The 567,381-nt window shown below is 39.9% G+C and overlaps 51 protein-coding genes and 1 long non-coding RNA gene across 136 annotated transcripts in view; 23 read left to right on the top strand and 29 right to left on the bottom strand.

Moving 5' to 3' along the window:
• LOC124179172 (chromosome transmission fidelity protein 18 homolog) overlaps positions 1-8,995 on the bottom strand; it is a 13,094-nt gene extending 4,099 nt beyond the window's left edge. The window contains exons 1-10 of the mRNA XM_046563359.1: positions 8,712-8,995; positions 8,008-8,238; positions 7,749-7,881; positions 7,477-7,669; positions 6,957-7,378; positions 6,573-6,827; positions 6,106-6,446; positions 5,728-5,975; positions 2,050-2,312; positions 1,566-1,839 (exon numbers count right to left, since the gene is read on the bottom strand). Of these exons, the coding sequence (XP_046419315.1) occupies positions 1,566-1,839; positions 2,050-2,312; positions 5,728-5,975; positions 6,106-6,446; positions 6,573-6,827; positions 6,957-7,378; positions 7,477-7,669; positions 7,749-7,881; positions 8,008-8,238; positions 8,712-8,793 (2,442 nt within the window). The 5' untranslated portion in view covers positions 8,794-8,995. The remainder of the gene's footprint in view (positions 1-1,565; positions 1,840-2,049; positions 2,313-5,727; positions 5,976-6,105; positions 6,447-6,572; positions 6,828-6,956; positions 7,379-7,476; positions 7,670-7,748; positions 7,882-8,007; positions 8,239-8,711) is intronic.
• A 478-nt stretch (positions 8,996-9,473) lies between these two features.
• Positions 9,474-19,730, top strand: LOC124179161 (microsomal triacylglycerol transfer protein). 3 transcript variants are annotated; one of them, XM_046563346.1, is made up of 6 exons: positions 9,474-9,605; positions 12,193-12,395; positions 12,807-12,830; positions 15,290-15,483; positions 16,900-17,553; positions 17,740-19,730. In XM_046563346.1, exons 2-6 carry the CDS (start codon positions 12,332-12,334, stop codon positions 19,492-19,494), a joined length of 2,691 nt encoding a protein of 896 aa, XP_046419302.1. In that variant the 5' UTR covers positions 9,474-9,605; positions 12,193-12,331; the 3' UTR covers positions 19,495-19,730. The 3 variants fall into 3 exon arrangements, with proteins under 3 accessions (XP_046419302.1, XP_046419292.1, XP_046419283.1); XM_046563336.1 differs by lacking the exon at positions 9,474-9,605 and adding an exon at positions 10,071-10,274; XM_046563327.1 differs by lacking the exon at positions 9,474-9,605 and adding an exon at positions 10,097-10,249.
• Positions 19,528-21,969, bottom strand: LOC124179203. The gene has a single exon (XM_046563413.1). The coding sequence runs from the start codon at positions 21,480-21,482 to the stop codon at positions 20,400-20,402; it is 1,083 nt and encodes a 360-aa protein (XP_046419369.1). The 5' UTR covers positions 21,483-21,969; the 3' UTR covers positions 19,528-20,399.
• Positions 21,970-22,121: 152 nt separating this feature from the next.
• Positions 22,122-33,310, top strand: LOC124179180 (long-chain-fatty-acid--CoA ligase 5). 3 transcript variants are annotated; one of them, XM_046563370.1, is made up of 8 exons: positions 22,122-22,264; positions 23,644-23,976; positions 26,369-26,492; positions 27,494-28,299; positions 28,997-29,287; positions 31,962-32,183; positions 32,499-32,816; positions 32,958-33,310. In XM_046563370.1, the coding sequence occupies exons 2-8, from the start codon at positions 23,791-23,793 to the stop codon at positions 33,093-33,095; spliced, it is 2,085 nt and encodes a 694-aa protein (XP_046419326.1). In that variant the 5' UTR covers positions 22,122-22,264; positions 23,644-23,790; the 3' UTR covers positions 33,096-33,310. The 3 variants fall into 3 exon arrangements, with proteins under 3 accessions (XP_046419326.1, XP_046419337.1, XP_046419345.1); XM_046563381.1 differs by having other exon boundaries at positions 22,125-22,264; positions 23,828-23,976; XM_046563389.1 differs by lacking the exons at positions 22,122-22,264; positions 23,644-23,976 and adding an exon at positions 25,374-25,694.
• Positions 33,311-34,174: 864 nt separating this feature from the next.
• Positions 34,175-36,145, bottom strand: LOC124179266 (vesicle transport through interaction with t-SNAREs homolog 1A). The gene is made up of 4 exons (XM_046563505.1): positions 36,018-36,145; positions 35,780-35,838; positions 35,317-35,667; positions 34,175-35,233 (listed from the first exon to the last, which is right to left on the bottom strand). The coding sequence occupies exons 1-4, from the start codon at positions 36,109-36,111 to the stop codon at positions 35,075-35,077; spliced, it is 663 nt and encodes a 220-aa protein (XP_046419461.1). The 5' UTR covers positions 36,112-36,145; the 3' UTR covers positions 34,175-35,074.
• Positions 36,146-36,158: 13 nt separating this feature from the next.
• Positions 36,159-38,147, top strand: LOC124179282 (60S ribosomal protein L34-like). The gene is made up of 4 exons (XM_046563506.1): positions 36,159-36,229; positions 36,392-36,463; positions 36,805-37,002; positions 38,005-38,147. The coding sequence occupies exons 2-4, from the start codon at positions 36,399-36,401 to the stop codon at positions 38,099-38,101; spliced, it is 360 nt and encodes a 119-aa protein (XP_046419462.1). The 5' UTR covers positions 36,159-36,229; positions 36,392-36,398; the 3' UTR covers positions 38,102-38,147.
• A 15,515-nt stretch (positions 38,148-53,662) lies between these two features.
• Positions 53,663-60,822, top strand: LOC124179194 (bone morphogenetic protein receptor type-1B-like). Its single transcript, XM_046563401.1, has 4 exons — positions 53,663-53,915; positions 57,919-58,918; positions 59,049-59,364; positions 59,492-60,822. Exons 1-4 carry the CDS (start codon positions 53,822-53,824, stop codon positions 59,618-59,620), a joined length of 1,539 nt encoding a protein of 512 aa, XP_046419357.1. The 5' UTR covers positions 53,663-53,821; the 3' UTR covers positions 59,621-60,822.
• Positions 60,823-61,550: 728 nt separating this feature from the next.
• On the top strand, positions 61,551-67,111 carry LOC124179127 (focadhesin). 3 transcript variants are annotated; one of them, XM_046563245.1, is made up of 9 exons: positions 61,551-62,040; positions 62,274-62,342; positions 62,562-62,716; positions 62,824-63,024; positions 63,103-63,551; positions 63,637-65,797; positions 65,920-66,238; positions 66,315-66,489; positions 66,973-67,111. In XM_046563245.1, exons 1-8 carry the CDS (start codon positions 61,987-61,989, stop codon positions 66,471-66,473), a joined length of 3,567 nt encoding a protein of 1,188 aa, XP_046419201.1. In that variant the 5' UTR covers positions 61,551-61,986; the 3' UTR covers positions 66,474-66,489; positions 66,973-67,111. The 3 variants fall into 3 exon arrangements, with proteins under 3 accessions (XP_046419201.1, XP_046419211.1, XP_046419221.1); XM_046563255.1 differs by lacking the exon at positions 66,973-67,111 and having other exon boundaries at positions 61,552-62,040; positions 63,637-63,984; positions 64,165-65,797; positions 66,315-66,473; XM_046563265.1 differs by lacking the exons at positions 61,551-62,040; positions 62,274-62,342; positions 66,973-67,111 and having other exon boundaries at positions 62,608-62,716; positions 62,967-63,024; positions 66,315-66,473.
• On the bottom strand, positions 66,516-68,578 carry LOC124179259 (protein C1orf43 homolog). Its single transcript, XM_046563498.1, has 4 exons — positions 68,416-68,578; positions 68,085-68,241; positions 67,781-68,000; positions 66,516-67,530 (listed from the first exon to the last, which is right to left on the bottom strand). Exons 1-4 carry the CDS (start codon positions 68,572-68,574, stop codon positions 67,338-67,340), a joined length of 729 nt encoding a protein of 242 aa, XP_046419454.1. The 5' UTR covers positions 68,575-68,578; the 3' UTR covers positions 66,516-67,337.
• Positions 68,579-68,995: 417 nt separating this feature from the next.
• LOC124179215 lies at positions 68,996-70,546 on the bottom strand. Its single transcript, XM_046563418.1, has 4 exons — positions 70,403-70,546; positions 69,649-70,047; positions 69,379-69,563; positions 68,996-69,290 (listed from the first exon to the last, which is right to left on the bottom strand). Exons 1-4 carry the CDS (start codon positions 70,544-70,546, stop codon positions 68,996-68,998), a joined length of 1,023 nt encoding a protein of 340 aa, XP_046419374.1.
• Positions 70,547-70,875: 329 nt separating this feature from the next.
• LOC124179254 (protein immune deficiency) lies at positions 70,876-74,019 on the top strand. The gene is made up of 4 exons (XM_046563484.1): positions 70,876-71,012; positions 72,238-72,655; positions 72,755-73,086; positions 73,165-74,019. The coding sequence occupies exons 2-4, from the start codon at positions 72,337-72,339 to the stop codon at positions 73,303-73,305; spliced, it is 792 nt and encodes a 263-aa protein (XP_046419440.1). The 5' UTR covers positions 70,876-71,012; positions 72,238-72,336; the 3' UTR covers positions 73,306-74,019.
• A 1,309-nt stretch (positions 74,020-75,328) lies between these two features.
• Positions 75,329-77,298, bottom strand: LOC124179224 (deoxynucleoside kinase). Of its 6 annotated transcripts, none has more exons than XM_046563430.1 (5): positions 77,149-77,298; positions 76,961-77,069; positions 76,241-76,440; positions 75,913-76,162; positions 75,329-75,746 (listed from the first exon to the last, which is right to left on the bottom strand). In XM_046563430.1, exons 1-5 carry the CDS (start codon positions 77,155-77,157, stop codon positions 75,409-75,411), a joined length of 906 nt encoding a protein of 301 aa, XP_046419386.1. In that variant the 5' UTR covers positions 77,158-77,298; the 3' UTR covers positions 75,329-75,408. The 6 variants fall into 6 exon arrangements, with proteins under 6 accessions (XP_046419386.1, XP_046419403.1, XP_046419414.1 ...); XM_046563447.1 differs by having other exon boundaries at positions 76,241-76,428; positions 76,868-77,069; positions 77,145-77,292; XM_046563458.1 differs by having other exon boundaries at positions 76,241-76,428; positions 76,960-77,069; positions 77,145-77,292.
• A 3,438-nt stretch (positions 77,299-80,736) lies between these two features.
• On the top strand, positions 80,737-87,317 carry LOC124179116 (trafficking protein particle complex subunit 8). 2 transcript variants are annotated; one of them, XM_046563222.1, is made up of 10 exons: positions 80,737-81,075; positions 81,570-82,011; positions 82,117-82,362; positions 82,832-83,338; positions 83,455-83,974; positions 84,087-84,272; positions 84,376-85,155; positions 85,297-85,459; positions 85,599-86,658; positions 86,779-87,317. In XM_046563222.1, the coding sequence occupies exons 1-10, from the start codon at positions 80,919-80,921 to the stop codon at positions 87,044-87,046; spliced, it is 4,329 nt and encodes a 1,442-aa protein (XP_046419178.1). In that variant the 5' UTR covers positions 80,737-80,918; the 3' UTR covers positions 87,047-87,317. The 2 variants fall into 2 exon arrangements, with proteins under 2 accessions (XP_046419178.1, XP_046419186.1); XM_046563230.1 differs by lacking the exon at positions 80,737-81,075 and having other exon boundaries at positions 81,570-81,640.
• Positions 87,318-89,212: 1,895 nt separating this feature from the next.
• On the bottom strand, positions 89,213-102,594 carry LOC124179138 (A disintegrin and metalloproteinase with thrombospondin motifs adt-1-like). 4 transcript variants are annotated; one of them, XM_046563302.1, is made up of 15 exons: positions 102,225-102,594; positions 97,775-97,844; positions 96,393-96,649; positions 95,685-96,197; positions 95,340-95,601; positions 95,123-95,228; positions 94,904-95,038; positions 94,570-94,819; positions 94,270-94,463; positions 93,969-94,150; positions 93,683-93,825; positions 93,339-93,602; positions 93,138-93,249; positions 92,918-92,998; positions 89,213-89,768 (listed from the first exon to the last, which is right to left on the bottom strand). In XM_046563302.1, exons 1-15 carry the CDS (start codon positions 102,291-102,293, stop codon positions 89,713-89,715), a joined length of 2,694 nt encoding a protein of 897 aa, XP_046419258.1. In that variant the 5' UTR covers positions 102,294-102,594; the 3' UTR covers positions 89,213-89,712. The 4 variants fall into 4 exon arrangements, with proteins under 4 accessions (XP_046419258.1, XP_046419251.1, XP_046419241.1 ...); XM_046563295.1 differs by lacking the exon at positions 89,213-89,768 and having other exon boundaries at positions 91,228-92,998; positions 95,685-95,906; positions 95,985-96,197; positions 102,225-102,592; XM_046563285.1 differs by lacking the exon at positions 89,213-89,768 and having other exon boundaries at positions 91,228-92,998; positions 96,393-96,646; positions 102,225-102,593.
• Positions 102,595-103,465: 871 nt separating this feature from the next.
• Positions 103,466-107,606, top strand: LOC124179153 (pseudouridylate synthase 7 homolog). Its single transcript, XM_046563314.1, has 5 exons — positions 103,466-104,065; positions 104,251-104,754; positions 104,884-106,411; positions 106,906-107,057; positions 107,168-107,606. Exons 1-5 carry the CDS (start codon positions 103,864-103,866, stop codon positions 107,572-107,574), a joined length of 2,793 nt encoding a protein of 930 aa, XP_046419270.1. The 5' UTR covers positions 103,466-103,863; the 3' UTR covers positions 107,575-107,606.
• A 127-nt stretch (positions 107,607-107,733) lies between these two features.
• LOC124187887 (zinc finger protein 239-like) lies at positions 107,734-109,470 on the bottom strand. Its single transcript, XM_046580072.1, has 5 exons — positions 109,378-109,470; positions 108,990-109,142; positions 108,558-108,727; positions 108,133-108,298; positions 107,734-107,981 (listed from the first exon to the last, which is right to left on the bottom strand). The coding sequence occupies exons 1-5, from the start codon at positions 109,382-109,384 to the stop codon at positions 107,734-107,736; spliced, it is 744 nt and encodes a 247-aa protein (XP_046436028.1). The 5' UTR covers positions 109,385-109,470.
• A 2,665-nt stretch (positions 109,471-112,135) lies between these two features.
• Positions 112,136-122,458, bottom strand: LOC124183342. 3 transcript variants are annotated; one of them, XM_046571726.1, is made up of 9 exons: positions 122,292-122,458; positions 121,634-122,177; positions 121,074-121,350; positions 120,704-120,897; positions 119,835-120,293; positions 119,307-119,708; positions 118,580-118,943; positions 117,182-117,375; positions 112,136-113,229 (listed from the first exon to the last, which is right to left on the bottom strand). In XM_046571726.1, exons 2-9 carry the CDS (start codon positions 122,156-122,158, stop codon positions 112,420-112,422), a joined length of 3,225 nt encoding a protein of 1,074 aa, XP_046427682.1. In that variant the 5' UTR covers positions 122,159-122,177; positions 122,292-122,458; the 3' UTR covers positions 112,136-112,419. The 3 variants fall into 3 exon arrangements, with proteins under 3 accessions (XP_046427682.1, XP_046427692.1, XP_046427701.1); XM_046571736.1 differs by lacking the exon at positions 112,136-113,229 and adding an exon at positions 113,689-115,669 and having other exon boundaries at positions 122,292-122,435; XM_046571745.1 differs by lacking the exon at positions 112,136-113,229 and adding an exon at positions 115,713-116,223 and having other exon boundaries at positions 122,292-122,441.
• Positions 122,459-122,751: 293 nt separating this feature from the next.
• On the top strand, positions 122,752-126,683 carry LOC124183365 (H/ACA ribonucleoprotein complex subunit 4). The gene is made up of 8 exons (XM_046571780.1): positions 122,752-122,882; positions 123,222-123,346; positions 123,436-123,768; positions 123,897-124,307; positions 124,450-124,570; positions 124,764-124,990; positions 125,279-125,494; positions 125,713-126,683. The coding sequence occupies exons 1-8, from the start codon at positions 122,870-122,872 to the stop codon at positions 125,785-125,787; spliced, it is 1,521 nt and encodes a 506-aa protein (XP_046427736.1). The 5' UTR covers positions 122,752-122,869; the 3' UTR covers positions 125,788-126,683.
• A 199-nt stretch (positions 126,684-126,882) lies between these two features.
• Positions 126,883-129,035, bottom strand: LOC124183392 (26S proteasome non-ATPase regulatory subunit 14). 2 transcript variants are annotated; one of them, XM_046571832.1, is made up of 6 exons: positions 128,882-129,035; positions 128,568-128,665; positions 128,259-128,408; positions 127,788-128,051; positions 127,239-127,505; positions 126,883-127,121 (listed from the first exon to the last, which is right to left on the bottom strand). In XM_046571832.1, the coding sequence occupies exons 2-6, from the start codon at positions 128,658-128,660 to the stop codon at positions 126,960-126,962; spliced, it is 936 nt and encodes a 311-aa protein (XP_046427788.1). In that variant the 5' UTR covers positions 128,661-128,665; positions 128,882-129,035; the 3' UTR covers positions 126,883-126,959. The 2 variants fall into 2 exon arrangements, with proteins under 2 accessions (XP_046427788.1, XP_046427798.1); XM_046571842.1 differs by having other exon boundaries at positions 128,886-129,019.
• LOC124183414 (COX assembly mitochondrial protein homolog) lies at positions 128,745-130,043 on the top strand. Of its 3 annotated transcripts, XM_046571874.1 has the most exons (4): positions 128,745-128,797; positions 129,011-129,204; positions 129,383-129,487; positions 129,615-130,043. In XM_046571874.1, the coding sequence occupies exons 1-4, from the start codon at positions 128,760-128,762 to the stop codon at positions 129,836-129,838; spliced, it is 561 nt and encodes a 186-aa protein (XP_046427830.1). In that variant the 5' UTR covers positions 128,745-128,759; the 3' UTR covers positions 129,839-130,043. The 3 variants fall into 3 exon arrangements, with proteins under 3 accessions (XP_046427830.1, XP_046427839.1, XP_046427848.1); XM_046571883.1 differs by lacking the exon at positions 128,745-128,797 and having other exon boundaries at positions 129,060-129,208; XM_046571892.1 differs by lacking the exon at positions 128,745-128,797 and having other exon boundaries at positions 129,078-129,190.
• Positions 129,263-133,279, bottom strand: LOC124183353 (tRNA-splicing endonuclease subunit Sen2). Of its 2 annotated transcripts, none has more exons than XM_046571766.1 (5): positions 132,549-133,279; positions 132,106-132,328; positions 130,778-131,638; positions 130,401-130,569; positions 129,263-130,234 (listed from the first exon to the last, which is right to left on the bottom strand). In XM_046571766.1, the coding sequence occupies exons 1-5, from the start codon at positions 132,753-132,755 to the stop codon at positions 130,087-130,089; spliced, it is 1,608 nt and encodes a 535-aa protein (XP_046427722.1). In that variant the 5' UTR covers positions 132,756-133,279; the 3' UTR covers positions 129,263-130,086. The 2 variants fall into 2 exon arrangements, with proteins under 2 accessions (XP_046427722.1, XP_046427713.1); XM_046571757.1 differs by having other exon boundaries at positions 130,409-130,569.
• Positions 133,280-133,729: 450 nt separating this feature from the next.
• LOC124183373 (inositol polyphosphate multikinase) lies at positions 133,730-139,911 on the bottom strand. Of its 4 annotated transcripts, none has more exons than XM_046571793.1 (5): positions 139,647-139,911; positions 135,581-135,812; positions 135,294-135,470; positions 134,883-135,143; positions 133,730-134,768 (listed from the first exon to the last, which is right to left on the bottom strand). In XM_046571793.1, the coding sequence occupies exons 2-5, from the start codon at positions 135,774-135,776 to the stop codon at positions 133,951-133,953; spliced, it is 1,452 nt and encodes a 483-aa protein (XP_046427749.1). In that variant the 5' UTR covers positions 135,777-135,812; positions 139,647-139,911; the 3' UTR covers positions 133,730-133,950. The 4 variants fall into 4 exon arrangements, with proteins under 4 accessions (XP_046427749.1, XP_046427766.1, XP_046427774.1 ...); XM_046571810.1 differs by lacking the exon at positions 139,647-139,911 and adding an exon at positions 138,413-139,049; XM_046571818.1 differs by lacking the exon at positions 139,647-139,911 and adding an exon at positions 137,484-137,502.
• Positions 139,912-140,820: 909 nt separating this feature from the next.
• LOC124183402 (hydroxyacyl-coenzyme A dehydrogenase, mitochondrial-like) lies at positions 140,821-143,846 on the bottom strand. 2 transcript variants are annotated; one of them, XM_046571865.1, is made up of 8 exons: positions 143,616-143,845; positions 143,449-143,536; positions 142,978-143,094; positions 142,715-142,873; positions 142,232-142,369; positions 141,791-141,953; positions 141,352-141,468; positions 140,821-141,210 (listed from the first exon to the last, which is right to left on the bottom strand). In XM_046571865.1, the coding sequence occupies exons 2-8, from the start codon at positions 143,527-143,529 to the stop codon at positions 141,089-141,091; spliced, it is 897 nt and encodes a 298-aa protein (XP_046427821.1). In that variant the 5' UTR covers positions 143,530-143,536; positions 143,616-143,845; the 3' UTR covers positions 140,821-141,088. The 2 variants fall into 2 exon arrangements, with proteins under 2 accessions (XP_046427821.1, XP_046427811.1); XM_046571855.1 differs by having other exon boundaries at positions 143,449-143,846.
• A 6,791-nt stretch (positions 143,847-150,637) lies between these two features.
• Positions 150,638-152,079, top strand: LOC124183335 (general transcription factor IIH subunit 5). Its single transcript, XM_046571713.1, has 2 exons — positions 150,638-150,774; positions 151,893-152,079. The coding sequence occupies exons 1-2, from the start codon at positions 150,740-150,742 to the stop codon at positions 152,077-152,079; spliced, it is 222 nt and encodes a 73-aa protein (XP_046427669.1). The 5' UTR covers positions 150,638-150,739.
• Positions 150,744-151,811, bottom strand: LOC124183326 (meiotic nuclear division protein 1 homolog). The gene is made up of 4 exons (XM_046571687.1): positions 151,585-151,811; positions 151,371-151,476; positions 151,136-151,282; positions 150,744-150,995 (listed from the first exon to the last, which is right to left on the bottom strand). Exons 1-4 carry the CDS (start codon positions 151,809-151,811, stop codon positions 150,858-150,860), a joined length of 618 nt encoding a protein of 205 aa, XP_046427643.1. The 3' UTR covers positions 150,744-150,857.
• A 68-nt stretch (positions 152,080-152,147) lies between the features above and the next one.
• Positions 152,148-152,958, top strand: LOC124183329 (zinc finger HIT domain-containing protein 1). Its single transcript, XM_046571700.1, has 2 exons — positions 152,148-152,289; positions 152,504-152,958. Exons 1-2 carry the CDS (start codon positions 152,148-152,150, stop codon positions 152,827-152,829), a joined length of 468 nt encoding a protein of 155 aa, XP_046427656.1. The 3' UTR covers positions 152,830-152,958.
• Positions 152,959-154,342: 1,384 nt separating this feature from the next.
• Positions 154,343-160,562, bottom strand: LOC124183307 (pre-mRNA-splicing regulator WTAP). Of its 3 annotated transcripts, XM_046571660.1 has the most exons (7): positions 160,365-160,562; positions 159,836-159,968; positions 159,181-159,537; positions 157,093-157,217; positions 156,482-156,660; positions 156,054-156,208; positions 154,343-155,975 (listed from the first exon to the last, which is right to left on the bottom strand). In XM_046571660.1, the coding sequence occupies exons 3-7, from the start codon at positions 159,467-159,469 to the stop codon at positions 155,254-155,256; spliced, it is 1,470 nt and encodes a 489-aa protein (XP_046427616.1). In that variant the 5' UTR covers positions 159,470-159,537; positions 159,836-159,968; positions 160,365-160,562; the 3' UTR covers positions 154,343-155,253. The 3 variants fall into 3 exon arrangements, with proteins under 3 accessions (XP_046427616.1, XP_046427597.1, XP_046427607.1); XM_046571641.1 differs by lacking the exon at positions 159,836-159,968; XM_046571651.1 differs by lacking the exon at positions 159,836-159,968 and having other exon boundaries at positions 159,181-159,533.
• Positions 160,563-160,751: 189 nt separating this feature from the next.
• LOC124183299 lies at positions 160,752-163,451 on the bottom strand. Of its 2 annotated transcripts, none has more exons than XM_046571628.1 (5): positions 163,346-163,426; positions 162,952-163,215; positions 162,508-162,867; positions 162,042-162,393; positions 160,752-161,935 (listed from the first exon to the last, which is right to left on the bottom strand). In XM_046571628.1, the coding sequence occupies exons 1-5, from the start codon at positions 163,409-163,411 to the stop codon at positions 161,397-161,399; spliced, it is 1,581 nt and encodes a 526-aa protein (XP_046427584.1). In that variant the 5' UTR covers positions 163,412-163,426; the 3' UTR covers positions 160,752-161,396. The 2 variants fall into 2 exon arrangements, with proteins under 2 accessions (XP_046427584.1, XP_046427574.1); XM_046571618.1 differs by having other exon boundaries at positions 160,753-161,935; positions 163,310-163,451.
• A 424-nt stretch (positions 163,452-163,875) lies between these two features.
• On the top strand, positions 163,876-165,221 carry LOC124183319 (superoxide dismutase [Mn], mitochondrial). The gene is made up of 3 exons (XM_046571673.1): positions 163,876-164,045; positions 164,259-164,551; positions 164,716-165,221. The coding sequence occupies exons 1-3, from the start codon at positions 164,008-164,010 to the stop codon at positions 165,042-165,044; spliced, it is 660 nt and encodes a 219-aa protein (XP_046427629.1). The 5' UTR covers positions 163,876-164,007; the 3' UTR covers positions 165,045-165,221.
• A 250-nt stretch (positions 165,222-165,471) lies between these two features.
• Positions 165,472-209,804, top strand: LOC124183228 (kinesin-like protein unc-104). 20 transcript variants are annotated; one of them, XM_046571442.1, is made up of 30 exons: positions 165,472-165,542; positions 187,306-187,456; positions 191,994-192,076; positions 192,323-192,401; positions 192,514-192,859; positions 192,981-193,236; positions 193,519-193,521; positions 193,624-193,781; positions 193,884-194,023; positions 194,573-194,611; positions 195,976-196,116; positions 196,231-196,677; positions 196,769-196,986; positions 197,088-197,205; positions 198,435-198,607; positions 198,733-198,911; positions 199,838-199,975; positions 200,936-201,073; positions 201,160-201,278; positions 201,456-201,834; positions 201,996-202,089; positions 202,237-202,352; positions 202,423-202,966; positions 203,087-203,276; positions 203,489-203,736; positions 203,855-204,157; positions 204,705-204,992; positions 205,083-205,219; positions 205,345-205,446; positions 205,531-209,804. In XM_046571442.1, the coding sequence occupies exons 2-30, from the start codon at positions 187,357-187,359 to the stop codon at positions 205,616-205,618; spliced, it is 5,364 nt and encodes a 1,787-aa protein (XP_046427398.1). In that variant the 5' UTR covers positions 165,472-165,542; positions 187,306-187,356; the 3' UTR covers positions 205,619-209,804. The 20 variants fall into 20 exon arrangements, with proteins under 20 accessions (XP_046427398.1, XP_046427428.1, XP_046427465.1 ...); XM_046571472.1 differs by lacking the exon at positions 165,472-165,542 and adding an exon at positions 183,786-183,993 and having other exon boundaries at positions 202,426-202,966; XM_046571509.1 differs by lacking the exon at positions 165,472-165,542 and adding an exon at positions 183,787-183,993 and having other exon boundaries at positions 196,784-196,986; positions 202,426-202,966.
• A 305-nt stretch (positions 209,805-210,109) lies between these two features.
• On the top strand, positions 210,110-216,020 carry LOC124174496 (vacuolar protein sorting-associated protein 11 homolog). Of its 2 annotated transcripts, XM_046553708.1 has the most exons (16): positions 210,110-210,270; positions 210,370-210,438; positions 210,623-210,796; positions 210,916-211,112; positions 211,200-211,458; positions 211,748-211,899; positions 211,987-212,220; positions 212,320-212,620; positions 212,697-212,885; positions 212,963-213,085; positions 213,152-213,279; positions 213,401-213,613; positions 213,723-213,895; positions 213,977-214,274; positions 214,498-214,850; positions 214,974-216,020. In XM_046553708.1, the coding sequence occupies exons 1-16, from the start codon at positions 210,253-210,255 to the stop codon at positions 215,378-215,380; spliced, it is 3,288 nt and encodes a 1,095-aa protein (XP_046409664.1). In that variant the 5' UTR covers positions 210,110-210,252; the 3' UTR covers positions 215,381-216,020. The 2 variants fall into 2 exon arrangements, with proteins under 2 accessions (XP_046409664.1, XP_046409673.1); XM_046553717.1 differs by lacking the exons at positions 213,401-213,613; positions 213,723-213,895; positions 213,977-214,274.
• On the bottom strand, positions 215,459-217,903 carry LOC124174521. 2 transcript variants are annotated; one of them, XM_046553744.1, is made up of 3 exons: positions 217,542-217,725; positions 216,573-217,194; positions 215,459-216,450 (listed from the first exon to the last, which is right to left on the bottom strand). In XM_046553744.1, exons 1-3 carry the CDS (start codon positions 217,580-217,582, stop codon positions 216,157-216,159), a joined length of 957 nt encoding a protein of 318 aa, XP_046409700.1. In that variant the 5' UTR covers positions 217,583-217,725; the 3' UTR covers positions 215,459-216,156. The 2 variants fall into 2 exon arrangements, with proteins under 2 accessions (XP_046409700.1, XP_046409699.1); XM_046553743.1 differs by having other exon boundaries at positions 216,573-217,903.
• A 48-nt stretch (positions 217,904-217,951) lies between these two features.
• On the top strand, positions 217,952-223,783 carry LOC124174507 (activating signal cointegrator 1 complex subunit 2). 2 transcript variants are annotated; one of them, XM_046553738.1, is made up of 15 exons: positions 217,952-218,124; positions 218,234-218,311; positions 218,920-219,080; positions 219,211-219,595; positions 219,771-219,991; positions 220,093-220,278; positions 220,374-220,529; positions 220,629-220,752; positions 220,810-220,953; positions 221,036-221,158; positions 221,251-221,372; positions 222,076-222,277; positions 222,517-222,724; positions 222,933-223,105; positions 223,523-223,783. In XM_046553738.1, exons 1-14 carry the CDS (start codon positions 218,083-218,085, stop codon positions 223,070-223,072), a joined length of 2,292 nt encoding a protein of 763 aa, XP_046409694.1. In that variant the 5' UTR covers positions 217,952-218,082; the 3' UTR covers positions 223,073-223,105; positions 223,523-223,783. The 2 variants fall into 2 exon arrangements, with proteins under 2 accessions (XP_046409694.1, XP_046409686.1); XM_046553730.1 differs by having other exon boundaries at positions 222,933-223,783.
• LOC124174547 (bridging integrator 3-like) lies at positions 221,507-225,985 on the bottom strand. Of its 4 annotated transcripts, none has more exons than XM_046553754.1 (6): positions 225,859-225,985; positions 225,334-225,502; positions 225,145-225,252; positions 224,816-224,990; positions 224,196-224,709; positions 221,507-222,694 (listed from the first exon to the last, which is right to left on the bottom strand). In XM_046553754.1, exons 2-5 carry the CDS (start codon positions 225,339-225,341, stop codon positions 224,200-224,202), a joined length of 801 nt encoding a protein of 266 aa, XP_046409710.1. In that variant the 5' UTR covers positions 225,342-225,502; positions 225,859-225,985; the 3' UTR covers positions 221,507-222,694; positions 224,196-224,199. The 4 variants fall into 4 exon arrangements, with proteins under 4 accessions (XP_046409710.1, XP_046409703.1, XP_046409718.1 ...); XM_046553747.1 differs by lacking the exon at positions 225,859-225,985 and adding an exon at positions 225,598-225,798; XM_046553762.1 differs by lacking the exon at positions 225,859-225,985 and having other exon boundaries at positions 221,507-222,697; positions 225,334-225,799.
• A 2,664-nt stretch (positions 225,986-228,649) lies between these two features.
• Positions 228,650-230,745, top strand: LOC124178187 (uncharacterized protein C7orf26 homolog). Of its 2 annotated transcripts, XM_046561420.1 has the most exons (5): positions 228,650-228,953; positions 229,181-229,802; positions 229,893-230,185; positions 230,301-230,406; positions 230,547-230,745. In XM_046561420.1, the coding sequence occupies exons 1-4, from the start codon at positions 228,875-228,877 to the stop codon at positions 230,387-230,389; spliced, it is 1,083 nt and encodes a 360-aa protein (XP_046417376.1). In that variant the 5' UTR covers positions 228,650-228,874; the 3' UTR covers positions 230,390-230,406; positions 230,547-230,745. The 2 variants fall into 2 exon arrangements, with proteins under 2 accessions (XP_046417376.1, XP_046417367.1); XM_046561411.1 differs by lacking the exon at positions 230,547-230,745 and having other exon boundaries at positions 230,301-230,475.
• Positions 230,736-232,069, bottom strand: LOC124178198 (ribosomal RNA-processing protein 7 homolog A). Its single transcript, XM_046561433.1, has 4 exons — positions 231,834-232,069; positions 231,408-231,752; positions 230,979-231,284; positions 230,736-230,879 (listed from the first exon to the last, which is right to left on the bottom strand). Exons 1-4 carry the CDS (start codon positions 231,868-231,870, stop codon positions 230,794-230,796), a joined length of 774 nt encoding a protein of 257 aa, XP_046417389.1. The 5' UTR covers positions 231,871-232,069; the 3' UTR covers positions 230,736-230,793.
• Positions 232,070-232,213: 144 nt separating this feature from the next.
• On the bottom strand, positions 232,214-234,805 carry LOC124178214 (FAD-linked sulfhydryl oxidase ALR). The gene is made up of 2 exons (XM_046561454.1): positions 234,615-234,805; positions 232,214-233,804 (listed from the first exon to the last, which is right to left on the bottom strand). The coding sequence occupies exons 1-2, from the start codon at positions 234,696-234,698 to the stop codon at positions 233,388-233,390; spliced, it is 501 nt and encodes a 166-aa protein (XP_046417410.1). The 5' UTR covers positions 234,699-234,805; the 3' UTR covers positions 232,214-233,387.
• LOC124178081 (probable ATP-dependent RNA helicase DDX10) lies at positions 234,805-239,863 on the top strand. The gene is made up of 13 exons (XM_046561221.1): positions 234,805-235,107; positions 235,266-235,457; positions 235,613-235,885; positions 236,333-236,454; positions 236,551-236,752; positions 236,826-236,988; positions 237,170-237,353; positions 237,533-237,709; positions 237,849-238,120; positions 238,337-238,563; positions 238,768-239,150; positions 239,224-239,361; positions 239,722-239,863. Exons 1-13 carry the CDS (start codon positions 235,006-235,008, stop codon positions 239,732-239,734), a joined length of 2,448 nt encoding a protein of 815 aa, XP_046417177.1. The 5' UTR covers positions 234,805-235,005; the 3' UTR covers positions 239,735-239,863.
• A 434-nt stretch (positions 239,864-240,297) lies between these two features.
• On the bottom strand, positions 240,298-246,450 carry LOC124178068. 5 transcript variants are annotated; one of them, XM_046561189.1, is made up of 7 exons: positions 246,072-246,450; positions 245,867-245,973; positions 245,107-245,789; positions 243,852-244,053; positions 243,515-243,664; positions 243,319-243,436; positions 240,298-243,220 (listed from the first exon to the last, which is right to left on the bottom strand). In XM_046561189.1, exons 3-7 carry the CDS (start codon positions 245,279-245,281, stop codon positions 240,995-240,997), a joined length of 2,871 nt encoding a protein of 956 aa, XP_046417145.1. In that variant the 5' UTR covers positions 245,282-245,789; positions 245,867-245,973; positions 246,072-246,450; the 3' UTR covers positions 240,298-240,994. The 5 variants fall into 5 exon arrangements, with proteins under 5 accessions (XP_046417145.1, XP_046417165.1, XP_046417137.1 ...); XM_046561209.1 differs by lacking the exon at positions 245,867-245,973 and having other exon boundaries at positions 245,107-245,272; positions 245,380-245,789; XM_046561181.1 differs by having other exon boundaries at positions 245,107-245,973.
• A 669-nt stretch (positions 246,451-247,119) lies between these two features.
• On the top strand, positions 247,120-415,349 carry LOC124178027 (Ig-like and fibronectin type-III domain-containing protein 1). 6 transcript variants are annotated; one of them, XM_046561107.1, is made up of 26 exons: positions 247,120-247,229; positions 248,178-248,303; positions 248,499-248,630; positions 304,905-304,948; positions 339,370-339,465; positions 377,446-377,576; positions 394,023-394,229; positions 401,937-401,966; positions 405,671-405,781; positions 406,465-406,695; positions 407,397-407,558; positions 407,667-407,852; positions 408,567-408,813; positions 409,062-409,268; positions 409,358-409,706; positions 409,773-410,100; positions 410,185-410,360; positions 410,453-410,591; positions 410,753-411,081; positions 411,212-411,458; positions 411,551-411,729; positions 411,858-412,140; positions 412,258-412,516; positions 412,664-412,866; positions 412,944-413,155; positions 413,370-415,349. In XM_046561107.1, the coding sequence occupies exons 6-26, from the start codon at positions 377,498-377,500 to the stop codon at positions 413,517-413,519; spliced, it is 4,314 nt and encodes a 1,437-aa protein (XP_046417063.1). In that variant the 5' UTR covers positions 247,120-247,229; positions 248,178-248,303; positions 248,499-248,630; positions 304,905-304,948; positions 339,370-339,465; positions 377,446-377,497; the 3' UTR covers positions 413,520-415,349. The 6 variants fall into 6 exon arrangements, with proteins under 6 accessions (XP_046417063.1, XP_046417098.1, XP_046417056.1 ...); XM_046561142.1 differs by lacking the exons at positions 247,120-247,229; positions 248,178-248,303; positions 248,499-248,630 and adding an exon at positions 257,243-257,650 and having other exon boundaries at positions 413,357-413,498; XM_046561100.1 differs by lacking the exons at positions 247,120-247,229; positions 248,178-248,303; positions 248,499-248,630 and adding an exon at positions 257,244-257,650.
• A 107-nt stretch (positions 415,350-415,456) lies between these two features.
• On the bottom strand, positions 415,457-421,044 carry LOC124178153 (SET domain-containing protein SmydA-8-like). Its single transcript, XM_046561330.1, has 9 exons — positions 420,775-421,044; positions 420,471-420,620; positions 419,790-420,044; positions 419,297-419,539; positions 419,069-419,222; positions 418,771-418,927; positions 418,164-418,525; positions 417,795-417,895; positions 415,457-417,566 (listed from the first exon to the last, which is right to left on the bottom strand). The coding sequence occupies exons 2-9, from the start codon at positions 420,615-420,617 to the stop codon at positions 417,408-417,410; spliced, it is 1,578 nt and encodes a 525-aa protein (XP_046417286.1). The 5' UTR covers positions 420,618-420,620; positions 420,775-421,044; the 3' UTR covers positions 415,457-417,407.
• Positions 421,045-421,245: 201 nt separating this feature from the next.
• On the bottom strand, positions 421,246-422,782 carry LOC124178222 (protein aveugle). Its single transcript, XM_046561462.1, has 4 exons — positions 422,551-422,782; positions 422,308-422,397; positions 422,097-422,210; positions 421,246-421,944 (listed from the first exon to the last, which is right to left on the bottom strand). The coding sequence occupies exons 2-4, from the start codon at positions 422,344-422,346 to the stop codon at positions 421,768-421,770; spliced, it is 330 nt and encodes a 109-aa protein (XP_046417418.1). The 5' UTR covers positions 422,347-422,397; positions 422,551-422,782; the 3' UTR covers positions 421,246-421,767.
• Positions 422,783-422,862: 80 nt separating this feature from the next.
• On the top strand, positions 422,863-431,299 carry LOC124178058 (protein transport protein Sec31A). 2 transcript variants are annotated; one of them, XM_046561152.1, is made up of 14 exons: positions 422,863-423,087; positions 423,611-423,821; positions 423,957-424,279; positions 424,481-424,578; positions 424,649-424,894; positions 424,973-425,266; positions 425,451-425,798; positions 425,903-426,029; positions 426,105-426,410; positions 426,897-428,077; positions 428,913-428,996; positions 429,109-429,351; positions 429,494-429,565; positions 429,647-431,299. In XM_046561152.1, the coding sequence occupies exons 2-14, from the start codon at positions 423,619-423,621 to the stop codon at positions 429,833-429,835; spliced, it is 3,714 nt and encodes a 1,237-aa protein (XP_046417108.1). In that variant the 5' UTR covers positions 422,863-423,087; positions 423,611-423,618; the 3' UTR covers positions 429,836-431,299. The 2 variants fall into 2 exon arrangements, with proteins under 2 accessions (XP_046417108.1, XP_046417117.1); XM_046561161.1 differs by lacking the exon at positions 422,863-423,087 and adding an exon at positions 423,222-423,242.
• LOC124178086 (integrator complex subunit 10) lies at positions 430,951-434,103 on the bottom strand. 3 transcript variants are annotated; one of them, XM_046561234.1, is made up of 8 exons: positions 433,939-434,103; positions 433,753-433,820; positions 433,449-433,692; positions 432,851-433,361; positions 432,470-432,786; positions 432,164-432,328; positions 431,826-432,084; positions 430,951-431,730 (listed from the first exon to the last, which is right to left on the bottom strand). In XM_046561234.1, exons 1-8 carry the CDS (start codon positions 434,086-434,088, stop codon positions 431,564-431,566), a joined length of 1,881 nt encoding a protein of 626 aa, XP_046417190.1. In that variant the 5' UTR covers positions 434,089-434,103; the 3' UTR covers positions 430,951-431,563. The 3 variants fall into 3 exon arrangements, with proteins under 3 accessions (XP_046417190.1, XP_046417197.1, XP_046417202.1); XM_046561241.1 differs by lacking the exon at positions 433,939-434,103 and having other exon boundaries at positions 433,449-433,685; positions 433,753-433,804; XM_046561246.1 differs by lacking the exon at positions 430,951-431,730 and having other exon boundaries at positions 431,922-432,103.
• Positions 434,104-434,315: 212 nt separating this feature from the next.
• Positions 434,316-442,018, top strand: LOC124178158 (arginyl-tRNA--protein transferase 1). 7 transcript variants are annotated; one of them, XM_046561380.1, is made up of 9 exons: positions 434,316-434,457; positions 434,575-434,701; positions 435,026-435,156; positions 435,241-435,413; positions 436,095-436,256; positions 436,894-437,066; positions 437,215-437,476; positions 437,593-437,777; positions 441,902-442,018. In XM_046561380.1, the coding sequence occupies exons 1-8, from the start codon at positions 434,361-434,363 to the stop codon at positions 437,737-437,739; spliced, it is 1,272 nt and encodes a 423-aa protein (XP_046417336.1). In that variant the 5' UTR covers positions 434,316-434,360; the 3' UTR covers positions 437,740-437,777; positions 441,902-442,018. The 7 variants fall into 7 exon arrangements, with proteins under 7 accessions (XP_046417336.1, XP_046417310.1, XP_046417301.1 ...); XM_046561354.1 differs by lacking the exon at positions 436,095-436,256 and adding an exon at positions 436,659-436,814 and having other exon boundaries at positions 435,241-435,671; XM_046561345.1 differs by having other exon boundaries at positions 435,241-435,671.
• Positions 439,636-440,973, bottom strand: LOC124178206. Its single transcript, XM_046561444.1, has 3 exons — positions 440,447-440,973; positions 440,056-440,283; positions 439,636-439,966 (listed from the first exon to the last, which is right to left on the bottom strand). Exons 1-3 carry the CDS (start codon positions 440,636-440,638, stop codon positions 439,796-439,798), a joined length of 591 nt encoding a protein of 196 aa, XP_046417400.1. The 5' UTR covers positions 440,639-440,973; the 3' UTR covers positions 439,636-439,795.
• On the bottom strand, positions 441,106-446,100 carry LOC124178135 (sialin). 2 transcript variants are annotated; one of them, XM_046561319.1, is made up of 6 exons: positions 445,640-445,852; positions 445,471-445,571; positions 443,656-444,550; positions 443,267-443,586; positions 442,944-443,185; positions 441,106-442,058 (listed from the first exon to the last, which is right to left on the bottom strand). In XM_046561319.1, the coding sequence occupies exons 2-6, from the start codon at positions 445,508-445,510 to the stop codon at positions 441,885-441,887; spliced, it is 1,671 nt and encodes a 556-aa protein (XP_046417275.1). In that variant the 5' UTR covers positions 445,511-445,571; positions 445,640-445,852; the 3' UTR covers positions 441,106-441,884. The 2 variants fall into 2 exon arrangements, with proteins under 2 accessions (XP_046417275.1, XP_046417269.1); XM_046561313.1 differs by having other exon boundaries at positions 445,471-446,100.
• Positions 446,101-451,827: 5,727 nt separating this feature from the next.
• Positions 451,828-461,497, top strand: LOC124178108 (2-hydroxyacyl-CoA lyase 1). Of its 6 annotated transcripts, none has more exons than XM_046561258.1 (13): positions 451,828-452,735; positions 452,812-452,947; positions 457,055-457,196; positions 457,475-457,559; positions 457,890-458,071; positions 458,278-458,454; positions 458,849-459,090; positions 459,203-459,388; positions 460,281-460,356; positions 460,483-460,720; positions 460,839-460,946; positions 461,097-461,220; positions 461,342-461,497. In XM_046561258.1, the coding sequence occupies exons 2-13, from the start codon at positions 452,885-452,887 to the stop codon at positions 461,435-461,437; spliced, it is 1,719 nt and encodes a 572-aa protein (XP_046417214.1). In that variant the 5' UTR covers positions 451,828-452,735; positions 452,812-452,884; the 3' UTR covers positions 461,438-461,497. The 6 variants fall into 6 exon arrangements, with proteins under 6 accessions (XP_046417214.1, XP_046417223.1, XP_046417247.1 ...); XM_046561267.1 differs by having other exon boundaries at positions 452,799-452,947; XM_046561282.1 differs by lacking the exon at positions 451,828-452,735 and adding an exon at positions 453,742-453,805 and having other exon boundaries at positions 452,797-452,947.
• On the bottom strand, positions 461,230-463,213 carry LOC124178230. Its single transcript, XR_006869769.1, has 2 exons — positions 462,499-463,213; positions 461,230-462,391 (listed from the first exon to the last, which is right to left on the bottom strand). It is a non-coding gene; the product is annotated as an uncharacterized LOC124178230 (long non-coding RNA).
• A 23,100-nt stretch (positions 463,214-486,313) lies between these two features.
• On the bottom strand, positions 486,314-497,306 carry LOC124187988 (mitogen-activated protein kinase kinase kinase 7). Of its 3 annotated transcripts, none has more exons than XM_046580223.1 (9): positions 497,088-497,302; positions 496,276-496,501; positions 495,619-495,736; positions 495,158-495,487; positions 494,813-494,925; positions 494,195-494,601; positions 494,021-494,120; positions 489,140-489,393; positions 486,314-488,973 (listed from the first exon to the last, which is right to left on the bottom strand). In XM_046580223.1, the coding sequence occupies exons 1-9, from the start codon at positions 497,163-497,165 to the stop codon at positions 488,809-488,811; spliced, it is 1,791 nt and encodes a 596-aa protein (XP_046436179.1). In that variant the 5' UTR covers positions 497,166-497,302; the 3' UTR covers positions 486,314-488,808. The 3 variants fall into 3 exon arrangements, with proteins under 3 accessions (XP_046436179.1, XP_046436197.1, XP_046436186.1); XM_046580241.1 differs by having other exon boundaries at positions 497,069-497,171; XM_046580230.1 differs by lacking the exons at positions 486,314-488,973; positions 489,140-489,393 and adding exons at positions 490,621-490,782; positions 490,948-491,057 and having other exon boundaries at positions 497,088-497,306.
• A 67-nt stretch (positions 497,307-497,373) lies between these two features.
• LOC124187979 (brefeldin A-inhibited guanine nucleotide-exchange protein 3) lies at positions 497,374-514,519 on the top strand. 2 transcript variants are annotated; one of them, XM_046580209.1, is made up of 23 exons: positions 497,374-497,694; positions 497,764-497,897; positions 498,863-498,997; positions 499,129-499,294; positions 499,377-499,506; positions 499,672-499,941; positions 500,093-500,323; positions 500,407-500,634; positions 500,762-501,135; positions 501,230-501,414; positions 501,484-501,646; positions 501,729-502,037; positions 502,126-502,348; positions 502,504-502,668; positions 502,757-503,165; positions 503,290-503,502; positions 503,598-504,447; positions 504,719-504,851; positions 507,042-507,270; positions 510,414-510,640; positions 511,340-513,005; positions 513,134-513,229; positions 513,465-514,519. In XM_046580209.1, exons 1-23 carry the CDS (start codon positions 497,610-497,612, stop codon positions 513,492-513,494), a joined length of 6,651 nt encoding a protein of 2,216 aa, XP_046436165.1. In that variant the 5' UTR covers positions 497,374-497,609; the 3' UTR covers positions 513,495-514,519. The 2 variants fall into 2 exon arrangements, with proteins under 2 accessions (XP_046436165.1, XP_046436158.1); XM_046580202.1 differs by having other exon boundaries at positions 497,375-497,694; positions 513,134-514,519.
• Positions 514,520-517,568: 3,049 nt separating this feature from the next.
• On the bottom strand, positions 517,569-558,323 carry LOC124188002 (protein lozenge-like). Of its 4 annotated transcripts, none has more exons than XM_046580278.1 (7): positions 556,837-558,323; positions 555,947-556,177; positions 548,167-548,280; positions 542,231-542,509; positions 519,396-519,551; positions 518,990-519,221; positions 517,569-518,807 (listed from the first exon to the last, which is right to left on the bottom strand). In XM_046580278.1, exons 1-7 carry the CDS (start codon positions 557,102-557,104, stop codon positions 518,783-518,785), a joined length of 1,305 nt encoding a protein of 434 aa, XP_046436234.1. In that variant the 5' UTR covers positions 557,105-558,323; the 3' UTR covers positions 517,569-518,782. The 4 variants fall into 4 exon arrangements, with proteins under 4 accessions (XP_046436234.1, XP_046436210.1, XP_046436226.1 ...); XM_046580270.1 differs by having other exon boundaries at positions 517,571-518,807; positions 518,886-519,221; XM_046580254.1 differs by having other exon boundaries at positions 517,570-519,221.
• Between the last annotated feature and the right edge of the window lie 9,058 nt (positions 558,324-567,381).

Genomic DNA, 567,381 nt, shown 5'->3' with positions numbered 1-567,381 from the left:
GCTCACGGCTGGATTTTTGAATTTCGATTCGAAAAAAAAAGCTCCTAAAAATAGGTACGATTTTAGACGTCGTAGAGAATAAGTGAATTCAATTTATGAACAGACTGTATAGACATTAAATATATATCACATACCAGCTAATCTATATTGTCATAGCGAGCAATTATACGCCGTTATTGCTAGTCGACGACGATTAGGTTCGACGAATCGCTTCTTCTGGTGCCGCATATTTGACCCGGGGCATCAGCAGGCCGGCGGCCCGTTTCGATATCATAGATACGTTATACCTAAATATATGTACAATGTCGCCTATGGATGCTGTGAGATACGACGACGATGAAATGGAAATTGTCAGGGAATTATTTGAACATGATTACAGTATCGTTACACAGTTTAGTTATCCGGAAATTCCAAAACAGCTCCGATTACTATTTGGCGTGCAACAAATAGGATGAAGGATGAATTACAATTCTGGATCGCATTTTACAGATCAACTCGATGGTTGTTTGAATTTTCCGATAAATTGGCAACTCCGGGGTAATGTGGTTTGAAAAAATGTTGCTATGTTCGTTTGTACAATGAGCGATGAAAATATAACGATTCCTAACTTTCTGTGATAGAAATTGTATACCGTATAAATGTTGCAAATCGAATAGAAATTCAATCGAGAAATCGACGCCCGCATAGTCAAGACCTCAAGTTTTGTAAAACTGAATTACCAACTTATCTCTGGATCGTAAATTGCTTTAAGTATATACCAAATTACCGACCAACAAGTAAATTTATTTACACAATTTAACCTTGTTTTTAATTCCGTACACTGTAATTATCGACGAAAATTGAATCAATGGTGAACAATTTAGCTCTCTATTAGAATTTCTCCGTTGTTTCATCCGAAAGGAAAGAAAAAGATGTAATGAAGAATCGTAGAAATTTTATACATATATATATATAATATATAAAATATATATATGTATATCGTATCGCGAATTAGTTTATATATTACAATAGTTATTATAGCTATATAATGTATGTTCAGACATCGGCGGTGTTTCACGCGATCACTCTGGTTAAATTTGCACAGAGAAAATTGCGCTCGGATTCTCGAAGTATAATGACATGGCGTAACGTACCAGAAACCCAACCCAATCCCTCCGTTAATCAAGACCAAAGACAATTTCGGGAGTATTGTAGCTCATCTCAATATAATAATTGTATTGGAAGCGATAATTAATTTTGATTAAAACCCCCCGTCAACCGTCCCAAGATTTACGATCGCCGACATAATTTACAAGACACGTGCGGCAGACCTAACTAGTAACTCAGATTCATTAATGCTGATATTAATTTGCCAAAATTGCAAATGGCGAAATTTCAGCGCTGATACACTCGGCTTATTTGACAGTTTAAGCGACGTTATACACAAGCACCAGCTATTCCATGTGTGTATTACCAATATTCTTACGTAAAATAATTTGCCAACCACCAAAGAGACGGTAATTTGCGATAAATTTTTGCAACGAATTGCAAATGGTAGAGATCTGAATGAGAATGAACAAACTCACATGTGATTCCGGCGTCACCTGCGTTGTGATCGGCTGCAATCTTACCAGATGATTTGGTACCGTCGGTGTGCTCGGCGTATCCGAATTTTTCCGTGTTTCCGATGGTTTCACAGACGCTCCGGCCTTGATATTACTGTCCGATATCGCGGTGGCGACAACCTCGTACTTCTTCAGACGGGCAGCCTCGATTTCTCTAACGAGAATCTGTTTCACAGCGTACGTAAGACTGCGCCGCGTTCTACAATTCGGAAAAGTTCCAACCTCTTCCAAGTTCCTGAAAAATGAAAAATACGAAAAGTGAATAAACAAGCAACTACCCAGTTTTCTACCGCGTATAAAACCAGAGTAGATTACTGTACACATCTCTGAAAATGAGAACGGGGGTTTCTTTGTTTGAGAATGGTTCAGCTGTAAAGAGCAACGAATCAAGAATCCCGGTCTTTTGATGCAGGGGAGATCAAGCCGAATTCAATAACACACTCACGGTTCAAGATTGTAGACGTAACCACCCTCCGGAGTTTTCTCCTGGAACAGATTAAGCCCCAGGTCCAAAAGAACGTTCACGAGCCTGACAAGATCGGCCTTCTCCGCGTGAGAGAATAGGTGGTAAGAAACGGACCTTAAGGACGGCGTGAGCAGATCCGTGAGGAGCGGGGCCAAATCGAAGACCAAGGCCATTTTATCAATGCCAGAAGCCTGCCGGGTCACCCTCAAAATGGCGTTGGTCCGAGCTAACTTTTGGTTCACCTGTAAACAGCGATTTTTTCTCTCTCAAGGGATGAAAATTTAAAAGTGACCGACCAAATGCAGAATAAGAAGGTGACGTTCTTCTGAACGCTTATTCGTTCGCAGCGGATTGTAGCGGTTAAATTATGCGTATACACCGTCGAATTTCAATTGAACGTTTTAAAACGTTCTATTGAACTTCGTCGAAGCGCATAAATGTAATTTACAATGTTGACGACACGTGCGCACCAAAGTCGCACCGTCCTCGTTTAAAAAGAATACACAGATCAATTTATGCAAACGGCAATATCCACGGAGCGAGCAGCAATTTCTTTCCACATTATGCGATCCCAACTGATGCGATCGCTACGACGAGTTGGCATGACAAAAAGAGAGAAAAGCGGGTATATATCTCGACCCATCTTTGTACCTCCAACCTGAATACCTTGTACAGATGTAAAGCGGAGGTTTTTTTCATCCGTCGACAATTTTTTACCTTGCGCTCTCGTCCGCGTTGAGAGATAAAAAAGGCATGTAAATATCTCCGTATCACAGAGCAATTATCTCGGGGAAAATGAGCTTTGCTTAGTCTTGGAGAAGCCGGACGTAATATTCGCGAAAGTGGCTGACAGAAGGAGGTATGTATTATACATATAGAGTAAAAGGTGTTTCACACGTGTTCGGCTCAGAAAAAATCATAAGTAAATCCAGGCACGATACCGTGGGTGAACTTCAATCGTCCTCGACGTACACGAAGTGCAATGTGCATCGAACGACCGCCGTTAACCCGTCGCTTTCGCATGACCTTTACATTCATGCAATCGACGCCGCGCCAATTGTTGCGCAAAAGTGCAGCGTTTCACTTTATCCAGTATTCCTACAGACCCGACTTCGCTGGTTTGTTAATTTTACGAACTTACTGTACCTACGCATGAAAAATTATCCGCAAGCTCTCGAAAGTGCAGGATATTTGCAGTAAGAGTTTGACTCCGGTACAATATGAGAGAAGGAATTAACTACTGATTCTTTCATAAGCACGAACTGGATGGTTCACCCTAATCATAGACATTATTATGTCGTTTCTTTTCTAGCTTAACAAGGGGCGAGAGATATTTTCATCTATCAACCTACACACGTGAAATATTTTTCTTACACAGCACTGACTTCAAATTGATGCTAAGAATCAAAATTAAGTATTTGAGTCGCGCAGTGATTCACCTTCGTGTGTAACGTATGTTGCTTCAGGCGCATCCGTGACACATTAAGCGCCGATTATTTATTATTGTAATTCGCGATTATATTATAAATACTTTGTGCAGAAGTTAGCTTTGGCGCATAGCCAATAACACACCGTTAGAAACGATGAAAATTATATCACGTCTGATAAAACGGAGCGTAAATCTCAACTTAAGCATTAACGTTGGTACAGTAAGGGAAACAAAACTTTTCAAAACGATTCCAAAACATTCATTTATCGATTCGAGTCCGGATTTCAAATGAATTTCTGTCAAACAATTGGAACAGAAGAATCGTAAAATCGCGCGTTCCCGAATAGCTGATGATTGGTGGATTAATTACCAAGCGTCTGGAAAAATCGCGAGCACGTGTGAATCTCTCTTAAGGCTCGGATGTGGGAGTAAGCGTAAAGCTCATAAGGTTGGAAGGGAAAGGGGCTCGGGGAGAGGTGTGTATGCCAGGGAAGGGGGATGGGCGGAGGTCTAAGCTGAATAATTCAAGCTCTCATTAGGGCGACAAAAGCACCCTGATGGATAGCTGCTTGGCTTTGCTGACGGTCGTGCAGCATACACACTGCAGTACGTATATAAACGTACCGCATAGGCAACGGGTAGAAACACACCCCGAGCTGACACCACTACGCGCTCTCTTTACAAGCTAAAACACAACACGACTCAGCTCAACTCGACTCAACTTCGCCTTTGTTTTATTTCGAATGTTCTTTCATTTCTTAAAAGGTTCTACCTTGATAATTAGCACAATGCGCGGCCGTATTAATTATTACGCGCGCTAATTACGGGAGGATAAATCGCTTGCAAGGGGTAACTACAGGGCTGGGGGTTGAAGAGACGAACGGGGTGGCCGCGCGAAATGGCGAAAGGGACGCGGGGGCGAGCGCGGAGAGGGAAATAGCCATTACCGTTATTGCCGCAACAAACGTCCAACAACAGCGATAAATACGCGGAGTGCCTGACGTTACAAATGTCTCTCTATCTCTTCGCCCCCGTCTCTCTCTTTCTCTCTCTCTCTCTCTCTCCCCATCTCTCTCAGAGTTATGATTATTTACAAATACAAAACACCCCGCGACTGGAAGGGTTAGTCTGGATTTACTCCGGTTGATTTGCCCGCGTATAAACAACGTCCCTTGATGTGAAATTCGAAGGTACCTTTGTAATAATGTAGGTAGGTGTTGCGTACGGTCACCGTCATCGCCGCGGAGGACCGAGGTGGCTGCCACCTGCCAACTGGCATCGTTGTGCGCCAGCCGTATAATCAAAATTATTGCAAATTGGATGAAATCGAGTAAGCCGGTTCGGCGGTACCGCGTTAAATCTCAATTTCAAATGAATATCCATTATTACTCGTCTCGAGAAGAAGACGGCACGGCGCTGCGGAAAGTGACGTCTTTTGATGCCGGTTACCAGACAAACTCGATGCAGCAATTAACTAATGAACGTTATACTGTAAATGTAATCTTTTACCTTGCATTTAATTATTCATATCGAAGGTGTGTCACGGTGCAAGAGCAGGAATAATAATTACGAAATTTAGGTGTAATTATACAGGAATTTGAACTTCAAACAGAGCGGTCCTTTACTGGCTAAAATAATTTACGCTAATTGTTAAAACAGTCGCGTCAATCGCCATGAACTGCCTCCTAGGGGGTATTATAACATACTGTTGGTTCGCTGCGAAAAGTCAGCCAATTTATCATGAATGTATATTGTATATCTTCCAAGAAATTACCGTATAAACATTACAAATCAAATGTATAGTAGAAGCAAATTTTTAATACAGCGGTTACAGTGAATATCTCCGTGGAAAATATGTTCCGGGAAATCGTAAGGTCACTTAACTTTCGAGTGTACCAATTCGTTCAGTTCCCAGGAAAACAAACTTTGAATAATAGCAACATGTTAGAAATTCTATAAGGATTTCCACTTTACAAATGCTTTATGAATGCATGTGTGATACGAGATATTTCTTAAAATAACCGACCTTATTCAGCTATCACGAAAAAGTTAATGCACGTTTGGACAATAACAAAATTATGGAAAGATACAAAAGGCAATTTATGTCTTTACACTCACCTCTTAAAAATTCCGGCTGTGTCAAAAGTTTTAGTAAATTGTACCGCCGAAGCTTCAAATTTTGAATAAACCATTGAACAGGGGAATCGTCCAAGTCAAGTCTTACTTACCTCATTTTCAACAGTAGGGTAGGTGAGCTTTGGATTCTGAATTCCAGCGAAAGCAAAATGCCAAGCAACAAATGCGTAGTTTGAATAAGGCATCAGATTCCAGGTCTGCTGAGACATCACAGTGTCGTTTAACACATCGTATAACTGAAACCAGTCCAAAGCTGCGGCGACGGTCTCCATTCCTTCGTCTCGAAAAAGTATCTCAGGATAATTATGAAACACACCTCGTACTAGGAGGTCTGTCTCCCCTGAAAAAAAATTGCATTTCTCATTCACATTGAAATTTCCAACGATATTCTTAGCTGTTCAAGCTTCAGACAATCTCTTAAACTCTTTGCAATCTAAAAATAACGACAATAATAATAATAATATTCTCACCGCCGTATGCCACTTGTAGAATTCTTTGAATCCTCTCCTTAATATTCATTGGCCCAATTTTGTCTCGTGGCACCTGCAATATCTCTCTCCAACAATCGAAAATTCCTCGCCTAACATCTTTTGGGGCGATAGATACTTTCTGGCCAGCCTTAATTCCACCCATGTACTGCAACGCTCCCAGACAAGCTCTTACATCGCACCCTGATTGCTCTGCTAAGCTCACAAGGGCACTAGGATCAGCATTTAGTCCCTGCCTGTGCAGTATCTCCATCAAACGACCAGCCAATCGTCCAGCACTGACACCACATACTGGAATTACCAGGGCGATTTGCCTAAGAGCCCTTCAAACAACAAATTACAAGATTGTAAGCTGGATGAAGAACAAATTCACTATCGCTTCAACAATTGGCTAAATTTTCATCCCAAAACACTTTAAAATAATGAATAACTCCTGAAATAACATTTACCTCAAAGACGGAGCATAAGCATCATTGCAGATACATATAATCGGTCTTCGACAGCCTGTCGATTCTTTTTTTTCTTTTTTTTTCTTTCTTTTTGGTAGTTGATCAGTATCCTCTTCGAGGTTGCCATGAATGAATTTTAAAAGAATATCTATCGACGCTGGTGGGGCCCCATCTACTTCATCCATGACTAGACAATTTGGTTTAGGGTTTTTCCCCATGACAGCCTTCATTTGTGTCGCAGAGTAGAGTGCTGCCCTTGAAAGAAATAAGCAAAACGAAATGAAGTACGATTTAGCACCAACTTATAATGTCGGTTTCAAAAACATGTGAATTTTTTGACGATTGTCTCTACATATGAGATAAAAATTGGTCGCTTGAACATACTTGAACTCTTTGGTGCCTCTGTCCGAGCTTGCATTTACATCAATAACATTGTATCCAGCGTGTTTAGCTGCCAAATGTGCCAAAGTAGTTTTTCCCAACCCAGGGGGCCCACTCAGCAATACTATTCTAGGTACTGGAAACCCTTTCTCATCTAAGCCCTCGACAGCTGTGTTATTTTTTTTTCTATCTCCAAATTTTGGCGCTGTTTTCATTATTCTACGTCTGACGGGGTCACGATGGAATACGATTTTATCCCACAACTTTAACCAGCGAAGGAAAGTTCGATTTACGCCCTCCTCTGAGAGAAGTTCCATGTATTTGTGAGGACGATATTTGTCAACCCATAATTCGTGACCAAACGCGGCTGGAATCAACTCTGAATTCCCAGATGCCTCACTCATTTTTTTTGCAGCATTCACCATCTATTGAATCAATATTATGTGTCATTACAGAATAATTAGTATTGCATTGAATTTGCTTTTCATTCCCGAAACAACTATTCCATTTTAATTCTACTTACGATCTCTTCAGCTTCTGCCTTCAGCTTACTGAATGAAACGGACAAAAGGCCAGATGCTGGACGACTTTTGACTACAGTACATTTACTATCACTCTTCACCCTTATGTAAAGACGTTGACTGTCACTACATCGAGTGACGGCGACAAAATTCCAATTTGGAACTCTCATAGAAATTGAATCTTTTTTGCTATCTCTGCAAGTAAGTAAAAAAGCGATTAGTAAAGGGATTGTACAAAATTCAGAAATTGATATACTGATACTTGATCGGTTACCTCGGAAGGTCAGAATTTACGTTCATGGGCTTCCATTTATCAGCTTCCCGTTTTCTGCCAGCAACAATTTTTTTTATGACTTCTACTTCCTGATCCCAACAAAGTTTCTTCACCTTGGGCTCACAACATGCAACTGTGAAATTTGAAATTATTCATCTATTGGATTTTAAGACTGAGCCAGGATTGAATGGAAAGATCCTGGAGATTTCAAACAAATTTAGTTGAATTGAAAAAACGAGTAAATTAGAATGAACGTTACCATCTTGAAAATCTTCATCTCCAATCAGGTCCTTAAGATCTCCAAATAAATCTTCAATCGTACGTTTATTGCTAGTAGTGCTCGGCTTATCAAGACCATTTTGCGTAGGTAAATTTGCGCTTTGTGACTGATCAAGCGGAATTGGTGCTACTTCTATTCTTTGCGACGTTGGCTTCGCAGTGCTGACTTCACTGGTCTGGGAAAAGTTTAACTGCTTCTTGCAACTTTTTCCTGTAAAAAAACAGTTTGCGAATAGAAAGATTTTCACGCCTCACCAGTTTGGAATAGTGGAAGAAATTATCAGAATAAGATTTCAATAATATATCAGAATCAGTACAATTTCCTTTCTTATAACAGCTGTTGATCTGATTTTTGTTTCAGTCTGATGAAAAATAATTTAAGAAACATTGAGAATACACATTTTTCTAAACGCGAAAATGGAATCCAACAATTTCTTCTTGCAATAGCGAAATTCACAACGAAAATACGAAATAAACCGCTGTGAAAAGATTGGTTAGGTTTGGTTAGGTACCTCAATTTTTCAAGTTGGCAACAATCAATCCCAGAATAAAGGAGAAAAATAGTGAACAGGGTTCGCTTTTAATCTAAGAGACTAGAGAACGGTGAATATTTATTTGAAACCCTTTCAATTTTTTGGTGAACTACATCTCATGTTTATTATCCGTAGAGGTTATGTTTTCTACCTTCGATTTCCCTCAAAATCTCGTACTCATCTTCGTGAACCAAATCGAACTCCTCGTCAGGGTCTGGAAACTCGTCAGCCATTTTTCAAATCGTCTGGGTAAGTGACCAACTTATTAATTAATTCAAACAGACTAATCCGATAATTTAAACAGTTTGTCTTTCATAACACCATCCTGTCAAAGCGCGCGCGATAATTTCGTCGACGGCGATTCCAGAATCAGCAGCGTTGCCGTCGAATCACGTGATACTGACCACGTGACAACAGCCACGTGACACAAACCACGTGACAGCAACCACGTTCTGTACAGCTGTTTCTTCCTCTGTTTCAAAGTGGCGTGTGAATTCAAACATTCCCAAAAGCCAGACGCGATGGAGTCGCGACTCATTTACAATTATTGAATATATTTAACACTATGTTTAAAAAATTTTATAGCAATAATTATCCGCCAATTAACTGCATGATAAAAGCGATATCGCAGTGTTGATGATTCGCTTGAAATGCGGGAGAAACTTTATACTTCTGATGAATTAGTGAGTCTAATGTGCAAAAAGAGTGTGAGGCGGTTACGGTTTACGGTCAGAGTGCATCTGGACTATAATCAAACTCGCGGAAAAACTTTACCAGCGTAAACGCGCGCATGAACTAATGAAGCGGGGTGAAATAAAACGCTTACCATGCATTGTGCTTGATTGAGCCATTTGGCATGATCTAAAATTTTCAGCCATGTGATGAGACGTGTGGATTTTATTTTTTAATTGTGCCGTGCACGATGTTTCACGAAAATTGTTAACCATTTGGGTAACGTAACGTCAGTTTAGCTACGGTGGTTAGTTTCTAGTTGAGCAACGTCGATTGGGATAACTCTGCGAGCCTCTATTCGGCGCAATTTACGGTAAGTAAATACAATGTATGTAATCATCCACCGTATAATGGCTTAACCAACGCGCCTACGCAGTTTAGAAAAGATAAATTCTATTCTCCGTAAGAACAACGTCGATCTTTTCACGCGAAACTTTGAAATCAGCAATAATATTTTCTATGAAAGGCGATACAGGTTATAAGCACGTCCACAAGTGTTACATACGATTATACGTCATAGAAGAACGCGTTATCAAAACAGTTCAACTTTCTCGGTATTAAATACGCTCACACTTTGTTATCGATCATTGACGAACAGGCACCGAACGTGCAAGCGAATAAGTAAGGAGGCCAGAGAGTCATTCTAGGGGTCAAAAATCACTTGGACTGATAAGAAACTTCCCAACCGGCGATACGTAGCATCACTTTTTTTCTAACATGCTCAATTCGCTCGTGGCCGCGTAGAGTTAGTGGCTACTGGGTATCCGGTAGAAACAAGACGCAACTGACATCCAGTTTGCACCAGAGTAATAGCTTCATTCCAACGTCTTCTACCCACGCCGACGTCCCCGTTAAAGTGAGCTGGCCGTACTGTCAACAAGGAAGTTTCGACGCCCGAGGAAAGCAAGCGGCTGTAGAAGCCTCAGGCATATCCCGTCTGCGAGTAAAGTAAAACTGGTATGCAGGTTTTGCTTTTTTCGAGGTATTATTTTTGCTCGGAATAATTTTCTCACATAACATAATCATCGTGTTCGCATGCTCGTAAAAGGGCGCACGCGTCACTAGGGTTTTATAATGCGATAAGATCAGAGCCGTTATAGATTACCAGCATCGTCAAATGGGTTGTAATAAAAAAATTTGAACTGTTCAAAACTTGGTCCCTTTTTTTGAAACATCACATTTTCCACTCAAACGTGAATTAGTTTGAAATCAATGTGAAGAATTCGTTTCTGGAGTGCAGTACTAACTTCAATGTGACCACTGACACATATTTATGTATACATATTTAAAAGAACAATGGTACAAGTCTACGTATAAGTCCTAGTCTTTTGATGTAACAGTAGGTGTGATTTTTATCGGAACCCACCCATCACAACTCTGGTAACAAGACACTAAACTCATTGTCAGTGCCTTTCATAACCTGCGTTAAGCGAAGAAGGTAAGAGGCAGTGAAATTGCTCAAAAAAATGGTCAGCCGGTTATATACATTTTACAACGAAACAGTCGGTGAAATTTTAAACTTCATATATTACGCTTATCTAGTTTTACATTCAATTTTATCACCAATTGTAAGTCTAGCAAAGTGTTCGTCTATAGATATTTAAGGCAAAGAATTACACACTGTGTCTACACCGACAAACCCAAATTAGCCACGCGCACACGACGCAGCTTTCAAGGTCTCCTCGTCCTTCTTTATAGATAGAATTATACGTAAGGTTTAGATCGAAATATTTCTTAAATATTCTATGGAGATCAAGTCAACTCCTTCGATTTATATAATCATATACAACTCGGATCGAGCATAAACGAAACGTACACGGCATAGAGAGGTACAGATAAAAAAACACAAGCATGCATGGTTAAAAACTTACAAAGGTTTTTCTGCGATTTGATGTGTATAACAGAGTACGAAATGCCTGAAAGAACCAATAATATTAACTTTTGGTTTTTTTCCTTCATTATAAGTATATCTACTCGTATATTTGTACGGGATATAATGCTTGGTAAATGCTTCACTGTTCTACCTCTAGGCTATAATTTACCCGGTTTTTCATTGTGTACCGCAAATAAATGGTTTCGATGCGTTGACTGCATTATCTGAAAATTGCAATGAGCATAACGCTACTGTAATATTATACAATCTGATTAAATTCCGTTTCCTATAATAGCACCAACATCCCGCGAATGAAGAATAGACTTCCAGCAGCATGTGCGTCGAAGCGTGAAGTAACGGTTGAGTGTCTTTTAATCACAATTTTTTTCAACAGACAGAATTCCATAGTAGGAAATATGCCGAAAACAGGATTACTGTATTAGTCTAGACCTGATAACTTATGATTAGAATTCTCTTTATCCACCTACAAACTACCAAAAGTACTCGGTACATGATTTATGATTAGAATTCTCTTTATCCAACTATCAAAAGTACTCGGTACATGATTTTCATTTTTATCCTCCGACGAATGCCTTTATTAATGCCTCGATTAAGCGTGTCGCCAATTTCCGGCGAGAAAACCAATAATAATCCGAATATGATGACGATATCGCGAAATTCAGTTCGGTGCTATTAATTCGCCGAATGCCAAGAGATCACGGGGTTGTTCGTGTTTTTGTTTCCGTGGCATCAAAGTGTAACCGGGTAATGAGAACTCGAGGGTTCGCATCGGAACGTGTATCCTTTTTTCACATTTTGATAGAACCGATGACTCGCGAAGTCGAGGAACGTGGAGCACTTGCTCGTCGTCGTAGTCGGGCAGGAGCGACAGTTGAGGACAGCCGAGAAACCCCCTCCTGTGCAGCGATAGTCCGTCCCCTCCAAGCTGGCTGCCCTCTCGGTCGCACTGGTTCCCAGCCAGCGATAACGCCGGCCTCAGCTAATAATTATTCGTGTTTATTCGTAGGACGAGGAGTGACGAGCAACTGTGGAATACCGAGCGCTATCCGAGCGACGGCAACGTGGTCCCCGAGTGAGGAAAATCGTTCTTACAGACGCGCATAAAACGAAGGCTGACGAGCAACGGGGAGTACGACAACTGGAGAATGGTGCGCTCGGGAAAGCCGGTGGCCATCACCGTCACCCTGGTCTACCTCTTGGCACTCTTTGGTGAGTATAATCCCTCCTCCCTGAGTTTACCGGTACCCGTCGGTCCCCGTCGGTCCCCGTCCCCATTGATTCCTCGGACAGACAGAAGGGGACGGTGGGGGAGTAAAAAGAAGGAGGGAGTCGTTGAACGGGTCCGTTGATCCTCCTTCTCCTCCTTCTCCTCCTTCCCCTCCTTCAGCCATTCTTCGCGATCAATGTGTACTCTCCATCCTGACATTCAGTTAACGAGTTTCGAGCGTTAAAACCACAGCGGTGACGGCGGCTTTCATGCTCGTCGTTCGTTTTATTTTTCTTACGTTAAAAATGTATCATTGCCTCGTTTGTTCGCGGTATTTCCATCCTCGGTTATAATTTTCATCCGAATTTCCAGGACTCGTGAACTTTAACGATAATGTTTTCATTCTGTCGCAGGTTCCTACTGTCGAATGGCTCCAGGTAAATATGCACACAATCGTCGACGCGTACAGTAAGTTGCAATTATCCATTTCCGGGGATACATTGCGCGTTTATCTATAATAGACCGGCTACTTCCCGTCACACCGAACCCTCACTCGGAAAACCATCCAAATAGTCCGCCTCGGGGACTTGACGATGTCACTCGGCAAATCAGAATACAAACCAACGCTTAACTACACCAATAACGCGACGCTACTCAAACCGAGTCTAGACTCTGGACTCTGCAGTGTCCTAATCGCATTACCGGCCACAGGCTAAACATGAGATGACCGAATTCCGTCTGCCCGCCTGCCGATGGCCTGGAGTAAGGTGTCCGATGAATCTTCTAGTTTACAACTAGACTCGAATGACGCATCCTATCTTTCCTAGGCAATTGACCGACTATAATGTAATCGCATGTGTTCGTAAACGGGGTTTCGGGAGACCGTTATAACGGCTGGAAGAAAGAAACGAAAGAAAAACAATAACAGACAAAGATCAGGAAAAAAATCCGAAATGGCACGCGAAGCAAATCGGCCCCTTGTCATTTATAACATGAAATACGGAATAAAGGGCGGGAAATTGTGGCCGCCTCAATACGGCCGTTGCTCCTCGTATAGCGGCAGTATTCTACCCGAAGATTGACCGGAATTCCTGTTACGAGTGCCTGACTTTAAAGCATGGCAGAACATGTTACACGAGGTGGAGCTACTACGTGAAGCACACTTCAGGCTTGGATTGACCGAGGCCAAAGCTCGTACCTTATTTCGAATGGATCATTTTTTCATCATTTTCAATTCCTGCTCGGTCGTTGAGTTTCCTTTTTGAGTATAATTTGAAACGGATAATATATATTTAAAAAAAAAACGACAAGATGTTTGCTGAAAATTTCAATACAACGTTGGGAGTGATAACTTAATTATTTACCGTTCGCATTCAAACACAAGTCCCGACGTCAAAATTACCGTGATACGTAGTTCCATGTAATTATTCTGACGTAAAACTCTGAAGCAATAATGCCTTATCTTTTCAACGTTGAACTTTAATCCATTCTCGGGTTTTGATTTCGTTCCGTTATACCGCAGTTCGGCGGTCCCAACACTGAAACGAAATACCGATAATGATAATTTACCAACATCATAGATATGTGTGTATATGTTGCATACTTTTTTTAATGTCTTTCCTGCGACATAACATTCTCGATAAATCTAATTTTCGACATAACCAACCTCACAGTTCGAGATAAAGATTGATAAGCTTGTTTACCTATTAACAAAATGCGAACCGATAGAATGAATTATTTGTGAAAAACAAGAGTGAATTGCATAAAAATATCGAGCCTAACGCGTTGGTGGTTACCTCAATATCAGTCGAGATTTGCACGATTTCAATTCCTGCCAATTTCAAAGTAGAATGCCGGATTGGATTGGATTTTAAGTGTATATTGCCCGTGGGTGTATTTCATCGATTGACCTGACGCGATAAATATAAATAGCACTTGATACGCTTGTTGAATGGATAATGGAAAAGGATAGATAACCATGTGGAAGGCTGACGAAGATTAACTGCTGTTTCATATGAGGTAAAAGTGAATGCATGAAGCAATTTAAGGACTGGAATCACGAATGTTCGTCACATCGTGGAAGTGGACCTTTACGCTCTGTCGAATACATCGCGTACTTTCCACGCACATATAACATATACAAACAAAAAGTAGGAGTCAGACGCACTTAACGGTACCGACGATCGTGGTCGGGTAGATCTCGAAAGTGATTCAATACCGTGAGCGAATACACGCACCTAGGTGGCTTCTTAAACTAGCAACAATATTACAGACGGGTGTAAATCGGTTTCGGAGTAGACCGCTGCAATTCACACACCGGAAATTATATTTCGCTATCGATCCTCATCCCGTGTAACTGACGGATGCGAAAAAGAAAATTCCGTTCGAGAAGCACGTGCTTACGTGACGCCTTCGGCAAAGCCATAACCAGTTAGCTATTCAATATTGCCAAAAGAGGAGATCACCTGCCTCCGATAGTATAACGATCTTGATGATTTATTCATATCGCCGATATAAAGGTGACCTGTACTTCAACAACAGGGCGACCGAGGAGCGTCAAAGGCGCCCGTATCAACCGCACGAATACCACCACGAGATTACACACTCGCCACGAAGTCCGATTATGTCCTGGTCACGAAGCGACCGTGTGCGTTGCTCACCAACACATGCCAGTTGGCCACTGTCGAGAACCCAGACGATACTCAGTCGGCTCGCGAACTCTTCGACAGTCGAACCGTATTTTGTAGACCCAACGAATAATTTCGCCTTGACGGTTAATGTCACAGTACGAGTATTTCGGAGTAGGACTAATTAACTTGAGACCTTACCGAAATCGGCGACAATTAGACGATGGCAACGAGAAGATCGTGCAGTGGTTTCTTTTTGATAATTTTAGCGGTGGCTGGTGCGGCGAGAGGATGGACCCTGGGCAGTGGACTCAAATACAAACTCACTACTACGCTTCTTTTCAAAGAGGCCGGCCCTCCAAGGGCCGGAGGAGACGTCGGATTTCAGCTTACCGGTGAACTCGCCGTGACCGCGGTGTGGAAGGACCCTAACGACGCGGACACCCTCCTGCTCAGAGTCGAGGTAAGACGATCTCAATTTGAAACATGTTACGTACCTACACGTGGTGAGAAGGAGGCCAGCATGACAGGTCGCAGCTATGTTTTCGGTTTCTTTATGCCAGCACGATGCTCTTGGGATGAAATTATGTTTTGTGCCTTCATTTGATCGGCGAATTATTACCACATTCCTATGCAGACTTGATTGCTGTTCTTGAGGGATTTGTTTCGATGAATTAGAACGAAAGGTGTGCATAATTGATGACCAGCCGATCTGTTCCTGCTTAACGCGCTGACATTCCTTCCACGAGTGACGTGGGCACTGTAATTTTGATGAAGGTTTAAATTTGCCGATGCGTCACTAGTACGCGAAAAAACTTGCCACCAATTCCGTTGTGAGCTAATTGTGAAACTTTAAAGCGTTCTATTATTTCACTCTTATGAATTTTTGTATATCCATTCTCAAGGCTCAGTTGTAATTAGTAGAAATGGAATGTTCGCGATAAGGATGGCTGATGGCTGCAACTTGCTGACGATGAGTTGTATACTTTTTTTTACATCATTTTTTTTACAATAAAACGGATAAAGTAATCTTCATGCATATCCAATGATGATTGCGGGACTTTGAGCGTCACAACTACAGGGGAACTATTAACGTTCGAATCACGTGTCAGCTCATATGCACATCAATAGCTCGCATTCACCCGCATAGCAATAAGCTGACGAATCTTTTTTACTACTAGGTCGGTATAATGCAGACGTAGAGGATACGAGAGGATATCCATAACGTTTTAAAATACATTGGTAAGCAAATTGATTGGCACGTGGGAACCTTGAGAATTTCGATGACTTTTGGACTTTGAATACATTGATTCTCTGAAACTTTTGAATACTACATTAAATTAACAGCAATAAATTAGAAACTCAAATGCAGGCAATAAATTCATCTTATTATTAAACATGAAATGAAATGATAGTAAGCTGACACCACGTAGAACGAAATTATTATTTACGAATGTGGCATATAATTAAACTTGAGTTAATTATTAGGTCATAGTGTTTTAGGTCATTGCTAGGAGTATAAATGTATTCAAGTAATTGCCTATGCACATACGCGATGTTGCACGTACATCTAATTTGCGATATGGAAATTCAATGCAAATGCATTGTTAATATTTCTAGACTTTTCATGCTCTCTACCACTATCAGCAATATCTGGAGATTTAATCACAGTCACTGTTGCGTCAGCAGTCAAGGATTCTATCCTAAACACTTCGCGTGTGACCGATTTTCATTGGTCCACGTATTTCATCACTACCAATAGAAATTCAACACACATGGCTCGGGTTAGACTATTATTCTCTTTCTGGGACGGGAATCGATCAAATTACCCTAGTGAATCTGGAGGCAAATATTTACCAAGAAACTTCAATATTTTCAGCTGCTGTCACCGCAGTTATGGATCAAGTCCCGTAAAGCACCAGAGCCGGAAGGTTTCATCGAACACTCCTCGAGGCTGGACGATATTTCGAAAGGACCGGCCCTCGTCCTATGGCAGAAGGGCGAACTGGGCACTCTGTATCTTGACCCATCGGACGAAGCGTCAACTGCAAACCTAAAACGAGGATTAGTCAGTCTTTTCCAATACCGGACTCTGGATGGCGATTACTTGGAGCACGATGCGTCGGGACTTTGCAATGTTACCTATCTATCCGGTGGACCGCACAGACTGATGAAAGAAAAAACTTTCTGCGCGGACAATTCGCTGCCCCCAAAGAAACAGCACTCAAGTCCGGTCTTTGGGGTGAAAGTGGAGAGCCTTCGCAGAGCAGAGTACGATCTGATCTCGGGTCTTTTGCCTAAATCCATTCTCAACGAAGAAAGACACGAGATGAGCCTAGCAACTAAACCAGAAGCCAGCACTGCCGTCAGTTCGCAGCAACTTCTTGAGCTCGTCCCTGGGAAGTTGGAGGCAACACCTGTAGTCGCCGAAACTGTCAAGGATGCCATTGTTCTACTAGAACCCAGCTTCAGAGAAAGTTCCATAAGCCTGCAATTGGAGCCTCCTACGTGCCCCGATGCCGGTTGCGTTACGGTTTGTTGATTTCCATGAATTATAGTGCAATACAGGATGGTCACCACCCAGTATAGTATACATGAAAAACCTACCATTTGTTCCACTTTAAGGAAGATCGTTCAACGTGATATCTTCACGGCGTGGAATTTTGTTTTAAAAAAATATAGTAAGATTGCATGCACTAATACCGATATTCTTTTTCAGCTGGGTCAAGTCCTCGATCAAAATCGTGCAGCACTCGCCGAATCGGCTCTGGGATCAACAAAATCTGCCCTAGCATTCCTTAAAGTTTTACCCTTGGTGAGGGAAGCTTCGATCGACGACCTTGCCAAAGTTCTAAAGAGTCCTCGATACCGAGAAATAAAAGCTCAACTTTTGGACGTAGTAGGATCAGCGGCTACACCGACAACCCACAAGGCAGCTATGAAGTCTTTACGGCAAGACGAAATCGGCGATGATACTGAGAGATACTTGTGGGCGTTGTCCATGGCACCAGTGCCGCATCCAGACGTCGTCAAAGACGTATTGAAAAGATCAGAAGAGACGCAGCAGAACGAGAGACTAGCGGAAACCCTGGCCCTGACCGCAGCCGCTTTAGCAAGACAGGAGGGCTCTCCGGCGATCATCGAGAATGCTAGGGTCAGTCTTGAAACCGGACTTGATACTTGCACCGGGGAGGAGTGCAAGCTTCGCTTCTTGAGGGCATTGAGAAACCTGCGGAGCAAAGCGGCCATTCCAACGCTCCTCAATTACGCCTTGAATGGCACCAAGGCGACGAGCGTTGTCGCTTGGCGAGCCCTGGGAAATCTGCAACGGGAACATATAAATCCAGAGGTAAGAACCGCGGCGAAAAGAGTTTTCTATCAGCTTGGAGGGCCTAGAAAAGACAGTAGCGCGAGGACTCTTGCTCTTGACATCATCCTCGAAACCAAACCGACAAAGGATGAACTTCGGGGTCTAGTTGAGTACCTGGCAAACCAGGACCCAGCCTACGAAGTGCGAAGGTACCTCAGCCAGCGCTTAGACCAGCTGGCTGAAAAGGACGACGACTTTGCGGTTAACTTGAAGGAGGCGGCGAGAGCTGCTGCTGGAAAAGTAAACAACTATCACGTTGCGGCTCAGAAAGGCTTAAGCACGGCGTTCACGAGGTCGTTCCTCGAATCACCGGGTAGCAACGGGTCTCTGGTTACCATTCAAGAAGTTCACTCAGGTCTCCTGAAGAGAGGTATCGTCGACGTCGTTCTGGAGACCGACGCTCATACCCAGCAGATCTTTTCCCTGGGACTATTCGCCGGTGGTTTGGGCGGATTCGTTTCCTCGTCTGACAACGAAGTCGCCGGTACCCCGACTGAAGAAGAAGTAGCAACAGCCGGCATGGAAATCGCACTTCTCGGAGTTGGAATACGCCCGTTTGTCTTCTTCTCTGGACAAGGCGAGCTCATGGGCCACGTTTGGTCAGGAACAGCGTCGACTCGGACATCAGCCTTTCAAACACTTGCAGCCCTACATCACCACAAGGAAATGTTGCCTCTGGCTTCCGGCTTCCTAACGGAAATCGACGCTGAGGGTGCCATCAGCTTCGATCTCGCTGGTCAAGTGCAGCTGAGTCTTTGGTCGAGGAACGCTCAGTCCTTGGTTGAAATGGCAGCTGGTGTTGCCGTCCACGGAGCCTCTAGGGTTCGCTCAAAATTCGTGCAAAGTACAGCGGAATTCACGCTGACTGTTGAGCCGAAACTCGAGCTCTCTACCGACCTTGACTTTTCGGGTCCAGTATCGTTGTGCATGAGACTCACACAGCCCCAGTCAACAGCCAGACATCACGTTTACAAGATTGAGAGGATACCCGGGAGCAGGCATAAGTTGAGAAAGACGAGGAGGTCGAGGGTTTCGACCCCGGCAAAGTCGTACCTACTGAACAGAAAGAATAGCGAAATGTGCTCAAAAGTGTTCGCATCATAGTGACTGAAAACTGTTGATTTTTTATTTTTACGAGTATGTATACGGAGCAGATTTCTCATAAGGTGAATTACTATAATCTGTGTGTGTATTGTGTTAAGGAACGGTGATGAACAACGTGTTTCGAGAACTAGTTAACACTACACGAGTGTACGAGAACACTCTGTATCCTCTATGTGTTTTTGTACCATATATACTGATTATGTTGATTGATTAAATTTATATTGTTTTACGAGTAACAGTGTCATTTTATTTAGAAAATATATTATTTACAAGTACATCCCCAGTTTGCTAGTGCTTCTATATCTTTACTCACGTACATGATGAACTATTTGGTAATGCACTTCGCGCTTATTGCTCCAAATCATTTGAACCGCGATAGTAGAAGTCAGATAAAACCTTCCCTGAATTTGAACGAATAGAGTTTATGTAATTAAGATAATGTGAGGTTTTCATTCAAATTTTAACTATTCGCAATGTTTGTTAAAATTAGATCAAAACCTTACGATTTAATATCTGATGAAGGAGCTTGACAACTGACAAATAGGAATATCGGCTTTTCCGACATCGTAAAGTATCCAGCTACAAGAATTTAATGTTGTAATATCTCAAAATAATCGCAGAGAATGTAGTCTCTTCGGCACAAAGTTTCCGTTAAACGTAGCATTCATCAGCACCGTAAAGAAATTCATCGTACTGATATAAGATCGTATTTCTCATACTTAATAAGGATAGTCAAAACTCAAAGGTAGGTATATACAAAAGAAAATCTAAATTCGCAGGTAAAAATAGCTCCGTATTCTACTGGGTGTTCCCGGCACACGTGTCTGATACTCATACACTGCTTGAACTTGCATTCGACCGATCTCAATATTATTAGAAGCAAAGCAGTTCTGGACTCTGTCCTCTTATCTGCAGCCACACTCTGCCACCACCATGTCTTCGTATCCATACTGGTAAGTCAGGGTTCCCGTGGCATCCATGTAAAGCAGACTGGTTGCACTGAGCCTGGTTGGCACACAGCACGCTCTTCCGACGGGTTTATTGTTGTTGTTAGAATTGACGTTGGCTTTGGCTTCATCGGCGGCCTGAAACGCGGCGTAAACGAGGGTTTGGACGATCGCGTGTTTCGTAGGACTGAGATGGTCACCTAGTGGGTAAAAGCACTTTCCGACGCACTGGTAGGCGTCGTAGCCCTTCGGAGCAACGACCCACTCGTCGTACGATATTGTGGAAAAGTCAACGTACAGAGACCGTTTGCGGCAAGCGTTTCGACGCCGGCGTCGGGCGGCGTCGTTTTTCCACGTAGTAGTGACGTCCCCTTGTTCCTCGTCGACGGTCGACCGCGGTCTTCGGTTCTTCGGCTTGCTATAGCTGAGCAATAGGATCGGTCCTTCGCCTCGATGCCAACCATCAACTCTACCGCGTACCCGAAGTCGCAGTACGTCACCGATTCGGCCGAGAACCGCATCGGTCACATTGAATCCTCTCCAAGCATCGTCTCTTCGTGGCCGGTGAACTTGGTCCTTCCAAGGCAATCCGTCGGCCGAATGAACACGGAGAATCATTCCGGCGGCCCCCATAAGCTCGGCCGCTTCCAGAACCTCCCCAGGTTGTGTGATCGGCACGGAGAACTCGAGGACTCTTCCACCATCATTTGACAACGGCCAAGAGATGTGAGCCGGTTGAAGAGCTCGCACGATGTCAGCGTCGGGCCGACGATGGTAGAGCCGCAACATGTATCTCGAGATCGGTTGGCGATGATTCATCTTTGCGGGCCCTCTCACGGTGTGTTTTGCTCTCGCGGTCTTGTTCACAAAACGTTGAGACACCCTGAGTTCGGATGACGGTAAGGTGAGATCGACTTCGAAGGAGGCTCGTGCCAGCACTCTGGTGGACAACCAGGAAAATGGTGCTCCCGTTCTCCAAAGGTAACACGTCGCGAAAAGGGCCAGAAGCAACATCGGCCAGTACTGTGCCGACGTCCACATTCTTGAAAGACGTATGACGATTACCGCCTCACGGACTCTGAAGCGCAAAAATCCAGGAAAACTTCCATCACGAGTCACCGCGAACTCCCCAATTCCTTACCAGACGCGGTTCAAAGAAGTTCTTTGAAAACGACAACGTGCGGTGGAGCCATCCGGCCCGAAACTGGAGTCGATGGACCCCGTCGTCGAAGCCCCTGAAGATGAGGCTGAAGGGAGTCCTCAAATACCCGCCAATCCATGCCACGTTCAAAATTGCCGCTGTAGTTTGTCTTATCGAACGCAGACCTCCACTTGACCGAACGTCTACCCTGGGCGGCGTCGCCCTCGCAGCGAGACGAGAGATGCCAGGCTTATCGCCGTCGCGGCGTCACGTCGAGCCATGCGGCTGTGGCTCCCCTTTCCAATGCAGGGGTCGCGCGGACGCTGCGCATCGATTCAGCCCGGTGACGTCATACCGCGAACGTAACCCCAGGAGGTTGGGTATACACGTTGTACGTAGGTACCAGTGAGGCGTCGAGCTGAGCAGAAAAGAGATACACCGCTACGGTTCAAAGTACAGGACGATAACCCGCCTATCATGCCTCCGTCCTGACTAATTCCAAACTCAGGGGCAGAAGTCAAGGCGCCCCGATAACAAAACTGCAGACTCCGAACAGCGTGACTTCCGTAGCGCATCGTCCACAAGAAAATAGAACGGTTCGGTTCGTGCCTTCGTACGTACGTTGTGTCTGCATTTAGAGCGAACATACGGAAGAAGGGAGACTGATCTGACTCTTCAGCTAGTAAGTAACTTCACTGATGATATCCTAGTCCTAGAGAGCTTTTCTTACACATCGTACACTCACTGAGAAACTTGAACCCGTCAAGTTTTTCACCACTCTCGTTATGTATCAATCCTCGGTGAATCGCTTTGAATTTTGAACTAACCGCTATGTTCGCACATGTTTATAAGTCAGATGCAAGTTCAAATCTTGAGCAGGTTGTTGTCGCTTTAACAGAATGGCTAACAATAGTTTCGTTGCGGATAGGTTCGTTTTTCATTTTAGTCAGCGTGAATACCTGCAGTTTTATCATTCAACTCGTTTTGATACGCAGATGTATCTCCGTTATTTCATGGAAAAGTGACTTGCGTATTCTGGAATTAAATAAACACGGTAATCCCCCCGCAAATTGAGTATTAGGATATCTGGGTTTTGTATGGTTTCGTAGAAGTCCGGATAATCTAGAGACTTGATTCTCGTGACACGTGGTTAGATTCACTTTGAATGAATTTCCAGCAAACATATCACAGCTCCGGCAGTTTCTTTCTTTGTTACTTTATCATTTTATATCGTTTATACATGAATATCAAACTCCTTGATTTTTATTTAACTATTACGGTTTTATCATCCACTCTCTTTGGGTCTTTGGTAAAGGTCGAACTTTATTTGCAAAATATGTATGTTTAAAAAACCATTTATAATCTACGCCTGTAGAGCCCACAATCTATGCCCACAATAATGCATCACATCATGGCTTTCACATGTGATGATTAGGCCCAAGAAAATGAAGAACAATATTGGTGTTCATCAAAATGATATTGTTATTTGATTTGTTTCTCCGTTCGAAATTCGGCCACAATACTGTTGTAAATTTCTCTACGTGAAACCGAGCCTCTAAAAGATATGTTTGATATAGTTAGTTCTGCTAAATGTGCTGTAATAAGATTTAACCGCATTGCTGGCCGGATTTCGGCTATTATTTCTTAACAATGTTAATGGTTTCTGTAGGAATTAACTAAATGTCAGTCGAAGTGAAAAGTACGAGATAAAGTTCACGTATATTCGGAACAAGCCAAACGCGCATCGTTTGGAGGGTAAAAAGAATCAATAAAATCGATCGCCTGCGGTACAACCCTAACAAAATTGTAAAAAGAAACTGCTTACATAGTATCCCAATAAAAAAGCAAAAGAGAACATCCACCGCAGTAACGATTTTGCAGGAAATACTAGATATTTACTGAACAAAATTGTCTGACGTGAAGTTGTCTCTCTGATTGGTGTAAAAAAGGAATTCAGGAAAGGCTGATCAGCTGTTAGGATGAATGTTGCAAAATTATTGATAACGTTAACGTAAAGCTGGTTCCATATTACCTTACATATTATAATAAGCCAGTTTCCAGCAAGATGCAGACAAGGTCTACGCGATAAAGGAATACTGCCTCCGTGCGATGAAGACAAGAGACAACCACATCTCTGTATCTTCAAGGCGCTCGCCACTGCAGTTATCGCATCCTGCACCATAACCGTCTCCCGTACCACAGAGCACGATGTATACTGACCTTAAACCAGACCTCGAAAATGCAGTGTTACAGTCGCACCTGGAGGAATACCTTCCCTACGTGGGAGGTGCAGCCGGAGCTCTCGTCCTGACCGGGGTCGCCGCGTACTTTGCCTCACGTCCAACACCGGAGCGACCGCTCGTTCCTCTCGATGCTCAGGCCAAGGTTCTTCCGGTAAGCAGTAAGACATCCGTTAAGAAAAATTTTCAATTCAACCTAACGACGTCGAGCAGAGTAGACGTCTCTCAGTTTTATGACAACATACTCGTACCTCTATCGCGATGTTCCGTCCGTTCTCTCCTCGTTTCACAAGTTTGGATAACTTTACGCAAATGGAGGGATACTGGTTAGGGATTAAATTGTTCCATCACATGAAATGAAGCGAATTTAGTGAATTTCTCTCTGGATGCAGTGCCCTGCTCTCCCAACATGTAAATAGTGGAATAGTCCATAATTCCACCAGTTCCTCCACAGCCTGCGTATTCGATGAATATTTCGGTGTTTATGTACAGTAACCCGCAATGCTTGCGAAATATCAACTGTGAAATCGGAGCGGATGAACCCTAAACACGTCAAGAGCGTTATAATATTTCAATTATACTCAGTGAGAATGTAGGGCAACACCCCGGTGAGAAGTTCGTGTAGGATGTTTAGCTACTCTTAAGACTTCTTCAGAGTATTTCTGGTCTCGTTTAAACACGTTGGCTGAGTTCTACGAAAAAAAGCGCAATCCTTCCGCGAAATGAAACATAATTCAGAGTTATCATTGTGCAGAAGTTATTGAGGCAATGCCTCGCAATTGGTACTCGGCATAATGGTTCTGTGTATGGTACTTGGCGGCCGCTAAATATAACCCGAATGAGTATAGACGGGAAATTCGAGAATCATTTGAAGTGTATTTTTATATTCATCCAGCCGTTTTAAATCAAAAAATAATTCGTTGATACTTTTCTATCAGATTAAACATTGAGCTTTGAGGCTGAGAACAGATTTTTGAACTAAAATTGGTGTCAAATTGTTGGCTTTAAATTGTCGTTACAGCTAAAATGGTGAAGGAATGTTCAATAAATTTGAGATAAAAACTTTTCACCGAAGAAGACATCGTTCAGGGGACCAAAAGTTAGACGTATCGGGAGGGTAGAGCAGGTCGTGTAACCGCGAAAGCAACGGCGTTTAGTCATCTTCCTAGGGGTGAACATTCTCTAAACGACGAGATCCCCGGGTCCGGTGTTCCCTCGTGCGATGCAGAGTAAACGTACTTACTGGCGGTAAAATAAAGCAGCCGTTCCCCGCGATGCGACGCGACGCGACGCGACGGTCCGAAATGTTGGCAGGATCCCGCGCTTCCCCATCTGCTCTCGGGTAGTTGTTAGCTGTATTTTAACATCGGGATAAGTAAGTCAGGTGATGCAGAGATTACGCCTGCGTCGCGAGGGCCCAGCTCTCGACGTCTCTTAGAGGGGATGGCCTCCGACGGGGAGAGTGTTTACCGTCGAAGCTGGCCCTCGTCCAATAAGTTCAGCGTCGCCAGCGTCCCTCAATATGCGAGCCTATATTTAAATGGCCGAGAGTTTAAGTCGCTCGCTAGTCTCTTCGAGGGGAGGGAAGGACGAATGAGACGCGGACCGCGTGACAGAGCTTGGAGATACTCGGGGGAAAAGAGGCATCTTCGCGAAGCAACCCCGTTATTCGCCGGACCAGGAGACGGTAGTCACGGTGTGGTGCAGGTGTCGTGCAGTTCATATTGTGTACCTGGAGGAAATTTTCATATCCGCGAGTGCTTGGAAGGTTCAATCGAGGCCTCGAGGGCGGTTCTCTGAGTGCCTGGTTCCTTTTCATACGAAATGATACGAAGTCCGATAGACCTTAACGAGCAGTCGGAGATACTCAAGGTTACTTGACGAGCTACATTTTTTATTCGCCAATGTTACCGCATCCCGATACGTCGATTCGTCTATTTTTCGCGTCATTTGGAAAACTTTTGCAAATATTGCATCACGCGTTTTGCATCCTTGATGGTATCCGCCTCTGGCCCTTTCGCCAGCAAATATGCATCAAGGACTCGCGTTGTACCGGTCGGCATCTGTACTTGAAACATTCTTTCGTACAGTTGACCTTGCTACGTGTAAATTTAACACTTTTGAAGAGGTTCCAGAAGAAATGAGACAACCTTACCTAGCTACCGTATGATTGATGATTGGTCTGTGAAACCACGCGATTTATTCAAGAAAAATAGAAGAACAAAGCTGCCGATGAGGGAGAAAATAGTGAAAACTAAAATGAGGCAAAAGCGCCGTGGCCGGTTGTTTAACATCATCAAAGTGATACTGTATACTTGCAAATTTGATTGGAATTTATGCGGCTTGTCTATGTGATTGCAATGTATAGACTTTAGAGCGAGCCAAAAATTAACACGGGAATCGTTATCTAATCAAAAATAGGAAAATCATCCGTCTGTTTGTCTCGGGCTACACAGTACTGCTTCATGCTATATTTAGTGTAGTGCTTTGCCGATCGGTTACGCAATATCGGATATAATTTAAGTTTGGGAAACCTTTGGTTTCAGGGTGCCGAGCTTGTCAGAGTGTCAAAATTCTACAAGGACAGCAAGGATGGCAAATTCGTCAGCTACATTCACGAGGACACAAGAACTCTCTACGACTCATTCCGAAGGGGTGCTAAAGAGTCTAGTAAGTCTTCATTAAACCTGAACCAATTTTTAATCAACCACTCAAGCTTGACGTCGACCACGCCCACTTCCTCTTCACCGGTGTAAGCGCGACCTTTGATGTATTGCGTGTGTTAGAATTGGTCAATAAACTATGTTACGATAAACACGAATAATGGTTAAGACGTGATGTGTCGCATTAAACGACATACGCAGACGAGTATCACTTTTAAACGTTTGTAATTTTTATAACAAATCTACAATCCTTCTGCGCGAATGTCCATTAATAGTTAAGTATTGGCTTTTTTTTATTGCTCCAATGGCATCTGTATATTTAACAGAAGGAACGTTGACAGTTGTAATAATTGACGACTGGTCACGTGGTCAGCGCGTCTGTTTTACAAATGGGATATTTTCAATTAAAAAACTCTGTTCAATCGAATTTCTAAGCTGGACTGAGTGTCTTAATTTATAAACGATTCGACAGCGATGACTCGGTCTCATTAAACAAATAATAACAGTTCTGTTAATTTTACTTACCAAATTTTCAATGCGAAAAGATGGGTTGCACAGTTTGGCAAGTTTGATTCAAACCACTTATTTCAGACTTATATTAAGATAACATACGGAGGACAGGTGGTCCAAGGAAAAGCTCGCCAAACAAAAATATCAGTCAATAAATAGATTTTCCACGATTAGATAAGCTTATGCTTTTCTCAATTAAGCTTGGGCTCTCTCTGTTGCGCATTCTTTGACAGTTGAAATTACCTAAATTCAGTTCATAATCCTCGAATATATCTACTTTGATTTGTACATTTCGAGGGATAGTTAGAGCTAAGTTAAAGCCAGCGTACCGCAAACCCCAAGATTCGCAAGATTAGAAGAAATAACTAACATTTTCTGTAAAACAAATAAAAAATATAAAATACCAAGGCCTGACTGGTCGTCGAGACGGACTAGGTGCACCGTATGTTACATATATTTTCGTTCGCAGATATTGCCAAGTTCGCATTTTGTTGACAGACAATGGGCCATGCCTTGGATGGCACGAAGGAAAAAATAAACCTTATCAATGGCTGCACTACAACGAGACGTTGCTGCGCGCGAGGAACTTGGGCTCAGGATTAATCGCCTGCGGCCTTGTTCCCGGACCTCAGACATTGATAGGACTCTACAGTCAAAATTGTCCCGAATGGGTACTCACAGAACAGGCATGCTACAATTACTCCTTGGTGGTCGTACCTCTCTACGACACCTTGGGACCGGACGCCTGCGCCTACATTATCAACCAGGCAGAGATCAGTTTGGTAGTTTGCGAGGACGACAAGAAGTGCAATCTTCTGTTGGACAAAGCACCGAGGTGTCTCAGGAAGCTGGTCGTAATGAAGGACATCAGACCCGCCACGAAACAACGGGCGAAAAACCGAGGCGTTGAACTCCTGAGGTTCGACGAGGTCGAGCGTCTCGGTTCCCAAAAGGACTACCCCGAAGTACCTCCTCGTCCAACTGACCTTTGCACCATCTGTTACACATCCGGGACGACGGGGAATCCTAAGGGTGTCATGCTGACCCATCAGAATGTGGTAGCCGGCGTCTGCGCTGTGCTCCTCCAATTCGGGGACCACAGGCCCACCGCCAAGGACGTTATGATCAGTTTTCTTCCTCTGGCACATATGCTGGAACGGTGCTGCGAGAATGGAATGTACATGGTGGGTGGCGCGGTGGGCTTTTACAGTGGAGACATCAAACATTTGACGGAGGATATGAAAGCTCTAAAGCCGACGGTGATGCCCGCCGTTCCGAGACTACTCAATCGAATCTATGACAAGGTGAGATTTAGTTAAAAGCTCTACGGCAAGTCGGGTTTCTATTTTCGTCGTTATTCACAGATTTTGCCGCTACGACGGAAATTCGTTTTATATGGCTGATGATAGTTGGACTAAAACGTTGCGTGATTTAATAGTTTTCAGAACGCTTTTGCGTATATAATAAAAGCAAACAAACGGAAGTGTTAAGAGCTTTCGACTTTGCAGAGAAACGAGTTGGATTTTTGTCGGTGTGAAAATACACGCCTGCCCTGTAAATATTTTTACTACGGAATCGATTAATGCGAATTTTTCCACAAATCAATTGATCAAGTTGCACGTAAGTTGTTGGCTGACCGCACGCTTATTTATCTTTCCTTAACGTCGAGATGCAATCAAAGACTTTTTGATTTACGATCATATAAGAGCCCAACATTTGATCGCGGATTATACTCAACGAAGCTTTCACCCAGTCCCAAAATTTCCGATATTACCGTTTCCTTTATAGCAATTTTTATCCAAGGCTGAGGAGTAAAGTTTCTTCAAAAGGTTCAGTAAATAGATATATATTTATGTAACACTATAAACTCCGGCGGCAGTATACTCGCACATCGTATCCAGTATACATATACAGACAGATTTATCACCCACCACTATATAAACAGTTTCCTCGTTCCGTCACTCAACTAGAGTACACTTCAAGAATAACTAAATTTGACAGGTAACAGCAGAACTCCAAGGCTCGTTTCTTAAACGGATGCTATTCAACATGGCCTTGCGAGCGAAGGAGTCGGAAATCAAGAAGAGCATAGTAAGGAACAACAGTTTTTGGGACAAGGTCGTCTTCAAGAAGATACAGGATGGAATGGGAGGACGACTCAGATTGATTATGGTGGGCTCAGCGCCTTTGTCGGGCAACGTTCTTACCTTTGCGAGATGCGTTCTGGGATGCCTGATCGTCGAGGGTTACGGGCAGACCGAATGCTGTGCCCCAATCACCTTGACCGTCCAGGTTAGTCAATGTCGTCCTATGCGTGCACTCGATCCGTCGATGAATCCGTTGGAACGATAGCTCGTGTACGAGAAGAGCGTGGAAAGGTCAGAAATCAGGTTTACGCACCAGCGTTCACGTTGCGGCTATTTCTATAAACAGCACCTGGAATGCCATGAAATTTAAAATTAGAGCACAAGTTTTCTCATTCACCAAATTCACTGCCCAATGGGACAAGAGCTAAAAATACGCCAGTCCCATTAAACAGCAATTAATTTACGCAAGATCCATTTCAACTAATGAACATATTTTTATGATTTTGTACTTCGCGAATTATAAATCATTTCAGGACAATTATGCTATCTAATTAAGATCATACTTATTCGACAATCCCAGCTGAATGATCAGCATAGCCGAAGTTGTTTGAACAATTTGAACACTTGATTATCGTACGGAGCGGTACAGTGTGCAATTGGAAAACAAAACTTTTATCGCAAATGTAACATATCGGTAATTGAGAAATGGTGTTTGAAATAATTTGCACAATGATCCCGTATTTCTTTATCTTCTGTGCATGTTTAAAAAATCAAAAATCGATAAATCGATAGTGATATCAATTCGCGCTAACGCTATTACTCCATCCATTTCGGGGATTCAATTACGAGTAACTTAATTCACAAGACGCTGACATTGTTGATTCAATCAACCGTCGAAGGGTGCTATCGCGAAAACAACCGCCAGCCACAAACTATTCACCATGCTCTTGCTATACTTAGCACCATTAACATGTGGCCTCTGTAAACATAAGGAAATTATTCATGCTGCACTCAGTCTGGCTAATTCATCTCTCCACCCCATTGCTGTCATCATTATTTTTATCGCTGGCATAAACGCCTATTAGTTTTGAAACAAACGAAAACTCGTGTCTACATCCGCATTCTCATCATATTCGTACTAATCTTGTTATTTATTATTGATATCTAATTCTGTTACGTGCAAAGTAACATGTAAGCTCGACACGTGTGTAGAGCTGACGCAACAAGAAGTGAGTAACTATGGCCACAGCCACTGTCTGTCGACTATTTGTAAAAACTCGTAATTTATCCGCGATGAAACACCGTCACACTTTGCGTTACTGATCATCCTGATTCACGCAGTAAATTCATCTTACAATTTATTCCCACGTGCGTGGTTAGGGTCAGCGTCGGCACGTCTTTTCATTAATAGCTTTTGATTGAGCCGCGACGCTTAATTTAACTTCAAATTTACCAGTCAGCTTTATTCCATCTCAAGCAGTCAGTCCGCCACAAGCCCCTGCAATTATTAATATAATACACCGGCGGATCGGTAGGCTACATTAAATTTCAACGATACAACAACGAAAAGTTCTATTTTTATAATATTTCCGAGGCGACAAAAATATTACACGCAGCATAGATATTCTGGTTTTGTTCTATAGGATAATCAAAAATATACCTACAATATTTAAGCTTCCAAGTTTGTTGGGCACACATAAAAATTATCTAAAAAATCCACAGCTTATTTTGCAATCATTGCGCGTATTGACGCCATCCGCACAAGACAAATGAACACACCTATAATTATAATAAACTAGATTCTAGACAAATGGACGAAAATTTGTACCATTAAAAGCCGGAATATTCAACCGCCAATTTTTTAATTTTCATCTAAAAAATCGTGTAAGCCTTGAAAAATTACTGTACGGGTTTGCATTTCAAATAAACCTTCCGAAAAATTGCGTAGAGAAATTCGTTTACATCCTGATTCGAACGACTCTGCGTAAATACTGAATTACGTAAATTTCCTGCAGCTGGCACAGCGCACGAGTAAAATCTTGAACTGAAACGGATGCCTCGACACGTGAGGCGTTCCTATTTACTCGCATAACAACACAATATATTGATTATATTAACTCGGTTCATAATTAATACGCGCAGGTAAGATAGGCGATAATGTGTAGCGCGTATTATAATATCAAGTATTTTATGAAGTGCTTTTGGATATGTATAAGTGTACCAGAAATTTTTGATGCTGTGTAACAAATAGCGTACATATTTCACCACCTGAAACACGTGCTGCGAACTAAATATATCTTCACTTCAACGTCATACTTACATGCTTATGTAAATCTATGTTTAGTAGTTTTCATCCATAACCAAATGCTCGTATTAAAGTACAATAAAATGGTAGCATTGATTCCAGTTTATTTTTGCGATACGTTAGAACTTTTAATAGCGCGTGAATACCTGGTCGCTGTATTGAAGTGGCGACATAAACCTGACGGTATAACAGCCGTAGCGGTTTATTTTATCAACACCGATTCAATTCTTGCAATCAATTTAGAGCACGCACACTGTACACACGTTGAGATATAACGAAATCACCGTGTCGGTATTTTTATTATTATTTATTTTATTTCTTTTTTTCTTCTTTTTTTTTTTTTTTTTTTTTTTTGCGCCTCCGAATTCCATTGGCATATAAGTATTGGATGTGTAAGCAATACACAAATAACGTCGTATCGGAGTCCAAAAATAACAAAGGGGTGATCGTAGTGGTCAGATGACGCGGTCAAATGACAATGAAATGTATTGCGACAACTTGTAACTAACTTTAAACAAATTAAACCCTCTCGAGTCAACAGCGAACGTTGTTCATCAATTGTTTTCTTTTGAAGGGTGACCACGTGCCGGAGCACGTGGGACCGCCGGTCGCCTGTTGTTGCGTGAAACTAGTCGACGTACCAGACATGGAATATTACGCCGTTAGCAACCAGGGTGAAGTTTGCGTCAAGGGTACCAACGTCTTCGCCGGGTACTTCAAGGACCCCGAAAAAACTGCCGAGGTTATCGACGAACAAGGATGGCATCACACAGGAGACATCGGCATGTGGTTACCTGTAAGTTTCAAAAAATCGCGTTCAAGTTAGTAAATTGTAGTGTAATGATTCGTGCTGAGGAAAAACCGTTATTCCACGATTTTGAATTTCCACCGTGGATTGAATTTCAAAAATACTGTGATGGCATGAAAAATATAAAAAAATTGTATCTACTAAATCTGGCGATTATTTCGTTGACTCAACCGAATCTTCTTGCATTTAAAACATTTTTTTCGCCATGTATGGCCATCGCCAAAATCGGTAAATTCAACAACAACGTTTTCTCTGTGTGTATAAACGCACGATTACCACATAATTTTGTTATTCCTTCCCCAGAATGGCACGCTCAAGATAATCGACCGTAAAAAACATATCTTCAAATTATCACAAGGCGAGTACATCGTCCCTGAAAAAATAGAGAACATATACATCCGTAGCCAGTATGTCCACCAAGTCTTTGTTCACGGTGAATCGCTAAAGTCCTGCGTCGTGGCGATTGTTGTTCCTGACGTTGACGTCGTGAAATGCTGGGCATCCGAGAACAGAATTCCCGGAACGTTGAGCGTCCTCTGCGCGAACCCAGAGGTAAAACGGCTTATCCTCGACGACATGCAGGCCTGGGGAAGGGAAAGTGGCCTCAAGTCCTTCGAACAGGTTTGTTTGAATATATCCGTACTTAATTATAGTATAAAATGGCAAGAAACTTAATTATTTATGTGATAATTCATGGTACACACCTTACAGTTTTGAGATTATTCGAGACTCTAATGACGTTTGATACGTGAATTTTTTTAGGTGAAAGACATTTACCTGCATCCAGACCCATTCTCAGTACAAAACGGCCTTTTGACGCCAACGCTGAAAACGAAACGACCGCAACTCAAAGCATACTTCAAACCTCAACTGGAAGATCTTTATCAGCATCTGGCTTGACCGAAGTGACCTCCGGTCTTCAATTATTAATTAACAATTGAACCAACTCGCTCCGGAACGATGAACCACGCCTTCTAGACCAAAAACGCTATTGTCAACACTTGATACACATTTATTACATCATTTTCACCAATACATAGTCTTGAAAGAGGAACACTAAATAAGCTATTAAGATATTGATAATATTATAAATAATAAAACAGGTTATTGTTAAACTTGTCTGGTTCCTTCTTCCTTCAAGATGTTGACCGGCTCCTTTCTGTACGTACGAAATATTCAACGATTCTATTATTTCAATTCCTCTAATTCAATCTTCGGTGCATCTGTAATATACATACATACATTCACACATACCTGCTTCGTTAGTTGAAATTAGCCTGGGTGCACCAAACCGGTAGAGATCCTTGAAAGATCGTGCTATTAATATACATGATCAAACGACGAAGTGGAACAAATTTGAAAATATTAAACAAGTAAAAATAAATCCACTCAACTCTGTTACTATAATACTTGAGTGGGCTCATTGACGCGTTGAATCGATTAAATTTGATTAATGCATATTCGCATAGAATACGTTAAAATAAAACAACCTAACGATAAATGTTCTATATGCGTAACTAGAATTCATTACAAATGACAGATTATTTGCTGCTTCAGTAACTCATCGACGATTTTGTGAAGGATGGGTGTTTACAGTTTGTACAAGATATGTAATATGTATCTAATAAATCCCAGCTGCGTTTAAACAAATTTTAAGGTAAGCAAATTTTCATACTTGTCATACATAACATATACATACATATAGGTATATTTCTATATACATGTATGCGTAGAAATGTAGGGAATGCAATGAAATATACGAAGTTCTACTAAAAATTTTTAGTCATCACATTTTCAATTTGCTTCTTCGCGATGTTTTGTTCTACACATTTTTCTAGAACACCAACTAGGATGGAAGGCAATGACTGTATTGTATATCTTTCTACTTTTTTACGTTAGAGGAAAAATATAAGAATCAGATTACAATATGTTACCCAACTATTTCAAATAAAGACAGGTGAGATGTCAAAAATAATTGCTTCAGTGAGTTACTCCAATTACATCAGTGAGTTATTAATTTAATACTTACACTTTGCAAATAGGTCTTCATTATATCTACATTAAATATGTTTACAATCAATGGTATTTTAATAAATTAAAATTAGTTTCACCACCTGCTGTAACGAATTCGATATCTGGTCGATTCAAGAACACACACCAGTGATGCAAGACGAGAATTGAAATAACACGAAGTAAGGTTGTTTACACATCAAAGCGTGGTTGCTACAAATGTATACCAAATTCATTACAGTATGCAGGTCTACATGTTTCGAACTTTGGCAATAACCCAAGACGAAAATACATAAAACAGCATCCCCATGTTATCTAAAGTGTAGTAACTATCAAATGCGACAATAGGTATATAAATAAGTGATATAAATAAAAAGTATGGCAAAGTCGCATATTCAAGAACTCTGTGCAAGAATCAGATGTCCAAAAATAGGCAGTGCATTATAGAAATCTTCTTCAATTTTGTTTTACCTATATGTACAAATCTAGGCGAGCTATGAAAAACCCTGATCATGCATCACGCAAATCGAGATATTATAGATGACCTCAACAATCGCAATCCCATATGTATTTCAATATTAAAACGGTGGAATGAAGGTACATTCGGCATATTAATTCCTAAACAAGCTAGTCAATGCGACGTTTAAGCTTGTATCAAATCGAACAGATAAATTGAAAGATAATTCTGTAGAAACCGCGGCAAACTATTTTGGCACGACCTACTTGTAAGCCTGCTGATTGTTGATTAGCGACTTAATTTAACTTCAATAAACGTAGATTTTATACTGGCGGAGAAGTTATTACGTTAAGTAATTATCATTAATGTTACTTGATCTGAAAGATGCGTGACACCGTGTTATATTGTACATTTAACCCTTAGACTTGAAGCTATAATATACTACGAAGCATGCCACTATTATTAGTACGAGGGCAACAATCGCAAGGGCTATCCTTTGTTGAACAGCCCTGAAAATCATCCCCGACAGCAATCGAGATCCTCGTCCGAGCTCCGCATCAGTTTCTCGTAACTAAAAATACATATTTACGGTCAATAAATGCTGATAATTGTAGGAGGTTGGCACTTAATTATTCACAAATCCAATATACCAACCCTTCCTCTAGTTCTTTGTATGGTTTCTCTCTGATCATGAAGATCTTTTAGAACCTGAGAACCAACCTCTTCACTTTCCAAAACCATGCGGTAACCGTTTTGCAAGTTTCTCCCTGTTCTTTCTATCCTATCAGAATTATCTAGTAATCTCTGTCTTTGATCTATTGTTATACTGGTATCCCACGATTCGTCTCTACCCCCCTCAGCTCCTCCATCGTCCTTAGGTCGCTTAGCGGACTGAAATTCTTGGTTCAATCTCTTTAGTTCGGCTCTGTGACTCTCTACGCGACCCCTAAGTCGATCGCGAGCTGTGCCACTCATTCCCCGTACCTCCAGCTCCATTTGCTCAAGCTAAGAAAAGGAGTCAAATAAAAAATGAGTTCAATTAAACAAGAATCTTGTTACGTTTTCACGTAGTTTGGGCATCGTCACCTGATAAAAACACGGTAAAAATCTTCCTTACCAACTCTTGAGCCTCCTCAACTTGCCGGTCAACATCTTGAACGAGCGCCCTTTTTTCACCTGTGAATTAAATCATGGATGACGTATGCGTATCACCCGAGATGTGATTTGTATCGATTATCATTTGTCGCAAGACCGCTAGATAGCGACCGTTTGTCACGTCACAATCACCATATTAATATAAACTCAGCGTTAAAATAACGTGATTATTTCAAGGTACACAACGAAAATATCCTTACCGCTATTCACTATCGCGATCCTACTTATTTTAGCGGTGATATCAGCTGTCAAAACAGCGTATTGTTGCTCGTAGTTGTCAACGAGCGTCGCCATCTTTATTTTTAGTTCGAAAACTCGACACCCTCGAGATCGACTGCGGCGCTAACGACACCGTTAACGAATCGTCTACTGCGAAAAACGTCGCTTCCTTTTCCGGTTAGGTCCGACAAAGGTTTGTCCGTATTTTCATGTATTTATTAAATATCCAAGTTTGTTCGAATAATCGTGCGATTATGCGTGCACCCAGTGACTCCCGGATACTCTTTCATGTTTAATGATGTATATCGTCCACGTATTTATTGCCACCTTTAAACGATCGTACTTTATTTTACAGAGCCAAAATGGTGCAGCGACTCACCTATAGACGACGGTTGTCGTATAATACGAAAAGTAACAGGAGACGTGTGTAAGTGTTTTCACATATCAAATTGCCTCAAAGCTATTATTCCCCTAAATATTCCCGCTTGAATAAGTACACATACGACGGTTAAACTCATCGTTAATATAAGATTTTCTCTTGTCCGTTTAAGTGAGGTTATGTTTTGGTTATCGCTACCCGTTTCTCTCTAGTCTATCCACGTGCGTACGACAGTTATTGTATCGATCTTAACACGGCTTTTTCTGTTGAATATTAAGGATGGGTTTTGTTGACTAAATTTACGCCAGATCTTGCACATGATGTTTTCTATGGAACAATTTTACATCACCTATCATATCACTTGTGATTTAGCGGCTTCTTTCTTACAGCGTTCGTACGCCTGGTGGTAAACTTGTTTACCAGTACCTGAAGAAACCTAAGAAGATCCCAAGATGTGGACAATGCAAAGATAAACTTAGGGGTATCCAGCCTGCCAGGCCAATGGAACGCTCACGTATGTGCAGGCGCAAAAAGACAGTAAAGCGTGTCTACGGCGGTGTCCTTTGCCACAAATGTGTCAAGGAAAGGTACGTAGTCGTTAACAGACATGACCGAATTTAAGAAGACTCAATCGTACACATTATTAAGTGTAAAAGATACTATAGTCAATCTTTCCAAACTCAATAAACTATCACCAATTTTAACTAATATCAAAGTCTATGCAGCCTTGATACAAAAATTTCGCAGTCAGTGTAATTCTACATGTAACTTAAAAAAACTTTTTGATTTCATGTGAAAACAACTCCAAGAAATGTATTACTGCGATTTGTGGTAATTCAATTATCACAATACATTTCTGGGCATCATTATTGCGCAAAATCAATCTTTTTTGGACATTTGTATTTGGTAATGCATGTAGAATTGTGCTGATTATGATATTTTTAAATCAGTGATGGCGTAATTTTGATAATAAGTTAAAGTAAATGACGTTTTACACAGCTGATGAAAACTGACTATAACATCCTCTTCACCTAATGACTATTTGTCATTTGAAATATTCCACCAATATTATAGAAAATTTTACAATTACACACACGCTATATTATCTTGCGTAAAAATTTCACAATAAATTATTTTCATAACTTATAACCCTTATGGTTAAGTTTTATATCAACGCTTGGTTCGGTATTGCAGTTACCTGCCTAACTATTGAAGTTGTGACATAATGTTTTTTACACATACTTGCCACTTTGGTTCATTATTTGTTGTTTACTCTTACTGAATATTACTCGATCTCAAATTCGTAGTACGGTGGTGATTGTATGTAATAAAATCATGAATAACATTTTAGTCTACATTTCTTTACTGTGTTTCAGAGTTTATTTATTCAGATAATGTTTTTATCAACAGCGATTGATTTATTTTACTCTGTTCACTTGAGCTCGCACAATTTCCGTAGTTCGATTCTAATCAGAATATAGGTACATATTTTCACATTTTTGCTTGTAATGAAACATCGAAACGAAACGTAGAATCCCAAGTTATAAATACTACTGCGTTTACTTTAATGTCGTGTTTTTTTGTTTTAGAATCGTTCGTGCGTTTTTAATCGAGGAACAGAAAATCGTCGTGAAGGTAATCAAAGCTCAACAGGCTTCCAGCAAGCCCAAGAAGACCGATAAATAAGCTGTTCATCTTTTATTAAACGAAAAATAAAACTAAAAAAAATCTACTGACGTGGTTTACTTTTTTGCCCTCTATAATTGTATGTACCACGGCGTTCCATACCAGTGGCATGCTACGTCGTAATTTGTAGTTACTTAAGGAGAGCTACTAATGAACATACACGCGAAGAGGGAGATGCAATCTCGAACCTTTTCACTAAATATTGTCGCAAGGTATTATTTTTTTCTGCAACACATTGTACTCCCCTAAAATTTACATACACACTACAAAAATCGTTACCCCTATTTCGTACGTATCTAGATGACTTAATTTTACGCGAAATAAATATGCAGATGTATTAATACTTACGACACTGTACGATACTTTGAAAGATTTGCCTCGTTTCATGTCGAATACTATGTTAACACGCTTATGTTGTAAGAAAGTAGTGAAATTACATCCTGAATTCTGAGAAAAACTGTTCTAATATTACGTCTACTCACTGTAAGCAAATATACACGATTTTTTGAAGTCGCTGGTGATTTAATTGAGCATGTTTCCACGATGTCACGTAATCCAGTGTACAATGACGAATTAATGAATTAATGATCAGCAAACGCGTTCTGCGCAAAAGCACGTGGAGGAAATTGCAATTCACAACGCTTATTGTGCGTCTGAGGTAACTTCTTGATAGAAAAATTTGCTGTATGTCACGATTAGTTCTTTGAATTAGTGAGGTGTATAACAATAGCAGGTCTGACTCGCCCGCGTATAATCGGCACGATGTGTCTATCAATTAGTATTATCTTCGCAGTATTGTAACGCGCGCAACGAATTGTCACACGTCACGATAGATTTGTGCTTCCTACTTCAACCTATTGTTATTCATTCAGTCACTAATTTCAAACTTATATACATGTGAACCGCGATGTGATACGTGTTTCAGGGAATAGATAATCCAATGAGTTCAATGTCGTAAACTTTCGGCGCAGCCGTTTTGCTCTAATTTTAGATTTCTATTTAAGATTGCCGGTCTGAATGAGAATTACTCTAATTCTATCGCGAGACAACTTAATCTCAAGCCCTCAAATTACTGTTTGTAATTTAAATGTTCATAATCAGTTCGTTTACTCCAAGGTATTACATAATTATGGATGTATTATTATATGCACCTAGTTCTGCTCTTTTGCACATACGCCGTACAATTGCATACAAAGTGTATCCCAGCCTCTGACCAGTGCAATCTCGACCAAGAGACAGCTGGTGAGGCGTAAAAAAATTATAAAAACTTGATACGATTCATTCCAACTCCATATTAGAAATCTTAGACTCTGTGTACTTCTGCCCTCAGAACTCGCTGTGTGCGTGCCACACGCAGCATCTGGCCGAAAAAGGAATTGATACCAAGTTTGAATCAAGACCAAGGAGGTTTTGCAACAGAATCAAAGAAACCCCACACTCGTAGAGCGATTTCGTTAGCGGGATTTTCACTTTTTACCATTCAAGCAATGCAAATTTTTGCTAATAGCTTCATCGTACAGAGCGATAGAATATTTTTAAATAATTCGCACAAACGTACAACAATTTTCGAGGTAACAATTGAAATTTCTTACAGCTACCGCGGGAGTTATTCGCAGCGACTGGCAAAGGTTCGCCAATCCCTTACTCGTAAATTTTATCCTTGATTCCGTATATAGTTGTACTCTGAGATCATTGTACTCCAATTATGGGCAACAAGTGTTCAACCCGTTCCGGAGTGTGTATAAACGACTATATACCTATAACTACAACTGGAATTTAACCAGCCTGTTTCTTATTTGTACGACAATTTTATACCAGACGTCTTGTTACATTTCCAAATTCAGTATGTACATACATACAACATCCACACATACGCACCTGTAACAACATGTTAGGTCAACATTCTTATACTGTACCAACTTCGGATGCAACGAAATATCCTGTACATTCACCGGTGACTTTCGTAAGACTCTCGTCAAAAACCTGAATCGATCTAACTCCGTAATGCAACTTTTCCCGTAATTTGTATGATAAGTGAAATTGAAAAATGGAATATTTTATAGCGGGAAAGTTGTCGGAAAAGATGTGGCTAGTCTAAAACCCGCCTTCTTGACTCGAGTGTCGAAAAGTTGACAGTATATTTCTCAACGCAATTATAACAGCCACACTTCAAGTTCGTCTGGCCTGTAAAACTGCGTTATCGAAGCTTGCAGGGGGCGTATAGTAATTTATTCCTCAGTCGAATAATTAGCCCTTTGTTGATCAGTGTGCGTAGTCAAATCAGCCAGAACGGGCAATGCCGGAGTTACGCCTGACGCGTTTATGCTGTTTATAATATAATATAGGTATAATATAATACGTACATACATACATGCACGTGGGAAGAATTTCATTCGGAATTTTTATCGGATATTTATGAGACGGGATATGTCATGCGATACACCTCTCAAACAAATATTAAAATACAACCCGCGCTGTGATTTTGAATTCGCATAACCAGTCGATCCTCATTCTAGGCCTTTCCAAATTTTCTAATTAATTGTAAACACGTATAATATAGAGGATCATAAAAGCAATTGGGCTCGCAGTATGCCCGTGTATCTCGGTTTTAAGAATGTGCAAATGGACGTTTCTAATTTAAAGCAGTAAATATATAAAAAGAACAAGACCAGACTCAACAAAAATAAGAAAAATAGGTTGAAAATTGAGAACTTTACGACTGTTTGAAAATAAGAACGCCACTGTCTGGGATCACCGTTGTGACATCTTTTCCTTGCGTCGGTTTGCCTAGACGCTGGTATATTGTCGTTTTTCTGTTATATTTAAAATCTTTTGACGCATGCTCTTTCATCCACGATTTTCGTTGAGTTATTTTTTGCCATCCACACTTGTTCGGTCCGGTTGTTGATACACGGTATAATTTTCTACACGTTCATTTTTAAAAATCGGATCTGCGGGCCTCGCATGCAAAACAACAACTTCGGCACGCCGCTGTTATCTTACAGAATCGTGTGCTTATAATGAGTCAACTTTCGTAAACATAAGTTTCTAAAAGTCATTTATAATCACCGCGTACATGATTTGTACACCTGAGAGAGTATGCACGTACCTATACATATAGACATGTGTAATATATACGAAATCCTGGTTTGCCGGAAATTCCAAGAATCAAACTTACGGCGTGGGCAGCGTTAATAGTTAACACATGTTAATTTTGTGACATATATAGATATAATATGTAAACAGTATACACATTATAAAATCACCGTCTACGACCCACACCTTAAAGGTTTCATCAAGATTCCGTTATCATTACAGCCGCGCATAAAATAATGACGCTAATTTTATTTTTTGTTAACATTTTTTTATCTTTCACTTTTTTCTTTTACTTCAATTTTTACAAACGTTCCTCGACCAATCCCTCCAAAAATATTTATATCCACGTTTTCTTGCAATAAAATTTCCACTTCCTTTACTCTAATTCTCAAACACTCCGCGCTCATTACCCGCCGCATACATTATAATTGACACGCGTTACTAACACGGTTGAGTGAAGATCTTGCGGTTTATCGTTATAGGTCCTCGCATAATATCCCTACACATAACACCCGCCTACGCATATGTATAGCATATGTCTGTATCTATCTTTAGGAAACACGTGGCACGCCGTCGCTGGATGAAACCAAAAAAACGAATACAAAAAATGTAACAACAACAGCAACCAAAAAAGCAGGGCGGGAGGGGTGTTTAAAAGAAAAGCAGAAAAAACTTAGTCGACAAAAAATCTACACATAATATGCATTTCGTTAAGTCACCAAAGTAAATCTTCATGAGTAGTGGATAGCGCAGACCATTTGCAACGGAAATTGAGAAACCTGAAAATGTTTGTTCAGGCTCGCCGACAGATAGCAATTGCAAATATATCCTCGCCTTGCGCGGCTGCAAAACCCACTGTCTGAAGATAGGTGTATGCACTTAGTGTGGGTACAGATGTAGTCACAGTGTCGCGATACGTCTCTAGGTATTTATAACGAAAAGACGTACCGCGACGAGGAAGTTGTACCCACGTCGCAAACATGTTTAGAGTATGATAACCTCGGCGCAAGTTACAGTGCATTTTACCTCATTAATGAGAAATATAGTTAAAGAATGAAATCTCAGTTACTGCACACTATATCAACACGATAAACGTCCCACGTCCGAGACGACGTTACGTATCGAACGGTTGCAGAAATTGACACCCGAACGAATGATCATCAATGCGAATTTTTCACAGTTCGCAATTAAGAGAGTTGTAATGGTATAACATAAACCACCACCGCGCGTCGTCGAGTTATTTTGCTTGTGATGTTTATAAATATAATCGTTACTTAGCCCCTAACTTATAGTCCCTGAAGCCTCGTCTTCGATGATACTCGTCCAATTTCATCTATCGTTAGACTCATAATCAGAGATCGCAAGAACAAGGAGACGAAAGAGACGAAAGAGCCGAGAACGAGAAAAATGGCAGCTGAATTTCCAAAGAAAGTATAACTTTTAAAATCAGACATCTACTACGTCGACGAAAGAATAGGAAAGAATTTTGTTAATTCTATTTCCTCTACGTACAATTGGACACACGTATATCACGCATAGCGTATGATTCAACTTTGTCTATAAACGGTCACGCGCAATTCTCATCGTTGGACTTGTAATGTTCAATCTATATGATGTACATGTCCTCACATGTCTTGCGGCTATACTGTCAGAGCTGTCTCTGCCAGTTCCATTTATGCCTACTTAAGTTGGTAATAATTTACAATTGATCTCGCTAATCTTTCAATTAGTTAATGCTCGTTCCAATCGTGCGCCCAGTTAACACCCTCGCCTAGACTACGTAAGACCCGCAGCTGATGGTTGTAACTTACGTACCTTATACCTTGAATATATGGGCACGTAATGTATACATGCAGTGAGTTACAGCGTCGATTTATAATGTGCTGTAAGCCGGCATACGCGAATATGAGGAGAAATATTATTGTTTTACACCGTACAATTCTGAACAAAAATATTGGTGGAGTAAAACGAGTTCTTGTCGCTACAAGTGAGTAAAAAGAAGAAAAGAAAACACTTACAGTTACTTGCATAAACGAAGTTTCATCCGCGTTGATGAGCTTTTCTTTGTTTCCGGTGGAAATTGTCCGGTCCAGTGCGGAATCGTTAACTTCCTCTGGAAGACGTTTACCTGTAGCATAAAAAAATTCATACGCATTATTACAAGATGTATAAGTCGTAGATGTGATAAATATCTAGATTCATATGGCATCAGAGATAAGTTGAACAAATTGGCATGTTCTTGTAGCACGGTTTTATTCTCAAAGTCGACACAAGTATAATTGTACCCTGTAATTCGTGTCAATAATCGGTCACGTATTTTTCCACGATGTTTTTTTTTTTCACACTGCACTGTGTAAACGATGTGTAAGTCTAAACATTAGTATGACAAGTTGGCACGCCAGTTAAAATAATCCGCAAGTACAAAGGTCACTGTCGAACTCGCGAGTCGTTCGCAAACGAGCGATTCGAATTCATGTAATTCGAACTGAATATAATTTCATGTGAAGTTAATTCCCTGTTACAAGCCCGTACAGCGATGACAGGGATGGTGTACGTACACACGTGCATACCCATCCTGCATACGAGTGTCTAACTATAACGTTATGTATATATATAAGCTTATGCCATAGAGTAGCGTAATATATACTGTATGTAAGCGGGATGAAACTGTGTACAATATAATATAAGCAACGGGTATACGTATATATACATTATACACGTATGCACGAGGAAATTACATACGGCGTTAAATTCTTTCTTTCCATGATACGCATTATTTTGTATCATATCGTATAATACCGCGCGCAATATTAATGCGGTAGCATATTTATGCCGTTTCCTTCGTGTCGCAGTTTAATTTATAGTTATAAAGAGTTCTAACAGCGTGCAATCGAGCGTAATTTGCCGTACGGGCAGAACGGCATGATTCCTATAATTTTGAGAGCTTGTGTTTGACAAAATAACAAGTGGGTGGGTGCCGGTTTTCACACCCGACGCGCGGCGGGGCTTCTCGGCTGAAGGAAAAAAGGGCAGAGAACACGAAACCGGTGTCGATGGATCTTTGTTATACGGGCTCTCTCCCGTCTCATGCCTCGCCTGACTGCAGGGGCGAACAAACTTTTTATAGAACCCCGAAAAGAAATTTTACCGCCTCGGTTCGGCGGCTGCGGCGAAGTAACCCGTGGAGTAATACAAAGCGGAACGATTTTCAGAAATTTCATTCCCGCATCTGCAAACAGCTGAGGAATTCACTTCGCGTGGAACCATTTTTTGTGTGTACTTAACTGTAACACAAACGATATTGTCGGTGTACACAGCAAAATCAACGTGAAATCCTGATACACAAGTACACAGCGGTTGCTGCGAGTATAATGTCTTATCTTAACTAGTTTCCGATATGAAAGTGTTTAAACCGAAATCTGAGTTACCGATTTCCTTCCACGCTAGTCGGTGGGCTCGGTTTTATTCAAAGGCAGGAAAGCGATAAGCCGCCTGCAATCCCAGCATTCTCTATGTTATATACACCAACTTCAGTGTGTAATATAATGTATTATTCAATATTTACGTTTGCCGTTCGATACGCAATCAGCCGAATCACGGTACACAGTGGAACGAATGGCTAGTCTCTTCTAATAACCAATCATTTGGGTAATTCTGGGAAAGGAGGGAGATAACTCTAGTCAGATACATCTTCAAATAACGGCTTTGTCTTCCAATTTTTTATTTTTTCATGTCACGGCGTGCAGAAAGGATGAGACCTGCGGATTCTGATAACGATTATAGCCCACATGAACGCCTACTACTTTCCAACCAAAGATTTGAGTTTCTAAATTTTTTACACGCGTTTAAAGTTTTGAAAAACAGGTTTTCTACTGGGATCTCCTAAACTGTTAATTGTACAGAAAAAAAGTTGCATAAAAAAGTCGGTTTTTTCATAACAAATAGCTTTTCTCACAAACTATTTATCCGACCGAGCCCCGGTTTTGCGAGCTTCTTGAGTGCCCTAAGAGACATATTTTTCGAGATTCCTAAAGCCATACATGCATTATTGGACTCGTAATTAGTTAATTTAGAAATGGCCATTTCAGCCGGTTTTTATTTTTTTACAAGAGAACTAATTGACCGATTTTAATTTTCCGAAAACGAAATTGTTAGTCCTTCTAAGACCTACAAAAAGTTATTCAACTTTTTTTCTGTACAATTAATAGTTTAAGAGATCCTAGTAGAAAACCTATTTTTCAAAACTTTAAACGCGTGTAAAAAATTTAGAAAGTCAAATCTTTGGCTGGAAAGTAGTAGGCGTTCATGTGGGCTATAATCGTTACCAGAATCCGCAGGTCTCATCCTTTCTGCACGCCGTGACATAAGACTGCCCTTTTTTCTACCCGTTTCCTGGACTACAAAGGAAATGTTTACCACAGCGGAGTTTCACAAAATTTAACCAACCGACGAAGGAGCTGGGGTGAAAGTCAGCGTAGTCTGTGAAATGTCGCCTCTGATGACTAAAGTGAAACACTTGAATGCAGTCAGAGGACTCGAAAATAGAGGGTTTGTCTTGAAAGGAAAACGGTCGAATCGTTAGATGGAAACTCGAAAGTGGTGGTGGAGGTAATACCCTGCAGTCCGGTAAAATACCTTAATCAAATCGTCGTGACGTTCTTGCGGTTTTGTCTGAAAACCTGCAGGTACATACCATTCCAAGGCAGTAGCTTATCGGGTTTCAAACGTTTTCGATAAACGACGCAACTTCTATAACCGAGCATACGAGAACCGCTTTTACTTTGACTGCTCCTTTAACTGTAGGATATAATCCCTCAAATTGACCCCTTTCGACGTGTCGTATGCGCGATACCCGCGGATCAAATTCTGCACGAGTGGTATCATAAAGACCATGGAGTCCAATGACGCGCGATGACAGTCACAGCCTTAACATCAATGCGACGTACTGCGGTTACTCCATGCAGGAAACGCGGTTCCGGACTTAATCGAGATTTGACATAACCATGAAGTCGAATGACTGGAATACCGCAGAGTCATCGAGAAGTAAATTGCGTAAATGCAACCACATTCGCTCATATTCATCCTTCCGGCAGCGCTGTACGTTCATACCCATAACGTAACATGCTTGACATTCTATCGTCACGTCCGTGATGAGAATTTGTGACGTGTAATGGGGCACACGCGCAAGCTCAAAAATTAGTCCCGTCAAATGAGGGTGAAGTCGGTAAGGTTTCGGAAAATTGTCATTTCACAGTTGGCAGGAATGTGTAAGATTCAATAAATCACAACAAGACAAAACGCGTTCACACTTTGAAAACTCAACTACTTAAAAGTCACTATACATTTGCAAAGTGGTAATTTTTGCCCCAAATGTTTTCGTTGCGTCAACGTCACTAACTTCAGCCTGATCACGACAAGCTCTGTGCATCGGGTATTCGTCGCCGTGATATCGAGCCGGGAATCGCCGAGGCGTTAATCCATTATAATCCATATGATAATGCGGCATGGCTCAAGGGAAGTGGCGGCAAGCCTCGGGCACCCTCGGGCGTGAAGTCGGCCCTATATTCTCATCATGCGTCTGAACAGCAACCATCGTACAAGCCGAGGGCGAGGCGGCCGGCTGACCCAAGGAATAAACGGAATGGGGATTGGGATACGTGAGGCTACGCCGAGTTAGGACTCGGCCTTCGTTCGGAGCGACGGCAACCGCCAGGAACCGGGATCGGGGTCCACCCGAGGGATCATTCTGGCGGTGGCTGCAGCTTTTGTGGTTTTGTGCAGGCCGAGGATGCCTGCGGTGGCGATGCCGCACCACCTCGCCCTTGCCCTCGCCCTCACCCTCGCCCTCTTCATCGGATCTTCGGATCTTCGGATGAGACCCTCGTCTCAGTTCGTTTCTTTGCTTTCTTTAGCCCCTTTGAATTTATATTTCAGAGTTTGAATAGATGAAATTTCTTGATGCCGCCTGCGGCAGGCTCCGAAACTCCCTCCCATTGTTGTTCACCTTTTTATGGCAAAGAGAAGGTTAAAAAAAAAAAAAATAAGAAAAAAACGAAGCAATTCGAGCCTTTGTCGTTGTTACCTTACCGAGGAGTGATCGTAAATTCGCGCCCGAACACTCAAAAACCGACGATTCCTGTTTCGATCTGTACTTCGAGACTTTTTCTTCGGTTCGTTCCCTGCGCATGCCGGCTATGCGAATCAAAGGAACACCACTATTCGTGTTACTCTCATTTTTTCGGACAACGAGGCGCGTTGTGAAACCATTTCTTCTCCTCTCTCCTTCTTCCACACTTATCTCGATCTCACGAGCATAATAAGGTGCCAATTTGAGTCACCTGCACGAGGCTGCTGAGATTACAGGCAAGAAACACGGAGTTTGTCCGAACGTACCAGCGAGTAAAAACGACGTAAAAAGTATCACATTTGATTAATTAATGCGGAAACATGCAGTACACCCATTATGCACTCGTGTCCTTGAAATTCCGCGCCAACACCATCCGTTTTTCCCCTCCCCCCTGTAATGAATTCCGCATTGTAAAACACTCTGGATGAATTTCTCGGCAGCTGCAGCAGCAAATCCCTGCAGCAACAATATCGTATCTGCGCATCTATCCTGCACTGCAACATCGTATCTTTACTTCGTCGTCTTTTGTTTCGCGTTTCAACAGCTAACTATACAACAAAGGTGATATCCATCTCGCCCTACAGCCCTTGCACCAAGATACACGATATCCGATCGGCTGAAGTTACACGGTGCATGTACATACGTAGGTATACATTATGACACAGCATCCGTCCGGTACGGAGAATCATGAATGCGTTCGTGTCATTGCACGTATGCACTTTACGGTGTTGAAATAACTTGTCGAGAATCTTACCGCAGGGCTGCACTGCACCGATGTATCTGTACCCCGGTATAAACGACAGGCCGCGAGTCCATCTGCTACTATGTTACTTCGGCGCTGTTCCCACTAATTGGCGGTCTCTTAAAAATAGGCGATTATTTCAACAAAACAAAGCTGACGCGGCGCTTTATTGTCCCCCCAAAAACCCCCGGGCCTCGGGCCCCGGATCGCGGCGCCTCGACACTATTGCAGGGCCCAACGTCGGGTGCGGACGCGTTCGGACCAGAAGACTCCGTTTAACATTACAGGCTGGTTTTACACTTTAATCAATTGATAGCGTAGGTACTTATACCTGGCTACCGCCGGTCAGGAATCGCGGCTGACCGTTTAGTGCCTGTATGTATGGCACGAAGTGATTTGAGTCGAGTTAATCTGTTTTCTAATATCGACTTTTTCTATTATTTTCAAGCTTGGTTTATCCTGCCCAACCGCACGGGGAAAAAAGTAATATTATTCATCGAAGTCAGCGCGACGCGTAAATTAGAATTATGTCCGACGCGAGGATACCGACTCAAATTATAGCTCCGCATGAATATACAATATACTGCTTGGAAAAATCTAATATAGGAGAGAAAGGGGAAAAAGAGAAAGACATAACTAAAACACCCGGGTATTGTACTCCTCGAAGGACGGCCAAGCTCAACGGGTGGTCCACGAATAGTATAAGGGATCATAGATATCTGGCGCCTCGTAGATTTGCGAATTTTCAAACCCTCGTCCACCCGTATCCAATTTTACTACGATACACGCGAAATTTTCGGAATTCAGTTTCATGGATTGGGCAAAAAAATTCATACAGATATATGCAGACATACAGGGAAGAGTCGGGTAAAATGGGCCCGATCGGGAAAACGGGTCGATGCCCGTTCGTTGAAAATTATTTCTAGGCCAAAACAAAACAAATTACTATCTTGAAATTTCTTAAAAATCATGTTCTCGTTAAGAGGTCCGTTTGTCCCGGTCCTCCCCTACCATGAGAACTCTAGGTAAGACCGAAATTGTTATAATTGAATTTCAGAAGAACGGTAATTCCTGAGCCCAACACGTTGATTGGGCGTATCTGCACGGTTGAAACCTTACAAAATCGTTAGTAAAGTGAATCGAACTTAATGTTGAATCGAACGAATGAATAACCGTACCATTCTAATGACAATTAAATGCAGGCCTAGTTGCATGTAGATAATTACGAGCCCGTTCACACCGAATGGAAGCGCTTACTGCACCCAAATTGTTGCATGAATTACGCTTTCGTCTGCATTAATTAATATGTATGATTGTTGTCACCCCCTTTTCTATATCACTCGTTATTTTCTGTTCGACAGATAACTCCCTTCCTCAATCTGCCATTGATGCGTACAGTTCTGTACATTACGAGAATCGTGTTTGCACGCCGATCGAACGCGGTTATCGCGCGATGTCGTTTTCCAATATCATAATTATACCGCCCCGTTGTACAATCTTATCCTATAATAGCTTACTACGAGAAGCGGGATACTATTTATAGAACTTGAAGAGTTTTTATCGTGCGAGTTTGTAACCCGATAAAATAATAATACAACATAATATTGTGACTGAAGTTATACATTATTATGTATGCGAAACATATACGTGTAATTTTTACGTTTTCAAATTCATTTAAAATACAATTTCCTAACAATCCTATGGGTATGATTTTCTCCCCTTTGGTAATCCGATCCTTTATTTTACACACGCAGCAGCTGCAGCGGCCAAGCTTACAGATTCACGCTAATCGTAAGCCTCGTAGTTTAGACGACTAGCGGCTATGTATATATTTATATGTATATGTATTTACGGTTCCTCTCCTCAGTCTCGTGCAGCCTGATTCTTTTGTGAAATTAGTGAACCGAATTAGCGTGCAGGGTGTAGGATGGCATAAAAATAGTTTGACAGGTAGACTGCATATCGGGCTTTGGGCGGGACTGTTAATATTAACCTGCTGCTATACCTGCAGCAGTCTAGGTATTGTCGTTTAAACGCGCGTTTGTTTGAAGGCATTTCGGTGTCGTGTTTCAACTGCGTTATGTCCTACCGTTATTTATTTATAACTTTTTCCTCGACGTTTTTCCTCTCTCCTTATTTCAGGCAAACTTTTCGTCCTGGCCAACACTCGGGTCGTAAAAACGTTAACAGTTATACGTATTGCAGCAGTGGGCAGAATTCGCTAAAGCTGATACTTCCGGTCCGGCTATAATATCGTACGAAATTGGAGTTGTCACGAGGCGATAGCACTCACGACGACTGATAGACGATTTCACGGGATGGATTACAATACGTAATTCCGATTCTATCGTCACAGATTAGGATGTTGTGATCGAGCAAATCCTCCGATCGTGCCGAGTATAATAATGTTTGTTATACCTATGTGTACAAGACATAAGTATTTATATAGTACACGTCGGTACTACTGTAAATTATTCTGCTTTTATAATCACATTATCTGTAGATTTAGAGCTTCGGCGTCTTGTTTCTTCGCGTGATTGATGGTTGTTTGCTTCCGTCATTAGCATCGTTACAGTATTTGTTGCGGTAGCGCAAGTATTGGTATTTCAATTTCAAACAGTACCCACTTATACGTTCACGTTTCGCTGTACGCGGGCATAACGTGTACAGTTATAACACTGAAATGAATTCGAATTTTGTTAACGAAGATTCGCACGATCGAAACGTACCGCGGAAGCAAAAACGAAAATATAAAATGAGATTTAATCGACTGTAACGCGGCAATCATTTTTATTTCAGAATTATACAAACACGCGCAATTTGCGAGAGAGATGAAAATACTACCGACATCGCACAGCCGCAAAACGGTCGAACGATATTTATCTGCATTTAATATTTCCTCGTCTTTAACGATTATCTGCGTATATAGCAGTTATACGTTGCACACTGATTATACGCTACACGAAGAAGGCGTATTTATGTGAATAAATGTATTGTTATGTAAGTAGAATGTAGACGTGAATGTTAATTTCATCATGAATACACAGAAATTAATTGTTCGTCCTTTCGGCGGCCGTGTAGCAATTATATTATCTTTTATTCGTACATTCTTATCGGCATATAATTGAAACCCCGCTATACTATTCATGGCTCTCATCGTGCGCGCCTTACTTTCTACGTGTACAAGTAATTTGTTTCTCGTTTGTGTATCGGTGCAGTTTATTTCGTACACGTACATAAACGAGTGCGAGACTGTGTCAGAACCCGTGTTGGGACTACACGTATGAGTGGGGAAGATATTGACGGATTAACGTATCTCTATGATCAATATGCTAGAGATGCACGCCCGAATTAAGGACCCGCACAGCAAAATATAAGGTCGTTGAATTTACGAAACCCGCTGCGCCTACCAGTATAACGATAAATTTTTACAGAAATATTCGATGAAGATACAGTAACTGTTGAGCGGAAACTCCAAATTGGCTGCAATTAGGATGTGCAACGTGCATATGATGCTGCATGTTTTCACGTGAACCCTGAGCTCCGCTCGTAAGTATCGTAAGGAAAGAAATTTTTTTAAAATGACACAAGACTTTATACCCGATTATAATTTATTCTTTAGTTAACGTCATTTACTACAGGAAAATTTGGCGAATCAGTTTCACTTTGCCCCTGTACCACGTGGGTTCTACGCAACAGCTCGTGCAAAGTTGAGCAACACAACGAAATAAAAACGCTGATATTGGTAGCAAAACTTTTCTGTTAATCTCACTTCGACGTGACAAGTGACTTTACCCCGAATTTATCCTTGGATTTATAATTCCTATATATCATCCACTCCGTGACTCCGCGTTAGAAATCTTACGAATCGCTTTATGGGCTCGTCAGAGATCTCGGCCGTTTATAATGAAGGTGTTTTTGGCTGTTTCTTTCTTCGTGACTAAAGAAACCTTTCTGATATAAGGTATAATATACGTATCGATAACATTACACAAACCCGGATGAGCCTCGGGTGCCACGATTTCAAAAGTATACAATTCGTTGGAAATGTTATATTTATAGTTAATGATATAATGGTATATTTATTTTCCCCAAGTGATTTCTTCGCGCGCATCATCCATCCTATTTTGCTATCGAACCGTGACGTGAATCAACATTCGGTCGACTCCGCGTTGATCGTCCGTTTGAGAAAAGATGATCGGAAAACCGAATTATATCCCACAGACACGCAGGCAAGCAAAGCGTTGTACTTTCAATACCCGTTCAGCTCGCTTCTATCGCCTACAGTTACACATGCAACACCATCGAGCACAACAGGGTGAATTATTGTAATTTTCTGAAACCTGACGTAATCCTATAATATGATGTCTAGAGTACCGTTTTTAACGAGCATTTCGTCGTCATGCTAATTACTCAAGTCCACTGTATTATGCCGTCGCGGATATATTAAACTTTCAAACATTCAAATCATTCCCAACTCCGAAGAATCTTTTGCACGTATGCGTGCCATGTTATAACCACCACACACAGGCGTACGTACACGTGGTCATATGTGTACCATGCCACAGTGAATGAGGCGCCGGTAGAATTCCCTCGCCGCGCGTATACCTTATATACTACATATATCCCGCGACGCGGGACTGCGGCAGTTGATTTTTTTTTTAAATTTTTTTTCTCAAATAAATATTAGTTGCTCTCGGTCGAGAGTGCTCAGAGTATAATACTTATACGTGAACACGGTATATTATTATGCGCGTATACATCCTAAGTGCGGAATACAGTTGTCGTTTCCATTCGCACTATTGCCATGTATATACGAGGATGCGTAAAATGCCAAGAGAGAAGAACAAGGAAGGAAGGAGCAAGTCATTAATAAATAATTGAAACAAAAACCAATTATACCGTTGCAAACGAGTGTAAGTAGGTGAAATGCATCGCGTGTACTGTAAGATTTTCCCGCCACGATTTCGGCACGCGCGTTGTACGGTATACCTCTATACCTATATACGTATACAAGCTGAAAAAGCCTACACCAATGTTTGAAACGTAAGTATAGGTATGCGATAGATCGGGCGGTAGAAAGATATCGGATGCTGCGCGTATAATCCAATCAACATATCCAGGGTCAACTAATTCAAATTCCTTGACCGGTAAGCGCGGCATGCGATGGCAGTAGGCAGTGGCATCCTACCTACGCAGAATTAAAGATATTATAAATCGAAGAAGAAGAAAAAGAAAATCCTGCCATTCATCCAGCTCGTAAACGTCGAGTTTTAAAAATCATGGTAAATAACAGCGAGGCGGGGCCCGGTCATCCCGAGGCTCCTCCGGCACCCGAACGAATCGCCTGAAATCTCCTGGAACATCGGCAACGGTGATCTCGGCCCTCCGGGTTCCAGTTTCTGCGGCGTCGCGGCACAGTGGCGCCCAGCGGGCGCCGCCGCACTCTCCCGCCGTCGCTTGACGCCCCCGAGGAGTCGGGGCCCCATCCCGGCCCCCTCGCCCCTCGCCGAGAAACCGTCCGAGGAAGAATCTCCCCACCGCCCCGAGCCGACGTCGTCGTTCCTCGGCCCGCCGTACGCTCCCGGATCCCCACCACGACGGTGTTGCCGAACGGAGTCGAGAGACTAGAGAGCGACAGAACTAGCCTGGCTGGCCTGCGCCTCGCGGCTCGTTCGCCTCGACGTTGAACGTTAGTGAGCAAGCGGTAGAGGTTCGTCACGGACGGTGAAGTATGTGCTCCGGATTGTAGAAAATGGCTGCGTTGCCCGCTGGTACCTCAGGTCGGCGGCGGTGTAAATACGGCCTGTGGATCGGACTCGGTGTTCTTATCGCGAGGACAACGGGAGGTGAGTAGACCGCCATCGAAATCGCGTTGTTCGGTGGTGAATGCGGTATTATAGGTGGTTAAAGTTTCGTTCGAATACCGTCGGAAGACAGATGTTCCGCGTCGTTGCCGTTCTTACGGTTGATACCGAGAGACGGAGAGAAAGACACGGAGCTTGATTTCATCTCGAATAGTTGAACAGCGGCGGAAGCACCCGACTTATCAGACTTTGTCCGAAATTCGTCCGTCGGACCGTGATCTTGGAATCTATCGAGGCGTAATTACTGCTTCAATTGCCATCTCCGCTCCATCGTCGGACAACAGCAACATCGAGTCACACGCGCACGTTCGATTCAGAGATGCGGAGAATACCCCTCGAGATAGATTTTCTCCCTTATCCTCTTCTCCGATTTTCCGTATTTCGTCAAAACCCGCCTCAAATCCGTGACGACGAACCGCGCTCTCGAATATCAAACTGGCAAAAAAAAAAAAAGAAAGAAAAGTGGCGAAACACCAATTGCGACCATTCTTACAATTAGCCCGTCGTGACTAGGTTAATTCGCGTTGTTACAGAACGAAACGTTCGGCGAGATCTCACAGGAAAAGGTGTACGTGCGATGTTTTCTTTCACTCCTCTTTTGGCACCGAGGATGCTGTGCGGTGCAGCCGCGTAGCAAGAAGAGGTGTGCGTGGATCATCGTCTGCACGCAGCGTGAAACGCGACAAGTTTGTCGCAGGGGATATAATTACAGTTGTCGTACGACGATATGTCGTTTCTCGGCACTTGCGCGTCACGCAATATTGCGAATAATTTGTCTGTCGCAGATGCCTGAGGAAAGTAAATCGTGAAAAAAAGAAAAATGCACAAATCCCTACCGTCTAGGTACGATCCTGACGGCGCAATACGAGCCTGGGAAGTGTGCAAATTGCTAGACTCGCTGCCTGCTGCCTACCGCCCGCGTTCTCGTATCGAGCTCTAAGTTCACACTGACGATGAAACTCAAGCCGCACCACATGTGCCTTGTTGGCTTTTAACCGCGCAATTCTAAGAAAGTGAACGGCGGCACGACTTTTTCACTTTTCGACAAGTCACGTTTCGGAAATTTACTATACGATACACGCCGTTTAACATGCATGGAAACCTTATTATTATCATTACCATGCAGCCTAGTTTTAAATCACCATCGTACATGTTTTTTAATTTACATATATTTTCATTTCGACTTACCGTTAATTCGACAATTATTGAATCAAAGGAAGTTTACCTTACCTACAAATTGTTTCGTAAATCGTGTGAACTTGTTTTGCCTCGTTCTTCAAAACGATCATAGCGAAAGTTGATTCGTATGGATGTATGCGCATGTTGTACGTGTACCATTTCGAGATAAAATTGTTGGGGGGGAAAACAAAATGTTTGCATTGGTGATCTAATCTGTGCAATACGTATACGTGTTCTTTTTTAATTGATTTTTCTTTATCATGTTGTATTGGATTTCAGCGAAATTCTTTAAATGAAACGTGTTCTAGATATAAGAGCGATCAGATTTATTTACTCGTTATTTTGTTGTTTTTCCCCTCGTTTTCGCTCTCTACGTATTGAAACGCGTTGCGCGTTATGCCTATAATGTTTATAGCAAAGAAACGTATACGCTGAGCCATATTCTTTAAAAATAACCGGAAACATTTTAGCTTTTTTGATGTACATCTGTTTGTGCGATGTTTACTTCATAAATTCGAAAAAAGAATCAAGTATCGTCGGACATGTATCATAGCTGTGTATGTACGTATACACACGTGATCGTGGACTACGAGAGTGATTCGAGCAATAGTGCGATCTACGAATTATATACAACGTATGCAATATGTTCGAGTCGTAGGTATCATCTTGACTGTTAGACAAAGCGAAATAATAATAAATAAACTATTTTTTACGTTTGAGCGTCGTTTGTAATCTGCATAATAATAGAGCTTTCAAGAAAATATGTGTGTGTGTGTGTGTGTGTATATATATATATATGTATACCTGGAAGAACTTTACGTGAATGAATAGAGGGGACGATCCATCATTCAGATATTTCGATGTTATATAAATAGACACAACGGAGTAAATTCTGTCAGCAGTCAGTCGACGCAGAGATAATACGCACGAATGTAGTCATTTGTATATATTCATGCTCCTTTCTCAGTCTTCCGTTCTCTGAGAATAATAATGCTCGTGTAGTTCGAGCACCGCGAATCCATTGCTTGACAATACCCTGAGAAAATGTGAAAAAGCACGTACGGATAATTCTAAACTGGCGCTTAAAATATTGACAAAAGTCGAACCGCGATCGCAGGGTACCGGGCACCTGAATTTTAAAATAACTTCCACTACGTGAAAGCGTTCACGATGGCACCGGTTCGTATCTCATCGTTAACCGGAAATTCGTTATAGTAGTAAAAATTAGAAGAGTCGAATAAAGGTCTGCATTGACAAGAATTACCAAGACCAATCGTCAGGTCGACGGAGGAATGCAATTCGAGCAGGGGAAAAAAAACGAATAAGAGAAAGATGGTGGTACATAATGGAAAAGCTGGGTAGTATAAGGTATTATTCGACGTATATGGTAATCCTACCGGTAATCCTGTGCCGCCGGTTATACCATTTTTGGTATTCGAGATTTCGAGATGCTCTCTCCCACCTTTCGACTCTGATAACGTGAGATGATCGCCTCTCTCGTGTAGAACGCGCCCGGCACACGCCCACGCGAAACTTGTCAAGCAACCTCAACTCTCCCATGATCAATTATCATTTAATTATATTTATCTCGGTTCGACCCGTTCTATTTCCCTCTCCCACCACTTAGTCCTGTATATCTCCGATCGTGGCATTTCTCTCCTTCTCTCCGACTCCATTTAAAAACTTTAAACCCGACCGAGTCCTACGTTCTTACCGTATAATGTATAATATCTACATACATACAACGTACAATATAACCTGGAACCTTAATCGGCTCTACATTATACGAACGAAAATCCGTGACACGATTGTTGTTGGGGATTTTTCAACGTCGTATACCCTCATGGACCACTTGAGATTCAACGCTTGTAACACTCGCACGAAACACGTAACGCGAAGAGTCGAAGAGTTTACGTTGGCTATCCTCATTCGTCGGCTTGTACAAGTAACTTATTGTATGGCTTGGCGCCTTTGGCGCCAATATGTTACTCCAGAAGGGGCGACGAACCGATGTAATGGGATCGCGACGCTTCGTTCACAACTTATAACAGTTATAACTTGTTGCAACCGCCGGGATCGGTCGTCGATGCGACACTAAGGAAATTCTCTTTGCTCCGGTGAAACGGATTTTCATAATAAGTAACGGTTGCTGTATGGATAATGCAAACGGGATTGCATTTAGTCCTAACAATGCGTACTCAAACACAAAGTGTAAATATTCACCACTGACTATAGCTCGAAATATTTTTTTCATACTGAAATGATCCCTTATTGTATTAAATAGATCATTGCGCTTAAACGAATTGGTCCGTTCCATTTTTTTCCAAATATTTCGGATACTGATCAGTGTAAGAATTGACGCGGAATTAATTTTTTCCACTTCGTTCGATACGCGAAAGGTTTCAAGAAATTAAATATTGATTGATGTTATAGATTTAATGCGCAATCTTTTTCTTTTTTTTTTTTTACCTTCTTAACACGTCAAACACCAAATATTCAATTATACTAGAAGGTGAATATTAATTCTACTTTATAGTATAAGATTTGAATCTTTTTTTAATACGATTGAATTTGTATCCCGTATTTTTCAATGAGATAGAATTTAGTACGTAACGTTACTGTAACGATGAATGCTTACGAAAAAACGTTAATTCGATTGTCTAAGTAAACTAAATAAAGAGCCAACTCCTTGCAAGACATGATAAATTGTACAATAATGATTTTTCTCCAATGCTTCGTTACCTTAACGTTGCTGCTGGTGATTTCAGCGTCGCATGTTTTAACTAGTGTTCTAATCTGATTTCAGTTCTTGGGATCACATGTTATTGCGAAGGTCACTGCCCGGATAACCAGCCAAATGGTACTTGTGAGGGAAAACCTGGCGGACACTGTTTTAGTGTCGTCGAAGAAGTATGGGACAATGAGATCAAAGAATACGTTTCCGAGTATTCTTTTGGCTGCTTACCTCCTGGAGAACAAGGTTTCATGCAATGTAAGGGTTCGCTGGTCCCACATTGGAATGGAAAAAACATAATATGCTGCAACAACACCTCGTTATGCAATCAAGGTGTTTTTCCAACATACACAACTCGGCCCACTGTACCGCCAAATCCAATGGCCGTAACATCAAGTACGACACTGATTGTCTTGGCCATCTCGTTGTCGGTTTGCTTGATGATACTTTTAATCGCTGTTCTCATAATGTACCGTCGGTACAGGCGGAAAGAGCGCGGGCCATGCCTGGTTCCTTCGCAGGGAATGCTCAAGGATCTAATCGATCAGAGTAGTGGTTCAGGATCAGGCTTACCGCTTTTAGTGCAAAGAACAATCGCCAAGCAGTTGGCACTCTCCCAGTGCGTCGGAAGAGGAAGATACGGCGAAGTGTGGCTTGCAAGATGGAGAGGGGAGAAAGTTGCGGTCAAAGTATTCTTCACGCTGGAAGAAGCATCATGGTTTAGAGAAACAGAAATTTATCAAACCGTTCTAATGAGACACGATAACATTTTGGGTTTCATTGCTGCCGATATCAAAGGAACCGGATCTTGGACTCAGATGTTATTAATCACAGATTATCACGAGAGGGGCTCGCTGCATGATTATTTGCAAACTACAGTTCTAGATCATCCTTCCTTATTGGCAATTTGTTTGTCAATTGCTTCAGGCGTCGCACATTTGCATACAGAGATATTTGGCACTAGAGGAAAGCCAGCAATAGCACACAGAGATATAAAGAGTAGAAATATTCTAGTTAAAAGAAACGGGGAATGCGCGATCGCAGACTTTGGTCTTGCTGTGAGATTTATAAGGTAATATTGCGCAACAACCAGTTACTTCTAAGAACCTTGTAGTAATGTTTCAAACCATGGCTACAAACATTCCTTTTAAGTCCTTGGCAACTTCTATGCTTTACTACATTGAATCTATTGGTTTTTATAGCGAAAGCGGAGAGATCGACATAGCACCTAACACACGTGTGGGAACACGTCGATATATGGCTCCTGAGGTCTTGGACGAGACTTTGAACACCTCCTCGTTCGATTCCTTCAAAATGGCTGATATGTATTCAGTTGGACTTGTTTTATGGGAAGTATGCAGGAGGTGCGCTACTGGCGGCAAGGTGTCTACGGCCGAGCCATATGCTTTGCCTTATCATGACGCTGTGCCTAGCGATCCAGACTTTGAAGATATGAGATTAGCTGTGTCTGTCAAAAAGAGGCGTCCAGTTATACCTACGAGATGGGAAAATGATTCTGTAAGTATTAGAGTCTAATTGAAATGATTCGCAAAGGAAATAAAATTGATTCGATGAAATAACTGAATTTATCCAGTTTAAAAAATTGGCAGAACATTTTATGTATAATCAATTTGCTAATTTTTAGGTTCTATTTGCGCTGAGTAAAGTCATGACGGAATGCTGGCATCGAAATCCTGCAGTTCGACTAACAGCACTTCGAGTGAAAAAGTCGATATCAAAGCTACACATCGATAATGCCATAAAAATAGTGTAGTGTTTGAAGAAACGTTACATCAAAACTGTTGTTTTTCCCCTAGTTCAAAAACCCTTGTAAATATGCCCTGGTGTAAATAGAATCGATGACAGACTGCAGCCTTAAGACTGATCGTACTGAAAATTATAGATATTTGACGACGAATGGATGCGTGTGATTCGGTATGGTTAATGAGCGAATAATTACGACTAGTTATAGATATGACAATGTTATGATTTCTTTAAGTTGACATGTGTTAAAATTTGAAACAAAGTAAACGCGTTCACAAATTTAACACATCTCGTAATTTTAGGATTTGTTAAAGTGAAGAATAAACGAGCCACTTAGATTTGGAATTGATTACAGCGTTATCAAGTGTTATTAGCGTGTTTTCATTTCTTGATATTATCGAGCTCCATCAAAGAGTTTTCAATCAAATCCAGCATCATTAAATTTTCGTTATCCATTCAATATATAAATGCAAACTTCTATTATAAATTTACGGAGGAATTGATATATTGTAGCAAGTTATTGTAAATAATAGTCTACTAAATATTAAAGAAATGTATAAATTTGAAATTGAATTGGTGCCGTTCCTGTAAATTAACTTTCATCTCGCATTGTTTATGATTAAAGCAAAGTTAAAAGCGAACTTTTTTAATAACGTAAACACTGAATGCAAAAGTCATTATGACTGGTGCTAGAACTTTGATCACATGAATATCTACCTTTCTTTCGGCCATTTTAGTTTGTACAAAATAAGAAACAATGCTGGCTTTGGTCCTTGATAACTCAAGCTGAATAGTTTATTGTTAATTACTTAGGATTCTTTATTTGATATATTAATATTATTTTATCAGAGAAATTTAAATCGTTGCAGGATCTTGACAGTTTTACATATAATTTACTCAGACATAGTACCTAGTTACTATGTCGCATGATGCAGTATAAAATTATTTAAATTTGTAAATTCTACAAAGAAAGTAACATTTAAATTATAAAACGTGTGACACGAACATTGTTATTGTCTTATCAAAAGATTCGAGGCAAATGATCATTAGCCTAGAACTATCTCAGAATATGGCGAAATAAATTTATTATTGATAAACCAGCGTATGAAACATGTTACTAAAGTGAATTCGAATTATCAATCTTTACTTTAACATACGCCACCACCAGGATCGTACACTTCCCTAATACCCATGTAAAATAAACAATACTCCGAAAATTAATGCAACATAAAACCACCGATAACTTTTTAACAAAGTTATAAACACGTTTTACCACTTCTTTAAATCCATTTTATCATTAACAATGAATAAACACGCTAATCAGCGCGCTAATATGAAACAAAATATGCAATTACTTCAATACCGAGAAAATTAAACTGTTTTGTGTGTATAGTCACACGCAATGTATGTACATTATTACCTCTTTCAGTATTTTGAGTCTATGATATCATCATATCGCTGTAATATTATAGCTTTTACAATTTGCCTGGACAATTGATCATTTGCATGAAATTTGGGTGTTGTAATCTACATAGAGCTCCCTATGCATTAAGGGGTGCTATTGTTGAATAATGAATATTATCCTAGTTCTTCTTTTTGAAGATCAATTGTAATAAATTATATTATGTACAAAAATTGTTCAGTCTTATTAGTAATATCATAGGTAAGAGTTGTGTAAAACAAGTGTGCGTACATACACTCCAGCCGCACAGTATTTTTTCCAACAATAACTAGACTTACCTATTTTATTATAAATATGACTAAAATTAACGGTCATTTGATTGCAAATAATGAAATTTATATTTTTAATGAGTATTAAATATCACTTTTTTCCAAACAAAATGATTTTCAGTCACATTCTTTTCATACTCATATTGTTCAAATTTTTATTTCGTTTGCATTAACCGACAGTTTCCTTAGTGATTCTGCTTTTATTTACTAGGACAACAATGGTAGGTAAGTTTATAGAGTTCAGTGGGTAAGTTATGACTAGAATAATAAAAATATATTCCTTCATCAAATGCAGTCAAACGTCTCTGAATCGTGACGTTTCCCGATCTCACATGTGGTGTCGATGTAGCCACGTGTAGGCCGCGGCCACCAATCGGGAAGGCGAGACAATTTTCAGATTTTACATACCTACACGACGTAATGGATGAATTTACATGAATATGTAAAAAAAATCATATTATTTTCTCAAATTTTGACGAAAGTAGATACGATAGATGAAGAATTTTCGAACAAAAGTAGTTACAGATGAAGTTCCGCGAATGCACATCTAACCTCTAAATGTCCGCATAAAAAGTACTTTCATGAGAATGCAAATGGTATTAATAATATTTGCGTACGAGATTTGTGCTGAATAAAAGAAGAAACATGGATGAAGTTGAATGTAAATTGGCAACTAATAATGCCATATTAATTTCACATGTGAGTATATAAAACTACCGTTGCATTTTGCACCGGTTGTATTTTACGGGCATTCCATATTTTTTATCAAACTCATTTAGCATCATTATGAGATAAGCAATTTACAGGAAAAATATATTTACATTCGTAAGTCCCACAGTAACAACAACATTTCAAATTATGCCAGCTTGTTGATAAAGTTCCCACATCAGTTTACGTTGGAAATTATTTAAAAGAATTTCTTCACTTTTTAGGCAATTTCGAAGATTGTTGGACTAATAAAAGACCGCAGCGATGAACTGAACGGTGGGGATGTGTCTGGGGTGAATAATTTTAAAATAATTCATCACACCCACTTTGTTCGAACATAGTACAATGTGTCGTAATTGGACGATTCATCGAATATAAGGGGATTCCTTTTCTTTAAAAAAGCTGTGTTATTTATTAATACCTTTCAATATTTCAAATGTAGACCTTAGCAAAAATGTTCAGGGGAAATAGAATGAAGGGGTGAGTGAAAAAAAAATAATATGAATCCACAGGTACCAGAATTGGCAACGTTGATTTCCAAATGCGAGAGCAGTAATGCCCTGATTAGCGTCACGGCATGCCATGCACTCACGACTCTTGTGGAGAATGGCGTACTTAGTATCGGTACCACATTGTCCAGATTCATAGCTTTGTTAGGATCAACCAAGTGAGTAACAACCATAGCTGAGAACACAATATGAAATGAGTCGTTTCCATTAGCAGGAAACATATATTACAGAAAAATTTATCACTTTTCATAAAATATTATTGTAGGAATTACACGGCTGTAACGGCGGCAATAAGTAACCTTCTGTTACTTGCATTAAAAATTTACGATGACAAAAATCCTTATATGTGCCCCTTCACACTTAAAACGCCACAACATCCATTAATTACTGTTTTGAATCTGAATAAAGATATCTGGAGGGACATTTTGAATCAAATGCAGTTTATGGTAAACCATTATGAAAAAGAGTGAGTTTCCGCAACGTAGTTACTTTTAAAAGCCACTCCGCAATAGAAGTGCATCACCCAAATTTTTTCTTGTTTCAGGATTGCACAAAACAGCATAGAACTCTTACGTCCAGTATTTCTCTTCATTTTATGTAACCCAACATCAACACTCTCCGAAAGCTGTAAACAGCAAACTTGGCATCTCTTGATAAAGACGAATCATGCAGTTTATCTGCAAATCGAAGCATTACTCTGGCTGCAAACCAGCAATGCAAATTCTTGTATCAATACGAACTATAGACTTCTTGAACTGACTGAACTTGCTTTACTTAATAAGGATAAAAAATTGTACGTTGCTCTGACTTTGCTGATATCATCTCTTGCTCTTGAATTAGTCAAACATGGCTGTGATCCGAGAGCCAATTTGGAAATACTTTCAGAGATTTTCAAAGATAATGACAATGAAGCCAGCAGTGTTACTATAGCTTTATTGGCTGAATTGATTTTAATATGTCCTGCCGTTTACTTGAATAACGTTATTCGGTTGTGTGAGTACATCTAAGCCTTAAACAAAATGCTGAAGTTCAACTTTCTTTATATTAATGTTTCTAATAAACGTATATGTTTTTGTAGGTACAACTATAATAGATACGTCTTGCAGTATTACAAGTATGCATATGCTGTTAGCATCTTTGCTACAATGGATGGCGTATCCTTCATTATTATCATGCGATGGTCTGGAAACTGCTAAAGATGTGATAAATTCAATTAAAACTAGGAAAACATGGTCTTCACACACCAAAAGACTTTACGCAAACAAAACATTTAGTACACTGAAGTATTTCGATTCCAATGTACCGTTCTATGTGGAAACATGCTGTTGCGTAGAAACTCTATGCAATGAGAACATGATCTTATGGCTGGAGAATATTTCGAAAGCTCCTCAAGACTTCAAATACAAATTAAAACTGTTTCTTAGCGGTATATTCTTACAAACAGAAAGTAGCAAAGTAGCAATAAAAGTATGCCAGATTCTCTTGGGTATTGTGAAAGAAAATAATTCTTTCGCATCTCACTTGCTTTCCTTGGTTTTATATAAGCTAACTAATTCACAAAATTACAATGAGACTAAAGCGTTGCTTTTTTCTTTACCTGAACTAGCAATAGCCAAAGAGAATGTACCATTGATAATTCACAATTTGGAAACTTTACTGGGATATGGGAAACCATTGAAACAATTGGCAATAGAGCTTTACTTAAAAACGTGGAAAAATGAGCCACGATCTCATCGATATCTCCAAGCTGCCCTAGTGGATGCAAGCAAAAATGATCATTCTTGGGAGACAAGTATAACTTGTGCAAGGGCTATGAAATACATTTGCGAAACTCGACCAGAGCATGGAGCTGAATTAGTTCCGTTGCTGTCACAAATATTAAACAGGTGTAACGATCTCAAGGGTAGTGCCCCGAGTGCTTTGGCTTTGAAAGGTATATCGGCACTGTGTGAATCTGGAGTTATTGACATATGTTCAACATGGAAGATTTTATCTCCGAAACTGAATAAGGATAAGAGAAGCATCGTCTTACAAAGCCTTTGCGAGTTACTTGGGGATATACCATCATATCCGCGTCGGCCAAGTGAAAATTTTGACAAACTTGTTATTGAAGTAATAACTAAGTTATGGAGTTACGTTGCCGCTTCTGAAACCACAGAAGTAGTTACATCTGCTTTGCGTGCCTTATCTGCATACAATTTAGAGCTAATACCATTGAAATCATTGCCAGAAAATTTCCGGAAAGATTTAAAACTGCCAGATATCTACTGTCAAACGCCAGCGGATGCGGCCAGGAAGCCTGAATTAGTTTTACCGTATATCCCTGGCACGTGCTGGATACAAATTTTGGAAAATATTAATTCGTCAGCCTTGCGAGCAGCTGGGGATTTGTTAATATCTTTTATCAAATCCGAAGTCAACAGTTTTCGAGGGAATATATATTCTCCGCCTCAGGGAGAACCGAATAACTTTCGTTACCTACCAGATAAAAGTGTTATAAAAGCTATCGGCGATTACATAAGACTTTCTAGCGTATCTCCTAAAGATCACAGAGAGCCAATAATTGTCGAATGTTTGAGAATACTCTCACAAAAATACCCAAAACCCCTACCTCCTATAAACTGGGTGTTTTTACAAGGACACTTGCAATTAAATGATGAGGCTAAAAAATATGTCATAGCTTTGGCTTGCCACCAAATGACAATATCACCATCCGCTAAACGATTTATTGAAAACTACCTTACCACATTCGAAGCAGTCACACAATTCCAAGAATATGTGTTAATATATGCAAACTTGCAGGATCTGTGTAAAGGAGTACCACCCAATATTTTAAGACCAGTTCTAGAAAAAACGTTGAATTACACTTTGGAAAAAGCTCTTATGGGTAATGACGAATCGGTAGATATGTACAAAGAAATCATGGTATGCTATAAACATACTTTAAAAGATGAAACAATTCATGATGCAAATAGAACCTTACTTTCCATTATATTGGAAGGGCTTTTGGATAGAATAGAGGGTGATAGCAAACTGTTCGAATTTTATGTCGATACAGTTGTTGAATTGTCATCAAAGCATATCGAAAGAATGACATCACCGAGTGTCTGGTGGGAAGTTACAAGTCAGCGTCTGAAAAAAGCGATTTCAATTAGAGCAGAATTGACGTTGAAAAAGGATGTAGAATTACCACTCGCCTGGATGAATGAAGTCATTGACACTGCCATTACCATGCCTGGGTAATATTTACGTTTCATGTAAACTCTGGTACAATATAGACGTTATTGAAGCGATTAAATTAGAAAGAGGTTCATTCTGTTATTAAATGCTTGATAATAACATAACATTTTTTCACGTATAGGGAACAGGTATTTGTTCTGAGAACCATGTTATACGTTCAATCAAAAATGCGATCTGAATCCTCTACTTCAAAATGGGTGTTAGAACTGATGGGACGTATTCAAGCCATATTAGCTGACTTATCGCTGGAAGATAATGATCAAAGAGCTATATTTCTCTCCGATGTATTGTTCATTTCTTGCATTTGCCTCTCTGGCAATGATTGCCTGTTGACAAACAGTGAATCGATTGTTCTGTCTAGAGGCCTTCGGGTCAGTATGTTCTCCCAAGCCATTGCAGACTTGGTTCAAAATGAACACTGGCGTCGTTTTGTTACTCAGGTGATTGTCAATTTCATATCTGACTATATTCTTCATTTTGTTACTTTGCGAAAGATGAATGGTATTTTCATTACAGATTATGGAATGGCTGCACCATATGCGATCGAGTATATTACCCGAATTATACACAATTGCATATCACAATGCCTTGGTCTCTCTCAAACACGAACGATACTTCAACGACGCCTGGACTAAATATTTATCGCATAAACCACGAATGCACTTACCGTTATGACTTTTCGGATGTAGAAGTAAGATAAGTGTTCAAGACCCAACATAATATTAAATAGGTTTTAATTTGGTACATTATTACATCCATACGACTAATTGTTCAGCCTTAATTTATGACATCAATGACATGTGATTTGTTCGAATGTAGAATGAGAACATACGGTCAAACAAAGATGCTACGAGTATATTTAGTCACTTGGAAGTGCAATAGCAAAAGATTAAGTTTACCTGTCGAAATATACAGATCGACATCAATTCTAATGTGATATGAATTTACACACTTCACGAGTCATGTCGACAGAAGAATTTGACAACTATTCGTTTACAATCATTTACCATACCACGTGTACACCTATTGATTATTATAATTCCAAATCATTCTGACAACAGAATTTACAAAATTTTACTTCGACGATGGCAATGACAAATCCGTAAAGTCGAGACTATCATTTATACTTACAATAATCATGCTTTTCTTACATTATTATTTACATTATTTTCAGTTTGAACACCAGTGCGTCGATTAAAATGAATAAATGAATTCAATACTCAACTGAAGAAACCGATAGATTTGATCACCATTTGCATCCATATGTTATTTACAATGATCTCAATGATCCCGATAAAATAAAGAGATATTTTTCTTACCGATAACAAATAAAATACACCTTGTTTTAAAGAGCAGTGGGTACTAATTCCGCATGAAGAAGTACTGGATAGTTGTGTATAAAAAAATAAATATAAATTGAAATACAAAACTGCAGCTCAAGAAGTACATCAAAATCTGTATACTTCAAGTACAGCCGCTGTTCAAGCAGTCCATGGTATAAGCTCGTCACATATGTTGTATGTGACGATAACCATAATGCTACACGGATGTTTCACTATTGTCTAATGCCATTACTGTCAAAGTGTGTGGCCTGGACCCACATAAAATCTGATCTTCGGACGGACGCATTCTTGGTTCTAAAATATTTCTTTTTGTATCAACATTCTTCTTTATTGGTGTGCGACTGGGGCTGGATTTCCTACTGTTTGGATAAGACTTCAACAAGCGAGCTCTGTTGAGAAAGAAGTGAAAAAATTAGCAAATTTTTTATCTAATGCCAACTGATATACTTTTCACCAGACATGAGATGTTCGTGTTTTAACTTTTGATTATCTGGCATTGGAATATATCAAGGAAATAATCAGTTAATGACTTGTTCTAATTCATGTTAATAATATTCTGAGTGAGAGAAAAATTCAGAAGGGATTTGGTCTGATGAAAAATCACAAAGTATTAATTATATCCATTATAAAATAACTAACGCATCCATAAGTTTCATAACAAGCCTGGAATAAACTTGATACTCTTCGTCGCTAAATTCAGTTGGGTCATGCCGTGCATGTTCGTACAGATCGCAAAATTGATGAATGAGTCTCTGCCCACTGCCATTTAACGGTGCAGCTAAAGTTCTCAAAAGATATGCTCTCAAATTTTCAGTTGGATGACGTTTCATGCAGTTGTCGTACTTAGTGATTTCTGCCTCTGAAAGAAAATGGTACAAAAATAAAATATAATGCCACATATTTCTCTACGATAACTGCCTGCGTAAATCTACTCATACAATACCTAAATTTTTTACATCATCGACAGCTTTTAGTCTATAGTAATGTGGTGGAACCTGACCACCTGGTGCGACTATGTATCTAGGATCACTTATCAGCTGCGGTTCGTGACATATTCTAGGTATAACTTCGATTCTCCTTTCCACTTCTCGTTTCAGGGACTATAATGTGAAAAAGCATAGTTCGTTTTAAATAAAATAAATTAAAGTGTACCGTTTCGTTGTTACTGAAACTAAGCTGTTTGTTCTTAGTAGAAATCGTCAGTTATAAATCATATTTCGTGATTACATACCTTGTTTCATAACCTACAAAAATAACGTACACGGAAAACTCACTTTTTTCGCATCATGTCCAATTGGTACATGCGGCCCTCTCCTCGACCTCAAAGCAAATCGCATGATTTGCCTTTTTGCAAAAATAAAGAGTAATACGAAGGTTAATACGCCAAATCCAATAAATATTACGACAGTCACACCTGACGGCTCCTCTGACATGTTGACGTTGCGTTCTAGATTCGCGGTTCCACGTCGGTATCTCGGTACCACGGTATGCGGTGGTTAAACGTAAATACGGGCACAATCAATTAATTTCTAACCGATTTGTAACAGCATTTAAGGAGTAGTTAGTCCTGACATCAAGTATATCATCAGCAGTTAATTGCGTATCATAAACACCTATACCTATGTTTATCATCAAAAAGTGGAGATTGATTTGCTATGGCGAAAAATGAAGAAAATAGGAGTGTCAAGTACATCATTCAGTGCAGTTTGTTTTTATTTCTTGTCGCGGTTTGATTCTGATTATTTTTAAGGTGATGATTTCGAACATGTGTTCATTATGTCTAAATAAACCTAGCATATTTTCAGATCAGAGAAATGCTTTTAAATTTTAAATAGATGTGATACACATCAGAAGTCAAACAACTGAATTACTTTCTAACATTTTGGCCATCAGTTTTTTGAACAACGTGTTATGGTCAGCAACTATTTCTTCATAGAAATGTTGTTGTTGTACTGTAGTCGGTGGGTTTGTCTTCAAAATACTCAGTATCAATTTTCCGTAATTTTTATCTCTGGAAAAGTCGTAGGATTTTTTCCACAATAAACCCAGCACTTTTTCTTTAATATTGTCATCTATGTTCGCTACCACCAAATCTTGTAGGACCAAAATGTGCCATTGCTTAAGATCCTTTACTTTAGTCGATAAGTCACTAAATAAAACAAGAATTACAGTCAAGTTAATAAAAACGTACTTTGGCATAAGACTGTAAGTATGAATTTTTTATGTAAAGTACGCACGAAATGTAAGCACGTTTTTGTTGATTGTCCAAACTACTTGTAATACTGAGTATCGTTGTTATTTCTTTTAGGTCAGAATTCAGCGAAGGTATAAAAACTAGATTTTCCACATCTTCTGGAAATTTTCCCACACATTCTGTAATCGCTGCATTCAGTAATCTCGATGGCTCTTCGATAGAAATTATCTAAAAAATAATTTATGAAATTGTAATATCAGCAAAGTTTTCGCCAATGTTTTTTTTCATCAATTAAACAAGTAAGGCCACTCACTGCTGTTAATAAGATATTCTTGCACAAAAGGCTGATTAATCGTTCGCTGAGTTTCATGTCCATACCACATACCGAGTGGCATAAATTATAAATTCCTTTGTAACTTAATTTTTTACTTAGATCATTAACAATACTTGATAATTCAGAATCTGTGATATTGTGTATATGATCAACCTCAAGTTTCCCATTAGCACATTCTAGTGATTCGTATAAATAATCTGCAAGATTTTCAATTGAGCAAATTGATCCGAACGTCGAGCCTGATCTTTCGACTTGCGTAAAACCATATTGCGTGGCTTGTATTGATTCTGAAATGCCATCCTGGCTTGATATTGCCCGGTTTACTGTTGCCTGTACATTATCTTTGTCATCTTCCTCCACAGGTATTTGTTCAGGTTCCTGGAATCAATTATCAACTAGAACTACGATTCTGCAGATACAGTAGAACTTCAGTAATCTCATTAGTCAATCATAATTTTCGGTATTCCATAACTCCATGTATTATGAAAATTATAAAGTTTCTAATTCCCGCTTTACGATCTGCTACATCAGTCATTGGATAGTCGAAGTATTTACAAAGATGGACGAACCAATAAAGGTTTCTGTCAAATTAAGTGTGTGCCATACGTGGAATACCAATCGTGCGGGATTTACGCTCACGCACGTAAGCATAAGCGGAGCAAAACATGTTCACACATAAACAACTTACATGGTGTTAGGTGTTGATTAAAACACGGGAATTCCTATTACTCACCACCCAACTTATGATGCGCCATGCGTTTTTCATTTCGGAAGTTTGATGCATCGACTGATCTCTAATAGGATTTAACCTATCCATAGAAGAAGCGGATAAAGAATACTTTACAAAGCAATTCTTCTCGTCCATTTCACTCGTCATGAGATTAGAATTTTGCAAAAATAATTGACCGAGTATTATTGCATAATTAATCACTTTTACGATACGTCGTCTGCTGTGAAAGCCCCGTTCTCTCAGATCGTAATTTTAGATATTTCTTTTCAAAATTAATGATCGAGCGACTGAATCCTTGTAACTTTATTCCATGTGAATTGGTCTGGTTATTGCACTACAGTCTAGGACAAACTATTTGTCGGATTACGTCCAGGTTTATTTATACATGTGCTTTATTACTCCTCTGATAATTGAAGAAATTGTCACCCGACAAGCGCGGGCACCATTTGCTCGCGGCCAGTGAGCGCAACAAGTGTCATATCTTGTTCTGATCCGAAGTGAACCGCAGTTGTGGACGAGGCAGCAGTTACAGGAAAAATTTGCTTAAAATAATTCACGTCCCGATTATATCTTCCATATTTCAACAAACACTGGCTCGACACAAAACATACGCGTAAGTTGATCAATTTATGATGTGAATACATGATCTCGATCAGTTGGATTTATCGGCAATATTTAACCGTTTATTGTACGTTTCAAAGCGCGTGACAAAAGGTGTATTTCTGATGATAAATAAATGTGTGGATATCGAAACATTGCATTGTTCGAAAGCGCACAATGGCATGCTTGATTTTCCAGGAAAATATACAGTCGTTATCTCGTTGAAGAATTTAACATGTGTATGCTTGTAAACATGTGGGGAAATTAAAATTTCAAAGATTATATATTTAAGAGGGTCGATTTAACGTCGAGTTATCCAAATCCACGCACCTCAAACGAAATAAGGGGCATAATAGCCCCATTCTACATACATTTCTGAACAAAATAACCCCAATACATTTCCAATTAACGCAAAAATAAAGAAATAACATGTTTTCTACCAAATCGCAATAGTAAATAGAAATATTCAGGTACAGTTGTAAACGATTATCTTGAAAAATATTGTTGTTTTACTTTTGTGCAATTGTTCAACAAAGGATTGGCGTAAAAATTTTCAACATCATACTTGAATGCGCCTGCACTATTTTACTTGTTTTTCTTTGGCTTGTTTTCTGATGCATATTCGCCCATTTATGGCATAAGTGTGGATGAGAAAAAGCACACATTAAGGAAAATCTTATTTACCATTACATTTTGTATAGAAAATACCATGTTTATCGGTGTTCGCTATTCTCATGTGCACAGGAGCTCCAGAAAACAAGACTATTATTTTCCTTTATCATTGTGCATATAAATTGTATTGTCTATTGCGGTGGAAAAACTTATTACAATTTGGAAAAAGAAATACTCTTATTGTTGATAAAAAATTGGGAAAGCTTTCTCAAGCAGTTGAAAAATTTCGTTCTGTACCAAGTATTATTTTCACATTAATTTGCTCTTTTGAAAATTATGAAACCAACCAACAGATACAAATTGTGCAAAATTCGTATCTCAAGTTTGACGCTTTCTTCAAGCACCCAGAAATAGTTTTCAATTTCACGCCTCTTCCACAATGTGTGGGTAATCTATTTTTAAAGAGCGGCGTTATCGCTATGTTCAGTTTATATCGATCGAATTCCAGATTGCTACCAAATAATAATTCGTATTGTCATATGCTACTAGTGTGAATAGTTCTACTGCAAGAATCGCGGTATTACACCTGAAATACAATTTGTTGTTACGAGATAAAAATGTTGCAGGAGTGACATCTACGAGTAGAGTCGTAATAAGGTCAAGAGGTATTTAAAAATTTTGGGTGGCGATATCTTGCATGAATTAAAAAAAAAGATCAAGCAAAAATGTCCGGAATCACAGCTCTGGCGCGCCGGCTACAATGTCTGACTACAGATGCAAGACCGGATCCACCGAGAATTATTACAGAAGAAAATTTAAATGTGCCACCTACAGAGATTAAACAAAAATCAGTACCAGCAACTCCTGAACCCGATGATACAAGAAACAGTACGCCAGAAGTTAAAAGACAAACATCTGAATCGAATACATCGATACCTCAACCTGAGCTTCTAAATCCAGAAAACTCTGGTTCTGCTCGAAGTTTCAAATCGGAAACAAGATCTAGGAGTCCTCGAGGCTATGCCAAATCGAAACGCAAGACATGTAAGTTGAATGTTGGTTATACAATGAAAATTTTCCATGGACACATTAAAATAATTAAGATAAATATTAATCACATTGTTTTTAATTTTTTTCTCACAGCACCCAATGCAAATATTGTGAATTATAATATAATTAATGGAACTGGAATCAACATTGGTCCAAAGGTGACTTATGTTTCGAAGGTGACTCATCAGTATGGGGAAAATAGGAAAACAAATTCTGAAGGGTTTCCTCAAAAACCAAAGTTTAAACCAATGCCGCATGATGTCATGGAAATTAGTAAGAGTAAAAAAGAAATTAGCAGAGATGATATGCTTGTAATAAAATCACATATTGGATACGGGTGGCGTGACGTAGCAAGAAAATTAGGCTATTCAGAGGGGCAAGTTGAACAATTTGAAGAAAATTATAAAGACAACGGCATTGCCGAGGTAATTCAGATGACTTATTCAACAAGAGTACCTACAAAATCTGTAGTTACAGCATTTTCAGACTGTTCTTTGTTGCAGGTCGTCTATAAACTACTTCTCGACTGGAAACAAGCTAAGGCAGAAGACGCTCAGTTGGGTCAGTTGATTTCTATAATTTGGTCATGTCGAGAGTACGATTGTGCTGAACAATTAGCAGATTCCTACAACAAACCTGCTTAACCGACTGAATCTTTTATGATAAAAATAATTCCTCATTTCTGTTATACATAGCCTATTAATTGGGCTGTATGTCGAATGAATGATTTTTATACAAGCCCGATAAATGCTATTGGTATGCGTTTTTTATCAAACATATGGCAAATTATTTTATAACATATGTTCAACTTTTATACTAATTACATATAAACATAACTAATGTTTCTGGTGCAATATGCTTCAATGTTAAAGTCCCAGTTGGGTGTAAATATTGTAATTTTGAGCAATAATTTGTTTGACGAATTTATCGTGAAAATGATATCCGTGTATAACGAATAGTGTAGAGCAATCGTGCGATACTTAAATTTTGGAATTGAAGGAAAACTGATTCCTAATTATTGCAGTTACATTGTGCGCCATTCAAGCATTCCAGCCATGTATACTATAGAGTGTTACGTTTACAGGTATATGTTTACATATATTCTTTATTGTTGTCTTGAAATTTGAAAAATGTACATATAAGGCATACATGTATGCAATAAAAAAAAATAGTTGGTTTGGATCTCACTATCGTATCTTTTATCAACCGCTCCAACTCTCCCCTTCTACCTAAATCTTAAATTTTCTAAGTTTGTTCAATTTTTCATAACTCTACATCTCAAGGCAAAAGATTGAATAAGGACAGTTGGATATGCGTGCGTCCATATATACAGTTACTTACATATTTTATGAGTTACAGCATGATAAAATAACAAAAAACAAAAAATAAAATGTCTGAGTTGTTCACAATTCCTAAACTATTCCTCACTAAATTTAATTCACCACAATTTACTACTACATAAGTAGATTGCAAATGCAATATGGTACGGATGCCACGGGAGAGAAGACTTGCAAGTACACCTATCATTTTAGCCACAATGTGACATAACAATAAAATAAGTGTACAAACAGTTTTGTCAACAAGTGATCGAATGTTTGTAACGAGCTAGAGCTGGGTAAATAAGCAGATATAAATTCATCCCGGAAGTTGAAATAACTGTAAAAACTGCATGTAATATATAAAAATCCGATGTGTAAGATTCAACTTATGCCTTCAGTAGTATAGTACAGTAGAGTGTTTCAAAAAAACCGACTATTTTTTTTTTGGTAGAACATTGAAAAATCTTTCGAGTGTCCCTCAAAAATGACCTCGGTAAAATATGAGCTCTTAATATTGATATTTAGAGGTGGCGATTCTCAATTTTCTATTTCCCATTTAAATAACATGGGAAAATTTTTTTTAAAAAGTTAGAATTTTATTGCTGGAAAACGAATCAGTGTGAAGATATGAACAAAACATATTCTGGTAGGAAATTTTATGCTCTGCAAAAGAGATCTGAATAAAGATTTGCGTAAGGTAAGTCGTTTCGGAGTTATCAGGCCTCAAACATCGAACCGTTTGAAATAATGATGTTATTAATTTAAAAATGCTACAAAACTGTACAATACTATTTGTAACTAACTAACTGCTACAATAGTATTTAAGTGATATGAGTCAGTTTTATAGCATTTATAAATTAATAACATCATTATTTAATACTATTTAAGTGATGTGAGTCAGTTTTGTAGCATTTATAAATTAATAACATCATTATTTCAAACGGTTCGATGTTTGAGGCCTGATAACTCCGAAACGACTTACCTTACGCAAATCTTTATTCAGATCTTTTTTGTAGAGCGTAAAATTTCCTACAAGAATATGTTTTGTTTATATCTTCACACTGATTCGTTCTCGAGCAATAAAATTCCAAATTTTAAAAAATATTTTTCCCATGTTATTTAAATGGGAAATAGAAAATTGAGAATCGCCACCTCTAAATATCAATATTAAGAGCTCATATTTTACCGAGGTCATTTTTGAGGGACACTCGGAAGATTTTTCAATGTTCTTCGAAAAAAGAAAAATAGTCGGTTTTTTTTTAAACACTCTAATAGTTCAGTATGTTATTTGTGAACAAACACAACGTGAAAAGTCAACTCCAATCTTGGGACGATAAAATAATCAATATAATTAATAAAAATATATATGTTGTAATCACATTACATTAAAATATTAATTCTTTCTTTACCTATGCGATTTTTTCATCACTAGACGCTACCAACTGAAATTTTTGTAGGTGACAATGGCGACATAGGTTCGACGTTTCTTCTCTTTTGCATATTTTTGTTTTCCATGATTAATTTGTCTCTGTTTTCAAATATACTGCGTCTGCATTTTTCAAATTCTGCCATCATCTCACTTACACTTTTGTTCGCATCCAGAACCATCACTGGGGCAGGTACGGAAAATAGAGACCGATTATAAAGCCAGTCGTCGTGTACATCATGAACTTGTCTTAAATACTCTAATGACACGCAATCTTCTTCTTTACGAGCCCGAGTTCGCATCCGCTCATAAACTACTTCTGGAGATGTTCGTAAGTACACTGTTGTAAATTTGAAATATATATAAACAGATGTGTGAAAGAATTCAATATAGTGGTTGCAACATTTAGCTACAAAAAAAAAAGAAAAAAACAAAAAAAAACGTAAGTGTAAGTTCCTTTTTCTTCATAATGTTATGAGTGGGGAATATTGGAGTGCACTAGTTACCTATCAAGTCTGTTTGAATGTCAGCACACTGGATACACCATTCGTGCCACTGTTCCAGAATATCTATTTCCACCTTTTCCAACATTTTGGTACGTTTCATATTCTCAATGAAGCAGCGAGCGCTATATACAGATCTTTCCATAACTTTAAAAGGTAGATTAGTTTTCTGAGTATGCAGTTGAAGCATTGTCAGTTGAACGTAAGATTGGAATAGGCAACCGTACCTAACAGGATCCTTATACATTTTTTCCTGCAACGGAATACGTAAGAAAAAAACTTTAGATTTCTACTTTAGTGTTACTGTGATTATGATTGTTTGCATTCTTACCAACAAATTAGTTCCACCAACGTCGCGCCAAAGTTCCACTGGTTCTTGAAGAACCAGCATATTATCATTTGCTTTAAAATTATTCAAAAATGTGGTTTTTCCACTACCGATATTGCCTTCTATACACACCGTGAAAAGCCGTTTGCAGTTTTTATTGGGTGAAGTACTCATTCTTGCAAAAAGTTTCCCTGCAAGTAGGCGATTTCAACAAGGAATACAAGGAAGTCAACTCAACGGATGTACTTTAACCTTTGTATAGTCGGCTTCTGATAGCACACAACAAAAGGTAACCTACTCCTAGGGATATATAAGTTATTTATTGCTCATAACGGTTTATATTGCCTCTACTTGTTATGTGTCACAATAAACGTGAAATGAAAATGAAAATGAAAACGAAAATATGACAAATTTGATTTGAATCGAATGAAAGATTACCGGAATCAAATTAAAAGTAGAACAATAAACAATATTATTGAGATATTGAAGACGATATCAATTATTTATTCACATTGTACATATTCAATGATTTCACCATGCGTGAAAATCACATGGATATTTTCATCACTCTGTGATTGTAGGAATGAATCTATTGTCAGGCTCGAATAAAATTTTAATTACGGTACTTACGGAATTATTTATAGTAAACTAATTTTTCTCCGGGCTAATTCTACTAACAGGACAGACAGAGGACAAAATCAGGGGCACTGACACCGAATTACCTGACTAAAAGGGCGGTAGAAGCGTAAACATTCCCGCGTAAATATTCTGCAATAGATGGTGGGGGAACCTTACATCTCTTTCTACCGTCGAAATTTTGACAGGTCGCATGCTGATTTCGCAAATAATTAATTTAAAATAGATATTTTGTTTGCATCGCATTTTATAACCTTTTATTTAAACTTACCTACATTACGCATTATTATTAAACGTAAAGTTTTTCAATCTATCAGATTTAACAATTAGTTGAAACAATCATCTTCCATGTCGTACAACCAGCAGCTACTACATCCGTTTGACTCAACATTCAACAGTAATTGCAGTACCCTTTCAGACCGCGTTCAGGCGATTCTACGTGCGTTTGTGAACTATTGATTCCAGCTGATGTTAAGGGTGAGTTCACATAGGCGGGGTTGAGCGGTAACCAATCAAAATGCATGCAATCTAGTGAACATTATATTTATTACATTGCATTTGCTACCGCTTGATCGCGCTCCGCACCAATGTGAAACAGCCGATAACCATATAGTACTCCTACCCTTACCGACCGAGGTTACTGATCCTTGAATGGCTCGTTCTACTCTTCATTTTTTCCAGAACGAAAAAAGTCACTCGCACGAATAGTATTACTTCGTGGTCACCCGCCAGCAAAGATTATGGCCTCAGAAATGCGGGATATGCGAGAAACGTAAAATGTATCAGAAAACCTTACATTTTTAGATGATTTTCAGTATATCGATAACTTTCTTAAATTTTACTATGAAAGAATAATGCACCGTTCTCGCTCATTTGTTCACTTAATGAAGCGAAAATAAGCGTGAATTTGCTTGATCGGTAAAGGTAGGAGTACTACATTGCTTAAACAAACAATACGGAGTGTATGTATGTATGTACATACCCAGAAGCAAATTACGAATGATGTCAAGTTCTGTCTGGAGCACTCTACATTCGAGCACATTTCCCCCGCTCATCGAAAATTATTTGGTCTGAAATTTTCATACCGTAATAGGTATGGTACGGAACTACTACTGTGTTCACGATTATGGTGAATAAACTTTGGCAGGCTATGTAATGATGTTAAATTCTGCGAGTTATGACGAAAAATTCCTATATGAAAATAGCTATGATTAAAAAATTCCTGTATGTCGAAATTCGTTGTAAATGTACACTTTAGTTTACAATAGTACTGAAACATTATTCCAGGTTTGAAAAACTTCCGTAATTTTTTGTGCGGAATATCTCTATCTAATAAAAAAGTTTCAAACAAATGAACAGGTAGAAAAAGATTATAATAACAATAGTAAAAAAAGACTATAATAACAATAGTATAAAAAAGATTATAATAACAATAGTATACGCATGAAGTTGGCGATGGGGTGAGATCCCGAAAACAAAACAAAAAGCATCTAGCAAACGAAACTTCCTTTGACAGCTGTCATCGGCTGTTTATGACAGTCTTTGACAAATATCTTTATAGGTATCTGTTTCTGACGCGCAAAAAATGAACATGCAAACGAAAATTATCAAGATGATTCCCGACGGGAATTGTCTTTTTCGCGCGTTGGCGTATCGTGTATACGGCACTCAAGATCGACACGCAGAGGTGAGACTGAGTATCGTTTGAAATATAGTGGATAATTGGTCTACATTTGCGGGTTTTATTACAGGTAATGAGTCAAACGGTGCTGTGATTAGGTCACCTGGTGATTACAAATCACATATGAATAAAAATGGAATATACGGGGGAGAAGCAGAATTAGCTGCAGCTGCGGACATTTTTAAGATATCTTTAATCGTGTATCGCGAAGAACAAATTCATCCACACCGGATCGGATCACAAAATGAAACACAATTCTCGCTACTCTTCAGCGGCGACGGAGACAGTGGACACTTTGATGTCTTGCAGAACCAAAATAAAATTCAGATAGTGAGTAATAAGTATGAAAAGTAACAATCAAATAATAGTAAATCCAAATATATCACCAAACAGTCAAAAGGACAGTGAGGATTTACGATGACAATGGAGAAAGGAGGAGTTTCGAGCAGCAGACAAGGCGATGAAGATGGTGGATGGTCGGAAGTATCACAAAAGAAAGAGGAAAATAAAATTGTAAGTGCGAAGAACCAAATAAGCCATGGAATAATATCCATCAAGAATTCGTATAACCAGGTAAGAGGACGACCAGGATCGATGTTGACCACAAGAGAAAGAGGTGTTTTGCAGAATGAACAGCAACGCAAATATAGAGAAAAAAATAATATAAAGAAGGTGATTTTGGAGAATAACAGAAGCCGCATATACCGCCGGCAATGTGCGAAGGTTTTCTTCTCACACCGCTAGAAATGCGTGAAAGTTTTTCCCGCACATGTGTATAAAAGACTACTTTCGGTGCTTGTAAATGGTGCATAAAAATGGACTTTCCATGCAGGTGTTGCAAAAATTAATTTTACGTTACGCAGCTGCATTGGTTACATTCGAAAAAGCAGCAAGTATCATCTGATTGGCTGTTGCCTAGAAATGACTCATAAAGCGCTTCTCTCAAATACTCGCTACACGGAAGCTGCACGTAGTTGAAAACTCGAAAACAAGTGGCTTTAACTGGCTCAAGTTAACGAAAATGCAGAAGTGACCATTTTCACTTCCGTGCATTGTTCTCCGAACGACAGAATATCAAGCTCACGCGCTGAAGGCAGCGCCAAGGGCGCAGTGAAATTTCGAAGACGAATATCATAAATTTAAATTACGAATATGTGAACAAAATATATGAATTCGTAAAAATCTTATAGAAGATTGACACAGAAGAACCCTGGCAGAAATTGGATTTCAATTGCGAGTATTGAATTTCAACGGAGATTTAAGAATTTTGTCAACGCATGTTTCTAACCAGATACTAGATAGCAAAACATCGGAAAAAAAGATGCAAAGCTTACCAAACGCGTAACGTCTGCAGGCTACAGGTTGTCCCGTTGTACTTTAGGTTGTCTCTGAAGATTCAAAGGTGATCTTCACAGCTAATTTTCGATCTTCACTTCACTATCTATGCACCGTGTACACTGTATCACTGATCATAAATGCACCACAAAACTATTTTAGGCACCACAGAATCACGCAGAAAATTCACCAAGCTGCAATGCAATGCGTAAAAAATTCTGCATCATTGAAGAGATACGTTAAAATGAAATTTCTGGCGAGGAATAAAGAAACACGTCAGTAACATAAGTATACAAAACTCTGAATTCGAGAGAACTTTTATATTATAATTGTCACATAGTAGGTTAGTTTACACTCACTGTAGGAGACCTGTTGTCAAGTTTTCAATATTATTATTTGCACGATTTGTAATATCACGAATTTTTAAAAAACCTCATCGACAGTTATACTTTCTGACATTAATTCTATCCGTTCGCGAGTTACAATTACTAAGTGAAAAGCAACTTTCGATTTATTATCACAAGACAATCGGTTATCACGTTCTTGAAAGTTTGCTTCACTGTACCAGCGTGAACAAAGTGAGGTTCGGAAATAATAAAGTATATTAGCAATTAGAAAATCAACGAGCGCGTATCCCGAACGAACATGTCCAGATTCGTCGGCGTTCCAGAAACTACTGCGAACTGCTAACAGCATGCAAGATGGCCGACGGTCTGAACTCGGCGGCGTTTCGAACGCCACCATTTGAATACGCATCAGCATGAAATATTCGCCGCACATGCCAACATTGGATAACGAATTTTTAGGGAATAAACCAAGAATAAACAGCTGTCCATGGACATGTTCATCATGGTCGCCCCTACAGATATGACGATGGCTACATACTGTCAAAAGTTGTAATTTACCTAGAATTAAGTCAATTAATTAGAGAAGATGAGTGATTACACATCTAAAATGCAAAAATAGAATTCCAAACCTCTATGTGAATTTATAAATTGGAATAATTTCATATTTATAAAAGGAATAATCATGGCCCAGTGCAAGTTAACCCCACAAGAGTTTATCAGTAACTGTTTTTCACCTCAGATTGCTGCCGTTTGCTCAACTGCTGCAGAAAATACTTGTCAAAAAAATAATTTGACATTTATAGAACTGCTACAACCGTTTTGTAAACTCAATGCTGAAGGTAAAATTTTCATTTGCATTTCATATTAACTGTAGTTTTAAGAGTTCAACGTATTTCACTACCTTATCAGTTCTCGTGTAACTTGAAACCAAGGCGGTTCACACAGCTTTCCACTGAGCACAGAATCCTGTACTTGTTCAATGAATGCAACTGAGAGATTATTTAGGTAACTCAGATGTTATGTCAAATAAACAAAATAGTCCACAAAATCGAGTGATCTACATGTTTGTTTAAATTCACATAATCATCTGTATCATGTATGTTTCTCATACCATGTTTCTTTTTGCCCCTAATTTTGTGTGAATAGGATTCCAAATAAGTTTCATGTTTTTTTGCCTACACTGTATTAGTATTATTTTTTGTAAATTAGCTTAATTCCAGGTTGTTCTTTTCATATTCTATGGAAATTGATACCTCACATTACAGCAGCATTATCTTTATAAAATTTTCAACTACATTGTTCATTCATTATTGTCAATATTATCAATTTATAGGGCACATCAAAGATCCACAAGGGGCGGCTGTCACAGTTCGCAACCTTCGTTTATCAGTCCAAGATGTAAACGTACGTCCACCACAGCCTACTTTAGCTCGAAAAATGCTTAATGAGTCCGTTAGCTCTTCACCATGTGAACGAACAACTATTGTGCAAATTGGGACAACGAACTTGGAGATTCCCATGTCCGTCCCATGGTTTGAGTCATGGAGAGAGATGCTTTTGGCTGTACAGTTTCCATCCGATCATGAATTTACTAAACATTTTCTGGCATGCATGATCATTGTTTCAACCGGGGATGATAATCCATTAGAAAAGATTCAGCATATGGGTGCCCAGCTGAATCAAAGTATACCTGGAAAACTGCCAAAATGGTTCAACAATAATGCCTTGAGATATTATATATTGATTCATGATACTTTTCAAGATGATAAAAATAAGTGAGCAGCGTCATTTGATACACTTTTGTTTAAAAATCACTTCATTCCTATGTAATATTTGCATGGAACCAAAAAACCTCACCTTTGAAATAATCTTTCTTTCAGGGCAGAAACAGTGTACACAGATATGAAGAATATTTATGGATCCAACAATTGTTTCTTATTACAAATGAACTCGAGACCACCAGGTCCATTGGACGACACCACACATTTACCAGATCCTTGGTGTCAATTTTTAAGTAAACATTCAGACTTATCAGAAAGCAGTGAACAAAGTAGCTCTCCCAGAACACCAGCAGATACTAGTGGAGTATCTGCAATGCCTAGTCAGGTTACGACTGAACCAGACAGGTAAATATCTTGGCTATTTTACTGGTTTCATTACCACAAATCCAACAAAAACAAATTGTAGCGTTACTATGGTTTTAGTCATTGCAAAGACTGGTGCTTCATGCTCTGCTGTAAACAAATCACTCAACAGCAAGATAAAACCATTTTTTCTTGCTTAGTATCGACTATCAACTTATCCCTCACTATAAACATTCCAAGAAAATAATATCTTCAAAAGTTTAATGTCACATACCTTATCAGTACTGTTAAATTTATGTATAAACCCAACTGTGTCCTTTTTCAGTACTATTATAACAACTATGTATCCGAAATTTTACTGATGCCAGTAGCGGGATAAAATCTGCAACAGCTTCTCCTTTCCCTGAACAGATTGTCTTTCTTTTTTTCGCCTACTGTATTTTATAATTTTTCTCATTGACTAGGTTCAATAGCTATTTTATTATTGTTTACAATTGCTATTGATTTTTAGAACAAGTCTGGCTGGTACCCCAATAGCGCCACGTAATCCAATGTTGGGTTCTCCAGATATATGTGATACAATAAGCCTTTCATCGGATGCAGCGGAATCATCGATTGGTTCACTTGAAGTTGGACAGGAAGCAGTTCCCGTTACGACTCATCCATTGAGTCCAGAGAATGAGAAATCCTCATGCAATTTTATACCGTCAGTAACCCTGAAAAATCAAATGGAAAATAATACTCCAATTAACGATAACGTTTGGGCAGATTCACCTAGTCAGCCAACCATTCAACATGGTATAAGATTGTCCTCTCAGGATTTGGAGAGGTTGCGAACATTGATTACAGAATTTTGTTTGAAAAGTTTACTACCATATGTTGAAAAACAAATTGGACTGCTCAATGATGTTATTTCCAATAAGAAAGGTGTTAGTAGATCCTTATTTAGTGCTACAAAACGTTGGTTTGTTACTAACAAGCCTGGGGCACCTGGATCTGCCCCAGCAAATGCAGTGATGTAAGTACGTACGATGTGAAGACATATTCAATGTCAACCCTATGACTTATGGTCTTACTATTTCTAACGATGTAGTTCAATTGTATTTACTGTTTAATATTGTTATATATTTTTAGCTACACTGCTGAGTCCCCTGAGCTTCAACTTCGGAGATTAGGAGATCTTTGCTTCATGTTTGGCCACTACTCTCTTGCCTACCAAGCTTATCACAGTGCAAAACGCGACTTTGCAGCTGACCAAGCATGGCTGTATTATGCAGGTGCTTTAGAAATGGCTGCATTAAGCGCTTTTATGCAAGGTGAAATGACCAGGAAATCAATTGAGTATATGGATGATGCAATTTCAACATACTTGAACAGTTGTAAAGTGCCACAATTTGCGACTAGAGCTACTTTGTTGAGTGCTGAATGCCTTAAAGGTCGTGGCTTGTATGGTGAAGCTGCGAAACAATTGATCCGAATGACTAGTGAAGACTCAGACTTGAGATCAGCTGTTCTTTTAGAACAGGCTGCGTACTGTTTTATTGGGTCAAAAATGATGCGCAAATATGCATTCCATATTGTATTGGCTGGACACCGGTATTCTAAAGCTGGACAAAGGAAACATTCTTTAAGATGTTATCAGCAGGCCTACCAGGTAGATGTAGATATATTAGTTGTGTTTGGAATAAAATGCTGACAGCGAAAACAGTAGCTGTTTTAATATCTCAACAGCTTATTCAAGTAGTATTATCTGCTTTCTGTTCCAGGTGTACAATAACCGGGGCTGGTCATTGGCAGAGGATCATATACATTTTACAATTGGTAGGCAAGCTGCATCATTGAAGCTAGTCAAAGATGCTGCCAAAGCTTTTGAAAAGTTACTTAATGCTTCTAGCAAACAGCCAGCTCCTCAACAGGCAGCTTTTCTCAGAGAATTTCTTCATATTCACAACGTATGTCCCAATAAAACTTCCTTTTGTACAGAATAAAATTGTTTCGGAATTAGTTTTTATAATTATAACAAAAGGCATAGCTTGAACAATATTTTGTTTCTAGCTACTATTCAAGGAAGAAATCGGGGAATCGATGGTTTTACCGATTCTACCCTTACCACTGATTAATTCAAATGAAATTAAGGTATTATTTGGCCCATTGTCAAAATGTGAGAAAGACAACATTCCGGCAAGCCATGTTTCCTTCAATAGTCAAGATGTAGAGGACGTTCGATGGTCGAAACTGGAAGAAATGTTGATAACAGAAGTTCTAGGGTCTGTGCCAATGATATTCAAACCAACTGTTGTTTTGTATTCCGACAAAAGCAACAATTCTACAAAGCCAAATGCGGTTCTGAACGAACCTGTACACTACTCCATAGAGCTACATAATCCATTACATATACCACTACCATTATCTAACGTAAAGTTACTGTGGTCTTTTAATAAATGTGAACAAGACTTTGATGAAGCAAGTGCTAAATCAAATTCAGATCTACAATATAGTAATAAAGAATTTGAAACACAGTCAGCTCCGGTAGAAAGTCAGACTATCGAAGCAATTACGTTGCAGCCAAATTGTAAACAAAGGATCGTCCTGTCTATAACTCCGAGAAAAATTGGAGAAATCAAAGTATTGGGAGTGAGCTACAATTTATCTAATCCTAATCAAGCCGTCGCTGATCAACCCATCGTCAACCCATGTATTAGTATAGCTGGTAAAAGGCTGTTTGAACTACAAGGGCCAAAGTTAAAAAATGTTAAGGAAAAAACAGGAGCAAAATTGTACGGAGAAGACTACAGATTGGCAATGAATGTTGTTCACAGCGCTCCATTTGCACAAGTAAGAAGTTTTTTTCACTAGTCCAATATATCTGTATACATGTAGTCATTTTTATTGATTGTTTAATTGCTGTAGAGATTTGTTGAAACTTTAGATATCATCACATTATGCAATCTATAATGTATTCATTACCTTTTTCAGTTATCATTCAGTAAGTTATCACCTGAGATGTTATGTGGTGAAATGCAAAGAGTTGAAGTTACTCTAAAAAATATTGGCAATTCACCTCTGACGAACATTCATATCGGTTCTACAAACCCCAAACTATTTTCTTTGGAGAACCATCCAACCGCCTCTAATAATGGTAATAATTGTGCACATTTGATTCATTTTTGTATGTTCTTATTTTTAATACCTTCAGTACTAAACTCAAATTATTATCAAGATGTATAATCATACTTTAGTTAATTAATTAGCTGACAGCAATTTTTAAAATCCTACAGTGAAAGCGAGTCTTATAACAAAAATACATCTGCCACCATCAACAAATGGAGTTTTGAATGTCGGCGAAACGTACACGATGCCGTTATGGGTACGAGCTCCACACGAGAAGGGAAGTCACCGGCTGGATTTGTTATTCTATTATGAGAATTCAATGCCTAAAACCACTCCAAAGTATAGACTAACTCGTCATACATGGCATCTAACAGTTTTAAATTCACTCCAAATATCTGCAACTGTTCGTCGAAGTGCAGTAGTTAGCAAAGAAACACTTCCTACGTTGAATTTAATTGTACAAGTCAAAAATACAAATCAAGTTCATGATCCGTTTATGAATGAGATAGCCCTTAGTAAAGTATCTTTCAAAAGTAATTTATGGACGCTAGCAGAGTCAACAGTCTTACCAATGAACATGAAAATACAGCCTCAAGAAATGTCACATTTTTTCTTGAAATTATGTAAAAGAAAAGAAGACACGTCTGAATTCTCTGACGTCTCATTAATAACTGAAAAATCCTCTGAGTCAATTACGGATTCGCCATACATAGATTTTATTCAACGAAGAAATATTAGACCATTGAATTGGAGTGAAACACAAAATGAAACACAGCACCAGCAACAAGTTCAGATACCTGAAAAATCCCCTTTTTCTGATTGTATGACGGTGGATTCGACAATTATCTTACGATGGAGTGCAAGTATAAAGGAAAGAGGAGCTTTAACTAGACATGTAATTGGTCAGCATCATATGGACCTAGATGTTTTAAATAAAACCTATAAGCATCCGGATGAACCGAAAGCAGCACAAGACGAGTATGGTGGTCACCTCAGAATTTTTGGACCAGACAGAAATGTGCCTGATTCGACGACTGTTACAAGGAAAGATGATTTCACTGAGCTGGAGTTACAGCAAAGCTTAGTAATTTTCGCACTGCATCACGTTCGGCAAGCTGCACATAACTTCAAACTAAGTAGATTATGTGTTGTACCAGTACAGCTCCGTTTGCAGAACAATTCGGGAACTGCAGTTGACGTTAAAATCACGACAGTTGGAACAAGCAGGTAAAGTTTTCACATCACAGTAATTAACCATTTGAAATTACTCCCTCACTTGTTGTAGCCAAATGTTAGTGGCAATAATAGCTTGACCAATGCATACTAATTTTATACTTATATTTACAGCCAATCTCAATTACCTAGTATAAAGTCCCAACTGTACTCGCCGCAGGGGTCGACTTCTTTTAGATATATATCTCATACAGCTGTCAATTGTCAGTTAGAACCACATGGCTGTCACTCAGTTACGCTTCAGGCATTAATAACATCCCCTGGGACCTATGATTTGGCATCGAGAATCGAGGTATCTGTAAAAGTTGTAAGTAGTAGTGAATTTATTCCACAGAAATGGAGACTAGAAAGTGTATGTATTGTCAGTGACGATAGTTTGTAAAACAAATGTCATCAAATTCAAAAATTGTTTCCATTTAATAATAATCAGTTCAAACTTAGCAATATTTATTTGTAATCAAACAAACCTAGAATTAAACCAGACGCTCCAGGCCTAGTTTTGATTTACTAGCTTAGCCATTCCATCCCCTCTAACACTCAACTGTCAACCAATTGAGTATAGGTATCCACCAGATATGAAATTGTAACCGTAATTAGAATATTATTGAAATCCATGAAATTCTGATAATATACGAAAATTTGCTTTGCTTAAACACAAAACTATATATTGTTATTTCCTATTCGCACACGCGCGTAATGGTGACTACTTCTCCTAGAACTTCTTTGTGCGTCCTGGCAGGGTCATTAGATATGCTGCTGTTCATACATGAAATTCGTTGTTAGCTTCGTCATAATACCTGGTTAAAAAATGTTTTGCATAACGGAATAGCATGTACAATTGACCCGCTCTATTAATATGGAAATACTATTACCCGCGATTGATAACCCAGTGAAGTTGATTGATTAATTTCACAATTGATCAGAAATTTTTTATATTTGCACAATGTGCGCACCATTCTGTGTTGAGGGTTAAGGGTAAATAAATTGTCAATATACGCTCTATTAGACCAGATGCATCTTATTATAGAGTTGGACAATGAAAGAATTAAAACTATTCATTCACCATTGTTGAGATTTTGTATCTGATTTCATCGTGTAATTGTTTTTTTTTAAGAAGCATTGATGAAACATGATACAACTTTATGGTATTATACTATAGCATACAAACATATTGTAGACTACAGAGTTAACAATAAGTAGGTAAGCTGTTCTCCAGGATTATTAATTAACCGAGAAAGCTCAAGTATCTGATTTATAGAATATATGACAAAAAAAAAGTTTTTTATTCATTATACATGAATACGTCATATCATCATAAAATCAGATGATATTTTAACAAATTTTAATTATTCTATTTCATTTAAGGTGCTTATGTTATATTGTAACAGGATGTACATTCTATAGATGCAACTAAAGCTACGAAAAAATAATATATTACCACTGTAAATATTATTGCATATAAGTAATTGATCAACGCGAATAAAAATATTTATTGGATGTTACATTTTTAATTTCAATCTAACAGTCTTTATGTTTGATCGATAGATACGTATTACATTTTTTTTTTATTGGTCGATCTTTTTTGAAGAAAAAATTACTCTGTTACACACAATAATTTTTTTTTATACACTTTAGAACCGATAGAGTGTGTCTATTTTTGAATAACACAGAATTCAACTAAGTATTTTGTAGATTTAATTTACTTTTAGATTAAAACGGAATTCCACTTGAATAGTATACATCTGTTTTTCTGATGCGATGTATCGCGGTTTTGAAAAAAGTCTCAAAAAACCATAGATATAGATGATCGAAATCTAAGAATGTAACACCTTTTGTTAATTAAACTAGCTAATCTCGTAAGTGAAAATTGTAAAAGGTCCCCAATATCCTTATGTTGGATTTATATGTGTATTCCGATTACACAAATTTATAACTATAAATAATGTAATAAAAATACCTATTATACAGTTGCTCGAAATGCCTTCAACTTATTTCGAATAATAGCTAAGTTATACAACCTATAAATAGAATTCTTAAAATTTACTATTCCATTTTATACTCGGGGAAAATAAACAGGAAAACTTTATTCACATCATGCGTATATATTACCCGAGCACGCTTATCCCAATCGTATTTTTACCGATCAAATTTATTTTCTGACTCACTGTCTGGTTGTTCCGTTACGAACAAGTGTGTACAGTGCTACACTCCGCGCTGTCCTAAATATCGATAGAAATAAATTCCAATTTCATCAAATTTCGTGCTGAACCCTGCCCATTTGCTTGTTGCGTAATATCGCTATTTGATTCCATGTTATTCAGGACATTGACCTGGATGTATTCAAGGTCTAAAACACCTAAAAAAGAAAGCAAGACTGACACCGTCGTTTTTTCTTTTGTCAAAAAATCAGAATGACGAAACCAATATTCGCAGTATTCGTGGACAGAGTTTTGTAACAAAGCAGAATTAATTGCTATGATCTTTATTTATTTCATCATTTTCCGAAGTAGTAATAATATTACAAATAATTGTGTAGCATGTGATTTTCTTTGATTTTTGGCAGCTATAAATCTTTTATTGCAAAATTATCTATCTTTCTGTTATGGCGGTAGATATGGCTAGGCGGAATATTTATTCTCAGTATTATTCCGCTTAATTAGTTTACCATTAAAGAAATATGAATTGATCAAATTCACTATTGGTAAATTCTGGATTAAAAGACACGCATATTTCTGCATAATTAATTGTCCTCAAGCCTATTTCACCGCGTGTCAATCCATTTTAAATCCAGTCGGTTTTCAGATTTTGAATTTGTTATTTCATACTCGAATGTTTTTTATGTAAGTATATATATACGTCCTATATGAGGTGATACTTTGGCTGTAATGATAATTTAACTTAATATTATACATATTATTTACAATATCAGGATATAATGTTTCACTTAATCAACCCAGCAGCAGTTTTTTCAGCAAAAGCAGTTTCAGGAGCGCTTGCTTATTCTGCGCTGGACTATCATCGAGGTATCCTGGGTTCGAAACGTCCGTGTCATCGATTGGAGTTGCGATTGCTACCGCAACCAATATCAGCATGAACAAGGTACGCTGAAAATGTAAATAAGTAATGAAAATAATTAATACGGTGTTAAAATTTGTCCTCAACTTTAAAAATTACTATTTTTTTTTTATTTCATTCGCGACTCTATCGCAGTTCATTGGTGTAATTAGAGGATAACTTATTGCATACGATCGAAAGTAAATCCCGAGTTTCCAAATTTAATTGAAGAAGCACACAATTACAGTAGATTTGATTATTTAACAGTGAAATTGAAATAAATTGTAATTTTTCCGAATAATCCGCACGTCACGGATTCAAACACTGAATAGTAAGTATTGTTAACACGCTTACCATAAAACCTTCCATGGCAATGTTGTTTTAGTAACAGTTAGCTGATAACTGAATCTTGGACTGTCACAGTGGTGACTGTTCTAAGTCAAAGAAGCGTGTATGCTTTTATATCATTCACTGCTAAGATGGTGTCGTGGAGTTGTAAAATTTATAGTCCGAAACTTGGGCCCCCACTCTACAAAATTTTGAAATCGTCCGTGTGACTACGGACAAACTATAGTCTTCTTTCACCATAAAACCTACGCTTGGCAAAGATTGCGGATCTAGTCAAAAATCCGCAGTACCGAATAGAAATCTCGAAACGTTGTGACCTTGCGAGTTCATTTCATTCCGTTTTTCGGCCATCGCGTAAACATATTACCAATAGATACTATACTAATTTACAATATTTACGCATATTTTATACAGTTGCAGTCAAATCGACGAAATTATTTTCTCTCGCTTGAAATTAATTACATGCCGAACAATATTAACTAACTAAATTTATTATCAGTGCATGGTGAGAAGTAACGAAAGCCTGTGTGAAAAAAGATTCTATGACACTGAAACCAGCAGTAAGAAGCATTTCTGCAATCCCGAATCAATCGTATTCCTTATTTACTACTTCTAGGTGAATCCATTGTAAATTATACAATTGAGTATGCACTATGTGAATTTATCTTTTTTATTAAAACAAATTGTATGTCTTGATTTTACATGTGGAAGGGAGACTGTGGCTAATCCACGCAAGCTGATATAAATACAAAGGTCCGTTGGCGGGGGAAATCTTGTCTTTATATTTTGTTATTGTCAGTGCAGATACTACACTGAGAAAAATCTCGTTTGTTCTAGTAACTAGAAAAATTCAGTAAAACAGGCATTGTTAAAAAAACTGTTTGAATATTTTTGGAATTACGAAAAACTAGGTACACGTAACCATTTTGCGCTACTGTCGATCCTTTTTTGGTTATTGCAACGCAAAATCAGTTTGTTCGGTTTACTCTACTTTTTTAGTTAAATAAGGCTTTAACGTCAATTTATTGTTGCACAAGCATTAAATTTTCGCGACAGTTACAGGAAAGTATAGTAACAGTGATCGTAATGAGAAAGAATAGTAACAGATACTAGACTTTCCGGTAACAGCTATAAATCTAATTTTCACTTTGTGTTTAGAATTATATTTTTCGACTTTGGTAAAAGATGAAAATAGTTAACGACTGAGCGGTAACTGGAACTAAAAATTTCTCTCAGTGTAGGTATTTTTAATAATATTTGGTTAAGCAGCTGACTAAAAATTGATGTAGATTAAACAAAGAGATTCATAATAATTGATATACAATAACGATTTCAATATGAATTGCGAAAAATTTTATACTTTCCCAAATGGAGCTGTAGCGAAAGACTCCAACAAGATTAATCAAACTGTAAAAATGGAAATTTGAAAAGTGCATCTCGCCTGGAAAGAAAACAAACCCTCCCAACGGAATGCATTTGCGTAATGAAGCGGTCATTAATTAGTTGCATAGCTTCTGATAAGGTACTTTGGGAACTTTCACGTCACGAAGACGGGTGTGCGGCCTTCTAAACACAAGGTTTCAATTACCTCTGTTTTTGATTCTCGGATGATGTATTAAACGATAATTAAACGATATATGGGCACTTCCATTGCACTAGTATCATTGACACGTTTCAAATTTTTCAGTATGTGTACTGAATATTGAATATTGAAAAGACAGTTAATTCTTGTAAGATCTACATAAATCCGGTGATTTCAAATAGTTCTGAATGCTGCAATAGCGATGTTCTAAGTATTAGGATTAAGTAACTTTACTCGATGGTATTAGTATAGCGGTGTTTGAACGGGTCAATTAACTCGTCATATTGCGAATCAATTTAGTTACTCGATTGGCGCCGAATGGTAATGAATGAATTAATTAAATTGAGTCCAGTGCAAATCTGATGTCATGTAATGTCACCTGGCAAAAAACAGATTTTGTATTTTTCAGGAACCAAAACCGGTCATGGCCGCATTGACGAAATCGACATGTATATAAGCGCAATTATTATCCATTATTGAGTAAGATACGAAGGTTAACTACCAAATTATGTATCTTAGGCGTGTGACATTTATGCAACCACATAACATCTAAACGTATTTCGCAATCAGGATTATAGACATGATTCAAATATAACAGAGTTCAATATAATAATAAATAGATAAGCTAGAAATCACTACCATATTATTAACAATTTTACCCCTGGTCTAAGCAATCTATCGTCAATAAAACTCCATTAACTTAAACTGCCCGTAACAAATCGGCTAATACGCGTGATTCGATACTTTAATAAAATAAGGGTCAAGGAATTTACGTGAAACTTTAAGTTAGTTTATTCAAATAAATAATACAATATTTTTGCACAACTTTTCACCATCAGGCTGAGTTATGCATCCTGTAATCAAATTGATCCATCGGAATGTGTATAGGATTGTTGAGGTCTATTTGAAACGGCGGACGATATTGTTGATAGTCGAATTGACCTGAGAAATTTAATTGCAAAACAATACTGTCTATATCTTTTTGTTTCAATTTCGATATTATCACGGTTTTGTCGTACTTTAAGTTCCGCCGGTATCTGCCTCTCGACGCTCCTTTCACGGATTTATTCCAGCTGAGTGTGTAATCGTTTTGACCCGGTCCTAAACTCAATCTTCGATTAGTCATACGTTTGTAGCGTGACAATAAAGGTAACGAAAGTATACTTTCATACAGTGGAGTATCGTCTTTACCAAATTCTAAGCACTTTCCTGTTACACAAAACGATTTTCCATTTCCTTTACTACAAGCGGTTCCGAACGGGAACCAACCATTTTCTCCATTCACTAAGTAAAATCTGTGCGAAACGGTATCATCTTGGCAAGCGACGCGGCACGGCCGATCCGGATCTTCTGTAAATCAATATTTCCTTCGATGAGTCCTATCGTTAGTTCCATAATGTTATATTTCAGAGATCTTCGTGAAATTTAATTATCCATGTGGTCTTTACAGCATGCGCTATATGCGATTTGGACTTAATTGAAAATTTACCAATCGACGGTGAAATCTGCATCCCTAATCCAGACAATCGTCTGACTCTTTCCTTGTACTTGCTACATATCGACGTTGCGAACTGATAAGGACTTCTAAGGCGCCCACAGCTCTGAACGGTAAATGTTCGTGTTAATTAGCACAGAAGTAAAATTAAAAACACGTACGATAGAACAAGTACATCTAGAAGGAATAACTTACATTCGAGTCAGGATCACATAGCTGAATACTTGTTTCATTGGTTTTCCTTCTCAATCTATTCACCAATCTTATACCAATTCCTGGTGCAACACAATTGAAGTGACATCCACTTGCGCTCATCCAATTATCGGATCTATCAATATTCAAGTTTTTAGATAGTAGATCTACGTCGTCGTTTCTGTCAATGTGGTTCGTATTCAAGGAGTGGCATCTTTCTGGTAGATCCAAAAATTGATAATTTTCAGAACCAGAGCACAGAAATTCCTGAAACGCAGCAATATAGGTGTTTAAAAAAATTGATCCGCATAAAGTTTTGCAATACTTGATTAATTATTATCAAGTACCTCGCACCGGCCAGTAATGCAATAGGACGTTTTATGGAATTGGTACTTCCTCGTTTGACATGTCGTCCCGTCGGGAAACGTCCATCCCCGTGTTTTAAATCCCCCTTTATTTGTCGGACACCACACAGTGCAAGCTTCTTCGACTGTAAAAGGGAACGAACACTATTTATATCCTGCTATTATGAAAAGTACGATTATTTTCAAGACGTTAATCGTGTGCTCAAATATTTCTTGGAATAGTCAATAATCGCTTCGTACAATTCGTGGAAATGAACATAAAACTTGCCATTTGACGATATCCTTTGGAGCCCAGTACCCAACAAATCCATATCCACTTCTCTGGCTCGCGTGCAAATTTGATCCGCAAATTCGTTAATGGTTGTAGATGGAACTTTCAAGCATTGACCAGCTCTACAAGCCACGTAACGTTTCCGAGGACCAACACATTTGTTTTCTTCACCAAGCGAACTGTAAGATACCAACCACCGTAAAGTAGAGTAGCTGTTTTTAAAAATAAGCAAAAAATTTTATGATATCTATAAAATAACGTCTCTCTATAACTACTGTATATACATTTCGCGGAATACCTTAGAGTGTTACAACTACGCGTTATCACTCTGATGCCAGTACTTCCACCGTCTAAGTTACCGTGTTCATCATAAAGACATCCTGAAGCACATTCCGATACGTGCCATGCACTCCAGAGGTCAGATATTTTTTCGGTACTACTTCCATACGTAGACAGTCCGTTCTTATCAATGCACCGACCACCGCGGCACCACTAAAACAATATGTTATCATTGCTTCTGAATTATTCATCGAATGTCTTGCATGGATACTGGGAGAAGCATGTTTTTGTGCGAGTGTTGCAGCCTATACGATTATACCTTGTTGTTACCACAGAAGGTTCCTTCCAAAGCAGGATGCGATGTCCAGGTGTATCGATCACGTTCGCAATGCATGTCCCTGCATATATCGTCGAGGGATTGCTGAGTCGAATGTCTACTTCCAAATCCATATTTCAGAATACATTGTTGATTCGAATCAAACCTTTCTCCAGGCAAAGCACCCTCAGCGCTGTGATCCAATTGACCTCCACTACTACCATGGTCTAATAGACATCTGGATTGGCTCGTCCTGGATGAAATTAAATCGTAATATTTCTCTAAAATGTGATCAGTTCTGCACGTATGTTACACCGGTAAGTTTGAAAAAGCTTACTGTAGAAACCGCTGGAGATAACTTCGGCTACAAGGAGACCAAGTAATTTTACCAGAGCCTAGCGTGGGGCTCATTATATAGCTAGTCGGATCACATTGATTGTCGGATGTAGAACCGTCGTGTCTCATTCCCAGGCTATAAAATTTTCACTCGAGACTTATTTTATACATTTCTGTGTAACTAAGATTGTTTGCGTATTTCCAATGTGTCTTATCTTACTTGTGCCCTATTTCATGAGCGACCACGTACACGCTTTCGAAATGTCTTCCTTCGTTTACAGTGCAGCTACTAGTCTTTGTGCACATTCCAGCAACTGGGGCTAAACCTGGTAAAATGTACAGTAAGGCAAACATAATTTGCATTTAATGCATATAACTTTATCCGTTTGTTATGAAATCACGGGTTTAATCATTTTTCGCGAGGTACAGTCACTTACCAACGACTTGAGAACTAACTTTCCCACGTTTATTAACGACGTACAAATCAAGGCCAGTCAACATCAAAGCGTGGTCCCAATGCCTGGTATCCTGATCAGTCCCGGGATTCTCTCGTCCTTGCCACTGGCAAAAGCTACTCAAGTACTTATCGATATCGTGAGGCCTGTTGAGTCCTGCCGGCTCAACATGTAATATTTCTAATCGCTTCAAAACAAAATTCACAATTTGTCCCAAGGATGGATCGTGATATAGAAGCTGCACCTGAAATTGCAAAGAAAAGTGTTTTAAGCATGCCGACATAGCTCGATGAATGGAGTGAGTCCAAGTCCAACGCTTTTACTCACAGCATTTATCATTGCCAGTACAAATCTGACGAGCTCCCGCTCCGTGTTTTGAGGGTAATTCCTAGCCATGTGGTGATATAAATCTCTGTCGACAAATACAGCAGTTTCAACAAATACGGGACTGCTTCCGGTTCCTCTGTCCGTTCGCCGGAGTTCGGAAATGCCCCTCTTGGAGCGTAGAACAGATTTTTCATTCCAGGGATCCCGCTGGACCGTTATCTCCTGGAATTTACCCGATGCTTCGATACCGTCGTTCGAATCGTCATTGATTAAATATTCCTTTCGATATTTTGTACCAACTTCCGCTGAAGTCTCAACGCTGTTTCTATTCGGCGCTAGATCAGAAATCATTTCCGTTTTCATTTCATCCCATCCAGTGCCTAATCTGTCGTAATTCATAAGTACTCGTCTTGATATCATATGCGCTTGGGTGTCTGAACTGTGATTTTGCAATCTCTTCGGTAATGGATGTATTGTGAAATACTCCGACCCGTTTCCTGATATGACACCCCTCTGAAAATAAGTAATTATTATTACGTCATTCGTTCTAACCAATGAAAGGGAGTCATCATCATTGCAAGTCATTCAAGTAGAGGTATTAGTTTCTGACAGATAGAATCACAATCTGCAATACTTTCACTTATGGATATCTCACAAACCGTATAAATAATACTGAATTCGTATGTATGGGTAATTATTTTATCGTACAATGCCGTCACAAGTTGATACGGCGATCTCATTTCCGTAATAAAGGCAGTCAAATTCGTCTCTGTGCTCGTCGGTGACATCTTCCGTTCCGTTTTCGCTTCTCCTCAGTAACGCGAACTCCGTCGCAATGATGGAATTGCTGGGAATTAGTTCAGAAAGCCAGCTTTGTCCAAGAGCATTAATCGATATGGTTTGTTCATATTTGGATGACGATGCTGGTTTATACAGAACTGGATGAATTATCTCGAAGTCAGCTTCTGAAAAACGTGTGGCAAGATATTACACTCATCCATGTATGTTCAGACATAATTTGAACTGAGCAGAAACTTGGAAGAGATTATGTATAAATCAGTTTCATCATTCCACATCTAGGCAATCAGAAATTGCTTAATCCGTGTGAAACATCAACAGGCAATTCGGAGACGACTGAGTGCAAAGTGCATAACATTATGACGATAATAAGTATAATGTGCATAGAAATTGCATCCAGAGAAAACAGCGTGGAGTACACGAAAGAGATCTTAATCTAGCGCATAACGAAAGTTCGTTATTACGAGACGCATATTTTTATACTACATACTTCTATGTACACGTGTGCTGCGTGTACGATGTTTCATTATTTCTGCTACACCGCATGAAAATATGAAATGGGATATGGTAATTCGCAACAATTGTTGCCGCGATGTTTATCCGTACACGTATGATGGATTTTACTCGTTAACGATGCCTGAGAAAAGAATGCATCTTTGTTCGTGTTATAACGATATCACAATCAACGTGTTGCATCTTTGGCAAGAGATGCTTTATCTTGACAAATAACATGTGACAATGCTTTATTTCTAACCAAAACTACACATAATTATAATGAGATTCGCACGTAACTTTGAGAGACCAGACTTACGTAGCAAAATTCACTGTCCTTTATCACCGAGAACAATTTTTTGTTGTAAATAACAAAAATTTGGTCCTGGCAACGAAGTTTTATGGTTATTATACATCCGATCAAACGTTACTTTCGGACAACAGAAAAGTTTAGTTGATTCTATAATGCACAGAAAACAAAATATTTTAGTAATGTCTATAAGAAAAGGTTTGACACTGCAATGCCATAGATTCTATTGCGGTTCCGAAATCAGATCTACACAGTGAAATCGTTTTGTAAATATTGGTAAATGATTTTTTTGAATTGAATGAATTGTTCTAACTGAACAAACTGCGTCTGCAAATAGATTAAAAAAAAAAAAAATTAAGTCCTGTGCTACTGTAGATGAAATAAGCATACCAGGTAAATATTTATCGATTAACCGGCAACAATCAATTGAACCATAATGATCGACTGCAGCATAATATCGCTCATATAATATTATATCTTTACTATTTACCTGAGCCAGGTCCAACGAGTAACTCCCATTCCGTGCGAGATAGAAATTGCTTGATATTATTATTCGTCACCTGTAAGAATCAAAATAATCATTAACGAAAAATTAGTCCTGACGGTAAAAAACACCGATTTATTGCCAAATGCAGATGCCTACATAGACATCAACATGTCGCTCGTTCTGGAGTTCACGGAGAGAAGAAAAAGAGCAGATTGTACTCAAAATGCAGGAAAAGAGGGATACGTCGAAGTTTTTGGTAAAAAATACCCATATTAACTATATTTTTTTCTGCCAATGTAACGCGTCCCTCTTTTCCTGCAGCTTTGAATGAAATCTGTCTTTCATTTTCTCCGTAAAGTTTAAGTTTTGTGAGAGTGTAAGCCTGCAGGGACAGGTCTTATGTGAAGAAGAGCATAATATTTATACAATATACTCAGAATTAGTTATATGTGTCTGTTGCAGTGCCACGGCGACACGCGACGCTCCGTTTGGTTCCGCAAAGTATAAGGTGCATTCTTATAGCGTAACGGCATTTTACGGTATTCGAAGGGGCATTGCACCTCGATTAAAACACCATTTCACGGTCTATGCGCTTAGGTGCATTCACGGAGCCGAAAGAACAACGGAAAATGACATGTGGTGCAAAAGGAAAATGGAAAAATAACACCTCAGGGTCATGCCGACGTCTCGTTTTATCGCTCTACTTATCGACCAAAGTAGCATGTATTACTTCTCAAAAAAAGTAGGACGACTTTGTTTTCGTTTCAGCACCGAATTCAACAGACCTGTGTACGATTCCCGAGCGCATTGTTTCAGCCAGAATACATATAATTATTGACAACTGATTTTGTCAGTCTCGGATTGTTGACTTGCCACGGCTTGGAACCGATGAACAACCAAAATTTAAAATGAAGGCGACAAGAAATGACCGCATTTTGTCTAGGAAAAACGTATCTACAAACGGTTCACGCGAGCAGTATAACTTGGTTTGGGCATTTCATCGTGAAAAAACTGAGGCAACGGGTATTCGAAACGTAAAAACATGAATCTTCCATTCTTGACAGGTCGGCAGAAGACATCGTAATCTCGACACGGTGGATGAACACTGTTTTGCATCCGGATGGCGTTGGGACGTGCAGGCTTCTGGTAGGTTCCAGTGATTCTGCAGATGTAAGATAGCTGGTAATCGGAGCAGGCAATCTTTCTTCAATCTCTTAATCATCTGGTCTAGTTGTCGGAAGGTCCAACAATACGCAAAAGCGAATATATTACAAACTATAATACACCTCTCCGCATCTTCCCGTTGTTATACAAAGCTGCTTTCAAATTCTTATTTAAATTCCAGTGTTACGTGGGTATTTCAGTACAGTTTCGATTTTATTCAATTTCTTTTTTTTCTCCTCTAATTACTGCTTCAAGTTAATTAACTTCTGCATGATGATGCTCGATGAATTTACTATATTATGCAAACGAATCTTCGTAATGAACATACCGTATTGTCTGTGTTCATAACTTTCACAATTAGTCTATAGGAGGTCCAAGGTATGATTCTATAACTTGATGCCAGAATTATGTTATTCAATTGCACTCTGACTCAACTCTTCACGCATTGGTAGGATAAAACTTATCGAAATTGCCAGGAGAACATGCGTATGAGAACCTTATATGTGTTAACGAAATATCTATCCTCTCTACGTTATCAATTCACATCATGTCCCATCCAATAGAAAAATCACTGAATTTCTTCGCTGCAACACGTTCACAATCTAGAATTAAATTGACAACATTGTATTGGTAGCAAGTAAGGAAAACCGATTTCTTGGGATATTATACTCTGTTTCAACAATCACAGACGGATGCTTCGACAAGAGTTGGAGTGTCAAGGTGTTGTGATAAAATCGTTTCGTTACGGGCAGAAGATAGACGTCCTCGGCCTCGAGACTTTGCGAACCGCGGCCATTGATTTCGTTGATTACCTGCAGAAATCCGTGGCGTTGAAAACAACCGGAAGGAGTCTAGCAAGACGTAGTGAATACACGACAGTGATCGTCAATCCACTTCCGGCAATCTGCGAGTCTTTCGCGTCGGTAAAATTTTCTGACAAATACGTACAGAGTATATACCTTGGGAATATTATTATTATTGTTGTTGTTGTTATTATTATTATTATTATTATTATTATTATTATTATTTGTTGTCTATTACACTATCACCCAGGTAATGCATTGTAGTTCTCTAGTCTTTATCTCGTGCACGAAGAGAGAGAATGAAATTTTTCGAACAAGGGAAAGTATCTGTTTACGTTTAATCGAGGTGCGGCCGGTGAGAACTCAACCGTGACTATTAGCATCGTGCCGGAAGTGGATAATTTTTGGATTTGTAATGAATCTGAAAACCAATCTGAATTGGCTAAACGCGAAAAAAGGGTTGACGGGCTTCGCGATTGTCTTGCGAATGAAAGTAAGATTATAGTCGACGCAGTACAAAACGAATAGTGATTCTATGACATCAATCGTTACATACACACGTACCTGTGCCCGTCCACACAGATTAAACCCTTGTTGAAATTGCCGAATATGTAAATCGGTCTGCTACCCAAACACACTTTTGTGCAAAGGTCATTTTAACAATGAAAACATCAAGCCGTACAATAGAAGTTGTGATAGGAGATACGATTTAATGATTTCGAGAGGACAGAGAGACAGGTTTGCTCGCCCGCTCGTTCGCCTATTCAACGAACCATTTCCACTATTTTTAACAACTTCTGTGTCGAGTTCGCTACGCGAGTAACTTTTGCTTTTTGTCACCAGCATACATATTAGAGGAAAATAATAGAAGTAGAGCCGACGAACTCTGTGACCTTCGCTTCGAGTCCAATTTTTTAGCGCAGATGATGTGCGAGACGGTGGATACATTGTGTTATACCGAGATGATACGTGGCTACATTTTGCCTAGCTTCTGCTTGAGACGTGCTTACTAGAACGTGGAGTGACACGGGTCGCAAGAAATGGTCCGACGTTCCTTCATTTTCTCTTATTCGTTGTTCGACCTTTTCTTTTCCCGATGCCACGTGTCAAATAAAAATGCAAAAAGAAATGCCAACGACCAGGATGTCTTGGCTTTGATAAACGTAGACGACAAGATGCAAGAAACTCGTTCACCCTGCTTCAATCCATTTTTAGTGGAGAGTCCTGAATAACAATATCACCTATCTTTCGGAACGCGGCTATTATACCTGAAAGCGAAATCCGGGCAATGAATTTTACTTGTATATAACATCCGCCGTGTAAAGGCCACACACACAATAAACACTCGAATTAAATACACAGGGTAATTGAGCCATACAATATATTTTATTTATTATTGTGCAGTTGACTGTAAGCACTATCATTTGTACTATTAAGCTTTTTCGTAGCGTTGGCTTTAGTCGATACTTTCTTCACACCATTCGTGTGAAACCTCAAGGCTATAAGCACGTGTTTCGGCTTCGGTTATGTGCAATGAAACTGTGTCACACACCGGAGCACGCCATTGACAGTGAATATCTATCGCGTAACTTGGCCAGTCAGTTTTATGCAACCCATATCCTATGTGCTCACAAAATTGCATCAATCTGTAAATATAATATTTTCTACGCAGTACATGTTACACCGATTCCTTTTAAAAAAAAAGAACCGATTCTTCGTTTCCGGACAGTTGCAGCTATACGTATGCATAAAGCATACATACGCTCCGGATATTTATTGTTACGCGATGTTATCGACACCTATTGCCAAACTTCCTCTACTTATATTATATACCTATATCTATCGTCATAATTGGAAATAATGTTCGCAAGATTATATCTGATTCGTAAGTTATACCTGTATCGGACCGAAGCCTCCTTGTTGCTTAACTTGACCCAATCCTCGCCCCCCCCCCCGTGCTTTGCCGCCATTGCATATAAGTCATTTTTGTCATTGAAAACGATGATTCTGGTACAATTCGAAGGGTAGGAAAATTTTATGATGCTTTTGCTGATGCCTGATATATACCGTAGTTCAGATCTACGTATGAACCAACGCGCTTTATTCGCCGAAATCACCCGCGTAAGCGAAACCACTTGATTTCACTGGCGCAAGAAATGTCTCATATTTATATACTTAAAGTTCTGTATAGTAGACCACATTTGCGTCATTACGTTAGATGATGATCAATGACCTCTTTTGAGTTATCTAATTCTTTACAAGTCATTGAAATGCACCCGAGACCGAAAAAACCGGAACCGGTGAAGAATTTTGACACTTCTTGCGGCATGACTACGAAAGTTCAAAGAACTTACGAATATTAGATGCTCGGTTCATTATGCAGTGATTATGCCGTTGAATCGATATCGTTCGGAAAGTGTACATCGGATCCGATATATACGTACCTAAGCTTATTTATGATACACTCTATGAAATTGTATACATACCTGAATTCCATACTCTTGGCAAGTTACAACGTACAGGAAAAGTATTTCGATATGTAATGTCCACTTCATGTCATCACTGATATGTCTTTTTTATTACAATATTTACTTTATACCTCACAAATATTCCGTATATTATTTAGTCGATGTAACGCAATATTTGCATCTGGACCTCTTGTTCAATACAATTTTCTCGCATTAAACAACAACAAATGGAAATAGAATTTTTCAGTATTCCTCGGAAGTGCTTTTCTAATGCTTCAGCTACTTCCGAAATTTACGTTGCTCGGAAACCTGCGGTTAGCGAACTGACTGCTGAATATGTAGCACCTCAGATGATGTTACCTCCTCCCACTTACCAAGAGCACCCGAGTGATGCTCCCTACTTGTAATTTGTTTTGGTACTTGACTTTAGAGTTTACTATATGGTCTTCGTACAGGGTACATGCTGCGTTTACATCGCGTAAACTCAATACCAGTGCAATTTTTCTTAACAAACTCTGAAATGTATTTGGCGCTTGTGCATTTTTTGGAACACGTGTTTGAAAAAACTGGAGGATCACATTTGCAGACTACTTGGAAAAAACGTTGCAAAACTTGATGTTTTCAGAATACATGCAGAGCTTTTTCAAATAATTCGGACATATTAATAAGCTCAGAAATATACTTTATCGACGTTAAGGCAAACGCCAATATTCTCATTCTAAGCAGCGGTAGATAGAGCGTTATAGTCCTTCTGCAATCACCAATTAGCCTATGTAAATGTGTCTAATTGTCCTAAGTGATCTATTGGATTATATTACTAGCCACTCCACGAGATTCATGAATTGCTGACGTGGATGTGGAAACAAAAATCTTCATTGCTACCATGCGCCCTGCTGAAGGCAACCTAGTGTACACGTATTTTGTTGATAAGGATGGAACGCGGAATTTACTTACGAACATATTACGAAAACGAGACCACATCACCGTGCATGCAACAACAAATATATCGCAATGAAAAAAAAACATTTAAGAGTAACCATTAATCATTCCCAAAATTGAAATTTCCTCAGGCATCCAAAGGTATATGAAATGATTGCAGTCATGCTTATGCGACAGCTATTCGATTATTGCTTTTGCCTTGTATTCGAATTACTGAGTGATTTGAATAATGAAGATTTCGTTAAAATTATGACATTGAATGGCAGTGAATTGTATTCAAATTTATTATATTTGTAACGCGCAAGTATTACGTGGGTCTTCATGTTGATATGTACTTCAAAGACCTCCAACAATTGTGAAGGTGCCTGAAGGTGTTAACTGAAGGGATTTCGAGATAAGGCGCGGCATTAATTCAAATTAAATCGTTGTCTCGGATCCGGTGTTTCTTCGATTCGTGCCTGTCCGACGGGCCGAGGCCAACTCTTTCAACGACCGTGAGACCGCGCGAAAGGACATAACCTAAATTTCATTCGGTTAATCTGACTCGTGATTCTTGTGTAGAGTAGGGTAGTCTGCCAACGTGGTTCACGAACAGCTATCAAAAATTTTCTCTTCTAATTTGAAAATTAAACCAGTCTACTTCACATATCAATGTGATCTCATAGCGATACTTAAAGCGGCTATAGTTTAAGTTGAGTATTATTAAGTACATAAAAGAATGCAGAGAAACGGTGACGGTAAACAAGCCGGTACCGGCAGCTCTGACGGCAGGGGACAAACCGGTCATCGCGGTCATACTGATCGGATTTTCCATGGGGGTGGACGATCGTTCTCCAGGGGAGGTTATTACGGCGGCGGCGGCGATGGTTGGGGTCATCGCGGAGGCGGTGGATACCGTGGCTATCGCGGTAGAGGTAGAGGTAAATTCCATATTTTCGTCAAAGGTGTGAAAGCGCCAAGTATCACTATCAGGTCAAAATTTTTAAAGGAACAAAATTTAGCAAGGTTGCAACATCCTAGTTTATTACCCTATCCATGTGACACCTGGTAATAGATGGGATTTTCATTGAATCGTTCAGTTTATTTTATTTTTATTCTTTCATAGGCTACCGAGGCGGCAACCAAAACAGAAGAGGGAACAAAAGAAACCAGGGAAATCTCGACATCGATGGCAAAAGACTGAAAATGGAGGTAGGAAATCGATTGAAAGAAGTGGACATTGGCGTCACTGAATTCGTCGGAAATCATAACGGATTCTCAGGTGTTGTAAAGGAGAGATACGGAGACTTCCATGTACACGAAATAACTTTGAACGGTGAAATAGCCAAACTCACAAACCAGACCATACCTCCAGAACCAGATCAACTGGAGAATATGGAAGATCTGAAAAAGGAAATTCCTCCAGAAGTTTGGAAACAATTGGAAACACTGATAGAAGCTGACAGTGTGGTTTTGTCTGTGGAAATCAACGTCACTACTATGAACAAAGACGAGCGCCGTGCTATTCATGCAATTGCAAAGAAAATACCAAATACCATTAGCCAAACCATGGAAAAAGGGGAAACAAAATTCATCGTTGTCGCCAAGGTTAACAAGCAGAAACAAAGTGGTGGGTTACGAAGAGTCTAAATTTTTATAGTATTTTCACAATAAATTCACTTTTCCTTGTGCAAATCGTGTACTGGGATAGTTTTTGAAAAATTTGAATATTATTCTAGTATTTTGATATAACTTTCAGGGCGCATGTTCCGCCGAGATCAACGCGTGGATTGGGCTCGCCGTGGTGGAAATTATTGTCAATTTCTTCTCCACAAAGTGAACATTGACACAATGGACGCGTTAAACCAAATGGGAATGTATTTAAGATTGAAATCCAACATGTTTAACTATGCCGGAACAAAGGATCGTAGAGCCCGAACGACCCAATGGGTTAGTTTGAAAAAAATAAATCCACTCGACATTTTGGCAGCAGCGAAATCAGTCCGAGGTGCTTACGTTGGTAACTTCAAATTTTGTGACGAGCCCCTCAAACTCGGAATGTTGAGTGGAAACCGGTTCAGCATTGCATTGAGAAGTGTTACTGGATCTGATGAGGAAATTGACAAAGCTATGACTTCGTTGCGTGACAATGGGTTCATTAATTATTACGGTCTTCAGAGGTTCGGAACAGTAGCTGCAATTCCAACACATGAAATTGGAAAAGCGTTATTGCAAGGCAAATGGCATGAAGCAATTGAACTCATATTAAAACCGCGAGCTGGTGAACTGCAAAGGGATCTTGTCGAAGCTAGAGAGATATATCAAAAATCTAAGGATGCTCATGCAGCATTCAAACGAATTAGCAGGCCTGATAAAATAGAAGCCAAACTCTTGTGGGGTCTTCACGTCTGTGGCGACAAAAATCCTCAAGGAGCGTTAGACTGGATTCCCAGGAACACAAGTTTAATGTACATTCATGCCTATCAGAGTTTTATCTGGAACCTAATGGTGTCTAGGAGGATAAAAGAGTTGGGACCAAAACCTGTGGTTGGGGATTTGGTGTACGAAAATCGTAACTTTAATGAAGAGACTGATAGATTAGACTTTAGTCATCACCATAACGAAGACGAGAGTGAAAATGATAAGAAGCAAAATCCTGCCACGGACAAAAATAGAGCTAATAAAAGCGATTTGACCGAAGTAGGCAAACCAGAAGAAGCAGCCGAAAATAAAGAGGGACATAAGGTTGAGGATACTCAAATTGAGGGAAAGGATGCAATGAAAATTGAAATAGATGAAGTAAATATGGAATTAGCTCCAGCTATTGATAATGAGAATAACGCGGATGCTGCAAAAGATACAGAAAATGGGCAGGAAAGAGAGAGGAAGAGGGAAGCAGTCGAAAATAAAGAGGAAAATAAAGTCGAGGATCCAGAAATTGAGGCAAAGGATTCAACGAAAATTGAAGTAGATGAAGTAAATATGGAAATTGTTCCAGCTGTTGACAATGAGAATAACTTGGGTGTTGCAAAAGACACAGAGAAGGTGGAGGAAGTCAAGAATGACTTGAACCAAGATAAAAACACAGCTGAAGTAGACAAAGAAGATCTGCGTAGTCTCCCAGCTGTTAAAATTTTGACTGAGGAAGATTTATCTGATTACACACTGGCTGATATTGTTATGCCTCAACCTGGATGGAGAGTGACTTACCCAACATATGCCAAACCATGGTTTGATGAAATCCTTGCTAAGGATGGTTTAACTACAGATCTCAGACAAAAAAACAGGTAACTTCATTAACATTAAAGATTAATTTGCTCGGATTAAAATTTCTCATTTTTAAATCATGATATTGAAACTTGTAATGTTAATGTAACGCTACATTTACAAGAAAACCGTTATTATGCAACTTTAGAATCGTCTGAAATTCAGTAAACCGTAATAAAGGCAAACATACCAATGTTTGACCAACTTATCACTATTTTGAGGTTAATCTTAAGCTGCAAAGTAATACATTTTTTTCACATTTTTCGTCACTGATTCAATCTTGTTTCGATTCACGAAATAGATTTCAGTAGTAAACACTTATGGTTATACAGTGGAATAAAATAGCTCAGTGAGTTTGTTATAAGGTACATTTTACAAATTTACACGGATATCAATTGATCCCGCGTACACAAGTATTATGCATCACATTCACCACATAAAACATGAACTTATAGTCGGTACAAGACAGCATATACATATACTTATTATCATTAAAATTAATTTTTTTTTTCAGAAAATATACATTGGGTGGGGCATACAGAAAGATGTTGGAAATTCCATCTGATATCTCTTGGCGAATCATGCGGTACCAAGAAAGATACGACGATCTGATTCTGTGCGATATTGATGAAATGCGAGGCCTACCAGCACCAAAGGAAAACCCAGGTATGTGACAGGATTTATTTCTACACATGTTTTACCTTTACATATCACAACAAAAACTATTATGTCGCTTGAAAGTTAATTGTGCTAATGGTTTTTTCAATATGTTCCAGAGGGCAGGTACAAGGCATTAATCGTTGAGATGTCTCTCAGGCCGAGCACGTACGCGACGATGGCATTGCGTGAGATTTTGAAATGCGATACATCGTCGCAAACGCAGGCCGCCCAATCTGCCGCAAACAAAGCAGAGGAAGACGAAAGAGAGAAAAAAGAATCAACCAACGAAGATGAACAGAAATCTCCCGACGTTGAAGTGAAAGAAGACAAGGAAGCCATTGACGAGGATAACGGAACGAAAATGGAAGTGGTGATGGAGACTGAACCGAAAGAAGAAAAGATGGACGTTGCTGACGACAAGGAAAACGATGATGATAAAGATACGAAGACATTGACCATGGAAACCGATTGCATTGAAAATACGATCAACATCGATATCGATTCTGTTATAGCTAAGCCATAAGCAAATAAAGTTAAATAAACAATTGCAATATATATTTAGATAAAGAGACCTTTTCCACCTACCCCGTCATCATTTACGTAGAAAAACCGGACTAAATATTGTATACGACGGCATGGTTTAATTAAATGTAATACAACATTGTTCTATTTGTAGAAGATTTTACTTCGAATATTGTAACGGAAGCCAAGGGTTCCACGGAAAAATTGGAGTAGGAATTTGTATCGTTGTTTCACCTTTCGATCCGTCGTTTAAGTTGTTGATCAACGTGACGTTGTCGTTGCGTATATTATCTCGAGTGGAAGAAATTATGGTCACAGTTTCTGAGTAGTGGGTTCGCTCGTGAGCTCGCAAGTTGCTTGTAACTGAGAATTTTTTGTTGCATAACTTGCAATAGTGAGGTCGATCTCCTGAAATAAAAATATAAATCTAATGATACGCCGCATAAACAAAAATGTGACAATTCCAAACAAATAAAACATCACCGATCTACTTTCGCGAATAACGAAAAATGTTACAGTAACAGGTACATATTTTAGAATATAATTTATACATCCGTACCGCTATGAAGCTGCACGTGATGATGTAGTGCCGCAGGCTTGCAAAATCCTCTAGCGCAAATTGGACACCTTAGCGGCCAATCGCCGGTGTGCGAATATCCGTGAGCTCTCAAATCTCCGGGCGTTGGAAACGAGCGGCCACATTCGTTGCATTTGTGAGGTTTTTCCTGTAACGATTAAACAACGGTTTAGTTAGTAACTGGTCCGTTTTCAAGAGAACAGATTGATTTGAAAACGAAAGTATGTAACTTGGGCGAATATTTTTGACTATTTTTGATGCCTTGTAATCCGGAGACAAAAAGCGAAAAAGACCGGAGAATTTCAAGCGAAAAGAGCACAAAAATTGGATTCTCAGGGGACCAAAATTCAAATTCAATCATGATGTATCTATCGATCTACATTTCAAACATGTAATGCAATAATAACCTTGTAGTGAGTCATTCGATGATAGTACAAATTCGAGGAAGCGGTAAATCTTTTTCCACAGATTGGACACTCGTGCGGTCTTTCTCCGGTGTGAATCCTAGCATGCGTATTTAACGAACTGCTGGTGCTAAATTTTTTTCCGCACACTAAACAGCCGTGCGGCTTTTCCCCTAAAACGTACGTTACAAAAAAGTTATTGGTAATCAAAATTTATAATGTACCACCTCCTTAATTATTGTCAGCCTGAATAGACAGTATAATTCCTTTGCCTGAATTTTGCAGGTGGTTTGTTCAACCCTTTCCAGTAACACTGTCGATCGAGGCTCACCCAAATAATGAGCGGAGTCAAATTTACTACACGAAATGACAGAAAACCATCACGAAAATTGCCCGTTAACGCGTTTAGTAAGCACAATGTTGAATTCAACTTACCCGTATGCGTGCGAAGATGTCGTTTCAAAAGCGATGGACGATCAAAATGTTTACCGCAAGTTGGACAGGGTAGTTTTCGCGGACATCTTATTAGTCCGCGAATACTTGATCTCGACGTCCCGTTGCAACTTAGATCAAGGGGAGTTTCCTGATCTATTTTAATTTAAAAAAGTATTTCTTAAAATCCCGTGGCAGTCAATTTCTTTTGGCGGTTAGATAAAACTAGCTGAGGCAAATTTTTTTTACCTACTCATTAAAACTACGATACTCGGAATATGATTATTTCGAAAAAATTGCAAACCCGTAAATGGGAAACGCTACTGAAAATTAAATTCATAGTTGTCATAAAAGTAAGTAAACCAATATTTCACGCCGACACTGAGCTCACCTGACATTTTAAAAATTGTCGCGCGCTTGTTAGCCGTCAAATAAAACGAGAGCCCACTTTCTAATTCTACTTTTCTCGGTTATGCTTGAAAATTCCACAGTGAAAATATATATCTGAAACTTCGACAACAAGTGTACTAAAAAGTTTACCAAATCCCACAACCGTTGTGATAGCAATAAATTGTCCAGGTGAGAAGTAAAATGAAAAGAGCAAGATAGGGGTGCCAGGGCGCATGTCAACGGGGGCGGTGTCTTCTTCGCGTGGGCGGAGTATCCACGGATTTTTAATGCTTTGCAATGGTGCACAACACCTGAAAATATTTGAAAGTATACGCCTGCGTTTTTATCAGTGAGTTATTGACTCATATTTGACGAATGACAGAGAATTGCGTATCATCGTATCCGCGTTAGCACTTGAAAGCGTGCGTTTCGCCCTCGTGACAAATATCTCATCCGCGACTACAACACAAAATTCGAATGAAAATAGATCTGACGTTATTTCGCATACAATATTCTTCAATACTACATAATAGTGCGTTGTTTACCAAGCGCGGGAAGAAGGCGATTTCAGGAGGATGGTGATCGCACGAATGAAATCGCCTTCCGCCAGTTATGTACACGATTTTTCGCTGTCCTAATACTTTCGAAAATTCACCTTTCGCAAATGTCCACCCGCTGGCAAATGTGTGTTTGCGAACGGAAATTTCACATGCGCGAAAAGGCGTTTCGTCATGGGAGGTCGGACAAAAATAAAATTCTTTCTATCAGAATATATTTTTGGAGATTCGGTATGAAATGTTTTCATCGTGAATTATATTCCTGCCATGCGCTAATTGTAAGGGAGTGACCTAGTCTGTTTCGACGTTGACGTGCATATGTCCAATGATCGAAGTCCACGTATTAGAATCGCTAAAAAGTCTTAACGCGAATTCTTTACGGAATTGTGATCAAAATCACTCCAATAGAATTTCATTTGACGCAGAAATCAAGAAATGGCACGGATTCCACGAAATCGTAATCGTAAATTCATATAATTCATGCCATTTCTTTATTTCTGCGTCAAATGAAAATGCTTCGGAGTGTTTTTGTTGAGAATTGCGTGTAGAATGGGGCTGTCAAACCCTCTTTCGCGTTTGATATACGTGGACTTCGATATTTGGAGATATATACGTAAACGTCAAAATCGACCAGGGCACCCCCTTAATAACTATTCAATATTCGCAAAGCACAAATTTCATCGAGAATTACGTCAGAGCTTAATTACTATTTTCAAATACAAGTATTTAACATGGGTAACAATCATACCATAAATACGAGCATTCTCCTATTAATTTTCTTTCGCGACACGGGGAGGACAATACTATAGAATATGCACAAGAGGTGAGGCAATCTTAGACTTTTGTCAAAGATCACGCGTGCTGAAGAAACCAACAAAAGGTTCAGTTTGAAGGTAAAACGATCATATCCGTGCCGTACAGATAGAACGCGTATTGTTGATCGGTGTACCAGACGGTGCCAGTAACTTTACAATCGGTCACCCCGCGTTTGTACGGGCACACGTACAGCATAGGGGTAGAGGTATTGTTATAAAGCAAAGTCACTCGCCTATAACATGTCGGTTGGCATCATAGATGAAAACAGTTCGAATAACTCCAATATCGTTCGCTATACCACTGGAGGACAGAGTATATATATAGTTATAACTGTGGCCTTTGTGCCGGGTTAATTATCTGGCACATCGTGCTCACACCCTCCTAGGAATGACTAAACAATTATTTCCCGTAGTACTCAAAAGGATAAAGTATTCTCTACACCTTGAGGTGTGAGTTGTGCATAGATGTAGCTTTTATTTTTCGGCACTCTAAAAATATTCACTTTTTCCAAAAAATGTATCCTTTACCACTTAAATCCGCGTTCAAGGTAATACGCGGCATATCCTTTTTCAAAGTACATTACCTGTATAGCTTTCAACGGTTTTTATTCTAGATGATATTTGATGAACGGAAGGAAAACTTCGCTAGTGTTAAAACGCGGCAGCATTTAGACGTTGATTTTTTTCAGATACTTCTCTTGGGACAAGAAGAAGCGCGTGGCATCGGGACGCCGGACGTCCTGCGGCGTCGTACGCTCATTTGTCACCGGGAGGATATTAACGCTATTGAGTGCTCGGGATCTTTACAAATCGCTTCTGGTAATAGAGGATATTGTGCGACCCCGAGCAACGTATAATATCGTATTATTGTACCTGATCGATCTTTCTCAGCGTAAAATTTCGTAAAATTCACTAGATTACCGGGTTATCAGATGCGGAGAATAAGCCGATCACAAGTTGGTCATAATGTTGTTATAATTATCTCACATATCTATATAGCTTAGGTAAAAGTGAATACGGGTGTCATAAAAATACAATTCTTGCAGCTATAAATTGGGAGAAAATCATGAATATCAACTTTATGTTGCAATCAACAACACTTTACTGTACATGACGAACAAAATTCACACCTTCAGCAGCATCAACACTGTAGAACTTACTATTCGCAACTATCCTGCATTGTTCTAATTATAAGAAGCATCACGATCCATTATTCCGATTGTGACAGTGAATAATTGATTAACGCTAAACAACCTACTCTCTAACAGTTTGACAAAGATTTCTATTAGCTCAATGAATAAGAATTTTTCCTGAGGAATTCGTGAGGTATGGAAGATCGTTAAAAGTATACGCGTAATGTTGGATGGAATATGAAAATCTCTCAGAGTTTTATTGAATAAACATATGACACAAACGTACAAAATATATCAAAATAAAAAATTAGACAAGAAAAAATAGAGAACAAAAAAGAGGAATAAACTAATTTTTTTCAAGCTTTTGATACTGCTCATAGGTAAAGATAGATGTTTAATGATAACAAGACTTGTTACATTTCAAGTCCTTCTGACTAATTGAATAAGGTAACAAGTATATGTTAATGTATTAGTACGCGGAACGACAATTAATACGACGGCGTATCTTTTCACAGAATCAATTACCCAAAAGCAAACGTTAAACTTGCGGATTCTCGAGATTATTTAAATCTCCATGTCCGTAGATTGGCAGGGGTTCCGAATGCTTATCCTTTTGTAAGTAAATAATACCATTAGAACCCTCAGTTACAAATGCATATCTTAGTCTACGCGCAATATCTTGTGCACGATGCAAAAGTGCCAGTCTTTCGTCTGGTAGACTGTTAGCGGTGTACATCTTCGGTGTAGATATCATTTGACCGTTTACGCAATCGTAATTCGCGGACATATCATTTTCCATCGGAACCAGGTGCATTCCTGCGTGGGAGTAGTAATGAAGGGGACTGGGAAAGACCTGCGGTGAAATTATATTCGGTACGAGTGGAGGAGGCCCGTTCTGATGATGTGAACGTAAATGACGACCGTTTTCCTTGTAAATAGGATCCGTAGAATCAGATCGCATATTGCAGATAGGGTTGCGGAGAATCATTGCTGGTGCGAGATCCGCTTCGTGATCGGGACTTCTAGTCTCCAGATCCGCCAGTCTTCCTTCATGTTTTTGATAATGTTCGTGGAGGCACTTGGACTCCAGTGCTGCCAGTCTTCCTTCAAGTTTTTCACAATATTCGCGAAGGGACTTATTCTCCAAGCAGACAGCATCGACTGTGGTTGAAATTTTTTGGAAATCTTCCCTCAATTCACGGTGTGCTGAAGTCTGATCACATATTTTTTGTTCCACGGATGCCAGCATTCGTTGGATTTCGTTGGACGTACCGAGCGATCGTTGATTATCCGTTTCACCCCACGAAGCTCTGCTGCCATATGAAGTGTTAGGGCTCTTGTGAATTGGCTGAAAGTTGATTGTAAATAAGTATCACACTGATGAAAATAATATGGTAAATTAAGTATAGGAAACAAGTGCTATTGTTTTATATTTGTCATTGTTCATTGAAGACATCCTATTTCTCCCATAGACGTCTTACGCAAGCATTTTCTATTTCTAGATACTAACTAATAGTCGATATTTCACAACCATGAATTACTGAATTATTTGTAATCCTATATAATCAATTAGATTAAATATTTGTTATCCCCGTATTTTCGTACAATGAAACACGTGCAAAAATATGAGTAGACTGTTTTAAAGGTTTAACATCTCTTTATTCATGCTTATATTATTATTAGACATATTAGAGATACATGATTACTTAATGTATGCGTCATTGATGCGCAAGCATTGATAAACAAAAACCATACAACTCAAACCCTGCGGGAATGAATCTAAACTAAATTCGACTATTATATAGCTGCGGGAAGGAATCTAAACTAAATTCGACTATATATAGCTGTGTTGTGTGTGTGTGTTATACGACATTATGCGCCACAAGTTGCAACAGTACTTGCGTATACTGTAGCCTAATATCAACTTGCATTATAAAACTACTAGCTTGCAATATTATTTTCTCAATGTGATAAATTTTATAAAGAAGTATATAAAGACACGTTTGAAGATAGTAATTCTGCATCTTACGTCAAACTAAGCACAGTTCAACTTTAGAAGAAAAAACATTAACTTGCATCCTCTATTCATTTTATGAAAAATTATGACAGACAAATCTCGACTTATTTTGGTTGACAAAGTCTGAGAGGCCTGCTTACAGCGAATAGTTCATGTGTCTCATCCACATTTTCATAGCGGAGTATATACAATTAGAAGTCTGAAAAGTGGATCAAGTTTGAGAAATTATATCTTAACAACCAATTATTCAACTCAATTGGGGTTTGTTTTGTTTCAAAGTATGTAAATCGAGCTTCCTTTACGTCTTTTTGTCACCGGAATCAAATAAGAGACACTGTTATTGAAAATAACGTCAACCGTTTCGCTCGTTGATGAAAAAATTCGTAAATTTTGGACATGAAATAAAATTGAACTGCAATAGACACAATTTTACTGGGGACAAGAAATTTCGGAACGTGGCGAAAAGGATAAACTATCCAATAACACTGGATCTAAATTTCAAGTAAATCGGTTGAGCTATTTTTAAAATATTGTGGGCACCGCAATATAAATCGCCGAGCGAGAGAGTTGACGGTATTGTCGATAGCACTGCTTCCTATTAAATGAATATAATAACAAAAATATACCAATAAAGCTTGAACTACCTATTTTAGAACAAAGCAAATTCCAATAAAATTGAATAATTTTCTGTCCATACATAAATTCTCTAAATTCACCCGTGTTTTTAGCCGTCTATTTGTATATACCCCTTGAGCCATTTCAATTATCAATGTAGAGCGATATATTTATCAAGCATGTGTACAATATAAAATGGAATATCGAAAAGCTGGTCTATGAAATTAATATAGAGTTGATATGTCGTCATCGCCGGATATAAATAGAGCGTCGGAGATAGAGAATAAGACGAACACTTCACCTTTAAGATTAGAATATATGCATGTTTTTGAATAAAACATCAAATAGCACAGACAACGAGCAAATCATAAAATGTCGTCATTTTTCGCATCACTATCTGTAAGTGTACGAGCTCTCAGGCTTCACAAGTTCGTACAGCAAAATGTGCAGTAGCAAGGAAATGTATGGCAATACTTGAATGTTCGCTACATTTATCTCCTGTAAAAATGATTAATTTTGTCCTATATTTACAATTTGATGTCAATACGGTCTGAAACAGTTGTTATCCGGACTTCACGCAGTTATATATGTAGAAGATCAGGCCCAATTAATTGATGTACATACATTTAATTTAAAATATTGATTTATTTTACATTGAAGGTCTTCCTGAACTAGGCAGGGGCATCAAGTGTTTTAAGTCAGGTGGAAAACAAATCCACAGTTCTGATTCTATGTACGAATACCTGAACATAGTTTCAATCTTTGCCATCACTAACTTGTCGTGTTTTTCTACAAACGCTTGTATGCCAAAATACGAATATCGATCTTTGTTGTTAAGTTTTTTCAATTGCTTAATTGCGAGGTGCAAGTATTTATAATTGACACAATCATTTTTCGATTGTTTGCAAATCAAGCCGTATACTTTTTCTCTGGGATATGACACATCTGTGCAAACAACAGTACCCAAGCTTGGTTTTTCTTTACTTAATCGCGCTAAGAAGGGGTACTTTTCATCCAATGATTTCATCTCATCAGAAATATGTCCATCTGAAGAGCCAATATATAACAATCCTGTTTGCGATTGAATATCCTTAAGACATAACACTTCGAGTCTGATTGTTGTTTTTGGTCTAGATTTTGGCGTCTCCTGATAATCCTGAAATAGAGAATACCTCACAAAGTCATATTTGGAAAAGAGACAATTTTCTACCTGAAAGGATTTTAATGAACCCATACAATAGTTTTATAAATTAACTGCATAACCGATATAAACCAGATTACTTATCTCTATTATATTACGAAATATCTTAGTTTGGTATCTCGTGTCTCTTCTGTTCTATGTTCCGCATGAAAACGTGTAATGTGTATAATCCAGATGTATCAATTAAGCACTTGTCCCTGCATGCTACACATGGCAACTATTGTTTTACACAAGTTCGATATAAAGAAGTGATTAAATTAAAAAACTACATATCGAACAGAATAAGTCTTCAATACCTAGACATGCGAAATTGATTCATCTAGAGTCCTTATTACATTTTAGACGGACTAAAATATAAATTCATATTGCAACACTCATTTCCGTTTTTTCGATTTTGCCTTTTTAGTATGCTTAATACTTTGCTTGGATTGTTTGCTAGGTTTTCCTTTTTTCTTATTAGACTCAATCTTTTTACACTCTGGTTCCGGTGATAGCCGAATCGTCCAGTACTGAAATTATTGTAAATTGCACTCTGCTCGCAACCACACAATTTTACACCCAAGAAATTCATATCAGTTATGATTACACCAAAAATGGAAAAATGTAGCAAGCTGTGCAGGAAAAAGTAAGAACCGTGAGGAAAGAAAATACAAAAAGTAGTATATAAGCTCTTAACTGTAACATTCCAAGTTAGGTTGTTCCAGTAAAAACAGTATCAGTCATGCAGATTTATTAGAGCATAAAAGTTACATATACAGTCGATGCATGGATCAATACAAGTGATGCCGATTTTTCTTTGAACGCGGTAATTCACACTCATACTGGTGCATTCAGAAAATGTTCAATTGTTAGGTTCGCTTTGCTATTTTTTGATTAATAGAAACACATCTAACAATGCACAATACCAGAAATTTTTCTAGTATCCTTGCGAAGCCACTCAATCAAACTACCAACAAAAATTACACACACACATAGCATGGAAAATTACAATTACCGAAATCTGTTATAATAATCACATGAACTCTATGTTACTCCGGATTAGGACATTTAAAAATAAGGTTATTTTTCGTTCTTGCCCCTTCAAATTTTAGGGTTTGATGGAAAAAAGATCCTCCCAAAGGATGAGCTCTCTAGCTCAAGTCTAACGGGACGCTCTTCTAACTTTTATTTCCAATTCATTTAAGGCGGGCAAAATTCAGTTCTCGTTAAAAGTTAAAATACTCGTAAAATGTTTATATTTTTAAAATTCATGCACAGATCATTAAAGTTGATTTTTCAAGCTTTTCAAACATCTATAACGAAGCATAGTTATCAACATTCAAAAGTCTTGTGCTGGCACGTTGGTTACAACTAAATATAACTAAATAGAGAAGAATAAGCAAAATGGTGATTGTGACAGTGCGGCTGGTGAAATGTAATAAAATGAAGCAATATACATTCGATATTAGTATAAAAATTTAAACTCACCTTTTGTAAATTGTAAATTTTTATCGAAAAACCATCGGCAAAGATTTCCTCTAGCATATCTTTTACTTTATCCCAATCGAGTCGATCCAGTCCACAACCAATTCGTGGCATAGCAATTTCAGACACATTTAATTCTTTGCATTTTGCATGTAGGGCCAGTAAACTTTTTTTGAGTGTGCCATATGTTGGCTTTCCTAGAATTACAAAATAGAAACAGTTGGGTGATTTTGCTATCGTTGGTACGTAATACTTCCTGCTTAAATACATTTAGCTCATAAAACATCAACAAATCGATTAGTGATTTCTTTAAATTTGTTAATCAAATAACTTCAACACTATCGGACCAATGAAATCCAAAATTCAGCCAGTCTAAAAGCCTAAAACTAAGAAAAGCCGCGATGATCGAGATATTGTAATTAGTGTATCTTTTTTGATGTTATTAGTTAAATAACTTGAGAACTACGTGACCAATGACATCCAAAATTTACTTAGTTCTAGACTAAGAAGAGCCATGTCAATTAAGACCAAGATCATCAAAATACGTCAAACCATCTCCAAAGTACTATCATTTTTATTTATTTTTGCATGCATTTATTCTAATAGCTTAAAAACGACTGTACCGATCCGACCCAAAATCTAATGATTTCTCAGTGAAGTAAAGCCCCGTTGATTCAGACCAAGATCATTGAAAGGCAGTTATTAGTTTTCAAAATATCGTTTGACCAAAATTTCTTAACACCCACACCCATGTACCCACCCACCAGACGTCCATCCGAAAATGGTCGAAAGTCATTCTCTAGACATTAAAACGGTAACATCAGGTGAGAACACAACTTTTCATTTTCGGGGTGAATATCTTCTGAAGAAGAAGGGTGGGACGTTAAAAAAGAAAGCGTGACAAATTGAGAAAAGGAAAGTACTTTCATCAAAACATATATTAAACTTTGGTAAGATCTGAAGATGGACAGTTATTTTACAATCACATTATATTGAAGTATATCTAAAGATAGAGATCATCATTTGTAAATTGATCACTTTTTAGTGCCCAGGTCACATGTTGTCACACTTGGAAGGGTATGTTGTTACATATTAAAAAAAAAACTGAATTGGTGTATTAGCAAGGTGGTCATACTAACTTATGAATTTTCACATAAACTAATTGACTACCATTGTTATTATATACGTTTTAGAAATAATTCCCTAGCTATAGCCAAAGGCTTCTAACGGTTTTCTGCCTTTACACAACTGTCAAACCTTCTTAAAAGTTGCAATCTGTTTGGAAAGTCAGCTTTTACAACCAACTAGTTTCGTAATTTTATCCATTCTAAAAAATGCATCAGGATAACAAAAACATATTTTTTTAGTTATAAAATCTATTGTTTACTATAAAACGCTTACCAGTACTTTCAGTCTTGGTGACCAAATAAAATATGTATCTTCCGTCTTTTTGAATGTAAGCTACTTCGCCCTGGCTTGCTCTTTGATCGAGAAGTTCTGATACGGACTGGAATTTTTGCCTAAAAAGTACAGCAATCCCTGAACCCATTCGGAAATCAGCTCCAACGCAATGAGCCAGACTCACAGTTTCCTCGGCATCAAATAAATCACCTTTACATTCAGTGACACATGATTTCGGTTTCTCGTTTTTTCTTTGTAACTTTTCTCTTTGTCTAATACGGTGGTTCATCTCTTCCTTCTCTTTACTTTTTCTTCTTTCAGCTTCAGCATATGAATCGTCATCATCGACTTTATTCGGACTACTCTGTTAAAGCAGAACCATGTTACAGTTAAAACATCAGAGGTGTATGAACTACTAGTGGAATGCATAATTTATAAAATATATTAGTATGAAGTTAATTGTTCGGCTAATGTAACAACTTTTATGGCACTCCTTTGAGATAGCTACTTTATGTCGCACATTACTTACCCATATACGTAATGTGTATTTCTACCCTTCATAGAAGAATGCATGTAATCTTTACCAAAGAATTTATAACGAAGGCATATAAAGTAAGTTTATAGATCAAATGTATAGATTTTCGGTCTAAGATACTATCCATTAGCAAAAACAACACAACTGCTGAACACAAATGAGGTTTGACAATCAGAAAATGTTTTAACGAACCTCTGGGTTCCACCAGTCACTGTGATTGTCATTATGCGAAGTATCAGTCAATTCAGACAATTTCGCGGATTGGGGTTGCATAGACCCCCAATCATAGTCATCAGTGTTTTGAGTTTCGTTTAACGCATTGCAAGGAGTGAAATCAAGCTTTGACTTTTCTGAATTGGTTTCATCACTCAACGATTGTGCAGTGATCTTTTCTTGAACTGTACTCATATCTTGATCTTCTGCTTTAGAATTTTTTTCTTTACCACACCAGTTTTCTTCAACTCTTGGCGATGTATTTTTATTTTTTGTTCCCTTGGTTGTCTTATCAATGTTTAATAGAGGGGGAGAAGATGATTCTTGTACTTCAGTAGAATCAAGTCGGCTTTCAACTTGCATATTCTCATCTTTTTTTCGCTGGTATATAAAAAAAGAATTAATCATTCTAATATTTGCAATCTGTACCAATTGGATCATCTTAAATCATGGTAAAAAAGTGTTTTACGTGAAATATCGGATCGATTTGGATGGACGCATACATACCAATGAAGGTGGCCAGCAAATCCAGAATTCTGCCTTTATTGACGAATTTCTAAACATGGTCTCTATTTTTGCCATAATGTAAGGGTCATCACAATCTTCAAAAGCTTGCAACCCAAAATATTCGTACTCATCCTTGATATTGTACTCTTTCAGACGCTGAATAGCTAATTCCAGATGTGTAAAACATACAGGACTGTTTTCAGACTCCTTACAAATCAAACCATAAACTATATCTTTTGACTGAAGTGGAGTACGAAATGCGCTTCCAAGCTTATATGAAGTTCGTTTTAAATGATCGAGGAAGGGATATTTCTCATTTAAGGACCGCATTTCCTTAGATACGTATGGCCGTTTATAACCAATGTAAAGAAGCCCTGTTCCTGGCTCTATGTCTTTTAACTGTAAGGCTTCATTTTTTACTTTTGACTTAGAACCAGATTTAGCTATGTTACTATCATCCTATGACGTAAAAGAAAGTAATATTTTAGTGATCAACTAATTGTATTTGTTTTTGTGCATATTGAGAAACTCAAAAATCATGATTTAATCTAAGAAAATGTATTTACAGACAGTTACAGGGTTCCATTATCATGGAATAGAGTTTGCAGTATTTCCTAAATCCAGAAGATTAGTAATTTCAAAATCCAATCTATTGAAAACTGCACTTAAACAACCTTTAAGCATATTCTAGTGATCGAACCAAAAATTTGAATATGCGTGTCACCCATCAATTTTGTTAGGACCATGTAATTTTCTCCAATTTACATAATTAAAAAGAAGGGACAGTATTTCACTTGTGCAATTATGTTAGTTTTGAGCAAGTAAATTATAACTTAGCAATGAAATGTACTGCCTCAATACGAACTTACCTTCTCTAAATGATAAACAGTTATAACAAAGACATTTCCAAAAATTTCTTCCACAATAGACTTTACGTCCTTCCACAGAAGCTCATCCAACCCACATCCAATTCGTGGCATTGCAATTTCCGTGACTTTGAGTTTTATACATCTTTCACGCAGCGCATATAGACTCTGTTTCATTGTGTCCATTGTGGGTTTATCTGGAATTGCATTAAATCAATGACGACAAATCGAAATGTATGTAAACACTTTAATGAAAGTGTACAAAGATATTTAGTATTGGTCTACATAGTCAGAGTACTTAATAAGAATCAATTGTGTATACTAAAAAATGATGAATATAATGTTACATTGAGCATAAAACATACATGCTTACCTGTACTTTCTTGTTTTGTTACTAAGTAAAACACATATCGTTCATTATCAGTAAGGTGGGCTACGCCACCTGGTTTTACTCTTTGATCGAATAATTTACCAGTCGAATTAAATTTCTCACGGAATTGTACGGCAATCCCTGAACCCATTCTAAAATCTGCTCCAACACAGTGGACTAATGAAACATTAGCAGGGGCATTGAACAAATCATCTTCGACCTCTGTGATACAGGATTTTTTTCCCGTTTCATCAACGAATTTTGTTGTTCCTCGATCATTCTGTGTGGTAAAAATATATCTTAATAATAATATATGTATATCACAGAATATGAAATAACTTAGCTTTATAAATATTACAGCTGATCGGTGATTATTTTTATTTTTGCTAGCGAATTCTTTGGACGTTTAGTGAATATAATAGTCGTTCAAATTCTGAGACAAAAATTAAGAGGCTGCTTCCATTGTCTTTAGGATATATATAAATACCAAAGTCCAAAGTAAAATTTTTTTGCAACTAATGAGAGATGTACAAGACAACATCACTAACGGTAACTAAACTCACCTGACGCGAAACTTCAGAATCAGAAGAAATATCAGTGCGAATCCAAGTTCCTGATCCCGTTTCAAGTAAATTTTGTTGTGATGCAAGAGAAGGATCAGATGATTCCTGTAAATTGCAAGTAGTCGCTCTTGGGGTAAATTCAGCAGACTGGGCGCTAAGTGATGATTTAACAGTACTGACTGCCATTTGATGATCTGAATATTTTCCATCAGAAGAGCGATTTTGCATAGAAAACATCTGCGATCCACGCTGATTTCCCTTAATGAAATTTCGTGGGCCATAGGAGGAGCCGGATCTGACTCCTCTACTCAAGTAGCTGTCACGACCAGATTTCGTTGATCTATAATCAACATCTGGTGGTTGTGTGCAAGGTGTAGCTTCATGATTTGAAGAAGATGAACCCTCACTTGCTGGACTTTGCACATTTTTTTGATCATAATATTTGCGTCTCATACAATTTTTTGGTTTACCCGCACCTCTCGGCTTAAATGGCAAATTTTTCGAACCTCTTTCTCGGTAATCCATCGTGCGATTGAACTATAACCTAAAATCATGTAAACCTTTGAGGAACAGCAGGGAACGATGGAGGTGAATTTTATCAAGCAGACTATTAAACAAGCAATCCGACGATATGAAGGCAAATAATGACTGTACTTACCGTAGATAATTGTTCAAGAAAACGGCCGAACGTCAACGTGGTGATACTCTCACGGAAAGACGCAAGCCACCGAAATGGAGCTTGAGATGAACGCGAATGAACGCGGGGTGTTCCCCGAACACTATGAATGATGCGTAAGAAATTTATGAAATCACCAGCGAAGCATTCTTAACCAAAATAACGATCGATGTAAGCGTGTAACAAGTTTGGGGAATTCCCTGTCCAATTTCCTTGCATACTTATGTGATACTGTGATATTACTGTTGTTTTCAAATGAGCTATTAATTTTTCTAAGTAACAAATGGAATCGATTGATCAGAGAAATATCATCATTTTTCTATTGCCCTGGGCATCGTCTTCGTGGGTCAACATTTCTGGACAAAAATGTTTGGACATTATCGGACGGTGTTGAAAAATGGAAGTGTGTTAAGCCACGTTCTCTTGTCACGATCTCGCATTGAAGCGTGTCCCTCTCATGGCCAGCGTGTAACCAGCGCTTTTCTTTCGAAGCTAGATTCGTAGCTTCGCTTGCCGAATGCACTAAAATATTTAGTGCACGTGTTGTCAGTGATTTTAAAATGGCAGAAACAGGTAAATATTATTCATCATAAATATGCGACACAAGCTATTTATCACTCTAGTAACTTGTACTCGCCTTCCACGCCTGCCGGGATGTTTATTTTAACGTAAATCTTCTGTTTTCTGTTATTATCAACGAGTAGACATCTTGCGGTAAACACGTGTTATCGCATATATTTCATCCATTATTTATGCTTGAAATACGCGTGTTGTACAGCTTACGCGTGGCATTTATGCTATGTCCCTTCATAAACCCTCATTTGCGTTTTAGTTTACTTCAATTTAGCTCGTATCGCATGTAATTAATTATTAGCTAGCGAGGTTATGTTTTACGATTTTTGTTCCTCACAGAAAATGAAAAACGTAAAGATAAAAAAAAGTCACTCGGAGAACTGCAAGTGGCTATGAAATGCCAAGTCGAACCCTCCAAGGCAGCAGTTAAATTGGAGTACGGCAACTGGCCATTGTTGTTCAAAGTACGTTCCTTGTTGGTTCAATTAAAATATGTTATAATTATTTACAAATACATTGTTTAGCGAATTCAATGATTTTACTTTCATTTCAGAACTTCGACAAATTATTGACCCGTACAAAATGTTTTACACCATTAACGTGCGGCTCAACACCTCTCCATCGTAATCTCTCTGAATACATTAAATCAGGTTGCATCAATTTGGATAAACCGTCAAATCCGTCTTCACATGAAGTTGTTGCTTGGATCAAGCGAATTTTGAAAGTTGAAAAAACTGGTCACTCTGGTACCTTAGATCCTAAAGTAACAGGATGTTTGATCGTATGTATAGACAGAGCGACTCGTTTAGTAAAGTCGCAACAATCTGCAGGAAAACAGTATATTGCAGTATTCAAATTACATTCTGCTGTTGAGAATGTTCTCAAGGTGAGCAATGAATGCACATTTTTTTAAATGAAAACATATGATAATATGAAACTGAAATGCACAAATTGAAAAAAAAAATATTTTCGAAGAATTACGATCTTCAAGTAACAATCTGTATTTTATGTTAGGTGAAACAAGGCTTAGAAAAATTGCGTGGAGCACTGTTCCAAAGACCTCCGTTAATATCAGCAGTTAAGCGTCAGTTGCGAGTCAGGACAGTGTATGATAGTATTCTACTTGACTATGACGAGGATCGAAACATGGGAGTATTTAAAGTTGATTGTGAAGCAGGTTCTTACATCAGAACAATGTGCGTTCACTTAGGTCTCTTTCTAACTACTGGATGTCAAATGGAAGAGCTTCGTCGATCGAGGTCCGGTGTACAATCCGAACAAGACGGGATGGTGACAATGCATGATATTCTTGATGCTCAATGGTTATACGAGAACCACGGTGATGAGACTTATTTACGCAGAGTAATTAAACCTTTAGAAGCTCTTCTCGTGAAGCACAAAAGAATTATTTTGAAGGATAGTGCAGTATGTATTCGTTTTATTATTACAAAATTGTTCTGGTATATTTCCTGTATTATATTGTTTTGAGTTTGAATTGATAGACACTCAACATTATTTGAAGCAGTACAAAGAATCATGCAATGTTTCACTGTTGTTTTCTTTGCAGGTAAATGCTATATGCTATGGAGCAAAAATAATGGTACCTGGTGTTCTATTATACGATGATGGAATCGAGCTTAATGAAGAAATTGTAATTGTCACCAGCAAAGGAGAAGCTATTGCTCTTGGTACGACTAATGACATGTTATCACTGTCTGAAATTAAATAAGTTTCTGATAGTAACAAAATTCAGAGGGTCAAATTTCTGATGGACTATTTTGAATGAAATTCTATTTGTACTCACATTATCAAAAAATATTCATGACTGCGGGATTGAATTTTCTGTACTTACTGACTCCATTCGTTTTATTCCGCAAATAGCTATTGCACTTATGACGTCACCTACTATGACCGCTTGTGATCATGGTGTAGCTGCTAAGATAAAACGCGTGATTATGGAAAGGGATGCCTATCCCAGGAAGTGGGGACTGGGTCCTAAGGCCTCAATAAAAAAACGGATGATAAAGGAAGGCAAATTGGATAAGCATGGAAAACCAAATGAACAAACACCGTCTGACTGGCTCACAAGTTACGTGGATTATTCCAAGGTACCATATTAATTTTACTTTTTGTGGTAGTGTCATAACTTGTTCTAAATATCTGAGTCATTTCTATGCATATTATATGTGCTCTTACAGTATCGAAGTGTTCTGTGTTCTACTGGCTCTTATAATGAAGTGTCACTTGCCTCTTTTTTGACTTAAAGTATTTTTCAACTATTAAAATATTTAAATATTATTAAAAGTTCTCAGAAAATGCTAAACATGAATTTCACTCAGTAAAATGGAGAATATGACGTGATTAAACATGATTCTGTTATTGCTTACTTGTATCAGACTGATGCTAACGGAGTCGAAGATGCCACTAATCGAAAACGAAAACTGGATCCTACAACAAGTTCAATTGATGCATCGGTTGCTGAAGAAACCAAGGATGAAGAAACTGCGTCACCAAAAGAAAAAAAGAAGCATAAAAAAGATAAGAAAAAGAAGAAAGTAACGGAAGAAACAGATGCTACTGAAACTGAAACTCCAGCAAACGCAGCTACTGAAGTTAGTATATCCATATATTTCACAATCCAAATCTGGTTTATTAAAAATACGTGCGGCAAAATAATAAGTAATTATTTGACGCAACATGACAAATACCCATGTAAAAATCTTTGCGAGTTTTGAATAAATTGCTGCAATCGACCATAAAACCATTGATTGTAAAGTACGAAATGTTTTCAATTTTTTTTAATAGTGATTACTTTCTTTTTCTATTGAAGGAAACACATGTGAAGAAAGAAAAGAAGAAGAAAAAGAAGAAGGATAAAGACCAAGAAGCGCCAGCCAGCGAATAATGAAATTCGTAAACATACCATATAACAGGCATGCTAAAGTTATACTTATCAGTCATCCTGAAGTTATTTGGTGTAAAATGAAAAATATTTCATACGATACGAAACAAAGTTATATATTTTTATTTACATCCTAAAGGGGCCTGAAAAGTTCCACTTACGTCAACTAAACGGAGATGCAATTATTACCTGAGAAATGAATTGATTCCGTTCTTGATACTATGATACACTTACCGAAATCAATCTAAACTATTTTACTAATGAAAATAATGAAGTGATAGGTTAGCAGAACGTCTATTATGCTTAAAATCAGATATTTTTATAGTATAGCAAAAGCTCGTTTCAAATATTAATTTGCGCTAAACATGCCAAACAATTGTGAAAAATTGATATATCAATCGTTCGCCCTTATATTTGTAGGATCGTTGAAGACACATCTCGAATTACACGCATCATTTTAATACAGAACAAATGTGAAAACAATACCTACATGGTTTTGTTTCTTGATATTCACCTGATATACTGAGCATGATGTACATTATGTGTATATTGAGTTTGAAAAGTTTAGTTTTATAATCATCTACAGCTTTCGGTATTTGGTATAAAATTAATTTTACGATTGGGGAATATCCGATTGAATAAAATTCGTGACCTGTTACACTGAGTGGCTAAGTGAAGAAATATTCCCACATCTTAACGGTACAAATTGTATATTCTCGGACCTTCAAACCATAGGTTTGTCGTGCTTGTAATCTATGCACCATTATTTTTCTGCTCATTTTACGGTATTTGTTTTTATAAACGAATATGTAATTAACCGCAAGATACTGTACATAATTTCATTCTAAGGCTGGCCAATTTGCAGGGAATTCAAATAAATTACAATGTAAACAATTGTACAGTAATGTTGCTTGATCATACGCCCTTTTCCTAAAATAAAATCCATTTTTTTATGCAAACACAAAATGTGGTATTCAGATTGAATACTTGTCGTTAGACACAGTACATGGTGATTACAAGGTGAGATGTTATGGAAAATTTGTTTCCGACATTTATTGAAAAAAGAAACTTTGGATATACGACAAAATATAAGACCAATTTTACTGTTTTCATTTTATTTTAAAAAGACGGTTTTATGTTCAATTTTCGTAGGTAAATTATATAATGAGAAAACATCACTTGAACACCACAGTATCAAGCATAGCACCGAGGCATTGCACAATATTTGTAGTCATTAGTGTATCGACTTTTTCTTCAAGATGCCGTTTTGGATCTTGTTTTCCGACATTTTTTATTGCCAGCTGCTCTGGTGTCATCTTTTCTTCGTCTTCTAATGCCTAAGAAGTAATAAATTCAATCAATCATAGCTAAATTCGAGATCATTCGGCTAACATTTCACAAGATGTTTCATTGCAGATCAAATGCTTTAGATGCAATAAAGAGAGAATGTGTACCTTATTATAATTTTTGGCTAACTCCAACATGTCGGAAACAATTCCTTCATTAAGTTTTCCATGTTCTGAGTATTCAGCAAGCGTGAGACCATCCATCCATGATTTTTTATGCAAATTGAGGAGCATCTTCTGCTCCAGTTCATTTTTACGATAGTTTATACTAATGCTATAGTAGTGACGATTTAATCCGTGAATTAACGCTTGCACTGATGGCTTTTGCAGATGACCCAAATTGGATGTAGTCTGGCGAGGTTCTTGCCCCAAGACCTATACGTAAATAATGTAAGTATAGAATTGACATTGCAAAATCAAATCTGCCATACACTTGGTCAGCATTTTTCGCATCAGATATTAGTATGTTTTCAAATTGTTATAAAATTAATTAGTATATGGATTATAATTCAACTTTCGTAATTACAGTGAAACTTGACAATAGCGGACACCCTTGGGACTGGATATCTTGTCCGCTATTAATAAGTGTCTGTTATACAGATAATGGCTCATTTTTTATTGCACAATTATATCATATTTTGTTGCAAATAAACTTACCATCATATTGGGATTAATTAATCGGAAAGCATCAATAACGACCTTGCCTTTCACAGATTGAATAGGATCGATGACAACAGCCACAGCACGTTCACTCAGTGCTTCAAATGACTGCTGAGTATTAATATCAACTCCTGAAAGCCAACAGCCAAAACCAGGGTGCGAATGGTACCATCCAACTACCATCTCAGGTCGTCCAGTCTGTTTCAACATATCCAACATCTTGGCTTGGAATACTGGATCAACAGCCTCAACGCTAACGCCCTTATCAAAAAAGACATATATTTAGGATATCATCAAAAACGTTGCCCTATGTATTAAAATAGTTTCTACTTATTATCAAATAATTTTATTTATAGCAATAATCAACAACTTAATTATTACAAAGTGAGTCTAGAACAGACCCACTGTAACCTTTGTTTACAGACTCATCTTACGTGATGAACATTTTTAATATAATAAACATCTTACAGTTCCTGTTTGCGGCATGGCAAACACGTCAATGACTCGGACTGTATAGTCGTCTACAAATTCACCCAACATTAATCCCATAACTTCCATGGGTACACCTGCGCGTCCATGTTTCAACATTTTGAGTAAAGCCAGTGAAGATATGTATACCTGGGATAAAGTAATTAGTTTGAAACTATCTGAGTTATGATTCAGAAAGGGTAATCTCACCATCATGGAATATAACTGAGTACAATTAAGTCATAAATCTTTTACATTCATAACAAAAATATTTTTTTATGACATTGCTTAGATGGAAATGTTATTTACCTGCTCAGCAGTATCTACTACAGGAGCATCCGATGGTGGGGGTCCTTGATTCAGACCTGGCATACCGCCTCCTAACCGTAACAGACGGTCCATTTCCTCTATAAATTAAACGCAATGATAGGAATAAGTATTGTAACGAATCGATTCGGACAGATTAGATTCATTTTTCGGGAAAAAACAGAATCAAATTGTATGAATGAACAATGGTGTTCTGTAAACGGAGAATTGAGGTTAGTTGCCCGATTGTCAAAATCCGGTCATGTTTAAGGCGTTTGTTAAATGCAAATGTTATTATACAACTAGAGCATACTTACCTACTTCAGAAGGTTAATTCTAGATTCAAATCCCGTCCGTAGTTAACTACTTAATTTTCGATCGACTGAAATAAACAATCCTTTCAATTCTGGAAGAATGACAATCTGAAAATGTTGGAAAATATGCAGAATCACCGAAATGCATGGTGGGTACCGACCGGCTACGGGGATCAACCAATCAAAGCAGTTCAGTGCACTATGCAGTGCCTATCGGAGGAAATCAAAAGCTATGATTGCTGTGATCAGTACGATCGAAAGGAAAGGGAGAAGAAATGGCAGAGAAACACGTACCTTCAAAAAATTACACAGGTGGACCTCACGGAGTGGGTAATTATCGCCGCAATATATAATTAACGTAGCGATTATTATCATACTTGTAAATAAATGGTTATCAATTTACTTCAAAGCATACTTTGTACATAAATTTCACGAATCAGATAAAGTGTTGAGGTTAGTTCAGTTTGTAATGGTTTGTGGAACGAGATATGCATTTTCTTACAGGTAATCCTGATGACTTGTCTTTGAGAAAACTAGAATTACAAGTTCTTATACCCAAAAGAGTACGTGAACGATCGAGGAAGGAAAAGTGCGTCAAAGAAGTTGAAGGTAGGTTCGTCACACATAACACGCTATACATAAAGTTAATTTTTTTTAAAAAAGCTCAGCAATTTTTTACACAGTTATATCGCATTTACTTTGATTGATTATTTTGTAATAATTTATCTTTTTTCAGCTTTCAGCAAATGCTGTTCTAGTACTGGTTTCTTAATGGTAACGAAGTGCCGGAACGAAAATAGTGAAATGAAAGAATGTTTGACAAAATGGTTCAATAATCCAGAGTTTGTCGAAGAATGTAAACAAGAGTATCTGGCTGAAAGAAGTGAATACAGAAGAACAGGTATTGGCAAAGGTTCCAGAGCACCAGTGGGTACCAACAGAATAGGGTCTAATATGTAAATAATTGTATTGTTATCAGTATAATTTGCCGACAGAATTTGTAATTACTTTGTAACTTTGAACAAAACATCTTTCATATTCTCAAATCGCGTTGTTTATGTATATATAAAAACAAGAAAACTACGAAGTGATCTCAAGTCAACTATGGACTATGCGTGGCTCGTTAGGAATAATTAGCAATAAATCGTGAAATTTAAAGATTGTATGTAAAAATTATTCTCATTACTCTAAATCATCATTTTCATCCTCTAAATCAATTTCCTCTCTATTTTGTTTCGGAATCCATCTCCTATAAAGTAACTCTTGCACCATAAATTCGCACAAGAGTTCCGGGGTGGAAGGGATTTCACTTCTTGGAATTTTTGATGGCCAAAGGACTTTGGCAAATAATATTTCCTGCAAAGTAATGAACTCACGTAAGGAGACGACACTATTTTATCTCTTGATATTGGATCAGAATAAAATACAAAATAATCTTCAATATTTTACTGATGTTGGAATTATATACAAAATGAGCAATAAGTTTGCACTGACATGCAAAACTAATATTGAATGAACACACCCCACTACCTTAGCAGCAGTTTCGGATAATCTATCAAGGCCATATAATTTTTTCCAAGTCATTTTGCGTGTTGTTTTCTTGTCATCTGTGGTCAAGGTATCTGCATCTAACACTTCCACAATCACGATATACGATGCATGATAAAATGGAGGCCCTTGTTTGTACAGCACTGCAATAGGATCAATTGTATTGATTTTAAAATATTTTCCATCGTCCACGATCTTGACCCAAGTTCTTACTTCAATAACATCAAGATTAAGAAACAGAAAAATTCTAACTAAAATAAAAATTCCCGACTACTATGATTTATTTTCATATAAACATAAATTTAAAAAAAAATTTATTTATTACATGCATAATTTATAAATGCTACTTACAGAAATCGCCGCCATACTTCAAGCCAGACTTAACCACCCAGCCCTTACTCCGAAAGTAATGATATACAACATATTTTTGTACAAAGTCACTTTGCACATGGCAGAAGTGATTCCACGCATCCAAAATACTCAACGAATTACCATCAAAGTCGATAACTTGTAGGCAGCCCAATCCAAACATCAGAAAAAATGTCTCTTCAAATGTGAGATACATTACTTCTCTAACAGGAAAACCTTCCTTCTCAACTGTTGGTTTCACGTTATTCAAATAATTTTCGGTGTCAGAGTCACTGTCAGGTAAAACTAACAATTCTCTCTCCAACATTTCGTGGTCATCTTCCACATTCGTCTCATTTTCAATTTCACAACAGTTTTTTTCATCTAAACTTGTTGACATTTTCTCATCATTTAATACCATAATATCTGCATCACCACAGACATTTTGTGTCATGGATTCTGTAGTCTCAACATGTGAAATTTCACATACTTCATCTTCCTCTTCACTGGTGTCAAGAACAACTTCATCTACTTTTGCAGGTACAGATGTCAATTTGTCAGCAGTTTTATGGGAGTCTTGTGTTTCAATATTCTTAAATAGAATAGGACTTGAATCGTTATTCTGAATTTGTGTGACTGACACTGTTTTATCAACTTGATTTTGCTCACATTTGTCATCCATTTCTTCATTTGAGCAATCTCCACTTTTTTCAGAAGATCTGGCTACTTCTTGAGTTGCAAGTCTAAGTTTTTTTTCTGCAGGTTCTGTCTTCTCGCCTGAATCATGTACACTATCATCTTTTACAATATTCTTCTCATTTTCAGATGCACGTCCATCTGCACTTGCCTCCTGAACTTCTGACACTGTTGATTATAATAAATGTTATTGAAAGGGTAGCACCTGGAAAATCCCAGATTGGTAGTAAACTCCTCATATTCTGTTTGCAAATAATTCTGATGCAAGCACTCTAGATATTTGTCATCAAATGCTGCTGTCATCCCTGTGATTGAGCGATTTGAAATTAAGATTTGTAAGGTCGACGTTGGTTCAAATTGTTCGTGCTACTATTTTTTTCGTCTTTTTTTCTTTCTATTACGTAACAAGATAAGGTCATTTAAAAATCGGGTATCAATGTTCACCTATGAAGAAAGAGCATGACTGTTGTCTGAAACATTGACATCAGATGAAATTGCAGCACATAATGCATAATAAAATTTCTAAAGTAAAATGCCCGTTTTCAAATGTAAATGACTTGGAGTTTATAATTTATTTTTGATTAATATTTGGGTTAGCAGTACGTGAATACCGTTTCGACAAGGTTTTTACTTACCAGAAGTTTTTTTTTTGCCATCCATTTCTTTTGATGAGTCGATATCTGCAGTATTTTTCCACTTTTCCTCTTCCATAGATTTTGCCAGAGCTTCAGCCGCTAGATGTTTTGCTTGTTCAAGCCATTCTTGTCGTCTAGCCCATTGTCTGTGTCTCACAACTGGCCGTCTAGTCCTCTCAAAGTTTGGATAACTTCGCGATAGAGATCCCTTCCCAAAAAAACCCTATACATAGTAAAAATTGATGAAAAATTAGTTGTTACTGCACCACAAATGTTTCAGATATATCATAGCTCAATCACTACTTTATTTTATCTGAATTTAAAAGTAAGCCTGTTAACGGAATTGAGCAAAAAAATTATTCAAATACACATAAATAATGAGTATTCTATATCTCAAAGCAATTTCAAGATGGTTATTACTTGTTATGACAGTTACTCCTTACCATGGAATGTAGAGCTTCGATATCGTACAGTTCTGTGACACAGACTCCCAGGTTGGCGAGGTGGCCGGTATAAACGATCCATTCATTATCAGAACCTATATTAATTGGGAATGGCTTACGTGGCCGAAGTCGAACCCTTCGCTTTCTTCTGGGTTCCCTTAGTGGCATCATACTTTTCTGACAGTTTTTCATTTCATTCAGTGCCATCGTTGATGTCAGTACAGTTTACAACAAAGCCATTCGAACCCGACACACTGACTGCATTTTTTGGTTATGTCTAGAGAGGGCGCATCTCAGGTCAAAGACGTGCTTATATTTGCGCCAAGTATTTGCTGTTACAAATTAGATATTTGCGATCGTGAAGCATTATTTCTATATAAAATCTCCTTGTAACATCAAGTTGACTAGAAACAGTTGAAGAAATATTTACAGATAAACCTTTTATTACTTACTTTGACTTACGTAGTAAAGAATTAAAAATTTTCGCTTAAATGCGAATTAAAAAACTTAACTGCAAATACAAGAGTATAACAAAACTTTATGCATTATGACCCACATCAAGAGTTATAATTAAAATTTTTTAAATTCATGTATTGTAATTTTGTGAATACGTGTGGTCAATTTGCGAATTTCATTATTTCGCTCACAGAATCGCAAAAATTGGATTTTGAAGAAACTCAAATTACTTACTTAGGGTGACGCGTTAATGGCATGTCAAATTTCCTAATATTTTACCCTGTTCCTGATAAAAATACTGATCTTTTTCAGGAGACATTCCAACCACTATTACCTAATGAACTCACTTTACTCATGCAAGGTCATTGAATTTTACGGATAATATTTTTAGTAGTAAATTAAAATAGTCATTCTCTCTCAAATTTCATGTGCTCTGTTGTTGGAGAACTTTTACATTTTTCAAAGTATGCACTATATTGCACGCAGTTGCTGTCTATAGATGTATGTACTACGTACCAATAGAACATTTGCCTTAGAGCAATATTGAGGGAAGAAATCACAAAAATTCCAAGAACTCTACCCAAATTTCCTACCACTTCCCAAATTTCTTCCAACTGCATCAAAATTCCCGACATTATTCGATTTTTCAGAAATTCCTTGACGCCGGGTACACTGCTTATCAGCATATGACGAAACATTACAGCGAAGCATATAAGCCAAGTAAATATATTAAAATATTTTATTTCATATATTCCCTAAAGTCTGTGTATATAATTTACACTAATAACAGTACTTGAGTTATGAATGGTCCTTTTAGGTTACTTATAAGCTTATGATCGTATCACACTAACTTTTCATGCATTGGAGAATGAGAATAAAGCTAGCTTATCCGGAACATGCATATTACCAGGGTGTAATAATAAATAGTGATAGTAATATGCACACCTCATTCTGGTGTCAAAAAACTCTCCAACAATTTAATTAGGTTCTGTATTCCCTCCAGATAATTAGTATCCAAACCATCGTTCTCTGCAGGAAAAACGTGAGCAAAATCGATCATGTTTACTCGAACCCAGTTTTGCTTCTCTTCAGGGGTTGTAGTGAGCTCATCGAGCAAATTCGCATAATCTTCTTTCATTTTAATAATATCTTTGTCGAAATTGTTTATGTAAGAATGTGTACGGCATAATTTTTCAACGACAATATTCATGCTCCTTCCGCTTGAGTCATTTCTCACTAAACTAGGCTCTCGTGAATTGTTTGGACTCGGAGGATGATGAAAGGATTCAGATCTTTTTAGACTATCACTTCTCTTGAGGCTGTGGGATCGTTTCACTGATTTACTTTTGTTTCTTCTCATAAAAATTGGCGACATCGTTGGAGTAGCGATTGGAGAGTGACTGTTGAGTGTTTTCTCGAAAACAGGCCCACTCTCTGTCAGTTGGCCAGAAAATCCTGCATCGCCCAAAGAGAGCACTGGTCGAACATTCAATTTCAAGGACGGCGATCTCGCAATTGGAGATAAATTGAAGTAACTATTAGCATTTGGCGAACCATTATTATTGGATGTTTTAGCATTAACAGGACTAGATTGTTGCCGTAAACGTTTTGCATCGTATGCAAGTAATATGGAACTTGAATAGAACCTAAATTTAGTTTGCAATCTAAAAAAGGCCAAAATTTTCCACAGTGTAGATAGTAATTTTATAATTAAATTGCGGCACGGTGGCTGTCCTGGCTTGGCGTTGAGGAATAATTCCATTGCTGAAAATAAATAAAAAATAAAAAAATGGTATGTTTTTCGAACAAAAAGTTAATCATAATTAAACTCATGTGATAACCAAGGTATATCTATACAATAAATCTTGAAACTATTACCTTCGACAACCATTTGCTTATCTAGTTTTTTGCCATAGTCTCTGTCATATTTTTTTATAAAACCAGTAGAGAGTCTGCACACTTGGAATCCTGGTATACAAAAACCGTATTCATTCTTGGATTCGGCATATTTGTTTTCCTCTCCAGCTCTTTTAGCCGGCCCGGCCAATGGATCCCAAGTTCGTCGACCAATCTTTACGTCCATTACGCATGGTTCAGACATTCCCTCGGTCAAATCTTTTAGTATCAGAAATTTAATATCTACAAAACAAAGTATAAAGTTATCTAATAGAATAATGTTTTATTATCACAAAGGCGATACTAGTTTTCTAAAATTCTCTGATATTGCGGCTCACTTTCATCAATATCTTATCTATAAATTACTATTCAAGGCTACGAGTATTATCTCACATTTGTCACCAAGCTTTAGTTCTTTTGTTCCATAATACTGTGGGGTGAATTGACGGAGCTCAAGCATTAAGGGATCTGTAGTGTCTTGCAGCTTTTCATAAAACATAATTTCTCGTTCACCAAGTAGAGGCTTTTCAATCGGTTTATAGATGAGACCATCTCCACTCTTCAGCATGCCTGATAGTGTACAGAATTAATAAAGTATGATCGTGCCTTACTTACAATCTTCATAAGTGACACTAGTATATTCAGGCATGATCAATAAATAATAAGTAATAATTAATTACCGATGGTATCATTTTTATCTCCAAACGCATGACCTCCAACCTGAGATTCAAAGGGAATCATTCCAATAGGTAGGTCATATTCCAATGTAGGACAATTTAACTTAAACTCAAACTTTGTCGGTCTGTTACGCCGGCGAGATCTCCCAGGAGAAAATGGTGTCCGTTCAGACATTGACGGTGATTGCGGAACAGCCATACTGGCTAAAGTTATTAAGCAGGAAAACAATTCTATCTGAAAGAAATAAAAGTTCGGCACTTGTTAATATGTGTGTGTAAAGTTCACTGCGTAAAGTTTCCATACTGACTATGAGCTACTAGAGCGGCAACTAGAATTACACAGAGCAAACAGCAATCACTTTATTTAACAAAAATTTTGTGGCATCTTGTCTGCAGGTACTACAGTGATATTTCGATTAAGTTTAATCATAAATATATAACTTTGTCAGGCTATATTTTCACCTTATCAAGGTAATAATGCAACAAACACCTGTCCCATGAAAAATGTGACAAATATTGGTAATGTTATAAATATCCAAAGTTATATTGTTTTTCAGCTGTCATCCGAACATTATCGCATCGAATCAGCTGTACATATGCAGCGGTTACATCATTTTTTTGTCTTCCTTCTTTTGAGCTTCGCCATAACTCTTGACGTGCTCTTTGAGCAGTCACGGAACGGTAATAAACTTGAACATCGGTTGTTTACGCTTTACTCCGGCTACTTACTCAACGTTCTATGCATGCGCTATTCGGCAACGCTTTCATCGCCATCTTTGTAACCGAGCATATGACGCTAATCAGCACGTGCTTAGAGCACGTGTGCAGCATCTTTGTAAAACAGTATAGTATCTGATTGTGAGCAGAAGCGTTAGGATCGGTATAACGTGGTTGCATAACTTTGACAACACGATATTGTATCTCCCACATGACTGTAAGATATACACATATTTCAAATTCATGATCATAATATCAGAGATAAAAGAAATAATTTCTACGGAGATCGTTATATCAAACTGCGGTGCCTCTTTTTGTCCTTGTCGTCTACCGAACGTGACGTAGACGCGGATGATATCCAGGAATACTCGATATAAATCCATATGTGGGCGCGGCGCGTGCGTAATGACGAAGCGCAGTCATCGTGGAATTTTCAAATTTGTCTAATCACCAAATGCCACAAATCGTGATCGTTTGACACGACGATGTTTGGAGATGCCTTATATTACAATTGCTAGCATAGTTTACTTTTTCTCAAACTTTTGTAACTATTACTATTTGAAAGTGATCAAATTCTTATGAGAAATTACAAAAAAATAATTAGACTTTTCATTCATTTTCGAGACACGATTTTCTTTCAGGGTCCCTGATAGCGGAGCGTTGAGTAAATTCCAGTTGATCGTGATCCAAATATTATCGACAAGAACTTGATTCTCACTATCCGCGTCCGATGCAGTATATTTCATTATTATTATTGGTATAAACATGTTGCGATTATAATCTTTAATTACGCTACTAAACATGGGCATATCATACAATTTCTTATAGGAAAAGTTCCACAAAATCAGGAAATATATACGTTCAATGTAGATTGAACGTAATTACAATGAATTGAAAAAGGTATAATGTGGTAAGTTCAAAAGAAGTAGGCAGTCGGTAATGTGGCACGTATTATTCGTCACGGCCCTGGCAGGAGGTAATTCGCCATGATATTACTGATATTACTTTACCCAGACACGCAATACTTTGAATAAAATTGACCCACATGCATGTTTTACAAAATGACTCAAATTTAAGAACGCTGTTATACAATATACGTATAGGCCAATACACCTTGTCACATTTTACGCGACCTTCCAGCTACCTTATATACTACAAAAAGTAACGAAATCAAGCATTATTATAGTACCTTAGCGACTCGTTTATTACACGACTGCAGTCGTTTCCTGCAGTATTTTTCATTACGAAAGTACTTTTGCAACACATAAATTTCTTCCTAATTATCAATGTGGATGTGGCTGTGGTAATGGCTGCATGAAGATCCGTGAGTGCAATGTCTCTGCGACACTTCCAACAAATTGAAATACATTTTCTTCTAGGAAACGATAATGCTACGTCTACAACATTTTATTTATCTTGCCCGCAGACACGGCTGACGCGTTACGAAATATCTGGCTGACACTCGCGTACATACTAATGGGTAATTATAACGACGATCAGGCGTACACGAATGTTCCATAATTGCCTCATACTTGTATGCTATGGATTTTCAAATGTACGCTGCAAATTATTATATTATCATAATGTGCAGCGACTGCAATATCTACGCGGACAAATATCAATAAAGACATATTAATATTACCTATTCCCATCAGATTCCCGTGTATGCATCACATATAAGATTATAAACTTAATAACAATCTACAGTGTTATCCTACATTTGTGCACAGCTAATCATGAATTATTCAAAACTGATTCATCATGTCATTAATTAGCTGCGCTCTTTCGTTCTAATCGCATTTCTAGATCTCAAAATATCCATGTAATAAGCTTTGCAACGCGTACAAAAACACGTCATTCAATATTCATACCTACGTGAGTATTATTTTTAATTAAAATAACAATAATTATACTATTGTGTATGCCGGACTCCATCGCTCTATGCGATTCGACATCTTCAGTAGAAGTTTTGAATTACGAAAATTTTTTGTAAGAACATAATGTGTCTACGTGTACATTATATTCTATTATAAATTATATAATTGTCAAGTTTCTCGTCATATGATCTCTGATTGCTGTGAAATTCGGTTTTTTGATGATTATTAACATAGTACATACCTCGAAATCGTAAACTTGAACAACCAATTGGATTCGACTGGTACAGTTCAATTATGCCGTGAGATTATTTATATAAATAGATTGTTGATAAAAAGAACCGTGGACTTGCTACCGAAATAAAATTCTCTCAGTGGGATTTTTATTTCGATATGACGACGACAGGTCTTAGACGAAGCTCATCGACATTAACTGAACTGCATAATAATTATATCCTTCCGTGATTTCTTTAGCCGCGGTGTTCAAGCAGCCATTCTTAGACTGGATTCTTGAAGATCTCCGATTGATATACACTCGGATATAGATCCGACACTGATTGAACGAAGTAATATAAACGCGGATTTTTACTGCACACACGTACGTACATGTATCAATTTTTAAACGGGCTTGACGGACGAATCATAATAATGAATGAATTTGCTATAGATAGCAGCACGAAAAAGGATTATAATAATCGAAATAATTAACAGATTCATCAAGATTGTGGGATCAGGTTAAGATAATTGAGACGTAGTAACGATACTTTAATTTGTTGTCTATCCGTCGGAGAAACGATTTATAATTTACAGTAGCCTATGTTTATAGATATAATTAACGCACGTAGGAGTGATCAAGCCTTGCCGCGATTCTAAACGTGTCTGCCGTAATAGCATATTTTCACTAACTGCTAGGTATCCTTGCGGAGAAATTTATTTACTGTAATGATTGTGAAATAGGTCATACCTCTAACGCAGGGATAATCCAAAACTCAAATAGATACGGCTATGTTTAAGACGTGACTAATGTATTTGGTTGAAACAGACCGCGGGTTGCCCGAACTCACATTGAAACATATAATCTATGTACAGAGTGATTTTAGACAGCAAACGATGTTCAAATAATCAACCCTGCAGTATCGCATTGAACACAACGACCATAGTGAAATATTATTCAAATAAATAACGAGGATGTAAGGTGATTACAGTATTCCGTTTTAATAAGTCTAAAGCTGTCACCTATAGCTTAGGTAAAAGCACAACACGTAAATACGAAATTTATGATAAAACGCGCGAATCAATCGGATTCAGCAAAGAGCGCGAAAACAGGCAAAACCGGCGCAATTATAAATTGTTTGTACGAAGACGTTGGCGTAGAACGAAAGTACAAAGGCACAAGAACTCATATTTATGTGATATCGATCGATGATCACGAGTTAGAGATTAACGTATTGGGGAACTACGAAAATTTAGCTACTTACACAAAAAAATGGCTGTTCTCATGTTACGGCATGTAGAGGCGATAAGTGATTGCGAATTGTTGTGAATCTTGTTTCTCGTTGTTTGGAATACAGATTATGTTTTAAGACTCTGCGACTCGCAGACCGAGTCCCTCTCGTCGGGTTTCCCTCTCCCTCGGACAAACAAACATGGAATGAATCCACTCCCCTCCCATCTGTATCATAGCCTGTGCTCTACTCGTAAAGTCGTGCCTCGTCACGAACTTTTTTTGAAACATCAGTGAGCGACGGTTGAACACTGCTACAACTTTAGAAGTTGCGAATCACGACCTTCCTGGCAATGATCCTCCCGATTTACGACATCGTTCGCGTTCGCAGAACTATCACATTCCCTGTACATAAATACGCGGCAGGTTTAAGTAAAGACCGATCATTTTTATATTTACCATTTGGTCGAGTAATGTTTCCTGGCGAATTTTGATTTGTTTTAACGTCAGGGAGGAGCCTCATTGGCACGTCCAAACGCTGGAAAGTATCACAGTTATACAGCCGTTAATTAAAATTGAAACCACGAATCTCCCCGGAACTCTGAATAACTCGTTGCGATGTAGTAGGGAAACTTTTGTTCTTAATCGAAAAAATCACCCAAGTGTCTCATTCATCGGACGTTCTTGCGTTTGATAAGAAACACTCCTTAAAGCTACTATAATTACGTCCTAATCAACTTTGATCTATCAATTAGCAATAAATCATTGCAGGCCCTCAACAAGACGGAATTTGTTACCCAATATTACCAGAGTCATAGATTTGATAAGAATTTTTACCATGTATCTTAATTGAATTCTAATTAAATCGACATTATTAATCATAACTTATTGCATCTATGCCTCTAGTATTATGATAAATTTAACGTCAGCAAATACTCGCATCTCCGATATATTAAATAAATTTTAGATTACTTGGTGTCTTAGAATTCACAGACCATTTCACGGATAAAAGACACATCAAATTCACCTAAGTCACAAGCAGGCCTAATTGTCTTTGACCACATTGCGGTTGGTTTAGACTGTCGTAGGTTCAAGTGAAAACAGGCTGCTATGAAATTTGTCGTGATTGAAAAATGCATGTGATGTGATGGTCAACAGAGACTTTGCGTTCACCCAGTTTGGAGCATTGTCAGCATTTTTTCAAAACATTTGCTGTTTTCAACAATTACAGATGATTTATTGTACTATACAATGATGTTTTCAACGGATTTATGTATAAATTCTCAGATAATAGCAATAAAAAAATATTAATTGATGATTTCAAAACTCGTATAAAGTTGATTTACCTATATCGTATATGTATGTTTACAAAATTATTGGCCCGTTCGCAACGCCGATTTCATTCCAGTAAGGTGATACTCGTGACAGCTAAATGAGTATATAATCGATATCTGGAAACACTTTGATTATAATTAACTACTTGTTATACTTATAGAATCCTTCTCCTGTTTTAACACCCAATTTTCCTTCTTTTACAAGCTTGTTTAGGGTTTCAGTAGGTTTGAATACTGGATTATCTGGAAATTTCTTATGCCAACCTGAAAGAATAACAAATTTCGTAAAGTTACAGTGTATGTATTAATCAGTATTTCGATATACCTATAACAACTAGCGGTTGAATGATTTACCACAGTAAAGGTGAAGTTTAGTTATATTAGGTATTTACGGTAATAACTAACCATCAAGAATAGACTTGGTAGTGTCATGACCAACATAGTCCGCAAGTTCTATTGGACCCATAGGATATCCGGCTCCCAGCTTCATTGCAATATCAATGTCTCGTGCAGATGCATCTCCTGTATGAGAAATTATTCAGAATTTATTTCATATTTCCAGAATTTCTGTTGTGTCTACGTACTGTTACTCGTTAATAGCAAGACATTATTTTTCAATGCATGTAACAACAAAATTGAATGTCAGTTGTTGGCTCATTTTAGTAAACTCTAGACGTTTTACAGAGTCAATCATAAACTTCATTCCATTCTATTGGGGATATTAACCTCAAATTTTTGAATCACTGAAACTATCGATTGATTCTCATCACTACTAATGTATCGAGACACTTTCTTGCAAGTCTAAAACGTGTACTTAGTATTTTTCATAAATTTAAAAACTCACCACGTTCCAAAAGGCGTACAGCTTCACTCATATAAGGAACCAGAAGTCTGTTGACCACAAATCCGGGAGTATCTTTGCAAGTGATACAAGTTTTACCAATAGCCTTACCCCATTCCATTAGAGTGTTATATGTTTCATCTGAAGTTTCCGGAATCCGAATGACCTATAATTTACACAAACATTTGTAATATTTTCAATTTCGGTCAGTTTTAACATGGTATTTTTTTACCGTTTTTCAATCTGAATAGAAACTAATGATATAAAGTCATATTAATTCAATCAAACACATGAGCCTTTCATGAGCTAGGTGAAAAGATTGTTTTTGCTAGCCATGATTTTGCAAGAAAAAATTATGTTATTCGAAAACAGATTTCCAGATAACCTAGTGGTATCATTGGAGTTACTGATCATTACAGATAAAAGAAGAAGTGATGCTCATACCTCAAGCAATTTCATAACAGGTACAGGATTGAAGAAATGAAGACCGCCAAATCTGTCCTTTCGCTTGGTAACTGAAGCAATTTCTCCAATCGACAAAGAAGACGTATTGCTTGCGAAAATCGTAGATGCAGGAGCAACCTATAATTATTGATATCATGAAAAAGATCTATGTAAATAATAAACTTGCTAAATAAATATAATGCTAACTGTTTTAACAAAGACTACTACATATTCGCCTCTTTTATTACAGAATAAGATGATTCAGAATCAGTAAGACAAAACAGTAAATGATATGATCAGTAAATTTTGAATCTGACATGAAACATAGGTTCTAAGTTTTTATAAATGCCACTGAATCTACACTTGGATATCAGCAACCTTGAAATATCAGATAATTACAAGAAGTAGGTGATATGCCCACTGATTGGATATTAAGGATTAAAAGATTTACACTCGCTCACTTTTAATGATATTCAAACTCACATCATCTATGCTAGCGAAAAGTTTGTGCTTAGCTTCCAGATTTTCCACAATTGCTTCTATGACAAGATCTGTAGTCTTCACAGCTGCTTGAAGATCCGTGCTAACGTCTATACTGGCCAATGCAGTCTTTACCAATTTTTCACCCTCAGTAGGATTGTCCTATGGAAATATATTTTTGATTCATTTTTACAGAATGTGTAATTGTAATTGGTAATTAGTATTTTATTATTATTATTTCACATGGCTTCTTCTTATACACTTACTTTATATAATTTCTTGGCTACGCGACTTAAGCTCTTCTGAATACTATCTTGAGATTTCTTCAACACATCAGGACTGATATCCACCAAAGTTACTCGGTGGCCTGATTGAGCTGCAACCTGCATAATTCAACAATATCATTTTGAACAAAAATTAGACATTCTATTTGCTGGTGTAAATAGGAGCAATTGTGAAGGTATGAAATCTGAGAGTGAACTTATTGCACACAGTCTAGCCAGGGATTGAAATCATTTCGTATTATTTTCTCTCGACAACAGAATGGCTTTCTGACAAGAAAATTGGAACAGAAATTTAAGGGCTGAAGTGGAATAACATATTTGCACTGTGAGAATCCAGAAATTAATTTAATGCATGTCGTACTTTAGTAATGTAAGAGGTCAAATTAACTTTGGAAATTTCAATTTGAATTCAACTAAGTAGATATCAACATTCGTTTCGCCTTCATATCATACCTGAGCAATCCCTGAGCCCATGAGCCCACCGCCAACGACAGTAATATGCTTAATTGCATTGAGAGAGCTAGATGTCGCCATACCTCTTCTTATAATTGCGAATGGTAAAATCATGATTAAAGAAAGTGAGAAATTACCAAGATATTAAATTCAACGCTAATAATTACAGGAATACCACGAGAATGAGAAGACCAGGTGGTTACGTTAATGAGAACGCAAGACAAGTATCGGCATTCGGTGGTGCCCCACTTGTATTCTATGCGATTATACTTTGGACTTTGGTCATTCAATTGTGGCTATCTGACGATCTTGTTTACCTCTTGGACTGCTACTTATCTATTATCACACACTTGTAACGTGTGAAAAAGTGAACCGTCGAAGGTAAATTTCTCGACGTAACGAAAATAGCTGTTTTACCTAAGGAATTTGAGTAGAGGTACGGCTACGCTATCGCCCAACTATCAATTCTCGTTAATTGCTAATTGGAATTCAAGATAAACCTCTCTTTTTATACCTCTTGTAAACTTATCGACGTGGAAATCTAACTAGCATTCCACTGTGCGTCGTTTAAGTACAGCCAGAAACATGCTTCAAAACAGATGTGGACGTGACTGATCATCAGCTGCTTAATCTACGCTGTGATTCGTTATTTGTGGCGAAATCGAAAATAGTCCAGGCACTAGGAGAAAGCGAGGTGGAACATGGGAGTAACGGCAACTTTCCGTAAGCAAATATGCTCTGCATTACCCACTGCTTTAGTGATATTAAATGCGGTGGAGTACCAATTGGTTACCGACATGCACTTACCGTCTACAGACGGTTCGAAAATTAGTTCCAAAAACCTATTCGTCATGTTGAATCTCTGATTGAAATTTGATCAACTATTATTTGTAAGCTCAGCTTTACAATTGGGTAAACTACGACGTTTACTGAAAATACGTAAAGAATGCTGATCCGTCAAGCAGCGTCCTCTGCGTCCTCCCCTACACGCGCAACTCAATCTGGTAAGCAGTCGGCAAGTAGATGCGACACTAACTGATTTTACCATCGCTCACCGCGTGTATCCAGATAACGAAGAGTCGAATATTATTATGCCTATGGAATGACGATGCCGTAGTTTTCAATTACGCAAATTCATTTGAGCCAAATTTGGAAATGGCAATCTAACTCCACCGGTTTACTGTTAACAGAGTTTGAAACTTTTTTTTCGTGCCAAGGATGGGAGACATAGTCGAAGATGTTAATCAAGGGATGGAGTGTATAGATGTGCCTATATGTACCTTATGTAATTTCTGTACATACCTATGTTTAATACTTAACTCGTACCGTTAACTGAAGATAATAATATGTATCGTCAGTCAACGCTCATATCTTCATTCCGAAAGAAGATGCAGCCGACATATAAAAATAATTTCTTCACTGACGTTAGATTTCCGTGGTTTTTAAAAAGTGAAGCTTATTTGCAGCGGAAAAGCTAGACCGTTCTACACAAAAATACTACTTGTGAATATTTCTTGGAAATTAGGTAATACCCGATTGTTACTAATGTTTGAGTCCATGCTGTAACAAGCCCCGATGAACCTCAGGCAATCATTATCACAAAAGTAATTGAGAAAAAATATAAAAATGATGAAGGTTTTTTTTTCAACTTCTACTCATATTATCTGGTTGAATTGCAACTCTGTCCTCTAACCCCCAAACACAAGACTGTTCAGAAATTTATTATCAAGTGGCCCAGATTATAATTACTCATATCTGTCCACTTTATTATACATTTATGGCAGTGCGCGTGTTAATTGTTACGAATTTTGTGTGTGAGAATATGTATTCCCGACAAAGTCGTACTATTTTATCCGGAATTGCAGCACTTTTCCGGTAACACCTAACAATAATATTACCCAGATAATATAATTTTGTAATAATACTATATATAGGATCTCAGAAACTGACAACTGATATGACCGAAAGATGGATTTTCCGGATTCTTTATAATGAAATTCTCATCAATTATTTACGATATCTCTGTCAAAATAATATGAATTTACGAATTCTTGTAATTGAAAAGATTATAAAAAGAAATACTGAGAATGCTATGCCGGATAGGTAAATGAAATTGTACTAATTTCTCCGAAACATCAAGTTGTTCAATGAGTAACGAGTAAAATTTCCGAATTTTACAATTCAATTATTTTACTGTATCGGTTGCGAAAGGTCAAGCCGGAGAGAAAGATGTTGAATTGCCAAACTCTAAATTGCCAAAGATATGTGCACCTTGTTGACTTTAATTCAGAATCGAAATTTATCAAAAAGAAAAATGTATTTACGTGGAATTCATTCTGACTAAACTGAAGAAATCACTCTGACTAAACTAAAGAAATCCGAAGGTATCACGATTCCACCTGCATTATACATTATCGAAGAATGAGTTTAATTGAAAATGAGTTAAATTTACGCAAGAATGAAACTGCCATTTAGAAAACTACAATATGTTAGTATTTGACTAGTGAAAATAAATTCACATATGCTCGTTTCCACACCACTGCAAGCGGTAGAGCACCTGGCGCGTTTTTTTTACGTGGTATCCTCAGTAGGCCCACTCCACGGAGAATACTTGCAAGATCGATCTTACGTTCTTAGAAAAATTGCAAATGTCTTTTTTTCACATGTTAATTATGGTAAATTGTTTTTCCCAATCAATTTCTTCTCGCGTATATTCGCAGTTTGTTAGACATTTTTAAGTTCATGTAACCCGCTGACTATTTATTATTGATGAAACATGACTGTTTTAATTATGGATGGAAGATGACAGTTTTAATTATGGATGAAAGATGACAGTTTTAATTATGGATAAAGGGTGACTGTTTTGATCTTATATGCGAACGGCGATTGACTTTGGATGTTCGCGCACGGTTTTTTTTCTTATGAGGTACGAGGTAGTCACTAAAATGGAGAACCTGGTGAATACGCAAAACAATCAACAACTAAGCCAAGATCGAAAACTCGAATCACTGTAAGACGTTGGTATTTAGCTATCGGATGACGATGCAGAAATCTTTGAAGAAATAGAAACAAATCGGAGTAGAATAAGCACAACCACCAAAATACGACAGAGCTGTATAATTCTACAGTGAAATACAAACTGAACATGAACTATGACCGACTCGAGAGAAAAAAAACTCTGACACTGAAAGGATCCCAATAAAATACTGGAAAACCATTTACAAAAAAACTATAGATGAATAAATTTTACCACACTTTGTAATCATGATGATTCTGAACTACACCACTAAATATATGTATCGGTGAAAACAAGATGACTGACCCTCAACCAGATCTAAACCAAACCCAAACCTGAAAAATGAAACGTTCATTCTTCAGTATAGTCAACACAACTCAGTTACCTGGAACAGACGAAAATATAATTAGTGACATATGTCGATACAGACAAAAATATACTTAGCTTAGATGAGTAAAAAATATAATAAACGACAAAAGACAATTTAATTAGTTCAAAGAGACAGAAGATTTGATTAGCTGAAACAGGCAAAAGGTTTAATTGGCTGTAACAGACAGAACGTTTGATTAGCTGAAAGAGACAAAGTTTGATTAGCTGAAACATACAAAAGGTTTGATTAGCTGAAATAGACAGAACGTTTGATGACCTGAAACAGACAAAGCGTTTGATTAGCTGAAACAAACAAAACGTTAGATTAACTGAAAAAGAGAGAAAGTTTGATTAGCTGAAACAAACAAAACGTTAGATTAACTGAAAGAGAGAGAAAGTTTGATTAGCTGAAACGTAGAAAAGTGTGTTCAGCTGAAATAGACAGAGAGTTTAATTAGCTGAAACAGACAAAAGGTTTGATTAACTGAAGCAGACATAAAGTTTGATTAGCTGAAACAGATAAAATGTTTGGTTAGCTGAAACAGACAAATGTTTTATCAGCTGAAACAGACAAATGTTTTATCAGCTGAAACAGACAAATGTTTTATCAGCTGAAACAGACAAAAGGTTTGATTAACTGAAACAGACAAATGTTTTATTAGCTGAAACAGACGAAGGTATGTTTAGCACAATCAAATAAGTCCACAAACTGAGAATAAATAGGTCGGATCCAACATGATATTCGCCTTAATATTCGTTACTTCGATTATTAATTGTATTGATGAATAAAAAACATTATCAATTTCGTGACAAAGATTTTTGTTCCTGCGCATTCAGTAGCGGTTTTCAAATGCCACTCTTCTTTCATAACTGAAAGGTATCAAGTCCACGCGCAAAAGGCGGCATGGAATTTGAAAACTTTATTATTCGTCAAAAAATTGACCGAAGTGCTGAAAGATCAACAAATCGAGAGTGCGTAACTCTTTTATATACTGTTTACAAAATCGCCGCGTAAAAACAGTGTCCGATTCCCGTTATTAATTTACGCGCAAAATGCTGCGTCCAATTCTCGTGATTAATCTACGCGCACTAAGGCGCGAAAGATTAAACTGTCAAAATATTTGTATTATCTGGGACTTGTCCAAAAAATTCTGTAGAAACCCAATCCACATCTGCATCTTTTTGAATTAGATACATTGCTATGCGGATTGTTCTTCTCAGATTACAAATCGAAATTGGGAGGGAGGTTGGAGAAGGGCATGCATTATTGTGTGGCGTGACGGTCGGCGGTCCTCTTCGACGCGAAGTCTTCGAGCTCAGCATCTCTCCCCATCTAGCGTACCACGGAACGCGATAGATGGTCCAGAGTTGCGTTTTGCCCATTCAGACGATCACAGAGTTCAATTGAACGGAATAATGATCGGTAGTGACTAAATAATTGAATTCAATAACGATTGAAAAATGGTTACAGAGTGACAAGAAATGGAAAATTCAATCTCGTTAATATTCAAATGCTTACATGCAAATGGTCGAGTGACTCGAATATGGAGTGTTTAGGAAAAAAAATTTCTGTGATCGTTTGACGCTGTGGATTACAAAAGTTATTAACATCACGGTAGATCGCGACCTTCCTACCCTTGCCTATTTCCCAACGAAACCACCCAACGAAAAAGAGAGACTCACACACACATGCATAAATCCCGCGACGGATCCCAAAACGTCCACCTACCTACCCGGTTACCTATATTCGATCTAAACGATTCTCCATTTTTTCCAACACACATCATTCTTCTTCATTTGCGCCGTGGTCACTGACTTACATTTTTGTTGGTTACCTGTAGAGAGCAAAACGTTTGTGTATCGTAGTCTGCCTACTCAGAAAACAGTATCATGGTTGTATTCTGCCAACCCTAATGTTGTATGTATTATTTTAGTAAATGTTGGCAGACTATCGGTACATTAACATTTTGTAAAATTGATTAAAAACATCCTGTATGCCAATTAGCATTTTTCTAAGCGAGCTAAGTCTGCAGTTGATCAATACTTGTTGGACGTTAAAAGATTGAAAATGATATATAATATAAGATGCAATTTGATTACGTTACGTTATGCCAGACTTTGGAATTTTATCGATTCAACATTATTGTGAATAATTGAATACGTTCAAACCTCAGGTGAACCCATCACTTACACGACATCATCGGTAAATTCAAACGTAGATTATTACATCAGTTATGAAACACAATTTGATCTCGCGAGTGCCGAGTAAGCGATAGTTACCTGTCGCGATACTCATTCCACTTTTAGCAACGTGTAAAATTTCTAACTTTGAGTAAGCTACGGTAAATTAAATTGCGAAAAAAGAAATGATTCGACTGAGAGTCAAGCACGTTGCGATCGCGAATGAGTCTATCCATGCAGCTAAGAAATCGAAGATGTGTGTAACAATTGTTACCGCCACGCCACGTGACAGAGGAATCCCAGGGAAATACCCATAACCTAACACGTGCAAACTCACCAACGTTGCCGAGAAATGGAAAAGTTACTCGGAAGTCTCTGCTTAAATCTGTGAAAAACAAAACAGAAAAACAGAACACTTATTAATTTAGCAAACTGGCTTTTCGGTTTTTAAATTAATTAGTACTATTGCCTAGCTTCGTATTTATGCATTGCATGTCATGCAAAAAAAAATCCGGCTTCAAATGTACCACCTTCAATTATCAATCATTAGATAAAATACGTATTGTTAATTGTTACCTTGACTCTGGGAAGCTCCACACTTTTACATGTAGTAGTTCTCTTAGCATCTCAGGTTTATGGGTGAAGCGACGCACTTTTCACATAATTTAGATCTTCACTAATCTCTTATAATCCAAAAGTCCGCACTACAATAACTCGATTCTACACTCACTTTCTGTGCTGTAGCTGTCTGTTCGAACCGACTAAATAAACTTGCTATCAATGCAACTGCGCATTTGCCGAAAATCAGCAAAAAAAAAAAAGAAAAACGGACACTCAACGCACAGAGACAAAAATATATATCACTGAAATCTGAAGTCACATAAAACAGTGGAAACTCGAAAAACGAAATACACCTAGAACGTTCGCAAGGTATTTTTATTTCAGTAACTCGGTTTTTCTTTAGGCTACACGTTTCTCCTCGTGTATTATTCACAGATGAGTGGTGGAAATACACTGATCGAAGAGTGTAACACAACCTGAACTACGCAGTCTGAATGTTGAACTGTTCTGAGATCATATGATTTCACTCCAATTTCTCGGAAACAACTGACGCCGCACAGAGCTCGGAAGAGATTTAAATAAGCTCTCTGAAGGACGGAACATAACAATTCACGGCAATTCTCCCGCCCTCTCTGTCGCTCTTTTCATGGAGCGGGGTATATAGCTGCACGTGTCCTACTCTCGTGGCTCCCTCTCCATGGGTAGAGCGACAGAGAGGGCGGGAGCATTATCGTCTTCTGTTTTGTAGAGAACCGATTTAAATCCGTTCACGAGACGCTTACGCCATTGCTACGCTCTATTTTGTATATCTCCATGGTCTTAACGGCCGAGTGAAAACACTCCCTCTTCCTTCCTGGAAAACACTTCGTAACCTACGTGCAACGAGAGCAAATGTTTAGAGGATTGCCGTAACATGTGACGTTAGGCGAAGTATGTATCCTCAGTCAACACCTAAGTAACGAATTTCGTGTACGACAGTGGTACTAAAATCAGAGATATGAAAAAGCGACTATGAGCTCCACAGTATATAATTTGTGTATCAATGCTGGAATTGCACTAGTTCACGGCCTTCTTGCCGTCCACAATAGCATTCTTTGACTTGAAACACCTCGCTGGTAAAGCTGTGTAATGTTGAATGAGCGCAAGAAATAAACAAAAACCACAATGGTGAATGTTATGAAAGGAATTTTAGTTGAATGGTACGTAATGAGTATACATTAATCCCACCAAACTTTCAGAAGTACGCATTTGAAGGATTCTCAGAAATATAATCGACATAACCTTATTCTACGTAATCCAAATCTTCGGCGATATTAAATTGTTTGTTTAGTTCCGTCTCAGATATATCAAATTTCTTCTTGCACCAGCTCTGTATGGCAAATATGTTATCCGTCCATGCATTTATTCCATCTTTATATTTCTGTAAAATGTAGTTGGAATGTTTAAACATTGTCATAATTGAAACTATTAGCAGCGATCGTTTATTAGAGTATTACTTTAATACTCATAGTAACAGCGATAGGTTCAATAGAATGGATCCATTATTTTAAATACATTTACCTCTGCTTTTTTAGTCAGCTCTGTAATTTCTTCAGGGTCATTTGCCCTGTGCTTTGCAAGTTCTTTTTGCAGTACGGATTCTCTTCGTTGCAACTTTGTCACCTCTTGCATTACTTTTTGTCTTTCTATCGAGTCTTCTTTTCCAACCTTGGTATAAAACAATATCAACTATAACGTGTTTTCATAAATCCACAATTACCACGTATTATTTTTGCTATCAATCGAAATAATTTACTTTTTCTCTGAGAATTTCTTCACTGATTTTAGCAATCTTCAATTCAGCCTCAAAGATTTTTTGATTTGCTTCTTCAATTTTCTTTTCAGTCAATTTAATATTTTTTCTACAATGTGTGAAGACAATTTATTAATAGGTTCAAAATGTTGTTTGCTTGCAATATGAAATAAAATCGAATATTTTGCATAATTGGATATATTTTGTGATACTTTACCCGGGAAATGCCCAAAAATAGATCGAGGTTCCAATTTTGTCAGTATCAATCAGTCCGTCATCAACCAAAGCCTGTACCACATCTTTAACAGATTGAGCTACGATACCTTTCTCTTTGGGAGCAATTTTCTCCAAATCCTTGAGTTGGAAGAATTCCTTTTTCTCATAAAATAGCTGAAGCATTCTAACACGCTTTTCATCTGCCGACACTCCTTTTCGTTTGGACATTTCGTTTCTTACGTGAAAAAATAAAAGACCGGTATGTATTGAGTTTTGTTTAATACTCTTTCTTTTTCTTCACTGTAAAAGCGATGCTGCTATGAAACAGTTTTTACTGCATCTGGATGAAACATTCGCCCTAGGAAAGAAATTCATCATTCAAGATCTTGATGAGCGTCACTTGTTCATATCTGCAGATATTTTGGAAACATTACAAACAAAAGTTGACGACCTTATGGATCAGATTTCATTCCCTCTAGCAGATAAGGGATTGTAAGATAAACTTGTTAAACAAACTGCTACACGGATATACTTTACATAAAGAGTGAAATTCGATCGACCAAAATGGCAGCCCGCGAATCAGGCAGAATAAAAGATGCAAACCAGAAGAGAGTTTTGGATGATGCAGCAAGGAAACGAAGACAAAGGAAAGCTCTCGAGGCTCTTGAGGAGGACAACTTTCATGATGATCCGCATGCAGATTTGGGTATTACATTGTCATTAGTTGAGAACGATTTTTTTGAAATGTTTTCAACCCTGTATTACACAAAATGAATTCATTTTATAGTTCCCATATAAAGTACTATACTTAGGCATTATTTCAAACGAGTTTAATCAGAACGAACAACGTAATAATGTGAACAAGATAAAAAAGTTAAGCGAATATGTTACAGTAGTCCTTGTTTGTTATTTGATTCCAGTAATGAGCAAGAAAGTACCAAAATTTCAAGAAACACTTGATAGCCGGGGAGTCGGGCGGAAAAAAAAGACCAAATCTGCAGAATATTACAAGCAAAGATTTCGCAAAACATTCTCTCAATTGGTGGAAGAAGATCACAACTACAATCCAACTCCACCTAATTATATGTCAGCCCAATCTCAACCTTCCCAATTTCCAGATAGACACTTTTGTACAGTTTGTGGATTTCCTAGCAATTACACTTGCATTCCATGCGGCGCCAGATACTGTTGTATTAAATGTTTGGGAACTCATTTAGATACCAGGTGTTTGAAATGGACGGCATAGAATACTATTCTGTACTGATTACCAGAAAACTCAACACAAATATATTGATAAACCATGTTAGTTCCTTAAGCTTACAATCAATGTGTGAATACCTTTTTTGTAATCAAAAATAAACATGCAATACTCAAACTCTATTGTGTCTATATAAAAAATTAACCCTGTGCTTGTATGCTATTTTAGATAACCTGCCAAATTCCTAGATTTTAAGTTACATTTTAATTTTCAGTTTGACTGTAATAAACATAACATTATTAGGAGACGATATATTTTTACATTTCGCGTTGACAGTGCTACCATGAGAAGAAAAAATTTGTTGCAATTCGCATCTACCAATTTGTCTTCTTAACCGAATAAGATTTTGTAACTTGTTTACTCTGATAAGTGTGATCAAACTCATTGTCAAGTAAGTTCGCGGTTATCTGCCCTTACCAGGGTTACACACGCTACACTAATCGTGTGATGTATTATGATCATTATATTTTTACCGTCAAAACAAAACATTAGACATTTGAATTATGAGAATTCGTTTCATATCGCAAAGTGTAAACTGAACTTACTTGAACGTGTTTGGTGACCGTATATCGTAAATAGCTATGATATTTTCTTGTGCGATTACGTTTGGTAGCTTGAAAGTGAGTGCAAAAACTAGTACCTACTACTTTTAAAGGTTAAATTATAGTTTTCTTTCCATAGAGACCCGGTCAAAGCCTGGCGGGACTGGCGCAACCTGCAGACATGTTTAATTTCAAACTGATACCTATTGAGCGACGTTATCCAATAACGTTAACTGTAATATAATTCAAAAGTCATTGCTCTACCTTGAGAAAAAATTCTTTACACTTTTACCAATATCAGTTTATCTTGACTTATATTCATTTGTCAAATACAGAAGAACTGGTGAAGTTTAGCAAGCTGAGCGACCGGCTGCGCATGCGCGAGTTTTGTCGTCTTCAATCAAGCAAGCCGGTATATATGGAGGTTATGTAGGTGATATGAATTTTGTCATTTTAAGCAGGTCTTAAATAATAGATGTAGTGATGCGAGAAAACTTTTATCATCAATTGACCGATGCCGAATGACTTGTAGAGTCATCGCAACAACTTAACCTCGAAATTGGCGACCGATAGATTTCCGCCGCTCAGCCTCTGCTACTTTACAATTCCTCTCGTATGCATATGTAGGTGTTGCTACCAGCGTGTTGGTACCACGCTGTACCCTACGCGTCAAGTAGGTATGTACAATACATTCTGATAGGAACCGTGATGCCAGAAGCAGCTGTGGTAGTTTTGGTAGTCACTGAGTAACACCACTTATTTTGTGTGTGCATACATTTGGGTACAGATGCACACAACGTTTAATTTTGAGCAGGGTGTCATGTGTCGTTTGCAACGCAGGTTGAATGAATGGCAACAGAGTGGCTTTGTATCTGTCAGAATCCAACATGTCACGTGTACCCGTATACCAAACTTAATTACAATTATTTTTCAAAGAAATGTGAATAACAAGACGTAAACATTTTTGAAAATATATATTTCACGATAGGCAAAACTACTATGTTAAAAGTAAATATTTCTGGGCCAGAGGCAGGGTAGGATAATGTAAAACAAATGCTTAATATGCAGGTAATAATATTATAAAATAGCAATGAAAAAACTCTGTACAGCCGTTTTAGTCGAAAAAATATTACAAATTTGAAAATTACGATTTGCATCGTGCAACTATATTTAAAAACAAGTTTCACACCTTGATTAGTCGTTCTTTATGGGACTTATTATGTCAGTTATATGCCTGTACTCCAAACTAATTATGATTCCCAATCTTATAATACATGATAACCAAGAGTACATTTCGTGATTCGTTATTTAATATAACTTCGCATATATATAATTACTGTATTTATATATTATACATGTGTTGAAGGTGCTAATGAGAAATTATCCGAAAGCTATTTCTTTGCAGTCACTATAAATAGATGACATCGTGTACTGAAGTAAATACATGGATATAAATTCGAAAACAATAGCTACAAAAACGAAGAACAAAAATTTGATCAACATATTTCAGTTCCAACAAAGTAGCTGGTTTATGCAGTAAAAAGAAGACATCGGAATGCTACAAGGCATACTTTACATTGTGTAACGTGCAGAACCACTGTGTCGATTGTGAGGAACATGCATGTATTGCTTTTTACAAAATTAATGCCACCTATTTTAGTAGTCTGCGCACAGTAAAGACAGCATACGATTCTCACTTCAAAATTTCATCACGCCAAGGAATAAAAAAATTGTCCTTTTGTTTAAATTAGGGGAAAGACAAATAAAAACAAATCAGCACCAATCAACCAGAAATCAATATGTTGCAAGAATCGTTGGCTACCTAAATTTTATGACTTTGCATTTGAAATTTCCACCAACAATAGATTGTTCATTCAGGATCACTCTGAAGCGTCTCACCATTAGTTAGCACCAACGCGTCATCGTCAGCTTCATTATAATCAAGAGAAAGAACACTTTCTCTTCGTTTTTTCTTATGTGTCCTCTCGTCATCACTGCCTGCCGCACTTTTTTCCCTTTTAGCTCTATCCCTACCCCTGGTTGTCCTTGTCGTCACCTCTTCCCCATTTGACTTACCGCTACCTTTGTTATTACTTTTAGTCCTCAAAGTCCTTTTGCTATTTCGATTATCCTGTTCCTCTTCGTCCCTGTCACTTAATTCCTCGTTTTCAACTTTTATGATGAGGGCTGCCGAATCACTGGAACTCTCGTCAATTTGTAGATCAGTTTGACTAGGCATACGTTCTGTCTTTTCAGACTTTTCAACACTTCCTCTGTCACTCCGAGGCGAAGCCTCGGGTGGTAATGGCGGAGTCCTAGCACCTTTGCACACGTCACTCTCTTCTGGTTTCACGGGTTTTACTTCAAGAGCCGTAGTACTTTCTTCTACTTCTTCTTTCTTTATTGGTGGAGTATGGGGGGACATGCCATTTGTCAGGTTGCTCTCACCCGAACTGGATTTCAGTGTAATATTTTCTTGCTGGAGTAATGTCACAGATTCACGTGCCTTGCGGAGTTCTTGCTGCAGAAAGTAAATAGTACTCTGCATACCTTCAACATCTTCGTCCAGGTCTTGTAGAAATTCATCCAGCTCTGTAACATTGTATTTTTCATTTTTCTTAAGCAAACTATTTCTATTTAAGACTGCAATGTAAAAAAAAGTATAGTTACCAGATTGAGATTTCTTTACTTCTTCACTGAAGCTTTTCTGCAATGCAAGTTCACCTTCCAGCTTGGCGATTCGGCCGCTTGCAATCATCCGCCCCAATTCTTCGTTTTCTTGATACAACAGCCTACACTTGGCCATTAACCGTTTTCCCGTATTGCTGTGAAAACAGGTTTGTATCCAATTAACGTAAGAAATCGTTTACTCAGAATTACCCAATAATGATAGAAATGAACTGAGAACCATCTTTAAAGTCAGAAGCTAATCAATATTGGAGTATATTATTCCTATTTCCATATTGAAAAGAAATTTTACGGTCTGTAGTACCTATACATCAGCTCGTGAACTATAACTTCTGTAAAATGCAGAGAATTCATATACAAGAGTTCACAATTCTCGGAAACTACTTTCGGTTGACAATTGATTAAGTTACCTGTCCGGTGTAAATTTCCAAGCACTAAGCTCATTTTGTGTATCTTCTAACTTTGCTTTTGTTGTAATGAGCTCTTGTCGCAGTCGCTGAATGAGTATGTTTACTGCAGGGTCCAACAAAGCAGATTTTAGTGCTGCTGCAGATGGTGCCTGAGCAGCTTTCATTTCCGATATTTGATTCTATGGTAAATATGGAAATTGAATTATGATGTTCAACTTATTTCACACAAAAAATTAATTTTACTAATCAGAAGCTGGACCTCGGTAAGGGTCATCAAAGTTTAAGGAGCGAAGAAAGAACTTACATGAAATGTTTGATCAAACGAAAAATATCAAGTTCATTCGAAGAATTTTAATACGAAACACAAAACCGAATTACAGTTATCGATATGTATATTGCTAGATATTTGGCTTCGAAATGTTTTGTATCACTTGATACCGGGCACTCATTTATTGAAGTAAGCGAGTACTTAAGCATTGAATTGTGCTCTAGCTGTCAAGTGATTTTTTTTTTCGAAAGAAGCTTTTACCAAGCGGATTAATTTGAGGCTACTATGCCACGTTTTACAAGCATGTGAAAATCAATTCTGCAAGACAAAATACATTACGTACAACATATTCTTGCAATTCCTGTTCTTTGGAGGCAAGCCTCCTCACTAAAATCTTCTCTCTGTGCGATGCTTCAGCGTACTGTTGCCTGTACTTGTCTTCTGAATCTCTCAGTGAAGCTAGTTCACCTATAACAGGGCAATTAGTAAGTCTTCTACGCTCGATTATAAAACTGGACCCCTGCTCTGTGCCTCTCAAGTTTTACATTACATGTATATTGTGTGGTGTTGTTTTCGTATTTTCGTAGTAAAGGAACAGAAAAAAAATGGTCAACAATGCCAGTACTAAACGTTTACTCATACATCCAACGACGACTAAATAGAAATATTAAGTAAAACACATATTTTTGAAACTATCTTTTGTAAGATGTCCAAGAGGGGGATAAATAATCTTAATGTGTATTCTGAGTGAGAATGCCTGTTTGAAATATTATTTAAAAATAACTGTACTGTGGGGCGATGGCTAGTTATTCTGATCTATTTATCGATTGGCATACATTTTTTTTAATTTCCTTCAACTTTGCCTTCAATCAATTACAATTGTAACTTCTTGACATTTTATTGCTTAATAAAACTTCTGAGTCACACAGAGGGTTTACAGCATCTGACAAAGAAATGAATATTAAAACATAAGAAGTGCTATATTTTGGTTCGCTTGGATGCTACAGTGGCGAAGGAGACACTGCGAGTATAAGTCATCGAATTTGATAAATCATCATGTTGGGGGATGATGGTTTAGACATATTGAATCTACGATAATGCCTTATGTGCAGACATAGAGGACGTTCATTGATAGTGACATTTACTGCCTGACAACTGACATCCTTAATTGACGCATACTTTGATCATGGAGTTGTCGAGCGTTGCCAATGACGAATTCTGTGCTTCTGCTGAGACGATGTTCTTTTCTGATGCTATCTTTGTCCCATGGTACGAGGAATTTGGTTCACCGTCCAGCCAACTTGTGCCAAATGATGTGATCAACATTTTTCCACATCCAGAAAGAATTTTCCAGGTCAAGGATGGTTTGATGGGAATATATTCAGAGAAGGATTAGTTGGATCAGTGGCATTAATCAGTATAATACTGGATGCTAGTTACAAGTTTGGATTGATTTTGGGCAGGGGAATATCAATGTAACTTTCTTGTTTGATTGTTTGAAGACATTTAACTGGAATGGTGAGCTGCTGACGTGGATTTATATTTCTCAGGCCCAGCGAAGTGGCCGATGCTTCTTCAAGAATCTTGTGGGCTGGCTAGCTTCTCGGTAGTCGTGAAAGCCATGAGATATGGTCAAGTCAGGAATTTCTATTATCACTAGCACTATCTTTTACATTGTTGCACATTCATTTTTCTATTGTGATCAACAAAAGTATGCAACAAAATATAACACCGCACTGGCACTTGTAATTGTGACATGGAAAAATTTAGCTCTTTTTAGATCAATTTCATTCAATTCACGAAAAATTTAATCACAAAGCTCCAGCATTCTCATTGGAATTATCCGACACAATTCACTGTTCATTTATGAAATTTAACACAGTTGAAGGAACAATGGAAGGACTGGACAAATTTGCCTACTTTTTTTTCATTGCACATTATTTCTGGCAGATAAGAAAAAAAATCACCACGCCAAATGACGCTTGACAAATTAAACACAAGAGGCACAGTTATCCACTCAACTCATCTTTTTTTCCCCACTCAAAATTGCTTCCTTCAAACACTACGTATTTCAGGAACGTTAATGATATCGCACGCCGTTTCAGTAACATAGAACGAGTTGTTTCATCTAACATTTACCAGCATTTTTGTAATCATTGCTTCATAGCAACATTATTGTGGCAAATCTACTTAATTCTAAACTAATCTAAGTATAACTAAAGTAGGTCAGTATCTTAAATACTATGAACTTAACTATCTTAGTAGACTAGACACTGGCAGGGAATGGAGATTCTCCTTCTCCGCTTAGTGTCTCTAAAAAAGTCTTGTCTTTTTTTCTCTGTTCATGAAGACATTTCAATTTCGCTTTTGAAAATTCAGTTAAGTAGAAATTTTGGCGAGTGAGGTGGGCTCACTCATGTGATCTCAGTACCTTCCTGGGCTGTAGCTTGTGCCTCTAGATATTCCACATACAAGTCCTGTTCGCGCCACTTCAACGCCAACTCGTCCCTTGTCAAGCTGTCCAATTGTTGCTCTGTTAATTTAATCCTGCGTGGTTGACGAACCCCCAAAGGAGAAGGTGGACTGTTCGGCTTGCCACCTCCGTTGCTTTGAGGACTACGAGGTGAAGACGGCCCTGCTGATTTTACTTCCATGCTTTCCTCAGCCATTTTGATAATACAGTTATGCTTGTTCTCGAGCTTGTTAGAAGATTTTAGCATCGATCTACGTGGCAAAGATGTTCTCAGTTTACTGGGAGTCGCAAATTCCTCCGACGGCAGACATCTGACTGAGACATATAGATACTTGTCAATATTTTACACTGTGCCTGACAAGTATTCAGACTATATTGAGTGTGCAACTAACAATCCCAAAGTGAGACACATAATCAGAAAATGGATTGTGAAATGAAACTAATCGTATTAGAATAAAAGGATAGTGATTCAAAATATGAGATAGTGGTGGCAAAATTACCTTACCACAATTAAAATATAACTCAAGCATCATTTGGAGTAAATCTTGACTACCTTTTTTCGGTATTTTACTTTCGACAAAGGTAATAATTGATAACCAGTAGAAACAAGAACCTGTGATCTGTAGGGATACAATCTTCTGAAGATCAGTTTCTTGTAAACAGAAATCACATGACGAGGGACAGAAGTGTGATAGATTACTTTCGAAACGTCAGTAAGCTGAACATACGCGATGAAGTTCATTAATCTACATGAATGTGTGAGAAAAAATTTTGTAAAAATAAATTCTACAGTGAATGTAGATGATAAAAATCCCAAGAGGCTGAAAAAAAGATCGAATAGACAAGTAGGATAGACGCCATTACTGCAATATGTCGGAGCATAAAACGGGGCGTCATTTAAAGACTGTTATTCTACTATCCATAAATACAAGTTGTTTCAAAGTAAATTACATTATCGCTGAGTGGCAGGCGAGATAAATTGGCCAGCGAGTATCGAGTTCTCGAAGATAGATAACGCGGAAAGGTATTGATAATTTTTTATTGTCGTTCGCTAGCTATACGCTCTCCCCTGCTCTAATTTTTCACAACCTCTTTGGATTGATTGTGGGGAAAATTAGAATTGACGGAAGAATCGAACGTACCTTAACGCCAGTAACTTAGCTCTTATATTCAACACAAAAGAAAAACGCCGGCCGCTTCAACTATTATCCGCACAAAACTGACATGATTTCACGGTATTTATCGTTTGCCGACCTTGTGAACTATGTTCTGCGTGCGGAACACCGCGCCATCACTAAACTGCAGTTAACTGAGGCGACCGCTCGATACGCCAGTGAGTGAGAATGGCCATTCAAGTAGCCGACCGAAGGCTCGTGGTAATCAAAAGCCCTCCACTCAGGATCCGGTAAAGTCGTCCCGGACTGTGATTGGTTCCGCCATTTTCGAGGAATGATCAACCTTACATGCTTGTAGATTAATGCGTGATACATAGTTTAAATGTAAATGTTACTCGGGAATATTAGGACGAAAGTACGTATAATGATAAAGTCACTCATAATTTATTGTCTCATTGTGTTTTCATCAATACAGTTATTGTGAAAAACCATAATTAGGTTCAAGTGAGGTTAGGTGAGTTTGACCATCCTCTTTATTCCAAATCCTACTTAACTTGTATACAACAATTTTACAATGAATCTGTTTGTGATAAATGATAAAAGCTTATGCAACAATCAATTAACTATTTGCGATAAAATATTCTTACCAATTTCAATACTAAATTAGTCAGGAATCGGGTTAATTGCTGAAAGATACAAGAAAAATGTGAGATTTTAGTCACAAGCTTATTTATACGGAATTTATCACATGCAAGTGATTTTCGAAAAATACGTTTATCAGTAGAGATATAATTTATATAATCCAAGTTCAGTCTTCATGCATGTAGAATACGTATCAAATAATATGGAAAATAAAAAGTACGAATAATAACACTTTCAAAAATATGTACAATCATGTGTAAACATTGAGTTAGACGTGTCTAAATTATTAAAAGAATCACCAAACACTTATAAAATTTAAGGAGGAGACATGTAGGTAGCAAAGCAAATTTCTACCACAGTTTAATATTAAATAATTTAAAATACACACATATGCTTCAATATTTTGTACCCAAAGCATTAAGCTTTCTTCTTGATGAATCCGAATTTGTTTGCAGTACTTCCAGGCAAAGTTTTTGGCGAAGCAATGTTCGATTCTAGCTTATTAGTAACTGCCAAAGTTTTTAGACCCGATGTATTCAGAGAAGCATTGTGCCTTGAAAATTCAGAGGAGCTGGTTTTTGGAATGGGTGAAACTCTTCGCTTTACTGTTACAATCGTTCTAGATCTTAAAGGATCAGACTTTATCCCGCTGGTTCCAGGTCTTGGAGTATCGACTTTTTCCTTAACTGGTTTGGGTGAGGGAAGTCGCCCCCCGAAACTCCTTCTTTGCAGCAAAGTTCGACTAGTTGGAGTAGATTTGTTATCAGCTGGTAATTTTGTTCCGTCAAAACTTTTTCGGAAAGATGTTGCAACATTTCTTCGTACGGATGATCTGTGTGAATCTACATTCCTAGATGCAGGCTGAATGGGCAGAGAGCAGCTAGATCCAGGTCGTGAATTATTTCCAGGACTAATTTTGAGGGAGTTCTTAGGTGGATCCGGTTTCAGGAAAATATCTTGAAAGAAAGCATACAGCGAATGAGTCCATAATAATGGAAAATAAGGCTCCATGACTATACTCCATTAAGTGGAAATTTAAAGAACATTCTTTTAGTCAATTACCATCCAAGTTTGCATTTGAGCCATGCGGACTATTACTCAGCATAAGCAAAGCATGTTCCAGATTAGCTTTGGCTTTAAATAAAAAGTCTATAAAAGGCAGATCTCTCCCCTCACTCTGCAGTGATATTTGTCCCAGTGACATACAAAGCTGAGGCATCGGAACTGGAGAGCTTGAAATTTTTGGTGGAGATGGACGAGGCTCGCCCTCTATGCTTGAGCACTCAATGTCCATATCAAAAGTCTTCTGGCGTTGAAGAGGAGCGATACATGGCGGGGAAACCGCAGCAGTCGAGATAACCAAATTAATGTTACCTATATCGTCCTTTAGAATCAGCTTATTATTTGAAATTTCCTGAAATACGGTAAAATTTAATTGAAAAATGCCTAGAAGTTGAGCTATGAACAAAATATGTCATTCAAAATGAGGATTAACATGTCAATTGTTACGCTTCTTGCATCTCCTTACTTGTGGCTTATGCAGTGAAACACTGCAAGAACGGTTTCTAGGAGAAAGCAAAGAGGCTTTCGAAACCTCGTCATTCTCCGCTTCATTGCTTTTAGTGAGTGTATCTAAGGATCGACATCTTGCTGAATTAAAATCGGACTCAGTATGTCGACGCATAAATGGAATGCCCGCTGCATTAGACGGAGGTTTTAACGAGCATTCTCTAGCCGATGCATTTGAATCTGCATTCTGATTGAGGTCTGGAATGTTTTTTATCAGCTTGAAAAGGTGGTGCGTAACATCCCGAATGACATTTGTGACACCTTTATTAATTGGTGGTAAAAGGTTGCTACCAGTTTCTAAAACTTTGCTCATGTTCTCCTGATGAAAGAAAAACATACATAAATCATTTTCAAGGATGTCTGCTTCTTTCGAAACTTCGATCAGATTTATCTTTCATATTACCATGCTCCCCAAAGGGGCAGTGCCACTCACGCTCCAGAACGAAGCGTCCTTCGCATCATCCTGGTTTGGGCACTGACAACGAACATCTTCTAGCTCCATCACGGCTCTCATTTTTGAAGAGCCGCATTCTATAATTATTTTCAGGGTATCATTTTTAGTTCCATTATTGCCATTATTATCCTCCTGCCTTTCAAATTCTCGCAACCGAAAGCCAATTGCCTGAAGGAAGCATGCCAGTTCAGGGGCATCAGGTTTGATACAGATCTGAAAATGATCACACCACATTATGTAGCTAAAGTGTGAAAACAACAGTGATTTGATAACAAAGAATGCTGCATGAATATTATGCAATCCTTACATCTTCCGCTTGTCCAGTATAAAACCACTGCCCTACCCATTGGAAAAATTTTCGTTGAGCCGAATTACGGTTTGAAATAGAAACAGCTCCGCTCTTGTCCATTGTATCACTAGTACTGGAGGTCGTTCGTGCGAATTAGGTACTCCTAACAGTCATTTCAATATCAGTGTTTACGTTTTTTCACCGCCATACCGTATAGGCCCACAGCTTATCCAATAGCAATATGGTTCAGCTAATATTTATGTTGTATATTTAATACAATAAAAGGAATAGATCGATTTATCATCAGAAGTGGTAAAATTCTGTATTTATTTCCGACTAAACTAACCATTTCGCAATTGTATTACGTGATTGATGTATTTCTACATTATTCTCATAAAAATTTCTCAAGTTTAATTTGCTTATACAAACACACGTTTGAAGAAATATTTTATGCTGAAGTACCTGTATTTATTTCAGTAAAATTAACGATAAGTAAATAATAAAAAGATCGGGTTAAAATTATCGTGTTCAAATACTGGCGCGTAAAATTGTTCCATCGTTCCGTGTTTATGAATTAGTCTGAAGTTCATCCCGAGGCCTAGACCAACGTAACGTACTACGCAGCCCGGCTCACCGGCCTATCACCGGATTGTTGCGACATAAGTAATTGCCGGTTCTATTGTGATAAGCAGTAATTTATTATTCATTATTGGACTATGTTTGCTGCAAGACGTGCCTTCGTAACAGGGGCTCTGTAAGTATTGAATCACATTTATAGGTTTTGATTGTTTAAATTGCGTATTATGTAATTGTTAACCTAAGATTATTGGTTAATTTTCACAATGACATGTATCTAGACCAGTTAGATAATCCTCGATAGAGAATTTCATCGGAGCGACTTTGATCTACATTGCTAAATAAACGATTCTTCACGGTTACATGATATCTATTTCTAAAAATTTTTAAGGAGCGCCAAGAATGTTGCCAGGCAAAAGCACACTCTGCCTGAGTTGCCCTACGACTACAGGGCACTGGAACCAGTCATCTGTGCAGAAATTATGGAGCTTCATCACAGTAAACATCATGCAACGTATGTAAACAATTTGAACATTGCTGAGGAAAAATTGAAGGAAGCTGTGAGTAAGGGTGACGTCAATACCGAGATTGCATTGGCACCTGCGATTAAGTTCAATGGCGGTGGACATTTGAATCATTCCATCTTTTGGAACAATTTGTCGCCCAATGGTGGGAAACCAGATGGTTAGTTATATTTGAAATTCTCAGTTGGATTTATGACTCGATGTTTTATTGATTTTTTTCAAGTATGACGAGAAAAATGGTTGATTATCAATTATGGGTATTCCAATTTTTTCCTGAGGGTGCTAATCAATGCCAGGTATATTTTCTTGATGCATTTTGTTCAGGTGCTCTCCTCAAGCAAATTGAAAAGGATTTCTCCAGTCTGGAAGAACTGAAGAAACGACTTTCGGAGGCCACTGTCGCCGTTCAAGGTTCTGGCTGGGGCTGGCTTGGGTACAACGCTAAAGATAAAAGGTTGCAGATTGCAGCCTGCGCTAATCAAGATCCTCTGCAAGCCACAACAGGACTTGTGCCACTGTTTGGTATCGATGTTTGGGAACACGCATATTATCTCCAGTACAAGAATGTCAGACCAGAGTATGTCAAGGCGATATGGGACATTGCAAATTGGAATGATATCAATGACCGCTTCAAGAAAGCAGCTGGATGTTAGACGTACTGCCCCAAGCATTTATAGTTTCTAGAAAGTCACTAGAGACTCAAGACGATTGAGTACTGTCTTTGAAATTAAATATCAATATCTCACTTTATTACACAATCGAAATACTCCGGATATTTTATTCAGTGTAAATTACTTTATACATAAAATTATATTCTATTCAAAAATTAATTCTGCGTAAAAAACTTACACCTGTCCTACAACGTTAGATGACTCGATATTCTCATCTTTTAGTATAAAATGTACAAGAATCGAAACGTTGGCTGATTACAGATGTTACCAACATGATATACTTTTTTGACAAATTAGTTTGGTAAATATTACTCCTGTATTTCTCAATATTTGAACAAAATTACGTCGCGTGACAAAAACGTATCGGCGCTTCATAGATATCGATCGCGCGCGCAGAAACGAAGGAACGCCGGAATTCGAACCACTTGATAGTATGGCTGCTCGACCTCAGCTGTTTTCGGATCTTCTTCGGCCTATCTGGTAAGTCAAGAGGTTACTTTCGCATAATGATAATTTCCATATTATTCAAAGTTTTCCAACACAATCGTCATTTCTTCGGTGTCGTTTTATCAGCTGCACAGCTCCTCACGCTGCATCAATCAACTTCATATCAATAACTATGCATGCGAAGTTTGCATACAAAGTACTGTCAACACTTTGACAGTTTATTTATTTACACCCACTTATACTCACAGGGCAAGACGCGATGCGCGTTGTTTTTATATTGCCGATTCATTATTCATCTTCGCAAATTCTAAATTCGTATTTCAGACGGTATTTACGCGACTTCTTTATTTCTTTGTACGGTTCATGTCATGCATCGATTCATGCGTAATTGTACTTTTGAATCTTAGCCAGAACGATGGGAGTCTTGAATTGATCTCATTAATAGCTCGGTGAAATTTTGTTCACAATTTTGTACCGCCGCTACAATACAATACGATCAGGACGCAACACCTCCGCGAATTTGCAGCTTAGAGGCTTTGTCGCAGTAACTGATGAGCTTATTTAAAGCGTACGTCGAACGAATTAATCGAACCTTACAATTCACCTCCGAAACTTTATTCATGTCTGTAAATATGCGAAACCACATCGTCTTCCATTTACATATGGAATTCTGTGTTTACTTATTCTTTTCTTCAAATTAACAGAAAAGTGAAAAATCCATCGACGTAAAACACACGAGCTGAAAATATATCCCCCGCAAAATGCGACAGGGGTTATTTCATCTCGTCGCGGATAGATCCTCTCCCAATTTGTGGTATAACAAAAAGTTGCTGGTTTCGATATGTGTGACAAAGTTATCACCGGATAACAATCATTGATTCCTGGGTTGGATGGCGCCGTGCGACCTGCAGCGTCGCGACGCCCCGCAAAACACGAGCCTGTTAGCTCTTCGATATCCACCCTTTCAATTGCACATGCAATAGATCTGGTTTGGTTCGTTATCGCTGCGCGTCACTCGATAATTCTCCGATCATCAACAGTCGCTGCGATCTCCCTGCATGCAATGAAACTTTTCTGCCTCCCAGTTTTACCCGATCGTATTTAAACGGGAAATTCGAATACGGCCGAGACTGCAGATCCTCCGAATTCCTGAGGGCTGCTTGCAAGTTCTCACCCTCGGTGAATTTAATTAAAAGGCAGTCAATCACTTGAAATTTTTTTAATTTTCCCCGTCACGAAACGTGAAGAATAAAGTAGCTATACTTGAAGAGCGATTGTCAGGTTTTCCAATGTTTAATTTCACGGAATGTTATTAGGCAGCCAGATGACATCGATTATTGAGTCAAAGTGCGAAAACTGAAACTCGTAACGCATTTGAAAAAGTTGTTTTTCAACGTATGTCACACTGCAATGCAAAATGAGAGGGAGAAATATACGGAGAAGGATTGTACATAGCTACGTTCGGTCTTACTAACGAGCTTCTGGCAAAACGAGTCACATTCGACCGTCCACTTTTACTGTAAATCTCTTCAGCATCCACCCGCGTTTTAAAACTACGCGACATACATTTCCGACGCTACGCACACCTGAGCTGAGCTTCCGAGGTGAGCGCGGGAATCGTATTAGCTAAGCTGCGGAGAGAAAACTTGGCTTGTATGCAGAGGTTGATGAAGTTATTAATTTATCAAAGGCCACCAGCTCTACATCGAGTGGGAATTTCATACGAGAATTTCACGTCCGTCAAGGCCCTCCAGAATTCTGTACTTTTATTCGCAAAAGCTCACGGGCTTGCATGTTGTACATATAAATACTTCAATGCCAGGAGAGATGTCTCGCTTTTCGATCCCTTTGTCTCGTGCGGTATGAGTGATTTTTTTATTTTTCTTTTTTAGAATGCATCTCACATTCAGCTCGCTCTTTGATTTCTTTTTACCCATTCTCTGTATGTGCTCGTTTTAATGAGTTTCGAGATTAACCGCAGCTGGTGTACCTAAGCAATATGCAGTTTATCGGGATTACCGTTCGTAAATTGCGTCCTCGCATAGTATTCCTGAAAATTCTTTACCTGTACGGTTGTTTGTTCCATTTTAAGACCCGAAATTAAAATACGCGTGCTTATACGCAGGTATACGAGACGTATAAGCCGTATACCTGAGCGAGTGCGCTAAAGTGGATACAAAACTTTTTTTGCACGACGGAAAAATCTGTATAGCACTTTGCTACGCAATCGTGCATGAAAATAAATCCCATGGAGAGAGCTGGGGTAGTGAGGGAAAAAAGCTCTCCACACCCCACAGATTGACAATGTCGGAGATTGAAATATGTCTGAAAGAATAAAACTTATACCATGTTTTGCAATATTTCAAGTGAAAATGAGGTTAACTATAGATGCAGGTCCCTTTCTTCACTTTTTGGATTCAAGCAAAATACTCTTCTACGTTTATTACAACGTCCATAATTTTTTATCGGTAACCGATTGCTAGTTTCGTTTAAAAATTGACCTTAAATCGTATTTCCAACTGTTGTCCTCTCTGGGTATATAAATACTTGTTGGGCTGTTAGGCTTAATTCACAGTTATCGGCAAGCGTCAGTTTCGAAGTGTACATCACCCCGAATGAATGACTAATTTCAATATCGGTCGTGTCGCCGAGTATGGATCCGTTTGAGTAGAATCCACCCATCGCGAAATGTGCGAAATGACGAGAGTAAAAACCGATGCCAGGATCAGAGTACCCGCAGCAGTTGTACAGGGTGCACGGTGAACGGGTCGCTAGACCCGCTGGAAGCCTCCTTAGGTAAAAAGGTACTTTGTTTTCAGTCCGTCAGTGTCTGCGGTAGGAGGTGAGTCGGGTTCTAGTCGAGCCAAGCCGGAGCCAAGGGTTGAGGGTCGAGGGTCGAGGGTTGAGAGGCCCTGCGGGATATGGGTTGCGGGTTGCGGCGGGTCCCGGTGACTCACGTTTTCCGTTGCCGGGGCGGCGGTGATGCCTACACGGATACGACGGTGAGGGTGGCGAGGAGGCGGTCGAAGCCTCGGAGAGGCAGGCGAGGGGTGCCGTGCACCAGACACCATCGATCTACGGTGCTTCGCACTCTATTCAGAGTCGAACCTGCCTTGCATCCTCCGCATTTACGTGTCCCACACCCTTTGCGTTGGTGCACGAATTGCAGTTTGGTCGACCCCTCGTAACTCCGAAACTCGTTTCATCTCGCTGATTCATTCATCCCCTCGCGATATCCGGTAGCCGATATCCGCGTACTGGAAACACGACACATTTTCAACGCTCAGCGGTTTTCGCCCAAACTATTCCCTTGACCTCTAATCGAAAAGGTCAACAAGTTAGGGGCTCCAAAATATCATTCAAGTTTGAATTTATTTAACGCGAAATTTCATATGCGGGGTCGGAATCCCCCCCGCAGTCTCTTCTTTTCAGTTCTGTACCACAGATTTTTTCTACGCATGTATTCGCGTACGCAATAGTATACGTATACATGTAGGTATTACATACATACGCTCCAGGCAAACCTTATGTACTGAAATATACCTTTGGCTTTGAAATCTTGCCGAAGTACCGCGTCGTCTGACTTTACGTCGGTAGAGCCCAGCGGCAGAACCCGTGAAAAACGATGCGTTCAGAATTTATAATTTACAACATAGGTACGGGTAAGAAATATAACGGTTCACGGAACATGGACCCTTTGTTCGTTACCTACCTTTTTTCCATCCCGAGGGTAGTCAATTATTCGACGCTTTACGATATGTAACTCGAAAGTTTGCCTCAATAAGAGACTTGCAGGTCTTGCATAAGAATGCTCCGTATCATCCTGGAGCCTGTGATTTTCCTCGCGGCATGGAAGAGGACGGTAAAAAACATCGGGATCGAGTAAGAGTGGAGAATTGAGCGTGTTCGTGGTTTTCCATTTCCTTACTTCTTGCAATTTTCAAGTCGTTATGCACGACGCGAAAGAGTTTCTTCCTTTCGTTGAACTCGTTCCTTTAATTTAACGAACTCTTTCACTATTTCCGCGACGCCTTGCGCACTCGTTGCTCTTTCGTCCTGGGGGCAATTTTTCTTTCCGTCTCGCCGGTGTTTCTGCGTATCTTTCCAACTCCATTTACCCATCCTAGACCGGGGAATAGCGAAGACATGTACATACTTAAATAGACGGGACGCTCAGAATGACGTATACTGTGCTCCGTTTCAATCGTACCTATGGGAGATCAAGAAACCCATATATACGTGTACCTCTGTTTACTCCAACAACGGGGTTACGACCAGCAGAAAAACATGCTCTACGCCGCTATGGAACTAAATCGAAGTCGCGGTGGTAAATGAACGAGCAAAAATTGCGGGGTTGGAGAAAAGTGCCCGAATGTTCAGAACCTGTTTTTCAATTCTCCGTAGTCACCGTTTCTTCGATTATATATACCTGTATATTTACCTATGCGTTTACGTATCTGCACACTGAAAAAAATTTCATTTGTTATAGTAACTAGAAAAATTCAGTAAAACAGATATCGTTAAAAAACTGTTTGAATACTGTTGGAATTACGAAAAACGAGGTACGCGTAACCATTTTGCGCTATTGTCGATCCTTTTTTGGTAATTGCAACGCAAAATCATTTTGTTCGGTTTACTCTACTTTGTTAGTTAAATAAGGCTTTAATGTCAATTTATCGTTGCACAAGTATTAAATTTTCGCAACAGTTACAAGAAAATATAGTAACCGTGATCGTAATGGGAAAGAATAGCAACGGATACTAGACTTTCCGGTAACAGCTAGAAAACTAATTTTCATTTTCTACCTAGAACTATATTTTTCGATTGTGGTAAGAAATGAAAATAGTTAAGGACTGAGCGGTAACCGGAACTAAAAATCTCTCTCAGCGTATAATACACATCGCGACACAGCAGAATTTCTGGAGTGCGAACAAAGTTATACCTACCCACCCATAACATACGGATGATACTGAACTCGTATTTGTATTTCGTTTTCCTTGCTTCTAACTTTTTCATATTTACGGTGTATTTTTTTTTTTATTTATACGGAGCAAGAGCCGAGTTGGAAAACTTGGAGTCTAACACGGGCTTGCTCTTTGATCTCAAGGAGCAAGCGAGTTGTCGTCGTTGGGTATATTTCAGACTCTAACTCGCGTTACAGAAGCTTTCTTTCGGCGAGCAAGAGGTTTCTACATTTTTCAGGCTCACATATGTACGTATATATAACTGTACATATGCAGACACGGATAGTGCTCTCTGTACTTGAAAAAATGTCCTTTGAGAAAAGCTGCCTCCTGCTGGCTTTCAGCGAAAACCTTGCCTGCTACTTCGGCCAAAATTTCATTCGTAAAGATCTTAGTCTATGCGCTAATTTACAGAAAATTATTACAATTCGTCGTTGATTTCTTTGTCTCTTATACAGTTGAATTTTTCGTTTTCAACTTCAAACCCGGCACGTTTTGCACTTTAAGGCGGCAGGGTGGACAAATTAAATCTTCTTTCTCATACTCTTTACTCCCTCTCGCGTTTTCTACATGTATAGGTACGTACATTCGGTGTATCGTGCCACGTACACCTACACATATATCGTTTCTTCCATCGTAACTTTGGACGAGTTTAATCAGTCGGAACGAAGCATTTCATACGAGGAACACATTACGCGCACACATTCTTTATTCATACGCAAGAATCCCCGTTTCTGCATACCGACATATTTGAGCTTCTCTGGCTCGCATGTCCGTAAGTATTCCACCTGCGCCACCCATCCACTTGATCGACTATCGCCCTCCAAATCGATTCCTATATATACATGTACGCGGTATTCCTATATAGCCCTGACTGAACTGGCCCACGTAGCACACAAAGCACACGAATTAATGACCCTTCAGCAGGACCTTGTGCCCCTACATCTCGTGCGATTTTTCCAACCACGGTTTATATTTGAATCCGCGAGGTCTTCTGCACGCGTATAACACGGTGTATAAATATTGCACCAGCATAATGTATGCACGTACATACTCGAGGTTATTCATGTTTTCGGTGTTATGTTGCACGCATATACTTGTAGAGGAATTATGCTTGTACGAAAACATTCGTCCCTTCTCGCTATATTATTATCTACACACGCTGCGGGTCGTATAAATAACGCGCAGAAAAATATTTGGGGATACATTCGCGTCCGTTTCTTGTTCCGCCTTAAGCACTACTAGAACATTTCAAAAACTAACGATTTTTATGCACTCGTTAATCTCCTGACCCGAGCGCGTGTATTCGTGCGTAGATGCCTTTTTTTTCCATCGGCTATATTTTCTCATCATTTTTCCACTCCATTTTACATCGAGATCGGAAAATTCTCTTGCCGTGTCGGGGTCGAACCATCGCCGTTATATTTTTCTTTGACATCGTTTCCCTCGGGAGATTTGGTTCGGTTTATTTATTTTTATGCAGAAGCTGCGTCGTCCTGAAGATAAAGCTACCGTGCTGCAGAATGGGAACGACAACGAACGAAAAGATTTGCCTTTCTTTCATGATTACGAGAGTGATGAATGGATAAATGTGTAATTCCGACATTATTCGCACAGTATTTCTAAAGACAAATGTGTTTTTAGAAAAATATCCTCCGCCGGTTTTCTCGAGAAGCAACAGCGCGCATGAATCGAGTTTCAAAAACGAATACAAGTACAATCTTACGTTTGTCACATTTTATCCAATCTTATCGTTCTAAATCTCAACACAGCGCGTACACATTTCTTCACATCAGACTATAACAACGGTCTACGGACTTTGCTTGTACCCACTAAAAATTAAGCAGTATTATCAATTTCTGATGATCAGTTCGAGCTACGGAACGCAATGTTAATATTTACCAGCTGAACCCCCATCAAGATAAACGGATTAATTAATACCCGGCCCTTTCGCCTTCCTTCCATCCTTCCTTTCTCCCGTTTCGCTGCCGCGGTATTTCCTCCTCCCTTAATTTTTATCTCACTCGAATCAAACTCTTTCCTTTTCTCTTCTCCTCCCGTTGTTTCTTCCGAACTTCTTAGTTCGCTTATACAATTAACCCGGATCCGATACGCCCTTGCAGGTCGACCCACACGTGTCTTCTTTTTCTTCTTCATCTTCTTTCAAATAGAGCGGACTCGCCTTCTCAATCCCGGAATCGATGTCTTCTGAAATTACTCCGTAAACTGCATATTTTTTCTCTCGCCGATCATACAGCCTTACATTTTTTTCACCCTTCTGGCTATTCGCCAAAGTTGATATACATGTATAACGAGATCGTATAACGCGATGCTGCAGAGCTTTGTTTCTTTTGTACCAGTATGTGTATACAAGACTGGAAATTTATAAAATTGTAACTTTCCTAAGGGAAATAAGGAAATAACGAACCAACAATGAATTACAACTATAGAAATAAAATGAAAGAGATGCATAATATGCGACAGAAAATGAACGCATGTCGTTTGCCAAACTTTTAAAAGTAAAGTCAAGTTTGTTTTACCTACATAATGTTGTTTATCATCGTGCAAATTCACGAAAATCTCACCCGAAGTATTCGGTCAGATCACTAGAGCGGATCTTAACGATAGTTGGTAAACTTGCATGATAGAACTTTGTCGAGTTGTAGCTGTCGTCAACAGACGCCATACCAAGCTAATTAGCAATTATAGGTTCACTTCGTGCAGGGTGATAGTTTCGGGATGAAATCTCGGCGAGAAGTTTGAACTCGGGTGCGGACATGCCGCGTTATATATTCCTGAAAACCTTACGTTCGTCCTATGCTTGATCAATCCTCGATTAATCAGGGACGTGATTTCTTCGCGCGAAAAACAGGAGGTGCTTTTAGAATTTCAATCCAGCGTTCAACGCCGGTAAAGATATTTGAACGAATTCCATGGTTTCGGCCCCTATAATAAAGCGAGATCGATATAACATACCAAATGGCCTGTTCGATTGCGGAATATGAAATGACCGGCATTGGAGGATCAAGGTGGCACCGAATTGGATCAGATTCCCAAGGCTCAGCGGCTTCCTATCTCTCTTGTTTACTCCCTTTCGTCTTTCGCTCGCTTCTACTGTTCACGGGAGAAAAAACGGGGATGATATCTACCGCGTTGACGGCTTTAATAAAGTACTTCCCATGACCCCGTTACAGGAGCCGCACAATCCGACCCTGTATATAGATTATGTATCGTATACTTATTTCTTTTCACCCTGCTGCTCATTGTCAACCGGATTGAATGGACCTCTTTCTCCATTTCATTTAGAAATATTACCATACAAGATTCTTTTAATTGACTCGTCGAGCTTTTAATTACGCGTGAATACAGGATTCGTTTTATTTTCTACCTTTATCCTCAAGATGTCTCGTTCGCGATTCCGCTAATTACAGGCGCATCCATATAACAGAACCGTACCCATCTCAACGGTTCGTATTTACCAACAAACCTTAATTACCTTCAAATCGTATATTTTTTCGTTCAATCTTCAATATATGAAATAATTGATTTAACTCGATCGCAGCCAGGAACAACTTTTCACTTGATGAAAATAATCTCCTCGAATCGAAATACCGCTGCGTTAATTATTTTCAATTTATACGTCGATAGTAGAGTACAATACCTGCGCATACCGAATCCAATAATCGATATAAGGTATCGCTGTCGCCTTAGAGACACCTACTCCGGAGTCTCGAGGCTGTGCTGCCTAAGTATATCCGTACGCCGTAGTCTGAATCCAGTCTCAGAGACAACTTAGCAGATGCAAATTCTTAGGGAAAATGCAGTGCACGTATAGCTGCAGCGGTCTCAAGAACCTCGTTACTGCATTCGGCGTACGATCGCGCGTTGTTCCGCATCAGCGCTTCACGGCAACATTTCGTGATAAAAAGTTGCCTTCCGTGAAATTGACGGATAGGGGATAATCGATAGCCGAAGAAACGTTGAGCTAGGTCGTGAATTACGCGATTTTATTACCAACGTAATGCGCGTGAAAATAGTGTATGCATGTAATGCGCTGTAATGCGAAATAACATGTTCGCCACACGCTGCCATACCGACCGAGCAAGGTGAGGAAAAAGAAAGACTTTCAAAGTCTGCATAAATTATATACTCAACTAATTGTAACCGAGCATTTCGCGGTCCCACTGAATAGGAATCCATGGAACGGTTTTCATGGTGTAACTGTGTATACTTCTTGAGCAAACTCGTTTCTTCGTCTGCGCGTCTTAATTACCGGAAAAAAACTGTCCTGGGTCCAACGAGTTGGGCTTGGAGAGTTTCTAATTGGACCATGCAAAAGAAATTGGAGGCCATGTGTCGGTTGCGTAACTGCGCAGGAGCTGCAAAATAGTCTCCATCGGCTCGTTTGCAGTCTCCTTCTACAAGGCTGAAGCTAACTGATAAAATTAGCAGCCAAACCTTCTAACATTCGTTCGAATAAGGTAACGAAGTCGGAGAATCAAAATTTTGTAAAATACCTTGGCCCCCCGATACTTTTATACAATTGTAAGGATAAAGCACAACTGAATTTTTCTATTTCTCATTTTTTTATTTTTATATTCACTATGGCTGCTAGCTTCAGCTTCATTCTCCTTCTTCTTTTTCTTCGTATTTACTTTTTTTTTCTACTTTAGTTTTTTGTTACAATATCATGATACTCCATTGCGGTCCCGGTACACGCACTCATCCGATTATACGTGATTTCATTTTCTTCGTAAACACGAAAAGCATGATATTGCTAAATCCAACGAAGCCTGCACGGCTGAAACCGTAATCCACGCGCGGTGTAAATATAGATAGAATATAGCTCTGCATGGCTATATGTGGAGAAAGTAACCACGGATTACCTTTTTTTCTGTTACCCTTGTCAGAAAAATTCAATCTCATTCGAACGAACTGTTCGGAAGCAATTTTTTGCTGAACTTCCTTTTCTCGTGTCCCGGACTTTGCAAAAATGGTGAAAAAAATCTGCAGTCTATTCAAATATTTTATGTTCTGTACATTATTGTGATGTGAAAAGAAATTCTTTGTAGCAATTTGTAGCTTACAATTAATAACCTGGAAGTTTTTACATTCACAGTATCTGTGATTTCGGTCAGATTTTCGATTCGATCATTTTGGAGGTGAACTTTTTTCCGATTAATACGATTTGGATCGGGAAAGTCTGGCAAAACAGTTGCTTGTACAGAAATGTTTTGTTTCTTACTGAACTTTGTAATACGACAAGATTTTCAGAGCAAACGTTGTTCTAAGCATAAACAAAAATTTAAATGAATTTTCGTCACTCCTTTCATATCACATTTGGATATTATAGGCGTAATCTGCAGAGATATGTAATCACCCCACAGAATAATCGGCAGAGTTGGGATCGGCTGTTCGATGAAGTTAAAAATTTATTTTCTCAAGTCTCAGCACGAATTCGCATTAGACCAAACATTGCGTCAATACACTGTTATCACTAATACGATTTGGGAAAGGCGTATGTATAAACGGAGTGACGCAAATGGTCGGTCTAATGCGATTTCGTGCCGAGACTTTCGAAAAAAAGTGTTTTATTCCATTACATGGCCGATGCCCTATGCCACGTTGATTTTTCTGTGGTTAGACATATTTTTTTTTTATACACCCCTGAAGATTTTACAAAATCAAAAGTGATTACAGGTGAAAGAAAGTCATTAGAATTTTTTTCTTCCTCGCAACAGGCTATACATTAGCGATAAGAATAAAAATATAAGATCAATCGCATTACAAGTTTCAATAAAAAAGCATTTTCTGCATCAACATCTTTTTTCTTAATCTTAACGCAAAGGTTAATACGGGCACTAAAAATTCCTCGATAGTGTGGATATAACCGATACTTACCTAGAAATATTTATCGATAATTATATACCTGAACCGACTAATTGATCACTTACACTTAATTCAGTCTGTTCAATTGTTCTCGCTGATAACGTACCCGTGCTCTATGAATCGTGCGCATAATTGGCTGCTGCGTTTCTTATCAATTACCGATACAAATCGGTGGAAAAGGTATGTGCATAGTAATTTACAAGAGCAGGAATAATGGCCACAACGATCGACTTATCTTACCGCACTTGTCTATTCGTAATAAATTATATTTTCCTCCCCCCGCGTTATACTGTCCGTGAAATTACGGCTATGTGTAGGTCTATGAATGATGCGAGCTCGTTATACTCGCTACTCTTGTTGGTGGAGTTGCACATTAACGTAGAGCGTAGGAAATGGTAGGTAGGTACAATAACTGCAGTTGTTATAAAGAGCCGACAAATTTAACGAGCTCGCTGACTTTAAGACTCGACGATAATATGTCTGTGACCAATGTATAAAATATTCGCATAACGTAACTGCACTCCAACCTACCTTTCTTCTAGTGATAAAAATACTCTAGTACAAACGAATCGTTCAATTTTCACTCTCATCATTCTCTGTCCATTTGCAATTGTACCGTCCTGCCATGGCGCCTCTAAGACTGAGATCCTTACAGTCCTTCCGGCGAATGGTTTAGACTCTATGGAAAGTTTCGTCCACGGTTATGTTATATACTTAGTCATCCGTGAAAGAGGTCTATCGTCAACACGATGATGCTCTCAACCACTGGACAAACTTTGCAGGAATCCTGTCATAACAGGTATTTGATGAGTGAATAAACCTTACGAAAGTAAAATCTATCTCACCTGTTTCAAAATTGTTATAAACAAATTCGTTTTAGGTACTTCCGCGTTCCTACTTTTCTTACATGCTTTCAATGTATGTAGCAGAAGTATTCCAATCTCATCGAATAGGTATCTCAATCATTTTAATGCGTATAATTTTTTTTTCACTTCTGGAGGTTAACTGAATACGTGAAGTTCATAAACCGAGAACATGCATGTAGGTTTAATCGGCACGATGTGCAGAGTTCGGGTACCATCCATTCATACATGTATCGACCTATTCGCCAGAATGTTGGCTACGTTACGTTTTCAATATTTTATGAATTGTCCTACACCGTGCGTCGTTTGGCAGTCCCAACTTCCAGTTGCCCCAGTTTTTTAAAAATTCATCCTGTTCCTGATGCGCCAAAGTGTACTCGAACTATTTTTTACCTTGGAAATATTCACGCCCATTTACAAGGACATTCTTGACGTCGTCGCTGTCCATCTTAATGGCAGTATATCCTGTCGTCCTGGTATATTCAGAGAAAGTGTTCAGTCGTCTTTGTACAGGTATATACATGCGTGCAAATGTATCGATCGTTTTGTGAAAAAGAGTAGCATATATTTTTTCCCGATGCGCAAAGGGCTACCAAGTCCTAGAACCTCTTTTTCGCGTGCTAAATTAGCTTTGGATACACGTGACGACGGCGGTTTGAGGTCAAAGAGCCATTATCCTTTTCATGGTTCGTGGATTGAGCGAGGTCAGGGTGTTGCGAATCATGCCATCATGGCCGCAGTGGGATCCACAAGGGGATTCTGCGTAGAAAACTGTCCACGCGGTGCGAGTATTGTCTGCATAATAAGAGCGAGTTGTTCCTGTGCAGCCATCCAGAAACTGTGGAGGTGGATTTTGACTCGTCGATTAACGCGAAACATTTAATGGCTTCGGGGTTGTTCTGAGCGCCGCGGCACGAGTATTCTTCGCGATAAAGCTTATGAATATTAATCGGATAAAAAAAGGCTGGAATTGCGTTATACAAAAGCCGTGGAAGTTTTCACCCCCCGCAGTTTTTGACCCTCGCTTAACTCGTGATTCTCAATTCACTTGCTCATTCAATATATCGATCCTAGACCCAAACGGGTAGCGTATGTGTGTAGAATATGCATACACTCGCGTCTTCCTACGTGACCTTGTCTCCGGTGGCAACCTCGAACACAAAACGTCGAAGGCTTCGTTTAGCGCTCGCATTTAGAGTCTGCCCTATTCGAGCTGCAGAGACTGAAAGAGAGAACTCGTATCACGCGAGAAAACGGCTCGTGCAGATCAAAGAGAACGGAAAGCTTGCGGATTGTACGGCGACACGTGTATCCTTGTAACAAAACTCGCTTTCACGCACGAATGCTGATGTCACGTCTGACCATTGCATCGTACATTTAATTAACTGGATGCAGAGAATCAAGGGGTCCAGCAGTTGTTGCAGTCAGTGATACGATTCCAGGATCACAGATATCGTGAAGTTAGTAACGTTAACGTGGCGAAACATCAGTGAAAAAATCATTATTGCGCAGTTTTATAATGACTTTCAAGGAGTTGGCCTTTATAAAATATGAGTATATCTTATTTATCATGGTTTACTAAATTTCGGACATTCCTAAAGGTGCGAAGTAACGATTTTTCGTCAACACGCGTCGTTACGGTAACGTCACTAAACTTCATCCTCAGGTTTTCTTCTTTGTTATTTGAATTCCAATTCAGGTAGATGGTCATTTTTTTTTTGCTTTAGATTCAACAACTTTTGCTAAATTTTGAATCGAAATTTCACTTTATAATCCCAAACTGAATACAAAATGAAATATATTACACAGAGGCAGAGAAAAGTTTTTGGACTATTTTGAAAGCTCCAAAATTGGATATCGTCCATCTTATACATATAAAACGTTTTTCCAGGCGTGTCACTTCTGCATGCTTCTCTCCCCTTCCCCTAGCTTTTCAACCCTGCAAATGAATTAGAACTACGCGTAAAACCGCCCACACGCCTGTGCCATGCTATACGCATGATCTCATGTATTATTCTCTGCATACCTCGGGTACTTATACATTTACGTATACGAGGAAAAATTTTACCCGTAAATCTGTTCGGTGTGATTATCAGAAAATCTCTTCCGTTGTACGGTTTTTATTACTACCCGATTGCATCACCATTTTTTTTTTATCTCCTTCCGTGACAAGATCTTGTGCAGTAAATATGGCAGTTGCAAATTACTCGGTTGACATTTTTTGGCTTCCTTAAGTTTTCCAGCAGAGACAATTTGTTCTGTATCATTGTCGTTGGAGTTTGGCCGTATCCGGGTGCGGATGAAAACAGAAGTGTTGAGACGACAAAGCAACTTGGAGTGGGCGTTGCTTTCAACCGGCTAACAAACAACCCAGTCAAACAAGCCTTCAAACTACCGAACGCCCAAGACCTCGTTTATAGACTGTAAAAATGACGAAGAATCTCCGAGCTTCGTTGTTGCTTCGTCGAGCTTAATCCTTTCTCTCAAATATCCGAATACTCACCTCCATTAACTTGGTACTCACTCGGCCACCGCCAGACGAAATCGACCAGTTCTTTGTGTCCGCATAAGTAGAGGGAAAAAAGTATAACAAACTTTGTCGGCAACGCTCCAACCAGTTTTCTTATTCAACATTCCGAGTTTTACATTCTGAGCACCAAATTCATTTGTTACACGCAATTCACGGTTCATTACGACTAGGCATCGTCATTGATGTCGGTCTGTCAATGAACTTCGATCAAATGCATTCAAATACTTTTCCCTTGCTGGTTAAGTGCGAAAGACTCCTTGATGAAAGGTAGGAGGTCGTTAAAATCAGCAGAAATCTATGTTCAATTTAATTAAATCGAAATTCTCTAACAAACGTTGTATAGACGGGCGAATTAATCCTGAATGTATATGGTTCGATATACCCAATTCATACGATATGGCGCCTACGGCGCTTGGAATTGTTTTCAACGAATATGAGACGGGGAAGAGTTCGAATGAGCAGAAATTCTCGCACACCTATGTATTTAATGAGAGCTTTGTGCAGGCGCATCGAGGCAAGCCCAATCCGCCTTGGCAAATAAATTTGGTGTAACCTTTCTCCAGGCTTTGTCGTCCTTAACTACCGCCGGCTACACGTTGCCTTAATTAATATCCGTGCCGTAACCATTGTTCGTAACTTACGTTTACTTCTGCTTCCCAAAATACCGAGACTCGCCTTCTCTTTCACCTCTGAACTTCACGGATCAGCTTTATTCACCCCTTGTTATTTAACCCAGGGTCACGACCAAGTTTCCCAAACTTAGCCTTCAGAAGCTGAAGCGGTTTTATCCACGCCTGCATGATTAGCTACTGTAAATGGGCAATCCGGACATTGGTACGTTTTCGAAATTGATTACAGGTTTGCTTGGCTCGACGACGGTCTCTCTGCACGTTTGCGGATCGACATCGTTGCATGCTTGCTCGCGATTTGATAGAGCCGGTGACGTCGCGTGGCAAGATTCCTGGCGCCAGAAAGCTTCGGTAACAGACAGTATTTCACGGTTTAAATTAAACTCACTCGGATCATACCGATGCGTGATAAGTTTCTGGTCTCGGTTCACTAACCCGAGGCTCGAGCCTTCGATTCAAGTTTCGTCCCATTTCCTGCCAATTCGATGGGACTCGCTTGCTCGTTTCCATCTGCATTCCCTCCTACTAGACATGACCGTTCGATGTTCACTAGGCGTGAGATCCTCGGTCAAGGGTTTCAGGATTGTCTTTCGCGTTCACGGTTCATGTCACAACCAACATCCCTCTGTGACCCTAATACTAATCTTCCTGCCGCGTAAAATCCTCTGATTAAACAACTTCGTCTCCGTAAATTTGTTAAAATTCATGAAGTGATAATTGGAAGGAATTATACGCAGTGTCTGACGACGTATTTCAAGGAAGTCGATTCCCTGACATGTATAAAAGGTCGATATTATTTCTTCCTTGAACCTCGAATTTAGAAAGTATAGAACTTTATTTTCGCCTATTTTTCATCGGTATCTAATCATTTCACTTCATTGTTTATACAGCGTGTACCGTTCCTTAATGACACCCTTATTTTTTATATTCCATGCTCGTAGCCACTAACAATGGATATTTGTCAACCACGTATACAGAGCTTTACGAAACAGCTAATTTGGTGTTATTTTCAAATATTGGTAAGCGAATATCGTATCGACATCGCTCTTCGGTTGAAACGAGAATATGTTGCAGGACCGTCAAATTTCTTCATTTTTACGACACCCATCCCGGACAATCACCGCTTGTAAAATTTACCCATCCGTATCATGTATATGAGAGGGATGGAAATGGACGGCCATTCGTTCGAGCCATTGCTCGCGTTTTCTTTCTCTCGGCAAATTGAAAATCCATTCTTTCTCGGCCAACCGAAGGACGTAAGTGAAGAGAAACAATTGGAATTAGGTTTACCACACACGCCGAACACCTTCCGCCACACCTGACAAAAAATTTGGCAACAACTCGACTTCTGTAAGCTATCGTTATTCTTGGATAATGGAAAATTATTGAAGAAACCTGGCCTAGGAATCAACAATGGACGGCGAAAAAGCTTTCGACGAGTCGGGCTTTCACGTTTCGAGAACAATCTCACAACACACATTAGCAGTCACCGACCACTTTTTAAGATTGAAGAAATTGCAGCGAAGCAGCCGAAAGCGAGCTTTTTCCTTGCGCATTTACTACGCATAACCGTATGTATAGGTAACGGGGTAGCGAATAGAGTTGAATATAAGTTGAGTTTAAAAACGATTTATAATATTCAACACGCAGTGGCTGAGCCTGTGCAGAAGAGTAAAGACCATTACTCAATGGCGAAACTTTGAATTATTAAATTCTATGTTCAGCCAATAAAAAATCTTGTTGAATCCCAAGGTTTTTTCTTCGCTCTGCGATATAATTCAGCACCGATATTTTACGGTGTTCTGCACAGAGGTGAGATAAGCACTTTTGGTCGTTTTATTTAGCTTAACCATAGAGTAACAGCTTTCAGTTAACAACTATCACAAATAAAAATGTAATATATCTTAAAATGGCATTCGTGATAATTTTAAAGAGCAACGATATCGAATGAAAGTTTTTCGTTCAAAAAGTCCAAGAGCTTTCTCGCTAGTCGCAGATGCATCAGTCTTTCGCGTAATCGTTTCGTATTTTATTACACTCCTTCGGTAGGCGCTTTTTAAGAGCTTATTGTACATATATCCTGTTTATTACGACAAGTTTGAAACAAGATTCTGAATCAGACGTAGGTAACCTACCTACGTATTTTCAGCTATCAAATGTAACGAGCATCGATCGTTTCGGATAATTTAGGCTTCACGCGAATGTTGAAAATGGTTTATGGACTACCGTAAAAGATTCCGAATGCTTTGACTAAATTTCTGAAATTTTCCCCTTTACGAACCAGATTCTGTATGCCAAGATACGTAGATTTCAGCTCGGAAATTTAACACGAAAACTGTGCCATGGTCACCCGCACTTAGCTGAGGCGCCTGGCAGCTCGAGTATTCGGTGAAATAAAATCTCATTCCGTTTAATTGACGACATTCCCGAGTAAGATCTGCAGATGTATTTCCGCGAGTAACGCTTTCAGGAAACCTGTGTAACCGACCCTCGCTGAATGACGGTGTCGAAAAATCATCGCCAACGCGGGTCGCATGCCTCGATAGTCTCGGGCCCCAATCTGTCCATTGTATTAAAAAAGAGTAAGATAGACCCACTCCAATGAAGATAGTCGTTGAGACAAAGTGGAGTACTAATGTGTATATCGGCTCTCGGAGCAACAGCTACTTAGATTTTCACCCCGTGTCAAGGACAATCTGATATCGTCCTTTCTTTCAAAAAACTGAACTTCACTCTGCCGAATGCGTTTAAATCTCCCCATTCGTCGAGGGCTGTTCAAGACGGTAAGAGAGAAAGAGAGGGAGTATGGCAAAAAAGATCTGACGTACCCGCAGCTTTCGGTGCAATGCGACTCGTTGTGTTGTAGGTATAAAACCTGCACGCTGTGCGCGCAATGATCATCTATAATTCATACGGCTATTAGGTGCTAATGAACCATGCAAGGCCAGCTCGAGCCTGCCGGGTGAATTTCGATGTAACGGGCAACGGGCGATGAGGAATGGGGAACGGGTCGGTGTGCCCCGGGAGACTGGAACTCGCAAGGGCGACACACGAGAGAGCCCGTGAGGCCCCCTGCGCGACATGTGACGCGATTTCTATACCTTTTACTCATCCAGCCCGTTCTACGCCCCCGCACCCCACGGTGGCACTGGCTTCTTTATTGATTGCTTAAAGGAATTGGCCGGCGCCGCCCGCGCCGCATTGGTCGATCGTCTGCCGTGTGACGTCACGGGTATACCTCCCTCGCTATTGATTTTCGTCGGGAACAACCCTCCCATTGGACACCCGTCCCGGAAAAATGACCCACTAGACCAGTCACGTGACGGTTCGTCGAGGGCGTGCATGCGCCGCGGCCATATTCCCATTTCTAAGTCGAAAGCTCGCTGATGGTGGCGTAGCAGTCACTCGAAAGCTCGCATCCTGTCGCCGGGACACCGTTGTATAGTGTGGACATACAATAATGTCTGCGATTGTGGCTTCGTCCTGTTCAGTCGACGAAGCGTTTAATATATCGTGCTATTTGTGATTTTCGTATATACAGTGTGCTTGCAGGGAAATTATCACGCGTTGTTTTCCTAGGATTTTAACAACCTCTCGAAATTCACATCGGTGAGTGCCCTTGAGTTCGTCAAGTCAAGTCTTCGCTTCTAAATCTTTAGATCGATCGAGACCGACTATCGCAACTTTTACAAACATTGTTCCGAGCTCTCTTCTGCAGCGGATCAACCGTTTGTCTTTGAACTTTTTTTTACCCCGTTCTAATCAAGTAAGCCTTAGACTAATATTCATCCCTGTCACCATTCCGTGATCACATACCGATAATATCGCAGGTACTTTTCGTCGCTGCTCGACGAACAGTTGAGACATCGGACGTGCAGCAAGCAAATACTTGTGTCCTCCCAAAGACGATAATTTGATCGAAAATAATTCATCGTGGCAAATTCCAAATTGAATCAACAAAGGGAGGAAAAACTCTGGCTGAGTTTACAACTTTTTCATACTTCGTTGAATCTTGAAGTCGCGAATCGACACTTCTCTAAGACATTGAACGAGAAGTTTGGGCCGTTTCGAATCTACCTAAATAATTTCCCAAATAATCAAAATTGGGATTGTTACATCTCATTGTTAGTGGTAATTCGACTCTAGTCACTATGTTCTAATTCCAATTTGAGGCGTTGTTTTTTTATTTTCATTTACCTTCTTCACCCCTCGGCAAACAGACTCGAGGAACCGAATATTTGAAATTCGCAGAAATCGATAATTTCTTCGGTTGACACCGCGAAAAATTTGCGTCACTGTACTCACGACAAGCCCATGTAATTGTTTATCCTTGAGATGACGTCACTGTCGTAGCAGACGGCCGTGTGCACCCCCCACCCATCAGCCGAAACAACTCCATGGTTTGCTGGTTCAACCCTAATTCGTTTCGCCCACATAAACGGGGCATACATAAATACTTTCAGAGTTCGTCCGAGGTTCAGTAAATCAATCGCAGTCATCGAATTAACTGACATTCACTCCTTTCTGCCGAAAGTATAACGAATGACGGAGTGCCGTAGTGCTTTAATTATTCCGCTTGATTGGCTCACGTCTGAGACTTGCCGTGGGGTAAACCAACCGCTATTAACAACGTCAAACTATTCTTACACTCTTCAGTTCAATCCAACACGACACACCCATAGTCGAGTTTCCTTCGCTTGCCCACGCGAAAATTACCAGCAATTTCACCATTAGCGTAGATCAATCCGAGAAATCGACCGTACATCCTGCGCCGTAATGTGAGTTAGCTTTAATCAGTTACATTTGGCTACCAAATTCGCACGCAACCATTTCAATCTTCGCACTGACGCAAGCTCGATAATACACTCGCTGTCTTATTCTACACGAACTTGATGTATCCACAGCATTAACCCGCCGGTCTATTTCGTCGACTTTGGTCTTCACGGAAAATTGAATTCTACGAGGCGAGTGTAGAATGCAGTAAAAATCCACCGTTATGCGTGATCGTCGGCCTTCTACCCATAACGCGTAAAATCTTTTTATATTTAGGTCGGAAACGGAAAAATCAGCTATAGTATATGAAGAAATAGCGAATGTACAAAATTCAGCGACTCTGATCTTGTTGTCAATATCTTTTGGCGAGGACGGGAGGGTGAGATGACTCATCGCCGACCTCGGAGTATCTAGTTACCAAGCCAAGTTTTCCATTTCCTCCAGAAGATTCCTCTAGTGCTTAAGAACTGAGAGCTCAAACGCCGCGTGTGTGCTTACTACGTATATATATGTACCCGATACGTGACCAATCGAATTGTATCGTTTAGCGGGTGAAAGAGTGTACCAGCTTTTACGAAATGAAGGGAAATAAGTGAACGAAAAATAGTCGCAGATTATCCGTATCGGCTTTAAATGCGAATTCCACGCGGGAACGGGCTTCCCCGTGGATTGTGTAAGCAAGACACAGGGGGATCCCCGTAGAGACGCCGTTTCCTGGAGCTTTCCAATTTTGGCTGCACGCCAGTCTGAATCTACCAACATATCTCTGTATACAGGTCTTGGTCCGATGGGGAATGCAAGCGCGGTGTTTTGCGGTGAATTCGAATTTTAAATTAACCCATTATCGAAGAGAAGAGTGAACCAATGCAGATGCAGATGTTGATCCATATTTTTTCATTCTTTTCCTTTTTTTTCTACGGCAATATAATCCAGCTTGATAGTTTGTATATTTGCGAATTTGAGAGTCGATGGTTATTTGGATGTTCAACGTCGTCCAGAACATCCATGAAACATGTTTTATCGCAAACTTTTATACTCTATATATTATTAGGAATTTAGGGCGACCAGAGGGACGATCGCATCCATCAAGTTAATCACTTTTTGATAACTCTTCTTCGAATGCCTGTATATATACTCGTAAAATGTATGATATTTTTACGAAATATTACATGTCGTGGACAATGTTCTTCATTACCAAATAAAAATCATAAACTCTTGACGCCGTGGATATAACTTACGTGCAGTTAAATTGGTTACTAATCAAGAAATCGTATAAAAATTGGTGATTCTGATTAATCTTTACTATCTTGGAATAATTATTATCTCGTTTCTTCGAACGGTATATCTCAAAGAATATAAGTCTTACGCTTGAAAAAATAAGAAAATTTATATGATTTGTAATGGCCTGCAAACCTTGCTGAGATTCTTAAGTTGAATCGAGGCTGCGATTAAGACGCACCTATGTTTACGAAATCTTTTATCAAGATATTTCCTTCGCTGAGATCATTTTCTCAATTTGTTCAGAACGAATGCCAGCATGACTCTTAATTATCGTTTATATGGTATATAATTTGCATAAAATTCAACACGTTCCCGCGATAAGCAATCCCAAATCACAATTCGGTTCTAGTTATAATTATCCAAAAGAGCCGCTCATCTCCCGTGTCCAGTTTAATTTTACGCAGGCAATTATGCGGCTAAACGTTCACCAGAGGGGATGATTTTGTAACAACTGTTGGCTACGTGACTTTGATAGCCTAATGGCACCAGATGTCGCGTTACGTCTCTCGAGGGAGCAAGTCCCAAATAGAGTCTGAATTCATAACTCGGTAGTAACTTTAATATTTCAAAATTTATCGGTAATCTTGCTAATAATACTATAGAGCTTCGTTTCACTGTCACCTAGAATCGAATCATCGTCGAACATGATGTAGTTTAATTTCTTCCGGTCAGACTTTATTCGGATAAAATATAACAGAGCGCTTGAATCGGTAATGGCTCATCTTGAAATAATCTTGCAGATATTTACTTGTGCATGTCATAAACGAATCTATCGTAGTTTGTCGATAATCTTCACGATCAAGCATAACTCGCATCCGAAGTTGCAGATTATTCACAAATTCATGAAAATGTTTCATTATGTTTCAGAGATCCGTTTCACGATCACTGCATAGAAGGTAACTGAACAAGAGGCGGAAAATGTCGTCGGTGAAGGTGGCGGTGCGGGTGCGGCCCTTCAATAACCGTGAATTATCCCGAGAAGCTCAATGCATCATCGATATGGTCGGCAATACGACGTGTAAGTGTTATTACATTTATTCTATCATCGCTTGATCTGTCAATACATACCTGTGTCTCTGCAAAAACTTGATATTCATAGAGAAGAGAAATCGGTGGAGATTAGATGTCGCTAGAAATGTCTGGAAATCCCGATTCTCGTGAACGCCGCTATTTATCGGAGCCCTGGGATTCGCAATAATCGTGCGTCGTTGTCGATAATAACTTTCCGTTCTGACGTAATGTCATCGCTTCCGGCTGTTCGACCATTCCTTCATATTTATCGTTTGAATGGGACAGTGCAACACTTTGGCAATTTTAATAATTCTTCCATATATTCTAGGATTTTCTCACCACGTATTGTGTTAATGCTTTCAGTCACACACTTTTCAACTCAATATGTTGGCCTGAATTTTCTTACTCGAGGGTTTTGGGGTAGCTGATCGCGAATCTGAAGTCGGAATTTGATCATGTCTAAGTCGAAGATGGCAGATCCGATATGGCGGATGTAAAATAGAAAAAAGCATCAAAATTCGATGATTCTGACTGAATCTTGTTACTCGGGGGGTTTTGGGGTTATACGAAGTAACAGAGATCATTTAAAGTTTTAAATAAACTGTGACAAGGCTAGGACATGGAAATTTTTTAGGTGGGACGCTGAGCATCCTGTTGTGACTGAAAGGGTTAATGATAAACTGTAGAAAAAAAAGGAGCTTTCTCATTGAAAGCTCCGCGTGATATACATACCTGTGTAGTAATATAGTCAGCACGTCCATAAACTCTAATTCCTGTAGATCTCAAGTCCTATTCGTTTCTTGTCGTTTTTCTTATCATTATCGTCGAAGCGTTTTTCCAATTCATAAATTTCTTGACGCGCCGCATCGCGGCTAGATATTATCTGTATATTAGAAAAAAGCTTGTAACGTTGTGGCGAGGGGGGGAAGCGAGGTCAACTATTTTCTCCACTTATGCGAAACGCGTTTTCTTCTTCGCAAGTGTTACTTTATTGGGGGAGGGTAGTGCCACGAGACACGGAGAGACGGAAAAACATAAAGACGGACAGCTTCTCGAGCTACAGGATCAATACGTGCTAGGCCATGCCAGTCAGCCGCTGATTGTTGGAGTGTTTCGCCTTTCGATTCATCTTCGTCGTTGCTTGTCTACGTTATTTTTCCATGACCTAGCATTTGTCTGATTTGTATCTACGTTGCGTTTTCGCATATTGTTAGTTCGGGGTAATTTTCCCGTATTATTCCCCAACTGAGTTTACCAGGAAACCTGCAGCAGTATACGGTGCAGTTTTTATTCCTGAAATTGCATATTTCGTACACACATGTTGAATTGTACTTGCAACGTCACTCGAGGGAAAACTGTAAGTTTTGCCGTTCACAAAACTAGGCAACTATTATTCCACGTATCTATGAAACCACCACGATCAATACTTCCTTCGTTGCTCATGGTTTCCTCCTCTTATACGTGTACGATATTGATCATTGCATTCAGATTCTTGACAAGCAAAGTTGTGCCGTGATAATTTTATAATTCACGTCTCATAAAAATTCTTTGAATAATTAATCACCGCTTCGAAATCCTACAATCTTACATCTCAAGCAAGTAATGAAACTCTTATACTTTCTTTCATCGCCTATAAACGTACACGCAGTGATTTCAATTAAACTTTACCATATTGCGACATATTTATTACGACATAAAGTCAATATTCGCTAGTCAGTGGGCATTGAAATAAAATATATCGTGATTGGCAGAAGAATGTTATATTTCGTTTACTTCGCCCATGTGACGATGATTGTCATGTAGGAAACAATGCGGTGCGTTCATTGATCCGTCCATAGTTAGTCGCAGTGAATTCACGATCTGAATTTCCATCTCCGTGCTCGGCTGGCTTGGCTATGCTGACAAGCGAAAACTGACGGATTATTGTCCTTCTGCAAGCCATTATAACAATGCAGCTCAACCCGTTCATTTCCTCTTTTTCACTGCCGCGTATTTCCGCTCGCCTTGCAAGTCGTATGGCGGATGTAAAATTCGCAGCGACCTCTTTCCTGGATGAATATTCATTTTGAAGCGCGGAGTGCTGCACAATTTTAAATTCCCTTCAGTCGGCGATTTCAGTAAACATTATTGGAATGCTGTTATTCCGCCTCTCAAAAATCGGTAATTGTTGTCTGGCTGCGTAACGCGAGCTGGAAGATCCGCACGTTTGATTTTCGATATTGCACTCGATTTCCGGCCAGGACAGGTTCCCCCAATTTCCGGAATGACGTGCCTGCGCCACAATTGCGTCGATCAACCCCGAGGAAATTGCAAGCTGATTAGAAATCTCGACTCGTATAACCAACTAATGTCCCTCTAGAATTGTGTGGATGATGAATATTTTCGCTGTGCTACGAATATATAGAACAGACAGATGATTTCCTTTGACGGGAATCGAGTCTCCGTGCAGGAAACAGCCATCGGATTTTTCAATTCGACAATTCCACGAGATCGGGAAACACGCAATGTTCTACAGAATCAAATTATATAGCATGTGATTTTTGTTCGGCCGATGAAACGTGCTGTGGACTTGTTGCGGAATTTTTGATACCTGATCCGTTTAATTTTCCAATACCGAGTTGTTGATTGGATCTAACCAAATTTTCAATTTCCAATACGGGATGCGTATCGGGTTTTTCGGGGTTCGTATAAAAGAATTAATTGCCAGACAGATAAATCCGTAAACAACTACGAGCGGATTCCAATTATTCGGCAAACCACAATTGATTTATTGAAATTAAATTTTCAGTCGATTTAAACACTGAACGTGATCGCATTCGAACATTTCATCGTGTGGCTGTTAAATATTTATTACTTATTTACTGTCGTCAGGATGATAGATGAAAAAATTTACAGTAAAATGTATATGAATAATGATAATGATAATCAATAAAGAGAATTAACGGAAATCAAATATCATAAATGAAGTCTATACGTCGTCGCTATCAATTTTACTAATCGAATACGCTGATTGAAGCCTCAATCACGGGATATATTGCATCCAGGCTACGTATCACATAACTGAAATTTTTCGAAGGTTTTTATTGCAGCCTTCTAACTACTAACTCAATGGCGCTAATTTCGTTTGACCTGTCCGATTCTGTAACTAACTCTGCTTCTCCTCGATGCTTTGAGCACGATATCTCACTGATACACGGAATCCCGCTGATAACAGTAATCAAGAAGCAAAAAAAAATTTACCGTCTGCAGATCTACTGATTAACGGGACTTGAAAAACCGAAATTACATAGAATTTCTATAAGTAAATCACAGCGTAAGAATAATCTTGGTTCTTGTTAGGAGTCTTTGGTTATTCTTCCACCGTTTCAAATATGTAATGTAATTGATCACGTTTGTTAATTCAATCTTAAGGATCTTTTCATACTTTGTATATGCGGAAATCTTGCATTTAAATGTTTTCATCGTCCTAACGATTCCAACGGCATCGTCGTCCTTTGTGCATCGCTGAACGAGACTGAAACATCGATGTTATTATTCGAGATTTCATTATGCGTCGTTCAAACCTTGGATTCTCTTGCGCAACGCTTCTTTGTACAATAAGACTGAAAGCTATAACGAAATCACTGCCAAGCGAGTGTAAATAAAGGAGTTTTGTGTACCATTACTGCTTGGCGATCCGCCCCGTCCGCCATACTGCTTTTTAACCCCCCCCGCCCCCCAAGCTTGTCGGTATTTTGCGAAACCCATTCGCATCTCAGCTTATTGTTAGAGTGATCCCGCGTCTGACCGTTCACAGCGCTCGCTACTTCAAGTCCGTCTGATCGTAACGCGGCTCTACTACTAGACTGCGGCTGAACACGATTACTCTACCACTTACTACTACTCGTCTGATCGAGCGCGGCTCTATCGCTAAGAACTTGTGTCAGACCCATACTGTTCTCACTACTCATCTTGACGAGGATTTATTGTTCCATGTAATACGATGCTGCGATTAGCTCGATCGATTCTTTGTTTTTTTCTTATTTTTTTTATTTTTTCAATGAATGGAAGAAGCGAAGAAACTTCTTTGTTAACTACGTTTGTCTTTTTGTAGAAGACCAAAGTATATCGCATCGTTTTCATTCGCATGAAAACATCAAAGCATTGTTTTGTACGCACCTGTGTTATACGTATACATACCGTCATATGGGATTAAGAACTTCATCGATCCGTTAGCCCAACTCCGCTGCTTTCTATGCAGATACTAAGTATACAACGGGTTTGTACGCTTACTAAATAAAGAGCGCACGAATTATTTTAGCATAATTGATATTTACAAAGGTACGCGCTCTGTAAATTAGCTTAAACGTAACGTAATTTTGTTTCTGTATACGTCGCGTAACGGTCGCCCTTAAATTTGGTAATCCGAATGAAGTAATAAATACTGCAATGTTATGTATATTGAAACTTTCATGTCAGACTGTCAAGTTCTCATTTGACAAAAATCATGTATGTATGTAAATATTCACTTGATTTTAATTTTCTTCATTTCTTTTTCTCTACAGCCATTATAAATCCGAAGGCACCACCCGGTACCAAAGATGCTATCAAAAGCTTCAATTACGATTACTCCTATTTTTCTATGGACGTGAGTAATAATTACACACCAAATATTTATATATAATATTTTAAATTCCAGCAGCGAAACTGTACCCCAACAATTTTCCGATAGTTTATTGATGCTCCTTCATTAACGTTTTTGGTTTATTCCTTAAAAGTCATGTCAGATTTTTTCTCGTAATAAAGCAATAATCGATACAATATTTGTATGAGTATCGTATTATTTTAATTGTAGAAATATACGATAGATTGTTTTCTTCTTTTGAAATTACAGCCGAACGATGAAAATTACTCGTCACAAATAATGGTATATAAGGATATTGGAGAGGAGATGTTGCAGCATGCATTCGAGGGTGAGAATCACGTTTTCTCGCATACGAATTACTGTTATAATTTGAATATTGAATATGAGAATAATTACGTACCAGGGATGTGGATGTATAATATTTCCATTTGCCCTTCTAGGATACAACGTGTGTATCTTTGCTTATGGTCAAACTGGCGCGGGAAAATCCTACACGATGATGGGGAAGCAAGAAGAGGGCCAGGAAGGAATTATTCCACAAATATGTGACGATCTGTTCAGAAAAATCAGCAGAAATTCAAGTGATCACCTCAAATACTCCGTTGAAGTGAGCTACATGGAAATATATTGCGAACGAGTGCGTGACTTGCTTAATCCTAAAAACAAAGGAAATTTACGTGTCAGAGAACATCCACTCTTGGGTCCTTATGTTGAAGATTTATCTAAGTTAGCAGTGATGTCTTATCAAGATATTCATGACCTTATTGACGAAGGCAATAAAGCCAGGTTTGTTATTGATTGTTATTACAGAAAATCTTTTTTTTTTGTCTGCATATAGTAATTTTTACTCTCTCAAATTTCAAGTAGATCATGTTTACGAAATTTTTTGTATTCTGCCGTTCTACAGAACCGTTGCGGCAACAAATATGAACGAAACATCCAGCAGATCCCACGCAGTGTTCACAATATTTTTTACACAACAAAGACACGATAGTACAACAGATTTAATCACAGAGAAAGTCAGCAAAATTTCACTGGTTGACTTGGCTGGCTCTGAAAGAGCAGATTCTACCGGTGCAAAAGGCACAAGGCTCAAAGAAGGTGCCAATATCAATAAAAGTTTGACTACTCTGGGAAAAGTTATCAGTGCATTAGCTGAAATTGTGAGTACTTGCCATTTAATCTGTTACATGTATGTCTAATACTATAGTGTACAAAACTTAGTTTACTCCAAAGTTTCCGAAAATCTGTACTAGATTTTTCGATCCAATAACTAAGAGTGAATCCAAGATTTTTTTCGGAAAGGTTTGTTTTTGTTATCTCTTTACCTCTTCAAAAAGGGGTCTGTACTTCTAGATTAGGAAAAAAATGTTTTTCATTGCATAAGTGACATGCAGCATTAACGATTTGACTTATTTTACAATCTTATCACATTGGATTTTCAGGCGGTAAGTCTGCGAAATGAAATTTCATCATACAATCAGTATTCTTTAATTGAGTAACCTTTTACTATCAAGCCTAATACGTACGAATTGGAAATTAAATTTTAGGCAACGAAGAAGAAGAAGAAAGCAGACTTTATTCCATACAGAGATTCGGTTTTGACATGGTTACTCCGTGAAAATCTTGGTGGAAATTCTAAGACCGCTATGATTGCAGCTGTTAGCCCAGCCGACATTAATTACGATGAAACTCTTTCCACATTGAGGTAATGATTACTGGATTCTAGTACCTTTAACAAGAATTTTCAAAAGACTATAATTATTCTGTGATAGCAAGTTAAATGTATAATTCGCATTATTTTTTGTAGATATGCAGACAGAGCAAAACAGATTGTCTGCAAAGCTGTTGTCAATGAGGATGCTAATGCTAAGCTTATTAGAGAATTGAAAGAAGAAATTCAGAAGCTGCGAGAGCTTCTGAAACAGGAGGGCATCGACGTACAAGAAGGTAAATTGATTAATAATTTTCTCTGATAGATTCATGAATCCTCTAGTGTACATACTGCTCTACTAACAAGATTCTTCAATTGGAAGTAAAGATATGGTAAAAGAAAAGTAATGACGAAATTCATTCATTTACTTTACAGCATTGCTATTCTTCTCCTTGAACATATGTATATGAAGTACCGCTTTCCCTTCAATCCAGTAACATTGATTGACTTTTTATTTCATTACTAAATCTATAATTATTGGACATAATAAGAACTCAAATTTCACACGACATCCGAAGTTACGTATAAAAAATAAAACAATGGATTGATGCAATCTTCTAAAAAATTTTTACTGTTGTATCTAATAGTCAGCACTCTTCTTGATAAGTGGCACATAATTTATATTTAACATATTTCAATGCATTTTCGTTCGATACATTTGCTTCCAGTTGAACTCCTAAAATTTCTGTATCATAATTAAGATCAGACTTTCAATTAATCCCTCCAAGAGGTAGGCACGCCATAACATAGTGTTATTTTGTTTGTCCCTTTTGTGCTCAACGTAGGGCCAGATGGTAAAGTCACTTATGAAAAGAAAGAACCTAGTAAGTAACCCAATAACCACATCCGATCACCTTCCGCCTGAGTCAGCTTTCACAGCCAAGCTACATTCTCGTGTTCTGACTGCTTCGGCTGCATCTTACATTTGTTTGTAAAACAAACTTTTATTTCATTCCAATATCGTAAAATCCAGATTGTAAACAATCCATAGCTAAAAGCTGTTGAGACGAACGCCCTTTACTGCCCGTATAGAAAAGTTCAAATCAAGTATTCCAACTATTTAGTAATATAGGAAATCTTCCGCTCATAAGTAATCACCTTGTAATTATGATTTGCATTGCACATAAATTTAAAACGTGTTGAAGAATCAAGGAAAAATTTGAAAAACCTTGATAGTTGTAATGAAATCATATGGTTTGACAGTAGGTATTCTTTACAGGTAACATCAATTCCTTGCCCTCAGAATATACAGAAAGTTTATTTTTCTATTATCATACTAATTTTTTCATTCTGTATGTCTGTCTTACATATCATCTTGTTTACTTACATTTTGAAATGAAATTAGACTATTTCTTTGGGCACCTCTTAGAGACGTTGGAACATCATGATTACCTCCCACGAATACTGGTAATGTCGATTACTAGTGATTGATGGTAATCGGAAAAAAACTGTAAAAAGAACATTTCATTTAGAACTCATAGCGATTTTGCATATGCTTTAGCTTAACCCAACTTCTATCTCATGTTAAGTGTCTGCCTTTTGTCCCTTTATAAAAAATTGAGATCAAATTGCTTTACTCCCACTAAAACATTGCATGGCAGATTTTTAATGCACTATGCCAATCAAATTGGTTAGTGTTGTGGATGTTTCACACCGGGCACTATCATGTTATCTGTAGATTCATAGGATTGATAAAAAATGATGTGACAGGATTATTTGTATATACAGTTCTCGGTTTGAAATTGCCCTTATAGGCTTTCAGTGTTTTGTAATCAGTGGTATCAACTCCAAGTCTAGATAACTAATTAAATTTAAAATGACTGTATCTTCGTTGCTTTTACAGTGAAACACACAGTATTCAGACATTGTAATACATACACAGAATATTTCACCTTCAATGAAACTTTTTAAACATTCATAATTCATTGATTGCGAACCGGAGATATCCAAAGATTACATATATATGTAAACTTGAAGCATTTCAGCATTCAGATATGGAATACACATAAGCGGAGAATCCAGTATTAATGATGAGTTGTGAATAGTTTGTGTAATTATATCAATAACAATTGATGTTGATGTTCAAAACCTCTGAGAAGTTGATACCAGTGTATTACTTACTAATGATATAAACCGTACTTTATTGTTAGGAATATTATCATTTCTGTAAAATCGTTTCTGTGCTTAGGAGATGAACCACAAACGATGAAAACTTCTAAAAGAGAGGACGATATTAAAGAAACAAGACAACGAGTGCCATCACATCCCGCATCTGCCATTGCCGAAGAGGCTGTTGACCAGCTACAAGCTAGTGAGAAACTTATAGCTGGTAAGTTATATACTTCTATGAGCTCTGAATTTACACTTATCTGAATATATTATATAGGTAATATGATGAGAAGTTGATGTCAATATTGTTTTAATTTTTATTCTATAAAATCAGAATTGAACGAGACTTGGGAGGATAAATTGAAAAGAACAGAATCAATACGTCTACAAAGAGAAGCTGTGTTTGCTGAAATGGGTGTAGCCGTAAAAGAAGATGGCATGACCGTTGGTGTATTTTCACCAAAAAAGACACCGCATTTAGTAAATCTCAATGAAGATCCATTCATGTCCGAGTGTCTCATTTACTACATTAAAGATGGCTTCACAAGAATTGGTTCTGCCGAAGCAAATATCCCACAGGATATACAACTTTGTGGACCACATATTTTGAGTGAACATTGTGTATTTGAGAATCACGAGGGTATTATCACATTGATGCCAAAGAAGGGAGCACTAATATACGTCAATGGCCGCGAGATCACAGAGCCAATCGTTCTCAAAACTGGATCTCGAGTAATCTTGGGCAAGAATCACGTGTTTAGATTCAACCACCCTGATCAAGGTATTGTTTTTTTTTTTTTATGATGTCGATGATAATTTCAATTTATTTCTGCTTGATTCTTTTCAATACAATATTCACGAATTCATCAAAGTGCGTTCGTTCAAAGTGCGGGAGCGGCGTGAGAAAAGTTCACCAGCTGAAACTCCCGGCAATGGTGAAACTGTGGATTGGAATTTCGCACAGATTGAACTGCTTGAGAAACAAGGTATTGACTTGAAAGCTGAGATGGAAAAGAGACTATTAGTCCTTGAGGAACAATTCCGCAAGGAAAAAGAAGAAGCAGATCAGCTCTTTGAGGAACAAAGGAAGGTGTGTTTTACAGAATAATCTACAAAGTTAGACTTGAATATATTTCATGAAGTAACAAAAAATTAACTGACGATACCTATTTTTTTCCAACCAATCGACAGAATTACGAGGCTCGAATTGATGCTCTACAAAAGCAGGTTGAAGAGCAGAGCATGACAATGTCTATGTACAGTAGTTACACACCAGAAGATTTCAATAACATTGAAGAAGATATCTTTGGTGAGTATAACATTATTATCAAAATTTTAATCACGATAATCAATTAATAATGAGTTGATGAGTGAAATCAAAGATTAGGTAAAAAAAAAAGACCGCTGAAATTTATTTTGCTTACGATTACCGAAATTTAGGTTACTATGTACGACATTTTACACGGGATAATCATAGAGTTTAAGTGCTGAAGAATTTACAAGATTCACAGATTAGTTGCCCTATTTCTAAATATTCTCAATAATTTATTTCTTGAAACGTGCTCGCAAACTTTCTTTATTGGAATAATCTTTTAAATTGCATGATTACCAGTAATGTGTAGTTGAATCCTAGCAAATTCTCTTTATTAAAAATATGTAACAAAAATTAAAAACCCTATACGTATGAAGCATGACTTAGTTCCTTGCATATATCATACCCTGATAGGTAAAGCCCAAAGATCTGATTGTGAAATTGCATTATTTGTATTCAGTTTGAAATTTCAATTCCATTCAATTTTATCCACATATTCATTTCATAAACTTAGTTTACGTGAGTCATGTTCAGAATTTTAACATATCTTTTAATCATGCCTTGCTTTCATTTTATCACCATCAATCACTACATTTGAGAGCACTATATGAAATGAGGTATAAAGCTACGTTTTCACTCTCACATCAATTTATGCTGCATGCAAAACTCATTGATAATTTTTACTCTTCCACAAATTGATACTAATATGATACTATGACCAAAATATTCAAGTGTGTCTCAGGAAAAAATTTAATCATGTATAATGTATGTACATGACCTATTTACACGCTTTTCTTAACTACGCTTAGCTTAGTGATTGATGAAATCAACTCACATCGATTATTTGTCAGATAATTTACGGAATTAGATTGAATGTATGAATATATATGTTTATAGGTATATACATCAGGATTTGCGAATACAACACACTTGATTATTAATAAGTAGTGACACGTAGTGGAACTGATTTCTTAAAGGCGCTTGCAGCACATTTGTTAAATGACAATTCACACGTTTCATAGCATTTGGTTCAATCTATGTCATGAATTATTAAATATAATGATCTTGAATTTGAAATAGATTATCTTACTAATCAAAGAAATAGCCATTGAACTAAATTTACTAAATTGCATCAAAGTGTTGCTTACTCCTTTAAAAATGTCTTTGGGAAATACCTAACGCTTGGCTTTTCTGACTGTGTTGCCTGGTGATGGCTTGCATTTCAGTCAACCCCTTATTTGACGCAGAGAGCAACTGGAGTGAGCGCGAATTCCAGCTAGCAGCATGGGCATTTCGCAAATGGAAATATCATCAGTTTACCAGTCTTCGAGATGACTTGTGGGGTAACGCAATTTTCCTCAAGGAAGCTAACGCCATTTCCGTAGAACTTAAGAAAAAGGTCAGTACATAAATTAGATTTTCATCATGCAAATTAATTAATTTCCAATAAATAACAATGACGTGCTTTATTTTCTACATCACCATATAAAATTATTTAGTAATCCTACTTGTTTTACCCTCCAGGTTCAGTTTCAGTTCACACTTCTGACAGACACATTATATTCACCATTACCAGTTGACTTGTTACCAGCTATAGAGGATGAAGATGATGATGAGAGGCCTTTTCCTCGTACTATCGTGGCTGTTGAGGTCCAAGACACGAAAAATGGTGCTACACATTACTGGACTCTTGATAAGCTAAGGTTAGTGAAAAGAAACTTCGATTTTTTAAATTAGAGTTTGTGACTATTGTCATGAACATTTAAATCCTTATGTAGAAAGTTTTTGTAGTTGTAAGCCCATCAGCTCAAAGGCAAAAGATAAATAGGATACGTTTCGTACGATGAACAATACGTTTGATGCAAATTATTGAAGGAAATATAATTAACTTATGCATAATTTACTACTTATAATGAATATCCATATTTTAGTAGTTAGATAAACGTCGAAAATGTCTTCGAAGTTTTAAATTCTACTGTACTATGATTCATACTATATTCATTGTAAATTTTGGAATGTATATTCTATATTGCTAAAGAAAACTTTGGTGCAGATTTTTGTCTGTTAAAACAATTTAGATCTAATATTGCAAATACATTTCCAAGTCATAGTTTGATTTTTGCATTATCTGAAATTGCCTGAGTCATTACTAATGTGTATAGTGTAGCTTACCCTTCAATGTGGTACTGGATATAGTAGCGCTGTAAGAGAGGATAAACGTTGAACATACAGTTCATCATTAGGATAGAAGCTTTGCCGAAAATTGTAGGCGAGGTGGCAGTTCATATTCAGTGGCATTCCCGTTATTGCAGATAAAACACTGAAACGTTCTTGTTTTTTCTGAAATTATTTCTACAGTGACACATGACAATTACAAAGCATTGAACTATCATAATATTTCCTATGTTAACAGATTGACTGTTAAATTGTACCTAAGAAACTTTGAGCTACACATGGAAGTAAAAAATTTTAGGAAATCGTGACACTGAAGTTTCAATTAGTTTTTCATAGAGGTCTAATCGTAGTTTTTTATTCATTTAAGTAAAATTACATCAAATGACAGCGATTGATTGATTATAACGCATGACTATGAACAGCCACTAACAGGGGTATAAATGTTGACTTGTAGACAGCGCTTGGAGTTGATGCGACACATATACAATGAAGACTTGAGTCCCAGCACTCCGGAGGCCAAAGAGGATTTTTTCCCATGCCTTACAGTCTGCTCTAATCAGAAGTTCTCGCTCGCAAATCTTTTGCCTTCGAGGTTGGTGCTCAGTCACGCGACACTCTTTCCATCGTTTCATTCTCTACGCATAAAAGAGTAAATCCTGCTGCATTATTACATTTTACACATTAAATTCATTCTATCAATGTATGATAGCTTGAATCATCTTTAGCTTAGTTCGAGTGCAGCATGGCCAGTATACGTGCAAACGCTTTTGAAAGTCAAAGTGGTAATGAGTCGTACTGTGGTAAAACTTCAGAGAATTTCAATCACATCAAATGTACCTATATATTCAATATTTTTGCATAACCAATGGTACTGCTCTATCATTTCTATTCAATCAACATATTAAAGACGAGTAAATATGAGATATAACATGTATTGACTACGTCGCATTACCTTGACTTTCGGGGGCCACAGATTTTATTATTTATTCAATTTTTTTTTGTTTTTAACAGCATACTTGTGAGATATCAATTGGCTGAAATTGTTTAAATATAGTACATGTATCCCCAGTATACAATTACAATACTAATTTTTTCAAATTCAACAAAACTTTGACGATATCTCCATTCATTTCAGGAATTCAAAACGTTTCATTCATATTGGATCAATATTCATTGTGTATGAGACTTTCCTTTTGAAACGCATATTTTGACCACACAGTATGGTATTGAATTTTCCTATAACTTCTTCGAGTAATCTTGCAACATAAGAATGAACATAAGCTGATGTAACATGTTCTATTATTCTCTGATTTTTGATTGGAAATTCCCGTACCATCCTTTCAAATTTATTCTATTTTGCAGCAAACTCTGCTGTCATGTACAGTCAGAGTTTTCTTGCATTTCTACTTAAGGTGGAGCTTGCATAATGAAGGGAAAACATTGTCATTTGTTTTAGACCACAAGCTTTCCTTAGTGTACAAGCATTATAGTGCATGGCTTGTGGTGTAAGTTGTATTTGACATATCTAAGTAAACGCGTATCTCTTTAATAGGCAAAGGCTGGAATTAATGCGAGAAATGTATCACAACGAAGCTGAGTTGTCGCCAACTTCGCCTGACTATAACATTGAAACCATTACCGGTGGTGATCCCTTCTATGATAGATTCCCATGGTTCCGGATGGTTGGAAGGTAACGCCATACATACCCAGTCATTGTACCAGATGGATAGAAATCTTGATAAAATTTTATAACTACAATACTTCTTATCAATTTAGATCCTTCATATACTTGAGCAATCTTATGTACCCTGTACCACTTATTCACAAAGTTGCTATTGTAAATGAAAAAGGAGATGTAAAGGGATACTTAAGAGTTGCTGTTCAAGCTGTTATCGGTACGTAAAACTTTACTCTATTGATGGATATGCAAGAAGTGTCCATATAAAATATATTATTGGCTTTCTTTATCTGAATACAATTTTAAATACATAGTATATTTGGAAATCTGGATATGTAATTAGTTTTTTTCCGTTCACATATAACAGTGTGTTTCTAATGGATCCTTTTTCTAGAAGAGGAAAACAGCGAATATTCAAGTGGTGTCAGACAGTCTGCTCGTATATCATTTGAAGATGATCTCTTTGGTAACCACAGATATAACAAACGAAATACCCTTCTCACACAAACTCTTGAAAAGAATCAGCAAAACCTTTTACAAGAAGAACGTGTGGTCGAAGGATCAACCGATGTGAAAGATTCTAAGGAGGGTAAGGATGACGAAGAAGTCGGCGATGCTGATAGTGGAAGAGGTGATAGTTCCGTATCTAGCGATATGAAAGAGGAAGAATTGCCAGACCATCTCCAAGCTGGAGTTGAATTTACCTTCAGAGTGACGGTACTCCAAGCAATGGGAATTTCTACAGAATATGCAGACATTTTCTGTCAATTCAAGTGAGTTTTGCAACGCGCCATACCAGGGTTGATTCAAATTTTATCTTAATTATAGTTCGAAAAATTTAAGCAAGTGACAAATGCACAAATTTATAACAACATTTTGAATTTGACTACTTACAATTAGGATAATCTACATTCATATCACATTCAATTTTCAGCTTTTTGCATAGACATGACGAAGCTTTCTCAACGGAACCTGTTAAAAATGCTGGTAAAGGAAATCCACCGTTGGGATTCTATCATGTACAGAACGTAAGTATCTCTGTCTTCCAAAATGGCAACATTGGGACTAAATGAATTACAAAATGAATTTTGAATGAGGGAACGGAAGTGTAGTGCCATGATGAATCCCGTTTTGTGTTGTACAAATCCAAATTTTATATATTTTCAATTCAACAGATAACAGTGACGGTCACCAAATCTTTCTTGGAATATCTGAAAACTCAACCTATTGTATTCGAAGTATTTGGTCATTATCAACAGCATCCATTACACAAAGATGCCAAATTGGAATAGTAAGTTGTTTGCTACTTAAAGTTTACACAATGAATGATACTTGTCATTTTACATGTCTTATTTTTGCAGCAGTGCTAGGCAGCCACCAAAAAGGATGCTCCCACCATCTATTCCCATCAGTCAACCAGTTCGTTCGCCAAAGTTTGGCAGCGTATTACCGTCACCTAGCACATCGCATGTTCATGCCAAATATGATGTTCTAGTGTGGTTCGAAATTTGTGAACTTGCCCCTAATGGAGAATACGTACCGTCAGTAGTTGACCATAGCGATGATTTACCTTGCCGCGGATTATTTTTACTTCATCAAGGAATCCAACGTCGTATTCGTATTACGATTGTTCACGAACATGCATCTGAACTTCGATGGAAAGATGTGAGAGAACTTGTCGTAGGACGTATTCGCAACACACCTGAACCCGAAGAAGAGGATAATGATTCTTCAGTATTATCTCTTGGTCTCTTCCCTGGAGAATATTTGGAAATTCCGGGAGATGATAGATGCATGTTTAGATTTGAGGCTGCCTGGGACAGCTCTTTGCACAATTCAGCATTATTAAACAGAGTAACATCTTACGGAGAACAAATCTTTATGACCATTTCGGCTTACTTAGAAGTAAGTTTAATTTTTTATTTTTGATCTACACAAGTCTGAACTATTTATCTTCTACTACTAGTAAAGTTCAAAGTACTACTGCCATATCCATATTTAAATATATTTTCAATGTTGCACTAGCTTGAAAACTGTGGCAGACCAGCTATTATAACGAAGGATCTCAGTATGATCATCTACGGACGGGATGCAAGAGTCGGCCCACGATCTCTGAAGCATTTGTTTAGTGGTCACTATCGAAATCAAGAAGCTAACAGGCTCAGTGGTGTCTACGAGTTGGTTTTACGACGTGCATCTGAAGCAGGTAGCCCAGGTTTGTCTGTTCTGCCCTTAGTGTAGACACCTATCCATTTCCCACTGTTGATGGAGATAAAAATTTCATACTTGTTATTAGTTGAATTCTGAACTAGCGAATTTCCATCAACATTATGCACGAGTATAGTGTCCCACCATATTTGCTTGGCAAAATCTTGACAAAGTACTAATTTTATAATGCAACCATGATTTAACTATTTTATGCTACAGGAGTACAAAGACGACAACGTAGAGTACTAGATACAAGTTCTACTTACGTTAGGGGTGAAGAAAACCTCCATGGATGGAGACCACGTGGTGATAGCTTGATTTTTGATCATCAATGGGAACTGGAAAAGCTTACTAGACTTGAAGAAGTAGAACGAGTTCGGCACACACTTTTACTCAGAGAAAGACTTGGAATTGATAAAGTTCCATTTTGCAATAAGACGGCACATGATTTTACCAAAAGTGAAAAAGTAAGTTTGCAAGAATTGATGTTGAAAATCTCCAAACCATTGCAATTTCGTGTAGTTTTTGAGATTTTTATGTAGCTGTTCAAGTGGCAATCAAACAATTTAATGACATAATTTCCAGGAGGTCTGCAATATGGTGGCAAAAGCCACTAATGAACCACATGCTAGCCCAATAAAACTCAAAAAATCTGCAAGCAAGGATGTCTATGAGCCTTGGGAAATGACAGACCGAGAGCGAGAACTTGCTACTAAATGTGTAAAGTTAATACAGGGAAGAATTCCCAGCAAAGAGCCAATCGTTTTGTCAGATGTTTCACCTGGCGAGGATGCTATAACTGAAATGTCTACATCCATGATTTCATCGGTCATGTCTACATCATCACAAGAGTCAGTATATCAACACAAATGTGACGGTTTTAAACAGGTAACGCTCACTGTATGTCTCAATCATCGCTTGTGGTTGTTCTTATTATATTATTTGCTGTTAAATGTGCAGCGTGCTAATTTCCGCCACTATAAGTTGCATACAGCAACAAATCATCGAATAGTGATCAATTTTTATATATGTGCTCGTTCTCTCATTATGTGACATACCTTGACTATACAAAATATTATATATTATAAGTGGATCAGGGTCCTGTTCAAATTTTTTGTTTTATTTCATTGTTCTGTGAACATATATATTTTTATTAGTGATGCACTGCAACATGTGGCTTGAAAAATAACATCATCAAATAATTAAATTACGTTGACTCATGTGTAACCATAACATGAAAATGCAAACGTAAGATTATTCCCCTTTTCTTTACTTTTACAACTGAGTAATTTTCGTGATTATAATTTAAAATATTCTTCTTCCAAACCTGTTATGCATATTCTCACTGACTATTGTGTAATTGCTTGAAAAAAAAAAAAAAACAACCACTAGCAAAGTAGGGAACGCATAAGAGATACAGGAGTGTTACTTGCAGCCAACAGGAATAATAGTCCGGACCCGATCTAAGTCGTGCATCTTTAGGTTGACTTCTCCTGAGCGTGCTCGGCTCCAGGAACTCCAGGATAGTATGATGGCTGGGGAATCTGCTAGTCAAGTAAACAGTATGGCTCCAGCACCCCTTGGTTCTTCGTCACCATTGAAAGAAAGTTTAGTTCTATATGTACCAGAGGTCGAAGAAATTCGCATCAGCCCTGTTATTGCAAGAAAAGGATATTTGAATATCTTGGAACATAAAACTAATGGCTGGAAGAAACGATGGGTGGTATGTACACAAGTTCGTGCTTCCACCCCTGAAAAAGTCATATTGGTTACTTGAAGTGTATTTGATGATTTACATTTTTTCACTTTACAGGCTGTCCGTAGGCCTTATGTTTTTATCTTCAGAGAGGAAAAAGATCCGGTTGAAAGAGCATTAATCAATCTTGCTACTGCACAAGTCGAATATTCTGAGGACCAATTAGCAATGGTCAAAGTACCCAACACATTCAGGTACTTGACTACAGTTTAATTTTTTGATAACTTCCAGAATCGTGAAACTTATTTTTTATCCAGTTATCTGCCACATAAAATATGTTTAATTTACAAAAATATTTAACTATTGATGTTTTGTTTAGTGTGGTAACTAAACACCGAGGTTACCTTCTCCAAACACTTGGTGATAAAGAAGTCTATGATTGGCTTTATGCTATCAATCCTTTACTTGCTGGACAAATTAGGTAAGACGCGCTCTTTACTATAAGTTTGAATATTCGAATTGCGAAGATCGTATACTACAATAAACTTATTTGTACATATCATAGGTCAAAACTGGCACGCAAAGGTCCTGGTTCCAATATCGCTCCTATTACGCTAGCCCCACCTCCAGAATCTCAGACGCAAGCTAAGTGAATTATAAAAAACACTAGCTAAGGTAATGGACGTTGAAAATAAGATTCCGTACAGATACTGCATCAGACCTCTAATGTCCTAAGATAACCAGATGGCTGTAATATTTAGTTTCCAGTTATCGTTTAGTAAACTCAAATTCAAGTCAGCTGCTTATTTATCATCCAATTTCCGTGTACAGCTTCTGCATTTTGTGATAGTTGGGAAAAATATATAATCACACACGCTATCACTAATTAGCGTTTATTTGTAAAAAAAGACTGACCTATAGTATGGAATTACTTTGAATGTCATTCAAAAATCGATGCAAAGAACTGTATTTACAGTAAACTTGGTAGCTTTCACAGACTGGTGTTGAACAGAGATATTCTATACATCTTTACATGCTGGAATTATTTTTTCAGTGTTATTGAAGTGGTATAAAATCAACGCGAATAAACAATTCATTCAATGTTACAGTGAATACGTGTTTAAATTTGACTGTGTACATCTCTCTGAGTATTTCTCGCTAAATACTGTACAGTTGAGACGTAGCTTGAAAATTTACCATTGAATATGACATCGCATAAGATGTTGGACATGGATTGCAAAGTTGATAGAAGTGATTTAACGTTGTGTGGTAGACGCGAGTGGACCATGTATATGTATGTATACTCAATAGCATACAAATACATGTAATAGATCAAATTGAGAATAATGCATATAGGACAGTAAAACACAGTGATCGGTATGACTAATGTACCATTTAAACGCGATGTCAAGCATTATTTCCAGAAGCGATCAGACTTTTCATCTGATATCAATAAGTCTGAATACTAGTAGCTGACTGTATATACTTTCTTTGCCCTTCATATTGGTAATTTTCTATTCATTGAAATGCTAAACCAGGAAGGAAATTGACCAGCGATTATAAAAAAGGAAAAAATTGAGTGGTGTGAGGTAACATATGTTAGCCACTTCTTTGCAAAAATTCATAACAAATGTGAAGAGTATTTCCAGATCTATCTCTGCGTTTGATTGGTATTCATTTCAATATGTGAAACAATTGGATAACCATCTGAAATATAGTTTCCTAGAACTTGGACAATACAAAATATTTTTTGAATGTAATAACTTTCAACATTTACAAATATTCTGTAATATCGATTGGTCAGTGACATACATATATTATAGGCATCAGAGACTAACTATAACATCATGTGGCGTGTCAAGATGAATCTGCGTTCTATTTTATTGTATGAAGAATATTTCACTCTAAAAACGAAAATAATGTATAAGCAAATTAAATATACGCAATACAAATGTAAGTTATCTTATGGACAAAATTGGCAAAATTTATATCAACATTTGATATCCAAACAAGACTTTAATGCAGATCATAAATGCAAGTCACAAATTTTTTCCAAAATCTCCTAGTAATCAGGAAAAACTTGGGAATGTCGTTCTTACTCAAGTGTTACAGTGAATATGACAAGAACTAGTGTGAATCGGTGTTTTAGGTGGGCATATAACAAAACAGGTCCTGTCGCTACCCTTGAAATAAATGTGTCTGATCACGAAACGAGAGTAATAAATAAACTTGGTCCAACACCAAACTTAATTGCCATTACATTACACAAGCAATAAATATTTGTGATATGTACTATCTTGGCTATGTTTAACATGATCACGTTATGTCAATGATAACGTGAAAGATCAATTGTTTCCGATTATTTGTTACTTAGATGTAAGTACATTTGTAGTTGATTGTTTATATTCAGAGTTCGACGTTGATAAATTGTGCAAAGTAAAAGTCGTTGAGAATGAACTGGAATCGGGTATAACTCATTCTGTCTGCATAAAAGTCTTGATTAGATACATGAAGCCAAATTCAAAACGGATTTTATTGTAAACTTGACTGTATTATAACTATTATACCTATTGATTGTCATCAAAACATATACAATTGACAACGTTGGGTTTATGAAAAAATCACGATTTATTCGTTAAAACGGCCTTTTAGTAATATTATTATGAGGATCAAGATGAATATTCACACTCTAATCTTCTTGCTGTGAAAACTTTAATTTTCTTTATATTTCAAACTCAATTTGATTTCTATAAAAAGATGTATATATGAAGAGTGAAAGTGTGTGAGAATGTGATCTATATTTAGCGGCAAATTAATATTGCAATTATTCATTATTGCAAATGACGAAAGGTACTCTAGACTCAGAGATGGCTGTTTCATGTTTAGAATAATAATTTGCAGCAACTCAAACTAATTTCTGTAAATTTTTTACGACAGTACACCGTTGTTTTGAAAATCTATTACTATTTATTTAATTTTTGAATAGCAAGTGATGATCATCATACGGGTGTACTCAATGTTCAACAAACTTATATTGCCGTCAACTGTTATTATAATTTAAACGTTTTCCTAGATTTTTGGATTTTGTAGGAGTGTCTGTTAAGTTTTGAATTTTATTTTGTTATGGTAATTTATTTATGATAAGTTAGTTGGAGTAGCATATGGAATATAGGAATTGAAAGATGAAACAATAAATGAGAAAGTCGTAAAGAAAGATTCTGAAGTATAATTCAAAAAGATCGCATCTTTTTATGCAAAACAATGAGTAATGTGTACTACGAAAATAACAAGCACGTACGAATGTGCGTGAATCATGTACGGTAGAACGATATTCAGTAAGTGATTGATTACAAGCTGGCTAATATTGAAATAAGAAAAACAAGACAGGAATTTTGACAAACTACTGTCCGATCTATGATCTATTCATACTACAAACGTACAATATAAAATTCAAAACAATAAATATTTCCGAAGTCTCAGCTCCTTATAAACCTCTATGTACATTATATAATATATGCTTTGATAGGAACCGTAGGTATTCCAATAATGATTTAATTTAATAAAAATATTTTAAAAATTGAGTATGGCGTCAGTTGAATGAAAAAATATTTCTATTTTATACAATAGAAATGTACCGTCATGTCTAGTACTTGAGTGAGTACATGCACAGCTCACTTTGTACATTATAACGTAGATTATTATGATTATTATTAATAAATCTCAACGTAATAGATTTAATAATGCATTGATTGCATTCTAGTCAATGATGTACCTTTACATGCATTTTTGCATTATTTGTTATAATTCTAAATTTCAAGGAAATTTAGTAACGTTCAGTTGACGATGATTATCATTTTTAACTATAGCTCATATAACACTAGTCTTTATATAGGATCCATGTTAGATATTTTGCATTGTTGAGTTTCCATTTGAAAGCACACGACCATTGTATTTGTATTGCAATATGATAATACCTTGGTAACAACATTTCTCAACTGGACCTTTTAATGTACAGTTTTGTCTCACTGGCAACTGTGAAATTGTGCAACGAGTTAAGTGCAACCAAAATCAAGTTTTGCTGAACGTCTTATTATAACGTGAGTGTAGTAAACTAGGATAAAGACTAGTGTTAACAGAGTTCACGTTATTATTTTCGCTTGCTGACTGTTGTAGTGTCTAATAGTTTTATTTTGTTATTGATATAATATAATCATTATGGTATTTAAGGTTTATTACTATTTAAGATCTCTATGATAATGAAAAAAAATTACGTAATGATAGAAAAAAATAAGATTGAAGAATGATTATACGCGGGACACATGATTATTACAGAACAGTAAAAAGAGTAAATATATTACAATTACTTATATAAATAAATATAGTATATGTATACATACATACATACATACATATATGTATACGCACACGCACACATATATTACACATATATTTTATATATATATATATATGTGTGTGTATGTGTGTGTGTATATATATTTATATATACATATGTATGTATATAAATAAATTTAATTATAACATATAAATATAATTGGCGGAATTTTCCCAATCAATGCCCATGTATAATAAGTATAAGTTTATGTATTAATTTATAACGTTATGCAAAAATTGTTCTGTCACCATAATTAACATTGAGCATACATTTATGCCGTAACGTGTATTTACTATTATCATTATCATAATGATCAATGAATCTTAATATTATTTGTTACATATTATTATATTACTCCCAGTAATATTATTATTTATATACCAATTGGGCTACTGTAAAATGGAACCATGTAATAAATGATTCAATAAAAGCTTATATATGCCTAACATTTACACTGTTATTGTAAAATTCAGTCCCTAATTGCAAATATGTATAGGTATATGTACAATTTATGATATATGATTTCATTAGGAAAGATGCAAAGAAACTACATAACATAAGCCATAAAAGGAATAGCAAAAAATTACTAATAATGTTTTCATTCAAGATACTACACTATTATTTATATTCGGTCAGATGATCTGTGGCTGTAGATTTTTGTATTGTAATTTTTGAATTGCATTATATATAAATATGTGTACATATAACGTATATATCGCGCATGTGCTAAGCTGCTAGACCTTGAGTCTGGGTGTTAGTGTTGGTTAGATCATGGGGGTGGGTTGCTTTGGAACACTGTGTCAGCGAGCTGTCAAATATTGGAAAAAATGTTGATTCTTATGAAATTTTAACAGGCGTGAAAGTGTCAATGTCAGCGTAATAATTATTATATTTATGATGGCGTTCCTGGAGGTGATATTTCTTTTAATTTTAGTACCCAAAATATTTAATCCTTTGATAATGATTCTAACCTCACATTTGATTCTTTATTTAATCAAAATATGTTTTTAGTGGAGGCGGTTCAACTTCTTTGATTTGAAGAAGGAAGTGGACAGTGGCAAAATATCTGAAGCTCTTGGGGTAAACTTATTTTTTGTCTCTTGAAAAATTATGTCTGCAGTGACATGAGATAAATGGTAAAATGTTGATGATGCGACGTTTCTATTTGTCTCTCTGTAATAAGTTTGTTTCACAAGAACCTCTTTTAACCTGCACGTGATATATGGTTATAAATGAAACAGTTTATATACTTTCTGTTCTCCAGGAAGCTCAAGTCACAGCAGCAACCAGTGGAAATGGAGACCTTGTCTTTGGTGATAACACAGGTAACGTGCACTTGGTGAACAGAAAATATGTGATCACAACATTTCGTGCCTATGAAATAACGTTGACCTTAGCCCAACAAGTACAACATTCTACCTTCTTATTTACAATTGGTGTAAGTGTCATTTACAGTAATTAAATGCTTTTTAGTCAGGATAATGCATCATTGCTATACACGTACTTATCTCTTTCCCTCAAAATATGACCTAAGGAAATGTACATTTTTTTGTTTAGGAAGATGAGCCTGGTTGTAACCCGACAATAAAAGTTTGGAATCTAGCCAAGCTGGATAAACACGGTAATCCAACTTGTGTTAGAATCAGCAGAGCCGTTCCTGGGTACCGTGCAGTTCCAGCTAGTGCATTATGTGTTCATAGCGGGCTTACTTTGATGGCTGTTGGTTTCGGCGATGGATCCATTATGCTCTACAGGTCACATTATTTTTAGATTTTAATCTCTAGAACAACCTCTGGTTAATTTAAAATTATTGTCTCACAGTCATAATATTCAATTTATAGAGGTGATCTGACACGGGAAAGGAAAAATAAAATACGAATACTGAAGGACAGTAATACACCTGTAACTGGACTTGCAATACGATCGACAGGCAAGCAAACTCATATGTTTGTTGCAACAACCACTAGTGTATTCCTGTATAATATCACTGTCAAGGATAAAGAGTATAAAACTAGTTTAGATAATATGGGGTGCTCAAGGAAGTGCAGCGTTTTGGCTGACTCAACCCAAGGCAGTCACTTCATGATCGGGCGCAATGATGTAAGATCTCTATAAAAATCTACATCATTTTGCTGTGTAGTCATAAGTATTAAGACAACAATCCTCTTTAGCTGTAGTAACTGCATGAGTATTTCGACATTACTAGATTACTGTTATAAATATATGTTTTGCTTTACTTCGGCTTTTATTGTTTCAAATTCATTAGCTTAAAAATTGCAAACCATTTCTTAAAATCCTGGTCATCTTTACGGACATGAAAGTGAAATTAAAAAGTAAAAATGATTTTGGATATCATACCTAGTAAGGATCTTGAATTACTTTGATTCAGGCTGTGTACTGTTATACACCAGATGGAAGAGGTCCATGTTATGCAGTGGATGGACAAAAAATCATGCTGGAATGGTTTCGAAGTTATCTAGTGATAATAGCCAAGGAGGCTGCCAATGTTCCCAGAACAACAACTATTTGTGCAAAACCTAAGTATGATCAACAATTTGTTGATACTTCGTAGAACCACGCGTTTTCTTCGCCACGATGAAAAATAATTGCTCTTGCCAATATTTTCAGTACTATAGAACCTATACCTCCAGGTGCAGATAAGCACACGATCACGGTTCTTGATATTCAGAACAAAGTTATTGTATTTTCTGCACCAATGTTGTCAGTCCAAGCTGTCTTATCAGAGTGGGGTGGCTTCTTCATTTTGAGCGGCAATAGTAAGCTGTATCACTTAGATGAAAAGGATTTACAATCAAAGCTGACATTATTATTCAAAAAAAATCTTTACGATGTTTCAATACGGTAAGGTATTGTTTTTTTTTTCAGCACTAATAATATTTTCAGTAATGATTTCTTCAATTTCAAAAAATCTTGTATCACGCCACGTACGTTACTTTATAGAATAGCAAAAAGTCAACAATATGATGCGGAGGGACTTGTAGATATATTCCGCCAGTATGGAGATCATCTGTATTCGAAAGGTGATCATAACGGGGCCATAGAACAATATATAAAAACGATCGGAAAGCTCGAACCGTCTTATGTGATACGAAAATTCTTGGATTCGCAACACATTGACAATTTAACGACGTACCTTCAAGCACTGCATAAACAAGGTCAAGCTACTGGGGACCACACTACTTTATTGTTAAACTGTTATACAAAATTGAACCATACTGAGAAATTAAAAGAATTTATCATGGTACGTAAGAAATAAGTTATAATTCTCTCACAAATACCTTTTAAATTGATAACTTACATTGTTCAAAACATTTTAGACCAAGGACCGCGAAGTGGATTTCGATGTCGAAATAGCCATAAAAGTGTGTCGCCAGGCATCATCAGAAGATGCATTACTCTTGGCTACAAAACATGGCAAACACGAATGGTTTTTGCGAATTCAAATAGAAGATAAAGCTGAATATAAAGGGGCTCTGGAATACATTGCAACTTTAGATTTCGAAGAGGTGAATGCTTAGCATTCTCATCAATTACCTAATATACACTGGTTCTTGCCATCCTCAATTCTGCATTATAATTTCAGGCTGAGTCAAATATGAAAAAATACGGAAGCGTATTAATTGAACATGTACCAAATGAGGCGACACAATTTTTAAAAAGATTGTGTACTAATTATAGACCTGCAAATAAACCTCTTGTTGACCAGGTATGAGTTTGATTTTACTGTTTGACAAGAGGTCGGATTATTTTTTATGAAGAATTGTTTGTTTAGGCCACGTTGGATGGATCTGTCGAACAGAGCATCGAAAAAGCTAATCCAGAAGAATTCATACATTTGTTCCTTGGCAATTCTGAACGTCTGGTTGAATTTTTAGAGCATCTAGTAAAATGTGAAAGCAAGTAGGTATAAAATTTTAATATAATCATGTCATATTGATTTTGAATATTTTCTCATAAATCGAATATATGCAATTACATATAGCACGTAATGTGAAAAGCATGATTTTTTGTTATATTGCAGATGGAGCACGTTAGTGTATAATACCTTAGTAGAACATTATCTACACGTTTGGTCAGCCTTAGGTAGTGAGGTAGCAAAACTCCAGTATGAACAAAAAGTTGTCAGATTGTTACAAAGTTCGGAAGCTAGTTATGATAAAGATCAGATATTAATACTTTGCCAACAGCACAACTTTCGACGAGGTATACTCTTTCTGTATGAAGAAAGAAAATTGTAAGTCACACAATTACTTCAATGGATTTGTTTTTTTCTTTTCTCTGAATACATTTTCCCACGGCGAAACCACCTGTATTATTTTTTACTTTCAATTTTCAAATGACAGGTACCAAGAGATTCTGCAGTACCATTTACGTGAAGGCGATAATGAACAAATTTTGGCAACCTGTAAACGATTTGGCCATCAAGATCCTAATTTGTGGGTTCAGGCTTTGTGGAGTGTAGCTAGGAACAAAAACGCATCATCGAAACTTTTAGCTGACATTCTAACATATATTGGTAAAGCATAATTACCAATTTTTAAGAATTCACATAGTATCCGTGAAGGCATGTTCTAAGATTTTAAATATATTTTTGTAGCAAAAGAAAAACTTTTGTCACCATTGATGGTGGTGGATGCGTTATCAACATCAATGTCCTGTACACTGGGTGATGTACGAAATTATTTGAATAATGTACTGCGCACTGAAAATGAACAGACGCAGGCCGACACAGACCTAACGAAAAAATATCAAGCAGATACACAGAAATTAAGAGAGCAAATAGAATCTATCAAAAATAACACAATCATTTTTCAAGGGTCACGCTGCAGTGCGTGTCATGACCAGCTAGAACTTCCTTCGGTTCACTTTATGTGTCAACATTCCTACCACCAACAGTAAATCAACTTTATTTTTTCAGTTTTCGACTAATACATGATTTGAAATATTTCAAGAAAATTTTGATTAAGTCCTTGAAATATATGGGAAATTTGATGCACTCTAGAAATCAAATTTAGTGTCACTATATACTTGATAAATATTGGTGTCCAATATATAACGTTTATGTGTTTACTCTACTAAAGGAGTTTATCAAATATACTGCGTTTCCTTGTTTTTCAGCTGCTTTCAAAGCTTTTCTGAAAACGAAAATGAATGTCCAGCTTGCCTCCCGAACAATAAGAAGTTATTAGATATCATCAAAGCGCAAGAACAATCAAGAGACCTTCATGAAACATTTCATAGTCTATTGGATCGAGCTGAAGATCCATTTTCTCTTGTTGCTGATTATTTTGGTCGGGGCGTATTTAAAAAATTAACAGTCATCACTGACGCTGATAAACCACAGGCATTACCATCATCAAAGTTTCAAGAACCAAAGCCTAAGTTTCAGGAGCCTAAACCAAACTATTATGCATATGGTGCAGGAGCTGAAGCAAAGCTCAGACTGGGAGAAGGAAGAAATACAAATCTTGGTAAGTTCAGTCTACTTCGCTGCTTGCGATTCACTTTTAACTTGGTAATTATGTTGAATCTAGTGTAAAAAGATATAAATTATTAGCGATCTATATAGCTTAATGACTGAGATGCCATTACAGTTACGTTAGAACCAAGATATGTCGGCAGTGATACACCATCAAACGTTGTGATACCAATACCTGAAGGAAGATTAAGAGTTCTTGCTAAACCTGACATCTACTCGTCATCTTTTGACACAAGTTTGTCAGGACCAACTAGTGGAACGTCAACGCCTCGATCTTCCCGAAAAGGTTCACCGATCCTAATTAGAGAAGCGCGGATTCTAAATATCTCATCCCCCAAAATGTCACCAGCTCAAAAAACCTTTATTCCACCGAAAACGCCCATTGTTCCATTGAATCCTTTTACAGGAGATGGTTATGACGAATCAAAAAATCCTTTTGCTGAAGATAATAATACAGCAGAAGACGATCCATTTCAAGAAGATGATGATTATGATAAAAACCTCAATCCATTTGCAAGCTAGAAACTAATTTTCGATGATCAACACAATGATTTCAGTTTGATAGAGATAAGATATGTCTGTAATTTTTTTAGTATCGCGACTCTTGACTGTCTCCTTTATAGCCAGTGGACATTGATGCTAGGAAGCTAGTTCAATGTTCAGATTTATGTATGATTACTAACTATGTTAGGTTAGAGCGTTGTTACAACGTTATTGCATAATAACTACAGGATATTTTAAAAACTGTAATTTGTACCAAACTTTGGCGTTTTTTTATTCTATATCTTCTTCCCAGAAAAATCAGCGTAATGATCTAAATTCAAAACCACACATAAACAAGGCTTTCTGTAGGTTGGATTTGAACATACCAAAGCTTGAAGGCTATTTTAATTCTAATCATACTGTTGAACATGATTTCTCGATTAATACTTTCAAGGAAACATCTAGTTTTGGTATTTTAAATCGCGATTTATTGTTCTCCAGAAAATATTGTAAGACATACACAAGGATGCTAATATTAATACGCTTTGATACAACGTTATAAAAATTATTTTTAAAAATCCTTATATTCAATCAGATATTGTATATACTGATTGAAAATGAGAAATCAGGATTTGTCGCTTATCCTTCGTTATTCTACCGTAACAGTAATAGCAATATCTAAAATTAATTCAATTCAATATACATATGTCGTAAATATTCTGTGATTTATATGTATGTCCAAAGTATATTAGCAGATCAGTGAAAATTAAATGCAAATCCTTGTTTAATAAAAATAAATCTATTGCCATATTTTGTTAATAGTGCTGGTCCATGTCATGCTTCCATCCAAATATTTTATCACTTATTGTGAATGCACTCCAATTACGTAAAATCTCTGGGCTGCTGGGTCTTATCTGAACAGCAATACAGTATTCCTCTGAATAGCTTGGTTTAAAAAAATCTGATAGTTTAGGAACTATATCTCTATGCCGAGGTTCTGGATCTTTGCTGCGAATTAGTCTCGATGGCAATTGATTCTCATTGACAGAAAGGTCGACAAGATTCTTGTAAATTGCCTCATCTATAGGAAAATCTAAAGCTGCCGAAACCTAAAGTAAAGAACAAATGAAAATAGAAACTTAAAAATGAGTTACAAAAACATTATTTCTTTAAACGATTCCATTTCTTAGCAAATACACACTGTAAACATGGCAAAATGGAAAGTAGGTACCTTCTGGTTTACTAAGTTCCGGTACACTAGTGGCAAGTGGTCAACATCAGTGACAAATTTTTCTGCCTGAGCTTTTTTTAGCTCCTCAATTGTACACATAATTGAATTATACTCTGGTCTGCCTAATTGTTCTCCAGACACAATATCTGTCCTAATATGTGGCACTTCATTCTCCATGTTAGACTTGAATGGTTGTGGGTAGTACCTAACGACACCTGGACCAACACAAACATTTGTTGTTCGCCCAGTGACGTCACGCAGTATTGTTTTTTTAACTGGGCTACTCCTTGAGTGAGCTTTCCATATCTTAGTACCAGGTTTGGAAATTTTTAATCCACAGGAGGTACTCTTTTTCATGTTTATGGTACGACTTGAACAAGGCACAACCTTGCTAGGAGTTTTTTCTTTTTGACGAGTTACTTTTGATGCATTACTTTTGCAAGTTACATTCTTATTCGACTTTACATTTTCATCAGATATGGGACCAGATTTCTTTACCACCTTCTTTCCAGTACAAGGCACAGTTTTAGCAGTCACGAATTTAGACTCAGATCTAGATGTGCAGACCAATGGCTTTGCAATTGTTCCAGCCTTTATTTTCGATGTATTTTTCAGTTCTGTGCTGGGAACAGAGGGTTCAGAAATCAAGCAACTTGCTGATTTACTTTGATGAATATTTACTTTTTTACTTGATGTAATGTCTTTTAACATGCTTGTAGAAGGTAATGGCATATTCGTAGCACAGCCTTCTGTACTGATTGAAACTGTATTCGAATATCCTTTTTCAAGATTATTTGTGCAAGACATTGATTGTTGGCTCTTGGCCAAACCTTGAATATCAAATGAGTCTGGCTTGCTCAAGGTTGTTAATTTAGTATTGCATGAGCCAGCCGAGTATGATCTTTGAGTTTCGGTATCCGTTGATGACTGAGGGTTGCAGGTTGATTTAGATGAATGTTCTACGCTCACATTTTTAATATTTCCCTTTGACAAGCATGAAATATTTCCATTCTTATAGGTTACTTTGAAAGGGTCTTTCAAGCTGATGACGCTTTTCACTTGAGGTTTACCAGGCTGTGATTGTGGAATTGCTTGATCGGGATTTTCTGTACATATTTCAGAATTTGAAGACGAATTCACTGAAGTTTGACAAAATCGAACTTTCGGCCTTTCCATCAATTTTTGCCCATGAGACATATTTAATCGATAAAACTATTTCACACCTAATTATGTTATGCAAAAGATAAACTGATGATTTAAAATAAACGGTCTATTCTGACGCTCACAAAAAATGTATACAAGTTCATAACCTTGTTACAGAAGCTACATAAGCATCTGTCAAAAATCAGCTGGTGTGACGCAGCCTTGCGGTAGAAATTCGCAACTTGGGGGAACAACTACACGTGAATGCATCAATGAATCCTGCGGGCTTGAGGGGAATTCGTGAATTAAGTAGCTGAGTGGGTTTACGTATGCAAACATTAAAGTTAGCAATAGCATATCAGTATTTATGTCGGATAATGTTGCAAGTAAAGCCATGGATTGCTTTCAGGTAAGCAAATGCCGTTTATAACGACTATTTACCTATCAAAATGCGTGTATATTATGTTAGAGGTTAGACTACGATTCAAGTTGTCATAGAATGCCTGTTCTTCTTATAGAATCCTGAGTTGAAGCCCTTAGAAGAATTAAAATTCAAGATAACCAACGATGGAATCACTCGGGAGGTAGCAGCTCTGGTAAGTTTTCTTTCATTTGCTTTGTGCCAGACAATATTTAATCTCTGATATGCGTCACTAACTGATGGGTCTTTACCATATTCTCTATTCAAATTCATTAGGGTTTATAAATTACAATTCGTTGCGCAATATTTTTTACACTCATTCTAATTCTTCTACAATTTTACAAATTGAAACATTGTCACAATGTGGTTCTGTTTAATCTTCCATTTCTCATAAGTCCTTGTTAACTTTTACTTTCGCTAAAGTGAAGTGATTTCTATTTTTTTTTATAGTAACATATTGTGAACCTTGGGATTGAAGGGATTCATTTTGTGTGATTGATTTTTCATTAATTATTTACTCACTTGCTCATTCACCGCATGTTGGACATGAAAATGTTATAGTGCATTAAGTCGAAAATTCAAAAATATCGTTACTCAATAATAATTGCAACTCATTGGAAATTATCTAAGTACGTACGATTCAATTAATTTTTGGGTTTATCCAAAATTTTTTTTATCATTACTGTATTCATAATATTTTACCTGCTACCACTATGTTTCAGGATCATCATTTTGAGACACAATAAACAGTTAACTATATCTATTCTATTTTAAATTTTACAGAGCGAAAACTGGGTGGAAAAACGTTACTACCTTCATTATGTAATGCCAGAAATTTACACAGGCGATGGAATTGAAATTATGGGAGCAAAAGAAGAATGGCTAGAGCTTGTCAATCATATAATACAAGATTTAAAATGGCTCTTGTGTCTTCCCCACCATAAGTAAGTATTTCATGCACCCTACTGTATGTGCATAATATTCGATGTGTTTGATAAATGTGTTTGTAATGTCACACATGTTTGCGTAATTATTGTTAGATATTATCACAAAGCAATTTCATTTGCCCTTTAGGTTTTGGTCTCATATTATTTATGAGCCATTTATAACGAACATTTTAGTATCTGTTCTTCAAGAGAGTCCGCCGTTTTATGCTCTTGAAAACTTTCCCGATGTCCCTGAAATGAAGGATGCTGTAAATCTACTACAGCAGTTGGTATTATTAACATTTGTTCGGCTAGTAACAAACCGAGAAAACTCTGAGAACTACATGGATCCAGTTGTTCAGGGTAAATTGCTTTATGACAACTACATATTTACCATCGCTATAATATGGGATCTCTGTCAACTCTATGGAAGAGAAAACAGGAAGACTGTCGAACATGTTATACATACACTGTTCAAAATTCAACCACTCTACGAAGATGATTTGGAAAAATCTATTCCATTTCTGATCCAGGTATTAAACACAATGATGTATTCAACAGCAAAAACCAAATAATTTCTTTTACCGCTAGAAATTTGATGGTATTTCTCAACTTTTCTGCATCTATAACATATACAGTGCATGTACAAAAATAGTCACAATACATGTTCACTAGTCAGTTGCATGTAAGCATCGCGTTTTTGAACAGGTTTTTCGAGGAATAGAGCAAAGGTTTGAAGACTGTCCTGTTCCCTTCTCTGGAGAAGTTGTCTCATTGTGCGAAAGGGGTGGTGCTAGTGGAGATATTACATTAAGCATCCTAGAAGACCATGTTATACACCTCTTAGATGTGTCGTCAAGTCTTGCTATTGTCTTAGAAATCTACCCAGCTGGCGCTAGAATTTTTCATAAAAGAGACTTTATGAACAGGTAGAAAATCATCAACAGTTTAAGTTTTCAATCATAATTCATTTTTTCGAAAATGTTTGTGCTACAGGGAAAACATGATCACTCATTAATTAATTTTTCAGGATAATCATGGTCTATGAAAATATTGTGCCAGAAATGTATAAAAGGCTTGAACAGTTAGCATATACTGAAGAAACCATGGAAAAATACTTTGAAATTGAACATCGATTAGATGTTACAAGGGTGGAAATGCTAAAACTATATAGATCTATAATATTTATCTCAATAAATGATATACTGGAGAAAACGTAAGTGATCCGGCAATAATATTTAGGAATGCAATGCAATTAACACATATTTAATACTATGATAATTGGTTGTTGAAATCGTTGATATATTACAGGAATGAATTGACTGAAGTAGAGATAAAGGAACATGTGGATAGATATCTTGGTGTTTTACTAGATGCATTAGCAGAGAAAGAATTCATAAACGATTACCACCAGATGTATCCAATTGACGTGGATCTAGACGTCTTGGCACATATTTGCCCTGAAGTGTATCCCTTTGATTACTAACAATTAGAAAAGATTAGTATTTTAATCATGAAATAATTTTGTACTATAAATTCCTTAACTATTTAGTTATGTACCATCAGTGATGCGATGAAGTGTGATTTTATCCTGCAGTCTTTGTATGCATCGCTAAGTGATACAAGTCAAATAACACGGATCGCTGATAAATCGAAATCGAAGCCGAGTGTTCGTCTGGAAAATAATTTTGTAAGTAGGAAAATGCTTACTAGTTTTCAGTTGTTAGTCATGAAACTTTCTGTACAGGAAAATGCCTTCAACAATATGCCTTCAACAAGTCAAAGTCAGCCTGAGGAAACATTAAATACTAATAAAACCACTGTGGAGCTAGCCTCTCTTATTACCAAAGTGAAAGACATTCTACCTCACTTGGGCGAAGGTTATATTGAGGTAAATATTTTTTATTGAAAATGTACAGTCACTGAAACTGTAACATTGAGATGCGAATAATAATCACGTTATGCACTTGCAGAAATGTTTGAGGCACTATAATAATGATAGTGAATCTGTGGTAAACGCTGTCTTAGAGGACTCCCTACCATCTGATATCAAGGAATTGGATCCAACGCTACCGTACATCCCTCCTGATCCTATGGTATTTGATACTTGAATAAGATCTTTAAAGATTTTGTTGGTACTTAACATTTCCGTTAATTTTAAATTTGGTATGTCTTATCCTCAATACAGGAGGCATCAGTTGCAGTCGATCTGGCCACAGGTATGGAGAGATTAAACGTATTTGACAATGACGAATTTGATGTCATGACAAGGGACCACATTGATGCATCGAAAGTACACAAAGGCAAAAGGTGAGGCATTTTGATTGATTTATATAACATCTGGCCAAAGTATTTTTTAGCATCTGCTGTATAAGCCAGTTTCATTACTTTGTTGTTTTTTTGGGATATATAGAAATGAAATTGAAAACGTTTCATAGAAATGCAAATTTAATATATTTACAAATCGCAAGGTATCAATGCATAATATTAACATACATATCTACAAGAATAAATAGTACGTTTTCAGTACTACAGTTTATATACAATAAATATAATATTCAGCAATATTGGTCGAAGATTAAATATCTTCTAACAAATGAATTTGAATTTAAAGCTGAATGATGGCCTTGGCATCAGACACAAAGGTATATGTCAGAGCCATCGAAACCTACACTACATTTTTCAAGTCATTACATGATTATCGGATTTAAAATAAAAATTCTGAAATAGATTTAGTTTGAATGTGAACATAATCTGGAAAAAAATATATAATAAACAAAACTCTAGGCATTATATGCTTTTCTAACATAAAATATAGTAATATAAATGGAATGAAAAATATAACATCTGTTTATAATTGGAAATACAACTAACAAAATATTTAAATCTCATTCAAAAAATATATATCAGGTATTCAAAGTAAATAATAATAGAATTCATTTCACGATTGATATGAAAGAAAATCAGGAAATATCAACACTTGTTTATATATATTTTTTACATGTACTTACAGAAAAGACAAGCACAAGAATCTAAATGAGCTGCTTAATGACAAATCTTATAAGGAAGAACTGCACAGTGTGTACTCAAAATATAGCTTGATCACAGACGATTATGAAGATGAGTACGACGACACATATGAAAGTCAAGACGTTGGCTTAAGTGCTCGTGATGAAGCAACTGAAATGGATGCCCGACCATTTACAGTTCCAAGGGTTAGTTTCAACATCAAGTAACAATGTAGAATTTTTTTTTCCATTTCCGAACCAAATTCAGCCATATGCAAACAAGTATTGATACAAATTGAATGATGGAAACAGACAGAAAAATGATTCATGGTTGCTTTCTATGATTTGATATCAGACCTTGCTGATGATAATTATAATTGCAATTTAGTAGTGAGTTGAATCGTAAACAAAAAAATTATTTAGATATGTTGATATATTTGTTACAGGTGCTTCAAACACGAAGTAAATATGAAAGTCCTTCAGATGATGACGAAGATGAGCAGGATCAAAATGCAAAAACCAGCACAAATAGTGACAGAACTCAGTTTGTGCAAGATCCAGCTGTTTTACGTGCTAAAGCAGAAGAACGAAGGCTCTCTAAACGTGGAGACCATATCCGGAAACCTACTAGGGCACAAGAAAAGGATGTAGTTGGTGAGCCACTCGTAATAAGAATATCTTTGAATCGATTATAAACTTAAGAATTTTCTCCAATCCAGTAAATAATATTAAATATTTCACACAATAGCATTAAAAAATTTCTAGTATCATAGCACGTTTGAGATGATGCTATGTTTGTACCAAAGCTAATTTTTGTGGTGTAGAAATAGATCTTTAAAACTCATGTTTCTTCAATTTTCAGGCAAGCCAAAGGGCCAAGGTCAAGACAAAAAAGTAGTCATAAACAGGGAAAATAAAAATACGCACAAATCATCAAGAGCTAATCATAATCGTCGTACGGGTGCTCAGTGGAAAAGAAATCAAGGGATGGTTCCCTCTTAGGTTGATGGGTGAAAAGTTATTATCCACTCGCATGTAATGTTCTAGACATAACTTTTGTTATACATATGTGATCTCGACAATTGGTTACTTTCGAAAAAAAATTACTGTCAATAATCTACTTGATCAAGAATCTACCGAGTACGATACATTATAGCTGTGTACAAGACCAATGATTTATTTGGCAGAGTTTTTAAGCAACACAACAGAATTGATAAAATACTTCATACTGGCCTGTTGGATAAAGTTATTACAAAATAGAAAATGCAAAAGTTCACTTTCGATTTTCTCAAAATAATCAAGATGATATTACTTGATGAATTGTACAAATAATAATACTGACAGTGCAAAGTAGCAGCTATTCATTGAAATGGATAATAATGGTAGTATAGATACACCTGTTGGTGTTATATAAGAATAGTTTGTCAAAATAAAATAATGGTTTTGAGGCAGGTGGCGATCAATCATTACAGGGAGACATAATTTCGGCACACGTCAATGGATTCGTCTATCCTATTTAGAGGTGGGAATGAAAAGTATAAATTCAACAATATGCAGACATGTTTTGTATCTATTAACAAAAGTATTGACGACTGGAACGTAGATGCTCACAAGAAAGCACATGTATATGTATCGTACATCATATATCTCGTGATATGCACTTAAAGTTGACTAATGAATCTTGCAAAAAAATAAAATTCCTTGCACATATGAGCTCAGTTATTTTAATTAAAAGTTATCTGAATACACGGGTGTTGAATATGTTTCGATCATTTCCATTTGAGATCGTAATATATAATGCCTGTTTACAGACCACATAATCATCAACTCCATCAACAGTACCATCGGATTTCAGGATCTTGAACACAGGGCTTTCAGTGCAATGAGATACTTTCGGTATTTTTCTTTAGAAGTGTGCAAATAAATATTCTATTATTACGTTACATAATTATTTAACTGACCAGAAAATTATTTATTTGAATATAGTCTATATAAAGCTTTAAGACAAGAAACTAAGAATTTTTTTCACAGATACATCTGTACTTTGAGAAATTGTAGTACATGACTGTAATCGGTTGTCAAGCATTTTAAACAATTCTCAGTGAAAAAGTGATTATATACTTACGCAATCAGTTATCTTTGACAATAGTAAGAGCTCGTATTTCATTCATGTACCCAGCGATCAAGTGTTGATAATCTGTTTCTGACATCATAGCGCTCCCAGGAGAATCGGATGAATTTTGAACAGGCATCAGATGTGTAAACAATCTTGTCGTGTTGCCATAATAGTCTAATTGAATCATTATCAGGGCATGAATGCTTGGCTTAATATATTCCAATCTCTTATCTAAAAATGCGGGCAATTCAACCAGTAACTGAGCATGAACAGTTCTCAATTCTTTTCCAGCCACCTCTTCTGCCCGACGTTCCCTTTCTAATTTAGCAATATGGCTAGCTGCTCTATCCTTTTTTTCCTGTAGTTTTCTGACTCGATTATGCAAGTACTTCCAGTTATTGACAAGTTCCTCACGTTTGGTAATAGCTGCAGCAATCAGAGCAAATTCGTCTCGCAGTTTTTTTAGCGGCTCTATAAAAGTTTTTTGGCAAAGGTGAATCATTTCTTGGACCGTTTTGCCTACCTGAAAAATTAATAGTGATAAAAGTTAGTATCATTAATATCTTCCGGTTAAAGTGAATATTTCACTCGTTTTTCATTAGGTATAAGAACTTGATTTAATCACATACTTGAGTAGTAACGGAATGATAGTCTTCAACTATTCTCCGAAACTCATCACTGAGGTGAGCTAATCCACTTGTACTCAGGTTCATGCTTAGTCGCTGATCAGCTCGGTCTAGATTAGCAACCGCCTCTAAATACTTTTTCATTTCCTTGGTCAGCTTCCTAATAGTATCCTCGGCACTGTGCAAGTCAGTGAGAAAGTAATTTAAGGTGAAGGTTTTTTATTTTTCATTGATCAAAAGAAAAGTAAGCTGGTCAATACTTTATGATAAATATCCTGTATGTGCATGAATAATTAATGGTCTATCAGTCGATAGAAAATAAAGTTATTTACTGTATGAGCTTCTGGACAGAGACATCCAAATCCCTATCTTCTGCATGCGAGAGCAAGGGCGGCGCTGGGGATGGCCTTTGCGTCAAGTGGTTCCTCTTCAACGGATTCCTGTTACAAAAGGTGACATATATGAGCTTAAATACTGAGGTCAAAAGTGAAAATGAATAATTGTAATGTTTGGTTACTTACCACGTCATGTTACATCCACAGCAAATTCAGTTATCATAATCAACAGCCGAATATCCCCCCTCTATCCCAACTGATAACTATACTGGCACAACCCACATGTCGCTATGTAGTTCACTACAAATATACTGACGGCTGAGAATTCCATCACGCCTTTACGTAGAATGTCGTTCTTGGAAAAATAGAATCGCATTGAATAAATTTAGATTGATTAACACATATGTACGCACATATTTACATGTATACACCTATCTAATCGATGTTTACTTTTCACTGCTCTTCACGAACGTCTGTACCACGGACTTAGTCTGTACGCATGTTTGCGCTTACAATAAATGTAAAAATTGCAAATATGTATCAACGAAATACAGCATAACACATATTTTTATGTTTTATTTATTGCTTTTATCTGCAAACAAACTACATGTGACATATGTGAGAACTAGTTACTAAATAATTATTAACTACGTGTACTACATTACCGATAAACCGAGGTCTGACTTAGCGGAAGAATTTAAAGATAGTTACTTCTGGGTAAATTTTCGTGACCAATAGTCAGTGGGTAATACACAGGCCTGTATCCGTATTCTGCAACTCATTATCGAGAACTATCAATAACGTTAAGTAGTTATCCCCGTCCCGTTGTGCCGTAATGCGTTGACTGTAAATGCATAAAGTCGACCCTTATGCTTTATTTAGAAGAATACCCGAGGCTTAATGTCTTTGGCAACAATCTTCAGTCAACGGTTTTAGTACCATTTAAGTACTAGCATTTGCGCCATCTGTAACAGTATATGCAGCAGAAAATCGAGAGATACGCGCAAATCGGAACAAGCGTTTCTTCGACACGGTTCGGGTACCGGTACATTTGTGAAAGGGACGAGCTTTTGTTATCTTGACAATCATTTTTTAAATTCAATTTTGATCAACTGTCGAAGTTGTCAATAGTCATTATAATAATCGATGAATCAGCTGATTGTATACAGTAAATGAAATCCAGTTCAAGGTGTTATGTATAAGTTTTTTCAACGTTAAGCAAACAAACATCGCGAGTGTGAATCGGTGCGCATTTTTTTCGTCTATGTTTGAAACAATTGACCAATGTCATGCATGATCAGTACATAAAACTGATCTCTAGTGTAAATGTATTTTTCGTTTAAAGCTCTCTCCGTGCTGTCACAAATGCCCTGAGTGCGGTAATCGTAGCTTGTTCATGCATGGAGACTAAAAATGTGTCGCCAACACTTTCGTTCTTTCTCGGTGATCATATTTTCATTTGAAGTGATTAGGTGTAGTTGAAACGTGCGAAATTTACACGTAGTGAAAATTAGTGAAAAACGAAGAAATCTGAAGCGGTTATAATTCCAATGGAATGAAGTTATTTGAAACTTATGACAGATGTTGAGCTTGTCGTCGTAGTGCTTCAATGCTGGAGAATTTGCAGTAAGTTTCGTTTATAGATATTTACGTTATACCCGTTACATATATATAAAAATCGCGGCTCTACGACTTGTGTACTCGTCTTCTCTCAGCTTCGAATAATTTGGAATTTAGTGCAGCTCGCATAAAGCGTCAATTTTTGCGTCCTTGTGAGATGAATGCAATATGCAATATAATCGCAATATGCCTAATGCCTATGATCAAAGGATAAAATGGCAAAAGTGATAAACGCTTTAAGCGGCTTCCTGATTGGTCCAAACGTTATTTCTGACTTTTTCAAACTCGGGTGAAGAAGTGACAGAATAACCTCCTGCAGGCTTCTTACTTTCAATTTATTTGTGTTTTATGCGCGTGGAGTTGATACTGTGTGGCTCTAAGGGCAGCCCAATTTTTTATTCTGTGTTTAATGGCACTGCTTCATATCGTACGCATTTTGGCATCCTGATACTTACAATTCATGCAGGCATATGTTTTCATTCAATAACAGGTATTTGGGGGATCTACTAAGGGATAAATCAAGTATTCTTGGGTACTAGTTACGTACCAAATTGAATATTTGCAGACTGGTTTTTTATTTAGAAAAGAAGAAACTTATTCGTATGCACAGCTGTCATACTGGCTCACTTTTTTGATTTTCACAAAAATTTTTACGGATTTTGAAAAAGGCTATAAATAAATGGTTTATATACTAATTTGATGTATTTTTCCGATAAAAATGATTGCAGCCTTTTCCAAATCGATCAGATCAACCCTTGTTAAAATTACGTATAAATTCGGATAGCACACTGTAAAAAACATGCGATGTGGACTTCTATAGAATATTTCTTGGTTTCAATCTAACACTATTTGATGTCGATGTAATACTATAATCTGTCGTCAATCTAACACCACCTGACGTTCACGTTCAGAATGGACTACTAAAATTGTCTTGTAGTAGTCTACACCGGCCACTTTTGGTCACTTCTAACACCACTAATTTTTTACAGCGCAATAACAGGAAACCATATTAAAAAGATTTATAACGAGCGTACCCAATTTGAATAAAAATTTTTACGTTTCAACAAGATTTTCTACATTTTCTGTCCGAGTCTATATGAAATTTTATACAGAGAACGCATTCAAAAGATTAAGCCCCAAAACTTGAAGAATCGTCATTCTTTTGCGGGTAAGGGGTGTTAAAACGTTTAAGAAAAGAGAGATAAAGAACTGGGGTGCGAATTATAAGTGTGATACCTATAAAAAATGATGTGCAGAAACACTTAATTTATAATGCAACTCATTTGCACGCTGATTGATTTTTCGAATTATCTTAATTTAATCGACTTCTAAGAACGCTTTGATATTGTGTTATTCAGTATCTTCCACGGAAAGGTAAATTTTTTTTAACCCTCCGCGGTCACCTTGGGGCGATACGATCCCGGAAATTAATGTATTTCTCATGGGACGAAAAATAACAGTGACCCCGAAGGATTAATAAGTCTGAGGCAGAAATATAAAAGTTTATAGGTGATTCCAAAGTAGATTTAGGATGCATGTCGAGGCTGAGATAATTGTTACGGTGTAACATGAGTGAGTCAGATATGACTTTGTAACTGTTCATCACTGACTTTAAGCTTTTGAGGTTGTTCAATTGTGCCTTGAGGTAAATATTTATGGAAAGGTATCCCTTTCTGTGAAAATGAAATTTTTATCAGTTTTATCAGTATTTAAGCCAGTACCGGATTCACGCGTGTTGTGGCCCTAAGTTATAAGCCATAGAAAGGCGTGTGATTGAAAGTGAGTTGTAAGTTAACCATGCCGGTATTGCGAAATCCATATTGACCGATGCATGATGCATGTTGATTTAAAACTTCCTGATTTGAAGTTACTCGATGTCCAATGCCTAGGTCTAATAAATTGTCGCTATTTCACGCCGCTCTTTATGTTTGCAATGGGACAGCGGTGTTTATGTAAACAAATTATAATTTTCATTGAGTTTTAATGATTACAACTGAAACTGTCATCCCATTGAATTACCATCGTCATTTCTTATACTATCAAACGATCGTAATTTTACCAAAAGCCATATTTGCGTCAGTGACAGATTTTCAAAGAAGCTAGGTAAATGTCGACAAATGATTTTATTCAAGCTTTGAGAAAGCTAGATTTTCCCTTCTGCGCACGAGAAGCCTTGTGCAGAATTGGTAAGTACATTCAACATTTTAACAACTCTCGGTGTTTGATAGGTTAGAATTGAGCACTAAGTTTCACATGTTCCAAGTTTTATCCAATTATACTTCTCACAGCTTGGAAATCACTCTGCGATAATTGTCGCATAAACAACTTATTTAACTATTATTAAGATGCACGAGACCTCAGTTACATCATATTTTTACATTCACCATTGATTTATTGCAAAGTTTTTCTTCAGAGATGTTGTGCGCTAGACCTGGGAAGCAGATGGATCTGCAAATGGACCTTATATCGGAATTTGTATTTGGAGAAATTGAAAGGCGTAAGAAACGCATGACACCATCAGCTATACAGGAGTTACAACTGGTCGAAGTTCTAAGTGATTTCTTTCAAAGTCCTGGTGGCAGTCCCGCAGTTCGCAATGCTGTTTTTTTATCGTTATTCCCTGCTGAAAGTTCTAGACACACAATCTTAGGGAATTTAGTATCGCTAGCCATTACCACGCATAATAAACCAGTGTTGAATGCAACTGGAATATGGATGCAGCAGCTGGGCTCGACCTCAGTTCAGAGCGTTGGTTTGGCTCGTCATATCTTACAGGACTATTTTGTACTAACCCCCAATACTGTCGACAAACTCAAGCAGTTGCCACTCTTAGCGCCTCATTTTACGGCAAATCTTCTCACTGCAATAGGTGAAGTTTACAAAGACAGAAACCCACCTACAGAATTGTTGAAACTCATTGGTGATTGGATAGATGAAAATCCCAGTCTATTATTGACATCTTTAATGGATAATCCTGCTCTACCAACTGGAGGCATTCCGATGACTCCAATCACTCCTATAGCTGGCCTTTTTAGGTGAATCTTATTTTTTGATTTTGAGTTGATACATCATTTTCCCAAAGATCTAGAATTGTCTTTCTTCATTTTTTCCATTTCAAACTTCAGGTGGTGTGTACTTAGTCCATTACGACATGATCCTGCAACTACGACTACAGAAGATGGACAGCAAAAATTTTACTCAAAGATACAACAGCTTCTTATGGATTCTGTGCTACGACTGAAAAATAGCGGCAGCAATAGGCATGCTATTTCGGCACAACATCTAGCTGCTACTGCTCGTGTATTAACAAACATTCCACACATACAGTTGCAATCCGCATCCCGTGACCTTGCACTGGAGCGGCTTGCGCAAGCTGTTAGTGCGGCAATGTCTGCAAATTGTATATATGGAAACAAACGTAAGTAATTTATCATTGTAAATTACAGTTAGATGATTCCAGAAGACGTAAGTGCAGATTTTTTCTCTTGTAGCAGTAAAAGACACATTAGAAGTTCTAACATTTATGATTTCAGAGGAGTTACTTGCTCTGCTGCAACCGTTGTCGTACCAACATTTTCTTATAGAGTGGACGTTAAAAACGAACACATCAAAGATGGCATGACTTCAAGAAATGCAAATGTAATTTGAATATTGTACAGTTTATAAATTGTAAGATGTATGTATATATTACGTATTTTATAACAAAAATTTTTAGTCGTTTTACTCAATCACTTTTTAAACTTTATATGTCATCACATCTTATAAAAACTCTTCCCTAGAACAGAAAGCGGGCAGATAAATAAAATGCATCTTACCTGGGAAGTGCTGAGACTGACTGCATAAAATGCTGAGTTTGAACTCATGTATATGCTTTGCGGAAGAATTTATGTAAAGATTATGTGAAGCTAGCATTGAATTCATTATCAAATCATTTTGGAACTTGAGTATAGAATAGGCAAGACACCACATTAATTTGTAGCATAAATTTATTCACAATTTGTATAGCACTCAGTGCCAAAAATTCACTTAAAACGGTTTAAAAGTTCTCTTAATTTTGAGCTGTTGCAACTTCTCTTTATCTTGCTCGAATTTTTTGCGCAGCTCTGCTAAATCTGTAATAATAACAAAATGATACAATTTATTTATGTTTAACAGAACTTGATCGACATACCAACACCAAATATGCACTTTGTCAAGTGAATGCAACGTACTTTGTTTTTTCGATTCACGAATTTGGAAGGTGTAGAAGTTAAGTAGCTGCTTCTTTTCATTGCTCTTCGCCTGTTTTTGTCGAACCTTTCCGATGGCTGATTCTTTTCGTAACAATGCGCGTTGACCTCGCTTTTTTGTACCAGTGACAACAGTCCACCCATCTGGATTCCCTCTATTCTCTGCTTTTGCGCTCGCTTCCATTAATCTATTAGCTACACGCTGGTCGTAGCCATGCATATATTCCTCGATTTCTTTTTGAGTCTTTTCCTCATCACATACAGAGTTGTTATACTGCTTGCACCATTCTGTATGATGGGAAATCAAGATCAATGAGATTCATTTATTGTGTACTATGGACATTCTAGTCAAGAAAATATAATTACAGGATTGGCAATATAGTTCATGCTCATAAGAAATATTCCACTTACTTATAATACCGGTAGTAGAATCTTCTGTAGATTTCAACAATAAGACATAATTTTCAGGCAATAATAAAGCTTTGTCTAAGCCAGATTCTTTTTCAAAGACAATATAGCAGACTTTGAATCCGTTTTGAGATTCTTCATGCCTTGGTGCAAATGTCACAGATTTGACAGGACCGCATCTCTCTGCAAATGCATTCGTAATACTATCAGCGCTGATGTAGGGTGAGATGTTTAGTACAAACAGCGTGCGTCCCTTTGGGTATTGAGGCTCCTGTTTCCTCAAGGAGTGCTCCTTTATGAATATCTGATGCCGCTCTGAGTTCGGCTCTCCGTATCGAATCCAAAACACTGGAGTATTAAAAATATTTTAAATTTAAATAACAGGAATTATTATGCGACTGTTATATATGCATTTTGCGTTTGCAATACCTTTATATCCTTTAGTCATTTGCTTGTTCACTGTCATTGTAGTCCGGATTTGTAAAGAAATGTCGAACAAAAAACAAACTTGACACGCGTTTGTACGAACCACAAATTTGTTAAGATTTATAACCTATGCACGGTAAGCACGTTGACCGCATGCAAGGTATCCAACGCCTTAGGGTACCTTTCCAATTATTACATTTAACGGCAATCGCGCTTGCGACAAAAATAGCATCCCGCGATTGGCTGCGTTGGATACGCCCTCACCAAGCCAGAAATCTAGAGCCAATCGTAGGACGCTATTCTCGTCGCAAATGCGACGGTTGAATCACGTTCGTCGTTCACTGATGGAATTTACTTTGACTTCTCTAGACACATTGTCCTCATGTTTGTCTCTAACTTTTACTTTATTGCGTCAATTTCTGCTATTTTTAGAATTTTGGCATTTACTCTCTGAAGGCAAAAATTACTACAAGGAAGAATTAATCTGCCTTTTTTAATTGCTTTGTTCAGTTTTATTGCAAACTAGAACGTCAGATGCTACGCATATTTCACTATATACACAATTAATAAGAACAACGTACATGTATTAACATTATTACATGTATATGTATAGTGTACAGTGTAGTGGCTGTAATTAAGCTTTCATCTCATCCATGATACTAATTACGTATAAAACGTTTTCTATAAATAGCATACTACAATTGAAACTCACCAAATTTGAATTATACCAGAGGACTCGGGTGTCTGTAGTGTTTCGATTCCATAATTGTTTGCATCAATTTTCACGACTAAATTCCTTTACAGATTCCTCTAAAAATGCCTCGATGATTCCTGATGGCTTGTTATTTTATCATTTTTATTCATAATCATTGCATCGCAATAAAATTCTGTTGTTTCTTCAGAAACGAAATTGAGAATTCTTAATGAAATGAGCACAGAACATTCAGGAAAGTAATGCCAAATCCAGTTAGGATAACATATCTAACGAGGTAAAAATACACGAAGGTTGAAACCTTTGTAGATAAATTGTAGACAAGTGAAATAACAAAAATCCAGAGTAATCAGCTCAACTTGTTTGAAGTAAAATACGTGGAACATGTGATCAATACTATCATGGTACTTGAATATTTAATATCATATTAATAATTTCACAACTAGATACATAAAAGACACAAAATTTTCTAAATGCAAGTTCCATGATTTATAACGGGAACCATGGTTTGATTATTTACCTTATCAGCCTATATTGCTCTGTTTGAATGAGTACACACTAAGAGAGCACTAACAAGGAGCTTAATCCATAGCCAAATGAATATAACTTACTAGAAATGCTAAGATTTTAAATAAAAATTTTTCCTGTACCTCGTCACATTTCTCAATACGTACTTGCAGTCATGAAATTCCGATGAATTGTACCAATGACGAAAGAGTAAAAATTCTGAATTTCTGTTATTAATTAACTTGAAGTTTTTTCTCAAGGCTATTTCAATATTGTTTTAATGTTAGTAACATTATGCACCTAGTTCACAAGACTGTAAATTGCAATGTGTAATTTGCTCAGTCACAAGAACCATTCAACCATCCATCTCGCCATCTTTGATTAACTAAATTACAATCGAAGGAAGGCTTTGCTAATTTTTCATTGACTTGATTGTGTATATTGCAAAGCCATTGGCTCAGTTGATGCTGGGACTCAGTTTGTGGTGGTGACTTTTTCAGTTGCACCTGCAAATCCTCTGCGCATGTATTACATGGATAAAACTTGGAAAATATAGTGAAGAAGTTCTTCATGTCCGTCTTTTGCTCGCTCGTTGGTTTATCAGGATAGTAGGCAGCCATCGTATGCAGAAAAGCCCACGTTTTAGAACCTAGCTCATCTTTATCAAGAGGACAATCATTGCGCCTATTTGTTGCTCCTGTAGACTCTACCTGGTGCGCAGAGCCCTGAGCCTCTTTCACCTTTTGTTCTGTTTTCTATGCAATTAAGGAAGAACCGAGAATAACAATTAGAACTTGAATCAGCGGAAATTTTGTCTTTACCATAATAGCTTGTTAATTGTGAATATTAACTTAACGAAAAATCTGTGCAGCAGAATGAACATTTGTGAATGTACTTTCTTTCATGTGGGTTGACTTAATCCTTAATTTACACATCTAGTCTACTAAGTAAAACGTTTAATTGTTTGTTATGTCCATTCACACTACAGAGTGAACCTATATGGAGCACTCTAAATATATATAATATGCGTGTGTTATGAATGTTGAGAAGATATTAGAGTGTTTGAATAAGTTTGCAAGGCACGTCAAGTTTATGGAAATAAAATTTTTCTCCAACTCATTCTCTGAAGAGTGACATACACTCACAGCGTCGTTTGTATCTTCAGTTTGCTGTGGTTTTGGATTATAGTAAAATACAGTTATTTAAACTGTAACGTAGGTATAATAGAGACCGAATTTAATCTAACCTTTGTTACGCAATTTGAGCGTGACTTGAATAATCGTTCGGACACTCCAATTTTTACTGTAAAATTCGAGACAATTAAACATTTGCCCTGGCTGGAGTATCCGGAGTACTCAGTTAAGGTTCACTTTCTAGTGCGAATAGATACTTCGTTGATGGTTGATTGTTTGAAATAATAAGAAAAAAATGTCCACTTTTGCAGTAATAAGAATTATGCATTGAATTGAAATATTAACTATTAAACCGCCTGTTCCAAGCGACATGATGGAACATTCAAGATTGCCGTATGTGGATTAAGTAGACTAGAAAAAAAACTATCTTACTTGTTCTGAATCGAATGTTTCCTTCTGTAATTTTGCCCATGTTTTAAAATCTGTACAAGTTCTACAGGGCTTGTCGAAAACCATATCTCTTTAGGTGACATTAAAACTGATAATGCTTATTTCATGTTTGTTACGTGATTCAATACATAACCTCTCAAATATTTACGCGAATTTTGTGGCAAGATTGGAGCATCGAGTATGTAGTACAGGAGATGCGGTCACGCCGTGAAAAATGTGTGCAACAAAGTGTATCGGAACGATTGAAATTACTTTCTCTTCTTCACACTACTTTTGGCTCTTGACGATTGTGTATTAGTGATCGAATCCCATGTGGTCTGATTGTTGAGGGTACGATCGTGTTTGAGGTGTGAATTTTGGTTAATTATTTGCCATGTCGAATAAAGGGACGAAAAAAAAAGTCAAGATATACCATAAGAAAAAATATGAACCTGAAGAGAAGATCATTGAAAAACTTCAAGCTGCCTATAAAACGGTCAGTTTCAAGCATACTACAGTATTGTTGTTTATATCCTAACCTATTGTAGCATGATGTTAAAGAGTAGCATGCCGAGTGCATTGGCACCTGTCAGCGTCAGAAGGCGCTGAAGATTGCTAGTAGAGTTATAAAATTGTAATTGTCTCCCCATTTAGGTCGATATTTCTAAAGTCAAGACTTTTTCCGACCTTCCACTGTCGCAGCGAACTCTAAGAGGTTTGAAAGTAAACGATTTCCTCGAGCCGACGGAAATTCAACGACAAAGCATCGCTTTAGCATTGCGTGGCCTTGATATTTTGGGAGCAGCAAAAACAGGCAGCGGAAAAACTTTAGCCTTTTTAATACCGGTAAATATATATACATGACAATTTTGGATGGTCATGAATTAACTCGGAACATTGGTAGGAGATCTGAATCACTGCCTAGTTCTATTTATATTTCACCGTTATAATATAATTGAATACAGATGACTTTATCGGACTATGAATTTTGTTGCCAATAGATTTTAGAGATTTTATACTGTAAACAATGGACACGATTGGATGCTGTTGGAGCCCTGGTTATCACGCCAACCAGGGAGTTGGCTTATCAAATATACGAAACCTTAAGAAAAGTTGGCTGTTACCATGATTTTTCGGCTGGTCTTATTATCGGCGGTAAAGATCTGCATTTTGAAAAAAAACGGATGCATCAGTGCAACATTGTCATCTGTACGCCTGGTAGATTGTTGCAACATATGGATGAGAATCCATTATTTGACTGTGTGAATATGCAGGTACATTCAAAGGATTAATGTAGAGTTTACTCAGATGTATAATCAAATTTTGTGTGTGTGTGTGTGTCCGTGTGTGCGTGCGTGTGTATTGTATTTTGTATATACTTGGTGGCGGAATTCAATAATGAGGCATTTCCACTTGTTTTGTTCTTGTCTTTCTTATTCTGAATAAGAGTTTGAATCGTGAACCATAAGAAAAATATCTAAATATAATGGCATGTATTTGAATTTAAACAGTACTATTGTTTTGGAATTTGAAACCGTTTGGGCTTGGAAAAAGACATCTTGGATTATTCAAAATGTGTTTTCCCTATGTATTTTTCAGTTACCTCATTATTACCTTTGCTGCTTATCTGAGAAATTAGATAATTAAAAATTGAACAACTGTGTTAGGTTTACAATATGGAATTGCCCTACCCAATTATTTTTGAACCCTGTTTGTTTTAGGTATTAGTTCTTGATGAAGCTGATCGATGTTTAGATATGGGATTCGAGCAAACGATGAATAGCATTATTGAGAATTTGCCATCTCAACGGCAAACACTTTTATTTTCAGCAACGCAAACTAAGTATGTGTATCATATTGCAACTAAACAGATATTGCATTGCTACCTACCAAAAGTTTTTTTAGATTACATACCCTAACCATTCGAAACTCACAATAGGTCAGTCAAGGATTTGGCCAGATTGAGTTTACATGATCCAATGTATGTATCTGTTCATGAACATGCCACACATAAGACACCAGAGCGTTTACAACAGAGTTATGTTGTCTGTAATTTGGAGGATAAAATGTCAATGTTGTGGTCTTTTGTTAGGAATCATTTGCGGCAAAAAATACTTGTATTTTTCTCCAGCTGCAAACAGGTATTTGTTTCTAAGTGATAGATTCATCACTTACGGTTATTGAGTACAAGTACAACATTTGAATGGTTTCTAGGTCAAATACGTGAATGATATGTTTTGCCGTTTAAAACCAGGAGTAAGTTTGCTTGCATTGTATGGTACACTTCACCAGTTGAAACGAATGGCTATTTATGAAGCATTTTGCAAAAAACAGCATGCTGTACTTTTTGCTACTGATATTGCCGCCAGAGGATTAGGTAATTTGTTTGATGAATTATCAATTAATTAGATAAATTGTGATAATGTATCTGGGAAGTCAAGAGTCATATTTACTCACTTCTTCAAGTATATAGAAAGTACCATTCGTTGTATACATGATTATCACTTTTTTTTTAATCAGTCACAAGAATTTCATAATGAAAATTATTACGAACTTAGATTTCCCGGCGGTGAATTGGGTAGTGCAAATGGATTGTCCAGAAGATGTCAATGCTTATATACATCGAGCAGGTAGAACTGCCAGGTTCCAAAGAGGTGGAGAATCCTTACTTGTTTTACTGCCAAGTGAGATCAATATGATTGAGCAACTGCAGGAACATAAAGTTCCTATTAATGTTATCAAGTAAGTGAATTTACACTTACACAATTTCTGAAACGAAGTGGCTTCTCAACATTGTAATACGTACTCATGTTCTTTTCTATAAATGGCAATCATTATTTAGATTATTACTTGTATTTATTGTTAAGAACATTGGCAGACAAGAAATTGGTAAAGGTATAATATGTGAATATATTTCTCAGAATCAATCCGAATAAACTGCAGTCCCCTCACAGAAAGATGGAAGCATTACTTGCTAGAGATGTGGCGCTGAAAGAGACGGCTCAGAGAGCCTTTGTTGCTTATGTAAAATCCGTCTTTCTTATGAAAGACAAGAGTATATTCGACGTGCATCAGCTAAATACGGATGCCTATGCCAAGTAAGTTTTGTATGATATGATGGGGTCCTACCCATTATCTTGCCCAAAGTTTTCTGTGAATATAAATGTGATCAATCTGTGCGTTCCCAGTGACATTCTAAGAATTATTCATTCATTACATGACGCATACACTTAACAGATCATTGGGATTGGCAATACCACCCAGGATACGATTTCTTCAAAAAATCAATAAAGCGAAGGAAAATTTACGTGCGAAAAAACTCAGTAAATTAACCGATTCTACAAATTCCGAAATATCACAAAAACTAAGTAATTATAACATCGAATCAGATAGTGATTCCGATAGAGGATCTGGAAATAGCATGAGTGGCAATGAGCCACGTGAGAATAGTGACAATGAATATCATGCTGTTGATTCGCGGGATCGAAGAGACACATTTTTTGGCAATGGTGAGTTTAAGAAAAAAAAATTTATAGGTATAAGCTGTTCGAAATTTTCAGAATACATCTGAGTATTTGTGGAAAGTATTTTTAGATTTTGCATTTAGAGGGGTACAGATGAGTCAGTTTTTGAAGATATTTTGTTGTATGAATAATGGAATATATGATTCTATATGAAAAAACCTTCCTCCATATGTACGGTTCTTTTTTGTGTGCCATTTATAGAGGATAGTGACAGTGACGAAAATATTCTAACTGTAAAACGGCGAGACATAGACATCCAAGACGGCAACGATTCTCTGAACGATCATACGGAAGATGAATATACTGAAAACATAGACAATACAAATACAGCAAAGAAGAAAGCTGTCACAAAAGCTGCATTAGCTAAAAAAATTCTGAAGAAGAAAATAGTTGCGAATAAAAAAACTACTTTTGATGATGAGGGCCAGGTATTTGTATTTCATATATGTATATTATTTACATTATACATTTTTACATTCAATTTTTATTCTGAGTTTATGAAATGACACATGTGTTAAACACATTTTCGATTTTTATAATACCTTAATTTAAATTCAATATCTTGCCAGAGGCGTAATTTGAAGATTGTAGCAATAAATTTGCTGGTAACGATAATGAATACATATTTGTAGGTGATTGTTAACCCTACAAAATCTAAAATGTCTGAGAGAGCACGTGAATACGAAAATGAAGAGAGCTCTGGGATTGATATTGAAAAAGCAAAGGCGATACTACGTGAGGAGGATCGTTTTGATAAAGAACGATTCAAAGAAAGAATAAGAGCAAAACATCGGGAAGAGAAACAGAAACTGAAAGCTAGCAGAAAGAAGGTTCATGAGGAGGTAGAACAAGAAGGAGAGGATGTAGAGGGTGAAGGAGATAGTGATGGTAGTAGCGATGAGAACGAGCCAGACCTGTCCTGGTTGCCAGATCCAGATAAAATTTATGGCAAACGCGAGGATACCGATGCTATTCAATTCGATAATGCCAGTGAAGATACTGACGAAATTGACAGGTAATGAATGATAATTAGATTTTAAAATTGCATTCAAAATGTCTCGTTCTTGATGATACATTTTTTTTCGCAGAATACCCAAAAGAAAGTTGTTAGATAATGAAGAAATAAACGGAAAGAAAAATAGAAAAAAGGCTAAATTGTGCGATAAGAATGTTGGTCTTAGTCTACTCGAAGATGAAGAGCTTGCTTTACAACTTCTGAAAAATCGGTAATCTCTAAGTTGGCATAAACAAAAAAAACCATGAAATTAATAATAAACGTTGAAGTATAAGAATGAATTTATGTCCGATTCCAAATTAATCCACTAATATTGGAACCATTGATTCTCAAGTCCTGCTCGATCTTCTCAAAGCAACGTTATTCTTGTGAACAGTAATTCTCAAATTCACGCACAACTTGCGTTCCTACTTTGAACTATTGAAATGTTTTTCTTTTAAATGACAAACTATCAAATGTTTAAATTTTATTCATACAATCAATAAATAAATCGCCCGTGCTGGGTGTAATGGGTGCAGGATGCCGACACGTGTTGCTTGCATTATTTCGCATTTTTATATTATTTTTCCAGATTTATAAAGTAAGAATGCTTTACGAGACGAAGTACAAATTTTAAAATGACAAAGCAAATAGGAAGTCTTATGACAGCCCATTAAAATGATGTTACCAAGTTTATCATTTATTTAACTGAAACATACAAATGAAGTACATCACTATATATTTTGTTTACGTTTGTTATCTAGCAAATATATCTAATATATAAATATTAGATACTTATCATGTTTGTTATTCATAGTTGAAGTAAAAAGGTATTAATTAAGAAATCGAGAATCGGAGAAAAATGTCAGATCATTGTTGTAAAATTGTAAACATGATTTTTTTCGGGCAAATTTATAAGAAAAAGGCGTAAAATGACTGCTGTAATCTTAATATTTTGTATTAGTCAAATTTTCGTAACAGTAACAGGTGAAAATTTGTTCCTAAATAAATCGTGCAACGTTATATTATATAAGGAAAATAAGTTAGCTGAATACGTTGCGACTTGAATTAATAAAAATATATACGTTTATATATGTATGGTATATAGATACATATATGGGATTCTAAGCAAGTTATTACAAAAGGTGCGTTTAAGCATCATAATCACTCTTAAACGAAATTTTTTCTCATTTATTAATATTGTTTTTTTTTTTTTTTTTTTTTTTCTTTACAATTCCGCAGAATTAATACAAATGCCATTATAACAGGTCATAGGAATTTTCGAATGCACGAGTAAATTGGATGAGCCATGCGGTAACGCTTGTCAATCAAACTCGAATAAACGTAGATATTGATCATCGAAACCTTCGTGCATTTAATATTGTTACATATAATCTATTGATTGTTGTTTGATAATTTTTAGTATTCTTTATTATAATATACAAGGCATTTATTGAAAATAATTCTAAGGTGTAGTTTTAACGAAACTTTGTTTCTAATTATGCTAGCCAAGAAATCAACTTTTTAGTCAATTTAGCGAATCCATTTTGTCAAAATTATCAGCTAATGCATAGATGACACTAATAGAATGTTTTAGTAACTATTCCGCACAATAGGACGAATACGAAACCTAGCACTAGGTATTACTTTTTTTTTAATTCCATTTTTCTGTTTTTTTTTTTTTTTTTTTTTTATATATAGTTACATACATTATCAACACATATCACCCGTGGTACATTTAATAATGCTTCACCAAACATAACTCTCGCGTATAATGTAACATACCAATCGCAGATGGGGTTAAAAAGAAAAAAAAAGAACAAATAACGAATTAATTTCATAATTGTGCAGAAAAGAAAGTGCATTTATATCTTAGGCAATTTGGGGGCTGTAACTAACGGGTTGTTTTGCTCAAGAAATTTTCTACCTGCTGTTTTATAGTCATAATTGCAGCCGTGAACTTCGGAGTACCTGTGGGCCGAGCAAAATAGATTTCCGCAACGGCAATTGTAGATGTTAGTAATATTTAGGCGCTTATGGCAGTGGAAGCAACGTGTTTTTACTGTAGTTTTTTTAGGGGGATTAGAAATGATGGGCTGTACATTCTTTTTATCTTTTGGTGCACTTTTTTGTACCTTACCTAAAATTTGAATATGCTTATCCAAACGAGTATCGTTAACGGGAAAATTTGGACGGTACAATATATCTTCCTTGTCATAGCTGTATTCTTCCGATGAAAGAATCGGACTTGTAACTCTGCCTAAGATTTTTATTTGTTTCTCAAAGAAGGCAGCGTCAGAAGGAGTTGGATTATACAAAGCATGCTCTTTTTCGAAATTATAATTATCTGTGGCTAAAACAGGGCTTTTAACACGCCCAAGTATTTTAATTTTTTGCTCGATACCAAGTTCTTCTAGTCTGCTCGAAGATGAGGGCTTAAATCCGGTAGATTCCTGGTTATCTACATGAAAAATATCTTTCGTACTAAGAATCGGACTACGAACACGCCCAAGAACCTGTAACTGTGGTTCTGCTCCACTAACTGTCTGTAATTCAGCAGTATCAAGCTGAAGATAGCTTGATTCACTACTGTCGTAACCAGATGCATCCGTAATTCTTGCTCCATCGTTTCCCAAACCAAACAAACTTTCTTTATTTTCATAACTTGATTCGAATATATCCTTAGCATTGAGTACCGGACTCTTTACTCTACCTAAGAAGTGAACATTGGAATCATTTCCAGAATGATGTAATCTACCTTCTGTATTGTCGTATTTAGGAAAGCTATTATCTCCCCCCTCAAAACTAGACTCGCCGAGTTTGTGAGTAATGTAATTACGCCCTGTTGTTATTCTGTTATACAGAGATTGATGAAATAATCGAGTTTTATCAGATGCGTTGAAATTAGTGAAATCTTTCTCAGATTCATAATCGTATGCTGAGGTGTCAGACATACGTTGAGCTAACAAATCATTTACATTTTCCATACAGATACTGTGATCAGTAAACCCATTTTCGAATTTCGGATTCTCAATTATATGTTTTCCAGCAATATTCTCCTGGCTAACATCACAGCTTTTTTGTTTGGGAAAAACTTCGTCGTATTCGCATTTGGAATCTGTGTCAGATTCTTCATAGCTATACGTTTTTTCAGACATCAGATCAGTGTAAGATTTTTGACAGATCTTTAGGTCTGGACAGGTTTTTGGACGTTCGTGATCTGTAAATACCAATCCGTATCTTCTTAATCTAAATCTACCTTTAGGTGTACTCTTAGATTTGGAGAGTCTTTCGGAAGGTAATTGTGATATGGCAACTGTCGTGGATTCAGTCGATGTTACTGTGATTGGGCTTTGTGAAAAGTTTGTATCCAGGGGATTCTCTTCCTCGACTATCGCTATACTTGAAGAAGAGCATTCCATTGGCATATTCTCATGATTTGATAAAGTAGGAGAATGTCGGTGTGATCTGTACACGTTGGGGTCGCTAAAATTGTCAAAGCTCTTTTTGCGCAGGTCCGGTAGTGTAAGGTCTTTATCTGTGTTTTCATTTCTTTGCCAGTTTGTTGGGTCGTATCTTTCGAAGTTTGCATTGAGATACATATTATTGCATGGGTCGGTTGAGAACGGTTTTGATTTGCTGTTGGCCAATTCTTGTTCGCGTTTCTTCCGAGCCATCATTTCGCTCCCAATGTGACCAAAATTTTTTGTTTGAGATGCCATTTCGCTTCCTATTGAGCCGAATCCTCTCTGATTTAATTGCAACTCCTGATTCATGGGGTCCAACTTATTAGGCACAAATTTATGCGTGACGATATCGTCGTATTCCTTATTTGAAGGCATTCGTAAAGCGTTATAGTATTCTGGTGGCAGAGATTTCAGTTCTCTGGGTCTACGGTTTAAATATTTTTTTGGCATACTGCTCAAATTAAAACTCGCAGTATTAGGGTCAGGGAGTTTAGGAGCTGCAATTGGAGGTAAAAGAGTGGTATTTCTAAAATTTTCGTCCTCCCTGCATACCACGTTTGAGCTTACCAAAGAATCCACAACACTGGTTTTTTCATCCTCATCTTTTTTCTTCGATTTCTTTGACTAAAACACATAAATCAATTATGTTCCGTAATTTTTTGTCTGCAGGAGGCAGCCTCTGTTCTCCAAATAAATCACACAGATCAAGTTAAAATAAAAACCTTCTGAATCGAGAGCTTCTCCATTTGTTGTCTCAGAGCATGCATCTTTTCCATAGTTGTAGAATTTTCTTGCAGTCTCTCAGCTACCTCTTCGCAATCAGAGTCCGAGAAAATGTTTCTGTAGGCAGAATGTAACGTTTGATAAGGTTTTTTCACGAAAAGGGCTAATCTCAGTTTGTTGCATATCCAAGTATACCTTATCGATGATCCACTCCACGAATCAGCGATGGGAGAGTAGGTGCCATCGTCATTCTCAATCACTTTAAACAAACTGACAGAATCGCCCTCTCTAAATACAAGAACCGTCACTCGACACCCTGGTGGCAGCTGATCCATCATATTTTCTCTGCGGAAGGGAATTTTGAGTACATGTAGTATAATACTTATATATTAATATGTTTATCCCGTAATAGTACATGAAACAGAAAAAACTAGTTATTAGAAGTTGATAGTGCTTGTGGAAGTGAAAAATGTGTCTGAATTGGAAGATATCAAGACTAAACTTATCATATACAATTCTACAGTTTACTAACTTGTTATTTTCGACAAATTCGCGAAGTTCTCTAATGGAATAATCATCCACTTGGGGTAAACGACGCGTGCTAATAGGTCCACCTCGCATTGACAAGACCAGCTTCAAGGTAGCACCTTCCCGTATGTTATGGTCCAAAAGTGTACTTGAATCGGAGAGTTCGCATAAATTATATACTATGTTCTGCTGAGATACTGGAATACCTGTAATGGAAACAGAAACACAATTTCCATTAAGATGATAAAATAAATTTATATGTCCATCAATGATTTGCTGCAGGGATACTGTAATCAATATTTTTCTAAAGTTCAACCTCTTATTAACTTATTAGTAGTGAAAATAAATTCACAGTTGCATAAACCTATTTCATATTAAGTATCATGTTTTTAATATTTTAAGGCTTGCGAAGAGGTGGAACAGACATTAATGTAATGCATGAGTTGTTCTTTGCAATACTAATACAACTTCATTTTCACCTAACATACAATTACCAGTCATTTGATAATGAGACAATATTTTGTCACTATATAGTGTGCACTGACTGAGATAGTTCGGTACAAGTATATTCCACGGACCATTTCGACGAAACATAATAAATGAAGATGAAAGAGATAAGCATTTTATTAATTTTCTGTCGTCCGATTTTTGTTTCTAAATGATTTTATCCACTTCATTAAAGCGAAATAAATCTCTATTAGAAAATATTGACAGATGTGAGTTCTTACAACTGTACTACAATTATGTTAGCTGGCGTGAGGAAATTGTAAAATGAATATTTGTCAGAATTAGTATCAGTGGTAAAATGTATGTTTCAAGCTGCCAAGATCTTCGAAGCTACATTATTATTGTTTAACCAGATCACAATCCCACAGTTTACAATACATGTGCATTTAACTATATGTATACAAAATAATACAGTATTCATCATTTTGAAGCTCTATATTATGTTTGAACTTGAATATGAATCATAGATTTATCAAGTTACTGTATATTAAAATATTGGAATTCTGAAATAAGCGTTATACTTGTATGGCGGGTTCATTGTCAAACTACACAGTCTGACAATTGTATTAGTATTCTGTGATAGACAGACCAATGGAACCAATGTTAATTAAACAGTATAATAAATTTTGGTTCTACGAAAGAAAGACAAACTTTAAACTTGGGCGGGTCAAAATGCAAGACATATTAATTTCACAAACAGCAGATCACATCCCGTCTCAGATACGAATATCTAATACAAGCTACCTACTCACCTTCGACACGTTGAATTTTTTGTTTTATAAATCCGATGGTATCATTGGGCGACACAGTCATTTCGAATGCAAGGCCCATCAATGTTTCGATATAAATTTCCATAGACCCTTCACCGCCAGCAGCTTCTTCAGCACCTGCCGGCATCCAGGGCCGCCACTTATGCTCCTGAGACATGTTGCCCAATTTTCAAAGGAGAAACAAATATCGACACTGACTTTAGGCTTGTTACTTTTTGGAGTAATTTTTGTACACCTCCTGTTCACAGCTATTACATTTCACACGGATATGCAATATTGCCCGTTCCGTGGTTCTGCGCCATTTCTTGCCACAGATCACTTGACACGTTCCAATACCGTAGAAGATTCAATCAGATGGCCAATGTTGACACAGCATTGAAATTCAGAGACACCGTTTACATTGATTGTTTTCCGTTTTTGAGCAATTAAGGTGGTGCTCCGATTTGCTAGTCTCTCTTTGTTAATCTAATACATTAAGTTGTCGTTTGATAGTTGAGGTGAGAAAACTGGAAATTTTAAAAACTTGGAGAAACTTGCGTGAGCACGAAACTAGGTGAAATAATGTCGAGTTGTGACTTTGGGTGTAGTTTGTCAATTGGTGGGCAGCCTGGACGGCTACCTGGTCCTCGTTAAAGTCGCTCAAATCTGCTCGTCCGTGGTTACACCTGGAAATAATCCCGTGATAAGCCACTATGACGACAATGATTCACATCCTGCCAGTGCCCAACCGATTAGAAATTACTCATATATATTTTGCCCTCTTTCTCCTCTTTCTCCCTCTCTTTACTTCGCTTGTAATATTCGGGATTATTTTCCGATGTAGTTTCCTAGATCCCACGATTGCAGATTCTAAAACGCCATTTTCTTATTCCGACACCTGAACTACCCTACCATATTTGATAATTTTTTTTTTACAACTGTATCGGTTTTCAAAAAGATGTACTCACCATTTTTTTAACGATGAATATATAACATTTCTATCATCTTATTTCAACGTCGCAAAAATTTGCCAAATACGTTTCACTGTTCACTAAGCTATTATATCTATTGTGTTTTGATTTGTCAAAGTGGCAATATGGAAACCTTATAACTGAATATTCGCCGATTTTTTTTTATCACCGCAATTGAGGAAAGTATGAAAATTCATTCGGAACCAAATATATTTCACCTCTCAACATTTATTTTACGTTCTATTTACGCTTTGTCGACTAAATTATGCACTAATTACGTAATTAGTTTCATCCTGCTATGCAGTATACGGTTTTTTTCTATTGGCATCAGTGTGTGAATGAGGTTTAGCCTGAAGTTGCTCACACTACGTCATGATACGCTGCGTATTGTGTGCAAAATTATGGGCGTACTTTGTTCGTTCTCGACCCACCGCTACGAGTGAGCAGATTGTGTCCACAGATGGCGATACTAGAAAATAATTATTATTTCCAATCAGAGCGTGCGGATCTGTGTACATATTACATGTCTATAGGTCGAGTGCCCTACATTTGCCCTTAGACAACTCATAATGTATGTACACCGTGTATTTTCCGAGTCTTTCAGCGGACTGCATGAGACTCCAGGTAACAGTGGGAAATTTCCGTATCGAAGCTCCCCGCTCCATCCCTGACGAAACTTCGAAAACCCTCATTTAGCTGGCTGTCTTCCGCAATCTTCAGTCACCGTTGATCCACACAGAGGACCCTTAGAGACCCTCGAAATAACTGGTTGAGAGATGAGATAGGGAATAGTGTTTTATAAAAGAGACTTCCATCTATTTATTTGGAACGGATTTAGGGGCCAGCTCGGTCAAAAAAGTTTATTTTACGGACCACTGATGGTTCGTTCTCTGAAAAAGGACAAGGTTTGCGATTTTCTCTCATTTTCGATTCATTTTTACACATGTTCTATTCGATCGAGCGTCGTCAGTAAATTCAAATTTACGCTTGACGCCGCGTGTAACGTCGATTTAGTAAACACAGACGTTTCTGTAGCGAGCAGCTCGACGCGCGACGTCAGTCGCTTCAGTTCCTTCGGAGTGGACAGAGAAGAACCACGCATGCCATATTAATCCAGAATTCAAATAGCAGTGCCTTTTTGATTGCTAAATTTCGGTAAGTGCTGAAATGCGTATTGTTGACCCGCGTTATTCTATTGTTTTGTGAGTTTGAAGAGCTGTGAAGAGTACATTACAATACGTCGCAGAAAGCATCTCTTGAATACCCGTTTATAAAATGAAACTGAAAGGCACGTATTATCAAATGGTTCGCTAAACGTATTCCTTACGTATTGAAATAAATTTATCGGGAAGTTAGCTGAAAAAAGAGCTCGCTTCGGTCGATTTTCAGTTTGGGGATCGGTATGCTAATCCTTCATTTCGTTACTGTATCAAGAGTTAATGTGTCACATGTGTTTTGTTTTTTTCGAACGGGGTTTCTCGATCGTGTTATAAATATGTAGAACGTTCTCGATGCCGACGATCAAATAAATAAAGGTATTATGAATTAACAATTCAGTCTCCTCTGAGCTGAAACATTTATTTACAACGAAGGATTGAGTAGCGTGTTAATATACAGAAATACCGAGCGAATATAAATTGACCAAAGAAAAATGAAACAAAAAACAAACGAACTCGTAACTTAGATCCGTACACGTTGAAAACGGTATCATGGCGGAAAATTGTATGTACATAAAAGTAGAAACCGCTATTATACATCGAACGGGGGCAGGAACACGACAAAAAGCAAGCGAAAAAAAGGTCAATCCGGAAACATATTAAGTACAGGTAGATGCAGAGTCGTCATCTGTGTATTACGGCGTTGCTTACTCTGAAATTTCGAGTGTCTTGAACTTTCCAGTGGCTTGTATCTCATTTTTAAATTTTACTATGCATCTCGTAATTACCAAGCGATCGTAAAATGCCAGCGTCTGTAAATATTTATTGGTTATGCATTTCTTGTATTACTTTTTAAAAAAAATTGTACTAAATCTTCGATGCTGTATGTATGAATTTCAAAGTCATATTAACTAACAAGATGTTGTGTAATTTCACCTGATTACAGCAAGAAACTGGAACAACGTTGCTTGGAGTTGCTGATTATTTGGATTACAAGATCTTGTCAATGAAACTTGAAAAACAAAATGCAAAAGCTGAACAGAGTACAATGTTGTGGAAGAATAGAAAGCAGGTATACATTTGAAATCATTCTTCATGACACTGTCACGCTAATTTAACTTGGACAAATTTGTGTTCCAGTCGAAATTTATTAGTATTTAGTCCTTGATTATATTTTATAAAATGATCGTAAATTTTCAATGATGCGTATATTGATTTGGAAAACAAGATACTAATAAAATTAAGTCTATCTCTTGTCTGATTACAGGAGCAGGCTACATTGCAGCATTATTGTCAGTATTTAGCAGTTACCTGAACGGAGCAATCCCGAGCAACCGATCTATCATCGCGAGAACAAAGTGAAAACCAAACTAACCACTACAGTGAATAAAACTGGAAGGTTCGTAATCGATATGATTTTTGTTTGTAATATCGCTTTTTATCGTAAATGATTTGAGCTGCTCACTGATTTTGCTTATTGCTTGTGTTTATTTATTAGCCTTTTATTATGATTTTTGCCGTTTATTTATAAAAATATTAGAAACGACCGAAATATGTACAAAAAATTTATTCCGAGACAGATAGTTTATAGAGACATGAAATCTAATCCAAGTATATCGTATCAATCTCTCTTTTCGACATTTCCGTTGGGTGGTTCCGTTCACACTTAGGCTACGACAAGGAAGGTCGTGATGTACCGTGATTTGACTAACTTTTGTAATCCACAGCGTTAGACGTTCACTTTGCCTCTTTGGTGCACAATCTACTAGTGAGATGTTCCGGATAAATTCCATCTAGAGAAGGTGTCGTCGGTATTACAGTCGGTTTTTGCGATTTTATGTACGTCAAATCGTTGGTTTGGGGCTAGGTTCATATCTTCGTGTCGCGAGGTATAACAAACACTAATAACAGAATTTCGTATTGCAAATATGATATAGATACTCCAACCCGTACAAATGATGTAATGTATAATCGCGTATGAAAGTATTTACTCCAAACTTTACAGTTCTTTCAATTAATGATATACCCAGCAATCTGGCGCTTCATGTCCCGAATTCTCTTGTCCACCCCCTAGTCTAGCCCCAGTCGATTTAACAATGTTATATGGAGCGTATCCTCGACAATCAAATATTATGTACCACGGGTAGATAACTCACTTGTACTTACCACCAGACTTATCTCAGATATTAGTTTAAAAAACTCGTTTCGTGTTAGGAGCCGCTACCAAACGAGAGACGCACTAAGCCTGACCAACTCGAAGACAGATGTCGCCACATCTCTTCTCTGTGTTATTCATACGTCAGAACGCGCGTTAAGTTCAAATTCTCGTATTTACTATAGAATTTGAGGTGATTAAATGCGAAAAAGTATGACAAGAAAAAAAAGACGGATTTCTTTCTTTGTTAAAACGAATCGCCCTGTGTGCCCGTGTCGACACATGCAGTTACGTGAAATCGATTTCCATCCCGAATGGGGTTCGCTAAGAAAGATGCAAGAGACGTTTGAGTCTTCTAGTATCACCGCGAACTTATCTCATCGTAGTATCTATAATAGAGTGAAAGTTCGTTGAAAAATTCTCATTAATCAAGAGCGAAGAATGAGGGGTTCGAAGATAACTGGTGCGTGCTTACTTATGCCAGAGAACTTGAGCGAAATTTAAATCGATCGTCGACCCGCGTAGTTTCGGCAGCAATTAACGAAAGGTGTGAATAAATAATAATATTCATTTATCCAGCATCAGAATTTCCCTCGTCCCGTTCGCGTTCCGCATGTCTGACGTCGAGAAAATCCGAGTTACAAACACATTTGCATCGTAACTAACGAAGTTCTCATGTAATATTTGCAATTCAAAGTTCAAGGCAAACTAATTTCTTAACTTTATGATATGTCAATTTCATACCATCATCGTCATCTTGAAACAGGCAGAGCTGTGCAGGGGTTTCTCGACGCAGTTGCCGGGAGTCGGAATCTCGTAGACAAAGCGTCTCAACAGTACATGATAATTTTACTATCGGTTACCCCAGCAGGGCTTTATGTAAGTCCCGTGAATCGTGCTCGCACATTCACGCGGCACACATTCATCACACACCAGGACGACAAATTAGCATTTCAGGTACTCCCGTCTCCTGCAGCTCGTATAAGGTATTATGTCTGACCGAGTGAGCGCGGATAATACCAGAGCGATTTAACGATGATCGGAACAACAAAGAATCCCGTCTTGTTTCTCTCGCCCGTCTCCATCTCATCGCTATTATAATATAATCACACGGGTGTATAGCAGTGCTGAATGGGAATGGATGAAACCTATCACACGATCGAGACCACCGCCGTCAAGGACTCGGCTTTTAAAGGACAAGGATATCCACTCCATTACACGGATTGTCATCAACTCGGACTCCGCGTTGCATCCAACAACAAGTCGGTATACGACACTCGGTGAACGGATAAACTTCACCTTGTGTAATGGAGCAGACCGCAGTTTACCTGAAAATTCCGTAAACAATTTCTTTTAATCACTCACTGCGTTTGCAAGAGGTTTCACTTTACCTTTTTCTCCGACGTGCACGCACGCCAGTAGCACACCAGGCCAATAATTCAATCTTGAAACGGCGGCGCAACGCGACGCGGCAAATTCTCCGTGCCGTAGTCACGACCTCCAATTATGTTAATCTACTGTATGACTGCCATAACTAAATGGGGGGATCTATTGCTAAACGCTTATAGTGTTAGCGAGCGCTGCACTATGGGCCATATTCCGTACATGTATGTGCATACGTATAATATTGCGTAACGTGGGAGGCTGGATACATATACTTACCGTGTATTACATGTACAGTAGATACCTACGTTACCGATATGTATGTGTCTACGTATTCATGTATCTCGTATTTCTATATGGATAATGTTATTGCGAGCGGATAAAGGTACCAATATTTCATTTTTCCTCCACCGATGAAAATCGTTTTCGCCTCAAATGCAGGGAAATACTTGATCGGATTGTCTACTCTCTAAATGTGAATCGGTTATAAGTATACCACTGGAGAAAATCATTGTATATATATATATATATATATATATATATATATATACTGGAAATAAGTTAAAAGTGACCGGATCGTCGGTGTTGGTACATGCACTGGTATGTTGCAGTGGTCTACTTATAACTGGGAATCATTGAAATTTCACTGATTCAAATTTACGGAGTATAGAAATCTTGTGTTTCCGTTTCGGATAAATTTACGTTCCGAATGTATGTACATGCAAATCGATGTCTGTTTACTGTAAGAATTCCACCCGTTTTATGCAATGATGCAGAGAAGTTTCAACCCGTTTGTCTGGCATGCTTCGCGCTTCGTTGTGTACCTCTACCTACATAGGTATAAAAAAAATCCGTAGCTCGTGCTATTGCGGATTCGCGCATTCGTAATTGGCCCGTACTTTATACGTGCGAGGCGTAAGGATTTTTTTTTACCATATATACTGTACTAATTTTCTATATTCATAGAGAGTTGATACACAACGTCGGGAGAACCTTGGAATTATCTTATTTTACTTCGATGTTAACACGTAGCTTATAATTTCTATTATATATGAGTTTACAACGATGCCGATTCAAGGTACCGTAAGTATATCTGCACAGATAAAATCTCTCTCGTGCAAAAACCTCGGTACCGCGGAATATATTGTAAATCAAAATGAGAATCGTGTCGTTTTAATCTAATTATATCACATATTATACGTACACTAAACGAATCCACAACGCACGATCCTTGTATTATAATGAATAAATGATTTGTTTTCATCGGTGAAATCCAACGTTACGTTTGTAACGTATTCGTTAGAGCGAAACGTACACCGCCTTGTAATTTTTTACTTCGACAGCAATTTTCGTTCACGTATACAGTGAGCTAATATTTATGTAACACGAACCCGTACCGTGATCCGATCCGTAAAATTTAGACGGTAACCGTTGAGCGGAAAGCATCTCCGTTACCATTAGGAGAAAAAGTATTGTTTTTCTTTATTTCTTCTCCGAAAATGGTGTAAGTAGCCCACTTTGTAGGCGTCGAACGCGACGCTTTCCTTTGAATGGTCTTCCGTGGAAGATTTCGCCAACAGGCAACGCCCGCGACTCGAAATGTTGCCGGTGAATTTCTGACCTCCGAACTCATCAAATATAACAGCTCAGCCCTCGGAGTCGTGATTTCGAACGTGTTTCGTAGATGCTTTCTTGTACCGATTTGCACGTCCCTGGAAGAACCGATACTCAGGTAGACACACACCGCCAAACGGGTGAATGGCATTCGGTAATCAATTACGCAACTCTGTCTTACAAGTCCGCTATTGACATTGGAACATTAGTTAATACGGCCTCAGGCCTCGGACTTGACTCACGGATCCTGGTTCGTTGCTGGTGTGTGTTGGCTTGGACGCCGCTGCAGGGATCTTTTTCTTATTTTTTGTCAAGAGAACAAGAAACCTTTGTTATAACACCGAGAGATTTCGACGTAACTTCGGTAAAATTTAGGCACGCCAGTGACGAACGGGATAATTTACACTGGCGAGAAAACCGGAGGGAATTGAAGCGAATGGAAATCTCATTCGCGGCTGCAAATTCAATTTTTGAATATCGATATCGGTAGACTCGCAACATTTCTTCCTTCCAATCACGTATTCAATTTACAGTTTAGTCTAATTCCAATTCAGAATATACAAATAGACGCCGTCTTTTTATTTATTGTAACGGGGAATATAAAATTGCCTTTCGGCTGATATTACACGTATATATACGCATCTGTTTAGCATCTGATTACGCAGATTCGAATTCTTTAGGAAACACAGATTTCTTACGCGAAAAATGTATGTAGTTTAATTTTTCAAATTCTCTCGCATTGCATCGTACACTTTCCGTATTGCAGGAGAATGAAAGTAGTTAGAATCACGACAATTGCAGGCCTACTACGAACAGCAATTACGGATTATAATTGCATGGAGGCATTACACCAAAGAATCGGAGTAGCCTGGTCAGCGTTGCGTTTTAATTGTGGTATAACGCGTTGTAGTAAAATAAATGAAAAGTGAAGATAACCCTACGGGATTTTGCAGATCGGGCAGAAGTCGTGTTCGTATTTTAATTAAGATTGCGATCCAGGCTAATGAACAATTACGATATCTCATCTTAACTACGGTATATAAAGTGCAAATTAGTTCCATAAAATTGAAATAGTCGATTTAACAAAGAAAGATTTCGGCAATATACGTATTCACCATAATACGCGATTGCTAAATTAGTGATATCGACACCGACGTTTATCGATTTGTCGCAACAGTATAACAACCTATCGTAAATTTGCAAAAAAATCCTTCGATCTAGGATCTGTGTTCCCGGTAGTTTTTTTTTATTTTCTATTGCGAAGTAAGAATTATTACATAACGCGCGAATCGAATAGATAATCAGATAATTACCATGCGAAATTTATACAGCCCATCGTACGAAGATCAAGTTCGATGACATTGCGGGGATTTTTGTGTTGTGAACCGAGAGTGAAAGAATTTCGTTGCCTGGTTATTATTATACATTTACGGCTAACGGTATAAAACTCGTTTATTATTTCGTAATGTCTCCGCGGGCCGATGCGATGCCTCTAATGCCTTGGTATCTTCGTTACGTTTTACCTCGTGCGCCACGTGCTTTGGCCGAGGCCCTATTGAGAGTTTGAATTATTTTTTTACACGGCGCGGCGAATAATAAATGGACGCTGAATGGCTACGCGCCGGGATCGTGATTCAAAGTGATTCTGACCCGGCATCCCATTGTGGAGGCAGTTGCGGTCGGAAAACGGCGGTCGGATATAACAGTTCGGTTGGCCAGCGATTCTGCCAATTTTCATAAATATTAAAGATCTTTTGTTGAGGCTTGCACGGAGTTTCGAGGCTAAAAACTTTCAATTACAATTTTCCACGATCGAGAGTTGGGAAAATAAATTGCAAATACGCTTGCGGTGCTGTATATATGTATTTGTAGAATTTCGCGAAGTGGCATTTGAATAAAAATCGATCCTACGATACTTCGAACCTTGCGTATTTTGTTCGTATTACAAAATAGTACGAAAAAGTAACCTTCGCATTAACAGCCGTCTGAAACTCGTGGCAATTTATACGTCATTACAAGCTGGATATTATTACACTGCACGCGATCTTTTCCTCAGGTTGCAAAAAGCAGGTATACGTAACCCGATTTTTTCCGTAAATGCAGACAAGCAAAGTAACTTGTATAACAACTGAGCGAACCTGAACAGCGGTGGGATAGAATTTTATATTTCGCTTCAAAATCTTGGCGGTAAACCGTTTATTTGTTGCATTTTGTTTTTGAAATCCCTATAACGCGAATTAGCTGTTGTTCTCCTCACCTGATGCTCCGTGAGTTATGAAAATTGCGCGAATAACGCGCGATATGGTTAAGATAATTTCTTCGCTATTTGAAGCACGTTAAAAAAAATAAGAGGAAGAATTTCTTCAACGCGTACCTACCGATTGCGTATAAGTAAAACTGTATATACATTTAGGCAGAAAAGTGATGTTGATTTGGGGAAAATCGGAATCACTTAACCGTGTTAAGACGGTAAACAACGTAGGAACAGGAACCCAGCGTTGCGACTGCACTAATTAACCAACTAATTAGTAAACTTGTGGAGAGTGCGCGAAACTTATTTATTTTCGCGCATATTATAGTTAAGCCGCCGATCTCGGGGCTGCGGAACTGATTTCCGTATCTCATAATTATTGAGTTTTAATTAAAAGTTTTAGAGATGGAAAGTACCGCAGGCACCAAGCTGGGTTGACGTTTCCCTTGTACAACGGCAAGTCGCTGTCAGAGTGAATAGATACCGGATAACCTCTGGCATATTTACGATCATTACAATTTCTGCAGCGATTATACCGTCCGCTTCGCTTTCATACGGATCAATAATCCCTGAATCCAAACGTTTATTGTCTCGACGTATAATGTTTCACGAACGCGTACCGAAGGGATTGCGCTTTAATGATAGCGTGAAATTTTCCCCCCATCATCACATGCGCTTCTTATCATATTATACGTGTGTATAATATTGTAGGTATTGTATATTGTTGAGCCCAGTCGTGACTGGACCACGGAATTGGGACGTTAACGCGGTATAATTCGCCAAGAAGAAAAATACCTGATGTAGTTTTAATAGTTATTTTGGAAGTCTGCTGACCAAAAGTTCTAGGCCAAAAAAACAGCTTGCCTGATATCATGCTTGCCACGTGTGTAACCAGCGGTGATGCGTACATTTTTTTAACTAGTTTTATAGGACTGTACTAGACTGTATAAAAAAATCGACCATTTATCCCATGTTATTTAAATGGAAGATAGAAAATCGCGACGAGGCAGCTCTAAATATTAATATTAAAAGCAGAAACCGCGGCACTTTTTTTCATCGTCATTCCGAACGATATTTCCGTCTTGAAATCTAGGCTGCACAAAATACCTATACAATTAACGGCAATGCGTTGTTATGAAATTATAAAATTCGATCACAGGCTAGCTAGTAGGTCACGAATACACTGACATTCCGTGTCATAAAAAATCAATTTTCAATCAGTTTTGCGTTCTCCTACACATAAATGGAAGAATTATAAAAATGATGCTCAGTTCTGTCGATCGATCGATGCTGACATCATGATCAGAGAGTTAATTACTTCGGTGACCGCTGCGGCACACGTTTCGTCAACAAGACGCGCAACATATGTAATGCGTCGTTCTCATCTACCTGAAAAGAAAAATAAGCATCGAATCCATAGCGAGATGAGGCGTGCGACGTAGTTCAGCCTGTACAAAAAGAAAGCTTGGAAAAAAACGCAGCCGCTGCGTCCGCCGTCATCTCTTTAAGCTCTCTACCGCGCAGCGAAATAGTCCGATCGAAAATATCCTGCAAAGAAATGTTTCTAAACGATCCTATAGTTTTACAGAATATGGCAGTACAGTTCTGTAACGGCAATCACAAATTTAGAAATGATCAGATATTAATCAGTATTTAAAAAAATATTTTGTTAGGGCGGTTTTATCTCGTATACCGATTTTTTCACGAAAGTAGGATGATTAGTCATCGAATATTCCGTCGAATTGCAGATTTCTGTACAGGATCGGGCAGCTGGCGCTAAAAAACGACGGTCTTCCATGAAATTCTGGCGTGTGTGGAATACTTTTTTTTTGCAATAAAAAAGATAATTTTCAGTTGGTTTTCAGTAACAGTATTTTCTGTACGTAGAATTTGAGTGGAATTTTCATTCTTTAAAACACGATAAGAAGAGAACATTCTTGACGATTTCTTGACGCAGAATCTGAGGTTTCTTCTTAATCTTTCGATATCACTGTTATCCTTTTACAAGGGGGGAGGGGGGGGAGGTTTATTGATAATACAAATGCACGATTTTTATCACATTCTAGAATATCTTGGGCCGCCATCTTGAATTTACAGAGAAATTCGCTTAATTGTCAAACAACTATTTGCTAATTTTCAACTATGGACTAAGAACGGTAACAGAGAAGCTTTTACGATAAATTTCAGATGACAGCCGGTAGCTACCGCAGAATATGGTAGAAATTCTGGATTTAGACTACCAATGAGCTCCCCAACGACTGAAAAAAAATAGTCCTTAGGAAAAATTGCTGTATCAGGGCTTCTTTCTTGTACATGTAGGGACTGGGCCGGTATGCTCAGTATTTACGCTCTGCGGAATGAGAAACGAAGGGAATATTCTCTGCGAGAGTTTGACTCGGAGGATAGAATTTCTGGATTTCGGCATAATCGGTGGTAGGTGTGTAATCTCCTCTCTTTCCGCTCGCGTAGTCCTCGGTTCGCGGCTCGTGGCCGACTATAGCGACAGCCCTAGACACCGAGGTTCTTCGCACTTGCGCCTTCGTCTCCTCGCCTCTCGCCGCTGCGGCTGCGAATCCCCGATGGTTGTTTTGTCGCTGTCAAAGAGGCGCGCGATCAGCAGTCCTCTCCCAGCAGCCGCGGTGCGCTGATTGTGAGTGTACCAGGTGGCGAAGGTTCGGCCACATCGCGAGAAATCGCAGCGTGCTCCTGCTGATCAGGACGATACGAGGCTTCTCATCGTCGGCCGCTCCTCGGCGGAGGAACAGAGACCCTTTTTTCCCTCTTCGGCTCGTCCTTAATAGCTAGCGAGTCTCGTAGAGATTGAACCTCAGAGACACTTGTTGTTTGTTGTTGTTAACGATAAGGAGACACGCGCGTGCTTCGCTGCGCCGGAAAGTCGGAGATAAATCTTGGAGTACGCGGAGAACAATTTAGATATATATTGTGAGTGTGGAGTTTTTCTCAAGGTTCTGAAGGTGCTGCGGTTCGACGCTTTCCGTGTATCGAGAACTAGCCGGTGAGTTATCTTATCCTATTCCTGTTATTTATCCTCACAAATTTTAAAAGGATATGCTAACTGTAAGGGTGGAGTAATGACGATGTGGAAAGTTAAGAAAATAGAAGGCGCAGATTTGTTTTACGGATATTTTTTAATGCGGAAAGTAGAAGTATAGGAAAGTCAAAATGTAGAAAGGTCAAGGTACAGAAGTATGCCGTGATATAGAAACGTCAGAATGATTTAGAATACAGCAGAATTTTGATGATTCTTTTTTCTGTTTCCATTAGCTTGACCTTTCTATATTTTGTCTTTTCTATATTCTCACATTCTGCATTTAAAATATTCTGTGAAATGGATTATCGCGTTTTTGAAAAATTGCTACCGTGACGTTTCCGCTTGCTATAATCTTTCTACACTTTTAGCCCGACCCCAGCTATCGTATTATCTCGATTTTCGAAAGAAACGCTACTAATTCATGCACATATTAATTGCATTTAAAAGTTCAGTTAAAAACGGTGATTATACGCTCGTCTTATACTAAATTTATTTCACATTACTCCGCTCTTTCAAGCTGTAATTAAAGGTGTTAACGACTCGCTGAAATAAGATATTTCCTCGACGTCAAAGGATTCGTTTTTCGCGATTTTGAATTTTCGCACTCGAGTTTAGTCAAAGGGTCAAGTGTGCAGCGTGTAAACGCGTCCTTTTCATACCCAGTGCATACATGTGCACATCGCGATGCAGGAAAAAATTATCACCTCCAAACTCCGTCCGTGCATCATAGATACGCGTAAATATAATACAAGACTCCATAGCTGCGAGCTGCGAAGGAAGACACATGCATTACCGATTACGGCCACAGTTCTGTGTCAGAGCCGCTTGCTTACGTTATACCTGCGTGTTTGATTGCTGGCTGCTGCTGAAGCGGCGCGTGTTTGTAATCCATTCGCCACCGCTCGCCTTCGGTAGGCGCGCCGTCTCTCACGATCACTAAATGTTAAATACCTGACCGCATTTGCAGCGATACTGCAAGAGAATCTGCGATGTAACAGAATAAGGTGGAAGATACACTGTATTATGTACTTTGCAGCGATGCAACGCCAGGGAAGTTGGTGTTTCGGAAAGGATTCTTCACGCGATTTCAAAATCATCATTCGACTTCATGGTTTATAAAAACGGGAATGCGGATTCTCATTCTTTCTTTCAACTTCGATTTAATTATTTTTCTCAGGTATACGGTCGGCCGGATAGACACTCGATCTATATGCAGTATAGTACAGTCGTAAAGACAATGAGAATTGTGAACTATTCAATTAGATTCCTTTATCGGATTTCGTCCCGTACGTCTTCTTGACTCTATGGTATTTTATGTTGCTTTGAACCAATTCCAGACTTTTGATTAAATTGATCAGGAGCAGATAGCGGAGGCTACGAGAAAAGACTCTTTTGAATGAATGCTCCGTACGTATATATGTATACGTACAAACGTGTGCACGAGCGAGTGAGAACAAGAAAAAGATAGATAGACGGAGGTTTATTACGTCCATAGCGATGTTGGCCGAGTACGTAGTGTCTGAAAAATAATACAGGATGTATCGAAAAAATAGAAACAGAAAAGGCAAGTAGATGGACGGGAAAAATAACTTAATATAGGTCAAAGAAAACTTATCACGCAAACCAATAAAAATTAAGTCAGTCCCGCGAAGATTCGGAAACGAAAAGGTGCTTCCGACGTGTTGTCTTAAGAGTGGAGTAGTGGCGGAATTCTCTTGTAGATTTAGGATGAGAAACCCAGAAGTATAACCCGATGACAGAGAAAGACTTTCTTTCCATAAAGACAGAGAGAGAGCAATCTCTCGATAGAGAGTCTATATGCAGCGGAAGTCGTGGGTTACTATCGTTCTATTCTTCGATTTGTTTGATGTCGGTGACGGAATGGGGGTCATTCCATCGTTCGACGGCGTGACATATACATCATTTTCGTTATTGGGTATACTATAAATTTTTGGACACCATAAGAAAAAAAAAAAATTCGTCTTTTTTTGAAACACCCTAATGTGTACATCGTACAATCACCACGTTGTACCCTTTGAATTAATACGCGTGCCCGCGAAAGTTGGAAACATTTCTCGCATTTCATTATCAACGAATATAACGGTACGCGACACAACCGAGTATCAACGTTATTGTACGTACGCTGATGGAAATAATTTTGTGGGTGGATAATGTGAAATTAGCATTACGACCTTGACACGTCTTCAAAGTTAATTTTTCGCTTTTCATTATCCTTACAGAACGTGATTTGAAAGCTGGTTAAATTCACAAAAAATTGCAGACACGACGAAGAGGATTCGGATTTTTGTCTCTTCTATGTTTCGAAATTGAAAATGGGTTTTTTTTTTTTTTTTTTTTTTTTTTTTTTGCAGCACATTTTCCGAGAGTGATGAAAAATGCCTCTTGTATACCTGTCGCTATATAAATATTACCCAATAACGGCAGTATTATTGATCGCTCGTATACATAGTTACATTCGTCATATTTGTGATCGATCGGTTTCGTTCTCCGCGGCGCGTTGTTCCCTTGATTTCTTGTATGGAATTTCTTAACGTCATTACACACCGCGATACATTTCTCAACGTTTTTATTTTCCTTTTCTTTTTCTTTTATTACTTACCCGCGCGTTATCGCAACTGCTTATACATCGGCTCGTACCCAGCCAACTATAAAGCAATAATCGTTTCGCGGTTTCGCGTCTACGCGATAATTTTATATTCAGTAAAAAATTCGCATTTCAAGTTTGCTCCGCGGCGCAGCGCCGCCGCTTGATATTCCACGCTTGAAAATCATCGGTAACTCGACTAATTACCGTAGTACTGTACTCCGCTGCTGCATGCCGGCTGCGTCTCTACAACGCAACGAAATATGCGATGAGTGGCGTACGTCGAGTTATGGGAGGCAAGATTTACGCTTGCCTTCAACTCTCTGGTAAACAGAAGTCGGAACCTCATCCCTTACGATGACTTTCGACGTAAGTGCGGATACTAATTGGCGGCCGGGAGCTGAACGTACAAGTCGATCCTGAACTTTCCCTGGGTCCTGGATCTCTGCTACCTAATTATCACCCTCGTCATTGTTATTGGCATTGTGTATTAGCGATCCGGAATACCGTGCCAAAATCTTGAATCGCGGGTTCCGAGGCTTGCGGCATATATTTCTTGGGGCGAAATGCGTTTTAAACACCTAGCTCATGTCGGCGTCTATGTAGGTAGTGTACATACGTTGCACATATACAGGTACCTGTGCAAAGTGTAGCAAGCGAATGCGGCATAGCTCAGGACGTTTCATTGTTTCCTTGCAAAGAGACAACGACTAGGCATCGGTGGTTAGTCGAGTGTGGCTGAGGATGCTGCGAACTTGGGTTAGTATTTAAACGCTTCCTGCATCACGTGCTTTCCGCGTAGTTACTCATCGTTGCACCTACTACGAGTATAAATGTAACCCGCTGGCTTGCCGGTTATAAGCGAATATCCACGTGCAAAGGGTGTGTATGTAGCATAGCTTGGGTGTTCGAATTCAATCGGGGGAATAACTAATATTCGACGAAAGTCGTTTTATAAAGAAAAGTGCAACGGACTGTGCGACATTGATGTACGAGAATCGTTGACAAGCATCACGGGAAAAGTATGTAAATACGCCGGAGGGTAATCCGTTTTATCCGCGATGGTAGAATTTTGCATTTTCATCTTTTCGAAATACAGATACATCGTGAAAATCACGGGCACCGGGCACGAAACGAAGGAGAAGCTCTGCGTAGCAGGCACATTATAGCTATTACATATCTGCCTTCTCAGCGTGGTAATAAAAAAAAAAGTGGACAAGATACGTAGGAAGAGGAAAATAGCGGGAAAGAGTAATAGAAAGGGTGGGGAGCGAACCAGAGAGAGAGAGAGAGAGAGAGAGAGAGAATAATAAAAAAAGAAAAGAAGGAAAGAAACGAGAGCGATGTAGAAAGTTGACTTTTACGAGTCAAACTTTGGGTCTTTTTAACGAGATATTAATTCACTTGGTCGTAAACTACGTGCGGAATCCCTCCAAGCTTGTGCCTGTAATACCACCCTCATAACTTGACCGATTTCTTCAATCTTCATTCGAACACAAATCATCCGTACCTACGACGTTGTACACGTGACCATACGTCGTCGATGATGTGCATATCGTACAACCGGGCACGCGTGTCAAGGTGTCGCGTCTTGTGCTGCATGATTGAGATACGTGTCATGTCCGAAGTTTCGACTGGTACTAGCGGGCTAACTAAGCGCGTAATTAGACCCTCAAATGGCACCTTCATTCGGTCAAATTGTCCGCAGTCCTCTCTCGGAGTTGTATACGTAGGTATGTAGCTGCTCCGGAAATGGTCAGTTAGCCATGACGCTTAAATGGTTACCGCGTGTACACGGAACATGGAACGTTAAACAGTTCGTCCATCGCACGTTGCGAGCCGCGTGTTTCGCGGTCTGGCTAACGATAAGCCGGCTTTGTTACTTTTGTTGGCTTCGTTCGTTGCCTAACGGTAGAAACTTTTCACAAAACCAATACAACAACGTGTGCCTACCCTCTTTCAGAGTTTCCCACCTTCGACGTTATTCCAAACCCTCCCGGCGATATCAATCTACAACCTGTCGTTTCCATGCGGCTTGATTTGGCCAGTGCGTGAAATGGACAAAGTGAATAAAACGAGAAATGTAGAAAAACTAACGAAGAAGTCAAGGAAAGGATGTAAAATGAAAGAAATTCGTCGCGCGATTGTTACAGTTTCGTTTCTGCGTTGACTGTACATATCGTCTGCAAACCTTTCTTTCTGTCATATTCAAGTTGGTAACGTTATCGTAACGGTTCACGCTGAGGAAAAACTGTTATTTCGCGATTTTGGAATTGTCTGAATTTCAGTAAACCGCAATAAAACAAAATACACTCATATTTCGAAATCTTAGTTCCTTAGAAATCATTTTGTATAATATTCAGAAAATAGTGATCTTTCCCCTTAACGTTTCGTTACGATAACGTTACTAACTTCAAACTAGTTTCCCCCCCACCCCCATTACTCCGGTAAACGGTTTGAAGTAGCATCATCGATGTTCAATAAATATTAATCTCATTATTATTCAACATTGAATTTCACCTTTACTAACATCATGTACTTCATACGCTTTGATCGTAATTGACATTCAGTTGTTGACTTAATAAACGAGCTTTTAGCGGGAATGACGCGCGGAACGCCGATTTTATTCGCGTGTGTAAGAATGCAAAAAAAAAAAAAACGGTTTATGCGACGTTGAAGTCGTCTCGTTTGCAAATGCAACATGTTTTTCCATCCTAATCGTTGACGAGAAACTCGCGAGAGGTGAACGTATAAGCCGGCATTCGCCTGCAGCGGATGGAGAGTTTGACATTGACCAAGAATCACCGCGGCGCACTTCGTATAAGTGTATATATGTATAAACCATGCGTATGTCGATGTTTGTAAACACCGGGAATTATTCGCGATATATGTACGACTTTGGCCAAGGGCGAATACATAAAGCTCCGAGCTACGATCAGACCCACCTGACTACTGCATACCTGAACAATAATGATCGCGGAGCTAACAAACTGATTAGAAATTTAAAACTCCTCTGTAGTTCGTACACACATAGTACAGGAGCGATCTTGCCGCCCACCCACTTTTTAATCTTGGTTGATCGCCTCGACATCGATGACGATGTCTACTCGCTTTCGGATATTGTCTCGTGTATCACGCTAAATCGCAGATGGCAAGGTCTCAAGGTAAAACCCACGGATTAACGAATTTCGAGGTAATATGCAGCCGTTTCTCATGCAGAATAATTGTCCTTCATCATCGATTATTAATGATGATGAACTATGTAACGTTGCTTCAACGATGTATGTTTGAGAAAAATCGTTACTTCGCACCTTTATCAATATCCGAAATTCAGTAAACCATGATAAACAAAACTGACTCTTCATTTCAAAAAGCCAACTACTTGAAGGTCATACTAAAATTGAGCAATAACGATTTTCTCCCTGATGCTTCGTTACGCTAATGTTACTAACTTCAACCTCGTGGTTATTAAAGGACCGAGAAAGTTTCCAAAACCAATTGAAACAGGTTCTCTAAAACTATATGCAGCTGTATGTATGCGTAATAAGTTTCGTCGGGATCAAGTTTTCTCGATAAAGGATCGTAGAGACACATTTTTCTTTGGACACTAATTTCCGTCCATCGATCGAATGATGAACACTCAGGATGAAATTACACATACGACATTCACGCACGCAGTTATTGATGCAAAAAACTTGTGCCACATCGCGTATATGTATAACGCATGCAAATGATTGAGCAATGAAAGTGGCAAAATTGTATTTTTTGAATGTAAAACTTTGATCCTTTTCGTGTGTCGGAGACTGTAACTATGAACATAAGGTGACAATGCGCAGACCTGTCTCCTCACGCCGAAGTGAGATTATATTATACATGGTATACCTATACATGACGTATCATACATACGCCACATAGGAGAACCATCGGAATATCCATATATTCATCGGCTTATTCGTAGTACCATTTTTGAGAACAGATGTTGAAACTGCGTTTTCTTCCTTCAAATCGCCTACACGATCTTAGAATACTTCTTGGCGAAGGTGTGACCTGTCACATACAGGACTCCATCCCAATTTTCCTTTTCCAATATCGATCCCGATTTTGCCGCACCTTCAATTTGCCGAGGTCTCTGCACTACCCGATTCTACAGTAACATCCCACGAAATGTGGCTTGATGTGTGAATAGTTGCAATTTTTGTCGACGGATTACTTGAAAATGGATGCTAATTTTTGCATACTCATCGCACGGTATATTATATACAGATTAGTACGGTGATTTTTTTTCTTCTGGACCTGTCGAATGATTGATAATTATACAGCACTTAGCCTTAACCCGGTTCTGGGAATAAGGAAGAAAGGCACGGACCATAATGAATCCCGATCTGAAGTCATTAGTCCCTATAGTCCCCGTAGTCGCCGTTTTTAATTACAGCGATTATGTGGCCACCGGAGAAGGGTGCGGAAGATTTTTAAGGCCGGTTCACCTCGGGGAGAATTTTTCATAACGCAATTTTATTGCATCAATTTATTACTCTTCCAAAGCAGTGTAATCGTAGATAAAGTTCAAGTCCCGCTGTAAGATGTCCATGCCTTTTTATATTCAGATGCAGCTTAAAAAATAAGCTTGTAGATAATTTAGGACAATGGGGATAGAAATCGTCTTCGATCATTGAGAGCCTTTCTACAATTTGGTGGAAAAATATAATGCAACAATTTATTATATATCTTTCACTATTTTTATTTTTTACTCACGGGTACGACGATATAAAAGAAGACGGAACAAGTCATGCGCAATTTTTCTCGACAAGTTGACAAAAGAATATTTAACGCGATGATCAGTAGATAAGCTGTGCACCTAAGCGTGAATATTGTTATAGATTCGCATGTGAATAAGAAAGACTTGTCTTTTCTGCAACTTTCGTCTCCAGGTTACCGACGCATCGTTGCAAAGAACATGAATTTATCGCGAATTGGTTATCAGCGAGCGCAATTGAACACGGGGGAGAGATTGATCCCTTGATAGATGACGCGATATCCGGGGGTGGAGGATGTGCACGGGACCTAGGATACCATTTACGCGTGTAACTATCCGCAGATAGGACCAATCGCCGCGTAAGCACCGGCTGCGAGCATCGGGCCAAAGGACGACGGTTAGGGAGGACCTTCGGAGGACTAAACGCGGCACGCAGGGTTCCTTGTAGTATTAGAAAACCCAAGAGATAACGAAGAGAGGCGACGTGGATGGCCCGTCGGCTGGATGTTCGTCAAGTTTCGAATTTCCGAGCGGTATCTGTTACCGAATTAATTACTGAAACAACAAACTTATACCGTCATTATGCCGTGCGGTATAATAAGTTGATTTTTCAAGTGATGTTGACCCCGTTTGCATGTAATTTAGCAAAAAAAAAAAATTATTCTTATGCTTTATATCCTGTTTGAAAGGCTACAAGCGGGGTAAGCATGCCAAGTTCTAATCTTCAAATTCTAAACTTCCAACTCCATTTTGCTCGGGGTTATCGCAAGGAAACGCGAGTTTCGATATTTTTTCCGATAGCTCTGCTATTTTCTGGACGAAAATTGCGAAAAATATTGCAGATCCAGTAGACATCCGGGCACATGTCGAGGATTTTTTTTTAGATTTTACGGTAGTAAACTCTACCTTGTGAACATTATTGAACATTCGGGTTGCTGATTTCCTGCGGATCTTTCATACGTGCTTAGTCGTCTACTGGGTCTGCAATTTTTTTCATAATTTTTGAAGTGATTACAGCAGACTTGCACTTTCTTTTCGCTATAACTCGGAGCAAAATGGAGTTACAAGTTCAAAATTTGGTATGAGTCAGTCACTTGCCAACAAGATTACAATTACGGATTACTTGCAGAATGCATTTCGAGTGGGGGCACTTTGCCCAATTATCGAATAGTGAGTCACTCTCTCCATGATATCGGCAGCTGTAGCTTACAAGCAATGGATCGGTAAAAGTCCAATGGAAGAAGACGACTTGATATTGTTTGTAGATTCGTTTCGTGTTCCGTACAGTGCTACCACTATTGCAACTATACGCAATCGGCTTGGTCATTAATCCTGGTTAAGCGCTGAAGGTTAGCTAAAAGGAACGAGGTCCCTGGAATTACCTTTCAGTGCGTAAGTAGATTCTTTGGAATTGATTGCGCGAGGGCGAGCGCCACGCTTCTTTGTCCTACACCGGTGTTGATACGGATCAATTTGAAATTGGCTACGAGCGCGCTCTCATGTCGAGCAAATAACACACCGGCATTGCTTCGCTGCGCGCAGACGCTTCATCAATCAACTTTGAAAATCATCTCCGGACCTCTCGGCGTGTACTTGCATAGATGATGTGCTGCACTGCCTGTCATTCGCGTCCATAAAGGATCGGTCACACTCGTCGAGGAGAAAAAGGGGAAATTTTCTCCCTTTCACACGGCCAGACAAATGATAACACGTTGTGTTGGTCCTGTGGAACACCATGGCGAACGTGTGGCGCTGGGTTTCTCCGTGTGGGCTATATTGAGCTGAGAGGCTGAGTGGACCGAGTAGTATGACTAATGACAAATTAGGCTCTCAGCCTGAATTTGCCAGCTGCGAAAATACTCCGCGGACGGACCAAAGGAGAATTTCATACGTCAACATTGTGAGCTTTTTTTCCTGCACTAGGTTGTTCTCTTCTTGCGGTGGGGGCGTGACTCTTACATTTCTAAAATGAACAAGCTGTCGTCGATTAGCCGCTAACGATATGGCTGAAGCCATTCGGAAGTCACAGTTTTCTCTGTGACCTCGAAAGAGTCGATGTTGTTGGTTAGTTACCTACCAGATCACGTATATTCTCATGAATATTACGGATAATTAGTGACGTGTTTTTTTTTCTATACCCGATGTTTCAGTTAATAAAGCAATTATCGACGGGGAAACAATTTCACACAGAGTGCAGGAAGATTTGACGGTTGTCCGCGGGGGTTTCAACGGTCGCCTGATGAAGGGGGAGGGGGTAATAATCGATGCCAATTGGATACATGATATACTCTCCGATGAAATTTTCTCTGTTAACATTACGTGATAATTATGCTATCGTGCAGACTATCGTAATTAATGTTGGTACAGCTGGCGTGGTATAAAGTACCACTGAATGTATCTATCAGCGCGGAATATTAATCTACGTGATCGTAATGTGTACTATGTGTGAAGTTCGTATCGCTCGAAATGTTCCTTCTCGCGGATGCAAAGAAGCGCTTCTAACTTTTTATATCTGCAGTTTCGATAACTCAGAATTAAGAAGCTGTTTTCGTGCATGCACCGGTAGCTTTTACGACATCATGTAGGTACGTGTAACATTCATAATATACATATTACGTGTACGTGAAACAAACTCGCGCGAGGCGTTATGATCAAGTAATAATGAAAGGCTATCGGCGTTTCTAGGTGTTTTATACTTGATACCACTACCGTAAACGTCAGTCTAGAAATTTCTTTTCATTCATTCACCGGGACGCTCCGTTTTATGGGGAACTTTACTGCCATCAGTTTTACACAGCGATTCTACTTCTACCCTCCTCAAAATGCACACCGTGTCCATTTCGCGTTTCGAAAACGTCGATGTACTTGTACGTACGTTTGTGAAAATCCGTCACGCTTCGAATAGAACTGGAGAGACGAAACGAAATTAAAATTATTTATTCGCGTGTAGCGAAAAGTTATTTACAATTGGCTGTAGAGTCGGCGATATTAAATCACGACGTAATGTAAGCAGGAAACGGCTTCGCCCTCCCGATGGCTCTGAGATTTAGCATTTGGACAAATTTTGCTAAAGATACGCGTGGGGGCATATTTCGCATACATATACATGCAATTGGTATGATAATTTACCCGTTCTCTTTTTATGCATACATACGTGCAAGGGCCGGAACTGGGAAAAGGGAGGAAAAACGAGGGTGAATAAGTGACGCTCTTCTGCAGGACGAGGAGGACCTACTATTTTTACGATTTCGATACTTTTTCAAAGGTAGTCCGCGGGTGGGCGAGACGAGACGCCTGTGTGTTTTTACGTTTTACTCTCTCTCTCTTTCTCTTTGCTTTTTTCCACCGTGAATATTATGCCCGGAGTAGAATTCCCTGTTTCTTATATACTTACACCTTCGAATGGATTCTACAAATTCTCACGGTGTTTACCGTCGGTAAAGGTTATCGCCTAGGGTGTAAATTGCGTGGGCACGTCGAAGGGAGTTTGTCAAATTTTTTACAGTACACTTTACTTATTATGGGATTTTTTTTTCTCTGAATAACAATAAACGCGAGGGTTAAAAATCACCACGAAGTAAGCAATTTTTTACCGCAGATGTCGGGGGCTGGCTGATTTGAAAGTTAAATTTCTTTACTGTTGCGAAAATACGCAATCCCTTCTGGAGTTATTATAAGTATATAACTCCAATTAAAATCAACTTTACTTCAATACGTCCCGACTGAGTCGCGTCTTCTACAGAGCTTTATGCCATTAATGTATTTCATTATGTTCTGTATTTATACCGCGGATTCTTTGACGATAAGAAAGAAGAAAAGGAGAGAAAAAAAAACACCTTCATCCCAGCTTTCTATTGTACTCTTTCACACAATATAGTATATAAAAACGCGTTGGGGATTGGCCTGCAGGAGCGATGGTGAAAATAAGGAATATTCCGGAGTTATTCCAGGCTCGTATAACTTGACCAGCTTGGAATTAAAAAGGATGAAGATAAAGGCCGGGCGAGAAGAGTGTGTGTGAGAGAGAAAGAGGGAGACAGACAAGGAGAGAAAAGGGAGAGGAAGAAGAAAATGGAAAAAGAACTCGTCGCGCGTCTTGCCTCTCTCTTCGCTCCGTCCTTTCTTCTTTTTTAATTACTTCTACAGGGTCTTATAATATGTTTTGACGAAACGCCCCGCAGCGCACATCCTGAAAGGAGAAGAACGAACGAGTCGTTGAGACACCCTGGAAGAGCTTGCGGGTCGTCCTCTTTCTCTCCCTTATCCTCCGGGTGTCCGGGACGGTTAGTAGGTGATTTATCAATCAAGACGCAAAGCCTGCTAATCCCAAACACTTAACCTTAGGGAGCTGTTATCACCGTGGGAGATCTATTGGCCAATAAGGCGCCTGCAAAGTTGGACGGTTGATCCGCGCTGCTTGCCCAACAGCTCCATATCACCGGTATGCATATACGTTGAGGCGTACATACGCTTGGATACATACGAGTATGCAAGCAGATCTTACATAGGGCTTGACGTCGGTGTAATAAAATTGAAAGAAAGATTGCCGGGCGAGCGGGCGAATCGCCGCTGCGTTTCAGAAATCATTGCCCTCTGAGAAACTGCGCGAATCCTCGAATTCCTCTCGCATTTGCATCCAATGTTTCAATCCTATACATACATGTATACATACATACATACGTACATAGATGTACGTATAAACTACCCATGCGTGTAGCGCAGCATGCACGTGGGGTAAAATCGATTCCCAGATATCTTCCTACCACCTACTTCCCAGGCAGATGTTAAATTGGATGTATCGCGTATGTATGGGTAGAGGATTGTACACCTACGCACATCCCCTCCCCTCACCTCCCTCCGTGGCTGCTATTTGCTTATATATATATATATATATATACATATATATATATGTATACCTCCGCCCTTTGCGGATCCTTCTGCCTCCACACGTCTCTCCACGATCCATTATACAAGCGTGTATAGGTATTCCGCGGCGTGCTTGCGGTGCATCTAATCACGCATGAATGACCTATGCTCGTCAGGCGATACGCTGATTGTGATCACGCCGTTTTTTCGCACCCGTCGACGAAGCGGCGTTGGAGAGAAAGCGATGCGTGTACCCCTACCTCTGTGTGTTATACGTACATGGATTGGTTAATGGTTGGTTAGAGGTGTGGGAGTAGGTTTCAGCAATGCTTAGGTATATCTATGTCACGGATGTTTTTCCACCGCTTGCGGAACGTTTTAGCAAATAACAATGCCATCGTTTAAAATTCAAGCGTGTATAATTTTAATGGGAAACACTTAAAGCCGGAGAAGCTATGAGATGGATTTTGTAATCGTATTGGTTTATTTTTAAACGGGTAAACCGGCTTTAAGTCAGTTTCGGGAATAACAAGAAGCAGCGTGCATACGCACACGCGTATATGTATGGTATAGAAGAGGAAATTGACGAAGGGAAAAAAAATGTACGTAGATAAACGTGGAGAAAATGAAAAGCTAGAATGTACAATACTTTTACGTTGCTGAACCGCTTTCTACTCTCTCGCAGGTGATTTGCAAAAAAAGAAACAACAAAGAGAGGAAATGAAACAAAAAAAAAAAAAAAACGGAAGGGAACGACAAAACCTTTACTCTGCGTAATTAGTCGGTGTTAAAACCTTGGTACCTTGTTGTCACACTCTTGAGTAGGCGCAGGAAACTTTTTACTGTTCGAGGTAGCAATTTTACACCACCAATTTCCGCTAATGTTTAAACTCAGAGTAAAATCCTTTATGGTTAACACCGTGCCTTTTGTATACCCGAAATATATAATCTTACCCTCTTTGTTGATTATTAAACTTTCTTTTAGTTCTCCCGTATACATTTGCCGTTTTCATTGATTTATTACACCACCTTTATAACTTGTACTCATTCTCGAAATGGTTTCGCTGGGAGCCAGGATCCAGTTTCTCGTACGAGGAGTTTGGATTTCGCAACCCTGAAGCTTTCTTGACTAATTTGTCTTTTCTTTGAAATACGACAACGCTTTCTCCAAACCTGCAGACGATTGTCGTTTCTCAGATATTCATCGCGTAATACTTTACAAATGTAATCGAGAAAATTCAGGGCAAAAATGTGGTCCGTAGGAATTTTAACCTGCGCTTGTAATTTTTTACCCAGAGTGATCCACGAATATCCGCGGTTGAATGTGCGAACAATGCAGTTTGAACTGTATAGAAAAATAAATTTTAACGTTCAACTCGTGGCGATGGTAAAATATTTTTTTTTACCCCAAAATACCAACCACACATCCCAGTAATTCTTCTACCCAATCCGCTTCGCGGCGCACTACGGAATTTACGTATATATCTGGGGGAAATACACATTCCGCCTGTAAACGCGAAAATGAAATAACGCCAAACGAATAGTGATGCATCGCCGCCGTATATTTCACCTCCGAACCCATATTATACCGGGATGTAAATTTTATTTCCGGATAATCTCGAAAATCGGTCAGGATAAGGCCTTGACTTACGCGTTTCAATACACCAATTTGCTTTTCACATCCCGAGCACTTTCGAATATTGAAACAAAAACGACCTGTATTTCTTTCTTCTAATCAATATACTAGAAATCAAAATTCACGCGCTTACGTCACGCGTTAGTAAAAGTGCGTACTAAAGAGCTTTAGCAATTTATTCGACGCCTGTAATAATGACCTTTTACATTCAGTGAACACACCTTTGTACCTTGTAGTTTGTACTTGTATCGTAAGGACACATTTGAACATCTGTTCAATTGGAAGTGGGCATGCAAGATACGTGCGGTCGATACCGAAACGGAACACTGTCTCAATCGCATGTATGCGATAGTGGTTGAGAGCTTCTACAGGAAGTGGAACTCAGCGTTGACCGATAGAGTGCAAGGAATGCGTTTCCCGATTGCAACAGGAGCCGGTGGTGACCATTCGACCAATTTGTCTTAAATCTCTCACGGCCTTAATCCTACACTTGGTGTATTTCAACACAACGTTTCCGATCACCGATCGTGACGTTCGTCCTGGAAGCCGCGGCGTAGCGCTGAAAAATTTCTGTTTTATATCAGAGTATAAATAAATAGATCCTACCTCAGGAAAGTTTTCTTGGATTGCCAGAAGGCTGATACCTAGCTTGTATACTGTCCTTATTCCTTGTCATTAGGTTTGACGGTGCTCAAGAAGATTGGACGAGGATCCTTACCTTATCTTACCTACTTACTTACAGCTTCCATATTTGGTCCATGTATGCCTTGTGGATCTATTGACGGTGTATGTATATATACACATACATAGCTGGGATAGGAGCCAGTGAAACGAAGTCGAGCATGTTTTGTAAATACTCGGACCGGTCAAAAGCCTCGTAATACGGATAAGGTATGACGGTATTGCTAAACGCGGTCATCCCTTGTCGGCGAAAAGGGAAGTTTAATTTGCCATTCAATTTTCTAACGCGTGCGAATTGGATTTACGACAGTGAACGTTAGCTCTCTTGCTCGCTCATCGGACCTCTTCTTTCTGTGCCGATGATATCGCAGCATCTCACCTTTATCAAGTCACGGTTATATACTATGCAAATCCCGGAGTTATAGGATCAACACCATCATCTTCCAAAGCGATTATATTACGTTTATACGTAACGAACCTCTGTCGATAAGACGTTTCGTTAGGTGTAACGACTCGATTCGGAAGAATATTTAACGAGAAAATTGGGTATGCGCGCGTATTTTTTGTTTAAACCATTAATTGCAAGTGTTTCGTGGTATACAATCAAATGCAGCTGTGTCAAGTTTATTACCGAAACCAAATAAGGATAAAGAGGTCGATGATGGTTAGGTAGCGTCGTAAAAGTATAATAAAAAACTAATTCGTTGGAAGTTAATGGTTGGCAAACGGTTGTCTGGCCTATAGCTGTAAAATATCTAATTAAAACAAATAAATATACGTAATATTTGAAAAGCCTGCGCTGTAAGCGTTGATGCGATGGTCAATTATTACGCGCACGGTGGATTGGTGGCGTTAATTTGCGACAAATCCAAGCAAACGTTACACATATTCGTTGAACGTCGTTCGGTTTGGTCGTAAACTTTATATTCATATTGCGTGTCACGTAGCCACATATTTATAGGTTTATTTAAAATTTTCAAGAAGGAACACGCTCCGCGAAATTTGACTCACAATCAGTTTGCTAAACCCGGCGTGATACCGAAACCATTACGGGTGGAAGACCGTGCGTGCGAAGCTATATGTACACGATTAAAATGCTAATTTTCCTAGAGTTAATCTGTATTCATTAGCCCTAGTTATTCCTTAGTTAACCCCCTGCGAAACCTCGCGTCACCCTTCTCGCACATCTGCAGCTCCTTTGACGCACACACTCCGTGTCGTATATACGCGTACTAATTGAACGAAAAATCCCGTTACACAGGTAGGATGGTACAATTATGCAAGTTACACGTTGCAGGGATTCCCGTTCGCAACTCTCGCTCGCCGGCGGGATCTTGGGTAGGTTTTATTCGCAACACCCTGCGCGAAGACCGTATTTCTTTGCTTCGACGTCTATTCGTGATTGCCCGGAATCTCTACCTCGAACGTTTATTTCCACGGCTTCCCCTTACGTATGTGTGTTTTACACTCACCCGACTGCCTGCCTGGTTTGGATCTCGTAAAAGTAAAAAGAATTTTCTTCGCGTTTTGATATTTTCCATTTTCAATCCAGGCAACAATTTTACTAACGGAGAACACACGTCCTTGTATGTACATGTGTAACATGTTTTAAGGGGTATAGACACGCGTTTCGTTTGCCTGAAAAGATTTGCAATTTAGCCCGATGTTTGTATACAAAATATATACGTATATCTATACTGTAATATTATTAAGAGGTGAAATTGTTTGTGCGTATTTAGAGGGTAATCTCTGTGAACTACCGAAGCGACTTTTCAGATTCTTTGACTAATAAAAAGGTGAACTATCCGTAAGTGAAATAAACTATCATTCAGTTTGGTAAAAATAAGTATTTAGTTTGAATTCTCAATGTTTGTAAATTAAGTCGAAAGAAAAACGCCCTGTTTGACTGCTTTATCGGCTTGCGCTAACCAAACGGTTGGATATACCTACGTGAAAATAATGAACTACCTAGGTATTGGTTATTAGTAGAACTTAGATTTGTCTATCCGTGGAAAAGTCGGAACGGGTCAGCTAGTCATAGATGTATAAATAGCGATTCATTTTTGCTCTGAATATATGTGATAAACGATCATGAAGGGGCGAAAAAACGGACGCTCGGTATGTAAAGAAATTCCTCTTATTGTTAGATGTTCGACTGTGTGGTACAAAAATGAGTTCACACATATCTGTGTCCCCCCTTCTGTTCGCTCGGTGTTATTTTGAGGTACAAGTATAATAATAATAATTTATAATATTCATACAGCCAGCAGCAAAAATGAATATACATACTCCGCCCTCGTACTCATTTGCGTATACAGCATAATACGTTTATAACGTATGAAATATTACAAGATACGTATCGGGATCAAAGCGCCTGCTGTCTCTTTTCTTTCTTCTACCGCCTTGTCGGTCTCCACCTTGGCCCTTCTTTTATACCACGGTCGAATAACCAGTCTTCCCGGCTTCCGGTCGATCGGCTTGACTCGAGTCAAGATCGTATTGGCCTGTAACAGGCTTCATCTATATCGCACGTGTTCCAAAATTGCGGTATGCAAATTTGAAAATCGATATCTTTATTAGTTCCTTGGCACGGGGCCCATCAAAACTCCCCTCGAAGCTGAAACCCTCGACTCTCTGCTTCTCATCCCCCCTCAATCCCTCCTCTTCTCTGCTTCTCTTCTCTCTGCTCCATTCCTTCCAGCATCCGCATCCGAACTGCACGTACCTTGATTGCATCTTTAAATCATCGTTTTCGATCTGTGGATACCCATCTACTTGTAATGTGCTCGAACGGCGTATTACGGCGGGTTGCGCCTTCCAGGATTTTCTTATTTCCAGGAGTTTCGTGGAGGAGATGCCCTCCTCGAAATACCGGAGATTCCCTCGATATCATCACGTCTCCATTAGCAGCGCGACGCGGCCGATATACCTACACCACCCTCTCTATATACCCTAGGTACGCAATTTCTAGCGTTCATCTTCTTGCGAAGGTATTCCAAGAGCAGTTCTCGACGAGTTAATGAATTCTCCCAACTTTAGATTATTATATTTCGAACGGGAAGTAGACTGGAGGCCTACCAGATTGTTATGAATATTATTCGATAAATCGTATCACCTAAAAACTGAGATAATGGTTAGAAAAAAAACCTATCCGTTACACAGCGCGATATCGGAAGAAAAACGTGTCTTAGTACCTTCGGAAATAAAAAGTAAAGAAAAGTAAAAAATAAAAAATTGATACGATGAACAAAAAGTCAGGCCGATACAGATCGATGCTTATCAAATGCAAATGGTTACGACACGTTCGCATCGATGTTCGCATACATAAACACGCGAGTTGAATCCAACTCGATTATTCATGCGGTCAGCTGTTTGTTATTACTTAATATCACGGTACGCTTAACATCGAGTTCTCTGACTGCGAGTCCCGCAGTAGTAGTCGTCGTTTAGCGACGGACTAATCCAGTAATTACACGCGCGTTCAACCTCGGCCCAATAACTCGATGGTCAGTCAGCCAGCCTCCTGCCTGCACCGCAGGCTGCTCTACTGCTACTCGCCGTTGCGCTCGGCCATAACTGTAAGAAATGAGCTCAGGGCACCTACTCCGCGTACTCCTTCTCTGTCGGTTATACCCGGTGCAAATGCAACGTATACCGCCCATGTTTAACGGTTGCGGGTTAGATACCACATGCGTTACGAGTGTTTTACAGTCGCTCAAGTTCCAGGCTCGTATTATACGCCGCGTATGACGACGAGCCGCGCTGAATGAGCCAAGCCTACTGCGGCATGGCGTTCTTCTATCGCGACCTCCTTCGACCGAAAGGAAGAACAAACAGCAGCCCTGCTGTGCGGCTGTTGCGAGTAGCTCGTAGAGTCGGTCCACACTTGGACATGCACTGGATTCGTATGGGAGTCTCTCTTTATCCCGCACTATGGGAACGAACGTGTGCGCGTGTGCACGCTTCTATATACATACGTACGTATGGCTTGGCCGGAACAGTGGCGTGCATTCATATAAACTATGAATGGAATGAATTCAAGTACTTCTTCAAGCCGCGCTGACGAGCTTGATACTGTCGCGTGACATTCAAAAAGCGCATTGCCTGCTCGGCGTAGCTAGCACGAGATACTTGTTGTGTGGCCTGGATTACTTGCCTGCAGAGGGAGGGACTTTAACCCCCCCATGTCGTGTGCAGTTCACCCTGTGTCCAGACGTTCCTTTGCCGAGAACCATTTTCTCTTACTACACTTTTCGCTTCAACTAAGGTATACGATGTAACCCATCCTGACAGTGTGATAAAGCGGCACGATTTGTTGAGGGCTTGGAAAGATGAAACTACAAGAGGATTTGGCTCGAATACTACCAATCTCGAAAAAAGTTTATTTCAATACAGGTCAGCGCGATTCTTGGAGTTTGATGTTTAATATTGATCTTTGATGGGTCGAGTAATCATTAGGTAGAGAAATATGAAATTAGTATTGGAATTGGACAAATTAGGTATCCCCTCGCATTCAATGTCGTTACGAAGCCCCTGCCGTAGTTTGCTTAAACTCCAGTTCGGCGTGTCAGGTACACATGACAAACTTCGGGGCGTAATTAGTTAAGAGGAAAGTAACGATGCGCTTCTTAATAAAAGCTCGTTACAGCCGGAAAACATTTGACGGAAGAGCGAATATTCATTTGTCTGAACAAAAGACTTTTATACCACCTCCGGGTCGTCGTGCAGGCATGAACAATGCTTATTTGAGGATCAAGATCCGAGAAAGAAAGTGAAATAATAACGACATTCGCTGTAAATGTTCCATCGGGAAAATTGGGGCGAGTGTATGTTTTTTTCATGCGGTATTTTTGAATCCCTTGACTGGCGAACCGCGATAAAAGGACGGGAACCGAAACGCTTCGGTACTTGCCATTAGCCTAGAAATTGAGTTTTCCGCCTAACCTTCCGAATCCTCTTTACTTTACTATATCCTTGGGTCCGATCACGTGGCCGATAGGAACTGTATAACTAGCTGTCCGTAAATGTCCCTATACCTTTCATCTTCACGTCCTTGCGATCCTATGCAGTCATTCACGTTCCTTCGATGTCCTGCGGATACGTTCCTTGCTCATGTTCCTGATGCAAGTCGAGAACTTCGCGTTTCACGTCCGGCATTGCCGCAGATTCACAAGGGACACGAGCTAATCTAGCGCGATGTAAATGGACCGCTGCTGCTGCTGCTGCCGCCGCATGTATTGCGGCTACCTGCTCTAAAGTACAACGAACAGTTATGGACAATTGTATGTGGCGTATGCGCAGAATGTACATGCACACTCGACACCGCGCCTGGGTTTAACGGACTAATGATCTACAGAATTGAAATCCGTCGATCGAGCAATTCGGCAAAATTTTACGCTGTCAATCTTACTGTCAAATATTTAAAAACAGGATCAGAATCAACAGTGGGGTTGGATCATTTGATATGCATACATACATACGAGAATGACTTTTTCGTCAGTTAGTCCTTTTATCGAGTCAGGCTGCCGGAATGAATTGTTGATAAAAATATCGAGAGTTGAGCGGTTTCAACCAGTGCTAAATAGGTATGGTAGTCACGTTCCTGCAGTGGTAATAATGGGTCTCTAGGGAACAAGCGGCACTGTCGCATTCTCTGATCGCTTTGACGTCAATGATGCGCATGCTACGGGATCGTTCGATCGGCCGAATGCGAAGACAACTGTAGCAATTCAGAGAAGACCTTTGATTTTTTCTTTTTGAAAACATTAATATCTGCAAGTACTTGCGAATTATGTTAACCCTTAACCCGCACACCGGCGTCTAAATGACCCCGCGGCGTCTTCGCGGTAAATTTCATATGAAAAACGTGCAGAATAATCTAATTTTATCCAAGATAAGTAACGAAGTATCGTAAAAATCGTTAATTCATTCTTTTTCCAAAAAATTAGCCTCCCTCACTCAAATAAATACTTTTTCTTCGTCGCGTCGTACATCCACGTTTTTTTTTTCCTAGAAATTCGTGTTTCGAGAGTTGCTCAGTCAATTTTCATCTCAAAGTATTGAAAATTCATCGACTCACGATCTTTTGAGTGGAATGATCCGTTTTCCGGTATTTTGTTGCGTTATGATTTTCCTTTTCACATTCATGATTTTATTTTCCTAAAGATAACCAATTTTCCTAGAAACATAGTACTTAAAGACTAGTCCAAAATTTTTTCAAGTCATTTCCCTCGACATCTCCTTTTCTACGCAATGATTTTTGACGTGGGGTCAACACAGGAGGTGTGCAGCGTAAGGGTTAACCTCATTCGAATTCCGAATGCGGACGAGTGTCGGTAAATTTACGCGTAAATCAGGCAATAACACAAATAGCTGGGGCATGATTATCACCGTCTGTTTGTCAACTACGTGGATGCAAATGCAACAGTCCGGTTGTCCTTGCCTCCGCTCGATTGAGCGCAAACTTGGTACGGTTCGACAACGGCTTGCACGTTCTCTCGCCACATCACGCGTACTCGTTATAGAGTCCGTTTCGTTCTACGTCGATTAATATCGCCCTATGCGTGCTAATACACGCCATACGTTTGCACGCGCACGCACGTGAGAACCCACACTGTAATCGGTACGAACGGGTGACGTGCGTATATCTTCATCTGTGAATACAAGCCTCGGTACAACGCGGCCCGCAGGCTCTGCTGTATAAATATTTTCCCAGGTCACCGTGGCCGCCTCTGTTCGAGCACACGTATGCGTAAATGTATCGGTATTTGGTACACCGTACGTCACAATGTTAGGTACAGATTAACAGGCCGCGTCAAAAGGGGGAACAGACATTGAGGTAGGAAGAATGGAACATTTAATGTTTCACGAAAGGGGGGACTGTTTGCACGTATCTGACTGGAATCACGCTTGAGCTTTTCTGACTCTTTTCTTGGACTTGAGTTAATCGCGGTTAATCATTCGTGAACGATAATTTTCTCTCGTGGTTCTTCCTTCGTGGTACACTTTTTTCAAACTGGGTCAGTATAACGCTAACGACAAGTACCCTCGCAAATAATATTATTTACATGGTATAAACTGGGTAAAAAGACTCACGAGGTCGTGTGATAGATTTTTGAGGTTCAGGGTGACGGAACATTGGCTAATTGGAAGATCGATAATCAATTTTGCGAATTTCACACCACGCGTTACACGTACACTGATAATGATTGATTTATTCGGTTATGCGACTGTACACGATTTGGCGTATGAAACAAGCCTTTAATACTCCGTGACGAACTTGTCCATATATACCGAATGGTTGGTTATTGAGCTTACAATAATTACCTTGGTCGCGTGTTTCAATTGAATTGAACTGTTTCTCGAATAATAGAAGTGAATTTTTGTGTCGGTAACATTTGTCGAATATATCATTCGTGAAAATAGAGTAGTAAAATTGGACCGCCGACGTTTGCACACAATAGAAAACGACGAGGTTCTCGACAAAGTGTCAGTCAGACGATCGAGATTTGATCGGACGTTGATAAAATGTGCCGAGGGCTGACCTCAAATACATACTTCTCCGGGGTTTTGTACTTCTTTGTACAGTATCTATCAGGAGCATGACGGGGGCTGCATGCATGTGTCCAATAAAAGTCAATCCATTCGGGGGATGGGAAAGGATGTGTGGTATTTATCGATCGTTCATCTCCAGACGGGTGATTTTATACGAGCGTATACCTCGATATCATCGTGATACTTTAGGCGACGTGTATGTACCCGTCCACTGGCTATTGTCCAACCCGACATTCTGATGAATTACGAGCGCTGGGACTTGCGTCTATTACACGGGTAGGTACTCAAACCGATAGGTAGACAGCAGCAGCGGTAAGTGAATTGCGAAAAAATCGACCGCTCCGATTCATCCAACTTTGATTGGCTTGCTGTCTCGTGTACGGTGAAAGTAAAGCTTGGTGCCGTGGTCTCTTTGAAGTAGCCATACTTTCTTGGTAGACGTCATTCAGGGTTGATCGGGTGGAAATTTAAATATTTTTTCCATTTTCTATATAAATCGTATCACGACGATTCGATCTTGCGATAATATGTATACGACGGTACGATTCGCGGAAATCGGGATGGGTTATTATTATGGGCATGGGTCTTTCGAATGCGACAGGATAAATGAAAAGTCAGGAAATTCGACAAGAACGAGGGCGGGGACGCGAGTCGAACTTGGGATTCAGTATTGATGAATAAAGTTCAAATACTTATTTATTCAAAATTACTTACTCGCTGATGAGCGTGGGGCTCTCGCTCTGTGGATTTCGTCTCAGCACGGAAAACCACTCAGCATTTTATCTGCTCGGATGAGACTTTGGAACTGTTCATGCGAATAAATGCGGAGTCGTTTGTCGCGTACTTGAGAGTTTATAGGTATATGCCAATAAATAAGTACAAGATCTTAAAACTTGACCGCCAAGTTATTATTTTCCTCATCGTTAGAATGCAACCATTTTCACATATGATTTACAGATATGCCATCGTATCACCAAGCCCATTAATATATCGAGAGCCTTTCATCCCTTCTCCCGTCACCGCTATACTGTGAAATCGCTTTATTTCGCAATGGAAATTCATGTTTACTTTAATCCTGTGTATTTATGCAATCACGCTGTGAAAAGTGTTGGAAAAAAACCATTTTTTAAATTAAAAACGTTCGCAGTTCATTACGTGGAATCTCGACTGTGATCTGCGTTGGATATATTTTCGGCGTAAAAAATGTATACGTAATATTTTTTCATAAATCGTTTCAGACTTGCGAGCTCTTTCACTCTGTTTTTCTCTGGAATGCAAGGCATAGAATTTTATCACTCTGGAATAATATTACGGTACGGATTTGGATGAAGATGAAATGTTATTTCCAAAGTGTATAGTTATCTATTATCATTCGTCGTTTGTTCCGCCCATTAATCTTGATAGGCTGTAAAGGATGAAATAAAAAGGCAGAAGAGTAGGAATACGTCGACAATCTCTTGGAAGGATCAATAATACGTATCGTGTAATTTGTATCTCTGTCTCACGCTCTGAAATATACTTTTACACTCTATATAAACAATGCGGTGGGTCTTAATACATGGCTACACGTTCGCTTAATGTCTTTTGTTACAAGTAAACCTCGCTAATCCGTATAATCAACGACGATTGTTGATTCCGTATCGATGCAGTCTATTAAGGCAATGCATGCACAGCTGATCGAACTCACGCTCGGCTTACTTTTCTTCCACGCCATTGGTGCTGCCGCTACGAGATTTCGTTCGTTCGGGGATGGTAAGAAGGGATGATGTAATAAATACTGGCGCATTTTGTACTCTTGGATTTCGCGTGAATTTTCCACAGCGCCGGGACGTCACTTGAAATGCCGTGGACATCGGGAAGCGACTGATGGAAAAATTCAATGCGGACGTTTAAGGTATAATCTTGACTCTGTATCACGGACAGATATTGAGAAATCTCGGGAAATGTCACCGACAGTATCCACTTCATCCGTTGACATCCTCACCGTACCGATGCGCACTGCTTTGCGAGCCCTCTTTGCATGTGACAGGGGTCATATATTATACACGTAAATCTACGCGATCCAGATTATACCGGACACACAGTCGATGTGTCGGTTCAATTCCAACGCGAAACGTTCACCCATGCATCTACTTCATATGTATGTGTATATTTTTGCTTATTATATATTTTCAGTTTTGCTATCAGTTGCGATATGTATATTGAGCCGGGGAGCTTGCAGCTCTGTTATTTCGTCGCAACGATCCCATTTTTTTCTGAGATAAGAAGAAAAGAATATAAATAAAAGTAAGTGAATAACAAAGAAGCGAAGTATAGAAGAGAATTGTAAAGTCAAAGTATGTGAGGAAAGAGCTGCGGTATTACTTCTAAGGACGAACCGGTCGTATCTGTATGAAAAATTCAAATCGTCTTTGTTTCAGATTTTAAAGGTTGTTTATACGTACCAACACAAAAGATACCTAAGCTCATGCTGCGGGAAACGGGTCCCAGGTGAAACTGAACTCTGGCATCTCTTCTCGTTCGTCTTCTCTCGCTCTCTCTCTCTCTCTCTCTCTCTCTGGCTCTTTATCCGTCTATGATACGATAATTAGTAAAATAATTTTCCACGGTACAACGAGGGGGTAAAACCGTAATGTTAACTTTATGCCCGCTTCCTGCCGTCGGGACCGCGTCAGCTTTATACAGACTCTGTGCCACTGCAGTAGCATGAACCCGTTTGTTTGACTTGCAACTTGCGAGTTAATTCCGAGGATCGCAAACCACACGTCAAGTGATCATTACACCAGACCAAGTTCCGTAAATAGTTTCACCGCGGTCTGAAAGAGACGCGCCCTTGTCTACGAACAGGTACGTACATGGGATACAGCGCAATACATACATATATATATGTAATAACTTGGCAACGTGAGTAGGTGTATATTAGATGAATTTCGGCATCCACACTTTGCTCTTGAACTTTACTCTCCGGCAAAGTCCCAGCAAACGTGGGATATAAACTGATAACGCAGTTCTCTCAACTAGTAAACGAGTTTATCGTTTTCGTCTTTGAGGGAACCGCGGACGCCTCGAACAGGATGGAAAATTTACTTTTCTCCTGCCTACACATTTCCCTCTCGCATACACCTATAGTTAGCATATTTGTCACAAGAATCAGCTAGAGGTAGGAAAATTGGATTTAGCGTATCCGGCAGGAGGTCGTTCGTCATTTGCAGTAAAAAATTATAAAGAAAATCCACCCGTAGGTGTTTTGCGGGATAAAAATATATACGGCAAAGAGAGGGGTGGAAATGTACCTTATATTATTTAAGGATTCGCGGAACACTTGTCGTCTTTTGGTACTGTTTCAAACCTTGTTTCGCGGATGTTGCGGAGTGAGAATTGAAAATGCGGAGTCGGCAAAGATAGCGATTGTTGATGTAGGACGGTGCGAGGGGTTGGTCTGGTTGTGTACGCACCCTGGGGCTGCAAGGGAGGTCCTGATCAAACCGAGCTCGACTTGGGTGGAAACATGTAGAATTCAACGCGGCGCGTTTCAAATTCCCGTTCGGTGTCTCATGTTTAGGTCCATTGAATTTCAGATGAGTCTGGCCAGCTCTTAAATAATTAATGATCTTGGCAGTTTGACCACATTGCAAGCTTTTGGCTACCGCCGTGTCGCCCGCGTCTCGCTTCGCTTACTGCGAAAACAGTTTGACCGTGTGACGACAAAATGAGAAAAGTGATAAAAAGTGGAACTTAACGATCGTGCAATAAGTTTAACGGGTCTCAGCGCACGGCTGTTATAGGTATTATGTATAGGTATCTACGCTGCTTCCGGAAATATGTACCTACTTGAAAACACCAGACTCGCCACCGCGCGGTATTAAATAAGAAAGGAAAGCGGAGAAAAAAGAAAACGATATTTTTACCCTCGTATAGGTGTATACGATCCTAGATGCTGACTGTATTTATGTATAGGTGTACATGTACATGTATACCTCTGTAATAAATAGTCGCTGTCCAGGGTCTACACTTTCATACTTTTATTGCCAGTAGAAGCAAAACGATTCTGTCTAGTGCTGACTCCCATAAGACTCTTCTTCTGTAGCCAACGTTGCCGAACCAAAGTAGCGGCAACTTGTTTCAACCGTTTGGGTTTAACCAATGTTTAGGAGTCCGACAATAAATTTACCGTCTCAGACTTTAAGTCTACCTATGGACATGCGTGTACGTATGTAGAGCAATTTATATACATGATACATGCGTGTCAGTAACGTGCCAAATAACTTTGCCTCTAATGCGTTTATGTGGTAGGTATCTATCAGATGGGGTGCCCCTCCCCCTCATGCTCACATGCCGAGAGGGACTGTTCATGTCAGTCCGCCGCACAGCTATGTGGGTAACTCGGGAGACTAAAATTTGCTAATGCGAATTTTACTGCAAACGGCGCAATTCGGTTTTGATGGTCCTCCCCCCTTACCGCGAATCTGCAGGTATCTGGATGCGCGATCACTTGCAAATATCGAAGGAATACTGATTTAGAATTCAAGGGTATAGTTGGTAGTACCTTTTTCGACTGATCGGTTGATAAAATTTGGGTTTCTTTTCCATCCGGAAGAACGACCCTCATAGTTGGGCGTGGTCTCTTCCTCGTATTCTTCCTCGATCATTCTCGACAGATCTTCTCATCCCTCCACACCTTCCATTTCACCCTATTACCAGAAGAAGTGCTACTCGTATTTTCAGCATTTACCAATTTCACACCGTGGATTTTGCCTTGTTTTATAGTACGACGGATATACCTGCGGCTGATAGGTTTCGTTCTTTCGGATTTTTTTGATAACAGCGTCGCCGCATCGTAGCCGCGACGTGACGTGGCGATGTTATTCATAATTCATAAGCCACATCCACAACCCACACCTTATACTTATGTATACTTGGACTCAGTGAACCCTCGCGGGTGATTCGAGAAATTGCTGCGTGTGTTCAAAGTCAACCGCTTATTGCCGCTTTGATTTCCTTTCGAACGACAAAACGCTTGCTCTTTATTGTACACGTTTGGGGGTATATTTTTAGTTTAGGAATTCCGCAATTAGTGGATATATCCAAACGTTACTGCGTTCGTTTCGATGCGATGTATGTATACAGCTCTACGCCGCATGCACCGCATCTCTTGTGGGAACGCTTACGTTGGAAAAATGAAACGGTCGTGATTGCAACGCGATTTATATACCCGTATTACACATTGTTATGTTGATACAATCGAATTCAAAATTCATCTGAATAAATTTACGATGAAACTGTATTTTCGAGGGTTTAGTGCGAGGAAAAAAATATGCCAACTGGTAACCTATTTGTTTAGATAAATAGACTCAAACGCGAATGTGAAATACAAATTTGCGAGCGTGTAAATATTCTTTTCGAATAATCCCGGATTTGCGATTATGCGGGGAGAAATTTTTTTCTCCTCCTAATGATGTTCAACGATGAAACTTAATTTAGTGATATTTTTGTTTTTTCTGCAAAAAAACGCTGATAACCGAACATTGTAATTATACGTAGTTGAGTCTGTTTCGGGAGTGTGCAAAGGCGATCTCACCAGCTTTTATATCCGACGCTCAGAGATTTAATTGTGCAACATTTGTTCGCGATTGTCCGAGCATAGAGATACAGCTGGCAACACGTGGTTCAAAGATCCCTTATATAATCCCAAGCTACAGTCCCAGGATTACCGCAGCGAGTTGTAATGAAGAAAACCTTGATTTCCACTATTTTATAACAACGATGATGCAATTTATCTTCAACGTTTTATTAAACAGTTCGAGTTGATTCTGCAATAGTAATAAAAATAACAATAATAACAAAATTATCATTTATCGATGCGCGTCCTATTGCCTCGCGACAAGGCCTTCCAATTATGTCTCCGCACACGAGGCATGACAGTTGGTTACTGGATGTTTGAAAATCGTAAATTATACGTCTGTTCCGTTTAAATTTCAATAATTTCCTTGGACTACGTTAATCGGTACAATTAGTGACGAGGCGGTTGGTATCCTTTTATTGCTAAATGCTACACTGCAACAGCAAACATGAGCAGAAGTATTGATTGTTAGTCAGTTGTTGTCTATAATTCTTGGCGGCAGGTTACGGGGAAAACTGGTCTTGAATCACACGAGTGTGTTGCATAAGTAGGAAGCAAAGGTGATTCAAGGCTAGCGAAGCGAGTGGGTGGTTCGCGAATTCCGTCATCGTTGTCGGAATGTCAAAGAAGGCCTTTCTTCCTATACGCGTAAATATGTAAATACGTATTATATATACACAGACACACACACACACAGGATCCCGGAATATCGTAAAGTTAATCGATCTCGCCACTCGGAAACGCGTCCGTTCAATGCCAGGGAAAGAAGAAGCAAACAAAGAAATAAACGGACGTTGTCGAGGAAACGAGGAAAGCTACGGGATAAGGGATGGGGATGGAACCAGCTGGTATCTGGATAGATGGGAGGGAGAACTCAGGCGCGAGGGAGAAGTGTAAATTTTGCATAAGAAACAGAAAATCGTGACGGAAAGTCGGCCGCGGATTTGCCAGAAGTATAAGCACCAACGATGGCAAACACCAGTAGCGCGGCTGAAATAAAATAAGCCCAGTGGAAAAACAAAGACGAACGAGCGAAAGGGAGCAGATTATCTTTCGCCACTTCCATTTCCCTTTCGCTCCTTTTCACTCCGCCAATCTTTCTCACTCGCTCCTCGCGTTCTCTTCTCGTCGCGCCATCCACTTGTTCCCTTATTTATATCGCACGTAACCCTGTTTCTTTCCTTTTTCTTTTTCTTTTTTTTTTTTTGTTTTACATTTATTTATCTAATCTTCCAAACTAGCAGTAAATCTTATCTTCGATACGATTCGTGGGTGCGACTTACGGGTTTTAAAATATTTATCCGCATGCAGACGAGGATATTGAAACTTGTAACGAATTCCAGTGGAGTCCGCAGCGTGGATCGGAATAGGAACTTCTTCCAGACTCGTACATACATATGTGGTACCACACGTGGTGTCGAAGGTACTCCACTCTCTGAGCTTTTCCCAAGTGTTCAATGCGCGCCTTTCAACCACGACGTTCGCGGTTTTGCAACGGTACAATAGCGAACGAAGCCTTGGCAAAAAAGTTGCTCCGTATATTTCCGGGCTTCTTATTTACCTTGTACTGTTTTCTGCGATACCTAGAGCGCGGGTACTCACCTTTTTCACGCCCGTTTCCCGTCTCCGGATGGAAAGAAAAAAAGGGGAAAACACCAACCATCCTTCAGTGTCAGGAAGTGGCAGCGATAAAAGTCATACGTTATATAAATCCGTTCGTTCCTACCTCCGTACAACCCGCAGAATATCTCCAATGACTGAATGAATCCTCTCGCAGTTTTAGCTTCGTCTCCTCGCTCTTAACGAAACCCAACGCAATGTCGGACAGTTCGCTCACAAACCGCACTTTATTGTTAGTTACCTTCGACTCGAGCAAACCGTATCACCTACCGCTAATCACCCCAGAAATAAAGAGGTTCAAGGGCATACCAGCGTATAATTAATGGCGTCACATTTATCGCTTCTTTTACGACACGCTGCATGACCGCGTCTGTGATTTACTTATTTATCTATATCTATATACACCTGTAGACGTAAGACGTATACCTATATCGTTACGGCTACCTTGCACCCGAGTTACTGGACCACGCCGCGTGACTTACTACGCGCGTTCGTGACTGACATAAAATGAGCCCCGAAGCGTATAAATTTTCGATCCTTTGAAGGCGCCCGGCGATTTACTGCGACGACGAGGATATCTGACCGCACACATGCTGGCATATTTATTGGTCTCTATACGTGTATGTATTATACATACGTGAACCCGGAGAGTGCGAAGGTAACTCTGGAGCGCAGTCAGTATGGCGGGAAAGATGTATAGAAGGAAAACCCAACCGTCGAACCTTGGATCATTTTTTTTCTTTCTTTCTTTTTTTTTTTCTCTCATTCGTGGATGCAGTCGCCGGACTGATTATTCTCCAGACCTGTATCCAGGTGTATATCATATGCGTGACACGGTATATAGAATTCTCTATAGACAGGACATCTTGAAGTTATCGTTGCCAATAAATAATTAGGGTGTTTGAACAATTTAAAGAAAATGTTATAAAAATCGCTCAAAACTTGTATTCGCTGCGCATGGGAGAAAAAGGACTTGTTGTTAGATGTGATAGTTATAAATTTTACAAGTTAGTGGTTAGTTTTATATGTTTCGGATTACCGTTGCATAACTGTCGAACATTGGCATCGTGTCGCAGTGTTACAAGAGACTGTGCATGTATAGCGTTATTCGCAATTTGTCTCTATCGGTACAGACTGCAAGGTGGGATATTAATTCGTGTTTGCCAAGTGTAGAGATAACGCGAATTAGGGTTTCATATGTATGGATATTACTTATTGTCTTTGCCCTTGGCAATTGTGGCGATGAATCGAATGAACTTTGGCGTTGCGTGACGTTGCATACTGATACTTTTTCGACTGTGCCGATTTATCGCGATATACATCATTTTGAGGGAAAAAATGTTGTACACAAGATATCGTATGTTGATATAAAAAATGGAAAAGGTGATTATGCAGGCGCGCAGATGTGCACTGAACGATAGAATTCCTCGCGTTTTATTTCATCCCAATTTCCTACATACCTATAGCTTTCGGATTTTATAGGGGTACGTCGACCCGTTTCACTTTCGGGTTTTCCGATTCCAATGAATATTTGTTCGCAAAACGACGTGCTATATACCATCGTAGGATCGAACGTGTGTCTCTCGTTGAGACTTATTCAAATTCCCGCCGTTCGAATTATTGGCACGTTTTCATTTCGCGCCAAGGCTTCTTCCTTCCGTCCCGCGTCGCGTACATGGCTTTGGTTCTACGTACTGCAACACGCCGTTTCACACCATGTCGAGTTGACAGCTGAATCCTGCTCGATTCCAGAGTTTAGTACGCCAGCAGCGAAGGATATAATAACTCTCGATATGGTCATTAGCGATATTAAGTTTAGTTCTAATTTCTTTTGCGTATCTTTTTGTCTTCCTCTAACCCGTTTCTCGCCTCCCTGGAGCTTGTGCACCGGAGAAGACCCGAAACGGACCTTGCTGAAATGAAAGAAGGAAGGCAAAGCCTCGCAGAGACATCGCAGAAAATGCTGTGCAGGCATCTCAACGCCTCGCCGCTAGTGCCTGAGTATCGGCGATGCCGACAAGCCTAAAGTCCTCGGCAAGTGAGGACGACTACATACGGCTGATCATCCCGCCCCGAGAACGAAGTCGAGGAAATCAGACTGTCTCTTCTGAAAAAAGGACATCCTACGCTCTTGTCCCGAGAATTCAGGCAACGTTTCACGTGTAACGTTCTAATCTACCTCGGAATCGTCACAGTTTTGAATTTACCGCCCGTTGTGACGTCAACTGGCGGTAATTTTCTATTGGTTGGTTACACCACGGTGAGGACGATCGTACTTGGTCCAGAACCGCTGCGCTTCTTCACTTCTGATCCTGTCTTCGGCGGAGAAGGACGTCCCTCCCGGGCTGCTGGCTGTCAACTACTACTGCCTTCTCAGTTTCCTTACATCGCGTTCCGCTTTTCCTTTCTATCCGAGTATCTTGTCTTGTCTCGAGTCCGTTTCCTTCCTCTTTCGTTACCCGAGTTATCTCTTCTCTTCTGGTTTATTCACGTGAGTTTCTGTTACCCTGCGAACACCCGAGTTCCTTTTTGCAGCTTATCGTCTCTCTGCCGATCACTCTGATCGTTGACGATCCTATCTCGGGGTTTCGCGTGGATTTCTTTATCTTAATTTCTTTTAATTGACAATATCGTTGAGCCATGTTATAGTCTATCCCAGCCTGTATTTACGCTCAATTAATTTCCGCAACTGTTTCATACTTGTTCTCGAATTTAATTTTCGCTTTTCACTGTTCCTTCTGTCTCTTGATTAATGTTCAACTACTTAAGCTGATTTACTGTGTAACCTCTCTATTAACGGGGTAATTATTCCGCTTACTTAATAACTTTTTCCCAAGTCTTTCTGTATTTTCTTGTGTATTGCGTCGGTATTTATTAGACCGCTGGTTTATTCCGTCATGTTTTTTGTAAGATTATTCCTCTTGATCATCTGTTCTATTTATTGGTTATCTCACGAGTATGCCCCTTTTGTAAATTTGACTTGCTTTTTAGCGATTAAGCGCTTTGTTACCGAATTTCAGAAATATTTCCAACTAGCGTCGCGACGCGCATTGTACACAGTGTTCTGTATTCTCGTCGATTATTTCTCTCCCGTGCCATATTCGCGTCAGTAAATCGCGTACGTTATCCTTGAGCTTTTTCCTCTATTCGGCATGTACGCTGTGTTTGTTATCGCATGAAACTCCTCCGTAGTCATGTCGCGTCCTGGTAATAATTTGTTGCGTTATTTCTGTAATAATTCGAAGTGTTATTCCGTTTTGAGCTATACACTTAGCGCTATGTTTAAGCTTTTTGTTTATACCGAATCTGCGCACGTTAAATCTGTTGTCTAAAACATCTTCGCGTTGCGTTCTTACCGTTTATATTCTTTTACGAGCCGATAAATTTTGAGATCCGGTTCTATTACTTCTAAATAAATCTTTTATTATTTATTTCCTTATAATTTGACAATTATAAAAGTGTGGTTGAATATTTTCCTCTCGACCTACGTTTCCCTCCGCCAAATACTCAGCCACCGAGTTACCTTTTATTTTTTCCTTCCCGTTCCGTTACTTATCGTGGTACTTTGTACATGTCGCCCAATACTTACTATTTTCAGTATTTGAATTTTGCCGTTAATTTCGCATCGTCTTTCCGCATCGTCTCGTTTCGCGTTCGGCCGTGTTTGGGAGAGGGGAAGGGAGCGTCGAGAATTTTGGAGATCAGGAGCGCCGTTAGAAGATGCATGAAAAAGAGAACCGTGACTGGGAATTCATTTGCACGGTAAAATTTCACATGCGAGGGAAAATTATTCTCGGAATTCATTTGGGGAGAAAAAAAATCACCTTTATGCACGTCTTTGAAGCGTAGTTTGAGTCTTTTTGCACAAACGTACAAAGGGATTCATACGATGTAGGTATCTGTATGCAGTAGTCCGACGTTGACGTCATCTGCTGGGATTGAAAAGCGGGTAAATCCTTTGCAAGCTCAATTATGTGTGTAATCAAAGCTCCTTTCTCCTTTGCGCAGCGTTGAAACACAAAGAAAGAGAGAAGTTTTATGTTTGAAACGTGATTACTGATTCCCGGGAATTGTTAAATTTTTTTACTTTAATTTCTCCACTACAGGAGCGAGAATCGTTGCGGTACCTAAACTAAAACCGGATCCTCTTCTCTTATACATAAGTTGGTCGCTCTTTAATGAAACCTTTCCCCGCGAAAACCTCAGGATAATGTATGTACATTTATGAAAATTTTATTCTTTGCCTTTGAATTATTTTATACCAAGGGATCATTCGTACCCTTTTCCGTTCACCACACGCGAATCGCAAGATCTCTTGTGCAGACACGTTTTGCCCTTGACCCTGATCCCAGCCCACAATTATACACCTGGTTACCGGGCTCATCGTCGACCGTTGAAAGGTTAGATCTCGTGTGCAATTATGACTGGAATTTTCTTTCGCATTCTAAGCTTTGCCTTTAAAATCTTCTCAACACGTGATCTGAAATATCCTCGTATAGTGGTTCCGCCTCACTAAGCGTGGGATCGTAATTTGCGAATGTCGGATTTCTTCTTCTTCTTCTTCTTCTTCTTCTCAACCCCTCGTGTTTTGTCCCTTTCTTCAGACCGAAGTTTCTTCCGGAGTATCTGCAATCAGCGCGACGTACCGCTATTTGAGAGTTCGTTTGGTACGTGACTAATATGACGCATGTCGGCGTATGCGAGATATTGGCATCTCGATAGCTTGCCCCGTATAAATATCGTCTTGAGAACCTGGATCAAGTTACCGTGTATATACCTTATACGTATTTTGACGAGAAATTTTGTCACCGAGATGAAGTCGGACGTAGTTTTTTGACGGTGACTTTATAACGATTGTTACAACGTCCTCAATACATGGGCCTACATCCTTGTAGATACTTTTACAATAACCCCTCATCGTTGGAAAGTTGAAAAAAATAATTCATATTTATTATACAAATGATATATTACTAGAAATGTTTGTCGAAAAACGGCACGATTAAATGTAAAAATAGTTTATGCATCATTGTTATCAACACTGTATCTGCAAGACCAAGCCACCGAAATATCTGTGAATAACGCCGGAAGTACGATCAGCACGCGTGCCCGAGTGAACGTCGCTCTCGCTTAATGAAACAACCTTGGTGAACAGCGGTATCAGAACTGTTTTCACACTCTCAAAATTACAGCTCAGGCTTTTGATAAGGGTATAAACGTGTTTGCCGATTTTTTAAGCAGCACGATTCATATCTGCGGGCAGACTCGTTGCGTTGAGGACCACCGTGGCATTTGCAATAACATAGCTCAGTTTGCACACGACTTATGAAATGTTTAGCATTATACCGTTTCCATCGAACCAAAATCAGTGGAAGATGCACACGGGGTTAATTCACACGTGCATTGCGGGGCCACACTCTGGTGGCCAAGCAATGATCGCATCAGCTTACCGTGGAAAGTCCGAGAATAGATAGATAGATAGATAGATAGATAGATGTAGTATATTTATATCTATAACAATATTATACAACGCAGACAAACAAAAGTAGACACGTCATAATTTTACTATGTTTTGATATGTTACCTGTTTCATTGAATTTCATTTCTCGTTTGAACCTTCGACCATAAAATTATCTTACCCATTTAACCATTTTAATCAAAAACGAGGTAAACACGGGCAAAGGTCGTCACATCAGTTTAACGGATGATTGGTCTTACTGTTCGGGTTAAGACACGCTGGATATACGCCCCCATGTTCCAAAGACCACATCAGTTTTACATAAGTATTTGATCCCATGAAGACATCTTTTGACATCAAGCTCATTCTCCTTAATCCCAGTCAAAAAGATCACATTAACCAAAGGCCCGAGAAAGCTGACAAAGTTATTAATCAGAATTTTACGGTAGCAGCCAGATCGAGACACGATGCAATTTTTAGCAACGCGAACACGTAATTTGCTTGCCGATTTATCAGCCGAAACAATGACTGTTTCTTGTGTAGGTTTAAAAATGAAGCAGTGTCGTCGAACTTGACATTGCTTCGGTGAGGCTGCTCGCGCGGTATGCGAATAATATTCATCGGGGGGATTGGAATGATTTCAACGATTTTAGTCCCGTTTCGAAGATTCCTTCACAGGACTGCCGGATGCTTCGTCTGCACGGAATAGATATTGTACGCGTGTTATATTATCGTCGCTGAGTACGCGGACAATTATTCTTGAACTAAAATGGTCCCTCTCAAGGCGCACCCTTGTATTCGTCGTATGACAGTACAAGGTAATACACCATAATGTAGCCTCGCCATACACTCGAATGTATAGGCCCGAAATACTCCGCTTTTTGTCAACGGGACAGTGAGTTATGTTCCTTACATCTCAACGAAACGTAATCGTTTTATCTACAGTCACGCAGGACTGCGTATAGGACCCCCTAAGTGAACTGGGCTTCTGAGTAGATTCAATCTCGAATTTGTTGCTCGCGTCGAGACAAGCCTACTCCATTTTCTCGGATAATTTCGTATTTACGAATTGAACGCGTATTCGAGGAGTAAAAATGAAAAGAAAGGTATGTAGTTGAAACAACAAAAATTTCCTTTCACATTCTCGAACTCTCTTAGATGAACGATGTTCCAATATTTCTACGACTGGAGACTTCTTCTTTACCGCGTTCAGCTCTCTTTTTCTTGTCCTTTTTTTTTATTTTTTCTTTGACGGCTTTGCATTTTTCATCCTGCCAAAGTGTTGTTCGTTATTACTGGTGCACAAGGTACCTACCCTTGTACTTGGACACGTTTGAACTACGCTGCAGACTTTGTTTTGCTTTGAACAAACGCGCAGTAACGCCTTAGCGTGCAGCAGCGTCTAACAATAAGTGTACTGCGAAGTGTGATGAAAATTTGACGTTGTGATTATTAGAACGCACTATTAATTCTGAAAATATTTTTTTCTGTCGTGACATGGATCTTGCAGAAGGGAGAATGTTCAGGCCGCGTTATAAACTTATAAAATCAAGAAAAGGTACCAAATGAATAATATTTCCAATTCAAAGGGAATCAGGTCCTTTGCATTCGTGCATGCCTATACTCGACTTATTTTTTACAATATCACTTTTGGAATACAAGAAGATGATGTTACATCGGAATGCATGGGATTTAATTTTCGAAGAGACTCCGGGTATTTAATTCAGAAATGTTGCTTCGAAGTCGGGCATGAAATCCAGAATACTGAGAAAGCTAATCATTCAGAGATCTTGTATCGGAATGTGCAAAGTGCCAAGTGGGAAACAGCATTTGAATAAAAATGCGAACGAAGTAAATCCACGCGTTATATAAATTATATATGAAATGTGTTCGTGCGTGTAGCTTGAGTAATGAGAGGAAAGAGGAAGGAATTTGATTACTCACATTCAGGGTAGAAGATACGTCGTTTGCTACGACCTGAACACAAAACTCCGCCTCGCTGAAAGAGAAGAAGCACCGTCGTATAAGCTTTTAGCTTCGGGTAGCAAGCGAGAGGCAATTGTGTGAGTGTCTTTGAAAAGCACACAAAATTGCAGGATATTACTGCCGACAGAAATTCAAAGTGGTTCCTATTGAGGTAACGCGCGAATTCACAGCTTCTTCAAAGTCTGCGGAGGCGACGGATATTTGCTGGTTTATTTTTTGTTTGTCTCCTCGACTTCCTCTCGTATATATGTATTATATATGGGTATAGTCGAAGAAACCCCGTAACCCGGGTTTTTCGCCTAGCGGCTTTTCACGCTTAATTTGTATTTCGGATTTTCTTTCATTTTTTTCCTTTTCTTTACAATGAAAATTAACAAATTCATTCTGTATTCGAATTGCTAATACAAGTTCTCTCCGCTAGTAGTACTTTTCCTCGTACTGATAATCGAGACACCGTAAATCGTTGACAGCTGCGTAGAGTGTAACATCGCAAGATATCATAACGGAGATTCTTTTTTCTCTCGTTATTTCACGCTTTATCTCTCTCTGTATTTTTCCTCGCAAGCGTACAGTTTCGTTGATATCGGAGAACAATAAGACCCTTTTTCCTACTCTTCGGTAAGTTTCAATTTCCGGTATTATCCGGAAATAGGAGTTTTCTATTTCTTACATAGGTCATTATTTTTTCACATGACCGGGCTCCCCCGTCACGGATCGGAGGATATAACATTTAGTATCAAACCAATTTTCTCTCTCATTTATAATTCTTACGTCGCCTGTATATACATCTATATTTTATATGTGTATATATATATATATATCCGTACACGCAGCATCTATTCTGATCAAGTGCACTCGCGGATTATTCTCGGACTTTATATCGTCGTTCCGTTGAACGCGTAAAAAGAAATTCGGTAAAGCGGATCCGTCAAGTACTTGCGAATCTTTCATTTATATCGGCACGCTGACGTAGATGATTCGGAATCGCATTGCTCAGTGGATATTACAACGTTCCGTAAATTAGTTTCGTTCGCGCTTTAACCCGCGCCGTATTTCATGTCGAATGTCACACCTGGGAAAAGAGAAAAATGCTTCGAAGTAGGCCGTCGATGAATACCTGCAATTGTCTCGAGGCTTGTTACAGCTGAGCCCTCTGGCAGCATATTGCCTCGTTATATTTACCATCTTTGTCACGTCAGTCACATTCGTCTCGGTCTGAAAGAGAATATCTCGCGTCAAGCGTAATCAAAGTTTCCGGGATTCTGTGCAAGTTCAGGCATTCCTGTTCCTTCCAGAAAGTAGTCGACTCCAATTTGCTTATATTTCGTCAGCGGGTAAAATCACTTTAGTTGTAATTAGACGCATCGGAATTGACTTTCTCCCACGCCTTGTGTTGTGTAGGTAGGTACGATATTAACGTTGAGTGTCTCTGAAATGGCAAGATTCGAATTCCGGTGAGATTAAATCCGAAAGCGTGGCGCGGACGAATATGAAACGAAGGGAATGTGCCGTTGATGTAACTTATTCAAATTTGCGTGTATATCTTCCTGGCCGCGGTCTCCATAGATATACAAGCCGTAATACGTCTGACGTAATAATCCCGATGCGGCAGAGTCGAATTAAAGACGAAATGTCATTTCTCCCTCGTAGCCTCGGGGCCGATTGGCAATATTCCGTTCCATTTCTACAGGCGACGATCCTACTTCCTTCCGAAGTTGTACTACCTGGTAGCTGACTGAAAATGCATTTCTAGTTTCGCGAATTCGTCAATATTTTCACGAATCCAATTCACCCCGCGGTGACTCTCAGACCATCCGGTGAAATTCCACCCCGATTCATACCCTGCGGGTTATCCACGTATAGAGTTGCACGGCAGGCGTCACCCCGGGGGGAAGATGTCCGTCGTAGGGTGAAATCCGCGGTGAAATTTGCATCACAAACACCTTTGTACGGCTTGTGGAAACCGCCTCGCTTCAACCTGACTACTCGCGTACATCCGGACCGTACCGAAATTAAACGCTCACCTGGTATATCTATATTTGTTTGTTTGACTACGGGTCCCTCGCTCCTGTTTACTTAGCTATGTAATATGCACGCCCGTGTATTATCACCCGGTCCTCGCCGCGTATGTCACGCGAAATATACGCTATATGTCTCCGGTCGAAACCGAGCGTAATTTGGCATGATGCGATGAAGTTCTCCGGGACACGGCGGCGTTAGGTTTACGCAAGAACAACACACCGCGGCAATGTTCGCCGATTTATTATTCACCGACTTTGCTCTCGAGTCATTAAGGTTGCAAAGCTCCTCTCCTCCACCCCCCACCCTCCCCCCTCCCCCTCCCGCCCCTTTGCCATACCGTGTTTCGTTCCCGGTCTACGACTTAACCAACTTAACCGCTGGTAGCTACCGCGAGAAATCCGTTAAGTGAGTGACTTGAATATTTATCGGTTCGGAGTGAGGCTCCGGTCCGCCGGCCATCCATCTTGAATTTATCAACTCCGCACTGTGCTTGCTCGTGCATCCGCGTTACACACACATGTACGTATAAATAATATCCGGTAAGGGTGCATACGTGCTAGAGCGGGTACGTCTGTGGTCGACCTCCGTTCTGCTCGAGAGCTTGACCGAGTTCGTCTATGCGTGGACTGAGCTGAATCGGGATCAAAGATCTTGGCGAACGTCCAGATTATTGTCTCCATAGTACGGAAAAAGTCTCCTGCAGACGAGTCACTCGGAGTCAGTGCCCAGAATTTTGGTTCCCACAGAAAGAGTCTCCCTCATCCCCTGCGTCTGTCAAATTTTATTACAAAACTCGGAATTCGATTAACAACGTTGCCGTTTCAAACTCGTTCGTCGCAAGGATTTTATTAAAACTCATGGATATCCGATTGGCAAATTGTCCCGTCACCACGCATATCCAAGCTCTCGCCGCCATTCTTTAACGCCACTCCCCCTCTCCCTCCCTAGCCAGACAGTATTTTTTTTGTTTTTTATGAAATGGGTACGTCGGTACAGTGTTGTACTGTTTCTATTCGTGTCCTTCATACATTCGCGTATACGCACTGCCTGACTCAACTCAGATAACCGCTGACTATGAAGTTACAGTTATGATTTTCTGCATCCCTAAAAACACTGTTTCAACTAATGATATCAAAGCAAAAGTTCCCTGTAATGAGAATCTTCTAGTCGACTAATATCCAGAGTTACAGATCATTAGCGTGTACGACAACTTATTTCGTTAATATTATTACATACCTTTATACTTCCGGAAATTGACTGAATACAATTTGTGTGTGGGTGAAGAAAAAATAAAAATAAATACGAAGTTGCCGAAGAAGGTATAATAGAGGCCGGGCAGCGGACTCATGCCTGAAGTCACTACAGCAATTTCCTCGTTCTGCAGACTTTTTCCGGTGGTTCAGCCTCGCGGGGGATCTTACCTGGCATTCAGGTTCTCATGTGTGAATAGCGTAGCACACACGGCGACTCGAGTGCATCTATAAGTGTACCTCCGGTCCGTGATACTCGCCCCTTAGCCGCCCGCTCTCGACGCTCTTCGCGCGGCCCATATTCTTGCGAAACTTGAACCAGCAACAATGAATGAACAAACAAGGTGTGCGAGGCGAGAGGAGGGAGCTTGAAAAGGACCGATGGGACGTGGCCGCCAACTTTGCGGAGTTTACGGCGAGCCTGCGAGCCTGCAACGAGAAACCAGTTTCTCGTATATTTTCACATCATTTTATATATTATTCATGTGCAGCACGTTGGGCGGGGAGAATCCACGTCCCAACAACTAGGATGTACCAAAGAAGAAGGAAACGATGAATAATTCTTCTTACAACCGGCTGATGACGTGAACATCAAAGAAACTCGATGGATATTTATGCAGAAATATATCTCGCCTGGTGATTCGAAGGGTGTAATGCCTAGTTTCTTCGTCGTCGTTTTCTGTTCCTAATTTTAAAAGAAGATTCTACATCAGCCTTCCATCACGTCAAACGCCGCCGACGACGAGGCAGGCTTTCTCACAAATATCCGACATCGAAAGTGGCTGTTAAATTTATTTTTCAGCTTACACCCCACTCCGCTGTTTATCTCCGGGTATTATACCTGTTACAGGACAAAGGAGGCAAACAATTTTAACAGCTTATTGAATTTTCAATCTTCCTACCAGTGTCTGGGGTTTCTGCTAATAACCCGGTTTTGCTGCACACTCGGGGCCGACGGTACTTGAAGTCATCGTCACCAGCTTTAATTTCGGGGAAACTTCATCACCCCGGCAACACCGCGTAGCCCCATTTCAACCGAGTTTGCCGCTCTACGAGGAATATATTCCAACCCACCGAAACAATTCCAAGGATTAGCAGAGCTCCGCTAGATATTTACTGAGCTCAGAAGTATTCCCAACTTGAACGTCAGTTAGCTCGAGTGTGGGTCAGATAACCAGAGACTGTAAGATTTCTTCCCTCACCTTACAACTGTATTGTAGGTATACCTAACCTAACTTTCCTGTCGTTTACAGTTCCAGTAGGCAGTAGAAAAAGTGCTCGTCGATTTCTCGTTAAGGAGACGGGCATCAGACGTACTTACAGATTCACCTCGAGAGAAGCCATTTTCAGAAAGCTTTTCTCTTACAACGGAGTCTTTCAATACCGTAGTTTTTTTTACGCCAGTCGTCCGGAGTCCTTCGAGCCCTAATCAGCCTCATCAGCCTAATCAGTGTCTCCGAAACTTCGTATCTCATATACTTAAATGCAGTCAGAATAAAAGTCGTTAACGCGAGGGGAATTACACACAATACTCACCACCGTTTGGAGCGAAGCCAAAAATGTGATGAATGTGATCGATTTCGCTCATTTGGGGACGACGCGACGTTGTCTCTGTGTGCGGTATTTTCTGTATTTACGCAACCGGATGTTCTCTCGCGATGCTGTTCTCACTAAATTTTAAGTACCTAGAAATCGGAGAGCAGCAACCGATTTTTCTCTAACTGCATCTATGTACGTAATTGTAGGACTGAGGTGTTCCGGGGCTTCGGTGTCACCTAATTATTCTTTAAAAGAGTGCCGAACTGTTCCAGTGAAACTTTGCTATTGTAAAGTCCTTTGAGACACACTGCAGCTGACGCTCGGCGACACTATGCACCCTTTACCGGTGTATTATGCACGAAACAATGCAAGTATAAAGCATTATCCTCGGGAGTGGATATTTCGAAAATTAACCGGCGCTTATCACTTATTTATACGATTTTGTAGCGCCGTTCTACGTTCATGAGAGCTTATATCTCTAATATCGAATGGGACTTGCGGTCGTATGAAAACTCTTCGAACTATCCGTGATTTTGACGTTCAGTTTGATGGAATTTCTCTAGCGAGTTGCGAAGAATTTAATATCCAATAATTTGCAATACGTTGTACATTTTACCCGGAATTTATACAAAGCTTTTGGAACGGTTGCAGGTATTTAGAACTTTGACGGAAGGTTGATGTCGATCGATCGCACGATATTCTACCTCGGTTATTTACCGCACAAGTTTCCGCGAGTTTGTAAAAATCATCAGGGTGGAGATACTTCCGCTTTTCTTTATTCATTTGTTCACAATGCCGTAGGAATTCTGAAACTATTTTCTTCATTATAAACAATACTATCGACGTTCCTAACCGTGCAACTGTGATAATCGGTTACTTTTTCTAAACGAACTATAAAACAGCAACGAACGGAAGACCGCCGCGCCAATCTCTGTAACAATCGCTCGCAGGTTTGAATTTAAGGAAGGTGCGGCGGGTCGCGGAGGCTGCAGTCAACTCTCGGTATGATTTGTTACATTTCCTGGAGCATTTCCCGCGTATAATACTAAGTGCACGGAATCCCAGCTCAATAAAAAGTCTGAAATGCATAAATTCTGCAGGATGCAAATTGCGTGGTATAATTTTCGCATTTGTCTCCTCGCGGGTCTGCCGAGGGTTGGATGCTGCCCCGTCGCTTTGGCCGCCCTCGCGGCATCGGAACCCGGAGAGGGTGAAACGGAGCCGTGTGTAGCCTGCGTCGTCGGCAGTAGTGGAGACACCGTCGAGTCAGCCATGAGCCATCCGCCCGGCTCGCCGCGGACACACCCATACACGTCTGATCTAACCTTTCTCCCCCTTTCGCTTTTTTTCCTCCCCTTTCTTCCTTCCGCCTCCCCGCACCTCCGCGCGTCCAGTCATTTGATATAAATTTGAATGGTGTGCGCTTGAGTCGGCTGAAGGCGAGCTGTACGGATTACAGATTGCGGGGAACGAAGTATCCGAAAGACGTTATATGGATACGTAATGGAGGGGGAGAGGGGACGAATGTTTGAAGAAGAGATAACCACAATGGCGGGCGGAGGCTGCGATACCGTTTTCCACGGAAATATATGGGGAATTCCATGCGAACTCAACCAACGTCCGATTCTCACCACTTTTGATTTTTTTTTTTCAAAATTGGTTCTGCAATTTTCCCAACTCTGAAACGGTAGCCTGAATTGTTTCAGGTCTTTTGTTCGACTGGTTAATTAATTTAGTTAATTATTTATAAATATTATTACAATCAACTTAATTAACGGTATGAAAATTCCCAAAAAATCCTGTCAACTTTCATATTTCACTTAGAACATTTCTAGACCGGTTTCATTATTAAGTTGACGAAAAAAAATTTCGGCGCCAAGAAAATTGACAAAAGACGCTCCATATTAGAATCGACCAAAAAATCTTTTATGCGAAAAATAGAAGTTTTGAGAATTTTTCGGGAATTTTTAGATCGTTTAAATAATGTTGTAGTTGAGCAAAAAATTGAATGTGTTGCAAACAATTGTAAAAAGATTCGGTCCATCATGGGGCCGGTCTTGAAATCTTTGGAATAGAAAATACAGTTTCTGAGAATTTTTTGAGAATTTTCCTAGAGGTCCTTTTTAAAATTACTCCAAATATTCATAGATAATTGAGCGGTGGAATGAAAAATCTGAAAAAACTCCGGGTATTGTTTCAGAGTTGGAACAACTGCAGAAAGAATTTTAAACAAAATCAGAAACGATGAGGGTCAGACGTTGGTCGGGTTCGCATGGAATTCTTCTTGTATAAAACAGTTACATGGCATGTATGTTCTATAGGTATGTATATTACTTTCCCGGTACAAAAGGGTCGTAGAACGGGATCCAGCTTTCAGATTTCTTTTCAATTGGATTCGACGTCGGGCTAGTCGGCTGCATGGCTCTTGTGTGCTTGCGAGGAATCGAAACATCCGTCGACGAGATATTTTCTCGTGAATTACATAAACGATACACTCCAAACACTGTCATCTATACAATGCGCGTGGATGCATTTATGCAGTCAGTTCTCTCACCGACGATCGACGCTCAGCATCAATCGGAGTGTTCGCGGACCTGGCGTTGATGAAGGTAAAAATAGACTGTGTGCTTCGTTCCTTTTCGCGTTGCCGTACCCGGCAGTATATTCGGGGGTCTAGTCGGGGAGAAAGAAGATCACGTTCCGTTCTCTTCGGTGAAAGCTCTCCGCGCATTCGATGCATTTGGGAAATATTGCCGTCTCGGAGGATGAAGCACCGGATGATTGATACACCTTCGTCTTAAGAGGTCGTGCGGGATGATGAAATGTGGGTCTGGAGGAGGTGGAGGTACGCCGTAGGGGTCATAGGGGCGATGCAGGGTCTCGGAGGTAGAGGACGTTGCTCTGTTTATAAATCATTTTCTAAATCCTGCAGGGCTTTATATAGGATTTTCGTAACCGATTGCGAGCTTACATTGTCAGCGAATTTTTACCCTTCATTTTTTTTTCTTCATTCTTTCTTTCTTCCTTTCTCTTTCATCCTATGTTTACATCACGGGTATGACGAAGCAGACTGAAATTCGTGTATGGATGTAATTTACAGCTGACATCTTATCGAAAATCGTCAATTAGACATCATGGTGCCCAGTGACATATCATCCGGAATAATTGCACGCGCGTGCTTGCATTCATCGCCCTCCTTTGTACCTACACATTACAAACTCATTGCTCGTTGTGAAATTCTTTTCTTTTCTTTCGGTGACTGATTGGTCAAAGAAATCACGGGACCGCCTTATATCCTGAAACCGTCTAATATTGATTCGTCTGTAATTCATTGTGCAAAGTTTTCAGTTCTTTCTCCTTCTCGTCGACTCAGGGATTCGATATTATGACTAATTTTTACCCTCCCACCGATCCAGAGCTAACGCTTATACATATTGATTCTCGTATTTGAATTAATAATTGATAATTCCGACGGTTCTTCGAGCCTGGGTTCAGTCGAGAATTGAAAAAGTGGTTCACGTGCATTATATAATATATACCCTTATGCGTAGTGTAAACTATGACATATATGTGAAAATTGTGGCTCGTACATTTTTCCATACCAGTCGTAGTTCAGCAGATCGGCAAATAAAATGCACTCCTCATCCATCAATCATCCCGTATCTCGTTCTGAATATTTTCGTTGGCGGCACATACGTGCGTTTTATATCCAATTAACTGAACTCGCCATTTCACGCGTCAGAATTTACCACGATAATATTTTCCGGCTCTCGTCGCAACCCTCGCGCTAATTAGGTTGGGTTAGGTGTAGGTGCAAGACTCTATCCAGTTTCCGCCGGAGCCAAATCGTCGAGGCATAACATTGTTGTGGATATCCGTAGTTGACGCCGTTCTAGCCTGGTAGATTTACCAGTATCTGTGATCATCTGCGTGCGAAACTTGGTCGCCAAAGTAGATTTCCTATCCATTAAACTCTGATCGAATTGTCATGTATACCTGATTCTCGGTAAACCAAGCCAACGGTATTCTTGACGATTTACGCCTGTGGTTGCTACACTCTGTTTGCCTCTGACTGCAAATTCCTGCGCTGAAAGATTCCTGCGATCTGTTTGTTTTTGATTTAAGGCATAAATTAAGCTCTTTCACTGGAAATATAAAACGGATTAATGAAAGGCATGAAAATTTGATTGCACGTGAAAGCAGAGAGACGAGTTAAAGAGGATTCCCGAGTTTAATACGTTTTTTACCCTCACTCTCGTCCAGCTTATTGCGGCATTTACCTCTTTATTAAATTTTCAACAAAACCGAAGTTGAAGAGTATTTGATTCTCTTTCCAAGCCCATACCATCAGAGAAAAACCCAGGTTTTTGCTTCGTTCGAATTATAAATCAGCGTCGGTAGAAGCTGAATAAACATAATTTTTCCATAAATTATCATTGACTACCAAACGGGGATATTTAATCCGACGGACGGTGCAAAAACAAACAATAAAAAGAAAAAACACCTACAGAATAAAAATACGTCTGAGTTTTCGCCCCCGCCTAGTTAGTCCGACTGTAATTAACTTCACCCTCATCTACGCACGGCTCAACTTTGACAAAACCAAGCCAGTGTGGCGTAAGGATGCGACGCCCCTCGTTCATCGACGCTGTTAGGTAGAGACGCTTTCCTAATTAGCTCGCAATATTTCGCACGAAACTTATAATCGCGACAGCGCTTGCAAGCTTCTTGTTACAGATTATACGCAGATGTAAAATGGACGCGTCGTGCAAGTGTAGGAAAATTTGAACCGCCGTAGGCCGCGACGTCGCTCGGCACTCGATCACGCCCTTCCGCCACTTATACTCGAAACAATAGGTCACACGGTATAGGCAATAAAGCTCTTCAAACCCTATCGTTCTCGTTGGAACTGTACCATTCGCCCGCTCGATCGCTCGAGAGGTTCGCGCGGTGTTGTACGTGTATATTTGAAGCCTGCCGTGTACCGTGTGCGTGTGTGTGTGTGTGGCTTTACATCTACCTTGTAAGGCAGGTACCTCCGAACGTGTATAGCTCTATATCACACCTCGACTATACGTGTACAGGAGGAATATTCTTACCGCGTTGTAACAAGGCGGCGGAGATGTTCTCGGTTGCGAGAATAAAGTCGGGGTCTTGCTTTTTATTTTGTGGAAAGGGTGTACTGGACAAAGGAGTGCCGGGGAAAGTGTTGAAATGAAGGAGAGTTCCTTTCTTGGTTATCAACCTACCACCCTATATTCCTGCTTCAGAGAGTGTGAGATTCGTTTACCTCATTTCACGTCCCGGGGTAGAGACTTTCTTTAGCTCGATTACTTCCATCTGCTCTTTACTACACGATTCTAACGCACTTTGAAGTCGAGACACGTTTATGCTATCCATCTAGTCACTTTTCGTTGCCGCAAACTGTATCCGGGGGAACATGGCAAAGTGAGAGATACGGAATTGGGTTTATTCAATTCTGAATGGAGTTTTCGGGGCTGCTTTTGAACATGAAAATTTCAAGTGAACTGTTCGCAGGCGAGGACTTTAAATACTGTAATAAAATTTCGACGGGGATCGATCAAAGAGGTGAAACCGTATGCTAAAAATCTGATTTCTATTCTGTTACAGATTTACCGAGTACCATCCATCCGAGCTACACTAGTCAACGAAGTGTGAGTATTAACCTTCATCATCCCTCAAAATTAATCTCTGTATAACTAGGTTAACTACCCGGAATTAGATATAATTTGGCTAATCAACTTGAACGATGACGAATGATTACTCTCATCCATACTCTCTCGGCTGCTGCTTTTGTTAACGGCAGAGAATAATCAGCCGGGTCAATGGGTCAGGTGATATAACTTTGCGGGAGAGGAGTAGGACAGGTGTGGCCATCTGCACTAATAGCTCGTCTTCCGAGTGGTTAGCAATTACGACCACGCGTCCAAGATAGCTCGAATAACATGCGCGACCCCTTAAACGTTCCTTCACACTCCAGCCATCCTCACAGGGCCTTTGCGGGTGCGATGAAAATGTACGAGGTGAGTTTTATTTTCCGTAAAAGAAGCGCCGGACTCCGTTACTTTTCATCACAAGGCGATGCATCTATTCTTGAAATGCTGTGAAATTCAACATGCCTGCGAAACCTCCTCGACATAAATTAAACAATTTATCTTAGTATACGCGCGGGTGACTAATTTACAATGTAAATCGCAATTGTTCAATCTTAATCACTTTGTTGATCAATTTTATCCCATCACTCTTACCCACCTCCACCCGTAATATCCTCTGGCTTACTCGGCTTCGTGCATTAACTCAAACGCACGTATATAGACGGAGAGCAATGAGCTCATTTCAGGATCCAGGCGGACGACGTCGCGGCGCAATTCGCTCGATTACACACAACCGCTTCACGGTCCTCCTCGCCGTTTCATCTGTATAAGGTGTATACATTCGCGAAGGCGACAATTACACGTCCAGGTATATACCCATACTGATGCCGCGTAGGTACGTACGTACCTACATAAATCAGCTCGTCGAGGGGTTCCTACGGAACACGCAGACGTTACTTCCGCGTTTCAATGTCGCGGGGTTGCCGAAGCTCTAGGATTGACGGAGTAGCCAACCACGGTAGTCCAGATTTACACCTTGGACGGAGATTTTAGGAAATACACTTCGAGTGCCGGGGATTCTCTCCGTTTGTCCAATGTGACCTCTTCTCCTCGCGATACGGTCGAGGCAGAAACAAAATGGGGAACCGGATCAACGGACATGGCTTGTCTGCACAAGCAGCATCGCCGCGCCGGGGGCTTCGAAGCCATTACAACTAGCTGAGCGAACGCTTAACCAGAAGTATATATATTGAAGAAATAATGATTTAGGCAGACGAGGCAAGGGAAAAGGGTTGAAAATTTGCGGTACTAACCAATTCCGATAAATTGCCGAGGGGGCTGGGATGTTTTCGGCATCCGCTAACCTTCAGACCACGCGTGCCTTCACCAACTTTCACTCTCACCCTGAGCATCGATAAACTGAAATTCCTCTGTCGCTTGGTAATTGACTAGAAGATGTACTCTCCGAGGGAAATTGCCAGCCGCCAACTCAATGCTCTATGTATATACATATATATATATATATATATATATATATATATATATATATATGTGTGTGTGTGTGTGTGTGTGTGTGTGTGTCTCTCTTTCTCTCTCTTTCGCTAAAAGATTCCCATCTACGCGTGTATAAACAGACCTTTGGATCCAGTCCATTCCTCAGTTATCGCCTGCACCCTTCGTCATCACATTCGAAACCCTTACCTACCTACCTGATGAAAAATTTCATTCACCCGTTTCGAATTATAATTGTTTTACGTCGCGATCGTGCGAGGCGACAATGGTCGGGAATTCCAGGCTAATTACGACTGAAATGTATGAACAGAAGCAACGTGGGACTCTCCGGTTCTCTTGGCGTACTATGTGCTGGCTTTGTGCGACGTATACCCAGCAGTATTGTGTATTGTGTATCGCCCATTATGCCAAATACACGTGCCTTGCGGCTCCTTTTGGCAAAGTGAAATTCAGTTTTGTGCCAGAATTCATTGTCCTTACCACCTACGGCCGGATTGCAGTTGCATGGTTTTGCGTTGTTTGCTTCGACTGTCATCGTCGGTCATTGTTAACGACGACTTTTGGTAAGTCATTATGTATCTAGGTAATTATGTACGCGTTGTCGTTTGTTAACCAACATTTTATCAACTACCTCTTTAGTCTTCACAAAGCTTCGGGTGACACGGTTTGGTTCTGGTGAAAGTCACGCGCAAATTTAAAGGAAGTTTTCTTTCCGGTCCTCTTTTCATTTTCAACGACGCCGTCACGTCAGTAGAACGTAATTAAATAAATAAAACACGATCCTGCCGAGTGCTGCATGAATAATGCCCCAGGTCGAGATGAAACAAATTAACTGAAAACCGTACAATTCTTCCATGAAAATAAAATCTGATCTTCTTTGCCTTACGGAGATCGGAGAACATATTTTTCCGACGGGGATTCAAGAACATGAATGACTTATATAAAAAAAGTTTGAAAAATGGGTTTACTAAAAGAAGCTTAGCTGCCGCGGCGCACGAAATTGGGTAATGAAACTAAATTCCTCGCCTAATTTCTACGCTTGCTCTTGATTCCATAATCGTGTTGTTATTCATGAGATTATGATGACCTCTAATTTTTCCTAGTCTTTGTAGTCGGTTTGGCTGGATTATATTGGCCAAGACCTCAAAGTTTGAACATGTACACCGATTCGTATGCCGAAACTGCACTTTTAGGGCAGAAATTATACCACCAACAAGTTGACCTCTCGTTTGTCCGATTTTTCAACCTCGGCACATCTAATAACAGCCTGATAAAACGATTTTCAATATTGGTACAAACTTAGTACGGGCATTATAGTTAGGTACTCTGAAAATTGTGCGAATATACTAATGCGAGGTGCAAATAGGTAAATCCGATTGGGTGTTACGTTACCTCTTCAGCATGGGTACACATCCGCACGAGAACCAACGCCGATGAGTTATGGTTAATCTATTAGTGCACTGCATGGACCATGCGCGGCGGGTGGCTAAGTGGCCAGTCGTGTAATCCGACGAAAAAAACTTGCAGGATAAAATGTAAACACGGTAGTTAATCAGCTCAACATCCTGATCAAATACCCAATTTGATTTTGATGGCGATTGATTCTTTTGAGCAGCAATTTTGAAACGCTGAAGTTGTACTTGCGTAGTTTATACGTGTAGACGAGGAATTTCTCATTGTACTTGAAAGTCTGAAAGCGAAATTGACTTTCTGTATGATATACTCGACCAGGTTTCACGCCGTATAACCTGATTTTTCGGGGAGTGCGAAAATATGTATGTAGTAACGGGATCGGGGGAGTAAATGTCTCTAATAACCGGAACGAAGTATCCACTACACTAGCTTTTAGCACGTATATAACGCGTGATGCCTTCATCTTACAAGTACAAAGGAGCGAAGGGCGGCGAAAGCTCACTTTGTCCCGTCGCCTCCTCTTACATCTCCCTCTTCTTCGCCTTCGCTGGTGCTGATGGGAATTGGCAGGCTATGAGTTACGAGGCGAGGTTCTATTTCGGCCCTCAAAGCCTCCCGGCACTTGATCGCGTTGGTATCAGACCTACGTCACTCAGTCACTCACCGTGCAGATCCATTTCCGAGTCGGGTTCCACTCTCTCTCTCTCTCTCTCTCTTCTTTTCCTCTCCTCTTCTCTGTTCCTCACTCCATTTCTCTTCTTCTTTCCCCCCCTTTACTCCCCCCCCCCCCCCCCCCCCCCTTCTCTTTATCCTACACTCTAAAGCCTCCTTCTCACGGCCGGTGATCACGAACAGAAAACCGTTCACCGATCCTGCGGGTATATTACGTGTCTCTGTCCAGAAGTTCGATCACGGTAGAGTTTTAGATGAGGAGGATTCCATTTACGCATATCGCGGTATGTGTCATTTACAATGTACATACTTATGTCGGCAACTTGGTTTTACGTTACGCGAGGCGTTGTTGTCGCTAAAAGAGGGCCGACGCTATCTAGGATTAAGATCAGTAGAACAGAAAGGTGCAATTGTTTAGATGTCGGAAACGGTTACACGATTTCAAATCATGGTCAGATGAACGTTAATCCAAATTGGAAATAAACATTTCACACACTGTAGTTATTATGTAGGGCAAGCGCAACGATAGTCCATTTTACAACTTTTCCTTTGTCGTAAAATTTTTCATACTACTGGAACAAGATGTTGCGTATTGAATATACGTTGACTGGTCAATGTTTAATCATACCGAGTAAGAACGGCAAGCATCGTGCTTGTGTGTGATAGATGCAGTATGCAAATCATTACATGTTGCGTGCCAATTAATTATTACAGATCACCTTGGTATATTAATTATTATCCAATAAGATTGTTAATTTGCGCTCGTACGTACAACAAAGTTGACTTTCATTTTGTCGTGGGTCGGTGTGTCAGATCCCATTTGCAGAACGAGTTTGTCGAGTGACAGAAATTTGGCACGACGGGAATACCCGCTTGGTTGAAGATACGTCACCACTGATCAATTTTCTTTCTGAAGCCAAAAAAAAAAAGGAAAAGAAAAAAAACTTTGTTGATGCGTAGATAAACACGGTGACAAGAATGGCGCGGCGATAGAATACCACGGAGTGTACGACGAGGCAAAGGATGGAATTTCCATTCTCTATATTTGCTGGCTCTGGCAGAGTGCTTGAAGTTGCAGAAAAAGAAGAGAGGAGGAAATTTGGATTTTACATAGTACGTATACGATTGTTCGAGAGAGGATTGGGACGCGTTGTGCTAAGGGTGGGCGAGGCGTAGGGCGACGATCCTCTTCACTTTACCAAAGAGGCTTCACCCCGTTGGTGTTCCATTGGACATCGTTAGGGCGCGTACATGTACGTATCTATGTACTACATACTTATGTTTATGAGTACACATGTATAGAGAGATTGAACGGGAAAAGCCCGATACTCTGAATACAAAAGAAATTCATCCCTATTTTCCTCAAACGGATGGTTACCCGTGGGAAACCGGGGATGAATAAAGTCGCGGTACAGTATAGCCAAAAGACTACAAAAGAGATGGGGAGAGTTTTTATTTCATTCCCGAGGTTTGCGGGGTGGGTAATACGTATGCCTAACCTAACCACCCGCACGAGGAGAGCGAGGTGAACTCCGAACCTATTGTGTCTCGCAGAATATGCTGATTGTGACTTCATCCTCAAGAGGGTAAGGCTCTTTCCGTCTGCCTCACTGCGACTCTTTACTCCGGTGGACGCACTACGCGAAGTGGGAGGTGGTCGAATACTTGGCAGGGATTGCGGAAAGTCAGTCGGAGGGGATGTTTTTACGACAAATTCTTCTTCAAGTGTTCGAACAAAGTGGAATTTTATCAGGTCTTACGCCAACCCAACGGTCGTTGTATAAACGTGACTTCATGGCTTATCTTTCTTTCGTTGCATTTATAGAAACCAACGCCTCTTTCACGTTTTCCCGAATGCCTATTTCCGCCCCTTTCTCTCGCTCGGTGAACCGCAAATATCTCTGATCAGTTCTTTTACTCTTCTCGGACGAGTCAGAAGCAGATACTCCGGGTTTCTTTCTCTCTTTGTCTCTTTCTCTTCTTTCGATCGCGAGGCTGCATGGCTATTTTTCATCGATCCAATTTCTGCGTCACGCTGTTCACGCTGTGGCTTTCGTTTCACGGTTTAAAGTTTCACCGCTGCTACTGATTAATCCAGTGTCAGCCTTGAATTATCAAAGCTAAATGGAAATTGATCACGGCAGAACGATGCTTCAGCATCAGTTGTACAATCAAATGGAATATTTAATCAACCATAACACGATCATGGGTTCTATGCAGCCGGTATTCATGCATCGTCGCGCGAACTCACCGGCATTGGATATCATTGGCGAGGATTCTTTAATGCCCGAATGTCGTTGGGACGATTTCACGCTCCTGCGACGCATCGAGTACGGCTTTATGATTATCGACTCATCGCTAATTAAACCGGATCCTTGCAGTTTATAAACCCAGAATTTCAGTAAATTCGAGTGTTGTATTCCTCTCTGGGATCCCCGTTGGAAGCTTTTTGGTTCTGATCATACAAATTTGGGTATTAACGTTCCATCCGCTTCGGACTGCGTAGAGGAGTTTTTTCGTTTTACGACTTACTTGTTTCTGAACGATTCGATGACTTTTCTGTGATTTCAACCGCTCTGGCAAATAACTTGAACGAAATTTTTGGCACCGTTCGGATTTACTGCGGTTCGCGTCACCTGCATGCAAGGATTTCGAAAATGCGGTTACCTTCGACCCGACTCGTAAGGTTCACTGAGTTACGTTGAGCTTCACCATAAAGCGACCCTTGTGTATACCAGCGATATACCCACCCAGTGTTCCTCGCTGCAAATAAACTAGGAAGATAGAACCCTTGGCTTCTCTAGGCACGACCTCTTCTTCCATTGCGGAATACAAATTTACGGTTTCTGAAAGACGAAAGTCGGCCATTGCTAAAAATAACACGTCCCTTTTTGTACTTGTTGTTTTTTGTTCTTGATCTTCTTCTTCTTCTACTTTTTCTTTTTTTTTTTCTTCTTTTTCTTCTTTGTCGTTTTTTCTCTCTTTATCTCCGGGGATGCAGGGGATTTTCATCCGTTATTTTACATCGCGCATATACAATAAGTTTCTCTCTACCAGGATGAAAGTATATCATACACAATATGTACATATAATAGTATTATACAAAACTAGATACATCCTGAATCAATTTAACCGCATCCCGTTTATACTCGCTTAAGTTCTTACTCTTTTGAAAGTTCACCGAGCCAATGCAGCGAGCGGTGGCATTTCGCTATGCACAACTAAAACTTCCTCCTCCATGCACCTTATACGTATAACCGAACTTTCGAAGATTTCTGGCATACCTACTCGCGCCAGTTCAGTTCACCCCGAGGTCTCACTACACGATTCGTACCTACACATATCCGCGGCATGGCGTGGCGTGTGTGTGTACGTCGCTCTCTCTCTCTCTCTCTCTCTCCCTCTTTTCCTCCCTCTCTCCTTCTTTCTCCGCAAGTACAGCACGACGTAAGTACGTTCCTACTGTGCCCGACGCCAAGGTTTACGCGCCGGGCAGGGGTGACGGGATGAATTAATGGGACCATTCACCGCCTCCTCGAGACCACCTTCAGCCCACCCACGTATGTGCGCGAGAATGGTCCTACATAGATCCGTACAGGTGTACTAATGTATACCTACTCTATCGTGTGTGCTAGAACGGTACATGCTATACCCTTTTCTACCTACGCAGTGCATGATATTGTTTTGTACGTCCTGTGTTGTACAGGGTGTCGTGTGTCCGTTCAAATATCAAGTGTCAAATTGGAATTTTCCCGTAGAGAGTAATTGTACGTTTCACTGTGAAACAGTTGTTTCCGAATTGTGTTACTGTCATTTCGGTTCGGTGCTTTTTCGGCCGTCCTACGAATAACTCTCTTCGGCATTATTCAGCCCATACACATACACGCGTATAATATGTCTAACTTCGGTGAGTTATGCGGGCCACTTGACGGGGTCTGTCGAGTTTAATTGACAAAAAACCAAGTTGACACGCGCGACGTGTAAAAAAACTAGTCTAGCCATGCATTAAGACGGCGAGGAAGATTTTCGGAATTTTTACACAATTTTCATGCGATAAAACACGCTCCGTTGCGTCGGACACCCTGTGTATGAATGCACGAACTCGCACAGCAGGTAGGTACGTACGTGTCTACCTATACGTATATGCGTGCCTCGTACGTGCCTTGGTACGTCTCTGTTGCTGTTGATACGTATACGTTGAATGCTTTGTTGAGGGCACCAGCGTGGGGATAAATAGTTGCTCACCTATATTAAACCGCGACGGGAGAGGGGTGAAGGGTGTCGAGGGTGCGAGAGTAAGCAGGCTGAGGGAAATAAATCGGACTTTTCAACCAAAGGATACCTCCTCCTTCGGGTTTCCACGTTACCAACTCTTCCTGGGACTGTACCTACACCGACTCCTTGCCGACTGACTACTTTTCGTGTCCCGGAAACGCGGTGGTGCAAGTTGGTACACCAGGCTGTTAAGTCCTGTTCATATTTCATCCCCTGAACCTACGTGTGTATGTAGGTGTATGTATGTACCTGAAATTTCTACAAACGAGCGAGATGTTGTCCTGACGCGATATTGCATTTCAGCACACACGGTGATTGAAGTTGACGACAAATTGCCGGTAAAATACTGACACTTTTTTATTACTTCGCTGCTGCACCTGTCGTTCGACGTTTGTGAGGGTGCATGGTGAATACGTACGTGCTATGTATTGGGTGTACTAGTCAAGGTACTTTCAGCGACTACGTACGGTTTTATATTAAATTTTACCTTTTGTTGTTTCGAACACGACAGTGCTGACAAGTGTACAACTGCTTCTCTTACCTTGACGGTCAAATTGACGTTTTGCTGTGGCACTTTTCAACTTCGGAGACAGGCGCGTCTCTTCGGATCGTCGCACGGCATCTCGCCTGTTTGAAACACCAATAAAATCCGCAGCTCTTTTGGCAAGTCGAAGAATACTTATACTTCGGGTGCCAGGAAACTATCTCCAATATTTTCAACTCCATTAAAATTGGAACGTTCTTTTTTTCTTCTCAAGTCGGTGCAGCTGGAAAGATGTGACGTTTCGGTAGAATACCTGTAAAATTTTCAATACAGAAGAAGTTCCTTTGAAGTGAGGTGTATTCAGGTTCTTTCTTACTTCGTACACTTGGACTGATTGGATGCATCGACATCTCACTCTATAGACTCGTTTTCAACATCGTGTACTATGGCCTACCAGTCCTCAGGCTTCAGAGAGCGAACTTTGGATGAAGATGAACAGTTGCAAGGTTGCGAGGAGATCGGAACTTGAAAAGATGAAGCGAAACTTACCTCGTTTTACGTTTAATCAACAATTTTCTCAGAGTTAAATAGAACCGGGTGTATTTCCGGCGTAATTATTACCGATTTCCCGTGGAGGAAATCGGGCCACTATGCCCACAGTGCCGGGTAAAAGTGCGAGAAGGATAGAGTGAGAGAGAGAGAGAGAGAGGGAGGGAAAGGGACAGAGAATGAGGTGGGTTTCACGGACCGCAAGGGAGGAGGACGGGCGGAGGTGAATCTTTCTCGCCGCCAAAGCCTCGGAGGCGACTCGTTGTTAGTTTTAATAAGGGGAGCGTGATGTTATGGGGTGACGCCTTTTGGCTCCGAAAAGACACCCCGATCCGCGTAATCATCGTCGTCCCCATTTCAGCCTATTTTCCCGGTCCTTTCCCACCCGCCGAAGTTCCCTTGTCCTCAGTTTACTACATTAATAATTCGCGAAGGTCGGCGTCGAACCTGGTTGGCGTTAATCCTTCTCCTCGATCTAAATGTAACTCACCTCGTTGCAGCTCGACGGGAGAAGGCCGTGAACTTTGACTAATATATGCGGAATCAGGCTATCAAGCTGAATTTCACCCCCTTACCAAAAAGTTTGACGAGAAAACCGCTCGCCGGCTTATCCTGTCACCTCTTTCTCATAATTTTGTATTCTTCCTTTTCCCTTTGTTACCCTCCACCTTCTTAAACCCCGTCCGCCCACCTTTTCTCCTCCGGGCACGCACATCGCTCCCAACACTCAACTTTCCGCCAACCTCACTCCACCACCTCCGACTTTCCACGACGTTCCCGTGTCGGTAAAGGCGACGGAGATTACCCGGTGCTTACTAATAAGCTTCTGACCTTATCAGCTTCACCGCCAGTCCTTAATCACCCTGGCTCATATATTTTACGCTGACTGATAGCGAACGAAAGTATAACGGTGGATGAATCCTGGCCTGGTTCTGGTATAAGTTGAGATGGATTAACTCGGTTGGGCAAAGGGTAGGTGAGAAGAAAAGGGTTTCGTCCAGAATCAGGCAGGCTAGATGGATAATCGGATCAGTGGGCAAAATATACACTTGGGTAAGCATCTGCAACAGCGTCGTAATGGGCTTGAATTTTTGATTACGTAAATCTGAAGAGGTGCGACAGTAACGAGTGACTTGAGACTTGACGTCATTCAAAATTTCGAATTAAAACTTGTTCGGTTCTATTTTTCGGATTTTTTTTTTTCGAGCTAGTTCCGCTCTTTCCTCATTGTTTCCCGGTTCCTGTATACGATCGCTCGGGTTCGGACGAGATTTCCCCGTTGGCAGTTGATCGATTTCAATCTCGTTTAATGTACCTCTTGGGACTGCAATCGACCTCTCCGATTAATAGCTGTGTTTGTCGTGTCACTGAAATCGATGGTGTCACGGCTCTGCGGTTTCTAGACGCCGAACATATTCCTGAGAGCCAGCCTCGATTCTGATGGGATTCCGGGTCAGTTTCGTTTTTTTTTTGTTCATTTTTTCTTAAATTCTATATTCTTTAATAACAAAACTCGCCATTTTTTTGGCGAAATTCCACGAAGATCATATTACATAGCATGAGAAAAGTTCTCGAAGCGTGAAGGATCAACCGCGAATGCTCGCTTCCGAGACTTGATTTTATATTCTGAATTACATGAGACATAGGGATTTCCACAAATTTTTTGCATTCCCCGTGCACACGTCGACATCTTGCGAGCACAGCCGGTTTCAGCGTAAGCTCATCTTCTCATGTTCACCCGAGCGTTAAATTGTTGGGAATTTCATTTCACATGTATTGCGTGTAATTGTGTTTAATTTACATGTTACCGTACAGTCTGAAGTGCCCGTAAACACGGTGCACCGCAAATTTCCACCTACCATCCGTACACGCGTACTTTCCACTCACACACACACACACACACACACACCGTTGTCAGTGTTGTTCATAACCTCGACACAGGCGTAACATAGGTATAGTAAAACCCCGCAAGTTTATTTTCTGAAACTTTATACGCGAGGTGTTACTTTGGCGAAAATTAATTCTCTATCTTTCACGCTCTTGGAGGTGGATGGTTTCACACGAATGTCGGTTCTTCGATTGTCTTTTATATTGTATCTACCGCAGCTGGCAGATGCGGTGTAAGGTACCTTATACCGTCGAGAAAACGCTACCACGATCATCTCGTTGGATATCTTTGTCTTTTTCCTTCCTTCCTTCTTTCCTTCCTTCCCTCCGAGAAATCAGCTGATAACTTTCACCAGATAGGAACACAGGAGTTCCTTCTTCCTTTCTTTTCCTTTTCTCCTCCTGCAGACCAAGTATCTTCGCTATCGATTCGATTTGCTCCTTTGACATCCCCTGCACGACCGAGCGTTTGTTCCTCTGCGACACTCGAACGATCACTGATCGCGCAGCAATATTGCAGGGCGATGCACGTCACGTCGCGTTGCGTTATGATCCTCGTGGAAATTCACGCCCTTCTGAAATCATGTTATTCATTACGCGTGAGCTTAGCCTGCAGGGCGATGTCGGGACGAGCATAGTTGGCCAGAGGATTTCATACTCGGGGCGAGATAGCGAGAGATATTCTCCGAATGGTTATAGGGCGGAGAACACAAGTCAGTTACCGGCTCTCTATGGTGGCCTAGACTAGGTAGCTGCAGGGAACGATTGTAATTGTGGTCGGGAATATTGGCGCTCATCCAGCGGTGCAACCTAATTCAATTACACTGCTCGGTAATTTTCACTTTATCGCATTTCTATATTGTGCCGATGGTCGGTGCAATTTCTACTCGAATTAACATGCCTCGATGATCTTAAACGCATTATTTCCTCTTTGATACTGCTGTAATTTCTAATTCCATTTTTATCTCTCGCTGATTAACCTCTAATCTGTAAATTCGTCACGTTAAAATCACGCCGAGTTGCAAAAAAGCTGCTGGAATTACCGAGATCCATATTCCACGGAATAAGAAATTGGAGTGTTAATTTATGCTTGGCGAAATAGTGTTCTTTTTTTTTATGCCTTCTCATATCAGGTACGCGAATCTTATACCCACGTACATATATCCAGAGAATGTCGGTGTCTCTGTTATCGGATCGAGACACGTACCCTATTTCACTGGGAATAATATAATTCACGAACAGAGGACGAGGCAAGTTGCAGCAAAAAGTGGGCGAGGGGTTTTCCCTGTCACGTTATTTGCTTGTTAAAAATTTCCAGAAGAAGCCAGAGCGCGAAAAGATTTATTACCCTGGGTCTGCTGATCCGTCTCGAGTTACGCGGGGTACGGTGAAAGAAATTGGAATTACTTTTGAAGAATATCTTAGCAAAGGCACGACGAGGACGAGGACGAGGACGAGGACGACGAGAGGATCCGTGGAATAAATGGGCAAGGCTTGTTCGTCTGGCGTGCCCTTCTGTTTGCCAACTAAATTTCGCTTTTCAACTAAGTTTCCTTCATTAAGGTAATTCTTTGCCTGTAGCGTTACGCGTATTATACCTACCTTATACGCGACGAGTACCATGTTTGTCTCATCGCGGAATAAATATTCATACATTTCTACCCCCCCTCATAACACAGGAACGCCATTTATTCCGAATGCTCAAGCTGTTCACAGACAGTGCGGAAACACGAGGATATGACAAGGAACGGCAGCAGAGCACCACACCTTGTTCGCAATTAGTTTTATAACCCACTTATCAATAGCGACATTATCTTGCGGTTGGAGCAGGAAACGATGTTAGCTTTCCTACGCCCGCGCTGTAGTTATGTTCTATGCGGGAACAGCCGGTCCATGCCGATGCTTGGCAGACGGGCTAAATGAATTATCGAACTTTCGAACACGGTGTGATTTTAATCAACTTTACCAGGTATGTTGTACTTGGGAAATTTCACGATCCATAATTTTTACTCGCTGCTTCTGCTGCTGCTCCTGCTGCTACAGCAGTGCGGTGCGTTGATCCTCGTTTTTTCAGAAGGTGTACTTCGTTTATCGCTACCTATCGTACAATTGACGTAATATAATTACTCATAGAATGTGTTTCGTAACCTGAAACCACACTCGAATAATCATCGTACGTTATATCGCTCTCCTGGAATTTTCAACTCGTGCACAACTTTAGTTAATCAGATTTCATAGGTTTCAGCTTTGTATACAAATTATTTCTGTGCATAGAAATGCACTATAAATTCAGTACCAGAGGTATGACTAATATATCATGCCTGTTCTCAAATTGTCATCGGTATAATATAAAGTTGTAAATTGCCAGTAATGAACTGGACAAATTACAAAGTTGACGTGAAATTGTTGATAGTGCTGTTTTTGGTTTTCGTTCGCAGCGAGAAAGAAATTTTTTTTAATTTAAAAAATATGTTCCTGCTCACACGGGAATTTTTCTAACTTTTCCGACCGAGAGACAATCGATCAAATAAAAGTTTCCACACTTTGCGGTGGTGTACGTTGTACCAGTTCTGATTATAGACGGGCCCGTTGATCCTCGTGGGAATTCATCCCTGACCAATAAGATACTTTCGAAATCCTCGGGAACTTTATTCCCCGGAATTTCCAATTTCTATTCAGTCAATGTCGACGGCCATCTTCTAATTGCAATCCTATAGTCGGATACAGCATCTTTAATCGTCACTGAAAAGGGGTAGCGGCACAGCCTTGGAGAAACGGCGTTGCCGATAAATCCTGACGGCATGGTACCGATAGGTGAATAAATGTACCGCATGTCCCATGAATCAGGCAGAGCACTGGGGTTTAACAATGCTATTGGGCTTTCAAATTGTTCCCCGTAGTGCGACCCGGTAGTCAACGACGGCTAGACGTCGATCGCAGAGAGGAAACTCCACCGAGCGATCGGGGTAAAACTGGCTCACACAGGTATATCGAATGGTTTCGGGGGTGAACTTGCAGCCTTGGTCCTTTCGATCTTCTCTCACAGAAATAATCTCCACCCTCGAAAGATTTCGCCTTCCGACCAGTCGTCCTTCAATTTTCATTGTTTGAAAGATTAGGCGTATTTACCACCGTTGCTTATCCCTTGTTTACCCGTTTCCTAAATTCCATTTGCAGCACCGTTAACCTTATTATCATTTACATATATACGGTCACGTTTGTCTTATCCCGTACCATTTATCCTTTACACCATTAATTTGACCTCGGAAAGTCTGATACGCAACGATCAGCTCTCTGCGAGTTTGCTGAAAGAGTGATTAATACTAACGAGGGGCTTGTTGTAAACGGCGCGGGGAACATAGGTATGTATAAGCCAATGCGAAACTTAATTATCACTTGTTGATTTTCCACGGTTCTACGCCTCCCTTTTCATCGGGTGCCGGTCGTAATCCGATTACGGAACTGCGTACGGATTTTATTCTCCCCATCTTACAATTTATTAGCGCGTTGCCTTTTGTCTTCACGTACATACCGTTAAAATCCATGTGTATAGTTTCGACGATCACCCGATTTTCCAGCAATCGCGGTACGTTTATGCAAATCGCTGGTAGGACGAAACCAACTTCTGTATAACGATGTATTATGATCTATAAAGGTTATAGGTGGAACGATAACCGTGACGGTAGGTAGTAGCAAGGGATGTTGTACGACTAAAAACACTAACGAGTTGGACATAAACTGCTTGATTTCTTTTTCTTTCTCCCGCTCATTTATATACCCGGTACGACGGGCAAAAAGAATTATTAATATCCTGTTCGTGGTGTTGGGGTGAATTTTTTTCACGTTTTTTTCGTATTTTTTGTCATCTCTTTTCCATATTTATGTTCCTTCAAACTACGCGGTTCAACGTTATTACAAAGCGCCGCAGTGCAGTTTTTTTAGAATTAATTGCACGTTTAAGTCGTTTTGATTTTATGGTCGGTAAACATTTTTGAAATTAATCCGTATACACGTACAGCTCTCGAGTTTCGTTACGATTTAATAACGGAGCGGGGTGGGGTGATGGTCAGGGGGGGGGGGGGGGGGGGGGTTAATGTATTTCGCAATTCCATTCGATTCGGTTTCATATTTTATTGAAATCATAAATATGATTCGAACCGGGATATTTGTTTGGTTCACGTTGGTCCCAATTCAACACGGCGCGCGTTTAAATTTCAAGTACATCGGACAACTTGTGAGTGAAAACCTTACCGAGCACGAAATCGTTCCGAAACTTCCTACTAGGGGCAATTAATTAGTTTCAACGTAGGCTGTCAAAGGGAAGAAGAAGTTGAATTTGTCAACATCGAGCAGCCGAAGGCGAATTTCGGTTCTCGCGTGCCTGCAAAACCCTGACGAGCCAATCCCTGGCCGAATATCACGGTACGAGCTCCCAAAAGTTTACGGATAATCAAAGTCCAGAGAGTCCCTTGAAACCGCGACATCGACCACCGGCAGTCCATCAATTCTATCGGATCAAGCGGCCCAGCCGCCGTCATCCTGTCACCCTTGAAAGTGGCAGAGCTTTGCTGCAAAGCGTATTCTTGCTCTCCTCCTGGCTGCGCATACCGGGACGACCGGCTTCGAGGAATCCGGAAAGCGCGTCACGCGCTTCGAATCAACTCACCCTGCGGATCCGTTACCGAAAACCAGGAGGTGTGCGCGTTGATAGACTTTACCTAAATGTGGAAGGTGTCATCATTCGCCCGTGAAGCGGCGTCCAGGACTCTCGTAAACTCCGGGGTAACCCGTCTCGTCGGCTGTAATCGTCGACGGCGAACCTTTTCCCCGTCTTTTTCTTCTCTTTCTTTCTTTCCCGTGTTTTTTTTTTTTTCGTTTTTTTCGTTTTCTTCTTTCATCTCCTTCTTATTCTTCTCCTTATTCGCCTTACGGCTCACGGCTATGCCCATGAGATACCCCCGTGGACGGTAGACGGTGTTACCTCGACAATGACGGACTCGACCGGATTCGGGTGAGATAACACAACCCGGGCGAGACCGACAATGAGACACGTGCCAATATATACACAAAAATGAACTTCGCCTTGCTGCTATCCGACTGGATACAGCTCATCGTCGTGTATTACCGAATTCCGGGCGATTCTCATGTATCTTGAAAATTTGTACCTGTGAACAAGGTTCGAATAGTTTTGCGGATAGTTGATATTACACCTTTTCCATGAAATAAAACGCTGACGTTATTAAACCGCGTTAGGACGCGGTATGCGGATCGAGTTATACCGTGAAATTAATTACTTAAGGACACCACGCGGCGTAGAAAACGTGGCAATTAAACGACCCGAAATATGTAATTAACAACGATAAAGTATCCATCGAGTATTAATTTAGCAACGAATTCCGGTATAACTTCGCATTTATTATAACTATTACAGTATCGCAAGGTGTTCATGCATATATCTATATATTACGTGTATATGCCCGGTAATACCGTGAAATTCCAAAAAAGCACGCCGCTTAGACTAGTTGGCAAATTTATGCCGCAGATAATTTCAGTGTTTTTTGTTTTAAAATTTTTTTACTCCAGTTCTTGCCTCCCTTCCCTTTCGCTCCGTCTCTGGTTCATGTTTTCTCTGATGTAAGAGAGGCCAGAATTTACATTGGAATAACCTTATGTTTCGTACATGCTGCATCGTGTACGTGCCGAGGGTAGCAGGTGTGGTGCAAGTCCACTAACACACGTGGGCTTTTTTTTGGCACGCTACATACCGCTCGCTTCTTCGATTTTTAAAGAACATTCCTTACCAACTTTGCTTTGTTCGCCTCGTTTCTCCCCTAGGAATTTATTATACATATAAAGTATCGCGCGATGCCAGTTAATGATAAAAAAAATTTTTTGACTAGGCTGCTGCTGCTGCTGCTGCTGCTGGTATTAGAACTCGCAAGTATGGATATGTATGGTCGTGGGACGCGTGCTGTTGTACATATGTACATTTACATACGAATTATACGCATACGTACACAGCTATCTTCAACAATTGGTTTGAGTTTATCGAGGGTCCATTCGTCCCGCGCCCGAGGCCACTGAATTTGTTTGGAAAAAACCGAGCGAAAGCGCAGGGGTTGATAGCAGAGTCGAACGAAATTACGGTGATTCTGCTCAACAGATTTCTTCATAAAATTTGGCACGCCGAGGTTCAATTTCATTTGCTGAAATCCATCTTCGTTTCTTTTACTCTCGACTGACGGTGAAATTAAGTTCAATTTTTCAGGGTGCCAGTGGCTTATCCTAAAGCTTCACAGATCGTGATTTTTCCATCTCTGTACGTGGGTGTTATTGTTTTCGATGCGGATCACGCCGAGAGACCAAGTTTCGCAAACGAGTCGCTGCTGCTTGCAGTTGCAACCTCGGAGGTTACAACGACCTCATGTAATTCTTCTATACCTGCAGAGTACTTCGTGTATAGGAATGCACGTAGACGGAGTAATGTAACGGAATTGTTTTTTTTGTCCTCTCTTGCCTCCCCGCTTTAAATTAGCCCGATTCCGCCCTTACGCTGCCGCCCTTCATCCACCCTTCTGCCCCATTGTCCAAACACCGCGGTTTCCCGGTTGGGGCGTGGCTGCAAGACGTAGGTACACACAGCGAAACGGATGGCTTTGCGAATGACCCGGATCCCCAACGTATTCCTGAAATCTTCAAGCCCCGATTCGCTCGTCCAGATTTGAACTTTTAAAAACATTCGTATAGAGTACATGTTGTATGTTATTCACTTACCTTTTATCGTCGGTTAAACGAAGACGACTGATTGTCACGTGCGTCGATTCTTTTATATTCCTACATACAATTGCAGCGGAATGAAACTTGCATAGGGAATTAAAAACACTTTAATGATCTCTGGATATTTTTGGGGGATGAGGAATGTATACGTTTTTTAATATTTATGGGTGGGTGATGTATGGAAAAAAGATAAAATATATTGATTTTAAAAACATTTTTTTAACAGTCGATTTTCGGTTACTTTAGGCTAGATATCGACTTGTGAGAAAAAAAATAGCGCCACGAACGTTTATTTTAACAACGCGATAACGTGTCGTTCGAGTTTCATGAAAGTTGAAAGTCTGGAAGATTGAAAAAATTCACCCGTCTGAGGTGGAAGCCTTCATTACGTGTACATGCCGTTCCTACGGTGACATAAAAAGTGGTTTAAAACTGCGTGGTGATAGGTCATACGGTTTTTATGTTTGTACAAAGTCTGCGAGATTGGAGCTGCGCGCTGCCTGGGAGAATAAGTAAAGTGGATTCAATGTTAATGCAGGAGAGTGCAGAAATAAAGGAAAAGGATTGTAAAATTTACGCGATTGCAGTAGCATTTTTTATTTAACGGTCAGACGAGTGTATAATTTAGATACACTATGTAATATGTATGCTAAATTTTATTCGATCGTCCATTTTACGAAGCACATTTTCAATTCGTTCCTCTCAATCGTCCCTAATACTGCAGGAAACCGCGCTCTCGATTCTCGAAGACGAAGAAGAAGTCACAGTCTGCAATGCTGATTGGTGGGTGGCAGTAGGCTCTGCTGAAAGCTTACCCAAGATCAATTTCTCCCTCACTTTGAGATTTAAAAAACGAAAATGGAATACCCGATATAGAATGCTTATTATTCATTCATTTATTCACTCGTTCTATACCCTCTTGCCGTTCGCTCTCATATCTTTTATAATGATATTTTACCGCCGTCACTGTGCAGGACGTTCACAAAATTGCCAAAACCTAGAATCCGTCTTTAGTCCTTTGTACTACGAGGTTTTTTCTTCTTCTTCTTTTAATTGTTCCACTCATTTTTATCTGCACGCAATATCGCTTTTTAAGGTCACATGCAAACGACGCGATTTAATACGCCTATCGCTTTTATTTCTCAGCTTTTTTAGAAAACAAGATTACCGAATCTACGTCCTTACTTCGGGTCGAAAGTCTTGCATACCTTAACGGAGTGTCAGGCATTACTGGCACTCGCTTCTGCGCCAACAATAAGCAACTTTTTCTATTTTCTTCCTCCTCGCAGTTTGATTTCTGCCGTTTACTTGCTGTCCCGCATGATGGTTTTAAGCTCCGGCTCTCGCCCGTCACCTGTCAGCCTGTCACTTATATTTGCTGAGAGTCTTACGTGTTCCACCCGTGGCGAGGGGTAAAGAGGGGAAGAGAGTCAGAGAGGAAAGAGAGAGGTTGCATTTGCCAATTGATTCACTCCGGGAGGTTTTCCGCCCCCGCAATGGCAGAGAATTTGCTCGATGCATTTTTTTTCTCATTGCCCTCGGAGTGAAGAAATGCTAGAGGAAGCTCAGGTACGTGTGTAAATATATGTGTAGATTCTACGTCTAATTGGATATACTCCAACGAAAATGTTCCGCGCCTTTCTCGGAGCGGAAGGAAAGCTGTTAAATAACTTTCAAATGCAGAAATTTCCACCAGAGTTATTTCTGATTAAAATATAACTTGAAAATTGAACTTTCAGCTTAATAGTTACAAGCGGTTCAACCGGCCAATTTGGATACATATCTAATCATTCAGCAGTTCGTTTAAACCGTGCTAAAAATAATGCGACGAATATCAAGCTTGCTTGCGGGGTATATTTGACTCAATATTTTTCAATTATTTTCGTTAATTGTGATATTCATTCTCTGGCTCCTACAGGGAATTCGAAATTTAATTACGGTTCGAACTGCTATGTCCCGAAGTTTGATATTACTGTCAATAATGGGAATGAGGCAATATCTGCCCATGAAACGGTCTGTGGAAATTTGTCCGGCAACGGTAACAGTAATAACCCTAATTCGAACTGGCATTTATTAAAATAACTTTCTCTAATCAAAAATAACTTCTCCAAATGCGCCTACCGTTTCTAATAGATCCCGGTGACCCCAGTTTGACGTATTATTCCTTAAAAATGAAGGAAATAAATTTACGAAAATAAAATAAATGAATATCTGTCCGTCAGTTACAACGTACCATTCGCATCCCAGCCATTGATCAGAGGATCTTGAGATTATGCAGAATTGTTTTCTTTCGAAAAAATACGCCGATATAATAAGCAAAACAATTGATTCTGGTCACACAAAACTTTGTCACAGATCAAAGGAGCTGTAAGCTACTCTTAGATTTTTTTGGCGACTTTTGCAATACCAAATAATTTTATAGTATTTTCAGTACCTTTTGTTCACTCCCACTATCGGCAGCTCAATAATTCAAAAAATCCAATCAAAACATCGCTACGGGATTAGTTTTGATAAAGTATAACAAAAATTATTCGTTTTTCGGCTGTAATCGCTAGCCGTGTAATAGACTGCACTTCTTTATACTTTAGCCGCCGTATATAAAATTCCAATCGTTGTAGACGTACATATAGGGTAGGAAAAGTTGCGCAAAGGTTAGTGAAAACCTGCCGACAGGTACAATAAAATTGAATCGTTACACTGACGGACCCACATGATTTGAAATCCACAGGCACGTAACAAATGTATCACGTTTCAATTAGTCGCGGCTCTCCCATTGATTGGAACACGAAATTTTCCACTACGATTTGTATCTACGCACGTCATCGCACGAATTGCTATACTTGAACCAGTGTGCGTAATTTCTACCGCATTTCTATAAAATTTATTACTCGTTTTTTTGCCCAATGAAACCTGCGACCCGTATACAAATATATAGATGGTTTATTTACGATCAAATCGACTGCCGCACGACGGTTTATATTTGAATGGTACATTAAGATAGCTTTACGGCAAGTCAAAATGTCGTACAAAGTATAAAACGTGATACATACACGTACGATTCTGTATTTCCGAAGATTCCTCAGCGCAGATACAACCTACGAGGCTTCCGAGATAAGCCATTGAATTTCTATCTACTTGTCCAATTCGCCGCGATCGACGATACCAAACTACGGTAGTACACGATAACCTTATACTACTAGTAGTAGTAGTTGTGGTGGAAAGTATGTATACGCAACTCCGCGATTATCTACCAAATTATCTACGATCGCATAGACAGATAGGAGCCGATTCTCAGGGGTTGAATCCACTTCGATTTCTCTCTCTTCCCCCCCTCTTTTTCCCTCTCTCCCTCAAACTTCGTTCCGAATTCACGCACCGGCAGCACTTTAAACCCTTCGCTTCATCAACGCCATTCGCTCCGTCCGACGCGGCGTCGCTGCAGACCGCATGTGCATGCTTGAAAAGTATCGAACGCTGCGAATTAATAAGACAGCGATCTCCGTCCTAACGATCGTCGCGCCATTCATGCTCAACGAAAAAATTTTACCCCAAAGCTCGGAATCAAATCCCGAGGTGAATTCATCCCGCTCTTATCCTTACCTACGGGGGTGAGATATTTTTTTCCAGATTTCGTGCAGTTCCGCTCAGTGTCGAATTGAGGACGACGTGAGGAGGGGGACGGGGTCGAATCGTTATTCGTCAAGCACTGGGGAGGCCGTGAGGGGAAGCATTCATCGATCCTTGAATGCGTGTCGTTTGAGGACAGTGCGGAATAGAGGCAAACCTCACGAGTCCGAGTCACGCGTCGTTCATCCCCACGTGTAGAAGGGAGTCGACCCATAGTCGCCAGAGATAGAGAACTCGGGAGCATGTCTCCAGCACCATCTCCGCACACCCTCCACTCCGCCGTTGACATCGCGACTTCCTCGTCGTCGTGTTGCAACAGTGCAGTCTGTTTCAACTTATCTCGAAGACGCCATGCGGAATGGCGTCCGACCGGTTCTCTTTGCCGTGTCATGACGTACGCGTGTGCGGCTCATCCTGGATCGGTTACACCCCGTGCACATGTACACGGATCCATCGCACCGCGTTGCCGTCCCTGCAATATGCATGTGCACCTATGCCAAGACTCGCGTTCTAGGCGCTGGGCTCTCGTGTGTGTTTATTCGTACTTGCATAGTTACTTACGTGGCTGCGTGTAAGGTTATTCGAACGCCATCTATAACTAACGTGAAAATGCACACCAGGGGTGTGCACACATGCTCTCCTAGTATCGTCCTTCTGCCGTGCAGACTTGACATTTCTGTGCGAACGATGCGACCGTAACGCAGCTGCTGCGAGTACGAGTATTATACGTACCTGCAGAGTTATAGTATAGTACCAGGCTAGCTTTTGCTCGTTCGAGAGACACATGAACCTTTGATCTCACCTCTTGTGTACGCTGACATTATATTTCTATACGAATGCTGAGGTATAGTTTGCACTTCATTCATATCCTCTCCCATTTTTGCTATTATTTGTTTGTATGCTTGTATGTTTTCGTTTGTTTTAATTGTTTTCGTAATTGAAATTCGTAATCATTTGAAATCATTTCGTAATCTCCGAAATTATTGTATTAAAATAAAATTCTACGCAGGTGATAATCGCGGTAATCATTCAGGATTATAGGAATCTCTTAGAAATTGTATGAGATTTTAGAAATCGTGAGGAAATCACGTAATCAGAGTAAAATTTATTTGTCAAGTAATCACAATCTCGCAATCACTCTGTAAAATGTAAATAATCGCGAAATACGCAATAACGGTATAAATTTTTGCTCCAGTAAAATACCCTTTGATCGATTCCGATATTACTTCTTTCATTTCATTTATACCTCGACGTACTTTTTTGATCGGACCCAACTGTAAAATATAATGTTTCTATAGAATGATGAAAAATTTATTACCATTCGTGCTGTTACGATAAAGTTTGTATTTAATAGATTTCAAAGAATATTCTGCGATTAGTTTATGGCAATTATCGTTGTTACCATGTTAACGTATGCATCGTCCCTAAACCATGAAAAATCTCTAATTAACCACAACGATACGGTCGCAATATAGAATCGAGAAATGTGGTGCGGATATAAAATGAAAATGAGTTTCTCTACCTGTACCGAAAAATTCTGGTACCAGTAAAATATTACTGTTCTATTTCGACACAATTATTCATAATATATTTAACATTTACTGTTGTCGTAATTTAATTTTAGCGCAAGAAGCAAGCAATATTAAGACATTATTCAACTGCAACACAATGTACGTAGTATTGACTCTCACAGGTATTAAATAGTTATTCGTAGTACACTTTTTTTTGCTCCAATTGCAACACTATTTAAACACTACTGTACAAACGATAATCATTTTAATGTACTTTCCTGGTAACTCGACAAACTTGAATGTCTCGCAGTGAATTACTGCATTTCATATTCGTACTATCCTTGTTACTATTCATGATACGGATAACGGTAGAGGTGGGTTAGGGTAGGGTCGGATAGGGTTGGTAGGTAGGTAGGTAGGTAGGTAACGCGGTGCAGGGTCGGTGGTTGTTAACCGTTCTGTCCACGTACCGGACAAAGAATGCAATCACCTGGAATTCGCTGGCGCGCAACAGAACAAACTTTGCTCCTTTGGGACTATCGGAATATACCGGGATACTGAGGAATACCTTCGTCCACTTCACGGACAAATTTCCAGGGGCAATTTTAGGGATGGTATTGCGTAGAGCGGCCGAGCGTTATAACATACATATGTGTACGTACCTACTTACATACTCCGCATTGCCTTATTACCGATACAATTTAACTTCTTGAATAAGGAGAAGAAACGCTGGGCGGCTTTTCCTTGTACTGTGAGTTTTTTTATTTTTTGTGTTATTTCGCTCTACGATTTATCGAATTTAGATTCTCCGTCAGGATTTTCGACGTTCTCGCAGCGCTTGGCAATACGACGTGATATACGTATTATAATTCGGTTTTTTCGGCTCTAAGTACTTCACTCGGTATTGGTACAGTACCCGAGTACCTTTTATATCCGACGATTGCAGGAGAACGACAAAGCTTCGCTAGGATGACAGAATCGGACGGATATCGGAAATTCGGAGGAATAAAAAATTATTATCCAGTGAAAAAAAATTTGATTCACAAATTCACCTAACGTTGAAACGACCCGTCACTCTCTCGACAGATCCAATTAGAGCTCCTATATAAATATTATTTTCAATCGCCAATATCGATCCCTCCGCAGGTTCCCACGTCAGGGGAATGACTTTAGCACGAACGGAATATTTTGCGCACAACGGCAATGGAAAGACGAAACAAGCCGCAAGTCGTTTGCATTAAATGCTTCAATAATCGGTTCCGAATATCGATTTAAAACGACATTTATCATTTCGACCTGATTTTGATATGACAGATTACAAATCGCAGTGTTGTTTCGTTTTTTCACATATTAGTGTTCAAGCACCGAATCTTTGGTTTTAGCGACTGTTTCACTTTCATCGCGTGTCCCCCCCACTTCACCGAAGTATCAATTTATTTTCATCACGAATTGAACCCTGGCTTTGCGTGTCACCTTGGGATCCTTGCATCCGAACGGCTCCAGGAGGCAGATCTTGGAAGTTTGTCAGTGTCTCGCGAATTCCAGTTTATTTAATAGCCTCGGAATCACGTAGCTTATATACGGGTCGTTATTCGTATATACCGTTGCATAGTTTGTTACAATTAGAGAAAGCCCTTTGTCTATGGAAAATTGTGATTTATTTTTCGTTCAACTTAGAACGTGAAGTTTCTGCTTACAGCTGGCTACCGGTTTTCCTTACTCATTCACCGCGTTGACTCGGAATTTGTATATCGCTGGATCAGGGAAGGTCAGTTTAACGTGAATATTTAGCTGATGAAAATTCATAACGCAAGTTTCGTATCCCTGTTGCGTTAATAATGAAACGACATTCTATGGCTGATTACCACCTTATTTCACCCGTGCCAACATTTCACACCCGATAATGTTGTCCGGGTGGTCGGTTCAAATTCAATATTTACTCTAATTTGTCTAGCGTGTAAAACGACAATGATTAATAATAATAATGACGGTAAGATTGAAAGGTGAAATAAAATAAATAAACAAAATAATTAAAATTGTTTGAAAAAGTGGAAAAAGCCCTCTTGTATTGGAACTAGTAGAACCTTTGTCTGCCATAGTGTAATACACAGAGAAGTTGGGTTGAGCTTTGCGGGTAAAGTTTCCTCCGCTAGAAACAATTACGTCAAATTTCCCTTGGAAAATTGCATTGCAATTGGATTTCCGGCCCTATTCCTCGTCGCCGTAACTCAATTCCTGTGCTTCGTAATAGCTGACGAGAAGATTGGCTTTCAATTCAGCATGATCCCCGGCCAGCCGGCTAGCCGATAGCGAGCCTCACGTGTCGTTGCCTGCAGGCCTAGGGTCTCATATTTTTAATCCCTCCGTTTTCTCATCAGTCGAGTATTCGCGACGGTATTCGAGACTTATAGCGAGGTATCCGCACCCTCGCCCTGCACCATTTATGACAAATTAAATTCACTTCGTTCGCGGAGATTCGCCTAGCTTTGTGTGCGTGTAACGTCTACAATATATAATAAACTGCCGAAACATGCGGGCATGAATAATAAAGCTGCGTGTAACAGGGTTAATGGATTGATTCGAGGAGCGGTTCTTCGAAGAAGAGGAACTCGAGGAGGAACCACACCGGAAGGGCGAGGGAATCGCAACTTTCGACTTATTTATTATGTATATATATTTGTACGATACCGAACTATATGTTTGTAATATATTTGTACACGCTTCTCGCGCTCAAGAGATGTCAGCTTAATTACGCGTTAAGAAGTTTGTCGTGCCTGTCGTTAAGCTGATTAATTTGATCGCTAGGTATAAATTAAATTAAGCGAAGGAAAAATACAAGGTAAAAGTCCCGGTGTCTAATCAAGACTGGATATTTGTATACTCAGAAACGTTGAAGTTATAATATATATAAAGGAAATTTCGTCGAATTTTTACTGATTATCGTTATTGCTTTTTTTTTCGCTTCTTTACGTTTTTCAAATCTAGGGCGGAACGATAATTAATCGAACATGATTCCGCGAAGGCGTTAATTTTGACGGGTTGCAGGCGGGGGAAGGAAAATGACAAAAAAAAAAAAGAAACACAATACGTATGAGTATATAATCTGGCACTTAATTGTACCTACGCTACGCCCAGAGGGAAGGTTCGGTTATTTTTCAGAACATAGAGATAAATAGCGAGAGAGAGAAAGAGAGAGGAGGGCGTAACGAAAATCTATATCAAGGTTGAAATTTATTGAAATTTATTCAGTCTTCCCGGGTAATGACAGCTAACGTTGATTCCTCGAAGTAAGTGATGTCTCAGAGAATTGACAGTTTTTCTTGAAACGTCGATTTCTTTAACGCAGAGTTTTCGAATGCGCGAGGCTTAAGAACCTCCATGGAATAAAATTGCTGCCATGCCCTTTCCCCGTCTTTTAATGGAAATACTTGAGAAACGTGGGAAAGTTAAACGATTACGATCCACGCGCGTTGAGAATTTTGCGGGACCTGCCAGTGTGGCTTTATAACAAAATAGAAAAAAAGAAAAGTATCGAAACGTAAAGCGGCCAAACTTCGAACCGGGTATGCCGTCCGAAAAATAAGTAGAGAACTCACCCCTTGCTGCTGCTGTACTACCTTCGGAAGCGGACCGTTGTCACGCCATTGTTAAACTTCTTCTCTAGATTCTTCCGAAGGGCGGATATCAACTTTTTCCTCTTTGTTCCCCTTCGTTGGAAAAAAAAAAAAAAGAAAGAATACGAAAGTATAAAAATTAAAATACAATCTTTCAACGTCCTTTTATACAGTTTTGACCTTTCCGGTCGGTCGCCTCAGGCGTTAATAAAATTGCTAACCGTTGCTCCGTGTAAAATTTCAATCCAGTTTCCATCGTCGATCGCGTTTATAGGTATGTAGGGTGAGGGATGCTCGTTGCCGAGAGATCGTATTTTTTCCCTCTCGAAATTACGGTTCGATATTTCTGATCAATAAGCGTTTTGCTCTTTTGCAATCTTCTATTTTCAAATAATCAGGTAAGATGTAAGCATCCGGTTTCTTGAGATTTATGAAAAGCCTGTTGGAACCGTCCGATTTTGGTTTGTGAAAAAAATTCTAGATAAGTATCGATCGCGGATTATCACGGTGGTTTATCAGCGAGTATTCCCCCTCCATTAACAGGAAATGTGCTTCTTTCATCGAGTGCATATCGCCGATTCGATTCTCTCTTTATTATTACACCCAGGCCAAAGCTAGGGGTGAAAATTTTCTTGCCCCAAGTTTCGGTCGTAAACTTTTTTTCGGCCATAAATGTGTTTGACAAAACGGTACCAGATGTTTTTAACAGCATATAAGTCGTGTTATTACGTAAGTCTTATTGCGTGAACGTAACACGCATGCCACTACGTGATAATGGCTGCGTTGATCTAGATTCTGATGTGAATCGTATTTGATTGCAGAGCGTGACTATTGAAACGTTCGGATTTAGGTATACGGTTTAATTATTGGAGAACAATACTAATGCGTACGAGCACATCACGTCGAATCTGTGTGTTGGAGCGGAATTCTCGAAACCGGTCCTATAATACATCAGTCCGTATCATACCGTTGATTTATATACCTTTGTGTACTAAATTGCCGTCCGACTGAGTTACGCAGGTTTTAGCTTGGTATCGTAACGCCATTTGCCTATCGTGTATTAGGTATACATACGTACTACACACGCACGTGCGTTCATATACGTATACTACACGTGTACGTATACTGTGCGATATATATGAGGTATCGTTATCGCGATAAATTATTGCTATTACGCGGATCATGCCAACCAATCCGTTGCACAATTCGATTCCCACGAGATATTTGGATTCGCGTTTGCGTTATTCGTTTGCTCACTGTGTACGAAGGTATAATAATACCGGTCTCCAATCAGCGGCGTGTAAATCATTCGATTTTACCCGAAGTGGATCGGGATCGCTGTAATGTCGCCAGGATCCCCTTTCTCGCGAATCCGATGGATATTGTTCGCGGTTCGCTAAGTTTCTTGCAGGATCTGCCGAATCGATTCGTCCGCTGCAATTATACCGATCCTCTGAAAATCTTGTACTTGTTATTTTACACCGATGTCAAACACGCCATTCTACAGGCATAGCGGTGAGTCGTTTCAAGCAGCAACCTTTAGCCTTTGTGCACACACACGCAGCTATGCAGATGGGGAAATATTTCGAAAGAGAAAAAGTTGCGGAATAAAGAAGACGGTTGTAAAAATGATTGCTGCAGGTGTATCTGCTACGACACATACCTACAAACTTTGCAGTTTGCGCACATCTTCGTCAAGGTTGTTATCTTAATAAGGTTGTTCCCGTGTTACGAATGCAATTCACGTCCTGCCAGCTCGCGGCGGCGGTGCTACGACGGGGGGAAAGGTGGCTATCAGCACTGCACGGCTGGGATAATGCCGGCATCTGCATTCAAGGCAAACCGAAGCGATCTTTTGTCCCAAATGATAGAAATAATCTACCAAATCCGTCTGCCCGTGCAGGGCTTTTAGATACGATAGACTTTCCCTCGTATATATACGTGTATCTATTTCACTTGTGACGAAGTATCAACTGGAGTTGATGAATTTTTCATATAATCGAGAGAAAACGATATCGATGTCCAAGAATTTGTGTTATTAAGTACTTATAATACAGGTCCTTTCTTTTTTATCCACATTACTAAACGATCTAGTATCTTTAGTGTAAAGATTCTCGCGTTGCAAAATCACATGAACCGTACATCTTGAAGCATAACTTCGGAATTCTCATTTACAGAATGTCAATCAAGAGGTATGAAGAGTCACGATTCATTTATTGAGAAATTTGGTACCATCAAACCGAATTCCCTGTAATTACCTTCGTACTCGTACGAATTTTGTTTTAAATTAAGTTTTTCCGTCAAACAATTGCGTTGGAAAGGCTTAACAAAGATCTGAAGCAGAATATGCGATATTATGTATGTATAATATTTATATATGCGGTTAAATATTACCGACAAAATTTATTCCACACCAGCTGCGTATAGGTCAAAAAACCGGATTTAAATCATGATCAACAAGCTTTGGAGTGTTGTTCGATACATAAATTTAGACAATTTCGTTGAAATAAAAGTCAGCATCTGACGATGTGATGATAAAAAATTGAAAAAATGTAAAAAAAATAGTTGAAATTAAAAAAAGAAAAATCAGACAAACGAGAGGTAGATATTTTGGATAGGATTAAATGAGAGTTGAATACCCTCGCAGACGTGAGCGAATGGTTTATGGTTGTCGAGTGCGATCCGACGCATGTGATATTCCACGCTTCCAAAGGTCAGGGAATGAATTTTTTCGTTGGTTACATCAAAACGAGCACTTTGGTTCTTGAACAGATGTACGCGTGATTTGTTGCTACGTAGCTGCGTGTGGCGCATTTCTGTGGTCGGCGTTTCTAGTCTAGACGCCAGACGCGATAATCAGCACGCCCTATCCTCTTCATTATGTAACGGGTGATTCAAAGGAGCAACTCGACCGGTAAATAGCGAATTGAATAAATGGACGGAATTGGCGATCCCTCCTCCCGCATCATGTATCCATCCATCTATACGTCTCAACGTCCCGGCAATTGTTCCCCCGGCTTCCGCTTCAGGCCTCTCTGCGAAACGTTAATGGATTTGCTGAAGATAGAAGAAAAAATCGTATTCGAATAACAAGCGAATAAATAAAAAATTTCATACACGTGTGGAAATATCGTAGATACGAGCGTGACTGCGTACTGCAATGAGGATTTAACTGATATTTTATCGAAGCTGTGATTCGTTTGGTTTTTACCGTATGTGCGCAGTGATGGGAGTTTATTTCAATCTCTAGGTAGAACTTTTTACAAATAATCCCCGATGCCGAGAGACTGTGTTACACGCATATCCGTTACACCGACCTCTGAGCATGGATTATGAACCGTTGGTTGTATGCGTGCATATGATTATACGAACTCCTGAGTGATAACAGATCCGAATGACTGTCGAGAATAGTTGAAATGACAGCATGATATTATGACAGCCGGTTATTCGGGCGAACTCACTGACTTTTCAGTGACAGTGATTGGCAGCTATGCGAAAAATACTTGAATGAAGATAATTCAACCTCTGTATTTGTGGCGGAATAAAGTAGTTTACTTTTTTATAGGTCGCGGTATCGCCTCCAGCATATTATACGTAGAAATTTCAAGTTTCAAGTGAAAATGACCGATGTCAGTTTGCCTTTTATTCATGACATTTTTTTTCATTTGTACAAATACAGGAATATTTACCATCGAGGTAATTATACCCTCGGAATTTTTTCAATCAATACGAAGAGTTAGCAAACGGTTATAAATAAGTAAATAAATAAATGAACAAATTCCACGAGGCAAAGTGAATGTGATTCTATCCTACAATTATACGGATAAAACCCACTCGATGTAATTCATTCGTTCATTAACGAATAAATCAGTCAGGAGATGGCAATTTTTTAAATGTCAACAGTACAGGTGCTCGTACCGCAAATCGTTCGATTCATCATACGGAAGTGACGTTATCAATCCGCTGGTACGAATCAAATTGGTTGCAAATCATCGGGAGATTGCGCAGAGGAGACCAGAGCTGCGCGTTTAGCCTCGCCCGGCATTTATCCGTAAAAAGTAATTCTGAATCGCGTCGATCATTTACCGCCACTTCAATTAGTCTCTGTAATTGTTTAACCGCAAATTATTGGTTTGGAACTTTGGTTGTTGAAAAAAGAAAAAGTTTTAAATTTACAACAGCCACGGCGGCATGCACGCGCGTTTAATTTATACGAAATTAATTATTTAAAAACTTTTGTCCCGGAAAAACCATTTGATTTTATGCTTTATCTGTTATCGTTCTCACACCCTCCGGTCACGTAGCTCGCTTTTTTCAACATCGAAAGTTCATTCGATTTCCTCGTTTTTTATTCCTGCTGTATTACCAGCATACCGTAGAGCTGCAAAAATTCAGACGAAAATTACACGTTTTAACGAACGAGCGGGATTCGCGAACATTTGTTTTCCTCTCTTTTGTACGCGTTCTCGACGCTAGATTTTGGCTTGTATCGAAATTGATATAATGAAAACTTTGGAAAACGTTTTATACCTATAACTGAAATACCAGCTTGAATATCGGGTGAATGGGCACTTGGGTAAGAGGTTAACGATCGAAGCTACAAGTGCGACTCGTTATCTTCAACTTCACTCAAGAAAACTCTGCATGATGCATGAATAGAAGTTGGTACAGCGACGGCTCCACTTGAGCCCAAAGTATGTTATTCCTTACTCTTTTCCTTAATTTTTACTTCGATTTTCTTTGCAGTTTTCGATGCGGAGAAATAACGAGAGTCTGGATTTTTCATCTTTCAAATCGTCGTTTTCGGCGGGAACCAATTTATCATTTATGATAACCATCGTCATCATCGTTGATCTTTCTCATTAGTGGATTTAAGATTTTTGCCTGGCTGTCAGGCATAATTCAGATAGTTCTAATTTGTTCGTTGGTGAATTAAATATACAGGCTCTTATGTCACGTCTCATGCCGACTCCGGTTCTCGGCTAGGCTTAATTAAGATGGGCTCTGTGAATAAGACGTGAGAGAATAGAGCGGCGAAACAAGTGTGAAGAAAAAGAAAGCAGGAAAAAAGTGGAACGGCGTGTAACTTGAAAGGGAAAAAGAAATTAAATGAAATTAAAGAAAAAGGCTACGATTTTTACTTACGGTTCTAGGAGAAACGTTTTCTTCTTCTATTTTACATTTGATACGTTACACGGTATGACGCGCGTGATCTTTACAACGAATACTTTTGTCTCTTATCTGGGTAGGCGAGTGAGGAAGGCTGTCTGGAATTCGAGGTAAGGTAGTACGGACTGCCTGCTCCGTTAACTTCAACGAAGAAAGGTGACTTTTTCTCCGAGTCTATACGGAAGGATAATATCTTTGCCGGAGCCAGGAGTCATGAAAGGATGGACCGAAGATTCTTACCGCTTGCGGTTCTCCGAGATCCCCGAGAACAATGAGACCCACGATTTTACCAAGGGGTTGCAATATATTATACGCGTAATTTGCACTCGCCGAAGCTCTGCAATACGTGTACGGATAATGATCCTATATGAGCCACAACGACGGTAACGTCTATGTAAAAAAACGTGACTTTCCTTAAGTTTCATTTCTATCCCGGTCCCGCGTGCAAAGGTCTCATTCAAGTTTTCTTGGGACTAATTACAAAGGAGTTACTGGGTATAATTTGAACGGTTTTTTTTTTTTTTTGGCGAATTCAACGCGGAATATAAAGGTTGACTAAAAGCTGCCGAGTAACGCGTTTAGGAAAATGACGGTGATTATATTCTGCTGGTTTATCATCTTAATGTCCTAACGGGTCTTTTTTTTCATCTGTCGAGGTCACTGTCTCCTTTGTCGCTTGTATCTACACGAGACCAGTTCTTGTGTATATACCATGTAAAAATCTTGGATTTTAATCAACACGACCGGATTCGATACTATTATACCTTGTTTGCAACCGGCCAAGGTCATCACTCTCGGCTTATGATCGGTACGGAGATTGTCGGCGGCATGCCGCCAGGGTCGTTGACTTTAAACAGAATCAAAAATTTATGGCTCTGAATACCCCGAGGTCTCCTCTCTCTGTATCGATAAAATTAGCAACACGCACGCCGTCTTTCTCACATCCTATTCCCAGACTTGATTCTCGATCTTCACCATGCGGTACAAAGTACGAGGTACAACCTCAGCCTCGCTTGAACTTTATTAAAAGCATCTCGTGTAATAAACCGTCTTCTCCGCGCCAACGATTTCTCACGAATCGTGGTACTCGATCACCCAGGTTACAGAGAAACTTTAACCGAAGTGGCTGTCGGTGTATAATTTTCAATCTCGGCACCGCGTAATGATTCAGGCAGTGGTGCATCTTTGGTAACAGAAATGTCCGAGCTCGGAACGATGATTAACTGACAATATCGATCAATTCGCCTCACTTCGTTATCATCGTGACGTTAATAAATCTTGGCCCTTGCTTCTAGCATCGAAATATTTTCCCTCAAGGTTATCCTTCGGTTATTACTCCGGACCCTGAGCCTTGATTGGTGTCGGAAAGGTGTACATACTCATGCCGCGCGTAGTAGATACACGAACCGTACGCTCGAAGAAATGCTGCATGAAACCAAAGAAAGTACCTCGTTATAGCGCTTTGTAACAAGTTACGCAAGCTGCATTTGAAACAAAGTTCACGTATACAGTACTTCGTTTTTATCGGGGCTTCTTTTCCCATTCTGTAAAGACGACGCGACGGGGCGATGAATTATTCGTTGGAACTTATAGCGGATCGGCTTGCGGGCTTTCCGTCACTTCTCCGATAGTACGATGTACGTAATAGCGAATCACGCGTTGTGGAAACCTCGAACAAAGGAGGGCCTGGCTGTGTGTGCAGAGGACAATCTGCAGAATTACGTGTGCGCAACGTATTACGCAATGACTCTTCCGGGTCAAAAGACGCCCCGTCGACTCGCCGCGCCGCGACGCTCTATTAGATTCTACCGAGGATCTCGGACATGTTCTTTACGAACGAGAGGAGAAGTCTCATTGTCAGTCGGACAAAAGAGGGATATCTCTTGTCTTCCGTTTCAATTTTGTCCGAGGTCACGCGGGTCGGTGCTGAGGATTATCGTGATTAGGAAATCCTCCGTTCTTCGGCTCTCCTTATATCAGGGGCGGGGGGGTTGGGTTCATGGCCGTTGTAACTTCGACGTGTAATCGAATATTGGAAGCCATACGTCGGTTTCACATCGTCTGGTAAATTAGTCTGCTCCGCATCAAAGGAAAATTACAGGCTCACAATGTCGAACGAATCGAAGACGTGTACGAGGGTATTAATTATTACGTGTGTGTATCGGTTCACACGTTCTACGGAATTTGTGCGACGGTACTCATCTCACCTGCTACGTGCCTTCTACATTTTCAATTTACTCCGGATAGGCGCCTGTTTGGTCTTTGACTACCGTGATTTACGCTCCCTCCGCAGAGCAAAGGAGTTAACGCTAAGCTCTCGCTGACGTACACGTCGGCGATCAACGAAAATCATACATGGTTTTTAGCCATGATATCGCGATATCGCATCAGTACTTACACCCTTACAATGAGACGGGCTTCGTTTGACGTCATCCCCTTGTAACTTCATCGACGACTGACTGACTGTCTGTCTGTCTGTCTGGTGAAGTTACCAGAGCTTATTGCTGAAATGGTTGTGCAAACCAACCCTGTTCCATTTAAGCTGAAAAGTCGGTTCGCTTTGCCGTTTAACGTACCCGTCGCAACCCTGCTCGACATAAATTACCTGCTTCTGGCACTTGGAGCTCCGAGTCCAAGTCTAGCACTGATTCTGACAACAGACCGTGGTTCCGAGACTTTTCTCGCCTCTTTGCGATTCATTCACGTACCTACGAGACGGTTCTTTTTCTATTTAAAAATTTATCTGTCAAGTCCTTAACGAAACTCTCGTATTATAAATGGATGGAAATGGTCTCTCCTGCAGGCTATAACAATCGTCCTTCGAGCTCTTTGAGACGTTCATGATTTACTGCGTGGTCTTGAACAGTTTTTTATTTTACTATTATTATCATCGTCATCATTATCATTTGTATTATGATATTCATGTATATGTATTTTTCCAAATACGAAATATCGCGCTTGCAGAATAACATATATGTACTTGTATTACAGACCTACGAGTGTTTGTGGCATCAAAGAGAACCGGTTTTACGCAACTGCGGCATTCATCTTCGACGTTGCCTCGCCACCGCTGAACAGCTGCTTTGCGTAAGTCAAGATTCTGTACATTTGTTATTAACAGTTAAAATTCACAAGTTGAGTTCTCAGGCGGGACTTCAACCGATACCGTAGGTTCGATAAATACAAGTTTATTCTATGGTTTTTCCTCCACTCTCCTCGAATATCGTTTCTTCTTTGGTCTGCAACTAAATGAATGCAAAGTCACGGTCTTGTACTTTGGGACAGTTTAAAAAATGGAGATTAAAAAAAAAAGAAAATAGAATTCACTGTCTGCTCAGCTATTCTTATCTCTTTCATTCCACTTGAATCTTTTCTGCGCGTGGATGAACGTCGCGCTTATTTTTTTTAAATTTTATTCCTTTGCACAGTTCTTGATTCTTTGCTCGCTTCGGTGGCCACGAGCCAAAATAAAGATTGTTTCAATCTTTTCGCGGTACGATTCAAGCTGCAACATCATTTAATACTATGTTCTCAAGTATCGTAACGCTCATTTGTACATATCGAAATGATTCGAAATTTTCCATGCACATGTGCTCGCGAATATTGATTGCGTACTTAGCATTATTTGCCAGCTATTGCAATTGCTGCAGTGTTACATTGATATTACCTGTTTGATTGGATACGCGGAAATTCTGATTGATAGTGATAATTTTACTGGAAATTACCAATATTTACTTTCCCACACTGTGCATCGCGTGTCGTTTCGTCTAAATCACCCGACCTATTTCATCATCCCTTGTATGTATAACCGTAGTTATTGTAAATTCGTAGAATTCAACTTCGTATTGGATGTATTAATTTCAATGTACAACGAAATTGATTCACGAACGTTGCGGCTTTCACACGAGTACACGTGTAAGCTTATCTGCATATCATAATCACGTTGAACAAAGTGTGGTTCGTTTCAAACACTTTCAATCCACTTATAAAAACCGAACGCAACGAATTTACTGAGAAGAATTCAAATGTACAATTGTCCAAACGTGAGAAGCCGAGCAACTTCTGAGATTTTGAAGTTTTCAATCTTCTCGGAATTAATCCGGCCTAACGACGCTGATTTAAAGCTGTGAACCTCTTATTTCTACTCTGCCTTAATTACTACCCAACTAATTTGTGTACTAAAATACTCACAAATAACCGAAAAGAATAGACACTACGACTTTCTATCTTCACAAAAGTATCACAAATATGACTTTTCGAACAACTGAGAAATCTCACATTTTCTTTACCCCATGAATAATCATTAAACTAGTTGCTAGATATTATAGGTATCCGATATCCGATATCGAAGGCCGGATTTTGAGTGTAATCCATAATTCGCGTGTATTTATAAAGAGCAAACTCAACCCAGAGGTGGGAATTGAATTAAATTGTAACCAGTCAAGTGCCGCGTAACCTGATTTTCAACGCGAACGAATTGGATGCATGCGATACTCGAAGAAAGCAATGTAACTTGTAGCATATTACTCGAAAAGTCACCGACATCAGGAGCAGCAGCAATTCAGCGACTGCAATACCGGCTACCGAGGAACCTTGAGCGTTCAAGGCAGATACTCGTAATATGTGTCACGGCTCTAGAAGCCGACTTAGCACCCGAGTCACGAGAATATTAGAAATTTGAAGTTTTACACGCGAGTACCGAGGCGAATATAGCTGCAATGCAATATCTCCCAGGAGTTACAGGCTCACGTCAAACCGAGATAAACTAGTGATTCAGAGTGTTTCATCTTCTTCTACCTTCATATCTGCATCTTTATACGATCCCTCTTCTCGCGTACTCACTTTCCAAACCGTATACGTCGAACCTTCGTATCGGTTTGTACAACGTTATATCCATACGCCACATAACCATAACCTCTAGGCGCCATTTCGGAAACAGCGATCGTTGATAAGCTGATTTAATTACGTTATACACCTTTGATGATATCAAACGAACCGAAAATTCATCAGGCAATCCGCGCGGTCGATCTCGGGTTAAGCTGGACCTCTCTGTTTTCTTGGCGCTAAAAAGTTTCATTTTCAACGATAATTAACGCCCCTCGAGAATGTGAAAAATGAAGACGCGTTCACCCACGCCGGTTTCAAGGCGATAGGATACTATGTATATTGCGTTTGTACCGCAGCGAAAGCGACAGGTACTCAGCATTATTGAACTTTATACGAGAATGTATTGTATCCTCGGTTATACTTATGTACACCGTACATATCCATACGTATGTAGAATGTACTTAGTACACTCTCGCCTATCGCTTTCAGCTTCGAAGGACCGAAGAAGATGTCTTGACCTTTGATCGTTGCCCTGTACGCATCAATTATCCCATTGTGTGCAAGTTATAACGATCAAGAGGCGAGAGACATGCTCGTCCAATTAGTGAAACGCGTCTCGTGATTGAGGAACGTTAACCCGTGGAGGTTGAAATTGAGCAATTGGCAGAATTTCGTTTCAAAATTCGTGTCATTCAAAGTACGTCAAGTTGTGCGAGAGTGGAGAGAAGGATTAATCGAGGATACGGGAAATAGTGTAACAAGAAACACAGAAGCGTTCGCTTCTCGAACAACGGAATCGCAAACTTTGTTAACAGACCAATGAATGAATTCGTCTTTGTACTCACGGAGAATCGATACGACTCGTTTCCGACAGCGTTCATCACGCCTCGTTCGATTTTCCCGCGACCACGTTTCAGAGGATCAATCAAAAAATCTCGATGCCCGTATGAAACAGGTTCATATAACCGCGCCTGCCAGATGCGATGTGACAATACTCAATCGTACATTTCTGCGCGAAGAGCATTATTCAAATCTATGGAAATATAACAGACTGAATGGGACGAAAGTGAAAAGAGGATTGAAACATTCAGGTGGAACATTTCCAACATTGATTTCAACGGAAAATGTTGCAATCGCTTGTCTGCTGGACACTCGCGAATTAACGCGTTTCATGTGCTGAAAAGTTTGAGTGGCAACGGGTCGGATAATTGTTCGGGAAACTCGACTAATTTTCGTAACTGCGTGTATAAACTCACTAATATACGTGTACGTGTATACACATGTATACACAGAGGTACAAAAGGACGCGACGTGAATGCGTCACGTTTACGTTCATCCTGATCGCAGAAGAACTGACCAAAACTGTCCGCCCGCTTCGTCCCTTCCTAGGCTAATTACTAATTACATCTCCCTGGAAGGAGATTAGGGTGGACACGTATATTCCCTTGAAAACGGTCGACGGGCGGAACAAGGTGCCCAGCCTCTCACCGTACGTACCAAGAACAACTATTTCTCTCGGTCTACTCGCTGATGTTCTTCTCGTTTTTATTGTACCTACCTCTTTTTCTCAGCGAGAAACTAGATCCCCTCTTTCAGAGTAAACAACTCGCACGTGCCTGTGATTACTCACGAAAGTCCCTGCGACATCAAAGATATATCCGTTACCCGTAGGAGGTTAACCATCGTTGTTACGAACGAGGTCAATTTTTACAACTTTCATCCCTCTCTTCGCGGGCTGGGATTCGAGGGCGGAAAGCAGCGGACCGCCGTTGGAGAGTATTTTAGTAAGCATTGCCGAAGAGTTTGCACAGCGATAATTGGTAACGGAAGAATAAAGTGGGCGAAGAATGAAGAGTAAACTGGTGGTGCATGAGTAGCGTTTTTTCTGAGAGCTCTAGGCTCGCCGTTCGATGGTTATATCTCTGTGCAAGCACGGCCCGTAGGCACGGCTGAGTTTCACGGTTCGGTTTCACCGGCGGGTTCGGCATAAAGGAAAAAAAAAAAAAATAGATAAAAATCTGGATCGGGAAGCAAAGCTGGCCTATCAGAGATGACGATGTAACCCCCGCTTTAACCCGCTGAAACCGCTGAATCGCGAGCCGCACGAGATCACGGAGTTATGGAGCGGTTAGATGAGTACAAATAGGCGAATCTGAACTATCTACGTACGTAAACTTTTCAATCTACTAATGGATGGCGGAGAAACGGAAACTGTCCGTGGTAGAAAGGGACTGTAGACAAGGACGTGCAACTCGGAGCCTTGACGAGTGAACCGAGTGAGAGAGAGAGAAGGAGAGGAGAAGGAGAGGAAAAGCACCGCCTCGTGCTTAACGGAAACGCTGGAAAAGGCGAATTTCACTGCATCCAGGTACTCTCGGCGTTCTTGTTTGAACTATTTCTCATTTCACATCTTCATGTACTACACGCAGTACTTTCGCTATATGAAACTGACGAGAGTATGGGGACGGTGTCTGAATCTGGATCTGCAAAATCAGAAACTATAGAACTGTTCCTTCGGGATTTCCCGCTTGACCGATGTGTACCGATGGTACAGATTGATGTTTTCCTCGCTTGTGTAGACACGGACTGAAAACATGAGAAACTGAAACTGCAGCTCTCGTATTTTCAAATGTCGAATATTTATCCGAGCGTGGATTTTCTTGCAATTTAGGTGTGTACACATGCAAGGAAGAGTCGTTCTTTTCTTTTCCGACTGCCTGAATCTTTGCGAATATTTTTGCTTTCTATTCGTGGTTCATTACCGTCTTTTATCTTCTTTTCTTTTTTAAACTCGTATTTTTGTTTTGTCCAGCCATCCGTTCCAGATTTTCCCGACTCCGTTCAACCACCCTGTAATTCTGCGCTGCTGCGGGGTCAGGTTTGAAAACTACCCGACAAAACTGAAGTGCCTCGTCAAAACATCGCCACTCGAGTTTATACACGAGGTATTTACTTTTCAAACTTGACCGATAAACTGCAAGCAGAAGTTTCTGAATCTGCGGATCACCAACGTCCGTGTTCCGTAGCAGTTTAGGTCGTATTTGCATAGATTCGCTAGTCAGACGATGTACAAGGTGTTCGATTATTCCTGCATGCTTGAGTGCTATTTAAGTCAGCCCAAAATAAGCACACATATTTTTCTGATACAAGCTTGCGGGTCTGGGTGAAATTCGTACGTGTTTTGGAAACCAGAAAATGGTCAACAAGTTTATTTGCGTAGTTTGAATGAAAGAAAGTGGAGATCTAAAAAATGTACTTTGACTGAATAAGATATGAACGTAAACCGAATTATTACCCTCGAAAATAACATCCTCGTGATCGTTGACTCGATTTCATGAATCAGAAACATACATACATACATACATACATGCATATATATATATACCTGTATTAATAATAATCTACCGAGTGGGGAGGAATTTTTCTCTCCTTCTGCTCAAAATTCCACGCGGGATTTTGGTCTCCGTGTCCCTGGTAGCAATCGTTTACACTTTAGCGGGACATTTATCAAAATGTGCTCAATCCAGCACACACAAGCTCATGATCCTCAAACGTTGGTCGGTTTTATATTCCTCTCCGGTAGTTCGGCCCCGTGTCTCCGGTGAGACGTCTCATTTATTGTCGTATTACGAGATGGATACGCCATCATTGATCGTCCGGACATGGTGATTATACGTATAAGAGGACTGCATCATACCTACTGTTGTTGGTCATTCACCGGGGGCATGAATAAACTTCTTGAGAGATTTCTCGGGTTACGTATTAAGGACGTCGATGGATAAAATGTCGAGAAATCGACTTTCCCGATGGCCATTAGTTCTTTTCCCATTCGACGGGAAATGCAGCAGCAGCAGCAGCAGCGGGATGAATAGTTTTGCATACATTTTTCACCGCGGGGCGTATATTTGTCGTCGCGGATTATAATTGGGTCGCCGTCCTTGGTTTAGCGACAGGGATCCCTGCAGGAATCGAGAGATTCACCCCGTTTCTCACAACCCGCAGGATGAATAAGACGAGCGGCGTGACTCGTCCCTGCTCCTTTCTCCGGGGTCCCGTGTTCGGTGGTGTGAAAAAGGCAGAGATAAAAATAGCAAAACCTTCGCCAATCTCGTGGTTCTGACACGCGGTATAATAGATTGTACCAACGTGTCAAGGTATCATCTATTTAGTACTATATCCTTATACCTTATACCTTATATCACCGGGAAAGGCGAAGCAAGGGGCAAAATACAACAAGGGACAATATTCGCCACGTCCTCTCTGTGTAGTGCATTTATATCAATCAAGTTTAGCCTACCTATGTTGGTATAGGATTCGATCTTACTTTGATGGCAGTACGTCTATGACGCGTCAATGATTTTGTTTAAACACAGCTGGGAACTCAGACGGAAGATCATTAAACTCGGAATTGGCTGGATGGAGAAACCCTCTTCTACCGGTTAACAGGCAATCGCGCAATAGCCTGGTTCTATACATATAAATCAATTCACCGAATGCATTCCGTTCTACCAACATTCGACGTTGGCTAAACTTGACAATTGGCATGTTCTTTTGATCAGGCGATGAAAGGATCTGCCCCTTTTCGCGTGGCACCAATTATAGCCTGATTCAGACTTCAGTGGTAATTTTCACCCTACAATTATACCCGCGGGACGTATGTGTAGGTATCGAATTGAGGAGGTCGGGAATTCTTCGAAACTGAGTCGAATCCGACCTGGTAAAAATTATTTCGCCACGCTCCGTCACACTCCGATTTTTGCCTCAGCTACGACTCGTTGAGTTTATCACGTTGGGAAAGTGGCTTCGTGTCTACGTGATGTTTTTGTGTAAACGATTTTCAGCCAATTATGCGCTTCGGTGAAACCTGTTATATCTTGTCGGCGTTGTCGCTATTTGCTGTTTGAACTGAGACGCTCCTTGTTGCAGTCTTCGGAAAACGGCTAATTGCGCAGCTTTGTTCGAACGTTATTCAAGCACGTTGACACGATCTTCTGGAAGAAATTGAGCCTTGTGTTATTCCTTGCTGTCGCGAGTCACTTGATACATCTTGAAATTCTATTCGGAGAATTTTCCCTTGTAAATAAATCCAGGGGCGCGCATCATCCACTCAGCAACGCGAAAACATCCATTCACAACGTCTCGGTTTAACTCCGAGCTCTCGGTAATTAGCTACTCCTGTCGCTAATAGAAAATCCATGTACAGATGCATGGTGTTGGATGCCTCGATGTGCTCGGGTCGTTCATTAAGCGCATACACATATATAATTTATATATATGCACGCAAAGGTTGGCATAAGCGGTGGTAATTAATTCACACTCCGTGCAGGAAAGGGAATTGTTTAGAAGCGTAACAGCTTTTACAGCGGTGAAAATTAATTCGGAATTCACCATTCGTCAAGTCGGAACTTGCGGACGGAATCCAACTTGCACTCGATGAAATTCTTTCGTTAATTCCGGACGACGAAAAAGATCGTGTTGCTATCAAATCGTAGCTCGAAAGCTCCTTATCCAGCTCTCCACGAATCTTTTTATTCGAATATTCGCACGATATACGCATGTTTCTTTACGAGTCTAGCGAAGCATAAAGTACCGTCGGAACACCCAGGATAAATGAATTTACTCCGAGTTACTACGGGTTACTACGAGTTAACTCCTGGCATTGCAATTGCTCTCGTTTCGAACTGCTATCTTATACCTCACCGTCCGTTAGTTATAAGCGTAACTGCCGCACATGGATACGTTTTATGGAAACACGGACGTTGATGATTGAGGAATACGCACGTGTGTCTCAAATACTCGTTCTGCTGGATCGTATTTCGTTCCACTCTGAATACGGGGGAATAATTTACCCCCAATTTTATTTAACGAACTTTTCCCAAATTGGATCTGTTTTATGCGCACGGTATAACCACGGCCGGTGTGTTATTCTGTTCGTGATTTTGATGAATCGAGGCTAATTCCGAATTGACCAAGGGCGAATCAATCATTCCGCAGTAGAGGGATATACCCACGACTAGGAGGAAGGAACGTCGTTCTTTTATAGGTCAATCCGATCTTCTCCTTATTGTCGGCTATTCCATTACTCCGAGTGGTGCAGGAATAATACATTGGGAGAAAAATTGCTCAGTGAAACGATCCGAAAGACCGTCGTTTACAAGTTTTTATCACCTGTCTATAATGCAGCCTGCATGTATACCAGGATATAGGTACGGACGATAACGACGCGAAATCTATTTACAAATTGATTTCCCCTCGATGTATCCGTCGCTATCTTCGTTCTGTTCTTGAAAACCAATTTTCTTCTCCATATCGAGTGTAAAATGTCGAAGACGCGAAGGGAGAAAGGCATTCGTGAATCATTCGCGGGTCGGGTTAGCGGACTAAGCAACCACATGGAGTAGAAATGCTGCCTCTACGCCTCGAGCCGACTACCTTATCGGATAGCTAATGTCTTTGTTACTCGAGTGCAGGTTACAGAGCGTAATGTAGAAGTCAAGGAGACTGAGGCGTCTTGCCGTTATATTACGCGAGCGCGTATTTCGTCTTAGCTAGGTATATAGAATTTCCTTCCTCCGGGGAATTCGAGAGTCTCGGATCAATTTTTTTTTTTTTTTTTTAAGCTTTTTCCCCCAGCTTTGGACGGTTAAACGCGAGCTGAACTGATGTATGTAGGTAATAACGTTTAAATGAAACAGTCTCGCAGGTTAAGCTCGGTCCTATTTTTTGCTCCCCACCCCCCTTTATCTACCCACCTTATAGTCGCAGTTTGCATAAAAGTACATACCCAGGTATTCTCATCCTTATGATAGAGGATCTTACGATTTCCTTTAATCTAAACTTGCGAGATTCAATTACATTTGATATTACCTCGGCTTGCGGTGCTCCTCCTTCTCGAGCTCTCATTTTTCCAACCGCCGGTTGGAATTCTTAGATTGCGTAATCCGCGCCGATACTTGAAACCGAGATGGTATACGCTTAACTCGAGATCTTTTCTCGGATGACCAATCACCGCACAGTCATTCGAGGGTAAAAATTTTCCCTCTATAATATAAGATTTTTCCCGACTGCCTTCGCGGTGATTTTCCAACCCTCGGGCGGTGGGTAGGATATTTAGGTACGTAAAAATTGTGGCTAAAAGCATTACGTCGTCGAGATAAGAGCTTAATACCTTCTCATCAATTTTTCTTATCTAGCAAGCAAATTCTCATCTCACAACCTCGCGTGCACACCGATTCATTTATGTAACTGTTCGAAAACGTGGATAATTTACCGCTGATTAGTAATCGGCATTTTTTCATTCCGTACGATGATATTTCAACTGCCAGCCGAAATCGCACGTGCCGAACTTTGAATGTTCGAAACTTTGTGTTACAACACTGCGGCGATCGAAGTTTATACTTACCGAAGCTCAAACTACATTTTTTTGTACACCGTGGACCACCATTTAGGAAAATTGTAGGGTGACTTGAATTTTTTCGATCTAGTTCGATACCGTTAACCTAAAAAGGTTGTGTCATATTACCTATGAAGTTTATCAAAATTGAGACAAATCGTACTTTTTCCGTAGTGGAAACCTTCTTGTTCTACGCGAGTTGAAAACGAATCGCGCATAAATTCAAGTCGAGTGACGTGTAAGAATGAGTTTTATTTTCTTTGACGTGGCAAATTTTCGGCGATATGAAAATATTTCCTTGACAAATTAGGGCCTTGTTACGTGTATTATTTTTTGTTACGACGCGAAAGGGAAATATAAAAATTTTCCCTCGTTTTCATCGTCGTCTTCTTTGAAATATTTTTATCATTCGTATCCCTATGCCTACTACAGTATAAGGAGCCGGCTTCTCCTCCTCTTCATCGCCCTTTTTTAATATTCGACTCTTCCAAACATAATAGCCGGTAATATTTGCGGCAGGTATATACCCAGACACAGGTACATATGTACAAGGTATATAACAAGGGTGTTCTTCTTCAGAAAATTGCAATTTCCCTCTTTCGAGAAGGAGCTGTTCACCTTGCGCGATTGAAACTTTTTGAATTCATTGCCATCGGGTCCTGATGTTTGTTTTCTTTTTGTGCTTATTTTTCCCTTTGCGTCAATCTCGTCGTTATCGTTGTTATACTTGTTATTTTTCATCACGGTGCGAAAGCGACGCGTCTGTCACACTCCGAAGATATTAGCGTTACTTATTAGCGACGTTACTAGGGAAATTTTTTTCACCCCCAAATTTTTTTTTTCTTTCCTCTCCTACCTTTGATTTACCGCCGCCGCGCCGTTCGTGCTGCTATTCGTCATTATAATAGGAGGTGGGCGTTATCAACTTCCAAGGCGGGTGTTCGTTACTTTCGAAAATGATTTATCTCGCTCCTCGGACCCCCACAATACCCTGTAAAGCCTTTTAAGCCCTTATCGATAATATATTCGTGGTCACACGTTACCGCAAAGCTTAAGATAGGATCGACACGGTCTTGCCCATCGTCGTCTCTTTCACCCACTCCCCTATATAATGTATGTACCTACCTATCGAGATCCGACCTTCTTTACTTGCCGTGTGGGCGATGCTTCGCAAGTCGTATTTTTCTTTTCCCGTAGGCCGAAATCTGACACGTCTCTTCTGACTTGATTTATTATGAAAATCGAAAAAGTTTTGATTTTCTCGCACGCCTGCAGACTACATGCAAGCTGTACTCTGAATTATTAATGATTTATTTCGTTCGCAATGATCGCTCAAAAATGTAGCGTAAACATTTTCTAAAAAAAAAAAAAAAAACAAGAAAACTGTTATTTTCAGCCGTATTTGTACTGCGGTTTAAAAAAATCGAATTGGTACAGCCTCGGAGACTGTAATTTTCACAGAACTAAAATACAGCGGAAAAAGCCTCGAAAATGATTGATGCTTGAGAAGTAATTATTGGTCGATCGAATTCGCAAATGTGCTGCGGTGCAGGTAATTTGAAAGAAAGTATCTTTTCCGATATCGAATGGAATGAAGAAAGAGATCGAAGGTGGGGAAGCAAAAATGGAAACTTTTCCGGCAACTTTAATACGGTAATTTGTAATCCGCGAGACAGATTTACGGACTTTTAATTTTAACTTCAATCGAAGGCTTCCGTACAGCAAAGCTACCGGGCATTTGCAGTAAGGGTATGATAGGATAGGGTACAAGGTATATAATGGTTTATAATCCAGCGGGCAAATGAGCGGCCCGAAAAGAAATGAAATAATTAAAATGTACGTCTCATCGCTACTCAAATTGCCAATTAAGAGTTGAAATTAAAGTCGGTATCTTTTTTCACACGGCCACTGTGCGCGTTGTTTTAAAAGCATCGCGGAGACCTGCAGGGGCTGCTTGTCGCTCTTTTTCTCTCTCCTCACTTCCTCCTTCTCCGCCCGCTCTCCGGTCTGCGTACAAGACCAACTAAAGGTATATCTGAAATTCAAGAGCCCCTTGTACGTGAGTTTTACACGTGTATCAGCTGCGTTTTACACGCCACGCGTTTCCTCCCTCGCGTCACGTCCGCTAAACTTGAAGCGAGATATTGCTCGAATGGCAATTTAAGTTATTTCGGCGCTTAGGCTTAAGACGCGCTCATCTTATTATTCACCTTTCGCTACTTTTATATTATATCATCAATGTACCCGTATCCAGGTGGCGATCGTAAAAGCTGCAGAATTGGGAAACCGCTATAATCAAGAGTTACGAAGAAAGATAAAGACCGTTTAAAAAATCTTTGACAATATTTTATTTCCATCCATAATTGTGACATGATTCCGAGCAAATTCGAATCGTTCGATTGGGATGAAATACACCAAAAAAAAGGTTAGAAGTTCAGTTTTGTACAAGAACCCTGGAAAAATTGGTAGAAACTGTATAATGTACAGAGGTAAATTAAGCGAAACGTTACTATTTAGATAAGTTAATACAACCTTGCAATGCGTTAGGCATTAGCCGAAATACGGCTGTCGACACGTGCACGAAGGTACACAATATCCGCGAATCGATAATATCCATGGCGCAGTCATTACTTTATTATTGTACGGGCAGTTTCGCCAGACCGTTATTGTTCAGCAACGCGTTTGCGAGAGCGAGAAAGCCGCGGTGAAACGGGATCAAACGAAGATACTTAACTGGTTGCGTCTAATTAAAATTGTCCCCTCGCCGTATCGCCACCTCCAACTGCTGATCGTCGATTAGTATCGCGCCGTATGTAGACGATCATCTCATTCGCGTCGTCGTGGGTTTCAATTAAATTCTTGCGTGCGAATCGGAGCCAAGAATCCGGCCGGAAACTCCTTGATCTACAAGTATAAGGCGTAAACCGCGAGTTTTCGGGGACCTCAAAGTCGACCCGGGAATGAGAATGCCCGTCACGCGAGAGAATCGCGTACTACTTACATTCTGCCCGGGCACCTACGAGCTTTTACTCCTTTTATCTCGGTCGAAAAGTCACCGACAGACGACGTCGAGGTGGGCGTCTTTTGAAAAAGGAGAGGAAAAAAAAAAAAAAAACATTTACGAATCGTTCCGCACGCGTCGTTCTTTAAAACGCTACGACTTATATATTATATATAAATATATATTTGTGCGTGTAATGCGCCTTTCGCGTATCCCCCAGCTGATTGTGAGTAATCGTCGGCTTTTTTTTTCTCCTTTTCGACTAATTTGAGACGCGTAAAAATCCTGGAACGGATGTCGGATATCCTTTTCTCTCGGGACTTATTTACGTAGTATAAGGTGCAGTGCGGCATACGCTCGTGCCTACGCCGTGTTAAAACGACGAGGAATCATCGTCGGGCGTTTGGAATCATTCGAATGGAACAATTAACTAATCGTCCTCGAATGTAAACGTTCCTGAGTGTCCTTGCTCTGCTCTGGATGGTTATATACCTACGCGTCGAGAACGAACCGGTATGAATATGCAGGAGGAGTCGAGAGACACTTTGTATGCAAAAATTGTTGGCCGTCTAGCGTTCGGTAAGAGAATATCTCTGTCGCGAAAGCTGAGAGAGAGAGAGAGAGAGAAAGAGAGAAAAAGGGAGAGAGAGAGGGTCCTCGTCGGAATGCCCGTTGTGACAGGTGGAGAACGGATGTGACGTAGCTGGTGTAATTAGCCCGGAATCTAATTTCACCGTATAACCCGTCTGTCCGCTGCATTAACGAAGAACAGTCGCTTGTCGGGTCGATATCACCGGCAAAAAGATCAATTATCGAACTGCAGGCCGACGGACGCGTCGCGCGCAAAAAAAAAGAAAAAAAAAACAAGGAACGAACCCTTCCCTGTCATCGACAGTTGTACCCTGACCCGGGTGAGCGATTAATTAGTTTTTCTCGCATACGATACGTTGAAGATCTGATCGGAGCCTCGCCGCCGTTTCGCAAAGTTTACAAGCAGACGGAAAGCTCCTGCAGTGCAGGATTGTTGTTATACATATATACCTTGATACCCTCCTACCTGAATTGGTATATAATTATAAAATATTGTACATCCTTGGACAGTTCTACCCGCGGGGATTTAATTTTCTTTTACCCCGCGTTTCAGTTTGTTGGCCGAAAACTCACTTCAACTCTGCACACAGTTCTGTTTCTTTTTATTATAAACTTTTTTCTTTCCCTTCATTTGTTATTCGTTTTGCTTGTTGTTTAATTCAATCAGTACACAGGCAGACAGGTCGGATTTGCGGTGTATAAACGTACGTACGTACATTCCTACGTTTCGAGGATGTTTCGTCATTAGCAGAAGCCGTAGGAAGTCTGTTGAAATAACGAGGCGAAATATGAATTGAATTTAATTCTTGTTCGCGGTGTTCGCCGAGTTAATACACAATATGATAGCTTGTACGCCTCACGCATGCCGTCGTTGGGGAATTTATAACAAAGGTGAACACGCCGCAAGTACAAAGGGATCACCGGGTATTGATCGCGGTTGGTGTAAGACTGCAGGGATGTGTAACCTTCGTATTTTACCCCGCACCTATATTTTCTATGTATTATTATTAGTGCGAGCTGTGCGGTGTAACTTTGAAAGAATGTTAAACGCGAGAAAATCTCCCCCCTCGTAACGAATTCCTTGTATATATTACACCCGGCCGTAAAGCCGAACGTACGCAACTTGAAAATTTCGAATTCCTACATCTCGCCTTCAAGCCCCCTTATAGCTCACGCGTAGAAGTACTCGACTATAGTAAAATACCTGTCAACCGTCACTCGTCGATGGTTAAATAAATTTGCTTGACCGGTTAGCCCGAATCGCGTGAAAAAACGGAAAACTCTCACCGCGTGACGTCCAAATTTTAGCCCTCTCGTTCGTGTTTCCGTTCACGTCGCAAGTGCAGACTTCAAACTTGCAGTACCGGTACAATAAATTTAGCGGGTTTTTATTTTATTTTTCATTTTTCGCGCGTTACCGGAACGAAGTAACTTTAGGGTGAAAAAGTTTAGCTAAATTTCGTGGAAATTCCAAGTGCAGGCAACAAACTGCAGGGAACAGTTGTGCTTTGTTCTCTTGGAGCTGGGTTAAGCCGTTTATACTGAATAGTCGTCGTGCAGCAGTGCTCGAAACGATTAAATAAGCATTCGGCAGTAGACAGCCTAGAGACAATTATCGTGCCTTCAGTCTGCAGGCGAAAGACAACATTGAAGGCGTTTGTACCTGCTAACTCGCTAAGGATGAGGTATGAATCCAGGTCAGTCAAACATCGGCGACTCGAATTGTACTTACGACGTGTCAAGCAGTCAAGATGCAGAGACAGTAACGTAGGCAGAATTGCTTCCAGCGTAATTATTGCCGCATTGTATTTCGCGACTACGGAAACGTGATTGAGGGAGCCTGGATAATGAGCCAACTTTGATATGCTGGCGAAATTCAGACTCGTCGTCGGTCGCGTGTCCCAATTATTTCGCGAAAAACTCGACTTGTTCGGAACAATGAGAAATGTCAATAATTTCACTGATCAAACGTGCATAGATTTACTATGAAAGTTACTTCGGTTCGTTGAACGTCGGCAATCGATAATCGTTGTGTACAGAAATGAATAAATTACCATTAGGTTAATAAAATTACTGTGTTGTCGCGTTCTAATATTGCAACAACAAGTTTGTCGCTCGTGTCTGAGCTTAATTATTAGAACGGTCCGTACAATATTCCGAAAAATAATATCCACCTTGCGAACGGCGGGAACTTTAGTCAAATTTTTCGACAAGGTTATTTCTGCGAAGTGAAGAATTTATTCAACATTTTAATATCTTTGCCTCGCTAAAATTGAAATATCTTTGTCGAAAAATATTTCATTAGAATGAAAAAGTTGATTGTACTTTTCTGCGCGTTGGAGTACCTGTAAGAGTAATAATTGTCATTAAAGTAAAATGAGGTTCACATAAAGTCTGAATTTTTTTAACGGTACAAATACGACAATTCCTTGTGAAATAATTACGCGATTGAATTTGTTACTCTTAACCGACTTGCCAGATTTCATTAATACCTATGACAGTCATGTTCAATGTACAAATAGTTAAAGCACTGAGGTGGGATTACACCCCGAAACGGGAGTGATTGAGGCGTTAACGTGGTGATTGTTTTTCACGAGAACGTTTACTTTCAATATTTAACACGAAGGGTGAACGGCGATGGCCAACCAACGTGCGGCAAGTATTTAGATACAGGTATAGAGGTCCGAAGTTGTGAACGTAAGGAAGATCGACGGGGTTGAAAAATGGCGGAGCGGATTTGTGTCTGCGAGTAATCGAATATGACGGACGATACGAGCTTAGCTGGGGCGGTAAAAAAAAGTTTGAAAAAGTAAAAGAAAAAGTAAGGGAACAAGGATAAGAAACATCGTGGACGGGTGTATCTTAGCGGTTGGGTAGATCGAGGGTCTTGATGTCTGCGTTGGGACTGATGCGAGAGAAGAGTTGGGAAAGAACGGTGACAAATTCAAACTTCACATAAAGCAGAATTTACAAAGTTTTCACTTCCATTTCTTCGGCTGCTTTCATGCGATGCCTCGGATGCCCCGGCAAAGGTTTAGTTTCTCATTTTTCCAACTTCCAAGGCTCCTTTCCTCCCGGCTCTCAATATTCCGCAGCCAATCGGTACGTGGTAACTTTTTTAACGAATGGGAAGTTGAGAAGCGAAAGCCACAAGGAACGTGTTAAGAGTTTGTCGAATGGGAGCTCTTCACCCATAACGCTTCCACCGATCGAATCTGCTGCTGCTGGCAGCCAGGCGGCCGACTCTTCGAAACTCGAAGACACTCGCCGAGAGCACAGTGTGCGAATAACGCGTTAAACGCGGGCTCATTCATTTTTATTCCCATTCATTTTACGCGTCGATCCCGAAGATCGTACCATAAAAAAAAATCTTCGTCATTCCTTCCGAGTGTAAGACGCGGGGTATAATATAATACCTTTCCACTCCTCTCCTCTCCTCTCCTCTCCTCTCCTCTCCTCTCCTCTCCGCGAATCGTTAACACTCGTAACGCGAGCAAATATTCCTTTCCTTTGTGCTTCTTTCATTGATTTCGGACTTTTCTTGCACCTTTGTAGGTAAACCGTCTGCGCTGCTAAACTTTTCAAAGGTGGGTAGATATGATTAAGAAACTCCGTAGGTACTTTCGCGTTCGGAATAATTGCTTCATTTGCATGATGTATTTAAATCCAGCTGCCGATCAATCATGCGAAATTAAAATTTAATTCGGTGAAATTTATCAGAAATTAACATCGACATAAACAAAACTCGCCGGTAAAATTGTTATGAGTTCATTCTCTTTGCTTTACTTTCTGCAGTCTTTGTGTAGTCCGTCACTGTTGAGATATTCTGTTTCAGTCAAAGTATAATTTTATTCACATTTAAATTAAGCTCAAGCTTTTGCGCGCAACGCAACAAAGTGTTTCACCTTTTACACTATATTTTTCTTGAGATTAGTTTGTCAAGGCGTGGCGTAATGTTCATTGACGATTGAATTTTAACTTGGGGTTTTTGACCACTGCATCGACATCGTAGAATCTGATTTCATTACCAATTCGTTAAATAGTTGGTCTAAAGAGGGCAGGAATTTATACTAATAAAATTTGGTTCGCAAAAGTCGAGTGTTTACTGTTATAAAACTTTTTTGGCATGCAGGGATTGAGATCTTAACAATTGAAATATGCAGATGCGCCCATTCGTCAGATGTTACAACAATTGCTCTGGAAACTCGCGAACAATTCGTTGCGTGTTATAATTTATTCGAGTAAAATAGTTTATTCCGATGTTACACAAGCTACGACCGAGTTTCTCGTATATTTCTAAGATCGAATCACAGCTGACCGAGTATACGCCAGTGCTGAGTAAATAAGTGGAAGTCGATACAGCGGAGTGCTCGAAGCTTTAAACAAGCAGACGGAGCTTTTATGGATTTAGGGATCGTTCTTGTCTTTGGTATCGTTTGCACGCATCCCCCACACACCCAGAGGCAGATGTCGAGAAAGCTCCGTGGACTTAAGAGAGAGAAAAAAGTTGAAAAACCTATCGTTGATGCTTTCATCGTTGTGCGAGATGAACGCGTCGTAATCTTGAGAGGAAAGCGTTAACGTTGCATTTCGCGAGAAATATTGTATTTCGTGAAAACTACGGCTGAGCCGTGTCGAGGAGATATGCATTTTCCGTTTTTGTCATTTTCCGTTTTATTCCTCATACGCGACGCGCTCATGCTTTCAACTGTGAAACATGCATTGTTCGCGGGATGCGAAACGTCGTGTCAACGGTATCTGGCTGCATAACGTGTAAAATACCTTGAATGTAAGACGTACAAATTGCTGGCGCTAAGGTGTGCGACGCAAACTCTTGGAAATATTTCCTTTTCATTTTAAGAAAAAATTTATTTCTCTCTCTTTTTTTTCTTTTTTTTGTTTTCGAATTCCAACCGAGTTTCAAATCATTGTAGACTCGCAATCACAGATTTCGGATGTTTCGCGTGCCTCCGAGCAAGATTGCGAAAGTTGTATATTTGAAAAGCGTGGGATGTGACACGTCGGAGAGAAAAAAGAATATCAAAATATTACGGAATATCAAATGTCCTTTTGAAGAGGAAACTCTTCAAGCACATACAAATATCGCGGCTCGGTTCGTTTGCTCAGAATATATTCAACTTCACCTGCTTTTATACGTATTCCGACGGTGTTCGCTGATTTTTTTAATACATTTCTTATTCTTTATTCTTGTTGTAAATATATGCATTTTTTCTCTCGCTTTTTCGATCTGCTAATTACCACAGTTTGTATAATAATTAGGAGTTAATTAATTCGTGAAAGCTCGTCAAGCGCTTGCGGTAAATTCATCATGTGTTACTCGTTTCTCTGCTTTTGCTGCTCATGCGGCATTGATTATTATTGCGGTCAAGTACGTCGCCGGAAAGTGGTCCACATTTCATCAGATTTGAGCGTAAATATACGCGTATATCTCATAGACTTATAGAATTCAGTTTCAGATTTTCGCAAAAACAAGATTATTTTCCGGCTTACTTTCGTCTCTAGGATTTTATTCTTACCGATCGCACGCGATGAATTTTTCACACACGTGTCTGTTTTTCCTTTTTTTCTTTTTTCTTCATCGCATATCAAAGCCAACAATTGATCAGCCAGAGGTGCGGTGGAGGTAGAAATTTGGGAACAAAGTGAATACTGATTTTGTGAAAATTAAAAAAATTTAATCGCGTTGGATCGGACCTTCAGGTATTTCTCTTCGTCCCAGGGGTGTTTCAAAAATTTTCAATATATATAGGTACGAGTAAGGGCGAAGAGAATGAAGTGTCGGAAAATTGGACGCGGGATTATAAAATATTTCATACACGCCGTAACCTATGTATAAAATGTACCTTAATTTTCTTATATATATATATATATATATATATATATATATATATATATATATATATATATATATATACATTAGCTTCCGGTCCACCATTCCGTAATTTAATACATGTACCTTATATCTAGAGCGGTCAAACTTTTATCGTACCGCTTAAATTCTATCGGTTCTGAAAATTTCCGTCAATCCCGATTACGGACACCCAAGACTGTCGATTTTCATCCCAAAAACAGAGTCACAGTCATATTCTGCAAAGCTAAAGGAATTTCGCGGTGGTTGCGATACTAGCCCTTTTGCCCGAAAATATATATCGTTGCGATTTTGGGGACCGAATTGGTTATCGATTCGTTTCGTTTATTATTCACCCTTCGACTCTCGGCCAGGCAATACCGGCGGATTAATTTCATCCCCTCGATTTTCCCTCCTCAACACCGGTTTCGTCTGCACTCAATAGTTTTTCCCCTTTCTTCCGGCTCCTCGCGTTCATGCCCCGTGAAAGATTAGGTAGAAATTAATAAAGTTGAAAGCCCCGTGGTGTCGTTAACTCGATCTCTTTAGAACGCGTCGCTGGTCGCACGCAGCTCGTCGAGTATAAGTCTCGTTCGCCGGAGCTTGAGATAAGTAATGGACGGTTTACCGGCGCTGGGCTGAATGCCGAAAGGAGACTGCCGAACCAACCGAGAAGCTTGAAACGCAAATTTTGAGCCAGCGATTGTCCGAGGTTCTTCGTAGCGTGAACGAGGCTGGGCTTGCTCGATTGTCCGCGTGTCCCAACTTCATAATGCGGCTTCCACAATCCTTCTGAGATGAGTAATTGCGGCCCAGCGAGCGTCAGAACGGCGTGGCGACGATCGATCTATCACTTCGCAATTAAAACGGCGAATAACCGCACACCGGCACAGGTCATGCTTTACGAAGGAAGAAAATTAAAACATGAAAAGAAGAGAAATGAAAACTTTCCTTTTCAATTTTGTAAAGGCAATCGTCAAAGTCACGTGTAGCTAATATATAGATAACGTATAAAGCGAATTTCACACATCGGTTGGAATAGAATTACCTTGAATCGCCGATCGATGAGCATATGAATCGTGTGATTTCATGGCGCGGTTCAAACTCCGCTCAAAATATTTTACACTCGATTGATAATCAACTATTATCAGTTTCGGATATCCTTATACACAGGTATACATGTGCAGGACGGAATTCATGTGAAAAGGCATCCAAAGTTATATTTATAACGATTGACTGTAACGTCGAAGATGGTTTCGTTTGGTCACGAAGAAATAAGAGATCTGGGATATTTTTATGATACATTTTCGAAGTTTCGCGATGAAGGTTGCAGAGTATTGAAAGTCAAGTGGCGCGTGTCCGATTAGTCCAAGCCTGTCTGACTCGTACACTTGTTTTTTCATCTGAGAGTTTTGACACCAAACGGGGAAATGTAGACGAATATGTGATCAAATTTCATAGCTGGAAAAGCATGCATTCTTGCACACTTTGACGTATATATTACGATGTAGGTATAACCTACAATGCATTCGTATGAATATTATTATTTCTTTATTGCTTTTACAGAATTCGAAACGGCGGCAATCCATTCGACCATCGACCCCATAACAATTTATTCAACCCTTCGGACGTGAATCCCATAAGTGCTCTTTAACCAATCGTCGAAAGGTGCTTTGCATTTCGCATTCGAGGGTAGCGACATCGATATATTCATTAAATGTCTCGAATCACTTGAACGTATGCGATACGTATTTATAGAGACAAATTACGATTATTCTCCCCCATCTGTATCGGCAAATTGTGAAGTTGTTATAATACAGGGACAGGTATGACTAAGGTTACCACAAAATAGACAAACTCGTGTTTCGATCTAGTGGAGTGATCAGCGTTTAAGCGGTGAAGACAAGGGGGAAGAATGGACTTTGGGGCGCCAAGGAGTTTTATCGTTATTATGATTTCATTCAAATATCGAGGATGAAAGGGAAAGGGAGGGAAGGGGGGAGGAATCGTTCGTTGAAGGGCCATTTCGGCAAAACGAAATTTCTGTCTGACTCGAGAGTCCCCCTGTGCCGGATGGCGGACCGACTGTCGCGCCTCTCTTGTCCTCTCCTCTCCTCTCCTCGACTCTCTCGAGATTCGGTTCCCTCAGGTTTCGATACCGCGGGATAACGACCCCGAGCTACGGTGAGGGGGTCGGAAGAATGCGAAATGAATTACGACCCCTAGCGCGGAGGATATAACTGGACACCGTGATACTTACCTTGTAAACGGCCGTTCCTTAGTCAGTTCAACCCGGCGAATAACGCGTATCTACCACCCTGCGAGACCGATTTGAAACGTCAGCGACATTTGATATCTGGCTAACCGACCACGTTCTTACGGGTACAACTAACAAACGTAATATCGCGTTGCGAATTAGTGATTTTCTCAGGTTCTTCACTATCGCGAACCAGAGTAGCAATACAATACCGGATTCTGGGTACAGTTTCCTACTACCGACACTTACCGACATCTCATGCAGATGACGTCACCGCGAAGAAGGGTTTGAGTCTCGGTAAGATGTCGGTAATTGTCGGTAGTAGGAATCTGGACGCGGAAACGGTCCTGTAGTACTACTGATCAGTATTTCGATTTTCAAACTGAAAGTGAACCACAACTGTATCCTGTCGTTCCTTGAATATGAGAGAATTTTTATAGCTCTAAACGATATTTAAAGTGCACTATCAAATTCAAACGTGATTGAGGATTATCGCGGTTGTTAGAGATTTGGAAACAGAATTTTGTTCAAAACAGCTGCTTTATATTTTTCTTCGTCTCTGTACGAAGAGAAAAAAAAAATACCCTATTTTTGTTATCGTATACTCGAAGCGTTCGAGTCGTCAGTGAACGGTATTTTTTTTATTTATTTTTTGGTCGAATGACAGTTCGATCGAGTGAACGCTGCTTCGACTCACCGTCAAAAAATTTGGTTTTCGTATTATAGGTGGCAGGTTGTACCGGATTGCGCGGAGCTTTGAGTGACACACGAATTATGTTGGGGGTGAATATGGACCGTTCGAAATTCTGCTGAATATTGACGCGGCAAATGATTACGCGGTGGCGTGTGGATGAAGACTGTTTTTCGTAGACGATATAATTCAAGGGGGATTATCGAACAAGCCCTTCGACGCCGAATATACATCCGTTCGTCAATGCGGAGGTGGTGGTGAAAAACTTTTAACCGAGAGGGTGATGCCTGCTCGTTAAAACTTTTGTTTCAACCAGTCGATAGCAGGACGAGGTTTCATGCAAACATTGATGTATGTACAAACATGACAATGCGAAACGATTACATTCTGACGATATTTGAACAATAAGGTTTTCCTGAAAACTTCCGCGCGAGTGTTCGCCGTTTCAGAATCGATACGTTGAATTATTTATGCCTCGTTTGTTCAGGTGGAAAATATCGGGAATATGAGAGGTCAGTTAATTCACCCGGTTATCATCGGACGACGCGATACGAATAAGTTGACTCCCCGTGCAGCATTTTGATTCGAGACTTGGTACTCGACTCTTCGTAATTGTATTGCGTTAATTAAAAAATTCATAAATTCTTCCGTCGTTGCACAATTTTATACGTATTATGTTATCGAAAACGGCCAGAAGGCGCAAAGTTTGCTTCGGTAATATCGCGTTCGCATTCGGTACGAGAAAGGTCAGATTCCCCGTGCGAGTGTAACGATTTTCCGATATCTTGCACTTCTGCATATCGTCTATAAGGCAGAGACACGATAAATCAAACTATCCGATAATCAAAGAGCACGGGAATAAATCCAGGCTCGAGTTATCGGAAAACGACTCCATGTACACACGAGTATGTGTAATAATATCTGCTTGTATATGTACGTACACGGCAACGCGTTTACACACGTATACATGTTTACATGCGTGTGTGACAGGGGAATTGCGTAGATACGGAAAGGCGCAGGTATAATACTTCTGCCAATGCCCGCGGAGGGAAGGGAACGAAAGGAAATAAATAACAAAGATTTATTCCTGATCAGAAATCCACTCGCTCGTTGCTCACAGGTTATACAACTTTTAAAATTATTGTTTTCGGTTTTCGAACGAAAACTTAATCCATTATTTATTACACTTGCCGGAATTGTTGCTTCTTCTTTCGGTATAATATATAGGACTACTTATACCCTGTAGTATAGAAATCGTACCGTGAAAGAAGAAAGAAGATGGAGAGAGAAGAAGAAAAAACCTCAACTACGCTACACCTTATTTTGCGGGAAAATTATAAAAAAATTCTCAGCACAAGATATATTGTGTATTATATCTATGTAAGTGCGGTAAAGAAAAAAGTTTCTTTCCCTTCTGTACGTGGCGTGGCGGAAAAAGAAATAAATTTTCTCTGGGACAGCAAGTAGCTATATATATATATGTGTGTGTGTATTGGTGTACGGAAAAATCACGGATCGACGCATCGGCGTGACTTTATCACTCATCTGGGTGTAGTTTCGACCGACATGACTATAATATTACGCGCAGCCCCTGAACAGATAAAAGAGCATTCAATTCTTCGTCGTACAGATCGGATATCGCGTATAAATTTAACGTTCGAAATAAAAATCCATAATACCCACAACATATGGATCTTTCCATGTAAGACCGGAAAAGATTTGAAATTCCAATGTTTGATTTTTTTTTCTAAATTTCAATACGCCTACTGCCAGGAACATTCCTGATTTTTTCAAAAGCTTTATACAAATTTCCTCTTCGGTTAAAAAATTTCGAAACATTTACCTTTTCAACTTTTCACATGGATGTAACTCGAGAACGAATGTAAAGAGAACACGTTGCGGGATATTTTTTGCTAGAAATTAAAACTTGACCATCGCGTGAGAAGCAATTTTTTTTTCATTATTCAAATAAATTGTTTGATTTTAAAGAGACGTGATCTCTTCAATTTTAGTTTTATGAATCTATAAATCAAGACAGAAAAAAAATGTGTTTAAATATGTCAATAGCTGTTTTCATTCTCAAGTTATATCCATTTAAATGGGTGAAACAGGATTTTTTTTTCAGCATCTATAACTGGAGTACAAATGGAGGTAAAGATTTCAATGAAAAAAATCAGACACCTTCCTTTCCATAGGCAGATTGGAATAATTAATGTAAAAAAATTACGTTAACGAAATATTCGACGTGAAAATCTTGTCCGATTTCACGTTGAAATTCCCATGGGTATACGTATTAAACTTATAGCATCGCTTTGACTCATCGTGAAACGTAAAGTTTATTCAGTTGTAAACTGACCGGGGTCAAACTAGGGCATTAAACACAACTGCTCTGAAATCCGGCCCGATTTTTCCACCCTTCTCTCTCTCTCCCCCTCATAAAGGGCACGCACCTCGTCATTCTCTCCCTGGGGATCCCGCCCGAAAATCGCGTATGTGTGTACCCGTAACGTCGTATACCTACAATCCTCGCATTTCGATTACATCGTCCAACGGGGACCTCTTCGTTTCGGAGGAGGAGGAGGAGGAGGGCCGATTCATCGATGGGTGTAAACGGTCGTATTTTTGCTACCCAGGAATTACGGAAGGAACAAACGATCGCCATCGATCGAAAGCCTTTCGTCCGTTCCGTAGAGACGGGGAAACAAACGTATCGGTGTGGATGATAATGCATCATCCGAACGACCCTGCCCACCCTGCTCATCCCGGAGTCGTAATTTCGTTATATATTTCGTATTAATTCATTAAAACGGTCGGCCGCGGCGATGATCGATTAAGTACGGAGCAATCACGTGCCTGTGCCCTCATTTCCGCTGGAATACAGCGTTGTTTGTCTTAATTTCGACGTCCGATTCGCCGGTGTTTGATGATCTAACGGGTGTCCTCGTCTCCGTGCTCACTCGGATATTTTGCCACGTTATTCCTCCGAGGGATATAATAATAATAAGTACGCCCTGTGGAATAATCGCGCTTTCTGTTATATTTGCTCGTCCCAAATCTGGTCATCCACTCTTCCTCTGACGACGATCCGTTAGATATATTATATAAATTCATTGAATTCAATGAAAATTTCCAAATTTCAACACAACGAAAATGACGAAGGGTTGAAATTCGTGGAACTACGTTATCGAGAAATTAGCTTAGGCGCTGGCGATGATCGACAGTAGCTCGCGAAGCACCGGCAGGTTTCGTTCCAAAGTTCTCCGCAACCTGCAGACGACGTCTAGCTAATTCTGGTTTATTGGCATGCCTCGTAGCCTCCCGAGTTGCCGACACACACACACACACACACACAGCTGGTCAGGTTACGTGTGTATAAACTTACGTACACATCGCTGCAGCGCGGAAAAGGAACGTTTCGTTATTAAGAAAAGTAATTCTTTAATTAAGTCTAGTCGGGAGGAGCGTTTGTCTTTCCTCCCCTGAAAATGGCTCGCGATGTTGCCGAGCACCGGGCTCTGACCAGATGGTACTTATCCCGTACCACTCGGCAAGGGTTCTTATACGTCCATAGCCACGCTTCGGGATAACGTAAGATCAAAGTGGTTGCCACAAACTCGCTTCTGTTTTGCTTAACCACTCCGCCAATGTTTTTCGCCCCTGGCCCGGCTGTCCTACTTTATATGTTCCTGGGGCTACGATGCCTGAGGATTTTCATTGATTTTCTCTCGCCTTGACTCGTAGAGATTATTTTACCCTGTTAAAATTCAGTTAGTTCGCATTTTATTTTATTTTACCTCGTCGAAGCAGGGAAAATTCTTCCATCCCGTATCGTTGACCGGATAATTTTTGATTCTAAATGAAATTGATGTACCGTAAAGTGTATGTGTTAGTTACACAAGCTTCGTCAAGTTTGTTGGTTGAAAAACAAATAGAAAAGTTCCTATTTTTAATGGTAGCATCATATTTCAATATCGCTGTTCCAGATAGGTCATTAATACAGCGGTAATGAATTCGTAAAATGGTATTGAACAGTACATCACTTGCTTGCTGTACCGATGGCTGAAAGTAAGTGATTTTTTGGTCGTGTTGGTAAAACAGAGCCAATCAGCTCCTCTCTTCTTTCACTGAACAAAGCTTAGACAGGCTGCGTTAGAGGGTGTTTCCGAATTGTGGATAATTGATTATCAATTTAGAACTCCTTCCACCGTCTTTATTCAAAGTTCAGTTAAAACGATTACCGATTATAACGATTAAAAAAGAGCAAAGTCTTCAACTGATCCTTTCAAAGAAGTTTCAGGAAAATGCTATAAACGTGTTAGGAAATTTTCTTTATCCTCATTCAATATTTTACCCGCTGTATAAACTTCGCAACTCAGGTTGTTTTTGTTTTTTTTTTTTTTTTCTTCAAGTAAACGTAATTCCAGCTATAAATTGTTCTCTAAAATAATCCAACATGTAGTTCGCTCGAATAGCTGTACGTACCTTGGGAAGTCCGTTGAAAAAATGCGTCGAATCAATCAACGGTGCGGGCTGATAAATTGATTGCCGATCAGCGTCAAGTTAACAAGCAAAAACTGCTCTGATGCATGATTTATCCGTGTTTTTTTTTTTTTTTTCTTCAACTTTGTATTTTATTCAAACTCCGACGTACGAACGATTTAATATAATGTTCAAAATTTTCTCATCCCCTTTTAACGGTGGCACGATTATAGGTTGGCAGTAAAAAGTAAAATATGACGCGAATCCTTTTTCGAGATAGCCAGGAATAAAAGAGGGGTCGAAACGTGTTTGTCTACCGAAATTGGAGACCGCCGTAAGTTATTCGCTGCCGTGCTCTTGCAAATCTTCCGTAAGTCCGAGTCCGGAGGTTGCATATATCTACCTTCGTGCACGCAGATTCATCGCTAGAGAAATTTATTTTACAAAATATGTATTCACTTAATACTATATACCTTTATATATTGAACAGCCGTACACTCGTCTCAAAGTTTATTTACTCGAAGCAAAGCCAAGCATTTTAACAGAAAAAAGCAAGGCATCCGCCTTTATTCGCGACTTGATAAAATTCCCTAGCTTATTGGTTTTCCTGTTTTCTCGTTGTTTGCTCTCAGCTTTATATTTCTACTTATTATTCATCTCTGTATCAACAAACATACAAAAGATGCGACTATTACATATCAAGTAAATATTTAAAATGACTGTATAAATCAACTCTAAGCTTCTCCGTGTCTTTATGTGTACACTGTTGGTGAATATAGATATAATTGAAAGAAAGTTCTCGTCAGCACTTACTTTTAGTCAAATTTATCGTATCTTTGCAGCTAATCCCTGCCTCTCGCTGTCAAATGAACAAACGGCAATAAGCTTGCAATTATTTGCGCGGTTTCTATACCATACTTCATGCTCGTAGTATAAATTGATACAATTTTACATCCGTTTATGCAGGTGCCTTTTATAAATCATATATAAGTATACGCCGAAGTGTTCCGTTGAGAATATAACGTCACGCGAAGGAGCCGAAAATATTCTATTGAATTATTAGCCATTTCTTTCGTCGCCTCATTTTCATCCGGAGTAGTCGTAGGCGGAGAAAGAAAGAGCGAGATCTTATTTTCAGCTCCGTTCAAGCGAAACGCGTTATTTATATATATACATATGTATATATTCGCCTCCTCCCCCCTTCACGTACAAACGACGTATGACCGCTGCAGGACGCGACGCGTAATGACCCCCATAAATCCCTGGAGTATATTGGCGCTTGGGGGGTGAAACTCGACATTAATTCGCGAGGATAGAGGCACGTAGGTACGTACCTTCAGCGGAATACGTAAAACTGAAAACAGTTCTTCGGAGATACTCGAAAGTTTTGGGTGCAGGTTATATTCCGTTGAAAACAGTTCTGCGAACGTACGCGAAGATAAGAAGTTATACCGGTCGCGGTGCGCTGCTGCGGTTATAGATCCAACTGCACGGCTGTATGGACGGGATTTATATCGCGACGGGGTCGAAGGAAAAAAGAGACGAGCACATCCACTTCCGAGTCGAAGAATCCTTTGCTTTATACACGCGTCCGATTTCCGTTTGGCTAATTTTAACAACTCCGTATTTACTCGTCCAACATCGTCCCCGATTAATCAACCGTTGATCGGATGAACTCGATTGCTATCGTTCGGGGATTCACCGGGACTTGGAGATGCTCGAGAATCACCCTCGGCTCTTCTCCCTTGTGCCGTCAGCTTTCGATTCGGTAAAATCCTTCTCCCTAATCCCGAGGCCGCGTCGCGGGCAACAAGCTCTCACTTCCGATTCCACGCAGGTTTGTTTCCTTTTCTTCTTATTTTTCTTCCGCTTTATTCCCCTTCTCGCGTTTTCGCGGGAGACTATTTTCTGTCTCTCGTTACCGCGGTGGACACGAGACACTCTAAGTTATCGAGGGAAAAGACGCCTCGAAGAATTTTCCCGCTCAAAGCCACTCGGAGGAACTTAATATCCCGTGACAAATGAAAGGAGCGAAACGTACCTGCTTCCCTTTCTCTTCGTCTCTCTGTCTTTCCGTCTGTCCTCTTCTCTCTTTCGGGCAAGACCTTCGTCCGGGTTGGCACTCCTTCTTTGCAGTAAACTAGACGAGTAACTTATTTAATTAGTAATAATAAGGAGTAAATTAGAAGGGGGCTGGCAGCGGCGGCGGCGGCGGCTATACCAAAATGTAAAGCGTCGTTGGTGTAAACTTCCGCCATTATGTAACTTGTACCAGTTAGATAATTGTATGGATTACGTGGCTTGGTAGCCGTGCAGTCAACCTCTCTCTTGGAATTGGAATATTTGACTTTAACTTAAGAGTTGAGTGTTTAACTTGAATTTACCAGTCCCGTGAATTTGAAGACTGCCCCTCTTGGCTTCTCCGTTCTCTTCCTCTGCTGCTGCCGCTGCTGCTTCTGCTTTCTGCATGCCGCTCAAGACTTGTTCACTCTCTACACTGTTTCCCTCATTAAGTTCTAGGGCAAATGAATTCAACGTTTCTCGCAGTGCAAGGAGGCGATTCGAGATCGGCCGCAGTTTAAAAATAAATGCCACTTTGCATTTTCCGCTGTTTCCTTCAATTTACCTTGGAAAGTTCATTTCACTTTTTTCTCTGTTTTTCTTACGAGCACCTTGATTCCATTTTCTACAACAGACATCTTTTTTTCTCTATCTTTACTTTTACCGATATTTTTCCATCAGCTTTGAAGTCCCGTTCTGTAAGCATTTTTCTGGTAATTTTAGCCCCTTCTTCATCCCCGTCATCATATTCGTTCATCTTTATATACGCTGTAATATACCCAGCTCAATGGCTTATGGAAAGCGGCGGAAATTAGCAGTCGGTCTTTTTTTTAACTCTGCGCTATGCGTAGCTCCGAAAAGCAATTCAAATATCCCTATAGATGGATATGAGAAAAAACCGACGGGTTTTTCTGCTATGTATAAGTGAACGGGATCGAGTCGCGTCAAGAATTTATTCCAAACTACATGCACTGTCGCGTATTCATGAGGGGCAAGCCTTGTTGGATCCTATTAGCGAAAATTGACAATCCGGAAGTGACGAGAATTTGAATAATAATACCATTTTACGCGGATGGTCGATATATATATATATATATACACATAAGCTATGTAAAAAATAAAAATAAAATAAAACGAAAAAAGAAAATACACGCTACCGATCAATATCATCGTTTACGTGTTTGAACGTGTGTTATATACCTACGGTCATTCATACGCGGGGATTACGCGAAATTCGTGATATAATTGAGATACATAGTGTCGAAGCTAGATTACACGAAACGGTTCAGCCGCGGTGAGGAGGCAAAATTTCAATCATAATGACTATATCTCGGATTTAAAGCACCGTCGACTTTCGTAGACTGGGTGAAAAATCATGGAAACTTTCGGCTCTATCTTATACCGTTTGAAATTCCAAAACAAACTCTGTAACATGCAGGGAATATCTGTTCTTAACGCCGTCGATTCGATCCTAAAAGAATGCGGGAAAGTAGTGAGTAGAGATCTGAAGGTCGCGAGGAGGCTTCGATTCGTCTGGCGAGGGCGTCGCGACGCATTCCGACGCCCCGATGCCGCGTGTGCAGGTTCGCAGAACGATGGGGAATTCTTTTGCGAAGAGCCGACGTGTCGAGACGTCGTCGGAGTTGTAACCGGATGCAAGTCAGCCTTACGGTCCGCAACGAATCACCGTGTCCCCTATTCCGAAAGCCCGACCATGGCAGGTATATCGATTTCGAAAGCCGAACTTTGACACGTCGCGGCGTGCCTCTGGGTTTAACTCGGTCCCCTCATCTTATTCTCCGGTCTGTATTCGGGGCGCGTTTTCCTCCGGGGATCACCGCCGCGGGATCGCACGGGGCTATTATCAACACCCAACACCAAAGGTCGACCGTGGCAGCTCTGCAAGCTCGTCTGTTATTGCTCGCCCATGCTGCGAAAAGCTCGATGCGCGGCCGATATTGTACCTGAAACGGTGTTGTCAGACGGCGGACGGTCGACGGGAAGAAAATTCCCGCTCACAGAGGCGAGGATTAGGGAGAGGAGAGACTACGCAGGAGAGTCGGGGATAGTTGGACGAGGGTTTTCAGCTCAGATCGACGTCAACATTCCCCGAAGAGTTTTGATATTGGATTTGGCTTCGAGTTTGGCTCGGAAGTTTTCTCCCCTTTCAGCTATAATATATATATATATAAAGGTATATATGTATACACATCTATATCAACGTTTCTCACCCTTCGCGATTTCTTCTTCGCCTAGACTCCATCATTCCGATTTCACCCCGTGCAGCTTCCGTCTGTCTCGAACCCCTCTCACCACCCTCCCCCCGTGTTCATCGTTCGTTCAACGACGCCCGGGTATCGTCAAATATTTGGCAAACGTGAGCTATCGTGACGTCGATGCGATAACGCGAGAGCTGTAAACAACCCAGGCCGTCATTAACGGGGACTTCTTTCGTCGCTGGGTGGTTGAATAACCGTTGTTTTTTCCTCACTTTATCGAATATACCAGGGAGTTGATCATTTCCCGGATCCGGGGAAGGTTACATATGTATACCTACTCACTCGTTGGTATATCGGCGATAAGCGTGTTTGCAAAATAGAAATCCCGGGTGCGAGATAAGGGCATGAGATGTTAGCGAAGGAAAGGGGATTTGATCTGATAGTCCGCATGCATGGGGGATGTAATTTAGAGAGGGATTCTGAAAGGAATATAAATTGTCCGAGTTTAAGGGATGTAATCTGCTCTCGGATAACAGACACGGTGATTCTCCTATTTTTTACTACTAAAACTATACATCGCAATAAACCCTGCAGAAGCTAAACTCACCGAGGTGAGAATATCACTCGTTAAGCGAAGAGTGCATTCCAGGCCTACCTCCGGGGTTGCCGTATCATGCAGGTGGGTACGCACCACGAGTTCTTCGTTTAGCAACGATTTCATTTTCCTGGTCGAAACAACGGCGCTGAATACCGAATGAGTTCCGCGATCTTCTTATCTCATGATTCGCGAATAGTGGGAATATAGAGAGGGATATATAGGGCGTTGACAGGCTGCCGAGTTATAATTTAGGCAATTAGAGATAACGCCCTTACCCCCCTTACCCTCCCCTCGAGTTTGGGTCGGAGTTTATGGAGTGGTATAATCTTGATATCAACTCTCAAACATCCCGGAAAGTCCCCGGTATCTCTACCCCGCGGTAGTCTTCTTACAGATATTACCCGACAAATGTATCTATCCACCAGCTGCACACCGGGTGATCGCCCTCGAGTTTGAACCCCGGGGAACTTGCATGTTCACTTCCGCGGAACTCTTCGAGTCCTCGCGGTATACAGCGAAACAGGCACTCGGGGCACTGACGTTCAAGGGACATGTCTTTGCACCTCGGAATTCACGCGGCAACCAGGGGGTTTTCGTGGTGAAGTTTAGTATGCCGATGCCTCGGAACGGGATATTTTTTAAGTACTTGCCTCTCTCGGGAGGTTTGGTTTTTCTTTTCTTCTCGCGCAACTTCTTGTACGGTGCGAGTCGAAGATTACCGGAAGTTGACGTCAATAGAAGTTGACAGCGTGTGATTTGATGGGGAAATCTCGATGGGAATTCTCTCGGGACGAGTATTTTTATGAAATTACGAGCAACTTACGTCGGTCATTAATATGAACGGGCACCGTTCGAATGGAGTGTTATCAACATCGCGTATCATTCGTCTTACCAGCATAGTTTTTCGTTCGTTTATGAGTCGAAAAATTTCCCCTCGCTTCCGACGGTTCAAACTTTAATCGTACGGAGATTCCACAGATACGTATATCATATATAAAGTTGGGCGTGAATTTCTATAAATTTTAACGTGCCTCGTTCTAGTCCTGCGCGTACCTATACGTATACAGTAACGCGAATGACGAAGCGACAACAAACTTTAAAACTAAGTCCGCCTTCGAGATTAAGATGAATATTCCCATTCTCCTTTATAAACCCTCTCCTTCTCCTTTTCCTCCTTTTCCTCCTCCTCCTTCTAGTTCTCTACTTTCTCGTTGAAACGGGCGTCTCAAACTCCCGTTTCCACTGTCTACTTTCTTGACTGGTAAGTTTGAGTGGAAAAAGTTGATTGTTCGAGCACTTGGCAAATGTTTGCTAAATCAACTACCTATTTGCAGCCCAATCCACCCGACCCTACCCGTGTGCCGTCTAACCTACATTCACCTTTATCCTCCAGCAGCCTCATCCCTCGGTCCTTTAATCTCGTCATCGAAGTCTTTGGGGAACTTTTGTTTTTCATACCCTTTTCCGCCGCTCTAGTATTCGCCCTGTGAATAAACGTCCCGATATTACGGATGGCTGGTCGTAGACACGTCTCGTCAATGTGCAAACATGCTTTAGGGTCGGAGGAAAAATCCCCGGGGTATTTCATAGATTGCGCCTAGCTACCCTCTTGCGGATAGACTGGCGAGCCAAGCGAGGACCACCGGCGCTCTTCTGTTCGACAAAAAGGATTCGCGCAAACCATTCTCCCTCTTCCTATCTCTCTCTCTCCAGGCTTTTATTTGCAAGTCATCACCGTCACTCCCCCGTTATGTCTGCGCGGTACAGGCGTGGAGGTAGCCAAAAACAACGACGCAAACAATGGGAAAACAAACCGAGAGACCGAGGAACGGAAGCTAATTGAAGGGGCGGCTGGAACAACGACCTAAGTCGATTTATACCTTTATTTCTATTATTGTTCCAAAGTGATTGTTTCAATCCACTTCTACATCGTACGACTGTTGTATGTTAATTCTAAGGCAACATTTCGGGGGTGAAAAAATAGCAAGGACCGTGGAATGGAATTTACAGCAGTCGAACGGTGACGGCTGCCACGATTTTCCATGACGGGAAACTTCGATGTGTTTATTAAAAACTGTATTTCATTCCCTCTTTCCGCCTTTGCCCTTGCAAATCACTTTTACGCTGAACACGCATCAAATTATGGATAAAATTCACGTTTATTCCAGTTCTCATGGCAATATAACGCTCAATTGAATCGCAAATAAGAAAAGAGAAAACAGTCAGGTTCATTCGAATGAGAAAATCTGTTTCTGTACTCTGCTTCGCTTATCGTTTTTTCGATGTTTTCTTTTTGTTCTTCTTTTCATTAAACTCGTGCTTCAAAGAACATTGAATACAAAATTTCTGTTCCATGAACCTTGGACGGGATGAATTTGTATAATCCTCGACTAGACGTGGAAATTATTTCGAAAATAATCAGCGGGGTGGGTCAGGTACAAGGTGGCAGATTCATTGAAGCGGAAGATAAGAAAAGGACTGAGCCTATCCTGTGTCCCCGATTCAGAACGCGAAGCGTAAACCCTTTCCGAAACCCTTTCGCATGAGTTATTACAAAATTAGGTAATACGTCAGTCGTGCAGAGGAAGGACGACGAAGGTATTCCGAAGGCAAATGAGTGGCTGCTCGGGTCCCCGCGTCTGTGTTCTTGGTTGAACTTCAGTTTCGAAAATTCGTAAGTGCTTTTGACGCGTTTCGCAAAGATGACAAGGTGAGATAGGTACCCTTATAGTTCATTTAGTGGGAAAATTGGGCAACAGTGAGGCAAAATACTCGAGCCATGCGCCCTTCTTCCGTGGAGGTACAATTAGTCAACGATCCGATTAGAAGAGAAGGGCTCCCAGGGTCCCCAAGGCTTTAAACTTTGGCGCAAAACTTGCCGCGCCTTCAAATTATCACCCGCCAGTAGGTACTTATCGTCGGTCGGACGTCTTGTGCCGAACCAGCAGCTCAAAATCTGCGGGTGCGCGGCTTTTAAAACGACAGACATCAAGCGAGCCGTGCAACATGGATCGCATTTAGCTCTGAGAAACACTTTGGGTTAGTCCCCGCGATGATGCTACCCTACTTTCCTAAAATGTTCTCGCCTCGCGACGCCTCATAAGCCCGAATATGTATGTTTATTACCCACATATTTCCTGCGTAGTTCAAGTCGGCTAAAAAACTCGCATATCCTGGTTGAGCGAGGGAGGAGAAGAATGGGGATGCACTTAAGGCGACGTACGCAACGCACGCCTGGGGACAACAACAAAACTTTGACACGGTCGTTCCTTCATCCTTTTCTCAAACCTTACACACAAACGCACAAACACACACGGACACAACGGTTTGCGAGAACAGATACTGCGATTTCCTTTGACAGAGCTTTTTGCAGACATTATTCACGCTAAACTTCGACTGGAAAAGAAATGTGGACGAGTTTTTCCGTAATATTTTTCCTGCATTTTCGCAGTAGGACGAATTTGAATTTCAGGAGGAAAAAGAACGGCTCCGTGTCCTCTGAAACGGCAGGTATTCCAGCAATGCAATTTCGTTGGGTAGGTACGCTAAGTGATCGATATACCTACGTGTAGTGACTGCGATAAATTATGAAACGAACTTCGTATGCCTGCCAACTCTTGACGCGGAGCGGCGATAGCTGGCCGAGTTTTCCTGCCAAGGGGCGAGTGCCGTGATTTGTCTTGGTAGCCCATTTTTATACGCATACGCTGATAGACCTGCCTGCGTCTACGTTGTGCTGCAATGTATGAATCGCGCGCGTGTTGGTGGAAAAAAGCGTCGAAAGTTCCCGATGAGAATTACCACCGAAATATGTTCACCGACAGCAGCTGCTGTACCACGTGTAGTGAGAAAGAAGAATTCTCTGGCAAGTAATTTGATTCCGCCTCGTACGTATTCTCGAAGCAGAGACGTGAATTGAGAGAATTTCGTAAGTCGATCAATTAGAAGTCAATCGACCTGCAGGCGAGGATACGGACTGAATCGAGTAAATTCGACAGGGTTTAGAGGACAAGAGCTCAATGAAGCTGAGACGAAGACTACTTGAATAGAGTTTAATACCGAGCGAGAGGAGGAAACTACGGAGGGACGAAGAATCTGAGGAGAAAGAAGGGGGAGAGAGAGGGAGAAAAGTTAGAACGAAAGGTCGAATCGCTCGTGGGAGGAATTCGAGAGGGCTTCGAATGGATCGGGAAAAGGTGGAGCCGCGGGATCCGTTAAGAATTATGAAAATATATACGCCACCTCTCTCAGACAATCGATCATTTTGAAATCACGTTGTGACCAAGCGACGTTGAAGATACGTTGAAAAAAAAAAAAAGTTAAATTAAATTCCCAGAAGATTTTTATAATCGCTCGCCTCGTCGATCAATTACTCGCCATTCGTTTCGCCGAGTTCCGACGACGATCCCAGGATGTAACGTTGGGTCATTTTCTGACGGTGACGCCCTTGTTAGTGCTTGCTTTACGGGAAAACGGGGAGCTGACGGTCTCAGGAATGACTATTTGATGCCCTTTTGGATGATACTTTTACTCTCTCATTTTTATAACCCTCGTCCCTAAGACAATAACCGTTGTGGAAAAGAGTCCAGGGGACATTCTGAGCATCCGTAATGTCCTGCAAGTCCTGGGACTTCGGCGGCTGTGGCCGTTCGGTACGCGGGTATGGTATTAAATTAGACCTTCGGTTGGGTTGGCACCTTCTTTCCACCGCCAGTGGAAAAGAAGGAGTTGCCTACAGCTGATACTTCTTTCCATTTCTCCTTGGTTTATTTCCGAATCGGCAAATTTAAGTTAACAAATTGTAATTTCAAGTCTAATCTCCGTACCGTTACTTACTCAACTCTTGTTGCCAACCCCGCTAAACTTCCCGATACTTCACCATGTCCTCGAGTTTGAGACAACTAAGCCTGGGAAAGAAGCTTCTGCTTATAGTCTCCGAACTCTCGGTAGCCGTGTATATGTAAGTATAATAATAAGAGGTCCGAAGGAACGAAAGTACATCGTAATATCTTCTGAATCATTGAAAACGCACGAGCCGGCGAAACATGTATCAGACAAAAGTTACACTGTTCTAAAGACGGTACATGTGTGATTCAGATGAAGCAGCTCGATCTTCTGAACTCTGTTTTTCTTTCCTCCAGGCTTTAAGTCAATTTCGCCGAGCAGTACCTACTCCGCATCTCGTTTGCCTCATACTGTTCGAAACAGAATCAAACGAAGAATCCCTATGAAGCGAGAAGGTAAAATATATACCTTACAGGCACGATTGAGGAGAACGTCCGATGTTCGTCGATGGAAGCGGATCAATATTCGTCGGCTTAATTTGTTTGAGGCGTCTGAAGCGAGAGGATTCGTTAAAGCGACAGTAAGAGGCGCGTTGAATGAATCGTCGATCAATGATCAATGAACATACCTTATACACTACTTGTAACTTAAACGCTGATTGAATTTATCGGCTAATACAGAAACGCTGCCGTGTTTTCGTCAATTGATCGTATAATTCGACCGGTTGATATCCTTTCGAGTGAATGGGCTCTAAGGTTCACCCTCTCGAAAGACGACGGTTCGAATTAAGGGGAGGAACATTGAGCGACGACGAGATGGCGAAACGAGCCTCGGAGCCTCGGTTTGTACCCACCAGCGTGTATTCGCTCTATTTTCGCGATAAATATATATTGCAAGCGTCAATTACCCGGCTTGGCGTCTTTCTCGCAAAGTAGAGTCGCGTGCGAGCACCACCTCTCCTTGCCGAGTATTTTTAATTAGAGGAAGGTCACGAGCCATGGAGGAGCTCACACACCACCCAAGCCACGAAAGAGCTACTCTAGCAGCCCCCCTCGTCCCAACGGAGTTCTGCTCCACTCCGCCTCGACAAGGAGAAACGGCGAAGAGGGCGGAGACGGCGTCGAGGCTCTACTTGGCCGGCCTAGGTAATGAGTCTGCCGCAAAGTAAAACCACTTCATCAATTCTAAATAACCCAGGGACACGCGAATGTTAGCAAGAACCAGCTCGCCCCCTGCAGGCGGTTGCCTACAGCAGCGCCGGTACGACCTTCTTCTTTTTCCGAGACGCCGTAATATCTTGATTCTTTATCCCGTCGAATTTTGGACAAATTGTAATACGTGGGTGTATTACGAGTGTACGATATCGCGCCGCGTTACGATGTGAGCAAGAATTTGATACATATCTTCATCGATATTATACATATTTATTGGGGATTGTATTAAAGATCCACGGAGCAAGGATACAGGTATACACCAACTTCCGTTGATGAGAAAGTTTTCCACCTACATCTTTCAGACTTGGGTCAAGAAAATTTCTCAACTTCCCTCTCCATTTTCCTACCTCCGCAGCTCTGTGCGGATGTAGATGTATAAAAGCTTGTAATTTATCGGGCGTACCTATCAGGTTATTTCTTTAAACTTCACTTGAAAGTTAAAGTTGCGAGACGGCGATATAGCAAATCGCCAAGAGTGCTACGTTCGGGTTCCAATTTTCCAATCACCCCGAAGCCATGTAGTCGATTAAACGAGATAATACCGTTCGACAAAAGTAATACCAAACCCAAGAGCATTAATTTGGATTATCCGAGTAACAGAAATATCGTAAATGGAATCGGCAAAAATTTAATGGAGAGTCACCAATTCCCGTACCAATGGGGGGGTGTTTTATTGCGGTCGACCAATGTCCGTGATCAATTGGGGTGGTAAACGAGAAGAATCGTATTTTTTTTTTTTTTTACGAATGCAAACCTGCGCAGAGGCAGCAGTTTGCGAGTGAATGTACACAAGAGCATTTATTTGTTATTTGCTATCGGCCCTCGCGAATAAGAAATAACGAAATAATGGTTTGACCAAACAGAGGAATTGGATTTTGTTTATCTTTTCTCTTCTCTTTCGATGGCCGGGTGCGCCCAGCCAATGAAATCGTTTGATTCCGCGTACACTCCACTATAGTGCTTTTTGCTCGGTAAACAGCGGAGGTGGTGTGTAATCCCATTTGCAAAAGAGGGTCGAGCTACCAAATGATAACAATAACGATTGCAGTAACGATGAAAGTCTTCTGTTTTGGTGATTACAGGTGACCGCAAAGTTCGATTCGAACACGAGAGAGAGCAGACCGGACAATAACCATGTTGCAGGGGAACACCAATCCTATCAACGTCCTCCTGATCGTTCTGGTCACCGTTGCGTCGACACTCGCCTCCACCGGTACGTACATTAGCGCTCATTTCTCCTCCTCGCACATCGTCTCACATTCGTCGATGTAATTACCGACGATGAGGGATCGCTGGTTTAAATGCTCGGAACGAGGTCACGGCTGGATTAGCTTATCGCTGCCTCTTGACAGAGGTAACTAACCGTTCATTGCTTACCGGGTATTGGTTACTGGATACTTGTTACCGGCCACTGCTAACCAGTTAGTGGTTGGCGGCCCGTGACTGGTGATTCTCCAAACCTGTGGGTCAAATCCCGGAGGGCCTAATGCCTGGATAGACCAGATCCCTCCGACCCTTCGGGGCATTGTGATGTCCTCGGTATTAATGGCAAATGTGTGTACAACCCTGAGCTGGGGTAGTTGTAGGACTACGTCGCCGTTCCTCGAACCATTCTGCTTTCCTGTCAGTGAGTAAGATTTCTTGTAGTAGCCCACGGCGGTGTGAGATGACACTACATTCCGCGCGTCAATGTGAAAAGTTTTCATCATTTTTTATTTTCAACTTCAGAGCGCCGTATTAATTTTCCTTACGCGATGTGGCAAGTATTGGTTTCGGTTTTAGTTTGAGTTTGAGACAATTGATCCAGCAAGTTCGTTCTTCGCACTGTGTTCTGTAGAAACGTTGGAGAAACTCGCGTAATTTGCAATCCTCGGAAAAATGAAATGTCAAATTGGTGTCATGGTTGAATTTATGTAAAAGTGTCTTAGCTGACTGAAAGTGGGGTGTGCAGAATCTGTTACTGTAATTTAATATCACAAGAAAATGAAATGGATATGGAGAGCTGTATAGAAGCTGCACATCCCCGAGATCGAGGATAATATCGACGGTCTAAATTGATAAAAATTGAAAAACCGAATATAAAAGAAGAAATGAACGGGAATCGACGAACAAGAAGGAGAATCATGACTGAAACTCGTACGGAGTAACCAGGAAGCAGCAAAAGTTGCAGAGATAAAAATGGTGAGTTGAAAGTGGCTGGTGGAAAATAGAGGGCGAAACGCGAAGAGTGAAACGAGCTGGTGTTAAAGGTGAAGAGAGAAAAATTGTGGGGGGATGGGGGAAAGACAAAGAGAACGGAGTGCCGGATGACGTGGAAAAGAAAGAAAGTATAAACGTCGGAAAAAGAATTGAGAGCCTCGGACGTTGCTTATTCTGGCAACAAAGGCCTCGCCGGAAAAAGAAGGCCCGAGGGCTTCCGGCGCCCTTCTCTCCGTTCCCCAGGTGTCCGAATTACCGCTATTTCTTTAGCAGAATTCTCCATTTAACAAAGTCGTAATAATGCAGTTACCAAAGCAAACGTTAATTTTCCAGGCATTCCGCCCGCTTTACTCGCCCGGCGTCTACCTCCCTCCCTCCCATCCTGAAAATTTCCCAACAAAGTTTCGGCCTTCTCCTCCTCCTTCCTCCTCCAAGTATTATCACTGCTCGATCTTGTTGTACATTGATGTCGCCCCTCGAGAACTCCGCCTACACTTTCTTTCATGGCCGAGATAAGTCTGATTTAAAAAACCAACCCCGGTACGGCGAAGCTTGTTAACCGCGACTAAACAAGAACCGAGATAAGCGAAAATTCAACTAAGATACGTATCTCTGCTGCCTGCCGTTTTATCGTCCGAAGGATAAAACCTATGAAACAAACAGCGTTTCCTGAACTGACGCCTCTCCGACCACCTCCATCGTCACTTTTCTACAATTTGTCAAAAATTTTCGCGCCATCTCGCCGTTCGTGTGAGAACATGCCAAATTCTGGCTGAAAATCATCCGTTAACAGGTCTACAGGTGGGTGAAAAAAACATCGGCCCACTCCGCTTGGATACAAAATGTCATTAATCTGGCTCGATTATACATTTTAAAACAGCAAATGTATTCTGAAAAAGTTATACGAGGCGAAGCCCCTTTAGACCATTTCTTTTTTCGACTTCTAATACAACAAACCTTGAGACGTGATTCTAATCGTTGGTAGGTACACGTGGATACATTGCGCCACAAATGTAGGTATAAAACACGATATCGGAATTGCAGGATGCTGCGTTAACAGTTTTCCGCACATAAGTATAGGACTTGATTGTACTGTCGGTGAAGCTCGTGAACTGAAACAAAGACGATAAGAAACGTCGCTCTCATTGGTTCTCATCCGCTTCCTCCGTGTGCAGCTTTTCCTCGTCCGGGTAGTAAAGATTGCCAAAGTTATGGTCTTATTTCAGCTATTCGTTACGAGCAGCGAACTACATTTCCGGTTAACTTGGTTCGCTATACTTTTAGTTTTTCTTCCGTGCGTTCTTCTTTCCTCTTCTTCTTCTTTGTCTTGCAGCGTTCAACTGCAACTTTTTCTCCTCGTGCATGCTTCGCCGCCCGTTTTCGTTAACCTTCCATTCGCTCCGAGGCTCTCCTAATTGCGACAAACATTGAACAACCGAACGTTAAGCGCTCGACGCTAAGATGATAGAGCCTTGGAATTTAATTACCGGGCCATTTTAAAACGGTAGGCACACACCTACAGCCGAGGCGGCCGAGACGCAATTACATCCTCAGGAGAGGAGAGGAAGAGGCGACGGGGAAGATATCGGTGTCAAATGGCGTTCAACTGCCGGAAAAGGATCCTCGCCGACGTGACACTCGGGACAAATTATCAATCCGGCCTTCGGAATCCAATTTCAAACAGATTGGACGCCGCTTCCGCCGCCGTATGTGGGACCTAAAACTTCTCTGTGATCCTAGTTTAACTGACCATGAAAGGCGAGGTAAAGCCGGATATAACTTTGCAGAGGTTCGCTCGACTGGCACCTTTATTACGTACCGTATACGCGGATGCATGCACGTACACACCCACAAACCCATCCAGACAACCTCGCGGCCTTCCGCTCACCGCTGACGTATATCGCGTTGGTACTTAGGTAATATTTCGTGGATGAATGTGGTTACCGTCCATACGAAGTACGCGTTGTATACCGGCAGTTACCACCTTTTGCACAGGCTTGAGTCCCGAGTGGGAGGGAGTTTCGGATGCCTCATAAAGCTTCGGCATTAAAGGCGCTTTCCTCGCTTTATGCCTTTGTTGCTACATTTTATTTTCACTACGTTTCACCCGAAGCTTGAGTTCCAAGTCTCTCTCGGGAATTCTGGAGGTAAACAGAGGATCAAAGAACCGAATATCTCGCGAGATAATTAAATCTTGAGCGACCGAATAAAGTAAATACCGCCTCACTGCCATTCGTTGGATAAACGCCTTCGGGCTTCGAAATTATATTTATGATGTACGCCGGTATACGTATACCTGATATCGCTAAATGGCTAGCATCGCGCTTTATCCGCTCGGGCCGAACAGAGTAGCATTGTGTTGGAAGTAATCAACGTCCGTCGAGTGCGAGTGCGGTGAAAGAGGAAGCCAGAAGTTTTCCAGTTCCCTGTTCAACTATTCGACTAATATCGAGATGATTGAGTGGAATTTGATGCAAAACTTTTTTACCCCGCCCCGCGTAACGTCAAACAGTTCATAAATCAGGAGCGTTTATTTGAAGCTCGTTCGATTCAACCATACTACGGGGAATAGGCAAGTTCCGTTTTCCAGGTTGTTAGTGCAAGCTTTTAAGGCGGGCAGTCGGTTCCCGTAAATAGTAGCCTATAAAAATTCCAAGACGCTGACTTAGAAATAATTAAGGGGAATTACCATTACCATAGATCAGTTTTACCGTCAAATAAGACCCGGGGAAGAATTTTAGCCGGCGCGTTCCGCCTCGAGTAGGTACTTTTGATACATCTCGTCCGGGCAACAATTTGGCGCCGGCTCCCCAAGGGGCAAAGGTTCTGAAATTTAATTTAAATCGAAGGGATTTAATACTCTGCTACTCTGGGCTGCCGAGCAAAAAGAGGGTTACGATATGCGGCAAGGGTTGCCCAAGGTTCTTCTTCTTTTTATTATTCTTCTTCTTCTCCTTCCCAGCGGTAGGCAAAAGAAACAATCGCAAACGAACGAGCAAATCGTAATTACCGTTAATTAGAAAATCAATCTCCCTCGCTTAATTGCATACTGTGGAAAATTTATATTCGCGTACATGATTCTTTAATCGATAAGTATGATGAAACTAGTTTTAATTTAATTTGTACATCAAAATTTACCTTCAATTTTAACTTTTCCACGGTACTTTGTCCGGTAATGAGACGAGAAGCGAAAGTTCGTGAAAATATTGACTTTGCACTCGGTAGGGAAGAGAGAATTATTCTTTTTTTGCAAAAATTCATCAACATATTATCTCTTACTGCTCTCGGTCGTGTTTCCTTCCACCATTGAAACTCGGTCCGCCGTCATCCCGTTAATTAATGACCATTCTCCACTCCGCACCCCCGACACCTGATGGGAATGCAGACGCAGTGCCCATAACAGTATCCTCCCAGGGTACGTACTTTGGGCAGAGCGAACAGGTGACACGTAATGGACGTTGACTTGAAGAGATTACGCGCATAAATCTCCCTTGCAACACCGTGCACACTGGTGAAACCTCGGCATCCTCTTCCCCTAGACTACGGAGAGGATGGGATAGGAGAGGGACGGCACACGCCCTCGGACCACCTGAGAGTGTTTACCACTCTTGTACCTACGTATCTACTCGAATACACGCGAACCCGACGATGCCTATGTCCCGGCCATAAACTATTCTCTGGTTCCTTTGTTCTTGCCGCGTTATACCTTGTATAATACATGGCGCGCGATATTGTTGTGCATACGCGCTGCATGCCCTACCACGTGCTAAACAACGTGCCGTGACTGCGTCGAGTGCAAGGTGGTGATGACCGTGATTACGCGGATGTTGAAAAAAAATAAAAATATTCCAACAGTGTGGTTATGTGTGCTGGAAATTTTAATCGCCCGAGGTATGAGCGTGTCTTTTTTTTTTTATCTCCGTACACGGGTTTCTTTCTTCTACCTTTATCTCCACTTTTTCCCTCTGCAGATGTGTTTATGCTCACGTATGTACGTGGACTCGTTTTATTTCACGATATCCGGCCTTACCTGTGTACAACGCGTTGTTACGTACACAAGAGGACAGGTGAATTTACCTGATAAAATAACATACGATCCGTGAAACGAGATCGTCCATAAGCTATACCCTAACTTCTCCTGACCTCACATGCAGGCTTTGGCAGACTGGCCATAAAACGTTGATATTCCCTGCGTACCGCAAACATAAAACATACGCCTTTTTTTTTCTCTTTCTTATGTCATCCTCTTTTTCTCTTTTACCGTCTTGTGCTCTCGTGAATTCGCAGGTTTAAGGGATCAGACGCGGTAACTCGACTATATACACATTCTCGTAATCACGTATTTCGCTCACACGTGCGCGCGTTTTCAACTATTATTCGCATCATAGACGCCGATGCTACGAGCGAAGTGTGAACGATGAAATGCCAGAGTAATCGGATTCGTATTTTCATTGAATTCGATAAGGCAGCCTTTTTTTTTTCTTGGCTATCAAGCTTAAAAATGGATTTCCAAATAACTCACTAACTTGGAAAATTGGGGCGCTCTTGTTTCAAGCACATTTACTCGCATATCACAGTCATCGACTACCAATTGAGGCTGTCACCGGAAAATACAGTCGTTCACTCTGCGAAAATTTTGTGCAAACAAGACAGCGGGAACGAAGAAATGGATCTGCCCTATCCGCAGGACTATTTTAATAAAAATCTGTACACGCAGAGTAAAGAACGTTGGCGACGCTGATAAGTATCTGAAACGACACATCGATGCATTCGAGACAAAATCGAGCACCAGTTGTATGCCCTTTAATTCAACTAGTAAGTTGAGAATAGAGCATACATCACCTGGGTGGGTGTGAAAGTCGATTAATGTATTTCCAAAGTTCTTCGATCGCCAAATCCCGCCGCGGAAGCTGACAGCGGCGACTATCGTGCAGCTACGGGAAGTCGTTCAGGTAACAAGTTGCCAACCCGATACGAAAACATAGCAAGCAGCGCGCTTCTAGATTCATAAAGCGGTAAGCGCGGTATGAGTAGAATTATTGCTGACAAACAAGCGTGAAATAGCCCCTGTTTGTACCCGTCACTGTTCGAATAAGAAAGCACTCGCATCGATTGCATTGCATCGGAGTTGCGGTCGATGCACAAGTGTTGTGGGTTTTCGAAGAACACTTTCCTTTCCTCCACCTTCTCTTCCTCCTCCTCTACTCCACCGTTTTGTCATTACCATTTCGCGTGGGTACCGAACAGAACGAAGCGATAAAGAGAATAGGACGAAGTATACGGACGGGGTAACAAAGAGAATCACTTTTTACGACTCCCCTTACACACGTATAGACCTAGAGTTATCCGAGCAACCCCTTCCAGCACGCCAGCAGGATCCCTCGCCAGCCGACCTGTGCGATATAAAGAAAATCCCCGCCAGCGTAAATCCCTTCCAATTAAAGGTGCCAATCGGATGAGCGCCATCAAACGTCTGATTGCATTCTTTTATTTTTTTTTGATAAATTAAGTCGTCGGAGCGTCGGCATCGCCTTTCCTTCGTCAACGTCTAAACCCGTCGGAGAGATTTGGCCTCTCTCGCCCCCGACGGCAACGACAACGACGACGACGACGACGACGACGAAACGCAGGATCCTTCGGGGTGCGAGAATGAGTCACGACAACGCGGGTCACAGACGTCGTTAATCTTGCTTTAGTATTTCTGCAGTTCATCGAGTCTATTTACTTGGTTAGTCTGTCAAACTGTCCAACTGACAAAATGTTAGGTGATTTCTGAGGCGACCGGGTCTTAATCCGGCCTCAGAACGGAACGCGTTAATCCCACCTGCACCGGTGAGGATATCTTAATCAGAAGTTTTCCCCGAGTCTCGAGTCAACCGCATCCACCCAGCTCGGTCTTGACGTTAGGTTATAAATATACCGCACAGTGAGCACACCGTCAGGGTTGAAAACTTATCTAGTCTTCGGCCGGTGTTTCCTACTCTTTTTCCCCTCCAGCTTGCTCATTCAAACTTGAAAATTGCTGCAGGTATAAGCGTTAACCTTCAGCCACACTAGACACACCCGCTTCCGCGCAGATACTTGAGTCTGTAAATATTCCCCGGTGCACATAAATCCAAGGGTGAAAACCAGGATCGCTCCCCGGACTCTGCACCGTGGATATTTAATTTTTTTTACCTTCAACGTTTTCCCAGCTCGTATATATATATATATGTATATTTGTTCTCGCACGCGTTTGATCTTATCTTGGAATCTGGATCCTCCGGTTTCCCCGGGGCTCTTTTGCCACCAGGATATAATATCACCGCGACGTCTAGCCATTTTCCTCTGTGAATAAAACCTGAACGCGCGTATTCATATTACACCGCGACCATTCGCCGGAGGCTGTGTGTATAAGGTACCTGTAGAAGGAACGTGCTGACAGAAGTTGTCTGCTTCTACGAAGCTGCTTTGTCTGCCTCTTCTTGAAACTTGGAAAAATTGGTGCATATTGGTGGGTTGATGACTATATCATCGTGAAATGTGACGCTGCATGCCTGATAAATACGAGTTTCCAAAAATGTCGGAAATCCTTAATACGCGTCCGATTGTACCGTGGTGACCGTAAATTTCGGGATCTTTGAGTGTTTTCATATGCATGTAATAATACCGGCTGAATAATCAGTGAGCGCGCTGCAAAGTGTAGGCGGGGTTCTCTTATCGTGTCTGGAATTAACCAGGAAATAACGTCGGAAATAGAAGACAAGAAAGTTCAGGGTGGACCATCTCAAACTTGAAATTCCCAGCACTGCATAATTCTCTCGTAAATTTAATCGTGTAGAATATAAATTATCTCCGTAGCATATTACGGCAAAACTCTCTACCGCCGCCCGCCGGAGAGACCAAGGAGAGATATCTATTATACTTATATACAGGTATACAGATATAATGTACAAGTTCAGAATGAAAGCGGACCCGCCTTGAAGTTGCGAATTTGCAATTAAACACTTTTTCCCAACACGGTGTGAAGGTGTAACCCTTACTTCTTATTTATTTTCTTACTCTTTTTCTGCCGCTACGTTCTTCTCTTTTATAGCATCCTCTCTTTCCTAAAATTGCCCGGAGTCTACTCATTCGGATCCGTACTTTTCACGCTGAAGCAGAGAAAAAGGAACAGAAGAAGATGAGAAAAAAATACGGTAGAGAGTCAAATGCGCGAATGAGGACGGAAACGGAAATTTTTCGATAAATCGACCATCGAATGTTTGAATGGTTAATTCTAAGAAATCGCAGGAAGAAGAAGCGTATGTAGTGTGAAGAAAGCAGCACTTAGGTAAAAGCCTGCCATTCATGACCCCCCCCCCCCCCCCCTCGCCCCACCTTCTTATACGTTTGAGCAGTGCCGGAGTTGCCTGTAACATTTCCACGAACATCTCGAATCTTGGTAAATATTTATCGATCCGTTTGTCGAACCATCCACGAAGAGAATAGAATAGCAGATTTTACTTAAAACTGCAGTAAAAGAGGAATACGTTAGGTTTTTTTGATAAAATGTACTTCGTAAAATGCAGAATTGACTTGATAAACAGTCAAGAAAAATACAGTAAAAAAATATATTTGAAATGGGTATTTTTTTATCAAAAAAAGTGACGTGTCCTGCTTTTCTTCCGGTTTTGAATTAAATCTACTCTTTTTCTTCTCTCCGTGTATCATCTACCTCGAATATTGTACACTCGGCGCAATAGGCGTAGCATATAATCGAGCTCCTCGCAATTGGATGAAAAATCAAGAACCTCGCCGAGGTTTAAACCAGCAGAACATGACGCTCGGCAGAATTAAAACTAACAGTGTAATCTCGAAGCTAATTAGACGGAGATTTATTCACGGGCATGCATATACGCCGGTGCCTCAGGGTCGCGATATCGCTCAGCGAGCCACGAAAATCCGGGGTCAAATGTGAGGATTTGCTTCGGATGAAGAGGAAGGATCGAAAATCAAATCGATTGAAACCTGGATCGAGACAGCCTCGAGAACCGAGGGATTAGGGTCGAAGATCAAGCCGATGCGAGGTGCAGCGCGACGTGGCGGGATCGGTATAAAGGGAAAGAAACGGAGTGGATTGGGCGCGGCTGAGGAGAAGATAGGCCGAAGCGAAGGGTGGCGACGAGGGTCGGGGACGGTGGGAATCGAACTTGAGGAACGGCGACAAGGTGGAGGACGATGACAAAGAAACAGGAGCGAAGGAAGAAGGAGAGGGTCCTTCCTTCCAGCGCAAGCTGCCCTGTCCGAAGCCGAGTGATTGGAAGACCGGGTCGCGGCCTGGACTATTGCCAGGACAGTAGCAGCCGCGAGGATTATGGCGGAGTCATCAACAAGGATCACGCCGAAACGTCGGCTTCGCCGTGAGGAACGTGCCGCGGGATTCGAGGGCGGAGTGCACTGCAACCCTCTGTGAAACCAGCCAAATCAGAGGGAATGGATTCGAAGAGGAGCTCGCCGTTTTAGCCGAGAGGTAAGAAGAGCCAACCCGCGTCGACGAGTTATCCGCATTGTCGAGGGACGTCCCAGCGGGCTGGATCAAATAAAAGAGACAACTCGCCGCCGAGTCACCGAAAACCCGACTCTCGCATTCGAGAGCGGTATGCCGGTATAAGGACCGGATATTCTTCAACGAAGAAAAAAAAAAAAAAAAAAAGAAGAAAAACTTCCCCTTACGTTCACAGTGGCGCGAGGCAAACGGTTCCGCTATTATTCCCGTTCGGTTTGAAGATGGACGCGTGTGTTCAACAAGGTGTAATAACGATTTCCCGCACAGCGTATAGATGTTATATTTTACGACGTTAACAGCGGACAAGATTGGTTAACCTCGTTTACGACTAAACTGTGAAAAGCTTAGAGGAAAAAGAAAAAAATTTAATCACATTGCCTGGATATAGGTGCTCTATTACGTGCAACGTGTAATAGGCACTTTATTAACGGGCGAGTTACACTCTCACCGCAAGCGGTGGACTCTCTCAAGGGTTGACGAGCCGCAGTTTATAAACCGAGTACCTGCTGCGCGAACAAGTAAGGTTGGTAGGTAGGTAGGTAGGTACATACCTATAAAGCCGTGACTCATAATCGCATCGAAACGTCCATGGTCTGAAACTCGCCTTGCACGCGTCGTTATTCACAACAAGCAAATTCCGTTGAACAATAATTGGAATCAGTGCCGGGTGCACATTGCGAGTAAATACATTATTCGTTAGTTTATTGCGAATTTGGCGCAATTTATAGCGTGACGGTGAATCCAGTGTGCGCGTACACCACGTTGGTATACATAATACCGGTTTATACATACTGTTGCACAGTTCTGCGCGGCGAAGCACACGTATGCCGCTAGCAAACTTTCTTAATTAAGCCGAGCATTAATCCGTTATTGACGTAATACCGAGCTGACATGCCCATGAGCTCGTTTTCTTGCTAACGAAAACACTTCACGTTTCACCAATGTAGCGAAGCACACGAACGTTATAGACTTTGTCGCTAGGGAAAAAATTACTGTGACGTACAATGAAATTGAAATTTCCTAAAACTTACGTTTGTATTATAAGTCTGTAACCGTGACAATATTTTTACGTTTTATTTTCAACGAGGGCAAACAATTTTGCGGAGTTTTCGTACGAGAATTCTGTCCTATTCGAATTTCATTCCGGGTTTATTACGACACATTTTTTTTCTTTTTACTGTCTCATTTACGAAACCGTAAAACGCGAGTTAATTTATAACATAATGGAAACAAGTTGTCAGAGATGGTACCGTTTTCGCACTGTTTGAACACTCTGTATATAGTATATCAGCATGTCTAACCCCGGAAGGCATGCTGAATGAGTTAAATTGTTTAACTACCCTGGATGAGCGGCGGATTCTGTTGGAAATAGAAAAGTTTGCCACGAGCAGGAGAACTTGCTGACAATGAATAATTACTGTTGGGTATATAATTTCTACCTGTTACAAAGATTTAATTAATGGGTCCCGGCGTTAATCGCCGATGCGGGGTAAAAATTCAATGGTGTGATAATTATCGTGATAGTAGCAGGAATTCGTGGACGTCACCCGTGCTCCAGAGACGAAGCTTACTTTTCACGATGCGAAAGTTGGGTGATACGAAAAAGTTGGCCTTATATTCACTGATACTTGGAACCTTACAAATATCGTCTAATCTCCGCTTATCTCCGGTGAAAAGAAGTCTCCAAGCGTTTCTGATGAATTTGGACGCCGTATACCTATGTGTAATATATATGTATGTATGTACTTATGTATATATATATATATATATATATATATATATATATATATATATATACAGCTACTTCACGTCGTCGTTGGTGACCTTTCGAATAACTCATTCCAGATGAAATAATGTCCATTGGAAGGTTTCTCGGTTCGGACGAAAGTAATGAAACCTTCAATTTGATTCACGTCAGAGGGATCTAGTGGTGCAAGTATGCTCTGGTTAAAAGTAAAGAAGAAACGCCGAAAAACGGTAAAGAGAAGGCAATAAGAAGAACATAAAAAAAAAAAAAAAAGAAAAGGAACATCCACCATACTACCCAATTTCGTCTGCACTCCTACGATTTAACCGAGCGGAATGAAACTTCCTTGCTCGGCTTAGAAAAGGTATTTTCTATGTATCGTCGGACCGTAGACGAAAACGAAAAGGGAAGAGACGACAAAAAATGCAGAAACAAATATATACGCGTATACCAAACTCGCGAAACAACTGAGGGAAAATAAGATACGAAAGAAACGATGGTATACATGTTACATGTGAAAGCAGGCATTCGGATAATCAAACACGAGTAACAAAACCCCTAGTTAGCGGCTGGGCTTTCAACGATACACACACTTTTTCTCTGCTCTGTATGTTTCGCGAAAAATAGTGTATTCGATAGGTGCTCGTGCAGCATGCACGTGCTATGCAGGCACTGCAGAGCCTAGGGACACGCATTCGTCCAGTGAAAACATGCACGCCTATATCGAATACGCACCGGAGTTGAAATTTAATTTTCTTTGATAAGTATAATAATCTGATGAAATTGAAAATTTAATTTAACAACGCGCGGCTACGGTGTATGTATAATATTTTGCGTCCAAAGCGAGGAAAGTAACGAGGGCGAGCTAAAAGCCGTGTAACAACGCGACCAGTCCGAAGCCCTCTCGGGTCGAACGGAATCGATGACGGATGGACGTCGCTTCGCCCCGCGTCTCGGGGTGTTGACCATTACGTTTATTAGGTAAGGAGACAGCTCGCCGGTGATTCATGGTCCGTAGTTATGCGGCGTGTGCTGCGGTTATCTCGGCATGGCACTTACGGGACCCTCGACGGAAACATCGAGCCGTATCGGGGTCTTCCGGCCACTCGAATTGCGAAACCGGGACTTCCAGCCTCGTCCGAATCAATGGGATACCCGATTAACCGGGGAGCTCGGCGGCTTCTGTATATTTGCATGCAAATTTATACCGGTTTGCGCCACCGTTCACGGCAGTCAACTTCTACGCTTGTACCTGGGTAGGTGGATGAAACCTGGATGAAACCGACCGCAGTAGTCGGAGTCAACGCTTGACGCGGCACGCGCAGTGCCAGGATCGACGATACGCGGTCAGACGCGAGTCGAAAGTTGAGCTCGTCTTTCGACGACGCGCCGATATGTATACCTATACGGGGTTACGACCGAGCGACGGAAGCGTCGAAACTAAAACGCGATGGAGCGAGGGTTCGAAGAGTATCACCGAGGCTAATTTGGTAATTACATCTCGCTAAAAATAACCTCGTTATAGAGGAAATTGATTGGTGTTTACTATTTTAACTATGGATCAAAGGAACCTTTCCTTCAATTAGAAATAATTCGATTATCTTTGGTTAGCTGCAGTTTTTCAAGCTTTTTGTTTTTATCGTGCTTTTCCTTCGAAACTGCACGTTTCATCTCAACGCGGACAAACGTTATTTTTACTCTTTTCATTGCAGCATTACGACATCGTACGCCGAATACCATATTTATTTTGACTACCGTTATACCGTCTGCCTACCAGTAGTTGCACTTTGAACTCTCCATCGTGCACTCTATATTCGAAAATACACCCGTAACGGTGTACGTGCATAAATTTGCGTATATATGGAGATGCAAAGAGCTCGCAGTATTTTCAAATCTGCTTTGATTTGTCGCTGGCTGCGAAACCTCATTCACGGTATACCTAGTCAGTCAACATTGTCACGACCCAGAGGTAAAAAAAAGTTGCCTTTGCCTCGCCAAAATTTACTCGTTCACCCCCCATATTTACACGGAGAGTTCTGTCCGTCGTTCGTAATAAAAATATCGCAATAAAAAAGGATTTCTCGTCCGACCAGTGATCACTCGCTGGTATGAACAGAGCATTCATTCCTCTGTTGAATCCAGGCCCTATCAACCCTCCGAGTATCTTCCCTCAGCGAGCACAAATCATCAGCTTGCTCATGCAGTGGTCAGGCATGCGTTTTGATACCTAGGCCGGCTCGCTATCAGCTTGAAAGCGTTCCTAGAGCTCGAATTACGTACTTGGCGGAGACGATCTGCGCCCGGTTGGTAATCAAACTCGGCAGTGCAATCGGTAAATGGCGTAACACTATCACCCCGGCTTGAATATTTTGTAAGCTTAATTATCAGTATCAAATTCAGCTACCGATAGTCTCTGGGTAATTGGCAAATAATTGGAAGAACAGACTGCCTATACGGTGATCGCTTTGGCCGGCTGTAGCACAGTTGTTTCGACATTTTACCAAAGAGACAAGATCTCTAATTATTATGCAGCCTGTGGGTTGAGGGGAAACCCCAGGCCTCTGTAAACTACCACGCGGATGTAGTCTTGCGAAACTCGGCTCAGAGAGCACGCCCCTAATTGCCTTGCACAAGAACTTGCTAACCCCATTGCACATGTGAGAACGTTTAAGGAAGGAAGGAAGGACGGAAGAAAGCGAGTTGTCTGCATGTAATTACGAGTAAACACGAATCCAACATGAGTTTAATTCTGTATTTGCTTATTACATTGCGTACGTTACGGTGTAAGTTTCAAACTTATAATATGGTGCAGTGATATCAACGTTGGAAACATTGATCGCACGATCTGTATCACGGCCAAGTCGAGCATCGGTTGAAAACAGCTGAGAAAGATTTCAAATGCCACAGTGAAGGGATTACCGTTTTAGACAAAGGTAGCGGAAGGTGTACGCATCATTGTACACAAGGGATTAAACTACTTTTGCAAATCTCCCACAGTTGGTTTATAAGGACGTTTGCATGCAGATCTGGTTCTTCCGTTCGCACTGAGTGCCCCGCTTAAGATCGCCTTAAATTCAACTAATTACAAGAAAAGCTAATTACGCAATAGTGGATGGAAAAAAAAGGACAGGAAACGAGAAAGAAAAAGGAAAGCAAGCGAAAAAGTTTCAAGGCAGAAATTTTCCTTCATGAGTATGTTATCTGTGTAATAGCCGTTCGTACATGTATACCCACTGAGCGTAACCTTAGACCATTCCGACTTTTGCCACCTGTCGATACGACGGTATTAAGGGATCAATTCGACCTCTCCTTAATCAAGGTTTTCTCCGAATTACCAGCGTCTCCGACCTCATTTCTAATAGGTATAAAAGATTTCTGGAGGTAATCCGTGGACGAAGAAAAGTGGAAGGAAAAAGTGTGGACCGAGTGTAATAAACTCGGCAGACTGATACGTTATAACGACTAGTTGAACCCATAATTCCCGTATTCTCGGCAGGATAGCTCGTGAATCAGCATTACTTAATCGTGGGCGAATTCTCGGACACTTTTTTTTTTCTCCCTTTCATCCGAGGGCTTATTCTTTCCCATCGCATCTGTTTTGATAAGGTCTGGGAATCGGTAGGGATAAGCCCGAGAAATTGAATCCGCTTACTTTGCGTCGTGAGAAATAGTGATAGATATGTATATATACGTATACTCCTATCGACCTATGCGACTTTTTTCCGTACCGTAGTATAACTCTGTAGTAATTTTTTTTTCACACTCGTTTTACGCGTTTTACTTTTTAGTTTTCAACTTATACGCTTCATCGCTAAGCCAGCTATCGTGATACTCGAGGAAGGCTGATCGCAAGCTTTCCATGCACTTCTCAGCGTCAATTTTATAGCGCGATGCTTGCAATTGCCGCTTTAAAAACAATTCTTTTCTTTCTTTCTTTCATCTTCCTCAATCCTTCTTGTTCTCGGATAAATTTAGCGCGCGACAGGCGTGGGCAACTCGTTAAACCGAGCGTTAAACTCGCGTTTAAATTGGTATTCATGGTTTTCTTCGGTGGTTAAGGAGCGGTTACCGGGAGAACCGCGACGGTTTCACGGCACGGCGTTGAATCGGAACATTGCGCCAGCCCGCGACTGTTCCTAATTTTCAATCGCCAAGGTATTATACACGCCTCGTGTAATCCCTTCAATATCTCGGTAAGGAATATTTTACGCCTAACGAACGCAACTTGACCACCTCTGGCTGAATTCAACGTCTCATTTCACCTCTGTCATAAATCCAAAGAAATCGGCGGACCGTCCTGCCCTGAGCTAAACAATGACTAATGCGAATCGATCAGCATCTAATGGACCACGCTGATCAGCTCGAAGATTTCTTTGTTTTTCCATCGCCAAGATCACCAGGATACGTTATTATAACCCACCTGATGCATGTGCGCAAGTTGAACGCGTCGCCGCGTTTGGTCGAAACGTTTTTTTTCGTACATTTTTTTCCCGCAGATATGAGCTAATCGATTAATTACCAGCCTCCGGTCCATCTTCGATATGCTATATTATATAGCCTTGTACAGACGATCTTTCGCGGAAAAAATCTGAGACTTATGCCTGTATTACCATTTATACCGTGTGATGATTATGACGATTTGTTAATCGATCAGCCGGAGTAAAGTGTCGCTGGCCAGGTTAGATGAACAAGCGCATTTAGTGCGGTATGTATTATTCGTCGTGTGGTGGTGAGATACAACAAATATCGCATGATTATTCTTCGAGTTAAGCGTGCACGAGGACGAGATTTATAACAAGTCTGAATAAATCTCGAAAGTCGAACGAAGTGAATATAGTATGTTTAGTATTTTCATGTCTGCGATAAAGAGGGGTGGATGCGCAAAGTGCTTCTGAAAATTTGGCACAAAGGGTGCTATAATTTTGTACGGTGAAATTCCATTTCATCGTGGCTAATTACGTTCCCTTAAATTAGTAATGCCGATTCTGAGACGGGTAAGAAGCCGGCTGATCTAATAACAACTCGAAGAACGTATCTTTCCTAGTATCGCATCGAAGCTTGAATTAACCGAGCGAAACTTCTAACTTGCGTGCAAAATTATATCGCTCCATATTGGTCCTATTGGTTTTTTTGCTCGTAGTTGACGACGATAATCACACTCCTCGTCGTTTTTACGAATGTTTCAGGCATGCCGAGCATACGGGACAGCATAACACATCCGGTTCACGTCTACGAGGGTGACGACGCCTTGATCACCTGCGTGGTGAGAAATATCGGTGACAACGTCGTCATGTGGAAGAAGGAAGACAGGCCGAAGCACAGTCGCCGAATTCTGACAGCCGGCGATTCCCGGGTCACTGGCGATCGGAGGGTTTCCGTCATCCACGATTCTGGTGAGTAGTTTGGACAGTCGTCCCTTTCATGCGTGTAGCCGCGTTAAGGATGTACCGGATATACAGTCTCAATCAAAAGTGAGTCTCGCCGACAATATTGAAAGCCTTATGATGAGGTAAAAATTGGAGAAAAATCAACCACAATAAAGACGGTAAGAAAATTGATTTTTAATAATAAAAATGCCAAAAGTTATCAATAAACGGTTTAAACGAAACATAGTTTAACAAATTTTCAAGGAATACTTTTTTTTCTTTTGTCATGTGAAATGAGTTAGTTGATTTTTCTGAATACACGTGAGTTTTTAAAGAATTTTCTCATTATTTTGAAATTTCCGTTGCTTAAATTTGGAAAAATGAAGGAAGAATCATGAATTTTGGATACATTTTCGTAAAAACGTTGTATATTAGAGTTAGGAAGTTTCCGAAGCATTGAACGAATAGTATCGTAAATACAGGCTTTACAACATTTCGAAAACAGACATTTCAAAATGCGGAGAAAATTCTTTAAAAACTCACGTGCATTCAGAAAAATCAACGAATTCATTTCGCATGACAAAAAAAAAAAAAAAAGAAATTTTCCCTAAAAATTTGTTAAGCTGTGTTCTGTTTAAACAATTTATCGATAACTCTTGGGCATCATTATTATCCAAATGTAATTTTCTCATCGCCTTTGTTGCGGTTGATTTTCTTCGTTTTTTATACTCATCGCAAAGTATTCGATATTGTCGACGAGATTCACTTTTTGTAGCGAATGTACAGCCAGTACATCCTTAACGACACTTACGGTCCAGCCGTTGAAAATCTGCGGATTTGGAAATTATGCGTGCTCCATCGATATCGCGAATTTACTTCATACCAAAATGACGTCACACGCTCCCAAAGTTTCGACCGCGCGACGTTTTTCCGTCTACCCGAGTTGGTAATCTTACGCGCTCTACCCTTCGAAGCCAGGCAATTAATCTGAGCGGTAGCCATTTGCGCGTCGGCGGTTCTCGGCTTACCGACGTTTACGGATATAAATTATGTTCATACTAACGCGCGGCGACACTATCGCGGCTACCGTTCGTAAAATCACTCTTTAATCCCACAGCACAGTGAAGTCTACAGCCTCTCATGACTGCAAGTCACGGTGCAGATAATATAAAGTCTATCTTTAATGAGAGGAAAAAATCCCGCGGATAGAAATATTAACTCATTCATTTATTTGATTATCAAGAATTTAATCGCAGGCTAATGAAAATTCCATCACTGGCATATCACCGTGAATATGCGTTTATCACGTATCTGTTTTTGCATAAATTATCTAATTACGGCGTACAACAAGGTACCCGCAAACATTAACTACGTCAAAATTGAAATTTCAAATACTGCGAGCACTGCTCATTGTCAGCCAAAGTTACACGTTCATTTAATTCACGGTACGCTAATTTTATCATCTTTTGATCACTCTGAACACCGTTCGATGCATTGAGAGGATAGCGGAACGCCTGCCTAGTTAAAGCTACCAAATATGTAAAATGTCCTGGAATATTTTCGAATTTTTAAGCAATGCGTGACGTTCACGTCACATATTAGACTTTCTTCGAATCGATAGAAGTTTCCGTGTGGTGTAACGTACCTTAACCTTATCCACCTACGCCGACAAACTTGTACCGATTGAAAACTACTACAGAACCAAAGTCTCAGGTCTCCTTACGACATTGCCATGGTTTTTTTTGCGACGTTTCTGGGCCCCGAGGGAGCCACGCATCGCAGGGATGGTATCGTTTCGCGTAATCGCACCTCGTTCCATCGATTCACCTGGTAGTCGTCGTCGGTGTCGATTTATTGGAGTAATATCATGGCTAAATGAACAGCATTGACGTCGAAGTTCTCTCGTCGTACTTCACCGAGAAGCGGTTGATGCAAACCGTACAAAGATGAGACAAAAAAAAGCAATATAAAAACGGGGGAGGAGAACGGCGCCCTGCCATCCAAGACGGGCGCGAGTCGAAAGACTTTCTCGCACGAGCAGATTCGGAGCGTCGTCATTCGGATCGGGTGGCTCTGCGATTGATGTTATTTCACCCTGATCTTCAAGCTCTCAGAATCTTTCCACGCACCCGAGCTCACGAATTTCAACCTTTGGCTTCACTCGAATTGTAGTCTGAAACGCCCTTGACGAAAAGAAATTCTACCCTCCGTCGTCGAGGCAACACCCATGAGAATCTCTCTCTGTCTCTCTCTTAAACCGCCGAAAGGGCTTGTGATACACACTTTGTTGTGAATACCGTGGATTCTCCGGACCCGCCCTGATGTTTAATTGTTAATCCGTCGTTTGGGGGATGATTAGTACTCCGCATCCCGGATTTCACCCTCTTTGTGACCGAGATTTCAGGACCAACGTCGCGCCATCATAGCCTCGACCATTGTGATACAGGGTAAAGAGGTGACGCGTAGTTGAGCTGCTTTGTTACGTTTAATATGAGCATATGCGCTTTGACGAAGGGTTTACAAGGTTTTATTTTGCATTTCGTCGTCGTGCAAAACCAGCCGGATTACGCTCTAGACGTACGAAGGATAGCCAAGGGCCAGGCGGTTTGAAACGTATCCTTCGGATCATCGTCAACTGCGTCGTGTAAGACGCTTGTCTGCACCGAAGTAAATGCATCGTGTTCGCTTTGTTGCCGGGAAACTGCCAAGCCCTGTATAACGAGATTGAGCGAGGAAAATGGCAGCGGAACGCGTTGCTCGATTCGTTCGATTCAAAACGCGCAATCGAGGACGGGAGAAAAGGAAGCTCTCTTTGATGACGACGGGTGGAAGAGAAGAACTTCAGCCAACTTTACGAAACCGCCCCCGCGGCTGAACGTCTTTGAAGGGCGTCAAATTTCTCGTGAGAAATATGTAGCCTTTTACGAGAAGCGGATGTGTGTCGTAGGTGCGTGCGGTTAGCGGTTGTGTGGCTGGTGTATACGTGCCTCTTTATGCCTATGTACCTAGCCACCTCCGAGCACATAGAAATGAAAGTTAATTTGCGAAGCAAGAAGTTTCGGAACAGCAGTATCAAAGCGCGGAGTGTTACAAATGTTGGAAAAGAAGAGCGAATGTTTCCGGGCTCCCCGTTTATTAAGTTAGGAGGCTGGAAGGCGTCTGTGGCTGGCGTGATTCAAGTTGTTTGGAAAGTTTGGATTATGGCGATTCTTCGGCGTAAAAAAAAAAAGAGACGTTCTGCCCCATGGGACAGGCCTGAGTGAGATAGCCAGCCCCAAAAGGAAATGATCATACTTTTTACTACATCCACTTCACGTAGGCCCTGTACGGAAATTCAGCTGAGGTTCGTAACGCTTGAGAGACTCAGTTTACCCGCTATTTATTTCGGTAAAAAGATTAATTCTATTTTAGAAAATTTTCCTCTTTTCGTAAAATTCAAACTTAAGATTCTGTATACTCAAACAGGTGTTATTTGGAACTAAACACTAGCATAGTACAGAGTTATTATTTTTTTGTCGGTTTTTATTAATGATGAGCAGCAATTAAATTTGTTCGAAACCAATTAAATTAAATATCCTATTTCAATGTCTAGTACTTCTCAATCCATTGCATACATAGTCACGAAACATTTCCTGATGAAACCGTTCACTTATATACTATATAAATATATATACGCATAGTAAAGTCCTTAAATTTGACCTCAGTTTGAAGAGTTACTATTCAACGCGTGCCTGAGTGGAATCCTTGTTCAATTAGCCGTGAAAAGTTTGACAGGTGCGAAAGAGGAATTTTACTTTCAAACAGCGAAATCACAGTAAGTGTACGTTCGAATCCTCGAGGGCAACATTCCGTGCAATTGGAGTATGCAAATGTTTGGCAAGTTGAGTTACACCGGTGAGGTCAAGTTGAGGTTGAATCGCTGACAATCCCCAATCAACCCGAGGTAGTTACGTAAATCTTGGCCTCCGATTTACGTCCTCGAATACCTACCGTGTCCGTATAACGGCGGAAATGCATAGTCATCCGTGTACGCAAATGTTTAATATATAAGCGATGGATGCTCTCGTGAAGAGGATCAGCTCGGTATATTGAATTCGTTAAACGTAATCTCCAGCCTCGAACCCGTCGGCTGCCCTCTTGTTTCTGGTCCGTCAGCCGCAAGAGGATATCAGCCAGCCACCGCTGCGGTACGGGAGGCTATCGTTGAAGAGAAGCCTCAACGATATGGGGCTGAGTTAAAAGAAGCATAAAGAATGTCGAAGCAATTTAAGAGAGTGCGTCAGCCTCGATTTCGCGTCGGAAAAAACCTCGGATCTAGGCTTGCAGGTATAGGTACAGCGAAAGAGTCTATTATTTCGGCACAAATTTCTGGCAGCTGTTTTGCAGAAAAAGAAAAAAGTCGAAAGTTAACGATGTTACACGAGACTGCGTTGTTACAATAGCTCAAACCTCGACTCACTTAATTAATCACATGTTCTTTTTTGTGCGTCTCACCTCCGGAGGATGATTTATCATAGTCGCGGTAGACTTTGCATTCAACGATGAAAAACTATCCAATTAATGTAGGGTGTGATCCCTGATGTATGTCGTATTCAATAATTTACCGAGAAACAGAGAAGAAGAGATTGAAAGACCAGTTTGTAATATTATGTACCCCCGATTTACTGAAACTTTTGGCTTTGATGTAGCGACGGTGAACTTTTTGTCGCGCAGCTTTTAGCGGGGCAAAACGAGAGTTCAGTCTCACACAGAAAGTAAGGGGGCAAAAAAATGTCCAACCGTATCGTTGTTGGGAAAATGTTTTCCGTTTGTTTCAACTTTTATCAAAAGCTTGTAATAAAAACCGTGCGGTGAAATAAACAACGGAAGAATAATGGATCGACTCGTCGAGAGGAGAGCCAACGGCTCTTTGGCGGTTACAACATTGACTCGAAAGTCGAAAGGGTGCCTGCCCTTTTGTTTACCTCATCATATTCTCACAGGCGTGCAGCTCTGTATACAGACAAAGGGATGAAATTGTTGAAAATATTACTCTTAAATCGGGTAAATATTCGCCGCGGAAGAGTGCGGCCAGCGCGGCGGTCGTCCGGGTGGAGCCATAAACGGAAGCGCAAAGCCCTCTCGTAATATAGCTCGAGTTGCCCCTTTCACTTGAATGGTGGCATTAGTGGGAATCCCCGGCGGTACTCCCGTCGCTTACCCCTTGAATAAAACGAGGAATGGAAACCCCTCTTGTGTAATTCTCGTAAATATTTTTAATCCTTCAATTTCCATGCAACATTCAATACCCGCTTTTTCCTTCATGTACAACCTATACGTAGATATGCCTATATTTTTGCACCCCTTCGATCCGTCGAAACTTTTCGATTGGTTTTTCCTGAATCGATGACGCGCGAGCTATTATACGTACCTATCTTTGAAAACCGCAGGCGTATAGTTGTGTTACAGTAAGTCGTGCAGCTTTTGTATGTAACGGCGAAGTCCTTCTGCACGTGTCACGAAATTTCGTCAAGATTCAATTCGCAACTGGAGGTTCTCGAGTGACTACCTACACGGTTTTTTCTCCTCCCTGAAACGAGGCTTCTTTCCAATATAAGAGGCAGAGGTCGGCAATAGATTGCGAAACGTTTCGGTTGATGCAAGCAGTGTGCATCGTATCCGAGGCAGACGTAATTGGATATAGTACCTATATACCGTACAGAAACAAAGCTCAGTAATGATTCAGTTGGTGAAATCGCGGGTGCAAGCTGTCGCAGTCGCGTCGATGGTCGTTAAGGCGCGGTGTTTAATAAGCGATTGAAATTTTAATTCTTCGATAGCGCAATCCCGCGAAACGCCGTTTCGATTGATTGCACGCTCGTGGACGAGGGTGGCCGTCGAGACACTTTGGTATCTCGGACGTCAAATTAATAATAAATCTCCTTCGAACGGAGGTCGTGTACACACACACACGCATGTATATATAAAGAGACACAGGCTAGATCTGACGGGAATTGTGCAGCAAGGTCCGTAATGGAAACTCCTGGTCATTGGAGAGATTCAATGCCGATTTCACCTCTATTACCACTCGCGTGGGTGAGCGCTCCAACGGTTGCAGCTCTCCGGAGTAGCAGGAAGCGGAAAATCCCGAGCTTCGATGGTCGCAGCCTCGTAGAAAGGAATCGCGGCAATTCTCGTAATAGAAAATAAAGTTTCCATGTACCTGATAAATTACGGATACAGTTTTCTTTTCGGTAGGTCGATATGCTGAGGTTCGGAATTTAAGTTTTTCCACTATGCAGGATAACGAGGAGAAATTTTATGCAGCGAGTAGCAGAAACGTCTCTGCATGGTACGCGTGCGACAGTGATGCGGGGAAAATTCTATTCCAGAATCCGCAAGGATTTGTCGGTAAGGTCACGCCGCTACGTCGACGGAGAACTTCTTGGGGGAAAAATCCGAGTTAATCTGACCGCAAAAGCCTCGATATCTGCGGGTGGAGGTGTGGAATACCGTATAAGAGTGTTGCTTTCCGCATCTCGTTGCTCCCGCCACTTTCCTCGGTGATTTCCGCTGACTTTCCACCTCCGTATCCTAGGTGCTTTATGCCAGTCGGATCAGCGGCTGTCAGTCACTCATAACGACTCCAGCAAAGTCGCCGCAATTTTCCGGATGGCTTAGTTCGACTTGTTGTTAACGTATAACGACCCACAGCGATGTCTTTTCGCGTTCTCCTCACGCACCGTGTTGTCATATTTCATAGATTCTGTAATGCCCCCAACGCTTATTTATTCATTCATTTTTCTGCTTCTCCCTTCTCCATTGTCCTACTATTCCCTTGAATCGTAAGAATTCAAATCCCAAGCTCCCGAGTCGGGAAAGGCTCGCTGATCCGGCCTGCATGATCGAGAGAAAATTTCAAATTCTTGACCGATAATCGAACCGCGAAATAACTTGGCAGCGTCCCGCAATTTGAAATTCGTAAATATCTCTTCCGTATTCCTTCCTGCTATGCAATATTTCGCTTCATCATTCCTTCGCCTTTCTATTCCTCTTATACTCACCGAGCTCTCATGGGAATTCGACAAACAAGATGTACCTCAAGGATACTTTCGAACTATCGGAACTACCGCGCTTCACGTAATTCACGTCAATTCAACCAATTGCCCGAAAGCATGCAAAATGCTCGTCAGATGTAGTACATAACTTTTACCATGGTTTTAAATTATTTTCCCAACATTCGTCGCAATTTGTCATACATATCCCGATTGCATCCATTGTACACCAACATTTTTTCAAGATATATCGTAGCTTGAGTCGTGATCTACCAGTCATCAGGCAATTGATTTAAAGCTTATGTAGGTAGTTGACCTAAAGATTTGTCAAGTCAATTGACAATTCGTAAATCGCCGGATAGAAGTAAGAAACTAAAGGATAAAGTAGTCGTTTTCTTGTCAGAATGCGGAATGTCGGGAAAACTCGGGAATTCCGAATTTCAGGTCTGAAATTCTTGCAGGATAACGTATTGCGCAAAAATCATAGCACCGTTTAATTCGCGCCAGAGTTTTAGGTATGCGGGGGCATTGAAACTGTGCGATTAATCATGGAAAAGTTCTTCACAATTACGAACGGTAGACTAAAGTCATTCGAACCAGAAGCCTCGGTGCGAGAAACGGGCAGTCCAAAAGGCATTCATTCATTAGTTGGGCGGAGAATTTCTCACGGGTCAATTCTAACGACCTGTTTTTGTTTCAGCTACTTCAGGCGAGACCGAAATCCCAACCGGTAAGTACTTTTAAATCTCCTTTTCGGTCTACTTTAACCGTCGCTCGAACGTGCATTAATTAGTCAGTTCACCGTCCTCGGGTCCGTGGGGAATTTGAAAAATTGCTAACCACTAACCCTTTGAAGCCCTACAGTCCTCTGCTCTATAGGTGTTGGAATTTTCTACTCCTCCCTCGCGGCAGGATCTTTCTAGCGTTACAATAATTTACAACCCTCCTTGTCGCGAATACGAATTCCGCCGTCTGCGAATCGTTATTTGTACCCACTATAGTTTCCCGCTCTCTCTATCTATCTATCTATCTATCTTTTTATACCCGTGTAACTATCGCTTTCAAAGCGAGTAACATCTGATACGGAATTTGATGGCATGCATACGCGACACTTCGCGTCACATTCTATACTCGTTGTCAGTAGGGAGGAAATTGAAAACTACACGCTGCATGGCTAATGGTGTCTATTCAAAAGACTGGCTGCACCCTATCCTTTGTACAAGGTTATATAGACGCGCATGTAGACGACCGAATACGCGTGCATGCATGGATTATGCAGCTGCGGTATTTCACCCTAGTTTACTCAACAAGAGACGGGCAATTGGACAGGATTGGCAATCGATAATTATTTCAAACATATTGTATCGCAGACGAGGTCGGTACTTCAATTCGATTCGTTATAACAGAGCCAGAATTTTCTCTTCTTTCTACAACGAACTGATAAATCAGCCTGTCGAGGTTACACGCATGTTATATATATGTATATATATATATCAACCGTCCCTTCTCGCTGCTGTTAGCGTACCTATTCTGTAATGGTCGGTTCAGTTTTATAGCTCGAGAATAAAGCTGTCCAGTACTTAACTCGAAAGCTGTTTATAAGTGGCTCAGTAGTATCTGGAAACACCTGAGGCTCTGCGTCAGTTGTTGAAGCTGGCTGAACAGTAATGAGCTTCGAGTTTATTGATCGATAATTTTATAAAAATCTGTTTCTTGAAATTCAAGATCTATAACGTTGTTATTGGGGAAGAAGACACTCGTTACGAAAATTTTGTTGCAAAGTTTATCGACAACTGTTGTGCCTTCAACTTTTATCGGTCCTTCGTATATGTGCGAGACTCAGAGGGCGCCCTCGATATTTCTGAGTCCTTGAGTGCCTTTCTCGAACACCGGCTCCTCCGTTCTAGAAAAACAAAACCGCGTCAAAACTTACACCTGGCGCTTGAGTTTCCATTGGCTTGGTTCAACGAACAAATTTGTCACGTACCGTTGCTCAGCGTGGTTTCATAACAACTGCACAGATTCACGGTATCAGACTGAATCGACGACGTAAACTGCAGATTTTCCTCTCGTATCGTCCAGGCTTCTCAGTGCTACGGTACCTGCACGTAATGTATGCCATCGATCGCTCGTGAATAACTGAGGTTGACAAAGCAATCCTTGCAATACTGCGAGACTGTTTATTTGCCGTCACATTAATGCCTTGAACTGGCGTCCGTTCAGCTATACCTACCTCCGTTTCAGCAAGCTACTGATCCAACGTACGAACAATAATGGAAGTTTAGGCATTGTATGCCCGCACAAACAGATCGGGACGTTAGTATGAATATTGTTTGGTCAGTTCCAGCAAACTCTGCTAGCAATCGACAGCTCACAAAGTGTTCTGCATATTACATTTGAAAGCCATGTCGCGATAGGAAATTTCTGGTATTCACGTGTTCCACTCGGACCGAGCTTCTGAATTATCAACAACCTTTTACGTATTCTTCTGGAACTCGCATAGAACGAAACGTCGAACCAGTCAGCAAACATCTATCTTTGCATCGCGATTCAATCAGGGTCGATACTGCTGGGATAATTTGGGTCGGGCTTGTGCCAGGTTGAACTAGACTATGTTAAAATTGTCGATCAGCACGCCCCTGCCATACAAGCGTAGATCCAATCAGCGAAGCGTCTACCGGTTCCCCCTGGATCGTGGTAAAATTTGATTAGCAAGCTTTTCTCGTCTGGGTGGCGCAACGTCACGTCCTTGCAACTCCCATCCATCAACCTTTCCAGAACCGTTGACGTTTGTATGTACGAACGAATTTTTCAAAAAATGTTTCTCTCCTCCTCAGCTTACCCGTATCATCCATAGCACTAATTTCCTTTCATGTAATGCGAATCGTCCGATTGCCTGTAAATTCCGTAGACTTGTATGTCTGACTTCAAAGTCTGCGATTGCCGCTTCTACGCTACCGGCAATCGACAAAAGAAAGAAATCAAGCTTCTCGATTCGAGGAATTTTCATCTCCTGCCACGGGATTCACCCTGAGATGGTCCAGGAGCTGTTCAGAGCAACGCTAAGTCGTTGCTAACGAAGGCTGACTCGTGAACAAAAGCCGATATACCCGAATACCCGAGTATCGATGTCTGCAACGCTGACTCGTCTTATAGAGTTTTTTTTTTTTTTTATTGTTCTGCATAATGAAGCTCAGAAGCGGCTTAAAGTTTGGTAAATAAATTCAATAAATCAGCAGTACGTGGGATTTTCTTTCGTTCAACATCTGCGCTCAACGTTCAGAAGCCCATATAAGAAGAACAGGGAAGATCGATCGATACTGCGGTTTAAACTAAAGCTCTCGGGTATTAACGTCGAAAGCGAAAGAGAGAGAGACGGAGAGTGGAAAAAAGGATCAAAGTTTTAAAGAGCAAAACAAAAGCTACACCCGTTCAGTTCGCCTGTTCACCCCCTTGTAGCATTTATATACCAGGAAAGTCTAACTTTAGGGTTTTGGTCGAAAGTTTTGTTGATACTAACAGGTGGTGGACTACTCCGCGAAAGTTTCCCGAACGAATTAATTACTTGCACGATGATGAATTAAAGTGTCGTTAAAGCATTTCACCCAAACAATGACCAGGGAACGGAGGTGTAAGTATGTACTCTATAGCATGACGACACCCTCGCCAACAGTTTAATCTCAAGTTGGGTGTAACTTGGCTAAACTCTAGACCACTTCTGCTAAACACGCTGGTTCTTCTTTTTTAATTCGCGTTACACAATGCCGCTTGTCAAATCGTCGTCGCCCCCAAATCCAACGCCCTACCATTGCCGTAATTTAGATGTCTGAATAACTGACCCCCAACATAAACGTTATAAAAAATAAATAAACAAGCGTGAATTTTGGTTATGCTGGAAGTACTGGATGGGAGTTGCTGCAAGGATTGGTTGCACCGAAATCTGGGAACGCATAATTCATTCCTCGGAAGTAAACGTATAAATTTTTTGATATTTTAAAAATTAAGTGCAAGGTGGCGGGCAGTTGGGATACAGCTTGTCATATAAACTCAACCTCTCGAAGAAGAAATGGAGCGTTGAATTCCTGGATTGCGCTATTTGAAAGCTCATAACAATCGTAGTGTTTAATGTTTTCTTTTCTATTATACGGGGGGGGGGGGGAGCTATCAAGAAGTGCAATTTATTTCCAAGTGGATGGAAGTAGCATTTCTTTTACCAGCTTTCCTTCCGTGCGTTTCTGACTTCCTGGAGAGACCTGACATATTAATCCTCTCGGTAACTCTAGAATGAAAACCCTTTGCACGCGCACTTATGATTATTACGTACGCTTAACCGTTCGACAGAAACTAGAACGTTACCACCTCAAAGGGCTCAGTAAGTTGGGAAATTCATTAATAGACTCAGAGTTTCATGATTTGTAACTATTAATTTTCCAGGAGGTGATGTGTGGGTGCTAGCTATCAAGAACGCCAGGCCTGCTGACTCTGGTCTCTATGTTTGCGAGGTCAACTCGGATCCCGTATTGCGCTCCTTCCATAAACTGAGCGGTAAGTGGGTAGCTCCTCTCATGGGATGATTGAAGCTAGAAGGCGGTTACGTTTTCATACATAGATTATGTACACTCGGTGAAAGCAGCCCACAGAATTTTTCACAACCTTGAGCAGAACGGTTGAAAAAGAGTTTGATGCAAATTTGAAACAGAATGTTTCATAAAATTACAGTGGACTTAAATTCCAATTGCATATCTGATGAGAAACCAGTTATGAGATTTTATCTGCAATTTTTTCTAAAAAAAAATAAATAAAATAAAAAAATTTATCGCGAGATTAGTTTGCCACAGGGTTTATTTGATTACCAAGAAAGAAACATTTCTTTCATCCGTTTCTTGACAAAGACGACTTTCTTTGCTTTTTCGTTTCTTTCGCTGTCCAACTGTCCAAGAACTATTAAAGTAATATATATATATAGGTATGTATCCAAGTTCCCGGAGCGACTGCTGGTTGCTGTTTGCTCATTGTGTTCCAGGCCTGGAAGAACTTTCGTTCTGCCATAAACCAAAAAAAGTCATTAGAGTTTACCGAAGTGCGTGGTCGTGGAGTGGTGTATAACATTTCCCCAAAAAAGACGTCCAGTCGAGAATCCAAGCCGTGGTTAGCCAGCTAAGAGACGAGTGTAATCGTTTGCCGAATCACGGAGCCCCCTGACAAAAAAGTTCTTTTTCCTTTCTTAGTGCTCTCCAGGGCGCTTTTACCACCGGAAAACGCAACGGATGTGACCCTGTACTCGACGCAGAAGGAGGTTTACGCAAAAAGTCACAACTACACGACATGCTGTCAGAGCGAAAACGTCAACGCTAGTTGTCTTGGCTTTTGCAGTATTCAGAGTATCCTGGAAGGCAACACCGGCCAAGACCCGGAAAATTGCGAGGCCGACTTTCCATCCATCGTAAAATGCATGGCAGGTAAGTCCACCAGGATTCGCTCTTCCACGTTGACCTCTGACCTATTTTCCAGTAGGTACCTACAGACTGATTCGTACTTACAATAAGGTACTTCTTCTAAGTCTCGGAGCCTCTTTATTCCGGCCTCGTGCGATGGCATGGTGCTCCTTTTTTGAAGCTAGCTGAGTAATGAATCGGACGAGTCGTTTCGTTTCTTCGAAAGATACCCCATGTAAAATCAAAAATACAAGTGAACTGGATGGGTATACGCATACCCATGTCAGGTTTACAGGAAAAAAACTGTGACTGCTTGGTCGGTACCTACATCGTCACTGATCGTGAACCCAAAGGATCGTACATACGTATCGCTTTCTGTCAGATTGACGATGCGGCGCGTCGAATTCACGTAGACACCGCATCCCATCTCCCCTATCGCACTTTCACAGCCCTCTTTTATGCTCGCGTTACTTTCTGTATGAAAATCGACGCCAAGCTAGATGCTTCAACTCATAAAATACTCAGCCGATCCTCTTTTAGTCCGATACATGTTTCGTAGATAGGTATTTCTTTCACCTTTGGAGTCATTTGCGTTTTCCTTTCGCTTCACTTTTCCTTATACGGCCGTACAATCCTTTTTCAAAATTCATTGTCGGTAGGTACGTCGTACAAATGCATGTATGTATACGTCTCGATAAAAATAATACGGTATTTTATACCTTCAGACGGACGCAACCACGTGCCATGCTGCATCCAGGAATCGGTGCCCGACATCTGCCAGGACGTCTGTCGTGGCGACTACACGGTCATCACGGAAAATGTTAAAACGCACTTCTCCTGTTCAGCCTACACCGAAAAAACACTCGCCTGTATCGTTGAAGGAATAAGTAAGCCACCAGCTGAAGTGTTTAATAGAAGCAACGCCATTACAGGTTCCAAGACGGATGTGGAATCCCGGTAAAACATTGTTTGCATGGTCGTATTTCACTTTGCAGAATTACTACCGTCTCCACCGACGCTTCTTAACGTGGAATCGCTCACTGACAAGTCATTGCGGGTAACTTGGTCACCGCCAGATGCAAACAGGGAATCGGTCACCGAATATCTCGTCAACGTCACGGCTCTTCGACACTTTGACGAACATCCCAGTGACATCGATTCGACCGGAACTCTGCCGACGGGTATGTTTCTTTCGCAAACTTTTACTCACCGAGCAATCATCAGCCAGTATACGAAAACGGCAATCCCTGACTGGGGAATAAATCGAGCTTTTGAATGCTTCAGGGTTAAATTACTTGTCGCAATTAACGCGGAACCGGGGCAATTGCCTGCACCTTCGCGAGTCGAGGATAAAGAAGCCGCGATTGAAAACGTTCAATTTCCTGTTTATGAGATATTTCGTAACGGCCACACGATCCACGAGGACAAAGAAGAGGCCAATCAATAACTCCGGCTTGCTTTGAAAGAATTTTTTTCCTTCTTTTATCTGGCGCAAATAATAATCGCAACTCCTAACGTCGAAGATCTGAGTCCTGTCCTGAGAATTCTTCAGCGCCGTTGAATCTACGGAGATGACAAAACCAATGAAAGCAATCTCCTTGTCAGCCAGTTTTTTCACTCGATATTCCGCACCCAAGCTTTTATACCGGCTTACCTAGGTCACGCCAATGACCTGTCGTTTTCTATAGAGCTGATAATACAGTGTAATATCTCTACCGCGAATAATATAATGTTTATTATACGCTTTCTCGTTACGAGCGAGACATAGCTGAGTGCCGATGTAATTCGAATCCTTATTCTTTGAGCGTATCGCTCTCTTCACGTTATAACTTTGAAGGTATTCTCTTCGGCCTCCCTTCAACTTTGAACTGATAAAGTGAGGTCATGCATTTTAGAAAACGTGACGATGCTGGTCAAGGTCCGTGGAAACGTACTGTCGACTGTGGTTACTGACCTGAAACCATTTACCATGTATGAGGTTCGCGTCGTCTCCCTAAATATTCACGGAAGCAGTCTTCCCAGCTACGCGGTCAGAACGCTCACCTTTTCTCCTGGACGAATGAAGCCTACCACCGTTGTCGACACTCCACGTCTCCCGGATACCCGTGGCTGCTGCGTCAGCAGGGGGGTCACTGATCCTGGGTTTGTATCTCAGCAATACTCGCCACATTCTTTGAATACTTCGAGATTTTATTGTTCCGCACTTGTACCACCCTCTAGCCTTCTTTCCTTTGATGGTGACAGACTCAGAAGCGAACTTCCAAATTGCGGGGATGGTTATCGATTTCAGAACGTCGTTTCGGTCTCGAACGAACCTTCTTTTTTCAGTGTAGCAATATCAAGAGCGCAGTGATAGTGATTTGAAATAATTTAAACTCTTCGATGTTTAGCTGCGTCGAGAAGCTCTGCGATCCGTCCTCGATCGACCATGCAGAAATTCATAACTTAATGATCTGTGCTCCGTGGGCTCCCGATACTTTTGCTTGTCTGAGTGACGGAATCGATCATACGCCGTGTTGTAAAGCTCGTGGATTACCGGACATCTGCCAACCATTCTGCAGCGGCAACGTGACTGTAATTAATTTCAATCACTTCAGGTGCGTTGAACACATTTATTTACATCGGATTTTGATACACGGATAAACATCCGGTGTGATTGATTTATTCGATATTTACCATTGTTCAGATGCTTGAGTTACATGATGGTATACAAGAACTGCTTGTTGGATGGTTACGGTGTCCTTCCGTCCGCCCCCACCAGTATTCAGATCTCCAACATCGACACAGACTTTGCAATCCTGCAGTGGTCACCTCCGAAAACGCTCGGTGATACGGTCAAAGGCTACAACGTATACTACAGGGAGCTAACTGACGACTATTCTACAGCTATATACGAAGAACACTTGGATGTATACAGTCCTACAATATTAACCAATTTAACCCATGACACTGACTACGAAGTTTACGTAGAGGCACGAAATACACATGGAGTCGGCGACCCGTCAGCGAGAATAATCTTCAGAACTCAGAGCAAGGTAATCATTGTATAACTATATCATTTTGCGTTGACAATAATCCGACCTCTCTCAACTGTCGCGTAGGTCCTTGTCGATAAGGAAGAAGAGGCTTCTTATTACAACATCACATCATGTTGCGTGGAGACGAACCTGAACAGTATTTGTATGCCTTTGTGCACCTACGATGCTTCCATGTCCGATATTCGAGCACTGGCGTCTGTGTGCGATTCCGATTTCCATAAAATACTGAAATGTGCAGCTGGAGGTAGAAATCACAACGATTGTTGCAGTCGTCGCGGAGTCCCTGCGGGATGCATGACTCTTTGCAGCGGAGTCATTGTCGATAGCCTCATCAGTACTGCTACAAGTTGTATTCCATTTATTGGCAACATTGTTCAGTGTCTTGAGGAAGGTGAATAGATGAAAAAATGTCAATCGTCATTTGGAACACGGAATTATAAACTTCGAATCAAGCATGACTTCCGTGTAATTTCAGGCGTCGATACGTTACCGGGTCCCATTTCTGAGCTGCACGCTACTGAAATCACAGACAGTTCAGTAAAATTGGATTGGGAACCGCCAACCGACGGATCAAACGTTACCGATTACATAGTATACTATCAAAAAGTTGACAATACCTCGATGCACGAGACGGTCAGCAAGCTCGATCATGTAAGTTGTAATCTTTAAAGAATAATTAGTGTAACGTCAAAGAAGTTTAGTACTTTACTTGATATTAGAAAATAACAATTTATTTATTTCAGCAAATAAACGTTACCGAAACATCCGCCGCCATTATCGGCTTAGAAAATCATAAGTTATACCAAATGTTTGTTGTGTCTCGTAACAAACACGGGACTTCCTTGCCGACTTCTATTTTAATGATCAACGTAACGAGTATCGGTGAGGAAATCGACATTTGTATTTAACTCTTATCTCCCACACTGCGAGACGCAGAGGAATGCAGTCATGTAGTGCATTCCCAGTGTGTACTTCATTGAACAAGCTGTGCAGTATTCATTGAGTGATCCTTCACTTGTGAATAATTTTCCGATCTTTGGCAGAAATTGACGACAAAGGTGTTCACGCTGTTACGTCACCGCCGCATTCTCTCGCCGTTTCGGGGCACAGTGCAACCTGGGTAACAATTTCTTGGCAGCCGCCAGAGTTCTCACATCCTTCGGAAAATCTGACGTACGAGTTATTGTACAAAAGTACAGCCGATCAACAGTTCCAGCACATTCAAACGTCCATCACATCACACAGAATTCAGAATCTGATACCGAATACACAATACATTGTCTTCGTAACCGCCCATGGTAAGAAGGGTACCAGCCTACCTAGCGAGACGCTCATTGCATGGACAGATCCGGCATATCCCGCGTATGTCGAGGTGAGATCATTTACCACTAATGCTCCCGCATTCAGGTCGTCACCACATCCCACGAAAATTCAATTTCTAAGGATATTTTGTTACACTCGCTAGCCGCAACCAACATTGACATTCGTATTCCTGTATGTAGCCACCGACTGTTCATCCGATCAACCTCGTTGTAGAAGGCAGCAGTATGACCATTTTGTGCATTGCGATGGGTACGCCAATGCCGACAATCAGCTTATACATTAGCGGGCGACTTGTCTATCAAGAAACGACGAGGCATATGGTTACTGTTGTGAACAACGTAACACGAGATATGGATCAAATTAGTTGTTATGCAGACAACGGTTACGGTACACCCATGCAGGCTAGCAGAAAAATTTCAATCAGTCGTAAGTGCTACTAAGTATGCATGGGAAGAACAAGTAAAATAGAGGAATACTGTCCGTAAACTCATTTCTTACCACGCGCATTTTTCTGACAGATGTACCGCACGTAACTGCATCCGTCATAACAGTGGCCGCTTTGGGTGATTCCGTGGTATTGGAATGCAAAGTCGAAGCATATCCAGAACCCAAGATGCTATTCTGGCGAGATAAGAGTGGTCGCATTCCCGTCATTCAAGGTGGGAAGTACAACATCCACGTTCAGCCAAGTAAAGATGTGAGTATCAATGATTCTTACCGAACGCGTCTTGCCCGGAGAAAATGAGTCGCGGCTACAGTAACGACTGGGGTGCAATTATTTCTCCTCAAATCGACCTGCATAATCCATTATTACCTTATCTTTAGACGGAGACTGAGTACGTGATGCAATTAACCATCAATAAGATATCCGAAATGGACGAGGGCGATTACTTTTGCCACGCGGAAAATGCGTTCGGAAGTGGCACGCAGCCCGTGAGTGTCCGGATCAGGAACGTTGCCGCGACTAATAACGTTACGCAGTGTTGTATCGAACAGAACGTAACCAGTGGTTGCATGGAAGCGTGCAGCTTTTATTTAGACATAGACGCGGTCATCGACAAGCCGCAGTGTATCAACGACTTTGACAAGCTCATGAAATGCGCCGCCGGTGAGTAACCGCTTCAACAGTATGAGAAAAATGAGCATTCGAAAGCTGGCGGAACCTCTTTAACATAACAGTTGCGAATGGGAGATAAGTGTTTGTTAACGGTTGCATTCTCTTCAGACGGATCCGATCACAGATCCTGCTGTGCAAAGTGGGATGTGCCTCGACGCTGCCTGGACTGGTGCCGCGGAGAGCCGCTACTCAACAACAAATTCTGCGTTTTGTCCTACACAAGACCTATAATGAGCTGTTTCCAAGAAGGGCGAGACCGTTTACCGGGTCCACCACAAGCAATCAGTGTAGACGTTCTAGATCCTCATACCGTAAATGTTCATTGGACACCGCCCGTCAAAAATCCACATACGGTGGAAGTGTACAGGTAGAACAAGATGTTTACAATGGGTATATAAGTAGCATATGCAGTGTAATGTACATCAAACAGAGACGAGAAAGTAAAAAGTTTTGGGCTGAAACACATGCATGATTGTAGAACAACATGAAACATGAAACACATGTTTGATTGTAGAGTATTTTGGCGCCCCAAGGGAGCAACAAAGGGTAACACCACTAAGAATGATACGAAAACGACGAACTTAGTGATCTCAGGATTAAAAGAAGGTGTAATATACGAATGCGTGGTTAAAGCTGGTAATCACTTGGGTACGAGTACCCTTTCTGAACAGGTGGAGTTCATCACTGGGGACAAATACGTAACGTCCGCACTCGGAGGTGGGATGCATAGACATTTTTCGACTTTTGCATAACGTACTACGTCGAAGTTTTAACTTTTCAATTCATCCTTGCAGATTCTGGATCTCACGTGGGAACAGTCATCGGAATTATATTGGCTGTTGTTTTCGTGGCCTGTATTGTCGTCGCTGGTGTTTGGTTCGTTAGAACGAAACGACTGAATGCTAAAGGGCAAGGTGGTGTCGCATTCGAAAACCCGAGTTACCTCAGAGAAGTGAACATGGATCATATCCAAGATCAGTCACAGGTCAACGGCATCGCGACTTCGGTAATTCTTAACCCGTTTGTGTTCATTTAATTGTAGATAAGAGAATTTTTGGAATATTTGGAATATCCCGTGTTGGTGCATCCCATGACATCTTTTTATACACTTCAGCGACGCCTTGACTTGTGGATAAACGGATAGTTACACATATTTGTTACCATTCGTGTTTTCGAGTTCTATAATAGAATTTATATCACCATTTAGTTTTCATAATTAGGTAACGTCTGGAGGTACTGGCTGGAAACAAGAAACGTTGAACGTACCATCTGGTCAAATGGGTTCAATGGCGAGCCACGAGACAAATACACCCTACGAAGAACTGAAGCTTGGACAAGACGGCGCTGGATTCAAAAAACTTTGCCCGTAGCACACAGTCTTCATCAGCCATTACCAGGATCACGCAAACCTTATGCCCATACGCTTAGCACGTGAGTCAACTTTTTGAAAATGACACTTAAACATTTTCGAGTCCAAAGTAAAGTATATGTACAGTAGATACAATAGCTGAGAGATTAATATCATGTTACTGGGTACAACGCGATGGCCTTCGTGGGATCTGAATCTAAGACTTGATGGTATTTTTGTAATTTTTTAGTTGTTTTCAGGGCTTATCCCCCCCCCCCCCCCCTGGCCGGCCCTCTGATGATCATATGCACTTATAGATCGTATTTGTCAAATTCTTATCTCGAACACTTAAATGACCATTGGTGATATACATGCAGAATAAAGTTTATGCCAAACCATTCACGTACTGTTTGCGTAAGAGACTGCGCATAATTAACGTAGTTTGTATATACACACCTATCAATGCAAATATGATACACATTCGAATTATATTATAATATTTGTCGTAACTGTTCGAGGAATCGGCATTTCATTTGTTCCGCAGTTCTCTTGTGGTTGCATAGAGAGAAGAAAAAAACAAAATTGATTGACTCCGTCTAAAATATGGTATAGTATGTGCAAGTGTAAAAATTTAACGTTAGCTGTGATGTTTGATACATCGAGCTATAAAGATGAGAAACAAATCATTTTAACGAGCTGGCCTCACTGACTTTCACGTGGCATATTTTCTAAATCGAGACAACTACAAAGTCACTATGCAAATCGGTAATTAATAGCTCTTACTATCAACTTTAATTTGTTTCGTCATAGTTTTGTGTAATACCGCAATCTCTATTAATACGTAAACATGTAATCACCTACCATCTAGAAGCATGTATATGGTCTTGAAACACGGGCAATGTAAATTACATAGGTATGTAATGTGATCAAGTGATTGCTCAAACAATACTTGACTGTAGGTTCCACTTTGTCCAGTTCTCAGGCCTTCAATGATCAATCATATTATGATAATAATTTTGTGCGTATTTGGTATGTTTTACTCGAATTTTTAATTAATACGATTCCAAAGATGACAAACAACAATATATGATGAGATATCGTAGATGCGCACCATAAAGATTCCCAATTACAGGCAATTCAAGGTACACATAGAGTTTCCGATTTTTAGTAGTGGAATTGTACCCCAGTTGCCTATAATTACGGGTATTTATGTTGCGTATCCGCGTAATGTCACAGTACGTGCAAAAATAAGTAAATAAAAATGAATATCACATACCATGAATAAATGTATAGCGGGTCGCATTAAAATTAGAAGTGGTGCTATGATCATTAGCAATCAAATAATATATTGCGGTGTATAATATTTTTATGCATCTACTTATAGAAGGAATACCTGGAAAATGTTTATTATTACGTATATAGTAAATTCACAGCGTTACGATACGGGAAGCATTATAGGAATAGCTACTATGTTTCACATCTTGTCTATTGATAGAATTTGCATAGTATGTAATGTAAAAATATATTACGAATGCGAGTGGAGTTAAAATTTAGACAAAATGGAGTAAACGGAGACAATCCGGACGGCACCATATTGTTTATATTAAATAATACCCGTCCTGAAACTTATATAGCTCACTGAAATTATTGTATAACTGTAGCATATTGAACCCCCTAATTGCAATAGTATAACGTATGGTACCAGTAATGTAAAACTATTGGATTACTCACTAATGCATCGAAATTTAATATACAGGTTGTCGAAACGATGAAACCAAAAAAAAAAAAAGAAATAAAATTAATGAATAAAATGAAAAATAAAAAAAATATACATGGAACAATGAAACGTTACGGAAACCTTCCAACAAGAACACTGAAATATAAAGAAGAATAATGCGAGGGTTCGTGATTCATGTATTGTTGGTTTCCGAGTCGTTTTTAAAAAAAATCTGTTAAAAGTAAATCTGTTAGAGTGAATAGAACAAAACAAAAAAAAAGGGGAAAAGAAATTATATTATGTATTGAATATCAGATACGCTCAAGTTTACACGTCGTCGACGGTCGATTTGATTTTAATTTGTTGGCGGTTCTTTTTTCCCTGACTTACATAAGATAATATGTATATTTTTAATCATGATACAGACTTGAATATGCTTATCAATACATTAACCGAGACTTCGAAGTGAAGAATAAAAATAAACGAAAAAAAAGTAAAAAATACATATTAAAAGTTTAAACCTTACAAACTATAAGTGAATGCAGTTATCAGGTTAAATAATAAATTAATTGCTGGAGTATTCTTTATTAGCTGCAACGTTTTAACCATAGCTATCTATGTTTAATATCTATTGTATATTACACTCATTCGGATTGAGGTGTAATTTTCTCATCTCTGTTTTCACTTACAGTATAATATTGAAAGGTTCTATCTGCATTAAACTGTGTAAAACAAAAATCCTGGTCACTGCATTAGCGTAAAGATAAAAAAAATATAATGTAAAATAAGATGTGCATTTTAACGCTAGTAGTTAATGTTAGTATGTTATATCGTTTAATGTTTTAACTTAGAAACCCTCGTCTACGTCACTCTGTTAATTCATGTGAAAATTTTAAATCTTATCCATCACCATACAGAAAAACGGACGGGCGAACATGAGCCGCAGTCCTAACTATTACTGTATAATTATTGAAAACGTGATTAAACGTGTGCACTAATGAACTTGGAGTGACCAAAAGATGTTCCACGCTAGGTGTATAAAATATGGCGAAAAAAAAGTTTAGACCTACTATATTTGTAAATAAAATGAAACAGAATTAAGAACCAACAACGTAGTTTGCGGAGATTAAAGGGATGCTTGCTTATACCATCCGGAATCAGTATTTGACTGTTCATTTAGTGAACACGGTCAACTAATTTGAGTATGTACGACCTTGCTTATCTATTCTGTGTGTCACATAAATCATTTCCAACCCACACTATTCTACCCAATCAGTTCCAAAATCCAGTTTCCAAATTTCTGATTAACTTATTGCCGTCATCGTGTGCGCACTGTATACGAAGATTTTAGTGTAAATGGATAAATGGTTATCAGACAGTTCTGTATTAATAGCTGGGTGCTGAGAAGAATATAAGTATGCATTCTTCGCCAGATAATATGCTACTACTTCGATTGATTCCGACGGAAATAGTGACTGGGTTTGTAATGTGTTTATGTAATAAGATGACAATCTTCGATGTGAAGGTAATATATCCTGTGTTATGTTGGATGTTTGTAATGAACTCAACTTAACGTACATTTTAGTTACAACAAAGAATTAACTGATGTTAAAACAAGTGAGGATCTATCGCGAATGATTTTCGGCCTGTCGAATTGCAAAAGAAAATCTAAGATTGTTGTTTTATAACTGACGAACTCCTCGAATAATGTTGTTGCGACACGTGAATTTGTGATTAGTATGAAAACATTGCTTTTCTACGTGCAGAATAATCGGACATGGCATTGAAAACTTTAATTGAAACGATTGTAGCCCGCAAGTACGGGACGACATGTGCCTTCACTGAATATGTAATTTAGTTTACTATAACTATAATATAGTACTATGTAATATTGCACACGAATAAAGTAAAACGTACATGTATTGAAGTCTAGCCCCAAGCTTGAGGATTTATCACAATTAATGGACAAATATATCGCTGCCTACCCCGATTAACATCCTGATGCTCGCCGATCTATGACTACTACAACTGATTTTGAGAAGAATGGAAGAGTCAGGTTTCTCACGAGACGAAAAATATGTTCTCAGGTAATTGTATTGGTACGTGAGTTTTTGATATGTACAAACAATCATGATTACAAGACAATCAATTAGGAAGATTACAAATTCACTTAACGATTGTAGAATATCATTTTTACATTGGCGGCATACTGATGTTCTGATGCATTACTTTCAGAATCGTTTCTATATCCTGAAGATTCTTATGAGCTTGTACTGCTATTTTCCCCTCTGGAAGTGCCTCTGGTTCATACTTTAGTAACTCGTACGATTCGGCTAATATTCGCTTTGATTCCTGCAGCGATCATTACGAGGTTGGTAATATTATAAGAAATATACAAATACAAGCATATGAATTAATTTTCAAAATATGTATGTGGCCGAGGAACATGGTGCAAAAAGAGCGAAGTCAGCAGATGGCCTTACTTCGTACAAGGTATTCGATTTCATTTTTCCAAATTGATGAACAATCGGTACTGTATACTGCTTCATACGGATATGTATATTTAAAAATTTGTATTACCAGTAGAGCCTCTCGTAGCTCTCCAGGGTCCAGTCTGCGCCCACACTCAGCAATTGCAGCGTGTAGTTCAAAGAGGACTAATCCAAGAACTCTATTCTCCGCTGTTGAAACCAACCAATAGATGATTATTAATGCCGATTGTTTTTGCATCTTGAATTATACAGTCATTAAAAACATTTCATTACTATTTTCCTACTATAACAAGGCCATGGGACCGAAGATACGTATATTTGAAACGCGATGTAAATGAGCTGCTTGAAACAGTTGTTTGTACAATCAAGAGCCCAGCGTTATGTAAATAGAGTCAGCGTCAAATCTTCTTCAATTCGAAGGATATATATACCTTGCAACAATTGTCCAGTTACTCACCGGGAACAAGCTTTTTTAAAAGCTGACTGACGTGCTTGCACAGCGATATTTTTTCTTGCAATAAATCGTCACTGATTCCAGGTAAACCAGGATTTTCCTGGCCAATTAATTGAGCCAAAGCCAATTTAACGTCCGTAATATAATAATGATTTTCGTGGAGAAATTTGCCGTATTCTTGAATAAATTTTCTACATTGTTCCATGTCGTTTTTCTTCATCTGTGACAAATGTATTCCGATTTGCTCCATCATTTCTTCGACCGCGTCAAAACTCTTAGTACTTGAACATGCGTTGCATGTGTAATCTGGCCTTTCATTTCCAGATTTAATGAAGGTTTTCGGAAGGGCGTGTCCATTGCAATCACTTTATGAAAAAAATTTCTCATTTAACAACTGTTTACCATATAATTCTTCATTGCTTACGCGCCTCTGATATACATATTCTAATTCGAAAAAAGTAAAAATCAACCATACGTCAAATAGGCCGCATAAGTAAATTCATACGGTGCGTTAAAAAAAAAAAAAAAAACTACTTTCAAGATAGCAAAAGTGCCATGATCACTCGAGTAATTGAAGTAACAACTTTTCAAAAATAATGTACGAACTCACGCATTCCAGCATTTGATAGCATTGTACATAGTTTCAAATTCTGTAGGATCGATGCATCGTTCGCACATGCACTGGAAAAATTTCGTCTGTGCCAAATGATGTCTCCTATTCTCAACGCCCCAGAGAGGATCGGTGTAACATATCGTTATATGATCGCCTGTAAGATGGATTATATGAAAAGTGAACGTTTAACGTAAGCCTAGGTGACGGATATGTGAGCGATTAAAAATGTGAGAATATATGATGAAAAAAAATTTTTTTTTAAAGTGATACTAAGTCATGGAACGGAACGAAGCACCTTTTTTTATGGGTATTGCAGCTCGAGCAACAATGCCACCGTTACTGGTGAAGCTCTTGGAGCAATTTGCTCTGCAGCTGTGCTCAACAATGGACGAAATATCGTAAACCGCGATATAAGCAGGCTCGGTTAATGGCACTTCATGACCATTCACCTGAAAAACATTTGAAAGTATACCACAAATCCGTAAACGGGAGCGTATGTGATTGTTTACCGCCAGTGATTTACCTGCAGAATGCCGACGACTTTTGCAACTTCTTGTTCCGTAACGTCAATCTTGAAGAACCTCTTAATGAATTGCGCGACGAAACGAGGCGTGAATAAAGAGGTGCGCTCCTGTTCCTCGGCGTGGTCTTCAAGATTTAAAAATTTCTCATATAGACCCGGATCTGCTTCGCGCAAGTGCAAGGCTCTTATCGTTGTGATACAGCGATAGGTGGGGTGCGGAAAAACAAAATCCGTAATTGATACCTGTATCCCAATCGAACGTTAACGAGGGGGACGAATTTTCCCATACAAACGTACGGTGCAATTAATGCTTCATCGTGTTACCTACTACTCTTATCAAAATCTTGGTAAATCTTGTAGCCAAAAGGCAGGTCCCGAAATGCTTTTTGTTTTTGGAACAATACCTCGACAAATCGCAGATCTCTCATAGGTCGGGTTTATTTTATCATTTATTAATAAACCCGCTTACGCACACGTGGCGAGCTTTGCGTACCTTTTCGTCTTTATACTTGACCGTGAATTCGCATTCTGGCCCGTGATCTCTACACAGTCCGCATAACGGCCAGCCACACTTGACGCATGGTACCGCAGATTTTGGAGTAAGCACTGCGTAGCATCCTAAGCAGACTGGCCCCGTTTCCAGCGGGGGTCCTTCGACGAGGGCCTTCTTCTCCTGGAAGACCACCTCGCCAACATTGATGTTTCTTATGGCCACGTAGTGTCGTCCGAGAACTTCGTTAGTCGCGATCTAATTTTCACGACATAAATCTTCATTCGTCAATACATTTAAATAGAAAATATGCCATTTAAAGTTTTTTTAAATTACACTAAGAAATTACATATACATATTCACAATTACTTCATAATTTGTCCTGTGTTAAATCCAAGTTAGGTATACATGCCCAGAAAATACAAGTGATTTAATCGTGGGTAATAAACGAACAAACGTGTTGCTCCTTGCTTATGTATAGATTATTCGAAAAATTGTTATTCAGCCAGCTATAAGCTAATCCATTTACGAATTGAGCAGACTCGAGCTCGTACAATCATTTAGTTTCTCGGGCGAAATCCGAATAAATACGGAATCGATACCTGTGATGACTAATAAGAGATAAGAATGTTAAAAATACGGTATTTGGCCCGCTTGGACATTCGTCGGTTCGGTGTTACATACCTTATAAGGAATACACTTCTTCCCGTGAACCTTCCAATGGGACTTTTGGTGCTCTCTGCTGCAGTAAAAAACGCTTTTGCAAGCGCTGCACTTGTGCTCTGCTGCCATTCCGCATACAGTGCACAGCTCCTGCGATTCAGCACTCATGATCTGAGGTTGAAATAAAAAATCAATCAATTGTCTTTAATTCTTTAAACATTTCCTTTTTTGGAGTAGTCATCGACAAGCTGGAAAATTGCAAAACCACCATCGTGCTTTCAGATACGTGAATATAAGACCACGCGCGTTCGCCGCAAATACATACCTATAGGTATTGTATAACAATAGATTGGTAGGTCGACGATCCTATTGTAGCTTGGAAGAATCGTGGCTGTTTTTAAAATTAAAACTGGAACGTACTTATCGCTGGTAGCGTGGAACCAACTTGCCCAACTTTAATCTGTCCGAAGTTCTATTGTTGGAACAAATAAAACACAATAATTCCGTTTTCACTCACGAGTATTAACGCGTGCGAGCCGCGCTAGTAGAGACGTGGACTACATAGATTCTTACGGTCTGTTACTGTGCAATACCTTGCTGACTATTTATAGTCAAGCAGAATGGTTCGAGCAAGAATGGATCAAGCCTTTGCAACTAATGAAGCGACTCCGAAGATTTCGTTTTAACTTGTGCTGCTGTCTTGGCCTATATTTTGTTCTGGCCTAAATAATTTACTGATCATTTAATTGCACATAGTGTTACGTTGCTGGACAGGGATAACAAACTTTTAGTCTCATTGACCATCAATTTTTGATTTATTAAAAATATCGGCAAACAAGTATCTGAAAATCAGCCTATGATCAATACAGCTTTCATATTATATGAATAATGCTTGGTACATTTATAAAGCATATGTAACTTCCTATTTACTAAGGCTCATTGCGCCGCAGTTTTCATTTAGAATTTTCTAAAGAACATGTCTAAAACAGTAAGTTTTTGTGGTTTCAATTACATTTCGATCCCCTGGTAATATTTTTAGTTAAAATACTCATCAATGGTAGTAGTAATAAAATAACTTTTTATCAAACAACTAGGTACAAAAATATGTTTTACTAATTAATATGTTAGTTTGTACATGAAAATCGGTGAAATTGGTATTCAAAGTGTGAAACGATTTTTCATCCATCGAAATATTGATCGCTTTGCTCATTCCCTAGATGTACAATATCAGTGAAAGAGGGATTATTCAATGAAAGGTACAAAGTGACTGATAAAAACATTAATTCTAATGATAGTAATTGTCGGCACAATCTCAATATCAATCATAATTAGTATTATTTCTACGTTCAATATCTCTAATCTCCAATATGTCCGTTTTTAATCGCAATTTCATAATTTCTCTCCATATATCCGATCTGTGTTCCTCATTCACGATTCCCAATCGCAGTAAGATGTTCTCATTGACCCTCAGAAGCGCTCTGCCAGTTATATCATGCTGTATAAAGAGAAAACAATACAGGAATTAGATCCTCATCTGTTATATTCAAATATAATATGCTTGAAATCAATGAATGATTCCCTAAAGTCAAAATTACATACATAATACAATAAGTCGGACGTTACGTGCTATCATATTCTCTCACTTACATACAAAAACTTTTCATGATACAATTGATAGTAATCGCTACAGTGTCTCCGCAACCACTTCTGTACATCTAAGACATTCCACAAGTAAACTGGACGGGGCCGCGCAGTTTTATTCTGAATCACAGAGAGAATACTTAAGGCATGTGAAAACATTCTCACACTTAATAAAATTTTATAACTTGTAATTCCAAGGATGCAACGTAACTCTTACTTTCGGTTTGTTATAAGAATTCACGCTCTCCTCAACCATTATTGAAATTTTAGGGTTAGAAACAATAATTGTTTACAGCAACGAGATCACCTGGGGGATAGCAGAAATTATTTTAATAACGGTGTTAATTGTAAAATAATCGTTTAATTTCAGAAAATGTAGAATACGGCAATTTAGACTCAACATTTGCCGTAATCTAAAAATAGAATTATACACGATAATTGCAGAGGAAACTGTACTGACCTCAGTGTACTCAGTAAAATTGCACCATCAAATTGAGCTCGTTTGTTTCCCGTGCTAATTATTCAATGCTGTGCAGATCAGACTTCATCATCTTCAAATCATACACACACGAATGTATAGATATATTTTGGAAAAATATATTCATACAAATCAGTAGATTGTACTGTTATACGCTCTAATTGTAAGATTGTATCATAGTTCAGTGCCTGCCTGACATTTACAGTCAGAGCGGTCAGAGCAAGTTTACAAAAGTTTACAAACATGACTGATCCACCTGGTGTCGCTTTTAGAAACTAAATTTGAAGCCGCGTAATCACAAGTTACCACCGAACGGTAGCGACCAGTCGTAGCCGGCTACACTTCGTGGCTGGTTGTGGAGCCGGAGCCTTCCGCTGAATTTTGCTACGCCGCGCTACGAACTACAGGCAGTCCGGCAGTCGCCACGTTGGAAGTGTTGACGGTGGTGAATCAAATTTACCTGACGTTACCGAAATTATATTTATAAGGATTATTCATACTGAGCGGAACGAAAGCAAGGTTAGCCACAGGATTGTTTACATCATTATTCGTTTCAATTTTATGCCCAGATTGTGTTCTTAACTGCATATGTCAGGTAGTTCTTATTAATCCGTATGACATTTCAGTCGACTATCAAATCCTGTCCTCCACCAGACAACTGGACCTTGCATAAGGTGTATTACTTTATATTAGGAAAATATTTACGGTTTGTGATCTCATCTTGCAACGATGCATCCAGTATTCATTGCTGTACGGCTCTATCATCAATGCTGTAGCTGATCAGATCTCTTGCGTAGCAATATTGCATCTTTCATTTTTGAATTATTGTTAAGAATTCATTACTCGTACTCCGAGTAATTAAAAACTTGATACCACTGTCTGCTGTTGTACAAGTCAGACTATCATGACCCGTTTGGTTGTATTATTGATAATTATTTGTGTACTTATATTTCCAGAAGTATAACACATATATTTGCTTATGTAACTTTTTAAAAGTCATTAATTTAAAACAATTAAAATTTTTATTCGTTACGGTGATCAGTATACAAGATGAAAGTGAAGGAACTGTTACGCACTGTAAATGTGGCGTGGTCTCCACCTGCTCAACATCCGATATTGCTAGCGGCAGGAACCGCTGCTCAACAGTTAGATGCTAGCTTCAGCACATCAGCCAGCTTGGATTTATATGCTCTTAATCTACAAGAACCCGGCTATGACATGGATCTTAAAGCTTCGATATCTAGTGATCACAGGTTACCCTTGAATCATTTTCTTCCTTTCATATTCTTATTGTTGAAAATCCATATAAATTTATGCTATCCTTATCTTCCCTTATGTTTCAATTTTTAGATACTTACTGATATTTAAAAGTGTTTCTTGTTTTCAAGGTATCACAAGATCATATGGGGATCTTTCGGCAATAATCCTGCTGGTATAATAGTAGGCGGTTGTGATTATGGAACTATAAAAATTTATTCAGCGGCTAAGATGTTAGCCAATGAAAGTGATTGCATCCTCAGTAGCCCTGACAAGCATACTGGTCCTGTGCGAGCCATGGATTTTAATCCTTTCCAATCAAATTTATTGGCCACAGGAGCCACAGAAAGTGAAATTTACATATGGGATCTTGTTAATACCAACACTCCAATGACTCCGGGAACTCGAAGTCAACCTCTGGAAGATGTCCAGTATATTGCATGGAACAAGCAAGGTATAGGGTATAAATTATATTATCATAAACTCAGGTGTAAATTTTCACTTACTTATAATTAATCGAATCCCTTTCCAAACTCGACTCAGCCAATTCAAATTCCAAAACTGGTAATTTGCAGATTTGAAACTGTTGATTTAACTTCAAAATTTTTTGTAGAAAACAGTATGATAATTATAAGATCGAGTGTTACTATTTCAGTGCAACACATTCTCGCTTCCACTTTCTCTCAAAGATGTGTGATTTGGGACCTACGGAAAAATGAGCCAATAATCAAGCTGAATGATGCAAACTCAAGGGTAGGTTTAGTTTTTTTCAAGTTAATCAAATTGTCATACACTATCAACCAATTACTCATCTTAACTTCAGGTTCGGTGGAAAGTGGTACAGTGGCATCCAGATGTTGCAACACAGTTATGCCTTGCATCAGAGGATGATCAGAGCCCAATAATTCAGCTTTGGGATCTCAGATTTGCCACATCACCCCTAAAAACTTTAGCGGCTCATCAGCGAGGCGTTCTTTCAATTGCTTGGAATCTACACGACCCTGATCTTCTGGTCAGTTGTGCCAAAGACAATAGAATACTTTGTTGGAACCCAAACTCAACAGCGACTGTAAGTTTATCTACAACTTTGCATGCCATATTTTGACACTTTGATTGAATTTAGTCATGAGTGTTCATTCAATCATAGAATGGAGAAGTACTTTGTGAGTTGGCACAAACAAATCAGTGGAACTTTGATGTCTCTTGGTGTCCACGCAATCCTGGATTAGTAGCTGGCAGTAGTTTTGATGGCCATGCAGTTGTTTACTCACTCTTGGGTGGTCAGCAACAAGTTTCAAGTGAAACTTCGAACAAGATTGCTGATTCGTTTCCTGGAATGGATGCCTTTGCTCAAGCACCGCCATTGCTGCAAAATGAATCAACAGTAGATCTGAAAAAAGCTCCTAAATGGCTAAAAAGGCCTGTTGGAGCTTCGTTTGGTGTGAGTAATCTGTGTACTTTACATAATTGTGTAATCTGTACGTTGAACTAACTTATACTCAGTTTTACCGATTTACAATTTACATTTTAACTCTTTTTGATGATATGAAATGTAGTCAGTAGGGTGTTAAATTTTAATATCCATGTTTAATTTGACAATTACACAGACATTTGTTTAATTTCAGTTTGGTGGAAAACTGACATTATTCGAAAATGACCCACCTAATTCGAATGGTCGAATCATTATATCACAAGTAATAACTGATCCAGAATTAATTCACCGATCAAATCACTTAGAAGCTGCACTCCAAAACGGACAGTTTGGCGATTTCTGCAAAGGAAAAGCTGATACTGCAACTAGTGATCATAATCGTAAAGTATGGAGTTGTTTGGGTGCACATTTTGGAGATAATATCACTGGAGATATATTAGAATTATTAGGATATGATTCGCAATCGATTAACACAAAGCTCAGCAAGTTTGTACCTGAAGAACAAACTGAAACAAGCACTGAACTAAATAAATTAAATAATGTAGGTATTTTTCCATCTTGACACAAACTGAAAAATGTTCATAGTGCTGAATGAATAAAATATTTCCATAAACAGATGAAAGTTACAATTACTCGTTGTAATAGGTTTCTAATGGCAATGTAACTGACGGAAGTGCAGCATTTGATGCGATTGCTCAACAGGAGCAGACAAGACAATCTCCAGCTTCGGTCAAGCCTATTGAAACCAATTTCAAACTCAATACTGGAGATGGTAATACTTTCTACATGTGTATCTAATTACCAGCTCACAGGTCTAAGGTAGTTTACTAATTACTTGGTATTTCAGATGAAGAAGGTCTCATCACTCAGGCAATTCTACTTGGGAATATTGAAGCAGCCGTTTCTCTTTGCTTTACGAATAAGAGATATGCAGATGCAGTTATTCTATCAATGGCTGGAGGACCTGACTTACTTGCTAAAACGCAATACAGATATTTTTCGGAGCATTCAAGTGCTCTTAATTCTCTTATAAATTCCCTGGTTAGTGAAGACTGGGGTGATATTGTCAGAAATTGTGATATCAAGTGTTGGAAAGAAGCATTGGTGGGAGTTTTCACACATTCCAACCCCGAAGAGCGTTCAGCCCTTTGTGGTAAGTGTATATAATAATAATAACAATAATCACTCCTCTCTCGTCATAATCTTTCGGGTATGTCCCCATAAATGATTAGCCTGTGCAAGGTGAGGGAAAGATGGTTTCATAACCATCATTATAAGTCTGCAGCTGTGTTAAGCTCTTCAGGAGAAATACCTACTCATGATTACACAGGGGGCAAGGAAAACTGAAAAATACCTTGCTCAGGTGTAGCTGGACCCAGTTCAAACCTCAGTTTGATGGTTCGGCACTTGAACGATGTGACCTGTCTTACAATTTTTACGACTTGCCATTCAGGTCTTCTTCGACAAGCTGGGGAATGTAACTCAAATCCTCTCATTCTATAGTCTTGAACAATAGTGCAACGCCACTATGCTCAATGAATATAACAGATTGTAAAATAAATGGGCACTGATTGTTGGTAATTTAACTGAAATAATTTGTCACATGGTATAATTGAAATACTGAACATTGTTCTTTCAGATGTGCTCGGTGATCGATTGGTATCTAGTGGTGATCCAATCTTCAAACGAGAGTCCCAGTTTTGTTACATTTGTTCTGGAAACTTAAATAAAATGATCGAAGCATCAGAAGAAGAGGTTCAAGAAGTTGTGGAGTTAGTAACTATCATGCAGAAGGTTTTAGAAGCTCAAGGAAACATAGATGTTAAAATAGAGGGAAATGCGGCTGTCCTACTATCTCAATATGCTGAAATGTTAGCTGCGGAAGGAAATCTAGAAGCTGCTTTAATTTATCTCGGTAACAGTCAGGAAGCAAAAATCGCAGCTTTGAGAGATCGCCTCTGTAAGGCCTTGGGATACATTCAACCAACTGCCCAGCAAGCACAACCCAGAGCATCGATACCAGGTCAACAGACTTACTACAGCCAATCCAGAAGATCGACTCAACCTATGATTCCTCCACAACCAGCATACGATCCTTCAAAAACAGCATACGATCCTTCACGTGCAGCAATACCACAAAATAATTGGAACACAACACCTACTAAACAAACATATGGACCTGGCACCAATCAGTTTGGGGGTCCACAACAAGGCCAATTTGGAACGATACCAAATCAATCTATTCAATCAACATTTGCTGATCAATATGCACCACAAACTTACGGGCAGTTACCAGTTGTACCGCCGGTTCAACCTCCGCCACCACCACCCTCAATAGGTTCAAATCCCACTGGGTCTAGACCTTCAAGTGTCGGTCCACAAGCTCGTTCAAAGTACATTCTTGACCCATCTGTAAAAACAAGTTCTTTTGGAAGTCCATATGGCAATCAAAACTCTTTTGCACCTACGCTTCAGACGTATAACAATCAGCCACAATCTCAAGTTCCACCTATACAAGGTTTTCCCCAGCAAAACTCTTTCCCGACACAACCTACCGTGTCACCAAATTTCTATTCCAATCAACAACCACAGCTGCAAAATCTAGTGCTTAATCAACCAGCAACCAGCCTGACCAAGCCTTCACAACCTAATATAATGAATCCTATGCAAAATACTACTCAGTCGTCTATGTACAACCCTGTTAGTGCACAACCACAACCACCACCAGCTCAAACATACAGTAACGAAATCAGTTATCAACACAATTCACAACAGTCTGGCTGGAACGACCCTCCAAATGCAAATACCAGTCGAGTACAGGTGAGTCTCCTACCTTGTAGTACTAAAAATGAAGAAATATCTAAGCCAATGTGGGCGTATGGAAAGGTAATTGAACAATTCCGTTCAATAGTTTATTTTCAATACTCAAAATTTTCCTGTTCCGTATCGGATTCAATTTAGATCGTTTTTAATATCAATTTAAACTACAGAACATAGACTAAAATAAGTAAATGGTACAAAATATTCGTTAGTTCTGGCATTGACAAAAGTGATAAATCGGTGTTTATCTTTCTAAAATGGCCTAGCCATTGTTGACAGTCAACAACAATAATATAATGTCCGCGGAGCATGCAGGTAGCAGGAAATGGAAAGAAAAACACCTGAATTCTGGTACTCCAAAGGTAGCAAATCTTCTGGGAATTTTGCGTGACTTTTGAAATAATGTTACCGAAGTTCTTTAATATGTTGTTACCTGCTGAATTAATGTGTTCGTCACCTGTTTTGCATTATGGCCATTCATAATTTTGGGACTTGTTCCCTACATTCCCCGTATATAATTGGAACATTCAGTTCCTATGTTTGTTACCATAATACCCAAAAAAATTTCAGGGATTTTTGTAATACCTAAAATTCATCCTGGCTGAATACGATACATAATTCGAAAGGATTTTCAGTGTTTCACAATGTATTACATTTGGACTGCTTCCATGCTAAATCCAAGTACTAACTTAATTTTTCTGTGGAATATTTCCTAAAAACTACAAGAACTTAGTTGTTTTGAATAATGCAATTGAACATTTTGGTCTTATTATCTTATAGGTGAAATTTATTCATTATTTTCAGATTATGTTTAAGTAATTGTGTTATTATTTAGGCAAGAGCGGACTCCTTTCAGCCACAAACTCCAATCTTACATCCAATTTTCGGCAGTACTCCGCAACAGGAACCAGTTCCTAACGTAAGACTAAATACTGAATATGCAAATTTTTAATGTTGCAACTCAATCCTTACTGAATCGTCGATATTTCAATGTTGGCAACAAATTGTAATTCTGTTTAATCGCTTTTCAGCCAATTGCACAAGAAAGTGCTTACTCTAATTCCCACTTACCTTATGGGCAGCAACAACAATATGGTCCACCTCAACATATTTCATCGCAGTTCAACCCACCTGTTGAATCATTACAACCTGTGCAGTCAGCAAGAATTGCTGAACCTGAGAAACCAAAACCACCGATACCAGAGGAACATGTACATTTAAAAACTGTATTAGATGAAGTCAGAACTCAGTGTTACAACAATGCCAAGAATCCGGTAAACTTCATTAGTTGATAACGTTCATTGAAAAGTTATTGGATGAGTAATGCTGTGCTTCTTATTCATTTATGCCACAAACAAATAATATTTTCAAAATCCATGTTCACAAATTCCGTTCATACTTACTTTATTATTTCAGCAAATCAAACGAAAGATAGAAGAAGTATCAAGAAAACTGGAAGTTTTGTATGATTGCCTACGAGAAAATAAGGTGAGACAATTAGATATTGCCAGAGTTTGTAAGACAAGTATGAACATAGAAGTGACTGCCAACTGACTGTTGTTTTTTCAGTTGTCCCCAAGTACTCTGTCTTCTCTTCATCAAATGTCTGAAATGATACAGAGCGGGAATTATACCGGTGGATTGGGACTTCACACGCAACTTGTTTCCGGGCCAGATTTTAGTCAGATAGCCTCATTTATGCCTGGGCTCAAAGTTCTGTTGCAAAGTGCTTTGCAACTTGGTGTATACATCAGATAGTTTGTATTAGAACTATAGAAATCTATAGTTCAAATAATAAATTTATGCATTCGTTACGGTTTTAATTTGTAAAAAAAAATGGCACCCAGGGTCAAGAACGTAAATACATAAAAACATTTTTTCAGAACATCCCTAGTTCTAGTACGCGAAGGCATTATCATCATAATTCTTAAGACATCAGACTGATTTTATAACGATATTGAAGAGTTCAAACTGAATCACAGAAATTGATTTTATGGCTTCATTTTGTAAGTAATCTTGCGCATAATTTTATGGATATTAGACATTTGAAAGTATAATATTCAATACCACTTGAGGAATCACCAGTAATTTACAATACTCTTATCACATTTTTATCTGCAAAAAATCAAACAAATCAAACAAATCTATTTACCAGACTTTGACAAACATTTAGTTCATTTGAAATTTGCTGTATATGTACATACAATTGATTTCTAAAATATAAGTACTATATAGTACCAATCTAGTAAAGATAACGGCGTCAAAATTATCAGAATTTCAAACAAACAATTTGAACCAATGGGTTTAGAAGGGATCAACTGAGTGTTGGAATAATTCTTTATCACTCTGTTAATTATAATCTTTAGTGCACGCTACATTTAAATCTAAAACGATCTGAAATAAAATGTAGGTCTCATTGATTGTAAGACTGCTACTTCAGTCCCGAATTATCTTCTCGTCAATTTGTAATAACTTGAACATGGGAAGTATTAACCTCCAGAGTATTAACATCAACCATCACACTTTGAATAGTAATTTATTTTCCGTAACTACAAGCCAGTAAAATAATAAGCTGTTTCGAAGTTACAAAAGTTAAGTTTCTGGTGTCTTATCACACCAATTCGAATTTTTTGAGCCAAAAGTTTAAGGGTGTCTGGAAGTTAGCACAACTTTTTTTTAATATTACAACAATAGTACTTGCAAGTAAACATATTATGGAATTAAATGATTACGATATAGTCGTAATACTGACATCGTAGTGAATCCACCACATAAACCTCACTTTGTATAAAAAACTTGGAAATTGACAAATGAATTTTATCGTTAAGCACTACTTTCTAAGTTTATATGCACTAGTATTTTTTCAAATCCACTTACTTTCAAAACGGTATCTAGCATTTTCACACTAGTACTATGTCCCTGTGTCGCATTGCCATTTAAATTCTGTCATTTAATTTCAATTTAAATTTATAACAATAATGAAGAAATTCTAGGCACGAAAAATTAATATAATGAAAACCCCGCTTAACTCAATGAAGATAATTGTTAATACAATAGCGTTATAGTATATAAACTTTTTATATAACAAAAATATTCAACCTATACATTTATATATTAAATAAAAAAATATGAATTGTTGATAGTAATCTTATTTTGTAAGAAGCGAATTGTGAAAGACCTGAAAAACAATTATAAATAAATAATCCAAGAATTATGCTATAAGCTAATTTTTAATAATTCTATACAGTATTCAGCTATAAACTTATCAATTAATACACACGTTATAGACTTATGCATAAAGCTATTCACACGTAGTATTACCCAGACCACAATACAAGTAAATACACTACAAATTACTTTTATGCACAAGCGAAGCTGAGAAAATTTTGAGCAGCACAATTCAAGCCTCCTGAATTTTTTGCACTAGAATGAGCACGAGAAAAGTACTTCACAAATAATTTTCACAACATTACCAGCATGAATCAATTATTGTCCCATTAAACTATGCAGAATAGCATTTTTTTCATTGACAATAAATCTCTGTATAAGGTCATCCATAGGTTCAATTCCATCCCGTGCAGCTTGTCGTCTCATAGCTTGTTTCACTTCTTCTCGCACTCCTTTATCTGCCCCACGTGTTGTTATACGCCGACCTAGTACAATCGCAAAAATGTTAGTATGTATCAAAATTTGAGAATCTGACCATCTTAACTGAAACATTCGTCTCATTACAGTTATATTTGCTTACTCTGTAAAATTCCTGATCCACTGGCTATGTCCAAAGATACTCCACCGCCATGCTCGGTCCACAAATATGTGAGCTCCTCCAATATATCAACGCATATAATGTATGCTTGAAATAATGGGTACCCAAATGAGCCACGATTAAGAATTCGTTCAGTAATAATACCCAACGTACCAGCTTCTTGGGGCCAATCCATTTGCATTAGTACCATAGAATGCCCCAATGCCAAGTCACCAACACCTCCAGGTATTGTGAAATTTTCCTAAAAAGATTAGTTGGACCTCATTTTGATTTATTGAACTGAGCTAACTGATCATTTATTTTACAATTTCAGTACTCACTTTAATTGACGCTAAAAGTAACCTGGAGCAGTATTGGAGAACAGGATTACGTGCAAGTGTCAGATAATGCAGATGACGTACAGCTGGGACAGTTAGGTTCATAGAAATCTTACCACGTGCTACCGGAAGCATACTGGTAATCAAGACAATGTGTTCAAGCATGCTCTGGAATGAAATCAGGTACGTGACCATTAATGTCAGTAACATACCTTAGTAAAAGAAGTTCTGGATTCATCAAACTTTAGGCTAAAGGCAGTAATAATTTTGATACGAGTTCAGGGTTGAAAAATGTGATTACTAATTTACCTTGTAGTCTTTCAAAAAATAGCAAGAGCTGGCTAATCGAAGTTCAGTAGATAGATTGCAGCTTTCTTGCGACAGCCTGGACAAAGTATCACGATGTAGTCCCTTATACATTGCTAGGTCGGTTAGAAATAAGCTCAACCATGTGTCTAGTCGTAATTGCTGACTTAATTTTCCCACTTCTCTTTGAAGATAGTCGCTGCTGTGTAATATGTCCCATAACCTTACAGCTATTCCTAGTCCATTTCCATTATATTCCCCATCACTCGTCACCATTAGTGCTAAAGAATCTTCTCTCTTCCGCCTTTTTAATTTTGGATCTATGTTGTAAACAGAATGAATTATCGTGCGACTCAATTTTTTTTATATTTTTTTAGGGCTTACCAGCAGCAGATGGATAGCTCATTTCTCCAAATGCCTCTACAAGGCAGTATGTTGTTTCTGCCGAATTAATGAGCGCTGCGTGTTCATGCAATACCCTCATTAGTACCACAATAGAACAAACGAGAAGTTGTCGGGCTACAAGTTCTTCACACAAAGATCCGCTATGAGTCGACGCATAAAGCTGTAGTCTTTCACTGTAAGTTTCACGACTCCAAGGCATTGCAAAGAGGGAGCTCAACTCCCACGTCAATTTGCCCCCAATAAGTTCAACCACCTGAAATAATCTGTCCCAGGGCTGCAGAATTTGAGCATCTTGAGGATGTTGTATGTATGCCAAATAAAATTCAACTGCTTTGCAAAGTAAACGCAAACTCAGACGAGGATTAAGCTCAACAGGAGCAGAACCAAGAAGCGGAAGTGCGTCACAAGCCAATAAACGTCGAAATCCATTCACCGCTCGACCAGGATGGCTGTGCTTCTCTGCTGTTAGCAGGGTCTCTACCAAACGTGGCTGTCAAAGCAAATAATAATTGAGGTAATCAACTAAGTAAATGTTAATCAGTCTATGGAAAATGAAAATTGTGATATAAATATTTACCCCGTGAGTAGCGATAGTCTGTGGAAATCGTCCCAGCAGAAGGAGCAATAGTTTGCAGTGTTCCATTGTATCCTCACTGTGATCAGCAGTCATGACAAGAAGCCGATGTTGCAAATCTTGGGGAATGTGCTGAAACATTTGGCACAACAGATCTGCTTCTGGATCGCATTGCTCTGATCTTAAGCACGCCGTTACTGTTTCAATCTCTTTCCATATATCACGATCATCCGGAAAATTCTGAAATCTATCAAAGAAATGAAAGAGGTATGAAACAATTTTGAGTCATGTTAATAAAGGATCTTACATTTCACTGAAGCATTTTGCAGCTTCCTTGACATTTTTTGATAACTTCTCGATACGATACGCCTCAAACTGAAATGAAAGAAAATTCGATCATCAGTGGTAAAATCATGTCAAAGGTACCGATTTTAATGGTACATGAAACCAAGTGATCTATGTATCAACTATGTTGTTTATATCTCGTTCTAACCTGTACTTTGGCACTGTGGGGAAATAATGATTTCGCTGTAATCAACCACGACTTGGCGGCATAAATATTCCTTGGCAGTTCTTCTTTGGCTCTCCTTATCAGGTATTCTTCCTTCGAGAGATTTTCGGAGCTCTTTGCTTTCTCCAACATCGTGTATACTTTTGGATTTTTGATCGAACCATTCGTGTACACAAAATTGAAGGAATTAGGCTTGCCGACATTCTGGCGTCTGCTCGCTTTTTACAGCCGGTCTCAGGTATGTATGCATGCATGCGTGTATATGATTAGTACCCACTGCTCTGGCCGTTTGTCGCTTGTGTGGCATTCTAGTGGTATCATAGTATTGATTCGGATTGAGAGCGGCGGACACGAAGTTCATTTGATGTGACAGAATCCGAAATACGGTAGTAGAGATTTAAAAAATGTCGAGAAAGTCCCCAAGTCTTGTCGAATATTTCGCAGAGCGTGAAAAACACAAATGCGGCTACTGCAAGAGTCCTGATACAAACTGTAGCCATGGTGAGTAGTAAAAGTATGTATGTATACGGATAGATACGTGGTAAGAGAAGTAAGGTTATCATTTAATTTAGATTAACAACCACTATTTCAAGCACGAATTAAGATATATTTTTACAGGCATGTGGGCATATACCTTAAAAGTTCAAGACTATCAGGACCTCATCGATAGAGGCTGGAGGCGCAGTGGCAATTATTGTTACAAACCTATAATGGACCAGACTTGTTGTCCCATGTATACTATCAAGTAAGCGCCAAATAACTTTTTTGCATTGTCAGCAATGAAATAATCGTGACTTTCAATATTTTGGCAACATCAGCTTTATTCATATACTGACACTTCGCAATAGCGGACACCTTCGGGACTGAAAATCTTGTCCGCTATAAAGAAGTATCTGTTATTAAAGGGTATATTTCCATTATGCCGAGGATTTCTAACTTGTCTATTATGAAGACGTGTCCGCTGTTAAGAGGTGTCCATTGAGAGAAGCTTCCCTGTAGTATTTTCGTTTGAATGCACTGTAGGGATCTAATTTTTAAATTGTCCAATCTCAAAACTGTTGATTCTTAGATGTGAAGCATTGGATTTCAAAATATCTAAGTCGCAAAAGAAGCTAATGAAAAGAATGTCCAAGTTCTTGAAAGGTGAATTGAAAAAGAATGATACAGCACTTTGTGATGAATTTGTTCAAGACGACTCAGGTAAATGTTGATCAGTTTAATTTTTATGAATAATTCATTTATGTAATATCGAACATTGAAAAAAGAAGAATCCATTTTTTTCAGATTCCCGTCTTATGGAAGTTCAGAATTGTGCTGAACAAGTTGAAAGAGCACGTAATAATGCTACCAATATTGACGTGTCTCTAATTGCTGATACACTTGATCTAAGATTACCTTCCCCGACGAATTCCACCAATAGTCAGAGTATAACTGAAAGCAGTTATTCTGCTGCTAAGGTAAAACATGATACAAATCTAACCCCGATGTCCTCTACTAGTAAAGATTATAAGTCAGGAATGGGTGTTGACCAAAGTAAGCCACCACCTAAGAAGGCAAAAATTATACGACTGGAGCGTAAACAGAATAAATTATTGTCAATGGGAAAATCAACAACAGAAATTAACGAAATATTAAACCAGGGAAAATCAATAGCTGTTGGCAAAACGTTGGAGGAATTATTTAATGAAGAAAATGTGGGACAGAAGAAACTAGAGGTGCTAAATTAAATATGTTCAATAATTTATATGTCTGTGATAATTAATACCATAACACATTTGCTCCAATTTTGTTCATTATGCAATATTGAAAAATATATTTTGTTAGACAAAAGTTGAGCATAGCTTGACTATCGTTAGTGAATTTTCTTTTTAGCTCTGACATTCGAGCACTGAAAATATTTCACAGTATAAAATGCCTGGGTTTGTTCATATTATTGGTTATAATAGCTTCTGATCTAATTGGAATCCTTTAACCTTTAGGCCGCTGCCAAGCTATAGTCAAGCAATATAAATGTGGGCTATTTCAATATACATTAAAATCACCGGTGATCTAAAGGTTAATCGTTAATGTTACAAACTGCAATTTGTAAAATAAGTTTCTGTAATTTTTCAAACTTAAAATTTTCCTTTCCTTATAAGTTGCGGCTTGTTAGAACCTCACCAATGAGCAGTGAGTATATCAGCACTTCGAAGCAAAGTTACGAATTGTACAAAAAATATCAAATGGCAATACATAAGGACCGAGCTGAGCAGGTTACGCAACAACAATATACAAGGTTCCTTGTAGAATCACCTTTACAGGTAACTCCAAATTTCACCAAACTAATGAACGACACATCAGAGTATTAAAGTACCAAGATTAACGATAGATTTCAATGATCATAAATTCTTAGAATACTCAAAAGTTCGATCATATAAGGCAAATGTTGCAATTTAAGCAATACATGCAAGATTGGAGCAAAGTGTACCATGATAAGAGGCTAATGATCCATGTACCTCCCTTAAAAAAATATTAATTAATATGTCTCAGAAGCGAATTATTCATTTAGTTGGATGCTAAGATAATCAAATTCTTTGTTGTCATTAACATTGATAATTCCACTTGAACATTTTGGATCCTTGCATACAATAAAAAAAAAACCGTTATACTTCAGTTCCTTTGGCAAAAGCATATTAATTAAAGTCATGTTTGAATTTCTCTAGATTAAATTGGTAAGCATTTCATCTGAAGAGTTTCTGGATACTTTTGAATTAAGTGTAAATCTTTATAAAAAGTATCAAATGGCAGTTCATAAAGAATTGCCTGAAGAATGTGACAAAGATTCGTTTACAGAGTTTCTCTGCAAAAGTCCGTTGCAGGTACACTTTGGTCAAATATGCTTGATGTCCTACTACAAACTTTAATCAAATTATTGATCCATCTATACACATTTTCAAGGAATGGGTCCCAGCTGATGGCCCACCACAAGGATATGGATCTTTTCATCAGCAATACTGGCTTAACAATCAACTAATTGCTGTTGGTGTAATAGATATCTTACCATCATGCATTTCCAGTGTGTACTTCTTTTACGATCCAATTTACTCACACATCTCTCTAGGAACATATGGGTCAGTACAATCAATTTAGTACAGTTATAAAGGTACAGAAGTAAATTCAGTTTTTCGACTTAAAGTTGTTGATTTATAACGACAGAAACAATTTCCAAATGTAAATGAATTACAACGTATTACTTTATAACAAAGTTATCATTTGCAGTTCTCTTCGAGAAGTGATGTTAACAAGGCAGTTGAATAAATTAGTTCCAAATCTGAAATATTATTACATGGGTTTCTATATTCATACATGCCTAAAAATGCGATATAAGGCTGGACTACGTCCATCAAAACTATTATGCCCAGAGACATATGTATGGTGTGACATTGAAAACTGCCTGCCAAAGTTGGACAAAGAAAAATACAGCAGACTGAATGAAGATCTAGATGCTATTGATCAAAACTTGAGCAATGATATCACACAAGTAAATACCGCAATTCATTACGTATTAGACTAGATATCCCGTTTACGATTTGTAAAAGTCAATTTTATATTGGATGTATGCAAGCCCTTTTCACTACAGAGCAATATTCATTACAGGTATCAGTTTGTTACAACAGAAAGATCATACCCTACCATATTTACAAAAAACAAGCATATTCGTCAGCTGATGAAGATGAAATCAGGGAATACAGTCACCTTGTAGGAACAAGGTGTGCACGAAACTTGGCCCTTTATCGCAGATGATCAAATTGCCACATAATGTAGCAAAGGATATTTAACAGGTTGGTCATTCCTTTGAATCATATCATTAAGTAATTTGATGTACACAAAACAACCAAATAATAATTATTATCTATTCATATTTATCAGACAAATAAGGTTCACATTTTAAACCAAGTTCTCTAAAATTGGTTCAAAAATTTTTCTGTATACCTTAGACCTGAAGCGCCATGAAAAATGTTTGCTAGTGTATTTACAGATCAGTGCTACTTTGTGCATTTTGTGAAAACACGATCAATCTTTTTTATGAATTCACAGTACCATTTGTTTCTGCCATTGGCTGCATGTTCTCTCCAAAATTTTCGGAACTAATGTCGGGTACGTGGGACAGGCCTTGGTGAAAATATTGTAAACGACTGTTTCCAAATAGAATGAACAGCAGTCCTGGTCCTAAATACATTGCTGCATTCACAAAAAACATTATCCTCCAGCTCCGTATAGCATACTAAAACAAAGTAGTTGTTATAGAATCTCAAGGCAGTTGTAGAAGAACTAGGAAAACTTTTTGTGTTAAATCTTACATTTGCATGCAGTAGCCCTCCGAGCGTCAAGGCAGATATTACTGCGGAAGTTGTTCCAAAAGTAGATATTAGACTTATTATATTACTGCCATAAACCGGTGAAAGATCTTGAGGAATTGCAGCACTGCTTTCAGACGAAGCACCATTAAATGTCATCATTACTGTGATCGTAATATAGGCATACCAATAGTTACAGTGCAAGTTGAGCCCTCCTAAGCATAGTGATAATATCCCTGGTATGATATGTGCTGAAACAGAGAGAGAAAATTGCGATAATCAAATGAATATTTATGCTCATATAGCATAATATTAATATGTTAAATCGGAATATTGGAGAATATCCATTATTATTCAATTAAAAAATTATAAAACTAGTGCTACAGCATCTGCAGACACGAAAAATACTTACAGAAAATTGTGAATATGCGCCTCACTGTCGTGAAATTTTCAACGGATAAATGCTGATTATATTTAACAAACATCTTCCACATATATGTAATCAGACCACTAAAAAACAGTCGGGTAAGATACGGAACCAGAATGTATAAAGATGCCTGGAAAATGTAGAGCAAGAGATATTTTTATAGGTTTTTTTTAACAGGTCTAGGTTCCTTACCTCTTTTATCGTAAAGCCGGATACTTCAACAAGATATTTAGGTCCAAAAAGCAGCCAGAAATAAAAATTCCAGAGATCACCGTACATAAATATGCACAACACCCAAATTGGTTTATTCTTTAGTATCCTCCACCATGGGATTGAAACAATCTTCAAAGTTTCAATAAGTTTAACATTTAAAATCAGATAATTGTTAGCTTGTAGAATTATAATTCTACCTTTTAATTATCTCACATTTCTTAGTTCCAAATATGTTCCTACAGGAATAGTTTCTTCTAAGTAGATTCTTTCTTGTGCAGAGACAAAATAATTTTTAGCTGGTGAATCTGTGACTAACAAACACCAAAATGGTGTTAATATGATTCCAACTGCACCGATTGCGTAAAATGGAATATCCCACCCTAGCTCTTCACCCATATAAGCTGTTCCTATCCAACCGCAGATTGTCCCAAGTATTCCTCCTGTAGTTCCCAATTGGATCCTATTATGCAGTAAAGAACCCCTCCACAATATCCTGATTTATAAAATATATTTTCTTTCTCTATAACAGAACTAAGGATTAACCATGTAACTGCTAAGGCATCATAGCGGTGTCAAACGTGCCCGTGTCGTAACTGCCAGAAATCGCGAAATGCCGTCATAAAGTAATTCAATATTTTTTAGTATCTCTGGTGAATATTTACTTTTAAAAGCACGTGTTTTCAGTATTTTTGAGGTCAAGGGATCCGATTATGCCGCTACAATGCCTTGGCAGTTAAGTGGTTAAAAAGAGTAGCACAAAAGATTTAAACATTGAAATGTAAGATAGTACATATCATTTAGTTACCAGCATTGAAAATATATGATATATATATTTATTCCCAATTGAATTCACAGTTTTACTTCACTGGTTGTTGACTGCTTTAAGTAGCACAAAAAATTCAACACAGTGTCCAATATCCTTTGTCACATAATTTATCTTGTACTCACCATATAAACTTCCAGAAAACAATATTCTATCATTCGGCGGAGCCCATTTCAGTGTCAATATTGCAAATGACTCCTGATTGAGTCCCTTGAATTAATTATAATCAGTATAAAAGTTTGTGATTGTAAGAAAAATGCCGGCATTAATTTCACTTTTCCAAAAATCATATTGCTTACTGTGCAAATGCCGATGAAAACTTTCATGAGAAATATTGTCCATTCTCCAAGTCGAAGAAAAAGCGGGATCAGTGTATTCGCAGTACTGGGTAACAAAATGAACCAAGAAATTACGTTTTTTGGACTAAAAGTGGCAACGTACGATCCAAAAAGTTCAGTGCTGTAGAAACCAGCGTAGTGAGCAGCTACAACTCCACACATGCTAAGTTCAGACCAATTATGTATTGGCTGTAATATAGAACAACTTATTCAATGGTGTGTGCATATAGCAGAAATATATGAACTAAATATTCACTATTACCGATGAACATTTTGTTTTTCTCGTAGGCAAAATAGTATAAATCTACTGCAACATTTATGAACTGAAACAGGAAATTTGTTTCCACTATACCGAATGACGATTACGGTAATTTTCAGACATCTTCAATGATGTTGCATTTTGAACGCATTCGTTGTCGGTTTGAATGAGTACTCTATTTCTCGGGACCATCGTCAAAATAGCAAAGCTCATCTGAGCCCTCAACATGTAAATGCTACATTTTGCCAAAAGGATCATTATTGCAATTGCGTATCGAATCGCCATTTCATGTCACCAATGAACATAATTTTTTTTCTGTAACTAAAACATATTAATGCTATACCTCATAAATAAATTGAATATTGTATTAGTTTTGGATTAGTATTATATAGAATTGGATTATTTCATTCAGAAATCCAATTCTAACATTCTGAGTGGGAATATTTTCTCAATTTTTTCGATACTTGACATTTAGCATTAACTGTGAACATTACTTTTTATTATTTCAATGAAATGTGACTAAAGAAGAGTAAAATCAACGAGACTTGATGTCTTATTAAGCAGTCGGTTGTTTTGTAGTGAAGCGTCGAAGCCATGAGAATAATTATTCAAGTCATTAACTAATTTTCAGGATATTTATTAACGTCAAGCCAATTTTCTACAAATTATGCCTGTATTTCAGTGCAGTTATTTGATTTTGAAACGTTTTCAATTGAAGCTAATCAATTTATAGTGATTAAAATAACTCACAGTTATAAAGGAATTAAATAAGATTTTATTAAAACAACTTTCTCAAAGCGTATATTACAAATAACTGAAGAAGTATTGATTTTACATAAAACAATTGCTTCTAAGCAACTCATTTATCTACAGAGTCACTTTGTTCCATCAGTTTTCAACTGAGTTTCCTCACCATCTGTATACTTTTAATGAGATTTCTTATTACTTCATACAAATTCATTTAAAAAACCACGAAATTCATATTTACCATGATTTGTTGACATAAAATATGAATCCCTTTTCTATCTGACGACCTACTCTGTAAAAATATTCAAAATCACAGACAAAATCTTTGTGCCTAGATAATATAATTGTGTAATATTACTTAACTTCTTAAACGCTATAAGAATTTATTATTATCTCCTATTTGAATCCGTACATCGATTTGCTGTAATACAGTGCAACAATTTTTACAGTCATTATAATGGGCGCAATAGTTTGTAACTTTTCAAATGCCAAATGAATGGTTTGAAAATTCACTAAAATATTTTTCATCTTAAATGTACACTATATAATCATATATAAAACAGTGATCAATAATACACAATATTAGTGTCTGATCGTACATTTTTTTACCGTATGATATTACCTTTGATTCATTTGAAATGTGTTAGGTTGGCAAAGAAATAATCTGTTCACCATATACAGTTGAAATCCCACATTAATCACATTGTGACTTTGATGAAAACAAAGCCAAGTTTCTACGGTAAAAGTAAACTCCACATTGAATTAATATATTAATTCACAAAATTTATGCTCTTTGTGCAGTTGGAACAGGTACGGATGTTGCAGGAGCATCAGCTGGTGTTGTAACATCATTCCATGGTTGAACTTCTCCGCTTCCCCCGATGAAAAAAATTATCATGCTGAATATGCACACCGCTGCGCCAACCCAAAAAACGATCTGCCAGTTTTCAATCGAATCCTATAACGTATATTCAGGTATGAGTTATTTAAATGTCAAGTTTCATTTGAACTGTTATGTTCTGTTCAATGATACATTATCAATTATATTAAAAAAATAAATATGTGTGACAAATGCAAAGCATCAGAATGTTAGCTATCCATGTACCTGAAAGAACATGTACATATTTTTGAATATATGGCACAAACAATTGTAGAGATATAAGATTGCAGAAAACTGGGTTGATCATTACCTGAATACTTTCAGTACTACAGATAGATCATAATGTAGAAACAGAAAACAGTCAGGCCTTAACAGTCTCGGTGACAGTACTGACTGTTCTAGGAGTAAATTAAAACACAGTTCCGCAAATATTGATCATGTGTATTTATTAAAAGTACAAGTTAGAACAGCAGATGTCGATGAAGGTGTTAGCAACACAAGTTTACAGCTTGGGTGGAATCCTTAAAAATCTAGTCTAATTTAAAATAAAAAATGGTGAATCGTGTGTAAAAATATTTAGGTTGATGTAAGACACCATTTCAAGATCACCAGTTATAATCGTACTATGAGTAACGGCATCATAGGTACAAGAATTACTGGGGGTCCGATTTGGCTGTTGTTAGTCTGTCACAAGAGAATTTTGCAGTCGTGGATCTTGCCAAGCCTCCAGGTGTTGTGCAGTTAACAAATGCGAATAAAATAACAGAAACTTCAAGCCCTGCTTTAACTCCGTAATACGAATCTACGTACTACACGTAATACAAAAGATATGGTAGTAACAGCATGTACATGGGATTTGTGAAACCACATTGAAATACAGTTAGCGCAGGTTGCGATTAGCAAGCTATTTTAATATAGATAATGCAGAATGAAGCAGAAGTGTTTTAAAGAAAATCTACATACCTCATCACCAATGATTGTGGCTACAATTGGAGGTCCGATGAATCCTGAAGTACATCCAATAGTATTCATGATGCCGTATAAAAATCCAGCAAAGTTAGGTGACAAATCTTGATTATTTGATAGATTGGCAATAACGGCACAGCCATTGAATCCCAAGCTCAGAACGAGAAACAAGTTAGCCAGTACGAAGTTGCAGCCTGCGTAACTTACGCCGATCAAGAATAATCCAGGAATTAAGTGAGCTGAAGTATACATAAATGTGTTACAAATATTATGATGCATAGGTGTCTGCTTTTCCAAGAGAAAAAGGAAAAAAATCCTACAAAATATTGTTGCAAGTTTCCTCAGCCATGTAATACTTATGTATTTCCGTCTCTTGATCGAGTCACCAACCCAACTGAAGAAAAATCCAAAAACCATTCGGCCAGCCCATGGGAGCGAAGCAAGTGCTCCTCCTTTCGTTAATTTGAATCCTAAACTTTTTGTGAGATACTGCGTCATGGAATTTTGATAAAAGAACAGTAAGAACATGTTCCCGAAGTGGCAGCAAACCAAACTGATGAAAGGCACCGAAGTCAATATTTTCTTCACTGGAGTTTGACGTAAGGTTGGTTTTTCTTTGCCTACTATACCCGCTTGTGATCTATACAGTGAAAAAGTAATAGTTAGATATCAGAAACTGAGAGTTTCTTCTTTCAATCAATTCATATACCGTGCAATGTATTCTTTTTCTTCGTCTGTAATACCAGGATGCTCCTCAGGGGAATCATATGCTATCAGTGCCCAAAGTATCACCCAGACTATCATCATTAAAGATGGAAGATACCACGCTGTTTGCCAATTAATTGAATCTGCTATGGCAGCAACCATTGGATACGTTATTATTGTGCCAAAGCTTCCTCCCAGGAGAGACCATACGAATCTACTTTTCTCATCTGGAGGTGCCCATTTCGCTACCATTGAATGACAAGCAGGAAATGTAATTCCACCGGCAAATCCAATTATTACTCTTGAAACACAAAGAACACCCCAATGGATCTGAGCTAGAATTGGGCTAATCAAAGATAATATCGCCGCTATCAGGGTAGTCCAAAAAATAGATCTCTTTGGTCCCCATTTGATAGCCACAATTCCACCCACAAAATTTCCTGGAGCATTTCCGTATCCATAAGAGGATAGAAGCTGAGCTTGAGTTTGGGCGTCCCACTCAAACACTCTTTTGGAGAACAAGGTGAATCCATCGTTGCCGACTCTCTCCTGACCAAGTAATTCTAAATCTCGCCTGCGGCGAAGTTTGTGTCCCGACAACGCTTTACTTATATTGTGTTCATTAATATTCTGTTTGTGAGTTGCAGCGTCTAGGCTGTCATCTTGGACCTCGTTTTCATAAATCCAGGGGCTATAAATGTTTTCAGGGTCATACCAGATTGCTCTTCTTTCACGAGATGGTTCGCTGGCCTCCTTGTCGCAGTAACCACTTCTAGACGAACCATTTTTTGATGCAGTCATTGGAACGACAAGAATTGGCATTTGGAGACGAGCCATGTAGGATGTCCAGCATGCGGTAAACATCATGACACAAATCATAAACCTCACTGGGATAAATTCTGTGAAACAGTACATCTACGATTTTATACAAATTTTCAAATATTTGCCTACAACATTATTACAGCAAAGGTAAGTGATTCAACAATAAAGAAGAACTCAAACATATTGTTTAGATGGGTTGAGAACAGCATTTAGAAACAAAAAAAGTATCTATAGTACTTACTAAGTACAGAATAATGTTTATCACAATTTAAAAAACCATTGTAGCTACTAATTCCTAAGAAATCATCATCAGGGGTAACATTAACATTCTGCTGCTTGTACCCTAATCTTTGAAACCACGTGAAGTCAGATGAAAACTGTCACATTACTATGAAGACATATTTCACCCATCATTACTCTATGTTTGAAACATGAATATATTCAGAAAATTATTTAGTAGACTTACGAATCAATGTCCAACATATTGGCATTATTAAATTTCATATGAAAAGCGGCGTAAGACTCGAAAATAAAAAAAATAAATAAACCGAATTGAAAATGTGTTCGTCATACGAGATGGTAGACATTGAGAACAAATGAATACTATTGTTGAGATGAAATGGGAACAATTTCACTCACCATTCCCTCAGTATACTTCAAGTATCAAACAAATATATATACCATGCAAAATTTGAAATGAAATGCTTTTTTTTCACTTCTATTGGCATGCTGAAAGTAACCTGTTGCTACTAAATCATACTGAACATATGAATCTCAGTTTGTATACAAGAATAAGAATAATTCAAGTAATCACAAATGTACTGGACAAGGTATGAGAGACATATAATTTTTAAAGAAACATCTAACACGAATACAATTTGAACCTTTATCAATATGTACGCTTCGTGCAAACGTTTCAAAGCAGTATACCAATAGTTGCAATATAGTTAAGTTGGAAGAAAGTTGCAGAATTACGAGTCTAGCGACTGAAACTTACGTGGAAAGTAGCGCTGGTACAATTTGTCGTACGTCTTCATTGCGGCCAGAGCAAGTAGTTGCAATAGAATGTTGAAGCTCGTTAATATTTACTCCCGCTCACTTGAAAATTTTGAAAATATCTAAAAACATTTCTAAATTTTCCGCGACATTTTGGCACAAACTGTTACCTTTTTCACCCACTGGAATCTTAATGTATGTAATTTCACCAAGTGTTGTGTCAGAACCGTGGACTTACTTCTCTTCTCCGAGACTTTCGCAGGCAAGTGTCGGCCAGGTAATCCGTCCTCTGGTATTTATAGACTTCGCCCCAATGGTGGGGAGAAAATTACCACCCTGATACAAAGGAATACCCTTGGTACTTACCTTCTGTACCATTGATGCCCTCCGCAATCCTCTCCCTCCCCGCCCTTCATGGCGGATTTCTATTCGAAGGGAAATCGCGTAGGATAGATAGAAATACGAGAAAGAAGGAAATGGAAAGGAGAGGGCAGGTAGTGGTTCGTTTTTCGAGCGCGCAGCCCTTGTAGCAAATTACTTTGGTATCAGAATTGTGTGAACGAGATTTTTTGCAGCATATTGTAATAATATATTTAGCTAATTCATATTACATGTGGATACGTAGAAAATTGCTTTAATTTAATCTGAATCGTAATTTAAATTCCAAGTAATCCAAACGAAAACGAAGAGCGGTGGAAATTGATTGAAGCAGTATTAAATGCCAAATTATCCATGTGTTTCGGAACCAATTTTTTTTACGAAAAACTCTACCTCTCTCGTCCGCAGTTCATAGAGCAATGAGAAAATGTTCCGATTCTTTTTCTTGAAATTGAGTTCACCTAAAAATAGACTTCTACAAATTCACCATAGACATCTCACCAATTTTTTCGCATGTAATTTTTGTTTTTTTTTCAATCGGTCGCAAAGTGTACAAAAAGATAAACCACGTTTCGTACAAGTCTTATCGCATAATATGACATTGTGCACCTACGAATTTTACGATTCATAAACTCCGAGACGCCGTTGTTTACGAATATATAAATTTTTATCGCCTCGTGATAGAAAAAAAGGACGCATAACGAGTGAACTGCACGATTGTAATGCAAAAAGAATGCATTTGTAAAGTTCAATGAGCACGTTTTATACTTTATCCGTGGTAAGTCGAAATCACGTAATTCATCATGATTTTTGGAGGAAATTCACTTTACATCACGCGAAATATTTATAAATCTTTTTATAAAAGCATCGCTATCCATATAAATCTTAGTTGATACTGCTTGACAGGACTATATTAACATGTTGTATTTACAGTTTCTCCATCAGTCAAGAAAGGCACAAAGTTATGTAATAAAATCCGCGATACTTTCAGGTTTGCAGATGACCGCCGACCGTCACGCGAGAATTAATATACGTATATTCTTTACTATTTCAACTCGCATAAGCTTGAAGAACTGTATTATTCCCATTTACTTATCGCTGTGATTCTAATTTGGCTAGCAAACGTTAAATTTCTAAAATTGGTTATCTTCATTTTATTTTCGCAGAAAAAAAATTAATCCACCAAAAAAGGAAAACGTCAATGACCTTGAATGTCTATGGAAATATTTTACTGCGTGAAGTGTTTGCCAATTATATTAGACTCGAATACTTCTTGCTTGATTTTAACTAGTAATGCATGTAGTGTATGAAATTGACGTCGCTGTACATATACACATGCAGTACAGAGGTTGCGATTGTTTCGCATTTACTTTATTCGGATGTTAAACTATTACGAAAAAAAATTATAACCCGTCTAAAGCGTCATTCGCAATGGACCTAAGTTCTAAAGTTTTTAATTTGAACTTAGTTCTAAATTCAACTTTCGGCTTGTATATATATAATTGCCTGCCAATGATAAACTAAATGAACGCTGTTATTATTATTATCATCATGATTTCTATTTCCAGTGAGCAGCTTATAGTATTGTCCACGCGTATCAAAATCCTGACAAAACGCATTCTAGTTCTCGAACGTTCTAATTACGAACAGCCTGCTTCGAATTAGTATCAACACGATCATTTGTTCAGAGTTATTTCATTAGAAAGTTATAAACATCCGCGCAGTCTCGTAGGATCACTGTACAGGTTTTTGACCGAATGATATTTATGGAAATTAATTTTGCCAACGTTCCTCTTCTTGACCTAGTTCTCACCGATATTTCGTTTGAGCTCTGTGCTCTAAAAGATAGATATGCGAAATTTCGTACGTTCAGCTTATTGCAATTTTTTTTTTCTGTCCATATACTCCAGTATGTTTGATAATATGAGCCTTAAATTGTTTCGTAACGTTATCATGTGCCCCAGTGTCGTAATCGATTCTCAATATTAAAATGATGCGAATGCTAATTGAAGAAATATAGCGGCTCTTCATTTTGCGGTATGTTCAAAGCTGAATTATAATACCTCAGCGTTTTTCCGCAAGAGTTTTAACTTCTTAGCTAATATGTTGTGCTTCACCTCTTGAAAATACTTCAACAAATGTTACGTGACTGACTGATGTACAATTTCAATGTGCATAACGTTTTATTGTTAACTTTGGATCGTTATACGACTCGCTCGCGTAACTGTTCTCCGATCAAAAGTACACGTCAACACCAAGACGATTTACCAAATATGTGACTTATAGTTGAAAAAAATAATATGTGCTATCTGTTGAACCATTTTAATTTCGTTCAATATTTTGTCAAATTATGAACAAATTTTACTGCAAATAATTTCGTAAATTTAAATTAAATACGAAGCCCTGCAATGTGGACCATTATAGTCAGAGCATTGAGTGCACCGATATCATCCTCGATACCTGAAAATTTAATTTCCCGTAATTACATGCCGACGTCTCATTTTCCACGAAAAGTAAAACCGACTTGAACCCGCCACTGTAGTACAGAAATCGCGGGTTTCTCCCTACCGCATACTTCGAAGGTCTGAGCCGACCCTCGTTATGTTTGGTGGTGCGGCGATAAATTTACCGAAAGTAATACCGATTTGCCGATGGTCGATCTGAGAATTTTTAAAATGATTTTTATTGAAATGTTTTGTGCTATTGTCGCAACTATTTATACCTGGCTTTAATACAAAGCAACAACCGTTATTCCGCGTGGTAAAAAAAGCCTTGGAAGACTCGGTTGGGTCCCGGCGAGAGAGTTCAACGGTATTTTCACTATTTACAGATTAACTATTTCACTCATTTTTCGACGCGTTAGCGTAGCCAGGCAAAACGCTTTTGCCGTAAATATACAAAATTTTACCGAAGGTTTACCAAATATGCAGGCGTATTTACACAAGAACATGACCAATTCTCGGTGCGTTCCGGACTTATAAGGTATAGGATTAGGCCAGGTAGAAAACCCTCCGCTTACTAACTCTCTCCGAGAAAATTTCCCTCCGAATTTACCCTTGTACAAGCAGTTCTCATCCAGCTATTTATTAAGGGTGGTACTGGATTATTTTGGGAAATATTTTTCGGGCGAGTAATTAAAAAAAAAAATCTATTTCACCAGCTGCAACACTGATATCTCGTCGCGAACAACTTTTTTCAGTTGAATCAAAGCTGAGTAAACGCTCGTCTGGAAGGATCGGCGGTAGCTAGACAAGTTGCAACAAATGCACGCACCTTTCCTTTCGATTTCATGGGTTTAGAACATGCAGCCACTTGTCGGTTCCGGCAGCTTGATAAAACGTATACTTATTAGATGGGAACGACTAATTTACGTAGTCGATCGAAGTTTGCTTGTAAGTACGTTTATGTCGTGTGTTTTAAACGGAATTGAAATCCGAGATAGGGAGGTACGTGGGTGTGTATGTATGTTGTACAAAGCAAAGGTATACCGTGCGTTGGCGCTCAGTAACGGCAACTCGATCGCACACATCGCGTCGATTACATTCCAATTTAGCGACGTCGGAGTGGTAGAGGTGTTTTAACATGTGCCGGGTGATTAGCAATTCATACTTACAACTACCTTGACCAAGGAAGCAGAGTGATAGGAACCCACGAGATTTCGCTGATCCTTTCCAATAGCTTTTACCGTTAATAGCGAACTTGAATCTTTCCAGAATGTATAGTATATTGCAAATCCGGCTTCGCCGTCATTAGCGTTCCGATGTTATATGCGGAATTTCACTATGAGATACACCTTTTGTACCCATTCATCGTACAGATTGAAATCACCCTACTTGGTATGAGTGTAATATCACGTTGCCATGCTTGAAGTAAAAGTATCTAGTCAGTGCAGAAAAATCAAATCAAGCAAGAAGATTACTGAAGAAAGGTAATGCCTTGATTGCTTTAATTTCACAACGGAAGCTTCTCGTGTCAAGCAGTGGAGATTACAAAAATACTTGGAACATAAAATTGCGTTCATATCAATTATACGTATATATGTATTTACATAATACTTCCTCGAAATGTTGTGTGTCCCCGTTTGTGTAATGGGGATTCACTGTAAGCCATTTGAGTGTTTATCAAACTAAATCGAGTTAGACTAGACGCTGAATTCATTTTCAATAGAAACAGCACTTGAGTTTAAAATTTTCTGAAATTTTTGCTCTTAATTACGTTCGAAATTTGTAACAATTTCTCTTCGTTCCGCATGAGTTACCAAGTGCTGCACGTATTATGCTCGATTAGTCGGTTGCACAGATGAAGCGAATTATTATATTCGTTCGCTACAAAAATGATATAGTCAAGTTTATGTATAAAAACATCTTTTCGTTGAATCCGAATATGTTGTGGTTGTGACAAGTAATCGGCACTTACTTATGAACTATGAATTAGCAGCAGGCTGCAACTCAAGAAAATGAACACTTTTTTGAATTTTTGAATATGTAAGAAAAGTTTAATCTTTTAATCTGGCACTACGGAATCGGCTTTATTGTCTGACTCCTTAGGATAAATCATCACAGGTTTTATACTTCCAATATTTTACCAGATAACTTGGCCAACTGACGTTCAAAGTAAAATAATCAGAGATCTGCAATGAAAACCTTATTACGTCTGTTAGGTAATCGTCAGAAAAATATAGTAAGACAAAAGGGATTTAATGAAATGAAATACTTGCCCGTTTAAGACCAGTGCCTATGGAATTACATATTTTAATCTTCCAATGAATTAGATGAATTTCAATCGCATTGCTATATACGTCTGTGCAGAAAACTTTACTTATTTCTGAACAGAAAGTGCGAGTGGAAAAACAAGCGCTCGAGTATACTGCCATACTTCAAACCTGTATTTTACGTCGTTATACAGATTCAGGGAGAAAACATCACGACTGTTGTAATTTTCTTCCTGATTCTTCGCAATTGCGAGTTCTATGCCAATAACGATAGGAAAATATTCGGCCAGAAAATTAATTCTCAGTTCAACTGACAAGATGTTCCTTATTTTTTGTAACAATGGTTTACGAGTTGTACTGAGTTTTGCGACAGAGAAAAGTCACGCTGCTCACAAATTTTCACAACTGCCTACTTTTCGCCCTTGAATTAATTGCCCTTTTAGTCATGCGGAGAGAAATTGCGTGATAAACGTCTTCTTGAAATTTTCGAGACTCGGACGTTTCGAAACATTCGCAAATTATGTAACGTGTCTGGAAACTTTGTTACAGATGATCGCTATTATGCATCACTTAACAAGGGCTGAATACATGGTATGTGCAAAGCCTAACAATTAGTATTCCGTAAGACAATCGTTTTATTTAATTTCTTTATCATTCCAGACATGCGTATACACAATAATATGAGAGACAGGTAAGTTTTTTCGTACTCCTTGGAATACGTCCTATTATATTACCGGTTTGAAATTTTTAATGTAACTCAATTTATCACGTATAAACAATGGATTCGTGATTTTAGTTTGTGATTGTGAGCTGTCTGAAACCTTTCGACAGTGACTCAGAAACGACTATAATTTCGCAGCAACGTAACTTCAGTATATTTTCAATGTATGCATAACGTATAAATTGAGCCTAATTGCTAGATTAAATGTCTAAGCATCAATTCACTGCAAGGACAGGATGAAAGAAATGATTAGTATTAAACTACAACTTTCTGAAATAGCAATATTATTATATACTTTGCGAAGGACATAAGCTTTTTTTTGCTGAACAAAAAAAGTGCTTTGAAAAGGGGAAAAAGAAGAAACAACTGTGTTAATTGTGCTGACGTTTCTGCAAAATTTTGCGAATGTAAGAATTGTTAGAATATGTAAAAAAGCCCAGAACTGCGTGTAAAAATATGTGGAGGTATGTGGAGAACAAAATAATATTGTATGAAAATGCATCTATCTTTTGATTTGATTTCACACAGCTGATTTATTTATAATTGATTAACATATTCAGAAGTAAATATATGTACGGAGAATGGAATATCATTATTGCTAATCGAGCGAAAAATAGTTTAATGTTAAGTAATAATTCTTTTACTTAAACCTTTCGACTTTTTTTATGTTAATACGCAAACGTGTGGACACTTTATAATTTTTAAATTATTTTCCAGTAAAAAATTGCGACTTCGAAGTTTTGCCTTGTTCATCATACTCAGCAATTCTATGTATCTGCCTTCGATATCTGTACTGATAAAATACAAAATACATTTCCGCTATTAAAAATAATTCTAGAACATGAAACTTCCGTTCACGGATACCTCTTTACAAACTATGAAAATCAGCGTTGAAATCTGTGCTCGTCGAATTCCTCAGCTCATTAGTAACGGATTTTACCTATAATATTTTATTTAGCTTCAAAGAGGGTGCAAAAAATAAATATACCACACGCGCACTTTCGGTGCGCAAAGTGTTGCGCCTCAGACCGAAAATACAAGATACTGTAAAAGTACTGTGTTAATTTTAAATATAGTATACATTTGCATAGTTTGAAAAACCCGGATAATCACGTAAACAATTTTTTCCGCATTCCTTATAATTTTACATCATAGTGATGTGTACCCATAACCTATAATTATAATCTTCAAAATCGTGGCATAAATTTTACGCGTAACGATATTTTAATGCTTGTTGAAAAATCAGTCGTTAAATATATAGGTCAAAGTAACAATGTAAAATTCATAGGCGTAAGTAGTCATGCCGATTGAAAACAAAAAGTATTATGGCTCAACGGATTGCTCAGATCGAGAGTTCCATTCTACTGACTTCGGTGAAATTTTGAAAATCGAAGAATATTGTTACGTTATCGAATAACAAAGAAACTCCCGATGATCACCGCGATCCAAACTTCAGGTAAACAGCAATTTACCAATCGCGCTGCCGATGTGCGTCATTTGCGTTACGATTCACAATCAGTTGTCACTTCCAGTCACCTCGCAATTCAATGAGAAGCAGTTTCTGCTCGTCCCATTCAATCGTACGGTAGCAGAGCATTTTTTCCAATGACGAGTGAAACTGACGAGATGGACGGTAATCAAATACTTGCCGAAGCCCTTAAAACTCAGGTAACTGCTCTGAATTTAAAAATTTTCTTTTGGTTTTCAGTTGAATCCCTTGTCATCATTAACGTTCAGGTTATGTTTATACGTATTCTATTCCACCAGTCATGGTCAGTGTTCCATTCATTGTCGGGACTGATGCCTAACGAAATTGACAACGGCTTTAAAATCGTGAACCGTTAACATTGAACTTGCCTAATATTACGGGTATGGTGAAAACCATACCAAAACTCCATATCGCAATTAATTTCCAGTATAGTATAAGTAACATAGAGTTCCTACAGTATAACGGGTGGCACGAACAACAGACACGGAAATCTACTGCGCATGTCAGCGCGAAACTCCTGGGCAAGAGCGGTTCATATTCAAACCGAGATTGCAACTTTTCTACTGAAATCGTTTCTGCAGAGATATTTTCTATAGAATTCGTTTCTACGGAAAGTAAATCCTAACTGAATCTAGCTCCAGGGTGACTCAGTCACCTTCTGCGTTCTTATCAGGGGATCGCGTGGGTGTGGTTCTGAATTAATGGTTGTGACCTAATTTATTCTATGTTTAAGGTAACACAAGGCATAAATCACTTAACTGAATTTTTCACTAGATACGAATTCTGTAGAAACGATTTCAGGAGAAACGGCCGTCTCCTTCAACCTTTGAAATCGAAAACGATGCCATCTTGAATACTGTATCTTTGTACTTATTAATTCTTGGGATTTATTTATTTATTTTTTTTTCAAATCAAATCAGCTATCATTCGTAATCGTTTCTTTTCAGTTGCGGGTATATTTTAATCTTTACAGATGCTGTTCGGGAATTTTCCTATGTAACTGGTGGCACCCGAGCCTCTTCGACGGTGGTCGAGAGGTTAATTGATGATCGCAATAAATTGTTGCAAGAACAAACTTAGCCGCATAAGTATCATTGATTCACCTGAAACTCACCGCATCATATTTTATCACCGGAAATTGCAATAATAATTCATATCAATGATTATATCTATGACGAAGCTTTTAAACACGAACGTATACCTCGTTCACGGCAATAGATCTTAAGTATCGTGTGCGATATGCGTTTTAAAACAGTTTCCGTAATGTTTAACTACGCGTTGCAATCGTGTCGCGCAATTCTTGGTAATTATCCTGACAATGGTCAGTGATGAACCATCGATATCATGTTGCCAAGGTAGCAGCTCTTGCACAAAAGCATCGAAGAAGAAATGAATAATAAAAGCAAATAACATTCTCGAAGGGGAGGTAATACCTTTGACCTACCATATCCTGACACTTTTGTGACGGGGAATTTGTCACAAGTACGTTTCGGAAAATCTTCACAGTACTCCTTGCCATTCCATGTAATTTAAGCAGATGTGCTAGTCATTTTCGACGTTTTCGTATACAGGGTCGGATTACTCATAAGACTAAAAAGGCTATAGCCTGAGGCTGTCGAAATTTTCGACCCTTCAATTCTCAACATCAAATTTTTCAAAATAGTACCCAGATTTTCAAAAAATCGAGCATTTCAACTTTTAATCTTTACCAATAAAAGATCGCATGAATATCAATTTCTCACTGCAATCCGATTCCGAAGAATTTCCTGCATTAAGTTCGAGAACTTTGTACACACGTGTACCAAATATCGTAAAGCGCTCATTTTTCCTCTAGTATCAAAGGAATGTCTAAATGATAGTCTCTGTTGAGCATAGAGAGTGAAATCGCTCGTGATTTAGATTTTAAAAATGTAAAAGACGATTTTACCAGCGTTAAGGCGCGGAAAAAATATTTAATATAATTACTCAATATCGTAATAAAAAATGATAGAAGGGTGATACTTGGATATGAAGGTCAGGAAATTAAACAAATTTCACTTTGTTTTTCTTAACCTTAGTCGATTTAATTTTATGTCGCCACTATTTAAATTTAACCAATTGGGCCATCTTGCAGGACCGACATTCGGCCTTTTTTTTTGTAGAGCAGCCTCAGGTATCGTGCCCTCTTAATCCCACTCTAATACATTTTCATTCAATGCAAAAATGAAGAAATGGCATGAATCCCACGAATTTACTGTTGTGTTTTCGTAGAATCCTTACCATTTCATTATATCTGCATCGAAGGAAAAAATGTTGCACGGTTTTTGTTCAGAATTGTATATAGAATGGGGCTGTTAAGCCCTTGTTCGCGTTTGAGATACGTGGACTTCGACGTTTGGAGATACATACGACAACGTCGAAATCGACCAGAATACCCCCTTAAGGATATTACTACAAGTAATAGAATGCAAGAGAATGTGTGTAAAATATTTATCAAACGTTTCGTTTCCGTTTTCGGTGGATACGGCAGAAATTGATTTTTCGATTACTTCCGTACGCACAATCGGCCCGAATTACTACGCGATGACGGCGATACAGCGAGTAATACTGGTTTATTTTTTCTGCTCTCGAGCTGATCGAAGTTGTCCTCACTAATTCACATTACGTGCGCAGCAATCGTATTATCACGGACAATATTGCCGTGCTCCATGACTGTGACCGACCTACCGTATACTTCGGTGATCCACACTCATCAGATTACAGTTCATTCTTACGTAAACAAATTACGTAAAAATTGCTCACATGTCACATATTCTATAACTAATGTCCAATCAATGAATCGAAAGAAAGATTAAATAAAAAAAAATAAATAAAAATTATTCTAAACTTGGTCGAAGTCCTGCAGAAAAATATTATTTATAATGTTGATGTTAGCTAATTTAGTCGATTGCTTTCCGCTTGTAATTGCTTTCTTTTGAGTTTTTTTTAACATAATTTAGAACAATACTTTCGGTTACCCGGTGAAATTAAAAGAAACTATGGAAAATAGAATTCAAAAATACATATTAACCTACTCCAATGATTTATCGTTTCATTACGCTGTCAATTTTGTATTTGAAACCACAAATTAACTCAACTAGGTAATAATTTTATCGTTTAGTTTATCTAAAATAAAGTAAGTATACCAGTTATTAACCCTGTCCCAATTATTGACCTTTTTTGATCGTATCCGTTTCTCTTTAATCTTTAGTTGTAAAATTACCAAAAAATAAATTTGTAGTGTTTAACCCTCTAGCAATTGGATTTAGTCACCGAAAAATTCACAATATGTGCCGTCAATTTGAAAATTTTCGAACATAAAAGGGTCAATAATTGGGTCTAAAAGTGTCAGTAACTGGTATAGTTACCTTATAGTGAATATCAATAATGCGCGCACGAATGTGTTCAATCGATTAATTATTATTTAGGAATATTTTTATGACATTGTCTTCAACATTTCTCTCATTTTTCAAACAACTCTGTTGAATCCATTTCCATTCGTGTGACGCTCAGCTATTTCCCTGAACAAAATTTACTTGTTACTTGAAAAAAAATATCGCATCCAAGTTTTGCCACCCTCTGATTTCTGCCACCCTATGCTACAGCCTACTCAGCCCATTAGTTATTTCACCCCTGGCAAAGAGGCCATCATCCCCTGTGGCACGCGACGTCTTCACCATCCATCCGGCCAAGGAAGAACGTTGTACCCATATTGTACCTATGCTGTACGCAAGCTTACGCGGGTTTTTACCTGGAAACTGCGCTTGTACATAGAATATATAAAACATACTCACAAACTGCAGTAAATACCTCGCCTCGAAAACACCCGGACAACAAGGATTTACGCCAATCATTCGAAAGCTTTTCTCATCCTCGCCGTACACTTCAATCCTCATTTCAACGCGGCTGGTTCCCGTCCCTTCGCTCAAAGTGATTAAATTTACAGCCGAATATTTACCCATGCACAGTCATTCTACGTAATATCTATAAAATGATTTGCGCGCGCGATGCGCGATTCAAAACAATTAGAAGCGTTTGCAGTATTCGTCATAGAATTGGTAAATAACATGAATTATAGTTTCACAAACATTCAACACTGGTTTCTTTTAGTATTACCAAAATTCGAATGTCTCTAAACATAACTAATCATAATCTTTGATCTGATGAGTTTTGTGTCAAGTTTCATTCAGTACGTGTGTATGAAAACTTTGATTTATGAGTAAAAACTAATATTTCTTTCAATGCAATCTGTAATTTATCTGTTACAGGGGCTGGAGTATGTTTTTGGGATTACAGGACATCCAGTTATAGAGTTAGCTATGGAAATGCAAACTGCAGGTCTTCAGTATTTGGGATTTAGAAATGAACAAGCAGCATGCTACGCTGCCCAAGCTTATGGTTACCTTACCAGTGGGTATATTCACAACTATGTTCACTTGTAATCGTTCAGTTACATGTAAAATTTAAACTTTTATATCACATTTTAGGCTCGGGCAAATTATAATCTCATACCTTTCGATTCGTCCGAAATATTCTAATCAGATACTTTTTTAAATTCCCTTCTTGCCAGCTATCTCATTGTTTTCAACAGACGCTGTACAGCGTTTATTCTTACACATATTTAAAGATGTCAAGGCCTGTTAAAGTAATCAATTGTATAGTGTTTAACAAAGCTTTTTGTTGACTAGGAAAGCCAGGCGTAGTTCTTTGTGTCTCAGGGCCAGGATTACTACATGTTGTCGGCGGTATGGCAAATGCACAAGTCAACTGTTGGTGTGTATGACAAAATCAATAATATAATTGATGCAAAATTTGCATACACGATTGTCCTCACGTAAAATCACTACAATTCAAATATTTTTCTGACCTCAACCATACGAAATATATCAAAGCCTTTATGCGTGACCCTCTTAAATTGTTAGTACATACCTTTAGTTAAGTGTTTGTGGATAATCAAAAATATTAATCTGATTTTAAAATAATTGGGCTATTATTACATACATTATATTATTATTATATACATTATTATACAGTCAAGTACATGAGAAAAAATGTAAAAAGATCTGAAAGTGTTGTTCACACTGCATGCGCATTTTGTTGTAGGCCAGTGTTAGTAATTGGAGGATCATGTCCGCAAGATCATGAAGGAATTGGGGGCTTTCAAGAATGGCCGCAAGTAGAAAGCAGTCGCCCGTACTGCAAATATGCTGCGAGACCACCTTCAGCTGCACTTATTCCTGTTCACGTTGAAAAAGCTGTGAGACTAGCCACATATGGCAGACCTGGTAATTAATTGGATATTTTGTAGATGCGGTTGCGTCAATGGAGTACCATTGTTTTTAGAGAGATATGAAACAGCTGGTGCACAATATTAATCTAAAAACACAATTTATTCTCAGCGTTGATATAAAGCATTACATATAGCGGCCATAGAACTTTGAATGGCTTTAGAATTTTTCAAGAGTCTTGTGACAAAACTTATTTATTCCAGGCGCTGCTTATTTAGACATGCCGGCCACAATTCTGACTCAAAGAGTTGCTGGAAAGAAAGTTGCAAAGATCCTGCGATGTCCACCACCACCCTTAATATATCCTCAGCCACAGCTCATAGAACAAGCAGTGAACATATTGGCTAACGCTAAAAAGCCTTTGATTATTGTTGGAAAAGGTAACTAGTATGATGATAACTGATAACACCCTTTTTGCTCAGTTTGCATCTTCAAACTATATTTGCGTTATTTAGAGAAGGCTGTTTTAGTTTTTTCAAGTATTTCAATTGCAGAATATTGATGGCGTAAATCATCAGTATGCATTATCAAGTTTTAAGTTCCGCATATAGCATGCAAACAATATCGATATAGCTTTTTGAAAATAATGTTCATCTTTTCCTTTCATGTTCACCAATAAATAAAAAAAAAATCCTATATCATTGTTCAGTGAGTTGAGCATTGCAAAAACATTATTTACACGGGGTTGGCTAAATTGAACATGAAATCTATATCGCCATGTGATTTATTATTTACATAAACGTCAGGAAGATAATTAAATACCTTTGTTCACAGGAGCCGCTTATGCACGTGCCGAAAAAGGAGTTCAAGACCTTGTGTATTCCACAAACTTACCTTTCTTGCCAACTCCAATGGGCAAAGGTGTGGTACCAGATACAGATGAACATTGTGTATCCAGTGCAAGAACATTAGCTTTGCAACAGAGTGATGTGGTATTACTTTTGGGAGCCAGATTAAACTGGATGTTGCACTTTGGACAGCCGCCTCGGTACCAGAAAAATGTGAAAGTGATCCAGGTACAGACCGAACATGATATTGATTTTATATACTTACCAGATATGAGAAAATTTGTGCAAGTATAGGAAATCCAAAATTTAAGGCCAACTGTGATATCAATATTATTGTTAGGTGGATTTGTGCGCTGAAGAAATGCACAATTCGTTGCAAGCTGCTGTAGCCATACAGGCTGACATAGGACCAGTGGTACATCAGATGTCGCAAGCATTTAAAAACCGGAAATTTAATTTCAGTCAAACTAGTTCATGGTGGAAAGAATTGCGTGCAAAGGCTGAAAAAAATAAGCAGGCTGTTGGTGTAAGTATGAGCTCTCAGGTAACTTCTAAGTGATGCATATACATGCAAACCTTGTTATATCTTTCATGATTGTTTTCAAGTGAAATGCATACAATTGACGACTTATTTATAAACTTTCTTAAGGATGTACGCTTCTGTGGACTATACTGTCTGATTCACAATTAATAAAAGGAAGGAATCGTTTGAAAAGCCTACATCAGTGTTATTTGTGCCAGTGATAATTAAACAACAGCATTGTTTTGTACTAAAAACGAATCTGAACTAATTCGAATAACACAAATTGTAAAATATCAATACTTTAAGAAAAGCTTTTGTAATTAGATCGTTGAAAACTATTAAACTCTTTTGTTTTCAATAAGATTCGAATATGTTTGGGCTAGTGTAGGTATATAATGCATACATGTCATCGCTGACGAATATCTGTTGCAACAAAAATCTATATTTATCCAGTCTGAAGATTACTGTTGGTAAAAATTTTTACAGGCTGAGATTTGTCTGACAACTGAAATAAACCAAAGAATATGAGAATCAGATCGAAAACACCAGTGTTATCATATCGATCGTTCCAATTATAAAACATTTTCTTAAATTATTGATGTCTCAGCTTCTGCTGTTTCAATTTTCTCACGTTCATTTCTATTATGCATATATTAGGAATGTTGTTTTATTCGTGTTTGGTATTATTGGCCTGAACAATATTACTGGAGATTTTTCTTGACAGTTTCTTTTATTTTCCTAACTTTTCATTTAGACAGTATGGTCACATTCATACATTCTTAATACAAAATATCAATATATTCATAACGATAGAAAATAAAATTTCTCAATTGCTCTTCCCACATGTTAATTATCAGTCAAGTAAAACAAGTTTGCAAGAGTGTGATTATTTCAGGCTATGGCACAAGTCACATCACTCCCACTGAACTATTACACAGTCTTTAAAAGTATTGAAGATCTAATTCCAAACGGTAAGCTATCCCACATAATGATCTCTCTAGTGCAACAATTTTCAGAAAAACATATTTCAGGGGCAACAAACCACTTTATTCTCATGCGTTATTGAGATATTCATCACTCATAATTTTATTGTTCAGATTCTATTATCTGTTCTGAGGGTGCCAATACAATGGATATTGGACGTACTATGCTCTTCAATAGATTACCACGACACAGGTTGGATGCAGGGACTTTTGGTACAATGGGTGTAGGCCCAGGTTTTGCAATAGCAGCTGCTCTTTACTGTAAAGATAACTACCCCAAGAAAAGAGTAATTTGCGTCGAAGGGGACAGTGCATTCGGGTTTTCCGGTATGGAAGTTGAAACAATGTTTAGGTAAGACATTATCGAAGGTTCTGTAAGTTATCTCCTCGTCGGATATTATTTCCAATTGGAGTGTGGTATCAGTACTTCAAAAATTCATGCCTAACACTTCATATTACTCAAATTCCAGATACAAATTACCCATAATTATTATAATAATAAACAATAACGGAATTTATAGTGGGTTAGATAAAGAGACGATGAGGCAAATACAGGATGCTGGCGAAGCGACACAAGTGTAAGAATACCGACATTTTTAAAAGATAATTCAAATAGCTTTTAAAATGCATGTTGATACATCTTATCTCTTCGGTAACGTTTGGATGAGCTCTTCAATGTTTTGCAAAATAATGAAATTTTGAATTCACCTATAATTTTTTGCACACAGAACACCAACCCGTTCACTGACTGTTGAGACACACTATGAAAAAATAATGGAAATGTTTGGAAAGAAGGGTCATTTTTGTTCAACGATACCTGAATTAGACAAAGCTGTGAAAAGTGCTTTGAAGGTGATATACTTCAAATGAAAAAATATTTATTTCACGTAACGAATAATTAAATACATGAAGTAATACTACAATAGAAATTGAATTCAGCAGTACATGTATGTAAACTGATTTATTTTTTTAGGAAACTGATTCACCAAGTATAATCAACACTATGATCGACCCTTTAGCTGATCGTAAAACACAAAGCTTCAATTGGCTAACAGAGTCAAAATTATAAATATTAAATTAAGAATTTTATACAAGGTTTTTTATGGAATAAAGATAAGTTATACTATAATCATTAGCAAAAATGTACAACACGGGTAGAGACGTAATAAGAATCAGAGAAAAAGTTTGTTCTGATGTCTCATTTGCTACCCAATGTGATTAACTAAAGCATTTATAATCGCAAATGCTTTTGCCCCACTGTAATATTATCTCGACCATGAATGGTTATGACTTCAACTTGTACACAAGGATGAATTAATAGTGTAGAGCAGCAACAATACTTTTGTAAGTGTTAATTTGGGTACTATGGATTCTTATAATAATGTAGTATAGAAGCCACACGACCAGGGATAAAAAAAACTTTACAATATTTAACAATGCAAGCTTTAAGAAATCGTGGTTTAACGATTCACAATTCAGGATCGTATTGTTTAGTCGTCGCTAAAGACGAGATACACATAAGACTATCCTAGTCCTTGTTTGGCAACAATACATAAATAACATTTTGGGACGAATGTTGATAACAAGAGTTAACTTTTCATAAGATCCTTAGTGATTTCACAAGGATATTTCAAGGACAATTAGTAGGTACATCAATGATTATCTGTAGTCTAAATCTTAGCTGGAATGAGAAAAGTATATTCTAGATGCGATCGATTGGTGATCCCATTAGCTATTTATTGACAGAATAATTGACTGCACTGTATGACTTAACCTGTCTTTTATAGAACGTGACCAAAATTGTTAATGGGATAATGACTTAAGTTTTTCGGTTATATACCCTGTTGAGATTCTAGAGAGTACATTTGTAAGTGGATTTTGCTCCCCTGTATTCGTTGCTTCTTCTATATTAACACCTGCTTCTTGTGCCAAAACCGTCAAAGAGCTGACAGCATTCTTGAGGGCTGTATCCAATAATCCATTGCTTTGCACAATATCATTAATCTCGTGGAGCTCCTGTTTTCTGAAAATTACGAACACATGTTAATCCTACCAATTTGAGTACCCGTTAGAATTGAGAAGGTTAATGAATACAACTGAACTTGACATACAGAAAGGGGAAGATCTTACATTTTTGAAACAACGGAGTTGATCTTAATCAGTTCGTTCTGAATTTCCATTTTCACTTCGATGGTTGAATCGGCTTCTGAGTGCATTGTGAATCATTCAATTCAGTGATCGAGCGATTATTTCGAGAGTGTGTGGCCCTTTAGTCGGTTATGAAATCCAAATATTGTGCACTCATGGCGTTCTCATGGTATTTGACTGCTTTTTGTTGTAGTTTCCCGCCAAAACGCAATCAACATCTGCTTACAGCTAACCATGGAGGGTATAGGTATGTGGTAGGGAGAAGTATCTTATGTGGGTTTTCAACTAGATAAGTGTCCACCAAAACGCGGCAAATAATAGTTCCACAAGTGATCAGAATGGCGGTCATAAGCAATAAGGGAAACAATCTGATTGACGCTTAGCAATCGGGGTTCAAATAGTTTGAAAAATTTGTTTAGTTACAAATCCTTGGGTTCAATCGGGTTCGATTTGATTGGCGCTTTGTATCACTTTTGCCGCAGAAACGCAATCTCAATTGTACCCTATTTTATGCCACTTAGTACACTTACTACACACGCCGTACAGCTGACTTATGATGCGCAATCGCAATTCCCATTCAACGTCGCGGGTGCGTTCCGAAATTAGCTGCGAATGCTTCTTATAATAATCTTGTATTTCTTTTGTGCTGCCGAGTTTGCAGATAGTTGTGCCTCTGTCCTAGGGAGTGTTTAGCGCTGGTAGCTGATTTCGGAACGCACCCGCGAAGTTGACTGGGAATTGCGATTGCGCTGCTAAGCGAATATTCATAATTGTCAAGTGCCGAATAATAAAAATCATTATATCAATATTGAAATATCTCTAGAAATCACAAGATATTACAAATTCAGAAATCTCCAATATACGACATAATATTAAAGAACAAATCTACACAATAGTTAGATTGCAAAGATATATTCGTATTGCGGTAGTAACAGGCTGTAGTGAATTATTTAATACAGATATCTGGCAGTATTGAAGAGCTTTCTCTCTGTTGCACTTATATTAAACCACCAGGAGTAAGAATATGCCACGTCTACACTTTGCGTTACTTCCGGACGAGAGTCTACTTACTGCTATGCCTGACTATAATATTGATTCTAGTTATAATTATTGTAAGGATATTAAAATAAATGTTTATGATGCTTTAAGGTCGTTGTTTAATCGCATCACCTTACAGAAAAATCGTGAGAGCTGGATTACCCACAGTTGTTCAGTAGGTCGGTTCCTAATTTGCCCGCAGTGTTGTTCTGTACATTGACTGAAGAATGTAATGACGGATGCCCCTGGGTAAATTTTTGTGACAAGTTTTCGGCGCGCAAGTGGGCCTAGGTGGGCCTGGGAGCGTAGGAGGGTTCTGCTCTATCGACTCTACCTAACGGGTCGCGCCGACATTCGTAGCAGGCAAAGTGGTGTCCGTATGGAAGCTTGAGATTGAGTCAGTACAAAGTGAGTACGTAAGACTATTTATCAGCTGCGATTTAAAAAAGTCGGTCAGCTCGATCATCCCCGTGAGAAGACGCGTAACCGCGTCCACCACCAACCACCGCAACAATCTCCGAGCACCACCAACCGCCGTCAACCACCTCCTACCACCTCCGACCACCTTCGTCCTCCTCGTCCACCACGTCCCCGTCCTCCTCCTCCTCCTCCTCCTTCCTGCCCCTCGTCGTCCTCGTCCTCCTCGACCACCGCCGATCACTTCCTATCGCCACCAAACACTTTCTACCTCCTCCAAACACCTCCAAACACCTCCTACCATTTCCAAACACCTCCAACCTCATCCGACCACCTCTGACTACCTCCGACCATCCTCCTCTTCGGACCCTGCTCCACCATGTATTTCTATAACATTAATATTCATAATTATTCAAACAACTTTTCATTTGCTCTCTCGATCTTGTAGAGAAGCAGAATTGTTTTTCGAAAAGTGTTCGTATCTAAAAAAATTCAGAGTAACTGTAATACATCACGGATGCGCTAATTTAGATCGAGATGAAATAGAAGCTCCGTATTGGAGACAGTACTTCATGCAGTGTCCTGATTTACAGACCTAAAGAGGTGATTGTAGGCGACTTTTTTTTTGATAGGGAAAGAAAGAACGAAGCTTCTTAAAACCTCGAGTGTATTTTAACACACATTTGAAAGGTACGAGCAAAAATTTTTATCACCCAACTGTCGCAGAACGGCAGCGTTATTAGCTGACCCGTTAACTGAAGAATACATCTTCAGTCAAAGGCTGACCATCGAAGGACCTAGCTGTTTCAGTATGGAATCGGCAGGAAAGATGAAGTACGTATTTCTTGTCTGAAATGTGAAAACTAAAATCACTATAATCATATCATATCATCATACAGAATCATACATAGTATTAAAGTTCGAAACAAAGTTCGGATGTTCAGAAAGTGATGTCACCCAAAATTTTTTTTCTCTTGACGTTATCGATCTAAAATCGGCTAGCCTCAGTCTGGAAACAACCGCACAGTAGAGCTGACGTATGAGAATCGCGCTCCGCAGATTTCAAGTACCAGGTTCTCTACCTCCTGGATCCTGCGCTCCGGATCAACTTCCTGATGCAACTTGACTTCCAGGACAAGCGCTCCGTGGTTTCTGCGCTCCGGGTCCGCTACCTGGTGAACATCTACTTCCAGGACAAGCGCTCCGTAGTTTCTGCGCTCTACGTCCGGTACCTGGTGAAACTCGACTTCAGGAACAAGTTGAAGTTCGGCAACGGATCAAGAGTTGCAGTCGAAACACATGAACCTTAAACGCAGTTTTCAGGAAGTTGAGGGAAAAAATTCACAAATTTACGACTACGAAAATCCCTTTGCATTTTTGGGGAAAATTTTCGCGATTTTGCAAAGTGCTGGAATATATTCTTTCAAGCACTATTCCGACGTAATTTTGCGAGAGAAATCGATTGGGCGCAGTCCCAATACGCTGCGATCAACGCATTAAAAGTTACGGCCAAAAAACTGGATTCCGAATTTTCGACATTTTTCAGCAGGTGCTTTTTCGCTCGCCATTTCTCTCCTGTTCGTCCTACGCTCTTTTCGCTACGATTTCTGAGTTCCTGAGGGTCCAATTGGTCAGATAGGCGTCATTCAAATCGAATCTGAGACCAAAAGTTTTTTGCCCAAAAAAAAAGTAAGGCTAACCCTTTTCCATTTTTGGCGAAAATTTTCGCGATTCTCAAAGGTGCTGAAATTGATTAATTGTGGCACTATTCCGACGTAATTTTGCGAGAGAAATCGATTGGGCGCAGTCCCAATACGCTGCGATCAACGGATCAGAAGTTACAGCAAAAAACGAGATCCTGTGTTTTCGACGTTTTTCGGGAGATGCTTTTTCGCTCGCCATTTCTCTCCTGTTCGTCCTACGCTCTTTTCGCTGCGATTTCTGAGTTCCTAAGGGTCCGATTGGTCAGATAGGCGTCATTCATATCGAATCTGAGACCAAAAGTTTTTTGCCCAAAAAAAAAGTAAGGCTAACCCCTTTCCATTTTTGGCGAAAATTTTCGCGATACTCAAAAGTGCTGGAATTGATTAATTGTGGCACTATTCCGACGTTATTTTGCGAGAGAAATCAATTGGGCGCAGTCCCAATACGCTGCGATCAACGGATCAGAAGTTACAGCAAAAAACGAGATCCTGTGTTTTCGACGTTTTTCGGGAGATGCTTTTTCGCTCGCCATTTCTCTCCTGTTCGTCCTACGCTCTTTTCGCTGCGATTTCTAAGTTCCTAAGGGTCCAATTGGTCAGATAGGCGTCATTCAAATCGAATCTGAGACCAAAAGTTTTTTGCCCAAAAAAAAAGTAGGGCTAACCCCTTTCCATTTTTGGCGAAAATTTTCGCGATTCTCAAAAGTGCTGGTATTGATTAATTGTGGCACTATTCCGACGTAATTTTGCGAGAGAAATCGATTGGGCGCAGTCACAATACGCTGCGATCAACGGATCAGTAGTTACAGCAAAAAACGAGATCCTGCGTTTTCGACGTTTTTCAGGAGATGCTTTTTCGCTCGCCATTTCTCTCCTGTTGGTCCTACGCTCTTTTCGCTGCGATTTCCAAGTTCCTAAGGGTCCAATTGGTCAGATAGGCGTCATTCAAATCGAATCTGAGGCCAAAAGTTTTTTGCCCAAAAAAAAAGTAAGGCTAACCCCTTTCCATTTTTGACGAAAATTTTCGCGATTCTCAAAGGTGCTGGAATTGATTAATTGTGGCACTATTCCGACGTAATTTTGCGAGAGAAATCGATTAGGCGCAATCCCAATACGCTGCGATCAACGCATCAAAAGTTACGGCCAAAAAACTGGATTCCGAATTTTCGACATTTTTCAGCAGGTGCTTTTTCGCTCGCCATTTCTCTCCTGTTGGTCCCACGCTCTTTTCGCTGCGATTTCTGAGTTCCTGAGGGTCCAATTGGTCAGATGAGGGTCATTCAAATCGAATCTGAGACCAAAAGTTTTTTGCCCAAAAAAAAAGTAAGGCTAACCCCTTTCCATTTTTGACGAAAATTTTCGCGATTCTCAAAGGTGCTGGAATTAATTAATTGTGGCACTATTCCGACGTAATTTTGCGAGAGAAATCGATTAGGCGCAGTCCCAATACGCTGCGATCAACGCATCAAAAGTTACGGCCAAAAAACTGGATTCCGAATTTTCGACATTTTTCAGCAGGTGCTTTTTCGCTCGCCATTTCTCTCCTGTTGGTCCCACGCTCTTTTCGCTGCGATTTCTGAGTTCCTAAGGGTCCAATTGGTCAGATGAGGGTCATTCAAATCGAATCTGAGACCAAAAGTTTTTTGCCCAAAAAAAAAGTAAGGCTAACCCCTTTCCATTTTTGGCGAAAATTTTCGCGATTCTCAAAGGTGCTGGAATTGACTAATTGTGGCACCATTCCGACGTAATTTTGCGAGAGAAATCGATTGGGCGCAGTCCCAATACGCTGCGATCAACGCATCAAAAGTTACGGCCAAAAAACTGGATTCCGAATTTTCGACATTTTTCAGCAGGTGCTTTTTCGCTCGCCATTTCTCTCCTGTTGGTCCCACGCTCTTTTCGCTGCGATTTCTGAGTTCCTAAGGGTCCAATTGGTCAGATGAGGGTCATTTAAATCGAATCTGAGACCAAAAGTTTTTTGCCCAAAAAAAAAGTAAGGCTAACCCCTTTCCATTTTTGGCGAAAATTTTCGCGATTCTCAAAAGTGCTGGAATTGATTAATTGTGGCACTATTCCGACGTAATTTTGCGAGAGAAATCGATTGGGCGCAGTCCCAATACGCTGCGATCAACGCATCAAATGTTATGGCCAAAAAACTAGAACCCGAATTTTTGACATTTTTCAGCAGGTGCTTTTTCGCTCGCCATTTCTCTCCTGTTGGTCCTACGCTCTTTTCGCTGCGATTTCTGAGTTCCTAAGGGTCCAATTGGTCAGATGAGGGTCATTCAAATCGAATCTGAGACCAAAAGTTTTTTGCCCAAAAAAAAAGTAAGGCTAACCCCTTTCCATTTTTGGCGAAAATTTTCGCGATTCTCAAAAGTGCTGGAATTGATTAATTGTGGCACTATTCCGACGTAATTTTGCGAGAGAAATCGATTGGGCGCAGTCCCAATACGCTGCGATCAACGCATCAAATGTTATGGCCAAAAAACTAGAACCCGAATTTTTGACATTTTTCAGCAGGTGCTTTTTCGCTCGCCATTTCTCTCCTGTTGGTCCTACGCTCTTTTCGCTGCGATTTCTGAGTTCCTAAGGGTCCAATTGGTCAGATGAGGGTCATTCAAATCGAATCTGAGACCAAAAGTTTTTTGCCCAAAAAAAAGTGAGGCTAACCCCTTTCCATTTTTGGCGAAAATTTTCGCGATTCTCAAAAGTGCTGGAATTGATTAATTGTGGCACTATTCCGACGTAATTTTGCGAGAGAAATCGATTGGGCGCAGTCCCAATACGCTGCGATCAACGGATCAGAAGTTACAGCAAAAAACGAGATCCTGCGTTTCCGACATTTTTCAGGAGATGCTTTTTCGCTCGCCATTTCTCTCCTGTTCGTCCTACGCTCTTTTCGCTGCGATTTCTAAGTTTCTAAGGGTCCAATTGGTCAGATAGGCGTCATTCAAATCGAATCTGAGACCAAAAGTTTTTTGCCCAAAAAAAAAGTAAGGCTAACCCCTTTCCATTTTTGGCGAAAATTTTCGCGATTCTCAAAAGTGCTGGAATTGGTTAATTGTGGCACTATTCCGACGTAATTTTGCGAGAGAAATCGATTGGGCGCAGTCCCAATACGCTGCGATCAACCTATCAAAAGTTACGGCCAAAAAACTGGATTCCGAATTTTCGACATTTTTCAGCAGGTGCTTTTTCGCTCGCCATTTCTCTCCTGTTCGTCCTACGCTCTTTTCGCTGCGATTTCTGAGTTCCTAAGGGTCCAATTGGTCAGATGAGGGTCATTCAAATCGAATCTGAGACCAAAAGTTTTTTGCCCAAAAAAAAGTAAGGCTAACCCCTTTCCATTTTTGGCGAAAATTTTCGCGATTCTCAGAAGTGCTGGAATTGATTAATTGTGGCGGTATTCCAAAGTAATTTTGCGAGAGAAATCAATTGGGCGCAGTCCCAATACGCTGCGATCAACGGATCAGAAGTTACAGCAAAAAACGAGATCCTGTGTTTTCGACGTTTTTCGGGAGATGCTTTTTCGCTCGCCATTTCTCTCCTGTTCGTCCTACGCTCTTTTCGCTGCGATTTCTAAGTTCCTAAGGGTCCAATTGGTCAGATAGGCGTCATTCAAATCGAATCTGAGACCAAAAGTTTCTTGCCCAAAAAAAAAGTAAGGCTAACCCCTTTCCATTTTTGGCGAAAATTTTCGCGATTCTCAAAAGTGCTGGTATTGAATAATTGTGGCACTATTCCGACGTAATTTTGCGAGAGAAATCGATTGGGCGCAGTCACAATACGCTGCGATCAACGGATCAGTAGTTACAGCAAAAAACGAGATCCTGCGTTTTCGACGTTTTTCAGGAGATGCTTTTTCGCTCGCCATTTCTCTCCTGTTGGTCCTACGCTCTTTTCGCTGCGATTTCTGAGTTCCTAAGGGTCCAATTGGTCAGATGAGGGTCATTCAAATCGAATCTGAGACCAAAAGTTTTTTGCCCAAAAAAAAAGTAAGGCTAACCCCTTTCCATTTTTGACGAAAATTTTCGCGATTCTCAAAGGTGCTGGGATTGATTAATTGTGGCACTATTCCGACGTAATTTTGCGAGAGAAATCGATTAGGCGCAGTCCCAATACGCTGCGATCGACGCATCAAAAGTTACGGCCAAAAAACTGGATTCCAAATTTTCGACATTTTTCAGCAGGTGCTTTTTCGCTCGCCATTTCTCTCCTGTTGGTCCCACGCTCTTTTCGCTGCGATTTCTGAGTTCCTAAGGGTCCCATTGGTCAGATGAGGGTCATTCAAATCGAATCTGAGACCAAAAGTTTTTTGCCCAAAAAAAAAGTAAGGCTAACCCCTTTCCATTTTTGGCGAAAATTTTCGCGATTCTCAAAAGTGCTGGAATTGATTAATTGTGGCGGTATTCCGACGTAATTTTGCGAGAGAAATCGATTGGGCGCAGTCCCAATACGCTGCGATCAACGGATCAGAAGTTACAGCAAAAAACGAGATCCTGCGTTTTCGACGTTTTTCAGGAGATGCTTTTTCGCTCGCCATTTCTCTCCTGTTCGTCCTACGCTCTTTTCGCTGCGATTTCTAAGTTTCTAAGGGTCCAATTGGTCAGATAGGCGTCATTCAAATCGAATCTGAGACCAAAAGTTTTTTGCTCGAAAAAAAAGTAAGGCTAACCCCTTTCCATTTTTGGCGAAAGTTTTCGCGATTCTCAAAAGTGGTGGAATTGATTAATTGTGGCACTATTCCGACGTAATTTTGCGAATGAAATCGATTGGGCGCAGTCCCAATACGCTGCGATTAACGCATCTAATGTTATGGCCAAAAAACTAGAACCCGAATTTTTGACATCTTTCAGCAGGTACTTTTTCGCTCGCCATTTCTCTCCTGTTGGTCCTACGCTCTTTTCGCTGCGATTTCTGAGTTCCTAAGGGTCCAATTGGTCAGATGAGGGTCATTCAAATCGAATCTGAGACCAAAAGTTTTTTGCCCAAAAAAAAAGTAAGGCTAACCCCTTTCCATTTTTGACGAAAATTTTCGCGATTCTCAAAGGTGCTGGGATTGATTAATTGTGGCACTATTCCGACGTAATTTTGCGAGAGAAATCGATTAGGCGCAGTCCCAATACGCTGCGATCGACGCATCAAAAGTTACGGCCAAAAAACTGGATTCCAAATTTTCGACATTTTTCAGCAGGTGCTTTTTCGCTCGCCATTTCTCTCCTGTTCGTCCTACGCTCTTTTCGCTGCGATTTCCAAGTTTCTAAGGGTCCAATTGGTCAGATAGGCGTCATTCAAATCGAATCTGAGACCAAAAGTTTTTTGCCCAAAAAAAAAGTAAGGCTAACCCCTTTCCATTTTTGGCGAAAATTTTCGCGATTCTCAAAGGTGCTGGAATTGATTAATTGTGGCACCATTCCGACGTAATTTTGCGAGAGAAATCGATTGGGCGCAGTCACAATACGCTGCGATCAACGGATCAGTAGTTACAGCAAAAAACGAGATCCTGCGTTTTCGACGTTTTTCAGGAGATGCTTTTTCGCTCGCCATTTCTCTCCTGTTCGTCCTACGCTCTTTTCGCTGCGATTTCCAAGTTTCTAAGGGTCCAATTGGTCAGATAGGCGTCATTTAAATCGAATCTGAGACCAAAAGTTTTTTGCCCAAAAAAAAAGTAAGGCTAACCCCTTTCCATTTTTGGCGAAAATTTTCGCGATTGTCAAAAGTGCTGGAATTGATTAATTGTGGCACTATTCCGACGTAATTTTGCGAATGAAATCGATTGGGCGCAGTCCCAATACGCTGCGATTAACGCATCAAAAGTTACGGCCAAAAAACTGGATTCCGAATTTTCGACATTTTTCAGCAGGTGCTTTTTCGCTCGCCATTTCTCTCCTGTTGGTCCTACGCTCTTTTCGCTGCGATTTCCAAGTTTCTAAGGGTCCAATTGGTCAGATAGGCGTCATTTAAATCGAATCTGAGACCAAAAGTTTTTTGCCCAAAAAAAAAGTAAGGCTAACCCCTTTCCATTTTTGGCGAAAATTTTCGCGATTCTCAAAGGTGCTGGGATTGATTAATTGTGGCACTATTCCGACGTAATTTTGCGAGAGAAATCGATTAGGCGCAGTCCCAATACGCTGCGATCGACGCATCAAAAGTTACGGCCAAAAAACTGGATTCCAAATTTTCGACATTTTTCAGCAGGTGCTTTTTCGCTCGCCATTTCTCTCCTGTTCGTCCTACGCTCTTTTCGCTGCGATTTCCAAGTTTCTAAGGGTCCAATTGGTCAGATAGGCGTCATTCAAATCGAATCTGAGACCAAAAGTTTTTTGCCCAAAAAAAAAGTAAGGCTAACCCCTTTCCATTTTTGGCGAAAATTTTCGCGATTCTCAAAGGTGCTGGAATTGATTAATTGTGGCACCATTCCGACGTAATTTTGCGAGAGAAATCGATTGGGCGCAGTCACAATACGCTGCGATCAACGGATCAGTAGTTACAGCAAAAAACGAGATCCTGCGTTTTCGACGTTTTTCAGGAGATGCTTTTTCGCTCGCCATTTCTCTCCTGTTCGTCCTACGCTCTTTTCGCTGCGATTTCCAAGTTTCTAAGGGTCCAATTGGTCAGATAGGCGTCATTTAAATCGAATCTGAGACCAAAAGTTTTTTGCCCAAAAAAAAAGTAAGGCTAACCCCTTTCCATTTTTGGCGAAAATTTTCGCGATTGTCAAAAGTGCTGGAATTGATTAATTGTGGCACTATTCCGACGTAATTTTGCGAATGAAATCGATTGGGCGCAGTCCCAATACGCTGCGATTAACGCATCAAAAGTTACGGCCAAAAAACTGGATTCCGAATTTTCGACATTTTTCAGCAGGTGCTTTTTCGCTCGCCATTTCTCTCCTGTTGGTCCCACGCTCTTTTCGCTGCGATTTCTGAGTTCCTAAGGGTCCAATTGGTCAGATGAGGGTCATTCAAATCGAATCTGAGACCAAAAGTTTTTCGCCCAAAAAAAAAGTAAGGCTAACCCCTTTCCATTTTTGGCGAAAATTTTCGCGATTCTCAAAAGTGCTGGAATTGATTAATTGTGGCACTATTCCGACGTAATTCTGCGAGAGAAATCGATTGGGCGCAGTCCCAATACGCTGCGATTAACGCATCAAATGTTATGGCCAAAAAACTAGAACCCGAATTTTTGACATCTTTCAGCAGGTGCTTTTTCGCTCGCCATTTCTCTCCTGTGGGTCCTACGCTCTTTTCGCTGCGATTTCTGAGTTCCTAAGGGTCCAATTGGTCAGATGAGGGTCATTCAAATCGAATCTGAGACCAAAAGTTTTTTGCCCAAAAAAAAAGTAAGGCTAACCCCTTTCCATTTTTGGCGAAAATTTTCGCGATTCTCAAAAGTGCTGGAATTGATTAATTGTGGCACTATTCCGACGTAATTTAGCGAGAGAAATCGATTGGGCGCAGTCCCAATACGCTGCGATCAACGGATCAGAAGTTACAGCAAAAAACGAGATCCTGCGTTTTCGACGTTTTTCAGGAGATGCTTTTTCGCTCGCCATTTCTCTCCTGTTCGTCCTACGCTCTTTTCGCTGCGATTTCTAAGTTCCTAAGGGTCCAATTGGTCAGATAGGCGTCATTCAAATCGAATCTGAGACCAAAAGTTTTTTGCCCAAAAAAAAAGTAAGGCTAACCCCTTTCCATTTTTGGCGAAAATTTTCGCGATTCTCAAAAGTGCTGGAATTGATTAATTGTGGCGGTATTCCGACGTAATTTTGCGAGAGAAATCGATTGGGCGCAGTCCCAATACGCTGCGATCAACGGATCAGAAGTTACAGCAAAAAACGAGATCCTGCGTTTTCGACGTTTTTCAGGAGATGCTTTTTCGCTCGCCATTTCTCTCCTGTTCGTCCTACGCTCTTTTCGCTGCGATTTCTAAGTTTCTAAGGGTCCAATTGGTCAGATAGGCGTCATTCAAATCGAATCTGAGACCAAAAGTTTTTTGCTCGAAAAAAAAGTAAGGCTAACCCCTTTCCATTTTTGGCGAAAATTTTCGCGATTCTCAAAAGTGGTGGAATTGATTAATTGTGGCACTATTCCGACGTAATTTTGCGAGAGAAATGGATTAGGCGCAGTCCCAATACGCTGCGATCAACGCATCAAAAGTTACGGCCAAAAAACTGGATTCCGAATTTTCGACATTTTTCAGCAGGTGCTTTTTCGCTCGCCATTTCTCTCCTGTTGGTCCCACGCTCTTTTCGCTGCGATTTCTGAGTTCCTAAGGGTCCAATTGGTCAGATGAGGGTCATTCAAATCGAATCTGAGACCAAAAGTTTTTCGCCCAAAAAAAAAGTAAGGCTAACCCCTTTCCATTTTTGGCGAAAATTTTCGCGATTCTCAAAAGTGCTGGAATTGATTAATTGTGGCACTATTCCGACGTAATTCTGCGAGAGAAATCGATTGGGCGCAGTCCCAATACGCTGCGATTAACGCATCAAATGTTATGGCCAAAAAACTAGAACCCGAATTTTTGACATCTTTCAGCAGGTGCTTTTTCGCTCGCCATTTCTCTCCTGTGGGTCCTACGCTCTTTTCGCTGCGATTTCTGAGTTCCTAAGGGTCCAATTGGTCAGATGAGGGTCATTCAAATCGAATCTGAGACCAAAAGTTTTTTGCCCAAAAAAAAGTAAGGCTAACCCCTTTCCATTTTTGGCGAAAATTTTCGCGATTCTCAAAAGTGCTGGAATTGATTAATTGTGGCACTATTCCGACGTAATTTAGCGAGAGAAATCGATTGGGCGCAGTCCCAATACGCTGCGATCAACGGATCAGAAGTTACAGCAAAAAACGAGATCCTGCGTTTTCGACGTTTTTCAGGAGACGCTTTTTCGCTCGCCATTTCTCTCCTGTTCGTCCTACGCTCTTTTCGCTGCGATTTCTAAGTTCCTAAGGGTCCAATTGGTCAGATAGGCGTCATTCAAATCGAATCTGAGACCAAAAGTTTTTTGCCCAAAAAAAAAGTAAGGCTAACCCCTTTCCATTTTTGGCGAAAATTTTCGCGATTCTCAAAAGTGCTGGAATTGATTAATTGTGGCGGTATTCCGACGTAATTTTGCGAGAGAAATCGATTGGGCGCAGTCCCAATACGCTGCGATCAACGGATCAGAAGTTACAGCAAAAAACGAGATCCTGCGTTTTCGACGTTTTTCAGGAGATGCTTTTTCGCTCGCCATTTCTCTCCTGTTCGTCCTACGCTCTTTTCGCTGCGATTTCTAAGTTTCTAAGGGTCCAATTGGTCAGATAGGCGTCATTCAAATCGAATCTGAGACCAAAAGTTTTTTGCTCGAAAAAAAAGTAAGGCTAACCCCTTTCCATTTTTGGCGAAAGTTTTCGCGATTCTCAAAAGTGGTGGAATTGATTAATTGTGGCACTATTCCGACGTAATTTTGCGAGAGAAATGGATTAGGCGCAGTCCCAATACGCTGCGATCAACGCATCAAAAGTTACGGCCAAAAAACTGGATTCCGAATTTTCGACATTTTTCAGCAGGTGCTTTTTCGCTCGCCATTTCTCTCCTGTTGGTCCCACGCTCTTTTCGCTGCGATTTCTGAGTTCCTAAGGGTCCAATTGGTCAGATGAGGGTCATTCAAATCGAATCTGAGACCAAAAATTTTTTGCCCAAAAAAAAAGTAAGGCTAACCCCTTTCCATTTTTGGCGAAAATTTTCGCGATTCTCAAAAGTGCTGGAATTGATTAATTGTGGCACTATTCCGACGTAATTTTGCGAGAGAAATCGATTGGGCGCAGTCCCAATACGCTGCGATTAACGCATCAAATGTTATGGCCAAAAAACTAGAACCCGAATTTTTGACATCTTTCAGCAGGTGCTTTTTCGCTCGCCATTTCTCTCCTGTGGGTCCTACGCTCTTTTCGCTGCGATTTCTGAGTTCCTAAGGGTCCAATTGGTCAGATGAGGGTCATTCAAATCGAATCTGAGACCAAAAGTTTTTTGCCCAAAAAAAAAGTAAGGCTAACCCCTTTCCATTTTTAACGAAAATTTTCGCGATTCTCAAAGGTGCTGGAATTGATTGATTGTGGCACCATTCCGACGTAATTTTGCGAGAGAAATCGATTAGGCGCAGTCCCAATACGCTGCGATCAACGCATCAAAAGTTACGGCCAAAAAACTGGATTCCGAATTTTCGACATTTTTCAGCAGGTGCTTTTTCGCTCGCCATTTCTCTCCTGTTGGTCCCACGCTCTTTTCGCTGCGATTTCTGAGTTCCTAAGGGTCCAATTGGTCAGATGAGGGTCATTCAAATCGAATCTGAGACCAAAAGTTTTTTGCCCAAAAAAAAAGTAAGGCTAACCTCTTTCGATTTTTGGCGAAAATTTTCGCGATCTTCAAAAGTGCTCGAATAGATCAATTGTGGCACTATTCCGACGTAATTTCGCGAGCGAAGTCGATTGGGCGCAGTCCCAATACGCTGCGAGCAACGGATCAAAAGATAAAGCCAAAAAACAAGAACCTGTGGTTTCAACATTTTTTGACTGGTGCTCTTTTCGTCGTCATGTCTCTGCTGTTGGTCCTACGTTGCTTTTGCTGCGTTTTCTGAGTTTCTTGGGGTCCAATTAGTCAGGAAAGTGTCATTCAAATCGAATCTGAGACCTAAAATTTTTCGGCCGGAAAAACGGTAAGGCCAACCCCTTTGTATTTTTGGCGAAAATTTTGTCGGTTTCGAGAAGTGCTGGAATAAATTCTTTCGCACACTATTCCGACGTAATTTTGCGAGAGAAATCGATTGGGCGCAGTCCCAATACGCTGCGATCAACGGATCAGAAGTTACAGCAAAAAACGAGATCCTGCGTTTTCGACGTTTTTCAGGAGATGCTTTTTCGCTCGCCATTTCTCTCCTGTTCGTCCTACGCTCTTTTCGCTGCGATTTCTAAGTTCCTAAGGGTCCAATTGGTCAGATAGGCGTCATTCAAATCGAATCTGAGACCAAAAGTTTTTTGCCCATAAAAAAAGTAAGGCTAACCCCTTTCCATTTTTGGCGAAAATTTTCGCGATTCTCAAAAGTGCTGGAATTGAATAATTGTGGCACTATTCCGACGTAATTTTGCGAGAGAAATCGATTGGGCGCAGTCCCAATACGCTGCGATCAACGCATCAAATGTTATGGCCAAAAAACTAGAACCCGAATTTTTGACATTTTTCAGCAGGTGCTTTTTCGCTCGCCATTTCTCTCCTGTTGGTCCGACGCTCTTTTCGCTGCGATTTCTGAGTTCCTAAGGGTCCAATTGGTCAGATAAGGGTCATTCAAATCGAATCTGAGACCAAAAGTTTTTTGCCTAAAAAAAAAGTAAGGCTAACCCCGTTCCATTTTTGGCGAAAATTTTCGCGATTCTCAAAAGTGCTGGAATTGATTAATTGTGGCACTATTCCGACGTAATTTTGCGAGAAAAATCGATTGGGGGCAGTCCCAATACGCTGCGATCAACGCATTAAAAGTTACGGCCAAAAAACTGGATTCCGAAATTTCGACATGTTTTAGCAGGTGCTTTTTCGCTCGCCATTTCTCTCCTGTTGGTCCTACGCTCTTTTCGCTGCGATTTCCAAGTTCCTAAGGGTCCAATTGGTCAGATAGGCGTCATTCAAATCGAATCTGAGACCAAAAGTTTTTTGCCCAAAAAAAAAGTAAGGCTAACCCCTTTCCATTTTTGGCGAAAATTTTCGCGATTCTCAAAAGTGCTGGAATTGATTAATTGTGGCACTATTCCGACGTAATTTTGCGAGAGAAATCGATTGGGCGCAGTCCCAATACGCTGCGATCAACGCATCAGAAGTTACGGCCAAAAAACTGGATTCCGAAATTTCGACATGTTTCAGCAGGTGCTTTTTCGCTCGCCATTTCTCTCCTGTTGGTCCTACGCTCTTTTCGCTGCGATTTCTGAGTTCCTAAGGGTCCAATTGGTCAGATGAGGGTCATTCAAATCGAATCTGAGACCAAAAGTTTTTTGCCCAAAAAAAAAGTAAGGCTTACCCCTTTCCATTTTTGGCGAAAATTTTCGCGATTCTCAAAAGTGCTGGAATTGATTAATTGTGGCACTATTCCGACGTAATTTTGCGAGAGAAATCGATTGGGCGCAGTCCCAATACGCTGCGATCAACGCATCGAAAGTTAAGGCCAAAAAACTGGAACCCGAATATTTGACATTTTTCAGTAGGTGCTTTTTCGCTCGCCATTTCTCTCCTGTTGGTCCGACGCTCTTTTCGCTGCGATTTCTGAGTTCCTAAGGGTCCAATTGGTCAGATAAGGGTCATTCAAATCGAATCTGAGACCAAAAGTTTTTTGCCCAAAAAAAAAGTAAGGCTAACCCCGTTCCATTTTTGGCGAAAATTTTCGCGATTCTCAAAAGTGCTGGAATTGATTAATTGTGGCACTATTCCGACGTAATTTTGCGAGAAAAATCGATTGGGGGCAGTCCCAATACGCTGCGATCAACGCATTAAAAGTTACGGCCAAAAAACTGGATTCCGAAATTTCGACATGTTTTAGCAGGTGCTTTTTCGCTCGCCATTTCTCTCCTGTTGGTCCTACGCTCTTTTCGCTGCGATTTCCAAGTTCCTAAGGGTCCAATTGGTCAGATAGGCGTCATTCAAATCGAATCTGAGACCAAAAGTTTTTTGCCCAAAAAAAAAGTAAGGCTAACCCCTTTCCATTTTTGGCGAAAATTTTCGCGATTCTCAAAAGTGCTGGAATTGATTAATTGTGGCACTATTCCGACGTAATTTTGCGAGAGAAATCGATTGGGCGCAGTCCCAATACGCTGCGATCAACGCATCAGAAGTTACGGCCAAAAAACTGGATTCCGAAATTTCGACATGTTTCAGCAGGTGCTTTTTCGCTCGCCATTTCTCTCCTGTTGGTCCTACGCTCTTTTCGCTGCGATTTCTGAGTTCCTAAGGGTCCAATTGGTCAGATGAGGGTCATTCAAATCGAATCTGAGACCAAAAGTTTTTTGCCCAAAAAAAAAGTAAGGCTTACCCCTTTCCATTTTTGGCGAAAATTTTCGCGATTCTCAAAAGTGCTGGAATTGATTAATTGTGGCACTATTCCGACGTAATTTTGCGAGAGAAATCGATTGGGCGCAGTCCCAATACGCTGCGATCAACGCATCGAAAGTTAAGGCCAAAAAACTGGAACCCGAATATTTGACATTTTTCAGTAGGTGCTTTTTCGCTCGCCATTTCTCTCCTGTTGGTCCTACGCTCTTTTCGCTGCGATTTCCAAGTTCCTAAGGGTCCAATTGGTCAGATAGGCGTCATTCAAATCGAATCTGAGACCAAAAGTTTTTTGCCCAAAAAAAAAGTAAGGCTAACCCCTTTCCATTTTTGGCGAAAATTTTCGCGATTCTCAAAAGTGCTGGAATTGATTAATTGTGGCACTATTCCGACGTAATTTTGCGAGAGAAATCGATTGGGCGCAGTCCCAATACGCTGCGATCAACGCATCAAAAGTTACGGCCAAAAAACTGGATTCCGAAATTTCGACATGTTTCAGCAGGTGCTTTTTCGCTCGCCATTTCTCTCCTGTTGGTCCTACGCTCTTTTCGCTGCGATTTCTGAGTTCCTAAGGGTCCAATTGGTCAGATGAGGGTCATTCAAATCGAATCTGAGACCAAAAGTTTTTTGCCCAAAAAAAAAGTAAGGCTTACCCCTTTCCATTTTTGGCGAAAATTTTCGCGATTCTCAAAAGTGCTGGAATTGATTAATTGTGGCACTATTCCGACGTAATTTTGCGAGAGAAATCGATTGGGCGCAGTCCCAATACGCTGCGATCAACGCATCGAAAGTTAAGGCCAAAAAACTGGAACCCGAATATTTGACATTTTTCAGTAGGTGCTTTTTCGCTCGCCATTTCTCTCCTGTCGGTCCTACGCTCTTTTCGCTGCGATTTCTGAGTTCCTGAGGGTCCAATTGGTCAGATAGGCGTCATTCAAATCGAATCTGAGACCAAAAGTTTTTTGCCCAAAAAAAAAGTAAGGCTAACCCCTTTCGATTTTTGGCGAAAATTTTCGCGATCTTCAAAAGTGCTCGAATAGATCAATTGTGGCACTATTCCGACGTAATTTCGCGAGCGAAGTCGATTGGGCGCAGTCCCAATACGCTGCGAGCAACGGATCAAAAGATAAAGCCAAAAAACAAGAACCTGTGGTTTCAACATTTTTTGACTGGTGCTCTTTTCGTCGTCATGTCTCTGCTGTTGGTCCTACGTTGCTTTTGCTGCGTTTTCTGAGTTTCTTGGGGTCCAATTAGTCAGGAAAGTGTCATTCAAATCGAATCTGAGACCTAAAATTTTTCGGCCGGAAAAACGGTAAAGCTAACCCCTTTGTATTTTTGGCGAAAATTTTGTCGGTTTCGAGAAGTGCTGGAATAAATTCTTTCGCACACTATTCCGACGTAATTTTGCGAGAGAAATCGATTGGGCGCAGTCCCAATACGCTGCGATCAACGGATCAGAAGTTACAGCAAAAAACGAGATCCTGTGTTTTCGACGTTTTTCAGGAGATGCTTTTTCGCTCGCCATTTCTCTCCTGTTCGTCCTACGCTCTTTTCGCTGCGATTTCTAAGTTCCTAAGGGTCCAATTGGTCAGATAGGCGTCATTCAAATCGAATCTGAGACCAAAAGTTTTTTGCCCAGAAAAAAAGTAAGGCTAACCCCTTTCCATTTTTGGCGAAAATTTTCGCGATTCTCAAAAGTGCTGGAATTGAATAATTGTGGCACTATTCCGACGTAATTTTGCGAGAGAAATCGATTGGGCGCAGTCCCAATACGCTGCGATCAACGCATCAAATGTTATGGCCAAAAAACTAGAACCCGAATTTTTGACATTTTTCAGCAGGTGCTTTTTCGCTCGCCATTTCTCTTCTGTTCGTCCTACGCTCTTTTCGCTGCGATTTCTAAGTTCCTAAGGGTCCAATTGGTCAGATAGGCGTCATTCAAATCGAATCTGAGACCAAAAGTTTTTTGCCCAAAAAAAAAGTAAGGCTAACCCCTTTCCATTTTTGGCGAAAATTTTCCCGATTCTCAAAAGTGCTGGAATTGATTAATTGTGGCACTATTCCGACGTAATTTTGCGAGAGATATCGATTGGGCGCAGTCCCAATACGCTGCGATCAACGCATCAAAAGTTACGGCCAAAAAACTGGATTCCAAAATTTCGACATGTTTCAGCAGGTGCTTTTTCGCTCGCCATTTCTCTCCTGTTGGTCCTACGCTCTATTCGCTGCGATTTCTGAGTTCCTAAGGGTCCAATTGGTCAGATGAGGGTCATTCAAATCGAATCTGAGACCAAAAGTTTTTTGCCCAAAAAAAAAGTAAGGCTTACCCCTTTCCATTTTTGGCGAAAATTTTCGCGATTCTCAAAAGTGCTGGAATTGATTAATTGTGGCACTATTCCGACGTAATTTTGCGAGAGAAATCGATTGGGCGCAGTCCCAATACGCTGCGATCAACGCATCGAAAGTTAAGGCCAAAAAACTGGAACCCGAATATTTGACATTTTTCAGTAGGTGCTTTTTCGCTCGCCATTTCTCTCCTGTCGGTCCTACGCTCTTTACGCTGCGATTTCTGAGTTCCTGAGGGTCCAATTGGTCAGATAGGCGTCATTCAAATCGAATCTGAGACCAAAAGTTTTTTGCCCAGAAAAAAAGTAAGGCTAACCCCTTTCCATTTTTGGCGAAAATTTTCGCGATTCTCAAAAGTGCTGGAATTGAATAATTGTGGCACTATTCCGACGTAATTTTGCGAGAGAAATCGATTGGGCGCAGTCCCAATACGCTGCGATCAACGCATCAAATGTTATGGCCAAAAAACTAGAACCCGAATTTTTGACATTTTTCAGCAGGTGCTTTTTCGCTCGCCATTTCTCTTCTGTTCGTCCTACGCTCTTTTCGCTGCGATTTCTAAGTTCCTAAGGGTCCAATTGGTCAGATAGGCGTCATTCAAATCGAATCTGAGACCAAAAGTTTTTTGCCCAAAAAAAAAGTAAGGCTAACCCCTTTCCATTTTTGGCGAAAATTTTCCCGATTCTCAAAAGTGCTGGAATTGATTAATTGTGGCACTATTCCGACGTAATTTTGCGAGAGATATCGATTGGGCGCAGTCCCAATACGCTGCGATTAACGCATCAAATGTTATGGCCAAAAAACTAGAACCCGAATTTTTGACATCTTTCAGCAGGTGCTTTTTCGCTCGCCATTTCTCTCCTGTTGGTCCTACGCTCATTTTGCTGCGATTTCTGAGTTCCTAAGGGTCCGATTGGTCAGATGAGGGTCATTCAAATCGAATCTGAGACCAAAAGTTTTTTGCCCAAAAAAAAAGTAAGGCTAACCCCTTTCCATTTTTGGCGAAAATTTTCGCGATTCTCAAAAGTGCTGGAATTGGTTAATTGTGGCACTAATCCGACGTAATTTTGCGAGAGAAATCGATTGGGCGCAGTCCCAATACGCTGCGATCAACGGATCAGAAGTTACAGCAAAAAACGAGATCCTGTGTTTTCGACGTTTTTCGGGAGATGCTTTTTCGCTCGCCATTTCTCTCCTGTTCATCCTACGCTCTTTTCGCTGCGATTTCTAAGTTCCTAAGGGTCCAATTGGCAGATAGGCGTCATTCAAATCGAATCTGAGACCAAAAGTTTTTTGCCCAAAAAAAAAGTAAGGCTAACCCCTTTCCATTTTTGGCGAAAATTTTCGCGATTCTCAAAAGTGCTGGTATTGATTAATTGTGGCACTATTCCGACGTAATTTTGCGAGAGAAATCGATTGGGCGCAGTCCCAATACGCTGCGATCAACGGATCAGAAGTTACAGCAAAAAACGAGATCCTGTGTTTTCGACGTTTTTCAGGAGATGCTTTTTCGCTCGCCATTTCTCTCCTGTTCGTCCTACGCTCTTTTCGCTGCGATTTCTAAGTTCCTGAGGGTCCAATTGGTCAGATAGGCGTCATTCAAATCGAATCTGAGACCAAAAGTTTTTTGCCCCTAAAAAAAGTAAGGCTAACCCCTTTCCATTTTTGGCGAAAATTTTCGCGATTCTCAAAAGTGCTGGAATTGAATAATTGTGGCACTATTTCGACGTAATTTTGCGAGAGAAATCGATTGGGCGCAGTCCCAATACGCTGCGATCAACGCATCAAATGTTATGGCCAAAAAACTAGAACCCGAATTTTTGACATTTTTCAGCAGGTGCTTTTTCGCTCGCCATTTCACTCCTGTTGGTCCGACGCTCTTTTCGCTGCGATTTCTGAGTTCCTAAGGGTCCAATTGGTCAGATAAGGGTCATTCAAATCGAATCTGAGACCAAAAGTTTTTTGCCCAAAAAAAAAGTAAGGCTAACCCCTTTCCATTTTTGGCGAAAATTTTCGCGATTCTCAAAAGTGCTGGAATTGATTAATCGTGGCGGTATTCCGACGTAATTTTGCGAGAGAAATCGATTGGGCGCAGTCCCAATACGCTGCGATCAACGGATCAGAAGTTACAGCAACAAACGAGATCCTGCGTTTTCGACGTTTTTCAGGAGATGCTTTTTCGCTCGCCATTTCTCTCCTGTTCGTCCTACGCTCTTTTCGCTGCGATTTCTAAGTTCCTAAGGGTCCAATTGGTCAGATAGGCGTCATTCAAATCGAATCTGAGACCAAAAGTTTTTTGCCCATAAAAAAAGTAAGGCTAACCCCGTTCCATTTTTGGCGAAAATTTTCGCGATTCTCAAAAGTGCTGGAATTGATTAATTGTGGCACTATTCCGACGTAATTTTGCGAGAAAAATCGATTGGGGGCAGTCCCAATACGCTGCGATCAACGCATCGAAAGTTAAGGCCAAAAAACTGGAACCCGAATATTTGACATTTTTCAGTAGGTGCTTTTTCGCTCGCCATTTCTCTCCTGTCGGTCCTACGCTCTTTTCGCTGCGATTTCTGAGTTCCTGAGGGTCCAATTGGTCAGATAGGCGTCATTCAAATCGAATCTGAGACCAAAAGTTTTTTGCCCAAAAAAAAAGTAAGGCTTACCCCTTTCCATTTTTGGCGAAAATTTTCGCGATTCTCAAAAGTGCTGGAATTGATTAATTGTGGCACTATTCCGACGTAATTTTGCGAGAGAAATCGATTGGGCGCAGTCCCAATACGCTGCGATCAACGCATCGAAAGTTAAGGCCAAAAAACTGGAACCCGAATATTTGACATTTTTCAGTAGGTGCTTTTTCGCTCGCCATTTCTCTCCTGTCGGTCCTACGCTCTTTTCGCTGCGATTTCTGAGTTCCTGAGGGTCCAATTGGTCAGATAAGAGTCATTCAAATCGAATCTGAGACCAAAAGTTTTTTGCCCAAAAAAAAAGTAAGGCTAACCCCTTTCGATTTTTGGCGAAAATTTTCGCGATCTTCAAAAGTGCTCGAATAGATCAATTGTGGCACTATTCCGACGTAATTTCGCGAGCGAAGTCGATTGGGCGCAGTCCCAATACGCTGCGAGCAACGGATCAAAAGATAAAGCCAAAAAACAAGAACCTGTGGTTTCAACATTTTTTGACTGGTGCTCTTTTCGTCGTCATGTCTCTGCTGTTGGTCCTACGTTGCTTTTGCTGCGTTTTCTGAGTTTCTTGGGGTCCAATTAGTCAGGAAAGTGTCATTCAAATCGAATCTGAGACCTAAAATTTTTCGGCCGGAAAAACGGTAAGGCTAACCCCTTTGTATTTTTGGCGAAAATTTTGTCGGTTTCGAGAAGTGCTGGAATAAATTCTTTCGCACACTATTCTGACGTAATTTTACGAGAGAAGTCGATTGGGCGCAGTCTCAATACGCTGCGAGCAACGGATCAAAAGATAAAGCCAAAAACAAGAACCTGTGGTTTCAACATCTTTTGACTGGTGCTCTTTTCGTCGTCATGTCTCTGCTGTTGGTCCTACGTTGCTTTAGCTGCGTTTTCTGAGTTCCTGGGGGTCCAATTAGTCAGGAAAGGGTCATACGACTCGATTCTGAGACCTAAAATTTCTTGGCCGAAAAAAAGGTAAAGCTAACCCTTTGTGTTTTTGGCGAAAATTATCGCAGTTTTGAAAAGTGCTGGAATAATTTCTTTCCTGCACTATTCCGACGTAATATCGCGAGACAAGTCGATTGGGCGTCGTCCCAATACGCTGCGAGCAACAGATTAAGAGGTACAGTCCAAACACATGAAATTTGAACGCAGTTTTCAAGTAGGTGAGGAAAAAAGTCACAAATTCACAGCAACCAAGTGTCAGCTGTTGATTCAACGTGCCCTAATGCTAGTACAAGCGACCGGGTGTCACTGTGTGGTAACTCAACAAGATGCCGGATAGTACGAAAGTAAAGATTCAACGAGAGGAAGAAGTTTATGAATAAGCTTTACATTATAATTCTGATTATAACAAAAAATAACAGTGCATCGCATTTTATCTTAAGCAGAATATGAATAATATTACATCAGATAGTCATTGTCGTAGTAAGTAAGTATATTTCAAATTATGTGTGAGATTGTATTTTTACTATTTTATGTAACCTGGTTTAAAAGAAATAAATAAACGAATTTTTCGAAATTATATCGTATTGTCTCAGTTATTGGTCCCACGATGATTCCAACGCCGTTTTTAGAATCCGTAAGGTCGAATTAGTCTCAGAAAAGTTGTTCGAATGTATTCTGAAACAAAAACTTCTTGCTTCGAAAATCACGAAAAAAGCAATGATAGCTTCATCGAATATTTACTGAAAATTTGACCATGCTGGATGATACTGGAATCAATTGTTTGATGCACCATATGACGTCATTTTCGGAGCGGAATTGATTGCGCGCAGTCCAAATAAGTTGCGGCCGAAAAACGAAAGACCTCTTTCGTCATTTTTCTACTTTTTATCCCATTGGCCTTACTTTTTTGACCGAGCAATTTTTAGTCTCAAAATTGATTTTTATGACCCTTTCTAGACTAATTGGACCCTCAGGAACGCAATCTTCGTACACTAACTTATTACCTGGACTTATTTGAGCACACTGCACCCCATGTTGAATGTATTCTGAAGTTTAGCCAACGTACATTACTACACTTGTGTACAAAAACCCATTCCTGGCTTCTATTATTATCAACATACCAAATAACACATATTTGAAGAATCGAGATATCATCATTTAGCCCTTGCCTGGTGAAAGTTTTGATGATTTTGGATGATGACACTATATTGACGTAATTTTGCTAGAGGAATCGAATGCACGCAATCCGAATAGAATGCTGTCGGCTTTCTTTCCGCGTTACATAAAGGACTTTATTCCCGACTTAATTATATCCACATTATTAACTCGAAAAGTGGCAACCACGTAACTTGCTGGAAATAATTATAAGCGGGATTGTCCTCTTCGTATGCTACCTTTGGTTCATTTTTCAGCATTACAGTTGAGTCGGGAATAAAATACATTTTTTCTAGCGGCACAACGTAATTTTATGATTTTTCCTGATTGACGAAATTGCGTGATAATTCTCGTGTTTTCCAGTCTGATGCCACCGTGATATTTTCTGGTCGTTTTGGTGTCAGATTATTCAAAGCAATAGGGAATGGGGGAGTTGTATCGAGTGAACATCGATATGTAAACTGTGTTTTTATAAATTATACATCACAATAGTACATGAAATGCATCTTTTCTACTAAGAAAATAACTGATTATAAATAGGTAGTTACAAGTATTTCAATTTTTTTGCTCCTCGCAATGTGGAGGGGAAATGTTTTAATTTAGCAACAAAAATAGTATACTCAAATACCCATAATTAGGTACTCTTCTAACAATGCGCCATATCTTATGCGGTAAGTAGTTTCGTCAATTGCTAGAATATGTCTACAAGCTTTGCTTCTAGGCTGTAATCTTCGGTATCACACCCTGCGATTAGCTGCTCAACGGTAATGTTTACCTTTCATAGTTATTCAAATCGTTTTGATATTTTCTACCGATTTATCTATTGCAAAAGTAAAAGGTTGACAGATATCTGCACGTCATTCTATCACACTCAATCTCATAAATGTATGCAAACAATTAGCTGAGTATGGATCAATATGAAAGCACTGTCGGTTTCAGCATTACCAATTATCTGATCTAATGTGCAGATTCAGTTCTAGTACGCAAAAAATGATGTAGCCACTCTTCTCACTTTCCTATGATTCGTTAAGTTCTAGTGATGATTGGGCGTACAAAAAAATATGCATTTATTGTCAATTCGCCGTTTGTAGAGCATTCGAAAATTTCCAAAACAGTCTGCAACTTGTAGAGACAAAAGATACTAAAGCTGATGCTGTTGTAAAAATGAAAGCAAGGGGAAAAGTCTTAAACTTTATAGCTCTTCCTTTACATCAAGTTTTGATACACAGCCCTGTGAAGCGTATTGATTACTATTTATCAATAAGTTACATAACATACGGAAATGTGTTCAGTTTAAGGTATAACATATATCACATATGCGATAAAATATTTTGACTATCGGCATAAGTTATCAGATTTACTTGTATCAAGTTAATAAGAAGAGGGACTACCGAGTATGTACACGTGATTTACAGTCTTTTACACTAACACACGTTCACCGCCCAGCACTTTAGGTACTTTATAATATCTAAAAAGTATGGGAATATGATAGAACAATATCTTCGATTATTTACAACATTCGACTAGAATATTATATGTATGTTACTTCAGTTTAAAAATTTAACAATACTAAAGCACAGAACGGTTTAAAGTATCCTGTTATTTATTTTTTCTTAAAACTTAAATATACTGGCTGTGCATGAAATGTTTGCAATTTGCGCAGATAAGAAATATCGATGGACAAACTTGAATCACAATCTCAAAACATTCGCTACCTATGATTAACAATAAGTTTGATAAGTTCAATGATTTATAGGAGATACTATTAACATAAATTTATTCGATTTGAGAACAGATTTGTTCATGTTACAGCTGAATAGTATTAATTTCAGAGTTTAAAAGTAGTCCAAACTCGCAGCAAAATGTCGTGGAAGTGATTCAATGGCGTAGTAAGTACATTTCAGTAACCTCGTCAACGCCTCTTCTATACCTCATTCCAAGCACAGTCTAAGTATTTTTGTCAACTGTATATTTCAAATGAAATTTTTACAACGTATCCGAAATTTCATTTTGAAAACATATGATTTTGTGTGTGCGTGTGTATGTACGCGCGCGTAGGTATGTATATTAACTACGACAATTTAAATTCTATTTGATTCAATTCTTAAGCGCTGGTTAAAATCATTAATAATTATGTTCAAATCAGTGTATCAAATTTGTATAAATATATAACTAGAAGACATAATATGAAGAATGTATCACTACTAATAAACGTTCATCACTACTCATAAGTTGTTTTCCATACGACGCTTAGGAATTTCTATTTTGTATGATACATTTTTTCCTTACATTATATTTTTTCACCAACTTTGGTTCTAAATGTGATCTTTTCAACTGAGATGTGTATGATTTTTTATATCTTAAGGATATTACTTGATAAATATTGCTGTCAATCTTATCAGGACAAATTTGTGAACCTCCTATACAAAACATATGTAAGATATTGAAAGAGGTGGTGAAAATATAATTCGAAGTTTGATACACCTGATACCATTTGGGTAAATGAATAAAAATTTATTTTCAATTCGGACAAGTTACGTTGCAGATCGTGTTCGATGTATATCTGCTCATTGTAACACTTGATAAATTACTACTAGAAAATATTTATTTGATTTTCCGATATCTCTGAACATTAACTCATTCGCTGGACTTATGTGGGCGCTCTGTACCCCATGTTGAATGTCTTTCGAAGTTTAGCAACGCTGTACTAGTCTTCTGTACAAAACAACCATTCCTGGTTTCTATTATTATAAGCATACTGAATAACACATGTTTGAAGAAACGAGAGATCATCGTTCAGCCCCTTGCCTAATTCAGTCGTCGTTTCTTTAACTCCGATATACATTGAAGGATTATTCTGAGTGATCTTAAATAACGATAAAACTATGTATTTAATAACATATTTCATCAATACGAAGACCTTGGTGCACCTTTCCAAGAATGCACATTCAAGAGAGCCTGGAGGGGTCTTGGCATGGAACGACTACCCAACCATCTTCTCCAGATACTGTAGACCCCATGGCTACAGGCGCACCTCCGGAGCCGCCACCTCGTTGGCCTTTCATGATTTCTAACTGTCTCTTCAAATTCCAGTATAGTTTTACCAAGGATTCCTATTACGAACCAAAATTTTACAAATATATTAGTATTGGTCAAGAACAGCTGCATAAATAAATCTTGTTAGAAATTATAAAACGAATAAAAATTAAAAATATAATGGCAGCAATGAATATAATGGTAGTAAAATCAATATATTAAATAAAATTAAGAAGTACTCACTTTCTCATCTTCCAGCTTACGGAGTTCTTGTTGTTGTCGTAGACTATCAACGCTGAGGTTTTTAAGCATCTCATTTTTGTGCTGACCTAAAAGCGCAATTTCTGTTTGCACCTTGAGATACTCTTGAGCAAGTTGCTTATGTTCCTCAAAGATCTCCCGAGATTGTTGACACGTATAATCCGGAGTGAGTGGCCTCAATTCTGCATCCAGCAGCCGATAGACGTTTTCCAAATCTTCACTCGTTGTGCTGCTTCCTAAAATGTAATAATCCTCAATTACGTTTCATCTTAAGGTAATTTCGTCCAACGGAATTCAGTGACAACATGCCGTTTTCATGGAAATCTTCTGTGAACGTATCAACTGACGATGAGTGGTTTAAAAAAGATCATAGTCTCAACACTAACAAGATGCATCATCTACTATGGTAATTAAGCTTCAATTATGCTTTCAATAATCCAGAATCCATGTAGTCGTCATTCGCTAATAGTTAGTTCAACTTCTAAACAATATTTATTAATAACATTTGAATACTAACGTAATAGTACCCAGCAACACTTGAGGGTCTCTGTGCTAACGATATTGGGTAATTCATCACACATATTGAGCAGTGCACAATAATCAGTGCTCGATTTCGTAAATTAATAATTTCGCGTTAACACTGCTTTTCGTTGCAGCATAATCCAATATCACAATTAAAGATTGAAATTCAGAATTGCATCTTCCTTAAGAACGTGTGCTCAAGATCAATTTTTTCTTAATTTTTGCAAATAAGTTTTGAATTCACATTAGGATAAAAAAGAATTTAAAATATGCTCATACGAGGATTATAACTTCCATATCTTTTCAAATGAATATACTTCATGAAAACGTTAGGAAAGCCACATGTTTACAGAGACTGTGCTCTAAGATTATCCTTGGGAGGTGTTCCTCCGCAGGCAGTTCGGTCGCTACTAAACAAATGAGTAGCTATATCGGGGAGGCTGACTCAGCCACACCTGCTAAATGCTGCCCCCCTCTGGCCTTCTTCTTAGGAGTAGGGTTGGTGAAGCATGAGCCAAGAACAAAACATTCGTGCTTTGATTCATCCCCAAGAATTTCTGATCTCTTTGGTCATTTTTGTTACTTTTCTCGCTACTTGCGGTAAAATGAATTCTTTTTTATTAGTTTGTTACTTAATTTACTATCCGAATGTGAATCTTTTCCAAAACTTCATTGTTTTTTTTAGAATTCTAGTGCGCAATAATTGGCATATTTTTTATTTTCCTATTATACTCAAGCGTGACTTGATTGACTTGATTGTTGTGACACTTTGATACAAGGATATTAATTATTTCAACTTTTATTAGTATATATATCGAGCATAGAAAGGAATCGGAAAATAATTTTCGTAATTTATAAAATGAACCCATTGAACAGTTAAAAAAATACAGAAAAGAAAAAACCAATCTGATTAATTTCAATGAGCAGTGTTTATTGAGACGTCCATATTAATCTCATGTAAGTAATATTGGCAAGGAGTCAACTGGCGGTCAGCATTATAAAGTCCTCCGAATCCCTGACTTTTATGCAGATTTAATGCGTCGGATTTTCCAATAATACTGCAAAATTAGGTAATGCGTTGCGTTCGTCTCAGAAGTGTATTCCTATGAAGCACGAATCTACTACTGTATAGTTTTACTAACTAAAAAACAGCTGCATTAAATTCAAATCAAGCAAGCACAAAATTTATAGAAGTCGTTAAGAAATCAAGATGATTCTTTATTGATAAATACTGGAATAATGATAGTGGATTGTAAAAAACTTATTACTGAATTTTTTGCAAAAAGGTACAAAGATAGATCTTCTTCTGATGTATCGCAATTGATTATGTACAACAGCTGCTTGAAGATTCGGAAAAAATAGTCATGAAGGCGTTGGGCTATAAAAATAAAAGTATGTTTCAGCAACAAGGGTTAGCATCTTCTACTTTTATTTTACATAACTCTTGAATCGCTATATGTATAAGAAAGTCTTACAATTTTGCGAAAAGTGGTGGCTATTGATCGTCAGATAAAATGAATTCAGTGCATTTTGTTATGGCATGTAGAAATATTACTAAGGCAAATGTGCTGCAGTACTTTCAACGTTAATCTAAGCTTTGTGAGCAACAAGAACATAAAAAAATTCAGAAAATTACAATGTGGCATGAATTCATCCCACGGGATTTATCTTGCAGAACAGGGAAGTCATTTAGTTGACACTTGACAGCGTGTATCGTCTATATATACACATATACACACATACACACCCACACTCATATATATATATATATATATATATATATATATATATGCATCTGTACTATATACATGAGACTCAGCAAGAGTGTATTTTAGATGAGTCAACATGCCTTGGTATTCTGAGCCTAAAATATACTTCATGCTCACACACTTGCTTGTATGTGGTTACACACGTGGCGGGAGACCTATATTACTTAAGATTTCCTTTGTCAATCACATTTGTCATTACATTAGGGTGAATTTTTTTTATTCTCTTAATTACTACATCAGCTTGTTCTAGGCTTTGAAAATGTCAAACAATCTGAAAGTACACTACAACATACAGGTGGAATCTGATAGAATTTGACATTAGCATAATTATGAAAGGAGACATTCAACAAAATAAATTTTCATCGAACGAAGGTGAATTTAATTGAAAAAATCTGACGGGGACCGGTGATCTGATTGCAGCTATGAATAGTGCGGGACGTACTCTTATTAGGGGGCTTGTGTTGGCAGACAGTTTGGTGTCACCAGTATGTACAGCATGGTAGAATAAACGAACAGATACATCATTTTCATTAATGGGTAACTGAATTAAAATTTGGAGTATTCAATTTTCTGTTTATAAAATTCAAACTTTTTTCCTGAGCAATACCACATAACGATATCTTGTTGTTCAAATGAGTTGCAGAGTTATGCATAAATTCGCGTCATTCCGATTATCTCTACATCGTGTAGCTTTGTATATTTCATAGTTTATTAGTTTATAGAGCCGATGATAACGAAGTACATGGTCAGTTTATTTCAGTTACTTGTTGCGGCATTGTCTCGGTGTCGTTCACCCCTCATCTCCCCACTATATACCCCTGACGTTGTACAGGCTACAAGTGCAAGTATGAAGAGTATGACTCGCAACTGATATTCTCAGCAATAACATTATTTTGAATAGCCATTTAGAGTAAGCTAATCAAGTAAAAAATAGTCAGTGTCAATCTTGACTAGGCTTGTTTTAAGTTTGAGTTCCTTGTTATTATAATGTGATTACAAATAATTACTGACGGATGTCTTTTAACTTATTCTGCTTGCCTAAGATAATGTAAATTTAAAAATGTTTTTGTAAGGATAAAGTGTAGTAAAATAAATATTACCAATGCACTAGCAAAAATTATCTCTCGGTCTTACTATGCACTAATTGCAGTTGATAGTTAAGAGTTCTTTTAGAATGAAAAGTAGAGTACGAACTTAATTCGTATTCCAAGATCTAAGTATCTGCGCAGTCGACTAAGCTACCAAGCTTTCAGGCTCTATGACACATCTGTTAGGCTTTCACACGCGCACAGATGCAGTCTCAGCACACGTATACGGGGTGTCTTAGAGGCCAGACATCTGGGGACCAGCTTCTGTTTTATCCTTACTTAATGCTTGCCCTGTATTCTGGCTATTTATGTTTGTATCTTTGCGTTGAGTCACGCCATGGGCTTTTATGTCAGGGATATGTAACCGAATTATTTTTTCAAACCACATACCAATTTCTCACACTAATGACCAAAGTGTCCAGAGACCGGATAGTTTAAAAATCTTCATGGACTTTCAGACTCTACGATAGAAAGAGTCCTTTTGTCACGGTCAAAATTCCCTGATTTTTATTATACTTTCGAGTGGAGCCAAAATTTTCTATATATCTGTAGAATGGAGTGAATCAGAAAAAGTTTTTAAATAAATAGTTGGTTGTGTAAATACATCTGTTCCAGATTGTACTGTGAAAAGATCCCGCCATAAAGAGATGAAAGATAAAAAATTTGTGCAGTTATTGGATTTAAAAAAACTGTTTATGATTCACAATATATTATGGTATCTGGGTATTCTAGGATTTTGGCGTTTGGTATTTAAGGTACATTTTAAATGACGCAAATTCAGTTTATCTTAATGTCAATGTGAGAAATCTAACTTTAGGTGATTTAGGAAAAGATTCTTCACTCTATAATTTAAATCGATATACACTTTTGTATCGAATTTTCTCATTATTCAATAAACAATTATTTTTTAGTGCTTTATAATTAATGTATACATGGAATATATGGCATGGAATCAGTAGCTAATAAATAATTATTATTGTTTCGGGCAATTGTTCATAATACTTCGGCTTATCTAGTGGATATTGCTTGAGATCAAAATGTTGGAACGAAATTGTTCATGCACGAAACTTAATTACGACCGAAAAAGTGACTTAAGAAACCATTTCTGGAAAAACGTGACTCCTTTAAAAAAAAGTGACTGACTACCAGCTCTGTGATATCACTCTAACTTTGAATATGAGCTAATTTCTTATTCTACTATATTATTTTCCAAGTATACCTTTGAATGTATACCTTTGTATAAATCGTACATGAGTTTTTGTTGTTACATCGAAATCAAAACGATCCATGTATCTTCAGAATAATAAGGTATCTTTTGCTGCTAAATGATTGAACTTAGGCATTTGACGAAAATTCAATGGATAAAACAAAGTGGGTCAAGTTCAGAAGCTCACTCTAGTAAATATGAAATACGATATTTGCCAAACTCATATGATTTCAAATGGAATAAATGTAGAATCGTAAAAAAATTCTGAACTTCTTACCTTGAGGAGTTTTATGTGTCTTTGGAACCATTTTGTCCAATCCCGCCATGTTACGTATCTCCCAGGAAGAGTCATCGGAGGTGGTTAAATCCCAAGAATTCTGAAAATAGGCATCATAAAATAAATAAAAATCAACAAATTTGACAAGTAAACCCACATATCGCGACTACTTACTGGATTACACTCTATCTGTATCGGCGAAGTATAGTCGTTTAAAACTGATGGTGATAGTCTGGTTCGTTGAGTCACAGGTATACCTCTAGGAGGTCTTTGTGGCGTGAGATCTGTTTTACCGCCAGTTTGTGAGTTGGGCTTAGAATTATTCTGAAGTCCAAGGAACTGTGTTCCAGCTTGGTTCAGCCTAGGTGTGAGGTACCCTGTGTTACATTCAGTCTGTGGTACCTGAGACTGTGACGAGCTGGTTTCTGGTTGTGTAAATTGAATGTCAGACATAACTTGATTGTCTGTTGGTGTTGGTGTCTGATTTGTACCATTGCTTACAGAACCGTTGATTTGTGAGTTTAAGGTACTCGGCATATCCAATGTGTCATCAGCACCATCTTCCTCATCCATTTCACTGCCTGAAAATTACCATGAACATGCAAAATTCTTTACTGTACAGGTTACTTGGATTTTGTACTTTGCATGAAATAGCATTTACTATAATAATGATTTGTTTTCTCTACTAAAAAACCCTCATAAGACGTAATTTTTTCATAGTGCGTTCTTATCATCTTTTTTCGTTTTTGATAATCTTAGTTTAAGAAGTGTCTATGGAGGTTTATAACATACTTAAAGAATATTCAACAGGATCCAATTGACCGTTGAAGAACTCTGAAAGAGTGGACATAATTTGAACAACTTCATCCATTGACGGTCTCTCTTCTGGAACTTTTTTCCAACACCTAAAAGCAACAAATAAAAATGAGAGAAAGTTAATATAGAGAAAAATAGGAATTACAGATTAAATTTTGGCATAATGAGTAATAGTCGAACTCTACATCAAACACACACGTTCATGTCAAGTGGATTTATGACTGGACAGTACCATAAGGTACCATAAGATATTGAACTGTGTTCAAAGATTTTTTCTTAGTGTAAATAGGAAGATGCTGTAACAAATTAATATTTACTCACCGGGTCATAAGGTCTTCTATCGGTTTAGGACAACCATCCATCAACGGAGGCCTCTGCCCAATATGCACAGCCCACATAATTCTGTATGCAGAACCACCAATGTCGTCGAATGGTTTTCTACGGGATAAAATCTCCCACAAAATAACGCCCCAGCTAAACACGTCACATTTTTCTGTATACCGCGATCCTTCAAAGACTTCAGGCGCCATCCAAGCAGCAGAGCCTTTGTTATTGGTCATGTAAGTATTCAGATCGCAGGCTGTTCCAAAATCACAGATTTTCAGAGTCTGACCACCCAGGATGAGAAGAAGATTAGGAGGCTTCAAATCTCTGTAAAGTTTCCAATAGTCAAGGTTATAGTGTCTGATAGAATTTCAATTATGTCCATGTTTGAAAGTGAGTGGCTCTTAGAAACACAACAACATGTGCATAGCTATGTAATGATTAAATATTTGACCAACCTGTGAATTAATGGTTTTGGCTTCATGTTGTGAAGATAAGCAACCCCACGAGCACACTGGAGTGCCCAACTCATTGCATGGCCTGCTGTGTAGTAAGGTTGTGGATTACAATGCAACACTGTAACATTAACACATTATAGTTATAAAATATGTGTGTATTGTATAGAAATTTTTTTTAAAAAAGCAGAAAAAGTATCAATTCTCAAAAGATACGTACACAGCTCGAATGTAAGTGGAAGAATAAAGCGGAGAAAGTATCATTCATGTATAATTATTAGAATGATGGGACAGAGCAGCCTTAAAGTGAAATTTGAAAACTCAGTAATGTATGCTGTATTTTGCAGATCATTGGTGTTTTATATTCAGGCACTGCATTACTCCTATTTCATAGATAAGGTATCAAGTAAAACCACTACATTTGTTTAAACATACTGGGTTGTAGTCAACAACCAAAATTATTTCAAGCAACTCTATTCGCAATTGATTAAATAAAAAAATACCATGATGTGATACTTGTGAAATAATACTTATCATTTACAAAATAAATCATTTTTTAGGATGCATGGTCTTTTTTTGGATATGTGTATATTTCACAAATCATTAGCTGGATGTTAGTTTGAATTAACACTAGTGTACTATAAATATTCAATTACTTGCCATTATATAAAGAGCCACCCTCAGCATACTCCATAACTAAACAAACTGGATTTTTTGTACATGCACCATAGAGTTTAACAATATTAGGATGTGCTACTCTGGATAGCTGGCGCACTTCGACGGTGAATGCCTTCCTCTCTCCCTCAGAGTTTATGTGTTTCACCGCCACATACTGACCTCTCCATCGTCCTTTCCAGACAACTCCAAAGGAGCCTTTCCCAACAATCTGTTATCAGAAACAATTACTTTTTTACTTTACTGTATTAGTTAAAGGAAGTTGGATCGCTGACATAAAATGTCTAAACAAATCATGAGGCGCGTATCAAAGCTGATTAGATGAATTTGATTACAAAGCAATGGCTGATATCTCTTTGTAAATAAATGTTTTAATTTTAACTAACGTTAGCTGATCTATAAAGCTTGTTCGTTGATATTGTATAAATCAATTCACTCTCTTTTACAAACGCGAGTTCTATGCACGTCGATAATAATGTTTACTGATGAATAACGGTGAGCAACAGCCCGAAAGTGGATAGACATATTAACAGTCAGGACTCAGTTGATTGATCGAGATAAATAATTGAGTGAAAAAAATATTCATGTATGTTTATAGAGACCGAAATGTTTTGGAGACGAAGATGTTGTGAGGTTATGTTTTCGCAATAGATTTTTATACGAGGTTCATTGATACGATATGGAATTTTACGAGTGCTATTTATTTAAGGGTAAGTTATTTGCTACAAAATGACAATTTGGTGAGGGTAAACATAATGAAAATGTGCGATTTTCTTACACAGATATCACAAGATTACCTCCTGTGTTTCGATTTCATTGTAGTTAATTTCTTCAACAAACTGTTGCTGATGGCCAGTTCCTTCCTTGCTCGCCATCACATACCGTCCGCATCACATTATTTTCAGGCCGCATTTACCCAGCTAACGCAAATTTTTCACAAATATTTATTTGAACTGGCATTCAAATTGTTTCGCCATTTGCCATTTTTCGTCTTTCTACCGACGTGTTGCGTTGTTTTGAGACGAAGTGGGCGTTCTGTAATACAATTGGTCAAAGATATCAAACCTGCAATGGCGATCGCAGCGGCGCTGCTGAGTGGACGAGCGTGCAGCGGAAAATTTGAGAAATATCAAAAGCAGAACACTCGCGATAGTTGTCGAATATAATCCATTATTAGACAAGATTTTAAGTAAATAATATAATTCTCATATCGAAATGACTACGCCGCGTTGTTCCGAGTTTATTCTGGACTCGTAGGACATTTTTATCTCGTCTCCGGGTTCTGTACTCGCTTTATCGATTTGTTGCATGGTTCTGTCATGGAGGACCTCCTGCTGCAGATCGTCAAGGAGGCTTCGCACGCGAAATTACCAAACATACGTAAATCGGCGCAAGAGGCACATGGTGAGCTAAACATTGAACATCTTATCTTATCCATTTTTTGATTCTTCACTCACTTATTTTCTCCCACAGATTTCCTAGACAAGCAGCAAGGTCTATTGCGGGATCCCCCGCACGAACTGCGGGCGAAATGCCTCCACACCTGTCAGCTCGCTCTCGAAACAAGGAGAAGCAAATTTGTCGCCTTTGGTCTTGCTGGCCTACATGTAATGCATTCTAATGATCCCGATATTCACAGCTGTTCGCTTTATTTGGCCAGCTTTCCTTATCGCTCGTACATTGCCTCACTCTCACTGTGTAACACCCTCGTATTTGCAATAACCACATCCTGGGTGGTATAATTACTGATAGTGCTTTCACCATATGATACTCACTATGCTACACAGCTTGCACACATTCACATTTCTGACGCTGACTAATTTTTTCTACTAATTACTGTTTTGACGATAACTGTATAAAAATATTTAAATTATATTTCGAAGTGAAACTATACTTTAACTGAAAAAAATTGTTCCAAGAATATAATTAACGTTAAAATTAGATCATTGTGCCACAAATTTTTGTTTTCAGAATTCATGATTTTTTGTAAAATACTTTGAGCAGCTTGACTAGATTTAGAAACTCATTCAGAGCTGTGTTATTTAGCAAGTTACCAATCGATATTCAGACAGTAGTTTTTGCTTACCAATTGATTGTTTTTACATGTCTCCTTGCAATTTCAGACCTGTTATACAGTGAAAGTTGATCAATAAGAAATAGGAAACTATTTTTTTGATTTCAGTCTCTTTCTCCTGTTATCACAGCGTTTTGAATATATTCTGAAAATTTGAAGCTCATGCCAAATGATTTTTATTGCAATGGGAGAAGCTCTAAGTTTTTTGGTCACGGTTTCGACACTGATTACACAATATATAACATATTTTTACTGACATATCAAGCACTCTGCTTATGTTTCACTTATTTGCTTATGTCGTTTTTTTAATCGACTAATATATAGTGTTAAATTTGACATTAAATGTTTCTAAGATAATTTATACTTATTCGCTTCAATGAGTTATTTTTTCAGGATTATTCAAACAAACATTTTGTTTCTAATTGAAATTGAATAGAATAATTTCTTATAGATATAAGTGGTTATATGCAATTAATGTTCATTTATGTTTTATGGCAGAAAATGCTGAGGGACGATAGATTTCAGTCTCCTTATGAGCCGGAGGATGATTCCTTGTGGCTTCCAGCTCAAATGCTCCATACTATGAGTTCCATATTATCCCAGTCAGACGATGCACAGACAGACATGCTAAAAGTAAGTTAGTTGTAAAATTGAAAACAGAAATGAAGTGCAAATACAGTCTAGGCTGTTTTTACCTGTCATTCATTTTAAACCAATCAAGTCATTAATATTATTATTGATGTTATTCGTAAAATTTTTCCTAGGTGCTACTGCAAGTTGCATGTTCTTCATATTGGACAATGAATGGTCGTCTCATTATTGCTGTACTAACAACTTGTAGCGAGGCCTTTGAAAATGGAAACCAAGCAGTTAGAACTGCGGCACAGGCAGCTACCAGCCAAACTCTTCGATCCTTCTGCTTATTTCTAGGCAATATGAACAGATATTTAATTGCTTAGGATGTAGTTTAGTATATACCACAAATTTTAACTACTAAATATTTTTATTACAGATGAAGAATGTCAAGAAATGGACGAGAATGCCAAAAAGAATAAGAATATTCATGAAAGAGGGGTATCTTGTTTTAATGAGGCGATACCTATACTACAATATATCTGTAGCAAATTAGATGAAGCTCAAACGTAAGTATTGCTGAAAGAAATCAAACGAAACATTTACAGTTGAACTTCTGTAGAAAAAAAAAAATTCATTTTAATATTCTTCGAACAATGTCACCGCAGTATTAAAATGCGCACTTATTACTGCAAAGTTAAGTTTAATCTAATATTTTTCAATCATTATTCCAGAAACGGCCGTAATGGAACAACAGTTGTGTTTCTTCTAGAATGCTTGCACACATTGATATCATCTCTTCCGCAGAAAATCCATACTAATGCGCACTTCACGACATTCTTGTGGCAAAAGTTTTGCCCTGCGCTCATAGCTTTTCTGGGTACTCCAAGAGTTGACAAAACATTTATATCCAGGGAAGGAAAAGATACGGAAGTTGGTAGAGGGTCAGGCTACTTAGCAACAGCTTTGAGTTTTGACAGCCATCAGGCTAAAACTGTTTATAGGTATGATATTACAGTGGCAAGCAAACTTGGCTCAAAGTGTGTCGAAAAAAGTAATTCCGCACTGATTAGATATACTTTATGGCGTTTTATATAACATATTTGGAATATACCTATGAAAATTTAGTGTAATAATTTAATTTACAAATTTCAGTATCGGAACAGAATTGGTCCGTTTGGTTGGTTGTGTTGGGTCGCTTCGCCCGGTACTGGAATCAGTATTTCACAGAATGTTACTATACCCACCACCACAACACAGAATAGAACCTTTAAAAGCACTTCGGGAGTTGTTGCGTAGTCCGAGTAGAATGGTAGATTTTGCAGGACCTTTGCTGGTTGAAGATGAAAAAGGAAGTCAACAAAGCGACATGGCATTAATGCGACTGTAGGTCTTCAACTTTTAACCAACGATCTTCAATTCGGCCAAAGATTAGTTACATTTATTTTATATCATTATTCATCTTCCAGAGTTATGGATTCAATAGAAGAATCCACAACAGCTGGGCCGTTGGTACTTCATGCCTCTGTTTCCTGTGTTGTTGCTATGCTATCTGCATTGCAGGAGCTTTGTGAAGGAAAAGCTATCAGTCATGATTACACTTGTACAATCAATAGTCTTTACGAAGATCTTGATAGCTGTAACTATCAAGGTCCGTTAACTTACCAGAGTATGGCTAGGCTGCCAAAAACTTATCGGTAAGGGAATTCACGGGCACTAAATGGAGATCAATTTATTCTTCGATGGTCATTCGTTAATAACCATTAATCAATTAGTTACTTATACACTTCCGAATATAATGTGGAATATATTTTCATCATATAGCGAACAACTAGAGCTTATGAAAAAAGCTAATAACTCTGAGTCAGATTCGTCTGGTCATGGGCTCTCTGAGAACGGTGATTCGTCAGACACAGAAGGTCCACAAAACGAATCAGACATAAATGAAGAGAACAGTTTAGATGAGAATGATTATTCGTTAGAAAATGAGAAGCAAAGATTGAGATTAGAAAAGTTGCCAAAGTGCCTGCATGTCGGAAGACAGATTGCCGAAGAGTGCAATGTCGATGTTGAAAGGCATAATGCAAGATTGTTTGCAAAGACTATTATATCAGATTTGATTCCAATGGTATCAACTCTGAGGAGTAATATTCAGGTTGACGAAGCCTTTCAATCTTTTGCTTCTGAATACTGCCAAGGTGAAATTTTCTGTAACATACACTCTAGTTCTAAAACTTTAACATTTGACAGTTGTTGCATAGGATACATACCTCTCATTCATTTTTTACGCAGGGGTTTTTGCAGAGCAACAAAAATTACAAGCTCAGGGAGACACCAGCGTAGATACATGTGCCCTGATAACTATAATGAACGCTGATGGAATTTATTTGGCAACTTATGCCGCACTGCTGTTGAACTTGAAGTTGATCAAAATAAATTATTACAACGACGATACTCGACAAGTACCGATCAGTGAGGTACGTCTCTTAACATTGAGACCATTTTTTGTAAATCACCAAAAATAATAAAACTCAATGCATTTAAAGGAGCAATTTGTCGAGGAAGTTCATGGCTCTGGTGTACTGGTATATCTTTCAGCCACGTGGCTATCTGAACTGTATCAACAAGTTTTGGCATGTAATCTTCTAGAAAAATGCGGATATAATCCAAATACAAAAGAGAATAATGCGCTTGTGAATGTACTAACCGGTAAGACTTTGCGAAATATGTAAAAGAGGGGAACGAAGACTAGACATAAAATAACCATTGTGCTTGATCAAATATTTTTCAGATATCGACGGCCTGGGCAGTACTCTTCAGAGCGGTCAACTTTTGTCAGACTACCGCCGACTAGAAAGAGCTCAACCATCACACATCGAACCTTCACCAGAAGCAGAGGCAGGAGCCAAACTATCACGCCGAGTACTTACTTGCTGCTGGGGGAGCATGATGACTGTTTTAACGGCAGGTCTTAATCCATCGAATGAAGAAAATTCCAAAGGGATTCTTAATAGAGAAGGTGGAAGAAGAGGCGTGAAAGATACAGTTGTGATGGCACTTGAGGGATTGCATAAAGCTGCAACGTTGAGTAATATTTTAGGTATAGATTGTATGCAAATTTGCAGCTCTGCTGCTTCCATACCTGATTGCGATTGATCAGTCATACAGGATTCTTCATATTTTTTCAGGCCTCCAGAATCGTTGTGGTTCCATTTTCTCTCTCCTTGCTAAGGCATCCTGTAGCGAACAGTCTACATCAAAATTAAGACGGACAAAAGATGTTCTTAGACTTAAGTTACAAAATAGAGGAGCTAACTTACATACGTCCCATGCACTGAGTATGGAAGTTCTCCTAGCCAGAGGTCTTGAGTTAGGAAGTCATAGTAGTGATTGTTGGCCACATGTTTTTATGTAAGTGCTTCAGTTATTTTTAATTATCATGGAATCTAAAAATTTTGATTTGAATGTTAATATTTTCGGAGGGCACAAAATATAGTACGCAATAATTCGTTACATATGACATGTGAGAATAAGTTGGTTTTATGGAGTGGTTTCTTCCGTTTCAGATGTTGTTTGTACGTATGCAAATTGGAGCACGGATTCTTTAGCAAAACTCAAAATCACAGTTTACCAAAGGCATTGCAGAAGAAAGATACTAATATAGGAGAAAATAAAACAACCCAAGAAAGACTTAATCTTAGTTTTAATCTAACAGATGAAGATGAAACTTGGTGCGTTACAATACTACAATTATTATGAACATTTGATTAAAAGTCAACTGTACAAAATGTGTAAATTTTAATGCTGTAATTTTTTCAGTGTTGACGTATACAGTTTCCTTTCAACTCCATACAATCAGAACGTGACAACAGATTCCATCCCTGAAATTATACAGGAATCTAATGCTGATAACCATTTCAATGGCATTCTGCCTGCTGATTATGCAGCTAAAATAATTTGCGTGTTATCACAGTTAGTTGATAGACTTTTCGAAGATGCTGCATTAAAGTTGAATTTGAGAGCACTGTGCTCATTTTTGAATGCTCTATGTAAAGCGAGTCAAGCGCAATTGTTTAAGACGACAAATGGATCGAAAGAGAATAAACGGCTCTGGTGGCGGCGAACTAAACCAAGAGAAAATGATTTGAATGTGCTACTTTTGACAAGACTAGGAGCAGTGATGTTAAAGTGCGTCAGGAGTGGCCGACCATTAATCCATATCATGAGGGTAAGCATGGTTTTTGTCTGTATAAAATTTCCAAGTCGAGGTGTAGAAAAATGATGAATCTTTACAAGTGCAACTTTGTATAGATAAATACTATCTATCTATGTACTTATCTATCTTTTTTTAGGTATGGAGCATCCTGGGGCCTCATTTTATGGAAGCTGCTTGCCACAAGGATCGCGCAATTTCTAAAAAAGCTGTACAATGCATACACGAGTCGGTCGCCGCGTTATTGAATGAACAGATCGAACTACCACACTTTCATTTTAATGAGGCTCTCTTCAAGCCCTTTGAAAATTTACTTTGCTTAGAATTATGTGACGGCGATGTACAAGATCAGGTGGGTTGAGAACTTCAGTACCAAGTCATTTATTTGTGGTACCTACGAACTGAGATTATGATCAAATAACGGCAATTAATTAATATGTATCACAGATTGTGAGCTGCATTTGTGAGTTCGTCGAAACAAATCGAACAGAAATTCGTTCAGGGTGGCGTCCTCTGTTTGGAGCTTTGAGGGTCGCTTCAGTTGGAAATTCAGAGTCTATAGAATCAGAGCCCCTCCTTGAAGTGTTTAGAGTATTTCTGTCGACTGACAATACTCTGGTGTTTGCGAATGCGGCTCTAGACTGCATATTATGCTTACTGCGACATGTCAGAGGTCCTAGTGATAACGGAATTGAGGAAGAAACAGAATCAAAGAAAATGCAACTCTGCGTCGAAAGCTTGAAGTACCTTTTAAGCTGCAGCGACATTTTAGCATCAATGTACTGTATGCCTGCATGCCCGATATTCCATTCAGCACAAAGAATCCAAGTTTCAACAATACCACAATATGTTGATGCGGTCATTCCGAATCTGGAACTAACGACCTTTGCTCAAAACGGTGACCCTCCTCATGAAACTATCCAAGAAATGTCTTACAAAGTATTATCAACTACGGACGGTGTTCTTACTACGTTACAAAACTTGGATAAACCAAGCGGAATACTAAGGGTTTGGTATTTGCTCATTGAAGGGCTCGCTAGTGCTACCATGATCTGTCCACGCAAGTACCAGCCGCATACGTTGGAAACGTTATTCCACTTGTTGCGAGACATACTAAATATCCCAGGACCTGATTTCGGATTATACTGCGTCAATCATCTGCTACTACCAATGGTTCAGAATTGGCTGAGAAAAACATCGAAGATTTTTCGTGGCTGGGACAATTTTGCACCTAATTTCAAACAGTGTTGTGGATTAACAACTGACTTGGTTGTGGATTATCTCACTCATTTGCAAGGTATTTGTTTACGCTTCAGTCATCTGAGCATTAGGTTGGGAATAAAAAATTTTATTACTTGTATCCCAAACTATATTTTATCCGTGATAGCGGTTAGCATTTAAGCTTATTCATTTTAAACGTTTTGCGTATTTTTTTAATTTTTGTTTAGGCATTTTATTTTCATCGGTTCAATGCAATTCTGTTCAGAAAAAGTTCTAATCAAGTAGACTATATTCAGTTAAATGTGATCCGATTCTTTTAATGGATAACTGAATGTATAAAATTTTAGGACCTGAAGTCGTTCGGAACGAAACGTTTTTACCAGCTACCACATTGATGCTGAAACAACTTCTGCTCGTGATGGCAGAATGTGTGGTGCAGCCCACAGAGAGTATAGCGAGATTGGGATGCGCTTGCATCAGGTGAGTACTTCATGATTTTTCATAGCTTAGAAATCGACGAATTGATATTTTACCCGTGTACAATGTTCAATCATGTACAATATTGTTACATATTCCGGAGTTTACGTTTAGACAAGCATTCTGAAGGATAAATTTTGAACCTGTTAATGCTTCCTTGCCTATACATCTTCACGGCTTTTATTTGCGAATTTCTAAAAAACACAGAGAATGCGCGCATTCGTATTTAAACCGAAGAGCATTGATCAGATCATTGTTTGTACAATTTTTCCTAATATCCATGTTCTGAGTAAACGTTGCACGTGCAGATATTAGATAAAACGCGTCTGAGCATCGCGAGAGAAGAGATGAAAAATAACAGTAAGAAAAAAAGAAACAAACATGTCAGTTCAATACTCTGAAATTGAGTGGGTATTTTGAAAGTAGAATAACACGTTTTGCACCTTTGGCTGAGGACTCCCAACAATCGGAAAAGAATAGAAACGGATTGAGAATTTCAATACGATGTATTCCGATTTCCTTATCCAAACGGATGTTTCGTATTCTTTGAAAAGAATTAATTCGGATAGAAAAAATTGAATCGGATTGATAATTGCCATCCCTTATTCTAAATAAATAATTGAAACGAACAAGCTATTAGAGGTGGCATTGTCGCGAATATGACGGGATAGGAAAGAACAGATAAAATCGAATAGAAACGAATAAACAGATTAAAACGAACAGTGTCTCATTGGAATAACTCATGCTTAATTCGGAAACTTAAAGAAATGGGATTCATAATTCTGCTAATCGTTCCGTTTCTATTCTTTTCCGATTGTTGGGCTGCACGGAAGTTTCCACGTATCGGGGCGCGTAACGACGCCGTGTGTCACTGCAGGGCAAAGTGGGTAAATAATTATAAAATCTCATTTCTGCAACGAAGTGTGTAAGATAATAACGAAGCTTGACAGGCTGTCGGATAGAATAAGGCAGCCGGGGAACTCAATACCCCGCGGCTGATCGTTGCACACAGGCAAATCTTTACCAAGCCGATTTTGTACGCAATAAATGTGTGTATGCACAACATATACACGTATTCATCTAAACACGCGTGACGAGATGTGCGCCGATCGCACGCCGCATGCAGCCAAGTGTCTGCCTATATGATACGTACGCACATACAGTCATTCAACTCCGGACACATTTACCCCATATTATAACGCCCCACACATCCAGTAGTAATTCTATCCCTTCTCGGGGTATCGGTGTAACCTTACGCGTAGGTATATGAATTTAAAAACTGCCACAGGTTATACGCGGACGAAAAAATCTCGGTCTCTAGGTATAAGTCCTTAATCGATTAACGATCTTCCTCTGGCTAAAAAATGTAATTATGCTACTCGTAAGCTATGGATTAAAAAAACCGCAGTTTTCATTGATCGCGTGTAACAGTTTCAGCTCCGCCACGGAACTCTTTCGTTAATCAGGCCAGAAGTGATTTAGGTCGTCTCCTAATTACAAGGGGTCAATGAAAATAGCATTTCGATTCAAAATATCAGTATTTGTCTTCACTCTTTTTTTAAAGAATATAAACAATAAAAGATTCGAATCGCCTGCGACGACCTTTTAATAACTTGAAATCATTTCAAGTTCTGCAGTTTGCATATGCTGCACTTTGGTTCCTTCATACGTGTAAATGGATACGGTTCGTTATAATTTTTTCCTCTTTTCGTTTTTTCCGTTTCTTTTCGCGCGATCGCGTTGAAGCTTATGCGCGCACAGCTTTGCGTTCTTTTGCATATTTGTAAATTTATTTCAATACGTTTCTTTTCCTTATATCACTATCCGCGAGACTGACAACGCGAAAGAAATCAATTTTCCAGGTGTTTTTATTCGATCTTTGAAATTCCCCACAGTCAACGACACGACTGACATTGAAGCGGGTCAATCCGTCTTCGCGGAACCATTAACCGTGTTGTTTTCCATACCGATTTGCGCACTTTGGTTACGTCGTGACGTATATTAAGCAAGAGTCGAAAACCGACCCGAGCCTGCACATATCTCTTAATGATCAATTAAAGCGCGTAGCAACGTTTCGGACGTCGGCATCTCAGGATGACTAATAATTCACCGATATAATTCACGTATTCCGCTCATACGAGTCTGAATCAATCATTCGTCGCATCCGAAGATCTTCACTTTGAATTTTCACAGGCACGTGCTCGTCAGCGGAGGTCCGATGCTGACACCCGAACAGTGGGAGGTATGCGGAGTTGCCTGCTACCGGGCGTGCTCAAATTCCCTCCAGGAGCTCCACCAGCTCACCATGGCATTTTCCGCCCGTTCCGAATCTTTCTACGGGGATGTGGCCCAGGTCAAGGTCGCCGCGCGTCGCGACGCCACCCCGGAAGAATCGGAGCGTCTTCGTCAGCTTGCCGCCCAGGTCTGTTTGCTCGAAAGAAACTTTTAAGAGAAAAATCTAGCTAATTGTGAGGAGTGTTTTGTGAAATGCTAGATTTAGAGTATTCCTTATCACTTTGCATTCAATATTCCATAGTCTTCCGGCAGCCAAATTCGGGAACCTGCTGATCAATCTCGCCAGTCACCAGTTTACTAAACAATTTTTAGAATTGCAGGAATTTATTGTCGTGTATTCTCTGCGCTGATGATGTATTCCCGTTCCACGGAGGTTCGTTAACCGACATCGGATGTACTGAATTTCAATTCTTTTCCACTTTAGCACTTCAAGACACGTGATGAGAAATTACTACTTGCAATTAATCACTGACTCCATTTTCGACCGATTATGAATATTTGGGTCTACAACGAAAGTCGATGCGGGTAATTTAATGGCCACTCACATATCACACCTAATTATTTTTCTGTTTTTATTCAAGGAATATGAATACGCCAGGGTGACCACAGCTCGGTGTAAACTCGCGTGATAAGGAGCTGGTAATCTACCTATTGCCCCGGTAGTCCGGCATGTACGCCTCCGGTGGTGCAGGATTTTTTTATATTTGTTACTCGCGTAATTACTACTCTTGGAGCCTTATTTTCTCTAACTTGAGGTTAATGACATTATTTTTGCATCAACGCATATTCAGAACTTTTGTGGAGGGTCGATTTAATCGGAGATTTGATTGTGGCTCGGTGTTACTTTAGATGTAGTCGGTGTAGTGTACTATCCACACGTAACAATTGCCTTGGGCTAATCGTCCGATAAGCCAAGACTTTCATACGCTCGCGAGGAATTCTAAATACTCCGTAAATCGATTCGAGAATTAAAATATACTTTTTATAATACTGCGAAAAGTCTGTGCGTGGTGAAACTTTTTTTACTTTATCTTGTGTCTTTTAGATGTTACGCAGGTGATTTCCGTTAGTATACTGATAGTGTAAAATGATCTAATTCGGAAAGTCCAATTTTCAGATCAAATTTCTAGCATCCAATCGAAATTCTGGATATAAACTAAATCATCAAATCAATTTGGCCAGCCATTTAATGTTTCGATCCAATGAAAAAATTATGCTCTCGGAATCGTGATAAGGGCATGCGGTATATTGTACACACGTAATTACATACCTGCCAGACATATACATACTCCTATAATGTATGTATATCTGAAGCTTGGGAGGCCGAATTATTTTGTCATCCCACGACGTTGTAGCGTAGAAGTCCATTCAAAGTTTGCGTATAATTTTTCACAATTTCAATTTGATTTCAGTCCAATGCCGTAGCTATTCCACCCATATTTCTTGATGCAATTTATCGACATCGATTTGTTTTTTCGTATGCCACGCGTTGGTGAAAATTTTTTTACGAACAATTTTGAGTGGACCGTCTAATGTGACTGCTCAGGTGAGCCAGCTGCGCGAGGCTCTGGCTGCCATCAGGAAGCAAAGCGCAGCGATTCTGCCACCAGGGCCTTTCGATGACACCAGAATAGAGCCGACACTGTTGAACCACCTGAACCAACTGAATCACCTGAACCACCTGAACCAAGCGAATCAACTGAACCACACAACTGCCTCCGGTTGTAGACAGCACACGACACCCCCAGATTACACTAACACTTCGACGAACATGGGGCCGCACTGGCTCTAGCCATTTACGGTAACTCACGTCATGGATTTTAGTTCTTTTACCCGTTCAATCAGCTACCAAAGCAACTCTTTCTCACAATGAACGTATTGAGTAATCAGAATGAAATTAGTCTGGTCGGTTTGGTCTTTCGGTCCTTCGTTTGATACACGTCTTTGCGCAGGGGATTCAATTTTACAAACGTTGACTGAACCTCCTTTCGTTTCTCGAAATGATAAAATTAGCAAAACTAGACTGATATAAGTCCTTGTATACTCGTGTATTACCATGCTGACAAAAGTTGACTCTGAAATCATTTTCATTAACATTGTGAATTCGGATCAAACGTACCGTGGTTAAACATAGAATACATTTATTTCAACTTACGCTTGGTGAATTTTTCATTCGATTTTGATGGTTAAAGGAAAAAATACAGAGGTGAATGGCTGCCCGTTTTTATTGCTTGCTGAGAAGGCACTTCATCGTCACTGCTCTTATTCGTTCATTGGTTTGATATCCTTTTTATATTCCACTGTCACATTTGTGTTACTTTCATATCTGCAATCTTTTCGATCTTCCATTTTGAAAATCTTGTTTGTGAAGTTTCGTGCTCACTGGCAATTTTTTAATCTGTGCGCAGTCTTTGCCGTTCTTTTCAATTGCAGATAAGACTTTCTACTATTTTCCTTGTAGCGGAGTGCCCGTTTTCAGACTAGGCGAACCTGTTGAGGCAAACAAAAGTTGTCTGTGGGCACGTGAACTAACTGTGATTTGCAGTGTTGGCGTGTTTTTATATAATATAATATATAAAGGAATAAAAAAAGGAGTGGCATCATTTTTGCTGACGGTAGATAGTGATTTTACACTTGAGATTATAGTTGCCAAAACCGAAGTGCCGATTAGCTGCCTGTTTGGATTGACCGCCAGGAAATCATCGCACACGAGTGTTCATTTGTTACTTCTATCCCAGTGTTTCTGGGATCATGATTTTTGTCCATAATCATGATTCTTTGTTGAATAAGTTATGCGAAATCGGCCAGTTTTTTCAGCGTTCGTGCTGCTTTCTCGCCTTCCATCAGTCACGTTGAATGGCCTCACAGAAAATTTTGCATGTCAGTCTAGAATACGTTACATTATACATATAGCGAAGGACCCATTTACCTTATAGACCCAACCATCAAGTTGCACAATTTGTTTTATATAGTACGTCACCGCTGAAATCCATGGCTTGAGACCATGGCTATTTAACAGTATTTCTCACATGTTACACTTAGGATTGCTTCTGCTACGTAGATCGCACGTGTTTTTCCTATGTATAATACAGTTACTATATCGTTACCTAATAGTTGTAACGATACAATTACTTTATACGTATATTAATCATACACAGCAGTTTTTACAATAGAACTGTTTGAACGCGCGTGCGCGCCTTCATCACCATCATTGCAGCGTTTTCTTGTGGTACGATTTTACACAAAAGAAAACCTTGGTTCCCATTTCAGGTATTTCTGCTCGATGAACAACGGTCCGAAGAAATTCCGTCAACGGCTGACGAGAGGTCCTTTGTTTTTCTACTTTATCCACCGTCGATTACGACTACTCTCAATCCTGATCTTTACATAGTCAGGGTCCAGCTAAAAGCCCTGGTAGTTGGCCTCTTGGTCCATCAGATGCTGCTTCGTTGCATAGCTAGCGTTCTTCTCCATGGGACTAGGCAGCTTATTCCTAGGTGAGGGATGATCCGCGACTGTCAAAGAAATGGGAGACTGCCTTGAGGTTGGAGCTCTTGTATGAATTTCAAACTTTCGCCAAATAGAATAGGATTCAGAACGTTGTGACGTTAACCAGTTGTCAGAATAATTATGGCGATTCGGAGTTTGCTTCATTGCGGTGTCCCATATTCTTATCGACCAATTTTTCTCGATTACACCCTCGAAAAAAGTGGTATACTCTTAGTTTGTATTATCAAAATAAAAGATATCGTTAAGTAATTATAAGGCTGTTAATGTTCAGGGTGGCGACAGTTTGGGAAAACCGGGAAAAGTCAGGGAATTATGATAGATCACATGAAAAAACGTACTTCTTTATAAATTGTTTTTAAAATTCAACTGTGCTTTGTAAATTTAGCCAACCTAACTTTCGGGAATAGTATTGTTTAATTTATAATTATTTGCGTGAAAGGAAGCAGTACTAGGTGTTTTTGAATTCACATTCATGTATTGAAGGTGCACAATTTCTGGAGCCTTTAGTCATAAAAGAGACCGAAAATTATCTAAACTTCGTAGAAAAATATCAAGGAGTTTTTTTGACGGGAAAAGTGAATGAATTTTATTTGAGCAAAATTGTCGTCACCCTGACGGTTTAATAATATAAGTCTAAACTTAAGGACAAGAACGGTAACCAATGTAACGTCTTGTTTGGATTCTAGCCTGGTGCAAGTGATTTTAGAACCGGCGGCATCGTCGGTAACAGATACCCCAGAAAAATCCTTACCCGGATACTTGCCATACATGAATTCATCACATATCGACACATTCCTGGCCGCTCTGGATTTGTCACAGGCGGCAGCGATGAAGTTTGATTCCCGCCCCGGCCTCAAGTTCCTGGTACAAAAGGTGGCGAATCTCGATCAGGCAGCGAATTTGTATCAGCAAGCCGGTGTTGCTTGGACGATTAAAGTTGTAACTCTGTTCGAATTGTGCCTGGACGAGATTTCCAGAACAGGAGCAGACGTTGACAAAGTGAAACTGATTCTTAGAGGAAATTCGGAAGACAGCGAAACCGTGGAACCGACTGCAGAGGATGAGACCGTAAAAAGTCTGGAGAAGTTCGCCAGTCTTTCGAAGTACCTGAAAGAGCTGCAGACGACGTTCGACAACTTGTGCGAAATGTACGTCGAGGTTGTCGTCGACAAGGACGGAGAGCACTCGCGAGTTGATCAGTTCGCCAGTCAGTCGGTCTTCTTCTTGGTCGCTCAGCCAGACGACTATCCAGAAATAAAGGGAAAGGAGACGTCGGAGCGCAGGAACAGCGGGGAAAAACTCCAAGGCGCATCCGGAGTCGTTGAGGCTTCGATCACGGCGCCTGAAAGCAGCGAGTTGTCGGTGGAGCCGGTACCCCGAATCCATGAAAACGCAGACACGGGTTCGTCGTCTTCGTCCGACGACGAGGTCGAGATATACAATCCAAACCTCGACGACGAGAGCGGACTGGAGGAGCTGGGACTCGCCGAGAACGAATCGAGGCCCTTCAGGCTCTCCGATTTGGCGGTCGAGTACTCCACGGATTCCGGACCGGAATCGGAACCGGAATCGTATGACGAGAATTCGCGACCCGCTTCCCGGCTGGGGTCGATCAACGATCGAATTCTCTACTTGGATCAATCCCGCGAAAGTTCTCGGGAGGGTTACGTCGACACATTGGATGACGACGATGTTATGAACCGGGCGAATTCGGTTGCGCCCTCGAGATTGGACCACCTTGATTTTCGGGGGGTCGAAAGCCGCGGGAGTAAATGCTCCAAGGATCGGGCAGTCTCTCGCCTCATGGGAACAGCAGCGACGCCATTGTCCAGGCAGAATTCCCTCAAGTTCGTATTTGGGGACGGCGACGAAGAGCGGATCCGAGGCTCGCCACCACCCCTGCGATCCCAGTCGGTCATGGAACTCCGGAAGACCTCGGCTGCCAATCGGAGAACCGGGAATTCCCTCAGGGTCAGACCTTCGCAGTCCGTTTCGGAGTCTCCGAAGTCGCGGTCGTCTTCCAAGGCCAGCAATCGTTCCCAGCAGCTTTACACCTCGAAAGTCGCGTGTCTCGAGGAGGACGAGACATCGAGTGTCGGCTCGCCTGTGAAGACCGTCGAAGAGGATAAAGTGACCGCTTTGCTCGACGCTTACAAGCGTAGCAAGCTTGGACTTCGCACAAATCCTTTCCTCGTCGATAAAACTGCCGAGGAGACAAAGGCGAAGCAGCCACCCGTTCCTCCCGAAGTCGAGCTGCAGAGGAAGAAGAGCATCTTCAAGGATCGCGAAGCGCACTGCAGAGCCTGGGCCGAGATTCTGAGCGCTGCCTTGCAGTGGGCCTCCATGTTACCGGTGAGTTTTCATTTTTCTCTACCTCGGTAGAACAGTTTTAACCGGACGAAGTATCGAGCGATACTTTCGACCAGTCTATCGTCCACCTCAAAGTAATAGTGTACGGATTATTTATCTTTCCAATGCAGGACGAGAAATTGGCACCTTTGCTACCGGTCCTTGTGGGTGGCGTCCAAATTTTAACACGACACGCTGCAGATCCTCCGCTCAAACAGCATCTTGCGGTATTATTTCATCGCATTGCGGTCTTGTACGGCTTCTCAACAAATTAAAAACAGATATCCAATCAATTTTAATGTACGACGCTCTCGCTAGAGGCAGACCAGCGATTTTTTAAATCTTTAAAACTTACCGTTCAAGGCTTTCTATACAGGGAAGAAACGGGTCATAGACGCATAAATTTCAAAATTATTCTTGTCATTTCAATTGCCATATTTTTATTTTTTCTTTCAAATCTAGGTTGCAGGTTCTATAGCGAAAGTGGTGTAATACTTGACCCTTGTTATGTTCCTTAGGATGGTGGGGACATCAATCACTTGATTCTAGCTGCCTTCTATCTATATCTTCTGTCTATACTTTTAAAGATAAGTGCTAGCGTTGTTATTAGGAATGGGTGAGCTGCAGGATGAGGTACCTGAAACCCCTCGTGTTTTATGGGGACATTTATACAATTGGTGAAATTTTATCAAATCTAGATTGTAATAGTTTTTGTTTACAAGCGTATAATTATAGTTTAGTCGTTTCCGTATTATCTGTTATAATTTAATTGTGACAGTAGATCTCGCAGTATTACATGTTTCCTATAGATATGTCATTTTTTCAATTTATGATTAAACTGATTTGTATATTTTGTATAATTAGGAAGAACTTAATATCACGTTCTGCCCGGTTGTGGAGATTCTAATTTGAGCACAGTTGAATGATTTTTTTTTCGGTTTGATTCGTTTACCTATTTTTGTACGAGTAGTGATGTTTTTTTTTCTCAATACATTTACTTTTCATTAAATTCCGAATCCGATCAAGTCCGACCTCTGAGAAATTGGCCATCCCATTTTCAATACCATATTAGAGTCGTTGCTAATCAGTTGAATGAAAAGTTTTATCAATAATACAATGTCACAAAGTCTACAGTTGAACTTTTAAATATTATTACAAATAAAAAAGATCACAAATTAAAATTGTATTTTGCCGTTGTATTTTCTGACACTTGTATCCTCTAACCGCAAAACAAGGGAAAAGAGATCTTAATATGAAATAAGAACAATGCATACTAAAAAAACAGATTCCGTGTATCGTATGTGCAATATGATTATAAATACGACATAGTGAGGATACCGAGTTGATAAGCCAATTATTAGGTATATACTATCTAAAAGAAAAAACGCTCTATATACGTACTAAAATAATCCTTGGATATAATAGATGTACTTACATGTTATTTTTCGGAGCATATTACCAGTATTGTACTCTCAAGACAATATAAAATATACTGTACAATAAATGCAACAAAAAAAAACGGCTTTGGCTTGTTTTACTGCTCATCATCGTCCTCTGTCAATGTTCAATATAAACTAGCTTTAAAACCGGATTAATTTCGGATGCCTAGTGTAACTGGTTTTTGTGCTCGTGCGCTTGTTTACTAAGTTGTCAGTGTTTTACCACATGACATAGTTGTGGGGGAGACTGGAGCACGATGGACTCCCCAAAAAATTCTGGTATTTGCTTCACAGTATACAGAATGAACACTGTCTTCGTGCATGTGACGCAAACCGAATCTGCCCGTAAGATTTTTCCTATATAATGTTAAAAATCACGTTTACACATGCATGCGAGTATAACGTATTGTGATTTTACGACAATAAATTTCGTCAAAAAATACCATAGAACAATCAGCTAAGTGCTAACAGATTTGAAACACGACGTACAGCAATTTAAGCTCTACTTGAACGACGTTATCGTCATGTATTCCTATGCATAACTATGTCAACTACTCACCAATTGCAATTTGTTGATCCTGGTCGTTTGGTTTTTTTTCGGATTCAAAACTTTATCTGAAGCATGCATATTCGTTTGATAGTAGAAAACATGACGTTTTCAATAATCAAGCATGTAAACTTGAAAATTAGTTCTGAAAGTCAAAAGTCACCAGGCCAAGGACCTGGACAGCCAAAACCACGGAGCGCTTGACCTGGGGGTCGAGATCCACCAGGTGGAGGACTTGGACAGCCAAGTTTACGGAAAATTAATCCTGAAGGTCGAAAGTCACCAGGTCAAGGATCTGGACAGCCAGAACTACGAAGCGCTTCTTCTGGAAGTTGAGTTTCACCAGGGAGCGGACCTGGAGCGCGGAAACTACGCAGCGCTTGGTCAAAAGTCACCAGGTCAAGAACCCGGACAGCCAGAACTACGGAACGCTTTTCCTGGATGTCAAGATCCACCAGGTGGAGGACCTGGACAGCCAAAACACGGAAAATTAGTATCGAAGGTCAAAAGTAACCAGGTCAAGGATCTGGCCAGCCAGAACTACGGAGCGCGTGTCCTGGAAGTCGAGTTTCACCAGGTAGCAGAACTGGAGTGCAGGAACCACGAGGTGCTTGTCCTGAAAGTCGAGTTCCCCCAAGTAGCGGACATGAAGCGTAGGATCCAGGAGGTACCGAACCCGGTACTCGAAATCTGCGGAGCGCGATTTTCATACGTCCGCTCTACTGCGCGGTTGTTTCCAGACTGAGGAATTCGGTTAGCCGATTTTAGATCGATGACGTCAAGAGAAAAAAAAGTTTGGGTGACGTCACTCTCTTCAAATCCAAACTTTGGTTTCGAACCTTAATACTATGTATGATGTTGTTGTAAGATTTGATGCGCGCAAGTATTTTCTATAACGTACCGTACAAAACGGTGGTCACAAAGTGTGCCTTGCTCTCCGAGTACCTGCTCCATAGATTCTGACTCCCGACTCTCAACCCAAGCCCAAGCCGTGTCCCTCCTCCTTCTATTCGTAATATTTATTTATGCTTTTTGCGTTTAACTGTAGTCTGTGGTTTCTTCGCCGCAAGTTCTGAGCTTAGCTACAGCAAGTCGTAACTTTGTCAACCGCTTCCTGGACAGCGATATCGGCAGGGCGACGAAGAGGTATGTTGCTAGGCTATGAAAAAAAGAAAAAAATCTTGAGGGACATTTGATCGGTTGTATTTTCGTTGTGTGTAAGTTTCAAGCAGCGCGAAGGAATCCGATACGAGCATTGAACCACCCAATCATCAACCACCGACTACCGGCTAGAACACCGTAGCCGTCTTTCCCATTTCTTATTTTCACCTTAGTTTCTCATTTCTTTTTTCTCTTATTTTTTATTTACTCTCCTCACTGCTCCGTTGAAAATAATTATGAAAAACGTCAGAATTTTCCTGTATCAGTTGCGCAGAACTGTAATCTAATTTCGGGCCTCGGCGAGGGGTCGTCGAGCTCGTCTCCTCGAAATGGCCCGTTGCAGTTGGAATAATTACCGCACTATTATTGCTAGGCAATTCCGAAGTCTTCGCCGTCGTTGTCTTCCACGTATAACGTGGCCGGGAGACGTCGTCTTCGGAGAGCGTAAACCTCTGTAGTGCAGATAGTTGAGCCGGTGGATTTGTCGGCGCGTCTGCGGTCGCCCGCGAGTGTCACTGCTCATCGTAAAAAGCTGAGCTTACGATCCATACTTCGCCGTCTTGCATGGCGAACCTAACTCATATTAGCGAACTATTCTTTTCCACCTTTAACTCGCGAGCCGCCCCGCAATTCTTGACTTTGAATACGCAACAATCGAGTCACGTTTCTTCCCGAAGAGCTTGCGCCAAAAATCCCACTTTCATCATCATCTCTGACTTTATTTGAGGTGAAGCCGAACTAGTCTTGTTATTTCGTTGCATCAAGGCGCACAATTCTGTCAGCATATCTTACACGCAGTACGTTATTCCTTGGAATCACAGCAGACACCTTCTGCTTATTTGAGGCTGCATTCGCGATAATTAGGGTTAAACCGTACATCGAGAGGTGGAATTTTGTTCAAGTGACAACAATATTCAGATACTTGGTTCACGGTAAATGGCCAACTATGCTAGGCCACACATTTTCAGAGCAACTGTATAAGTATTTTGGACGTGAGCTTATCGTTGAGTTTATAGATGATGCGGACGATGTTCAAGAAAATTACAAGAAAAACAACAAAAACTGATATTGAAACAGTAGCGTTGAGCAGTGTGGCCATACACAGTGGTGGCATGGCAGAGCGGTAGAACAGCTAACCACAAATGAACATATGGCATGGCTACTGTCGGGTTTATTTGCTAGGTGTATGGGTTGATACATTGGCCTGAATCTGCAACAGCGCAAAAAAGATTCAGTAATGAAAATTCAATTATACTATCGTCTCAACTTGAAGGAGCATGCGCACATCCTACCTGAGAGACGTCTGCACGTGCGGTTTGGATGGTCCCGAGACACCACGACTCGTCATTGCCGGCAGAAGTTAACACAGGATGTACACAGTGTGAGCTGAAGTGAAAGAGAGCGATAGGAACAAATCCGGCAAGATTTTATTCATGAAAAATATTGCATTATTGTATATTTACATAAAAAGTTAATGTTACTATTATTTTTATTAGTATTTATAAACTATGCATTTATATAATACTAAAATTAATCATGTCCTGATGTGTGTAGCATCATACAATTGGTATTCACTATTTATATATTTATATATATAAGATTTACAGTTATACATTACATTTGCTTATAATTATGAAGAAGTTTAGATCACTATTACATGAGTTCACAACTCTGTTGTACAACCAATGATGTTTGTTTAAAATGTAACATCTAACATTTCCATTAATTTTTATTTATTATTCTTCTTATACCGTTGAAAACATGATAATATTTACCGATATTACGCATACCGATTCTATGATTTGTCTTTTGCATCTAATTGTAAATAATAAGTAGGTATAATGAGATCTTATGCAGTCCGTGACCGTATTTCCGGGCAGGTATAACAGGTTACCCCGGACCCTTGTAAAGTCAGACACGATTTAAAAAAAATATGTACAGCTATGAATAATGCTCGCAATCCGCAGGAGTTTATGACATTGATAGTAGCTACGTGAGAGAAGCCGATGATAACACGAGTCTTAATTGAAGCTACGTCAAGTCTTGTAGAATACAACACGGTCAGGTAATTAAATCGAGATGAGAAATTCGCTGGCGTTAAAAATTATTCAAAATTGACCATAATATTAGATTTTTAATGCATTTAAGTTAACGTAAATTATTAAACAAATTCCGAGAAGAAATTTTTGAGCAAACAAAGGATAGTATTAAATTTACATTCTCTACGAGGAAACCCGTATTTCTAACAGCCCGAAGAGGAAAATCTTCCAGTCGTCACGTAATTAATTATAATGAATCAGTGATTAGAATAGTCTAAGGAAATATGCGTCCGAATTGTTAATGACTCTTTGCGGAAGGTTCCTTGTTCCTCCGATTGATTTCGGGCGATCTATTCGTTGGAGAACTGTACCTCCCTCCGGCTCTATTAAATTTTCCTAAAAAATAATTTCCTTACTTTCTATAATCTTCCAAAGTCCCATCGACACGAAGCGTATCCAAATCGATCATCAAGTTCTCCGTACGAATTAAACTCGAGTGCCTGTATCGACGAGCCTGTCAGTGTTTGTTCGAGGAGAGGGGGAAGACGGAGGGTGTGATGGTGCTTCAAACAATTTTAATAAGGTCTCCAGACATCATTTCTCTGTTCGCTTTCCTCTCCTAAAACACCAATTTCCAGTCTGTTACTACTAATGCTCAACCCGCTAGCTATGGTGACTTGTTCCTCGCTTAAATCACCGTGTAAATGAACGTGTATTTGATTTTGGTTGACAGTGCTGTAGAGTTGAGGGTACAAAACCATCGGTGGAGGATTGATATAATTTTGCGGTGGATTGTAGTACCCCTGATGATTGGGGTTGTAGTTGTGGGGCAGGACCGGGGCCGCTGGGCTCGCTGCCCACGAGCCGTAGTGATACCCTGGACTTCCGCTACCTTCCCCACTTCCGTTATTCCCCAAAATCTCAAGCTCGGACGATTTCGCTGGTACCAGCGGCAGCGTCGCCGTCGGCCCGTGAGGATACTGCGTCGACACGTAACTAGGCGTGTACGTGTCTTGCGGAGTATCGCCCATAACTGCAATTCAATCGTCACACTTACTACGAGATGGACCTCTACGAGACGAAACGACTCGTGGAAAATTCAGTTCAACTTCGTGCCAACTGTTCGTAACGTATCGTACACCCAGCGATCTAAGAACCTTGGATTCAACATTATCGCAAGGTTGAAGCTCTAGTCTATTCGACTTACCGGATGGTAAAGACACGGGCTCCGTCGTTGGGTGGTGCGATAGCGATTCACCTGGGTAGGAGAAGGCTGCTGGTAGTGGAGAATAGGGCCCGCTACCAGCCCCGGTATAAGACGAATTCGATGGAGGATACCAGTCCGTGGTCCCGGCGCCGGTATCTGAAACGAAAAAACGAAAAAAGGAACTTTTACTCCCAACGGTTGAGCGAACTGTGGCTGTTGGCACCGCCAGATCGTGCGACCTTCTTCGAAGTACGAAAGAGGCCCAATTCCGTGATTCGCGACTATGATACTACTCGCTACATTCCGCAATTTTGCGGCATCGATTAATTTCATCGAATCTGGCCCTCGGTTCAAGCTTTCGAGAACTATAAACTCGAGATGATTAGACGAAGGGGAATAAATGTATGGATAATCAGCATTACCGTGTTCAACGACAAGAGATTTGTCATCGCGTCGGGCGCATCCGGAACGCCTACTTCGAGCGGTTGTGTACCTGTGTACCTGTGTACCCGAGATTGAATTTCTCCGTTCTCTTCATCATCGAGTCATTCGCCCCGAGTCGGATGTAACCAAATTGCGTAACGATATAGCGGGATTCTCGAAGTCTCGCAAGTCGGTACGGATGCGATGATGGGCAGCTGGTAGGCCTAAACCAATTCATGGATTTCCGACGATTTCTTACTCACGCTGCTTACGCGTATAGTCAGACGCACACAACGATCACCGTGGCATCGCGACGTTGTGCCCGAGGTACTCGGACGTTTCACCGAGAAACCTTAGCGTTTTCCCCCACTTCGCATCACGCCACTTCACGTCCGGCCCGAGGCCCGAGGCCCAGTTAAGCACGTCACTTTTACTGCTTAAACGGGAACTTTTGTTATAATATAATATTCGTGGTTATTTCCACCTGCATCTTTGCTTCATCAATATACCACGTAAAGGTAGGAATACTTGTGTAGATGATTTGATACTTTTTTTTATCGTACAAATTTCCAAATCGTCAATTAACGTGTCTCGATTTGTGGCTGACGTGAGTTTCCGTTATTTGCCATTAGGCTCTATGCGACGATCTCTGGTCCATGGCATTCGTATACGAATCGTCGACGAGTGCATGTCCGGCTAATAGGCAGCATTTTTACTAACGCGTCTACCCTCCTCCTCCTCCTGTCCCTAATTTATGTCTTTAACGAGTAACGCTGACATATTAATTAGCTTAAACTCGGTGATTCACGCGGGGCGATATATGGACCGAGACTGAACTATGCGTATTATGGAACTGGAAATCCGAAGACGTCATATAGGTCTGTATACCTTACGCGGTGCGTGTGTGTTACGAGCAATGACATCACACCGTGCAAAATGGAAGTAAATACGCACACGCAAAAGCAAACTTGAAAATTACGATTCGGGTAAAGAAAACGTCGAAGATATATACTCTCGCTAGTTTGTCCTTGGCTACGCTCCGAGGCACAAAAATATTATTTTAATCAAACAGGTTGCAGCAGGCTGAACAAGGACATGAATCAAATCACACTTCTCCTTTCCTTCCTCGCCTCCTCGAAGCATCTTTGTCCGAAATGCTTGATCCACTGTCGTCGCACGAGTGAATATAAATATCGAAGTTCTTCGGAGTAGCTGCCCGCGTATGCCTACGTACACCTCCATTGTTCATCGCACGATTTGAATGCGTCACTGCTTAAGCGCAGTTTTCGTTAACAGAATGAAAAGAGTTTCGAGGCGACGAGATATACCAAAGCTCGCGATGTCCAATCGCGATAAGTGCCAAATCACTGTCGGACATTTTTTTAGACAACTTTAAGGTCAATTACACAGCGCTGACGAATCGATTTTGAAAATCCATCGATCACTAATGATCATTAAACGTACCTGTCAAAAATTACACGGAAACAGGCATCTGATCTTGAGTCGTTACTACCTGCACACACTAAGTTTTCTTTCACCGAGAGAGAAGCGTAGGCAAAAACTGTTTGTCAATGTTTTGAACGTGCTTTAACTTTTTACTTTTTTTTCTTTTATCGTTGTCACGGCTTCTACGCTCTGCGGTATTGTCGTCTCCGTGGAATCGGGGGCCCCAAGGTGTTTAATTAATACAGCTGATGTAAAATATAAGACATTAAATATTCCCACCTCGTCGAACGCAAATCGATCGTACCGATGCTTCGCCGCCTGCGCATGCTATTGATATTTGAATCATGAATGGGTCAAAGCGGGGAAACCCCAACAAATAGTCACGTATGCCTTCACACGACGGCTAGTCGAGTATGTAAGCTTCTCTCTCTATCCCTCTCGCCAAATGACCTGCACTTTCACTATTTCGTAACACGAAATTATCGTCTAGACAAGGTCGATAGCCAAGATCTCGCCGCGTGGAAAAGGAAATACTTCACGATTTGACTCCCGACTTAGCTGGCTAGATCGATTTCGTCCTTTCAAAGTTTCAACGGGTTCCCGCCTCGGCGAGTCCTCCTCTTCGTCGACGAATCACCGCGTGGGTTTCCTGCGTCGCCTGAAGCGTCCGGGTTTCCCGTAAGATCCGGACCGAAGCGTCGACTGGAATTGGCCTAGGAGCCGATATTCGACAATTGCTTAACTACGTGACTGACGCATCGCCGGCCATCGCCTGGGAGAAACTAGTCGAACAATTCCGCACAAAAAACCGGGTGAGAAACAAGTTTCTACTAGTGCGGGAATGATTTTATCGCGCACTTTGTTCTATCTGGAAATACGCAGTCGTACGGTCACCTCTGGTTGAATATAATTCGTAAATAAAGCCAACCTTGCATAAACTGGATATCAAAGCGGGAAACCCATGTTTATACTGACGCCTGCGGCGAACGGCCTTAAGCGACGGAATTGAAGCATAAGCGTGGTACTTGGGAGCTGTGTAACTTTATCAATTAGTCGAAATCCGCTTGCCGGATGGACGATTTCGCGGCAAAAATAATTTACAATTCATAAAAATGGTCTGATACGCACTTGAATTGTGTTACAGGGTAACATAGACAGTTTTATAAAGTGATACGGTTTAATCATTTTCATCATCGTCAATTTTACGCGACGGTCAAAGCAACGACGGAACAATTTGCTCGTATCAAGCTTATCGCGATTGCGGGAAATTCGCGCGTTTAACGACCCGGAAGTCGGAATCGTGCCGTGAAAATCGTAATAACATCCAGTTTTTTTATTCAGTATAAAACCGGTGCGGGTTCCTTCTAACGATTGTTAGTCAGCTCGTACCGATTCCACGAGAAAATTTATAGGTCAATATGATTCATTCGACATGGAATTAGCACTGCAGTGTCAATATAAACGAGAAAAAGACGTCAATTCACTTTTGCACGAGCGAAGGTTACCAAAAAACACTGCATCTGAATTAACATACTTGCAGCACAGCTGTATTATGACAACAGAAGGAGATTCCAAAGATAGGAACAGCTGGTAAAGCTTTTCCTTTATTTCCCGCTAATTGTCACATTACAGAAATTTTTCAAAGGATCAAATCATATCCTCAATATCTCGATAAAAGGTATCTCCCTTTTTTCGAAACTAAACAGGTCCATATTGCCACAGTTATCGAAAAGGAAACAATAATCATTATAATAATAATAATAACAACAATAACGATAATAATAACAACGACAGCAATATAACAAAAGGAAGAAAGAGAGAGAAAAGAAAGGAAAAAAATTCGAATAAAATTAAGGGTGAAGGGAGAGCGGGCCATCTGTTAGATGATAGTCCATGAGTCCGGCCAAGTCCAAAGTTCGACTATACTTCTAAGGCCTGCGAAGGGTCCTAAACGATTCTAATGACGGACTGAAGATTGCTATACGGCGGTAGGTAGGGCCCAGCATCCACCTTCGGAGCTGTGAGTATAATACACACCGGCAGTGACGTACCGATGGTTACAATTCCTCGAAACCTTGTTACACGAGAAGACAGGGGCTGAAGGTTCGGTTCTGGGTTTAGGAAAGTTTCCGATTCTCAATGACGACGCTGTATTATAACAGCAATAACTGACGAAGAAGTTGGCGGACCCCGTTCTCTCAAGGCTTTTGAGCGTAATTGCGGGAATCCAGGATCGAAATTACTCAAAGGTGTGTATGTTCCACGTGCTTCCCCGGAAACCGCAATTCACGTGAAACGATTCTGATCAATATTCCTGACGCCGGGTGTTTTTTATTTATTTTTCTTGTTTTACGAATTAGCAATCTTCACTTTCGTTTCTAAATCACTTGCGATTGTTGATATTTGAAAAAGTTGATCAGAACTTTGTTTCAATACGTGCAGTCCGAATGAAGAAAAGTAAGATCGAGTTGAAAAAAGGGGACGGTGAAAAAAAAAAAAGAAAAAAAAACGCGAAAAATGATACCGCAACGGTGCGAAATACACAAGCAGGCTACTGTTCGATCAACCGCAAATGAATTTTCATCGAGATACAGCCCGCGACCGAGTTTCCTAGACCTTTCAGATGTATTACAAACGTAACTGCTTCATTGGGACCGTTTTGCCGGTCAGAAAGAGAAAGAATAGTTTTTGTATTCTCTCATTTTTTTTTCCTCTCTCCGCCTCTCGTTATGCGCGGTTTTCAAGGTGTTTACTACCGTTGTGGGTGTGAAACCACACTGAGGTTTTGGTGCTTAGGTTCCGAGCAGTCATCTACTTAGCTGACCGAGGATATAAGACGGTAACCGGGTGAGCATTTCTTCCTTAAGACCGGCAACCTCAGAGTAATCGTAACAATTTTATCATTTGCCGTTTTTTCGTAATCGCACGCGTTAAATTTCTCCACTGGTCTGTGTATCCTGGACCGTGCGTTTATTTTCACTCAAGAATCACACTTTGCGGAATTCATTCGAACGGTCCTGGAATCTTTTGTGGTTTTCAACGCCTACGGGATATTTTTCTTATGCGGTACGGGATGACGGGGTTGCGGTTTTCGAATTTAAGTAAACACCCGTTACCTTGTTGATCTACTGTTATTTACACGTCTAATTACGGCTCGGAGAACGCGGACAGAATCATGGACACGATTAACAAAATAGAACAGAAGAAAATGGCAAAGATTCGTTGGAACAAATCGGCATTATTCGATTTAGTTTCAAAAAAAAAATAGTCATTTCAAATCTCTTTCACAGAACACGATTATCATACAAGTTTAATGCTTTAAAAACATGTATAGTTTTGGACAGCTCGACGCTATAAACCATCGAGTTACAAATATAAGAAACTGCGTGAAAATTGAGTAGGTACAATATGCAAGATCGGTGAAGTTAAAGTGATCGATTTTTTTATATCTTGCATGATATTATTCACTGTTAAGAACCTCCTCTCGTTTTCTTCGTGCCAAGGTGTGCCCGGCTCGTTTTCTCGATAGACACATTATCCTTGGCAGGATACTCGATGAAAATAAAATGAAGAGCGGTAAAAAAAAAAAAAAAAAAATAAAAAAACAGAAACAAAAAAAGAGAAAAAAGGCAAATCAAAAAGGAAAAAAGAAAATGAAAAAGAATCAGTGTAAGCGATACGCGCGAGCAGCGATCGAGGCGCGAGAAGAAGTCGAACGAGGGAGAGACGAGCTTGGGAGAGGAGAGACTCGAGAGGTTGCCAGTTTCCTGCGTCAGTGTCTGCGTAAGACTTCGCTCCGCATGCGTACGGGACGCAATATCAACTTACGTTATACAAGACGTTGCCGTGCGTCCCTCGAGTCGCGGTGGGAACCGAAGCCGTATCGAGCCAACCGATCTCAAAAGTTGTAACAATTTTTTTCACTCCCTGTATGCGATCTTCAGGAATATACGTAGGTATTCACGTCTTGTACACACGCGTAGAATGACGCGTTGTCGCCGCGATTGGTGCTTTCGGGATCACATTTGGAAGTACCGAAGCGGCGGAAACGCGTGGCGAAAAATCGTACCTGCGTACCGGGCATTCCAGGACAATTCGGTTAGGGTTTGATCCTGAACCTCTTGGATGTGTTATCAATGATTGCGAAATTTGTGAGTTTAACAAGAAAAAAAAATAAAAAACCGCAATATTTTGTGATACGTCCAGTATTTTCGCTGTTAATCTCGAAAAAGAGCGAAGTTTTTCATCGTTTCAACTTCAACCTTGAATAACTTTTGAAAGAGTTTAGTTATCGGAAAACTATACGAGACCTTTTTTGTACAGCATTAAATTCCCTAGAAAAACAAGTATCGGTCATTTATGTACGTTACCTCGTTACTGATTGTGAGCTACAACATTCAGAAATAACTAAAATTAATTTTTCATGTTTATGAAATGGAAAATTGATAATTTCGGTGAGAAATCACCAAATATGAATATTAAGGGCTCACGTTACAACAGACGTCTTATTCCCTCTTCCCACAACTATTAAACATGTGAGATTGAAAAAAAAATAGTCAATTTTTTCAACCTGTCTAATATAACATGAATGCCAACGTTGTACACTTGCATCGATTCGTCGACGTAATGGATTTCTCTGAAAATCGCGAGTTAGTATTATTACACGATCAGTAAACCCGAGAAAACCTGTCAATATGCCAAATGCGAAGAAGATCGCCGGTAATTTGGAGCATCCTGTTCGTGCAGTCGAATGTTGCGCTTGGGTTTTTGTTTCACTGATTTAAATTTGCGCCCTATTTTCCGAATTCGTTCTCGTCACTCGCCATTCCTGCCCTGCAAAGACGCAAAGGGTCCTTGCACCCTCCGTCCTGTGGGTCGGTGCTGCAAACTCGTGTATTGAATAAATGCCGATTTTCGAAAGTATAGTATAGCAATAAACCGCATCAGGTAACGAAGGAGAAGGGAATAAAAATGAGCAAAGAAACTTTTCTACTATTGGGACAAAGGTCCGCGACTTGCACGCACGTCCCGTAATTGCCTTCGTGACAATGGATTCGGTATCCGTCGTTGCACCAGGGAACCGAAAGAAACGACTGTTTGACTCTTCTCCTTCCTTTCTTCCTCCATTTTTCTTCATCTTATTCTGTACCCGATTGCCCGTTTTTCGATTCTTTTTCCTTCCCTCTCACTATCTCTATCTCTTCCTCTCTCTTTTTCTCCAGTATTTCAGAGCATGAATGAAGTTACCGGCATGAATGAAAGAGCGTGCGACAAGAGCCCGGAAGCTGTTGGACAGGGCTGCATGTACACTTGCCGTGAGGCGAGTGAGGTGAATTAGAAGATCCCCTTCAGCTACAAGTTACTCGGGCATTTTGTTTTTCAGTCGATTGCTTGATCCCAACAGCCGGTATCCGTTTCATTCGGGGTATTCGATTGTTTTCGTAAACAGAAGTTTGGTATCCTTGAGACGATGAATTTTGTGCAATTTTTCAACAGGTTCTTGGAACATACCTGTTCGCAAGCCGTATTCGTGCAAAAGATTCAAAGACTAGAAATGTGGTATAAGCTGGTTCACGAACTCTGAATAAATGACATACCTACCTGGAAATCGAAATCTTTTCGAAGACGGTCTACGAAAGCGTTTCGTGTAGCGTCAACTAGAATTAGGCAATTAATGAAAATGACGCTCGATTCAACGATGAAATTTCGGAAAAACCTTAGCTCTGGATGAATCCCCGGATTTTTCCGGGTATCTCGCTCCGTCACCGATCATTGGCTTTCAACACTCGTTGGTTCGTCATATGCAGCATCAGCTGGCCAACCTGGTCCAAGGTTCCAACGACGTCTCGTCGATTCTAGAGTTTCAAAGACATCCCGCGTGGAGATTATTGCTCCATGGTTGTTAATTAAAACCTCTTATAAATTGGTCCAGTCGTAGCTGTTCAGGGCTTTTCGCCCTTGTGATTCGTGGCCGTAGGTGGGTGCTATTATAATACGCGGGAGAGTTGTAGGGCGTGACAGATGTTCCGTCGTAAAAGTTAGCGATGCCCACTAATCAGCGATATCCCGTGCAGACGCGTTACCGATCCCCACCCACGAACGACCCCGGCGCACTCTTTTCCAGGCTTCGGGGTATTCGGGGGCGAAGGAACGAGTCCTAGAATAGACGACGAGGAGTCCTCCGGTAATTTGACAGAAAACCCTGGTCCCGCGGAGGGTGCGCCCTCTTATTAGCGGACCCGCTGTCGCCTAGGTGGGCCTCAGGTATACCTGCTGGTCCCGGAACCGGCGCTCCTCGAGTGGGTCCCAATTTCTAGATCCAATTAGTTCGGCAAACAAGCCGCCTGTCCGTGGCATCGCGGTTTTTCATTCGTCCTTCACACGAGCCGGTCGTGTTGATATCTGTCTAATTCTTGGTATTTGACAACCGGCCGGCAAGAAGTGATAATTTATAACCGTTCCACGGACGGTCCATCCGTTGAACATGGACTATGAAACTCGATTAAGTCGGTCGTCTAAGAAAACGTTTGAGTGGGTACACTCTGGCAGCGAGGCAAAAAACTGGTGTCCAAACGGGCGATCCGATGGAGAAGAGGCTACGGAACGAATCGACGGTAGTGGAGAAAAAAGAGAGAAGAATCTACGAGTCATAAACGGCTCATTAATTTCGCGTTAATCCCTACAGACCGGTTTAGCCTCGAGTCAGATTTGTATAAAAGTGATCGTTTCTTCCTCGCGTTTTATCCCGTCCTGTGCGGCACTTTTCATCTGTTTCATTTGTTCTTATATCTCGAATGCGTTTCTTGTCGCTAATTCTGTAAGCGTAGGATACGTATTTAAGGTACAATCTATAAGTTACAGACATCCGCTTAGAGCACTCAGAACTTCGTTCTTTGGCAGTTGATGCAATTCGTGGTGCATTGTTTTTCTTTTTTTTTTTTTTTTTTTCTTGCAAACTGTTTTTCCATTAGCTCTAGGTTTCCAGCGTAGCACTTGATCGTGATCATTTTTTATACGATCTATTGATCCGACGATGATCCATGAACCAATGGAAATACTTGCAGGCTTTTCTTCCAATCTTCTCTATGTAGTGCATTTCAGTACCTCCAATACGTCACACTTGCTTTCGCGTCGTTGTAACCCTGTTACTTTCCAATCGTTAATCAGGTCAGCAATTATCATACAGTCGTGGATTCTTATACGAATGAGATAAACATGTACGAAGGAACATATCATTTCTACTTCCATATTCGGAACTCTGATACAAATTTCCTATCCTCTTTTCCCTATGAGACATCTTCAGACCTATGTGAATCATCGAAAAAGTCAGCGGGGTCATGTTTCTCTACCAATCTTCTACCGACTACTATATACAGACAGTAACGGCGCGTCGAATCTTCAGGACGTTCAATGAAGTCCGAGTCTCCCGGTGCAGATCGGAGGAAAAGGTACGTGGTCCACGGTTGAGGGCGCAGAACAGTGGCTCTCGTTGATCTTACGATCCCTTGGTTATTTCAAGTGGTATAAGAGAGAAGGAGAGAGAGAGAGAGAGAGAGAGAGACTTCGGTCCATTGATTGAGGAAGTGAACTGTTCTTAGCTTCTGGGAAATGCTTCATTCACTCATGACTGGCTAGCCTGGTCTTTAAGCCTGGAATTGCGGCAGCTTGCAATACACTGTAAAACACTGGTCTCGAACACACGTTTCAATTGTATCAAATTTATACACGTTCCAATTGCGATACACGTCAACAGCTGAATGGTCTTCCATGGCTATTTCTACCACAGAGATACCATTGAAATAAGGTCGAGAACGACGACGACAACAACAACAACACTTTGATCACTAGCCACAAACCGCACGGAGATTTCTTTGCTGGGTTTTAATAATTATTGTGCATCGTCAGGGAGTTTTTGGGAATTTCGCAACTACATTTGCATGATGGACTATTTACCTCTTGGAATATTTTTATACGCAGCGTGGGTGGACACGGTTATTTCCTTCGGGGTTTCGATATTTTTTCCGTGTTTTTCACGCTAATATACCAACGTCATCGTCACCTAAGGATACCAGTGGTAGAGAAGTTGATTTGTTTCCTTGTACTAATTATAGATGTGTGCGGGTATGATAATCGCGGGAGAAAAACGCAACAAGGAAAGGAAGGTAAAGTTTATTTTTAGAGTAAAAATTTGCAAGTATAAGTTTGAGCATACGTTGATTTATAGAAAACTCGTTTTACCTGCTGTGTTACTCTTTTGAAAAATTTTTGCTACTACAGGAATTTCTTCTTCGTCTATCTCTATTTTAATATACGCTTCCAGCTCTTCTAAAAAATGATTTTTTCGTCAAGTATAACGGTTTTTATCAGAGATGAATAACATTTATAAGGTAATTTCCTCCTCACTCACTAGGAATTCCCATTAACACAGTCAAGTTCCACACCCCGAACGATGTAATCGAGAATCCAAAAGCAGGTATAAAAAGATTGCGTGAAATTTGACCTAACCAATTCTGAAAATCTAAAAATTACTCTGATCATATCAATCGACAATTGCCCGACATTCCCTGTCGATAATATCATCACTTAACGCTCGGCAAACGGAGGAAAAAAAAGGAGGAAAAAATATTCAATTAAGACTGGAAGCGAACCAAGCTGAACAGACGCTGGATAACCACCACGATTGAAAGTAATCGATTTATTGATTAGCACAGGAGCAATCGGCAAGTTTGCTCCAGTCACCTGTCTCGATAGGCGATTGGAAGAGTCATATCAAGAGGTATAATCAGACACGAATAACGACAAGTGTGAAGGCTGCAGCACAGCTGGATACAGGGATTTAGGATAATGAAGATCTCGTGAGTGAGAAGATCATCCGCGCAACAGTGAGAGTAGGTATAACAGGTTTTTTCACGACAAAGATGTCGAGAGGAATTACCGGGAAGTGTGACGCCATCAGAATGCCAGGCATTCCCGGTACGATCCATATATTTGTCAATAGGGCAACGCAAACAAGACGAAACGAAGATGAAACGAGCAAAAAAGGAGCAGCAGCCGCATTTATAACCGTTATGGCCTACGCCCAAATTCGATACTATTAACGATTGTTAAGCAGAGGCGACTGCTTGTCTGTACAAGTATTATTACGTGATAAGTAAACTGGATAGTCAGGTTTTTGGAATAACCGAATTCGCCTCTCGATGCGCCGATCACACCTCGCGTGGGCGACGTTCTGAAATTGATGTATCTTGCCTCCTGCTCGGAATATTTCGAAACCCGTGGGTCAAGAGCACTGTTAACATACGTACATCAATTTTAACATATTACAAACGAGTGATCGCGGAAAAAGTTATATTAATATGTATGTATACAGGGAAAGTTACATCACGATTGAAGTTTACAGGCTATATTGACACCGTGCCGATGCAGTATGACCAACATCACAAGTTTCGGCCGGAACAATTGCTCCTCGAGGTGTAAAATTAATTGGGCACCGTCGGCAGCTGACTCACGTTGAATCGCCGCATAATTCCTTAGTGTGATTAACCGTCTTAATCGCCGTACGGTAAAGTCAACTCTACATCGTATACTGGTAGTAAACGTAAGCCTGAAATGGCTAGTTCCGAGAAAGTCCGCCAGGCGCGCCGAAGAGTTTCGCTCTCTCGCGAGACAAGGATAATCGCCTAAGTCGGTAATTACAAATATCATTGATCTCTTTTGTCGTTATCGATATCGTCGCAGAGTTCAATTTCTCGGGGATCTGGCCACGTGACAATTCGCAACGTCGCAATGGCTGCGATGATACGCGTTAATTCGTACCTGCAGACCCATAAGGTCGATCCTACGCGCATGCTGCGTGAGATGAATGAAAAATGAGATGAGTCAGTAATAAAACCGGCCTGCGAACGCGTGTGGGGCCGTCTAGCGACCGTTACCGAGAAAACGTCACGGTTTGTTCTTCTTCGGTTTTGTGTTTGTACGCTGCCTGAAAGCGTGTACACGAATTACATATCGCATAAGTGTAACGCAATGCACACGGTGATCCGCATTTACGGGGAAATTGTAAAGCGCGGCTCGAGGCGAGGCGAGGAAATTCGGTAAGCTTTCAAATTAGTAGAGAAATTCAAGCAGATGTAATGGGAAATTGCCTTTCACAATTTGTCAATTAGCCTTTATTGCATGTGCATACGCACCGTGTGTATATCCCCATATAATATGACATAATTTATACAATCTTTCAATTCCGAACCTCGGGTTTAATGTTAATTAACGATGGTTTGCATAGACCGCATAATTATAAATATTTATTTTCCATTTCTGCGGTGACGCGCGTTTGCTCTTGTGAGTAGGTATGCAAATTGTCGAGAATTTTATTCAACGCGTATCGTACCGGACGTACGTAAGTAGATTGAGCTAAAGAAGCCGCGGGACGTTAAGCCTCAACCTATTAACGTCGGTATAGACTTACACACTTTAATGCTTGCCCATACACGCGTGCGCCGCTGAGTATCTACTTTGAGGTCTGAGACGCTCCTTATCATTTTGTTAAATTTTCAATTTATCGAAAAAAAAACATTCAAACTTCTTTTCATTCTTCATTTCTTCATTCGGAGGCAACTCTGTATGCAATTATGCCTTAGACAAGTATCGCCACAGATTCATATTCACGCGCTTGAGTAAGCGGTAGGAAAAAAAAAAAAATAATATGACTTCAAATTCAAAACTAAGATGAGAACACGCGAGAATTTATCTGCAAGCTAATTACGCGGTTATAATCACAAATTAAGAGTATACTACTAAGTAACTACTGTGCGAAAGCGTGATAATTAAATTTTATTGCAATCGCGTTTGCAGCATAGAGACGTCATTGAAACCCGGGTGATAACTGAAAAGCCGGATGAAAAGACAAAACAAATAAATGAGGAAATAAAAAGAGAGAAATGAGAGAACTGCCGAATCATCGCAATTGAAACGAGGAGGGCAGTCCGGCACGAGATTTTTCGTTTGCGTCGAGAAAAAGGAAAGGTAAGGGGGAAAAAAAAGTATCTTACGCGCCGGTACAACCTATACCACACACCAAGAGTGAATCAATCTTTCGTCGATTAACAAAGTCCTGTAATCATTTTTTTCTTTCTTCTTCTGCTTGGTATTTTTTCGAAATTTTTCTTTTCTTTTCTTCGCTTTTTTTTTACAATCTATTTAATTTTTTACCCTCCGGTCACAGATCTCGTACACTTTTTGTTCCGGTCCAGTGTTTCGGTAGGTTACAGTCATTCTTAGGATCTGCCTTGTTGCATCGCGCTGCTGCCGCAGCAGGTCGACCACTTTCTCGCAAGTTTTCATCACATCTTGCACGATTTCTTAAACCGGAGTAAATCAATACAACGTTTAATTATCTATCCCAATATCGTTGTCCATTCGGACGAAGAATTGCTCTGCGATACAGCCGCTCCGCTTTATATTTACGGAGCCGACTCTTGCCGCATCTGATTTTCATCGCGTACATTTATCCATCGCAAAAATATTCACATTCCTCGTCGATGCACGATGCTTTTTACTTCGCACAGACCTCGAGCCGTGGGTGTATACCTATAATACATAAGCGGAAACTCGTCTTAATTTCTCGCTTCGATATCTCACGGCTCGCAACGTGGAACGTTCAAGACAGAAGCAAAGTGAAGCTGCTTCTCCCGCTGCCTTTAACTTCGTGGTTTATTTACTTTTATTAGCTTATTTTTCCCGAACACGTATTCGCCGACGCGTGACCGACCATTGGGACTCAGATTCCGCTGCAGCGGTCTCATCTCTCTCTCTATCTCTCTCTCTCCCCCCCCCCCTCTCCTTTCTTCTCCGATCCGAGATGATCCTCATATTATATTGTCTTCGCCTTTTCCAAAGCGCGGTAAATAAATCTGACGAGTATTTTACCCACCATTCCGGAATGGATACCCAATCTTAGGATTGGAGAGAACGTTTCAAAAATGTGTTTCGTGATGTAAATATATTGTATATATATATATATATATATATATATATATATATATATACATGTATAAATATATACAGAATCACGAAAGAACTGATGGCGAGATTTTAATTATCTTCACGCCACGGTGGTTCTTGATGAATAAAAATTTTCGAATCGGTTGTACGAAACGATATATATATATATACATAGTCGGTCAAAGGTATTGTACCACTACGAACCAGTGAATCGCGGGTGTAATTGAGGTAAAAGTTATTACATCCTTTTTAAGGATCCAAAAGTAATTGAACAGAGTAATGAGGTAAACGGACTAGAGTGAGAGGCTGCAGCACAATTATTTCACGTTACGTTTCAAGTATAATTTTACGACGATTCCCAGACTCATTTCACCGACCTCGGTTAATTTCATCTGCAGATTTTACTCGCCCAGCCGACGTTACCTAAGACTCAGAATTAATCTCGGACTTGCGATTTTCATCCCCGTATAATCCAAGTCATTGACTTTGGTCAAATATCCGCAAACGCGGGCTTAAAGATTGAATAAAAACCGCGGATCGCTGGACCGCAAGAAGTTCGCGAAGGAGAATAATAATGAAAAAAAAAAGAAAAAAAAAAAAGAAACGAGATTTAAGCAGATTTAATTCGTGCGTATATCGTATGCAACGCAAGAAGAGCAGGAAGCCGCTCGTAGCGATTGCTCGATAGGCAACCTGTTGTCTTCTCGTTCCTTACTCACGCGCCCCGAGGCATCCCGATGTAACCTGGGCGAAGGTGTTGGCGCATAGACGCCGAGTCGGCGATAAACCCAGACACTCGCGTCCAGGTGGGATCCCCCCTCATTCCATCTTCATCCTCATCCTCATCCTCATCCTCATCCTCATCCCCATCTCCTCTCCAACCCCGACTATTACGACCAGGTGCGCCAGATCGAACGCGTATCGTGTTCGACATATCGAGCATGGAATTTGCCGATAAAAAATTATATTGAAAAATTGATCACACGGCAGATTATTCTCAACTTAAAGGAATTACCTGCAGCGCGAGTCGATGATGTAGGTTCTGTATCTCAGGCATGGTATATTACCCGATTATAATATATATATATATACGAGTATCGTCTGTATACGATGCATTATAAGCATTCGGGTAACGTGACTTATACATGCGCAACGGGTACTCATTTATTTTTCGTTTGTACAACGATTCCACGAGATCTTTTTCTTTTTTTTTTTTTAATTCTTTACTTTCCGCGTCGCAAGAAATCGCACATAGATACGCGATTCGCGGTACTTTTCGTATTTCGGTAAGGATGATAAAAAAAAAAAAAAAAAAGTAAATAAAAATATTTAACCAACGAAGAAACGGATATACAAAAATTGTACCGAGGGCTAAAATGATCGCTGCCGGTTACGATCAGGGACCGGAAGTGACTGAATGCTTCGACGGTAGTAATTCCTTTGCGAATCGCATTCCCATACGATCGTAACGTGTATATATGTGTATATATATTATATACTGTATGACGAGAAAAGAAATTACACCTTGAATCTGGCTGACGATTATTTATTTTCTGTGGTTCCTTGAAGCGAGAGAGAGAGAGAGTGAAAAAAATAGCACGTACTACGGCAGACGGATTTGAAGGATGATGGCTTTATATCTCGGCCCGATCGCTTGTTATCATGTAACGAAAATTAAATTAGGCAGAGAAAAATAGAGGTAAGGCATAAGAAACGGCGGGTAACGATCCTCGCGCAATCGTCTGGAACCTATACCGTGGGAAAAACTAAAAACTAAATCAAACTCGCCTCAAGTCGACACGACTCGAATCAATTCCTCGAGTCTTAATTCTCGGACGATGATTGCAGGACTTGGATAGAAACGGAAGAAAGAGGAGAGCTGTCAGGCAGAAAACAGAGGACGGAGGAAAAGCCTCCGTCAGGGACGATGATCTCGGTTTTTGTCACTCCCTGTTCCATCATCAAGTTCTGCCGAGCAGTCGTTATTACTATTATTATACAACGATGATAAAAATTCGATGCCCTCCTCAATTCGATACCCTTAATTTCCCGAAATCGATTCTTAAATCTATCGCTCAACGCAACGCGTAACTAACTACTTAATTATTGTAGAGCTTACATATATATATATAAGGTGTACCACTTTTAATAAGATTTATATTTACACGGAAATCATACTTTTACATGTGTGTTATTTTCTGAGGTTTCCTGACTCCGCGTACGTTGATTTTAAAATATAGACATAAAGTGTCGAGGAAAGAGAAATATACATGTATAAAAAATTGAATTATAATATCGTGTTTATGAGAAATAAAGAAAAAAAGAAGGAAAAAAAAAGACGTCGACGAAGAAAAGTGAAGAAAATAATAACAATTCGAAATTATTACGCAAGTTTACGGAAAGTGTTTATCGCGGTGTGTCTTAGCGGTTACACGCAAGTTTCCTTAAGTCCGTTTTCAAGAATATACCCGAGTGGTTGAATCCGAAGGATGTAGACCTCGACAGAAGATAAGAACGAGGCGATAAACCTGTCTTAGTGCAGATTTCAAAACTTTCCTTTCAAAATCCATATATATATATAATATATCCCTCTGGATTCTTTTATACATATGCACGTGGATAAAATGTATAGAGTTGCGCCATTTTAAAGATTCACAAAAAAATCAACTCGCATTTCAGTAGCGATGCATTTTTTATTTTTTTTATTTTTTTTTGATTCACGTGAGAGTTGGAAAATTTCGCTTGTTCACAAAACGATAACCATACAAATATACGTATACGTGCATACGTGGAACGCGTCTCGACGTGAGAAAAAAATTGACGACAAGTTTGAAAAGCACTGTTCTGATAAAAATACCCCTGGGAATTACGTTAATATAATTTCAGCCCTATTCCACTCAAGCTTATACCGTTCTTGTACATATCGCGTATATAATATATTCTAAATGAAAGACAAAAGTGGGTACAGAACTCAACGGTATAAGGCTAATGGATTTATGCGTTTAATTAACTTTCGCGGTTACAACGTTTGTCATTTTATCTGGCGTATAGAGCTATTGTTTCATGCAAGTTAGGGTAAAACTTTTCAGCTTGTTAACTTCCGCTCGCACGGAACTCAATGCGAACGCGTTTTCTGCAAGAAGAAATACGGTATATACGATCCCGGCTCTGCCTCGCCGTAATCGCGTAAATTCTGCCCACTCCACCCGCAGGTTTTCAATTGTCAGGGAAATCCGTAGGATAATATTGACAGAAAAAGACTGGAAATAAAAACGAAATCAGGCTGCGCGGGTGGACAGAAACGGTTATCGGATTTCAAACATCGAAGCCGTGAGCTTATCGCGGGACAGTATCGAGTTGAAAGCCCCTGCCTTCCGGGCGCCGGTTTCTTAGGGGGCGTTTGTGAGGTAATTAGGGAAGTGTCACATACACTCCTATCGCTTAGCCCTTACAACTCCGGTTAGCCTTACAAAGGCGATGTATTCATTGGGCCGCCGGTTTCCCGAACTTATCGCGTTATATTTTCCGCAACCTTATTTTTATTCTCTTTCCTTCGGCCTCTGTTGCGCTTAACCGATAGGATAATTAGCCTCGAGCACGATTTCAGCAGATTCCAGCAACGAAAGGTATAAATTTTATCTCCATACTTGCGCTGATTGCATCTATAGGTTTTATTATACAGTTGCAAAAGTACACACTGCAGGCCTTTGTTTCAAGCGAGAGTTAACAACGAGGGAGGAAAGTAAGAAAACATCCTGCAGGGGGAGAGAATAATTTGAATTATTTTTGTAAAAATGCAGTTAAATCAGCAAAGTGCATTCCTGCAGTGCAGCAGGAGCGAGTGCAGCGAGACAACAGCGGCTGGGAGAATTGAGATATACCGTATATAAATACATACATACAATATTTATGTGTATGTGTTTACACAGAGGTGTATTTATTATATATATATATATATATACATGTATACATGTACATGTATATATACGGTATATACCGACTGCAAGAAGCAAGGAGGAGTAATACCGACTGCAGCGGTAAAGTAGGCTGTGGCACGTGGGAATCGCGAAATTTTCCTCCCCCTTGGCCCCTTCGCCCCTTCCGCACACGAGGCTTTTTAGCGCGGTAAGTAGCCGCATCTCGGTAAATAGGTAAACCGCTTCGCCGCAGTACAACTTTGCTCGAGGGCATATATGCACGTTCCATTAGGCCTCTGTATGCGTGTATGATATATATATATATATATATATATATGTACACAATGCGCATGCACGGAAATGTAGCAATAATCGTTCGCACAATGCAGCGAAGCTTTGAGCGCTTTTTATCCTGTATAACTAAATGAATAAATACTTTGACCGGCGGCAAGCTGCTGTTCGTCACGACGAATACCGCGAGAATATGCGTATATTTATCAGATATCTCGCGATACGTCGTATTATACAGGCACACGTATGTCTCACACCCGTTATAATATTTTGATCCTTTGTCAAGAATAAATTGTTTCTTTCCGGTATCGCGTCAAGTATGCTGACGCTTTTTTCATATACGCACGGTCCTTTATATACTATAATGTTCGTCACTCGAGGCTAACGCTTCGCGATATCTGACGTTCAAAGTTATATCTTACGTCCATTATATGTTTTTTAGACTCGTATTATATTCAAAACCTGTACAGGAAACGTCGCGTAACATAACAAATTAAACCAGAATTTAATTAAATCCTTACAATTCTGGGACAAATATATACCTGAGCGATATTTTTTCAACTCCCTGTTCTAATTTTTCTTAATGAAATTTTTCCGCACGAGTTGCTCGGAATTTTACTCGGGAAAGTATGAATCGGAAAAAAAAAACAAAAAAACAAAAAAAAGACGCCGCTGATAAATGTATAAAAAAGTGGCAAAGGTGGTGGCGAAGTTATAACGGATCGGGGAACGATTTTACCGTCACGGACTGCCGACGCAGTCAAGATCGAGATCGAGATCGAGATCGAGAGACTCGCGGAGTGCGGAGCTTCCTCGAATAGTTAAACGGTCCGAGGGAGGGAAGGACGATGATCGCCGTCAAGTTTGCCAGTGAAATAACGTCCGTGGACCGAATCGACGAGGCATGTTCAGCCGCGTCGTCGAGTCGTTCCTCGGCTTCTTCGTTCCTTCTCATTCGCTCGTCGGTCCGCGACGCTAGCGAAGAAAAGGATCCGAAGCAAAGTATAGGTTTGTTACTTACACAGCCAGAAGGAGTCGGCATATACAATCAGTGTGATTGTTTCACACCCCATCATCAGCGTCCTTACCCCCTCCAGTTCCGCATCCGTCGGCCGGCTCGCTCTCTCTCTCTCTCGCTCTCTCTCTCTCGTCCCTTCTCTTCTCTTCTCTTCTCCGGCAGGTCTCATTACCCTGATCACGACCCAAGATGAGCGACTCCTCGGGAGACCAGAGACGATTCAAGTTATATTATAAGAGACACAAATAACACTCACTTCCTTTTTTCCCTCCTTGCCGCCCTCTTCTTCCTTTTCCCAGTTTCCAGTTTCCTATTACTCCTCCATTCTTATCTCGCACACTCTTTGATAAAGTCTCTGCGCGGCCGCTGCTCGGTGAAATTTCGTCGCGAAAAAATTGTAGGCAAAGTTGTAAATAAAGCCGGACGTGCGTCGCGACATGTGCAGCATTCCGCTATTTTTACGTGGCCGCAGGTCAGTTGCGGAACTTTCTACACGGCCGTTATTTTCCTCGGACTAGTTCAACTGTCAGCTAGGAGATCGTCATTAGCTAGCTCGTAGACCGAGAACCCTGTACGTGCTGGGCACGTACGCGCATGATGCATCAATGTGCCGCAGAGCACCTACGAATTACCGAGTGAACAGTTAGGATGCACTCGGCTGCATGGGGGGCCGAAGTCAGGGGACAAATCGAGATTGCAACCTTGCGATTCTGCATATAAGGCAAAGACGCAGCGATCTTACGTGGATGCAAAATTAGCAACGACACGAGGAGCCGTGCAGCCGCCGAGGAGAAGAAGAAGAAGAAGAAGAAGAAGAAGAGAGATGATTATTCTCAAGACAATGCGGCGCGTTGTCGGCGAAGCGAGAGGGGGAATCGAAAAATAGAATGAAAAGATGGACTGGGAAAAAAAGCCAGCGGCAGAGAAGAATCGGTGTAAAAAGTGGCTGGATCCTCCGATCGGTAGATCGGAGCTGCAGGTTTACCCGTTCTCCGTGAGAGTAAATATCTTCCGATCGATCGACGCTGCTGCATCCTCGAGGGGCAAAAAGAGGGTATAATCGAGGATCTTGCAATGTCTCCCGTGATCGCATATGTGGATAATTGACCCGGCAGGAAATTAAATTTGCCGAGTGTTCGTACGAACGGGGAACCTTGCCGCGGCGTCGCGACGAGTCGAGGTGTTGCTCTGCCAGCCGAGGCTATACGGAGCTGGCAAGGTGAAGACGGAGGTTAAGGGTGACGGGATTGAGCTTGGGGAACGGGGGTAGTAGCTACACAAAACCGCAGCGTATAGCTTCAAAGAGGTCTTGCCAGCGGGACTACCTGCCGTCTACTTAACCGACTTTGATCAGACTCAAACCGCTGCTTGGTACACATAAACCTTATACACGGCTAAACGGGTAGCAAGGCGCACCTTGTACGTGATGCGCGTATACCTACGCCTGTTTCATTCTCGACTTGCGGGGACTCGCGACGATCCGACAGCGTCTGGATTTCGGTGCCATTTTTGCTTCTTTCGGGAACCTGCGTGATTTTCGTTTTAAACATCTCCGAAGGGTGGACGAGGATCGAAGAGTGAAATGACCGCTTGAGGAAAAAGACGCGAAAATTTACTACGTTGCAAAGATTTTAAATTTAGAAAGGTTGAAGTGTATACGGTTAAAATGTAGAATCGTAAGAATTCCAACTGCTCTGAATTATTGCATTCGTTCAGCTGACGGTTCTGTATCTCGAATTTCTATACTTGGAACTTTATACTTTTGAAATCTTATGGAGTAGATTTGGGAGTCTTTAAAAAGTGTATACTGTGAACTTTCTACATTCTTATTTTGCCACATATTTATACACCTCCGCCACCCAGGGTTTCAAAGTTTTTCATCGATCGGGCGATCAGAATTGATCAGAAAATTGCCAAATTCGAAAGAAATTGTTACTCGAATCGCTACAAAAATTCATCGTTCAATTAAATTTTTTCGTCAAGGCCGTAACAATATTGTCCTCTCGTAACAAGTTTATTTTCCTGGGTTAAAATCGTTCGGGAATAAATTATGTTTCTGGATCCGCTAACCTGCGATACACACACACCCGTAAAGTGGGCCCGAATTCGGAACGAAAGAATCTTCTAACGCTGTACAAGCCCGATTTCAACGGAATCGCGGCGTTGATGTCTGGGCGGCGGAAGAATCCTCTCCGTATCTCTCTATCTGCCGAGTAGCGCTCTCGGCCGAGCTGTGAGCGTTTATATTATTTATACAGTTGATTAGGGTCCGGCGGAGGTACCTGCAAAGGTAGTTTCGGCCTCACAGCTCCGCGCAGGGTTGAGGTAATGGTAAATGGGCCCGCGTACGTGCCCCACGCCTCCGAGGCTCCCCGGGCCCACGTTCGGGCCTTATTGGGCCTTCGGGCCTTTGTGGACCCGCGAGGTGCGGATCGGTTTCTAACGCAACACGTGGCTTCGTTTCTCGTTAGAGAATCATTTGACCGATTGGTTCGATTCCGATTTCGATCGCGATCGCGATTACGCCTCGGTAATTCTCGACGCACGAACAAAAAAGCTGTCGGACGCACACCTTTGTTCTCAGTTATATCAAATCGCCTCGGCTTGCACGGACGGATTTCTGCAGCTCGGCCGCCGTAACGTTGCACCACGATCGGCGGTGATTCATTACACGATTTCACCAGGATGCTCCGTGACCGGATTAATTATATATCGTACGATGAGCGGGCAGAGCTCGATTTTTATCCCGCAGCTGATAATTCTGTCGCACAGGTAAAACGTCGACTTGCACTTTGGGAGGGACAAAAAAATTCCAGCGGTTTCAATCGAACCGTGCGTCATTCCGCAATCGGTTCGAGGACTGCTGGGGAATGTTACGCTAATTATCGATCCTACGGCGTCACGGTGCACGTTATAATACGAAAGACTGCGTCGCGTGTCAGACGCTGTTGTTTCTACGGTTCTCCGTGACTCCCGCGCTTTCTCAACAGCTGTTCACCATTCCCGGATATCAGACCGAAGACCGTGCGTCACAACTGGACACTATGAAAATCTTTCGAAAGAAACTCCCGATATTTTTTATATTTTTTCAGACAATTTCATTAATCGAGAATATAGTTAGTATTGATTTCCTTCGTGGAGATACAGAGGTTATATTACGTGCGCAATTTCGTATCCGAAAAATAATGATTCGGAGCGAAACGTACGACGGCAAAATTCACGGATCTTGGGTTCAATGACGTTGTTTTTATCCTCGACACTCCTAATTTCACTGTGCTCTGTGTCTCCGTTTATTTATTTATTTATTTATTTATTTATTTATTTTCAAGTAGGCAACTCGGAGGATTAATTTTAAATCGCAAAAACTAATCTCGGACCCCGAGGAGTTTGTGGATTATAATACTGCAGTAAGGTAACGCTTGTGAGTTACTAGATCGAGTGTGTAATATATTTAACCAGTGATAAAAATTGCGGTTGGGTATAATAAACTTTGTTACAGTAAGGTTTACAAGAGAAACGCGCCATTCCCCAAAGTTAAGCGACATAGAAATACGACAGTAATTTTCTTTCCGCCTGTGTAAACCTTAAGACACGAGCTGTCCGTGGCAGGAAACACCCTTGAAACGGCGACGGTTTCCGGTCTCTTAATTATTCTTACGCGATACGGATTAAAATTCTGTGCGATTCTGGAATCGGAAATAAATATGAAACGGCGTGGGGATAAACGTGAGTAAACTTACCACCGTGAGGAGGGCTCTGCTTGTAACACTCCTGCTGTGCCGTCGTCGGCTGTCCGCCCGACGAACCCGCGGATCCCGTCAGCTGCCCGGGAACGACGGACGTCGGGGAGGTCGCGCTTACACTCTGGTGATGGTGGTGGTGATGATGGTGATGGTACTTGCTCTTACGGTACTGATGGTCGAGCGAGTCTCTCAAGTGACTGCCGAAGGGTGGGCCCGAATCTATGTACGGCCTCTGACCCAGTCCGATTGCCCGGAATTGCTGCTGCTGCCCTAAGTCAATTGTGGGGGAAAATATATTTCAATTAGAATACAGGAAAGAGAGAGAGAGAGAAGCTTTATTCGCCCTGGGACGATTCCCCTCAGGCAGTATGTGGAATAGGTGTATAAAATGCAATAAAACCAACAAGATTAAAACTAAAGTTGCGAAAGAATAGCGAAAAGGTGATCAAAATAGATAAAATTAACAATAAATAGAGATAAAAAATGTAAGTAAGAAAATAAAAGAAGTTAGAAGATAAATAAATAAATAGTCGAATACCAGTAAACATAGAAAGAGAATAGATAAAAGTAACAATAAGATCAGTTCGGACAGAGGAAAATGATTGAACCGAATGTGAACAGGAATGAAATAGAACAAAACCAACAACAAAAGTTAAAACTAAAGTTAAAAAGAATACAAGATTGATTGATTGGTTTTATTTAGGCTCTGGGGGTTAACCCATAAGACCCCGACACAGTATTGAAATAATAAACATAATTATAATGTATAATATTAAAACTAATCGAGCAGAGAAATTCGTGAGTGCATGCGGCCTTATACAATAATAGGTTCAAGTTTTGATATTAGAGCGGTGCGGGAATATTAACGGCGCATCTGATGCGCGTAGAGGCGGGCCTTGAATACCTGCACCGATGGAGCAGTGCGTATCAGCGATTGGGCATTTACGTGGGCAATTCGAAGCGAGTTTCCACATGTAGATCAAGCGAACGAGAGTGCGAGTGTGGCGGGGGTGGTTGGGAGTCAGCTATCAGACGTGCTTTGGCCGATTGCGTTTGAGCGGAGTTTTTCGAGATCGACCATGCTTCGCAGTACCGCGTGTTCCGCATTTCCTTTCCCGCACAGATGAACGGAGCCATTTCTGAGCCCAAGCCCGAGCCGCCTTTTGGAGAACATAGAGAGTAGTTGGTAGATTTCGATTTATGAGTATCTTCGAATATCCGAGGGAAGGGTGTATGTCCTTGGCCACGAGTGCGGGTTTCCTTTGCCGTGCGAGGGTTACCAGTCTGTCACATGCGTGGACGCTCGAAAATTTTACTAAGATTTTCGCCGGGTTTTGTGGACTCGAGACTCCCAGACGAAAAGCGTCAAGTACGCTGGATGGTTCAAGATTGGCCCGAATTGCCGTGAGGACGGATTCCACGAGTTCGCGAGGATGCTCGCAGTCAACTAAGGGCAGCCCCGCAATAGGGAACAAGAGAGAGAGAGAGAGAGAGAAAGAGAGAGAGAAAGAGTCAAGTGACAGAAAGATATCTGTGGGCATTGAGAATTTTCTCCAGTGCTGAAGGTGTCACGCTTTTCTGCCAATTCCATTTTCACTACAGCTTGAATTATCCTCATTAAAGTTCGCGAGTAACGAAGTTTTTTTGGAGTAAAAATTTTTAGGGATAGGTTCTCGTAGAGTCAGCTTTATATGCGGATAGTTGGATTTTACATGTATATAAAAATATCGAACTGTAATAAATTTGGAACTTTGGATCGAGTTAGTTCAAGATCAGATTTTTAAAGCGTTCAAATTTACACTTATCTTGATTTTCTGTTTCGAAGAGGCTCTGAAAATTTGAGTACTCGGGGAAAATAATCGATAAATGAGAAGTGGAAGAAAAAAGTTTAATTTCGTGTATATAATTTGTCTGACACCCTCAATAAACAGTCTGCAGCAAATGTCTCTAGAATATTATTTCCATGTAGTCCCTGGACGCAATAGCTTTATATTCATGAAGGCAAGACGAATGTGCATTACTTCTAATTTAAAAGCGTTTATCGAATTTTTGTGGGACTCGATAAGACGGGAAGGGTTTGATTAGAAAGGTCGCGGCTAGTGCAGGAACCCAAGGAAGCTCGTACCGATTATGCCAGTGAAAAAGAAGTCGGAGAACGTTGGGCCCCAAGGGTATTTCAGGTTTGTATGGATCGCTAAACGGGTACAACGAACTGTGTCGAAAATGGGAGGGAAATGGAGTTTTGTAAGGCGGCAGGCCGATCGTGTGCCGATAATTGGCGGACAGCTCCGCGCGTTGTAAAGACGTTAAGGAGTTAAGATTCTGCCTAGATCAATCAACCCGCGAACAGCTGCTGATGCGGCCAAGGTTATTCTCCGCAAATACACGAAGATGTTGAAACGGACATCGATTCTTCTCCACTTTGGAGAAAAGTGAAATGATCCAGTCGTGGGTGCGGATCAACTGGATAGATCTTGAATCAGCCCGTACGTCAAAAGCATAGTTACACTCATAACTAGGTAGGTATAATATCGGGTCGAAGTGAATGCCTCTGCAGAGACCATAATTATGAAAGACACGAGTCGATGGCACGCACGGCATGCTATTGAGCCGAGATTCCAGCGTGGTCGAGCCTCTTAATCATCCTAATATCCGCCTAATTGTACAAACGATATCCAGAACCCACTCGTATCGGCGAAACCTCGACTTCGGCGCACCGAGGCTGACAAAATATTTTCACGATGATTCCGTAACGCCTTGAAATCTCCCCGATCGTTGGATCCCTGCATGGAATTGCAGACGAATTCCTGCAGGCATCCGTATTTACTTTGACACAATTCCAACGCGTGTAGTAGATTTTTCCAGAAAGTGGGTATTCACGTTTCACTCAAGACGAAGATTGAGAAGAAGAAGAAGAAACGGCTATAGAACACTCGCAATAATCGGGTTGCGCACGAATGCTGGGATCGAGGATTACTGTAAAATAATTGTATCGAATCCCAGCCTACTACTCCCACGAAATAATAGCTCTGATCCGCCGCAAGAAGAGCGACAAATAATATTCGACCGCAAACTGCGCGAAATTGTACCCACGATCAGGGCATATCTGTGCGGGGCGTCGATACCAAGTATTATACAAGTGAGATTGTATCGTTCACCGGTGGCTAGTGGCTACTGTTCCCGATCGGCTCTCGGGCTCTCAGATCGAGAGCCGTGGCTATATACATCGGATCGCTCCGAAGATCCCACGATTGACTTCTCACGTACCGGACGTGAGGCGCTGTAAGGCCCAAACCTATCGTTGTTCTACACCAACGGGCCTTTTTTGACTCGTGTTCATCTCTGCCCGTACCGAATGTCTCGAGGAGGGGAGGTTAGGTTAGGTGGGGGGGGGGCGAAGGGGCGGGGGCATGAACCTGGCCCGAGATGAATCTGCAGCAAGTAAAATTGGGTGTAGAATAACCGCCCGTTAATATTTTTCCCCAGAAACATGCACAACTGATATATTCTCGCGCTGCAGTTTCGCGAGCGTCGCAGTTTCCTGCCGAATTGTACTTATTTGAGTAAAAAAGGTGAAATATCTCTGCGACGGTTCGACGAAATTTTACCAAATTTTGTACGCGAGTTGAGTTTCACAGTTTCGAGATACCGTGTGAGTTTTATTGAATATGAATAAAAAATGTGAAAGTTTGAAATTAGTCACTTGAATCGTGTTACATTTCAATTAAATGTCTCTCCGTGATTATATAAGTTAAGATTTCCAGAAACAGTGTGCGAACGTACGTGTATCAAAATGCGTGTGCATTGTTACTGGTGTTGGAGCTCGAGTCTCAGCCGAGATTTAATATGTACACGGTATACGTATAGCCGAGGCGCGTTAATGTGTGTGTGTGTGTGTGTGTGCGCGCATGGGTTATAATGTAACGGCGTGGACTCATTTATCTAATCACATATAGCAGCGGATGTAGCCGGCAGGCTTCGTGGGACCACTCCCTAGCGTCTTATTGTTAGGCCCTTCTTAACGTCGAGTGAAATTCAAACAACTCCATGATTCATGCTGCAGATGCAGTTTGACACCATGGTCGTAACCGTGTCTCCAACCCCCAGCAGGGGGCGATGGGGGTCGTAAGTATACGTTCGAAAGTAGCAAGATGAAGCAATGAAAATCGAATCGTGCATCGATTACCAAAATTCGAAAATCGACCATTCGTCAATCAGTGGGAAAAATTTCTTCCGGCTTTGAGCGGCGCAAGCTATATATGTATACATATATACAATTCGGATAGGCGTCGTTTCTTTGGTCCGTTGTGGTGGTATCAAGTTTTGCCCTCATAATAAAACTTGTAATATACATCATTCAGCATTAATCTCCGGATGTCCACCGAAATATCGAGTTACAATTACCTTGACATACGCGCGTGAAAAAAGACGATGGGATCGGAAGTAAGCGTTCGCATGCAAAGCGGACGTTGAGAAGGGGGCGCCTTATGTCTCCGCGGGGCGAGGCTTGTATACAAGAATCGAGGAACAGGTTTCGAAAATTACGAAAAAATAGCTCAATTACATGAAATTATGTGAAAAAGTAGAAACAATTTCAATAACAAAAAGCTCGCTGACGATTATATTGATATAATAAGGGGTGGCAGGTGTTTCTGGGGTGTCGTGTGCCATTGTTAGAAGACAATGCCGCCGCTGTAACGCGCCGTGGCTTGCTTCGGTAAAGCAGCGATACGCCTTGCCTACGGAGCCGCGCACGCACGCGACCCTCTAGTCGTATATGCAATATGTTGTCCGCCTCTTGCCGGCCCCGAAACCCCCGTCGAATTTCTGGCCTCCCGGACAAGAACCTATTAGGGTACGTGTTGCTGCCATGGCCCAAAACCCAACGATCCCACGGGAGCTCAGGGAGACGTCAAACGTTAAAAAGCGATTGTCAGCTTATCGAGGAACAGACCATTTTCAAACGCCATGCTATTCCACAACATTAATAATATTAATTTTTTATTCTCGGTATTCCAGAGTTACCAACGCGTCGTCACACACGGAAAGCTCTTGGATGATGTGATCGTGGGAATTTTTTATTCGATATTTCAGAGGTTTGTAATCTCCTGAGCCTTTACTGGAGAACGTTTTTGGAAAGATCGTTTACAGCCGTGGGAGAAGTGTTCCATAATAAAGAGGTATTCGATATTGGGCCATTGGATTAGGCTGAATAGGTGTCGTTGAATTTAAAGGGGGCGGCCGGCCACTCTGGAACTATACGTTTGAAAGCTTGCGACTCATCTCATCAATACTTGATTCCTCAAAATGCGAAATGCCCGCAAACAGTACAGATTCGCGGTTCAATTTACTGCACTGTAGCAGAGCCGTGCAGTACAGTACCTGATCAATCGTCTGCGCAACAGCAGCAACAGCAACAACAACAACAACAATATTTCAATGAATTCTTCTTCCGGGAAACATTGATTGATAAGTTGCAACGACTCGTCCTCGTTGCATGAAATCTGACTGTAAGCAAACTTCTCGCGGAGTGGTTCGATTGAATAATATGTAAATAATAAGGATGTGGGATAAAGAGAAAAAAAAGGGGGTCGAAGCTGCAGGCGTGCAAAGTGACGTCGCGAACCACATGCTATGCCGTGCCGATTCTCGTTTGGCAGGAAACTTTAAGCGAGCAGCATGCAAGCCGAATTCGTGACGGTTGCTGGTGCGTTGCGTGCAAATTGAAGCTACATTGATCCAACGAATCACAATGGCGGTCACATTGTAGACCCATTGGGGAAAAGTTAAATGGAAAGAGAAGAAGGAAAGTAGAAAACAATGAACAAAAAAAAATAAAAAACACATCACGACACGAGCTGCATCACCCGGACAAATGGTAAAAATGTAAAAATTTTAAATGACTCTCGACTCATTTTGTGGTAGGTACTCACTGGTCTTTGATCTCGGTTCTCTTGGTCCATCAACCGTCACCTTGATAGCCCTGCTGTAGGTCGCAACTTGAGGCGGACTCGTCGATACCGTTATCGTTATGCTGAAACTTTTTCCTAGAATGAGACAAAAAAAAAAAAAAGAAAAAAAGAAACAGAGATACTAGTTAATCGACTTAAACAAAATTTGCAACCAATCGCTACGTTTGTCGTCACAGCTGTACGATCCAATCGTCTAATTCTAGGTTTGTTTTCCTCAGTTTTAACACAACATCCGCTTCGTTGGTTAAGGACACTTTTAACGAGGTCGGATATTCGCTTATCTTTCCCAACTGACGGTAAAAGCGGTGCGATAACATCTTATCGTTGAGAAATTGTACTAATCTGCAGTACGAATCCCCTTTTCAAATGAAAAAACAACCTTCCTTCGGACATAATTTTTAAACAAATCTCGGTACAAGATCCACTCTCGCTCGTATATTCATGCCTTGGGTAATTATGCGCATATATAATCTTAGTGGCGAAATAAAATGGCTATTAATTACTTCTCTATTAGCCCTCCGAGAGTCGCTTCGCTCGGCTGCTGCTCGAGGGTTCGCGGGTATTGAGAAAAGTATCAGCGAAAGAGCGAAACGCGACGTGTGTGTCGTACGTATGCCCGTATAGAGAGGCATACACACGTGGCTGTAGGCGCGATATACGACTGCGCTGCAGAGCCGGAGGTTGGAGGCCCGGTATATTAATTCTCTCTCCATAAACGTCGTTGTAAGAGATTGACTACTCGGTTTTAACCGCCTAGTCGCTAATATGCATTTGGTAATTCATTGCCGCAGCTTCTTCGGCTTTAAACGCCTCCTCGCTTCATTGTATTATCCTGTGTCATTGGCGAGCTGTTTTGCGGACCAAAGATCGGTGCGAAAACAGCTAGGCGTATCGTATACAGTCCGAGCGGAAAAAGACGCGGCTGCGGACGATAGAATGAAGAATTTCGCTACCCGGATTAATCCCCCGGGAGAGGGATGATCTAACAAGGTGCTTAATTGCGGCCTCTCCGACACTCCGTCCGATTTTAAAGCCGATTTGAGGAGGCCAACTCCTCGGGGTTCACGATCACGGATCAGTTATACACACACAGCCGTAGACTCGCTGCGGTTCACCGAAAAATGCCTCGCAATTATCATCGGAGCTCTGTTATGGGTCGGTGGACCATGGGGGTTATTGAACGCACCATGGCGGCGGTTAGGCCTTGAATAATAGTCGTTTTAATTTAAACGCGTGTAATTATCAGGTAGCGTTTTTATTGAAGGCATGAATTAAGGGCCGCGCGTAGATCGGCGCAATTCCGGTCGAAGGATTCGGGTGCATCCTTCCAGCCATTAACGTTGCAGCTGAACGATTAACCCCTTGAAGCTCGAGGGGAACGGGGTGAAAAATTTTCGCCAAGACTGTACCGAACTCGGAGCTGTCTTAACGATTCGTACAAAGTGTTTGGGTGCGTTATTAAAAGTTGAAACGTTTCATTTTTTATGACCAGCCGAGAGTCGTTCCGGAATTCACCGCCTGTCTCCGCTCCTGCACAAGCGACTCTTTCTCTACAACGCCACGGACTGACTCTTTGAGGTTTTAAATAGACGCCGGTGTAATAATCTCTACTTGCGAGTCCCTTTTTTCATCCTAATTTCTTGTCACTATCCCCGTTCCGAAGTCCACTTATTAAAAATCGAATCAGACGCTCCCCTCGAGCGTGAAGAAAATTGTTCTTGCTCTGCTCTATTTTTTTTTTTTTTTTCTTTAGTCAATATACCAAGTTTAAGAGAGAAAATTATTATAAAGTAATACACATGTATATACTGTTATTAATTACTGAATCAGACTCGCGCTGCGTTGTTTCCTTCCGTTGCGAATCGCGTTATATGTCTATGTACCTAGGTGTCTGTACATAATCGTACTTTCCATTTCGCTTAACACGCGTATACACATTTATATTCACCGAAATCGTAGAAACTATTATTTGGACGTGTTGAATGCATGGAGAAAAAGAAAAGATAAAAAAAAAAAAAAAAAGAAACCCCCATCAAAGTGATAGAAACCGAGTCATTATGTATACGTCGTTTACATAATTTGGGAATATTTTTTTTACCTCTCGAGCGGTGCACCGCAGCTGTGGCGAATGATTTCGCGTTTCGCTCGATATAATCTGTGCAGGCCACGGATAAAAAGTCATTCAATTATCCGATTTGTGCAATTATCCCGGTGGAAATCGGCGCCTTTTTGTCAACGGCAGACTTGAAACCGGTTCGACGTTTCTTCGCCAAATCTTTTGACGTCCTCTATTCGAGTACAGGTACATTTCACCCGCACGCACGCACCTTTGTCGGGTGTCCGTCGGCATGATAACAGGCATCAAACACCCCCCCCCCCCCCCCCCCCCCCTCTCCCTTCGCAGCCCCTTTCTCGCCGACGGGACAACTGCGACTGCAACTGACTGCATCGTCACATATCGTCCCGAGCGTCCCGTCGGCTCCCTGTGTCATCCCTTTATACCCGTCATTGTATCATTGTTATCGTCATTGTTCACGCGCGGAGCGAATCTCATCTATGTACCTGTGCTATGTGCGAATGCTTTGCACGGCTGTTCGACTGGCCGGATTACCACGCGGATTTTATCCAACGAAACAATTATACCACGAGTTGAATCGATTTTTTGATTCCTCGAATTCGATCGAGGTGAATTCCGTACCTTATCGCGCTTATTTATCTTGCAAAGTGACGGAAACGAACCATCGAAGGGCTTGGATTTCGAAGAATAACCGTTTTCGAGAACTAGTGTCATTTTGTTGGGAATTTCTTTCCCTAAATTCGATTGACCATTCTACCAGAAATTTAAACCGTACAATTCTAGTCAGGATCTGTGAAACGACGATTTTTATGATTAGATCCGGTCATTGAGTAAAAGCAGTTTTCGCAAGTTGGTGAAAACTGTCCAAACAACGTCGATCATCGAGTACCTTCAATCCAATAACATAATTTGTAACCGATATTCTGTACGTAACAAAACACATTATTCTCTAATGAATAAGTTTTCTTGTATAATTCAAATTCTTCGAGTAACAGTTCGCAACCTTCTTCTTCTTCTGAATAATACTAATAATTAAAAAAAAAAAAAAAACCAATTTCACACGGTCCCAAACGAAGCAATTAAATTATAAGCATAATATTGTATGTAAGAATAATTGAAAAATGCGAAAAATTCGATCGTTTAAGACACATAGAACATAAATCACGATTTACGAGAAATATCGTATTAAAAAGATTGTCGTTCATCGGGCGATCCATATTCCCTGTAAAAGACAGGATTCCCCCTCAAGATCCACGGAGTAGGACCTCGCCAGATTGCAAGATCTTATAATTCGGCATTGGAAGCCGTGTCCTAGCCGGAGGCAAAAAACGTGGAATTCCTTCAGGAAATGTTCGTCGGCGTAGGTCCAGGCCGGTGTCCTGGTACCGGGTAGGCGGTCGAGGGGCACGGGGTGGTTCGGGGGTAGGTGGCACAGGTCTATCGCATTTGGGGCTAATAATGCAGCCGCCCCCGTGCCGGAGCTGCGGTTAATACTCGATGATGGGAACAGTCATCTGCAGAGACAGCCAGCCGGTCCGGCAGAGTCTAGCTCAACACCAACGGGACAAAACGGGGGCATACCGTCCAGGGCATAGGATAGGATAGGATATACGGCGCACCGCACGTTGCGTTACGTCGCGTTACGTCGCATCGCGCTGAGCGAAGCTGGCGAAAAAGGTAGGGTGCGTCGGTACGCGAGTTCGCACGGGGGGTTGCGGGGTGTCGGGGGTGGATTGTCAAATAATTACTATCGGTGGTAATTTCGACCCTGTGCATGTGCATATAAATATGCTGTACATATACCAACGCATACACGGATATTGCCTGTCGGTATATTACTAATTATATGACCTATAGATCAGCGGCAGAAACTTCTCGCGATGCGTACGATCGTCATTGGTTTCGAGGATTCGATTTGATCCCTCTTATTTTATATCCTAATTCACGAATTCGCCGACGTTATAATAACGGAGCGATTATTTAGCACGGTGATCGGTAATTTGTGATTCACAGGATATTCGAATGTTAAGCCTTGTTTGACACGTTGAGGTACAAACGACCTACGTCTTTTCTTCGTTAATTTGAAGTATGTAATTTAAAAAAATTGGGTCTGTGGGCGCCATTTGGTATTTTGTTATTTATATATAGTTTCAAAAGGTGTCCTGTTAAGAATTTCTAATAATAATTTTCAAGTGAAAATATTGAATAGATTATTTTTCATGACAGTTTTTGTCGCTGGGGTACAAGCGACCCCGGTGTGTCAAGTATGTGGTTATACATAAGTATGTCAAACAAGGATTAATTGTATAATAACGTGTATAATTTAATGTCGACGATTTCTAACTTAAAAAAATCCACGATCCTAAATTCACTCTGATATACTGCGCTGGTCGGAATATCCACAATGTATGTATAAAGAACGTGTGTTTACACAGAAGCAGGAAACACGAAAATAAAAATCGGTATTAAGACTGAGAAAACAAACATATTTGAATCCAAGAGAATGTTTATTCGAATAGTAGCTCCTCAGCAGAAATTTAATAATATCACATGGTGATTTGCACGTAGTAAGAAAACTTCAAATATTTTAGTAAGACAGTCAAATATTTCGTTGAGTGAATAAATTATTTGCTAAGGATTATTGAGATAAATATTATCGTGGATAAAACTATTATATATTATTTTTTTTCAGTGATCGATCCAATCGAGCAAATGCAGCTATAATATCTACAAAATGAAGGAAAATTTCCAATGAAAATGCAACGCTATTTGCGGTTTGCTCTGCGAGCTTTCCGCCGCTGAACAGCCCACCCCGGATATTCCTGCACTCAAATTAATATATTTACAAAAAAAAAAAAAAGATTTGTACGTGACACCAGTCCGTTGTCGCGTGAATAGATTCGTCGAGGGAAAGAAGCCTCGGGGTTTGTGGAGTCGAATGTGGGCATAGGACGGAAGGCGGGTAGTCACACAGACACGCGCGATACAATTTATATTATTGTAGATTATATCCGATGCGCTGAAACGAGCTTTCTCTCTGTCCTCTGTCACACGCCGTCGCACGTACAACACGTACTTTACTGATGTGTCACTGTACACGAGTGTAGGTATTATCCGTGATGCCAGCGAATATGAGCTGTTTTCATTAGCAAAAATGAACCGTGCTTTCTATTTTTTCCTATATTATATATGACAAATGATTTCGTTAATAAAACAACCACCGTGTCGATGCAATAAAAACCGCAGATTAATTTGTAAATCGAATTGGCCACTTGACCGCGGATTGTTATTGGTAGATACACGTGTATAACGACCGATATCATTTTTTAGTATAACAAGTATCCACATGCTTGTATGTTTATACAGGTCTACACAGGCATGCGCGTTCATATAAATAGGGTACGAATTTACGGATGAAACTGCAGTGCAGGACCAGGTCCATTGAACCGCGGGGGCTGCAGGAGATGATGATAAAACGTGTGACAAAAGGGTAACGAATCGTATCCGCGAGCCGATGCACCGCACCCTGGATCAATCTGTTAACCATGAAACCCCGTGATCCTGAATGGCCGAAAACTAATTCGTGTATGTCGACGGTGACCGCGTCGAGGTGAAAATAATTCGCCGATCTTGAGACCGATCGCTCGATCGCGTCGATCGAATTTCTAACCGGCGCACGTTCGTACGTTTCTGCCTTCGCTCGATCCCCGTTTCGACGACGATCCACGCCGGAAGAAGCTTTTCTACGATCCGTCCGCGGTACGAAGCGCGAAATATCGGGGCGGGAATGCAGACGCCAATGATAAACTGGGTACGTCATTCTTGGTAATTGCAGTTTGGATCGATTGATACCATCGCGAGATGATTTCGGGTTAACAGCCAGTTGTTTTTGGTGGTGTGGGATTGCAGCGGACGTCGAGTAATGACTCTGGGGGTTGCAGCCCGAGCGGATGAACGACGGGGTGGAGGGCTAGGCTAGCCTCCAGCCTGACGATGATTACAATAACTGTGATTTCGACGGGAGGACGAAGGACGGGGGGCGGGGGGCGGGGGCCTACACCACGGCCTCCATTATATCGCTTTGTGCGCGAATTGAGTGATCGCATTTATTAACAGAGTGCCGGTGGCTCCAGGCTCTCGGCTGCAGGATCCGGAAGAATAAAATCTCCGATCGCTCGCCTTTTAACGCGGTCAACCACTTGTCGGATCGAAAAGTCGCGCAATTAATTTACATTTCATTTGATTTATCTGGAAATCATCGACGCCTCGCGATTCCGCGTGTACCTAATAAGGACGAAGAGAGCGGACGCGTAGCAACGAAAAGGGACCGTTTTTTAATTATATTCCCGGTTTTACGTAACTTAACTTCGCAACGAACGAGTTGTAATTAATTTCACCGGTTGATTTGCGGTACCTATTCGTTTTTAGTGGATATCATTGCAGATTACACAGTCGAATGATGTACGTATGTGTGTACGCGTATCATACATTGACACAGTGTTTCGTTCCCGGATGCAAAAATTGAATAAAACATTTCTGCGAAAATCTGTGACGATCCGGGAAAGAAGTAAAGGTTCGAATTAACTAGGCGTCGATTTTTGTGAATCAGATAATTCGTAGAATAAAAAAGATGGTGTGCAGGTATGAAAAAAATTCACGGCCTGTACTAGGAATTCAGGAACATTCCGCAAAGACACCTTATCGTACCATATTCGGCACGTATCAATTTCGCGCAGTGAATTATTCGGAAGACGATTATAAACTCCACATATTATTGCCAAAGGCATTAAAGTTCCTGGAACTGGTAATATTCGCTGGAGTAGTCCTACTCCAATTCCTCAATATTTCATTAACAGAAATAACTTGCTTTGCGAATGATATTGATAAATTTTTTTACCAAGTATCGGCTTTCGATTAGCGCTCTAGTTATGAGTAAACAAGTAAACGCGATAATTATGATACCTACGCATAATTTAATCAAAATTACCCCGTCAAAAACTCCATCGAATTCAATGATCGGATTTTCCCGTGTTTCAAGTGTTGGCGTGATACAATTATAAGTTTGTAAGTGGAACACCTACCGTAAATAAATTTTCCAACTGCGCAAACGCGTGTAAAAGCAAATTTCATCGAAAAAATCATACCCGCGATTTCGTCATTTAAATTTGTACGAATTATCGAAGAGTTTGAATTTCGATCCTTCTCCCGAGGGTGTGCATGAAGTTGTTTGATGAACAGTGACATCGGATAATTGAAAATGGGTCTGTGTCGTAAAGCGTTGCATACATACATACGCATGTGTATACATAGGCACGATTCATTTTTTAGCAACTCTTTTTTTCCATTTCTGTATTTTTTTTTTTTTTTTTTGAGGAACAATAATATTTCTGATGGAAATACATTTGCACGTCAGTCTCCATGCGGATCTTTCACCGTTATTATTACCACTACTATCACGATTATTATTCGTCCAAATACATATTCATGGATCATAGGTATAGATTTTTCGCCAGTTTCACCCGCAGAACCACAGCTGCGATATGTTTCGTGAAAATTACACGTATACGTACCATATGCGTACGTACATAAGGTCCGGTATATATAAATCAAAAATTATTTATTCCTTCCAAACTAGCCATTAACATGTGACGTGCGAATTCTCACCTCTCCCACTTCTGCCGACGAACCTCAGATCGTTGAATTTGGCGATCTGGTTCTTCATGAGGGCCGTCGAATTCCTGATCTCGGCGCAGCATTTTTCTTCGTTACCAGCGCGGACTGTGACGAGGGTGCCGTCGCTAACCTCGCCGAGTGCAACCACCTCGAATCCACCCGGTAGCGCCTTGTTCGACCTCCAATGCGTCGGTAGCTGACTGCAGAGGAAGAAAGGTGACCCTGGAAGCCGGGAGAAGAATAAAAGAATGATCGGGGCTCATTCCCAACAAGTCGCGGAAAGTGCTCGCGAATTTCATACCAGGGCTTGGCTCCCCAACTTCGAGAACCCGTTTACGACTGGTAAGAGTTATTAGCCGGCGCTAAGCTACCGCGGGCAAGAAAGTGACCCCGGTTACGTTACGATCGAGCCGGTGTGATACGTGATTCACGATCGTTTCGAAGTGCCTGCAGAGAGCGAGCGGAAGGATTGTCAACAGGATGTGCGCAATCGTGAAAAAGTATTGCAAAACCTGGGCTATAACGCAAAGACGCGAATTTTGTTTACTCATGCACGCATCCTCCTCCGAGGCTCCCAAACTTTCCCAATTGACGAATCTTTTCGATGAAATCTCGCAGGTCCGAACGACTCGAATTAAATGATGAAACAGTTGCAGGTGAGTGCGGAGAATTAAACGGTTACAGTGATTCGATGAATTGATCCGCGATGTCCAATCGCTAATTGCAGCAATTAACGGGGCCCGAAAGCCACCTTACAACAGTCGGAAACGATGATTCGCATCGGCTGAACGCGGTGGGAAGATTGCATAATTCGCGAACCGGACCTCGTTCCAAGTTCGTTCCGAGCGTAAATTGATGTAAGAAATTTGAGGATTCCTCACCCGTCCTGACGAGTTCCCCGGGGTGTTTGGCCTGCGCCTCGTCGACGAGCCTCTCCGTCCACCAGAGTTCACCAACGGCTGCGGTTTCGCTCATCTCGCCGCCGCCGCCGCCTCCTTGGTACCCTAAGCCGCCCCCTTGGAGGGGCGACAGCGAAGATCCCGTTAATTCACCGTCTCCTCCCGACCCGACACTCCCAGCACCACCGCCACCCTCTCGTGTCCCAGTGAAATTCTCCCCGCAGCTTACGGATCCCACCGGGAGATGCATCCCACTTGCACTGCACCGCGGAATCACCAGTTTCGGTGACTTTTTACTCGGAGGTCCGAAGGGGAGTTTTCTTCTTTTTACTACCTGCACGTTTCCCTAATCGACACCGTCTGTTGCCTTTTGCACTCTCCCGACGGAATGTGTTTTTTATTATACTTGTTACAAACGATCGTTGATTGACGTGTTATTTATCGTTATTTATCCTTTACGTGTAATTCAGAAAAGTCGTTTAAATTTTTTTCACGTATTATAAGAGTTGTTGCTGAAATTTACCGCACTTACGATGAGATACTTTGCAGCGTGTTTTATTTTTGTAGAAAGTTTAAAGTTTCAACTCCCGGTCAAGGCTTTGGACCGACTAGGCTTCCAACGATTGATCGTAACTGTTGCATACTTGCCGGGATATTTAAAACTCGCAACACTCGGATATCGCGACGATAAGAAATCAACGGTTCGATAGAAAGTTAGATAAACCCTGATTGTAAAACAATCACTGTTTCACGGTGTTCCACAGTTGAGTTGTACGAACAATTTTCTTGCAGTCTTGAAGTTGAACTGAGATAAAGCGTATACAACGTACAAGTATAATTTACGCCTAGTAATTAAAATACACCCATGTAGGGGAGCCGCACGTGTATTTCAATTCAAATATTACTTTATCAAGTTGAAACGTTGGCGTGTATAAATGCCCTTGAAGTTACCATATTATCACCTCTTGATATTCGAATAATCAGCATTTATATACGAGCGAGAAGGTGTTGCGGCGCATAAAAAAGCAATCGTTCGCTCCAAACTAAACAAAGTACATCAAAAAAAAAAAAAAAAACCCATCATCAGTGAAAACAACGGTTCTCCACAGACTAATCGCTGTCCGATTAAAGAACGAAATTATCAGCATGTAACATTCCCAACAGACAATAAAATACGTTGAAAATTATTCCGCATATTATACTTATTATCCTACGTGTTACAATTGAATACGACATGCAGGTAATAGCTCGCGACTATCACGGCGAAGAAATCAGCAACAAGCTCCGAACCCAACACTCGTCACTCGTTTACAGAAATTCGCGAATCCGTTCCCCGTGAAGACGACCACTGCGTCCGAGATCCGAATCCCGACTCCCGGGCGGCGAAACGTCAAACGCGGTTGACACGCGTGGCTGCCGTTCGCAGGCGGCTGGACTGCGTTAAGACCGGCGGTCGAGTCAGTCGCGGTCGGCGGTGCGCGACGTTGTGTCGCGATCTCGTCTCGTGCCCCGGGTCGGTCGGTCCCTCCCCCAACCCCCGGCCCCTGCCCTCTGCACAGCCTCTCCCTCTACCTACCCAGGCGTTGATACTTTGCCGACACTCGTGTAACGCCCGGCGCGCGGCCCGTTGGTTGGCTCGTTCCACGATCGAAATTCCCGGAGTGCCTCTTATGCCTCTCACTCACCGCCGCCGAGTCCTTGGGGATGATTGGCCATTTTTTTTACCGCTTCTTCCTTCTTCCGTCCTTTTCTCTGCTCGCCTCACCTCACCTTTCCCTTCATTCGTTTCCTTTCCTTACTTCCTCCGCTTCCGTTGCCACGAATTGTGTACCACCGTACGCACGTTGATCTGTCATTTCATGCTTTCAATTTAGGTATGTAGGCCTGGGCGAATTATTTTCATACCGTCGAATCTTCGGTTTCGGTTCGACGTTGGTTCTGTTGACTAACGAAGGTTTGGCGGATTTCTTCAATCTCAAATACGACTGCATCGATATTTCGTTGAGAGTACGCATGTAAGACAAGTATTTGCATTTATGCCTTGCATGTACGTACGAGATGTTCATCGTCGTTACGATATTATCGTATACGTCACAATTCGGTTTGCCAGGATTTCTCGTACCTGTGAATGGGATCGGTTTGGCGGTTGATTCAACGTTGCTCCAGGGGATAAATTATCGATAATAATACCGCCGTACGAGTCACGAGAAAATCGTGTAAAGCAATCGGAACATTTCGGCTCATCGATTGGTTCGTTACAAGCATCGCGATTACAGAGCCATGTGCATAGCTCGCTCTTCAAATTGTGGTTACGCTCAATCGGAATCTGTAAGAGACCGATCGCAATGGTCAGACTAATTGTAAGTAATTCAGCGACTACCGCTTGTAGTCGATCTACCCCTCTCCAGCTGTACCTACGAGTTAACAACTACCAATCACACGTCGATGATCCAAGCGGAAGGTGCAGTCACGAATGGATGAGGCGTATGACGAAATGGCTGGAGTAAAAGCTCCATCCAGCCAAAACCGGTAGCTGATCATTTTACCCCGCAGCCATCGAAGCGGCATCGGTAGGTCTTTGTAACAGTTAAAAAAAATTCCACCCGTTATCACAGTCGTTCCCACGGTGACAATCGCTGTTGATTCCTCGTACGGCGCGCGATATCTCGAATCGTTCCTATCTTCGTTCAGTCGAACGGAGAAAAACCAGAGGTTATAATTGTAGGCGAGCTTGCAGCGAAGACTACGCAGAGAGCCTAGCTGGAAGAAAGGAAAAACAACAAAGCGTAACAACAAAACGTGTCAAAGATAATAGGGGATGGGAACAAAAAAAAGTTTCAACCTTCATTGCACTCACAATCAGAGAACGTCGTGCTTTAGGTGTGTAAACGTACTTCCTCGTGGGCGAAGGACTCTCGGAATTCGGCGGCACGATCTAAGACAGAGAAACAACCGAGAATAGAGCGATAGCGCGGCGATGAAAGAGCGAGAGGGAGCGGGGAAGGGGGAGAGGGAGGGAGGGAGGGAGAGAGAGAGAGTGAGAGAGAGAGTGGGAGTGAGAGCGAAAGGTCCTCTCGCTCCGCAAGCTCAGGGCAACGCGTAACAAGTGTCCGATGACGTCAGAGACTCCTGCTTACCGGAGGCGGGGCCTCCGTCGGGGGAGGGCTCTCGACGCTGATGACCGCCTCGCCCCACCCCCGACAATTTCAGCGCTCGCCTCCTTTAGTCTTGTGAAAAAAACTCACCGCTACCTACTTCGACGACGCTTGAAAGACGCGGCCAGCGCGCAGAGCCGCTGGGTTTCGCTGTTGCGGGCCGACTTACGTCGGCAAGCCTTTTGCATCGTCGACCGCGCGCCTGTTCTTCCGCTTAAACGGGTAACAGCCTTACCCCGCAAGCTTCGGGAGTACGTTCGAAGCTGGTGAGTGAGCTACCCTGGTCGAGCGAGGCATGAAAAGCTCCCCGTCGGAGCTTCTCCTTTTCCGCAAATAAGTACTCGCCCAAGGAAACAGAATTAGCGGCGCCTTCCGCTGGGCGTGCAATTAGCAAACGATAAGATATAAACGTTGCCTCAAAAGGCGCATGCAGCATGAGCACGAGTAGTGGCGAAACGGGTAGAGGAATATACCGGCGTAGATTCGGTACGTTGGATAGCAAAGTCGTCGGTACCCTCGAGTATCGCGGACAGGTCTGTAACAAGGTACAAACCTTGACGGTGCGATCAGCTGGGTTTCTTCTCGCATCGTATATACGAGAACCAAGGTGTATAACGTGATCTGATTCCAACGGGTATCAAATTCAATCCTCGAGCCACCGTCTCGCTCATTGTCGGAATATTTGACAGTGAAATTCTAACGTTACTTCGGTCTTACGTATATAGGTACAACGTGTCATCGAGATCAACAAGAATGAAATTACCTCTGCACGTATTTTGCTGTACTGTAAGTTTCTTTCGAATTGGTTACGGGTACCTAGGTGGGACTTTCTTCCGTTGCAGATTTCAAGTGTTCCGCAGCCTCCGTCGACCATGCTGCTGATTCAAGGTACACGTTTCGTTCGTTGAAGTCGTTGTACCTGCACCGTGCATCTTCGTCGTCAGCCATCCAACGTAGGACTGACTCACCTGCGATGGAAAAACAAATACCGAATATTAAAGTCGTGCTACATGCAACATCTGTCCAACAAATTTATAATACATAATAATTAATTTATAACCGTCGAGTGAGAAATCAGAATTTCAAGTCTACTCGATCAGGTGCTGACGTCCAGTTTTCCCGGTAAGCGATACATGCCTTCCGTGTAGCATCGAATCGTCGGGCTGCAGGGTTAGCTGCTCTTTTCCTGGGAGTAAACCGAGCCCCGAGGGAAGCCGGTTAAGAATTGAGGTGACCCGAAGCTTCCGCGATCGGGTCGCGAAGATGCACGCAAGTAGGTGTAACGTGTTAAGTACAGAACACGAGGTAAGCGGAAAGAATTCCCCGAGGTCGGGACGTTTGACTGAGGGGGAGGAATCGGGGATCGGGGATCTCGGTCGCGTTCTGAGGTTTGGCCTGCAGAGTCGGAGGTGCAACGTTTTTGAGGTTTGGGTCGGGCGTCGAGGAGGACTCGCATCCGCGGCAGGGTGCCGCTGCCGCGCCGGCCTCCAGCTGCGGTAAGGAAGCTTGTCGAGTGCCGTTTCGGTCGATCGAGGCGTACCGCCGTCGAGGTACTCGACTTGACCAACGACGCCTGCTATAACGCCCCGCATTTTGAGGTCTGCTCTGAGGTTGCTACCGTTTATTGCACTGTGGTTGAGACGGAGTGCACGGGCGCAGGGAAACCTCGCGGCTTTTAGTCCGGCCACATATAATCGCAGACGTCGTCGAAGTCGCGCGCTTCTGTGCCGCGGATCGTGCGAATGAATGAATAATGGTCGATGGACGATGGAATGGCACGACCAGCTCCGGAGATTGTTTCGTTGCGACTTCGATAAGCCGCGCACCTAAATCCCGTGTAAGGACTTCTCGGCCGCCCCCCGACTCGACGCAGCTGATACCTGCGGCCCGTAATCTCGCTTGAGAAGCCATTAGTCATTTTCTATCGATAGGGCCACGGAGTTTTTGTTGTTGTTAGGGTTGCCGCCGACTTTTCGAAACTATCGTATAACGATAAACAGCTTTGGTTTCGGTTGCATCGGTCGATGTTACGCGGTCTGCGGAGAAAAGACGACGTGTCCTGCTGTGATATGCATGGATATTATCGTAACGAGTAATTATGAAAACTTCCGGTCCCTCGCCTCCGGAAATGTTTCCGGATAGACGATATCGATTCTAGAATCGTTGAAATATGGTGGATATAAGGAAAATTATAGAACGTATAACCTCAGACCATTTTATTGCGGTATCTTTCATTCCGTGGTATTTCCAGGAAGGTGCGGATATCTTGCTGGGTTTTTACTCCGCTTATACTTCCGGTGGTAATTACTTCATCTGACGCTTGTGGAAACTGATTATAGCCGGAACTTGATGGCAGTGAATTTTAGGATTAAATTCATTCAAGATACCAGCGAGACCTCTATTGGTATTTTCAAAACTCAATCGCATATTCTTAAATATCACAGCGTCGAACTGGGCTTGAATCTGTAAGATAATATCCTATCTCTGCATACTCGAAAAGTTTCGATTAATCTGTTTTATAGATGATTATTGTTATTTGTAAAATTTACAAAAAAATGTGGTACCAATTTCTCGATTGTTGTAATAAGTTACCTATGAATATGAATTTTTATTTTCGTTACTAATGTTTACAAAAATCTGAGATACAATTTTCCCGGAAGAAATCCCGCAAGAAACCATCGTCATCAACTCCGATTATATTTGATTTGTACAAAGCTAAGCGCAACAACCAATAAAGTTATCGAATAAAAATACATACCGATGTTATCATTCAATTCGTTCGTTTCTTGTGTTGATTTTCTAAAAGGGCCCCAAACTCTGTGCGCCCAAGGGCCCCTGCATGGCCTAACACGACTTCGCGAGTATTCGATCCGACTTTTCAGTCGTTGAACTCATGCACTGTATGAATTTCTTGCACGAGGAAATGTAGGTGTACTATATAAGGTATAGCAGCGATTGTATAAAAAATTCCGAGGCAAGTTTTCCGTAAATTTTCCCGAGTTCGCATACTTTAAGCAATAAATATCTCGAGAAATCTGACAAGGATCTCGTATAAAGTAACAATGTTTAAAGAAAATAAGAAACAATTATCTCAGCATGATTGTACAACTCGTTGCAATACTCCTACGATTTTGCATCTCCGTTCCGATTCTTTAACTGTACAATTACGAAGTTTCGAGTCTCACAAGTAAGATGTTGCAGCTTCCGTGCGTGACTCGCAATCAGTTTGAGTGACAAGTAAAAAGCTTGAACGACATCGGAATGAATTGCCAAGACTTTTTTTTTACCGTTTTTTCCGGGCACACGACGTTTCCTTTACGAAAATTCTTATCTAACGTATAAAAAATGCGGTGCAGCATAAATAGCTCGATGAAAATTTTTATCGTCAACTCCTGGGTCGATTCGAATCTCGCAATCAGCGCGTATCCGGCCGTCGAGTTAATTGCCGGCAGCGTCGATATCTTCGAGATTCGTTTCGGCCGAGGATTAGGATTGGGCCGAAGTTTCGCAGATTCGGTGGTGGTCAGGGGTCAGTCTAATACGCGGTAGAAGCGAGCTCGTCGCGAGATAATTGGTCGGTGATGTCCATTCCGTCGCTAAGAACGGTCTCGCGGGGCTCGCGCTTCCTTCGGGCGCCGGGCAAATCCACCGTCTGAGTAAGGCTCGACTAATGAGCCATAAATAAGGGACATATACGCCGGCCAGACCGATCCACGCGTCTGTGAGCGCGAGCCACACTTTGCGCTGACCCTTGTAATTAAAATCCCTTCCTAAATCAGGACTAGACCCCGATTAGACGGCCACCCTCGCCGGACTAAGCTCAAATCTCAACCCTTACGCGGGCCCTTTAACCTTTTGACCCTTGCTTATACTTAAACACTAGGCCGAGCGTCTCCTGCGCGCGTCCGTGACGCTGCAGCCAGATTTTCAGTTACTGACCCTTCGGGGATCAGGCTGTAAGGTTTTTTTCTTACTCGCTCAATTTGATAATCGGGATTCACGGATACGAGAGCCTCTCGCTCGACGTGCAGGATATATGCGGGAATTATTGCAATAAGGGTCGAGGACCTTGCCTGAATACGATGTAATACCTGTTGCATTTTTTGTCTCAAATTTCATGTTTTCCTTTGCAATTATACGTAGTTACTGAAGGCTTCCTGGACAACGGAATTAATTGCCAAATACTCGAATGTGGTCGTATACTGTAATATTTTTACGGTGTTCACGGAATCTGAAACGTTGATTTCAATTGTAAATCGTGGATTTGTGTTAGAATAATAAGATGAAACTGCTGTTTCGTAATCGAATTATAAACAGGTTTCTTCAATTTCAAACTTTCAGGTTTTACTGTTTCGTAATCAAGTATTTCCAACGAAACTGCGATGGAATATAATTTTCATTGTTTAAAAAACAATTATTAATAATTAACATATACGTAACGCTGGAAAAAGTCTGAGATCCGCGTTATACTTACATTATACCAATCCTCAGAAATTAATTTACTCTGAAACATGACACACGCGATTAATTTGTATTCATGGGAAAAAGTTTATTTTTTTTTTTTTTTACCTCACACGGATGAGATAAGAAAGTCACATGCGTTACGAAACGACACCGGATCCAGCTGCACGCTTTGAACCGACCAACGCATTTCCCTGTCAGGCGGTAATTTTCGTCTAGTTTATCTAATAATTCGAAATTCTAATCTAATTTCGCACCACGGCTGGGCGTGTACCAGTAGGTCCTTACAATCCCGCAGAACGTCCTCCACAAGGGTCTAAGATCCTGCGGAGTGGTCGGTTGGCTCCGTCTGATTATCTGGTAGGTTGCTCCACTTTAGGACTCTCGCCAAATTTCCCCCAGCTATATTCGGGATACCTTATACTCAGGTGATCCTGCCTCGCCGTACCTCGACGGCGGTAAGTCGGTATGGGATGGGCAATGTTCCGAAATTTAAGTAACATGTCTGCATGTACAACATGCCGCGACGCACACAGACTCGGATACCCGTGACGCGTATATACTGCCTGTTAATAAGCTTAATAAACCCTTTGTGCAACTACCCCGCTCTGCCGTCCACCCCGACCTTCGTTGTGACTCGAGAGATACCTACAGGGATGGGCTCCTTTCACCGCGTGTCGTAAAACATTTCCTCATCTGGTGTTCAACTTTTTTTATTTCACGTATTTCGTAAAGCTTCAAGCTTCAAAAACAGTTCGAATTATTTGTAATTAACGCACAACGCTACGGATAAAATTCTTGTCAAATTTGTATCATCACTTGAAATACCTGTAATCGATGGTCCTCGGCACGCACATGCTTCTTCATCGAGATGAAAATGTGTTATTCAATTCGTACCTACGTCTTGGTTTGGGAACGATGACGATGTGGGATCGGATTTAGTTTCCAGCGAATGTTTGTTACCGCTACTGCCTCCCTGTGCCGCTTACCAAAGCGAGGGATGGTAAGCTCGGAGTGAGAAGGTCCAGCTTTTCGAGGTACATCAACAGGATTACAATCTACGAATGTATATAAGCCGTCGCTTGCTTTCCCATTCCTCGATTCTCTGCCCTTTGTCCAGCGTGTTTTTCGTGCAATGTGAAATTATATACTACGTACCGTTTGTAAAATATTAGGTATAATTCATCAGAATCAAGTACTGCCTGTCGGGCTTTAATATTTTCAAAATCAACTCTGTGCCAATAATAGTGGCAAGCTAGAGAATGTGAACGCTAATCATGTTTGATGTCCGGTGGTATTTTACAAAGTTGGAATGTAATATACGCTGTATGGATAAAAGCCGTTACGTTACATTCGTTAGATGCACACAATTATTTTCAACGAATTAGTTTGGAACTTCCCACGAATAATCAACCCTCTAATTTATTTTTCCGTGTTTCCCTCGCAGACAGAAATTCTCTATCACGTTACTGCGGTCTTCGGTATTAACCTAACTAATACGATGCAATTAGTATACTCTTGTTAGAACGACTAATATGAAAATACAAAGAACGAGTTACAAAGTGACTGAGAGATAGAATATCTAGGTCTTATTAATTCGCTACGTAACTGCATTTAAATTTTTGAATTTTTCAAGTTCAAGTGGGTCTAGGTCACCTGTACACAACCTTTGGCTTTAATATTATCAAAACTTTTATACGTTCCATTTGAGACCTGCGCCTGATTTAAACGTTTCGCGTAATTTACGCTTACGGCGTAATATATACATGCTCCTATTTAGGGACTAAACGGATACTATAATCTGACCACAGCGTGCGGTAATTCTTGGTAGCTCGTTTTGCAGTACCATTGATAAATTGATAAAGTAAACTTCGAGTTTATGCGTCGTTAATTAGTGTCAACTTGGATGATGAATAAACGTTTTCGAACGAATCGATACATCACGGCCTGGCAATCCTTGGTCCCGAAAACGACGGATTGCACTCAAGCACGTACAATACTGTCTCAAAGTCTTTCGACTCAACCGTACCGCGGACGAAATTACAGTCCCGCGCCTTTGTTTTTACCGACCGAGCGGTAAGTTACTTGCTAGCGGTACGCTAGCCAATCAACGGTAAGTATGAAATTTACAGTATCGAACCTGAACATTCGGTGGTAGAACGACGTGATTTCTATCTTATCAACTGCAGTGACAACTTACCCCCAACGGAAACGTCTCACCCTGGATCGGAACGATCGAGCTACCCTCCGTTCACTTTCACTCTTTACAGCCGGTGATTCTGAAGGCGAAAATCTCGCACATGGTTCGAGTAATCTTTAACAGGGGGCGAAAAATGATAGATACCTTTTATTGTTAGTCTTTATCGTTCTCTTTTTTCTCACCTCTGAACAGTGGATGCGCATTCGATTCACGCCCTGAAAATGTCACAGATTGATTAGGAAAAAAAATAAAAGGCCGGTCCCAAAGTGTCGATAATGATCCGAACCTGAATCTGATGTAGCAATTAGTCGAATACACTCCGCTTCTGTCCTGGCGCGTAACTATCGCGCATGTACAGTTTGTCTTGCTTTGTACCCGTAGCTTCTGTCACGTTTGTGTAAAGCGACGAGATTAACGCGTCGGTAAATCGCGTGAGCAAATCGCTCACGGTGTGTTTCCTGCGGTGAATCGAACAGAATTGGTAATTGGTATCAGTTTGGTAGAGAAAACTTATACCTAAATCCCGATATCTTTCTATACAACATTATGGAAGATCTTCAGCTCAGCAATCACTTTCCACTGACAATCATGAATCAGGAAATGAATTGACGAGTGCTTTTAGTCCATCTGTCGAGTTTGAGACCCGGTATAAAAGTACGCTAGTAAAACCGGATGTAGGCGTTCGTGTTTTGCACGTTATTTAGTATTTCG

This window comes from Neodiprion fabricii, chromosome 1, assembly GCF_021155785.1.
Source record: "Neodiprion fabricii isolate iyNeoFabr1 chromosome 1, iyNeoFabr1.1, whole genome shotgun sequence".
Classification (NCBI taxonomy): Eukaryota; Metazoa; Arthropoda; class Insecta; order Hymenoptera; family Diprionidae; genus Neodiprion; species Neodiprion fabricii.
This window is presented reverse-complemented; position numbering and strand designations above follow the sequence as displayed.

Bases quoted from the DNA above. Each gene is read 5' to 3' on its own strand.
- LOC124179161 (XM_046563346.1), top strand. From the start codon at position 12,332: ATGGTGCGCTCGGGAAAGCCGGTGGCCATCACCGTCACCCTGGTCTAC. The intron at 15,484-16,899 runs GTAAGACGATCT...CAATATTTTCAG, and splicing joins CCCTCCTGCTCAGAGTCGAG to CTGCTGTCACCGCAGTTATG. The intron at 17,554-17,739 runs GTTTGTTGATTT...ATTCTTTTTCAG, and splicing joins CCGATGCCGGTTGCGTTACG to CTGGGTCAAGTCCTCGATCA.
- LOC124179203 (XM_046563413.1), bottom strand. From the start codon at position 21,482: ATGTGGACGTCGGCACAGTACTGGCCGATGTTGCTTCTGGCCCTTTTC.
- LOC124179180 (XM_046563370.1), top strand. From the start codon at position 23,791: ATGTATACTGACCTTAAACCAGACCTCGAAAATGCAGTGTTACAGTCG. The intron at 23,977-26,368 runs GTAAGCAGTAAG...CTTTGGTTTCAG, and splicing joins CTCAGGCCAAGGTTCTTCCG to GGTGCCGAGCTTGTCAGAGT. The intron at 28,300-28,996 runs GTGAGATTTAGT...TAAATTTGACAG, and splicing joins TCAATCGAATCTATGACAAG to GTAACAGCAGAACTCCAAGG.
- LOC124179266 (XM_046563505.1), bottom strand. From the start codon at position 36,111: ATGGCGACGCTCGTTGACAACTACGAGCAACAATACGCTGTTTTGACA. The intron at 35,839-36,017 runs GTAAGGATATTT...TTTAATTCACAG, and splicing joins GATCGCGATAGTGAATAGCG to GTGAAAAAAGGGCGCTCGTT. The intron at 35,234-35,316 runs GTTGGTATATTG...ATGTATTTTTAG, and splicing joins TACAAAGAACTAGAGGAAGG to TTACGAGAAACTGATGCGGA.
- LOC124179282 (XM_046563506.1), top strand. From the start codon at position 36,399: ATGGTGCAGCGACTCACCTATAGACGACGGTTGTCGTATAATACGAAA. The intron at 36,464-36,804 runs GTAAGTGTTTTC...TCTTTCTTACAG, and splicing joins AAAAGTAACAGGAGACGTGT to CGTTCGTACGCCTGGTGGTA. The intron at 37,003-38,004 runs GTACGTAGTCGT...TTTTTGTTTTAG, and splicing joins CACAAATGTGTCAAGGAAAG to AATCGTTCGTGCGTTTTTAA.
- LOC124179194 (XM_046563401.1), top strand. From the start codon at position 53,822: ATGGCTGCGTTGCCCGCTGGTACCTCAGGTCGGCGGCGGTGTAAATAC. The intron at 58,919-59,048 runs GTAATATTGCGC...TGGTTTTTATAG, and splicing joins CTTGCTGTGAGATTTATAAG to CGAAAGCGGAGAGATCGACA. The intron at 59,365-59,491 runs GTAAGTATTAGA...GCTAATTTTTAG, and splicing joins CGAGATGGGAAAATGATTCT to GTTCTATTTGCGCTGAGTAA.
- LOC124179127 (XM_046563245.1), top strand. From the start codon at position 61,987: ATGGATGAAGTTGAATGTAAATTGGCAACTAATAATGCCATATTAATT. The intron at 62,041-62,273 runs GTGAGTATATAA...TTCACTTTTTAG, and splicing joins ATGCCATATTAATTTCACAT to GCAATTTCGAAGATTGTTGG. The intron at 62,717-62,823 runs GTGAGTAACAAC...ATATTATTGTAG, and splicing joins GCTTTGTTAGGATCAACCAA to GAATTACACGGCTGTAACGG.
- LOC124179259 (XM_046563498.1), bottom strand. From the start codon at position 68,574: ATGTCAGAGGAGCCGTCAGGTGTGACTGTCGTAATATTTATTGGATTT. The intron at 68,242-68,415 runs GTGAGTTTTCCG...TTCACATTATAG, and splicing joins TTGGACATGATGCGAAAAAA to TCCCTGAAACGAGAAGTGGA. The intron at 68,001-68,084 runs GTATTGTATGAG...ATTTTCTTTCAG, and splicing joins CGATGATGTAAAAAATTTAG to AGGCAGAAATCACTAAGTAC.
- LOC124179215 (XM_046563418.1), bottom strand. From the start codon at position 70,546: ATGACGAGTGAAATGGACGAGAAGAATTGCTTTGTAAAGTATTCTTTA. The intron at 70,048-70,402 runs GTGAGTAATAGG...AATTGATTCCAG, and splicing joins GGCGCATCATAAGTTGGGTG to GAACCTGAACAAATACCTGT. The intron at 69,291-69,378 runs GTGCGTACTTTA...TGTTTTATTTAG, and splicing joins CAAAAACGTGCTTACATTTC to TGACTTATCGACTAAAGTAA.
- LOC124179254 (XM_046563484.1), top strand. From the start codon at position 72,337: ATGTCCGGAATCACAGCTCTGGCGCGCCGGCTACAATGTCTGACTACA. The intron at 72,656-72,754 runs GTAAGTTGAATG...TTTTTCTCACAG, and splicing joins CAAATCGAAACGCAAGACAT to CACCCAATGCAAATATTGTG. The intron at 73,087-73,164 runs GTAATTCAGATG...TCTTTGTTGCAG, and splicing joins AAGACAACGGCATTGCCGAG to GTCGTCTATAAACTACTTCT.
- LOC124179224 (XM_046563430.1), bottom strand. The intron at 76,441-76,960 runs GGTAATTCGGTG...CTTGTTGAAATC, and splicing joins TTCTACCGCCCTTTTAGTCA to GCCTACTTGCAGGGAAACTT. The intron at 76,163-76,240 runs GTAAGAATGCAA...ATTCCGTTGCAG, and splicing joins TTGGTGGAACTAATTTGTTG to GAAAAAATGTATAAGGATCC.
- LOC124179116 (XM_046563222.1), top strand. From the start codon at position 80,919: ATGGCCCAGTGCAAGTTAACCCCACAAGAGTTTATCAGTAACTGTTTT. The intron at 82,012-82,116 runs GTGAGCAGCGTC...TCTTTCTTTCAG, and splicing joins TTTCAAGATGATAAAAATAA to GGCAGAAACAGTGTACACAG. The intron at 85,156-85,296 runs GTAAGAAGTTTT...TACCTTTTTCAG, and splicing joins ACAGCGCTCCATTTGCACAA to TTATCATTCAGTAAGTTATC.
- LOC124179138 (XM_046563276.1), bottom strand. From the start codon at position 102,293: ATGAAGTGGACATTACATATCGAAATACTTTTCCTGTACGTTGTAACT. The intron at 95,602-95,684 runs GTGAGTAAAAGC...TTGCAATTTCAG, and splicing joins TACTGGCAATGATAAATGCT to GTGCAGCTTCTATATCACGA. The intron at 94,820-94,903 runs GTAAGCTTTTTC...AATTTCATCCAG, and splicing joins TATCTCCAGCGGTTTCTACA to GACGAGCCAATCCAGATGTC.
- LOC124179153 (XM_046563314.1), top strand. From the start codon at position 103,864: ATGCAGAGAAACGGTGACGGTAAACAAGCCGGTACCGGCAGCTCTGAC. The intron at 104,066-104,250 runs GTAAATTCCATA...ATTCTTTCATAG, and splicing joins CTATCGCGGTAGAGGTAGAG to GCTACCGAGGCGGCAACCAA. The intron at 107,058-107,167 runs GTATGTGACAGG...AATATGTTCCAG, and splicing joins AGCACCAAAGGAAAACCCAG to AGGGCAGGTACAAGGCATTA.
- LOC124187887 (XM_046580072.1), bottom strand. The intron at 108,728-108,989 runs GTAAGTTGAATT...CGTACGTTTTAG, and splicing joins ACATCTTCGCACGCATACGG to GGGAAAAGCCGCACGGCTGT. The intron at 107,982-108,132 runs GTACGGATGTAT...TTTTTATTTCAG, and splicing joins TCACGTGCAGCTTCATAGCG to GAGATCGACCTCACTATTGC.
- LOC124183342 (XM_046571726.1), bottom strand. From the start codon at position 122,158: ATGGATTACCGAGAAAGAGGTTCGAAAAATTTGCCATTTAAGCCGAGA. The intron at 120,898-121,073 runs GTAAGCATGTAT...ATGCAATTCCAG, and splicing joins AACAAAACAAGAAAGTACAG to ATAAACCCACAATGGACACA. The intron at 113,230-117,181 runs GTGAGTTTAAAT...ATCAACTTTCAG, and splicing joins AAATTTACAATTTACAAAAG to CCAATTCACAAGAGCCCTAA.
- LOC124183365 (XM_046571780.1), top strand. The intron at 124,571-124,763 runs GTACGACTAATG...TTCCGCAAATAG, and splicing joins AGGAGAAGCTATTGCTCTTG to CTATTGCACTTATGACGTCA. The intron at 124,991-125,278 runs GTACCATATTAA...TACTTGTATCAG, and splicing joins GTTACGTGGATTATTCCAAG to ACTGATGCTAACGGAGTCGA.
- LOC124183392 (XM_046571832.1), bottom strand. From the start codon at position 128,660: ATGGACCGTCTGTTACGGTTAGGAGGCGGTATGCCAGGTCTGAATCAA. The intron at 128,409-128,567 runs GTAAATAACATT...ACTTTATCCCAG, and splicing joins TAGTAGATACTGCTGAGCAG to GTATACATATCTTCACTGGC. The intron at 127,122-127,238 runs GTACACATTCTC...ATTACTTCTTAG, and splicing joins TAGCCAAAAATTATAATAAG to GCATTAGAAGACGAAGAAAA.
- LOC124183414 (XM_046571874.1), top strand. From the start codon at position 128,760: ATGAATGAACAATGGTGTTCTGTAAACGGAGAATTGAG. The intron at 129,205-129,382 runs GTGGGTAATTAT...ATTTTCTTACAG, and splicing joins ACACAGGTGGACCTCACGGA to GTAATCCTGATGACTTGTCT. The intron at 129,488-129,614 runs GTAGGTTCGTCA...ATCTTTTTTCAG, and splicing joins GTGCGTCAAAGAAGTTGAAG to CTTTCAGCAAATGCTGTTCT.
- LOC124183353 (XM_046571757.1), bottom strand. From the start codon at position 132,755: ATGGCACTGAATGAAATGAAAAACTGTCAGAAAAGTATGATGCCACTA. The intron at 130,570-130,777 runs GTAAGTAGCATT...ATCCTATTGCAG, and splicing joins GAAGTATGGCGGCGATTTCT to TGCTGTACAAACAAGGGCCT. The intron at 130,235-130,408 runs GTAGTGGGGTGT...ATTACTTTGCAG, and splicing joins TATCCGAAACTGCTGCTAAG to GAAATATTATTTGCCAAAGT.
- LOC124183373 (XM_046571793.1), bottom strand. From the start codon at position 135,776: ATGGCTGTTCCGCAATCACCGTCAATGTCTGAACGGACACCATTTTCT. The intron at 135,471-135,580 runs GTAATTAATTAT...GTACACTATCAG, and splicing joins AGATAAAAATGATACCATCG to GCATGCTGAAGAGTGGAGAT. The intron at 135,144-135,293 runs GTGAGATAATAC...TTTGTTTTGTAG, and splicing joins ACTAAAGCTTGGTGACAAAT to ATATTAAATTTCTGATACTA.
- LOC124183402 (XM_046571855.1), bottom strand. From the start codon at position 143,562: ATGATTTTACCATTCGCAATTATAAGAAGAGGTATGGCGACATCTAGC. The intron at 142,370-142,714 runs GTGAGTTTGAAT...CAATAATTATAG, and splicing joins TTTTCGCTAGCATAGATGAT to GTTGCTCCTGCATCTACGAT. The intron at 141,469-141,790 runs GTGAGTTTTTAA...TTTCTCATACAG, and splicing joins TGTACGCCTTTTGGAACGTG to GAGATGCATCTGCACGAGAC.
- LOC124183335 (XM_046571713.1), top strand. From the start codon at position 150,740: ATGGTGAATGTTATGAAAGGAATTTTAGTTGAATG. The intron at 150,775-151,892 runs GTACGTAATGAG...TCACTGTAAAAG, and splicing joins AAAGGAATTTTAGTTGAATG to CGATGCTGCTATGAAACAGT.
- LOC124183326 (XM_046571687.1), bottom strand. From the start codon at position 151,811: ATGTCCAAACGAAAAGGAGTGTCGGCAGATGAAAAGCGTGTTAGAATG. The intron at 151,477-151,584 runs GTAAAGTATCAC...CACACATTGTAG, and splicing joins TATTTTTGGGCATTTCCCGG to AAAAAATATTAAATTGACTG. The intron at 150,996-151,135 runs GTAAATGTATTT...TACATTTTACAG, and splicing joins AGCTGACTAAAAAAGCAGAG to AAATATAAAGATGGAATAAA.
- LOC124183329 (XM_046571700.1), top strand. From the start codon at position 152,148: ATGGCAGCCCGCGAATCAGGCAGAATAAAAGATGCAAACCAGAAGAGA. The intron at 152,290-152,503 runs GTATTACATTGT...ATTTGATTCCAG, and splicing joins TGATCCGCATGCAGATTTGG to TAATGAGCAAGAAAGTACCA.
- LOC124183307 (XM_046571660.1), bottom strand. From the start codon at position 159,469: ATGCTAAAATCTTCTAACAAGCTCGAGAACAAGCATAACTGTATTATC. The intron at 157,218-159,180 runs GTACTGAGATCA...GCCCTGTTATAG, and splicing joins ACAAGCTACAGCCCAGGAAG to GTGAACTAGCTTCACTGAGA. The intron at 155,976-156,053 runs GTAACTATACTT...ACAATGTTACAG, and splicing joins AGTAAAGAAATCTCAATCTG to AGCTGGATGAATTTCTACAA.
- LOC124183299 (XM_046571618.1), bottom strand. From the start codon at position 163,411: ATGGACAAGAGCGGAGCTGTTTCTATTTCAAACCGTAATTCGGCTCAA. The intron at 162,394-162,507 runs GTAAGGAGATGC...ACCGTATTTCAG, and splicing joins TTTCACTGCATAAGCCACAA to GAAATTTCAAATAATAAGCT. The intron at 161,936-162,041 runs GTAATTGACTAA...CTTTCTTTCAAG, and splicing joins CTCAAATGCAAACTTGGATG to ATATTTTCCTGAAACCGGAT.
- LOC124183319 (XM_046571673.1), top strand. From the start codon at position 164,008: ATGTTTGCTGCAAGACGTGCCTTCGTAACAGGGGCTCT. The intron at 164,046-164,258 runs GTAAGTATTGAA...AAAATTTTTAAG, and splicing joins GCCTTCGTAACAGGGGCTCT to GAGCGCCAAGAATGTTGCCA. The intron at 164,552-164,715 runs GTTAGTTATATT...CATTTTGTTCAG, and splicing joins CAATGGTGGGAAACCAGATG to GTGCTCTCCTCAAGCAAATT.
- LOC124183228 (XM_046571442.1), top strand. From the start codon at position 187,357: ATGTCGTCGGTGAAGGTGGCGGTGCGGGTGCGGCCCTTCAATAACCGT. The intron at 202,090-202,236 runs GTAAGTATCTCT...TCAATTCAACAG, and splicing joins GATTCTATCATGTACAGAAC to ATAACAGTGACGGTCACCAA. The intron at 202,967-203,086 runs GTAAGTTTAATT...ATGTTGCACTAG, and splicing joins CCATTTCGGCTTACTTAGAA to CTTGAAAACTGTGGCAGACC.
- LOC124174496 (XM_046553708.1), top strand. The intron at 214,275-214,497 runs GTAAATCAACTT...CTTGTTTTTCAG, and splicing joins CAACATTCCTACCACCAACA to CTGCTTTCAAAGCTTTTCTG. The intron at 214,851-214,973 runs GTAAGTTCAGTC...ATGCCATTACAG, and splicing joins AGGAAGAAATACAAATCTTG to TTACGTTAGAACCAAGATAT.
- LOC124174521 (XM_046553743.1), bottom strand. From the start codon at position 217,769: ATGTCTCATGGGCAAAAATTGATGGAAAGGCCGAAAGTTCGATTTTGT. The intron at 216,451-216,572 runs GTACCTACTTTC...TCTTTACTTTAG, and splicing joins GGAACTTAGTAAACCAGAAG to GTTTCGGCAGCTTTAGATTT.
- LOC124174507 (XM_046553738.1), top strand. From the start codon at position 218,083: ATGTCGGATAATGTTGCAAGTAAAGCCATGGATTGCTTTCAG. The intron at 221,159-221,250 runs GTATTTGATACT...TCCTCAATACAG, and splicing joins ACATCCCTCCTGATCCTATG to GAGGCATCAGTTGCAGTCGA. The intron at 222,278-222,516 runs GTTAGTTTCAAC...TATTTGTTACAG, and splicing joins GACCATTTACAGTTCCAAGG to GTGCTTCAAACACGAAGTAA.
- LOC124174547 (XM_046553754.1), bottom strand. The intron at 224,991-225,144 runs GTAAATAACTTT...TGACTTGCACAG, and splicing joins TCTGTCCAGAAGCTCATACA to TGCCGAGGATACTATTAGGA. The intron at 224,710-224,815 runs GTATGTGATTAA...TTAATTTTTCAG, and splicing joins ATCATTCCGTTACTACTCAA to GTAGGCAAAACGGTCCAAGA.
- LOC124178187 (XM_046561420.1), top strand. From the start codon at position 228,875: ATGTCGACAAATGATTTTATTCAAGCTTTGAGAAAGCTAGATTTTCCC. The intron at 228,954-229,180 runs GTAAGTACATTC...GTTTTTCTTCAG, and splicing joins AGAAGCCTTGTGCAGAATTG to AGATGTTGTGCGCTAGACCT. The intron at 230,186-230,300 runs GTAAGTAATTTA...TTATGATTTCAG, and splicing joins TTGTATATATGGAAACAAAC to AGGAGTTACTTGCTCTGCTG.
- LOC124178198 (XM_046561433.1), bottom strand. From the start codon at position 231,870: ATGACAGTGAACAAGCAAATGACTAAAGGATATAAAG. The intron at 231,753-231,833 runs GTATTGCAAACG...TTAATACTCCAG, and splicing joins AATGACTAAAGGATATAAAG to TGTTTTGGATTCGATACGGA. The intron at 231,285-231,407 runs GTAAGTGGAATA...CCCATCATACAG, and splicing joins TTCTACTACCGGTATTATAA to AATGGTGCAAGCAGTATAAC.
- LOC124178214 (XM_046561454.1), bottom strand. From the start codon at position 234,698: ATGGTTTTCGACAAGCCCTGTAGAACTTGTACAGATTTTAAAACATGG. The intron at 233,805-234,614 runs GTAAGATAGTTT...TTAATTGCATAG, and splicing joins AAACATTCGATTCAGAACAA to AAAACAGAACAAAAGGTGAA.
- LOC124178081 (XM_046561221.1), top strand. From the start codon at position 235,006: ATGTCGAATAAAGGGACGAAAAAAAAAGTCAAGATATACCATAAGAAA. The intron at 235,108-235,265 runs GTCAGTTTCAAG...CTCCCCATTTAG, and splicing joins TTCAAGCTGCCTATAAAACG to GTCGATATTTCTAAAGTCAA. The intron at 236,989-237,169 runs GTAATTTGTTTG...TTACGAACTTAG, and splicing joins TATTGCCGCCAGAGGATTAG to ATTTCCCGGCGGTGAATTGG.
- LOC124178068 (XM_046561181.1), bottom strand. From the start codon at position 245,281: ATGTCTCAGGAGCATAAGTGGCGGCCCTGGATGCCGGCAGGTGCTGAA. The intron at 243,437-243,514 runs GTATACTTGGAT...TTCTGCCTACAG, and splicing joins TGGAGTGGATCATCGATAAG to AAACATTTTCTCGGACTCTG. The intron at 243,221-243,318 runs GTTTTTATTTTA...TATGTGTTTTAG, and splicing joins AGAAGCTCTCGATTCAGAAG to TCAAAGAAATCGAAGAAAAA.
- LOC124178027 (XM_046561107.1), top strand. From the start codon at position 377,498: ATGTTGCAGGGGAACACCAATCCTATCAACGTCCTCCTGATCGTTCTG. The intron at 394,230-401,936 runs GTGAGTAGTTTG...TTTTTGTTTCAG, and splicing joins TTCCGTCATCCACGATTCTG to CTACTTCAGGCGAGACCGAA. The intron at 413,156-413,369 runs GTAATTCTTAAC...TTTCATAATTAG, and splicing joins TCAACGGCATCGCGACTTCG to GTAACGTCTGGAGGTACTGG.
- LOC124178153 (XM_046561330.1), bottom strand. From the start codon at position 420,617: ATGAGTGCTGAATCGCAGGAGCTGTGCACTGTATGCGGAATGGCAGCA. The intron at 418,928-419,068 runs GTGCTTCGTTCC...TCCATCTTACAG, and splicing joins TGCAATACCCATAAAAAAAG to GCGATCATATAACGATATGT. The intron at 417,896-418,163 runs GTGAGTAACTGG...TGGTTTCAACAG, and splicing joins TTTAAAAAAGCTTGTTCCCG to CGGAGAATAGAGTTCTTGGA.
- LOC124178222 (XM_046561462.1), bottom strand. From the start codon at position 422,346: ATGGTTGAGGAGAGCGTGAATTCTTATAACAAACCGAAA. The intron at 422,211-422,307 runs GTAAGAGTTACG...TCTGTGATTCAG, and splicing joins ATTCTTATAACAAACCGAAA to AATAAAACTGCGCGGCCCCG. The intron at 421,945-422,096 runs GTAAGTGAGAGA...CTCTTTATACAG, and splicing joins ATCATGAAAAGTTTTTGTAT to CATGATATAACTGGCAGAGC.
- LOC124178058 (XM_046561152.1), top strand. From the start codon at position 423,619: ATGAAAGTGAAGGAACTGTTACGCACTGTAAATGTGGCGTGGTCTCCA. The intron at 424,280-424,480 runs GTATAGGGTATA...TTACTATTTCAG, and splicing joins TATTGCATGGAACAAGCAAG to TGCAACACATTCTCGCTTCC. The intron at 428,078-428,912 runs GTGAGTCTCCTA...GTTATTATTTAG, and splicing joins CAAATACCAGTCGAGTACAG to GCAAGAGCGGACTCCTTTCA.
- LOC124178086 (XM_046561234.1), bottom strand. From the start codon at position 434,088: ATGTTGGAGAAAGCAAAGAGCTCCGAAAATCTCTCGAAGGAAGAATAC. The intron at 432,329-432,469 runs GTAAATTAGTAA...ATTTCATTCCAG, and splicing joins ATTTTTTGAAAGACTACAAG to AGCATGCTTGAACACATTGT. The intron at 431,731-431,825 runs GTAAGCAAATAT...CGATTGTACTAG, and splicing joins TGGATCAGGAATTTTACAGA to GTCGGCGTATAACAACACGT.
- LOC124178158 (XM_046561345.1), top strand. From the start codon at position 434,361: ATGTCGAGAAAGTCCCCAAGTCTTGTCGAATATTTCGCAGAGCGTGAA. The intron at 434,458-434,574 runs GTGAGTAGTAAA...ATATTTTTACAG, and splicing joins TGATACAAACTGTAGCCATG to GCATGTGGGCATATACCTTA. The intron at 434,702-435,025 runs GTAAGCGCCAAA...GTTGATTCTTAG, and splicing joins TGTCCCATGTATACTATCAA to ATGTGAAGCATTGGATTTCA.
- LOC124178206 (XM_046561444.1), bottom strand. From the start codon at position 440,638: ATGGCGATTCGATACGCAATTGCAATAATGATCCTTTTGGCAAAATGT. The intron at 440,284-440,446 runs GTATAGTGGAAA...TCTATATTACAG, and splicing joins ATTACCGTAATCGTCATTCG to CCAATACATAATTGGTCTGA. The intron at 439,967-440,055 runs GTAAGCAATATG...AATTAATTCAAG, and splicing joins TTTTCATCGGCATTTGCACA to GGACTCAATCAGGAGTCATT.
- LOC124178135 (XM_046561313.1), bottom strand. From the start codon at position 445,510: ATGAAGACGTACGACAAATTGTACCAGCGCTACTTTCCAC. The intron at 444,551-445,470 runs GTAAGTTTCAGT...ACTGTTTCACAG, and splicing joins GTACCAGCGCTACTTTCCAC to AATTTATCCCAGTGAGGTTT. The intron at 443,587-443,655 runs GTATATGAATTG...TTCACTGTATAG, and splicing joins GAAAAAGAATACATTGCACG to ATCACAAGCGGGTATAGTAG.
- LOC124178108 (XM_046561258.1), top strand. From the start codon at position 452,885: ATGACGAGTGAAACTGACGAGATGGACGGTAATCAAATACTTGCCGAA. The intron at 460,357-460,482 runs GTAAGCTATCCC...TTTATTGTTCAG, and splicing joins TGAAGATCTAATTCCAAACG to ATTCTATTATCTGTTCTGAG. The intron at 460,947-461,096 runs GTAAGAATACCG...TTTTGCACACAG, and splicing joins GCTGGCGAAGCGACACAAGT to AACACCAACCCGTTCACTGA.
- LOC124187988 (XM_046580223.1), bottom strand. From the start codon at position 497,165: ATGGCGAGCAAGGAAGGAACTGGCCATCAGCAACAGTTTGTTGAAGAA. The intron at 494,926-495,157 runs GTGAGTAAATAT...TGTTGCTTTTAG, and splicing joins ATAGAAGACCTTATGACCCG to GTGTTGGAAAAAAGTTCCAG. The intron at 494,602-494,812 runs GTATGTTATAAA...GGTAATTTTCAG, and splicing joins TCCTGTTGAATATTCTTTAA to GCAGTGAAATGGATGAGGAA.
- LOC124187979 (XM_046580202.1), top strand. From the start codon at position 497,610: ATGGAGGACCTCCTGCTGCAGATCGTCAAGGAGGCTTCGCACGCGAAA. The intron at 503,503-503,597 runs GTGGGTTGAGAA...TATGTATCACAG, and splicing joins ACGGCGATGTACAAGATCAG to ATTGTGAGCTGCATTTGTGA. The intron at 504,852-507,041 runs GTGAGTACTTCA...GAATTTTCACAG, and splicing joins TTGGGATGCGCTTGCATCAG to GCACGTGCTCGTCAGCGGAG.
- LOC124188002 (XM_046580254.1), bottom strand. From the start codon at position 557,104: ATGCATCTCCCGGTGGGATCCGTAAGCTGCGGGGAGAATTTCACTGGG. The intron at 556,178-556,836 runs GTGAGGAATCCT...CCCGGCTTCCAG, and splicing joins CGGGGAACTCGTCAGGACGG to GGTCACCTTTCTTCCTCTGC. The intron at 542,510-548,166 runs GTGAGTACCTAC...CCCCCACAATTG, and splicing joins AGAACCGAGATCAAAGACCA to ACTTAGGGCAGCAGCAGCAA.